At 43.5% G+C, this 511,456-nt stretch overlaps 1 protein-coding gene, 1 non-coding gene and 2 pseudogenes across 5 annotated transcripts; 3 read left to right on the forward strand and 1 right to left on the reverse strand.

Moving 5' to 3' along the window:
- Nucleotides 1-68,369: 68,369 nt before the first annotated feature.
- Nucleotides 68,370-68,501, forward strand: LOC127197770 (small nucleolar RNA SNORA17). The gene has a single exon (XR_007831735.1). It is a non-coding gene; the product is annotated as a small nucleolar RNA SNORA17 (small nucleolar RNA).
- A 35,036-nt stretch (nucleotides 68,502-103,537) lies between these two features.
- Nucleotides 103,538-457,418, reverse strand: Prickle2 (prickle planar cell polarity protein 2). 4 transcript variants are annotated; one of them, XM_051154935.1, is made up of 9 exons: nucleotides 457,258-457,418; nucleotides 456,503-456,588; nucleotides 196,631-196,814; nucleotides 152,405-152,518; nucleotides 149,265-149,402; nucleotides 146,857-147,060; nucleotides 143,177-143,363; nucleotides 137,649-138,527; nucleotides 103,538-104,943 (listed from the first exon to the last, which is right to left on the reverse strand). In XM_051154935.1, the coding sequence occupies exons 1-9, from the start codon at nucleotides 457,297-457,299 to the stop codon at nucleotides 104,069-104,071; spliced, it is 2,709 nt and encodes a 902-aa protein (XP_051010892.1). In that variant the 5' UTR covers nucleotides 457,300-457,418; the 3' UTR covers nucleotides 103,538-104,068. The 4 variants fall into 4 exon arrangements, with proteins under 4 accessions (XP_051010892.1, XP_051010891.1, XP_051010894.1 ...); XM_051154934.1 differs by having other exon boundaries at nucleotides 457,150-457,415; XM_051154937.1 differs by lacking the exons at nucleotides 456,503-456,588; nucleotides 457,258-457,418 and adding an exon at nucleotides 276,025-276,294.
- LOC127197196 (kinesin-like protein KIF22) lies at nucleotides 193,512-195,467 on the forward strand (annotated as a pseudogene).
- On the forward strand, nucleotides 234,605-234,713 carry LOC127197792 (uncharacterized; annotated as a pseudogene).
- Nucleotides 457,419-511,456: the final 54,038 nt, after the last annotated feature.

Raw genomic sequence — 511,456 nt, forward strand, 5'->3', positions numbered from 1 at the left:
TGGAGACCTTTGTGAGTGAGTCACAGTTTTCTCTCCCGGGCCTCGGGGAGCAGCCTGCCAAGTCCTGGCAATCAGCTTGTTCCATGTCAGAGACAGAGGCCGGTGTCTCTCTGCATGGGATGGGATGCTCGGGGAGACGGGACAGTGGTGGAGGAGTGATCCTGCCGGGACTAAGACACTTTATTAGCCCTTGGTGCTGTGACACAATACTTTAAGGAAGGGGGTCTTATTTTGCTCACAGTCGTGGTGAGAATGCACTGTGTAGGAGCATGAGGCCACTGGGCACATTGTGTGTGTCCACAGGAAGCAGAGCAGCAATGGGGGTGCAGCTCTCTTCTTCCTTTATAGTCTGAGACCCCAGTCCACAAGATGGTGCTGCTCACATCTAGGGCAGGTCTGACCTCCTCAGTCAATCCTTTCTGGAAACATCCTCATAGACCCGTCAGAGGGCGACTCTACATCCTGCCCAGTTGACAATCAAGAGCATCCGCCTGTGAAGAATTAGGCAAGGAGGCACAGGCCAAAGATGAGAGAACATACACGGAGCCACACGAACAGTAGAAAAATCAAGGCAAACACATCCGGGATTACACGTGGGGATCCAAACGTGTGCAGGACGTATGTGAGGACACAGCCACACTCATAGACCCACAAGGTTATCGGATAGAGACACATAGTCACTTACACACAGAGGAACAGACAGAACCTTGGACAGGCCCAAATAAACAAAGATACTCCCTTGCTGTGTGGGTGTGACTCGGCGGTATAGTGCTTGTTTGGTATGCACAAGGTTTGAGTCTTAGTATTGCAGAAACAAATACGACTTAATTCTTTACTAAAAATATATTTAATTGGTATGGTGGTGCATGCCTTTAATCCCAGCACTTGGGAGGCAGAGAGAGGTGGATCCCTGAGTTTGAGGCCAGCCTGGTGTACAGAGTGAGTTCCAGGACAGCCAAGTCTACACAGAGAAACTCTGTCTCAAAAACCAAAAGCCAAAAATATTTTAGTTGAGTTTGGTTGTGTACACCTTTAATCCCCACATTCAGGAGGCAGAGGCAGATGGAACTTCATGAGTTCGAGGACATCCTGGTCAATATAGTGAGTTCTATGCCAGCTAGACTATATAGTGAGAACTGTCTCAAAAATCATTTATTTTATGTATAAAAATACAACTTACACACTAAGTAACATTATAATAGAGTGGGGCTGGAGAGAGATGATTCAATGCTTAAGAGAACTTGCTGCCTTTCCAGAGGACCTGAGTTCAGTTCCTACAACCCATGTAGTTCCCAACTGTTGCAACTCCAGCTCTATGGGATCCAATGCCCTTTTTTGGACTCCGAGGGCTCTGCACATTTGTGCATGCCCACACATACATATTAAAGTAAAGAAATAACACTATAATAGAAAGATTTGATGGTTTTATGTAATTATTACTTACGTGTATCTGTGTGAGTGTATGCTACATGTATGTTGATGCCCAAGGAGATCAGAAGAGGGTGTTAGTTCCCCCTGGAGCTCTGAGCTGTCCAACATGGGTACATATGTATCACATGTATACATTATAGGCCAGGATCTGAAAACGAGAGTGTGGTGTAAAGGGTTTTCCCGTGGAGCATGACACATGTGTCTACTCACTTAAGAAAGGGAACCCACAACAGACCAATGTAATGATCGCAGCAAAGTAACAACTTGGTGAGCCAATGGCTTCACTGAGTTCACACAGGATTGTGTGTAAGGGGTTACTTAAAAGGAGCAGGAATGCCTCAAAGGCAGCTGCATCAGCAAAGAGCCCACCCCAGGCTGGTGGCAACCCACATGACCTATAAACACGTGCAGCTGTCTGCACACTTGCAGGTAGCTCCACAGGCCTGGGAATCTTCTTTCATATTTCTGCTGCTCAGTCTCCTCCCAAAGCAGTTGTACAGCTTGCGGGGGGCGGGGGGGGGGGATGCTTCTAGAATCTTCCTGCTATCCCAGGTATGTGATGATTTGTTTACCTTCAGGGTCCCATGAGCCTTCCTCTCCCTCTTGGAAGGAATATTTTAATTAGGATATCAGGTATATTGTTCTTATCATTTTCATATATATATATATATATATATATATATATATATATATATATATATTCATTTTACTTCATGTGTAGGGATTTTTTTTTTTAACTGAGTGTATGCCTATATACCGCATGTGTACAGTGTCTCAGATTCTTTGGAACTGGAGTTTAAAACAGCTATGAACCGCAACGTAGGTACTAGAATTTGAACCTGGGTCCACTGGAAGAACAACCAGTGCTCTTAACCACTGAGAAATTTCATCTATTTATCTATCTATCTATCTATCTATCTATCTATCTATCTATCTGAGTCAAAGGCAGTGGGAATCCAGAGGAACTGGCCTGCTATAAGTGCTCATAGGATGTGCATGCAGGGAGAGAGGGACTATCCTGCTACAGGTGTCCAGAGGTCACCAGGAGGAACATTAAAGGTAAAGAGTGGGGTGGGACATCAAGCAAGTAGGACTTAAGGTTGTGGAGCCAGGAGGTAGAGTGAGAGGGCCCAGGCCAAGCCATTGGGTGTAAGTGCCAAGCAGAGGACGATGAAAACTATCTCAGAGAGGCCATGGAGCAGGCCAGGTGCAGGAGGCACCCTGCATGGGTCCCCTCTGAGGATCATAGTTTTAGCACCCAGGACCAGCTGGCAGCCCTCCCAGCCCCAGGATGGTGGAGGGACGAAGTAGCCAGACTCTCCTAGGAGGGGTAGCTTCTTCCTGTCTTTCAACATGAGGCTGGATCAAACTGGTTATTCTCTGCCTCCTGCTTGGAGCAGCTGGTTCAGTTCTTGGCATTGGCAGGAAGCAGTCAAGTGTGTAATGACTCTCGCTGCTTTGTTAGCAATGCTACGCTTAATTTAGATAACTTCTCCTCTTGGTAGAGGAGAAAGCTGCAGCCTTGCTGAGGGTGGAGGAAGCGGAAGCATACCTGGTTTTCCTCTGAGCCCAGCAAAGTTCCTTACACCCCATGCTCAGCATACCCCCACCCTGTGCTCAGCTCTGTATGGAGACTCTGATTCCCATCTGAGAGATCCAGGGAGACCCAAGTGGTTGTGCTATTGGGACCACAGGACCATCCCCAGAAGTCTGACTGAGGAAGGGAGAAGATGAAGGTTACACTGAGGTTATGAAGGTAGAGTGAATAAATCAGGGTTAGCTCTTTTTTTTTTTTTTCAAATGTGGGGACCTTGGGGAATACCCAGGAGTTTGTCAGGGCAAAGAAAGTAGAGGGTGGAAGGCTGGGGCAGAAGGAGTAGGAAGGCAGTCTGGACTCTCATTTCCCACAGGATCTGGGTCACCCCGGTGTGGTGGCTCTCCTCACAGACTTCTATGATGGTCTGGCTGCTCCCAGATTTCTGGGTTTACCATTCCTAAGTCATCCTTACATCCACTTTAGGGTGAGCTGCTTCAAGTCGCTTGGCTGAGTGACAATGTCAGAGTGACAGTCCTTCTTTCTTCCTTTTTAGACAAGGTCTCACAATGTAGCCAGAGTCCTTCTATGTGGCCAGCTGGCTTGGAGGTCACAGAGACCCACCTGATTCTGTGCCTCCAAGCGCTTGCTTTCTTTATGTTCTTAAGCTTTATTTTTTTGTTTCAATTGTGTGTGTGTGTGTGTGTGTGTGTGTGTGTGTGTGTGTGTGTGTGTGAGAGAGAGAGAGAGAGAGAGAGAGAGAGAGAGAGAGAGAGAGAGAGAGAGAGAGAGAGAGAGAGAGTCTTTGGATGAACTGCTTTGTCGTCCCCTGAGATTTGTAATTGTATTTTCTTTGGTTTCTGGGACTCTTATTCTTGAATTTAATTAATGTTCAACTTGAGTAAGAAACAGTTGACAGACACTTCTGGGCTCATCTGCAACTGAGCTGGGCTGATTGCACATCTTTGGGCAAAGGGGAAGATACTGGATGTTTCAGCCTCGGGGAGACTCTGGCATGGAACAGGCTAAGGGAGACACCTGGGCTCAGCTCCGCCCTAGGGAGAAAAGTGAACTTTATCCTGGTCTCTTGGAACCTCCTGGGCTTTCTCACCTCCCTAAGTCTCATTCCCCCTGCCCCCCCCAAACTCCTCATTCTCCCAGACTCAAGACACCTAAGCAATGACTCTCAGAAGCAGTGGAGTATGCAGGTGTGTAAAATCTCAGGCTCCAGGCTCCAAGAAGCAGGGGTATGGGACATCAGAGCCTAGAAACCAGCATTTCTGCATGGCTGCTAATGGTGTCACTACATCACTGTCACCTTGGTCCCCATGTATCACCACTGGAAGGGATTAGGGGAGCACTGGGGAGTTGTGGTCTAGCCTTGGAAACATTTCTGTCATGGTCAAGGCTCTTGTCAATTCTGCAGGGAGTCACCTGTCTACTAACCTGCGGTTGCAAGGCTCAAAGTGAGCCATCAATAGTCAGAGAAACTGGTTTAGTTTTGCTTATTTTGAGACAGGGCCTCATTATGTAGCTCTGACTGGCTGGAACTTCCTAAGTAGTCCAGAACGGCCTTAGGCTAAGCAGTCCAGATCTCTCTGCTGCTGCTTCTCCAGTCTGAAGTTCAAGGTGTATGCCTCCACACTTGGCTCTTTGTTTTGGGTCTCATGTAGTCCCAGGCTGACCTGGACTATGTAGGTGCAGATGATATTGAACTCCCAGTTCTCCTGCCTCACCTCCCCAGTACCAGGATGGCAGGTATTAATAACGCCTGTTTTATGCAGTGCTGGGGACTGAACACTGAGCTTCATGCACACTAGGAAAACATTCCTCTGGCCTCCATCTCCTAAATGCTGGGATGACAGATGGGTACCACAGAACCCTGCTTTATCTATCCATCCATCTGTCCACTATTTATTTATTTATTTTTGAGACAGAGGTCTTGCCATGCCACCCAGGCCATCCTAGAACCTCCAGGCTCACACAATGCTACCTTCACTCCCTAGTAGCTGGGGAGGTGCCCAGGGAGAATATTTTTCTCTGGGCAACCTCAGGGGGTGGAGTGGGAGGGGGAGAACACCTGACAGTTATTAGAGTACTAAATGCCACCCTCCTCCTGGGTGTCTTAACAGGAACTCATAATATCGTTATAAATTTAAAAACCCTGTTTAATTTTCTATCAATTAGTTAAAGGACTAAAATATCCATAAGCTTCTGGATCTGGTGAGTTCTCTTCACAAGATTTGTTTAATTAAGGATAGAATGGAGAGGCTGGAAGCGTTGGTGGAATGCTGGCCTGCCATGCTTAAAATCTGTTTTTTTGTTTGTTTGTTTGTTTGTTTTTGTTTTTGTTTTTGTTTTTTGAGAAAGAGTTTCTCTGTGTAGGTTTGGCTGTTCTGGAACTCGCTTTGTAGACCAGGCTGGCCTTGAACTCACAGCAATTCACCTGCCTCTGCTTCCAGAGTGCTAGGAAAAACCTGGGTCTTATCTCCACCACCCAATAACCAACCCACTGAGGTGGAAACAGGAGACTCAGGAGTTCCAGGTCACTTTGAGCAACACAAGACCCTTTCTCAAAGAAAGAGGAGCAAGTGGATCCAGTGTGGCTCATAGGATATGCCCCAGGCTCCCCAGCTTGCTTCTTATTGTGTGTTCCAGTGTGCCTGTGTGTGTTCTTCTGTGTGTTTGTGTGTGAGTGAGCAAGAGTATGTAAGGCTAGAGGTCAACTTTAAGCAATTTTTCCTCAGGTGTCATCCACCTTTAAAAACAAAACAAAACAAAACTTTTGTTTATAGGAGTGGGGTGAGGCATATGGAGGCCTGAAAAAGGTGTCCAATCCCCTGAGTTATAGAGAGCTGTGAGCCACTATGTGAGCGCTGGGCATGGAACCCAGGTCCTCTGGAAGAGCAGCCAGTGCTCTTAGCCACTGAGCCATCTCTTTAGGCCCAGGAAGTGCTCTTAACTGATGAGCTATCTTCCCCTGCAAACCTTTTTAATTTTGAGACAGAGTTTCTCACTGGTTTGGACCTCATGGTGTAGGCTAGGCTTGTTGGTCCACAGTCCCAGGGATTATCTGTCCCCACCTCCCCAGTGCTGGAATTACAAGTGCCAGGTGTTTGCTGGCTTGCTTGTTTACATGGGCTCTGGGGATTTGAACTCAGGTTTTCATGCTCGTAAAGCCAGTTGCATTACCAGTTTAGCCATCCCCCCATCTCTCTAGAGTGGTTCTTTAACACATGAGCCATGTCTACCTTTGTGTTTCAGGTGCTTGGAGCCTACAGGAAGAAACAGCGGCAGCAGTGGGAGCAGCTTCCTCTTTCTTCCTGTACCTGTCCCAACATTGTCTCTATTCTAGACATTTGGGAATAAAGAAAGATTCCTACACGGGCTAAAAGCATGCCAAAGCCCAGAGTCGGTGACCCAAAGAAGCCACACAGCAGCCCAGTGGAGGCAGCAGAGAAAGGTAAATGTTAGCTTAGCATGTCTGAGTCCTGAGTTCCACCCCGGCACTGCAAATAAACAAGGAAACCAACACTCAGGCTTGAGGTCAGATTTTAGATTCAAAAAAAAAAAAAACAAAAACCAAAATGGGGCAGGGGAGGTGGCTTAGTGCTTGAGCTTAAGAGCTCTTGCTACTTTTCTAGTTTGGTTCCCAACATCCTCATTAGACAGTTCACCACTGCCTGTGATGCCGGTTCCATAGGATCTGGCATCCTACTTTGGCCTATTTGGGCACTTGCACACATGAGGCATACATCCATATGTCCAGGCACACACACTCAGATACACATGAGCACACACTAAAAATAAAATTTAAACACACACACACACACACACATACACACACACACACACACACACACACACCACCACCACCACCACCACCACCACCACCACCACCACCACCATCACCACCAAATAGAAAATGGCTGCTTTGGGGATAGCTCAATGGTTAGCCCAGTGGTTAAGAGTTCTTGCTGTTTTCACAGTGGACCAAAGTTCAGCTTCTAGCACCAGTATCATGTGGCGTATAACTATCTGTAATTCCAGTTCCAGGGCATCCAATATCCTTTTCTGGCCCCCTAAGGAACCCGTGCGCGCGCGCACACACACACACCACATACACATACATTAAAAACGGAAATGCTTCCTTGATCAGCTGAGTGGCTCTGAAGAGGCATCCTACATCGGTAGCATGGGCATAGCCAGCCCTGCGGCAGAAAGCTGGAGGGAAATGAAGTAGCAGTGTAGAGGGCCCACCCACCACGCCCATCCTGTTAACCCACAGTGTCACCCACAGCTACACAGGGCAGGGGCTACATGCCTAGGCTGTATACCTCACTGGCTACCTGAGCACACTTGACCAAGGCTCTCCCTTCTTTAGCCTCTCCTGGCACACCTAATGTGAAGGTGTATGACACCCACCTCCCAGACTGCTTGAACTGGCATTTGTTATTAGGTCTGTGAGGGGCTAGCGTGAGGCACACAGGAAGCCCAGGCGAATGGTGGCTGTCATCACTCTGGCTGTACCAGGATGAAGCGTGCTCCCCTCTGCGCCCTAGTCCTTCTGGAAGTCTCTACAGAAGCTGCCTCCCTAATGAATGTAACTCTCAGCCAAACACGGCTGCCACCACATGGCTCCCCCAGTCAAGGTCCTGGCTGTAGTACATCTCTATAGTGAAGCTGTTCTGTGTGCTGGGGAAAAGGGCGACAGCCAATGGCATTGATTTCCTGCTGGGACCACAGCCCTGGGCCAGGTGGGGACTATGGGGCTTCTGCTGAGGTGGGAGATAGCTGGGCAAGGCCAGAGCCAATGAAAGAAGTGGAGCTGACATGTCTCAGGCTAGGTGCCCTGGTACCTTGTTGAACAGTCCCAGCCTTCCGGGATGCCCACGCATGTTCCCATGTTTCATGAGACTGGTATGACACAGAATTGACATCACAGACACTCACAGAGCATCATTAACATTCAGACAGCTACAGAGACAATATGTTTTAATTTTGGTTTTGTTAGTTTTTGAGACAAGGTTTCATGTATCCCAGGCTACCCTTGAACTCACTATGGAGCCAAGGATGATTTTAAACCCTTGATCCTCCTGCCTCCACCTCCTGAATGCTGGGGTTTTCTTTTGGCTGTGAGCCTAGCCTTTAATGGCGGATCCATCTCTCCAGCCCTGGGATTTTCTTTTAAGTACAAATTATTTTTATTTATTTATTATTTTTGAAACAGGGCTTCACTATGTAACCGCAGCTGGCATTCTATCTATCTATCTATCTATCTATCTATCTATCTATCTATCTATCTATCTATCTAATGTATTTTTGAGGCAGAATTCTGCTTTGTAACTCTGCTTTCCTGATCTGGCTGTCTTTGAACTCACGGATATACCTGCCTCTTCTTCCCAAGTATTGTGATTAACAGTGAGTGGCATGACAACCAGCTGGTATTTTATTTTTATGAACAAGGGTCTCACGTATCCCAGACTGGCTTCCAGTTACCTAAGACCTTGAACTTCTAATCCTCCTCTCTCTGCCTCCTTAGTACTAGAATTACAGATATATGCCACCATGCCAAGTTTGTACAGTACCTTGTGCATGCTAGGCAAACACTCTACCCACTCAGCTACAACCCTATCCTAACGTTAGAATTATGCACCTGCACTATCATGCCTGGCAGGGTTCTCTTCACAGACAGTAGACTTTCAGAGAGGCAGAGTTATTCACACAATGCCATTCAGAGTTCAATTCCAGGTATACCAGGCTCCAGAATATTTGCATCTAACAATTGAGTGAGTTTCTTGTTGGACCTTAGCTTTCCCAACTGTGAAGTGCTCCTGGGTGTCTGGGCAGGACATTTTTGGTGTGTGTGTGTGTGTGTGTATGTGTGTGTGTGTGTGTGTGTGTGTGTTGTTAACTCTTTTGGGTCTATTTGCAGTCAGTAAGGATGGGCAGACTGTGAGCTAGGTTGGGTCCTGCCACTCCTCACAAGGCTCTCAAGTCTACAGTGGCTCAAATAATAAATAATGTGCCAGCTAATGTGCTCGTGGCCCATGCTAGTGATCCTAATGCGCTGAAGGCTGAAGCAGGCTAGTTGGAGATAGCCTGGACTACATAATTCAGAGTCCTTGTCTCAGAACTATGCCTGGCCAACATGGACTACCTCATTACAGGTGCCCTTCCCTCAGGGGCAGTGCTGGTCATTGCCAAAAGGAGCCTGTGGCATATAGGTGGTGGAGCTCCAAATCTCTGTACCCCAGAGGGCGACCTCTGTCGGAAGGCATGGACATTGCAGAAGATGGTGTCAGCAATCAAAAGAGTTAGTCAGTGGTGGTAGCCTTGTTTCAGTGTGTCCTTACAAGACATACAGAGACATGTGTAGGGATGGATGGTCATGTCGTATCAGTGGCAGAGGCAGGAGGCATGTGTGCACAAACCAATGCCTGACAAGGACCACTGACTATGAACAGACGCTAGAGAGGCAGGAAGGGTTCCGCGCAGGGTTAGAGAGCATGGGCTCCCATCACCTCTAGCTTCTGAGGCTGTAATAGTCTATGTCTATTGGTCAAGCCTCCAGTCAATGTTACTTCATCATGGATATCCTAGCACCCCAATTTATTGTCCCTGGGCTCTGCCCGGCACAGAGTCCCTTGCCACAGATGGCTCAACTCCCGTGTTTTGCCTCAGACCTCCCCTTGCCTCCAGAAAAGGACCCCTGCCCAGTAGGAGGCCTTCTCTGCCTCTGCTGAGTAGGTACATGAACCAAGCTTGGCCAGTTGGAATACCCATCTCTCCTCGCATGCAGTGATTGGCTCAGGATAGGCATCCAATAAGCTCCGACCTCAAGGCTATGTCTGGAACTGTTGGTACAGGCTCCTTCTTGACTCAGAGGTACCACTGCAGCCCAAGAGAGCTTACAGGTGTGAGTGGGCACCATGCCTGGCAGAAAGGAAGTGGAATGACACACTTCTGGGCAGGTCCATAGGGACATATTTTTAAAAAAAGATTTTTTTTCGAGACAGGGTCTCTCTGTGTAGCCTTGGCCATCCTGGACTCATTCTGTAGACCAGGCTGGCCTCGAACTCACAGCGATCTGCCTGCCTCTGCCTCCCAAGTGCTGGTATTAAAGGCGTGCGCTACCACGCCCGGCTTAAAAAAAGATTTATTTGTTTATCATATATACACAGTGTTTTGCCTGCATGTACACCAGAAGAGGGCACCAGATCTCATTATAGATGTTTGTGAGCCACCATGTGATTGCTGAGAATTGAACTCAGGACCTTTAGAAGAGAACAGCCAGTGCTCTTACCCTCTGAGCCATCCCTCCAACCTCCCATAGGGACATTTTGAACTCCTGATGTCACATCCAGCCTAGGAAACAGGCAAGTAAGGACACCCTAGTGCAGAACCGCGGAGTTAGGACAAATGAAGACCTCAATTCAGTCACAGGTGGGTCCTCTCCGGCACCCACTCTCTCCCCTTCTGAGACCCTCTCATGTTTCCTTTGGAGACTGTCTCCCCCTCCAGGTTCAGTTAGAGCACCAAGTCCACTTCTCACAGGCAGTCTGGACACAAACCAGGTCATCAAGAGGAGCAATAAAGAGTTTCTGGGTGTTTGGGTAACACAGTGCCAGCACATCAGAGCAGCTCTGGGATACTGATAGAATGCTCGAGAATGAGGCTATCTCCATGATGGCTTCTGGGCAGTTTTGGCATCTGCTTGCAGTGCCGATGGCTATACTGTCACATGGGGAAGGAATGCTGAAAGGCAGTGTGACAATGCACGGTGGCACAGTTGGAGGCCTTGGATGTAGTTGCACCTGAAAGTGGCTCCTGGAATTTTCAATCATGCAGGATGGCATTTTTTTTTTCTCTTCCTTAAAGCAGTTCAAAGTGAACTTCTAACACTTGTCTGAAATACTGGCTTGAGGACTGTGTCAGGATTTTAGGTCCTGCTATATTGCCTCTGGCGCAAGCTTGCCTGTCCCCTGCATCTTTGTTCAGATGGGCCTCCCGGGAGGCCCTTTCTAGAATTCAAATCTTGCTTTAAAGCATGACTCAACAACAACTCTTAGAACGTTCTTTGATCCTTGTATGACCTTTACCTCCTCTCTTCCCTTGCCTGGGGCTCCTAAGATCTGTATTGAACCGTTCATGTCCCACACTCAGGACAACTATGTAGCTCTCCTGCCCTCTGGTGGTCAAAATCAGAAACACCCCAGAAAGCATGTCTCCAGCTCCTCCCAATGCTGCAGGAGTAGCAATGTCTGCACTGGATGCCCTGCGTTTTCCTTTGCTAACTCTGGCCATTCTGCCCCATCTCTAGAGATATTTCCCAGGGACCTCAGTTTCTGTTTTGTTTTGCTTGCTTTGTTAGCTGGTGTCAAGCACAGAACCCAGGACCTCATACATGGTAGATGTGGTATCCAGTCTGAGGTATACCTGTAATATCCAAGACTTAGAGCTTAGATTTTCAAGACAGACCTTCCGTACTGCTTTAGGGTCCCAGAGTATCTTTGTCACTAGGGAAATGGGGCTCCATGCTCAAGAAGAGACAGAAATCTAGCTGAAGTTTCTGAGTTCACGTACAACATCTAAGGATATTGGAGGAAACAACCCACAGGACAACAGCAGCCAGTATTGGGATTCTGGGGCTGGTTCCTCCATTTTTATTTTCCAGATCAAGAAGTTGAGGCCCAGAAGGGCAAATGGGCTGCTTGGACCCAACACCTAGTAAGTAGCAGGCAGGGCTGAAACAGATCTGGTGGCTGGCAGCCTTCCGTATTCCTTGTGACAGACCCTTCCCTCACTGTCTGGTCTCCTGCTTGGATATGTGACATAATGGGCCAGACTTTAAGCCATGCAGTTTCTGGTTCCTTGCTTGGTGGTCTGAGGTGCAGAATGGCCGAGTGGCTAGGCTGAGTGCAAGGACAGCTGGACTCTTCTATGTTCTATGTTCAAAGTCTAATACGTTGACATCACACTTCTACTTAAATCAGTAAGTGTCTCCTAAGTTATTAATCTGCTCTTGGTAAAGTTAAAAGTACTGACTTAAAAAATGTATCTAATCAAAGCTTATTTACAATTGCACTTTAACTCAAGTTTTGCCTAAATATTACATAGTACTTAAAAGTGCCACACTCAGGCAACTGACCTCAAGTAACCATCCTTAGAAGCCTATGCTAATGTGGACAGAGGGATTAAAAGGGACAATATTTTGCCCCTTGCCTTCTAAAGTCATCTATCTCAGGGAACTGTACAGCATCTCTCAGGATGTTCTTTATCTTTATTAACTCACCTGTTCTATTGCTCAGGGAGACCAAGTGATCCCACTGGGTGGACTCTAACGAGTGTCCACTCTATGAGCCAAAAAGTAAACACAGGAAAGAATTTCAAGCAAAGGCACAGTCAAGCAAGGCCGTTCACTTATACTCACAAAGACGGAAAGCTGGTAATAGAAAGACTAGAGGAAGGGTTGGATAGGTGGCTCAATGGTTAAAAGCTCTGGCTGTTCTTCCAGAGGACTTGGGTTCAATTCCTTGCCTCTGCATGGCAGCCCACGGTTGTCTATGATTCCAGTTTCCATGTGGATATGATGCCCTCTTCTGGCCTCCTTGACACCAGACACCTATGTGGTATACAGACATACATTCAGGCAAAACACTAATAAACGTAACAAAATCAAATAAAAAGAGGCTAGAAGAGCCAGAGGCTTCTTCCAAGATCAAGGTCTCCCAAGGACCAATTTCTCAACTGACACTGACTGAACAAAAAAGGAAAATGGTTAATTTTGGTCATCACATGATTTTAAACACCTAGGGGGAAAGTGTAAGGCAAGGATTAAATTTACCAGAATGTTTCTGTAGCAGTCAAAAGGAGGATTACACTCCTTGGAAATATGGCTTAACTGTAAGAAATATTTTTAGAGAACTGTTTCTCATTAGTGGTTCCTTTGCTGATAAGAAAAATGATGCCCAGATACAACATCATGGCCCTCTTACAGTCTAATACTGTAGTGCTCACCTGCAGCCAAGAAAGGCTGGCTCATGCTGGGCATGGTGGCGCATGCCTTTAATCTCAGCACTCGGGAGGCAGAGGCAGGTGGATCACTGTGAGTTCGAGGCCAGCCTGGTCTACAATGCGAGTGCAGGACAGCCAAGGCTACACAGAGAAACCCTGTCTCAGAAAACCAAAGGGGGGGGGGGGGGGAGAAAGAAAAAAAAAGAAAGAAAAAGAAAAGTGCCTAGGTCAAATAAATAAATACACACACACACACACACACACACACACACACACACACACACACACACATATATATATATATATACCGACTATGGAACATTTTCCCTCTGGAAGATCACTTCTCACAGTTGTAACATGTCCTTCTGCAACATAATCACCCAAGTCCCCAGATTAAAGGAGGCTAGTAGACACCCTGTTGTCAAATCACAGGTTTGGGGTAACTATTCAGGGTGTTGTCCATGAGGCATCTCTGGGCAATTTCAGAAGACAAAAGCCCGTGGGGCGATAGTTTTCTTTTTGATTATCAATTAGATGCTGATGTTTGGTTATGTCTTCAGCAAGAAATGGGATCCACATTTCTTTCAGTTTCCCCCTGTGTGCTGACCCTCACCAGGAATAGCACTTGGCACATGGGCAAAGACATCTATTTCTGGGAAAGCGTTGCCAGTGGAACAGCTTAGCCGTCTTATCTTGTGAAGTTTTGTTTTGTTTTGTTTTTAAAAATACACCTTGCAGAAGTCTGGAGCAACAAGCAGCCAGCTGATCGCACAGCTAAACTTGCATCTGTCGAACACAACTTATGCCAGTCTAGATGGAGACCTTATCCCGCTACAGGCTCTGATGCACAGTGCAGCCAGTCGCACAGTTACATTTCTCTGTGTTAAGCAGGTCGACATTAACCACCATGTTGAGGAATTATTCTTATTGGTTTTAAACTCAATATTCCTCATAAGGCATCAATAGAAAAACAACAACAACAACAACAACAACAACAACAACAACAACAACAACAACAACCCCAGTGACCAATTTCTGAACTTAAACTGGCCGATGAGACATTTCTTAAGCTCTTGGCTCTTTTCATGGTGTACACCTTTTAGGGGGCAATAGTGACAAAGAAATAATCTGCCTCACTGGCCCCCATGACAAAGCCTGTCAAAGGATTCCTTGTGTGGTTTCCTTGTCCATTCTTCTCTGCGGATGAGGCAGAACTGCTCTATCTTTCTAGCTACACCATCGTAGGGATTACAATTATACTAACAGCCCCCACTTTACCTATTTACAGACGTCACCTCGCCCACACAGCATGATCCAAGGATACACATTTTTACCAAATGCTCTGTCATCAACTGTTTATTTTTTATTTTTACCATGGTCCCCATAGGTTGACCCTCCTCAGAGTCACTATTTCCCCTTCCTACATCACCCCCTTTGTCAGGTTGAAGCAGTCCAAATGGTCTGAACCCCAAAGCCCTAACAGAGGTCAGAGTGACTTCTGAGAGGGAGCAATGAGGGAATAGGAGGTGGAAAGATCCCCAGGTGCAGAGACATAGGGAAAGTGACACAGATAGATAATGAAAAATGGCAAACTTCTCCATCATCATCCTGACTCAAGACAAAGACATGGCAGGCTTTCTCTCTCGACAGCAGGACCCTCCTCTTTGGATAACTGGTCCTGGCTATAAAGATAGGTTCAAGCCAGTCATGAACATGTTTAACAGAAGCTGTGGGCCCATTAGCTCCACTCTCTTTCTCTAAGTTGACCGACCCAGGATTAGGGGAAGGAGCCCTGCCCTATGCCACCATGAACACACAATCTGAAGCCATGGCGCAGTAGCTCCCCTCTGTTCAAGCCAGTGCGGATTCAAGGGAAAGGGTGGATTCCAGGCCAACAGCAACATAAAGGCCCAGCCCTCCAGGGGAGGAAGTAGAGATCAGTCCTCCTCTGCTCTGAAGGGAAACTTTCTCTCTGGGTGTTTTGCTGTGTGTGTTTTGCCATGTGAGTGTGTGTCTGTGTATGTGTGTGCTTGTGTGTGTCTCTGTGTGGGCATGTGTGTGTATGTGTATGTGTGTGCATATGTGCCTGTGTGTGTGTATGTGCATGCATGTGTATGTGCGCGTGTGCATGTGCGTGTATGTGTGTGTGTGTGTGTGTGTGTGTGTGTGTGCACAAAAGTGCATGGATTTCTCCAGAGCTTTAGTTGTGGACTGAACAACTACCAGACTTTTTATCTTTCCAGTACGACACGGCCTTTATTGGACAAGTTACATGAAAAATGTCTTCGGTTCCTACTAGAGTTACAATGCCTTCTGACTCACAGCCTGAACCCATGGCTCCACGGGGCGTGTTTGTGATTGGTTGGTGGAGGAACAGAAGACTAGGGCCTGTTTTATAGGTAGTTCTCTTTGCTATGCAGGCACTACCCAGAAGTGCATGGCAGCAGCATTACAATGTTGCTCACATGTGTATATATGTTTAGGGCACATGGATGTGTGTGTGCACATGTATGCTGGTAATTACATGGATCCATGTGTTTTCCAGCAAGGACACGTATGTGTGAACCAACATATGCACATATGTTTGTGCCTGTCATTATGCATATATGTATCCATATGTATCCAGAGTAAGATTTCTATGTTCTTATGTATGAACACATGAACAGGTGTACATGTGTGAGTGTGAACTTGTGTGTGGAAACATGTGGATTGTATGTATACATATATGCATAGATATGTTTACATTTGTACATATGAACTCGGTGGTACAAGAGCACATATGTGTATACAAATGTGCCTCTGTGTACTTTATGGTGGTGAAAGTATATGTGCTTCCATGTTTATATGTGTGTTACTGCATAAAAGTGTGTCTATGTTTATATGTGTGAATATGTGTGTCTATATGTGAGTGTATGTATATGTACATGTGTATGTGGCCCTGTGTGTTTTCCTGGGGGTACTATGTGTGTCTAGGTGCATTTTTATGTTTGCATATATATGCCTTAGAAGTAGTATGTATTTATGTAGAAGTATATACATAAGTGCATGTGAGTGTGTATGCACACATGTGTATCCATGTATACACCTATGCATATGTACATGGGTGTACCTGTGAGCTTGTAAGAAAATGAGCACCTAGGATCATATGTTTTCAAGTGCTTGCAAGCATGTGAAAATATGTATATGTGTTTATGTATATATGTGTTCACTCATATGTGTGAACTGTGTGCCTATGTGTGTACTATGTGCCAGTATGTGTAGAAATGTACACATGTTAATATGAGTTCACATGTGTGCCTATTTCCCTATGTAAACAAATATGTACACACATACATGTATGAGCTTGTATGTGGGTTTATCTGTACAAACATGTATATGTTTGTATGGATCCATTTAATGGCAATTTCTCTTAAACGTATCTTAATTTTACTGCATGTATTTAAGTCCATGGTACTCTATTACAGGGGTGTAACTTAGTGGGTATGTGTCTAGCTCATGTAGTCTCAAATTCGATTCTCAGCACCACAAATATAAAAGGGCCAACAAAAAGCCCCTTTACTCCCCTCATCTACATGTGTGTTTTGAAGCCTGTAATATTAAACATTCTCCCCTAAGGTAAATGGCTCATTAGAAAGAGCTCACAAAAGACTCTGGGGTTTAGTTCACAAGGGGAGTGTATGTTATCCAGCATGCATTTGGTCCTATGTCCCATCTCAGACCCCAGGAGCAAAATAAACTTCGTGAGGTTTCATCGTGCTAGTGGGGCACATGCCCCTCCCACTTTCTGTGCACATGAGCACTGGGTTTCTTGGCCCTGCCCTACAACGAGCATGGGGCCTGGATCTCAAAGTCTTTTAACTTCATACTGATTACCACTTGCACATGAAATAAATCTGTTAGGAATAGGGTTAGGGTTCAGGTTTGGGTTAGTTTCCTGCTAGGACTAGGGTTCGAGTGAGGGTTATGGTTTAAGTTAATGCTGTGTTCAGGACTGTGGTAAGAATTAGAATTACAATTGAATTTAGGGTTAGGGGCCTAGTGTTAGGGCTACAGCAGTGCTAGGGTCAAGGAGGACGAGGGTGAGGGCGAGGGTGAGGGTGAGGGCAAGGGCTAGGAATTAAGTTAGGGCTAGCTTTTGCACTAAGATAGTTTTAGGTTTAGGAGTTTAGGACTAGAGTCAGGAGGAGGCTTGGGATTGGTTTAGCAGGTGTTTGTGCTAGAATTTGGGTTAGAATTATGGTGAGAAATGGAGTTAAGTTCAAAGTTAGGGTTATGGTTAGGCTTGGAAAATTTAGGGCTAGAATTAGGTTTAGTGCTTGTATTAGCTATTGTTAGGGAAACAGTTAAGGGAAGTCTTAGAAGTAGGATTAGATTTAGGATTTGGGCTAGAATTAGGAATAGAGCTAGCATCTTCCTTAGTGTTATATTTAGTTTAGTAGGTTTAGTGTCAAGGCTATGGATATGGTTAGGGTTTTGCTATAACTTTGGATTTACTGTTAGGGTTAAGTTTATAATGAGTTAGGTTAAGTTTAATGCTAGGATTATGGTTTTAATGAGGAAAGTGGTTAGGGCTATAGTTACACTTAGGTTTAGTTTTAGGTCTTTGTGAGAGTTAGGAGTAGAAGTGGGGGTAAGGGCAGGGTTAGTTTTGGGTTGGACTAGGATTCTTTTAGGTTTAGAGTTGAAGTCAGCATTATGGTTATGGTTGGATCTGGGGAAACTGTTAGATTTAGGGTTAGAGTTAGGCATCCGTTTGGCTTAGGTTTTCATTTAGACCTATAGATACTGCAATGGATAGAGTCAGAATGAGGTTTAGATTTAGATTTGGAGTTAGGGATTGTTTTTTAGTTAGCTTTAGGGTTTGGGCTAATCTATTATTAGGGTTAGGATTAGTCTTAGAGCTAGGTTAATATTAATATTAATGTTAATGTTAATGTAAGTGTACATGAATCTGTGGACATAAATAAACTTGTGTGACTGAGTCAGTGTGTCACATCTATGTATTACTTTTTTTGTCGTTGTTGGCTTGTTTTCCAAAAAAGGGTTTCTTTATGTAGCCCTGGCTGTCCTGGAATTCACATTGTAGACCTGGATGGCCTTGAACTTACAGAAATCTTCCTGCCTCTGCCTCCTGAGTGCTAGGATTAAAGGTGTGCGCCACTACTGTCCAACATTTTTCTTTCAAGCTTCTAACACCCAGTCTCTCAGCTAAGTACTAACCAGACCTGACCCTGCTTAGCTTACGAGATCAGAGGAGATAAGGCATGTTTAGGGTAGTATGGCTGTAGAGCATACATTGCTTTGTATTAATATGTGAAGATTTGTAGCCTTGCTTATTGCGGGTGTGCAAAAGTGTGAGTATGAAAGGGCACGTAAGTATAGCAGACAGCAAAGTTAGATGACTGTATGAGGAATTGTGAGGTTCCGTGAGTGTGTTACTGAGATTGTGTGTGTCTGAGTCAATGCCAGTGTGTGTATATGTGAGCATGAAAGTGTTCAAGACTATGTTTGGGTGAGTGTGCAAGAGTATCTAATGGAAGGAAGAGTGTATGGATGTGAATCTATGTGAATGGGAGCCTGAGACTTTGGTTTTGAGTATCAGCGTAGATGAATGTGTATAGTGTATATGAGTGTGTAAAGTATTCAAAAGTGTATGAAGGTGTGTGATCGTGACAGCATGTGTGTATACTTGCATGAATTAATGTGATCGTTTTAGCATGGGTGAAGGTAGCAAGTGTGGGTGACTGTGAATGTAGATGTATTTTTGAGGGTGCTGTGGGAGCTTTTGGCTCTGTGCTATTAGGTGGGTATAAGACTGTGAGTGAGCATGGATGTGTATGGGCATTAAAGTGAGTGAGTGTGTAAAAGCATATGAGTGTGTAAAAGTACATGATACCTGAGTGTTTTGTGTGGGCCCCTGTGAAGGCTTGAATAGGAATGGCCCCATAGACTCATGTGTGTGAATGCTTGGCCTCTAGGGAGTGGCACTATTAGGAGGTGTGGCCTTGTTGGAGTAGGTGTGGTTTGTTGGAGGAAGTGCATCACTGGAAGTGCATCATGGGCTTTGAGGTCTTATAAGCTCAAGTCTGGCCAGTGTGTCATGGTCTTCCTTATGCTGCCTGTGGGTCAAGATGTGGAACTCTCAGTTATCTCTCCAGCACCATGTCTGCATGCATGCACCCATGTTTCCCACGACGATGACGATGCACTGACCCTCTAAACTATAAGCCAGCCCCAGTTAAATGTTCTTTTATAAGAATTGCCTTAGTCATGGTGTCTCTTCACAGCAATAAAACCCTAATTAAGACAGCATATAATTTTGTGAATATGTGATTGTATATGGATGTGTGTGTGTGTGTGTGTGTGTGCATAAGTGTGTTTAGGTGCTTGGAATTGTAATACAAAAGTGAGTGTGTTTGTGTGTGTCAGTACTGGATTGTGACTGCAAACACGTGAATGGATTTGCTCGTAAAGATGTATAAAAGTTTGTAGTGTCATGTGTGAGCAATTGTGTGAACATGTAATGCATATCTATGAGTTTATAAGCATCAAGAGTGTGTTTGTGCATGTGAGTGCATGATTTTGTGTGGTTTTTTTTGAGTGTGCAAGTATGAAATGAGTACGTATGTGTGTGGTGATAGAATATGCGTGAGTGTGCAGATGTGCATGAAAATGGAGAGGTCTGTGGTCAAATATTGGGCATGAGAGTGTGAGTGTGTATATTAGTGTGCAATACTAACTGTTGGTAAAGGCAAAAGAATACCAGCTTCCTAGGCCTACACCTGCAACAGAATTGGCTGCTTCCAAGGGTGAGGAATCCCATCACCTAGGTCTGCCTGGAGGCTGCAGCATCAGCCACAGATGAGGCTCGAGGAATCCCAACTTCCTTGACCACACAAGAGCTATAACACCTGTAAGGCTAAGGGTCCTGCTACCTGCAGGGCAGGGGCTGGAGGGCTCCATTTGTTGTGTTGCTGTCCACACCTGCTTATCACTGGTACAGCCCCCCCAAACCGAGAGACGTAAAACCTGACAAAGACAAGGACTTGAGGGGCTTCTCCCTGCCTGCCCATCATTTCTAGCTGGCTAGGGCAAAAGGACCCCCTTCCAGCTAACTGATAACAAACACCTCTTACCCTTCTTGTAGCCCACGAGGCTCCACTTATGTCTGCTTATGTCACATCTAGAGAAATCTTGTTTCTTGCATTCTCCAGAGAAGGAACTTCCTGTTCCAAAGGCTGCTCTTTGCAGAGCCTGGTTCACTCACTCTGCCCTCCAGCCACAGTCCCACCTCTTCACTCCCACTGACAAAGCTGATCCCAATATGGGACCTATCTGACTTCATCTCATGCTTTCTGTGGCCTCTGTGAATTCTCTACAGTATCTTTTCTGTCATTGCACCCACACTGTTAAGCCCCAGTCAGCCTGGGTTATGGAGTTTCAGTGGCTCAGGCGTCCTGCTTGAAGCATCATTTCCCCTGCATGCTACACTCATTCCCTTCCCTTTCACCCCTGAGATGTTAGTGGGGTCCCAGAATGTTTCACAGACTCAGGTATTCTGTCAGAAGGATGGAACTCAAGGAATATATATATTTTAAAAGTGTGTGCGTGTGTGCGCGTGTGTGCGTGTAAGAGTGCGTGAAGGTGCTTATATGGCTAGGAGAGGAGGTTGAATTCCCTGAAGCTGTAATTACAGGCAGTTGTGAGCCACTCACTATGGGAACTAAGAACCAAATTCTGGTCCTTTTCAAGGACTTTTAACTGCTGAGCAATCACTTCATCCCCCTCAGTGGATCGATTACATACATTTCCCGACTGTAATTTAAAAAGCACAGTACATTGAAGGTACTGTCTGGAGTAGTAGTCTGCTGTTATTCTCCAAAATTCAAATGTGCATACATCTTGATTACATAGCATGGTATTACTAATTTCTTACTGCACTGACATGTCAGTGTGAACACAAGGATCCCAGATTGTGTGGAATAACTTGTTTACAAGTGGAAAATCCCAAACATCTTCAAATGGAGTATAGATAAACTAGCACAACCACAAGTGAAGGGCAGTGGTTCTCAACCTGTGGGTCACGACCCCTTTGGGGGAGTGGTCAAAGGATTCTTTCATATGGGTCACACATTAGATATCCTGCATATCAGATATTTATATTCGATTCATAACAGTGGCAAAATTGCAGTTATGAAGTGGCAATGACAATACATTTGTGGTTGGGGGGTGTCACCACAACGTGAGGGTCACACCATTAGGAAGGTTGAGAACCATTGTTGTAAAGTAATTGCTGAGCCAAAGGCAGGACCATATCACCTGATACGCCTATACCACCACCTCATTGATCCCATTGGTACAGATTTGAACAGGTACTGTACCCCAAAGACTGGTCTAGGCTACAGGGAGGGAGAAAAGTAAAATGTCAACGTCCCTGAAAAGTTCCGGCAAAACATGTGAGCTCGCTCGCGAACAAGCACACTTATGCAGATAAGCCCTTCAGACTGCACACGGAGGGACAACAGAAGCCCAGCATAGAAAGGCTTGTATTCAAGAAAGAGCACAGAAAGACAGGATGGCCTGAGTGGAGGAGGAGTGAGCTGAGCGGGATGAAACAGGTCCCATAGTGTGTTCTGCCCCAGATGGCATGCACACTTCAATGGTCCATGGGATACAGGTGCTATCCTTTAACATAGACTATATCACTCACTGCCTTGGGCTTCCCATAAAGGTTAGGCAAACTGGCTCACACAAGGAGACACCAGTCCTGGGACCTTCAATACCAGGGGATCATTATTTCAGATGTTGCTCTGGGGGAGGACAAATGAACAGGAGAGTGAGAAGGTGGAATTTAGGCACAGTCACAAATTATTAAAAAAAAAAAAAAAAAAAAAAAAAAAAAAGAGAGATTCTGAGGTGAGCCAGCAGAGGGTACTATTGGATCTTGGACCAAGCCTGGGCTGAAGTAGAAAGCAACCTGACTCAGATATTTGTCCTCTGAAAATGGCAAATAGCCCCTATATTAAGATGAAAGAAACTGAGAACTGGGTAGGAGCGGTAGGAATGAAGACTGTCTCACATGCATTGACACTGTTGGACCTGATGGTATGTGTGTGTAGCTGGCATCCAAGTGTCTCAGGGGGAGGAGGCTGACAGGGAAGCAGGCTGAGGAATAGATAGATCTAAGCAGGGTTAGGGTTAGCAATCAATCTACATTTGACAAGGACATGTGCCAATGTGCCTAAGACAAGGGCATGACTATAATCTGACCCAGCCCCCCCAAAAAAAACCCAAAACAAAACAACAAACAAACAAACCAACCCTGTCAGTAGTTCCCTTCAAAGAGAAAAGGAAGATGATAGACAGGCATGGAATGAGCCTGAGACGGGGGGGGGGGGGGGGGGGGGGGGGGGGGGTGTCCTTGAACTCACTGTCATGGTGGCTCACACAGAAGTGGCCAGTTGGACATATTGGAGGTTGGCCAGGTAAACAAGACGCAAAAACTGCAGCAATGACTCTGTGGTAGTTGGAATAGGTTTGGCCCCTACAGATTCATGTGTTTGAATGCTTGGCCACAGGGAGTGGCACTACGAGGAGGAGGCGTGGCCTTCTTGGAGTAGGTGTGGCCTTGCTGGAGGAAATGTGTTGCTGTATAGGAGGGCTTTGAGGTCTCCTATGCTCAGGCTCTGCCCAGTGTGGAATCAGAGCCTCCTCCTGGCTGCCTGCAGATCAAGATGTAGAACCCTTGGCTCCTCCAGCCCCATGCTTCCCACCACGACGATAATGGACTAAACCTCTGAAACTGTAAGCCAGCCCCAATGAAATGTTATCCTTTACAAGAGTTGCCATGGTCATGGTGTCTCTTCACAGCAATAGAAACCCTAATTAAGACAGGTCCCAAAGGTTGCTCAGCAGGGAACAAGAAACCAGGGAAGTATAGAAAGAAAGTGATCCCTAATGAACACCTTGCTTGGACCCTACACTGGGCCCCAAACCTGGAGCCAAGTTTATGACTCAGGCGTCACTAGATAAGCTGATGAGGGCCTAAATCAAGGGTAGGCTTCTCTATGAGGAGGCATGGCGATACCCTAAAAGCCAAGAATGGGGGCTGAGGTAGAGAGGGGGAATCCTCTAAAGAGTCAGGTACCCCTACATTCTGAGAAGCTCTTCGGACAACAGGACTTTAGAAGTTATGGGAGTGAATGGCCTGCCTCTCTCCTTTATTTTACAGCCTCTCAATGGCTTAAGTGTTTCCTAAGTCTTGTACCCAAGCAGCTCTGAGCATAAATGTGCACATTTGTAGAGAACTGCACCCAGAGACAGGGGAGGGTCTCCCTGGCCTCCCGGGTATGGCGCTTACAGCTCACAGCACATGGCACAGTTCTGCCTCCAGGAGTTAGGCCCTTTCTGACTCTTGACCAGGCATAGGCCAATGTCTGTTCTGAGTAGGTCACATTAGAGTAGGATTTGTACTCAAACATCTGGATCTAGGCTCCCAGATTCTAAGCATGATGCCTTGTTTCCTGTTATCCCACGTCAATCACACAATCCTTCATAATGAACTTCCATCAACTTACTCCCCATCCTCTGTGTTTGTACCACCAATTATTCTTTTTTTTTTTCTTTCATTTGTTTTGTTTTGTTTTTGAGATAGGGTTTCTCTGTGTAGCCCTGGCTATCCTGGAACTTGTTCTGTAGACCAGGCTGGCCTTGAATTCACAGAGCTCTGCCCCTCTCTGTTTCCTGAGTGCTGGGATTGAAGGTATGTTACACCATCACTGGACTATATTTACTTCCTTTTAAAAAACATTTATTTTATTATGTTTCTTTTTTAACATATACATTTATATGACTACACATGAATAAGACAAACTGCATAACACAGGAAGAATGAGACAATTATGAGTTATATAAATTTACATTCATAGTGGTTTGTCCTATTACATTTGTCAAGCCTGAAGCAACCATCTTTCCTACTTTGTTGGGTCCAAATTTCAGAATGAAAAGTCAGTATCTATCATATCTCATCTCTATTAACTTAAATCATCTATCTTGATCTAAAAAGATCTTATCCCCTAACCAAATAAACTTGATTGGAAGACTTAAACTATCTGGTTTTCAACCCCATCAGAGACCTGAGAAGGAATAAAAGTTAAATGCCTGAGAGAATCAGAAGTGCAGGTTAGCAGCGTCCAAAATGAAAAATGACTGAGACAATTTACTGCCTGAACAGTCACCCAGCACTCTCTATAATGCTGGAGCATCATCTTCGGTCTTCTAGCCCATTATCTCTGCCAGACATATTTGATAGGCAGGAACTACTGAGGACTTGCTTACCATGTCTTGGCAGAGTTCAGCTGTTGACTCTGCCTACATCTAAGCTTGCCCATTTTTAGGCAGAATTCTGTCTGTGGCAGGAATGAGGACATTTTGCCCAGTGGCTTGTTTGCCACATTTTGAGGCCAACTCCATAAGGAGGTTCTTTGATGTTAATCATCTTTTTTGATGTATGCTGGGTGTTGCCAGGAGTTAATTTATCTCGTCAAAGAACCTTTAGGGTAATGTAAACATCTTTAAATGTCACATTCTGTAAGTCTCAGGCTTTTGAAGACCTTATTTAACTATTTTACCTTATATATTTATAGAATCATATATATCTGTTAGACTTAGGATATATATTCTAGTGATAAATTAGACTATCACTTGACATGACCATGTTTTGTATCAATTTACAAAATTCTATACCAATGAATTAAGAATAACCTTCTTTGTGAATAACAATTAAGCCCTGACTTAAGAAATAGGTTCAATTATCTACCTTTTGTTCTATCCTCCCTCTATATTTCTATTGCCCCTTTCTTTTTTTTCAGCTCCTATCTCCTTATCTAGGAGAGAAAGATAAAGGAAAAGAGAGATGTCTTGAGTCCAACCTAGTTTTCTTGCTGTATAAAACCAACAATAACTTATAACCATCTCCTGATGAAAATAAGTTTCTGTAGATCCTGAGAGCAATCAGAAACCTACCCAAGCCCCCTTAGAGGAAATGGGACGTCATTCTCTTATGGTTTCTTCAGGCTGATTTGGGGCAAGTAATACCTTAGAAGGGGCCCCCCAAAATGGTGAAAATGGTTAAGCAAGCCAGGGATTGCATTTGTGGTCCACTTTGTAAATGTTGAGAGATTCCAGGGTTAATAGGAGTCCTGTGTGGGACAGACTGAAATGGCTGGAGCAAGGAGGATGCAGGATGACAGTGTGCAGCATGTACTTCCTTTAAAAAAAAAAACTTAATTTATTTTATGTATATGAATGTTCTATCTGCATGTACACACGCATGCCAGAAGAGGGCATCAGATCCCTGTGAGCATTGTGAGCCACCATGTAGTTGTAGGGAATTGAACGCAGGACCCCTGGAAGAGCAAACAGGGCTCTTAATGGCTGAAGCATCTCTCCAGCCCTACATTTACTTCTTAAGCAGTCTTTACTTCCTCTTTTGAATTGTTGGGTGTTTTCTTAAAACGGAACATCACATCTTATTCTGCCTTTTACTGTTGTTGTTAATACTCTTTGCCCATATCTTAAATGACTATTCCTGTGACTTTTGATAGAAACTTAATTTAAATGTGTTAAAGTTGTCTTTTAAAACTTAATCACCCAAGTTACAAAGACTGCAAACATCTAACATCCTCCCACTTCCCCCTCCCCTCCTCCTCCAGCCCATCCTCAAGGTCACTGCTGGGCCACTGGGCCTCTTTTTAGATTCCTCCTGTGTGTTCCCTAAACACCTCCTAAATCTTTGTTTCCATTTTAGTAAGAAGCTGAAGCGCTCCTTACCCTAGCCAGAGCTTTTTGAAAAACTACTTAATGGGTCTCAAGCCCTCCATCCATCCCATTAAGCCACTACTCTGGGGGGTCTTGCATGAGGATGATCATCTAGGGGTACCACTGAGTTCATTCCACGGGATAGACAAAAAATTATATGTCCTGGAAACAAGGCTCATGCAGGGAAAGCAAAAGCCAACAGGAAATTGGAGTGACAGGTGAAGAGAGACAGCCGCAGATGCTGACTGTGAAAGTGGCTACCATCCAAGAGATCAAGGAGGCTGCAGATGCTGAGAACAGAGAAAGTGCCAGCCATGGGTGTTTCTTTCTGTGTGCAGGGGTGATAAAAATGGCAAACTCCATTATAGTAGACAAACAGGTCCCATGGAAGGGTCCCCAGAGGTGGAGTGCATCCCAGGGCCGGTGGGGCTCTGGATAAAGCTTTGTTTGGCTTCCTGGTGGCTAATAGCAACTTGTAATGTATGAGCCTGCAAAGCTTACCACGTCCTGGGGAATGTATGTATGAAGAAACAGTCCCCAAACAAGGAGAGACTCCTCTTAAAGGGGAAAGTCTGTTTTCTGGATCAGCCCACTTTCTCTTGACTGTCCTTAACTCGCCCCCTCCCCTCAGAGATCAGTGCTGGCTGTGGTCCAGGGATGGCCGCAATGAGTGGATCTGGTTGCTGATGAGAGAGGGCAGTGTTTTAAGGTTGACTAGAGAAAAGAGGACCCTTAAGGGCAGGTCTCTATAGATAATCCAGGGGCCCATGATAGAGCTCAGTGGCCCTGCCTGTGTGGATCTGGGGTGCAGGACAGCCATTTGATGACAGTATGTCAGATGGTTGGGGTAACATAAAGAGTGAAACCACAACAATCACTATAACCCTATTGAGGCTGTGATTGGCAATCAGCTGAGGAAGACGTGCCTTTATTAGAGAAATATGTACCCCTACCCTCTCTGCAGGCAGCAGGGCTCATGGTTTTTTGCTGCCTTTATCCATGCAAGGTGTGTACCATGGAGAAGGCCACTGGTTTGATTCAAGACCTTAAGAAGCCTCCCTCCAGTCACTTCAATTTCAGAGGTCAGTCATTGTGTGTCTTCTATGTCTACTTCATGGGGAACATTAAGAGACAAGGTTAGTGAAGAGAACTCTTCAAATGTCATTATAAATGTGTCTCGTTGAGTGAGGTGAACTGTGTGGTGCAACAGGCTGAACCATACATACACCTTCCTATGTAGACTCAGGAAGGAGCTCTCCTTAAGGGCTTTGGTCAGGACCAGATCTCTAGGATAGAATGGGAGAGGCCCCATCACTCACTCTTCCCTCAGAGACTCTGCATGAATAATGGACAATTTGAACCTGGCTAGATGTGTGACATGGAATGCTAGCTGGGTAGTCTTGAGGTCATGCCATAGGACTCTCAAAAGGAAAAACCTCAGTAGCCTTGGGGTTACTCCTTGACTGCACCCAAACTACTGGCAGTAACTTTGTCTGGGGTGTTAGGGCTTCCTGCATCAGAAGACTGGAGATGTCAGGAACAGGGGAGGTCAAATTGTGTTCCCAGGACCCAAGAGACTTGTTGAGCAACTTCTCCTTTGAAGGCTGGCCACTGTCACTCCACATGCTTCTAGTTATTCTGGATCTGGGAATAATTTGCCTTTTCTTTCTGTTTGTCAAGGAAAGGTTTCAACCCATTGAGTAAAAGTATCTGCCTATACCAGTAGCAGATAGTTAAGATCTGCCTTTTGATCTTCCTCTGGAAATCTGGTAGAGGGAGTGGGTTAGAGAAGGCGGGTTCTTCCAGAACTCAGACTACTTTACCCTTTCTAATATTACTTCCAAGTATAACATATACATTGTTTCAAAACCTTAAGTTAGTTACTTTTCTGTTGCTGTAATAAAAGAACACAAGCAAGGAAACTTACAGAAGGAAGCATTAATTTGGGCTCATGGTTCCTGAGGATAAAAGTCCATCATGGATGGGGGGCGGGTGGGGCGGGGATGGTCACAGCAGCAGCGACAGGAATGATGGCTGGAACAGGAAGCTGAAAGGTCACATCTTCAAGTGGGAACATGAAGCCAAGAGGGCAAACTGGGAATAGGTGAGGGTTTTCACTCTCAAAGCCTGTCCCCAGTGAGGCACTACCTCTAGCAAGGCTGTATCAACCAAACTTCCAAGCAGCAGCATCCACTGGGGACCAAGTGTTCAAAAACCTGGGGCCACAGTGGACAATCTCATTCAAATGATGACATCTTTTATCCCCTCATAGGTTCTGTGTTTTGTTTGTTTTGCTTTTGTTTGTATTTTTGAGACAGGGTTTCTCTGTGTAGCCTTGACTGTCCTGGACTTGCTTTGTAGACCAGGCTGGTCTCGAACTCACAGCGATCTGCCTGCCTCTGCCTCCCGAGTGCTGGGATTAAAAGATTGTGCCAGCATTGTCCCACCTGTGTTTTTTAAAAATTATTTATGTTTTCTTCCTGAGACCAGAGAGGGACTTAGAGGGGCTCTTAGGGGGTCTTTCTTTTTCTTTCTTTCTTTCTGAGACACGGTTTCTCTATGTAGCCTTGGCTAGCCTGGAACATACTGTATAGATCAGGTTGGCCTCAAACATCACAGAGATCTTCCTGACTCTGCCTCCCAAACCTTAGGATTAAAGATGCCCAGCTCTTTGCTTCCTTTTGACTCCATGGCTTTTTATGATTTGTTTCGACCGTTGCTGTTCTCGCATCTTTCTGCCCTTTGTTATTGTAGTTTGTACAGCAGAGGCTACCTCATTCTCACCATGCTATTGGTTTTGAATACATGCAAATGGAAACAAGAAGTATCAGAAACAACAAAAATATTCTCAAATCTACATTTACAACCTTCTCCACAAATCAAGGAAGAAACCTCTATTAAAACGATTATAATGGTTACTGATTGAGAGATTGTCATGTGGCAAGTCCTCTCTCTCTGTCTCCTCTGAGGATGGGCATGTCGTGTCTGCTTTTACTATGAACATCTCTATGTCATGAGTTGAGCAAGAGTAGCTTCTGTTGGAAGTGATGTATCCTTTAGCTGTCATTAAGGGCACCATGACTTTATTCCTGCACTATTCTGTTGTCTTCCTCTTCCCTTGTTAGAATCAGGGGGTCAGCCTGACCCAGGACAGGGGTTTTGAGTGCTATTTTGAGACAAGCGTAAGTGGGTCTGAAGTGGGAGGGTCATATTTTGTCTCCAGAACCAGGTGCCCAGTAGATTAAACGGCACGTGACAGTTTACCATAGTGTCTACAGCCGACGGGCGCTTGCTTCTCTATGCAACTGAGCTCAGTAGCTTACACTGTGCAGGGAACTTACTTCTGAGTCCAGAGGCAGCCAGCTGGACACAAAGCACCCACCTCCTTATGACCTGCCTAGAGTGGTCCCAGTGACTCTTATCTGCTGGGCCTCAGTTGGGAATGGGGGCTGACAGGAGACAGACAGTGCTTTCTTCCCTTCTAGAGTGCTACAGGAGACAGAACACTGAACCTTAACAGCTCACCCTGTGATCGCTTGTGACTTTCTAAGGTTATGATGCACGGGACTCCACACCTATGATCCAGCTGGATGAAGCTGTCAGAGGTAGATATTTTACCAGTGTCCAACCTGAGATCCTCCCTGCCTAGTCTTGGGATGAGCAACTGTTTCAAAACCTGTCTCCACAATCAATGCGTGTGTGTGTGTGTGTGTGTGTGTGTGTGTGTTTGTGTATGTGTTTATGTGTCTGTAAATTAAAGTGGGCAAACTGAGGAAACTTACTAAGTATTCTCTCTCCTACAAAGAGATTGGGTTGTATGAGAGCTTTGTTTTCCCCATGCAGAGGGAGTATCCTAGTACCTTGGGAGGGAGGTTAGGAGACTCTGATTGGGTCTTGTCTTATCTGGGTTTATTATTGCTATGATTATGCATCATGGCCAAAAGCAAGTTGGAGAGGAAAGGGTTTATTTGTTGTACTGGCTGGTTTTGTGTGCCAACTTGACACAAGCTAGAGTCATCAGAGAGAAAGGACCCTCAGTTGAGGAAATGCCTCCATGAGATCCAGCTGTAAGGCATTTTCTCAATTAGTGATCAGTGAGGGAGGGCCCAGCTCATGGTGGGTTTGGGCTGGTAGTCTTGGGTTCTATAAGAAAGCAGGCTGAACAAGCCATGGGAAGCAAGCCAGTAAGCAGCACCTCTCCATGACCTCTGCATCAGCCTTGGCCTCCAGGATCCTGCCCAGTTTGAGTTCCTGTCCTGACTTTCTTTTTTTGCTAAATGAACAGCAATGTAGAAGTGTAAACTGAATAAACTCTCCTCCCCCAACTTGTTTTTTTCCCTCTTCGTGGTCATGGTGTTTTGTTACAGTAATATAAACCCTAACTAAGACATTTGGTTTATGCTTTCCCCACTGAAGGAAGTCAGGACAGGAACTCAAACAGGGCAGGAACCTGGAGGCAGGAGCTGATGCAGAGGCCATGGAGGGGTGCTGCTTACTGGCTTGCTCAGCCTGCTCTCTTATAGAACCCAGGACTGCCAGCCCAGGGAGTGGCACCATCCACAGGGGCTGGGCCCTTCTCCACCAATCACTAATAAAGAAAATACCCTATGCTTGCCTATAGCCCCATCTTATGGAAGCATTTTCTTAATTGAGGCTCCCTCCACTCTGATAACAACTCCAGCTTGTGTCAAATTATCATAAAACTATCCAGCACAGGCCCACAACGGGCTCCCAAGATATGGAGAACACATCTCTACAGGAGTAAGGTGGGCTATAGAGACACAGGAGCATCTTGAACAACAGAGAGGTAATCAGAGGGAGAAAGGGGGAATGTGATGGAGAAGGATCACCACTTTGTGAAAAGACTCATCTTTCAGACAACACCTAGCACAGCAGGGTCTAGCTGGGCATTTCCCGGCTAACTTAGGGTGAAGTCAGAGGAGGAGTGCACGCAAAACACCCTTCTTGAGGGAGAGTTCATTTCTTATTATCCCCCAGTGGGTATTTCAGCCACTTCCTGGCATCAAAAGATCAGATTCTTTTGTTTAAGGTTTTGGGGGATCTAATGCTGTCACTGTTAAGGAGGCAGCTGAGTGGTATGCTTGGAGGAATCTTGTAATCTCTTTGCAGATGATGGGGGAGGAAAGATAGGGAAATTTTCCTGGCTAGTTTTATGTCAACCTGACGAAAGCTCGAGTTATCTGAAAAGAGGAAACTTCGATTGAGAAAATGTCCCCAAAAGATCTGGCATTTTCTTAACTAGTGAACAGTGGGGGAGGGCCTAGGGCAGTGTGGGTGGTGCCACCCCTGGCCTAGTAGTTCTGGGTTCTCTTTGAAAGCAGGCTGAGCAAAGCCATAGGGAGCAAGCCGGTAAGCAGCACTCCTCCATGGCCTCAGCATCGGCTTCTGGCTCCAGGTTTCCGCTCTGTTTGAGTTCCTGTCCTGACTTCCTTCAGCTGTGAACAGAGATATGGAAGCATACGCCAAATAAATCCTTTCTTCCCCAAGTTGCTTTGGTCATGGTATTTCGTCACAGCAATAGAAACCCTAACTAAGACAGAAGTTTTGAATGCGAACTGTCTTTTCTATACACACTCTCTATACACCTAGAGGGCTAGCTCCAGCCCACAACAGGGAGCAGCTAGTACAGTCTAGTCTGTCCCAGGGAAACATGGGGCCCAGTAGTGAACTTCTGTTCTTATCCATGGATCAGCCCCCAGCATCTCCCAATTCCATCCCCTTTATGCTCATGAGGCCTTTGCCTACAGGTCCCTGGTCCCTGGTCTCTGGTCCCCCACAGTTCTTCCTAAAGCTCAAATATCTGTGGCAGAACCTTCCATTAAAACAAAAGGTTTGCCATTTGATAGTTTGAGGAAGGGGCTCCATGAAGTTTCAGAAGCTGATTAACCCTAAGCTAATAGTTGTTTGCCTAGAGAAAGACAGAAACAAACCTCTGTGGCTCCTGAAGTGTTTATTTAGGAAAAATAAATGCCCACATTCTCAAGGGCCATTGGATACAAAATGTCCCTAGTGACTGTAACAATGCCGAGCTATTATAATGACATCATCCTCTATGTCTTAATTTTTATGGTCAGGTTGAAAAGGAGTAAGGCAGGAGAAGCATTTGATGGCTGAAGTGACAAAAAATAAAACAACAACAACAACCAACATTGAGGAAGGGAGCCTAATAATGAGGAATGGTCCAAGAGAGAAAAGTTGCAGAAAGGGCAGCAGGGGAGTCTGGATGATGTCGTAGAAGACAGTCACTGCAGGAGTGCATTTTTCACGGACCTTGCTCTGGCTTCAGGAAAGAAAGCTGCCCAAACATAATGTAGGCAAAAAGATAGACTAGATATTTTACAGTTGGGATCAGAGATCTTCCAGCTGGCAAGTGTGGTCACCTCCTAGAGGAAGGTGGGTGACAATGCCATTGTTTTAAGGAATGAAGGTATAGCCCCCACCATGATTTTCCCCTGTTACAGGTAGGACATCTCAGTTAAGATGGATGAAAATAACGCCTTTTGTTATCCAAAGATTAGCCCCCCTACTCCTCCGAGTCCCCTCAAAATAAAGGGGTGACTGAGGGAGTTGGCCATGCTAATTGTGTCCAGTGGGTTCCCTAGCTCTACAAGGGTATGTGAATTAAAGAGGATCACAGTCAACTGAGTCCTCCATCTTGATTTTTGGTCAGTTATATTGACCTTAGTAGGTGAAAGCCTTCAAATCCAAGTGGGGAGAGCTTTAAATCCTGGACCAGTCCCACAAAATATTATGGGGCCTCTTGGGTGAAGGATAGCCATTGGTACCACCAAGTTCATTCTGTGGAATAAACAAAGAATTGTTGTCCTAGACACAAAACAAGGTCCACACAGAAAACGAAAGCAACAGGGAAGTAGAGTGATAGGTGAAGAGAGGAGGCAGAGACAGCACCAGCCACAGAATGAGGAAAACCTGTAAAAAATGAGTTTATACAAGTCAGTGTCTTAGTCACTGTTCTATTGCTGTGAAGAGACACCGTGACCAAGGCAATTCTTATAAAATAAAGCATTTAATTGGGGTTTTCTTTACAGTTTTAGAGGCTTAGACCATTACCATCAAGGGAGAGAGCATGGCAGCAGGAAAGAGTGGTGCTGGGCTTGCAAGCAGACAGAGAGAGAGAGAGATAGAGAGAGAGAGACAGACAGACAGACAGACACAGAGAAAGAGACAGAGAGAGAGAGAGAGAGAGAGAGAGAGAGACAGACAGACAGACAGACAGACAGACACAGAGAAAGAGACAGAGAGAGACAGAGAGAGAGACAGAGAAAGAGACACAGAGTCACACATAGAGACACAGAGAGAGAGACAGACAGACAGAGAGACAGCAGAGAGAGAGAGACAGAGATAGAGAAAGAGACACAGAGAGACACAGAGACAGAAACACAGAGACAGAGATACAGAGAGAGAAACAGAGACTGAGCCTAGCATGGGCTTTTGAAACCTCAAAGCCCACTCCTAGTGACACACTTCCAACAAGGCCACACCTCACTTCCTCCAACAATGCCACATCTCCTTCCTAATCCTCCTAATCCTTTCAAATAGTGCCACTCCCTGGTGAGTGAAAATTCAAATATATGAGCACATGGGATCTGTTCTTTTTGTTTTTTGTTTGTTTGATTTTTTTTTTTTTTTTTTTTGAAACAGGGTTTCTCTGTGCAGCCTTGGCTGTCCTGGACTCATTTTGTAGATCGGGCTGACCTCGAACTCACAGCGATCTGCCTGCCTCTGCCTCCTGAGTGCTGGGATTAAAAGCGTGTGCCACCACGCCTGTCTCTTATTCAAACCACTGCAGACAAACAGCCCTCATTAAAAGGTTTGGAGGAGCCTACGAGGAGGGAAAACACCCAGAGTACATACTCTGGTTAGCCTTCTTTTGGGGCCTTCTTCCTTCTGATCTTTCTCTCCTCCTTCATTGGTCCCAATCACCAGTTATTAGTAAGTTGTAAAGCTTACAGTGTCCTTGGGAAGGGGAAAGTAAAACAAATAGGGAGGCAAGATCATCCCCCCCCTTAAAGGGACAGTCCCTGATTTGCAGATTGGTCCAAGTTCACCACCAGACAAGACATTCTATAGAACACTGCACCAGGCTGTACTGTTTCTTGCTCTGAAATTTTGCTGTCTACAGAACACGGTGACTCAGCCGAGAGCATCTTTTCGCAGGCTCCACCTCATCTCACTAGTGTCTAGCTCACATTAATAGCTCAGTCTGTAGGTGAACTCGTGGAGACAGAGTAGAATAGAGGTTCCCAGGGAGATGTTAGCTCTTAATAGGTACAGTATTCCTGGTAGCAGCGCTGAAGCAACTTGGAGAGAGTTGTGATGGTCACGCAACATGATGCTTGCAACCAATAACAGAATGCACTTAAAAATGTTTAGCCAGCTAACCTGCACTTCCTGTTTACTCAGGTAATTACTTTATTCCTTCTCACGTCTCTGATGGGGTTGAAGACTAGAGTGTTTAGTTTTACAATTAAGCTTAGTTGTTTAGGGGTTAAGATGTTTTTAGGTCTAGATAGATATTTTAAGCTGTTAGAAATGAGATATGATAGATATTGATTTACATTCAGAATTTTAGACTCACCAAGATAGGAAAATGTTTTTTCAAGGTTGTGAAATACAAATAGCCAAAACACTATGAAGGTAACATTTATATAATTTCTGATTGTTCTGTGGTTCTCCTTGCTATATGTGGTTTAGCCAGGCATGGAAGTAACTTCTCCAGAAGTTATGTGTGTGACCTTTTTGGGGGGGCAGAGTTGAACAAATGTCTATTCACCCCAAATAGAAGACTGATGATATAGTAAAGAAAGAATTCCACCTAAGTCTAGGTTAGTGAACTAAGGAATTTATTGGGTTACAGGAATATGGATGAGACATTACTTTCAGGATGATGGATGGGTTGAAGGCAGCTGCCTCACCAAAAAGCCAACTCTGAAGTAGGTGACAACTCACAAAAGCTGTACGCTGGATCCCTGCCTGAGTTGCACGAAATTCAGCTACTTGGAGAGTCTACCTCCCAGAAACTGTTACTGCTCTTATACACCCTTGGGGCGGCGGGGGCAGGGACACTTGTTTCAAAAGAGTGTCTTGACATTTCTCTAGCTGTCCTGGAACTCACTATGTAGACTAGCCTGGTCTTGAACTCTCAGAGATCTGCTAGTCTCTGCCTCCTGAGTGCTGGGATTAAAGGTGGGTGACACCATGCTCAGTTACTTACTGAGTCTTAAGGAGGAAATATTTTCATTCAGAGAAAACAACTATACAACACTGAGAAAGGATGATTGCTTGAGTCTGGGAGAGAGAAACAGGGGGACCATGTCTCTAAGGGGATAAAAATGGTTTTAAACACATTTTGTTACATATATTTCACCACAAAAAAGGTTCAGAAAAGTCTACTTTATTCTAGCCCCACTCATATAGATTGTTTCTTTGTCTCTGACTCCCCTCTCCTATTTATCTTCTTTTCAATTTTATACAAGGCAGAAAAAATATTTTCTCATATTGTTGACAATTATTTCTCAAACTTAAAAGGTTTTTAAAATTTTTTTGCCTCTGTACAATCAATGAAATATTAGACTTTAAATCTTCAAAAGCCTTGGGTGGCTTTATGGCCTTCTTGTCACATTTATAGAAATATATTTTTGTCTCCTTTCTTGCTAAGTACACACCTTCTGAAAGCACATAGAAATAGGCAGACATGTCAATTTCACAGCTCCTGACTTTTTAATCAGAAAGGTCTCTCACAAGGAGGAATATTTCTCAGGGGATGTGTCAGTGTTCAGTCTGCCATATCATAGTGCACCCAGCAGCAACTTTATCAACTACTTTTGAAAATAGACTGTATTCGGGGTGTAGTGGTGCATCCCTTTAATCCCAGCACTTGGGAGGCAGAGGCAAGCAGATCACTGTGAGTTTGAGGCCAGCCTCGTCTACAAAGTGAGTCTAAGACAGCCCAAGGCTACACAGAGAAACCCTGTTTCAAAAACCAAACCAAACAAAATAAAACAAAAAGCCAAACTATAGCCTGAAAAAATAAACATTATTCTTTTTAAAAATGGAGATACTGGGACTAGAGAGATGGCTCAGAGGTTAAGAGCACTGTCTGTTCTTCCAAACGTTCTGAGTTGAGTTCCCAGCAACCACATGGTGGCTCACAACCATCTACAACGAGATCTGGTGCCCTCTTCTGGCAGGCAAAATACTGTATATGTAATAAATAAATAAATCTTAAAAAATAAAAATAAAAATGGAGATACTGGTATCTCTACATCTAGTTAAATCTCAGGGGAAAATAACAGCAACTAATCTGTTCTGTTTCCTATTTTTTGAGACAAGGTTTTTTGTATGTCATGCTGGCCTTGCACTTGCTATGCACCAAAAGATGACCTTGAATGTCTGAGCCTTCTGCCTCCACTGCCTGAATGCTGGGATTACAGGTATTCACCAGCACACCTAGTTCATACTGTGCTGGAGATGTAACTCAGGGCTCCTCCAGGCATGCTAAGCAAGCTGCTGTAACTGAGGCACATCCACAGCCGCCCCCATCTATTTTTAAGTGGTGCTAAATTTATTGTAGAACTGATATGTTGACACACAGATCTCCACACTTGAAGGGCTCACACCTCCAAAGGCAAAATTCTAAGCAGGTCGTATTAAAAAGGGAGGAATAGGAGACATTCTAGGAATAAGGACATTACAAAGAGACTCGTCTGTCCCCTTGCTCACTCTGACTCAGTGTCTGCTAATGGCATTTTTCTGAAGCCTAGATACAAAGAAAATAATGTGGCGGCCAACCTGTTTAATTCTTATCTTTTGAGCCAAGGTCTTCTGTATCACATGCTGGTCCTCAACTTGTCATGTACTCCGAGGCTAGTAGAGCCACTGAAGCTCTTGCAGAGAAAACCAGGGGAAGAATTTTCTCTTCAAGGGCTGGAGAAAGCACCTAGAAACCCAACCTTGGATGAGTGATAAGTTCAAGGCTGGGAGAGAACAGAAAGGCTCTGAGCCACAGTCACCTGGGATTCTCAGGATGAAACTTAGTAACTATGGAGTCTCCTAGAGTGATGTATGGTGACAACCCTTTCTGGATATGGTTCACACTCGTGGGGAGATAGAGAGGAGGGGGAGAAAGACAGACCTCTCACATGCAATGCTGGCAGTTCAATCTGACAGAGTCACACAAAGAACGGTGACAGGAGAATCCTGTGCTCACACCAACAAAAGATAGGCAAGGGTTAAGAAAGTATGATATCCCTCTCAAAGGAACAATTAAGGCTTAAAACCGACAACAGATGAACAGAACAAAGACCTCAAGATAGAAAATGAAGAGGAGGGATGAAAAATACTCAACAGGATGCAGACAGCCATGGTGTAACCACTGATATTTATTAAAGCAACAGAACAGACCCAGCCGTTGTACACCAGACGGCAGAAGCTAAATGTAAACAGAAAAAGTCATTACAAAGCCAAGGAGACCTTTATGAAATTACTGTTATAACCATGCCCTTGCTGATATTTTAATTAACTTATTCAGCAGAGAGATCAAAAGAATATAAAGGAATATAAAACATGTTCAGCAAATGTGATGTAATTTGTACTTAAAGAATCTTATATTCACTGGGTGTGGTGGTGCATGCCTTTAATCCTAGCACTCAGCACTCAGGAGGCAAAGGCAGGCAGATCAATGTGACTTTGAGGTTAGCCTGGTCTACAAGTGAGTCCAGGACAGCCGAGGCTACACAGAGAAAACCCTGTCTCGAAAAACCAAAAGAAAAAAAAATCTTATATCCATTGAATAAGAGAAAAATTCATTCTTTCCAAAGGTCCAAGATATAAGTTCACAATTATAATCCAAAAATTTTAAAATAAATAATTAAATACAATTAAACATAAGTGATTTTAAAAATGACACAAAGCCTACCTACTTGGAAATGAAAAGGCAGCTGTTACTAACTTTTGGGTTTAAGAGGAAATCAAATGAGAAATGACTAGTTTCCAAGGAGTAGAACACAAGAAATGTCATCTGGAGCAGAATTTATAGCTGTAAGTGTCTTACTGCCAAATAGACAAAAAAAAAAAAAAAAAAAAAAAAAGTTCAAGGATATACTTCAATTAAAAACAACAACAACAACAACAACAACAACAAAATAAACTCAAAAACATATAAAAGAGGGATAAAATGAAGCAAAAGTCTAAAGGAATAAATAGCATGAGTAGATGGAAGGAAGAACGCAGCCAAACCTGCTTCCTGGCAAAGACTAATGAAAATGACAGAGCTCTCAAGATTCTAATTAAGATGAACAAGAGCGGTAAAGGGAGGGTGAGCAAAATCAAGGAAGATCAGGACAATGGAAGGAGAAGGAAGCACAGATACAGGCCTGACTCAGATAACCCCAGAGTGTAGCAAGCAACTCTGGTGGCAGCTTTTAATACTTAGAAAAATAAATTGCTAGAAACAAAACCATGAACACACCATCAACAGGAAGCTTATGGAACTGGTAAGAGACCTATCGTACTTTTAAAATAGCCATAGATGTTTAAGAGGCATTAACAATATTTGGATAAGGACTGTATGGAATATGATATTTTAGGTTTGCTAATAACTTTTTGCTGTGACAAGCTAAAATTTTCACACTAACATATTTAGGGGATGAAATATGATGCCTACAACATTATGCACCACATTCTTACTCTTTCTTTGTTATTTTCATTATGCAAATTACAGTAATCAAGATAATATGATACAGTGCAAAGATGGACATAGTGTTTAATAGAACAGACTGGAGAGCCAACACCCAAATCCACACACACACAGACAACAGAATTTTGACAAAGGCACAAAGGCAATGCAAGAATGGTAAGTCACTTTTCACTGAACAATGATGGTATAATTAGATTCGTATATGCAAATAGGAAAGCTGTATCTCTTTGATCATTGCAACCCAAAGCTATAAACACTATAGAAGAAAATAAAAGAGAAAAATCTCTATTATCTTAGAGTAGACAGGATTTATTAGCTAGAACTCTAAAATCCACAAAAGAGTGAATTCATTCATTGATTTTTATCAATAGACATACATTTATATTTGTATAACGAACCATTTTGTGAAGGAATAGATAGCTCAAAACTCATAATTCACAGGCTATGACATCCTAAGAAGAATGCTATTGAGTTTAATGTCTTTGATGTTCTCATCTCACTTTTCAGCATCTGATTCTACTACAATCATCACACAAACAAGGTCTCTGTGGGTGTGAGCCACAGAAAAGGACTTTAGAATGTATCCAGGGAAGAGGTGGGCATCTACAGGGTATGTGGGAAGCCTGCAGCAATGCTCTTGTTAGGAATGTCTATGGTACTCTCATAGTCTGGTGAGCTGCTTCAGGAAGCCAAAGCTGGGATGACGTAATTCCTTGCACTTTGAGTAGATGAGTGTGGTGGTTGCTTTTGTTAAGTCAAGTTCCACCAGTCATCCAGGACTGTTCACTTGGTATGTTTAGGGAAGATGAATTCTTCCAAAAAGCACCAGGGTATGCAATTGGAAAAGGGAGGGTGATAGATACTGGGCAGGAACCACCTCGGTTTACCTGCTGTGCTTCGAGTCTTTACAGAGATAGAGGATTGCTGCTTTCATGAGCGTGGCCTTCTTCAAGCGTCATTCTATCCTACTAAGAATTACCCCAGCATTAGCTGACAACTCTGTGAATTCAGAATAGTATTCAGACTACAACAAATCCTTCCTTTGAATCTGTATCGCAGTGATCTGGGACAGTTCAAGTGTAATCCTTGGACATGGAATTTGCAGGCTATAAGAATGGAGTCTTTGTGTGGGAGGCAACCTCTTCACTTCTCAGGTCTCAGAGCGTCATGTCCACTTCCCTGTCTTTCTACTTCTGCCTTCCCTAACAGGACACTTACGTTCCTCCTTATCTCTGATGTACTCTCCTCAATGAACTTAAGCATTAGAAGCCCCCATAGACTCATGTGTTTGAATGTTTGGCCCATGGGGAATGGCACTAGTAGGAGTTGTGGCCTTATAGGAGGAAGTGTGTCACTGTGGGGGTGGGCCTTACTGAAGACTCTGACTTAAAAAGTCTTTTATCAAAGTGTGAGGCAGCTGAGGCAGCCATAATAAAGTACCATTTATGGTTCAGTTCAAATCACAGAAAAGCATCTTTTCACAATGTTGGGGGCTAAGATTCCAAGACGAAGCTATTAGTAGTGCTCAGATCTGACATCCCTTGGCTTATATATGGCCATTCTGTCCCTGGGTTTTCATGGGGGGCCTTCTCTGTGTATTCTGATTTTTCTTATATTGACACAGATAAAAAAGTATTAAAGGTCACTCTTATGTGCTTTTTTTTTACACTATCTACAAGTACAATTTGGAGGGATTGGAGAATGGGGCTTTGATGCATGAATTTGGAAAGTACTCAATTTTGTCCATATCACAATGAAAACACAGAGATGGAAGGGATAAAAGCAACAACAGAAAATGTTATCCTTAGTGGATTGTTTTGGGTAACTTTGCAGTTGAGTGAGTTGCAGTACGTGGACCATTCCTTCATCCTCAACTCCTGAATTCTGCTCTGTCTATGTGATGGTCTGCACGAGTCAAGCTAGAAGCTAATAGACAAGCCTGACATGGTCAATGAATGTATGCTATGAACTTGAGGAAGGTAGGGTAGGGGAAATCGTAGCAACATGTTACCCAATGTCAGCCTTCATGTTCTAAAGACTCATAAAAATCAATCAATTAGGCAGTCAATCAAACAAACAAACAAACCCAAAACTAATGAATAGACAGTGAGTCTCATTCCATCCTTTAATCAGATAGAATAAAGCACTTTTGCCTTACCTACCCTTCATGTATGGTTCCAATTTGTGGCAGAGTGTTACCAAGATAGGCTTGGGACAGGCCATTTATTAATCTTAGGTTTGTGTGGTCTTGGGAACACTAGATCTTCTGTGTCTCTGATTTTCTACCTATAAAATGGGTACTTACCCACTCTACAGGGCTATTGTGCTAAGACCAAGTAATATATGAAGTGCTTACAACAAGGCCTAATAAATCCTAACTCTCAGGTAAATGCTATCATTTCTTATATTGTCATCAAAGGTGGAAATTCTACTGATGTGGTGTGGTGCTGGGATCAAACCCAGGGGCTTGTGCATGCTAAGCAAGCACTCTACCACAGAGCTACATTTCCACCCAAGCCCTACCTTAATATTTCAGTACCTGGATAAGATATGCATTTAGATCCACAACACTCATGTAAAAGTCAAGTCACAACATTCTACATCTGTAATCCAAGTGCTTGGGAAGGAGAGGCAGGCAAGTCTCAGAAGCTTGCTGACCTGGAAGTCTAGACAAACTAGTGAGCTCAAGGTTCAATGAGAATTGAAGCCTGGAAGCTTCTAGCTTCTGTACAATCTAATCTTCCAAGCTGAATGATTCGATTTGGCTTCTCTTGGCTTCTGACTGAATTGCTCTTATTGGCTTCGTACTAACGTTGGCAATCTGTTCTAATCTTCTGGCTCCTTCTCATGATCTGGCTTGTTCTGTCTTCACCTGTGTTTAGCTTGTTCTTTCTGCGACCTGCCAACTGTCCCAGTAAAATGGCCATACATACACACCACCCCTACTTTCTCTTCCTCTCTCACTCTCTTAAATTCTCTTTCTTGTGCTATTCCTGTGAGAGTTGGGCATATCCTATCTCTGACTCATTCTGTCAAATGTTTCTCTGATTTGTCACTTTGTCTGTCCATCAATTAGATATCACTTTCAAACATGGATGCTTCCTTCTACAAACGAGCTTTACCTTCATTGTTTGGTATTAAAGATGTGTACCAAGGACATGTCTGCATTCCAGCCAGATCACACAGACCTACAAAGTCTTTGGATGTGATCCCTTGCATAAAGCAGCCATGTTGCTGGATTAAAATTCCTCTACAAAATTCAGAGTAACTAGATGGTTAGAAAAAAAACTATTTTAGTTTCAAAATAATATTACAGATAGCAACAAGAACCTCCATGGCTAGCTAAGTGCCATGACTTGAAAAGACTAACCCATTTAAACATACAGTAGATACTGCACTCACAAAGACCTGTTCTTTATAATAAGCAACACTTCCTGGACCAGTGCATGGTCCCTGTAGACTTTTGCTTCACATCTACTTCTAACAACTTCATCTCTCTTGATGCCTAGAAGCCGAAAATTAGAAAGTAAAGGAAGGAAGTCCTTAGAAGCAAGCACATTGACAGTAGCAAGAAGTCACAATTGTTACCTTGGCAGCTGAAAAAGAGGAAAAAGAATTTAAAAGCAGAGTCTAGAGTACCATATGGCCTAATCACTCCCAACAGCTTCCCTGCCCATCTTAGTGATTGATGTTGAAAAAGATGACCCAGAGACCTGTATTTCCTACTGCTAATGGCTCCTCCATTGCCTTAGAAGCCCAACTTTAGAAAGTTAGATAGTAAATTCTGGCTTTTCTCCTACATGTCACTGATTTCCAAGTCTCGTCAAGATACGCATCTGGAGGCTCTAATGCCTGGCCACAGGGAACTATTTCCTAAAGACTTAACAGATAGTTTCTGACACTACACTTTAACTACTTTATTGAATAGCTGTACAAAGGACATCCAACCAGTCTGTCTGATGAGGACACAGGGTAAGGTAAGGTTGTTGGGTAACTACCACATGTCAAATATCACAAGATTATAATTCTCTTCAAGTAAAGCAAAAAAGCACATAGGTGTCATTATAGACCACAGAAGTGCTTACTAATGAGATGAAAAATTTCTATTTTACCTGAAAGAAAGAATGAAGATAGTTTAGTACTTGAACACCAAATTCAATGAAGAGATAGCAATACTGATGAGAACACAAGCTGAAGTGAGAAAAACTCAATATACCAACTAGAAAACTCAGGGGAAAGTCTTACCTGTAGAATGATTCACGTAGGAGAGAGAATGTTGAGACCCAAAGATAAAGCACAGGGTAAGACAAAATAAGCAAATAAAATAAATAAAAAGCAAAGGATAGGAACATACTAGAAATGTGGGATACAATCTAAAGGCCAAAAAACATATACATAGACAAAAATATATAGGGAAAAAAGGAGGGGGGGGATGAACAAATGAACACCAGGCCAATGGCAGAGACCAGATCCAGATCATAGGACAAAACTCTCCCAAACTAAGGAAAGGAATACCCATATAGACATAAGAAACATAAAGAAGATAAAGAAGGAAAGAAAAAAAAAAAACACTTCATGGCATATCATAGACAAAACACTAAATATACTGAAGCTACAAGGAAAAAAAGCACAAATCATATTTAAAGAAAACTCATTAGAATAACACCTGATTTCTCTGAAAGCCCGAGAAGCCTGGAACAATGCACTCTGACGTTCTAGAAGCCCAGGACTGCAAACCTAGACTACTGTAACCAGCAAAACTGTCTGCCATAGTTGAAGGAGAAAGAAAATCTTTCCGTGATCCAAACAGCCTAAAAATTTTATATACAGAAACAAACAAAACAAAACCAACAAAACAAAAACATTAAACAGAATAAAAACCAATACTTCAAACTGAAAAGAGCTAAGTAAATCTAGGAAGAAAACAAACAGAGCTATGATTTAGTGGAAAAAGAAACATAACTAAGAACACAAACAAGCGAAAAGCATCAAAATTACTGCAACATACACATGCCTTTTGATAACAACTTTACATATTAGTGGCCTCATCTCCAATCAAAAGACACAGGCTAGTTGAATAGATTAAGAAATAATATCCACCTATCTATTGTCTATAATAAACTCATTTTAGCTTTTAAGATAGGAACTACCTTAAAGTGAAAGGATAGAAAAAAGTATTCCAAGGAGATGGGATTAAGAAGCAAGCAGGCTGATTCACTCAGGAATTTAAGTTTTATTCCTTCTCAAGTCTCTGAGGGGCATTGAAAACAAGATAATATAGTTCTGTAACCAAGTTTAGCTGGTTAGGGGACAAGATCATTTTAGATCAAGATAAAGAAGTTAAGCTATTAGAGTTGAGATAAGATAGATATTGAATCTCATTCGGAAATCTAGACCCAACAAGACAGGAAAAACACTTACTTCAAACAGACGAATGCAGATGGCCAAGTCACTATGAATGTAACATGTATAGTACTCAGTATTCTCATGATTGTCACATGGTTCTCTCTGCTGTATGTAGTTTGTTTTACACATGTGTAATAAAATAAAAGTATTTAAAAAAAAAGAAGCAAGCAGGCATTGTTATTCTACTATCTGAAAACAAAGACTTCACACTAAAACTAATCAGACGAGACAAAGAAGGTATCTCATTCTAATAAGAAATCAATAAACTAGGAAAATATCAGAACACTAAGTGCATATGCACCAAATTCTGGTGCATCCAATTTCACAAAGAGCATAGGCCATTTGGACAAAAAATAAATGGAGGACCTTAGAATTAAATAGCATCTTAAATAAAATGAACCTAACAGAATATTCCACCCAAACGTCAAAGAATATACATTCAACTCAGCAGCACTTGGAAGCATCTCTAAAATAGATCTCATGTTGGGACACAAAACAAAACTTAACATATAAAAAATTGAAATAATACCATGTATCCTATTTTAACATGATGCAATAAAACTTAAAACTGACAACACACAAAACTCTAGCAAATGTATAAACTAATGAAGATTGAACAACTCATTACTGAATGGGTCAAAGAAGAAATCAAAATATTTCCAGAACTAAATAAAAATGTAAACACAAGACATAAAAGCCTCTGGACACATTAAAAGCAGCTCTAAGAGGCAAGTTTATAACCCTAAGTGCCCCAACCCACCAAAAAGATTACAAATAAATCATATAACTCAAGAATTTGAAAAAACAAGAACAAACTAAACTCAGACCTAGTGTATGGCAATAAAAATAAAAATTATAGCAAAAATTAATTAAGCAGGAGCAAATAAAACAATGCAAACAATCAATGAGTCGAAGAGCTGGCTCTTTGAAAAGATAAACAAGACCAACAGACACTTGACTCAACTAATGAAAAGAAAGTAATGACCCAAACTAACAGAATCACAAACAGCGAGGAAGCATTAAAACAGATTTAAAAAGAGATGCAGAATATCATAAGGGAATACTAAGCAAGCAAGCAAGCAAACAAACAAACAAACAAAAAACCCACCTCATACAAAACTGGGAAGTCTAAAAGAAATGAATGGATTTCTTGACTTATCCTAATTACCAAAGTTAAACCAAGAAGTAATCAACAACCCAAATAGACCCATGACTAAGGGTCTGTTTATAACATAATTAAGGCTACATATGACAAACCCCACAGCAATCCAATTAATTCCAGGAATGACACAAGGCTGCCTACTATCCCCACCTCTTTTCAATATAGTGCTGGAAGCATTAGCTGGAGCAGTAAGACAAGAGAAGTAATTAAAGGGATACAAATAGAAAAAGAAGTCACATTATATCTATTAGCAGATGATGTCATATTGTACATAAGAGATCCCCAAAGTTCTACCAGGAAACTTCTAGAAACAATGAACAATTTAAGCAAAGTGGCAGGGTACAAAATAAATTTACAAAACCCAGTAGCCTTTCTATACCTAACAACAAATACACTGAGACAAAGACCATGGGCACACTCATTTTCAATAGCATCAAAGACTAGAATAAAATATCTTGGGATAAGCCTAACTAAGGAAGAAAATGACCTCTACTATGAAAACTTCAAATCTCTGAAGAAAGAGATTAAGAAAGACACTAGAAGCCTGGTGTGGTGGCTCATGCCTATAATCCCAGCACTCAAGGAGGCAGAGGCGGATGTATCTTCATGAGTTCAAGGCCAGCCTGGTCTACAAAGTGAGTACAGGACAGCCAAGGCTACACAGGAGGAGCTCTGTCTCAAAAAACCAAACCAACCCAAGCCAAACCAAATCCAAAATCTGGGCATGGTGGAGAACACATTTAACCCCAGCACACAGGGTGGTAGAGACAGGCGGATCTCTGTGAATTCAAGGCCAGCCTGGTCTACAAAGTGAGTCCAGGACAGCCAAGGCTACACAGAGAAAGCCTGTTTCAGAAAAAAAAAAAAAAAAAAAAAAAAAAAAGAAAGAAAGAAAAAGAAAAAGAAAAGAGAAACAGAACTAACCAACCAACCAAGAAACAACAAAAAGAAAGACACTAAAAAAAAAAAAAAAAAAAAAAAAAAAAAAAAAAAAAGGGAAAACATGCCATGTTCCTTCATATTGTGAAAAATGACTTTTCTATGGAAGACATTTAGGCTCTAAGTAATTAAAATAAAGAAATAAAGAACCCACAATGTTCTTCATAGAAATAGAAAAAATAACCCTAAAATTATATGAATCAGAAGAGACCTTGGACAGTCAAAACATTCTTGAACAAATGACGAATACCAGAAGGATTTCATTTCCACAGATTCAATATATATTATATTGATATAGTAATAAAAACACTATGATACTGAATTTAAAACTTGTAGACCAACAGAATAAAATAGATTATCCTAAAAAAGGAATGGTAGGTTCATCCATTTGATAAATATACATGTATACATATCTATCTATCTTATCATCTATCTGTCTACCTACCTATCTATTGTATTTTTGAGACAGAGTTTCTCTATGTAGCCTTGGCTGTCCAGGCTGGCCTTGAACTTAGAGATCTGCCTGCCACTGCCTCCCTGAGTGCTGGCATTACAGGTGTGCACCACTGCACCTGGCTTATTTATTAGATATTTAACAAAGAGGCAAAAACCATACACTGGAGGAAAAAAAACCAGCATCTTAAACAAATGATCCTGGAAAAACTGCATATCCACACACAGAAGAATGAAATTAGTCCCAGATCCATCACCCTGCACAAAAATTAGATCCAAGTGGATCAGAAGCCTCAGTTTGAAACCTGAAACATTAAAACTGATAGAAGAAAATATAGGAGTACCTTACATGATAGCGGTTTAGGAAAGGACTTTCTGAATAGGACTCTATTAGTCACGAAACTAAGGCTAACCATTGAGAATTTGGACATTATAAAAATAAAAAGTTCAAGTGAGTCCAGGACAGCCAAGGCTACACAGAGAAACCCTGTCTCAAAAAACAAACAAACAAACAACAACAGCAACAACAACAACAAAGTGAAAAGCTTCTGGACAACTAAGGAAACAGTCAATCAAGCAAAGAAGGAACCTACAGAATTGGAAAGAATCTTTGGCAGCTATGATGGGTATCCTTGATTGTCCATTTGACTATTTATGGAATTAACCAACCACCCCACCCCAAATGGACAGGCACACCTGTGAGATATCTTTGCTTAGTTTGAAGTGAGAAGATCCACTTCTAATCTGGATCTTTAGAGTGGGAAGACAAACCTTTTATCCAAACCTTTTGAGGTGGGAAAAATCCACCTGTAATCTGGGCAACACCTTCTGGTGGCAGCCTATAGAAAGACATGGAAGAAGGAAGCTTTTGCTCTTTGCCTGCTCGCTCTTACCTTGCTAGTAATCCATTTCTTCCCCCCCCCCACCACCCCCCCAGGCATTAGAGCCTACTTCTTTGGAATTCCAGAGTATACCGAAGACCAGATGAGACATCTAGGCTCATGGACTGAGCAACTACTGGTTTCTTGGACTGTTTATTCATAGGCAGCCATTATTGGATTAGCTGGACCACGTTCTAATAAATGTATAATATAATAATAATATATTTAATTCATAATAATTCATTATTTCTATATACAATATATATATTCATTCTATAAGTTCTATTACTCTAGAGAACCCTGACTAATATACTAGTTATATATCTGACAGGGAATTAATGTCCACATTATAGCAAGAGCTTAAGAAATGGAGAGTAAGAGTAAAGAAAATGAATGATCCAATTTGTGGTTGTTTGAAAGAAAATGGCCACCATAGGCTTAGAGGGAGTGGCACTATTAGGAGGTGTGGCCTTGCAGAAGTAGATGAGGTCTTGTTGGAGGAATTGTGTCACTGGGGGAGGCCTTTGAGGCTTCAGATGCTCAAGCTAGGCCCAGTGAGTCACAGTCTCTTCCTGCTGCGTTCAGATCTGGATGTAGAACTCTCAGCCCCTCTCCTACACCATGTCTGCCTGCACGCTGCCATGCTTCCCACCATGATGAAAATGGACTAAACCTCTGAACTATCAGCCAGCCCCAGTTAAATGTTTTCCTTTATAAGAGTTTTCTGTGGTCATGGTGTCTCTTCACAGCAATATAAACCTTAACTAAGACACAACTAAAACGTGAGAAAGGACTCTAAACAGAGTTCTCAGTAGAAGAAACAAAAATGGCTAATACCTCAAGAAGTGTTTATCATACTTAGTAAATTAGAGAAATGCAAATTAAAACAATTTTGAGGTTTCATCTCACTCTAGTCAGAATGGGAAAGATCAACAAAACAACTGACAACAAATGCCAGTGAGGTTGTGGAGAGAGAGGACCCTTTCATTCACTGTTGGTGAGGATACAAATTGGTACAGCCACTCTGGAAATCAGCATAGAGAATCCTCAAAAAACTAAAAATAAATCTATCATATGTCTCAGATATACTACTTCTTGACATAACTTTAAATGCCATCTTGACATCTGTGTTGGGTTGAATGAAGATGGCTCATATAGGCTTATATGTTTAAATAAGTAGTCCATAGTGAACTGTTTAGGAAGTGTAGTCTTGTTGGAGGAGGTGTGTCACTAGGAGATATAGGTTTTGAGGTTCAGAAGACTTGTACCACTCTCAGTGTTCTCTCTCTCTCTCTCTCTCTCTCTCTCTCTCTCTCTCTCTCTCTCTCTCTCTCTCTCTCTCTCTCTCTCTCTCTCTCTCCCCCTCCCTCCCTCCCTCCCTCTCTCCCTCTCTCTACCTTGTGATTGTGAATCAGGATGTGAGCTCTTAGCTGTTCCTGCCACCATGCCTTTGCTCCATCCTCATGAACTCAATTCTCTGAAACAAGCCCCCAATTAAATGCTTCCTGCTATAAGTTGCCTTGGTCATGGTATTATGTCACAGACATTGAAAACCAAGACAGTAATTGGTACCAGGAAGTGGGCTATTGTGACAAATTTGCCATGTGTGTTTGTGTGTGTGTGTATGAAAAATATGGAAAATGTTGGGACTTTGGGTTAGAAAAGCCGTTGAGCACCATAAGCAGAGCTTAGTGGGCCATTTTAGTAGATAGAAGCTCAGGTAGTACCAAGAGCTATGTAGATTATGGCAGTGCAGCTCAAGATGTTTCAGAGTAGAACAGTATTAACAATTGAGCTAGAGACTGTTCTTGTGATATTTTGGCATAGAATGTGACTGCTTTTTGCTCTTGTCCTGAGAATTTGCCTGAGGCTAAATTGAAAAGCAATAGATTAATTTCTTCCATAGAGGAGATTTAAAAACAGACTAATATAGACTCTGTGGCATAGTTATTAGTAATCAGCCTTATGCAGGTCTACAATGAGAAAAGAACAAGTGGGACATAAATACAAAGTGTATGTTTTGAAGCAAAGAGGGGGGGGGGGAGAACCAGAAAACTTAATGTTGGAGCCAAAGCTTGCACTGAAAGAAATTTGATGAGAGGCCTGATCTGCATTGGGATAAAGGCAGAGTGGCCTCAGGGCAAGACCCCATTTATTTACCCCTGAAACTTGTGAAAGGAAAAGGCCTATGGAATTTCTGTCACTAAAAAAGCAAAAAGCAAGGGAAGCTGCTGCCAATGTGATTCAAAAGGCCAAGATCCATCTCAGGGAACAGCCAAATCTGGCAGTGTCATCCACGTGGTTCTGGTTTTAGAATCATGGAGGATGCACAAATAAAGTGCTGTGAAATCTTCTTCCATGTTTGAGAGTAGGTGTGTGGTAGGACCCTGAGGGGACAAGAGGCTCTGAAAGGCCATTACTGTGAAGCTGAAGCCTGGGTTGTGTCTGAGACCCCAAGATATTGAACATGCCAAAGTTGTGAGACTAGAACGAGGGAGGGAGGGAGAGAGAGAGACAGAGAGAGAGAGAGACACACAGAGAGAGAGAGAGACAGACAGAGAGAGACACACACACAGAGACAGACAGACAGAGAGAGACAGAGAGACAGAGATCTCATAGATAGCTAAAGGGCAGAGCCATCGAAGCCCTTTGGCATTAGACATGGAGCTACAGAAGTTGCAGTTTTCCCTGTTGATTTTCAATTTTGCTTAGGTCCAATGACTCCTCGCTGTCCCCTAATTCTCTCTTCTGGAAAGATAATGTATATTCTGTCCCATTGCATGTTGAAATATGTGATTTGCCTTTTGATTTTACAGGGGGTTACAATTATGAGATTGTCTTGAGTCTCAAAAGACACTTTGAACTTTAAAATGGTGTCAAGACAGTAGAAGATTAGGTAGACTTTTGAAGTTGGGTTAAACCCATTTCGCATTACGATATGGCCAAAGGCCTTCTGAAGTGAGACAGTGGAATATGGTGCCTTGAAAGAGAACAGAACCTATAGGCTCATATTTTTAAAAGGATTAGGCGATGTGGCCTTGTATGAAGAGGTATGTCACTTGATGCTTCGAAAGACTGGATCCAATCCTGCTGTGCCTCTCTCTGCCTTGAACTTTGGGTTAAGATGTGTGCTTTCAGCTGCTCACATCATTATTTACACCTTTGCACCATTGTCACGGACTCCAACCCTCTTAAACCATAAGCCCAATTAAGTGTTTTCTTTTATAAGTGTCTTTGACCATTTTTTTTTTTGTCACAGCAATAGAAAAATAACTAAGACAACACCCTATTCCATAGATACTTCCTCTGCAAGGTTCATAGTAGCCCTTTTCACAATAGCCATGAACTGGAAGCTAGCTAAATGCCCTTCAACTGATGAATAGATAATGAAAATGGGACACATACGCACAATGGGATACTTTTTAGCTGAAAGGAAAAATGAAATCATGAAATTTGTAGGAAAGTGGATGGATCTAGAAAAGATTATATTGAGTGAGGTAACCCAGACCCGGACAGACAGACACTACGTGTCCTCTCTTATCTGTGGTTCCTAAGCTCCAAATGTTCAGATATGAGTATAGAATAAGGAAGAACCACAGAGACAGGGAGAGGATAAGGGAACCACAGGGGAGCGAGGTTTTGGAGGGAGATGGCATGATACAGGTGATACGAAGTGGGTAATAAAATAATGAGGAGGGGGCTCCAACTGGGGAGGAAGGAAGGAGGTTGATACAGAAGGAAAAGGATGGATGAAGAACAAATACTACCAGTGTTGTTTAGTAAACTCCTAAGGAGACATAGTATTTTATATTTACCTGAAATTATACACTATATGTTACACATTAATATATAGGATAAGAATGTAGGCCACTTGGGCTGACAAGCTCCCACAAGAACCATAGACAACAAAACCCCTAGTACTAGGCAGGGGGACATCTGTTCAAAGAGTTTTTCAGGGTAGTATAACTGACTCCCCAAACAATACAGATTACAGATGTAGCCCTTGGTTGTCTCTCAGGGTTAAGAGTGGGTCCCTATTGCAGAAGACACTGCACAAGTAGGACACAGGACTTGGATGACACAAGCTGGGTTTGATCTGTTTCCCCCTGTTGTTTAGCTTCTGTGGTTCCAGAAAATACTATGCCAGCTGCCCAGGGAAGGAAGCTATTTAACAGCCCCACCCAACTGCAGCACGTATGAACCACAATAGTTATCATCAGCATGGTGAGGTGTACTAAGCGATACTTACCTGTCAGCGGTAACTGTTAGCTTTCTAACTGTTCTCAAGTCCCAATAAGTAGGAGGCAACCCATCCCTCATACTTGAAATCTTGCTAGCCTCCTGAGGCCAGTGAGGCCATGGATTTTAGGGGGCGGGGGAGGGGGGGACCTACTATTGCCACTTCGGTAGAGCAGCATAATTCCTTTCTATATTTAAGATTTAGATATACTGTGCTTAGTCCTGATGCAACTTGATATGCTGGGGGAGGGTTAGTAAGAAGGGGGAGGCTCTCCCCTTTTCTGAGGAGAAGGGGAGGGGGAATGAAGGAAGAGAGTGGGAGGGTGGTTACTGGAAGAGAGGAGGGAGGGGGCTGCAACCAGGATGTAAAGTGAAAAAGTAAAAACATCAATTAAGAAAAGATTTAGATCTACATTAAGATTTAGATCTTATCCTTACACCCATAGGTGAATGTATCAACCACCCCCCATCAAAGAAGAGGGGGTAGAAAGCCTGTGAGAGCCACAATACCAGGAAGTATGATAATGAAGCGCTCTCTTCTGGAAATGGCCGCATAAGCAAACTGCACTGGCAGTATCAATGGGCATACTAATATAGAACAGGGACATTTCCACAGGGCCCCATTCCTACACAAAGAACTATAGACAATGGGAGAAAGAGAATTAGCCTTCACTTGGATGAGTCCCTTTATTGTCTGTCTGATGCAGAGTGGTCATCCCTGAAACTATATATACGCCACCAACATACATGGACATGGCGGGTTGTGTCTATATGTATTTGTACATATGTGCATATACGTTGCAGTAATATCAAAGAAAAAGAGGCTATCAACTTGAGAGTGTGGTGGGGCATGGGATAGGCTGGAGAATGGGTAGCTGGGTTAGAATTGGAGAGAGGAAAGGAAGAGGTAAAGGCTTTTTAATTCTATTTCAATTAAATACACATTTTAAAAATGATGGAAAGGGGACTGAAGAGATGGCTCAGAGGTTAAGAGCACCATCAGCTCTTCCAAAGGTCCCGAGTTCAATTCCCAGCAATCACATAGTGGCTTACAACCATCTGTAATGAGATCTTCTTGTGGTGGGCAGGACATGAGTGGGCAGAATACTGTATAAATAATAAATAAATCTTTAAAAAATGCAGGTCCATCCAGGACAGCCAAGGCTACACAGAGAAACCTTGACTTCAAACAAACAAACAAACAAAGGATGGAAAGATAAAATACCAAATGTATGTATTTCTGTTTAAAAAAGCAAAAAGCGACTCTCTCTCTCTCTCTCTCTCTCTCTCTCTCTCTCTCTCTCTCTCTCTCTCTCTCTCTCGTGTCTGTGTAGTAGAATGTTAGAGATATATTCATCAGCTTAGTTATTCAGATCCTAAAATGCTATTTCACTTCTTTCTTAGCGTTTCTTCCCTCAGCCACGGACAGATCAATTGAAGGTTCTAAGGTGTTTGGGATGGTTTAAGGTTTTACATCCAGGAAACAAGGTTTGTTTTTCCTCCCCCATCTTGGCAAATCTCATCATTCTGTTTGTACACCACCATGAACTTGATTAAACATTCACATTCAAGCCAGGTAGGTGGCGAATGCCTTTAATCCCAATACTCGGGAGGTAGAGCTCAGTGAGTTTGAGGCCAGTCTGGTGTACAAAGAGAGTTCCAGAATAGCTGGGGCTGTTACACAGAGGAACTCTGTCTCAGAAAATCAAAAACAAAACGACAGCAAAAAATTAATGTTCATTTCAGTTTGGGTTCTGCTTTGTTGTGTGCTGGTTGGCTGGCAACAAAAAAGCTCTACAGCCTATGTGATAGGGTCCAGTGCTTCCATTCCTATCTAAGCTGTTATTCTCCGGTAGCTTTTTCCGAGGCTTAACTCCAGCAGAGCCATGCAGACAAAGGCCAGCAAGAACTCCAGGGAATCCTTACGGCTCTCCCTTCTGCATGCACCCACATGAAATGCAAATGGGATGTCTTAATAGCACGGGCATTCCTCATAATCAGCAGGCTCCTCCTGATCATTAGGTTGATAAAATATTTTCCAATTATGAACCTTAAATGGAACCTTTTGACTGCTTAGAAGCAAATTGCTAGTTAGCTAAAAACCCTTTTAGGGAGGATATTAGTGAGTTCCACTAATGTATCTGCGCATTCCGGTTGTTTTAGGGAACATTGTTTATTAATAACCACAGGCTGTTAGCAACATGATGCTTTCCATGCATCTCTCTTGATCACACTGAGACAACAACCCAGATTCTCTTTGTGCCCTGTGTATGCCATGTAATTCTTCATTCTTGCCCCAAATGCTTCGATTTGGTGTATTCTATCCTTAGATCGATAAAGCTCAGTATTTTCTCTGATGAATCACTCAAGCACCAAACAGCACCTCAGATGGCCATGGTACGTTGCCTTGTGGCAGACTGCCCTTAGAAAGTGATATTTTACCTGCGATATCTCACAGCTTTGAGGCACATCAGTGTCACTGAACCAAACCAGAACACCACTTCCCTGTCATGGCTAAGTGAGGTCTGGAGCTGTTATACATGTGAGCTATACAGCCAACAGGAGGAAAGATTTTTAATATTTGTTCACACATCATTCATTCTCGGCCTTCCCTCAGTTTCTCGAGATAATGCCTACAGAAACACCAGTAGTGTTTTCTGCTTCACTTTAGTCTAACTAAGATACAGACAAAATAGGACAACTTTTCTTTTTTTACTCCAACATTGTGGGACAAAATCTTACATTGATATGGAGTAGAAGCTGATGCAATAAAACACTTCAAATTGTTAGGTTTTGTTGTTGTTGTTGTTTACATTTTTTGTTTTGTTTTTGTAGTACATGCTTTTGACCTTAATAGCTCAAGTAGTTATACAGACCAACTTAAGACACCTTCACACTTTACATACTCTGAGATAATAACTTTCTGTATGACTCCATACAGTTTCTTTGTATCTTTCCAATCTCTTTAAGATGGCACCACATCTTATTGTACATGGTTGTGAGCCACCATGTAGCTGTGGGAATTGAACTCAGGACCTTTGGAAGAGCAGCCAGCGCTCCTAACCTCTAAACCATCTTTCCAGTACCCACCCCTTTAAAAAGATGTATTTATTTATGTATAGAAGCACTCTATTGCGTGTATGCCTGCATGACAGAAAAGAGCAACAGATAGAAAAGGGCATCAGACCACATTATAGGCGGTTGTAAGTCACCATGTGGTTGCTGGGAATTGAACTCAGGACCTTTGGATGAGCAGCCAGTGTTCTTAACCACTGAGCCATCACTCCAGGCCCATCTTTTTCTCTCTCTTAGTGTAGAATTCTCATAAACAACCTATAACATATGTGAGAAATTTCAGAAAAATATATGTGAACTTTCTCTGAAAATCCTGGAACACAAATAAGTCTCTTCTTACTCCTTATTAAAGAAATATTTTTAATATTTATATGTTTTGTTTTCTTGTTAAGAGTTCTTGCTGTTATCCAAAAGAAGAAATTAAAATAGTCTGTAATTCTCTCTCTAAGATAATCACTATGATATACTTGATGCCCATTGTCTTAGGGTTTATATTGCTGTGATAAATACCACAACCAAAAGGAACTTGGGAAGGGAAGGGTTGCACCTAGCCATAGTCTGTTGAGGGAAGCCAAGGCAGGAACTCAAAGCAGGAACTAAAGCAGAGGCCATGACAGAATGATGCTTATTGCCTTGTTCTCCATGACTTGCTCATTCTGTTTTCTTATACAATTCAGAACAACCAGCTCAGGGTTTGCACCACCCACAGAAGGGTAGCCCTAAATTGCCATCAATCATTAATCAAGAAAACGCTTGACGGCCTTATCTATAGGCCAATCTGATAGAGGCATGTTTTCATTTGAGAGTTCCTCTTCACAAAGAACTCTAGTTTGTATCAGGTTGACATAAAAATAACCAACATGACCATTTCATCACTTATAATTAGAGAAGATCATGATTTGTTTGTTTGTTTGCTTGCTTCTTTGGACAGGGTTTCTCTGTGTAGCTGTATCTATCTCAAGACTCACTCTGCAGACCACTCTGACCCCAAACTCAGAGATCCACCTGTCTCTCCCACCTGAATGCTGGGATTAAAGGCGTGTGCCACTACCCAGCCATAAGTATATTTTACAAACTTTGTAAGTCAGATTTAATGATAAGACAGAAGCAATTATTTTCTAGAAAACTGAAAATGTTTGAGTAGTCAAATAATAAATTAGGGGTTGGAAAGCCCTGGCTCAGCAGTTAAGAGCATATACTGCTCCTGCTGGGGAGCTTGGTTTTTAGTAGTCAAGTCAGACAGAGCTGCTTTTAACTCTAACCACAGGGGACTCAACCCTTCTTCTGGACTCCTTAGTCACGTGAACTCACATATGCACATACCTGCATCATGCTGGTTTGAATGAGGTGTGCCTGTAGGTCTCCAGTGTTTGAATACTTGGTCCTCTGTTGGTAGCTATTAGGGAAGGATTAGGAATTGTGGCCTTGCTAGAGGAAGTATTTAAATTCTCAGCCACTGTTTAGTGTAGAGTTGCTGCTCAGCCTTCACTCTGCCCATCACAGACTCCAACTCTCTGGAGCCATAGACCCAATTAAACCCTTCTTTTATGAGTTGTCTTGGTTGTTGTGCTTTATCACAGCAACAGAAAAAAGCAGTTAAAATGTCCTCAGACACATATCACCCACTGGAAAGGAATTCATGCTTGGTATTGCCAACTTAGCCTTCTACCCATGACTTCTGAGGTAATAGACTATAAAGGAGAACCTCCCAGGGCTATTTTCCTTAACCAGTATTGTCCTAACTGCATCCTAAGCACTTACGCTTCTATCCACAGGCACCCTTTATCAAAGAAAAAATTTTTGGTCGCAGATAGACACCATTATAGAAACCCACACATAGCCAAAATGTAGAGAACAACTGACTCCAATGTATTCATCTACGAGAGAACCATTACACCCAAGGCTTAGGGAACATTGTGGAAGGGAGGGTGGGCATGTCCCAAGAGCGAGAGGACCAAGACATCTGCCTGGAGACAATGTCTTCTATATATGAGAGGGAAGCCTCACTCATGAGATCTCAAAAGTTTGGTCACCTAAACAAGATCTGCCTAAACAGTGGTAATACCAGCTTACACACCAGTATGGATTGTAGGAAACTCACACCACCACCCCTAGATGAAAAGCTACAGGCAGTGAATGGCTCCTGAGAGAAGAACCAGTAGTCACCAAGGATGAGCTCCTGATAGATGATCCAATCTCAAGGGTTCAGCCCTAAACGTAAACACATATGACTCATCAGGTTGGGTGTGTATAAATATACATATATGTATATAAATGTGTATATGTACATATATATGTTTATGTATATAATAATAATTAATGAAGAGGGCATGAACTTGAGAGGGAGTGGGGGTCCATGAAAGGAGTTGAAGTGGGCAGATGGAGGGGGTGGAAGTGATGTAAATACAGTACTAATGTGTGAAATTCTGAAAACATTTAATAGATTAACACAAAATGAGTACTCTATTGAAAAGCTAAGGCCAATTCTGATGAAACTATAAAAGATTACCCAAAGGACACCATTTCCTAATGACAGTATTTAAACTAAGTGTTCTCTAGTAAACATGAAAAGTTTTTAATCTCTGAAGGGTAATAGGGTTACCTTCAAGATGACAGGATTTATGTGCCAAGAGGAAAAAAAAAAATTAGCAACCTCTAAGAAATGGTCCGCCACTGAACTGTCGTTTACAGACTTCCTTCCCTGTATGTCTTACTTGTGGCTGAAGCTGTCATTAAATGAAATCCCAATCCCAGTGGGGAGGGGCACATTCATACATCTCCCTTTCAACAACCAGACAGCGGCAACTTCTTTTCCTTTTAAAGATTTATTTATTTATTATTATGTATAGTGTTCTGTCTGCATGTGCACCTCCAGGCCAGCAGAGGGCATCAGAATACATTATAGATGGTTGTGAGCCACCATGTGGTTGCTGGGAATTGAACTCAGGACCTTTGGAAGAGCAGACAGTGCTCTTAACCACTGAGCCACCACTGAGCCATCTGTCCAGCCCTGGCAACTTCTTTTTTCTGTCTACAATTAGGATGGTACTTGAGGATATGAACATGCCTACAATTTGATAGGAATAGCTAATCTTTTTGCATTTGTGAGATGCCGAGGTTGCTACATATTCCATTAGATGCAGGCTTTCCCAACCACAACCAGAGGGTTCATTAGAGCTACATCAGTGAAAGATACCCTTGGGATTTTTGTGGGGACAGTCAGTAACCCAGCGTACAGAAGAATTCTGGTACTTTATATTAATATTGCATCCCAAAGAACATTTCCACCATTGGTTTATAGGTAAAAAAAAAAAAAAAAAAAAAAAAAAAAAAAAAAAAAAAAAAAAAAAAAAAAAGACAAGGTATAGTATCCTACTGGTTTCACTCCAAATTATTAATTTGCTCTTTGAGCCATTGTCTGGGTAAAGAATGTGACTAAAGATGGCGAGGAAGCTATCAGAAACAACACGTTTACACATGTGTGACACCTGAAGAGCCCATGGACCACTTTGAACTGCGCTTGTGCTGGATTACTTATGTACACAAGGAATTTGAGTGACAGCCACTTACACTTCCCTAAGGGACATGGAGTTTTGCACCCAGCCAGCCACCTGCCTAGAAACACTGGTACACAGCTAGGATTTCACACACCTGGGGCTATAGGCACTGTCACATTTATTTAAAGAAATACAATTTGACAGGTGTCAACATCAAAAGACACTTGAATCCTTACATAAGAGAACATCAAATAGGAGAGATCATTTTTTGTGCAAAGCAATTTTCATCGACAAAACCTCTGTGGATGACTCCACTTCAAAACTTGCCATGCTCTGACAGTGATTTCTGCTTAAACTATATCTGTGCTCCCCAAAGCCCTCAGACTGCACCCCAAATCAACTTCTTCTTCCATGGTGACCCTGTCTCAATGTCCTGCATTATTTACTTATTATACAAATCAAGCACCATTTCCCACTTCTTCCTTGTTTCTTTCACCCATTAACAAGGTTATTTTTAGTTTCTATGTTTTTCTTTTTTACTATAAACTTACATAGGCCCATTATTACAAGCATAGAATTTACTTAGGGCACACCCCCAAAGCCCATTACCCTCCCTCTTTTTACTCCTTCTCTTTCATTTAATTTTTAATTAATGTATAAAATAATAATTATATGCATTATCAGGTACCATATTGTTTGATATGTGCAGTCTTTCTGCAATCAGGTTAAAGATATCTATCTCTTCAAACAGTTAGTTATGACCAAAAAACCTCATAAAATTTTCTGTTCCGATGTCTACAATATACAGTCCTTATCTATAGTCATTATACTGTGAAATAACACAACAGAACGTCTCAATTCATTATAGAAGTATAACTTGGTACCTAGCCAATGATCAACTATTTCATATTCTTCCCTGCTCTCCACCCTCCCCAGGCTCTGCTAACCACAATTCTCTCTTTTAAACTTTTAAAAATTCTCTATATAGGCCATCCTAATGCCCCTGTGATCACCTGACCTCATTTCTTCCCTTGCCACATCCAACCTCTGAACACACCTTGTTCTTGGGCCCAAGCAGATGAGGTCATCTGATTCTACCCTCTGTTCATGCTCCCCAACCCTCAGCTCTTCATCTGGTGAGCCCCAATCTCTAGGCTCAGCCTGGCCCCATACACTTCCTGTTGACATCCTGGCCTGGTGTGCCTGCCTGATTCTACCCTCCTTACACCCTACACAACATTCAGGTCCAGCCCAGGCCCCACATCTAGTGTCTAGGCCTAGGCTTTTGAGCCCTGAACACATCTCTAGTATCCAGGCTTGGGGCAGCATGCAAATCTTGCATCCAGCCTAGCCCCGTGTCCACCTGACTTGCTCCCACCTGCACCACATCCAATATCCAGGTTGGGCCTAGCCTGCATATCCTGTGCTTTGTGCAATCATGCTATGTCCACATAAGACACAGAACCAAGAAGAGTCGACATACCTTTGTCTTATTGCAAAAACACTAAGATATATGAAAGATGGAGACAGTATGTGCCCTCAGACCCACAAGCCCTACCGAAGTGCTTTTCCATTAGAATTGCCTAGATAAAATGTAAGATACAGAATTTAAAATGAAGAGTCACAAGCTTCATCAAAGAATTCAAGGAGTTCAGAGAAGGCAGAAAGATGCAGCTCACTGACTTATATGGGAATAATTTAAATATCTGAAGAAAGAGACTGAGAAAGACATTAGGAAATAGAAAGGCCTCCCCATGCTTACTAATTGGTAGAATTAATATTGTGAAAATGACCATTCTTCCAAAGCCATTTAGAGAGTCAACAAAATCCCAACCCAAAAACTCACAACATTTCTCATAGGAATTGAAAATAACATCATAAATTTATATGGAACCACAAAAGACCTTGGATAGCCAAATGTAATCCTGTGAAGAAGAAAAGAAAGAAACACTGTCAGATTACCACCCCAGATTTCAAGACATATTACAGAGCCATAGTAATAAAATTACCATGGTGCTGGCCCCAAACCAAACATAGAGATCAATGGAACAAAAGAAAAGACCCCCCAAATAAGTACATGCAACTGCAGTCCCTTGCTAGTTGGCAAAGATGCTACAAGCGAACACTGGAGAAGAGAGAATATCTTCAGTAAATGGTGCTGGGAATACTGGTGGCCACACCTAGAAGAATGAATTAAGACACATATTCATCACATAGCACGAAACTGGTTCCAAATGGTTTGCACATCTCAGTGTGAAGCCTGAAATGCTGAAAGTGTTAGAAGAAAATATAGGCAATGCTCTACAAGATTTAGGTAAAGAATAAGACTTTTAATACAAGAAGACCATCAAGGCTGGCGGATCTGGACCCAGGGGACTCTGCTCAAACTACTGTACCAACTAAGGACAATGCATGCAATAAACCTAGAACCCCTATTCAGATCTAGCTCATGGACAGCATGTTCTCCATAGTTGTGTAGAGAGCGGGGACTGACTCTGACATGAACTATGGTGCCCCCTATTTGACCACTTCCTCTTGGTGGGAAGGCCTGGTGGCACCTAGAAGAAGGGGAAGCAGGCTACCAGGATGAGACCTGATAGGCTGTGATCATATGGTGGGGGAGGAGGTCCCCTTCTGTCACAGGCCTAGAGGAGGGGAATAGGGTGAAAGAGGGAGGGGGAACAGGAAGATACAAGTAAGGGGATAACAATTGAGATGTAATCTGAATAAATTACTTAAATAAAAAAGAAACAGCTAAAATGATTATTTAATAAATCTAGCTTTATGGAAAGATTTTTAAAAAAGAAAAGAAAAAGACTTTTAAAATAAGACTTCATTTGCCCAGGAATTAAGGCCAACAATTGGCAAGTGGGGCCTCCAAAAATTAAAGAGCATCTGTACAGCTAAGGAAACAATAAAGTGGAAACAATCTACAGAGTGTGAGAGAATCTTTCCCAGTTATATATCTGACAGGATTAATATCCAGAATATATATGCTATATATAATATTACATATAGTAGATATATATAACAAATATATAATAATATATCCAGAATCTATAAAAAAAAACTAAAAAAAAGTCAAGAAAACAACTTACCTAATTTAAAATGGGCTGTGTAGTTGAACAAAATGTTCTAAAAAGAAGAAATAAAAATGGCTAGTAAATATCGTAAAAAGTAGTCTTTGTCTCTAGAGCCATAGACTATCTAAGCAAAAAATCCAGGACCAGGCATGAGAAATATCATTTTAGGATTTTGGTCAGGGGGTGTCTAAGAGAGTCCCCAAGCAGGAAGTCATCAAAGGCTTTGAAGCAGCTGCTGCCTAGGTAGGCTGAGGAGGCCCTGTAAAGAGGTCTTAAGGAGTGGTGAGTTTGGGTCCAGCACAGTCCCCTCCATGTCCCCACTCAGCTTAGCACAGACTACCGTTACTATATAAAGAGTCCACATTTTAGAAGTCCCATAGTCAAAAAAAAAAAAAAAAAAAAAAATCCAAACACTTAAAAATTCAGTCTCTTTAAAATATCATCTCGTTTAAAATCCAAAGTCTTTGTAAAATTCCAAATTCTCTCTAAAAGCTCACACTCTCTCTTGTAAAATCAAACATAAGTTAAATCCTTTCTTCAAACAATGCAAAGCCATATTCCAGAAGTGTAAACAAATCAATGTCTCACGTCTGGGATCTACTCACAATCTTCTGCGCTAGTCCAGAGTCTGGGTCACTTCTCTGGCTCTGCCCTCTGCTGCACACATGGACTCTCTTCTACTCTCTAGCTGGCTTCACCTCATGACTGCTGCTGGTTTTGGTGGTCATCCCATGCATGGTCCTGGCATCTCCAAAATGTTGGAGTTTTCTGCTGCAGCTGCATTGCACGTTCACCAATAGCCTCTCCTGGGCTTTCTTTGTGATGTCAACACTCAATTTCTCTGTATGATCCGTTCAATTCTGGGCTTTCAGCTGCCGCTGAGGCTGCGTCTTCTTCACCAGTGGCATCTCCTGGCCGCCCACAGTGCCAAGCCTCAGCGTCTCCCTATTACCTCTTTACACCTTTACAACCAGTACCACCTGGGTGACTTTTACACTATCCAATTCAGCTGCCAGCATGAGGCACCGTCTTAGCTGCCTCTGGACCCACAGCTTCTGTCGGTTGACCTTGAGGAAACACTTCCCAGAAGATTTCACCTCAACAGGGCCGGTCTCTTCGTAATCACCACTAATTTCTCATCAACTGCCGCAGCAAGACAAAGGTTTTACCCTAGTTGCTCTGGTCTCTTGTTAATCACAGCTGATTCTTCAGCGCCAGCCAAGCAGAACCACAGAAACAACAAACATCCTGATACAGTCATCAAGGGACGCTCAACCTTCCCTCTGAAACATCACAGGCCACTGTCTGCATTGCTATCAATATTATCTTCCAGCTCAAACAGAACAGCTCACCAAGCTTTGAACAGATGCTGGCTTTTCCAATCCAAAGTGCCAAAGTCCTCCCCCAAAATACAGGATCAAGCCTGTCACATCAATATCCAACCCCTGGTACCATTTTCTGTCCAAGTCAGGGTTTCTATTGCTGTGATGAAACACCATAACCAAAGAAACTTGGGTTTTATTTTGCTTATACTTTCTAATTATTGTTTGTCATTGTAAGAAATCAGGACAGGAACTCAAACAAGGCAGGAACCTGGAGGCTGGAGCTAATGTAGAGGCTACGGAGGAGTGCTACTTACTGGCTTATTCCTTATAGCTTGCTCAACTTACTTTTTTAAAAAAGGATTTATTTATTTATTTATTATGTTTATAGTGTTCTGCCTCCATGTATGCTTGCAGGCCAGAAGAGGACACCAGATCTCATTACAGATGGTTGTGAGCCATCGTGTGGTTGCTGGGAATTGAACTCAGGACCTTTGGAAGAGCAGGCAGTACTCTTAACCTCTGAGCCATCTCTCCAGCTCTCAACTTACTTTCTTATAGAAATCAGAATCATCCTCCCAGGGATGGCACCACCCACAATGGGCTTGGCGCCCTCCTCTATCAAGCACTAATTAAGAAAATGTCCTTTTTTGAATGTATTATTCTCTCCTATATTACATCCTGATGGCAGTTTCCCTTTCCTATCCTACCTTAGTCTCTCATTTCCACCTCCCCTCTACCTCAGATCAGCCTCCACTCAGCAAAGAGCAGGCCTCCCAGGGACATCAAGCAAATATGGCATAAGAAGCTACAATAAGACCAGGCACATACCATTGCTCAAGGCTGGGTGAGGAAACCCAGTAGCAGAAATAGGGTTCCAACAAATAGATAACTGAGTCAGAGATAGCCCCTCCCTCTCCATCCCCACTGTTAGAATTCCCACAGAACACAGAACAAGCTGCTCAGCTACAACATGTGTGCAGAAGACCTAGGCCAGACCCTACAGGCTCCCTGCTCTCTGTGAGCCTTCATGAGTCCAGCTCAGTTGATTCTGTGGGCAGTGTTCTTGTGCTGTCCCTGACCCCTCTGATCCCTCTGATCCTTCCTCTCCCTCCTCTGTAGGACTCCCTGAACTGCATCTGCATCTGCTCCCATCAGTTGCTGGATGAAGTCTCTCTGATGAGGATTCTGCTAGGCTCTGATCCCAGAACACTCTGCAGGCAGGATTAACTGTTGGCTGGAGGTTTTGTGGCTGGGTTGGTGTCCCAATCCCTTCGCTTGAGGCCTTGCTTGGTTACAGAAGATGGCTGATTCAGGTTCTGTGTCCCCCTAATAAGCTAAAGACTTATTAGGAGTCTTTGCTAGGGTTACTCTCATAGGTTTCATGGAGTTTCTATTGCACGAGGTTTCCACCTCATCCTCAAATGTCCCCCAATTTCAGTTGTTTTCCCCAGCATTTTCTCCCTCCCCTAACCCAATCACTCCTGTTCCCAACTCACCCACCCTGAGTCCACCTGTGAAATCTATTCTATTTCCCCTTCCAGGGAGATCTTTGATCCTCACCACACCCTCCCTCCTGCCCCAAGGCCTCCTTGTTACTTAGCTTCTCTGGGTCTGTGAACTGTAGCATGGTTGTCTTTTACTTTACAGCTAATGTCCACTTATAAGTGAGTACATACCATGTTTGTTTTTCTGGGTCTTGGTTACCTTACTCAGGATGATTTTTTTTTCTAGTCCATCCATTTGCCCACAAATTTCATGATGTCACTGTTTTTTTTTTTTTTTTTTTTTTTTTTTTTTTTTTTTTAACAGCCGAATAATACTTCATTTATAGCTGGATTTTATCCTCAATTGAGGTTCCCTGCTGCCAGGTGACTCTAGCTTGTGTCAGGCTGATATAAAACTGGCCAGGATGCATACACGAACAGTAACATGTGCAAATGGCTGCAAAGGTTTGTGCAACACTCCTTTCTCCTTACCCTTAAAGCCAGAGAACATGCATAAATACTATTCCAAGAAGCCAGGGGCGGCACCCCGAGGGAGATAACAGGAAGCACATGGGAAGGAAGGAGGTTCTAAGCAGAAGGAATGGCGTTTGCAGAAGCTCTCCTGCTGGGCATGAGGGAGAAAAGTAAAGACATAAAATCCCCTTGAAGTGTTCTCACGGGGAAGAGGCAGAGGGTGGCTGGGTTGACTTCATGTGGTTGAGAACTGGTATGAACAAGCAGGAGAAGGAAACGTAAAGGAGTTGATTCTGAAGAACTTTCAGTGGAACAACCTGGACAGCTACCATAATAGCAAATACTTATATCTCATGTATTATATGTTAAATAAGCATTGTCCCAAGGGATTCAGAGGTTGAGCCATCTATTCTAAATGCTCGAGACCTGATGGCTTTCAGATTTTTTCCAGATTATGGAATATTTCTATAATGAGATACCTAGGGCGAGGGCCCCAAGTCTTAACATGAAAGTCATGTTCATTTCAAAGAAATTTTATAAATATAACTGAATTTAATTTTACACTATCTTAGTGTGCCTGTGCTTTTAACTGAGGTCAGGTATGCAATTTTTTGTTTGGTTTTTGAGACAGGGTTTCTCTGTGTAGTCTTGGCTGTCCTAGCCTTTGTAGACAAGGCTGGCCTTGAACTCCCAGAGATCCGCCTGCTTCTACTTCCCCGAGAGCTGGGGTCACAGGCATGCAGCTTAGGTATGCAATTTTTAATGTGTGGTTTCAATCAGTGCTGAAAAGGTTTTGTGTTATAGGACATTTTGGATTTGGGATTTTGGTACTATGGATTGCTCAAAGGCAGAATATATCTCTGGGAATGTGCAGGGGAGAGGCTGGAGGAGCAGGAGGGGAGATGTTAGCTGACTATGCTGATTGGAACATTCCTCTCCATGGTAGACCTTCTTTATGGACACTCTGCTTTTGCGATGATTCTTTATGAATAAATATGTGTATATATAATTTTGCATTATATGTAAATATGATTATATAGGTATGTATGTTTATAAATATGTACATGTGCATATTTATACACATCTTATGATAGCATTCTTTATGTACTATCTTTATCATAAAGATAGTAATATTAGGTAACATATCTGAAGTGCCAGAGTCAGGAACTGTAGGCCCTGTAGTTTAGCTGCAGTGTCTGTGTTCTTCCTCCTCTCTCTGGTGAATTCCTGCCACTGAAAGACTATGATAAAAACTGGCTGCCACTTCCCTGGAGAGGCTGCTAATGGGCTTTCTGCATTGAACACTGCTGAGCTACGCCACTGCCAATGCCCGTGTCTCTTATAAATACGTCTTAGTTACTTTTTGTTGTTGTTGTTTTTTTAGTTTTTTTTGAGACAGGGTTTCTCTGTATAACAGTTCTGGCTATCCTGGATTTGCTTTTGTAGATCAGGCTGGCCTCAAACTCACAGTAATCCACCTGCCTCTGCCTCCCAAGTGCTGGAATTAAAGGCGTGTGCCATGACGCCTGGCTTCTAGTTACTTTTCTACTGCTGTGATAAAACCTCCTGACCAAAAGCATTTTTAAAGGGAAGAGTTTATTTCAGCTTACATTTCGAGGCAACAGTTTACCTTTGAGAAAACTCAGGGCAAGAACTCAAGGCAAGAAGCGATACAGTGGCCACGGAGAAACACTGCTCACAGGTTTCTCCTCATGGAATGCTCAGCCTGCTTTCTTAAACTATCTAGGACTTCCTAGGATTGGGACCCCATCCCCCAACATGAGCTGGGCCCATCCACACATCTACATCATATCCATTAATGAAGAAAATGCCCCCGGGCTTGCCATGGGAAAATTTAGTGGGGGAATTTTCTCAGTTGTGTTTCCCTCTTTTAAAATGACTCTAGCTTGTGGAAAGTTGACAAAAGCAAAGCAAAACAAAAACAAAAACAAAAGCTAATCAGGACAGTTAATGACTTGTCAACATGGCACACAAATGCATCACTATCAATGTCAACCTTTCCTTCCCCCCCACAAGATCTCATTTTTTAAATTATGTTTTTATTGAAATAGAATTACATCAACTTTCTCTGTCCCTTTCCTCCATCTAACCACTACCAGCTACTCTCCCTGGGACCCTTTCATGCCCAGTCATTGTCTATTGGATAGCCTTTTTCTTGATTATATTGTTATATACATGTTTAAGTGCGTTATGCATGTGTCTGCACAAATACACACACATGTGTGTATAACCTGCTGAATCCATTTATGTTTATGGTTTCAAGGACACCCACTTTGCATTGGAAAAACCAAAAAGGGGCTTCATCTCTGAGAGGGTCTACCTAGCTCTCTCTGCTATCATTAGTTGCCCATTAGTCTTTGCTGAGAGGAAGATTTCCTCTTTCACGTCACTATGTCCATTGAGATTGTCGCTGTTCTGATCTTGTTTGTGCAGTCATTTCCGGGAGATATTGTTTTGCAGCAGACTTCCTGGTATAACGACTCTTCTAATATTTTAACCCCATCTTCTGTGAGGTTCTCTGAGCCACAGATGGGAGGAATTGTGATGTAGATGATTCCATTTCGGCTGGGCTTCCCAGGATCTGTTGATATCTGCACTGTGTCCAGTTGTGTTTTTCTGGTGGTCTCTATTTGTTGTCAAGATGGGATTCTTTGATGAGGGGTGGTAGCTACACTTAACTCTGGACATGAGGCTCATATTTAGAATACAGGAAGGAATTGTGATGGTCTAGGAAAATGCCAGTAGTAGATTCTGTTCTAAGTCCATGACATCACTAGTCCCAGGAGCTGTCTGTTGCCGCTGACATGCGAGTGCCACTTACTGCACCTTTATGCTTATCTTGCCATGTTGGAATTGTTATGGTTCATAGGGGCTGCAGCTGGGTAGGACTGTTAATTACTTCCCTCCCTGGGCAGTTGGCATAGTATTTTCTGGAAGCATGGAAGCTAAACCAAAGGGAAAAGGCTTTAAGATCAGACCCAACATGTATCATCCAAGTTCTGTGTCCTATGTGCCCAATGTCTTCAGTGATAGGGGCCCACTCTTAACCCCTGAGGGGCAACCAATGGATAAATCTATAATCTATATTGTTTTGGGAGTCACTCGTATTACCCTGACAAATCCTTTGAAAGGATGTTTTCCCTGACTGGTACTGGGGTTTTTGTTGTCAAGGGTCCTTATGGGGAGTGTGTCAGCCCAAGTAACTTAACATATCCATCTTATGTATACACATATGTATATATGCATGCATGTATATTTATACACATATACTTACATGACATTATACATAAAAGAGTCCCAAAGTTCTACCATGAAACTTCTAGAAACAATAAAAAATTCAACACAACGGCAGGTTACAAAAGCAACTTACAAAAAAATCAGTAGTCTTTGTGTACATCACAAACAAACAAACTGAGAAAGAGATCTTGGGAACACATTCACAAAAGCATCAGAAACAATAAAATATCTTAAAGTAAACCTAACCAAAAAGGTGAAAGACTTCTACAGTGAATTTCAAATCTCTGAAGAAACAGATTGATAAATATGTGTGTGTGTGTGTGCGCGCGCGTGTGCGTGCGTGTGTGTGTGTGCATGCATGTGTGCATGCATGTGTGCATGCGTGTGTGTGTGTGTGCATGCATGTGTGTATGTGTGTGTGTGTGTGCGTGCGCGCGTGCATGTGTGTGCATGCGTGTGTGTGTGTGTGTGTGTGTGTGTGTGTGTGTGTGGTCCATACAGGCTTTCTGGATGGCAGGGCAATGGTGCATGAAGAGACAAGAATGAAACTCACCCTGCTCCTAGAGGCATTGCAGTTGTGACTGCTGTGTCACGTGTGTGTTGGTAGGCAACAGAGAGCAGAGAGGCTATGTCTATGCTCAGTATTCTGACCTATGAACATCTGGATGATTAGTAGCTTAATAGTCCCTGATAAAAGCAAGCCTGAGATGACCACCAGACTGGCATCATGGGGCCTGGACAGGAAGCTAGCCTGAGATGATCACCAGTCTAGTGCCATGCAGGCCTGAGGGAGGGGCAGACCATACCCCATATGACCCCTGCCTGGTGCCATAATGCACAAACAGGGCATAATGCTCCTGAGACCACTCCTGAGATGACCACAGATGCTCAGAGACCTCAGGTACCACTAAGAGAAGCAAGTAACTGGTGCAGAAATGGAAGAGAAAGAGAAACAGAAGGGTGTGGGCACAGTGAAGAGAGGCAGAACTAGAGACGTGAGGGAAGTGAGTAATAGCCGGATGTGAGTGTCCATGATGCTACCTGGGATCATGGTGTCATCCTGGCCTGGCCTGCTACTGGAGGCCACATCTGGGTTCATGGCCCTCCAGCATTAGGCAGACATCCCTGGTCTGGGCTGCCACCCAGGGACATATTGATGTCTAAGGGCTGTGCAGAACTAGCTCCACCCCTCACCTAGGAATCATGAGAGAGATGGCCTGGTGAGGGGCATAACATCAGGAGAACTGACCCTACCCCTAGCCAACTGCAATACTTGGAAGTGTGGCTTCGCACGTTGCAGAAGTTGCAGGTGAGCTGGCCCCGAGGATACAAACATGGAAGAGCTGGCCCTACCACTTGTCTCTCATGCAGTGGCATAGACAAAAGAGAGATACTATTCTTCTCCCTCACCTCTCACCACCTATGGCCGGTGGGAGACCTGGCCCTGGAGTCATAAGAGCAGGAGAGCTGTCCCTGGCCCTCACCAGCTCCACCACTTGGAAGAACAAACCCTGTACCTCTCCTGGGCAGCATAGTAGAGTTGACCCTGGTGGGGGCGGGGCAAAGGGGAACAGGCCCTGAGGGAAAGTGTGGGAGAGCTGGCCCTGCCTCTTGTCTGTTGGGTAGTGGCTTGAACAAGGGAGAGAAAATCTCCTCCCTTCCTTTGTCCCTTGTCATCTATGGCAGGTAGGAGAGCTGGCCCTAGGGTCATGAGGGTAGAAGAACTGACCATGTCCCTCACTGGCTGCAACACTTGGGAGAGCAGGCCCTTACCTGGCCATTAGGGTAGAATGGACCCTGGTTGCTGGTGAGCCAGGCCCATGGGCATGAGAGTGGGAAAGCCAGTGGGCTGACCAGGTCAGATATTTCTCAGGCCCAGATCCAGGCTCTGAATTGGCCCACCCAAACATCTACCCCATTGATGAACTTCTGGAGTACATACAGGGGCATCCTACAGATATAAAAATACAGGAGCTCCACAATACAAGGCAACAGCAGGATATCTGAGAAGAGTCCAGTGAGGTTTCAGTATTGATAGAGTAACAGAAGCCAGAGACTTTGTATTAGACCAATGAGTCATTGCAATGAACATTTGCAAGCAAAGAAGTGTGGACAGAAGGGTATATACTGTGGGACACACTGTGACACACTACAGCTTCCATAATGAGATTTTTTTTCCTCTGTTGGGGGAGGTTGCAAGGGTAGAGGATGGGTATGAGGGAGGGGGAGATGAGGAGGATTGGGGTGCATGATGTGAAATTCACAAAGAACCAATAAAATGATTGAAAAAAAAATAATGAAACTCTGTTCAGACCAATTTAGGTACCTGTGCTGGGCCAAAACATCCAGAGTCTGACACCAGTTCATTTATTTTAGCCATACTTAAGCACAGCACAGGTTTTCTCATTGCAATTAACTCAGTCCAGTGAATGAGTAAAACAAAGCTTATGCCATCTTCACATTGAAACTCTTTATAAAGTACATATGTCTTCTACAAAGATGGATTCAATTGACTTAGAAACAATGCTCAAGATAAGGGTTTGGGAGAATGACTAGGATAAACAGAATGCACGTGGGAGTCAGGATTTGGTCTGGCCCTAAGATAACATAGAAGTAATTTAGGCTGTTATAATGTACAAATGACATCTCTCACAAAGATGAGTTTTATGGTTTAGAAGTGATGCTCAAGGTTTTGGGGTGGGGGAAATCTGGATAAACAAACATTTTATTCTGGGGGATATGAGTGGAGCCTTGCTCAACAGGTAGCAAAATATTACCAGGTTGTAAATTACATTTTCCCCAGCATTCTGGGAGAACAGCCAAATAGCTTTTGTCTTTGGAGAGATAAGTTGTCTGTGTGTACAAGGACCTTTTGCACTCTACATACCGAAGAAAAGGGAAAGACATGCCGTGTTCATGCACCATTGGGATTAATAGTGTGAAAATGACTATCCTACCAAAACAATCTACAGATTCAATCCAATTCCAATTGAAATACCCACAACATTCTTTGCTGAAATAGAAGTACTAGAGGAATTGCTATCCCAGATTTTAAGATATATTACAGGGTGATAGTAAAAAAAACAACATGGTACTGGATTAAAAAACAAAGATGCAAACCAATAGAATAAAATAGAAGATCCAAACATGAGTACTCGTAACTACAGCTACCTGATCTGTGACAAAGAGGCAAAATACACACTGAAGAAAAAAAAAAAAAACCCAACATCTTCAACAAATGGTTCTTGGAAAACTGAGTGTCCACATGTATAAGAATAAAATTAGACCCATATCTATTGCCTGGTGGGTCAAAGCCCTAATTTGAAACTTAAAACATTAAAATTGTTAGAAGAAAATACAGGCAGTGCCCTACAGGATATAAGTGTAGGAAAAGACTTTCTGAATAGGACTCCACTTGCCAAGGAATTAAGGTCCACAATTGAAAACTAGGACATCATAAAACTAAAAAGCTTCAATCAATCAAGTGAAGAAAAAAGAAATCACAGAATGGGAGAGCATCTATGCCAGTTATACATCTGACCAAGGATTAATATCCAGATCATACAAAGAACAACAACCCCCTCCTGAAAAACCCTAAAAACAAGTAACAAAACAAACCACCAAAAGTTAAGGAAACAAATGGCACAAGTAATAGTGGGGTAAAGATTTAAACAGTTCTTAGTAGAAGAAACAAAAATGGTCAAGAAATACTTCAATATTTGTTCATCATTCTTAGCAATTAGAGAAGTACAAATTAAAGCAACTTTGAGATTTCATCTCACCCCAATTAGAATGGCCAGGACCCACAAAACCATGGCAACAAATATTGGTGAGGTTGTGGAGAAAGAGAGCGTCTCATTCACTGTTGGTGGGCATGCAAATTGGTACAGCCACTCTGGAAATCAACATGGAGAATCCTTAAAAAAACTAAAAAATAAATCTACCATGTGTTTCAGGTATACCACTTATTGGCTTATACCCCCAAAGACTGGACATCCTGTTTCACAGAGACTTGATCAGCAATGCTCATTGTTTCCTTATTCACAATAGCCAAGCTATGGAAACAACCCAAGTGTTCTTCAGCAAATGAATAAATAATGAAGATGTGATATATGGACACAATGGAATATTATTCAGCTGTAAAGAAAAATAAAATTTGAAAGCAAGCAGATGGACCTAGAAAAGATGATGTTGAGTGAGGGAACCCAGACTCAGAAAGACAAACCTCACATGTTCTCCCTCATCTGTGGTTCCTAGCTCCAAATCCTCAGACATGAGTATATAACATGGAGGAACCATAAAAGCCAGGGAACTATAAAGGGACCATAGGTGGTGGTGGTGCTCCGGAGAGAAACAGCAGGATACAGGTGGTATTAGAATAATGAGGAGGGAGCTCATCCACCTGGAAATGAGGGATGGAGGTCAATATGGAAGGAGAATGTGGAATGAGGGACAGATAACACCAGTGTTGTTTGATAAAGCCTCATGATAGCATGCCACTTTATATTTACCAAGATCTTATATAATAATATAAATATCTCAATATAAAACACATTCCAACTCTTAAAAGTCCCACGGTCTTTAAAAATTCAAACACTTTTAAAGTTCAATCTCTTTAAAACATCTAAAAATGTCTTTCAAAGTTCAAAGCCTCTCTAAACTATCCAGTCTCTCTAGAATAGCCACAGCCTTCCTAAGATATACACGGTCTCTCTCTCTCTCTCTCTCTCTCTCTCTCTCTCTCTCTCTCTCTCTCTCTCTCTCTCTCTCTCTTAAAATTAAGGTCTCTCAACCGTGGGACTCCTGTAAAAAAAAAAAAAAAAAGAAGTCACTTACTCTCTTATTCCAAGAGGGAAGAACCAAGGCACAGTTGCAATCAGATCAAAAGAAAACCAAATTCCAGCAGACGTCTAGGACACATTCCTGATCCTCTTGGCTCCAAAGGGCTTAGGCAGTTTCTACTCGTCCATCTCTGACATCTGCAGCACACACGGCCTACCTCATAAGCTCAGGCCATCTCCACTCCATAGATGCTGCTGTTCTTGTTGGTTATCCCATGGTCCCGGCATCTCCCAAAAGGCTGAGGTCTCTGCTGCAACTGGGATGCATCTTCACCAACAGTCTTTGCCTGGTTTTTCTTTAGGGACTCTGATCCCATCACATGGTTCCAAGTTTCAACTTCTCCCCATGACTTGCTCCTGGTTTCAAAACAGTACCATCTGAGAGACTCTTACCGAGTCTCAAACGCTGCCGCATTTGGCTGCCAGCATGATATACAGTCTTGCCCTTGCTCTGGGACAGATTCTGTGTCCTGGCTCTGAAGAAGTACGTCCCAGAAGATTTCACCTCCACGATACTGGCTTCTTATTAATCACAGCTGATTCATCAGCAACAGCTGACCAGTATCAATTGTCTCAACAAAGCAAAGGTTTCACTTTACAGTTTCTTAAATCAAAATATCACACATATGGCCCTTTGCTTGCCTCTGAAATTCCATAGGTCAGGCCCTCATCATTTGCACGCTCTTAGCATAATCTCCTAAATTTCCATAATGATAATTTACTAAGCTGTGATCATTCCGTGGCTTTTCAGCTCGAAGTTCCAAAATCTTTCCAAAGTCCTTCCCAAGACAAGGTTAGGTTTGCCACACTAGTACCCCATGATCTGGTATCCGTTTCCATCTTAATTACTTTTCTGTTAGCATGATAAGACACCATTATCAAAAGCTTCTTGAGAGAAAGGGGTTTATTTCAGCTTACAATTTCCAGCAACAGTCTGTCACTAAGGAAAGTCACAGGCAGGAACTCATGGCAGGATCCTGGAAGCAGGAACTGATACAGAGGCCAGGAAGTAATGTTGCTTACTGGCTTGATCCTCATGGCTTGCTCAGTCTGTTTTCTTATAATGTTTAGGACCACCTGCCCAGGGGCGGCACTATTTCCAGCTGGGTCTACAGATATAAATCGTTAATCAAGAAAATGCCCTACAGGTTTGTCACAGGCCAGACGAGGTTCCCTCTTCTCAAATGACTCTAGCTTGTGTCAAGTTGACAAAAAAAAAAAAAAAAAAAAAAAAAAAACCTAACCTGGACAGCCTGTAAGACTGGAAACTTGTCTGTAATGATACACAACAACTTATAACTCATAACCACATCCCTACAAATATCCTTTCCTGATTCATTCATGATCTGAGAACATAACCAAAACTGTGAAACATTTAGTGGATCCACCCAGTTTCACATGCATAGTTTTTTTTTTTAAAGGTCTTTGAGAATTCCACATGATGTATTTTGATTATATTTACCTTCCTTCCAACTCTTCCTTTCTTCACCCCCATTCCCTACCCATCAACTTTGTGTTCTCTTAAAAAAAAAAAAAAAATGACATTAGGCCCAATTTGTTTTCTGCCCATATACTCTTGGGTATGTGGTCTTCCACTGGAATGTGGTCAACCCATCAGTGGCTACATTCTCAATAATAATGGAGTCTCCCTCTCTGAACATCTATCTTTTGCCAATAGCTCCTAGATTAGGGGTTGCACTTCATGTCAGCTGCTCTTTTCTATGCTGATATTTTTGTCTAGCTTGAGCTTTCATGGGTCGTGTGCATGATGTCACAAATACTGTGAGAACATATGTGCAACTGCTCTGTTCTGTCCAGAAATGTTTCCTTGGAATCATCCCAAACCTAAGGCTCTTAAGGTCTTTCTACTTTCTTTCTCAGGAAAAGTTTTGTCACAAAACAATTGGGCAGGTGGGGGTAACCCAGAGCATTTATAATATTCTGTAATGTTTGGGGTCTATAGGACTTTATAGGTCTACCACTATAAGAAAGGTAACCCATTTCTGGAACTGAACTTTTTATTTGTTAGCCTATGGAGTTCAGTAAGGTAACTCAACTTAAGCTCTTTTAATACACATGTAAGTACATATTTTCCATATGATTTTTTAAAAGGTATAGTATTAGTTATTCCTTCCCACATTCTCTCCCCTATCTTCCCTCCCCATTTAATCCTTTATCCATTATCTAAATTCTTATACCACCATGCTCAATCTCTCCTACATTTAAAATAACCCCCTCCTGATCAACAAAAGGTCAACAGTACCAACTGGAGAAAAGAACAGTTTCTTCAACAAAAGGTGCTGGCCAAGCAGAACAGCAGCATATGGAAGAATACAACAAGATCCTATCTCTCACCCTGAACAAATGTCAATTCCACATGAATCAAGACCTCAGTATAAAACCTGAAGCCCTGAGTCAGGTAGAAGAGAAAGTTGGTAATCTGCCTGAGCTTGTTGGCACAACAAAGAACTTTCTAGACAGAACCCTGGTAGTGCAGGCATTTAGACAAACAATAAGTGAGACCCTGAAACTATAGCTCCTCAGCCCAGCAAAGAGCGTCATCATTTGAGTGAGGGGGATGTCTACAGGATGGGAATTTTTTTTTTTAACCAGCTATCCAACTGACAGCAGATTAGTATCTAAAATATACAAACAAATCAAAAAAAAAAAAAATCATGAAAACAAATGACCCAGATTAAAACGGGGACATGGAACTAAACAGAAAGTTCTCGAAAGAATAAATACAAATGGAGGAGTGGAGAAGAAACATTTTTAAAATTGTTCAGTATGACAGGGAGTAGTTGCCCAATACAAAATGGATTCCATGTGTGTGTGTGTGTGTGTGTACATACTTTCTGTTTCATTTTTTGTCTTACTGTTTTTTGTTTGCTTTAATTTTCTTGGGGAGAGAGAGAGAGAGAGAGAGAGAGAGAGAGAGAGAGAGAGAGAGAGAGAGAGAGCGCAGAACTGGCGTTGTATAATAAGGAGGTTCCTTAAGCAGGAAGCTAAACTACTCAAAATAGTTTATTAAGTGCTGATAGGAGTGCAATCTGGTGCAGCGTGGAGGTTCCTCAAAAAGCCAGAAACAGATCTACTCTTGGGCATATACCTGCGTAATTTAAAAATAAGATTCATTTTTATTTTTAGATGTGTGTGTGTGTGTGTGTGTGTGTGTGCGCGCGCGTGCCCGCACACGCATGTGTACTTTTGGATGCAATATCTTCACAGGCTAAAAGAAGTTGGTGCTAAGGTCCCTTGCAGGAGCAGGTCATGCTCTTAACCACTTAGTCACCTCTCTTCTTCCAAACCTTTCATTCCTTCTTAAATATCTGTTATATAGGCTGATTTGGGTTTTTGCAACTCCCTGTCTCACTGCCTGACCTCCTGTGCTACAGGTTTCATAGTTCATATTTGGTCCTCGTCTCTGCCGTTTCTACAGTATTACCCAGGTATGGGAACTAGTCTGGCAAAGGCAGCTCTACCCGCGAGAGTGTGCTGGGATGAAGCATGGGATGAGGCAAGACGGCTGTGCGTGGCCATGCACTAATTGCATTATCCCGTCCAGGGCAGGCTCTATGGTGGACACTCTATGTGGCTAAGGACTCACTGGGCATTGAGAACAGAGCAAGAGGACAGACAGGAGGGGAGAAAATGAGCTGGGAATGCCAAGCATGGCTTTTCAGGAAGAAAGGCTTTTATCTGAAGGGTTCCTTGGCCTTGGTATACACAGTGGGGACATTTCCCCACCTCTGCAGACCTGGAGGTGTCTTTGTTTCTGATTGTCCTACAGATAGCTAATACCTCTGCATCTTCCTGGCTGACGACAGTAGGAGCTCTATTTTTAAATTATGAATTTTCTCAAAATGTGACAAGTGGCTTCAGACATGCTATTCTCATATCCCGTTTCGTGGTGCAGGCTAAGTGTTAGAGGAATTACTCCCACCCGAAGTCTAACGCCTAGATGGATTGGTGAGCCAAGCACGACAACTGTCTGAACACAGTGCTTCAGACCAGACCCCTTGCTTTTTAACCTTGTCACATTTATGGTTCATACCCCTTCCTCTGCCAGCCCCTCCCTAAGCTGATGAATGTCATAGAGAAAATGAAATTGATCATGTTCCCTTCTGGCTAATGAAGCAAGATGCAGCTGCGGTTTAGGCTGGAATTGATTCTGTCACTGGGACCCGGGTGGGTTTTGTTCCACCCTTCTGAGTATGTTATGAGCACTCGTGGCATTGCTCTGTCCCTTTCACTAAGACCAACAGCATGGTTTTCCAAGCAGTTAATAAGATGGCCAATTTGGAAAGGAAAATGAGAGTGAAAGCATGACAGTTACTATGATGCATATTCTAGGCTGTCACCGGATATGGCTTTATGTGCCTAGGTACATGGTGGTCCTTGAATTAGTGACAGAGTCTATACCCTGATAAACTCTGTAAATTGCAAAAATCAGCAGGCAAAAAAAAAAAAAAAAAAAAAAAAAAAAATGTGCTTAACGCTCTAAACTCACAGACTCTCTTAATTCGTCCACACAGCAGATCACAGACCGTTCATTGTTGATTTACTTCGCAGTCTTATATTTGAAGCTTGTCACTGCCTAGCATCAGGAACAATAGACTGCATGTCGCCATGGGTCCAGAAAAAGAAAAGCCACAATGAAAAAACCCGATGAATGATTTCTACTGTTTCGTTGCATTATGAAATCCAAAAATCAAGAGCCAAAAATTCTCATGTCGTCTACCTAAACCAAGCAGTTCCTATGGAGAGGAGGATTCCACACCCCAAGGCCCATACCCCAAATGTTAAAGGGAGCAGAAATCAGAGCCAGGTTGCTCCTACTAAAAGACTTTCATACCTAATTAAAAAAAAAAAAAAAAGGTTCAAAATAAAATAATAAGGCAAAACTTTCAAATCTAAAACTATCTTTTTTTCTGGTTAAAGAGAGCCATGTGGCTGGAGAGCTAGCCCAGTCAATGAAGTGCTTGCTGTTTTAGCATAAGGACCTGAGTCTGATCCCCAGAAGCCATATTAAGTAAAAGCCAGGCATGGTGGTACATGGACACAGTCTCTGTGCTGGGGAGGCCGAGCCAGCTCTCTTCTAGCCATCTGGCCTGGCCTTCTTCATGGATCCGTTCCAGTGAGAGAAGTCTGTCTCCAAAACTAAGATGGCTGGTGCCTGAGAAGTAACACTCCAGACTGTCCTCTAGCGTCCACATGCATGAATACGCATGTCCTCTAGCGTCCACATGCATGAATACGCATGTGCTCTTGAATGCACGTGAACGTGCACACATAAAATAAATAAAATTATTTTTTTAAGCGCCTGTAATTCAGCGCAGGAGGCTGTGTATCAGGGTCCTCATATTCTTCCAAGCGGGAGATGGTAAGGAAATGGCCCAGGAACGGCATGGAGAGCCACGCCAGGATATGAAGCCAGCTTGCGAATAGTGAAAAGGGAGAAAGGGCTTCTTCAAAGCCCAGGGTGCTTGCATTTCTGCAGAAATAGGGCTGCGTGAATATAAATAGCCGTCCCCTTAGAATAGGGATGTAGATATTGGCTGTAGTTGGGTCCTGTCCCAACAATAACCAATATGGACAGTGAGTCTTAGAACACAAGGTTTAGGCAGCCTCAGGAAGTTCCCCCCAAGCTTTTATGAACTGAAGTCTGATGGGCTCTCTAACAGGCCCCGGCATGGCAAACACAGTGACAACAGGCTTTGTCCCTTTTCCCTTTTCCTAAAAACTATTAGACTATATTCCTCAAGCTTGCCCCAAGGTCATTCCCTTATATAGCCACTGACTCATTCCTGAGACAAAACACTAAGGTCCAACAATCAAAATTCATCATTTGGCTAACATGTCCAATCAGGATTTACCAACCACCCTAGCTTAGACTCCCCCTTTTTCTTTATAAAAAACACAGTCCTGTAAAAACAAAACAAAACAACAAAACAAAACACCTGTTTGCTGCTTCTGCTTGCTATCTGCTTCTTCCCAGTTCAGAGGCAGCCCCCTCCCATTGCCCCTCTCAGGTAATAAATCTCCTTTGGACTGGGACTTTGGTGTCTGGGTGTGTCTTGTACTGACTTTGAGGGGCTGCCCTCCATTACAAAGTCTTCCTCTAAAGTCACATCTATGTTGACGATTCTACAAGGCTGATTGGTTAAAACTTCATGGTTGGCACATTGCAGATCAAGATTATTTTGGGCTATCTTTAGTTTCCTAAATAGCTACACATTGCTCACATCACGTCTGACCTAACTTCCTTTCAGCTACCACATAAAACCTTTGGACTATGTGAGCCCAAAAGTTAAGGATGTCATCCGGGGGCTGGAAAGATGGCTCAGTGATTTAAGGGCAGTTAATCTGCTCTTACAGAGGACCTGGATTTAATTCCCAACACCCACATGGCATCTCACCATTTCCTGTAACTCCAGCTCCAGAAGACTTGACACTTTCACACAGAGAATATAAAAATAAATAAATCATTAAAAATGTCATCATCTGAATAGGTAAATCTACTTAGTTGGAATCCATCTACCTATTGTCTCTGGAAATGCACTTGATAAGCACTTTGATTTAGACTGTCATTTGTGGTGTGTGTGTGTGTGCGTGTGAGTGTGTGTGTGACTTCCTTGTGTGTCTTTGTACCACAGGGACTTATATGTGTGTGTGTGTGTGTGTGTCTGAGAGAGAGAGAGAGAGAGAGAGAGAGAGAGAGAGAGAGAGAGAGAGAGAGAGAGAGAGAGAGAGAGAGAGAGAGAGAGTTCATTGTTCATTGTGTGTCTTTGCACCACAGGGACTCCATGAATTTAAATTCATGACCTGGTCAATTAGGCCAATAACAGCTAATGTGGTTTGAGCACTTCCAAACAGAGAGAAGCCCACATGACACAGCACATTTTGTCTCTACTTCAGCTCTATGAGGCAGGAAAAGCCATTTTTCTCAAGGCTCTGAGAGGGATTGGAAACTTGAGATGACTCAGCTGCTATGCAAAGGACCTCAGAGACTAAGTGAATACAATATTTACACTTAATTTTGCTGCAATTTTGGTTATTCCTGACTATGACCATTAGAGAATCAGAAACATGAACCCACATTCACCTAGAGCCAAATGTACCCTTCACATGGTCTTAGGCACAGGGCTCCTTACAAGAGAGAAAGGGGCCCCATTTTTAGGAAAGATCATGAAAATAGGACAGATGTGTGAATAATAGAACAATAGATATGTGTAAAGATGAAAGTAGAAAAATCAGGCTTTTTGAAAGTTAGGAAAATATGAGGGCAGGTTGGGGAGGAAGCTGATGAACTATAAAGAAAAGAGAGGGCAGAGTATGGACAGTTAAAATGAGAACATCTGTAGAAGATTCAAAGGAGAAGAAAGGCAAAAAAGATGCAAGAAGGCACATTTGCAGCTTTGCTGTAATGAGGTTTCTTTGGTCTGAGTGAGGAATGCAGTTCAGATTGAAGAGGTGATAAAAGATCAGCATGCAGGCTTTGTATTGTGGGAAATGTACATATCGTCAAGAGTGGGAGGCAGCAGCAGCAGAAATGGGAGGCCAGAACAGGATGATGGGCTCACTGAGTTTGCCACAGTGGTTGATGAAGCTACACAGGGCACAAGAGAGAAGGGGAGGGCTATGAGGCGAGACAAGTATTCTTAAGCGAACAACAGGGCACAGATATGGTCTTGTTATATCCTATAAGATCCCATTTGTATTTTGTATTATAAAGCTGCACATACATGTTGTAAATATCTCAGCAGGTAGATAACTGATAACGCTTGTTCTGAATTGACCTTTAACCTAGAGATAGCTCAGATAGAAACTGACAAGGAAGAGGGACTCAGTGGATGTAGATCCTCCCACTTTACAAAGACAGAAGTGAAGGTTAACACATGAGACAGTGCCAAGAGAAGCATACACACAATGAATTTCAGAAACAAGAATGCCCATTTGACAAGAGGGACAATTGTAAACTTTGAAATTATTAGTTGTGGAGAGTTCTGTTGGCCTTATCAACCAATAGCCAATAAGAAACCGTCTGCCAACAGTCACAAAAATCAAAATTTCAGCTAAGAACATGGTCATGCCTGTCATAGCAATAACCCACTTCTTAGTACCAAGTTGTTCTGATTCCCTATAAAATAAATTAGCTAGAACTGTCCCAGGGAAGACAGATATTAAAAGAATAGTCTTCTGGTTTCCTAGATAGCCAACTTTCTGAATAAAACACATTTAAAAATGTTCAATTCCAGCTGGGTGATGGTGACGCATGCCTGTAATCCCAGCACTTGGGAGGCAGAGGCAGGAGGATCTCTGTGAGTTTAAGGCCAACCTGGTCTACAGAGGGAGATCCAGGACAGCCAATGCTACCCAAAGAAACCATGTCTTGAAAAACAAAACAAAGCAAAATCAACCAACCAACCAACCAAACACACAAACAAACAAAAATATTACATTCCTGTCTCACTTCATTGGCTTATACAGTGACAGTCTGCACAAATCATCATTTCTCAAGGGAATTTGGTGGTTTGACTATGACTGGTCCCCATGGGCTCATATATTTGAATACTTGGTCTCCATTGGTGGAACTGTTTGGGAAGGTGTGACCTTATTGGAGAAGATGTGTCCTGAAGGTAGACTTTGAGGCTTAAAAAGCTTCCTTCCATCCCCAGTGTCTCTCTCCGCACCATAGCTTTGGATCAAGATGTGGACTCTCAGATGTCATGCCTCTGTTCTGCCATCGTGGACTCTAACTCTCTGAAACCATAAGCCCACTTAAATGCTTTCTTTTATATGAGTTGCTTTGGCCACAGTATTTTGTCACAGCAATTGGTACTAAGAAGTGGGTTATTGCTATGACAGGCATGGCCATGTTCTTAGCTGAAATTTTGATTTTTGTGACTGTTGGCAGAAAGGTCTCGGTTTCTTATTGGCTATTGGTTGATAAGGCCAACAGAAGTCTCCACAAAACTGCTTGGGTGTCTTTACAACATGGAAACTGGCTTCTTCAAGGCCAAGCTACTCAAGAGAAATCAAGGAGGAAGCCCCAGTAGTTCTGATAACTTATCCCACAGTCTCTAACTGTGAATTCTGTCATTAAATTAAACTTATGGTCATGGAAATGGGAATTACCATACATAATCTAAAGGGAATATTGAAGAATGGGAAATATTAAAAAAAAAAAAACAGATCTGGGAGCTGGAGAGATGGCTCAGAGGTTAAGAGCTCTGCCTGCTCTTCCAATGGTCCTGAGTTCAATTCCCGGCAACTACATGGTGGCTCACAGCCATCTACAATGAGATCTGGTGCCTCCTTCTGGCCTGCAGGCAAAACACTGTATAATTAATAAATAAATAATTAAAAAAAAAACAGTTCTGTAAGGAGTATCTTAAATCTCATAGCACTCTAGGTGAGCTGGGTGTGCGTTTCACGTGGAATGGAGTAAAATCCTATATAATGTACAGGTTCCCACTCTTCTTGAGTTCCCCAAGCTCAGTGAAAGTCTTAATCTTCTTCTACAGAGAAAATATGGAAAAAAGGAACAGAGACAGTGCAGAAGGGAGGACTATGAATATGGGGGCATTAACATCATCCCTAAATATATCAAAAGTAGAGTGAGATCAATTGATGAATGAACATCCTACCCCCACCCCCCCCTCCCCCCCCCCCCCCCCCCCCCCCCCCCCCCCCCCCCCCCCCCCCCCCCCCCCCCCCCCCCCCCCCCCCCCCCCCCCCCCCCCCCCCCCCCCCCCCCCCCCCCCCCCCCCCCCCCCCCCCCCCCCCCCCCCCCCCCCCCCCCCCCCCCCCCCCCGCCCGCTGCTCTTATCATTTCTCTTCAAAACCCTTTTCCTTAGCCATGGGTGATCAAGTAACACACGTTTCCCCATTCATTCTTCTTAGTAACAAGGGCCCATTAAACAGTGATCAAATAATCAATCATTTTTTCCCCTTCTGGACCAGAGAGAGAATGATAACACATTTAACTCTACCTTTAAAGGCTAAGGTAGAAGGGCTAACACACATATGGTATACTTTCTAATTGATACACAGCTATTATTAGAACTAATATTTACCTAGATAGTTTGTATGATCATATTGAATTTATGGTATTTTGCTTTCTATTTCTTATCTCACATCCTTTTCTGCATTTGTATTTTCTCCTTTCCTTTCCTTCCCTCTCTTTCTTTTTTTCTTTCCTTCTTTCTTTCTTTCTGCCCGCCTCCCTCCCTTCCTCCCGTCCTTCCTCCCTTTCTCTCTCTCTTTCTTGTTTTTTGTTTGTTTGTTTTGTTTGAGAAAAGGTTTCTTCGTGTGGACCTGGTTGTCCTGGAACTAGCTCTGTAGACCAGGCTGGCCTTTAACCAGCCGAGATCCACCTGACTCCCCTCCCAATTACTGGGATTAAAGGAGTGTGCCATCCCCACCTGGCTATGCTTTTTTTTTTGTTGTTGTTGTTGTTCGTTTGCTTGCTTCCTTTTTGTTTTTCTTAATAATAGCCATTTTGACTCAGTGAAATTCAATCATCTGGTAGGTAGGGTGTTGAACATTTTTTTTCATTTGTTTATTGGTAATTAGCATTTTATTCTTTGAGAACCATCTGTCCATTTCATTATCTTATTTACTGATTGAGCTGTTTGGTTTTGAAAGTTGCTTATATATTCTATACATCAATCTTCTACTAGATATACAGTGAGCAAAGATTTTTCTCCTTTAGGATTTTTCTTCATTCCAATTTTTCTTTTGCTATGCAGAAGCTTTTTAATTTCATCTAACACCACTTGTCAGTCTGGTTCTATTTCCTGAGCCACCAGAGTCTTTTTCAGGAATTTCTTGCATATGCCTAAATGCTGAAGTGTTTTCTTCTAAGTGTCCATGTTTCAGACCTTACATTAGGGTCTTTTATCCATGTTGAACCTACTTGTGGACAGGGTGAGATAGGAACCTACTTTTATTCTTCTGTACAGTTTACTCAACACCATTTGTTTTAGGGGTTGTCCTTCTACAGAGTGTGTTTTTGGCATTTTTGTAAAACAACAAGAAGAAAACTAGGAGACAGTTGCTATGTATGGTTTTCTTTGATTGTTTTGTCTTTTCAGACAGGCTTACTTTGTGTAGCTTTGGCTGTCCTGGACTTGATTTGTTGACCAAGCTGGCCTCGAACTCACAGAGATCTGCCTGCCTCTGCCTCCCGAGTGCTGGGATTAAGGGTGTGCACCACCATGCCTGGCTGCTATGTAGCTTTTATTCTGGGTCCTCTATCATATCCTGTGACCTGTGTGACCTGTGTGCCTGTTTTCCCCTCTGCCACCTTGTAGGGTAATGTGAAGGCGGGTGTGGTGATACCTCCAACATTGTTTTTTTTTGTTCCAGATGACTTTGCATACTTAGACTCTAGGTAGGTAGGTCATAGAGTCTTTTGTGTTTTCCTTTAAATTTTAGAATTGTGTTTTCCATTAAAAAAAAAAAGGGGTGGCATTGAATTTTTGACTGACATTGCATGAGATTCCTGTGAACAGTGTGAACAGACATTGGTTTTTATTATTAATTGTGATAAAAAGAGGCCAGCCAGACACTGCACCTTTTATATTTGCCACCCCGACAGTGTTTTACTTGGGTTAATTAGTAACCACTAGCTTTTGTTGTCTGCATGACTTTTACTAAGGGGATAATGTCCAGAAACAAAGGCACTGCATCTTAATTAATGGGCTAGAGACTTATTTGGTATCTTCCTAACCTCCCAGACTTCCCCAAAGGTGTGACCAGCTGGCTCCATATCCATGCCAGACTGCAGCAAATGTGAGCACTGAGTACCATGACTGTCCTCCTGGGTCTTTTAATTTGCCACTGAAAAGCCCAATTTAGACTTTGTGTTTCAGGAAAGAAAGCAAATGTTCTTGCTAGTGAGAGCAGAGCTGATGTCAGCAGTCTTTCCCAGGCAAGAAAGGAACATGGTATTTCTCTACCTCCTCCCTTCTCATGCGTACGGTTCTTGGTTCTTGGTTATAATCCTAGACGATGGATTACCACTGTGCTTGCTCAACTTTGGTAGGTCAGATAGCACTACTCGTGAGTGGAGGGCAGGTCAAATGGTAACCTGATGGACCATTGCCAAAGGTCTGGATTCCACTAATGCCCAACAAGAGGTCAAGAGCTATTTTTCACAATGAAAATAATTGTGTATAGATGACAGTAAAGTTTTGCTTCTAATCCTCAGGGGCCCTGCTGTGCTCCACCTATGGAGACCCACCAAAGGTAAACAACATCCTTGACTGCCGCTGGCACAAGTACCACCAGGCCTGCTGGATCCTATGGCCCAATGGCAGAGCAGCGTGCTCAGCAGCCTGGACCTGCTGAAGAACCTTTTCCCTTTCCAGGCAATACTCATAGCTAATAGACTTCTGAGTCACCTAGTGTGTGGTTGGAATAACAGACCCAAGGGAGAAATGTGCTGCCTCCAGGCTACAAATAGGCCTACTAAACACTGTGCTTCTTTTTTGATGGTGTGAAGGGCCTGGTGCAGTAACTTGTCTTTCATAGAAGGACTATGTCTGCATGCCCAACACCACTGGATTCATAAGAATTTCACTGAGGTAGAAGGCCTTTGGATTTTGGTTGGATTTATTTCCCATCAATAGACTGGGCCAGTTTAATACCTTGTGGAGGAGACAAGTAATCAAAATCCCTTCAAACTAAGTTATGACACAGGGCTGAAGAATTAATATGCCCTTGAAGTAAAACTGTAAGTTATACTGCTAGCCTTGCCAGCTGAAAGCAAATTGTTTCTGATGGTCCCTATGGAAAAGTATAGTGGGAAAGGCATTTGCCAGAACAATAACTGCATATTGATACCAGGAGATGCATTAATCTGCTCAAGTAAGGAAACCAAACCTCCTCAACAACACAGCAGCTGCGACCGGAGTCACTACTTGGCTGTTTGTGGATAGTGAACTGTCGCTCTCCTTGATCCATCTATCTTCTACACAGGGAAATAGAGTTAAAGAGGGGTGTGGTGGGAACCACCACCCCTAAGACCTTAATGGTGGTGCTAACTTCTCTAATCCATCAAGGGAGGAGATACTGGTTTTATGTTACTAGTTTTCCCATTAGAGATAATGTCCAAAGCATCCATTTGGCCTCTTAAATTATAATGAGCCTTTGTTCCACAGGTTAGTGAACCAATGTGGGGATTCTGTCAACTTCTAAGTGTATCTATCCAATTATATATTCTAGAACTGGGGAAATAACCACATGAGTCCAAGGTTCCATTGGCCCCACTGTGTGTCAGATGCTAGGCTAGCCAAACTCCTTCAATCAATTGAACTCCATAAGCCCACAGTGCTTTCTGTGATCTCTGGGAACCACCATCAGTTCAGAACCAGCATCCAATAGCTCCCTCCCCAAATATTATCTCCTTTCCACCAAAGTACAATTTCCGCAGTAGAAGGCTATAGGTTCCTCTGGGAGAGAATTGGAGAAAGGTTAATGGTAAACCTCCTTTGTATTGTAACGTGGTCTTTCCTCAGGAGATCTTGTTTTTCCCTTCCTTCAAAGGGTTCTGAATTGTGGCTCAAATGTGGAAATAGGTTGATGGGCTGTGATTCCTTATTACTACAACACAACACAGGCTTTAAAATTGTTCTAGAACTTTCCTGTATATGGAGATCAAACAAAAACCAACTAGACTTTGTAGTGGATGCAAACATGTGTTTGTTTTGATCCAAATGGTGGGATGTGAAACAGACTTCTGTAAGTGTGTGCAGTGTTTTTTGGCTGAAAACAGACTTGTGAGAGAACAGGTGATGTTTGTTCACTAGAAAAGGAATCATCTCTTGAGGGGAGGGGACATGGTCCTTGTCAACTGATAAACATCCCAGTACAGACTTTGAGAAGAGATATTATATATGAGGCCAAAACAAGAGGCGGGGTTTTTTGGTCTTGGCTGTTCATCACTCCACTTTGAGATGCTCCTAGAGAAAACTGCTCCAGCAAACACTTTGAGGTTCTGAGTTCTGGCTGCTGCTCTGGATTCCAGTTTGTGGTCCAGGTTCTGACTGCTGCTCCGGGTTACAGCAGCTGTAGTTGCAGTCACCTTCCTTGAATTGATGGTTTGTTGTTTAATTTGTCAGCTGGAATCCTGCTGACAACGCCAGTGGAATTACTCCAAGGAACTGAGTCTAAAAATGTTTACTTCTATTCCCATTAACCTTTTTTCTCTTCCATTTAGGGTAGGTGGGTTGGAAGGGAGGTATAAGCATTAAAGAATCCCAAATAAAGTAGGTTTGAAAAAGTTCAAAGGCTACAAGTCTTCTTATCCATTTTGCTCCAAGAAACACCATAATTTATCAGCCAGTCCCAAAGGTCCATATGAGTCACATTGTTTTAAACATCTCTGCCTGTGCAAAATCTCCATTCACTCCTCAAATAAATGGCCTGTTTTTACTATTATTACATATAGATGCACACACATATGTATATATAAAATCTGCTGAGTCCATTTAGTGTGTCTTGAACTGGATAGTCAATTAGGAGACTCATCCCCGGGAGAGGATACTTTCTCCTCTTTCAGTAGTCATTAATTGCCTATATTTATCTAGGAGTGGGACTCCATAATATTTTTCCCTTTTGTTAGCCCATCTACTGATATTATCATTGTTCAGGTCTTGTTTAGGCAGCCATATTGTTGAGGAATTATGGGTGAAGATTCCCTGTCATTTCTAGGGGACACAATCTCACAGCAGAATCCCTAGTCCTCTGGTTCTTACAATCTTTGCACCCTTTCATCCATAGTGTTCCCTGAGCCTTAGAACAGGAGCTGTGTTGCAGACGTAGTTGTTGGGATTGCATTCAACATGATCCACTGTCTGCAATGGTCTCCATTTTCTGCGGAGAAAAACTGCTTTGATGAAGAGGAAGAGCTACACTTACTAGTGGGTATGAGCTTTAGAGTGCAGTTAGGTATTTAGTTACTGTAAAGTAATTGTAGTAGGCTCTCTTCTGAGACCATGTCCTCACTTGCCCCATGCAATTGGCTAAAATTATAGTACAGGCATGATTTTTCTCCTGTTGAGTGGGCCTTACGTTCAACTACACATCTGTTGGTTACCACCATTATGTGAACGCCACTGTTGCACCTTTAGAGATGTCTTGCCATTCTGGCCATTGTTGCAGTGACATTACATCTAGATAGGACTATTGACTGCTTCCCTCCTTTGGTAGCTTACATAGTACTTTCTGGTATTGTGAGCTACACAGTAGGAAGAAGGCTTTTAAGTTAGATCCAATTTGGATCTTCTGAGTACTGTGTTTGAAGTGTCAGTATCTTCAGAAATAGGGATTACCTTTGACTAAAGGTAACAATAAAAACCTACATTGTTTTGGGAGCTACTTGGACTACCCTGACTAACAACTAACAACTCTGCCTGGTACTGGGGTTTTGTTTTTGTTTTTGTCAGATAGTCTATTTTTCTTATGGAGACCCACAGACTCTATTATTAGCTTAAGTAACATTACTTCAGTATATATATTGAAGAATTAATATATCATTGAGGTAAAGCTATATGTTACACTGCTGGCCAGTAACCTACTACAGGTCTTGAGCCCAGACAGAATAAAATGGAATAAAGGAGAAAGCCACTGAGCACCAGTATTATTTCTCTGTTTTCTGTGCACAGTGGAGTCGGTAGCCTCTGCCAGCTGCCACCATGATGTTTGGCCTCAGCAAGGGCCCAGACGCCATTAAGGCAGGACTATAAACTAAAATATTGTACCAAAATAAATGTCCCCTTGTTAAATTTATTTGTTATAGGAACACAGATTCTGTCTAATATACATATTTTCTGCCTTGTCTATTATTGCTTACAATTCATTCCTTAAAAAACAATCACCCTTTCTAAGTTATAGTACACTATGTTCTCCTACTTAAACATGATTTTCTTGCCATAGGTAAAGGCGCTGAGACCTAAAAATTCCCCAGCTGTTGGTGTGACTTGCCCACTCTCCTGTTTCTATAAGTCTTCTGCCACCCCATGTTCTTAACCACTACCCACACTGGGGCTCCCATCTTCTCTGTACCTGCATGGTGCTCCCATCCTTTATGTACTCACACTGGTGTTCCTGTTCTCACTGTACCCACACTGGTGCTCCCGTCTTTACTGTTCCTATACTGGTCCTCCCCCCATTACATCCGTTCTCACTCCACCCACACTGCAGTGTTGCATCTTCCTCACATTGGAGTGCTCCTCTTTGTACCATACTGGTGCTCTTCTCAGATCCTCCAACACCACCCTTCTTGTTCGACTCACCCAGGGTTTTCTTCACATTGGTGCTGCCCTCCTGGGATCGCTCTACCTGCTAGGCTCCTAGGCTAGCCCCACACTATGCTATCCCTGCTCTACTCACATTGACATCATTTCCCCTACTTGGATGCTCTGAGTGCTCCTCTTTACACAGCTGTTTCACTTTGAACTCTCTGTTCCTAGAAGACTGATTTCTCTGTGTGCGAGCCATCACATTATATACCCAAGAGGCCTCACTTGATATCTTAATCAGAACCTTCCCAGTTGCATCCCTCTTAGGACCTCCATTCTCATTTCTGAGTTCCCCATAGGACAGTATACTGTGCTGATGTGTGTGTCCCAGAATTCCTCATGGCTCATCTTTCCATATATACCTATAGCCAGGACTGACATATTCCTTTCTACGTTGGACAATCAACCCAATTTCCAAGAGATGGCAGGCATTCTGAGTTGTCATTGTCTGAGTCTCTGAACTGAATGCTTTTGTTTGGCCCTAAGGGACTTGAATTTGTGTCATTCTGAGTTTCCCGGGATACCAGATACCACCCAGCTGGAAGTGGGTGCTTCTCCTGCAGGAAGCTCAAGTGCTGGTTGCTTCCGGGCAGAAAAGAGTGAAGCATGAATCAAAGGTTCTGCCCCTCACAGGAATGTCAGTGTCTGAGCAGAGAAGGGTGGAACATGGGACCGAGATCTGGGCCAGACGATCTCCATTCAGCCAGAGGTCCAGGAGAAAAGATCTTTCCAAAATAAGTGTTACTGCTCTTTTAGCTCGGCTGCCAACAACTAGGCCAGGTGGCAGTAGGGAGCTCAGGGCTCTAAAAACTGAGAGGCAGTAGTGGGAGTCTGGTTTGATTCAGGCAGACATAATGGCTGCTTCAAGAACAGCCTGCTGCTCGCCTTTGCAGATGAGCACTGAGGGTGGGCAGAGCATCCTGAGAAAGATGGCGGTAGCGATCTGCCCTGACACTCTGCTTAATGGTGAAGGGTAGCCTGCAGAGGGAGGGGAGCCCTTCTTTGCCCAGAATAAATGATAAGTCTCAGATGGTCATGGTGGAGGAATGGAGTGAGTGATTGTTTATTTTGTGAATTAGGGACATTATAAATCTTGGGCAAATGGAGGGATTTCGGGGGTTAAATGTGTTTGTTTTTCTGGGGTAGGAGTGCCAGGGATACTTAATTTACATGCAGTAGCACAGTCTAACGTAAGAAGGGAGAACACAGTACTAAATTATTCTATGGGCAGCAGGGGCCGGGGAAGAACTCCAGGTACTGTGAGAGGTGTGGAAAAAGGTCATTGGCTGAAGGCTATGGTACCGAGACATCTCATTTAGCATGGGGGAAGGTATTTTCGGGAATCCTCAGATGCACACTGAACAGGTTTCTTATCGGGAAAGGGTTGTGCCCGTAATCTCCCCAAGAGCTATGAGACACTCCTTAGAGGATTTGGGGTTTCCTCAGATCAGGTGGAGAGGAAGGAATCCAGCTGGAGAAGGGAGTCTGTCATTTTAGCACTGAGCTCAGGAGCTTTACAGTATTGCCAGACCTTGACCTTAACAGCAAGTCCAACAAACTTGAACAAGTCTAAGGGCTGTGAGGCTCACTCAATGTGTATAATTCTTTGTCTCCAAACCTAGGACAAAGTCATGAACCTAGGAATCATGCTATCCCGTGCCTAGGCAAACATTTGGCTATGCACAATGGCACACGCTTCCTTTCTTCTTATATGGAATGGTCTTTCCAAGTCTTTCAAGCTCAGCTGTTCTGTGCTGGGAGAAAAATGTCAAGTGGCTGCTCTCTCGTCATTCAGCGAGTCAGGCTCATAAATCAAACATGAACAATGGAGCATTTACTGGCACAGGGGGCAGAATATGGGAAGCTGGCTCTTGTGTTATAAAACAAAACCGAATACAATCATAAAATATTTTCTTTTAAATCTCTGGCTCAAAAATGAAACCAAAAAAAAAAAAAAAAAAAAAAAAAAGCTCAAACTCCTCCTCCCTGGGCTGAAATCAAATATCAAGATGAGAAAGTTGCTCTCAGGGTTGTGGTGTACAATCCTGAAGGTACAAAGTAAAGCGAATGTGGTGCGTGCACACGGAAGAGCTGGCAGAGGACACAGAGCGAGCGCATCAGTTACCCAGCTTCCCCTTCCGGGCTGTGCATGGTGCATTTCAGCTTGGCTCTGATACTAATAGACACAGAGAAGACTGGAGGGGTCTATCGCTGCCTATATTGCTGACACTGGGTGCTTTTTTCCCCCCTTCCTCCTGATCAGAGTGGGATCCTAGAGTTTAGGGGAACACTGTCTGTCCTAATGAACTCTAGCAAAGTGCTAGAAAATGGGAGGCCCAGATACAAGACCCCAATGGCAGATGTCAACCCAAGTATGCACACTATGCCCGCCCTTCTTGGGATACTCAGAAAGCAGCATTTTGCAGTTTATATCCAGATGTACTGTACACACATGTCATCAGTTGAAAGTCCCCACCCTAATTAGAACAGAACTACTTCCTCCAGTGCTATATGTAAAATGTACGAGCACAGGGATGAGTCTGCTATTGTTTGGACAAGGTAATGTGGTTTTCTTGAGTACAACGTCCAGGATGGACAACTATTGTGGTTGCTTGTAAGAAGTGGGCAATAGAAAAGCGGAGAGGACGGGATTGTCGGCCTCTCATAGACGCTGCTTCTTTTTCCTTTTCTTCCCCCTACCCCCCCAACCTTTCATTTTTTTTTTTTTTTTTAAGACAGGATTTCTGTGCAATTGCCTTGGAATTCACTTTATAGGCCAGGCTAGCCTAGAATTCACAGAGATGTGCCTGTCTCTGCTTCCTGAGTGCCAGGATTAAAGGAGTGTGCCACCACCCTCCAGCCAGATGCTGTTTCTTAATGCTTTAAAAGCCTCCTGTTGTAAAGACCATCTAGACCAAAGCAAGTTTGCTTTCATTCCTGCTTGTTGAGAACTTCTAATCTGAACAAGTATAATTATTCTAAGCTGAAGGACACCCCAAGTGCCTCCTTAGGTGCTCCGCCAGAGCGTATTGTTTGCAACAAACACTGTGTTGTGGCTGTAGGTGTCCCCAGATGCTGAAGGTCTGACCATTAGCCCCCAGTGCTATTGGGAATTGGTAGAAACCTTGGGGTGGGGCTTGTGAAAAACACTGGGCTAGGACTCTCCTAGTCTCTTCCTGACTCTCTTTGCTTCCCAGCCACCATGATGTGAACTGACTGTCACCATGTGCTTCTGCCATGATGGACTGTGCTATCATGGACTTAAAAAAAAATCAGGGCCAAACAATGATGGGTAGAAACTTCTGAAACCACAGGCTAAAATAAATAGTTCCTCATTATATGATAAGTTGTTTATTTGGGGTGATAGAATGCTGACTAGCATGACACGAAGCAGGGCATGACAATGTACACCTGTAATTCCAGGATGATGTGTGCCTGTAATTCCAAGATGCAAGAGGAGGAGACAGGAGAACAAGGAGTTCAAAAGCATTCATAATTACATAGGAGGTTCAAGATCAGCCTTGTATACATGATACCCTGCCCTCTAAGTAAGTAAGTAAGTAAGTAAGTAAGTAAGTAAGTAAGTAAGTAAGTAAGTAAGTAAATAGAGGGCAGAGAAAGCTGAGTGTCATAAGGTAGATGAACAAAGAGGTAGGAAATGTCACTAAACCTGACCTGCTCTGCCTGTGTTCTCCTCGCTCTCTCTGCCCACTATAGGTCCAGGGGTTCTTGAAGTCCATTGCCTGGGCCCCAACAGGGGAGCTCTCTAGTCTTGGTGAAGCAGAATGAAGGCTCCTTCTCTCCCACCTAACATTTTGGATGTGCTTGCTCTCATTGTGATACTTGTTCTTTAACCAGAGCACGAAGCTCCCAATAGCCACCACGGGCCACAGGCATACGTTCAGCAGTGGGATGGAAGCAAGGAGCAGCAGCAGAAGCTGACTCCATGAAGCTGGCAGTGTAAGATCCAGTGATCACGCAAGTGCCTCTGCTCCCATGGGTCCTTTCTATTTCCAGGATTCCTGTATAGTTTGTCTTGTTCTAAGCAGCGTACTGCCCACTCTAAGGACTCTGTGCAGATGTCAAAGTGTGACACTGGAACCTGTCCCTGATCTGAGCTATTGTGTCCCACATTTAGCCCCAATATTAAAAATAAGCCATTTATAAAATACTCTTCATGGCATTAATTTTTTTTTTTTTTTTTTTTTTTAGAATAAAGAGCCAAGAAGAGGAGGAAGGAGAGGTCTATTCTGATAAAGTCTGCTCTTACAAAAACATGTTTTAGAGGCATGTGTGTCCTGGGGAAAGGCTGAGTGTCCTCAAAACACTCAGTGGCTGCTGCAAGTCACCCTCCATCCCAGCTCTTGAAGGGTAGTCAGCTTGCATTCACAGCTGTGTGGCGACCCTGCAATGAGGGGAAGAGGAGAAGCTTCACATGTGTGTGACAGCTCTGAGGAGCTTTGCTGCTCTGAGTGATCTCAGATGATATCATAAGGAGGATGACTGGGACAGTTCTCTGGGGACAGAGACCCTCTTGAAAACATTCATTTTTCTGAACTCCTGTGGCTGGAGGTGTGATTACAGAAGCAGTAGGAAATGGAAACAGGCATTGGTCCAGCAGTTGTAGAAGGAAGCACCTTTCTTTAGCATGAGGTTGGAGGTCCTCAGGATAAGGATGGAGGTTAAGAGACATGGACTCAATTCAAAGGCTTCTCAGGGAGAAGAGGAAGTCCTGGGAGAACCACACAATGGGACACAAAAGACAGGCACGTTAGGAGTCAAGGCCCCAGACAGGTGTGGCCTGTTAAGTGGGTGTATTGTTCTTCCATGGGTTAATTTTTTATATCAGGTAACTCAGATGATCAGATACAGCAAATTCTAGATTAGGAAAAAGATATGACAAAGCAGAGCAGCTGCCAGTGAGACTGGTGAGTCACCTGACTTGCTGTTCTGCCCTATCCATAATGCCTACAGTGGGGGCTCAGTAATTATCTGAGCCCAGTATACCACCTAATGAGCTCAGTTCTGAGATTTTCTCCCATAAGCCTCTGCTGTTCTATGGAGGGGAAAGTCTTCCTTCAGCTTTCAAGAGAAGCCTATCAGTGACTTACAGACTCAGTGCAATTTTCATAATCTTTTGCACGGTCATTTCAACTGTTTGATTAGTTCTTTTATATCTTTGAAGTAAGCAAATGTTTATTGAGCACTTACTCATGAATACAACAGTGAGTACTGTGGGTGAGCACCTCCTTGTGGCTTCTAGCCCATAGATTGTGTTTTTGAGGCTGTAGATTTTAATTCATGGAGAATTCTTATCCCAATCGAAGCAACTACTAACCAATCAATGAAGAAGACCTATGTACCCAAAGCACCCAGCCAATCGGCCTTCAGAACTTCTGATCATCAGATGACACCGCTGGCTGCATCTTATAGCTTTGAAATGAACCTTCAAGATCATTCGGTACTGATCTCTATATATTAATCAAGCAGGTTGGATTAGGTGGTAGTACAAAGTTTCCTCTGGGATTTCTTTTCTTTCTTTTCTTTTTTTTTTTTCAGTTTAACTCGATGAAACATTCTTTTTTTAAAGCGATTCTTTTCATGTGAAAACACAGTGACCCAGGGATCCATCTGCTTCTATGCAATGATTGAACATCTCAACATGGATGTTTAGTTTGCTATGGCTTGAGATGATGGCAACAAACAGGTAGAGTGAACCCTGCCTTACTTTACCAATCACAGAATCCTACAAGTGGGCAAAACTTTGGCATGGAAGTTAGGATACACGGGTGGGCAACAAACATGTTCAGTGTACAAAATTCTTCAAATTCTCATTCTGCAAGAACAGAGAAACCACCTAGAAAACTTGATAGGAAGAATTTAGAAATAAATGGACAACTTCATGTTCTGAGCCTTTATCTGGCAATAATTTTGAAATGAAAGGTCAATAGTTCCTTTTCTTTCTGGACTAGGGAAGTCTATTATTGACTTTGGTATGTATTCATAGTTCTTTGTGTCCCCCCTCAGCCCCACCATAGGTTAATTTTATGGTGTCTCTTTTCAGGTAACAAGATCTGTTTTCCACTTGATAACTGGATAAGAGAAAAGTTCTAGATTGCAGGACAAATGGACAGCCTTGCTGTCGACAGAACTTTGGATGGCAGCATTTTCCAGAATAAGATTTGCTCTTTCTAGAATATTTTTGTTACTGGGTAGAAAACATAATTGTTATTCCCCACCACACATATTCTGTGCATGTTTCTGCCATGGGAGCTTTATTAAATTGTGGTAGTGTGCAACCTATTTCTAATTCAGTATGAGTCCTATTACCCACTAAGTGTGCCCTGATTTTGTCCTTGCTTGCTTAGGCACATTTTCCAATAAACAATGACACTGTAATTAGCACTAGGCCCATGAAGTAGGTATGTTAAAATATGATAATTTATTCCATTTGCTAATAAAAACTTATTTCTCAGTAACATTTCCCCAATCTATATGGATTTGATTATTCTTAAATCTTCACTTCTTTAATGATGGTTCTTTCATTATATTATAAATCATCTGATTATAATTCAGGGCCATGAACTCTTGATTTTTGCTTTCTGCATTTGCAGTTGATAGCACTTGAAATGCCAATGGCTTCATTATGGAGTCTAAGGCACTATTACTCTTTTAAATTGGAAAACACTGTTATCTAGCTGGATTTCCAACATACCAATAATAATCAGACTTAAAAAGAAATCAAGGGAACAAAAACATTCACAGTCACACACATACAGAGGCATACATACATATATACATACATACATACATATATACACACAGAGAGACACATACATACATACATACACACACACAGACACAGAGGCACATATAGACAACATAAAAGAAAAAAAACCCCAATCAACTGCCTTATCAAACAAACACAAACAAAATTACCTCCTCCAGCCTCCCTACCCCAAGGAATGCACTTAACCAAGGGAAAGGAAGACTTGTACAATGGAAATTTTAAGACTCTGAAGAAAGAAAATGTTGGCATAATGTTCTTGTGGATGACATACAGTTTACCCTTGTCTATTCAAATGCTGATTTCTCTACCCCATTGTCCGGTTTCAATCCAGACAACTTCGCATTTCGGTGTTTATTCTAATTCTCTCCTGTCTCAAGTTTGTGTAAACATGTCACCATTTGTTCTCTGTATTGCCAATAAAAGCCAACTAGCCAATGCTGTGCAATACAGAGAATAGGGTGGGACATCCTGGGCCAGTGAGGGGAGGAGAAAGAGCAGGAAGGACAGGAGGGATGTGTGTGGAGAGGACCAGGAAGCACCAGGAAGAAGGAGCCAGACCTAGGATATGAGTAAAATCAAGTATAATGTGGGAAATCTGAATGGGAGGAAGCTATACTAGCTAGGAGGTTTACAATGGAGTAATTATTGTGCAGCATTGTGCTCTAGGCTAATTAAATATATCTTAGTCTCTCTGTGTGGTTATTTGGGTATAAAGGTGATGAAGGAGTATAAAATTACTGATTTATTAAAATTATAAATCAATATTAAATATTGATAATCATTCAACAAGAAATTAAAAGAGAGACTAAAAGATGGAAAGACTTTCCATGTTCATGGATGGGAAGAGTTAATACTGTGACTATGGCTATCCTTCCAAAAGCAATCTACAAATTCAACCAAAATTCCAGGGCCAGATTTTACAGAAATCAGTCCAAAAGTTTACATAGAGTCATCAAAAGGAAGGACAGTCCCAAAGAAAAAGAACATTGATGGTATCATGATAACTGATTTCAGATTACACTACAGTACCATAGTAACAAAAACAGCATGGCACCAGTACAGAAACAGATAAATGGCTTGATGGAAGAATTGAGGACCTAGTTACAAGTCCACACAACTACAGTTACCTGGTTTTTCAGAAAGATACACAAAAGTTTATACTGGGGAAAAAGTAGAATCCTTGAAAAATAGTGCGGGAGAAACTGGATATTAAGATGAAAAAAAAAAAAAAAAAAAACCAAAAAACAAAAAACCAAAAAACTAGATCCTTATCTCTTACCACTCACAAAACTCAAATAGGTCAGAGACCTCATAATAAGATCCTGAAACTGCTAGAGCTAAAAGCAGGCAGCTTGCTTCACCGTATAGGCACAGGTAAGGACTTCTCTAATAAGACTCCAGCAGCACAGGAAATAAGACCACAATCAACAATGGGACCTCATGAAATTAAAAAGCTGCTGCACAGCCAAGGGAACTGCAAACAGGCAACCCATACAATGGGAGAAAACCTTTATTAGCTGTTCATTGGAATTAATGTCTACAATATACAAAGAACACAGAACACTAAAAAGAAATTAAAAAATAAAACAATTAAAAATGGGTTAAACAATTGAACAAAAAAATTTTCAAAAGAAATGAAAATGGTTAGGAAGTACTTTAAAAAGTGCTCAGCATCCTTTGCCATCAGAGAAATAAAAACTAAAACTACTTTAAGAATACTGTGTCATCCCACTCAGAATGGCCATCGTCAGGAATACAAATGACAGCAGATGCTGGTGTGGGTGTGGCCAAGGGGAACTCCTATACACTGTTGGTGGGAGTGGAACTAGTATAACTGCTTTGGGTATTAGTCTGGAGGTTCTCAAAAAACTAGAAATAGACCTGTCATAGGACCTATACCACCCATGCCATCCCAGGGCATATACCCAATGACTTTATATTCTGCTGTAGTGACACTTGCACATCCATGTTCATTGTTGTTCTACTCACAATAACCCGAAAATGGGATCGATCTAGATGTGCACCAAGATGAATGGATAAGAAAAATATGGTACATATGCATAGTAGAATACTACTCAGTTACAGAAAAATAAAATCATGACATTGTAGGCAAATGAAATCATGACATTGTGGGAAAATTACACTGAGTGATGTAAACATCATACGTCTTCTCTCATATGTAGACCCTAGCTTCAAATCTTTTGTTTTGTGTTTAACTTGAAATACCAGCCGGAGCCAGGAAACAGGAAAGGGGCCTTTCGGGGAGCAGATTAAGGGGAAGAGGGAGTGGTAGGTTTTGGGCAAAATGAAAGTAGTGAGGTAGAATATTGAGGGTGAAAAGGCTTAAGCAAGGTGTGGGAATATGGGGGAAATCATGGGGTGATGGGGAGGGATATTTCAAAGAACAGGGTGTGAAAAGCAATATAGAAGCCTACTATCTCACACCCCAACTTATGATCTGTAAGTGGAGGGATAAAACACACACGAAAAGAGGGGGAATATGGAAGTGAGGATAGTGGGTAGGTTAATTAAAAATGAAGATCTGTGAAAAGTCATATGGAAACTAGCTAGAAAGCCAGTTGTAAAATACAACTTAAAAAAATGCTTCAGAGGATTCCAGAACCTGTTAGGCTGTTGCCAGCACCTTTGGTCACCCACAATAATGACACGATAAGACTGTGCTGTAGGACATACAACATGCTTTCAGTGTAGGACGTAGAGAAATCAATTCAAACTAACCAGGAAATGTCTTTCCTGCTGGCTCACTTTCAGAGCATCGGACATGACATGCTATGCAGAGTGCTACAGAGAGAAAAGACGCCAATGTTCTAATCCAGTGCTGGACCCTGCATCCTGCAATACCTCACAGGCAATGGCCACCTACTGATGCAATCGTGGCATGCTTGTCATGGAATAACTAACCAATTCCTGATTGGATTTGAGTCTCACGGGAAGGAATTTTATGTCTGCTACTGCCATCCTGGTCAAAAGCCCATGACTGGGTGGAAGTCCTAGGCCCTAGGGTAGGACCTGTTATAGTTATTTTGCTGGATGATCATGTTGCTAAATCAGGCCCAAGTTCCGCTGTAAATACCACCCCCTGACACGCGCCCTTTATGTCTTCTTTAAGATTCCCAAAGGCCAAGCCCACACTCAAAATCTGGAAAGTGAGCGAGGATTGAGAAGAAGGACACCATTTCTTTTATTCAAATTTTATTGGAGGTTTACAAATGTATTACAGAATCAGTAAAACATCATATCCACTTTACAGGGCACGGATCTCAAGCAAAGTGTTCAGAACAGTCTCTGGCAGAGCCCACGCCGAAGGCCTGTGACAGGCCTTCCTAACAAACGGCTTGACACTCGACAGATAACACAGACTCCTGCCTGCTTCACCTTCTTGGGCCCTCTGAGGTTTTGTTTATTATGCATGTGGAGCTAAATAGGATCTGGCCAAAGCAACTCTGTGCAGGAAAGAATGAGTTTAGGAGAATAAGTGCTGGCCTACTTTGCTGAAGAATATGGAGGAGTCGCGGATCTTAGGTTGTTAACTTGGGGTCAGGATGAAACCAGAATACTTTATTGAAAACAATGGAAACCAACTCGATAAACTCAAGAGAAGGTCTTATTGGCAACCTCACTGGTAACCTTCCAAAATTTAGAAATGTTTGAAAGGTGACCTATTGAACATGCATGGCCAAATGCCCAGACCGAGAAGGTTTTCTTAGAAAGTGTTCAAGATAGAACTAGACATCTATCTTGTGAGTTCATCGCATTTGAGCCACAGAAATGTCTGCTAACAGCACGTGACCTGTCCAGCCTCCTTTTCACTCCTCTAAGGGAGGCTGGTTCTGGAAGCAAGAAATGACTTTATTTAACAGTAATAGCTTCCAACAGTTGTGCTCTTCAGGGGTCTTGTGTTGATTGGGCTCCTAATGCGAGAAAACAGAAAAAGAAAGCAATCCTTCCTCCATCCTGACCTTCAAGGCTTCTGGATGGTCATACAGGCATAGTCTGGGGCAAGCCACTGATGAGAGGACAAATGGGCCATTCCCATTTCCCTTATGCTCAAAGAAATGTGCTTTTCCAAAGGTGTGAATCTGCAACTGCCTTCAAGATCAGTAGTGGAAGCTTGTGGAACTTGATCTGCAGAGCCCGAAGATGCCACGCAGGTGCCAGTGAAGGCTGCTTGCACGTGACATACAGGCCACTGGTTCAGTTTTCCACTTTTGCTGTTCATAGGTGGATCTTTGTGAAGCACAGCATCTGGTCTCTATTAGGAGTATGCAAAAAACACTCCTCTTTGGAATTTAAGTGTCCTATGTCCCTGTAAGGTGGGGTGGGATGAGAAACCAGATGGACTCTTCCCTGACCTCTGCAGAGTAAGCAGGAGCAGCCCACATAACTGGCAAAGACCCTGAGCATGAAAAAAGTAGGCCAAATAGAGCCTGGCTTGGCCTAAGAGGTCAGCTTCCACAATGTGAGAAGGAGAGGAAATGGAGTCTCCCACTTCTGTGTGACTGATGCTTCCTAAATGTCTGGTGAACTGCTTCTTTCTGGACTCAGGTCAGGATCAGCTCAGGAATAAGATGTGCTATAAAAAGATGAAGAAGGCCAGCTCTAGTCAACTAGGCCTGGCTTATTGGAATATTGTAAAGATGCCTGGGATGAGAGTTCACTTTCCTTGGAAAGTCTGCAGCAATCCATTGCTCATCATCCATAAAGTAGCCGGGAGAGCAAAGCAAGCACGACACTCATGCCACCACTGGCCCCACCTGAGTGTAAAAATGGTTAATAGATCATAAGAAGCAGAAACTTCCAGAAAAGGAGCAGAGAACGCCATCCTGATACAGCTCTGTAGGAGGAGCATTCTATAGGGAAAAGATTGTGACTTTCTGTATTTAACATCCAAAACTGTTCACGCAGCTGCTTGGACAGTCAGTGAAGGCCTTCAGAATGAGGAAAGAGGATTCCAAACAACCAGCGCCAGCAACTCTCCTTTATGCATGTTAAAAAAAAGGAAATGAGATCTGATTTCCCTTGCCTCATTCACCTTCACACATGGTAGAGAATCTAGAACTAATCAGGACAGAAGTGTGTGTGTGTGTGTGTGTGTGTGTGTGTGTGTGTGTGTGTGCGCGCTGGGGGCGGGGGGGGGGGTCTGATTCCCATACTCAAAGCTACAGCATCAGCACGAAACCCAAAGGTGGGATGTGCTAGCAAAGCCAGCCACTCAGGAAACCTTCAATGACTTAACGCACTCCTTGGCCTGGAGAAGGGAGCTGGCTTAGCTGGTGCTGGATCTGGCAGCAGTATGAGATGAGCTGAACCGTAGAGATACAGTTCTAAGCAAAAGTCAGCCCAGTAATAGGAGAGATGGGGGTGGGGGTGGGGGGAAAGTCAACCACATCATCAGAGAGGAGAAATGTAGGGAAAGACTGTTCTTCTGAAAACCAGTCCTCAAGAGACAAAGCAATGATCCAAGTGAACTGAGTCCAGGCCCTGCTCACCAGGAAAACTGTGCCAATAGGAAGTGAAGGGCACACTGGAGGAATCAGAGAGGACCTTCATTTCTCACCTCAGAAAAGAATGCACTTGAATTTTGGGAATGAGATTCTGGGTGTTATTACTTCAAGCAGAGAAATTCTGGCTCAGTGACATGCTGTCAGTTACTGGTCAGTCACTTGAAGGACCATTGTGAGAAGCTGGCCTCCCTCAAATGACATTCTCTGTAGGGCACCTGGCTGCCTTTAGAATGGGAAGAAATCTCCAAGGGTTGAATAGAAGGAGGCGAGCTTCTCTGGCGGACAGCCTGACCCCGAAGTCTGCCATTCTTTTATGCGTTAAGTTTTGGTCAGAACGGTCTTGAATGTTCTTTGGACAGCTAGACTTGATGTTACTTAGGCAGTTTTTATGCGGCTTTCTTCTTTGGGCTGAGGATTATTCAGAGGGTATCTGGGAAATGTAAGAGGTTCTGTGCCAAAGACAGAGCAAGAAAATGGCTTTCAGCAGGAGAATTTCTTTCATTGGATTTGGGGCCAGAGAGGAGAAACGGTTTCAACCATTTGCCAAATGATCTACTCCCTGTCGCTTTCCTTTTTCCCAATAGCGCCTTTTAATTCTCACCAATCAACAGACTCAAAGCTCCAAATCGGACTCACCCAATGTCTACCAGAAACCTGCCACTAAATGGCATGGTGCTGCATTATTTAATTTCTTAAACGGTTTGCCAAGCAGTTTATTAACTTACTATACAAACGTAATAGAGTTAATTCTCCAGAGGTTGGATAATTAATGAAACATTTAGATATGAAGATAGCATGCGGAAAACAGCCACGATCAACATTTGCATTGCTTTAAAAAAAAATCAGTGACAATGACAAATGTCATATTAATACCTAAAAAGCAAATCATTTTAATACATCCTGAATGGAGTGTCATCATCACTTCCTTTACAGTCTCCCTTTCCCCAGACCCATTTAGGATGGTGTCTGAAAAGCCACTTTTCACATTCTCTCCATTAAAAAAAGAAAAAAAAAACCCTAGAAAATATTAAGTACTATACTGAAAAGAGACCATGCTCGCCTTATCATGGCAAATGGCCACTGAGACACACTGTGCATTACAGGGACGGCACATCTCACAAACGGTGGGTCCTCTCTGATGGATTTTTGCCACAATCCACTGAGGAGAGGAAGAGAATGGACCAAGAGCAAGCGCTTCATCTTTAAAAACTGAAGCGAGGGGAGAAGTTTTGCTTCACTATGTATTTATTTCACCTGCAATGAAATGTCTTCTTCAAGCAAACTTACTCTTGGGCCTTTCTGTCTGTCCAACAGCTCTCAAAGTTCAAAATGGAAATGTCTCTTGCCACAAGGTCTATTTTTCCATGTTGTCACTCTATTATCTCAGCAGCTTGACCCTCCTGGGTAAGAAAACAGCTCTTGTAGTGACCAAGCTTGCCAAACTGGGTTCTCTCTAAAGCACTAAGGACTAGTCAAGGTGGCTGTCACCTCTCTCCAAGTTCTCTCTCCCTGACTTTCCTTCATATTCCCCCCACCCGCTTTTTGTTTTCAAATTTCTCTGTTCACTACCCGTGCGTAATGTGTGCACACCACTACACCCAGAGGGACCACCCCCCCAACATCTTTCTGTCCTTCAGTGCTAACCGCTGAAGCTCATTTGCTATGAGGACAAACAGTTGTCAGGCTAAGGCAGCAGCTCTGTCTGCCTTGGAAGAAGAAAGCAGAAAATACAATCCAGGAAACATGAGCACCAAACAGTTCCACATTCGAAACAATGCCATGCTGACAGCACACGTCGGCACCACTCACGGTCACTTTAATCCCCCCAGGGGACAGATCGACATTAAGCAACTTTAAGGTTCCAAAACAAGGATGGCATTTCTCACAGAACTGGACTGACACTGGTTGTTATCTCTAATCAGCAAAAGCGACATTTGCAATAATAATTAATAATAATAATAATAATAATAATACAAAAAACTTACTTACTTTGTAGAGGATAAATTCTACTGAGGGCGGGAGCAGACTTAAAGATGGCTCCTTCAGATGGACTAGAGCATAAAACGCTTTGGGTAGAATGGTTAAAATTTTCTTTTTCAGCCACAAAAAAAAAAAAAAAAAAAAAAAAAAAAAAAAAGCCAAATTGAAAATACTCCTTTGAAAATAGTCTCACTGACAAGTAACAGATTTGTATAGAAAGAAAACAAAACCAAATCAAAACAAACAACAAAAAACCAGGTGGTCCTGGGCCACCCTTTACTACCACTCAAAGATAAGGGTGGACATGCATGCAAGTCCCCATGGAATCGTACGATATAGAAATTCTGTTATTACAAAATACAAAAATATTTTTTTATCAGAACTCTCATTTACATTGCATTTACAATGGACATGTAAATAACTTAGTCTGGGGTCCTGGCTAATAAAGTATTTACTGGAAAAGGGGTCCTAAAAGGAAGAGAACCAGAAAGAATATAAGTGAGCAGGTTACAAGTGTCATCTAGTGGACGGCCACTCCACTTTGGAAGGACATGACCTACCCTGGCCTCTACAGCCTATGTTTCCAAAGTGAAAGGTGCAAATCATATTTAACATGCCCAAAACTGTGACACCAAGTGTATCTACCAAGTCAACCTGCAGCCTTGCCTCCCTCTACTGAGAGCATTCTCCACCTCTCCCCCACAAACCATCCCCAAGAGCACTTGAGAATTCACAACAGTGCACGTTTCTGAGTTTACATTCTTAACTTCCATCTGCCCTCCCCCCGTTCCCTGACCGCAATCACATTACGAAATGATACAGTTTTTGCTCTTCTGTCTTTTCCTGCTGTGCAACTGTCCTCTACCACCTAAGGTGGAGGATTTGGGCACACCGTAAGAGCTGTACTTGTGCAGGAGCTCGTCGCTTGTGACGTATCGTAGGCGGGCTGGCTGGGGGATGGGTTCTCCTAGGAAGTAGCCCTCGTTGTCAGACTCTGAAGAGGAGGAGCAGGTGGAGCACCAATCATACTCCGTGAAGTAGGGTCCCCATCGTTCCCCAAAGGCATTCTGCAAAGCCAAGTCCGACACAGTTCTGGGACACTGGCTGTACAGATCCCGCCGGGACCCCTGCCCCAGGCTCTCCTGGAAGCTCCGTTGGCGCATGAACTGGTCATAGTCCTCCCTGGCTCTCAGAGGGGGCCTTTCCTTCAACCGAGCAATGACCTCCCGCTCGCTGGCTAGGTGCAGGGCGTTGTCTGAGCGTGAGCGTCGGGACCTTCTGGACCGGTGAGGGCGGAAGCGGCGGTTCTCATCCCTGGAAGTAGTTCTCCTCCGGGTGCGCTCGCTCATGGGCTGGATGTGCACACCTTCCTGGCCCGGCAGCTTGCTGCTCGCTATGCCACCATCAAAATCAAAGCTCTGGTGCATCCTTCCATGGGACTGCAGGTCCCTGTACCCCAGGGGATTGCTGAGCTGGTGAAGGTTGCCCTCCATCTCCTGGTACTGCTGTGCAGACAGCAGGCTGCGAACAGACTCTGCGCTCCTGAATTGCATGGAGGAGTTGAGCGTGCCCATGTTGCTCAGCTTTTCCGAGACATTCATTCCGGAGTCTTTGCTGAGGTCAGGCATGGAAAACCGGGATAGGTGCTCCTGGCGCTTGGCACCACCTTCAGCAGACAAGCCTGGTGGGTGGGGGATAGGAGGGAAGAGTACAGTTAATGCAAATGTATAGCGGTGTGGTGGGGAGATGTCACTATTACTCTCAGTCTGGGGGTTTCTTTGGGTGAAATATGGCTGTACAATACAAAAGGCTCTCATGATGTCTACATGGCACGGGGCTCTCTACACAGAGAAAGTAGAAGCTTCAAACCATCAATAGACATCTGCCTTCCCAGCTGTTAATTTCTCCAAAGCCCTATGAGTTACGAAGAGTTCACTGAGCATCCTATGCAACTTTCCTCTATTTAGAATTTTATATCACCAAACACTCCTGTTGCATCTCCAATTGTAACCATATTCTATAAGCTTTGTAGGACAGATGATAGCTATTTGGCCAGTGACTGTTTCTTACCAAAGTAAGCCTAGAATCTAATTCTAAAGTACTGGTCTAGTTTAATACTTTGCTAGCCTGAAGCAGTTTCCTGCTTAACCTGTTTCCCTAGGTGGCAGGTGGTTACCCATCTCAAATGCCTTGGACACTATGTGACTCCCTAGGTGGAGAAAAAGAGACATCTATTCTCTGGCTTGCTCAGTGATGAACTCTCCAGCAGCCAGAAGATGTGAATTGTACCTGGGACATTCCTTTATTCCCTAGGGAGGGGCCTTTACAAATAAAGAAGTGACCTTAATCACTATCCAAGAGCTAGTACCCCGAGAAATGGGTCTCCATTCCTGAAGTGCTTTCCCATCGTCAGGGCTGAGGTAGAGACAATTCTGAAGATAGTGGGAGATGTGCACTTTGGGAATTTGCTTTTGCATATCTTAAAACAGTGCTCTATAGAGACGCTCCTTGTCACAATGGAAAAGTTTGGCCATTTTGCCAATTCTGGTCATTGACTGCAATAGGCCACGATTATTACCCCTGCCACTGATTATCCTGGCCTCCCAGTGAGATCCAAGATGTCCTCTTCCTGAGAGACCTAACTCGATGCTACAAGCCCTTCAGAGTATGTGGCAATATCTAAAGCTAAATGTATGTAGACATACATGAATAATGAATAAAACTATTTTGTGGGTGGGGGTGAGGGGCTTCTAGCATCATTTCCCCTGTGCATACAACCCCAAGTGGAGAGGCCTCAATTTTCTATTACCATTTTTATTCCATTCCTGGTTATATACTCAACATAAGTTAGTAAATATCTTCCAAAAAATATACAGACACATTTGGACAATGGAAGTGGAAATAATTTAAGAGCCAACCAGTGCAAAAATGGACAAATACACTGTGGTTCTGGTTGCCATTATTCACTAAAAGTTACTGCAGCTGATGGAGAAATGGGTTTCAGGACAGAGGAGGAAAGCAAAAGATAAGTCTAGAAGACCCTACACAAAAAGTACAGAAAGCCATTCTGCAGCCATTGGAATTTAAAAGTACTTAACACAAGAGCCCAAAGTGACCACATTTAGGGACTAAACACTTGATGAGACAGTACAAGAACACACGAGCCTCTGGCAAACACTTAATTGAGCCATGTAGAATATTCTCTCAGCCTGTGTTTAGTTTTGTCTTCTATATTGTATTTTGGCTTCAGGACTATTTTCCTTAATATGGTCTGCTTCATTTCATAGTTCCTTCTGAATGTACCAAAGACTTGCTTCTTTTCTTCTTTTATTGAGTTTTTTCTCATTCAATATGTTCTGATCACACTTTTCTCCTCCCCCACCCCCTCCCAGATCTTTCCTACTTCTCCACCCACTCAACTCCACAAACAAAGAAGCCCGGAGCCGTGGTGCTACACCTGGATGTTAAACAGCTACACCTGCATGTGACATAGCTACACCTGTATGTGACATAGCTACACAGGATGTTACATAGCTACATCACAGGTGCAAAGATTCAGATGGTGTAATTTGAATATATGCTTGCCTCATTTTATGTAAGCCATACCTCAAAAAAGCTGTATAAAAATCAAGGACTCTTCCTAAAAATTCAAATTTTAATCCTGGAAATGCCTCCAGAGAAAGTCTCTCTTTGTCCAGCAGGGACTGGCTATAGGACCCCCTTAGATATCACAGTCTATGGGTGCTCAAGTCTCTACGTGATAGGATGTAGGATACATTTAAAACACCTCTTTGTTATACATACTCCCGAATGCAATGTAAATTCAGTGTAAGTAGCAGCCATACCGTACTGTGTGGAGAACAAGATAGAAGGCTGTCCACGCTTTCATACAGATGCCTACCTGAATTTCCCACTGTGGCCTGGCTGAGCCCCCGGGGTGTGGGCCTCACACGCAGCGCCGACTGGGTATCATGTTGTACCTCCAGTAATGTTTAACACGATTTAATTACTGACAACTGTCAGCGCAAGAGGAGCTGGGCTCCACTCCCCACTTTTCTCGCTGCGTCTCTCTGGTATATAAAATCACAAAAACTGACCTTCGATCATTTAGTCACTTTCAGGGCCTCATCTAGCAGAAGATGGAGAGGGGACCCTGACATGCTAAGATGATGTACGAGCCATCTGAGCAGAGATGCAGACGAGCTCTCCCAAGGAAGAAAAGAGGATCTTCTGAAAGGTACCCAGTGGGCACCATTATCTTTGCAGGACTTTCTACGTAAGTTATTTGGTGGAAGGAAGGTCAACTTCAACAACCTACAAAACACCATAAATTCTCACGAAGGCTTTCCCCCAGCCAGCCTGGCAGTAAAACATTTCTAAGATGCATGTGGACAGGTTCCTAGTTCTGTGGCTGAGGTAAAAGCGAGGAAGGCTGCTTCTATTCTGCTCTAGTGGATATGAGGAAGGCGAGCCTCTTAGCTTGTACCTCTTCAAGCTCACATGTCCAAGGCGCCCTGTGGATCGTCCCGCAGCATGCCCATGAGAAGAAAAGTATTGTGCCGAGAACAGAAGTTATCCATGTTCAGGCCCAGTGTCCATTAGCAATCCTGTCAAACAGAAGCTACCGTGCCGGGGGACGTGACATGAAATCACTAGCTCGGCTTGCTGCTCTTGAGAGAAGCTTCTCTCTCTGGTGACTCACCACCTCACATTTTCCTTTAGGGTCTTCCTGCATGCAAGGGCAGCTCAGAGATGAGCAATGTGTGCATACTTGTCTCCAAAGAGGGTGGCTCTGTGGTTAATTTCTTTATTGGCAAAACCAGAGTTTCTATGCAAACTTCAAGGTGCTGCTTTACTTGGCTCCGCACCTCTCTATACACATTGTCATCGAGTCAACATGTCTTGCGTACTCTACCTTGGCTGTGGCTGCAGACTTCTTCCTCCTTCCAGTGAGCTCAGTCTTCCCTGGGAGCACCTTTCTCCTTTGCATGGCTGACTTCTGCTCGTTCAAGTCTACACCCAGATGGCAGCTCCCCCGTGTGAGGGGGCCACTCCTTTAGAGGTAGTTTTATCCCATGGCCAGTCAGTTACTCTTTCACTTGAGTTTTATTTAAGCTGCCTACCCTATTTCAGTTCCTTAAAATCTGTGGATAAATTTGCAGCTGAAATGGCTCAGCAAGGGAGGAGTAACCCTGTTCTCCGTACCCCCTGTGTTCTCACAGAACTGGCAGAACCCAGAACCTTGTGGATACTCAATACATACGTTCAGAATAAGGGCAGAGGCATCCCCACGCAGCCCACAGCTTGGATAAAGTGATCACCATTGACCTGGTAGGGGCCAGAGATGCAGTTCCAGCACGTAAGACTGTAAACGGCAGGAACAAAATCCTGCTTATCAGTATTGTGGTCTCTGGCAAACCACTGTGTAGCGCAGCACTAGGGCATTCCAGATTTTAAAGCTGAAGAAGATACGGTTTATAATTAGCTCCCTGAACTATGAAAATGCTGTTATTGATCGCAGCTCTGGAGGTTGGTTGAAGCTAGCAGTTCTCTGGTCCCCAAGACAGAATTATCCTCTCAGAGCTCATATTCCGTCCTGGCTGGGTAACTTTTAAAACCTTGTGAGTTGCAAAACTAAAATGGTCACAATGATAATATCTGGGTATGAAAGCGGCAGTGATGCTTAGAGGGAAAAGAATGAACTGTCCGTTTAAAATATATCACAGTGCTAATATATCTGCGAGTTTCTGTTTTTATCAATCTTTCTGGTGAGGATAAGTCCCACGAGGGTGGGAATGAACTCCTGCTAGCTACCTCACCTCACCTGGCATTCAGGATGGGGAACAATAGAGAATTAGGGCCAGAGAGTCCCTAGTGAAAGAAATCATGCCCCAACAACTTGATAGCCATAAAAACAAACAAAAAACAAAACCCAACACTGGTTAAATGTGGTTTTGTGTGAACGAATGAATCTGAACTACAACCCGGGTTCTGTCTCTGACACACTGTAATGTTCACTAGATAATCAGCGGCTGTTAAGAATAATTTGACTGCAGAGATAGCTGAGATTTTTTCCATTATACTGTTGAGATGTTCAATGATTTACTTTGTGCAGAAAGACTCATTGTCAAAATATAGAAAATTGTTATAATTGGGTCAAATAATGAGGTTCCCCAGATGTCCCTCCACTTTCCTGAAACACATACACTTTTCTTACCCTTGGAATAGTGGTGTGTGTGTGTGTGTGCGCACGCGCGCGTGCACGCACGCGCATCAGTGTGCATGTCTGTTTGCATATATGTGTATGTCTGTGTGCATATGTGTATACACGTTTCTGTATATGCATGCATGTATACCTATATACAAGCACATATAAGGGAGGAGTGATACCTCACCCGTGTTCTAGAAACTGACCATGGTGAGGAAAATCAATGCTTCAAGGAACATCCATGGTCAGATGGCAGAGAACTGCAGTCTTTGCTGTGCTCCCCTCCCCCACAGGTCTTAGGAGCAGAAGATGAATGCTTAAGAAAAAAACAGACTTAAATTTAAAGTCAGCCCGTGGGCACAATGTTCTGTTCCTTATTTATCACCCTGTGTTGTCCTACTCCTTGGGAAAAAAAACTAGCACGAGAAGACAGAGAATTATGATTGTGCTAGCATAAAGACAAGTTCACATTTCACATTGTTATGCAGTGGAAGAAACAGAATCTGCTCCCCTTTGTCCTCTAGACATTTGCTTCTCAAAATGATGATTTAGTTCCCTTTCAATAAGGTTTTTTCTACATTATTTTTATCTCTGTTGATGAAGAAATAGGAATTATTTAAGACAAAAATTCACTGACTACATGCAAGAACTGGAGACACGAAAAAATTAAAAATACTTAGAACAGGAATTTGTAAACTATTGTCTGGGACCCAATTCATCTCTCTGTCTGTTTTTGTAAATAAAACTTTATTAGAGTGCAATCATGCTTACTTATTTGCATATTACCTATGACTATTTCCCAGAATCCAATTGTTCTCTACAGTTGATAAAGACTATATGACTTGTGAAGCCTAAACTATTTACTTTCTGATCCTTTATAGAAATGACTGTGTTAAAGCAATTTGCTTGCATCAGTGTGTCTCAGACCATATGAGAAAGGTCTTGAAGTTCAAGACTGTTTGGTGTGTGTGAGTGTTTGTGTGTGTGTGTGTGTGTGTGTGTGTGTGTGTGTGTGTGTGTGCGCGCGCGCGCATGCAGTTTGATCGGGTCCCTTGGGGCTCTTTTTTCCTTCTGAGTCCATTGATCTCATCAACTCCCTGAACTTCAAACAGGCAGCAGCTGCTAAGGAACTGTCATCTAGGCAGTGGAGTTTAAATACCACCACATGTTTCTTGATGACAGGCCCTAGAATGGTTCAAAATGAATGTGACAGGGAAGGCTGGGGGAGGGGATGGCGATAAAGGGAAATGGGGTGTGTGTGTGTGGGGGGGGGAGGATGTACACACACAGTTCTTGCTACTCAGATGGATCTGGGGACGGTGGCGTGTCCTGGAGCCTCCCAGACCCTAACCAGAATTTCAGAATCTATGTTTGAACAAGATCCCCTGTGGATCTCAGGCTCACCTTAGAGAGGCACGATTCAAGAAGATGCTTCTGTCCTGGGAAGCCAGTCCGTCCTTCCTTTCTTTCTTTCTCTTTCTTTCTTTCTTTCTTTCTTTCTTTCTTTCTTTCTTTCTTTCTTTCTTTCTTTTTCTTTTCTTTCTTTCTCTTTCTTTCTTTCTTTCTTTCTTTCTTTCTTTCTTTCTTTCATTCTTTCAGATTTTATTTATGAGTGCTTTGTCTGCATGCCAGAATAGGGCATCAGATTACATTATAGATAGTTATGAGCCACCATGTGGTTGCTGGGAGTTGAACTCAGGACCTCTGGAAGAGCAGACAGTGCTCTTATCCACTGAGCCATCTCTCCAGGCCCAATCCTGGTTTCTTAAGTTGATGCTATCCACATCTCAGATTGTATAGACATTATGGGGCAGCTCTGTGCATTTTAGGATGCTTGGCTATATTTCTGGCTTTGAATAGAAATAAGCAGCCTTCCCTTCTAAGTATGAGTTCACGGTGCCCCAGAGGCTGAAAAAGGGCAAAATCACCATGAAAAGAACCCCAGCTCTAAGGAACACAGTTTGGCAGCTGCCACCTGACCAGAGACAGCAGGAAGTGTCTCCAGCCCACCGAGGGGGACAGCAGGCTGTGTCTATACAGAAACCATGATTTCTACAAGGCATAGACATGCCAGCCTCCATGTTCCACTCAGCTTGGTGGGAAATAGCTTCAAAATCTGTGAACTGCTAACTGGTTTGCTGTGTAACTACTGACAAACTGATGCATCTCTGCAGTGGGTTTCAAGAGTTCCTTGGTCTTAGTTTCTGGGTTCCCAGCTCTTAAAAAATCCTTCTCAGCTCCCAACTGTGGTCATCAGAGCTCAAGTTCTGCATTTCCAGGGACCAGCAGACCCTGGCAGGTGATGGTGTGCATTGCCATCTGCTCCTGCAGCATGAAGTGCTGGCATGTGTGAGACCACTTTCCTTTGTCAGCTACTGCCAAGACAGCATGGTAGGAGGGCACAGTAGGAGCTGTGCACTTCTGACTTTACAGCTCAGCCATTCTCCAGCCTTTCCCAGTCTCCCTCGCTTGGGAAAGGCCATCTGACCATCTTTGCTACATTCTGGAAGGCTAAAATAAAATAACTTGTTTCTTCACAACCAATCTGGTACCAAAGACAGGCATGAGGCTTGAGCCTGCCAGTTGGAGAGCCACCAGAATGGAACAGAACCAGTACATTACCAAGCAATTCCTGGTCAAAACTGGATCAGACTGGAGGTCTCCTACCTTTTAACCCTTGACTTGTTCATTTCTTTAACTTTCTGATAAGACAGTTGTCTGTCCCAATAAAGATCGTTTTGTGTTTAACCACACCACAGGGCAGTCCTCATTCCCAGGAGCAGTTGATCAGCATAAAAGGAAATCCATGGTTCTTTGTTTTTGTTGTTGTTGTTGTTTTGTGGGCATTTTATTTGTTTTGTCTTTTTGTTTGTTTCTTTTGATTTTTGACAGCCTGGGTTCCAGGATAGCCAGGGCTATGCAGACAAACTCTGTCTTGAAAAATCAGGAAAAAAAAATGGAGGGTGGAGCTTAGAAAGGGGCATCTTTTTGCAACTAAGTAGTGCTAATTTTAATCACATGAAGCCAATTTTAGGCAGGACTACTTGAAGGATTCTGGCTGTGTTGTTACAGTGTCTATTGCTAATTGAAGAGTGCACAAAGCCTTCTAACCAATTAGAGACTGTCTTAGGAATCTGCTTTGGTCTTACAGTGACATCTCACTGCTGTCCAGACATGGTATTGACAAGTAGAGCACACGGGAGCGTTGGCTCAGACAACAAGAGGAGCTCAAAGGCGTCCAGTGATAGAGACCAGGGAGCCAAGGGCTTGGAGATCCATGTAGTTTCTTCAAAGACATTAACCTAACCCCAACATTTTCAGGCACTTTATGTACAAGTGTGAAAAGAGGCTTTGCGGTAACACCCTACCAGCATATTCCACTGTGAACAGGAAGTTTTGGGGTGACACCCTACCAGCATATTACAATGTACAAGAAAGGCTATAACCAAGACAACAAAGCAATGGAACTAGGACTGGGAACAATCCCCAAAAGGAAACAGGAGGCACTAAGGTAGATGGCAGCATTCTGTATTAATCCTGATGGTGCTGCCCAAGAACCATGTTAGTAACAATTAGAGTGAGACCTAAAGGATGAAGAGACAGCCAAGCCAAGGGTGAGGAAAAGTGTTCCAGGCAGGAGGAACAAGAACACTTTGTGACAGAGAAAGTTTTTGTGTTCTAAGAAGTGGCGGAAGGGCCATGCACCTGGAGGATTCTATGCAAGGAAGAGAGGAGCAAAATGAGACTGTGGACAGAGACAGGAGTCCAAGGAAGTGTTCCTTGTGTGCCTGCAGGTGGTATTAGTAAAGACCTCTGAGGTAAAGCCAGGGGCATGGTGAAGGGCGCTGTCTTTGGATTTTACTTCTTAGCTTCCTGCCTTCTCAGTAAGGATTTGGGGGCTGGTGAGATGGCTGGCTCCCTGGGTAAAGGCAGTTGTCGCTGAGCCTGATCCCCGAGACCAACATGGTGGAAGGAGAGAATCAACTCCTATAGTCGTCTTCTGATTTCTATGTGCTAAGGCATAGACACACCACAAAACACACAAACAGTACATATACACTATGGAATACTACTCAGGTATTAAAAATAAGGAAATCCTGAAATTTGTGGACAAATGGAAGGAACTAGAAATGAACATACTGAGTGAGTTAACCCAGAAGCAGAAAGACTCACATGGTATATACTCACTTATAATTGGGCACTAGCTCAAAAGACATGTCCCACGAAAGTCTTCACTTACCAGGAGATTGGGATAGATGTGAGGACATCCTACTGAGACTCTAGGTAAGAGATATATAGGAGATGGGGAACTAGAAGGACCCAGAGGGTCCTAGAAACCTACAAGAAGAACATGGTGATGGATGGATCGGGGCCCAGGGGGGTCTGCTCAAACTATTGCACTAACCGAGGACGATACAAGCAGTTAACATCGAACCCCTACTCTGATCTACCCAATGGACAGGACATTCTCCACAGTTATGTGGGGAGAGCAAGGACTGACTCTTACATGAACTCTGGTGCCCCATATTTCACCAGCTCCCCTTGGTGAGGAGGCCTGATGGCACTCAGAGAAAGAATAAGCAGGCTACCAAGATGAGAGTTGATAGCCTATGATCATACAGTGGGGGAGAAGGTTCTCCTCAGTCATAGACCTAGGGGAGGGGAATAGAGTGAACGTGGGAGGGAAGGAGGAATGGGAGGATAGAAGTGATGGGATAACAATTGAGTTGTAATCTGAATAAATTAACTAAATAAAAAATAATATATAAATGTAAAAAAAAATAGATATCTTCTGTAAAATGGCTGCAACTAGACAATCTAAGGGTAAAGGCATCGACTGGCTTACTGCAGAGAACATCAAACATTGCTGGTGTATTAAGATCATATGTATGCTAAGTCTTCTTCCTTGCCCTCACCCCATATTTGTTATTTTAAGGAATTTTTACACATGTTGTCATATCTCCATTTTTCCCCAAGTGGGTAATGAAGAACTGGGAGAATCTGCTCAGGGTCACTCAGCAGCTACTCCAGAAGTTTTCTATGTGTCTGCTTTTCAGTAGTGGAACCACGAGAGAGAATGTGGCCTGGGCACTAGCATTCAGCAAGGAGATGGTAGATGGCAAAGAAAGGAGTAGACATTCGCTAACGCCCCCCCCCACTAAGTTGGTAGGAATAGCATTGATGAAAATGATCCTTTATACTACTGTACAGTTTCATGGCTAAACACAAGTTATTGTTACACATGGCATGGGGGCAATCTCACAAATACAGTGACGTCAGTGAGGCCAGATATAAAAGAATACACAGTATGGTTCCATTTCTGTAGAACTAATCATAACTTCAAATGGATCTGGGCTGTTAGGTGTTGAGAAGGGGTGCAGCGGGCTGAGGCACACGGCAACTTTTGGATGCTGGGTTGATCTTCATTCACTGTGGACACGGCAGCATGAATATAATAATTCTCCCAGTTTCAATGTGCAGCCTGCATATTTCTGTTCATAACCCTACCCCCAAAAGGCAGGGATTTAGTTATTACTGTTTTAAATGTAAATTGGAGGACTCTTCTCAACACACACTTTTTCAATGGAATCTTTCGGTCACATGCCTTCAGGCAGCCAATACACTTCTTGCTGTGCTGGGGATGAAAGCCAGAGTTTTATACAAGCTAAGAACTTCTCATCCATTGGACTATATCCCCATTCTCTCTTTTTGCTTTAAGTTGGCATGCTCAGAAGCGTTCGTCATTGGTAGTCTGAGCCTTGGCCAAACTCACATTTACTATATCTACCTGCCTGCCCTATTGCCTTCCCCTTTAGGCATATGAATTTCTTTCTTATGTAAGGCCAGCTTGACAAAGGAGGGAAGATGCCTGGAGCAAAGCAGTTTAGAGACTTAAGAGACAGCACATGATGTCCCCTTGTAAGCTTTGGGTCTTTGCTTCTGTGATCTCACTTCTCAGGAGCTAGAGATGATAGTGTCACTCACGACTGTGTGCATGGTGAAGCTATTTTACCAGGCTGGCTGAAAGATGGGCTCAGGGATACAATGCACAGGACTGGGTGGTGTATTTTAGAAGAGACTGGTGGGTAGAAGGAAGGAGATGGGCCAATTAGAAACAGTTTGGATGAGCTAGCAAGTGAGTGGGGTGCAGACGAGAGGCAGATACAGGGAAGTCATAGCTCTGAAGTTTTTTATTCCTTTATTTTTTAGTATTTTGAGACAAGGTTTCTCTGTGTAGCCTTGGCTGTCCCGGACTCACTTTGTAGACCAAGCTGGCCTCAATCTGCCTGCCTGCCTCTGCCTCCCTGAGTGCTGTGATTACAGGCATGTGCCACCATGCCTGGCTTACTCTGAATTTTTTCAGATGTGTTAAACTTTTATAAAATACAAGTATAACTACAGGAAAAACGTTACGTTTTTACGCAGCTCCTTCTTTCGAGAGCACATAACATACTGTGATTCAGGAGATGCCAGCAGTATAATGTACTTCCACTTGACAGGCTACAAACTAAAAATAGAAAAAGATGTGCGTGCTCCCCAAGGTCATGGGTGCGGGGTGGGAGTCAATGATGGAGGCGGGAACTAAACTGGTCTCCTGATCTTCTAAGACAGTCCATTTTATACCTTCAGCTGCCATGCCAGTCATCCAGAGACCTTCTTTAAAACCAGGTCCAGGTCCACTAAGTCTAAGGTGGATCCAAGATTCGGAATTTCTAACAATCTCCTAGAAGATGTTAATAGTGTTGTTCCGTGGACCACAGCGAGTTTTGTTTTTTAATTATTTTTACATTTATGTATGTATGTATGTATGTATGTATGTATGTATGTATGCATGTTTGCATATGTAGGTATGCATGTATGAACGAATGTATGTAGTGTGTGAGTGTATAAGAATGTGAAGGTCAGAGGACAACTTGCAAGAGCGGATTCCCTCCTTCTACCGTGTGGTTTCTAGAGACTAAACTCAGGTTACCAGCAGTTACCTTTGCCAGCTAAGCTATCCTGATGGTCCCATAGGCTACATTTGGAAATGCACAAGCAGGAGCATGAAACAATGCTAAGTACCACTTCTGAGACGCTCCACAGTCGGGTGACTAACCGAGGTGCTTTCTCTGGGCATATAAAATCCCCATACTTCTGGTTAGGGAGCCAGGGAGGCACAGAAAGGGAGACCTGGAGCAGGCACGTGCTCTTCCCTTTTCTTGTTGATAGATATGAAGCGGCCACCACCCAGCACTCTACTTCTACTGAGGTGCAACAAAGCCAGGACTGGGTTCCTAGAACAGCATACGGATGTCAGACTGGGTCACAGAAACATCTTCCCCTTCTAGTTCCCAACAGCAGCCTGTGCCGCTTGCCTGGCTTCCTGGAGCAACTTGGCCTTGGCTGGGTTCAACTGCTGCACAGACAGAATAAACGGATGCTCCCAGGTAGGAGCGACGTCCCTCCTGCAGAGTTCCCCAGGCCATCAAATCTTTCTTCTCCCTCCTTAAAGCCTCACCTTGGAAACAGCTGTGAGTTAAGGAAGCCGTTTGATGGCATCCCCTCTCTGGATTAAGTTGAAAAGAGAGAGGTTTTTGTCATTGTCACTGTTTGTTTGTTTGCTTGTTTGTTTTGTGAAAGCAAGAAAGTTGGGGAATTTTTACAGGCCCTCTCAAACACAGGTGTGTTTGTCGCTTTTCTTGTCCCATGACAAAACACCTGACAAGAAGCAACTTAAGAGAGAAAAGGTTAAAAAAAAAAAAAAAAAAAAAAAAAAAAAAGAGAGAAAAGGTTTATCTCTCAGCTTGCAGTTCAAGGGAATGTCATCTATGATGGAAGTGAAGACAGGGCAACAGGCGAGGGAGGTGTGTGAAGACACGCAGGGGGATGGCTGGTTGTACTGCATCTGCAATCTGGACACAGAGAAAACAGGAAGCAGGGTCCAGCTATCAGACCGCATTACCTATTTTGTTAAATCATTCTTTTTTTTATTATTTTTTTTTGTCACAACTTTTGATTCTCAAATCAATGCTCCTGAACATGATGGCTGAGGGGCTTGCATGTCTCTGTCGTGTGTCCTCCCCTGCAGTCCCTGTAGCCCCACCCTGTCAGTTGACTAGACTCTACCTTAGTTACATCTTTGCTTTGTATTTGTGCAATTCCATGTGTTGTGTGTTTACAGCATGCTGGGCTCCCCAGGGTGGTGGAAAAGCACCTAGCTTGCAAAGCAGTTCACTCTTGCTGCCAAACACCCATGAATGAGTCCCCAAACTCATTCCTCCCCCCGCCGAGCCTGGCTTGCTCTCCTGAATTCTTTTCTTTATCAGAGTTACTCATGGCTTCTCCTCATGGACAGGTAGGGACCTCTATTATATGGTGTTTCTAAGCCAGGGACCCTACCCTCCTCCAGGCTCGTATGGATTCCTACTGAAGGCACCAGACCCCAGCAAAAGGCAGGTGGCAGAGTCTGTCTTGACAAGAGAGAAAGGTGAGACAGTAGCCACGAGGGAGAGAAGACACAAAAACTTTTGGGTGAGATGTTTGTAAGTGGAGGGGAGAAAGTATAAGAAGCATTACTTCATTGTTTTACATCAGTCCAAACTTATCAGTGCATCTCATGTAGGTGTGGTACCTGCATTTTGCTCCTCCACTGTATACACGTATAGCTCACTGGTCAGTGTCAGCAGCACAGGGGTGCATACGCATATGGGCTGTGGGGCCTGGTCCCAAAGCTACAGTCAGAATTTCTGGGAGTGCCACTCAAGCAACTGAGCTTCCACATGGTCTCCAGGCGAGTCTTACGCCCTCAGCCATCCAAACCACCACTTCCAAATCATGTAGGTATGAAAAGACATCCAGGGTCTGACCCAGCTTCCGTACTTGTGGGTGACCTTTGGATTTCAGAGCTGGGCAAACTGCCTATTAGGCTACTCTGCCTTGCTGGCACCAGGCAAGGTACAAAGATTCTACAGCTGGCAAACCCAGGGGCTGTAGTCGGAAGGCAGGCTTTCCAGGACAGTTTGTGTCACCTCTCCTGACAGATCCTGGCTGGTGAGGGCTGATGACTTAATTCCCTCGCTCCTGTCACTAAATGTGGTCCCTGCACCAATCCACCGAGAATGGACTCAGCGGAGTTGATGGCAACCTAGTTCCCTGGAAACAGTTCAGATGGCTGGTACCCCACAATGGATTTAGAGATCTGGCAGGGAGGGGGACTTGATCTGCCTCCAGCAGGGCTATCTGAGCTCTTCCCTGCCGAGAGCATAGAATCCGAAAATACTAGTCCACTCAGCTCTGGAAGCTCCGATCCCGAAGAAAGGATTGTTTCCATCAAGCACCCAACTTTGAGCTCCTACTTTTTCAATGGTGAGCAACTTATACAGTATCTAGAAGGATGGCTTGGTTATCTTATAGTCATACAAACACATAAGGCATATATATGCCTAAGCTCAGCAGTCCCACTTCTAGGAATTTATAGCATGGAAACATTTTTGTAAGCATGCAAACACAAGTCAGAAGTATATTTCAGCATAAATTGAGGCAGTGAAAAGCTGGGGGTTGGGGGGGGGAGAAGTCCAGTAATATGGGATGGGTTAAAAGAACTAGGGTCAGGGACTAGAGAGATGGCTCAGAGGTAAGAGCATGGGCTGCTCTTGCAGAGGACCTAGGTTCTATTTGTAGCAGCTACTTGGTGGCTTCTGACCTTCTAAGACTCCAGTTCCGGGGGGATCTGACACCCTCCTCTGGAATCGTTGCATACTGCATGCACACAGTACACTGACACACATGTTGGCAAAACACTCATATGCATAAAATAAAAATAAATAAAATTTAAAGAAAAGATCTAGGAACAATGAAATGCTGAACAGCTTCAGATGACTTAGAGCCTGTGCATCAACAGACAAAGACAGACAAAGTATAGGCTGCTTTGAAGAAACCCACAAATTATAAAATGTTAGGACCTTTCAAGTTTTTTAGTTATATATCTGTCAGTGCATGCCTAAAAACAAGTGACAGTGCAATAGTAGGTTAGGGAAGGAGATTATGGGACCATTTTAACTTATAATACATATATATTTATAAACATAATTTTTGTTATTAGGAAAAATAATAAAATTGTATGTAAAACAGTTGGAGGCCTATCCCTTTCACCTTGACCTACCTCCTAAGAGAACAGGAAGAGCTTTCTTCAATGTTGACCCTGAAGAGGACAAGCATATTTGTTTGGGACCAGGTCTGTCACTTCCAAGATAGCTGCAAGGTTTGCTCTCTACTCACTCATCCGAGTCTTGGGTGATGTTTTATTTTAGGACTTTTTTTTTTTTTTTAAACAACTAAACATATCTGGGTCCATGGGGAGGCATGAGACACCAGGCAGTTTCAGATCTTGTAGGAATCTCAAAACATTCTAAGTCCACCTACTCTTCAACTTCATCACTCTGAACTCTGAGAAGAGGCCCGGTGTCTCTGCAACTAGTCTGGAGGAGCCATGGGGTCACTGCTATTAGTGAAGCAATGCACGATGAAGTTTACTGTGGCTGCTAAAGATGCCTCTTTCTCGTCATGTGACTATGGGCCGATTTCTCAGCCTCTCTAAGCCCATCCATGCCTCTGTAAAAGAGAGATCATTCAATTAACAAGTAGTTTATGAATGCCACCAAGGGCCAGTTGCATTAAACGCCTGCTGTGTGTGTGTGTCATTGCTGCAGATGCCGGGGCAGCGGAAGTAAATGAACAGATGCAATGTCTGGTCTCTTAAGCTACTTTGTCATTACTATGATAAAGTAAACACAGACAAAAGCGACTTAAAGGAGGGTGCATTTTGGCTCACGGTTTCAGGAAATACAGTCCTCCATGGCAGGGAAGACACGGCAGCAGGCAAGGAAGGGTATGGTGGCGGGAGCAGGTGGGCTGGCATCCTTGCCCATGGAGCAGATAGTGAACAGGAGGCAGGCTGGCTGCAAAGCTGCAAGGCTTGCTCCCCAGGAAGTCTCCAGCCCCTAGCTGTCCCACCATAGCTTTCTACCTCTAGCCTCATCAGAACTCAAGAGTAGTAAATAATGTTATTCTTATTTTCTGAAAGAGCCATCCAAGTCGATGGGAGGCTGAGAGTGACTCAGACAGAGCAACCAGGGCCTGTTCGATGCTGGTTAAGATGAATGAAGGCTTCGGTAACTAACTCCCAGGCATGAGGGTACCAAGCGCCCGACTGGGAGCTACTCCTCTTCTTCCTCCTATGGTGCCTTCCACCATTACTCTCTGCTTGCTATGCTGCTCTGGGACACAATTCAGGACAAGTGGTTTTCTCTCAGCTGTTCCACCACCTTCTTCCTTCTTTTAAATCAAGACAGGGGCTCATCATGTAGCCCAGGATAGCCTCAAACATAATCCTCCTGTTTCAGCTTCCTGAGTGCTAGGACTACAGGTTGTGCCCCCACATCCTGCTCGGCTGCCCATCTTAGCTGAGTTCCCTTTCCAGAGGAGGGCCGTAGGCACTGACTAAACTGGAAAGAGCATCGGGGTGGTAGAATGGAATAACAGCCGAGGCCAAGCAGGGAGATAATCCTCTCGTGTTTTAGAGGAGTATAGAAGTTCCCTTTTCTCCTTTTCACAGCAGCAGCTCTGCTACTGTGGGTAGAAGAGCTCATGGTCTGCTAACAGCGAGGTGGTGGAAGAGCTGCAGAAAGGGCTAGCCTGGTCTAAGGTCACTTATGATAGATTTATCAGGGCACGCACTTGCCAGATCCACACCCACAGTGGCTACTGGTATAAAACAGTGTCCGCCAAGACCCCCTTGTCCAGGATGTGCTGTCCTCTGCAGCCTTGTGAGAAGGAAAAGGAGACCAGAAAAAACAGTCCAAGGACAAACACACTACAGGCTTGAGAACAGGAGGGTGAACTGTTAGCTTGAAAGCCTTGTGTCTTTGAATACAGCTGGGAGGCAAATCCCTCCCAAAGCAACACTCGGCTACTGTTCGCCCCATGGTATACAAATGCCTATGGTGGGAATGGCTAATCAGACACTTCACCCAAGAGAAGACACTCTGATCCAGCTGGCACTGTGGGTCCCCGGGGCTTCCCCACTCAGTCTGTGACAAAGTGGCTCATCTGAAGCCCTACCGTCTTTCTGTCACTTGCTGTTTTCTTCTTTTATTCCTATTTGATGTCTTCTTAATAAACTCAGTCCTTCAAAACCCAAAGGATAGCTACTGTGGCTCGCTTTCCATATGAAACTACAGGACTGAAGAGAGAAAGGGAAAGCCTGAGCTTCTTTAAAAAGCCTACTTAGTGTTATAACGCCATATTACCTTTAAAAGGAAACAGGAGCACTTTTCACAATATAACCTCCCCACGAAAGGTAATTTTGTGGCAGGATCTTGGCTTTGGAGAATCTTATTATACAGCCCTTTCTAGCCTGGGGCATGCTATGTAAACCAAGCTGCTCTTACACTCAGATCCACCTATCTGTCTCCTGCGTGCTAGGGTTTAAAGGTATGCACTACCTCACCCAGCCTACGGCAGGGTTCCGAACCCCATCTCTATTGACATTTGGGGCTGGACGATTCTTGCAGGACTGTTCTGTGTACATATGCTTCATGGCATTACTACAAAAATCAACCGGGATAATTATACAGTAGAAGTTAACACAGTGTCCCACTTAGAAGGCCTGCCAGCTGTTAGCTCCATTTATGACAGCAGATCTTGGTTGCCTTGGGGATGTACAGAAGCAAGGCTGTGGACAAGAGTGTGGGAGTGGAAAGAATCAGGAACTCAGGGAGGATGGCGACGTGAGAATCTCATGCTAAGTTGTTAAAAAAGAGACTGTAAGAGCAGAGAAAGCAAGCTGAGTGCTCGCATACGTGCAACCACTGCGCGCTCTTCCTAACAGTGGATGTAATGTCCCTTCAAACTCTTGCGGGTCTGACTTCTCCACCACGACAGGCTGCACCTTGAGCCAAAATAAAAACTTTCTCCCTTAAGTTGCTTTTGTCAGGGTAATTTTTTCTTTCTTTCTTTCTTTCTTTCTTTCTTTCTCTTTCTAAACCATAGCAACAAGAAACTAAGACAAGCAGAAAGATGCAGAACTCTGAAAGATGGATGAAGCCTTGTAACTATGGCAACACTTATATACAGGGAAAATGCCAACTCTTTAATCTTTCTCCTTAAAAACAAATAGACAGGCCCAAAGCCCTTGGAGCTGGCTGTCCGCAGCCAATACCAGCTTGTTTGAGCAAGAGAAGACGATAAACAATGGGGCTGTGTGAATCACACTTCTGTGTAGCCATGCTTTTAAAGCTTACTGCTTGCTCATCTGAAGGGAGGCTTTTGCTCTAGTCCGGCTTATGTCAGCTCTTTGGCTAAGGTGGTATTTGGGATAAAATGGGAATAAACTGTGTGTGAAATCCAGATCTAACCAGCGTGGAAAGCTGCCCTAAAAAGGGGTCAACTTTATCAATACAAATACCCACAGAAGGAGTTCATAGATAGTTGTTTTTATTCTCGTTTCCACTTTAAATAGCAACTTCTCCCTCACCCAGCATGCGTGCTATTTTTGATCACTGGTTCCGTATGGTCCTAAATATGCTTTCACAGCCTTCCCTGTGAGTCATCTGACTCCTTCCATTTTAATGCACCTGACTAAAGAAAACAGGAGCAGGGCAGTGCCACTGCCAGAGGAAAACCAGGAGTACCAGGAGGCTACGTTTGAATGGGCAATGAGATGCAGTTTACAATTTCAAACAAAGCTGCATCTTCCCATGTCTCTTACCACTCTGGGCTCCTTTGAGCTCCCGGGACTAGGGATGCTCTCTTCCCCAGGGTCTTCGCACATGTTATTTGTAACCACCCTCTCCTCTCCTCTCCCCTGTCCCTTGCGTTTCAGAACGCTAGCCTGACCATTCTCTGTGTGTGCTGAACCCTAACATTTTCTTCTTTAATCTGGCTCACTTCTCTCTTTGCACTTACCACAATCTGCTTCTCTCTGTGTTTGCACAGCCCTGTCAGACTTTAAACCGGTTCTCAGCTGCACTTTGAGAGGTTTCCCTTGCCCTCTGGCTCTCAGGTAAGTTTGATCAATGGGAGAGGATGAGATATGAAAGACCAGAGGCTCAGGCTTTACTGGCCTGGTTCCTTCCTACGAGACTACAGAGTGGCTGGAGTTTTCTACTTGGGACTAGATTTGCCATCCAGAGGCTGCTTCTAGCTTGCCTTAATTGCCTCTTGAGTGTGGCAGCAATTTCCCACGGGGGCCCTAACCCACAGCCTTATCCATCAATGTGTGCTTGGCCAGCAGCAGGGTGCCTGACACACGGTAGGCACTTAGTAAATATTTGTTGACTAAATGAAAATGAAACAACTCAACACCACAATTCCATGAGACACCTTTTCATTCTGTCTAGTTTTTCCCCTTCGGAAAGCAGCTCAGGCTACATTTTGGTTTGGAAAACAGATAGAGCAGGGCTGCTAAGGCAGCATGGCGTGCTAGAAAGCTAGTCCCTTAGAATAGATGTGGGGAGGGAGGATGCTGTGTGGGAGGGTGTAGCCACTTAGGTCATTTCTGCAAAGGAGATACATGAGACTAGGGACCAGGTTGAAAACAAATAATGTCTTTAAGGAATGCTCTGGAGCGGCCCCCTGAGCTTAGCTGTGGAAGACAATGGGGGTGGGTGGGGCTGACATTCTTTGAGTCCTTAAATTATTTCCCAGAAGTTCTAGGGGCCAGAAGACAGCTGGAATAAAATATGTCCTCTTGCCTCATGTGCTCCATCTGATACAGGCAGACCGAAGTGTGTCACACAGATGCCTAGTCACCAAATCACCCCTACAACAAACAGTGTACGGAGACAGAAAAGAGAGCAGAAGCCATCTTCTTCCTGGGAAGTTCTAAACTCCCCCAAAGAGAAAAAGCATCAAACTCAGTGATACTCTGGTGGCAGAAGTCTTGCTTATCTCAGGTGCTGAGTGACTCAGGGATAACTGAGTGATGCTAAGGGGAGCTGGAGGGCAGCAGCGGTGGTGGCGGCAGCGGCGGCAGCGGCGGCAGCAGCGGCAGCGGCAGCAGCAGCAGCAGTCGAAAGTGATGCCTTTGACTCCCTGCCGATGGTGCAGCTGTTGTTGGTAGTGTGCTATGAGGTGGTAGTCACTTTTGCTGGGAGGCTGGTGGGGGCATAATTAGGCCATGGGCTCTGGTCACCTCGTCTAGCTCAGGCAAGATAGGAAAACAGATCTGGTGAGAAAGAGCTCATCTCTCAGAGCTAAAGAGAATTCCAAACCCCGCCCCCCCCCCCAGCCATCAGGGCTGCCTGGTGTGAGAGTTCACACAGGTCAGAGTCACTGGCATCTCCAGATGGCCGAACCTCACACACACTCACTAATCCTGGCACTTGCCTTCTAGCCTTTTCTGTTATAACGGCTCCTAAATTCCATTCAACTTCCCTTCTCCTGTTAAACATATTAAAGCAAGGTGGCAGGAGGTGGGCACCTGGGGTGCCTAAATAAAATACTGACCTTCCAATATTGAAGCTGCCAGGTGCCAGATGAGCAATAAAAGGGTTACAGGTGTATCTCCTCATGCCTCCCTGTGGCCTCATATGGCTGGATTTACCTTTGGCCAGTAAGCTGCAGGCCTGAGGGCATGGAGCATAGAGCTGGAGAGGAGGAGATACCAAGGAGATGCATGCTAAGCTCAAGCCAAGTGTGTGTTCCTGCTGGAGCAGATGAAAAAGGAAACGGGGCTCTTGCCCCTCCTACCTGGGAGGCTGCTTCACATCACTTTACACCATCCTCTGGGCTGGTCCAGAATGACTTAGAGGAGGGCTGAAGATTTTCAGTGCAATTCCTTATAGCTAGTCTAGTCTGTCTTGGCATTTCTTATGGCGCCAGCAGACGTGGGGCTGTTGGTCTGTGCACCATAAGATGTCTGGAAACATCCCCAGCCTCCACCCACTAGAAGCCAGTAGCACCCAGTAGTGATAACCCAAGGCGACTTCAAACTTGCCCTCCCATTGACAGGCCCCTGATCTAGGCCACATTGCTCCTACCAGGCCCGTGTTGGTGGAAGACGGTGTCTCTCCAGTAAAGAGAGTTTACCCCTCCATCTGGTGGGCGGTGTGGTAGTAGCGTGGCGGTCTGTGTATGCAGGTGTGCATGCACATGTGTGAACAAACATTTGGGGGGTGAGAGGACAATCTCAGGTGTCACTGTTCAGGTGCCATCTGATTTTTTTTTTTTTTTTTTTTTTTTTTTTTTTTTGAGACTAGGTTTCTTACTGACCTGGAGCTCAGGAAGTAGGCTGTGTTAGGTAGCCCATGAGCCAAGGGGCTCCCCTATGTATGCCTCTCCAGCATTGGGAATAAGTACATGCCACCATGACTGCCCTCCCCTTTTAATGTGGGTTTGGGGGATAGAAATTAGGCCCTTGTGCTTTTAAACACTTGACAAGCTGAGATCTCCCTAAACCTCATCCCTCCATAAACCCATCCCATACAAACCAGTTCTCAACTCTTGTGAACCTCTCACCTCATGTATTTTTGACTTTCAGTTTGTTCCTAGAGCCACACAGAACTCTGGTACAGGCTTAGAGCGCATGCTGTCCACCTTTTCTGTTGCGCTCATTTGGTGTTTTCAGAATCATCAAATGTTCCTGGCATGTTACTACTCACATATAATTATTCCATATATGGTATTTAAGAAACATGTCACTCACATGTGACACACAATGAATCCCCTTTCTTTACTCACTGAGGTGCTATTTACTATACCAAGAGTGACTTGAAGTTGGACACGTTTAGACGGTTTTGATTTTTGGTACGTATGTGTCTGTGTTTATGAGTTTCTGTGTCCATGGACATCCATGTGATAGCTGGAGGTCAGTGTCCAGTGGCTTCCCTCTAAGTTTATACAGCATGTCTCACCAAATCAGGAGCTTGCTGATTGGGTAGACTAATTGGCCAGGAATGTCCAGGCTCCTGTCTCCACTTTCCTACTGCTGGGATCATAGCTACATGCCGCTACACTCTGCTGTACATGGCTCTTTGGGATTCAAAACAGGTCTTTATGTTTGTGTAGTACGACCTTTGTTAATTGAGTCATTACCCCAGCCCACATTCAGAAGTTCTGAGACACTCCCACCTTCCCCACTTGCTGCTGCTTCTTCTTCTTCTTCTTCTTCTTCTTCTTCTTCTTCTTCTTCTTCTTCTTCTTCTTCTTCTTCTTCTTCTTCTTCTTCTTCTCTTCTTCTTCTTCTTCTTCTTCTTCTTCTTCTTCTTCTTTCTTCTTCTTCTTCTTCTTCTTCTTCTTCTTCTTTCCTTTTTACTCAACAGGATGCTGGATTCTGGGCACTATAGCGAAGATGGAAGTTCTAATTCCAGATGAACTAGTAAGTAGGGCCATTCAGCTGGATGGTGAATGATGCTTTGAGTTTCTAGGACTTGGTAGTCCTTAAACTCAGTGGATCTCTGAGGTCTCTGGAGCACAGGCTAAGATCTGTTTTCCCACCAGATCCCTGAGAGATTCTAGTTGTGTATTTTAGATGATGTCCAGAGCTTCCATAAGAGACAGACATCCATATTAATATAATGCAAGTGGATCCTTGGACTACCCAGGAGGATAAAGTGAGTGATTGGTTATTTACAGGAGAAACACATTCTCCAAAGGGCTGGGGAATGGTTTAATCAGTGAAATGCTTGTTATGCAGGCATGAGCATCTGGATTCAGAGTCCTAGTACCAAGATAAGAGCCAGGTGTGTTTGTACACACCTGCAACCTCAGCACTGGTGGTGGTGGAGGTGTGGCATCAGAGACAGGAGGATCTTAGGAGCCCACCAGCCAGCCAGCCTCATTGAATGGATGAGCACCAGGTTCAGTGAGCAACTCTGTCTCAAAAAATAAGGTGGAGCAATGGAAGAAGACACCCCATGTCAGTCTCTAGCACATCCACCCACACATGTACATACACAGACACCCCTCCACACAGGGAGAAAGAGGAACGCACTCCTTAAAGCTGGACCCCGGTTTGAATCACATCAGAATGCCATAGTTCTTGGAGGAACTAGCGCTAAGGAAAAGGAGGGGTGGACAGATGGGTAAAGCTTGGTACTAACACCAGAGTGAGTGCAGGCGATGCTGCGGTGACCATGGGAAGGTTGGGGCTGTGCAAGCTTTGAGACAGTTGATGGCTTGTCTTTAGGGCTGGCTCATTTTTATAGGAAAAGGGAGGGTGCCAAAATATTTTGTTGTTGTTGTTGAATCAACTTTTCTAGTGTCGCTCCTTTGGAGATCAAGTGAGAAAAGCCAGCAACCCTTTCTCTCTCGTCAGCAGCCACGGTTACTTACTTTTGGCTGAGTTGACTGTCTGTACCCCCGAAGAGGCTATATACGTGCCTCCCGAATAGTTAGCAAACACCAAAACACTGAAAAAACTTCCCTGGACCCAGAGAATGCCAGCAAGATCAGGTGTAGCCTGTGGCAGAGGTACACTGGCCACTCTGGACTGGATTCTAGCCCATCTCTCTGGATTCTATTTTCCTTTCTCACTTGCTCTGAGACTATCCCCTACTCTCCTGTATACCAGGAAAATGACCTGGAAATGAAAGTCAAGAACAGATCCCCATGGCTTTTATTCTCTCTATTGTCACCTGGCATTCTCCCTCCCTTATTCCCCTCTGTCCCCTTCCCCCTTTCTCATGTGTGTGTGTGTGTGTGTGTGTGTGTGTGTGTGTGTGTGTGTGTGCATTTCAGTAGGGATGACTTCAGGGCCTAAAATGCCAACAAGATAACTCAGCTTCATGACAAGAAGTCACCTCAGGTGAAAGCACATCTGCAAGCATGTCACGTTAGTGAATCTGAGAAGGTTGGCTCTATCCAGTCCATCCTAGCAAACATTCTGGAAGCCTATATTAAGATCCGTTTAGGATCATCTCTCTCAATCCAGTGCTTTTGTCATACATGATAAGCACTTGATGTCCAGTTCAGATCGTAGGGCTTTGAGAAGATGGGATCAGTTTAAAAGGATAGTCGCAGAGGGGAGGACGATACAGTAAATTAAAAACCACCGGTTTTACCTTTTCCTCTAAATACATGACCCAGTTTCCTTTTGGAACTTTTGTGCTGTGAGAATAAGGAATGTCTCCCACAGTATTTGGACACTAGATCCCCAGTTAGTAGTGCTATTTGGGGGAGGTTATGGAACCTTCAGGAGGAGAAATAATGTCACTGGGGTGGGCTTTAAGGGCTTAGTTTTACCTCACTTCCTGTCTCTCCAACCCTACTACCATTATATGGATAAAAATGGGCTCAGCCAGTTCCCTGCTTCGGCTGCTACGGTTTTCCCTTAATGTCTCCGATTTTAATCCTGTGCATGCCCATGTATGTCTAGACATAATATGGTAATTAGGGGGCTCTTCAGCTGAGGATGCTTTTGCCCTTATTGGCGTGCGTACAATGAGGTTGGATGGGTCCCTTGCTCACCATGCCTTCTCACCTGATGAACTCGATCCCTCTGGGACTGTAAGCCAAGATAAACCCTTGTTTCCATAGGATGCTTTTGGTCATGATGTTATATCATACCAACCAAAACGTAACTAGCAGTACCCTCCATCTCTCACAGTAATGAAAGGTTGACATCTCCGCCTAGTCCTGGGCTGGGCATGTGATTAATTTCTTCTGGCCATGGAGGTCAATTTAAGAATTGTTAAGTGATCGAAGTCAGGCCAATGAGATTTTAATTCTGGACTGTGGGGCAGGACTACTGAAAAAACCATTCTTTTATTGGATACTAGGGGATAGAGCTGCTGACAGCCCTCTTCACCTTCTCATCTAACTTAGCAACCTGGCTTGGGCTATACTCACACCTGTCTCCAAACCCAGCCCCTAGCAACCTGCTGGCAGCTTGGGTTCCCCACGTGCATAGCACCACACACCTGCTTCAGACAATGGGAATAAAGTCACTCCCATAGCAAATGCCTTGATCACATCCAGTTTTTATTCAAACACATGGTGAAACACAAACTGGGAACTGTGGGCAAAGGATCCATCCAGCCTGATTAGGTTTGGGGGTGTGCTAATAAGGGCAATGGGGTCCTCGAGTGAAGGGTTCCCTAATTGCTACCTCATGCCTAGCCATAACTGGGCATGCGTATGATTCAAACCAGATGCTTTATGGGAAAGGATATGAGGAGGGAGCGAACATTATATAATGCAAAGTTGTTACTCAAAATAGAAAACCACCCTAATACCTCTATCTTTTGAGTCCCAGAAAGAGAAGCTCCAAACAATAATCAGGTTCTTGAGTATCCTCACTTATTCTTTCTTTTCCTTTCCTTGGTTTTTCAAGCCAGGGTTTCTCCGTGTAAGAGCCCTGGAGGTACTGGAACTCACTCTGTAGAGACTAGACTGGCCTCAAACTCACGGAAATCCACTTGCCTCTGCCTCCCAAATGCTGGGATTAAAGGCGTGCACTACCACACCTGGAATATTCATTCTTTCTAGTCTGTTCTGTGGCTTTGCTTTTGAATAATTACCTTGCTACCTTATAATCTGTGTGGACTTTTATTTCATTCTTGAGGAAGAGGCCAAGAACTTGGAAACATATGGCGCAGACCCTGACCGCTGGTCATGCTTGCAAACTAGAGTTTGTAAGCCAGTATAATGACAATCCTGAAGTAGTTCCCAGGCCCATCCCATGGTGACCCTGGGGCCACTGGTTAGGATTCAAGTGAGTTCTAGGTTTTCAAATGTTCAACTCCAAACAGTATTCCCGAACACCCATATCCACCTGTCCCTGCTTCCTGACTGTGGATGCAATGTGGTCAGCTAGCATGAGGAAGGCCTCAGCTAGCATAATGTCCACTTGCCATGATGTCTCTGACATGCTGGGCTCTCTTCTGGAACTATGAGGTGAGACAAAGCCTTTCTTCTTTAAGTTGCTTTTGTCACAACAATGTGACAAGTAACTAACACAGAAATTAATAAAAAAAAAAAGAATCAGGGCCAGACGTTTCCTGAGCATGTCTGAGGTGTGGCCCCTCAAACGGTGCCAACTGGTTAAAGAGGTTTTGCTTCAGTATTTAAATAAAGAAACTGGGCTAGAGAACAGATAGCCTGGTTACACAGAACAGAAGAAAACGTTCCACCTCAGGGGCAATATGGAACTGTTTTGCATTATAAGGATTAAAAAGCATTTCAGACATTCCTGGGAAAGTGAGATGTGCCAGTGGTTGCTGCAGACTCTGAAACTGTTGTTTGCAACTTCTCTAGTTTGTCAGCAACGCTGAAAAAATTTACCCCCAGCCCTGCCTCTGGCTTCACATTATGGACCACTGGGCTGCCCCTTCTCCAGGTAGGGAGATGAGGCCTGTCCAAGGGTACAAATGACATAATGTGCTGTGGCTGTGACGAGAAGGAAGCCTTCAGATTTCTCCTTGGAACTAGGCCCACCACACAAGCACTTTGTGCTGATGTGGGCACAAGTCAGCAGTTAGGAAGCCGCAAGTCTCACTCAGCGCTAGTATTTCACAAGCCAATCTTCCTCGGGCTCTAGGACCCACTGCCCGTGTTACTGCAAACCACTGCCCATTTCTTCTCCTAGTCTTCCTCTTTTTGAACTTTACCATCTAGATCATGAACACTGTACTCTGGACTGCCTCCTAGGACGTCTTGAAGCCACACAATGCTCATAAAACTGTTATGGCCATCTTGTCAAAGTGTAGATCAGATGGTGTCACCTGGCTCCCTTCTTGGCATGATATTTTAAGGGCTAGTCCATGGCCCTTGGAGGTCTATGTCTTTAAAATAGCCTCAAACAGCTCAGACCAATCCTGCTCTTGCTTTCCCTACCAGGCTTATGACTGTGCTCCATCCAACCACAAGGCCTCCCTTTAGGTCATACTTCCCGTATCCTTCTACCATAGGGCCTTTGCACACGCTGCTCTACATACCCCTCACATGAATCCCCTTATTGCATCTCTTTTTCCTGATACTCTCTCTGATCGCCCATCTACCCCAACATTCCTCTTCAGTCCCATACTTACCACCTGCAATTCTACATTGCTCATTTGAACAGTTACTGTCAGCTCTCCTAGATACAGGCAGAGAAGGTCCAGGCTCACTTTAGCTCAGTAGCACATCCTTAGCAGCACTCACAGGCAGTTGTCCCTACTGATGCCAACAGCCACAGATGTCCTATGGACACTTGCAGGGTGCTGGGCACTGTTCTAAATTCTTAATAGGAACTAACTCATTTCCCACAGCCATCCTTGACATTACAATTTAAAGATGAGGACAATGAGGCAAGATTAGGTAAGCCAGCCTATGACTTCAGTAGACTGTTTATAGCCTGTGTTCTCATTCAGATAGTGGTAATTCACAGATCAGGCACTCAAACCACATACACCGAATGAAGGAAAGGCTTAGTGTAGAAGTCACTTTCTCTTTCCCAGACTCTATGTACCTGTACTCCTTTCCTACTGGTCTCAGGTCTTGCTGCTCTAAGCACCTCCTGCAGGAAGCAGCTATTCCTTGAGGACCATTCTTAATCATATTCTTCTTCATCAAGAACCTCCAACAAGGACCATCTCATAGCCTACAGCTGTCTAGTGGTAATGGCTTCTGCCAGGGGCTTCCAGTCGCAATCCTACCTCTGCCACACACTTGGGCCCAAGGTAGAACTTAGCCCTTGACCCCTAACTTGTAGCTATGATCTTATTCTGTTATCTCATTTATGTTTCTTGCCTAGGCACTAATCCCCTGGACCATTTGTCCTGGTCTCCCTTGTCTTCCTAAGACTGACCAGTCTTGGCACATCATCTCTGACTGATGCCTCTGCCTTGGCTTTATTCCATGCTTGTACTCTTTTGCTTCCCCAGGGTCAGACCAACACACACACACACACACACACACACACACACACACACACACACACACACACACCAGCTTGAGCAGGGAAAGGAGGCCTTGTTCCTTCAGATAAAAAGCACCATGCAAATCCTCTGACTGTGTTCACTACCCTTCTTGCAAGGACAGATAATCAGGGCAGTCTGCAACACCTGGGTTCAAGTCTTTGCTTTCTTAGAACCTAGATGAAAGAAGTGGAAACTTCTATTTATCCATGGCATGAGCTTCAGCAATTGATAACGGCCATGAACGTCAGTGTTCTCATCTGTGAAATGGGCTGTAATGGGGGCTTATTCTCTGAGGGTTGTGAGGTTTCAAAAATATGAAGCATATAGAGGTGTCAGCATGTTGGCTTATGCCCAGTGGTCTGCTCCGGTCACCAGTATCACTACAAGCACCTTCAGATGGTGTATGGGAAGAGCAGGGTTAAGGAGCTTCAGAGTGCTCCCAAATTGATGCTTACCCAGTGGTAACTGTGCCTTCCTGAGTCACTCACCAGTAGCAGACAGCATAGACTGTGTTTTCCACAGAGAAGGGCGTGCACACTTTCAGTTCTAAACAACCTGGGCAGTGCCAGGGCCCAGATCAGACGCTGGCAAGTGGCTGAGTTGAGCTTTTATAAAGATCTGTTCTAAAGAACAATGCTGTCTGCCAGATTAAACACCGAACTTACTCAATAGCTTGACTTGCCATCCTCAGAAGGAAAAATAAATCCATTATCTTGAACCAGGCTTTAGAGGCATGACCAAAGGAGTTAGCGAATTATACCTGTAACTCAGTCTATGACTCTGAGGCTTAAAAATTCATGGATGGTTTAGATCATTGTCTCCCCCCAAAGACTACTAAATGTTCTGGCAGACTTCAAATGCATGATTGTGGATCAGCAAAGAGGCGACCAGCTTTCTTCATCTTTCAAAGCCATATCTCAGGCGTAGGGCTCTGTGGGGAAGGATGGAAAAGGCACCTGCGCTGTGTTACAAGGAGCACCAGAAGTTGTGCTTGCAATAACAGCTATCGTTTTTTCTACCTTGCTGCGGTGTCTGAGAGGCCCATGAAAAATCAAGGGCACAAAGCTACTTTCTTTAATTCCCTGATTTACATATGGCCTCCTGCTTCTTGGGGAAAGATGAGGCCACGGAGGGGGGGGGGGAAGGGGGGCATTTCTACACAAAGCAAACCCACACATTGGCTGGCACTAGGAGAGGGGTGCTGCTGAGTCATCCTAAAGTGTGTTTTGGAGGAAAAAGAACTAACAATATAAACTTTTCAGTACCCGTTTCAGAGGGTTACATGTGTTTCTTGGATTTAATTGCACCTATCATTTAATTGTCACAAAATGCCTACAGAGGTAGCGTTAATAGTCATTAAATTCCAGTTCCTAGAAAAACGAGTCTTAACAAATTTAGTGACTTGTTTTGAAGCTGCAGGTCTCCTGAGCAATGAAGTGGAGCTAGGCCTGGTAGAAGGAGCCTCAAACCCAGCTGCTCAGGAGGCTGAGGCAGGAGGATTATGAATCTAAGTCTGCCTGGGTAATTGAGTAAGACCTTTCCTCAAATAATCAGTGACAAAAAAAAGGAGGTGAGGGCACAGCTCAGTGGTAGAGTACCTGGGTTCCATCCCTAGCCACACATTAAAAAGTAAATGAAAGAATATCTGAACCTAGAGACCATAAAAGATGTATCTCGGTGGGTAGAGTGTGTTACCAAAGCCCTGGGTTCACTGCCCAGCACCTCACAAACTAGACGTGGAAGCACACTCTTGTGATTCTAGCACTAGGACTCAGGAAAAGCAACTGAAGGTCATTCTCAGCTACTAATGAGCTTGAGGTCAGCCTGTGATACACAAGACTCTGTCTAAAATAAATAAATAAATAAATAAATAAATAAATAAATAAATATTTTAAGAAAATTTATAGCAGAACCATAAACTCCCAACCTACTATTTTTAACTAGTGGCTTAAAGTCCGTAAGACCGGGGCTTGTACAAGAAATCCCCGAGACCAGCAGTGGCCTGAACCCTGCACACATACCACACTCTCACGCTGTCCTTTAATCTAGCAAGATTGTCATTAGCCTCATTCAGCGAATGCAATTCAAAATTAATGAAAAGGAAATTTAAATTTTAGCCTATTGCTGCCACACCAGTGACAGCTCATCCTGGCTGTCAGCTTGACTGTGCCTGGAATTAACTGAAACTCGAGCTGTTGGGCCACTCACTCCTGTGAGAAGCTTCTCTATCAGATTATTTGAAGGAGGGAGACTCACTCTAAATCTTGGTGCCATCAATCAGCTGAAGCCAGACAAAAGGACATGGAAGAAGGAAGCTTTGCTCTTTGCCTGCTCGCTGCACTTTCACCAGTGAGTTCTTCTATCCTTCACCAGTGTTAGGACCCGTTTCTCTAGGAATCCAACATAGACTGAAGATCAGCAGCTCTCCAGGAATCTTCTAGGCCTTTAGCTTCAGATTGGGACCCATCAGACATCAAGCCTTACGGACTGAACAACTACTGGCTTCTCGGCATCTTCAATATGGGGCAGCACTTGTTGGACTGCCTGAACTTCATCCTGTAGTCTAGACTAATAACTTCCCACACCCTTCCTCGTATGTATGTATGTATGTATGTATGTATGTATGTATGTATGTATGTATAACGGTTCTGTTCCTTAAAATAACTCTGACTTACACAGCACGTATATCTTACCTGTAGACCAATGGTCTATGATGTTCATTACATTTAATCTTAATCTAATTTCAATAGTTGCACGTGCCTCCTGGCTACCACAGTGAGCAGTGCCAATCTCTGGAATCTTTGCTCTCAGCCTCATCACACACAGCTCAGGGTTTCCTTTCAGAAATCAGAGGCAGAGGAACGCTGTCCATTGATGATGCTCTGAGAATTGAGGGAGCAAACACCCCATAGCCTCTTCCTTAAATGTGGAAACTGTGTTCTTCCTTTCTCAGATTCCTATGCTTTGGCCTCTGATTTCTTCCTAAGGTCCCCTAATATGGGACAGTTATGGTCCCAACAGACAAACCCAGGACATCTGTTCTAAGACAATGGCACACATCCTAACAGCAAGGAGCTGGGCTCCATCGCTGTTGAGCTGTGCTGCAGAGGGCCTGCAGAGGAGGCTGAGGTGTGTATATCTTAATCACATGTCCCGGTGGGTCTAGGGCAGTGGTCCTGCCTAAGAAACCCAGCTTTTGAGGCAGAAGTACATATTTACCTATTGTCCTCTTAAATAATAGCACATGAATGTTCCCAGGCAGTACTTGCTGCACCGATTGCTTATTTCTGCAATATCAGGCAAGATGCTTATTCACCAAAGCATCCCATCTGAAACATGGGGTGAGAATAGCTGAGCTCTATCTTCTGGGACAAGTGAAAACGCAGTAAAAGCATTTGAGGAGAGATAAAAGGTAAAATTCATGGTATAGACAGCCTATACAGACTGTGTTTTTAACTGCTATGAAAGATCTAATCTAGTAGGGTTCATCTGGTGGCGGCGGCAGCTGGATTAGGAAAAAGCACGGCTCTGAAGCTAAGGGACTGTCCCTGTTCCATCCCTAGAACACTTGGGTCAACGGCCAGTCTTGGATGGGAGGGGTCATTCAGGCCCTACTCCTCCCTGTGAACTATTGGCTACTGATGGATTTGGAAGGATGGGGAGTTGTTCTCTTTAGATGTGTACGTGCCAGGCTCTATTGGATAGCTCCATGCTCATGGTCACTTGGACAATCCTGGTTAAAACTCAGAGGGTCTCGAAACAAAAAGACACACACATGGAAAAGGGCCCTACAGGGAGGAGGGGAAGTTAGCAGGGGTAGGAGCGAGATGACAAGTTTGGGCACAAGAGCAATCAAGACATACTGTATCCATGTAAGAAACCATCAAAGGATTAATTTAATTAATGTGAAAAAGCTGGGTAATTCTAAAACTTTCTGGTTCTAATTTTCTAGCTCAGAAATAAGAATAATAATATGTTTTCCTTGTAGTGTTCTAAAAATGAAATTAATAGCTAATATCTGTGTTGTGCCCAAAACAATAGTTGACATGTGGTATGACTGGCATGTGGTAAGAACTGTACGTGCTAGCTAAAATATTCATGCTTATGACAACTGATAGCTGGTGCTGAGCCACAGCTGAGCCCATCAGACAGGACTAACAGTTTATCACCTATATCTGCAGTCCAAGTACGCTTAACCCATGGCCTACAAGGCCTCAAGAACCCCAGGAGAGCTACGAATGTGGCTTGATACATTTGCAGATGTCATTTCGCTGCAATGTCAAAATGTTGTAGATCGCAGACCCATCTTTGATTGCAGGACCTGCTATGAAGGTACACCTGTGACTCTGGCTCTTTGCTATTAGAGAGGCAGACACTGAGTAGACATCCCAGCACTTTCTTACCAAGCTGCAGACCAACACGTGGTTCTACTGAGCTTGACTGAAACACTCCCAACAAAAATGACTCACAAGTTGAGTCTTAAACAGCACTCTGGCTTGTTTACATACCCTGGTAAGTAAGATAAGCACACGGAACATGCATTTGGATATTAAAGCCATGGTCATCTTAGGCAACTATCTTATCTCCACAGCCAGCTGGAAAATCGTTGGAGACAGTATCCCGAGATAGTCTCCCTTCCTCCTGTCTGTTTTAGTCAGCTTTTTTCCTCATCTGTGTGTGTGTACGTATGTGTGTGTGTGTGTGTGTGTGTGTGTGTGTGTATATCTTTCATATTTATTTGTATATATTTGAGATACTGGGGTTCTAAAAAACCCTTGGAAACTGGGTTCCTTAAATAACACCAGGCTAGGGCACTTATATCCCAGCTGTGTGGGAAATACCACCACTGCCTTATGGCTACACTTTCCCATGAATGCTGCCTTACCCATGGCCAGACCTCTAACTCAGTTATATACCCTCTTCCCCCATTCCCCCGCCTCCTGCACCACAATGTTTCTTTCTAGCAGTGCAAAGGCAATGATGGGTGGGCATGGTAAGATGATACATCAGTCTGAATGTCACCAGAAGGGACTGATTTGCCACATAATCTCCAGAGCCTCATAGGGCAAACTGAAGTCAGACTCCAGAGGAGACACTATTCTTCACTTGTCTCTTTCCTTTATACTGGTAGCATCTGCCCACCCTTAAACCTCACCATATATCACAGGCATCCAGACTTTGGACTCAGGCTTTCTCTGTCAAAGACAGAGCTATCTGACACTTGGGTTGACCTTCCTCAACAGCTGCTGAAGGAGGCCATTGTATAGCAAATTACTGTACTACCAAGGACCGGCCTACCTGTTGCATTTGACAGGGCCAGTGATTCCATAGAGCCACGAGGAGTCTGTTCAGTGGGTGTCATGTCCTCTGTGTATTTCAGGGAACTGAGTGGACGACGGGGACGGCATTGCTGAGTAGACATGCCACCTTCCTCTTCCTCCTCCTCCTCCTCCTCATACTTGGGAACAGGGATGCTGCCTCGGGTTTCACTAAAGCTTTGGCTGGACATATCGCTGTAGCTCTCCTGGGACATCAGCCTCCCTGGGTAATAGTCCTCACGGCATTCCTTGATAAAGCTGCCGCCGTGCCCCTTCATGGCCATCGATGAGCTTCTCTTGGGGTTGCTGAAGTGCTTGGCCCACATGTCAGGCTGGGCTCCTGCTCCCTGCCCTCCTGGACTGTAGGAAGTTCTGATGTTGCACTGGCTGAGGAGCTGTAAAGGGCTCTGGGATGGGTTCTGCTCCATCTTGTTCCCGTAGTGGAAGGGCTCATCCCGGCTCCTCCAAATGGGGTCGCGGTTGAGGCTGGGCGTCTGGCTGGACAGGCTGAGGAGATCCATCTGTGCCGACAGGGGGTCCACATCAGCTGAGAGCCTGTTAGAACTCACCTGCAGCTGGCTGTGCTGGCTCAGCATGGCCTCTTCGGTTTTGCCCTTGTTCTTGCCGATTTTGGCACTGCGGCGAGACTCCTTGGCTCTGGCATTCTGGAAGGCTGAATCGGATGAGTCAGAGCCATTGGGGTCCTCCCCAGCACTGCAGGCCCGTGAGCAGAATATCTGACCTTGCTTTGGGAGGAAGGGTCGTCCCAGGAGGGACTTCTTACAATGAGCACAGCAGAAACAGCTCTCTGTCGCATGCCAGTGTTGGCCGTCATAGGTCATTTGACCTTGGTCAATCCCTGGGAAGCAAGAGACAGAGAGGAGACTGAGGGGCGTACTGAGCACCACAACACTGAGTGAAACATCACCCCACAAAAGAAACCATGCTAGTCACTCCTCCGTCAGGCCCTGTGCAACTAGTGCTCACACCCTGTGACACCTTCGTTATCCTGCCAGCCAGTGGACTTCCCAACTTCCCTCGCTAGCAGCATGGAGAACCTAGATCAGAAACAGCTTAGCCATGGATTCTGCCAGAGACACAATTTTCCCCAAATAGCAATAGAAGCTGAACATCCCTAATCGGAAAAATCCAAACTCAAAATGCTTCAAAAGCCAAAAGTTTGGTGTCAACAAGATGGTGCAAGCAGAAAATTCTGTATAATAAAACTGCTTTGCACATAAAAGTATTTAAGATGGCATATAAAAATATCTTGGGATCATATGCATAAGCTGTACAGGAAATATAAATGAGTCCCATGTTTAGACTTGCATCCTATCCTTCAAGCACCTCCTTGTAGACTGCATGGCTCTAAAAGCTGAACTACTTCTGCTCGCAGACAGGTTAACTAAAGGCTATTCAATCTGTGATAACACTAACCTGATAAAACACTCTGTTGTGTGAGGTGAGTGTCTACCACTGCTTCTCTCTTCCAGATGAGGAAACGGAGACACAGAAGGTTAATGACTAACGTATACAATTAGGCATCAGAGATCAGATCTGCCCTCAGGAGTCTTGCTCTAAACAATTCTAACAGTCCTGTCTTCTCTACTCTACTCAGGTATCTGATGAGCACTCTCAATGCCTTCTTGGCCACAGCCGAAGGTAGCCTGGGTTGCAGCTCTACTTTTTCTTATAGTGTTAATATTCTTATAGAAGAGACCCAAGGGAGCTTGCTCATCCTCTCTGCCATGTGGAGACACAGCAAGATGAGCTTTGAGCCTGAAAGTGAGTCTTCCCTGACACCAAATATGCCAGATCCCTTACTGTGGCCTTCACATGCTCTGGAACCATGCTCTCGCCTCTCAATGGCTTCCTCTGCCCTCTTTTAATGGGAAGAGGACTCTCCTGCACACAGTCCCCAGGGTCCTACGTATTAGGAACCTCCCACATCTCTTCATTCTGCTCTCGCCTCTCATTGGCTCCTCTGCCCTCTTTTGATGGGAAGAGGACCCTGTCCTCGGGGATGCCACCTCTACACCAAGCTAGTAGCTTGGGGCACTAAAACCACCTTTGGAACAAATGTTGGCTAGTAGTCAACAGTATCTCCTAGTCCTGGGGTCGCATCTAGGGATGGCTTATGGCCAGCAACAGGGCAATGGGAGGGTCACCTGGGGCTTCTGAGAGTGATATAATAGGCTATAAGCAGGTAGTCCCTGCCCTGGGGACAGTCGATTAGAACACAGAGCCTTGGGATTCCCACAGGTAGGAACAGATCTCCCAAGACTGCCAATGCACGATGACAAAGGTCTCTTTAGGAAGACAGCACTAAAATGAACCTTCCCTTTTAGTGGCAAGAATTCCAAAGCTTGGACTTTGAAGGTGTCACTTCCAGACACCTGTCTAGAGCTGGGTAAACAAGAATTGTGTGTGTGTGGGGGGGCAATGATTGCTGGAACCAAAGCACTGTAGGAAGCAGGCTATCGCTAGCCGGCTCTGCCACTGCTGGCTTTTGTGTTACTAGAGGCCAGGGACAGGCAGGAAGGAGGTAAATTTTTCTCTTACTAGATGGTCTTCAAACTGGGGAAGGATGTGTCTCTTCACTTGGGCACTAGTCCCTAGGACAATAGAAGAGGAACTTCCTGAGGACAAGAGCTATTACAGGGTGACCCCAGTTTAGAAGGTCACTGTGTGACTCAACTCCACCACCATGGCGGTCAACATTCACAGGTAGATTGAGGATGGGAATCTGGGGTGGCACTAGAAATATACATCTCCAAGCTGGGGCTCCAGCTAATGCCTGCCTAGGCCTATAGGGGAAGCAGTGGGCTGTATAGGGATGCAGAAATATGTACGGAGAGTAGGGCCAACCCAGCTCGGCCACTTCCAGGGGGCTGTCAAACCACTGAAGCCCATCTGTTGTATTTGAGTCTTAGTTCTGTGCTTTCTATCAGTGTGGTTCCAGGCAAGTGGCTTTACTTTTAGGCCTTGCTCTCTTTTGGCTGAGGCACAGCAATGGAGCTATGTTCTTGTGAATGACTCTGTAGAGGGCTTAGTCCCAAACTATCGAAACTGTCTTTCCTTCAGTTTTATTAGGTCTGTAAGCCTTATCCCCCCTTTGCAGAGGACCTCTGTCTACATGCTGCCCCAAAGCAACCCCTGAGACTGTACAGCCTTCTCTTTCCTCCTCTGCATGTCAGGAGTTCTGACAGCTCATTTTTGTATCTTCAGCTGCCCGGGACCATTGACCGTAGGCAGTTATTTAGTGTGGTATCCCACGGCTGTATCTTTGCCTGCTCTCCACCAGAGAATGTGGAAGCATAGGTCCTTTGCCCTGTCCATCACTATGCTACAAGGGAATGTGCTCAGAGGTGTCAGAGGAAGGCCAAGCTCTCTGGGATGGGGCCTCACAGGACAGGGTGGGAACGGGGGAGTGAAGGGGAGGCAAATTACAAAGCATCCCGGCAGGCAGCTGAACATTGCCTCTGATAAACATCGATGTCAGATGGCTCTCTGAACTGCTCCTGAACTCCAAACATCTGGAAAAGGGCTCTGTGCTCAACATTGAGCATGCCTTCTTAAAGAATCCCCCCCCTAAGCCCTTGAAGCACTTCTCTAAAGGAGCATGCATCTGCAGCCATCACAGCCTCATCTGTTTATGAGACTGTTTACTCTGCTATGCACAAGCAGGAGTCCTGTTGCCTTGGTAACGGCAGCCTGATGTAGAATCTGCTCTGAGCAGCTGCATAAATATGGACTATTTGTACAGTATGGTCAGAGGTGTGGCATCAGTGACTGGGGTATGCATGATACACACAGCAGGACCTCACTGTCCTAGGGAAATCACATTTTTAAGAAAAGCAGACTCTAAAAACTCAGGGGACTGCACAGCTTAACTATAGCAGCAGACAGACTGCAGGCCACAGCAGTCGCCTTTCTAGTAAAATATGGATGGATGCCTTTTATGGATTCAAGAGGAGAGGGGGATGCCAATAAAAGCTGTGGACAGCTGAAAGAAGACAGACGACAGAGGGGCCATTTGAGGTACACATGATCTAGTCATAAACGAATTTTTCTCTCCCAAGCTTCTGGGAGAAAACTGTAAGTAGCCATTTGTGGCAAGACTGGTGGCCCTGTGGAAAAGAGAGTGGACACAGAAAAGCTGTCAGAAGGTGGTGTTGCTGTTGTGGGCCAAGTTTCTAACAATCAGTCTCTCCCTTCCACACGGGTAAGCTCCGACTAGCAGTCTTAAAACTACACATTAACAGCCTGGGGTCAAGATGTTGTACCATTGTCCCTGCTGTAGTCCCACCCACTCTTCTGTCTCACATATCCAGTCACAGTTCGGTTCCCTATTTCTTAATTCAAAGCACCAAAGCACATCAGCATGTCTGACTGTGACAATCCTGAAAACAAAGGTTTCTAGGCACCAGGTCAAGATGGCATACAGTGAGTGAGAGGGGAGGGTATTTTGGGGGAAGGGTCTTGCCATCAGCTGGGTCCAGAAGGTAATGTTAGATCTATTCTTTCCGATGAACCCAAGGGAAAAGGCTGTTTCTCTTGGATCGTTACAAAGGCCAACTGGAGCAAAATGGAGTTGTAAATGGAGGGTCTCCACCTCTCCTCACTGCAGGTGTGACTCTGGCAGCTTCTAAACAGGCTTCTTGGAGTTTTGTGACCCCAGAAAGGTCCCACTATGGCCACAGACATTTGTCCACTGACACCATTTCTTAAACAGTGTTGCATATTCCCAAGATGCCAGAAAAGGCAACGCAACAGTCTGCCTGACAGAAGCTGACCTGTTGAAGGGCTGAACAAACTGGGATGGTTCTCATCGCCACCAATCAGCCACAAACTGGCAGCACACAGCTTTTGGGCCATTGGTTTGGCTCTGCCTTTGGCGAGGCTCACTGTTGCTGAGTTTCCAGAAGGCACTATGACCATCCTGCTTTACCAAAGGACACGTCCCCCATTCCTCCTTCTGCCCATTCCTGACTTTGTCTAAAAGGTCCTTGAGGGATACCTTCATTTCCTCCCATCTTTTCCTTTTGGGGCTTCATATTTTTTCCCCCGAGAGGGGAAAAGTATACCATATAGTCCCATAGATCCATGGCCAAGTCAGGACCAATGAGGTTCCATCCTGAGGAACTGACTTGGAAATTGGCATAGTTAATTCCTTCCCTCTGTTGAGAATGCAAGTGATGATGAGTAACTAGAGCAACAGCTCAGTCACTGTGTGAAGATCACTTGCTCCCAAACAAGATGCCAACAGAAGGCAAACCGAGCTGACACAGAAAACAAAACAACCTCTACCTCCACCTGAAGCCAAACAATCGTTGGCTTTTCTAGTAAAATGAGTTGAGAAATTCCTTTTTTAAACGTAAGCTGGTAAGAGTTTTGCTTTTGTTGTTTGTTTGCTTATTAATTATAACCAAAGGGATTCTACCCATGAGAGACACAGGGTTGCGCCTATCTCAGAAGGAGCAAGCCGAGTGCCCAGCACGGCCTTACCTATGTGTTGGGCACAGGTATCACAATATTCTGCATAAAGGGACTCAAAGCAGTGGCAGCAGTATGGTCTTCCTTCCTTCATGATGTAGCGCTGGCCTCCCAGCACAGTCTCACACTCAAAGCAGCAGAAGTGCCGCATGTGCCAGTGTCGCCCCTCAGCTTCCGTACACTCGTCCGCAAAGATGATCTGGGAATGCGAAGCCACCTGGTCAGTGTCTAAGACTCGCTGTGAGATACACTGGAGGAAGTTACAAAGCCCCAAACTAAAGAAGCAAGACAGCAGGGTGAGCCACAGACTGCCAAACAATGCTGCATCTGTGTAATCTTATTCCATATATGTACAAGCCCCACAACGTCATCTTCCTTAGCACAATTAATATGGCGCCACATTTCAGTGGTGAGCGAACGTTCTACCTAGGGAACATAAAACAAAATAAAAAATAGCTTTGCCGGGCGTGGTGGCACACACCTTTAATCCCAGCACTCGGGAGGCAGGGGCAGGGAGATCGCTGTGAATTCGTGGACAGCCTGGTCTACAAAGCAAGTCCAGGACAGCCAAGGCTACACAGAGAGACCCGACTCAAAAAAAAAAAAAAAAAAAAAAGCTATAATACATCCTCTGGCTGATGTAGTGTTTTCTAAAGTGGGGACTATTACAGGAATTCTTGAAATTCTCATTTTTTTCTTCTTGGAAACATAAAATGGAGTAATGCTTGGAGTGCATATATCTGTGACAGTAATATTCAGCTATGAAAAGTGACTGCCACTTCTAGATGAGTAGCCAGGCAGCTAGCTGGTTGTGGTCTGGAACGTGCTCTGGTACCTCAGAACTGGTCACTTTCATGTCTGATATTTTCCTGGCCTTGAGAACTGTTTTATGTTTCGACCCATCAGAGTTGTTTTCAACTTTAAAGTAAATGTCTCAAAATATATGATGATGCTAGAATAATCAGTTTAGTATGGTATTGCCATATAAACTAACATAAACTCTCTGAATAGAGAGTCTGGAATGAATTAACTGTATGTGTACATGTGCATGTGTGTACACATGTGGTTGTATGCATTTGTGCATGTGTGCATGCATGCATGAATCTATATTTGTGTATATATGTATGTGTGTCTCCATGCATGAATCTATATGTGTGTATGTGTGTGTATCTCCATGTGTGAATGTATGTGTGTACGTGCATGTATGTATATGTGTGTGTGTGTACATGTGTGCATGTATGTATATGAGTATGTGTATATATGTAAGTGTGTATGTGTGTGTTTGTGTGTCTGTGTGTTTTTGTGTGTGTGTGCATATGTGTGCGTGTCTGTGTATGTATGGCACTTGGTTGTCAAAGGTGATGAGAAGACTATATTATGGTAAAAGAATAGCCTCCAGCACTCAGAGCTGGGATAATTGGACGTCATATGTAAACTCGTCAGTTGACTCCCTACTTCCCACCATAAACAAAAATTAATTAAAAGACGATCAATGACCTAACAGGAAAATGTGATAAAGTTCTTTAAAAAAAAAACTATAGTAATAAATCTTCTTGATCTTGGACAAGGCAATTATTTCATAGATATAACAACACAAATATAAATAGGAATATGTAATATGTAAATAATAGATCGTGTGGACTTCACTAAAATTAAAAACTTCTATGTTTTAAAAAATATCAATAAGAAAGTAAAAATATAGAGAACAAGAGACGATAGTTGTCAACCATGAACCTGGTAACAGACTTGCATTCAGATCATATGAACATCCTCAGTAGTGAAAAAAATGAGCAAAGGCTTTTAAATCCATAATTCTATCCCCAAATTAATAAACAAATAGACAAAAACATTTAAAAGGTATCAGCATCATCAGTGGTTAGAAAATTATGAATTAAGGTAGCACCATGGCATTATTTTAGGACAGCTATAATACAAAAGGATAAATGAGGGGAATTAAAGAGAACACTTAAGAGCTGGAATTGTCTGACCTTGACAGTTAGAGTGGAAAGTGGGGCAGCTGCTTTAGAAGGTAGTTTGGCCTTCTCTGAAAATCTAGGCTTAGAATCACCATGAACAACATTCACAATTTACAACTTTTGTGTACCTAGAGACTCCCACACGAATGTTTATAAGTAGCATGGTTCATCACAGTTGAAAGTGGAAACAAATGCCCCTTGGTTGCTAAATGGCTAAAGCTAAATGTGATATATTCATAAAACAGTTCATACAGATTCATATAATTTCTCAATCATGAAAAAGAAGGAAGTGCTAATATTTACTATAACAAATTGAGTTTCAAAACATCATGCCAGGTAGAAGAAGCCAGATACAAAAGGAAACATTATATGATAAAATTCATACACTTTAGCATTCTAGCACTCTTGAATGAAGAGACAGGGACAAGGCTGGGAGAGGGGGTTGGAGGAAGACAAGAGTGTCTGCGGACACTCTTTGGGATCAGGTGGCAGTGATGCTTGTCCCGCTTTGTGAATGTGCACGTGTGTATCTGAGCCAGGAGGCAAAGAGGCTGCCTAGAGTCCCAGAGTCCGACCCATGTCTAGTTTTCCATCAAGGGCCAGAGAGTTGAGCACCTCAACCTTACCATCAGAATCTACATGAGTTAAGGCTCCAAAGCTCCAGAAGAGCGAAGCCCCAGGCAGTTTGTGAGAGATCAACGTCCTTGTCCTGGTGGATCTCGCGGAGAGAGGGAGTGCTGCCTTCAGACTGCTGTTTGTAAGGCCAGACAAAACGCAGAGCTGCTCTGTGAGTTGGAATCCTTTGTCAAAAACCCTCCCATCAATCACTCCCGTGAGGGGTCAGGTTTAGAGTGTTCTTCTTTCTGCTGCTCCAAGCTTCAAGCTTTCTGTGGTGCAATGGTCATTTATTACTTGGGTTTGCTTCTGGTGGGATAAAATTGGCAAGCAGGGGCCTTGTATGCCATTATGATTTCTTACCATAGTGCTTTTTAAATACCTGTAGCACCAGGGGGCAGACGCTCTAACCAATTGTTCCAGAGAATCTTCTAGAAGGGGAGTTGTATCTGATGTGGACTTTCTAGATTTTCAGATGGAATCGAAAGTTGCTCAATAGATTCTTTATTTCACATTTTATTTATTTATTTATTTTTATTGTTTGTATATGGCTATATGTTTAATTATAAGAGGCCTATTGCCAGCCGCATGCTATTTGAGAATTTCTGTGGCTGTAGCATGTGGCTCCTCATCTTATTCCTACTGAGGAGGCTCTGAATCTGTCATGCTAAGTGGGCCATGAGGCTAGATGCCAGACCCACCATGATTGGGACATGGATGATGTTTCCCTCTAAAAAGGGTTAACATAAGAGGTAGTCACCAATGGTGGTTTCCCTGAGTGGGAAACTAAAGGTCATGTACATACGCCATGCTGTGGTGCAACAGAGGGATGCTGTGACAGGGCAAGGACACTGGGAATAGTCTATGGGAGGTGTGAGTGTGTGTGTGTGTGTGTGTGTGTGTGTGTGTGTGTGTGTGTGTGTGTGCGTGCAAGTATAAGAGAGAGAGACAAGAGAGAGAGACAGAGAAACAGAGAGAGAGACAGAGAGACAGAGAGTGACACAGAGAGAGACAGAGAGACAGACACAGAGACATCATGACACTGATGTCGCCACCTCTACCTTCCATGAATAGACCAGAACACACGGATGGGGCTCTGACCTCGTCACAGGCTGCACAGCGAGGCTTCAGGCACTCAGCATGGTGCCTCCCACAGTAGATCTTCCCATCTTGGTAAAAGTAGATCAGGTCAACCAGAAGCTCATTGCAGACAGTGCATATGAAGCAGGGTGGATGCCAGCAGATGCCATGGCCAGCACGTGACGCAAACACAGCGATGTCCCCGCCCTTGATCTGCCCTCCGCACTGTTAGGCAAACAGAAACAGCACCAACATCAGCTGTATCTCTCACAGCCATGAAACAGTGATATCCAACCACCACCAGCAGCTAGCTCCCAGGGAGTTACACGCTTACTAGTCAGTGTGTCCCCGTGTGGCAGATTTCTCTTGTTCTTTCCAGGAGCCCCTACCCTAGGGCCTAAGTAAGACAACTTAAGTAACAGAGAACGAGAAATATAACGGTGTGAGAGATGGATTCTCAGTAGGGTTGCATACAGGGGGCATCTGCAGGTACCACGCTAACTTACAGAGAGCATGGAAAGGACAGGTCTAACCATCCACTACATATCCCCAAGTGCAGGCAGAGGCGCAGCCAAGTTAACACCATTAGGAGATGGAGGCTACTAAGAGAGGGCTTGGCTGGGGTGGGGGCCTGCACTACTGAATGGGAGGAGAATCGGCACATCAAATCCATTCACTGTTAAATATCTTCTTGTTCCTGCACATTTTTGGCATGCTTTTTAGCTAATGGCATCTCTTCATATGATCTTGATGGAAAGGCACCACTTTTAAAGCTCAGAGTGTACAAGACAGAAACAACAGATGACTCATGCTTACAACTGGGGTCACAATGTTCTGATGGTCTTGGAGGAGGATGACCGGGGTTATAAAGATGCTCTCTGTTCATCATGACATTGGCCATGAGGTCATGACTTGTGTCTAGCAGAATGGCTTGCCCAGGTGGAAGAGCGCCACAGGCAAGGACAAAGAGTAAAAAGGATGCCTCCAAACCTTCTCCCAGTATGAACTTTGCATGAATTAATACGATCCACAGAATAAAGGCACAGATTTGAGGAACGGTTTCTGATAGCTTGTGTGTATGTGTGCACGTGCATGTGCAACAACCATACCTACCTTCCATGATTATGAAAGAACAGCTAAAGTATCCACATACGTAATCATATTTGACCCCCTCCCCCAATGGCTCCAAAAGGTTTAATTTTTGGAAGGCCTTCCTGCTTCAACTCTCCTGACGCAATTACTCTGTACAGATGTGGGCCCAGCTTCCCCCCACCCCCCTTTAAGTAAGCCCCACTTGAGCAGAGCCTGATCTGAGAGTGGGTGAGCACAGCGAATGTCCTAGGATAAGCATCAATCCCTTATACCCCAGGAGTTGCTCTCAAGCATTCCTTCCAAGGACGATGACCCTTGACCACTCCCCTTGGTCAGGTAGTTTCTCTACCCATCCACTGATTCTATTCAATGTTCCTGTGAAATCTCAAAATGGAGTTTCTAAAAAAATTGTCTGCTCCTCTCAGACCGTCCCAGGCTCCTCTTACCAAACCAGCCTGCCTGTCAGCCAGAGCGTGAGTTAGAGAGAGCTGCACACAAACTGGGAAGATGTAGAAAAGAGTAGGAATGGGTGTGGCCTTCCCTGGAAAGCAGGCACGGGCTGAGGTTAGCCCAGGCAGATGACATGTCTCTCCTGTTGTAGCACACTCCTCTACCACAGCCCAGGCATGCTACAGTGGAGAAGGCAAACGGCAAATCTAGATCCTTCACCTCAGTGAGGTCCTAGGGAGATGGCACGCGGTTTCTTAGACGTTGCAAAAGAACCCTGGAACTCAGAACACGTTTATTCCTCATACCATCCCTTTAAAGGTCATCCATGCTGGGGTGATCCTGGATGAGATCCTGACTGACTCATGGCCCAGACGACTCCCCTTTCAAAGGAGGAAGCCGCTACTCTGGCTGGCCCTTCTAGTTATTTATGGTTCTCCGTGAACTCTGCCCTGATCTGCAATCCTCGTTCTTTACTCCTTCTGATCCAGCCACAGGCTAACTCACTGTTTCCTGTCCACAGGAGCCACCCTCCTGCCTTAAGGCAAGGTCTGCACGCTTCTGCCTCTGAACATCTCTGCATGCCTTTGCTCAAGGTGCTGCCTTCTCAGTGGGGGTCCTCTCTGACCATCTTGCTCAAGACTGCAGCCCCTCGCCTTCCTAGTCCTTCCTGACCCCCTTTTCCTGGAGCAGATTTTCTATTTTACTGGGTTGACTTATTGTCTGACATCTCCTGCTGGTGCATAGCGTTTTTTTGCACGAGAAAGACTGAGCTTTTGTGTCTCTTACTCACTGCAGTATCCTCAAGGCCTGAAAGGGGACGAAAACCAGGTAGTTAGTAAAACAACTCTAGAGTGTGCTTCTTCTTCCCCGCCCCAGTCCATCCTCACCTGTTCACAGATGGCTCCTGTCATGGTGACAGGGAAGGGCCTGACATTGCCGCGACCCAAGTTCTCGCGTTTCCTCTGGTTGCTGAAGAGCTTCAGCTCCCTCTTCTCCTCCTCATCCAGGGAGTTGCAGTACCGGACCTGAGCACACAGAGCAAGGACAGCATGGAGGAGGCGGCATTGCTCCAGGACACGTACTGACGTCCCCACCCAGGGCTCACGGGGCACTCTGCTGCTTCTTGGTTTGACACTGGCTGAATGTTACCAAGCCCAGGCCTAGAGCTCCGGAAGGTTAAGGCAGCACCAAGAAGGAGGGTATGCAAATGGGCTTTCCAAAGGCTGTGAACTCTGGAGTCCAGGCTCTAGATGCTGGAGTCTAGATGCTCTAGAACTGTCCCTCGCCCTCTACTCTGCTCCCACACTCAGATCTAAGCCACTAAGAGTGGCTCAGGGCTGGCAATTTCTGGGGACGTTCTCCTTGACAAACTGTAAGGAGCTGAAGGTTTCATGTGTCTGCATCTATGCACCAAAGAATGGCTCCAACGTGGCTGTTCACATGCACATGTCATCTGTCCTCTATCCTGCCTTGGGAAGTGAAAACGGGTAGACTTTCATTTGGATTTCTGCTATTGTGACAATAGGAGAGAGAGGTTTTCTCCTTTTTAAAACACAGAGTGTCAAAGAATTAAGGGAAGGACAGCAAAGGCATCCACATCCAGAATCTGCCACTTTTTTTCCATCGCTTCTACACAGGGTCATGACCCTGAACTATTATTTATTAACGCTATTTTAAAGTATGATTCACTGTAAGAAACTTGGGTGCAATTATTTAAGAGAAAAGCAGGTTACGGCTACATCGGTCCACCTCCAAGATGAGACGGTAACCCTAAAAGCAGAGAGCAAAAGCACAGTGTTCGACCCAGCTGGCCACTGCATCATCAGCAGGTGCTAAAGCAGATGTGCTTCTTTAAAATGGGAGAGCAGAACAAGCTGCGGTGGCACTAGGATACCTGCTAGGACCAGGCCGAGATTTCCTCCTCATCTAATTATTGCACCACAAAGGTGAAATGTGGTTTAAAAGGAAATAAGCTCTCATTACAGATTCATTTGCTGCCATGCTCATGTCCCACCCCACGCCATGCTTATAACTTCCTTTGGGATTTGCGGTCCCAAAGCACCTCATGATTTCTTCTGGAGTAATCTCCATCAGAAATGTTGGCCTCACTGCTCAGACAATTTTCATAAAGAAAATGACAAGAAAAGCTGACAGCTAGGACTGTGGTGTGCTAATCTGAAAGTGAGGACAACTATGTCTGTTCAAGTTGTGTTATCTCCATGAAAAGAGAACAGTTAAGTATTTACTATAGAGTCAGTCTCTGTCTTCAAAAGGGGCCATGTTACCATGCCATATGAACCAGTCCTGTCCACTGGCTTTCATGTACCCCATTTTACCAATATGGAATCACAATCTCAATGGTTCCTATTTAACAAAAGCATAGTTACCCATAAAAACCTAGTGAATCACTACAAGCATAAGGCAGATCATTTCCCTCCCTCAAGTGATAGTTAAAAAAAAAAAAAAAAAGTCCTCAGGAGAATGCTCCAGAAACCTAACAGCCCAGAAAAAAATGGTTTCACCAACGACATTTTATGGGCATGCTTTTAAAAACAGGCACACCCCTCCTGCCTGTAAAAACTTGCATTTTCACCTCCAGATTAGTGAAATGGGCATCCGGTTACAATGCTTGCTTTCATCTTTAAAGGAGACAACTTTTGTATTTGTTTTATGAACTATGAAATAAGCAGTAGGAGAGAGAAGCGCAGCTTTCTAGGGAGCTGCTTCAGTTTTTGAGACATCGTCTCACTTACTTGGACTCACACATTTATTGTGCAGCGCAAAGCCGGGGCTTCGCACAAGCTAGACAAGGGCTGTGCCGTAATCTGCAGTCTCAGTTCTCAGCATCAGAAGCTCAAATAGTCTCCTTTCAGGCTGGTGGGATGGCTCAGTGGGTGGGGGTGCTGGCTGCAAAGCATGATGCTCTGAGGCTGAGTTTGATTCTCAGAACCCACATGCTGGGAGGAGAAAACCAATTCCTGCAAATTGTACTCTGACCTTCACAGACATGCTGTGGTATATGTTGAGATGAGTCGGTAGGATCTGGTTGTCCAGCTCTCTACAGGAATAATTTTTTTCTTTCAATTTAAAATTATACTTTTGCTTTAAATACAGCACTAAATAGTTCAAGTCTGTAAGATTCTTGATTCTTGAAACCAGATACTACAAATTAATTTCTAGCTTAGAAGCCTAACTTCCTCCTACATGATCTTTTAAAAGGTTGCTTGTAGATTTCCTCCTTCGGATCAGTGTGATCTCAGTAATAAGCGACTCTGGCCAGGCACGGAGGTCATCTGTAGCTAGCACTCAGCAAGAGGACGTCTGAGAGAGGTCTGAGCTATCCTGACTAAAGTAAAAGCCAGCCTCAAAAAAAAAAAAAAAAAAAAAAAAAAAAAAAAAAAAAAAAAAAAAAAAAAAAAGAAAAGAAAAGAAAATAATCAAAATCAAATAAATAAATGCTTGCTTATAGAGCTGCTATATTTCTGGGATTTGGGGGAAAATGTCTGTAATACTTTCAACATACAGATAGATTACTCTACCAAGGTGGATATTGGCTTGATAAAGACCCTGCCAATCCAGACCTGTGACTCTGGCTGCCTTTGACACGGAGAACTTGCACACTCGCTTCTTAGGAATTAAGCCTGAAAATCGGAGAGACTCATGATGTTTCTTCTGGGCATGAAGTGGTCTTTAGTCATCTTCCCAACTCCCACAAGTGACTGGCAGGACACAGTCAGGTCAGAAAACATAGGCCTGAGCTTTCAAATGTCCGTGCTTTCTGTACTAAGTCAGTCAGGCTTGGAGTCTAACCCAGCCCAAGATGAGACTGGTTTTCTTTTGGGGGTGGGGTGAGGAGCGCTCTCCCAAAATACCAGCCAGTTTCTTTAGATCCTAATTAAGGAAGCTAAATTTTAATATCAACCGCCAGAAGTTTTTGGCAGCAATCTTACTGATCACAATGATTAGGAAAAGGGACAATTCCCAGATGGTCCTGGGAGCCACCAGCAGCCCCCTCCAAGAACCTTACCTCATTGTCATGGGGCGGCAGCTGGTGCAATAGCTGCTTGATTCGCAGTTTCTCTCCAGGACTGTTGACATAGGGGACTTTCTCTTCTGGGAGGCAGCTATAGTACTGGTGCACCTGAGGGACAGAACACACAGAATGCTTGCCCGTTACTCACCATATGTGCCACCACCCCTCACCAGCCTGAGGAAGGCTCACAGTGGGACGCCAGCTGTTTCTACTGCTCCCGCCACCCCTTAGGACAGTCCACTGCTGTCTTTCCTACCCGCATACACAGAAGAGCATCCTAAAAGACAAAGCTGCCCCGAACTTGGGGCTATCCCTCTCTGGAAGGGGACAAGAAAGTCAAAGCAATTCTTTATCAAAGGAGAGTTCAGCAAATGCACAGGTGAAGCCAGAGGGCAAGGCTTTCCCAGCCGACTCCCAGCCCTGTTGCTTTACCATTTTCTGTGCCGCTGTCCCATGGGAGGCACCTCTCTAGCCAAGGGATGTGTCAGTGCCTGCCTAAATACTGCTCTGTCTCAAACCTTTCTCTGGCACTCTGCAGGTTCCTGGGTGTCTCAGCCTCCACCTACGTCAAAAGCCCTCCAGGTTTGAGCCACTTGCAATGCAGGCAGCACTGACATACACTGAAAAGAGACTCAGAGCCGGCTGCAGAGCGGGTAATTCAACATCAGCAGCAGTACACGGACCTTTACATCTCCTATAATGCTGCTTTTTACAACGGATCTATTCCTGCAGTTGCTGTGGTTCACTTATTTTTAAACAGTGGGGACTGTAGCAAGCATCCAATTTTGCCTAAGAAGGCAGACATTCTACTGAGGCTGTGGACTCCCAGGATATAGGAGGAACATAATAGGTCCAGTATAAATGTTTAAATGTTTTTTTTTTCTCCCAGAGGCAAGCAGTAAGTTTTTACTTCTTTGTGGAACATATGTGTTGTGTATATATATATGTGTGTGTGTGTGTGTGTGTGTGTGTGCGTGTGTGTGTGTGTGTGTGTGTGTATAGTCATATAATGTATGTATATATATGAGGAAAGATTAAATTTTAGTCAAAATATTTATTTGTTATATATTTGTGTGTATGTATGTGTGCTCATGTGATACACAATAGTGCTTGCAGGTGCCCACAGAGGGTAGAGGGCAGCTGCGTTGGTGAGGCTTTATGGGTGTAGCTTCTGCCATCCTGGAAGACTCAGTCTCACAGCAGACTCCCTGATTCCCTGGTTCTTAGATATTGCTGTGCTCATAGACAGAGGCAAAGACCAAGTCCTTACTTCAGAAGTGACAGCAGATACCTCTAGAGCAATGGAATCAGAAGAGAAGAGAACCACCAGGTGGGACCCAATGTCTGTGATACTTGCTTTGTCAACAAATACTTATGCACTGTGCTGATTTCCTGTGTTTTAATTCTTTAACTGTCGGGGAGGAAGAACCCACCCTCTAGATGATATCACCACCACCAGGTCACATGAAAAATAAACAGAAGTAAAAACTGACAAGAAAGGGCTAGGGGTGTGGCCCAGTCAGCAAAGCACCCACTGAGCTAGCATAGGACCTGAGTTTGGATCCAATCTCCTGCATCAGTGTAAAAAGCTAGTAGAGTAGCAACATCTGTAACCAGGAGTGGGACCAGGGACAAAGGAGATCTCTGGATCTCATTGGCCTGCCAGCATAGCAATTAGTAAGTTCCAGGTTCAGGCAGAGACCCTGTCTCCAAAAAGGTGGTGTGGGGCTGAAAAAGAAGCCCATTGCTGACCTCTAGCCTCTATAGGCACATATGCGTACATACTCACACAAACAGGAACATATACCCCCAACTAAGACAGACAGAAAAGGTGCTAATAATAGAGAGTGCGATATTTTTATAGACGAGGAAAAAAGATCCCCATAGGCTCAAACACCACGGGGGATGCTTCCAGGATCGCTCCCAGAGCAGTATAAGCAGCCCTCATGAAACAAGACAGGATTCGATGCACTGGAGATGGAACCTGAGCCTCTAATTCCATCATATTCTCACACTCCACATTGCCCTCCACATGCTTCCTCTAAGTCCTTTGTATTAGGGCTGGTGGAAGTGAACACATGTCCCCAGAATATTGGGGTAAAGAGCACTGTCTACTTTGATCTCTAGAAATCAAGTTATGAGTATTAGAGGGACAAGCATATGATGAGGTTTGAGATGACAAGGCTTTAAGAAATGTAAAAGCCACCTTTATTTTTAAAATAAGAGGAACCATTCACCATGATGTGCCTGTCACCCCCTGAATTCAGTCCTGAAGGCAACCATAGATTTTTGTGTTGATGACTAGCTTTTTGGAAGAAAGTGTGGGTTGCTGTAATCCCTCCTCAGAGGCAGGGAGCCATGTCCTGGAGGGAAGGGATGGCTCTGAGTTTCCGGGCAGGTCACAGATGGCCTGCCACTCCTGAGAAGTGGCAGCTCACATCACAGATTATCTTGAGATTAGTAGCTGGCTGCCTGGCCATCTGACGGCCACACTATTCTGGGAATGTCTTTTGAGAGTCCTTGTACCATTGGACATCCGCCAGAGGTAAGAAGAGGGCCCGGTGTCTGGAGTTTTGCACTTGAGCTTTGACCCTGAGTCGGAACACTGCTTGGAGAGGGTCTTCTAAGACGGAAATTGTGCTACATGCCTGTAGTCCTTGAACTTGTGAGGCTCAGGAAGGACAATTGGGAGCTTGAGGCTAGCCTCAGCTACATAGTGAAACTATATCTCAACCATAATAGAAGGAAAGAGAGAAATAAATATTAAAGTGAATATAAGAGGCAGCTTCGCTCTAGTCAATCTTAACATTTTCGTAATCGTGAAACATCAGCATAAATTGCTAACGTGAGCTGAATCCCTGCCACGTTTGACAACACAGACACCAGGAGCTCACCTGACCCTCCTGCAAATCACTGCTCATTATCTTTGCATCATCCATCCCCGAGAGCCCCTCTGTAGTGGGACACTGAACCAAGCCTGTGTGATGGTGCTCACATTTTCCCAGGGTGGAATCCTCTCCGTACCCTCCACAGCCGGGCAGATAGGTGTGAACTGTGGCTCTGTCGTTTCCCTTCTATAAGGCTCCCGAGCAACTTACACAAACATTCAGAACCATGGTAAGATCATGAGGGCTAAACCAGAGTGCATACATATAACATACATATAACATACATGCACTATGATGATATAATCGTGATGGAATACTTCACATAGCCATGGTGGTTGATCTTGGTTGTCAAGTTGACTACGTCGGAATCTACTAAAACTCAAGCAGCTGGGTGTGCCCATGAGAGATTTTTCTTGCTGGATCATTTGAGGTGGGAGGACCAATTCTAAATCTAGATAGCACCTTCTCATGGCACCTCACATAAAAGAATGTGGAAGAAAGAAGCTTTTTTGCCTATTTGCTCTCACTCTCACAGACAAGCTCATCTACCCTGTTACTGAGACACTCTTGCTGGAATGGTATCAGAACCTACTCCTTTGGGGATGCCATTGTGGACTGACAACCAGCAGCCCTTAAGAACTCCCTGGGGGGGCTGGAGAGGTGGCTCAGAGGTTAAGAGCACTGGGTGTTCTTCCAATGGTCCTGAGTTCAATTCCCAGCAACCACATGGTGGCTCACAATCATCTATAATGTGATCTGGTGCCCTCTTCTGGCGTGCAGCTGTATATGTGATACAGAATACTTTATAAATAATAAATAAATGAATCTTTAAAAAAAAAAAAAAAAAAAAAGAACTCCCTGGGACTCCAGCACCAGCTTGGAACTGCTGAGCCAGCCAGTCTCATGGACTGAACAACTACTGGATTCTTGGCCTTTCCATCAGGAGACAGCCATTGTTGTACTGGTTGGACCACAGCCTAGAACTCTCATACATCCCTTCCACATACTTCCACACTCATATACACACACAGACACACAGAGAAACACACCCCCACACACAGACATACACAGACACACACACACACACAGATACACACACACACACACAGACACACAGAGTAAGAGAAACACACAGCCCACACACAGAGATACACACACATATACAGATACACACACAGAGTGAGAGAAACACACAGTGCGTGCACACACATACATAGATACACACACAGAGAAACACACACACAGAGACACAGAGAGAATGAGAGAAACACACAGCACACACACACAGATACACACACAGAGATACATGCAGAAACACACACACACACACACACACACACACACACACACACACACACACACACACTTCATTTTGCTCTGTTCATTTTGAAAGCCTTGACTAATACCATGGCCTTCCTTCATGTTAGGACTTGTAGCAACACTGATGGTGAAAAGAGTGAGACCAGATCTGGGAATCACGTCTCTTAGCCCAAGCAAGAAAAATAGATCGCAAGGAAGGTAGTACTATTAAAGCGAATTTGATTTCTAAGGAGAAAATGTCAAGTTGTTGTCACAGAATGATGCTTTCTCACTAGCTTCTCATCGCTCTCATCACAGAACCCTCTTATCCCTGCTGTAGTCTGCTCTCCTTGTAGAGCCTCCTCAGAGATGAAGGTTTCCCCAGAACCGCTCAACAGTCCAGACTGACTAGCTTTTCTCACGTATAAATTCCCTCAAAGAAGGATCCTGGGTACCCGTGTTGGGGTGGGCCTGTCCTGGGAGCCCCACACAGCTGAAGCCTGGAGGACAAAGGAATTCCAAGATGGCAGGACGGGGTGAAGGTGGGGCCAGCACTGAGGGAGAATTCTGGAGACATGTATCAAGTCAACAGAGACAATGACTGCTTTCTGGTAAATGTAGCTTTCTTTTCTGGATAAACAACATCCCCTGTTAAGATGGACAGCTCCTAAGCACCACTGAAATCCATCCTTTCTTCCAGTATCCCAATATGCCCTCACATACAGGATCTATTAAAATATTTTCTTCCAAGGTCACCAACACTTTGATGGAAGACTTAAGACTCCACTTAGGAAGCTGACTGTTCTCAAAACAAATCAGTTCACGTCAATTAACACTCTGCCAAGTTACCACCCATCCCCAGGCTCTGACCCAGTGTGCTCTGAGGAGGAAGATGAGCTGTCCTTCCTTCACTTCTCAATCCTCTCCAAAGCCTGTTGAGGGCCTGCCATATTGGTTTCTCCATCTCTGGAGGTGTGGGTGCCAGAAGTTCTAGCAGGGATAGGGGGTGAAGTGGTCATCTGGTAGGGGAGGGATAGTTCCTGGGAGTCGGCATGCATTTTCTCCTAGCACTCCCTGCCATAAAGTCACAGAACAGACCCAAACAAACATCAACCAAACCAACGGAAATAAGAAACGACAGCGTCAACTTTTCAACACTACAAAAATTCAATCTGTCACTACCTTATGAAAACCCTACACATGTTCACTTGCTCATTTTCTTTTCTTCGTTTGCTTATGTACTGACTTTACATCCCGATTGTAGCCCCCTCCCTTTTTCTTCCCCCTATCTCTCCTTCCCTACTCCTCAGAAAAGGGTAGCCCCCCCCCCCATCTCCCTACCAACCCATCCCAGCATATCAAGTAGCATCAGGACTGACTGAGCACATCCTCTTCCCCTGTGGCCTAGCTAGGCAGCCCCGCCAGGGGAAACAGAGTCCATGTCCTCTAATAGAGTTTTATCAGTAATGATCATTACCAAGCTATTAATCAATTGGCTTGCGGATAGCACAGCTCATTGTGCTGTTCTTCAAAAGTGAGTGTGCTGAACGTGCTAGAAGCTTTGCTCTACTTAGGTGTTCCCAGGTAAAGGTGTCCCATGATTCTGCCCGGGTGAAGTCATCCTGGGTTCATCCCTGCACGAAAGCAATGAGAGCACAGTAAACTGGCTTAGAAAATTAAGCTGCTGTAGACTTTTATTTAAGATGTTACTCCCAGTCTAGGCAGCTTGGCAACAGCTTCTTGGTCTGTGTTGGACGGATGGTAAGAACTTTATGCGGAGTGCAAACTCATCCTGCAAAGCAGGGCCTCGCCCATATGAAGACTGGGCTTGTTTGATGGAATTGTACATTTGATGGCATTCCTGCCTGGGTGGAGATGGAAGCTACAGTCGATGACTGCATTTGGGAGAAAGTCATGCATTATAAAAAAGAGTGCTGAAAAGAGCAGCTGCAATAGCAGCCGCCCGCTGCATCCACCACCGCAGCTGAAAAAGACTTGATTTAGCACAGCAGGTTGCACGCTGGAGCTTGCACTGGGGCCACCGGGGAGTCTTGTGAGGACACTGATTTCTAGCTTGGCAGGGGTGGGGCCCTGTATGTGCACCTCTCAGCATTCAGGCTGTCCTAACGGCCCACTGCCCACACTGTCAGGGGTTCACAGCTATATCCCACTGTTTCTTCTCAACAACCACACAGCTTCCTGTTTTCTCCAAGAAATCCAGAATTTTCTAAAGAAGAAAGAATCGGATGAATCCCATACAACTTTTCTGGAGTCTCCTTCTCCACCTAGGCATATGAATTGGTAGGGAGAGTCCATAGCCCTGTTAAGAGTGCTATTGGCAAACTGCTAATGCTTTGAGGTGGGAACACTTTTTTTATCCAGGTCTACTTATAGCAGGAACCCAACATAAGCAAGGCACATGCATTTGCCTGGCCCTAGAATCCATTGCTCTTTACTGTATGTTTGAAGGAAGAAATTCATGACCTCTTTATTTACTGAGTAGCTCTTGGGTCTGAAGTGTTTGTATGTGTAGTATCCCATGAGCCCTGAAAGCACCAAGATGTGGGAGTTTCATATTCACCAGAGCATGTTATTAAAAAAAGATCCTGGGACTGGCAAGAGAGTTTGTTGTAGGCAAACTGTTGTGTAACTCAAATGCTGATTTCTGTTACCCCCCTGCCCCCAAATCTGGTTGCAGTCCTTGTTCTGAGAATCTCTGTTTCAATGTTATTTAAACACTGCTCCCCAGTTGTCCCCTAATATGCCAATAAAGCAGCTTATAGCCAATGATGGCTAAGCTGGGGAGAGAATAGGGCTGGACTTCTGCCAGCCAGGGAAGGAGGAGTTAGAGGAGGAAGTAGCGGACTCAGCCATGGAAGAGGTCCAGGTGACATCAGGAGAGGAGGTGGAGCAGGGAAAGCTACAGAGTGCAAGTATCTCTGGGATATACGCTGGGAGGAAACCAGATTAGCTTAGAAGGTTAAGAACAGAGTAATAACTGCTCAATTATTGTGTTGTGAGGCTTATTAAACAAATATAAAAAAGTTTCAATTATTTGTGTAATAGCTGGGTTAAGAGAGAAACTGAGAAGCAAACACAGTTTTATAAAAATAACTTTAACATCTTGTGGTACAAGTGCAAGGACCTGCATTTGGCTCCCAGAACTCACATAAAAAGCTGGGTATTGTTTGGTAATTCAAGGATGGGGGAGTCTGAGACAAGATGGTCTTTGGGGCTCCCTGGCCATCCAGTCTGCCAAACCAGCAAATTCCAGGTAAAATTAGGAAACATCTTTAAAAACAAAGTAGATGAAACCTGATAAGTGACACTCAAGGTTGACTTCTTGCCATTCATAAAGACATGCACACATGTGCACGCATACTTGCATAAGCCTGTGTGTGTATGCACAATGCACATGTGTACACACACACACACACACACACACACACATATACACACACACTATTGCTTGTGAACTTTGCTTTCTTATTTTTTTATTCTGTTCTTTGGGCATTCAAAAGAAACTTGCAGGTGGAAGAAAAAAATATCAAAAGTCCTTCATGTAGCACATTCTCATTATGTCTGTATTGTTGATTATAGAAATGAAGAATATGTTTTCTTTTGGTGTTCACCATAATATAGCAACACATGGCTTCCCAATAAATTCAAAGTGAACTGTGGTGGGTGCAAATGTTCCCTACACTGAACAGTCCTCCATAATACTCAGGCTTGATGATGTCAGGACGCTGTAGCAGTCATAGCTGACACACTTGTCCATTGCTGTTTTCTTCAACAATATTACTAAGCATATCAATGTATCTGCCTAAGAAGATTATTTCTGCCCACTCTTCCCCTAAGAACTACATATGCCCATTTGACTGTACTCCAGCCAATAGTATGCATGGGTGGGACTTCCGTGAGCTCTCTCCAGGATGCCACTTGTCTCTTTTAATCTTGATTTTTACGTGACAGATAAATAAACAGAATGGCTGGAGTTCCAGCAGTCACAGTATATAATTAAGAATGGAATTTGTGACCCAAGAACAATATTGAAAGCTAGGAGCTATAGGCAGAAGCAGGTGATTTTTGTATTTGAGGCCAACCTGGTCTACATAGCAAACTCCAGGATAGCCAGGACTACATACAGAGATCTTGTTTGTGGGAAAAAAAAAAAAAAAAAAAAAAAAAAGACAATGATAATAAAAATAAAAAAACAGTACTGACCCTGAATTACCTGTCCGGGTTTCTTTTGCCAGTGAGAAAAAATTGCTTCCTTATTTATGGTGTCTCTTGATAGGAGTGAGTTCAATCTTCCCTGAGAGAGTGGGACTTTGTGTTTTCAACATTAGCATACTTCAGAATCATCTGACACCTTTACTGACCACCATGGCCATTTTCCTCCTTCTGCATTAGAAAAGGAGCCTGCGTGTCTGACCAAAATCACTCACGCTATGCTGGGAGATAGACAGGTTTAAGAAGAAAGTAGAAATGACTCTGCAAGGCACAGACAGAAACTCTTAAACCGTAATCTCTGACATTGACGATGGGAGCCAGCACTTTGAAGGCTTAGGGAAAGCTTGTCCTAACCCAGGACTCACTCACACTCTCCAAGAAGTACAGAGCCTTGGCTCATCCTGAACCTGGGGCTGTGAGATCTGCAACCCACAGGAGCCTCTCGATAGGCAGGCTATGCAGAGACTGGGAGGATGCGGCCAGACTTTGGAGGATCTGATGGGATTTATGGAAAGTACACACTGGTTCTCAGACGGGGACCTAGAGGACAGCCAGGTTCTATTACAGCTATGGGGACAAACTGTTTCTAAGGACCCACCAGCTTATTTTGCTCCTATTTGCCAGAATGTCATCAACCAAGCAGTAGGAGAAAGTGTTGTGAGGTGGTGTCTGAGGAGAACCTCACCATGTCTGCGTGTCTCTTCTCCCCTGGAGAGGCACATTATAACTTTAATTGGTTTGTTCAGAACATGACTGGGGAAACAGCGGTGTAATCCCCAAACATCTCCATCATGTCAGACTCCTGCAAGACTGGAGTCAAATTTAGAAGTAAAAGCTCATTTGAGATCTTTTCAGTGAGGAATCTCATTTACTGCTTGCGCCAGTGTTAAAGTTCACCAACAAATCCCGACAGACAGATGTGGCTTCTGAGGATATGCTTTCAGGATATTTACTCCCTCCTGACAGGCCACTCCTCCCAGACCAGCTTGGCTCCTTGGATGTGGCTATAACTGCTTCTGGACTCTGCTCTGACCTTTGAGCTTTGTCCACAGTTCCCAGTCAATGGAAGAACCGCACTGTCTACATATAACCTGGGGCAGGTCCCCATCCTTCTGAGCCTTTCAAAGCCCTGTCCCCACAAATACAATGCCACAGTCCTCACTGTAGCACTGTAGCTCCTTCTCTCACACCTCTACTGGACTCCTCAGGCCATCTTCACTTCCAGGTCAGGGTCTTCCATCCCTATAGGACAGAGCCTTATGTCTACTTTTTGCTCAGGGGTCATTGCCTTCACCATCCTAATTGGCCAATACCAATATTGTCCTATATTGTCTAGACCACTGTGTCTAAACTCACAGTATCTATAGACATATTTTGGCTGTCACAGCTTGGAGAGAGGCCAGTGGAGGCATCCAGTGGGTGAAAACCATGGATGCTGCTAAATTTCCTGTAATGCTGCAGTCATACCTGCAGCAAAGACCACTTTTTATAAAAAAAAAAAATCAGTACTGGGGGACAGAGAGGTGTCTCAGCAGTTAAGAGCACTTGCTGGACCTGGCTTCAGTTCCAGCCACCCCTGCTGTCTCACAGCTACTTATAAATCCAGTTCCAGGAAATCCAGTCTCCTTGTCTGGCCTCTGTGGGCAGTGCATGCAAACAGTGCACAGATCTGCATGCAGACAAAACATCCACACATATAATAAAAAATAAATAAATTTAAGAAAAAGAATCAACACTGGGGCTGAGAAGATGACTCCATAGGTAAATTGCTTGATGCGTGAGTATAAGAGCTTGAGGGTGGGTCTCTAGTACCCATGTAAAAACCTGGGTATGCCTGTATGTGTCTGTCCTCTCAGCTCTGGGAGGCAGACAGAAGCATTCACAGGGCTCACTGGCCACCCAGTGTAGCCAATTGGGTTGAGTGAAGGTAATTTCCAGGTGAGTAAAAGGTCTTGTCTCAAAAGTAAAACATAGAGGAAGAGCGGAAGACACCTGAGTTTGACCTCTGGCCTTCAAACACGCATACAGCACATACACGCAAACATCCATGTGTGCATTCTCGCAGAGACCATATATCCAAGAGCAACAACAAGATTGCCAGGATGGACAGAGTAAGCTCTTGGCCTGGGTGGCTTTAAAGAAGTTTACAGTTGCATGTGAAGCTGACTCCTTCTACACGGTTTCTTCTCCAGCATCTAAGATGGAGCATCTAAGACTCTCTTTTCTCTATACCCTTGGAAGAAAAGTCTGGCTGCTTTCCTTGTTGAGTAAATGCATACTGTGTTCGAACCTCATTTGCCTAGCTGCCTGATCAGTGGCTCTAGACAGAGGAAACAATGATGAGGTTTCAGGAGGCCCTGGAAAGGGACAGCAGGATTCCCTTCCCTTCATCCAAGCAGTTGTATTTTCTCCAAAGATTAATGGCTGAAGTGGGTGGATTCTAGATTAAAAATGTAGAGGGTAACTACCAATGCCTCAAAAGAATGAGACAAAAAATATTTATGTGTGAAGCCAGAATTTTTTTAAAGTTAGCTTTAGATTGTTTTTATTTTATATGTATGAATGCTTTGCCTGCATGAATATCTGTGCACTAAGCGTGTACCCAATGCCCACAGAGGCCAGAAAAAGGTACTGAATCCCCTGAAACTAGTTACAGATTATGAGCCACCACGTAGGTTCAGGGATTAGAGCCTAAGGACACTGGAAGCCAGTGCTCTTAGCCTCAGAACTGTCTCTCCAGTCCCTAAGGTATGTGCGTGCGTGCATGCATGCGTGTGTGTGCATGTGTGCATGTGTGTGTGTGGTGTGTAGGCACATGCAGAGGCAAGATAAGGAAATAAGATTCCCTGGAGCCAAAGTTACAAGCAGTTGGGAGCTGCCTGACATGGGTGCTGGGAACTAAACTCAGGCCTTCTGCAGGATCAGCAAGCATTCCTTTTTCTTTTCTCTCTCTCTCTTTCTTTCTTTCTTTTTTTCTTCGAGACAGGGTTTTTCTGTGTAGCCTTGACTGTCCTGGACTTGCTTTTGTAGACCAGGCTGGCCTTGAACTCACAGCGATCCACCTGCCTCTGTCTCCCAAGTGCTAGGATTAAAGGCATGAGCCACCACTGCCTGGCTCTGCAAGCATTCTTTGACTACTGAGCATCAGCATTTAAAGAAATTAAGGAAAATAATTGGGTTACTCCTTAACAGGTACACGACTCTAATCACTCAAGTTGTTCCACTTCTGTTAGCTCTTATATTTTCTTTCTTATTTGAACTCTTGCTAAGTTAATATTTATAATATTACACTAGACGTTCAGTTAGAAAATACTTTCCAGTTCACTAAGAACATTATCTGTCAGCTGTTTATCGTCTAAATCAAAGGGCCCATGGTAAAGTCTGAGGAACAGACCCTTAATCCCGAATACTTCAGAGACTGAGGGGTGAAGATGGGAAGTTCAAGGCTTGTGTGGACTAAAAAGCAAGTGTAAGACAAATTTGGATAACTGAGTAAAACCCAGTCACGAAAATACAAAATAGAAGGATGAGAGTGGGGTGTGGTTCAATAGCAGAGGGCCTGTCAAATCCCTGTTCCAAAAAGAAGAGGCCAGAGAACTGGAACAGATGTTTCACTGCTTTCTAGATAAGCCACATCTATCAGGAAAGCCCTCATCACAACATAAAGAAAACACTATCTTGTGAATGTTTACATGGTTGTGTGCATGCCTCCCCCATCTGAGTTTGGCAAAAGTTCAATACTGCCTTAAGACAAAATTTACATCTATGTACACAGAAAAAAAAAATCAATATGGCAGCTTCCTACAATGGCTAAGTTTCTTGGCTCAAGTTGGTTTGTTTATATGCAAATGCTTGACTTAATACCATCTGTATATAGCTGGGGGAGTTACTTTATCTCTTGGAGGATCAGTAATTCCATGTGTAAGATAGGGATAATCATTCACCTTAAAGCAGAGTGATGAGATGATATTGTGTAACTATAGTGACCTGAATGAGAAATGCCCCCCCCTCATAATATTGAGCATTTGAATACTTTGGTGGCCTTTTTGGGTGGGCTTAGGAGGTAAAGCCTTCCTGGAGGAAACGCTTGGAAAGAGCTTTGACATTTCAAAAGCATTAAGCCATTCCCAGTGCACACTCCACCCTCACCCCTTGTTTCTTGATTGTGGTTTAAGAGATTAGCTCTCAGCATCCTATGCTGCCTTACCTGCCACTTCCCCACTATGATGGGCTCATATCTTTCCAGAATGGTGTCTTAGGGTTTGTATGCTATGATAAAACACTAGGACAAAGGGCAGCTTGAAGAGGAAAGGGTTTATTTTAGCTTACAGTTCCACACCACAGTCCATCATCAAAGAATGTGAAGGCAGGAACTTAGGGCGAGAACTCAAGGCAGGAATCTGGAGGCAGGATCTGATGCCTAAGCCATGGAGGGGTGCTACTTCCTGTCTCAGTCTCACGGCTTGTCCAGCCTGTTTTCATACAACACCCAGGAGTGTCACCGGCCACAGTTATCTAGGCCTTCTCACATCAATTACTAATTTTTAAAGTGCACCGCAAGCTTGCCCACAGGATAGTCTGGTAGGAGAATTTTCCCAATTGAGGTTCCCTCTTCTCACATTGAGCATAGCTTGAGTCAAGATGACATATAACTAGGCAGTACAAACTGTAAGCCCAAGTAAAGGCTTTCTTTTATACGTTGCTTTAGTCATGGTATTCTAATCACAGTAATAGAAGAGTAACTGATATAGTGACCAACACAGGGAGGGCTCAGACTTTAGCTTGAGGCAATATAATGCATGATTCATAACTGTCTACGTCACAGGCAAAATAACATCTCCTTCACTACTTACACAGTGTGTCCCTAAGCCCCTGTGAGAGTGTGTTTGAGACAGGCTCTTTAAGGCTGTAACTGATGTTAGCTGAGGTCATAAAAATGGGAAGCAGTTAAGAAAACCAGAGACCTTATTGGAACAGACCCCAGGCACACAAGCATGTAGAAAAAGTCATGTGATAAGTGGTTGATGCTGTGAGGGTGAGCCCATTTGCAATAGGCTTCACCAGAACCAACCAAATAAATCCCCTGGCACCTGATCTTGCACTGTTGAAATCCAGAACAGTGGGGGGGGGGGGGGGTGTGGAAACAATGACTTGTGGTTAAGTCACCAAATCTGTGGTGTTGTGTGATGGAAGTCAAGCAGACAGGTGCAAGTGATGCTATGAAAGAAATGGATGGGGGAGTGGGGGTGGAGGGGACACAGGGAACAAGGACAAAAGCTGCAGAAGGTTCCACTCTGGGAGAGGAGCTGACAAAGGTAGATATGAGGGAGCACAACATTACAAAGCTAAAATAATAAAAAAGCTCCAAGAGATCCCACGGCGGGGCCTGGAGAGTCGGCTCAATGGTTAAAAGTACTGGCTTTTCCTAAAAAGGACATGGGCTTGTACCCATGTGGCAGCCAGCTCATAACTGTCTGAAAATCCCATTCCAGGGAATCCGATTTCCTCTTGTGGCTCCGACAGCCATGTGGTGTACGCACGTCTGTGCATTAAGTAAATATTCATACACATGCAATAAGAGAGATCTTTAAAATTCTACAAAGGCTCAAGAAGACAAGAACTGGGGTGTGGCTCTGTAGAACTCCCCCCCCCCCCCGTGCCCTTCTGCTAGGGAGAAGGATGCATAGGCATACACAATTCAGGGCATGGCTGCCTATTCTGCACAGTGAAAGTCGCCTCAAGGACAATGTGTTAAAGTACCCAGGAAGGGAGTTTGGAGCATTTATCTCCCCTGTTTTTAATATGATTCATTTGATCATCAGTTGGTAAAACTAAATTTTTCTAATGACCGTGATTTAGCAAGTTTACACAATATTTACACAATTTCTCAAATTTAACAACGTGGCACTCATGATGCAGTATAGGCTGATTCTAGGTCTTCATCACCAGAAACTTCTTTGTGCACTTTTTGTTTTGTTATTTTTCTGTCTTGTCAATTTTTATGTTTTAGTCTGTTTTAATCCACCCACCATGGGTCTTTTGATGGGGGCAGCTATGAATGAGCATGGAATTGGGTGGGAAGGGAGTTAGGAAGTATCTGGGAGAAATTGCGGGTGAGGAAAGAATATGACCAAAATATATTGTATGAAAAGTTTTAAATAAAAATTAAAAAAGAAGCTTCTAAGGACTGTTTCTTTGGAAGACTTTTGAAAATAAAACTAAAACATAAAAAAAAAAAAAAGAGTCCAACAGGTGACTTATTATTAGATGCCATTCTTCGTATGGCATGAGTGAAGATTTGCAGATGTCTTACTTCTGCCCATACAAAGAGAGGAGAACCAGCCTTAAATGTTCTGTGCATCCCACACACCTCATACAATTATAATTTTAGGACTGTATAATGCTTGTGAGAAATTATGCTTTCAGAACAAAAGAACCAGACACTGATGCTGGATCAGACCTGACAGGATTCATTCCTCTCAGCATGCTGGACACTGACATCCTGCATCCTTCATTTTCCAACCCCAGGTTGCTGTTACCCATCAAAACAACACAGCTTCCAGGACAGCGTTGTAGAAAGCTTCTGATCCCAACTGGTCCAGCATTTCAGATTGTCCCACACAGACTCCTATTAAGCCTGGAATTTCTCAACATTTAGAAATTGGACCACAAATGCTATTCCGGATTTGTTTAACCATTTTCCCCAATTTTATTCGGGCCCCTACAAACGTATTATTTGCCTCCAAATCAGCTGGGAGAAACCTTAAGAGAACAATGCCCCATTTCCCCTACCAGGGGTTGTGTAGTTGTTTTGTTTGCTCTCTTGGGCTACAGATGCTTATTTTCACTGGGAGTTGGTTATAAGTTATTGGTCTTATACAGAGAAAAAATGAGGTTGGACTCAGGGATGTCTCTCTTTTCCTTTATCTTTCATAGGTATGGAGATTTGGGTTGAAAAGAAAGAAGGGGAATATAGAATATATAGGGATGATAGAACAAAAAGGAGAGTATTGAATCTACTCCTCAACTTAAGGCCTTAATTGTTACTCACAAGTATGTTTATTTTTAATTCATTAGTATCAAATTTGATGCAAAGTAAGTTTAATTTTGATACATTGGTATAGAATTCAAATTTAAGATTATTCTTCACATACATTATATATATATATATATATATATATATATATATATATATATATATATTTCTACTCTAATATGAGGTATTTTACCCACACATCTCAATAATAATACAAGGTTTACTTTAAATACCTTGAAAGTGGTATTGCAGGCTGTTTAGGATAATTAAGTAATACAAACTAATTGTTAGTTGATCAAATCATGGTCATGTCAATTACTAGTCTATTTTTATCACAAGAATATATATCCTATGTTTAATAGATGGATATGATTCTATAGCTATATAAGGGAAAATAGTTCAATAAGGTCTTCAAAAACTTTAGAGACTTACAGAATATGGCATTTAAAGATGTTTTTATTATTTTAAAGATTCTTTGACAATAAGACAGGTTAACCCTTGGCAACACCCAGCCTACCTGAAATAAGATGATGAGCATCAAAGAACCTCCTTTTGGAGATGGCTTCAAAGAAGCCACTGGGCAAAATGTCCTCATTTCTGCCACAGACAGAATTCTGCCTAAAAATGGGCAAGCTTAGATGAAGGTAGAGTCGATGGCCAAACTTTGCCAAGACAGGGTAACCAAGTCCTCAATAGTTCCTGCCTCACAAATATGTCTGTCAGACATACTGGGCCAGAAAGCTGAAGATGATGCTCCAACATCATAGAGAGTTTTGGGTGACTGTTCAGGCAGTATACTGCCACTATCATTTTTTCATTTGGGAAGCTGCCAACCTGCACTTCCGGTTCATTCAGGTAATTAAGTTTTATTTCTTCTCAAGTCTCTGATGGGGTTGAAGACTAGATAGGTTAGTCTTAAAATTAAGCTTAATTGTTTAGGGGTTAAGATGTTTTTAGGTCTAGATAGATATTTTAAGTTGATAATGCTGAGATATGATAGATATTAATTTACATTCAGAATTTTAGATGCACCAGATAGGAAAGATGTTTTCTTCAAGGCTGCCAAATACAAATAGCCAAAACAATATGAATATAACATTTATATAATTTCTGATTGTTTCATGGTTCTTCCTGCTGTATGTAGTTTATTTTATTTATGTGTAATAATATAAATGTATATGTAAAAAAGAACTATAATAATAAAAAAACAGTGAGTAAGCTGAAAAACAAAGGGTATGAACTGCTAAAGAGTCCTTTAAAGGCTACGATAAGCAGTAGCCTATTATCTAATTGAACTCTGTGGTCCCCACAGATCACACACCACATGTGCACCTTTCATTTTTGAGTCTGTTTCATAGGACACTTCATTTCCCTAGAAGTCTCCTTTTCTCTCTGTCTTTTTCTTCTTTCCTCTCCTGTTTCCTCTAATCCCCCTGACGAATTATAGAACAGAAGAACACTTAAAATTATTGTGTACTGCCAGATGTTTGGTTTCCTAAAGAGGAAGTTGAGCATTATATACTCTTCGTGAATGAGAATAAGTCCCCAAGCCTTAATATAAGCTCTGTTTCTAGGTTGCATATGACTATCAATCTGTGTTAGGGGTGGTCAGCAGCTCTCCCTTAAAGGGAGAAAATGGCCTCCACCCTGAGGATAGCTACTCAGGAATAATCAAAGCAGATGCATGCCTAGAGCATGGGAGAATGAAATTACATTGATGTTTAATGTTGAGCCTTGATTATGACAGAGCTAAGCCTTCAGCCTCAAGTCCATGCTTCCCACGGCTCTAAATTTCTGTGTCCTCTAAAACCACAGTAAGTGAACGTGACGACCAAAGGTTATCAGAGAAGGAAAATACACTAAGAGCTATGAGGCTGAAAAAGGTCAAATCAGTACTACTACTACTGAGAGCGACAACCTTGGAGGTGAAATGGTGCTGGGCTGTTAGTGATGGCCTGAGGAGAATGGCTTAGGGTGGTTCAGTACCTTGTAAAAGGGATCAAGATGCTAAGTTCGTCCTTTCTTTTCTGCACTCACTGTGATAATGGCATCTATTCTCAAAACAGCAAATTGGCAGCTAGAGTACCAGTTATATTCATAGTCTAGGTAAGAACTCGAGGTACATAAATATACAGATTACACAAACACATTCATTTTACCCACATATTCACCTGCTGAAGGAAGTTGGGTTGTTTTTTTTTTTTAACCTTTTAATTGCTCTAACTAATGCTCAGGGCATTCTGTTGTGTATTTTTTGAATGTCTGCTCTTAGCTGTCTGGACGATATGCCCTGGGGTGGACTTGCTAGAATACATGGTGTTTCCATTAACCTTTCTAAGGAACAACTAAACTGGTCCATGGTGGCTGTGCCATTTTCCTTCCCACAAAGGTTCCAATTCCTCTATATCTTTGCCAATACTTGTTATATTCCACTTTCAAAAAAGTATAGCCATTTTAGTGAGAGCATAAAGGCGGGGGGGGGGATCACTCTGAGGTTCTGATTTGTGTCACCCTAATGACTAATGATTGATCATCTTTTCAGTTGCTCATGTAAAGTCTGCATGCCTTCTCTAGACAGGCGTCTATTCAGTCTTTTCTCCATTTTTCCTTCAACTGTCTTTTTGGTTTGGGGCTAAAGAGTGTCTGCATATATTCTTGATATTAAAATACTGTGCACATCCCCAGTTTTAGTCCCCATTTGTAAAGTGGACAGACAGAAAGCTAGGCGAGGGAGGAGCTACCTTGACATGTGCCTGCCTGGTGCTGGATGCAGAGAAGAAGGAGGTTTGGGTGAGACGCTTCCACAGAAAGGCTTCTGCCTGTGTGTGATGTGTGTGGCTCCTTTCACACTTCACCAGTTGTATTAAACCACACGTGCATATCTGGCTTTAATGGGGGCATTCCTCCCCTGTCTGTGAAAAATAGGGGGGGTCAATCACTGAACATCCACACACCCTGCCACAGCAAAGACAGACAAGTGTGCTTGTAAGTCAGGGTATTTTTTGGCAAAGTAAAGTACAGTGGATTCTCTTCACTTACAGAAGCTAAGCTCTAAAGCACTGTTGTAAATGCTGAATGGGTGCCACTCCACTATTCCTAGGAGGAAAAGCTAGGATCCCACAAGCTTCTGGTCACATATGTCATCAGTCGATTGGGCCATTACTTTGGTTCATGGGGAAGTCTGTTTAAGAATCCTTCTAAAATGTATCACGGATTCATTAACTCATTGAACCAAAGGCATACCTGACTAAAAAGTATCTAGCAAAAGTCAAACAGCAGCCTTTTTGCCCTCGAGGAAATTAGATACATCACAATTCTTCACACCACGTTGAACAGTAAAAGCACCAGCAAAAAGCATCAAATGTGAAAACGGTGTACCGATCAGACCATTTATAAAGGCCAAGTATAAAGACCAAATACCACCTTGGCTTTTGTCTCTCTATGTAAGTCTGTTAAAGACCATGAAAATACTATGCATGTTAATTTGGAGATTGCAAAGAAATGTTAGTGAAGAGGCAGATTTATGAACATGGGATCATAAACAATGAGGATAAACTGAAAATAATAAGCTATCTGCCATGCTCTAGAGTAACGGTGGATTCGGAATTTAAATTTATATTTGATTTCAAAGCTCACTCTTATCATCTCCATGGATGTGTCAGGATTATCCTCTGCCCTGCATAGTTGACGGATTATAGGCAATGTAGTCACCATTCATTCTCTGAGCTTGCAATTCTTGCTAAAACCATGAATAAGAAACAGGGCAGCTTAGAGTTCTCATTGTGAAAACCTTGTAGATCGGTTTGAATTCCAAAGGTGAGATGGAGATCAAGTGTGTGGTTCAGCTATGCATATACTTTGGAAGTGTGCACATACATCTTGCCGTGAAGATCATGCAAATCGACTTAAGACTTCACAACCGGTTTCCCCTAGAGTCCTAGGGAGAAGAGTCTGTGTGCCTTCTTCGCAGAGATTTTATCCTTTGTGTTTGCGTCTTCATTTCTGCCTTGCAATTACTTACTTTGTGGTAAAATGCACATAACGACAGTTACCACTTTCTATGTGAAAGTTCACAGTTCATTGGTGCACCTCAATATTGTTGTACAACCATCCCCCCTGCCCCCGCCACCCATCTCCAGAGTTACACATCTCCCCAGGCAGAAACCCTGCACCCACTGGAATAACTGAATCCCCACTTGTCCCTCCCCCTGCCTCCGACAACCACTGTTCTCCACTGTGTCTCAAGAAACCTGACAACTTGAGAGTGATTTCCATTACATGTTGGGACCAAATGTTCGCCTTTAGTAACAATTCTCTGGAATTATGGTGAAAATTCAGTAGGGGAAAAACATGAGTCAGATGATACATCCACACTGACATTCTAAGTACCATAAGCAACTTTCCCTCTGTGTTTACTAAGACAAGGGAAGATCATAGGCAGGAAAGCCCGTAACAAAAGAAAAGATCTGAGGAGTCAGTTGTTCCTGCTGCGTCTCCATGGAGACAAACCACTGTGGCTAATGGGTCTCCAGACATCAACTCTACATTTTACTGATCAGAGAATTGCCAGTACAGTTCAGGAGTGTCTCTTTCTATTGCTCAGGAAGTGCATGAGAAGCAACCCGATGTGGAACTCAACAATCATACACAGGACACACAGGATGAACAAAGGTCTCTCAACAGAAGGAGTGGCTTTCAGAGAGATGGCCTCTTCAACACCCCAGGGTGCCCCACTTCTCAGCTCAGCCTTGCGCCTACTGTGACACACTGGGCCACTGGTGGGACAAGCTGCAGCAGTGCCCTCTAGTGTCCCTTCGCCATGGCCCCCTCTCTTTTACTTCCTTGCCTGCAGCATTCTATGCCTTTGAAGCTACTTCCTTGAAAGTTTTCCTAAACCCTGTTTGGACATTGTTAGGGAATAGTTAAGAAAGAAAACAACAACAACAACAACAACAACAAACCCCTCAATCACACTTTTCTTCTTCTTCTTTTTTTTAATGAAGAAGACCCAAGAATAGAAAGTGTGAGAATCAGTTTTTATCTGCGTCCAATGAAAGGTGCAAAGGGTTGGAGAGATGGCTCAGTGGTCAAGGGCATGTGTTACTTTCAGAGGACCCGACTTTGGTTGCCAGTACCCTTATTGGGTGGCTCATAACCATGTATAATTCTAGCTCCAGGGAATCTAGCACCCTCTTTTGGTCTCTGCAGGCACCCACACATGCCTTGAGTACATGTATTTTCTCTCTCTCTCTCTCTCTCTCTCTCTCTCTCTCTCTCTCTCTCTCTGTCTCACACACACACATACACACCACACACACACACACACACGTACACACACTGGGTTTGGTGGTGTACAGCTGTAATTGCATCATTAGAGAAACAGAGGCAAGAGGATTGCAAAACTGAATCCAGTCTGGGCTGCATACTAAAATTGTGATCCAAAAACAGAGAAAGAGCTAGAGAGTGGAAGAGGAGAAAAGAACTTTCCCAAAACTGCACTATGCACAGGCCTCAGCAAATATAAACTCCAAGTGAGGCTGTTCAGAAGTATACTGAGATCCTGGGTGCTCAAGATGGGAGGGGAGATCTTCCACGGGATCTCTGAGTGATTACAGTCGAATGCATGTCTCATAAGCTCACCATCACATCTGAAAATCAACGCTCTGAGTAACGGGATAATTGGTAAAATAAGTAAAGTAAGGAAATAAGTCATCATTAAGTGTAGCAAGGACAAAGGTGCTGGGACTCAAGGGGATTTGGAGTACATCAAAAGTGACACTATGGTGTGAGTGTGGCCCATCACTGATGCACAGAAACAATACTCAAGGCAACAAAGATGGGGGATAGAGCTGGTGGGAACAGCTCAGGCCCAGGTAAGTAAATGAATGCTGCTGTTAGATAAGTCCAGAAGAGTGAGACACTCTCTTCTGTTCTCCGGCCATCTGGGACTACTGTGTTCATCCTTCTCTTGCCTTTCTGTCATGCAAGGAGGCAGAAAAAAAAAAATTCCCCACTAGATGCCAGTCAGCGTCAACATCCTGAAGTTGCCAGGCTCCGTGAAAATATACAAAAGTTAAAGGCTCACTGGAAATGGTGAATTCATAATCAAGTGCAGAATATCACCCTGCTGTGGTATGGTAGCAATACATGAGGTGTCGAATGCAAGAGGATGAACTTCTGTTCTTTATAAACCACACAGACAGGGTTCTTTTTACAGGAGCATGGAGTAGGACAAGTAGCAAGGAATCCATGGGCATCAACAACTGCGGGATGCTCACTTCAAGAATACAAAGATATATACGATAGCTTTGTGTTCAGCAAAGAAAACAAAAGGAATGGGAAGACATCATAAAGAAATAAGTCAAGAAAATAAAGGGGGAGGGGAGAAAGAACAAAATAAACGAGAAGTGTTTATTATGCATGTTATCACAATAAAGAATATATATGTATATATATACCAAGAACTGAATGATAGATACTCAAATTTTACTTAGGAGATAGAAAATGAATAATCAAAAAATGTAGCTTTGCCAGTTGCAGTGATGCACACCTTTAATCTCAGCACTCAGGGAGGCAGAGGCAGGCAGATCTCTGTGAGTTCAAGGCCAGCCTGGTCTACAAAGTGAGTCCAGGACAGTCAGGGCTACACAGAGAAACTGTTTTGAATAACCAATCCTCCCCCCGCCAAAAAAGTGTAGCCTTATAATTTTTCACCAAAGGAAAGAATTCTTAGTGTATGTGTCCATAAGTATTTTTTTAATTACAAAAATTATTTTTATGTTAAAATAAGCTACATGCCAGAAAATTTAAAACAAAAAAGAGGCCATTACTTAGTGGAAGAGAGTTTATCTCGCATGCCTGAGGCCCTAGGTTCAATCTTTACTATTGCCAAGAAAGAAGGAAAGAATAGTTTTGCTCTTCCAAAATAAAGGTAAGAATCTGTTTAACATCTAACGTAATCATGAGCTTTCAAGCATCCCAAAATAGCTTCACAAAGGAAAAGCTGAAATACAAAGAGAAATGAATCTATAACCATCGTAAGATGTTTATTTGTGGCCTTGATACATCAAAAGGACAAACGTCACAAAGGTTATGGAACATGCCGCAACAGCGGTAATTATTTTTCATGATCTCTTACCAATGTTCTGCTATGAACTGAAAACACTGCCTTGTTTATTCTTGCTTTACAGCGAAGAGGAAAAACTTATTTCATATCTTCGCAGTGCAAGTGGCCATTGGAAACTGCAAGACTTTTCCTTTGACGTCACAAGGAGAGTGGCAGTGTGAGTTATCTGTTCCTTACCTCCGACAATCTGGCAGATGACAGGGTGCTTTGTACTTTGTTGGAGACAGTCTTGACTGTCAGATGCAAGGCTTGTCTATATAGCTTCTGTTCTTTATCACTCTCCTTATAGTCTTGAATTCTATTGTTCTTGCTTTCCTACTGCTGGATGGGAATTTGAGACTTTAATCTTAGTTTTGCTTCCTCAGTTAGGCCTTGCCTAGAAAAATGTTTTTACATCAACTGCTGACCACTCCAAGCAATAATGATCTTACAGGTCCTTGAAGTGCTAGATAGCAGCTAGTTATTCCATTAGGCAAAGATTCCTTACTTATTTCACTTTATAGATTACAAAGGAAAAACTAACTTCCTCTACTTATAAATACTCTAGAGCATGAGGGTGGCTGAACTGTGTGAGGTTTCTAGTGCTGCTAGTCCAAAGCCATGTTTTATAGCTAACTTGTGTCAGACAGACTGCCTGTGTCTCTGCAGAGCAGTTTCTTACAGCCCATCCATCATCAAGATGAACTATTGACTTGTCACACACAGTAAGGGCATGCAGGAGGAGATGGAGGTTCAAAGCCCAGCCTCAAATTTACGCAGGTTACTTGAACTCTCCCTAAAATACACAAATACAAATACACACACACACACACACACACACACACACACACACACACACACAGTTGCTAAATGATTGGTGAAATTAGCTGATAGGCATTTTAGGTCCTTCCTCTATGCCTCTCTGCTCTGGGTTTGTGATAGCTACAATTTGCGCAACGATGGACCATGCAGCAGAGACAAAAACTGGCCCTACATGTTCAGTCTGGGCTATTGATCTGGAAGGAAATCATTAACTCCTGTGAGAGATATCAGTAAGGATGGAGGCATCTTCTCTTTTTCTTAGGATTATTTATTTATTTATTTATTTATTTATTTATTTATTTATTTCTGAGACGGATGTTCTCTGTGATATCTTGGCTGTCCTGGACTTGCTTTGTAGTCCAGGATACCCTCAGACTAACAGAGGTCTTCCTTCTCTGCCTCCCAAGTGCTGGGATTAAAGGCGTGCACCTCCACTCCCAACAGGATTCTTTGAAAGAGCTGGGAATGAGTTTCCCAGAGACCATGGGGTGGTAGGGAAGTCAATGCTCCAAGCTACTACTAGGCTTTCATGTAAGTTTGAGGTATAGAGCCTCCCAACTACAAGTGAGGAAAAGGAAATCCCCAATGAAGGCAGATGGAGCCCTGCATCTGGCAGGGAAGCTGTGAGGTGTCGTATGTCACATGATGTACTTTTTAAAAAATTTTTTTATTTTTTTATTAATTTATTCTTGTTACATCTCAATGTTTTTCCCATCCCTTGTATCCTCCCATTCTTCCCTCCCTCCCATTTTCCCATTATTCCCCTCCCCTATGACTGTTCATGAGGGGGATTACCTCCCCCTGTATATGCTCATAGGGTATCAAGTCTCTTGGCAACCTTCTGTCCTTCCTCTGAGTGCCACCAGGTCTCCCCCTCCAGGGGACAGGGTCAAATGTGAGGCACCAGAGTACGTGAGAAAGTCATATTCCACTCTCCACTGAAGTGTGGAGACTGTTCTGACCATTGGCTAGATCTGGGTAGGGGCTTAAAGTTTACCGCCTGTATTGTCCTTGGCTGGTGCCTTAGTTTGAGTGGGCCCCTGGGCCCAAATCTGCCTATCATAATGTTCTACTTGTAGGTTTCTAGGACCCTCTGGATCCTTCTACTTTGCTATTCTCCCATGCTTCTCTCATTTAGAGTCCCAGTAGGATGTCCTCCCCTCTGTCCCAGTTTCCTGGTAAGTGAAGGCTTTCGTGGGACATGCCCCTTGGGCTAGTATGCAGATATAAGTGAGTATATACCATTTGAGTCTTTCTGCTTCTGGGTTAACTCACTCATTATGATCATTTCTAGCTCAATCCATTTATCCACAGATTTTGGGAATTCCTTGTTTTTAATAGCTGAGTAGTATTCCATAGTGTATATGTACCACAGTTTCTTTATCCATTCTTCTACTGAGGGACACTTAGGCTGTTTCCATGTTCTGGCTATTATGAATAAGGCTGCTATGAACATGGTTGAGCAAATTTTCTTGTTGTGTGCTGGAGCATCTTCCAGGTATATTCCAAGGAGTGGAATAGCTGGGTCTTGAGGAAGCCCCAGTCCCATTTTTCTGAGATAGCACCAGATAGATTTCCAAAGTGGCTGTACTAGTTTGCATTCCCACCAGCAATGAAGGAGTGTTCCTCCCTCCCCACATCCTTGCCAGCATGTGGTGTCACTTGAATTTTTGATCTTAGCCATTCTGATGGGTGTAAGATGGAATCTCAGAGTTGTTTTGATTTGCATTTCCCTGATGACTAAGGAGGTTGAGCATTTCTTTAAGTGTTTCTCAGCCATTTGATATTCCTCTGTTGAGAATTCTGTTTAGTTCCAAGCCCCATTTCTCAATTGGGTTATTTGGTTTGGTGGTGTTTAATTTCTTGAGTTCTCTATATATTTTGGATATTAGACCTTTGTCAGATGTAGGGTTGGTGAAGATCTTTTCCCAGTCTGTAGGTTGTCGCTTTGTTCTCTTGACAGTGTCTCCTGCCTTACAGAAGCTTCTCAGCCTCATAAGGTCCCATTTATTAATGGTTGACATTAAGGCCTGGGCCGTTGGTGTTCTGTTCAGGAAGTTGTCTCCTGTGCCAATATGTTCCAGGCTCTTCCCCACTTTTTCCTCTAAGTGACTTAGTGTCTCTGGTTTTATGTTGAGGTCTTTAATCCACTTGGATTTGAGTTTTGTGCAAGGTGACAAATATGGGTCCAGTTGCATTTTTTTACACATAAACCTCCAGTTAGACCAGCAACATTTGTTGAAGATGCTATCCTTTTTCCATTGAATGGATTTGGCTTCTTTGTCAAAAATCAAGTGACCATATGTGTGTGGATTCATATTTGGGTCTTCGATTCGATTCCACTGATCAACCAGCCTGTTGCTGTGCCAAGTACCATGCTGTTTTAATTACTATTGCTTTATAGTACAGTTTGAGATCAGGTATGGAGATTCCTCCGGAGCACCTTTTATTGTACAAGATTGTTTTAGAAAAATTTCAAAACTCTGAAGAAAGAGATTGAAGATGACCTGAGAAGATGGAATGATCTTCCTTGCTCATGGATCGGGAGAATTAACATAGTAAAAATGGCCATCCTACCAAAAGCAATCTACAGATTCAATGCAATCCCTATCAAAATACCTACACAATTTTTTAAAGACATTGAAAGTTCAATTCTGAACGTCATATGGAAAAACAAAAAACCCAGAATAGCTAAAACAATGATGTACTTCTTGAAGCCACCACAGCCCAATGAGTATCAGTTTCCCATGGCTTCATTGCCCAGGCACCTTTGTGCAATGCACAGACTGTATACCTGTATGTTAGGCCCAGCCCCTTTCAAGCTCCAAGTCTCTGGATTTATTCTTTTGCATGAGAAAATTCTGGAATAATCAGCTTTCCTGAGCAAGATCTGCCTGCTAAGTCTTAATCTTCCTAACTTCCATCCCATGACTGTTAGACTCATTAGTTACCAAGTGCCAACTACATATTACATACCACCCTTGGGAATTTACAGATGAGGAAATAAGCAAGTTTGTGGGACTGGGTTTTTAGTGCCATCCATTTGGATGTTGTCGAATCTCTGCCTCCAATTCCTCTTTTTATCGTACATAATTAATACTGAGCAGGTCTTTATGACAGCAATTGGCCAGACGCAATTGGTTCAATTACTTCCTGAGGCATGTCATAGGAACTTAGGAAGACTCTACTGGCAGCCCTTCCTGTTTTCTGAAGAGGAATTTCACCTCATCTCACTGGGGGATTTGACATATAACAAACTACTCCTATTTAAAGAACATATACAAATTGATTGACATACCTATACCCTCACACTAGTATTAGTATATCCAGGATAGCAGAGTCACCTCCTGAAGTTTGGTCCTTCTGTTCTTTTGTTTTCCTCCCTACCTCCCCTTACCACCGGACCTCCAAGTGATCACTGAGCTGCTGTCACTGTACATTTTCATTTTCCAGAGTTTTAGATGAATGGACTCAAACTGCTTGTACCTTTTTTGTCTCAGTCTCTTATTTGCCATAGTGATATGAGATCCAGTCACATATCAAGGTTCTGTTCCCTCTCACTGCAGACAGTAGCCTCCCATACAATGGGACACATTTGTTTATCCATTCATTTGTTTATCAGACGTCTGAGTGATTTCCCACTCTGTACTGTTGGAAACAGTGTCATTTTGGAAGCATCAGCCCCCTCAGACCTTGTCTCTCTGAACCCTTGCCACCCTGCTACAGTTAGGTGGTGACGTTCTTACCTTCAGAAGATGAATTAAGAGCCTATGAAGGGAAATTCACTTGGCCAGCATCAGACAGTAGCACAGCCACGATGTGAACACAGAGCAAACAAGAGTCAAAGCTATGAGCCTAGAGGGTTTCCAGGCAAGCCTGGAAGGACAGGCACTTAACGACAGAAACCACAGAAGATAAGCCCAAAGACTGGTCAGTGTGGATCTTCCATGGGCAGGAACCTCCCATGTCTCCCTGCGAGGCAGAACTTAACTATGGTACATAAAGAAAATCCTACAACTGGGGGTGTCACATTGCATCTGGAAAGGAGCCACCTAGACTGATGGTTTGCATTTAATTGTATACTGAAGGAATAAATGCTAAATGCTTGAGCGGATGAATGGGCAGAAATGCAGACAGGTAGAAGGATGAGGAAGGATGTTAGTTGTCTGATGACTTCACGGTGGATTCATCTGGCCATCTCCTAGTTACTAAAAATATCACTTGAGTCCCAAGACTGAGAAGGTCACCTTGAGAATAGGTCAGCTCTCATTCCAGCGGACAGTCCAGAATGCTCAGTTAACAAAGAGTGTGCGCAGCTCTGACTTTGCATAGGGAAGTCCAGGGGCCCACACCCACTCTTTAGCATCTGAGGACGTATCCACGGAGGAGGCTAGAGCTATTTGTACTAAGAGCTGAGAACTACAACAGCAGGCTCCATCCTGCCCTCGCGAATGTTCCTTGGCTTCCCTGGGCCTCACATTCTGTCCATGAGCTTTGACAAGTCCCTGCTGGTGGAAGCTGGCCACGTTGTTGCTGACTTCATCTGGCAGAGGCCCTGATGCTTGGGAACCCAGGTTCTAGCCTCATCTCTGAAAACTCTGCTGAAGACAAGTTTATTAACAGGCTATTGTGTTGAATGCTGCACATGCACACATATTTCCCATCTTTATCCAATGACATCAGGGCCTCTCTGGAGCCAAGATAAACACACACTGTTCATGTGACTAATTTCCTGAGAACTACAGAGAGAGGATATTGCTGGGCCCCCTCCTGTCTCTTTCTTGCCTCCCTTTCCCCCTTATCTCTTGAACCTCACTGAGAACACAGGGGAGTGAATAACAGTGAAGCTTAAGCAGAAACTACAGCTTTGAAGAAACAGAATCTACTAGTTCAGTTGAAGGAGCATGCAGTGTACTGCAGTCATGGAGTCTCATCTGGAGTTCAGCATTTGCTGCTGGAGTAATGAGATGAAAACCCCATTCTGTCCATTGGCTGGATCAGAGTAGAGGTTTGATGTTTACTACTTGCATTGTCCTTAGTTAGTGCAATAGTTTGAGCAGACCCCTCCCCCTGGGCCCTGATCTACCTATCACGATGTTCTTGTAGGTTTCTAGGACCCTCTGGGTCCTTCTATTTTCCCATCTCCTATATTTCTCTTACCTAGAGTCCCACTAGGCTGTCCTCACATCTATCCCAGTCTCCTGGTAAGTGAAGACTTTTGTGAGACATGCCTTTTGGGCTAGTGCCCAATTATAAGTGAGTATATACCATGTGAGTCTTTCTGTTTCTGGGTTAACTCACTCATTATGATCATTTCTAGTCCCATCCATTTGTCCACACATTTGGGGATTTCCTTGTGTTTAATAGCTGAGTAGTATTCCATAGTGTAAATGTAGCAGGGATTGATTCTGACATGAACTCTGGTGCTCCATATTTGATCACCTCCCCTTGGTGGGGAGGCCTGATGACACTCAAAGAAAAAATAAGCAGGCTACCAAGATGAGACTTGATAGCCTATGACCATATAGTGGAGGAGGAGGTCCCCCATGGTCTTAGACCTAGGGAAGGGGAATAGGGTGAACGAGGGAGGGAGGGAGGAATGGGAGGATACAAGTGATGGGATAACAATTGAGTTATAAGCAGAAACACCCAAGAGGAGTAGACGCCTGGAAATTATCAAACTCAGGGCTGAAATTAACAAATTAGAAACTAAGAAAACAGTCCAAAGAATCAACAAAACCAAAAGCTGGTTCTTTGAGAAAATCAACAAGATAGACAGACCATTAGCCAAACTAACTAAAAGGCAGAGAGACAGTATTGAAATCAACAAAATCAGAAATGAAAAGGGAGACATAACAACAGACACTGAAGAAATTCAAAGAATCATAAGATCCTACTTTGAAGGCATATACGCCACAAAATTTGAAAATCTAAGGGAAATGGACGATTTTCTTGATCAAGTTCACTTGCCAAAGTTGAGTGAAGAACAGATAAACAAGTTAAATAGTCCCATTTCCCCGACAGAAATAGAAGCAATCATCGATGGTCTCCCAACCAAAAAAAGCCCAGGGCCAGATGGTTTCAGTGCAGAATTCTACCAGACCTTTAAGGGCGAGCTAATACCGATACTCTTCAAGCTACTCCAAAAGATAGAAATGGATGGAAAATTACCAAATTCATTCTATGAGGCCATAGTCTCATTGATACCTAAACCTCACAAAGACTCAACAAAGAAAGAGAATTTCAGACCAATTTCTCTTATGAACATAGATGCAAAAATACTAAATAAAATACTTGCAAAACGAATACAGGAGCACATCAAAGATATCATTCATCATGACCAAGTAGGCTTCATTCCAGGCATGCAGGGATGGTTTAATATACGGAAATCCATCAATGTAATCCATCATATAAACAAACTGAAAATAAAAAACCACATGATTATCTCCTTGGATGCAGAGAAAGCATTTGATAAAATTCAACACCCATTCATGTTTAAAGTTTTAGAGAGATCGGGGATACAAGGCACTTTCCTCAACATAATAAAGGCTATATACAGCAAGCCAATAGCCAAAATCAAAGTAAATAGTGAGATACTCAAGGAAATTCCTCTCAAATCGGGAACAAGGCAAGGCTGCCCACTCTCTCCATATCTCTTCAATATAGTACTCGAAGTTCTAGCCAGAGCAATAAGACAACAAAAGGAGATCAAGAGGATCCAAATGGGAAAGGAGGAAGTCAAATTATCCCTCTTTGCAGATGATATGATAGTGTACATAAGTGACCCTCAAAACTCCACCAGAGAACTCCTAAAGCTGATAAACACCTTCAGCAAATTGGCTGGATACAAAATTAACTCAAAAAAGTCTGTAGCCTTCCTATACACAAATGACAAGCTTGCAGAGGAAGAAATTAGGAAAACCACACCCTTCACATTAGCCACAAGCAATATAAAATATCTAGGAGTTACCCTAACTAAGCAAGTGAAGGACTTGTATGAAAAAAATTTCAAAACTCTGAAGAAAGAGATTGAAGATGACCTGAGAAGATGGCGTGATCTTCCTTGCTCATGGATCGGGAGAATTAACATAGTAAAAATGGCCATCCTACCAAAAGCAATCTATAGATTCAATGCAATCCCTATCAAAATAACTACACAATTTTTTAAAGACATTGAAAGTTCAATTCTGAACTTCATATGGAAAAACAAAAAACCCAGAATAGCTAAAACAATCTTGTACAATAAAAGATGCTCCGGAGGAATCTCCATACCTGATCTCAAACTGTACTATAAAGCAATAGTACTTAAAACAGCATGGTACTGGCACAGCAACAGGCTGGTTGATCAGTGGAATCGAATCGAAGACCCAGATATGAATCCACACACATATGGTCACTTGATTTTTGACAAAGAAGCCAAATCCATTCAATGGAAAAAGGATAGCATCTTCAACAAATGGTGCTGGTCTAACTGGAGGTCTATGTGTAAAAAAATGAAACTGGACCCATATTTGTCACCTTGCACAAAACTCAAATCCAAGTGGATTAAAGACCTCAACATAAAACCAGAGACACTAACTCACTTAGAAGAAAAAGTGGGAAAGAGCCTGGAACATATTGGCACAGGAGACAACTTCCTGAACAGAACACCAACGGCCCAGGCCTTAATGTCAACCATTAATAAATGGGACCTCATGAGGCTGAGAAGCTTCTGTAAGGCAGGAGACACTGTCAAGAGAACAAAGCGACAGCCTACAGACTGGGAAAAAATCTTCACCAACCCTACATCTGACAAAGGTCTAATATCCAAAATATATAAAGAACTCAAGAAATTAAACACCACCAAACCGAATAACCCAATTGAGAAATGGGGCTTGGAACTAAACAGAGAATTCTCAACAGAGGAGTATCAAATGGCTGAGAAACACTTAAAGAAATGCTCAACCTCCTTAGTCATCAGGGAAATGCAAATCAAAACAACTCTGAGATTCCATCTTACACCCATCAGAATGGCTAAGATCAAAAATTCAAGCGACACCACATGCTGGCGAGGATGTGGGGAGAGAGGAACACTCCTTCATTGCTGGTGGGAATGCAAACTAGTACAGCCACTTTGGAAATCTATCTGGTGCTATCTCAGAAAAATGGGAATAGGGCTTCCTCAAGACCCAGCTATTCCACTCCTTGGAATATACCCAGAAGATGCTCCAGCACACAACAAGAAAATTTGCTCAACCATGTTCATAGCAGCCTTATTCATAATAGCCAGAACATGGAAACAGCCTAAGTGTCCCTCAGTAGAAGAGTGGATAAAGAAACTGTGGTACATATACACTATGGAATACTACTCAGCTATTAAAAACAAGGAATTCCCGAAATTTGTGGATAAATGGATTGAGCTAGAAATGATCATAATGAGTGAGTTAACCCAGAAGCAGAAAGAATCAAATGGTATATACTCACTTATATCTGCATACTAGCCCAAGGGGCATGTCCCACGAAAGCCTTCACTTACCAGGAAACTGGGACAGAGGGGAAGGCATCCTATTGGGACTCTAAATGAGAGACGCATGGGAGAACAGCAAAATAAAAGGATCCAGAGGGTCCTAGAAATCTACAAGTAGAACAATATGATAGGCAGATTTGGGCCCAGGGGTCCCGCTCAAACTAAGGCACCAGCCAAGGACAATACAGGAGGTAAACTTTAAACCCCTTCCCAGATCTAGCCAATGGTCAGAATATTCTCCACAGTTGAGTGGAGAGTGTGATACGACTTTCTCACATACTCTGGTGCCTCACATTTGACCATGTCCCCTGGAGGGGGAGACCTGGTGGCACTCAGAGGAAGGACAGCAAGTAGCCAAGAAGAGACTTGATACCCTATGAGAATATATAGGGGGACGTAATCCCCCTCAGGAACAGTCATAGGGGAGGGGAATAATGGGAAAATGGGGGGGGAGGAATGGGAGGATACAAGGGATGGGATAAACATTGAGATGTAACAAGAATAAATTAATAAAAAAAAAAAATTAAAAAAAAAAAAAAACAATTGAGTTATAATCTGAATAAATTAATAAAGTTATATATAAAAAAGAAAACCCCATTCTGGGAAGTGGTTGGCAGTCTAATGATAGTTTTTTACAGAGCTTTGGCCCATCTGTATTCTTGAGTACACTGTTATCTGCATAAGGGTAGAGACACTGTGTCTTTTTTTTTTTTTAATGCCATCCTCCAGTGACTAGGAAAGTACTAAGATGATGGTTGACGCTAAGCATGTATGCCCCAGATGAATCAGTTCTCATTGCTGACACCCAGATATATGACACTGTGCTGGGAACAGGACAGCCTGAATGGAGTAGAGTAGGGACGGGATAAGAGATGGTGAAGAGCCCAAGATAAACAAGAGATTGAAAATGGGGACAAGTCTTGGAAGGTAGGACCGTGCTGCTTCCTGTAATGATGGGGAAACTCCTTAGTCACCAAGGCCAACCTTAGATTAGGGGAAAGTTCCAGCCCACAGAGAGAAAGCTGGTGGGAAACACACTGTTCTACTCTTTCACTGTATCTCGTCACCTGGGTGGAGTACCCAGGGAGAGGCAGGTGGAAGATGAAAGCCCCGTGGCCTCTGAAGGAGACAGATAGAGATTGTAGATCTGGCTCTGGGCTTACCGGCTTCTTGATCTATTTACTGATTACCTTTGAATCTCAGCATTTATAAGGGGGGGGGAGGGGATTAAATACCCTTGTTTATTCATGCAACGTCTGGTTATTGATGGTAAACATGAACCTGATATTATTGGGCTTTGAGCTCGTAGTGGTGAAGGAGTTGTAGGTTTATACTTCAGAAGGCAGGCAGACAACAAACGGGATTATTTGTCTGCTATAAATCCAGCATGTGTCAGCTGTTGTTTGGGGCTCCTACAGCCCACTCAGAATGAGTGCTCTTAGTTGCTCTACTTCCACATGCCACAGAAACATCAGGGCACTAGAGACTGGATGTGCAGGGTAGTGAGGCCTCCTAGCCCTCCCTTGTGCCCATGGATGGACTCCATTCACTTCTCCCCCAAATTATCCATCAGCATTCTTCTCAAACGCTTTTTATGTAAAATAAGTGCCATTTTAATTTCATTTCCAACTTTTACTCAAAGGAACACACAAGCCAGGTTGATGTGGCAACACGGATGTCTCCGTGCTGTTCAGCAGCTACTCAGTTGCCACTTCCTCAGTGATCGGGCCAAACAAGCCAACTTGTCAACACTCAGGACCATAGTCACGGCACTGGAATCAGTTCCTAGTCTTACATAGATAGTTTGCATAGGACCCAGGTGAAACATGGGGCATTGTCCGGCACTACTATTATTCACCATTATGAATAGTATCACATGTTCTTAAAAACTAATAATATGGGATTATTTTGATCATGTATTTATTTCTTAATTTTTCCTTCATCATCCTTAAAACTACAGTGTAGTAGAACTTTAATTATCTCTTTAGTTGTTGTATCCCCAGTGCCCCGACAATGGCTAAGCTATATAGTTAGTACAAAATAAATATCTGCTGAAGAAATAAATTAATAAGTAAAAAGCTTGATAGCCATTCCTTTTCTCCATTATTTTCTAGCAGCTGCTCCTATTTATTTATTTATTTTTCACACATTCCTTAGGGAGAAAAACTGAATGAGAGGGTCCCAGCGAGCTCACTGACCCGCCATTAAAAACAACTGCTACACAGGCATCACAGGATGAAATGAGGGCCCAGTTCAGAGGCCTCCTGCTGACCCAGTGATTTTCCCTCCACCCAGGAAAGTCTGTAAAATATTCTTCGTGGGTGGACGCCCTAGTAGCCTACTGAGAATGCTCCAGGGACTGGCTCCTGTGCACTTCAAGGGTGTGAAGCCAAGACCACAAGTAGCAAGAAAGGTGCATGCAAGTTTTCATATCTTTCTTAAGTAGATGGTCCTGAAGCTTGCTTGAGGCACTGGGTAATCCAGAATCTAGAGGCTCTGCCTGGGTCCTTGTCCAAGCAGCTCAGGTACAGTGGGGTCAGAGAAGGCAATTAGCATCAAGTAGTACAGTCATAGGAGTCAGACAGATCCCTGGCAAGCAGACATTCAGGGGAAAGAGGCTTTAGGTAGACTGCCATTTCATTTCACTTCAACATTTAAGATGGCCAGCTTTCTGATTCTTCTCCACAAGAGATGGTTGGTGAGTTTTCCATTCTGAAGGAGAAATTCCCAATTTCCCATCCAATTCCCAAACACGTAACACCCCTCCTAGCATCCTCTAAGCAGAGGCAGACCCCGGCTCTGTCTCTTCACCTTGGGAAGTATGTCCTTGGTGTGCTTGTGTGTCCAGTTCCAGGGGAGGATGCAGTACCTTCTTCTCACTTCCATGGGCATGAATATGTTTGCGTGCATGTGCGTGTGTGTGTGTGCACATGCACACATACACGCGCGCGTGTGTGTTTGCCTTTGCTTCTGCTCTCAGTAAAATCTGGCTAAGTTCTGAGACCTTGCTTTTCCTGCCTGTTTATTCTTTAAATGAGTAGAGAGAAGGAATCCATTCTTGCAACCCTAGATGACCTCACTCCGGTGGCATCAATATTTTTCAAACAACCTCAGACACAGTAGCTGAAGAGCAGAGCCCTGTACTGTTAGGACTTGGGTTTTCCATTACAGCCCTTATACATCAGGCTCGAGGCACATTTCAGAGGGATGCTGTGCTACCCAGCCTCTGAGAATGCTGAGAAGGATCTAAAACCCAGGATTCCTATAAAATCTAGGCTCTTTCCACCTCCCACACCCTCACCTAACCTTCATCTTTCCTGGACTGCCAAACATTATTTTCACCTCTGTGAGCTGACTCAGAGCAGTAGTAGTCATTTAGTAGATAGCATCTTCCAAGAAGGGTGGCAAAGAAGCAACTATTTGATTGAGCAATGTCTATGTGCCTCATAAGTCTTCTTCAGAGCCAGGCCAGTCCTGGAACTGACAAGTCTGAACATGTTGGTTACAGGGTCTGGCTATCTGCAAGTTATTTAACTTCTCTAGGCCTGGGTTTACTCACTTTGACAAGAGAGACAAAATAAGGTTGCTAAAAATGAGGGTGAGGTGCAAAGGACTCCACAGCACACCACAGAGATTTTGTACACTGTCATCACCACAGCGCTGCTTACAGCTGCTATGTTATGGGACCAACCTATTTATCTTACAGCAGAGGAACAGATAAAGAAAATAAGGTATATTATATTTATATATACATATATACGTATATATACATATATAAAAATGAATATATAAATGAATATATACATATATATGTAAATATATGTGTATATATGTATATATAAATGAAATTTTTTTAGCCATAAAGAACAAAGTTATGTCATTTGTAGGAAAATATATAGAACTGGACATAATAAAATTAAATCAGTTTCCAAAAGACAACTATTATATGTTTTTTTCTCATTCACAGATCCTAGGTTTTGTATAGGTGCATAAAATCATATGGCATGAAAGCAGAAGTAAAATGGTCTAGGCGACAAGGAACTATCAGGGAGAGAGGAAGGCAAAAAAAAAAAAGAAAGAAAGAAAGATAAGATGGCTGAGGACTGTGCTCAACATTTAATGTATACTTGCACAAAAACTTTAAGATAATTTTTAAGTGGTGGTGAGGCTAGAGAGACAGCTCCACCAATAAAGAGCTTGCTTTGCAAGCATGAAGACCTGAGTTCGATCCCCAGCACACACGTGAAAAGATGCACGAGCGACCGTATGGCGGCAAGTGCTTAGAAATGAGCAACAGGAAAGCAGAGGCAGGTGGATCCCTAGGGGTTGCTGGCCAGACAGGCTAGCCCACTTACTAAGCTCCAGGCTAGTGAGAGACTACAAAAGGATTACACATCTGAGGGCTGACACCCAAGGTTGTCCTCTGTCCTCAGTATATGTGTACCGACATGCAAGAACATGCACATACATACACAAGCACACAGAAAATGGTGATGAGAACACAAAGAGAACACGTCTGTACTGGAAACCAAATAACATTGTCATCACCACCATCCTCCTCCTCAAGGGGGACCTGAGGATCCCAGGAGCAGAACAACTCTCCTGAGGTCAGTAAGTGACAAGCCAGTCCTCCAGATGTGTCTGACTGCAGAAGCTAGGCTCCCCTCCTGGGACAGGCTGCTGCTTTTGAAGAGCCATGGCTTTGCTACGCCTGACACTTTGACTCAGACAATGATTCCTTGGTTGGGAAACAGCAATCTGCTGCCAGCCCACCCCCGGCTCCTCCCCCGCTGCTCCAGACTCGGGTCTTGGAGCCAACACTGCTGATTCAGGCCTGCACTAGAGCAGAGGCCATACAGCATGCTTCCCTCTCCCGCCTTTGTGCAGCCGGACAAAGTCCAGTGTGATTAAGGTGGCTAGAGAAATCCGCTTACAGTGCACATACTCAGAGGAAGCGCGGGGAGCAGAAACAAGTGATAAGAAACAACCCATCATTTAGGGGGGAAAAAATCTAACAAAAGTCATCTTTTTCATGTGATGTATCCATGAACATTTTTCCTTCTGCAGGGAACTCCCTTTGGCCTGACTCTCAATAATGTCTTGTTTGGTGCCTACGAGCTTCAGGCACTGTGTGCTATAGGCTGGCATTGGGTGGTTTCCTAAAGAACAAAGCAGGGGAGATCTCTGCCCACAGAAGTACTAAAGCCAAGGGAGAGGAATAAAATATTAAGTAAATCATGATACTAATAAATACCCAACTGTGAGTTTCATACACATTAAAGGAAACAACAAGACTCTGTTACAAGGCTCATATCTGGGGACCAGATCTTGAATCATAGATGGGGTCAAGATTGTCTCTGAGAACATTTAGTGTGATGCTTAATGCATAAGCAATGGTCATGAAAGAGAAGACATAAAGGACTTACAATCTCTCAATAGAGATATTTTCATAAAGGCCAAACCCATCTAACTCACTTCATCTCTGTGAAGCATTGAGTGTTTTATTTTTCATTGGAAGAATGCTTTCCCCACCATGGCTGTTGTACACCATTCAGATGTGAACTAACAACACTGTGGTTAAATCAAGCCTTGAGCTCCTTGTGTCAATAGCAGCCACTCTCCTTTGGCTCATTTGGCTATTTTTAGGGTTTCAGTATCTCAAAGTCCCACTCTATACTGGTAGGATCCATGAGTCCTTTAGAGAATTAACTCCCCCAAGTCCCCAAACACACATTTCCAAATGTTTCAGCCTCCTAGTGGTGGCTAAGGTTAGAAATGGACAATCTAATCACCACGGAAGAGAATTTGCTCTGAAGTAAACTGAAAGAGAAAAATGTTCACAATACAAGAAGAGAAAAAAAAAAAAGCCACATCAGGGAAAGTAGAGAACAATATCACATATTTTTATCCAAGTTCACACAAAAAAGATACCCCTCTCTATATACGCAAATACTTGAACATTCTAAAAAGTTTGGGGTATAATTTTCTCCCTTTGGTGGAAAGGATTGCTGTCATTTTCTGTTTTAGATGCTTCCTATTTTCTTTTAGAAAATATTTGTTTTATTTAGTTTAGTGTGTGTGTTTGTGTGTATGTGTGCATGTGTGTGCACATGTCTGAGTGAGTACAGGTACATATGTGTGTGCAACTGATTGCAGAGGACAGAAGATCACAAGATCCTTTGAACCTGGCATACAGATGCTTGTGAGCCACAGACACAGCTATTGGGATTTAAATTCTGGTCCTCAGAATTGGAAAGCAAGTGTTCTTAACCACTGTGCCATCTCTCCAGCTCCCACTTGATTTCTTATTGACTACAAATCTTCCCTTTATAAAAGAGGAAGAAATCTACTTCTAACCTGGGGAACCACCCACAACAGGTTCTTCCTATTCCAGTCCCTGTTTTGACTTAGTGGAGAACACAGGGACAGCCTCAAAAAACAGTGGGTCAGCTCTAATACTCTACTAAGCCCTTGGCCATATTACGAGAGAGCAGTTGGTATGTAGGAGCCAAAACATGATGAGTGTTCAATGAATATGTGTTAAATAGAGCCATCCTCTTTTATCTTAATTGGACCAGATGCTTGGTGAGGCACACGCTAAGTATCTGTCTGTCTATAGATATATGATATGTTTATTTTATTTTGTATGTATGAGTATTTTGCCTACATTTATGTATAAGTACCATGTGTGTGCCTGGTGCTTGAAGTGGCCACGAGAGGGGATCAGATCCCCTGGAACTGGAGTTAAGGATGGTTGTGAGCCACCATATGGGTGCTAGGAACAGAATCTGGGTCCTCTGCAAGAGCAACAAATGCTCCTAGCCAGTGAGCCATCTCTTCAGTCCTTACACTCCAACTTTTAACATTACCTCCATCCAATTGCTATTTAATTCTTTAGAAACATGTGGCAATGTTGAAGACATAGTTGGTTGTCACAACTGGGAAATGCTCCCGGCATCTGGTAGGTGGAGGTGAGGGACGCTGCTAGCCATTGCATAATATATTAAACTTCTTCTACACTGAGAATTATCCATCTAGAAATGCTGACAGTGAGAAATCTTGCTTGCTTTTTGCTTTATTTAAACTTGCTTAGGAATATCTATTATAATCTTATCAAAAAGCCACTTATAGAAGATGGCTATACTTATTTGCGCCTGAATGAAAACTGGAGCCTTGAAAACGACTTCCAGTGGCCTCCTAAGGGTAGACTGCAGCTCTCTGGTTGGCTACCTCAGGATTCTCCAGATGACGTCAAACTCCTTAATACGCAGCGAGCTGAAGCAGAGGATCTGAACAGTTAGCACCAATGAGCTTTGAGTCGTTTGAAATCATGAGGTGGCTGCTTTTCCAGCATCGTCTTGTCTCTTGGCCATTTTTGCACCAGTGTAAGAAGGTTCAGCTTAGAAGCTAGTGGATTTTATGAAATTAAATGTCCATATTCAGGGGTAATTCTCTGAATGTGAGATGAATTTCACACGCATCCTATTAAATTGGAGGAATGACTCGAGGAAGAATAATAAGAGTATCACCTAAAGGCGTACTATCAGCCCCACAGTCGTGGAGTGAGAGGGAAGATTCCAACCCAAAATGAAAGTACACTATTCTCTGCCCTAATTAGTCTGTAATATTTTGCCTCTGGCACAAAGCATTTTTCATATTCACCATAGTTTCTCTTGATAGAAAAATAGTTTCTCTCAATTCATAGACGACTGGTGTGATATTAAAAAGCAGAACTTTTAGGAAGGAAATGCATTCAGGGCTCAGGCTTTTTTCTAATCTAAGCACATACCAGATAGCTTCTAAAAAACCTTTAAACTCATAAATATCTTAATAAATAATAGTTTTTTTTTAAAGGCTCTCAAAATTGCAAACCTGAAGCCCATTTCTATCATGCAAAATGACCTCTTCAAAAACTGTTAATAGTAAATTCACATTTTTTGGGTGGGGAGTAAATATAGAACCCTTCAAACATGCTGATATTCTGTGTCTGAGGGCGATTTTCCTTTCTAGTTATGTGCATCACAGAGGTTTCAGGCAAAGGTCCCATGACTGCTGGGAACCAAGGACACCCGAAGAGTGACTGTGACAGAGGGGAACAGCCTTTCCCTGGGCACAACTCCAACCATTTGTTTAACAGTGCTCACTATTTTCTTTCAAAATATATTTAAAAACTCCAGTTTTACATCTTCTCCAGACAGTGGAATGAGTCAGCTGGCCTACAGCCACTTGCGATTAAAACTGTGGGTTTAGTTAAGAACTTAACTTCCACAACGGTCCGTTTTCTTCAGTCGGCATCTGTAGGAGGTCTTCCTGGAGTCTGAACATCATTGAAGATTGTTAGTGGTCTCAGAGAAAGAGTCCATTCAAGCGGGAACATTGGAAAAGCCAGGGCCTAACTCATCAGGAGGCAATGTCCTTTCAGGTGAGGAACAATGACAACGTGGACCACAAAAGAAATTACTGGAAATGAGGCCAGCGGGAAAACGAGACAAGCTCCCAGACCTGCCCAGGTGTACAAACTCACCGCTCAGAGCTGCACCTATGTCAGTGACATTCAGGCGGCAGCAGCTGTGCCAGTGGCATCCAGTCAGTGGCACCCTATCCAAATGCCTCGATAAGTTCAGATACTCTCTCTCTCTTTTTAAATGAATTCTTCAACAACGTAATCTTTAGACAGAGTAAAAGAGACAAATAATCTCAACTCACAAGCTACGAGAAAGTACTTTACTGTTGTTGTTCTGCCAAAATCCCCCACCCCCAAAAAAAGCACTGCCTTTGATTCTCATGGAAAGGTTTTCTGTGACTGTTTTTCATCCAAGATCCTTTCTGTTCTATGTGTGATGGAAAGAGAGATCACAGGGCTGAAGTACACATAGAGAAACAATGTAAGAAGATTAAGTGGATAGAGCAGAAGCTGAGATGACTTACTGGCATCAGAGAGTGTCTGAAGAGAACGGCCAGTGCGCAAGCCCAAGCAACTGTATTTCTGCAGGAACAAAATTCTATATCTTCAAATATTTCAGCTGGCTGTATACATTTATGGGCTGGGATCGCAGCTTAGTGGTATTAACATTTACCCAGAGCACACAAAGCCCTTAGTTCAAGCTCTAGCATTGCCAAAAAAGAAATATAAATGTATACGTGAAAATATATAAAGTTGGCAGGGCCCCGGCAGTTCAGAAGAGAGAACTGGGCTCAAAGACTAGAGGAATATGGATGCTGGGGCTAAGGCGAGGCTGCAGCGGTGGGAGTTGGTGGCAGCCAGCTCAGGAGCTGGTCACTGTCTAATCAAGGAAGGAGCTGGCCGACAGTCACCTCCAGCTCCAGTAAGGGTGGCTGTACAACTGCGACCATTTATGGATGAACAAACAGAAGCCAATGAACCCCCTGTGTGAGATGCATAGACAGCTGCTCTCTTGAGGTGGCCAATTGGAGGAAATACCAGGTGACACTCAAATATCAGTTTGATGCCTAGAGAAGAGCACTCAGCAGGGTTCAGTACAATCCATCCTACAGCACTTGCTGGAAGGGTGGATTGCCAGTGCACTTGCCTATGGGCCCACTGGGGCAGGGAAGACACACATAATGCTGGGTAGCCCAGAATAATCTGGAGTGATTCCTGCCTCTCATGGACCTCCTGCAGCTTACAAGGGAAGAAAGTGTTAAGAGCTGGCCACGGGACCTTCCTGTCACTATGTCCTATTTAGAGATCTACCGGGAAAAGGTATTAGACCTTTTAGATCCTACATCAGGAGACCTAGCAATCTGAGACAACTGTGGAGGGAACATCCTGATTCTAGGCCTCACACAGAAGCCCACCACTAGCTTCTCTGACTTTGAGCAGCATTCCTGCCAGCCAGTAGAAATCGCATTGTAGGAGCCACCCGGCTTAACCAGCACTTTTCCCGTAGTCATTCAGTGCTCTTGGTCAAGGTAGAGCAGTGTGACTATTTGGTTCCCTTTCTCCAGAGGGAAGGAAAACTGTATCTTATTGATTTGCCTGGTTCAAAAGACAACCGTTGCACAGGCAACCAGGGCTTTCGGCTCAAGGAGAGTGGGGCCATCAACACCTCCCTCTTTGTACTGGGAAAAGTGGTAGATGCACTAAACCAGGGCCTCCCTCGGATTCCATACCAGGACAGCAAGCTCGCTTGCCCACTTCAGGACTTTCTGGGTGGCTCAGCTCATAGCATCCTCATCACCAACACTGCTCCTGAAAGACGTTTTTACCTGGATACAATCGCAGCATTGAACTTAGTAGTGAACTACTAAGTCTAAGGAGGTGATTAACCGGCCTTTCACCAATGAGAGTCTACAGCTTAATGCCTTGGTACCCACTAAGCTGTCTCAGAAAGAACTGCTAGGCCCATCAGAGGCAAAGAAAGCCAAAGGTCCTGAAGAAGAATCAACTGGGAGCCCTGAGTCTGCAGCAGCTCCAGCCTCTACCTCCCAGAAACCAAGCCTCTTAGAGAAGCTAAGCAACATGGATCCAGCCATGTTGGAGAACCTCCTGAGTTTGGATCATTTGCTAGGCTCCCAGGGGAACCAAGGAACACCTCTACTGAGTACCCCAAAGCAAGAGCGAATGGTATTCATTAAGACAGTAGAGGGAAAGAACTTGGAGACTGAGAGGGTTAAGATGAAGACGAAAGAACTGGAGGCAGAGGTGCTGCCTGCCCAGGAGGCACTGGGGCCAAAGGAGAAAGAAGAGTGCCCACTCCTCAGTACACACAAAGCCCTTGAAAAGGACCGTGGTGATGCCCCTGCAACTGATCCAGAAGCAGGCAGCATCCTCAAACACGGATATCCACGTTCTGAAGAGAGGGCCACAGAAGGAAGCTGGAGCCATCAAATGTGTCAGAGGCTGTGGGAAAAGGCTGAGGACTGCTGGGAGCTACTGACTAGCCCAGAGTTAATAGCGCATGGGCATGGAAAAAAATTATTGGATCTGCTGAATGAAGGCTCCCTTCAGGATCTGCGCAGCCTGCATCACATTGGCCAGAAGGCCCAACTCATTGTGGAAGGGAGGAAGGTCTATGGCCCCTATAGGGAGGTGGAGGACTTGGAGCAGGTGGAAGGCATCTCGGGGAAGCAGGTGGAGTCTTTACTGAAAGCGAACCTCTTGAGCTTGGCTGGCGCCCAGCACTGTTATCCCTCCTGACCATCAGCTCTTAATACACTGCCTTTTTCTTTTAAAGTCCTTGTATAATAATGTTTAGTTTTTATTCATATATATATATAGTTTATATATAAACTTATATATGAAATTTATACAATATTTCTCCAGCTAGTCAAACCATACCTACAAGACAGATTTCAGACGCCAATCTGGTACAGCAATATGGATGGGGTAGCATTAATTGTCAAGATGACACAATTTAGAATCACTTGGGAAGAGAGTCATAATGAGGAACTGTCTGCATCGGGTTGGCCGGTGGGCATGCCTCAATTAAGTTAATTGGTGTGGAAACACCCGGCCCACCAAGGGAGGCAGCATTTGCTAGGCAGAGTCCTGGATTGTGTAAGGGCGGAGAATCTGAGCTGGGCTCAAGCAAGCACACGTGCGCATGTTCATTCTCTCTGCCCTTGACTGTAGATGTGACGTGGCTAGCTGTATCAAGCTTTGGCCACAGACGTCTCTGAAACAAGATCTGGACTTGTTAGCTAAAATGCACCTTTCCTCTCCAGTGCTGCTTCCCTCCCCCCACCCCTGTCTTGTCTTTGTTTTCTTTCTTTTTTCTTTCTTTCTTTCTTTTCAAAGTGTTTTATCACAGAAACAGAAATGAAAGTAGGACAAGGGACAAAGAACATGGAACATGGATGATCAGAGACACATCTTTAGTTACTAGTGGATTCTTGGGTCTTAATTACAAAGCACTTTTCCTGAAAGCATTATCACACTAAAAGTTCCTGACACAGGACGGCATGCTGTTTGAGCTTCTAAATACTCCACCAGGCGTGGAGACCTCCCAAGAATTTAATGGTGAGGGGAAGACAATAGTAGTTAACACTCCTCGTAAGATCCTAGCTGTCTCTGAAAGTCATTATCAGGGAGATGGTAAGAGGCCCCAGCTTACAGATGTGCTGCTAGGCTGACTGCAGACTTCTGGAAGAGAAAGCACCAAGTACCACTGAATGCAAGACAATGCTTGGCATCACTGGGGGAAATGCAAAACAGAAAGAAGCAAAGAGAAAAGATATTCTCATCAGGCCAGTAATGTTTACAGCCTGTGAGTAGTGCCAGGAGTATCTCCCGGAAAGGCGGTGCCTTTATAAAGTGACATCAAACTTAATTGTTCAAGTTAAAGGCATGGGAAAGGACAGTGGCTACCTGCTCCGGCTTTAGCCCCGGGGGCACCCAGGCGTACTCTTCCAAAGCGCAGCCCGAGTCATCGTCTGAGGTGGAGTTCCTCTGGAAGTCAAACATGAGCTTGCTGATGGTCTTCTCCATCTCCAGTGGCATCACCGTTACCATGTGCTCCTCCTGGGGACACTTGCAGTGCAGGCAGATCTTCCTGTGGGCGGCAAAGGCAACAGGTCAGAAGGAGGAAAAAAGCCGTTTGCTTTTTCAAGAAGCTGCCAGCCTTTGGATTCTAACCCATAAACACAAGTCACCAGCTACAAGCTAGAGAACATTGGCTTATAAAGGACACGACAGTCATGTGCCATATGAAAACCACTTAGGAAATCAGGGAGAACCAGGTGAGCATGTTGATACGCAGATCCAACCTTCTTTGGAATCTACATCCAAGTGCATGAGCGCACGCGCACGCACAAACACACAATGTAGACCAATAGATATGTGCCATAATCACAATTCCCTTCACTGCAATAGCCACTGTAATAGATTTAAATATATAGAATCCCACACTAACCTGAAATATTACCAGATTTAACAAGCACTGACATGTTCTTTTTTTAAAAAAGTTCTTAAATCATGCAAAACAGAAAAAAAAAAAAGCCTGTTATAAAAAGAACCATGGGATGTTTTTTTTTGCTTTTTTTTTTTTTTTTTTTTTTTTTTTTTTTGAGTAAGAACAAACATTTTCCTCTAAAACAAATGTGGTCTCAAGATCTTTACAGGAAGATAATTTCACCATCATTAAAGGTTCATGATTCAGAGTCTTAATTAGCAACTTAAAATGTAACATTGCTTGTAGTTATTTTACATAAGCTCACGCTTCTGAATTTTTTTCTGAGAGAGACAAAGAGAGAAGGAGGAAGGGAGGAGAGAGAGAGGGAGAGGGAGAAAGAGAGAGAGAGAGAGAGAGGAGAGAGAGAGAGAGAGAGAGAGAGAGAGAGAGAGAGAGAGAGAGAGAGAGAGAGAGAAGTATTTTGTGGGTGGGGTGATGTTTACCTTGCTTTGTGAGATAGAGTAGCCTAGACTGGTGGTCAGCAAGCCCCAGGGATCCACCTGTCTCAGCCTCCCTCTACCTCGACAGTGCTGAAACTACAAGTGTGTGCTACCATGCCTGGCTTTTGTTCCTTCTGACTAAGTGGTGTGTCCATAAGCACCAGTCAAGGATGCAAATTCTTCCAGCTGAGCATCTTGCTCAAGGTTTCCAGCTACTTCCTTATCCCAATCTAAACACTGGAGCAGTGAAAATGGTAAGGTCAAGCAACACACACACATTTCTCTCTTTTACCAGTAAAATAGACAGGATAGAATGGAAGAGGCGAACTTTAACAAGCTATTCATGTGTATATGGATCTTTTTGTAGCATACTATAAAGGCAATGAAAGAGCCCAGAATTCTAATCTCCATGTGTCTAAATTTTGTGACAACGGCTTTGTTCAGATAATTCACATAGCAGAGAACCCACCCTTCCAAAGCATATAATTCGCTAGCTCTTAATATAGTCAGAATTTCACAATCACCACTAATTTTAGACACCCCCACTAAAACCATGAACACGAACAGTAACTTCTCATAGCCTAAGCTCGCATACCCTGACAACCACTAATCTTTCTGTCCCTGTTGGTTTTGCCTATTTTGGACATTTCACATAAAGGAATCATGCAAAAATATACTCTTTTGAAACTAGCTTCTTTCATGTAAAATAATGTTATAGTTTATCCATGCTGCATGTATGCATCAGTCTGTGGAATGATTTTATTTATTGCTGAGAAAGACTCCATTGTAGGGTTGCATCAAATTTGTGTACCTATCAACCGGTGGATATTTGGAGTCTCTATTTTTTTTTTTTTTTTTTTTTTTTAGTAAACCCAATTTCAGTGTCTAGGCTCAAGATTTTATATAGATCTACATTATCATTTCTCTTAGGCATATACCTGGCAACTGAACCACAACATCATATGGTAACTTTAGGCACATCGCCTTGGAGAAGAACCGGCAAATTGTGTTCTGAAATACCTAAACAATTTTAAGTTCCCACCTTCAGTGAAGGCAGGCAGGTGACACTTTGTCTAACTCTTGCCATAAGTGTTAGGGTCTACCTTGTCGACCATGGCCCTCCTAGTGGATATGACAATGGTATCCAATTGTGGTTTTCATTTGCATCCTCCTGAGGGCCAGGGAAGTTGATCATCTTCTGAAGTCATTATTATATGCCTTCTTTCTAACTTGTTGGGAGGAATCCCTTAAAGGGAGGGCAGAATGAGGAGCCAAAGGAAGTCCTGGCAAGCCCTGCACAAATATTACAGAAGACACACTTGATTTCACATGGAGTAGCTGCTTACTCCTGAACAACATCAACAAATCACTCAGAAAAAGCAAAGTCAGGGAGAACAAGGGAAAGAAAATAAACCCAGTAAATCAAAACCACAAGGGGCTTTATCTGTCTTCTCTGCTCACTGCCAGCCTTCTACCCCTCGCTTATAATTAACTGGGGCTCCCACAGCAAGGCATATTTTACTTGCAAAGAATTTGCAACCTTTAAGTGAAGTCTCTGACAACTGGAGAACCTAATTTAATAATCTCTATTTACAAGTTGGGAACCCAAGTCCGAGGCACTTTGAAAGAAGCAGTGAGACAGAGGTAAGCCAGGAGGGACCTCTCTCTGCTTGTTCAATCCCTCTCTTCCCTTTTTTAAAATACACTGGCAGCCAACAGCTTTCTCTTTAATACGCTAATTAAATAATTTCACCCAAATGAAGGATAATCAAGTGTGTGTGTGTGTGTGTGTGTGTGTGTGTGTGTGTGTGTGTGAATACTATGAGATTTTGATTTTATAAAAAATACACACTCATGAACATAGAAACTGCTTGAGTACGCACATGCACGCGTGCACGGGGACACACACACACACGCACACACACACGCACACACACACACACACACAGCATTGGTTTCATTCTGTCAGAGTTGACATCCTACCTGTACATAATTGGATTTGTCTATGACAGGTTTCCAAGAAATCATCCCTGATTCAAAGAGTGGAAATGCTGTGTTCACCTCCCTTCCCAGCCTTTACCTACAAATCACCTCTGCAAATGCCTCACCATAGTTGCAGTAATCAATGCACTTGGCTTTGCAGCATGGAATCCACAACCCCCTCTTCTGTAAGTTATGCGATATATTGCCAGGTGGAGGCCATCTCCTGAACTACCTCAGCATAGCCAAACCATTCCCACCAGTGACCACCTGCATTTGCATGAGGACTAATGATTTATGCCAATGAACTGACTTGCACGATATGGACGAATGCAGTAAAAGTTGATGGGAGGGAGACGCGTGAGTGCAAAGACTCTGCCTCACTTGAGAACATTTCTGACAGGTGCAGAGTGATTATAAGCAGCTTTAAATCTTCCTTTTCTCCCTTCTTTACCCATTTCCCTTTTATCAATAAATTTTTTTTGTAAAGGAAACTATATGTGGGTAGCTTCCTGTATAAATTGAGCTGTCTAAATTGATGCTATAAGCTGAGATGGCAAGCCCGACCTCTCTTATGCTCAACTTCTTCTCCAAACTCCAGGCCAGTCTGTGGTTCTTCATGACTGGTGTTCCACAGACAAAAGCCTGGATAGCCTCATATTCCCCAGATCCTCTAAGTGATTCTTTTTTTGTTTGTTTGTTTTTTGTTTTTTTAAATTTTATTAATTAATTCATATTACATCTCGATTGTTAGCCCTTCCCCTGTTTCCTCCCATTCTTCCCTCCCTCCCACTTCCCCCCCTTTCCCCTCCCCTATGTCTGTGATTGAGGGAGACCTCCTCCCCCTATATATGCTCTTAGAATATCGAGTCTCTTCTTGGTAACTTGCTATCCTTCCTCTGAGTGCTGCCAGGCCTCCCCATCCGGGGACATGGTCAGAAAAGGGGCACCAGAGTTCGTGTGAGAGTCAGAGCTCACTCTCCACTCAACGGTGGAGAATATCATGTTCGTCGGCTAGGTCCTGGTAGGGGTTCGAAGCTTACTGCCTATATTCTCCTTGGCTGGTGCCTTAGTTTGAGGAGGACCCCAGGACCCAGATCTGCCTGTTACAAAGTTCTTATTGTAGGTTTCCAGGACCCTATGGGTCCTACTATTTCCCCATTCTTGCATGCTACTCTCACCTAGAGTCTCAATAGGATGTCCTCTCTTCTTAAGCTCTCCCAAAACAGGGACTATGTACACTTGAAAGATGGAAAGAAATAAAATAAAAGTTCTGATAGATAATTCTTTCTCTCTCTTTCCTTCTCTCTCTCTCTCTCTCTCTCTCTCTCTCTCTCTCTCTGTCTCTCTCTCTCTCACACACACACACACACACACACATACACACACACATACACTCACACTCATATACACTAGCTCTTAATCATGAATCTGGTCATAGGAAACTGTTCATTTTGTTGCCAAGTCATTGCAACAGGAGATACTTGGGAGTAGAGGCCATATCCCTGCGGTGGATTAGACAGATCTCAATCAGGGCACATGACTGGGCATGTTCATAAGGATGTCAGTGGATCACCATGTCTTCTGAACACATGAGGATGTTCTTCTGTAAATAATCTCTAGGATGGAAAGACCCTTTTAGATCACAGCCTATTTTTGTTTTTTGTTTTTCTTTTTGAGACAGGGTTTCTCTGTGTAGCCTTGGCTGTCCTGGACTCACTTTGTAGACCAGGCTGGCATCAAACTTACAGTGATCCACCTGCCTCTGCTTCCTGAGTGCTGGGATTAAAGGTGTGTGCAACCACGCCTGCCTAGAAACTAGGATGAGTTCTAACAACCGAAATGATGGTCTAAGAAATCTAGGCAATGAACATTTTTGAACTTTTTCAAGAAGATTTATATCAACCCCAAATAATTGCCACGTTGGAGGGTTTTATAGCACTTAGCCTGACTGCCACTCATCTGGGCATCTCGTGTGTAGAAGTGTCCCATTGAGAGGCAAGACTACATATCTCTGCTTCTAACTCTGCCATCTATTCTCCTGCCTCCCACATCCCCTGGGGTATGGGTTCCATGGTCTCAAGTCCTAGGCCAGATCAGGGACAGGCTACCTGCTTAGGCTCAGGCAGACTGCTTAAAGCATCTTAGACCCTTTATAAACCAAGTGATCAATAGGAGGATTCAACAAAGCCATGTCTCAGGCAGCGAATGGAACTCTGTGAAAGCAAACCTCTGTTAAAGACAAAAGGCTAGCATAACCCAGAGGTATCCACAGTTTTTCCCCAACTGACAAATGTGTCCCTAGGTATTTAAATTCTCCTATGACTATCATACCAAAGGCCAAAGAATCATCCATTTTATTCATAGTAATAAAGAGGAAAGCATTTTTCTGTTTATTATACTTATAATTTAAAGTTACTGCTTTCTTTTCCTCAACCTACAATTAATGTAGCATGAAGTCACAAATTATAGATAAGAAAGAAGAAGGAAAAAAATTCTAAATACTCACAATCCCAAAGATAATCACTGTTAAACAGAAACAGCTGCTGAACCATTTTTTCCTTAATACTAAGAAGCTGGAGAGCAGACTCCAATCTATGTGTTCCCTATGAATCAGGGGATAAGACTCTGGCCTGGACAACAAGGCATTAGAAACATACAGATACACAGATAAACACAGACAAACACACACACACACACACACACACACACACACATACACACACACACACAGAGAGAGAGAGAGAGAGAGAGAGAGAGAGAGAGAGAGAGAGACGTAAAGACACACCATTCTCAGCAAACTGATGTACATTATTCGGTGCAGATACTTCAATTTGTTCTGAACTGATACCCTGAACCAGGATTCAGACTTTACTTAGTGTGGAAAGTAACTGCTGGTGTGGGAATTATGCGTCTAACTGTGGGTATCACAGACTGAAAGGTTAGCTACAACATATCTGAAAAACAGATTTCATTAGTTGTCAACTTTCAATTTTCTGGACAAGAGGTGAGAGATAAAGCGGGGACAATTTAAGACCACTAAGATTTGGCTCTGAATTTCATCTCTCTGTATCAGTCACACACTCACCAATGCTATGATAATCACTTGAAACCACCTAATGGGGCTGCTTTGTGGAAAGGAGCCTGGCTTCCTTCACTAGCACCACTGCCCACCTTCCCTGCATTCCCAACAAGATATCAACTCTTCACATGACCCATTCCATCAGTCCTCAATAAGCCAAACATTCATTCATGTTTTCTGGCCAGGTTCTGAGAGGTGACACATTTGGGCCATTTTGGGTAAAAAGATGTTTACCAGGTTGTAGGACGCCCGGAGGAAGGAAGCAGATAAATGATGTTGATCAGAAAGACACATGCTGTTGTGCCTGACTGAGTGGGTAAGAACTGAAGGAAAACCGGCTGGCCCTGAGATGGTCACAGGATCTGGAAGTCAGATTCAGAAGTGTAGGCATAAACTCATAAGTAACTTGGCTAAGGTTTACATAGATTAGAACCTGTGTTATCTAACCCCAAGACCAATGCTTCCCATGACTCTGTTCTCAGAAAAGCGCCCAGACTTTCCCTCCTCCTCTTCATCCATCCTCCTGCCAATAATCCGTCTACTCACCCATCAGTCCATATGAACCCATCAACTCACTTACCAGCAATCTAACAACAGGGACTGACAATCTACTATGTTTTACGTTTCTGGGCATTAGATAACAGTCTACCTTAATTATAAGGCAGAAATTCTCTACGTTCTCATGAGACTGACTTCAAGCTAAGAGAAGACAAATAACAGTCAAGTAAACAGGGATAAACATTTCCATTTTTGATTGTGATAAACATTATAGCAGGAAGGGACTGGGTGGGTAGGGGAAAGCCCTCCCCACCGAAGGGACATCTGAGCTGCCCTCAACAGCCTATTGCCTGTCAAGCAGTTAGATGAATACAACTGGGGTGGGGTTTTCCCAGAACTGGGGGAGCAGGTGCCTGCCCAAAGGCACTGAGGTGGAGGGTGAGCCCTGGACTTGTTCACAGGAGGTGTCGTGTATGGTCGCCTCCTCCTCTCTCCTCCCAACTGCATTGATGGCAGTGGCCAAACTGGTTGGACAACAGCCTGTCCTAAAGCCTAAGCACATCTGTAAAGTTCTGGAGGCATGCCACTTTGGTGGGCATCTGGAAGATCTTTCTTCTAATGCACTTCTCCCTGGAATTCCCGGGTTTCTGTCCCTGATACCCAGACGTCGGCACATCCGGTTATACACAGTCTTTCTGGCTCCTTTACCTCCCCCCTCCAGTCACAATACTTTGTTTATCCCTTGTTTGGCAAACGTTCAGACTGAATGAAGGACATGAACCCTGACACTTGCCATGTCTGGAAGAAAGATTTCTATCTCTGTGAGAAAGGAAAAAAGGTTTCCTTATGAACACAGAGCGAAAGGGCGGAGACCGTGACAAGGCCAGCTGGGTGCTTGGCTGGCGTGCGCTGAGTGCCAGAACCCTGCTGCCTGGTTCTGTCCCACTTCCCTTCCTTGCCTGGCTGGTGACTCCTGCCATCTGCACAGAGGTGCCCCTCTATCCCAGCGTAGCCGAAGGCAGCACAGAGACATTCCCAGTGCCAGGTGTCCCCTCTTAATATGCCAATTCATAACTGAATCCTGCTGCAGATTAATTTGTACTTTGGAGGCATGGAAGCACATTCTCCTTGAAAACCAGCCTATCCCAGGTAACTTAGCTTAGAACTTATGCATAAACATCTCTTACTGTATCTAGCTCAGCAGATAGGATGTCTCTGTGTATATGAGCCATGGCTTAGAATGAGATCCCCAAAAGATCATCCCAAAAGGCACAATAAAGATGTGAGAAAGGACCCCATGACACAGCAAAGGGTAGGGTAATAACAACTAGATTGGTGTACTGGACAACCAGGGTGCCTCTGTGGAGAACCTTGGAATGTGGGTCTATCTTGAATATTCCTCAGATAAGGCTGCTAGATGGAGAGACAGTGTTACCGTCTCCCAATTCTTAGAAGTCTTTGACAAAAAACCACATCTGGGTCCTCAGCACAGGAAAAGATAAACAGCCAGGGGCAGAACAATGCATCTCCTGTAGCAGGCTAGAATCCACTGGAGTGGGAGGGTCAATGAATTCAGGGTGGGTGATAGAATGTTTGTGGCAAGAGGGTTACCCACTGAGCATTTACTTTGTCCTGTTGGTCATGGTCAGTGCTGTAAGGTGTGGCAGCAAATGAATCCCGTTGGGACACAAAAGAAGATCACAGAGAGCCAGTCCATGGTTTCTAGGAAGGCAGTACTTAGCTTATTTAAGAGGGTGTTCTTATTCTAAGGAGACACATACTAAAGTATAAAGGATCGTGTGTGTGGCTAGTCTCCAATGGTCCAGCAGAACTAAGATGCGTGGGAGATAGGAAAGGGAGGAAGAGGAGTGAAGGAAGAGGAGAAGCAGTTTAGAGAAGGAAGGAGGAAGCAGAGCCTATGGGTAGGGCTAGGAGCGAGAAAGGCAAAGGAAGGAGAAGGTGAGAAAGAAAGATAGGGGAAGGAGGGAGAGAGAGAAAGTGGGGGAGGAGACAGGGAGAAGAAAGGAGGGAGAGAGAAGACGGAAACATATGTAGAGAACATGTAGTACAGATGTGACAAAATGCTAACAGAAAAATCTAGAACTGTATATGAATGCTCACTATACCATCCCTGTAACTTCCGTATATGGGGGTTTAAATGAGAAATGTCCCCATTGGCTCAGGTATTTGACCACTCTGATCCCCAGTAGGTAGTGCTGCTTGGGGAATGCTTTGGGACCTTAGGAGGTGGAGCCTTGCTGGGGTAATTACGGCACTGGGGTTGGGCTTTTGGAGTTTAAGGCCTTGCCCTGCTTCCAGTTTGTCCTCTCTACTTCCTGTTTGCCATTGAAGATGTGACCTCTCAGCTTTCTGCTCTGGCCGCCTGCTGCCATGCCTCCACCACCATATGGACTCTCCCTTGGAAACATATGCCAAAATAAACCCTTCCTTCTATACGCTGCCTTGGTCATGGTGTCTTTATCACAGCAACAGAAAAGTGTCTAATACAACAAAAGACACTGCAATTTTTGAAAATGGAAAAATCTAAAGCAAAGTGGAGAGTACTGTGATCTTCAGTGATGGCTCATTCCCATTGCGCTCTAAGGAAGTTTAGATTAACGAGGGGTCACAAAGGGTTCCCTTAAGGAAGCAGAGCAGAAAGGTTTAGGCAAAAGGACAAACTAAGAAAACTCCTAACAGTTGAATAAAAAGATGTGGAGGTAGGAGGACATGGTGCCAGGAAGATACTGAGGGTACTCAGGATCAAATGATGACAAGATGGCAGGTGGTGAATGACACATACAATCTGTTAGGAGTTTTGGCTTTGTTGAAAAAGCATCCACAAGCCAGTGTGGAATCTGCCCACCAAGCTCATAGACAGCAGATTCAGCACCATTATGAGTAGACAGAGTGAGCTCTCAGAGGACAAGAGCTTGGCCGCGGATGGTGTCTCCATGGCAACACTGCTAGTTGCATCACTGCATCCCTATGCAAGGCTGTGGGTATCCAGAGACGCTCTGATTTCTTTAGCCGTCAGACTTGCTGCGCTGCTAAGAATAAACTAGGACAGATAGTCTAGGTTAGTCCCCTGGACAAATGTCTCCACTTCTTTTTATATGTGCTAACTGGAATTTTACAATATATACATTTTGCTTTACTTGATACTTTGCTGTAGACTACGCAAGATATAGATCATTATCTTGATTACACATATCTTTTACCATGATTTTTAAAATTGTTTCCAAGGTAATACAAATGCTATTCTTCATGTCCCAACATACAATAAAGAAGAAAGGTTAGATATTAATAACCTCTCGGGCTGACCAAGTACTCTAGAGCTCAACAAACACATTCAACTTAGGTAACTTGTAAATTTCACAGACCCTCTCCTAGGCTAGTTGGAAGATCAAAGCTGTCCTAGCTGAGGACAGTAAGGCCCAGAGAAGTCCAATGCTGTATGTATTCACTGGTCTTCGGGGTTGGAGGTATCTGGAATGCCACGTTTCCTTTTTTTCCCTGAGCCAAAGGAAGGGGAGTCAATTTGGTTCCATATCTGGTAGCTTTATCTCGACTTTGCTTTTTAAGGAAACATTTGGTGAGTATATGTTAAAAGACTCTGCTAAGCCCTTCTCCTGTAGTCACTGTTTCATCCTCAAACCACACTATGAGATGCGAATTGTTATCTCCATTTTATATATGGGACAACCAAGACTGAAAGAGTTTCTGGAACTTCTCCAAGTCTTCACCAAGACCTCAAGGGCTCCGCGAGGCCCCTGGCAGACAGACTACGTCGTCGATCCCTTAATCCATGTAAAACAAGCAGTGTTTTTCTCTCTACTCACACAGAGGCCCCCAAATCACTGGCAAGTCATAGGAAATTCTTAAGTGGCTGCTTATTAATAACATTTTCAGTTTATATTAGGCCGCCTTTCATCCAAGGGAACTTGGCCAGCTCCATACACAGGGAACCACAGAAAGCCAACCCTCTCTGCTGGGAATGGGGACCAGCTGGCAGCCACATCCTTCAGGGGCTCGGCTTGTGGAGATTCTGGCACCAGTCACACCCTTCAGAACTTGACAGGGGCCCTTTAATATCTGTGCTGAAGAGCTTAAGGCAAAAAAAAAAAACTTCCCAGAAATCCACGTTTCTTGGTGATTAAGGCCAAAGGCTCAGGATGACCCCAGTGGACTTACGAAACAAAAGCATCAAGAAATTGTGAGTTTATAAAAAAAATACCGATGTTGGATGGAAAACCTGCCATTCATACTGAATTAGGCATAACAGGGAAAGATGATTTTTTTTTTCCAGGGGAGGCCTTAAACACAAACAAAACAAAACCCTCAAGGTTTTCCACCAGAGGGATAGGGAAAAAAAAAAAAAAAAAAAAAAGAAGAAGACAAGATGCTAACTTCCCCACTCCAAGCTGGGTTTTTGTGGTTTTGTTCTTGGCCAGAACTCGTTTCCTCTTTCTTCAGGAGAGAAAGGAGTGAAGCGCATAGAATGAAAATAACATTTCCTGGTTTCATGTTTTATTGGAAAGAAGCCTTCAGTGGATTGCACTCACATGGCCCACAGCAGTAAAGTTCTGGAAACCCTGTGTTATACTCAGATGTGACAAAGGGCTGGGAGAAAGACGGATGCTCCTGACTCCTCCTTCAGGACCAGGAGGATGTGGAGATGGCCACACTATGGAAGCACAGTGGATGAGATGAACAGGCCAGACTGCGGGCCTACTGGGGGTATGAGGTGAATCTCACTAAGTATCCTCCATTTCCCCCTCCCCTGTCTGTCTTGACTATTGGAATATCTAATTCACCCCAAGTCTGGGCTACCCCAACAGCCTGCTCTGCACTCCTGCCCTTCTCAAATCTAGTTCCTACCACTGCTCTTACAACGATGCTGACAACACTCAACTCTCCAGCTTGTTGTGTCACAGAGGCAGCAAAAAAAAAAAGGGCAGGTGCCCCAACTGTTGGGTAAGTTCCCGTGGACTCTGTCTCAGTCCTATTTCTCCAGGTGCACCACACTCAGTCTTGCTTAATGCTGTAGCCGTATTGGCCTTCTTTTGTCCCTTGAACTTGCCGAGGCCAGCTCACTCTTGGACCTTTGTAGCTGCTGTTTGGCCTAGGAAAAATCTTTCCTTGAGTTCCTTGTCAGCTGGTAGACTCATGTCATCACTCAAATATATAGGCTCTCATTTATTTTTAAAGAAAAAGCTCACCTCCTTTTCTTACTCGCTAATCTACTATTTTAATTTTTTCCTTAGCAGCTGTCACCATTTGAAATTATCTTCTTGGTTGGTATGCCCCTCATTTTTCTTATGGAGTGTAAACTCTGTAAGGTCAAGGATCTTGCAACTAAAACAATAATCACCAAGTAAGTAGCTCATGAAACAGTTTGAATCTCTAATTCTTGCCCAAATCTGGTTTGGTAGATCTCCGCGAACCACAGACCTTCATCGCCATACAAACAAGATACTACTGGCAGGTAAATTTTGTTATATAGTTATAATCTGTAATAACTTAAAAAACATACTGATATGAGACCAAAATTGTAGTGTGACTGGAGTGTGTACTGAGAAGTATATGACAAAGATCGCATCGTCGCACTAGCCTCTGCCGATAAAGTACACAAAAGAACAATAAAGAAGAGAGGACGGCCATTGCTGCAGAGATGGCACCATGACTTCAGTGTCATTTGATCATTGACTATCCAATATTTAAAAGAATGCTTGAAGAACAGATGGACTAAAAACCCCTGGCCTCCCGGAAGTCAATGTTGAGAAGCCTTGAGGGGCCGTGAGAGGACAACAGAGCGTATTCCGGAAAAGCAAGAAGCAAGGGCTCCCATGGCTTTAGCAGCTGAGAGCACAGCTCTTAATTTATCCATCAATAAAGTGGAGGGAAATCACGGACTCTCCTTCCAGCCCCACAGGATGAAGCATTGGATTCTAGGCAGTCACATGTAAAGGAGAGGTGCTCTTGAAGGACTAGGCACTGCTTGTTTTCTAGTTCCACATTAAGGAACATTCTCTGAACTAGACTTCAGCCATGTGCCACTCAGTCTGTAGTTCTTAAGTGGGAGTGACTTGATGCCTTCAGGAATATGAAGAAAGCTGGGGTACTTGCAATTTTTTTTTTAAATGAACACATACACATTCACAGAAAATTCTGTGTGTAACTTCAGAAAGGTCATCAGTCCTCTCAGTATTGTAGTATACCTAAGAATGTTTGGTTTCTTGAATTGCTTTAGACTGAAAATACCTTCTGTGAAAGAATATTAAGTTGGGTAAGTGGGGAGGTGGGGCTCTGGGAGGAGTTGGGGGATGGGAAAGAATATGATAAAAAAAAATACTGTATAAAATTCTGAAAGAATACAGTTAAAAAAGAAGCACTATGGACTGGAGGGATGGTTCAGCAGGTAAGAGCACTGTCTGCTCTTTCAGAGGTCATGAGTTCAATTCCCAGCAACCACATGGTAGCTCACAACCATCTGTAATGTGATCTAATGTCCTCTTCTGACATATAAGTGTATATGCAAATAGAGCACTCATATACAATAAATAAATAAAATCTTAAAAAAGAAGTACCACATATCTCACATTCCCAGTAATATTCCATGTTCATTTTTTAATATCCCAATGAAAAAAAATATTTTTAGTACTTTAATGTACATTATATTAATTATCATTTTATATAATAATAAATCAATTAAAAAGAAAGAAAATTCAGTAATAAAAGACATTTTCTTCCTTCAGGATTGGTAATAAATACTTTTTATGGCAGAACAGAGACAAGCAAAAATTTATTATTTGATACGCACCAGTTTCCACTGTATCTTCACAAATGTTTTAAAAGAAAAAAAAAACAGGCATATCCATTCTGCAAACATTTCTATGCCTTAATTTTTTTAATTGTGGTGAAACATTTTTTAAGACTTATCTTCCCAACCACTTATCAGAGTGAAGCCCAGTAGCATTGCATATGTTCATATTGCTGTGCAGCCAATCAGTCTTTGTTTTGCAATGCAAAACTTTAAATTCATTAAATTAAGAAATGAAATAAAATACCTTCTCTGGTAATTTAGACTTCCCACAGAGCCTCCAATTTTGCCTTGTGCCCCGAAGACACTAAAATGCTACTTCTGACTTTGTATCACTTCTTCAAAACTTCAAATTACCACATGATAATGGCAGTGACCAGCCAGGGGCAGCAGCTCCTCAGTGAAGGATGCAAAACAGTTGTAACTAAAGTGCTTTAAGGGCATGGAACACTGGCACTGAGGCAGGCTAGGCAGTCAGTTGACAGAGGGAAAGGAAGATGGCTTCAGGCTTCCTGCTTGGCTCTGCCTAGCAACTATGCTGCTTTCTGCCTCCTCACCTTCCAGAAGGCATTCTTTACAACAAAAAGTGTGATGTCCAGAGAGGATGAACAACTGGATTGTTTGGGCAGCAATTTCTTTTGTTGTTGTTTTTGTTGTGTGTGTGTGTGTGTGTGTGTGTGTGTGTGTTCATGTGGGTGCTCACACATGTTCTTATGAGTGTACATGCCTTGAAAGTGGAAAACCATGCTTCTGTTACAAGTGAGTGAAGGGCAGAGGGCGATGTCTGAAGTCTCTTTTTTTGTTTGTTTTGTTTTCCACTTCATCTTTTGATAGAGGATCTTTCAGGGAATATGGAGTTCCTCTTTCCAGGGTTAACAGTTATGTGCTAGCATTCCTGGTTTTTACATAAGTGCTCGGGCTCCGAACTCAGGCCCTTCTGCTTGTGTGGCAGGAGCTCTACTGACTGAGACATCGTCCCACCATCTTGTCAAATCCCACCTGGCAGTGTTTTCTCACTGCTTCCTAATGAGGCAGGTATCTCACAGGACAGAGCCTGAACAAGACACAGGATGGCCCATCACTCCAGCAAGGGACACGTTTCTTGCACCTTCTGAGATAAGGGAGTGAAGGAAGTATGGGATTCTTTACTGGTTGTATTACTCAGCAAGGCATGAGCTAACTCAAATAAAGAATAAAAGCCTGAGCCTTCTGAATTGAGTAGTTTTCCTTCCTGTGGAGCCTTTGGGTGCCTATGACAAAGGCAGTTTAGCAGCAGCAGCAGCACCAGGGAGCTTTACAGAAAGGCAGAACCTGCATTCCTTCAATGCCCCAGGTGCGTGCAGGTTATTTCATATTTATGAAAGCCTGGTCCTCAGCACACCATGGTCTATCAAGGGCCCTTTAGCATCCCTCATCATGAACATCCAGTAGTGAAAACGACAGCCCGTCACTGACAAGAACAGATTTACTTGGAAAGTTCACAGTCATTAAGGCCAGTGCTAGAAATGAACTTACTGGCCAGCTGACTCAGAATCCTGTATTTCAAGAGAAAAGAACAAAAGCAACACAGCCCTTGACATTAGACAAAAGGTCTTAAGCAATAACCCTGGGCCCAGAATCCAGTGGGGGCAGGGGATGTGCATAGGCAAGGCCCAGCTCAGCAGAATGCCCCACGTCCCCTCTCACCTAGCTACATGCCTTCCACTGGCCTTCCTAACCACTATATTCTCTTTTGTGCCAATCTCTTGGATGTTCCCAATCTCTTCCCCTGCCCACCATAAAAAAAAAAAAAAAAAAAAAAAAAAAAAGGATTTTTTACTCAATATTAAACCGGATAATTTTCAATGGAGTGATCCAGAGAGAACATTTAGAAGGAAAGAAACATCCAGAAGTCACAGCACTGTGTAGGTACAAGGAAGTCTCTTAGACAGGTAGACATAACTCAGTGTTGGGACTATTGGCTATGCTGGATTTGAACCTCATCTTTACTCTCCACTGTTTGTAAAACCTGGAGAAACGTCCTTACTTGGCCTCTAGAAGTCTTGTTTGCTCAATCACTTAGCAATGCCGTGGCCTGTTGATCAGTTGACTCACTTTCCCTGACTTCCTCTGACAAGGCAGGTCTGCTGCAAACTCGCTTTCAGGATGAGAGTTCTCATGCGTGCTCTGTTCTGAGCACAAGATACATTCGATGGAGAGGACCCTGTTCTTGCTGGTAAGGAGGAAGAATGGATCTAACATGCTGTTCAAACCGGCAAGCTCAAGCTGGAAAACAAATGCATGTTTCTAAGCTATCATCTGCCCTCTTCTATGAGCCATCTCAGACAACCAAGCCAGTATATATATATATATATACAGAATATATATATATATATATATTCATCATATAAATAATTAATTAGATACATGAGAGCTGTGTGAATAAGGTAAATTATGTGAATCATAATTCATGTTGAGTAGCAAGTAGGTCCTCATGTCATGGTAGTTATTGTGTCTACACATCCAAACAGTAGAATACAGACATGCAAAAGCATGTTCTTCCATGTATGCTGTGTAGCTACTCTGAGACTGAAATATATATGTTTTACAGTTGAGCCCTGGAACTTTCATGCATCAATATCTCCATGGACTCATAACTGATGAACAGATGCCAAGAAAAAGAGTTGGGAAAAATGGCACGCTGCCCAGGTGAAATGAAATGCTAAGAATTTCAGTCGTAGTTACTCTTAATGCTGACCGGGGCTGGGCAATACTTATGAAGTTTGATTTTTAAGGAGGAGAAGCGAGGAGGAGTTGAGGCCAGTGAAGTTCCCATTGTGAGAAGAGAGACAAGTAAAGCCAGGCATCTGTCATCTGAGACAGGCTGGGTGATGGGCTGTTAAAGATCCAACAAAGAGTTCACTTCTCACTACACCCTAAGAGAAAAAGGCTCCACTAGTCCCTGTATCGCTTTAGACAGCTTACATACCAGGGAGGGAAAAAGGGAAGAATAGAAATCTCCAGTGCTCCCATAACATTTGTGCCACTATTGTACCAGTGAGCATTATTGCAGATGGCTTGTTATTTGTAGCTGGCAGAGTTTATAGCTCTACTATAGGGCAGGACCACATATTCAGGAGTAGTTGGTCAACACAAGTCAGACGTCATGTTTTCTTTCTTTCTTTTTTCCTGCTTTGTTGTTTTGCCTTTTTTTTTTTTTTTTTTTTTTCCTCTGAGAGAGAGAAGGGGGGAGAGAGAGAGAGAGAACAAATGGCTAGGGAAATAGGGGAGAATCTAGGAGTTGGGAGAAAGGAAAGAATATAATGAAAACATATTGCATGAAACTCTCAAAAATTAAGTTAAAACATAAAAAAGAAAAAACAACTCTCTTATATTCCTCCTTGGTATAGGCTTACTATGACTCACAGCAAGTATGACTGCAATGACACATTCCCAAATAGGTCATCCCTCACTTTGCTCACGTCCACACTGCCAACTAGCCAAGTCCTTACATTCCATGCCTCTTTACAGAGTTACATTTCATCTTCTAACTTGGCTTTCATATTTGTTTTTCTAATCCAAATTATTTTTAATTTTTGCAATATTTTAAATTTAAAAAATATATATACATATATATATATATATATGATTTCTTTCTCTTTACCTTCTGCTATCCCTTTCTGGCTCCAAATGCCATTCAGAATCCTATCTGAGGGACAGAGCATTCCCTCTATGTTTGATGGCCGCAGTGAAAAGACAGCTTAGAGGACATCAGAGTAAAGTGTTCTGGCCTAGGGACAGACAAGTGAGTGGATGGACAAGAGCCTTTCTCACTCTTGGCACACTTGGGCCTACAAACCAGGGGTTGTCACCTCTCTGTCATGGAGGCTAAGCCTTTTTCTCTCTTAGGATTTCAGTATTTCTGATGAGCAAATCTTAAATCTACTGCCCCCTACTGTTCACAGATTGAGATTGAATGAGAAGCAATGAAGTCATGGTTCACCAAGAGAACAAAGCCAATACCCAGCATGGGGCAGAGGTTAGAATGCGGACCCTACAGCCACTTGCCTCACAACATTTGGAGGAATTTATTTCAATGCGCCTATGACAAAAAAAACAAATTTCAGTAAGGTCAAGTGATTTCCCCAAGATCACATGTGCTTTCAGAGGGCAATGGAGGCAGGCTCCCATCACAGCATTATACTAATACTATGTTCCATGGAACGTATGCTAATACTAAAGATTATGTCACCCAAGAAGTACTAACTCCCAACTCTGAGTTTCTGGAAAACGGGTTTTACACCAGACATCTCTGGGTCTGTTAATTCCTACTCAACCCCACCATGACGTTATTGTGGTGACAGGGACCAGCCTCGTACCTGCTAGGCCAGTGCTCTGTCACTACTTCATCCCTAGCCGTAATTTAATTTTAATTCTCTCACAAAAGCTGACATTGGAGTTACATTTCTGGGAGGAAGAAAGGAAAGGAAGATAGATAGATGCTGGGAGGACAGGGAGAAAGAACAGGCCAACTATGTGGCTGCAGCAAATCAGTGGGAGAGAGTTATGGCAAAGGATGGATGGAGAAAGACATACATACATACATACATACATACATACACACACACACACACACACACACACACACACGGCGGGGAGAGAGAGAGAGAGAGAGAGAGAGAGGAGAGAGAGAGAGAGAGAGAGAGAGAGAGAGAGAGAGAGAGAGAGAGAGAGAGAGAGAGAGAGGAGAAAGACCAGGCAAGCAGACCTATTATTTTCTCTTTCAGACAGCCCTGAGGCTGAAATCACCCAGATGGTGGCATCAGTTTAGCCCTGGAACTTTTGAAAAGTCATCTAGCAGGTGAAACACAAACCCAAGGGCCACCCTGGGAAGAGGAGAAGAGGCCAAGCATCAGTGCTGGAAAGAAAGAAGGGAGAAGACCTGCCTTTGGCAGGCACAGCTGGAGAAGATGAAAAATCCAAAAGGGCTGGACTCTAATTTGGAGGCCACAGTGTGACCTGTCAGGTTCCACAATGGGAAGCCTTCTTTAAGGGAGCTTAGTCCTACTAGCCCTGGCTGGTTTTTCTTAAACCATCTTTTAGGTGCATATAGCACAGTAGTTCTAGATAATATACTTTGTTATATCGACGCTATCAATAGGGTGTGAGGTTCCTGTGAGTGGAAGAGTTCGGCTTTGGCAGCGACGGAGGCGGCATCTCTTCTGCAGCCTTACCTCTGGGCAGTGAACATGTGGCCTTTTCAGTGGCTTGATTTGTTTTCTGCAACAATGCCTATGATACTCAAGTCAGTGAAGGAACAATACTAACGGCCAGCCTTGGCTGAGCATTTACAGTGTGGCTGACACAGTTCTGGGGGCTTTTTATGTGCCACCTCACTAAAGCCTTACAGCTATCGCCCTACACGCAGATCTCACGGCTCTCTCCGTTTCACAAACAGAAATGGATACTCCAAAAGAGATTCAAGTCTTTCCACTTCTCAGGGTCCAAGCCCTGCATGAACACCATCTCATATTATTTAACCTCTCGAGTTCTTTCCCCACACTTTCCACTTCTATAAAGCATTTGTCGTTCCTGCATCGGTAACTCTCTCCCATTCCACCCCAACCCATATACATCCTATGGGGGAAGTCTTTACAAAAATAACTGTGCTATTCTGAATTCTCTTTTGCTGACTGCTCTATAGCATGCTAAAGAACACAGTGGCCAACGAAGCCAATGTGTTTAAATTCTCACATTAAAAAACAAAACAATAACAACAACAAAACTCTCAAGGGGAAAGAGCATTTGAGGGAAAGGACAAACATCTACAGGTCCTCCCAAGATGCACTAAAATCCCAATTTTCAGAATATGGTGATTCTACTGAAGTTGTGACTTACTCTGGAGCCCCATCTTGATCCATCTGTGAAAACCTCTCTTAGGGAGGCGGATGAGAGCAGCCAGTGTGGTCTCTTGCAAGGAAACAAGATTGCTTCTTATAGTAAAGCCTTGCAGAGATGGGTTAAAATTGCCTTCAGGATACAGCAAAGCAAAGCACACACGTTCTAGTACACGATAGGCCTCTTTGACATGGCACTAATGTCCCTATAATCCTGTCATACTAGAACCCTCCCTTCCCCATGATGCCACCCACGTTCACAGTGGAAGCAGACCTCTCTCTTTGGGGAAGCAATCTATATACCTCTAGGTACCTCATCACTTTGGAGGATGTCACCAACCAGGCTTATTTATTTCTGGTTCCTAGGAGCCCACTCGACCACAGCACAGTACAAGGCCGCACAGCAAACGACAGTGAGATTAAAAATCAGAACTTCATCCCAAGACCTCCACGGCATATCAACAGTGCTGTGATTGGCTCCCAGGAAGTCAAAAAAGCCAGGGCGAGGAACTAACTGAAGCCAGGCCAGTAGGGAAAAAGCATGATCATGCGTTACAGCAGGCTAAGCAGTCAGATTCTGAAGCTCTGTCACGCTTTCAAAGCCAAAAGGACTGGCTAAAATTAAGCCTCCATAATTTAAGGGCTGCTTCTTTATCTGGAAGTGAAGTGTGAGCATGCCTCGGCATCATTGATGATGCTTCACGTATGTGCTGAAATGAGGGCAGCAGCACACGAATGCTAAACCTCACCCCCACTCCATCGCTGTTGTTATTATTAGGAAAGAGTCACTTTCAGAGAAACACTGTTTCCTAAGCACTAAGATTTGAGGATATGGCATACCTGTGCCATACCACTTTGCCTTTGAACTTTCTAATAAGCAAAGAGAAGGCAAAAGGTTCCAGAACACCCAAACCACCTCCTGGCCTTAAGAGATACTATCTTCCTCCATCCAGAGACCCTAGATCCTTTCTCATCCTGACTGCAGACCGCCTTCCCTGCTAGCTTTGAGAATTAACACATTTTCTTACCCGCCTCCTAGAGGATGAGCCGCGAAGCTTCAGAGGAAGGCAGTGCTGAGACGTGATCTGGTCAGTGGTCCCAGTTCACTTTCCCCCTGGAGCTGGCATCAGAAAATGCGAGCAGGACCCCAGGCAGCCCAAACATCTCATATACTGAGTCTCTGCAAATCCGAGCCCTTCCTGAGGCAGGCAGCAAGCTCAAATCCAAGCCGGTCTGCTTTCGCATACCTTCCGAGAGAATGTCCTCCCTAGAAGCGGACCCTGCTGGAGAGCCACCAAGCCAGAGAGTGCGCCTTGCGCCCTTGTTCTAGGCCTGCCTGAGCCCTGGAATTGTCTTCTCAAGAACCCGTTTCCTCTAAACTCGCCGCCGACTTCACGATTTATCTGAAGGAAGTCACAGACCCCAGTCTCTGCGTCATCACCTGATCCTGAGCCAGACCTGGGAGACCAGTCAGCTGCTCGCAAAGCCCGGGGCCACTGAACCAGGAAATGTGCAGCTCATCCAAAAAAATAATAATAACTGTCACAGAGCGCCTGGCAGAGCTGGAGAAGTCGCTGTTCGCAGTTCCAAAGCCTGCATCCTCCGCATGCTAATGAGGCTGTGATGTCAGCAAGTCAGTCACAGCATCTGGACGTCCCAGTCTGGCCGCCCAGGGTTGAGATTTATTTACATGTAAATTAGCCTCGCCTTCTAAATCAATAATCCCTAAACCAAAGTGTTGGGGGGGGGGGGGCAGTCTTTGCTAATGCTAAGGCCCAGCTCTGAAACCTCCAAAGGAGCAGGGTAGAAAAAAATTTTTTTTAAATCACATCTCAGAGAGGCTTGAAAGACACATGGCTGTTCGCCCCCACCTTCTTTTTAAAAGCAGCATACCAGAGATCTTAACTGGGCATAGTTATAGCCTGGGTGCTCTTTCAGATCAGAAACCATAGCAGCCCCCAAAGCATAATAAATAAGATCTCTCTCTCTCTCTCTCTCTCTCTCTCTCTCTCTCTCTCTCTCTCTCTCTCTCTCTCTCTTTCTCTCTCTCTCCCTCCCTCCCTCCCCTCCCTCCCTCTCTCTCTCTCACCCCCCATCCCCTTCTCTCCTTTCTCTCTCCACCCCCATCTCCTCTCTCTGTCTCGTCTATGCTGAACCTTCAAATGCTTTGCTTTTTCCCCCTCTTCAACTTTCATTCCAGGTGCAAGCTGTTTGCTGCCCCTATTCAAGTCACCTCTGAGCTTTTATGAAGCCGGGAATAAAAATGCATTCAGCTTTCACCATTAACTTGGGATAAGACTTGGTCACATACAGTCTCTGACCCCTCACTCGAATTTTGAGTGAGCATAGGCGACTCCATCACCACAGACCTCACAGCAGTGTCCGAGGACTCTCAGGCACAGGGACGGCACTGTCCCCGTGGCTTGCATTCAACAGGTCAGAAAACAGGCAGAATGGAGATTGGCTTGTTCCCTTGGCCCCCTGGGATTTCAGCAAGCTTGAGCCAGAACTTCCATTGCTGGACCACAGAGTGGAACATCTTTAAATATCTTGAACTCTCTATCTTCCCGAACCACGAGAAGCTGTTCAAATAATTAGAAGCAAAGAAGGGGGGGGGGGGGAGGGACTCCAGAATTGAGACACTGGGGTTTAGATTCTAGCTTTGTTTCCTGGTAGCTAAGAGATCTTAGACAAGTAATTTAACCTGTGAGGTCTTCAGACATTATGTGTACCATTCTCTCATAAAATAAACATTTATGTGTATGTGAGTATTTATGCGTAATTATTTGTGTGTGGGAGAGGTTGAGTGCACATATGTACGCATGTGGAGGGAGAATAGCCTTTGCAACAGTTCTTCAGGTGTTGTTTTTTTTTGTTTTGTTTTGTTTTGTTTTTGTTTTTGTTTTTTTGCAACAGGGTCTCTTGTTGGACTGGAGCTCACCAAGTAGACTAGCCTGGCTTGTCAGGGAGTCTTATGGTCTATCTGTCTCAGCCTTCCAAGTGCTAGGGTCACAAGCAAGAGCCTACAGGCCTGACATTTTTCCACGGGTTCTGGAGTCCGGACTTAGGTCCTTATGCCTGAAGGCAAGGACTTCACAATCTGAGCCATCTCCCAAACCCCATAAATAAATGTTTAATAGACATATACTTTATGCCATACAGGCTACTGGGGTTGTGCATCTGCAGAGTGTCTGCACTCATTGAGTTTATATGCCAAAGTGCAGTAATAGAAGTATAGATGCAGAATGGCTAACTATGGCGACAGTGAACAAAATGCCTTTCAATCTAATAATAATGATAATTTCTGGTCTTTTCAATGAAGCAAGAAAAATGTACCTAGGTGTTGAATATATCAGGGTTGCCACATTTTTTTTTTTTTTTGAGTATTTTTCTCCATTGTCATCTCCTATTGCTTTAAACTAATTTTCTTTCCATATTCCCAGTTGGCCCTCAGACTATTTAAAACAATAGACACAAACCAGCAGTCTGGACCCTGAGCCTCAGACAAGGAAACACTGTGGGCAAATGGTATGTGTGTGTGTGTGTGTGTGTGTGTGTGTGTGTGTGTGTGTGTGTGTAAGGGAGGGTGTCAGCTGCAGAGGCTTAGAGAGGCACAGCCCATCACTCACTGAGGTCCCGGAGGACAGAGCAGCCAGTGCAGCTTCTTGCCCCACCCCATCTCTGTCAGAAAGCCCACTGCGATGAGACCTGCCTTTTCAGCTGGAGTTTCTGAAGCTTCAAATGAATTTCTTTGTTGGATGTTGAGAAGGTAAATTATGGCTTTTGTTATTCATAATTGTATTAATAGTGCTTAATCATTTCTTCCAGAAGGTATTTTTATGGTTCACAGAAGAGCTTTATGATTAACAACATTGGACCTGAAATAACTTTTTTACCCAGAGAAATGGAATATGAGACACACTCTGTTTTAGGTCCCCATTGGACAGAACTCAAAATATGTGGGGAGTCACGTGGCTATGCCATCCTTCAAGAGATCCATTAACATAATAATCTGGGGCCACCGATGGGCCCAGTGGAAGTGGTGACATCCAACCTCAGGGTTGAACAACCTCATAGACAAGTCTTTTCAACTTGCTTATGGCCCAGTTTTGTCATGTGAAGATGGGCACACAAGATAATGAGATGTGATTCACAAGGGATTGACAACGAAGAGGGGAACTGTACTGTAGAAAGTGATAAAAGATTCATCTTTAGTGGAATAGATTTGACGCAAAGCTACAGATTTCATAAGGTTCAATAGTACAGCACGGGATTAGTAATACAGTATGGACTAGATAGCATGGTATGGAATCCAGAACAGATGCTCTGGGGTCCATTTAGTTCTTTGATTTGAAGCCTGAGACTTTCTTGCCACTGGTGATAAACTCTGAGTGGGCCTTGCACATGCTAGATAAGCCCTCCATCACCAAATAGCCCAGGTTCCCATCTGTAATACAGGATGTTAACAGCATCAAGAACTCTTGGGGGGGAACTTCATAGAACTCTTGGGAGAATTAAGTGAAATATTTCACATTGAGCCTATACAGCATACACTTGACAATGTTAGTTATTCGTAGAAGAAACAGGTATTCATCGCTAGCTACCGTCACTGTCTATTTAGATGCTTGATTTCAAGGGTTGAAAGGAAGACTTTAAAAATCATTCCCACTCCTAGCCGGGCGTGGTGGCACATGCCTTTTTTATTTCCAGCACTTGGGAAGCAGAGGCTGGCGGATCACCGTGAGTTCGAGGCCAGCCTGGTCGACAAAGTGAGTCCAGGACAGCCAAGGCTACCTGAGAAAACTCTGTCTCTCGAAAAAACAAACATACAAAAAAATCATTCCCACTCCTAAGAGTTAACGCTCAAAGTTCCACCTAATGTAGATAAACGTCTGACATGCCCTGTTCTATATGCTCTAATGCAAGCACCTTTGACTCCTAAAAAACTATATAAGAAAGCATTTAAAAAATAAAAAGAAAGCATTAAACAAACAAACAAACAAACTAAAAATTGATTGACACCAAGAGGGGATCATTTCCATTTCTGAAACTGTATAATGAGACAAAACAATCAAAGACACTCCTTCACACACAGTGAGGCGGCGCCTAATAAACCAGAGAGTTAAAACATAAGTTTCAATGCACCTGAAACCCCTGGCCTACCAAGCATCGCAGCTGCCCAGTGTGGCACACTCAGAGTAGCAGTGTTTCCTCTTGTGAGCATGAGGCTGACCCAGATCTGGAGCTCACTGCCAATAACCAGCTTTATAAGAGAGTACCAAACCACTCACTACCATTGTCTTTGGAAATGACTGAAAATTAATATTGCATTATTAAGGAGTTGAAAAATCATCAAATCTTTCTTATACCAATGTCTATTGTGTATTTCTGGAATGCGTGCTTCATCTCCTCATTATCTTGCGGTGCTTGGGATCACACACACGCTGTATGAGCTCCTCCTGCTTGTCATTTGCTGGGGATGCTACGGTGACCAAGAAGGACATGGGTCCAGCCTTAAAAGAGCTTTGTCATGAAAAGTGAAGATGATGAAATAAGCTATTAGATAAGATATGATGTGTATTATGAGAGGGCCTCTGTGGCCCTTAGATCTAACTACAGTCCAGAGGGGCATTCCAAAGCTCAGTGTATGGAGGAAGCAGAATATCTATGAATCAGAAATACACAGACTATTAAAGTAATGGTCTACAGATAGATAATTCTTTACAGTGATGCTCTTCACTCCGGAGACCATTCTGTTGAGTTTTTAGAAATATGCTTTTATGCATTCAACATGGCCATGCAAAAATTCCTTAGGAAAGTTCAATGGACTGGTATACGGACAAACTTGTATTGTGCAGATTGTGCTCATAAAAGCAGATGAAAACTATACTGATGAAAGCAAACTTCATGGACAGAGGTAGAGAAAAGCAAGGAATATGTGCGCAGGGCATGCAAACCCATCAAAAATCCATTAAAGACCAGTGAAATGGATGCAGATGCTGACATTTAGAACTTTGTGTTTAGCCTGGAAGATGGAAAATTGCAGAAGTGACAGTATCATATAGGAAAAGGAAAATAAGACTGTGTCAAATGTGATACACACACACACACACACACACACACACACACATACACACACACATATACCAGGAAAACTGTGGCTTGAATTATGCTTCAGGTCAAAGCAATTTTTGCTTTTTTTGGAAACAATTTTCTATGAGGAAGACCCATCCTAAACATGATATGAAATTTAGGAGATATAAATAGAAAAATAATCGTGCTGAAATTGCCAAGGTCAAATTTTAGTAGCTAGGGAGAGTATCTAGGCAGGAGAAGAAAAGCACTAACCTGAAAGGACAACAGTAATAACAAATAGAGAATTAAAAACCCTGGCAACATAGGTGCAGGGTATAGGGCAGCACCAGTGTCCTAGAAAAGCAAGTCATCACTCGATTCCAGTTGTCATCCGTTAGACCCTTATCAGATAATTACAAGGAAAGGCTACCTGAGTCGTTCTGGTTAGCTGGTTAGCTTAGGGAGAAGAAGGTAAGCGGTGCTAAGGACCATGACAGCCTAGAGGAAGGCCTTATGAGGAAGGGTGTAATGAGCAATTATTTTAATCTCCTTTCCCATAGGTATCAAATATGAAGGGATGAATTAAATGAACCTAAGTAAGGCTCTTGAGTACTGAGATTAGAACTGGTATGGATCACTTAGAGAGATGGTGTATTATCATTTTGGAGAAATTAAAAAAGATAAAAGACCATCATTGCTGGTTAAGGTCAGAACCTTCCATGAAATCCTAATTACTGCTAAGAGACATGGCGGAGGCTTCAAACCACTCATCTAATAAGAATTGTTTAACTTCACTTTTTTTTTTTTTACAAGTGTATATGCTGTGTGTGTTCACATATGCACTCATGCCTGTTCTGGAGGTTTTCTGACATTCAGACATCAAAATCCCGTAAGTAATTGAGGCTGGGGAGAATAACAAAGAGTTGTCATATTAATAGGGACAAAGGTACAACATAATAAACAGTCTCAGATTTCTGTGGTTTAACACAGGAAACATTGATTTCTGATTCAGTCAAGGCTGACTCGGGGGAGTGGGGCAGGGCACATAGGCTTTGTAGGTATCTCCACCCTCAGATGTGACTGAAGGATCTATCCCAGCCCCCTGTTGTGTCTCTGATTTCAACCTGCAATTTCTATGTTCCAACAACACAAGAAGTGGGAAATGAATAGGCTTCCATGTGATTCAGCTTAAAGATGAATAATATCACTTTGATTGATCAAACTGGTTCTATGACTGCATCTCAGCAAGGAGGCTGAGAAGTGTATGTACCAGAAGAAGAGGAAATACAGATAATAAGAACATCTGTAAGGCACGCCACACATCAACTTTCATTTTTTTTTTCTGTGTAAAGACATCTTAAAAACACAATCTATTAAAACTAGGATGTCATAAAACAGTGGGATGCTTAGCATGTGGAAGAAACCTGTATTCACTGGGTAGTTCCAAAAGAATACTTGGGATCAAAGCAGCACGTGCTGCGGGCCAACAGGGAGACAATGAAAATATATGTTCTGCCATTTTAGTATCGTTCAAGCAACAGGCTCCACACCAAGTCATCTTACAAGGAACACATGTTTGAAGTGTGGGGCCTTTCTGCTGTGGAGGCAGAGGAAGAAGGTACCCACAGAGCTGGCTTCTCAGAAGGAAGTGCTCAGGAGAGACATCCTTAATGGCTTCCGACCACTTTTCCAATTCAGATTCATTAGGTCTTATGCAAGAGCCTAAAACATGATCCGGATGAAGGCTGGCTCCCTCGCCTCCCAGATGCATATTCATGGTGACGACAGCCTATCCTAGCCTCAGCTTCTCTACCTATAAAATAGAGATGTCTCTCATTCAAGCTTAAGAATAGTTAGGCAAGCACGGAGGTGGTGGCACACTCCTTTTATTGTAGCACCTGGGAGGAAGAGGCAGGCAGATCTCTGGATTTGGGACCAGCCTGGTCTACAGAGTGAGTTCCAGGACAGTCAAGGCTACACAGAGAAACCCTGTCTTGAAAAGCTAAACAAACAAACAAACAAGCATGATCAGATGAACCACAAATCTTTTGTAGAATAGTTTATGTGTCAAACTGTGTCATTTTCCACCCAGTTTTCAAAGAAAGGCACAAAAAGAATTGTTGCTGTAACACATAATATAAATTTTCACAATATACACAAGCTCTCTCCTCCCCAGACCATTTTTGTCCACGTATTTTTAAAAAGCCCATATTATGAATACCCCACAGATCACTGACACTTCTAAATCCTATGAAAAACTACCTGCCACATTTTAAATTCAGAAAAACAATATTCTGCATTTTTCTTATCATCTTAGGAATCACTACATTTCAGGTCCTTTAATTACCCTTGGTCCCAATAATAAAGCACATGCAGTTTTAACATTGTCTTTTATCCTATTTTAAATATATTAATTTAAATACAAGATATGGACAAGCTATACTGAACATATCAAAATAAAAGAGTACTGAATCCTATACTTACTCACTACAAAAAGTTAAAAATTATGTCAGTGGTTTAAACAGGCTTGCTGCTGCACATTTTCATTAACATACCACTAAATTGGCATGATGTGCTAATAAATAGGTTTTTAATTAAGAAAAAAAAGTAGCTGCATTTACTCTGGTGGCTTTTTGGATTACTGGTTCCTTCAACCAGCTTAGTAGAAACCTGGATTTCTGTAGAGGAGAACAAGCTGCTTACTGCATAGGATGCTTTGGTTTTCTAGCACTTTCCAAAGGCAGCCACAAAGAGACACTTCTCTTGAGAGAATTGGGATAAAATAGAAAGTAGCCTAGAAAGTAGAGTGTAAAAGCCATCTGCCTCCCAAAGTAGCAAATGGACAGCAAAGATCTTCCCTGGAAAAATTAACCTGGGAGACGAAGCATCCCAGATGGACGGCCTGAGACGGCTGTTCACACAGAACGAGAAGGATCTGGGCACCTGGTGCTCTATGCCCATGGATATCAGTCCTCACCTAAAAATCTACCTTTGTCATCAGTACCATACAGACTTGCTAAGGGAACAAGGATCCATAGCTGAGATCTGTTCCTGGGTCATTATAACACCCAGGGTCCTTCCTTTGGTTCAAGCTTCACACAACTTACATAGCCTATGGGTTATCATAATACACTGTGTATAATACATTGAAAATAATTTCTTAAGAAAGCCATAGAGCACAGAACGTTCTCTGTTGCTCTAAATGGTGGATTGCTTTGTACAAAGAAAGAACACATACGGTTTACCTCGGAGGCAGGAGCGCTTTCCTTTAGAGTTCTTACTCTTTGTCATAGTCTTTTATTCTTATGGTGGTGGTACTCCCGTAGTACCAGTTGTGGCTGTTTGAATGAGACTAGCTCCTATAGGATTACACATTTGAACACTTAGTCTCCAGCTGGTGGAACTGTTGGGAAGGTTATGAGGAACTGTTAGGAGAGATGGTCTTGTTGGAGGAGGCGTTGTCACTGGGGACAGACTTTGAGTTTTCAAAAGCCTATGCTATTGCCAGTTAGGTCTCTCTTTCTGCCTCCTATTCGTGGATGAGGATGTAAGCTCTCAGCTACTGTTCCAGCACCATGCTTGCTGCCTTTCTCCCCATCATGGACTCTAACCCTCTGCAACTTTGAGCTCCAACAAACTCTTTGTTCTGTAAGATACCTTGGTCATGGTGTCTCTTCACAACAATAGGAAAGGAACTAAGGCACCAATAATTATTTAATTAATGTTACTCTAACTAAACTCTGTGCTACTTGGAGTGGATGCTATATCTTTATTGTTGCTGTTTACTGTTCTGTCCCAAGCACCTGGTACCTTGTGGCCTGACAACTGATGAATACTTGCTGAGGAGTAAATATTTGACACATTTTCCTGTCTGGAAATTGGAGGGCATTTGGAGTTACTTGTGCAATAACAGCTCCCTGATTCTGTACTCTCACAAATTTTGGGGAGACAGAGAGAGAGAGAGAGAGAGAGAGAGAGAGAGAGAGAGAGAGAGAGAGAGAGAGAGAGAGAGGAAGAAGAAGAAGAAGAAGAAGAAGAAGAAGAAGAAGAAGAAGAAGAAGAAGAAGAAAGGAGGAGGAGGAGGAAGAGGAGGAGGAAGAGGAGGAGGAGGAAGAGGAGGAAGAGGAGGAGGACGGAGAGGAGGAGGAGGGAGAGGAGGAGGAGGAGGAAGAGGAGGAGGAAGAGGAGGAGGAAGAGGAGGAGGAAGAGGAGGAGGAAGAGGAGGCTACAGTTTCCTGTGGCTCCAACGGTTTGGCCTCTTTGCCCTGCTCATCCTGCTCATCCTTGTGTCATTGACAGCTCTATGCTAGAGAACTCCCAGCTGGGCTCAGGAGTGGGACTTCTACTTCTATATTTTCATTCACTACTTAGGCCTGGTCTATGATTATAACTTCTGCCTTGATACTAGTGAGTGAGGACCAAACTGTCCCATCAACTCTGAGCTTACATATCTATCTACCTGTGTTATATCTAGAGATACATGTCAAAGGCTTCTCTCAACTACCATGTTTGTACCAAATCCTCCACAAACTTGCTTCGGCTTCTGTCTTTGAAATACTAGCTTGTGAGTGTGACCTTTTTGTACACTGTGTGAAGGTTTTTAATTCTGTACCTCCAGATAGCTGGTTACTGTCTGACTTTGGTTCTCTTATTCTAATCACTTAACACTGATTCATATTTTTTTTTTCCCAGACAGGGTTTCTCTGTGTAGCCTTTGCTGGCCTGGACTCACTTTTTCAACCAGGCTGGCCTCCAACTCACAGTGATCCACCTGCCTCTACCTCCTGAGTGCTGGGATTAAAGGAGTGGGTCACTATGCCTGGCCATATTTTGTAAACACTTCCATCACCTTCTGATTGGTTTAACAAAGAGCTGGACAGCCAATAGTTGAAGCAGGAGAGGGTAGGCAGGACTTCCGGCAGAGATAGTAGCTCAGGGAAGGAATCCAAAATGGGAGGAGTCACCAGCCAGACACAGAGAAAGAAATAGGTGCTAGTATTGAGGACAGGTAATGAACCATGTGGCAGAATGTAGATTATATAAACAGGTAAATTTAAATTATAAGTTCTAGTTGGGAATAAGCCTAAGCTAAGGCCAAGCTTTCAGACATAATAAAAGGTCATCATATTATTACTCAGGAGCGGGCAGTCTGAAGAAAGTTCAGTTATATTAGCTAATGGCAACTTCTTCATCACAATGAAAAAAGAGCGTGTCCCTTTGAGATCGCCTTTATTTATACTTTTTCCCTCTTACTCTTCAGCTTATAAATCACACAAAGGAAAAAAAATCTACATCTCAGAGGCCAAATATAGTTTGCTTCATATCTTCTGATAAATGCTAGAACAAAAATCACACCATTCATGTATCTACATTGGTATCTACATACCGTTTATGTATCTACATTAGGGTATCTATATTCATGCTACAATAAACTTGAATAGTTTCCAACAAATACCTTGTGGCTTACCAAAATTAAGACATTTCCTCATCTTGTTTTGAACATTTTTCCTGCCCTTACTTAATACTACTGAGTTAAATGTTGGCTCTGCCCAACAGCTTTCTTCTGCTTCTATTGTTATCACTGTAGTCCAAGCCACGGCCATGTCTCTCCTATATGAAGTTCCAGGTTATCATCACTCAGCCTTCCTCTTGGTCAATCATCAACTCTCTTTAGTATATTTACACAACCAACGGCACCTCTGTGTGAGTCTCTTTGGGACTCTGCTATGGCCTGAAGGTGGCCTTGCAGATCTAGGCCACATACTTCCCTAACACCCTTTCCTGCTGCTCTTTGCCTTTTTATAATCTAAATCTTGGGTCTTGCGCATGCTAGGCTCATGCCTCACCCCCATGAGCTTTTGCACTTGCCCTTCCTCTGGAATGGTCTGTTTTGTGGACGGTAGCATGGCTCACTGCCAACTCTGCAAATCCAGCATCACTCTATGAGGCCTTTGCATCCTTTGTGAGAATAATGCCCCTCTCTTCCCTAATACCACCAAAACGTCTCTGATTTTTTTCCCTTTGACATCCTCTCTCTCTCTCTCTCCAAGACAGAGTTTCTCTGTGTAGTCTTAGCTGTTCTGGACTCACTTTGTAGACCAGGCTGGCCTCGAACTCACAGAGATCCGTCTGCCTTTCCTTCCCTGAATGCTGGGATTACAGGCATGCACCACTGAGACCAGCCCCTTTGACATTTTCTCAAAACAATTTTGTTGAGACATACTTTACACACCATGCAATTCATACATTTAAAATGAACTAATACATAGTTCTAGTATATTCACAACCTTTACCATGGGCTAATTTTAGAACTTTAACTGACCTACAAAGAAATTCTCATTAGAGAGTTGCTCCCTAGTGGCCTCACTATCCTGGACTTAGACAAACATTAGTCTACTTTGTGTATGCAAATATTCCTATTCGGCACATTTCATGCAAATAAAATTTATCATATGCAAGCCTTTGGGAATGATTTTGCTTTAGTATACTTTTTAAAAATTTATGTATGTTGTAGCTTATATCAGAACCTCATTTATTCAACATTGCATGATATAATGTTATGGTTTGGAGATGAAGTGTCCCCCAATAGAGACATTGTTCCCCATGTGCTGGCACTACAGAGAATCTCAGAAGGATCATGAGGACACTAACTTCAACAATGGATGAGCCCATATTAATTACACATAATTGTATAATGATGGGTTTCATTATGACTTTTTTTTTTTTTGCTTTTATTTATTGTGTGGTATGAAATGTGTGTTTTCTTGTGTGTAGACATGTGAGTGTGGAGGGACATATGCATGCACAAACATGAGGTTGATGTTATGTGTCTTTCTCAATTGTTCTCTATCTTATATACTGCAGAGGGTCTCTCTGTGAACTCAGACCTCACGATTTCATTTGGCTAGCTTGGCTCGCTCTAGAGATCCCATCTCCACCTCCCAGCAGCTGGGATCACAGCTGGGCTGTCATACCCTTTCAACTTTTACATGCGTTCTTGGATCTGACTTCTAGTCCTCACACTTGCACAGTGTGTTACCCACCGAGGTATCCCTGAAGGCCTCATTAAGACATTCATATTTGTATATAATGTGTTTTGATCATTGACTGTTTTCACTCTCCCCGGGACTCTCTTGTGTTCCTCTCTCACTTCTGTTGGTCCCCTTCGTCTTCTCAACTTGCTCCACCCTTCTACGTTTAGGAGTTTCTGTTTGCTTGTTTCTCTGGGACCATAATTTTCACTATGGTTATTTTCAGGATCATAGACACCTTATCAATGACTACATCACTGAAAAAAAAAAAACATTGATCCCTTCCTCAGAAATCATCAACTGCCTCTAGATCTTTAGGGAAAGGTAGATCTTTATGATGCCCCAACTCTACTCCATGGCATGATGCTAACACGCCCAGTCTCCTGCACGTGTTGTTCAGGTTATCACAGCTGGTAGGAGTGCAGGAGTGCAATAGCCACACCATTCCTGGAAAACAGCATTTCACTCCTTCTATTCCTTCTGCTCCCTCTGCTGCCAGGTTCCCTGGGTCTTTGAGAGGGTGACTCAGCCTCCCATTTATGGCTGAGCATTCAACATTTGTTTGTAGCACTTTGGACAGTTATAAGCCTCTTCAAAATTAAATGGCACCGTGTAACAAATTGACCTAATAGACACCTACAGAGGATTCCACCCAAACCCTAAGATCATAAGCTCTATTCCTCACATGACATCCTGGGATACAAAAAAAATCTTAAGAAATTCAGAAAATTTAAAATAACTTCATGTATCCTACCAGACCACAATGTCATAAAACTTAAAATCAACAACAAAAAATCTTTAGAAAGTACACAGGCTCACAGAGATTAAACACCATGTCACCGACTGACGAATGGGTCAAAAACAAAGAAAAATGATTCCTGGAATATGACACACTTATAGGTCACATTAACAGTGGTCCTAAGAAGGAAATTTTTAGAAATGATCAATATTTTCAGAAAAGTGACAGAATACAAAACCAGCTCACAAAAATCTATAGCCAAAGCTGGGCAGTGGTGGCGCATGCTTTGAATCCTAGCACTCAGGAGGCAGAGGCAAGTGGATCTTTGAGTTCAAGACCAGCCTGGTCTACCAAGTGAGTTCCAAGACAGCTAGGGCTAACACAGAGAAACTTTGTCTCAAAAGCTAACAAACAAAAAACTAAGTAGACTTTCTATATACCCATAACAAACACAGTGAGAAAAAGATCATGGAAACATTCCCATTTATAATACCCCCCCCCCCAAATTAAGGATAGTCAAAGACCTCTAAAGTGAAAACAAATTTTTGAAGAAAAATATTGAGGAAGACATTAAAGATGGAAAGTCCTCCTGTGCTCATGAATTGGTAGAATCAACAGTATAAAAATGGACATTCTACCAAAATCAATTTACAGACTCAAGGCAATCCCAACCAAAATGCACATGACATTCTTCACAGAAGTAAAAAGAACTTCCTAAACTTTATATGGAATCTCAAAAGACTGCAGATAGCTACAGGAATCTAGAGAAAAAAAGAACAATGCCAGAAGTACTACCAGTCCAGATTTTAAACTACATTACAAAGCCTAGGTAACAATAAAAACATGGTACGGCAGCAAAACAGACGTGTAGATCAATGGCACAAAATGGCAGACCCAGATATGATTGTTCTAACTGTAATCAGATAGTTGACAAACATGCCAAAAAGACACATTGGAGAAAAGACATCTTCCAAATGTACTTGGGAAAGTGAATGTTCATACGTAGAAGAATGAAATTAGACCCACACCTATCACCCAGCACAAAAATCAATCCCAAATGGGCCGAAGACCTCAATGTAAAATCTGAAGCACTGGGACTGCTGGAAGAAAACATAGGCAGTACCCTGTGTGCGGGAACGGATTTTCTGAATAAGATTCCATTTGATCAGGAGCTGAGAACAAAAATTGACAAAAATCAATTTTATAAAACAAAAAAGTACAGAAAAGGTAAAAATCAAGTTAGTGAAGATGAAGCCTGCAGAGTGAGAGAGAATCTTTGTCATCTATACATCTGGCAGAGGTTAATATTCAGGATAGTAACAGGAATAACAGAGTGAGATCATGAACAACAATGACAACAACCAAAGACTCAAGAAAACAATCTAATTAAAAAATAGGATGTATATCTAAACAGAGAATTCTCAAAAGGAAAAATAATAATGGCTAAGAAATACCTTTTAAAGTGTTCAACATCATTAGAAAGCAGGGAAATGAAAATTAAGATGACTTTGAGATTTTTTTTTCTTACCCTCGTTAGAATGGGCAAGATCAAGAAAACAACTGATAGCAAATGCTAGTGAGAATGCAGGGAAAGTGGACCCTTCAATGACTGTTGGTGAGACTGCAAACTAGTGCAGTCACTCTAGAAACCAGTGCAGAGAATTCTGAGAGCTAGTGATTGACTTAGTATATAACCTAGCTATATCACTCATTAGCATATGCCCCAAACTCAATAGCCCACTCCACAGATGTTTATTACAGCTCTATTCACAGTGGCTATACAATATAAAGAACCTAAATGCCCTTCATCTGATGGAATGGAAAATGGAAATGTGGTACATAATATACACAGTGGAATTCAATTCATCAGTAAAAAGAATAAAATCAAGAAATCCAGGTTAAATGAATGGAACTAGAAAATATCATATGGAGTAAGGCAACCCAGAAAGACAAATACTTCATGTTCTATCTTCTTTGTAGACTCAAGTGCTGAGTCTTTAGATGTAGAACCAAACTGATCTCAGAAACTAGAAAAATAAAAGGGACCGTGTGTGTGTGTGTGTGTGTGTGTGTGTGTGTGTGTGTATGTGTGTGTGTGTCACGTGCATGTGTTTGGTGTGGTGTGTGTGTGTGTGTGTGTGTGTGTGTGTGTGTGTGTGTGTTAGAAAAAGCTCTAGAGAGATGGTAAGGTATAGGGTCTATGAGGGGGGAATAGAAAAAATGGAGGGACTTTACTGGAGAGAGAGGAAAGAGGGCAATACAGAGAGAAAGTAAGGAAAGAGAAATAACTATGGATGATGGGAAAAGCTATAGAGATTCATATTATTTTATATTTACTTAAAATACATGTATGTATACACTTATATATATATATATAAACATACACACATATACACATATATATAAATGAAGTATACCACTTGGGGTAACAGTGCTTTTGAGGGAGGGGAGAGGGATAAAATATGCTAAGGAAGTTTGAAATCACATTATTTTATATCTACTTATAATTACACACATATAAAGTATATGCATATACAGATGTGAATAGATGTAGGGATACATAGATAGTTTAAATAAAATAATAGCACTTGAGGTAACAATATTTCTCCAAGAGCCATAAACTATCAACAAAAATCCCAGTGCCAGTCAGGGGAAACCACACTTTGAATTATTGGTCAGGGTAATCCAAGAGACTCCTAAAACAATATAGGTTGTCGTCATAGCCCTTGGATACCTTACAGAAATTGACGGTAGGGTCCTACTGCTGGAGACACACTATACACTTGAGACACAGGATTTGGAGGTGTCAAGCTAGAACTGACCTCTATGCCTCCTTCCTGAGGACTAGCTCTCATAGTATCCAAAGGTGCTACGCCAGCTGCCAAGAGACAAAAGCAAGCATAACCTTAGCTAGCTGTAAAGCGTACAAACACAACAATGACAGGCAGGGCAAGACATCCCTAAGGGTGCACTAGTAGTACTTATATTTTGGGGGTAACCAATATAGTTGCCAAACGAGACCCGCACAATGACAATACCAGCTGACATGCCAGCACGAGTGGGGGAAATCTCACAAAGTGTCATTCGCTAGAAGAAACTAGGGAATTAATTGCTGCCGAGTGACAGGGAAGCAGTTTTCTCTAGGGGCAAAGCCTCCAACAGATTATTCACTCCAAAGTGGCCAGCCCTACACACATATACAGATGAGCAACAATAAATGGATTTATCTCTGTGTGTTATATAAAACATAATTATAATTAAAGAAGTCATACATTTTGAGGAGTGGAGGAACATAGGAGGAGTTGGTGGGAGGAGAGAAGTGGTGGAAAGGATGGTATTAAAATATTTATTAAAATTAAAAATTGAAGACATTTAGTTGAAATGGACATTTTACACAGTCCACAGTAAAAATTCTGGCTGCCACCCCTCCCATTCCCTTTCCATAGTTAGTTTGCTTTTTTTTTTTTTTTTTTTTTCTTTAGTGACTGGTTAGGGATGTTAAATGGAGTTGTTTCTCCTGCAGTGGTGGTTGGCAGAGGCCAAGAGCACAGTCTGCTTGAGAGACTGGGCTGGTTTGTGTTTCTTGGTGTCATGGCTGTCTGTTAGCTAGTACTCATGACTAGCTGATTGTTCTATTGTTCTTGACAATAGCTTTTGCAATAACCAGCCTAAAACTTTGATCTGATGAAAGAGAGGCTCCTTTTCAAGGGCAGGGTGTTGTCCATCTTTAAAGCTGCCCCTCCCAAAATAAGACAATAGCTCTAGACTTCTGTTCTGGCTGTATGCACTATGCACTGTACAGTTTCCATTACACTGATCTGTGTTAGAAGGGAAGAGGAAGTTGAGAAGTCACAGCCAAATGCCACAGACTGTCACCTTGCACAATTTAGTAGATTTTCTTGCTTAGATGTCTTACCAATAGGCTTCATGCCATTTGGAACTTTTCCAGAAGGCTTAAACAATTGCCTTTAAAATATGTATTAATATGCTTGTCAGCAAATTATTGTTTTGTCAATCAAAGAGTCTACCATGTTCCTCACACTGCCACTCTGAGAGCTAAACCCAGTGCTCACTAAGCATTAACGGGTTTTACTCACTTATGCAGCTTTACCCTCTCACTATGGAACTAGAATGCTTGTCAGTTCTACTCATCCCACTAGTCTCAAAGCCAGGACACACAGTAGTCCTGAGGCAGGAAAACAGCACAGGAGGAAGTTCCAGAGGTGCACGAGAAAGGAACATGACACTGGCAGCCCTTACCACTAGAGCTTCATCTAGCTGAGGGAACATGCCTGGAAAAGCCTGCCCTATACAAACTTGGGAGAGATGAGTTCTAAGTTAACAATGCATAAAAGGCCATTGGAGCCCTCACACCAGCTCTTCTTGTCCTCTTGGAACCAGGCCACAGGGGAGACATAGCACACCTCCAGGCCATCCTGTTTCTCCCCCTTAATGAACTATTTCCTGTCCTGTAACTATAGAGTTTCTGTACAATTCATTGCAAAGAGCATTGACGACCCATAAATTCCAGGGTCTGCTCTCGAGACTCACATCTGCTCCATTAACAGTCTTTTGAGAATGATTGGCTAAATGAATGGATGAATAACTGCCCATGGCCTACACCCTAGTTTATGGCTTGCCGTAAGATCTAATGGCTGATGGTATCTTCATGTGACAGAGTAGGAACAGACAAAGAGTTACATCAAGATGAACAGATAAGTGAAGGCAGCTTGCAGATGAAGCTTGGGAGCTTTCTTACCCTGACATCATCCAGGGAATATATATGGGACAAGAAGCCCCAGACATTCAAGTGGGAAGGCGTGGGTGGGTATAAAAGACACTTGAGGCCTGTCTCTAGAAGTGTGCAGGTGTGGCTGCTGTGCCACATGTGAGTTAGGAGGTGGCAGAGAGGAGAGAAGCTAGTGCTCTGACCTATGAACACCTGAAAAAGGCAAGCCTGAGTTGACCAGTCCACTACCATGCCGGCGCCGATGGCTCCCAAGACTGAGAGCAAGCGAAAGACTAGAAGAAACCCCACCTGGGATTAAGGACCCGAAGCATGTGTGAGCCCCAGACAGACGAGCCTCACATGGGCAGGCCAGGTGAGGAGCGAGCTGGAGATGACCACCAGACCAGCATCATGGGGCCTGGACAGGGAGCTATGCTGAGATAACCATCAGTCCTGTACCATGCAAGCCTGAGCGGGGGTGCAGACCATGCCTGAAATGACCCCTTCCCAGTGCCATAATGTACAAGTGGAGACATAACACTCCTGAGACCACTCCTGAGATGATCTCAGACACTCAGAGACCGTGGGCGCCTCTAAGAGGAGGGAAGAAATGGAAAAGAAAGAGAAACAGAAGAATGTGGGGACAATGAAGAGAGGCAGAACTGGAGACTGGAGAATAATGAGGAATGCCTGATGGGAATAGCCAGTGATGCCACCCGGGACCATGGTGGGTTCCTAGATCGTGAAGCCACTGGGGGCGACATCTGGGTCCATGGCCTGGAAGCAGCAGAGGTCTGTTACCACCAAAAGCCAGGCAGATGTCCTTGGTTTGGGCTGCTGCCCAGGGACATGTTGATGTCTGAGGGCTGTGTAGAACTGGTCTCATCCCTCACATGAGTATTATGGGAGAGCTGGCCCTGGGTACATGAAAGCAGGAGAGATGACTCTGCCCCTAGCTAGCTATAGTACTCCACACTGCAGGAGTTGCATGGATGAGGGAGAGATGCCCTCTTCCCTCCCCCCCTCCCCCCCATCACCACCTGTGGCAGGTGGGAGACCTGGCCTTGGAGTCATGAGAGCAGAGGAGCTGTCTCTGCCCCTCTCCGGCTACAGCACTCAGGATAGCAGGTGCTACACTTTGGCTGGGCAGCAAGGTAGAGCTGACCCTGGTGATGGGGGTATCAATTCAGATCTACCCCCTTCCCCTTGCCCCTATAGCAGTCACGAGATGTCCCTGAAGTCATCAGAGTTGGAGAGCTGGCCCTGCCCCTCATCTGCTGGAGCACTTGGGAGAACAGACCCTGTACCTTGCCTGGGCAGCACAATAGAACTGGCCCTGGATGTGGGGTTGCAGGCGAGCTGGGTGTGAGTGTGGGAGAGCTGGCTCTGCCTCTTGTCTGCTGGGCAGCCGAATGGATGAGGGAGAGACACTCTCCTCCCTCCCTTGTCCCTTGTTATCTATGGCAGACAGGAGAGCTGGCCTCCAGGATCATGATAGTAGGAGAACTTGGCCATGTCCCTCACCAGTTGCAGCACTCAGGAGAGTGGGCCCTGCACCTCACCTGGGCAGCAGGGTAGATCTGGTCCTGGTAGAAGGGGTTGCTGGTGAGCACCCTGAGGGCATGAGAGTGGGAGAGCCAGCAGGTGGATGACAGCTCAGATACTTCTCAGGTTCAGAGTAGGGCTTTGAATTGGCCCACTCCAACATATACTCCATCGATATACTGCTGGAATTTGTGAAGGGGCCAGACAGATTCAAAACTACAGGATTTCCAAGACACAGGGCAACAACAGGATATCTGAGAGGAGTCCCAGTGAGGTTCAAGTATTGGTAGAGTAGCAGAAGCCAGAGGCCTCGCATCAGACCAATGAGTCGTTGAACTAAACATCTGCAAGCAAAGAAGTGTACTGTGGGGCACACTGTGACACACTACCACTTCTGCAAGTTTTTTTTCTCTGTTGGGTGGTGGGGAGGGGAGGTTGCAAGGGTGGAGGGCGGGTACAAGGAGAGGTGGAGATGAGTTGGGTTGGGGTGCATAATGCGAACTTCACAAAGAACCAACAAAAAGTAAAAAAAAGTATTTTAGGGCTCTTAGGGCTCTTTCCTCCACTGCTATTCTTGGGAGTACATTTTCTTTCTTAAAGGCTTCTCTATTTCTCCCCCATCGCTGACTTAAAAACATCTCTTTTCTCTCCGGGTCTCTTCCTGGCAGCTGCTGAGATCTTTACCTAAGCAGGGCTGCTTTTCTCTTATGCTCTGATAAAACTGCCCTGGCCTTCTGAGTCTACTTCTAAGCCCTTTATTTAATGAGACCAAGAACTTGGAAATGGAACCTCAGTTTCTCCAGGAATGCTCCCAGTGATGAAAGTAGCAAACAACCACATCCCTTTATTTCCACATAACTTAAAAACAAAACAGGTTTGGCTTTTTACTGAACACATTGACAAATGAGGTTTAGTGAAAACCATGCCATCAGACTCTTTAGACACTTCCTTCTGGCTTCCACTTTCTCCTCCTCAGGAGGGAGCAGGATTGCCTGCAGGCAAGGCTCCAGCTGCTGGACCAGGCCTATGCCCTCCACCCCAGTTCCAGATGAGGCCACCAATTTGACACTGGCAAGAGTCTCTGCCAAGAATCCAGGCCACAGAGGTCCCACACTTACATCAGTTGCTTTCACAAGGGAACAGATCTTGTTGTCCTCTGTGGCCACCACCTTGTACAGGATGAGAGTGGAGTGATGCCGGGAACTCAGGGGCTGAGGCCACAGTTCAGACTGTCAGAGTTGTGCCAGTCACTGTTGTGGCACCTGGCCCCAGAGAGGCCTTAGCTCCCTTGGAAGGACGGGGCACCTTGGCAGAAGCTGAGGCTAGGGACCACATATCTTATTTTTGTTTTGATTACAGTGCTGAGAGACTGTCACACCTGTGGAGTTATCAGGTTGGTGGCTGATGGAGACAAAAGAATAAGAAGTACAGCTGTGGCATCCTTACCTTCCAGCCTTCTGCTCTGGAGTCTGCCTTTTTCTTTTTAACCTTAAATAGTCCTTTACGGCTATAAATAGCTTGCTGCAGAAGGTAAATAAATTTTGTTTGAAACAAAGTCCTGCTATAATGGAACTAGCTTTCTTATTAGAATCAAGAAGCATGTGTCTATTCCTGGCCTGGGCTATTGCTCACTTGGTCCCACCTCCTACTGTGTGTGTATGGGGGGGGGGGGACGGACAGGGGGAAGGGTGGCTAGACAAGTTGATGGCTATTTTTGCTCCAAAGATGCCTTATCTTTAAACATATGAACAACGGCTGATAAGCATAGAATGTTTCCAAGGCACCTTGCACAGTGTCGGATAGATACACCAGAAGCTCGCAGAGAATATTAGGTATCATAATTACCTGCAGAGAGGGTGCTGTACAGACTTGCCCACCGACTATGGTAGGCAAGTGCTAGGAAGGTATACTTCTCATGATGTAGTACATTTGCAAAAGTTATCCTCTTAAAATTGAGAAGCTAAGTGCTCCTGACCCATCCCTTGTTGGTACATCTTTTCTGGTCTCCCCGTCCCCTCCTCTGGGTCTTTGTTTCCCACTGTTCAATGCCAGGCTAAATCGAGCCCAGCAGGAGATTACTAGAGTTCCTTCTATTAACATGAATCTTCTCTCCACATAGGAAACTGCTGGGACAGGATATTATTTTGAAAAAGATACAGTTACCCCTTTGATTTGTGAGTGACCAGGTCAAAACATAAAGGGATACTGATAAAATGAGAGCATCTGCCTTGAAATGGGCGGTAGAAAGGGGTTAACATACATCACAAATATACTTCCATCTAGAGAAGTTGGGAGCATTAGGGCTAATGTATAGGAGCATAAATCACCAAGGTAGCCATACTCTATAAGAGGCAAAGGCATCCTTAGAGGTCAAGGACCTCACTTGTACCATGTCAGGTGGGAGGTGGCCTAGGGCCACTTCTGGCCCTGCCTCTTACCAGCAGTGTGGAGTGGGACACAATGTGTTTCTTCTCTGTGCCCATTAAATAGTCTTTGCCTTGTAGATTTGATGGGTTATAAGATAAAGAAGGCAAACTGTCAAGCACACAGTAGCTGCTTAATAAATGTTTATACTGCCTGAGTGTAAACACAGCATGTAGTGTCCTTAGAATCAAGGAGCCACGGGTACACACCACTCACACTGTCTACCCTGGAGCCTGGAGAGTTCCTGATAGCAAGGATAAGCCCCATGCTCATCCTGTTCATCTTCCCACCCTCCCCCTACTCCGAGACCCCATAATACAGCTGATAGGAAGCTATGTATACACCCTGGAGGTCATCAGGGGACAGGCTAGGGCAGATGTAAGAGCAAGCTGTTTTCGTGAATTATTTAGCACCTTCTCTGAAGGGGCCTGGTGTGAACTGCACAGACAGCTCCATACACAGCAAGGTAACAGCCTGTGAGTCATCACCAAGAGCCACATTTGTCTTCCCTTAAAGGGTACACACAGCAAACCCCTCCTGGGGGTAGGGGCTTGGCAGAGTTTTCTCCACTCAAGTCATCACAATGAGGAGGTTGCAGTGGGAAAGGCTGTTAGGAGTCTGTCCAAAAAAGGCTACAGAGAGGGAGTTCAGCTAACTGGGATAAGAGAAGACATGTAGTGGCAATGGGCTATACTAGGGATAAAAGTTTACTCCAGAGAAAGCAGGAGTATCTTGGACCGAACCACTGCTAAGCTCAATCTTAGCTAGGTATTATCCACAGACACCTCCAAGCCCACAGTCCTTTGGGAATCTTCATGCAGCTAAGATGATGGCTAGCAATTCAGGCCATAGGGACACTGAAGAAGAGAAGGGTTATAAGCTTGATTTGTAGGTGACATTTACACTGCATCCAAAACATCTAATTGAATCCTTCAGGGTTATACCTACAGTCTCATCATAGATAAGGCCATGAACGTGTAAGTAGTTAAGTGTAAGCATTCATCTAAATTTTAAATTCATTTCTTCTTCTTCTTATTTTTCTTCTTAAAATACCCATTTAGCCTGTTAAATCTGAACTTCTCTTTCCTTAGTAGGTTTGGGTTGATCATGATGTCAGGGACACCTGTGTGGACCACCGTAGCATGAAGAGTTTAGTCGAGTCAAGACATACTCTTGAAGCACAAAGTCCCGAAGAATGAATGGTCAAGTTCATTGCACTTATTGTGAATGAAGAATTAACAGCTATAACTCATGTTCATAGACACAATAATGGGAAACACTGAACATAGACAGCCTTTTTGCAAGCCAAACCAAGTTGGCTTTGGAAGGAGCCCACGGAATACAACTGAAATTGAGGAAATAAAGGAACTTTGTAGGACGCTGGAGACCCATGAGTTCTTTGCCTAAAGTCCCTATGTGAGCTGAAATGTCTCAGTAAGTCTGACCCAAGGGTTCTGCAGAATTAATTCATCTTCTCTGGCCAAGTCATCTGTTTTACTGGCCAGGTGCTGGGAGTTCTCCCCACAGCACGGAACACCTGATCTTGCTTGGCACCATCACCAGGCCCCCTGCTGAAAATTCAGACTTACAGCCTTCCCCTCCTCTTAGACCTTTTGAATCCATTCTCTAGGTGTGGAGCTGAGCCAAGGAAGTCTGTGCATGCCCTCAAGGGATTCTGCATATAACCACCATTCATCAAAAAACAAAACAAAACAAAAAGAACGGAAGAGAGTGAGCAACAGCAGGAGGGTAGAGGACCCACTGAGGGGCTCAGTATGGCCAGCTGCTATCTCCCACATGAAATTTGACCCACATTTGAGTTCTCCTGGGTTAACACTAGAAGTCAAGAAACTGTTGTGATGCAGATACCAAGAAGCAGGTGTGTGAGGTTTTCAAGGCCATATGGCCCAGGTCATCCAGGTTGCCACAATGGCTTGGCTCTACAGCTATGGAGTGAGAGCCGTCCTAGCCAAGGATGTTTATTTGTTACTTATCTCATTGCTATGATAAACTGTCTCACAAAAGCAACTTAAAATGGGAAGCGTTTATTTTGGCTTGTAGTTTGAGGGCATGCAGTCCATCACGGCAGGAAAGGAATAGTGGTAGGCACACCAGCCAGCTGGTCACAACTGCTTCTGTAGTCAGCGAGCAGACAGAAAAATGCTGATGTTCGGCTTTCTTCTATTCAGGCTAGGGCCCAGGCCCATGAAATGGTTCTAAACACATGCAGGTAAAACGTAAACCTTCCTAGAAATGTCACACACAGAGGTATATTTCCATGGTAATTTTAAAGCCAGTCAAAAACGATAATGAGGATCCACCAGCATAAACAGTATCGCCTTTTATCAAAGCTGGCTGGAATGGGGGTGAGTTTGCATTGCAAAGCGTAGTTTGTAGACTTCATATCCAAATAATTATCTTCTACCTTTTTTTTAAATGCCTATATTTATGGAGAGGCATGCTACAGCTGGCATGTGGCCAAAAGACAACTTGAAGAAGTCATCTCTCCTTCCAAACGTGGGTCCCAGTGACCGAACTCAGGTCACCAGGCTTGGCTCCAAAGAGCCTTTGCCTGTTAAGCCATCTTGCTAGCCTCTTAAATAATGGCTTCTCTTAAATATTTTTTTTAAAAAAAAGAGTAATAAATAAAAAAGACAATATAGTATCTAGCCCTGTAGAACTCAGGTTCCCAAGAGGCACCTCGATTGAGTCATCTTCTTTCAGCGGGAGACACAGTCCCTGGCCATCTATAGCATCAACGTCTTTGCTCCCAAATACCAGAGGAGCCAGGGATTTCACACGATTCTTCTTGTCCTTGTGCACTTACTGCAGCCACATAAATGCACGCACGTACAGATGTGCTTTTGAGCATGCGTGTGCAGTATGTTCACACCTGTGTGTCTTAGCTTTTTGCCATATCGATGTGTTTTTGAGCATGCGTATGCTGTATATTCACACCTGTGCATTTTAGCTTTTCACCAGTGCTTGTGGCAGAACCTCAATCATCTCTAAGTTATAACAACTTAACACCGGGAATGAATCCAGGAAATATTCAGCGCAGGACAGCTGCCTTGGTATGGTGCTGGCTTCATACTGAGGGCATCTGGGAACTTGCAGATGCACTAAGGGCTGCCCCTGGGCTTTTCTTGACTAAGCCGGGTTCTCCAGAGGGAGCCACTTGTCATAAAAAAAAATCCACAGCCACGCTTTTCTTTAAAAAAAAAAAAAAAAAAAAATCCATCCTTATAATAGGAACATTAACCCACCAGAGGAGAGGAGACTGGAAGTTGACTCCTCAACCAGATAATCAATTACTTACTTTTCTGAGGACTCGTTCATTTTGCTAGAATCATTTACTTGCTCACCTACATCTTTCCTATGAAGAAGGTAAATAACTTCCTTGAGTGTTCACTTTTCTTTCTTGTGTGCCCCTCAGTAGGTAATAACGGGTCCAGCTCATCTGTTAATCTGTCTGCTTGATATTTATTTCTTAGACTAAAACACCAAGCCTGCAGATTGGCAAGAGGGCCCGGCCTGGTTTGGAGCTCAGGGATGCAGGCTCCATCTCCTGATCTCTCTTGGTCATTATTACTTGACTAATTGTTACTTTATACTCCGAGAAGCTGCTGCCTCTTGAATACAACTGCAAACACCTTTTATCCTCTTTTATGTTTTTTTGTGGGATTCTGATGGGAGAAGAGTAGTAGTGATAGCCTGGAAAAGAGGGCTGTAGCATTGGCAAAAGCAGAGAGAAAGGCTTATTTCTGTTTTCCTCTATACTAGCTGTGTAACCACAAATCTAAATAGATACAAATCCATCACACTGGTCCTTCAGTGTCCACTCCACATCCTACAAAGAGGAGCCAAGGAGAGAAATCCCTACATGCATGTGCCTTGGACCAGAACAGCTGAAGGTTCTTTGGAGAGCATGAGGATCAGCTATGCCTTCCACTGTGGCTTGCTTTCTGTCTCTGTGATAAGTACCATGTCTAAAATGAACTCCAGGATGAGACGATGCATTTGTCTCACACATCCTGATCACAACCCACCACGAGGGTAGCCAAGACAGGAACCCAAGCAGAGCAGGAACCTCGAGGAGGAAGTGAAGCAAACCCCACAGAGGAACCCAGTTTACTGGATTGCTCCCCAGGGTAACTTTCACCTGTCTTTCTTCTACTTCCCAGGATTACGTGCCCAGGGTGGCACTGCTCACAGTGGCAAGGCCCTCTGACACTTATCATTAATCAAGAAAATGTCCCACAGACGGCTTACAGCCACTCTGATTGATAGAGGCGCCTTCTTAGTTGAGGGTCCCTCTTCCTAGATGACTCTAGTTTGTGCCAAATTGACAAGCAAACTAACTACGTACCTAACTAATGAGCACACTGTCTAATAATTTTTCTCATTTCTGAAGTAGTGGCTAGAAGCAGGGGTCTTACTTGAAAATTTCTACCTTGATTCTGTTCCCTTTCCTTTTCTCCCAATTTCTAGATGCCCCAGACAAATTAATAATGTGCATTCAATAATAACTTTGTTCTTAAGAAGGAAAGAGAACACATCTTATATCATTTTCTTTTTTGTTGTTTTGGGGTGTGTGTGTGTGTGTGTGTGTGTGTGTGTGTGTGTGTGTGTGTGTGTGTGTGTGTGTGTGTTGTCTAGGCAGGGTCTCTCTGTACAGTCCTTACTGGCTTAGAAATCACTATGCAGGCTAGGCTGTCCACAGGTTTCCAGAGCTCTGCCTACCTCTGCTTCCAGTGTGCTGAACCACCACATCTATGTAATTTTCTTAGCCGTCTAGCTGCTTTTCAAGTGAAGTTGCAGAGATTAATGGAGGAATATCCAATACCACCCTGTGCTCAGGAGCCCTTGGATAGTGCAGAGTCCTCCACATGGCTCTTCCTGGTCCTTTTGTTCAAAGTGTACCCTCTCTCCCATCGTGTCTACCCCAGAAATATTATTTTAAAAGAAAATGTATGATTCTTCAGCTTTTCTGGGTGGTATGTTTCATGAAGACTCACCAAAATTCTTTGATAGGTTACACAAGTTAATTTTCCATTTACATTATAGAGTAACAATTTATTCTGCAAGAACACTAGCCAACTCTGAGAGCCCCACTTTAGCAGATGCCTTGGCTAGGGGCCAAGATGCCTGGACTCTTGTACCCTCTTCCCACACTTGCAGTCATTTCTCTCTCTCTCTCTTTCTCTCTCTCCATCTATCTTCTTCCTTTCTCACATGCTCGTGTGTGTGTGTGTGTGTATGTGTGTGTGTGTGTGTGTGTGTCTGTGAGCGTGCAGAGGTCAACCTTGGCTGTCATTCCTCAGGATATTACTCCCTTTGGTTTTTGAGCCTGGGTCTCTCCCTAACCTGGAACTTGTCCATTCATCTAGGCTGTCTGAGCAGTGAACCAGCAAGTATTTGCCTATGTCTTCACCTTCCCAGAGCTGGGACTGCAATTGTGCGCCACCATATTTGGCCATTTTGTTTTGTTTTGTTTTGTTTTGTTTTGCAAGGCAGGGTTTCTCTGTGTGTAGCCTTCCTGTCCTGGGCTCACTTTGTAGATCAGGCTGGCCTTGAACTCACAGAGATCCACCTGCCTCTCCCTCCCTAGTGCTTGGATTAAAGGCGTGTACCACCACTGTTTGGCTCATTTTTATTTTTTTATGTGGGTTCTGGGAGTTGATCTCAGGTTCCATTCAGGTACAGCAAGGGCTTTAGCAACCAAGCTATTTCCCCAACACTATAGAGGCTTCACTTTGGGAAGATTTTTACCCATTCTAGCTTTTGCATGTTTAAAGCACCAAGCAGCCTACAGCACTGACAACAGAGGCAAGGGCATACCAATCTTGTAAGAAAGAAGTCGAGTTGGATGGATAGACTCATAAAAGGAAAAACAGACACTTAGGAACAAAGGCTGTGATGATGAACTGAGCATTTGGTACAGCCTCACCATCCCAAGCTCAGAAATGAGCATCTCCACTGGCAGAATAAAAAGGCTTAGGGGTATAAAGGGTGTCCCAAAGGAAAAGAGAAAATGATACAGAAGTTTGAATGTAGGTCTGTCTTATATCAATATATGGAGACGATTAGACTTGACAATCTTTAAAAATAAAAAAATTAGGGATACCATTTTAAAGGATGTCTTTTAAAATTTATTATCTGTGGATCAAGGTAATATTGAGTTTCAATGGTTGCCTAATGCTAGACAGGGCCTAGAGCATCCCTACTTTGATATTACAATTTTTATAAGATTTTTGTTGTTGTTACTGGCACCTGTGCCAAATACAGTCAAATATGGCACAATGATGCATTCCTCAATGCTAGAGCATATATATGACAGTGATTCCATAAGATCCTACCCTCTAGGGACTTGAAGTCATCTTAGCTTGAATAACTATACTTTGATATTAGCACAATGACAAAACCACCTAATGATGTGATAGGTAGTGAGGGGCACGCGCCTGGGTTGGAAAGCCTCCAGTATCATCTCTGGCCTCTATCCCCCAGGTGCTACTAGTGAATCTTTCTCTAATCACCAAACTAATGATGTCTTCAAAAACTGATGATGTCCTTTCAGGAACAGCATTGCCCATACTAGGAACCACTGCCCTAGAATCAGTTCAGAATATCACTTTCAGGCCTTCCTAAGCCTTTTTGAGGGCTACACAGGAGAAAATAAGATTAACAATTCTGGTGTAAAATTTACCAGAATAGAATTCTCAACTCAGTCCCTTATTGGCCATTGGGAGTAGGAGGTGGGGAAGCTATTCAGCTTCTTTGAACCTTTCAGCATAAAATGTGGGCAAATCTTCTGGGGGAAAAACAGATGAGATAATTTAGATGGAGCTTTGAACAAAGTACCTGACACACAGTAAGTGGAATAGCAATAGCTCTCATCAGGATGACCATGGAAAGGAGATGTTGGTAGATATCAAATTTAGTTATCTCATTTCACACATAAGTAAACTGAGGCTCATAAGTGGAGATACTGATCATGAACACAACTGTTTTAGTTAGGGTTTCTATCAATGTGATAAAATACCATGACCAAAAGCAACTTGGAGAGGAAAGACAACTTCTGAAATAGAGTTTAATTGGGCTTACATTTTTAGAGGGTTAGAGTCTATAATCACAAAATGGAAGCATGATGACAGCACAGCACGGAGTTCATACTGGGAATGGCACCCGTCTTTTGAAACCTCAAGGCCCACCCCCAGTGACACTTTCTCCCACAACCCCAAATCCTTCCCAAACACTTCTACCAAGTGGGGGACCAAGTATTCAAATATATGAGGACCTTTCTCACTCAAACCACCCTGGTCCTCCCATATCAGACATGAATCAGGAGAATGCACCACAGGCTCCTGCATGGGCCAATCTAGTATTGGCATTTCATTTCAGGTTTCCTCTTCCCAAAGGTCTCTAGCTCCTGTCATGTTGGCATAAAGCTAGACAGCACAATGGCACAGGCCATTCCTCTAAGAATTATACATTATTTGCCTTGGCCTTCTGTTCTGAATGACCTCCATCATTTTCCACCTAAAAGTATCTTAGAGAGTCTTAAAGTATTCTTTCTATATCATCCATGTTCATTCACCTCACAATTGGAGCATTCTATCCTGTGCTAGCCACATTATAGAACAAGAAAGGTAGCATCTTGAAGGAAGACCCTACTGCCTGTCTACTGGGTATAAAACCATAGACAAAGGAGACAGAGAATCCTGTAGCATTAACTTGTATGGTATCACAGTGGGGACTCTGAGCAACACACCTAGCATTTCAAAAGTTGAAGTACAGCGGCGACCTTGATAGTTGACCTTCATCAACTAGAGCCCTGCAGCGCCTTGTGTTTGATAAAAATAAAGGCCTGCAGGCAGAGGGGAAATGCAGAATTCTGAACTAATTCAGTGAAAATATTTGTGCCACTACTAATAATCAAAGCTAGAAATGATGGGATCTCAGCCCCAGTGGGAAACCCCATACTAATATGCTCCGATTTGTATTCTTATTTTTGCTTTATCTTTTTTTTTTTTTTTTCTGGGAAGAGATGAGATGCACTGGCTGGCAGAAAGGAGTCATGTAGTCACTGCTGCAGTAATTAGTTTCCCACTTGAAAATGTCAGGATTAATTATCAAGTCGCATGTAGAAGCAGACTCTTCCTAACTAGGGTTGACATTTAATCATGCTGGATTTAGTAGACATGTGCTGGACGTTCTAATGTCTACTAATGTGGCTACCAGGTAATGTCAATAAAAGGAAAAATAATGATAAATCTAGAGGAGAAAGGATGAATGGTGGGGGGTGGGGGGGAGTGTGTGGGGGTGGGCGGGTGGGCGGGCAATATTTAGACCTGATTGGTTTCTTGCCTTTAAAATTAGCATAATCCATGCTTTACTTGATTTTCAGCTGCAGGAGGAACAAGGCTGAGTCCCTGGGTCAAGTGGCTCATGGTTTAAAAGTGGAAGCGATAACTGCGCAGATAACACTCATGGATGATGGTATGGGGGTTGTGGTGTGGGCTGATGACTCTAAGCCAGTGTGCCACAGTGAATAAGAATGTACAGTGAACCCTTTAAACCTAGACTGTTACATCTTGGTCTGTATGTTTAATGTACCCTCTAACACTGACATCTACCCTGATGAAGGTGGACTTAGCTGACTTGGCCACATGATTTCAATGGGGTGATTTATAGTTGTAAGAGGCATGAAGTACAATCTAATTTGAAGCCAATTTTCTAAGACAAAATGTCCTCACTGGGTAGATGATGTTGTTATCTCCCTCTTCACATTTCTAAAGTACTCTTTAAAAGAGAAGGGCAACCCCGATTCCTTAAAATGTCCCACGCAAATTTCCAGTGTGTGTCTGTGATCCACAAACAAAAGACTGGACCATAGATGAGCATGAAGATGAAGCCGTCTTTCTTGGTCCACTGGCTTTCTCACACCTGGACAAATAGAAAGACACTGGGTTCAAAGACATTTTTAGAGTCAGAGCAATGGAAGTGGCTTTCAGTGCCTACAATAGCCTTCTACCTTTGCTTTCTAATTTAATTTAATTTAATTTTTTCATTGTCTTGGAGACTAATGTGGGACCTCGCACATTCCAGGCAAGTGTCCTACCACTTAGCTGTATCCCCTGATCTCTTTGCATTTGTTTTACTTTGGGAGAGGATCTGGTAGGTTACCCAGCCTGGCCTTGTGCTTGTGATCCTCCTGCATCAGCACTTTCTAGTAGTTGGGATGATGAGCCTGTGCCACCAAGCTCTGCTTCCTCCTAATTCCCGACAGAATGTTCAGAATCTTGTGTTCTAGCTGTAGGCTGCTTCTGTTAGGAGCCTGCCCTCCTAACAGCAGAAGATTTAATGGAAAAGGGCCTGGAAGAGGTGTTGCGTGTTTGTACACACACTGACGACAGGCTGTGGGCTGGGTGACGGACGAACTATTCTGACCAATCTTTACAGAGAGAACTAGGAGAGAGTTTCTTTTCGGTACCAATGGATAACTCCCAAGAAAGATTTAAATGTGGGATAGTAGCAGCTAAGCATTCTTTAGCTGATGTTCCCAGCTTTGAAATGTATATTTGATCTCTGAGGTAGAGTGTGCAAGAAGGCAGGAATGAGATGAACAGCCATCAGAAAAAGTCCAAACTCTCAACTGCTGACTACCCAGGTATTTCTGCAGTTCTCTCTTAGGAACCCACAGTTATTAAAAAAAAATTCCCACTGGTTGGGGTTGTTCTAAACACCACAGAACAAAATATCTTTGGTATATACTCCTCCTCACTGGAAAATGTCACTGGCAAGTTGTCATTGCGAAACCACGCCTCAGAGAGCTTGGTGCCACTTTCAAAACAGCTTTGGAACTGGAAAAGACCTCAAGGATCCACTCAGATAACCCTGACCCAATCTACAGCTCTCTGCATGCCTCTCATCCTACCATTAAAATAAAAATAAAATTCTCTTTGGTCCTTTTTGATCTTGTGAGATGACGCCTGTGATCTGGGTTTCATTAGATCGGTGGTTCTAAAAATTTAGAGAGCAAGGGCTGGGGAGATGGTTCATTAGATCGAGCGCTTGCCTTGGGAGCGCAGGGACCCGAAGTCAGTCTTCAGAACCCTTACAAAATAAGCCAGGCATTGTGGCATACATGCTTGTAGCCTCTAGGCCAATGGTGGACTGACTGACTGCACTTGAGGGACAACATTTGAAGGTGTTCTTGGGCTTTCACACAAACATACATGTGCACGCATGCATAAGCACAGAAACTTTAAAGTGCAACAAGATCATGTGGACAACTTGTTAAACACAGAAGGCTGGGCCTCCACCTGAGGGTTTTCTGCTTTGAGGTGGGTCTCGGGTAGGCGGAGCCTGTGAAGTTTTATTTCCAGTTAGTGTGATGATCTACTCTGAGCGTGCTTGAATTGGATGTTTAAGCTCCAGTGGTGGAGGCATTTCTTCATTTTGATTCATTTTACTGCCAAATGTTTAGCTTTCCTGTGCTTCATCACACTCATGTTTCTGGTAGGAAGTCCCTTCAAACACTCTCTTGCTCCCCAAAGTCCCTGCTGGCCAGTACAGCAAGGAATCCCAGAGCAGGAGGACACGTGATGTATTCAATGGATTCAGTCAAAGGCTCAGTACTATAGACACCGGACACTTGGAAATTCAGGCACGAGGACTCAAGGTCAAGTGAGCTTTGTAACACTTTCTTATTCGGGGGCTGAGGAGATACTGCGGTCATTGAAGTGCTTGCCTTGCAAGCATTAGGATCTGAGTTCAACCCATCAGAATTCACATTTTAAAAGCTAGACGTGGTGCTTTGCTTGTAATTCCAGCAATGGGAAGGTGGACACAGGCAGCTCCCTGCAGCCCCCTGGCCAGCCAGCCTAGCCTGCTTGGTGAGTTCCAGAAAAAGAAAAAATATACATACATACATACATACATACATACATACATACATACATGGTGGGCAAGCCTTCATTAAAGCTTCCAAGATTGCCCTCTGGCCTCCACATGCAGACAAGCACACATACGCACACAGCACCTTTACAACTGTACAATATCCAAAATAACATAGTGAAGTGTCTTATTTTGCAGATGCAGATCCTGAAATCAAAGCATGTCATGTGACCTTTGCAAAACTACAATGCTAGCAGCTATTAGCAGAGAGGTGCCCAAATTCCTTGACCCCCTGATTGCTTTAGTTTCCATTATAGACCCTTCGTCCATAAGGCTGGGCTGCCTGATCACAGTTTTGATAATTGCAGCTCTCGCTATGCATGTACTTTAATGTACACAAAAGATAGCTGCTCTATTTTTATGCCCTTCCCGTGTATTTATAGGCTGCGGATTATCTTTAAGCATTCTGATCTGAAAGGAGTAAGTGACACTGTGAAGTGACTATTATTCCCAGAGGCACTGGATTTTGCAATGCTTTTGTCTTGCATCACACATAGCCTCCTGTATCATCCTGAATCAGGCTTTAATTGTAGGTGGGTTCTTTTTAATCCATTGTTTAACTATGCAAAATTTTGCAGCAATTAAGAGCAAGGCAGGAAGTTCTTTTTGTAATAAGATACCCTTTCCAAAAGGAGTGAAAAGATGCAAGCATTAGAGGTCAGAACTTAACCTGGGCTGTAATCAAGACATGAGAAAAATAACCTTTTCCTCCTAGTTTCTTCAGCAGTACTTTGACTTCTGAAAGGCTGCGCAAAATAACTTCTCAGATGTAGAATACTATGGGGCTGACAACTTAAAATGATTCTTACTAAAGAAAAGACATTTAAATAGGAATCACCACAGGACTGAGACCAGGCCAGGCGGCAGCCCCTCCAGACGGAAGTGATCGAAAAGCAGGCAACAAAGCCCATGTCAGAGACAGCCCACACTCCCCTTACTAGGGGACCCACATGAAAATTAAACAGTTACATTTCTGTAGGGATCCTAGGCCTACCCCATGCATGGTCCCTGGTTGGTGCTTCAGTCTTCACAGCCACGCCCCCTAACCCCCAACCTGGCCCAGGTTATTTGACTCTGCTGGTCTTCTGGAAGAGTTCTTGTCTTCTCTGTGCCCTTCTATCCTCCAACCACCCAACTTTTCCATAAGGCTCCTCATGATCCACCTATTTTTGGCTGGGGATCTCAGCATCTGTTTTGACCCACTGCTGCGAGCATAGCAGAGTATTATAAGTTTTCAACACTGATTCATCATTCATTCCTTCACCCACATTTCCCTATGAGGAGACCAGCATGCATTGTTTTAAGTGTTTAGTAGAATGTTTACTTATTTATGTGTATGTATGCTAATAAAATTTAGATAATTTGGCTTAGTTAAAAAGAGAGATTTTTTTCTTAATTAATCTTTTAATTGTGTGTGCAGTGATAAAAATAAAAAGGAATTGAATTGGAGTAAGGAATTTCATTCTTTTTTTAAAAATATTTAATTTTAATTTATGTGTGTTGGTGTGAGGGTGTCAGATCTTGGAGTTAGAGACAGTTGTGAGCTGCCATGTGGGTGCTGGGAATTGAACCCGGGTCCTTTGGAAGAGCAGGCAGTGCTCTTAACCACTGAGCCATCTCTCCAGCCCAGGAATTTCATTCTTTAATGGCCCTCCCAACACAAGCTGTAAGTCGTCCAAAGATCAAAGTGACCGTGAGTCTGGACTCATTTTTACCAGCCTGTCATTAACTAAGAAATCAGTCACTCCTTTCTTAGATGGCTCAAGAAAATGAACAGTCTTCCCAAGCTTACTCTCATGTCAGTCTGAAAAACTCAAAGCCAACTCCATCAAACTTCCATAACTGACATTATCCTCACTGAGCCTTCTGTGGTGGAAGTCGAATACACAGTGTCTCTTCCCTAAAGAAGGTCATCTTTCTCGGCAGAATAACACTTACACACACATTAAACAATTCATTTACCATCAGTCAGAGTTTGTAGGTCATTCCCACTAGCTTCCTGCTAATGATCTACCTTAGAGGGTTATATTTCATCTTGGTCCTCTTTATCATTTTATGCATTTCAAGGAAAATATTTAATGGTGGCAGTTGACTGGAAGAAACAAAACAATATGTGTATATCTACACATACACACACACACACACACACACAGAATATATATATCACTTGTTAGTCTGCTCCAAAGGAAAACTGCCTCCTTTGCCTGGTAAGTTTCCAATCAGAAAGAACCAAGGAGTTAATTAACAAGCAACCAGCTTGTGTACACAAGACATCCATCCACTCCTTTGCCAAATTGCAGGCTAATAATTAATGCCCACCACAAACAGAGAAAGGTTAACCTCCTGAGCTGTCAAGAAAGAACCACAGATCAATCACCATTCGCATCAAAGGAGTAAAAGATGAGGCCAGCAAGCCAAACACAGCTGGGAAACCTGGTCCCTTCATGTGCTGATGTAGCACCTCTCTTTGAGAAGCATTACCACCCCTCTCTGATACCCCACCCTGTGAAGTGTGGCAAACCTTTCATCCTCATGGAATTCGTTTAACCAAGTCAAATCATAATAATAGACTCTAGAGAAGTCAGGGCAACTGGTATTACCTTGCCTAGCAAGATAACTTACATAAAGCTGAAAGCTGAGTTGAACTTAATTCTTAAGTGAAATTCTTTTTTATTCCTCATGGAAAGCCATAACTTAAAATAGGATTTAATGTAAGCCCCTACAGTTTACCAGTTTTTTTGTTTGTTTGTTTGTTTTGTCTTTTCCACCATGATTTACTCTCTCCAAAATACTATCTGGGAGTCTTCACTTCATGGATTTTCCTAGAGAAGTTTACTGTGAGACAGTGGTTCCCAACCTGTGGGCTGTGACCCTTTTAGTGGGATTGTGTATCAGATATTTACACTATGGTTCACAACAGTAGCAAAATTACAGTTATGATGTAGCAATGAAATATTTTTATCGCTGGGGGTGTCACCACAATGCAAAGAACCAGAGTATCAAAGAGTGATATTAGGAAGGTTGAGAGCTACTGCTGTAAGGTCCCCTCTCTCTCTCTCTCTCTCTCTCTCTCTCTCTCTCTCTCTCTCTCTCTCACACACACACACACACACACACCACACACGCACGCACGCACACCCCACAGTCCCTCCTACATCTGCCCTATCAACAAGCGTGTTCTGTTCTTCATGTCAAGTGTCTTAGATCATTTTTTTCCCTTTTCTTCTTTTCATGTGGACGTGCGTGGACATGTATATTCTGTGTTCACATGTATCTGGGCCCAAAGTTGATGTCTGGAATCTTCCTCCATTTTCTCTACCGTCACACATTTTTAAGGCAAGGTCTCTTAATTAAATCCAAAACTGAACCATATATCTAGAGCCACTAGCTGGCTTGCTCTGCCTTTCAAGGCTGCTTCTTCCTTCTTTACTAGTCTATCCGTGTGACTGATCTCAAGGTCGGAGCGTTATTACTGGGACATGGGGCTTGATAAGAACACTAGGAAAATAAGAGATCATAGCATTTGGGCCAATCAGAGTTGCCAAGGGGGTAGGTGGTGAGAACTTGCCTAAAAGGGGGTGTTGCTGTTAAGAGAGGGGGTGGGGGGCCTTTAGTGCTGCGTGAGGGTGCTTGTGCAGTAGTGTCAGACACCAGGTCCACTGCACAGAACTGCCACTTGCATGTCCACACAGTCTGTTTAGGTCGATCTTGTTTTCACTTGCAATCTAGAGACACCCAAGCAGTCAGGCCACCTCCCCCCTCCCCCCCGCCCATCTGATACGCCCTGCATTTACTTCCTGTGGTCTGTTAAGCGTGCCCCTTCCTATGGGTAGGGGCTTCAACTCCACTGTGCATATCCATACAGATCCTCTAATATGGCTGGAGAGACAGCGCATCCAGTAGAGTTATTATCATACAAACAGGAGAAGCTGAATCTGATCCTCACAACCCATGTTTTAAAAAAAAGCCAGATGTGGTGGTTTCTGCTTGCAGTCCTCCTTAGGAAGACAGATAAAGGCAAATCCCCAAGGCTTACTGGCCAGCCACACTAGCCTAATCCACAAACCCCAGACCAGGGGAAGATCTTGTCTTAAAAACAAACAGCCGCAACAACAAAAACAACCAACCAAATAAACAAAACCAAGATGGAGGTCTCCTGAGGAATGGTACCCAAGGCTGAGTAAAACACACACACACACACACACATACACACACACACACACACACACCCCACATACTGATGAAGAAATAAACTAAACCATGCAAAATGCGGGACCCAATCTGAAAGCAACTGGTCATCTTCACGTCTCTGACTCTAACACTTGCAGGTGGTGGCAATTTTAAACATTGAAAATAAATTTAAACTATCTCTGCTAACGGAGTCCTTTGAGAGAGCATTTTGAATCAGAAGAGTCAAAAAGAACCCCAACAGCTTGCCAGTTCCTGCTCTGCCACCATTTTCGTATGTTCCAACCAATACATTGAGCTCCGAACTGGTTCTTCATCAGCACAAGGCAAGACACCTGAGCTCCCATCAACCCCTTCACACTGAATCAGTGTGCACAAAGGATGAAACCTGATGCAAGGGACACAGGACAGGGATGGGAAGATTTCATTGCCCTAGGACAGAGTTGCCATGACACTTCCCTTTATGTATCTGAGAAGAAACAGAAAGTTTACTCTGCATATGGGGGTGGGAGTGGATTGACATCAGGGATGGGGACTTGCTTCTTCTCCTGGGGGTGGGGAATCTTTTACTGGTGACCATTCATCCTGATGTGAAAGTCTCAAGTTTACTGTTTCTGATCTGCCTCAGGGATCTTTCCTTTCCTTGGCTGCATAGTAATCCAGCTATATTTGGATGCATACTCAAGCCAAATCTAATTCACTTCTTGAATTCTAGGTCATCAAATATGCAACAAATACTGTGCTCCTACTATGTATCACAGTCTGGTCTAGGCACTGGAGACACATGAAACATGAGATTCAAAGCCCTCAGCCTTGATTTACCATCTAAGAGGTGAGGGGGTCTCTTGCCACTTTGCATACAGATGTGATTTATAGTTTGTCTCATGAGACTTTTTTAATGGGTGAATCCAGTTTAATAAAACACAATGGAGGTATTATAGCATATGTTTAAGGAGGCGTTTCAATCAACCCCAAATAGTCCAAAAACAATTAAAAAGCAGAAATAACCTACACCCTTAGTTTTCTATCTCACACAAGGCTGCCGGGAGAATTAAATGAAGTGTTTCAAATAGGAAACAACACAGTGAAAACTAGGAGGCAATCAGCTTGACTAGCTGCTCTTAAGGAAAAAGGCCTTTAGCAAATCACTCCCCAACATAACCTATGTCTTGGGAAAATTTAAGCTCAGTCACCATCAAATACACCCATCACATACGTGGGGGTCCTGCTAGATGTATACAGCCTCCCTGTGTACTGGAGGCCAGGCTGGAACAACAGTGAGTAAGGGGATGGACCTTCACTTCGTCAGCAACAGGGATGGATGCGGCTGCTGTTTGCCCTGATACTGACCGGTCACATGTGTTGGCTTGAGAACACTGTTGCTATGGTTTCCTACACACAAGTGACTTGGGCTTTCCTCTGTGCTTAGTATAAGCCTTCCTAGGAGAACCAGGGCACAGTTAGATCAGGGGCCAATCATCCTTTTCTGTACAGGCCAGGTGTCTACGGCCATACCACCCTGAACAGGCCCGATCTTGTCTGTACAGGCCAGGTGGTACAAATATTAGGCTTGGTGGGCTATGTTGTTTCCCTCTGCTCTGCTCTTGTGGACAACAGTCAAAGTCAATCCAAATGAGTGAGGAATATGGTTCAATAAAACTTTACTTTTCAAGAAACCAGACAGGTTCCAGCCAGAGTTCCCCTACCAGCAGCTTGCTGAGTTAGTGGGCCTTCTGGCATATAACCTCCAAATTCTGAATATCTATAACTTGACCATTTAACGGCCACCTTAAATCTAGCCTTGTGGAAAAATCCTCTGGTTTGAAGTTAAAAGCTTATGGGTGGGTGGTGGTGGTGGCGCACGCCTTTAATCCCAGCACTGGGGAGGAAGAGGCAGGCAGATCTCTGTGAGTTCCAGGCCAGCCTGGTCTACAAAGTGAGTCCTGGATAACCAAGACGACAAAGAGAAGCCCTGTCTCAAAAACAAAACAAAACAAAAGTTTATAGAACAGTAGTAAGAGTGACTATTCATTAGATTGTAAGTGTACATCAAATACTACCCTAATGGCTTTATGTATAATTTCTCACTTAATCCTTAGAACATTATGATAAGTGATGCCATAATTAAAGTATCTCATTGAGGAAGAAGCTGAGGCACCAGTAATATAAACAACCCTCTGAAACAGTACAGCACGGCAGTGCTGGGAGCAACTGCTGGCTGAACTCTGGAGCCCTTGTTCAAGCTGTCACAGAGTTCTTCAGTTTGCCCTCCTCCCCTAACTTACCTCCTCTCTTGTTTCTCTCCCATGAACCTTCCAGAAGTTCACTTGAAAAACCTGGTTCTGTGTACCACATAAATTAAAGGTTGGCCTAAAAATAACACAGGAGTTCATGACTCCAGATGAGGAATTGCTTTTTGGTGCACAATAATTGATTTCTTGACCAGCTTTAGACCTCATAGCAGCTGGGGTATGTATGGCATGCTTTATTTGGAGGTGACCATGGGACAACTGTTAGGTCTGCTGATGCAATCTGCAGTCTCTGGGGAAGGCAGACACAGCTATTTGAAGAATTCTTTAAACTAAGAGAAGGGGGGAAATCAAGGACTTTTATATCACCATAGTTTGTTACCATAAATCTGATCATAAACAAAATTCTCAAGACACAGTGGCCTTGGGAAAAATCAGAGCTCCTTGGAATGTTCAGAGGACCCGGGGCCCACCTCACACGTGTCATCTCCAGGTGAGATGCCTGCAGGGTCCCTCTCAGTGACTGTGAGAGGCACACTTAAACCTCAACACATTCTTCCATGAAACAGGGGATTATTAATACAGACTCAGAGAGTATGTTGGCTGGATGCACACTCATGATCACACAAGTGGATGCCTCAGCTCCAAAAATTGATTCCTTCTCTTGCTTGGCAGTAGAGAGCTGCATTCTCCAGAGAGCCTCCAGTGTTTGCAGCAAGCATGGCGGAAATGCTAATGCAACAGTTTGATAAATTTTTTATGGCTCTTTCCCTTGGCTTGCTGATGTGATTAAGCAAGACTCTCATTATAAAAACCTACTTTTGCCTCCTCTCTTATTTACGAGCGTTATTCCTTCGAATAAAAACATAGCCAAGGTTAGACAAACTGGAGTCATGAATAAGGTGGGAAAAGGAGTGGACTATCTCATGGAAGGCCTTTAGAACTCAGTGCATGTCATCTTCTGCATCTTGGCCTGACAGACAAAGACAGTGCAGAGCTAAACGGGGAGAGGCCTCTAGACTGAAAGCAGCAGTGTTGATATTGATAGTCAGAGAAAGGCGAGAAAAAAAAACACAGGGCTCTGAGATCCGTTTCACATCTCCTGAGAGCCATGCCTACTTCCGGATGATTATGGACTATTAGAGGAAATATTTCCCTCCCACACAGCCCTTATCATTCTTTGAGGCCAGCTCAAATGCCACTACCTCTTAGAAGCTTCCCCCATCCTTCTCACCAAGCCAAAAATTAATCACCATAATCCCATGTTTTTTGATAATACTATTATAGCTTTTATCTCACGGGGTGACTTAAGCATTATAGGCATGAATTATACAGCTGAAAATGAAAACCTGACTCCAACTGCTTGAGCTTCAGTCCAATTATAAGCTGTGTGGTCTTGGGCAAGTTTCGTAAGTTCTCAACACTGTGTTTACTTCTCTTCTCATGAAATGATGATGGGTACCCCACAGGACTGAGATGGCGCAACGTGAACCCAGTGCTACCTGGCAAGCACCTAAAGTTCTCCCCAAGGGCCAGAAATACATGTATATGTTATACATGTAGAAAGAGCATGGACAGTCCTATCAGCTTTCCTCTAGCTTTCCGTTTCAGATAAGATGTCTACTTTCCCAGACACATTCTAAGGCACAGTAGTGAGTGGGGTCACTGAGAAAGGTTGCATGTCTGGTCACTGTTTTCTCACTCTCAAGTCCTTCCTTCCATGCAGTTTGTAAGCTGGGCAGACAAGTGTCGGCCAGTTCCCTCAACATGCATGCCCCAGCTTGCTGCTCTCTGCCCTTGTCTCCTGTTGCCTATGAATAGAAAAAAAGGTTTGGTATGACCTCAAGTACTTTTGTATTTAGGGCAATTCAGCTTGACCATCATCAACTCTAGCTGGACCCAGCCCTTTTTTTTTCCAGGGCTCTTCAAGGGTGACAGTTCTCAGCCTCCCTCCCAGGTTCCTTGGGGGATGTCTTTGGAAGGAGCAGGGTATGTACAAATCAAGCTAACACCCCATTCCTAATAATATGCATGGGTACCTGCCCATTATGCTTGAGGGCAGGAGAGGGAGAGAGCAGAGAAGATTGAGCTGGGGATGGGGAGACTTTCATTAAACACTATTCTGTTAGCATAAGACCTTGGGGAAGATGGTTATCAATCTGGGGTTCATGTTCTAACTACATTAAACACGGCTGAAAACTCTAGTTACAGCATTTTCTGCTTATATGCTGGGTCTAAGCTCCAGGACTACCAATGGATGTCTGAAACCATGGATGGTATTGGTGATGGCTGGTCTTTTTGTTTTTTGTTTTTGTCAGTTTGGCATAAATTAGAGCTATTTGGAGAAAGGACTCTCAATTAAAAAAAAAAAAAAATGCCTCCATAAGATTGGCCTGTAGGCAAATCTATCATGTGTTTTCTTGATTGGTGATAGATGTGGGAAGGCCCGGCCCACTGTGGGTTGTGTCATCCCTGGGTTGTGGTCCTGGGGTGTATAAGAAAACAAAACAAAACAAAACAAAAAGAGCTGAGCAAGCCAAGAGGATCAAGCCAGTAAGCAACATTCCTCTGTGGCTTCTTCATCAGTTCCCGCCTCCAGGCTTCTGCCTTGAGTTTCTGCCCTGACCTCCCTGGACGATGGACTACAGGCTGTAAGATGAAATAAACCCTTTCCTCTCCAAATTGCTTTTTGTCATGATGTTTTATCACAATAGACAACCTAACTAAGACAGTACTCATTACAGCTTATCCAAGTGTGTGTGTACACGCATGCGTGTGTGGGTGCGTGTGTGGCCAGAGAAGAACCTTGGGTGTTGTTTCTCAAGCACTACCCACCTTTCTTTGGGACAGGATCTCTCAGTGGCTTGGAACTCACCAAGTAGGATAGAGCGACTGGCTAGGGAGCCTGAAGGTTCTGTCTTCCCACCCCAGCACTGGGATTACAAGGATGTTCTTTGGTTTTATTTATATTTTTCCAAGCGGACTCTGAAGACAAACCCGGGTTCTCATGCTAGCAAGGCAAGCACTTTACTGACTGAGCTATTTCCCCATCTTTGAAACCCACACACTTCTTGAATACAAATACTGTAATATGGCAATCTGATAGCAGAATGGTGACTGAGCGACTTGCGGGCAGGTATGGCATATAGAATCGTGCACAGGACAAAGGGATGATTCTTGTGCCTGGTAGGACAAAGTAGGTCATGAGTCAGCATGAGCGCTGTCAGAGCAGTCACAGTTTAAAACATATAAACTGTTTAGTTCTGGATGTGCCCTTGAATATTTTTAGATCACAGTTGGGACAAAGTAACTTAAACCATGGAAAATGAAAGAGCAGCTAGGAGTGGACTGCTGCTATTTCCCCAGTATTTCCTCTTCTGCTTCAGAACAGCGTTTTAATCCAAGCACAGTAACAGCTGCAGCAAACAACCACATCTCCTTTAATACACGACAGTCCTATGTGCACGTTCCAGCAAAGAAGCCGTGTTAGCATGGAACTTTGGGAAGGCTCGTCCTCTGTTTTCCTTCTTGCTGCCTGGATTGCAGATGTGGTGGTGGCAGCAGTTGGTAAGATCGTGACGGTGGAGTGACTTTGAAGTAAGAAGCCATCTGCTAAGCTGGCAGGGCTGGACAAAACAAATCTGGGTCTCTAGGACAGTGAAGCAGTGAGAGCAGATCTTTACAGCTGCTCTCAGGCAGTAATGTAAATAAAACTCTCGTCTGCCGGGGCAAAGCCAGCCCGCCACCTGCTTTTGTGGCTCTTGAGCTACGAGAGACTTTTATAGATGAACATTTGTCCATCGGTGACGGGGGACTGGAACTCTATGCCCTTTATCCCTTCCTCCCCTCAAAAGGACTATAACTCACCTCTTTGTATTTTTAATTTAATCAACAGAATTCTGTGGGAATTTGATTTCTCTTTAAAATAGATACAGCCTTGATTTTTTTTTTTCCCTCTTGGTTTGCAAAACCTAAAATATTTGCATGCGGATCTTTACAAAGCATCCACTGACCCATGAGGTAGTAAAGTCCCTATTGCACTGTGTTTATAAAGAAAATGTTCAATACATGACAACTACTATTATAGTCATGTCTCTGAAAGGCACAAAAACTTCTGTGAGCTATTACAGTCCCTCAGAAAAGCACGGCATAATTGCTTATTGATTTGAAGAGAAACACTCCTGTCCACCCCCACCCACCCCGTGCCCACACACACTTCTTGGTCATTATGCAAGAAAACCTGACACAAGAGCCTAACAGAGACATTTAAAATACATTTTTTCCCCCAATGCCTCCCTCCTCACTCATTTCTCACAGATGTATTTTTAGGGCCACCTAATACAAAAGTGAGAAGTCAGTAAGGAGTTTGGGGGCACCTAGCCTAATACTATTTAGATCTCTTTGGAGTGTTTTGGTAACTGAGCCCAACATGTAGCATTTTTCCAACTAATTCAACAAATGCCAACCTGACACAAGTTAATGGAATCCCGGGCAGAGTCACCCACATATGTTATTAACCAGTTGGCACATCATAGCAATACTTCGTTTATTATTCTAGGCCCAAAATCAGCTTGAAGATCCAGGAAGTATCTTGAACTGACAACACTAGTTGAGGAAGCAGAGGTTTCGGCCTCTTCGGCAAAGGAAAAAAGTGCACGGTTGAGCTGGATCGGCAGCTCCTAAGCCTTTTGGAAAGTGGCACCAGGTTTCTGGCTCATGGCCATAGCACTCTGGTGGCCTGTGCCAGCTCCTCCCACTAACTTCTGCCTCTGCCCCAACCTTCAACTATCATCTGCACGACAGTCAGGGTTGCTCCAAATCTAGTCTTCGGATTTTGAAATGGGAGGGCAGGAGCTGTTCACAGTGGCCATCTTCTCTCTCCTCAAAGCAGCCAGAGAAGAAAGCAGTAGGTAAGCGAATAGCACCGGGTGGGATGCTGGGAGGCAGATCAGGATCACACATTCAGCCCCCATTCTACTACGTAGTGGAACTAAAGGGCAGATTCTGTGGTTGTTCAAAAGGTACTGGCACATCAAGAACAAGCAATGGGTATCCATAGCTTGGGAGGTGGTGGATGGGTAATCCAGAGAAAGAGAACAGTTATTTGTCATATCCTGGGCTCCAATACTCCCCAACTTATATGCTGAAATATTAACCTGTGGTGACAGTGCTAGGGGGTGGAAGTATTTACATGGTAACTAGGTCCTAAGGATAGAGCTCTCTAGATTGAATGGGTGCCCTATGTGAAGGGGTCCCCCATGCCAAATATGGTAGTTCACATCTGTAACCACGGCACTCCAGAGGCTGAAGCTGTAGGGTCTCTGTTGAGTTCAAGGACAGCTTGGGCCACAGAGACAAATCCAGGCAAGTCTGCACTACAGAAGTGAGACCTTGATTCGAAAAAGAGAGGAGGAAGGAGAAGGAGAGGGAAAGAGAGGGTAGGAAAGGGAGATAAGATAGGAACATAGGAGGAGGGAGAGAGGAAGATAGGGAAGGAAGGAAAGGGGAAAGAATGAATGCTCTCTCACAGAGCTAGCTAGCTCTTCTGTTCCATCACACAAGAGACAGACAGACAGGAGGGATGACAGCAGACATTGGCTAAACCTTCCCAGCTTCCAGAACTGTGAAGATTCTGATTACTCATCTAAGACACTTTTGTTTTTAAGGTGAGGCGGTAGCTGGAATGATGAATATGGGGGAAATCAAGGGGTCAAGGGACTGACAGTTGAGTTCTGACACCATCCATTTTCTTGTAAGCTAAGTGCTAGGATGTTCATGATAGCACCTCCTTGGATAAAACACCAAGACAAAAGACAACTCTGGGTAGCTTTACTTGGCTTTTCAGGTCACAGTCCATTCCTTCAGTAAAGCAAGAACTTAAAGCATCACCTACAGCCAAACATGGATAGAGAATGAACGCATCTTTGCTCATTGGCCTCAGAGCTAGCTTTCTGTACTCTCACACAGTGCAGGGCATGCCTCGTGGCATGGGGTTGCCTACCGTTCAGGATGCTCCTCACCTCAATTAACAAGCCAGACAAGGACAATTTGATCTAGGTAATTCCTCCTTAAGGATCTCTTTCCATGAAATTCTAGGTTGTATCAGCTTGGTAGCTAAAATGAACCGGGACCAGCACTATCTGTGATGGCATCTAACTAGAAGCTAACCAAATTCTCATGTACAACCAAATGTAAAATTGTGGTAAATTTCTTTTCTTTACTTTTTTTTCACCTGTTTTTATTTTGAGAATTCATATGATACATTTACATAATTATCCCCCTCCTGCCTCCAAGTCCTCTCATGCCTGCTGCCACACACTCCCTCTCAAATTTATAACCTCTTCATTAATTATTATTGTTACACATACACTGAAGCTGATAAATACAATCGGCGGAATCCCTTTAGTGTGTGCGTGTGTTCGTGTGTCTGTGTGTGTGTGTTTTAGGGGATGACTACTTGGGAATGGATAGATAACTGGGGGGGGGGGGTTGAGTATCCCTGTCTCATCAGTCTTTAATTGCCTGTGTGATTTCCCCTCACCCACATTGGCATGTCCACTACAGGTGCCATTTTTCAGGTCTTATTTCAGCAGTCATACTGTTGAGATTTCAGGGGTTCAGCTCCTCTGTCACATACAGAGAACACAATCTCACAGGAGACTTCCTGGTTCCCTGGTGCTTACACTCTTTCTATTCCTTCTTCCTGGAGCCTTAGGGGTAGGGACTATATTGCAGATAGATCAACTGGGGCTAGGCGCTCCACAATCACTTGTTCTCTATATTTTGACAAGTTGTGAATTTCTGCAATGGTCTCAAGTCTGCTGTAAAGAGAAGACTCTTTGATGAGGGGTAGAGGCTCCACTTACCTGTGGGTATGAAATAAGTGTTTAGGATGCAGCTACAAATTACATTGGCTTAGGAAAGCAGCGGTAGTAAGTTCTTCTCTAGGGTCCTTAGCCTCACCAGCCATGGGTAATGGTTTGCAATATCAAACATGAATCCTTCCTGTCAGGCAGCCCTACGCCCAGTTAGCTGTTGGTTAACCCTAAGACATAAGTGCCTCTATTGCAACTTTTGGGATGCCCTGTTATTCCAGTCACTGTGGTGGTCTATGGCTTTACAGCTGGGTATGGCTAGTAGTTGTTTTTCTCCCTTGGCAGCTGAGTAGCAAGCACCTTCTGGTACCATGAACATGTCTGAGACCTTGGAAAGGAGGCTTCTGGGTCAGATCCAGCTGGGTTCCTCCAAAATGTGTGGTGATTTCAGCAATAGACTTTACATTCATCTGGGAGGCAACCAGGGTCAATGACAATAGCCTGTATTGTTTTGGGAATCCCCTGGCAAACAATTCAAAAGGAGGTTTCCCATGCCTGGCACTGGGGATTTTGTTAGATAGTCTGTAGGTTTATTTTGGTGGTGGCTGGTAACTATCTCCTCAAGTAGTGTAATTATCTATTTATTATCTATCTATCTATCTATCTATCTATCTATCTATCTATCTATCTTCTATTTATAGACAGATATAGATAGAGTGTGGTATATTTTATAATAGCAATACATAGCAGTTAAAATGATTTGCAAATATATACAACAAAATAGCGGAAACTTGCAAACAAAACACTGATCAAAATGGATACAGAAGAATGCTTTCATAAAGTACAACACAGGCAAAATCTATGTTAGAAATAAGAATAATGGTGAGGGACATAGAGGAAGGTCAGAAGGGGACACCTGAGACACTGAAACATTCTACTTCTTGACTTGCATGTGGGTCAAGAACAGCAGATCGTTGAACATTTGGTAAGCTAAGCAGCTATGCTATGTGTGCTGTTTCCTATTGTCAACAGGATCTAAAAATCACCTGGGAGACCAGCTTCCAGGCACATCGGTGAGGTGTTATCTAGGTTAGGTTAGCCTCTCCTCATATCTGAAAAGGATTATCCAGACTAGGCTAATTGGGGTGAGAAGACACACTCTAAAAGTCGGTGGCTCCTCTTCAGGGGTGGGATCCTAGGATTCATAAAAAGAACAAGGTGTGGTAAGCACTGGTATTCATCCATTCATCAGCCTTTTTCTTGACAGAGGAGGCGAAGTGACCAGCCTTTTCCAGCACCTGCTGCCATGACTTCCCTACCATGATGGGTGAGACCCTGGATCCATGAGCCCAAATAAAGCCTTTTCTTTTAAGATGTTTGCACCAGGAAGAGTAACTAAGGCAATATGTCTACTCTCCTACAGCTACATGCTGTGTAGCAGTGCAACGACTTAAAAAATATAACGTAGTCTTCCAGAGACCTAGAACCACAACAAACAAGTTTTGGAAACATCCCTGGGTATTCTCAGGCTAGCGAAGGCCACATGACCTCACCTGACAAAAGGTTAGGAGCAAGAACGTGATGGTGGTGGCAGCAAGACAGCAGTAGTGAAAACATAGCTCGCTGTTCATCTCTTCTTACTTGGTAGCCCAGGTTGCACTTAAGCTTGCAGCAATCATACTGTCTCAGCCTCCTAAATGCTGGGCTTGCAGGTCTGGGCCACCATATCCCACTGAATGCATAACTACAATGCAGTAATATTCACCCTCTATCCACCTGTGCTACATTTAGCATTTTAACTCAGATAGTAAAATGCTTTCCTCGAAAACATGAGGACCTGACTTCAAGCTCCAATGTGAAAAAATCTAGACATGGCAGTATGCTTATAATGTTAGTGTTGGGGAGTCAGAGATAGATTGGTCCCTGTGCGTTACTGGTCAGTCAACCTGGCCTGGAGCTGGGGGAGCTCAAGTCCAGTAAGAGACCATATCTCATTAAAAAAAAAAATAATATGAGTGATGCCTAAGGAACAATGGCCAGGGTTGTTCTCTGGTTTCCACACAGATGTGTGCACATACACACATGCGCACGAGTGCGCGCGCGCGCGCGCGCACACACACACACACACACACACACACACACACACACACACACACACATCCTATGAACTATTAAAGCTTCTGTAATTATATCTCATTTTAAATTTGAGGATCCCGAGGCTCCAAGAGGATGAGAAAGAGACCTGACTTGTGTTGTATATTCACTCATGACCAGCAAAGTGGGAACTTGACCCAGGTCTCCTGATTTGAATCACAGTGGTGGTCTAAAAAATCATCTTTCAAAGGTCTGTCTATGTCTTAATCTCTAGAACCTGTAAACATTACCTTATTTGGGGAAAAAGTCTTTGGAAATAATTAAATAAAGGAATTCTGATGAAGACATCTTAAAATTCAAATGGGTCCCAAGTGTCATCATGAGTTCTTTACATGAGGAAGACAGAGGGAAGTTTGTCACATGTCTGAGAAGTCAGTGTGCAGACGGAAGCAGTCATGGGAGTGACATGACCAAGGGCTGCCTGAAGTTATGGAGACAAGGAAGAAGTCTCCCCCCAAGTCACTGAAAGGATGTACATCCCTGCTAGGTCCTCAAAAGCATGAGAAAGATTTTTCCTGATTGACTGAATTGTGGCACTTTGGCAGACCAGCCCTAGGAACGCAATATAGTTCCCATTAACTACACCTCACCCAGCATCATCTAAAGGGAAGGTCATGGAAAAACAATCAGGGGTCCCAGAGGTTAGAGAGACCCTACAAAGTTGTTTTTCTGTTTTTTGTTGTTTTTTTTGCTTTGTTTTGTTTTGTTTGTTTTTGTTTTTGTTTGCCTCACTGCTCCTTAAGAATGGGATATAATAATGTACATGTCTTCAGTGTTGACAGACTCTTGGCTGCCTTGTGAGGATCCATAAGCAAGCACTGTGAGGAAGTGCTGCAGCAGAGCATGCTATGCCAATGAGGTGGAGAGGCCCTCAGTGGCCCTCCTAATACCCCAGGAACAATGCCTATGAGGTCGAGGGCCTCCTGGGAATGGGGCTCATTAATAGAGCATAGGATTAGCATAAGCAAAGCCCTAGGTTTAATCCTCAGCAATCAAAAGGAAAAGCTTAAGAGTTACCATCTGTCAAGCTTGTAAGTATTTTTCTAGAGCCTTCTTACAGAAGTGCAGAAGTTACATAGCAAGAGTTGGATTGGATGATGCCCATGGACCGTTCTGATTCTCACATTCCTTCTCCTTAAATATATTTATTATATTATTTTATATGTATGTTTTGTTTGCATGTATGTTTGTGCACTATGTGTGTGTGGTGCCCATGAAGGTCAGAAGAGGGCTTTGGATCGCTGGGACTAGAGTTACAGATGGTCAGGGATGTGGGTGCTGGGAATCGAACCTGGCCTTTTGCAAATGCTGAGCCAAGTCTTCGGTCCTTTCAAATTCTCGCATTCTCTTTTTTATGCACACTAGTGGTTTCCACCATTTCACACATTGCCAATTGCACAGCATTGTGAAAGGGACCCCTCAAGCTGGAGAGATGGCTCAGCCATTAAAGTCTAGGCTCACAACCAAAAATACGCAAGGGGCCACTTCTCTTCTGACCACAGCTCTAAGCAAGCAAAGCCTCTAGGCCATTGCAATCCCAGCAACACAAGGAGCAGTGCCAGTAGGTGAGCCAAGCCCGTGGGTTCCAGAAGCCCACTGTGTCATTTTCCCCTTTCTCTAGAATGGGCATTCACAGCAGTATCTGCCGGCTTTTACTGTTTTCAGTTCTCAGACTTGCAATCCTTTGCAAGCACTCCAACAGTGATATTGGGTAAGATGTGGGAGCCAACTCTGGGGTCAGTATGGACAGGAAGTCTTGCCGCATCGTGCAAACAGTCCGACTTTTGTTCTTGGGGAAGGACTTGGTCTAACAGATCCAAACATAAATATGTGTTTACTGCACTCTAAGTTCCCGAGGCATTTGAGGGGGGTTGTAGCTCATGTTAAGAACTTGGGCATTCCGAGTAAATTCCCTGAACAGCTGCGTCTGATGAAACTTCCTAGACAAGAAAGCTCAAAAGCCAAGGCTTCAAAGGAAGCCATTAGCCAGAGTGTAGTTTTTCAAAGGTGATGAAACATATACACCCACTGCAAGGACACCTTCCAGAGGTTACAGACCTCCACCCAAGGTGATGATCGCTGACCTCATTTAAAGAAGTGAAGCTCAGCAATGTTAAGTATAGAAACTTAGCAGGGTCAAGAAACACATTAATTTTTCCATACCTCAGGAAGTGGAGAGAAGACGAGAGAGAGAGAGAGAGAGAGAGAGAGAGAGAGAGAGAGAGAGAGAGAGAGAGAGAGAGGAGAGAGAGAGGAGAGAGAGAGAGAGACAGGCACACACAGAGAGAGGAGTAAATAATAAGATTTTAAATTTAAATTAGTCAACAATTTTCTTGCAGTTGCTATGGCAGGCACTAGGCAAGGAAACAGTAAAAATCTATTTAGGGAGCCACTAGTAAGTGACAGGAACTGACAACGGTGTTGAGACTCATGGGACACAGCCACTGGATTGAAAAGACCAGGAAGAATGGACAGAGGGACAGGATCTCAAAAACAACTGCTCCAGATCTTGAGGAGTGCCTTGGAGAAAGGTTAAAAAGAGAAAGCAGACAAGAAGCACGTGAGCTATGAGAGGTGGAGATGACCTAGCACCAAGAAGGAGGCTCTCCTGACAGAACGGAATTTAAGATCTCAGAGGTGATAAACTGCCAGCCAGACAATGCTGTAGGAGGTCTTTCTAAGAAGGCAGAACACCCAGTGTGGGAAGGGAGGGAGTGCTCAGAGGCCCATGTGCCTGAGGCCTGGAGCTAGTGGCTTGAGAGAGGGGAGAGAGAGAGAGAGAGGTCCTCTAGCAGATGAGGACCTGATCTTGATGGAGTCAGAGGACCTGATCTTGATGGAGTCAGAGATAGAGATAGAGATAGAGATAGAGATAGAGATAGAGATAGAGATAGAGATAGAGCTGGATAGACAGAGAGAGAGAGAGAGAGAGAGAGAGAGAGAGAGAGAGAGAGAGAGAGAGAGAGGGAGAGAGAAGGAAAGTGATGAAGTGACTTTGGAGTTTTGTCCTTATTGCAATGGGGAGCTGCTGGAGGTATAAACAGGAGAGTGTTATGATCTGACTCAAACTTTGACACTAGTGTGAAGGAATGTAACTAAGTAATCAAGGTAAGATACTGTGAAGTGGCTGGAGGCTGGGCATACAGGTGAAGACTGCTTCCTGGCCTTGTAGCTGCAATCAAGTGAGTGGTGTCCATTTGGGACAAATGTCCTTTCTATCCTAATGGGATCTGCATACAGCAAAATGCATGGTTCATTATGTGTGGCATTTGATAAATTCTGACAAATGCCCAAAATCAGACTTTTCCAAGACCTTTTTCCTCTCACCCAGTCTGCCCCAGTTTGGGGTGCATTTCTGGAAGAGAAATTTTCAGCTGAGGCACCTGGGCAGCTGGGGGTGCCATAGGCTGACACGGTGAGGACCTGGACATAGGACAAATCCAAGACTACAGTGCACCAAGCTTGAGAAGCCCACTGAATACTTGATGAAAGCCACTGAAAACAGACATGTGCTAATAATAATCAGCCTTCTGGGTTCTTGAGTTCCTTATCTGTGGATTTAACATAAGACAGATTCAAAGGGTTTTTTTTTTTTTTAATGTGTCAGTCCAAATAGGTACATACTGTCCCCAGTTTCCATTCTTATGTAAAGAGAACAGCACTAGAGCCGTTTATTTAGTATTTATACTGCTTTAGACGTTTTAGATCATCTAGAGATGAGTTAAAGGAGCTAGAACAGTTCTTAACCTATGGGTCACAACTCCTTCGGCAGGGGGGTCACAAAGCAAATACCCTGCCTATCCAATAGTTACATTATGATTCATAACAGTAGCAGCGTTACAGTTATGAAGTATTCATGAAAATAATTACGTGATTGGGGGTCACCCCACCATGAGAAATACACCCCACCATGAGAAACTGTATTAAAGTGACAATGACACAAGTCTGGAGCTCAGGAGACAGAGGCCCAGGCTGGAGATATGAACCTGCTGGACATATTACCATGTGACATCATGAAGCCACAGAGGAAACGGCATCCATTTAAAGTGGAAGAGTCGCCTCCTTTCAGATGGAAAAGGACAGGGCTGCCCAACTTCCGAAGAAGTTGAAGAGATGCCAGAGCAGCAAGGTACACCTGACCAGAGGAAGGAAAGCAAGTGGGAGATGCTGACATCCACGGAGAAGCAGGAGGGAGGGACGCAGTTGCACAGTTGCTGCTCTCAGGCAGAGCCCATCTCTACATCCCTCCTCTCCACTATTCCTTCTCCATTACAGACAAAGGAACTGAGGTTCCACAGTATGGCCTGCCACAATGCCACTTAGCTTGGTAGCTTCCCCTTCAGCGCGCTCTGCAGCACATCCGAAGGTGAGGCTGAAAATGGGTCCAGGGCCTCACTAGCCTATAACGTGCAAAGCCACAGTTAACAAGAGTTCTATCCCACCCCCCATCCCCCACCCCCCGCCCCCGCCAGCCTCTCACGTTTCTGGTGTCAGTGCAAACAATGAGGCCTCAAGAGAGACACACACAAGACCACACGCGTCAAGAATCCATGAAACCTTCCATGTTCTCAGTTGTAGAAACAATTCATCAAGCAGATGTCCTCTCAGTCACAGGAAGGAGACTGCAGCCCCAAGGCAGCACAGGCACCTCTTGAAGCTGTGTTGGAACAAAGTGCTTTCACATACTTTCTGCCACTCCTACCCCCAGGACAGAGGGGTGATGTGGGCTTTCTAACAGATGATGAAAGCAACACTCTTGAGGTTAAGAGGTTTTTTATGTATCAAAATCTACAATGATTAAGTCCCATGTCTTCCTCCCATCCCAAATCAGTACTGGTCTTCAGCCTGAAGGTTAAGAGAAATGAAGGCAAGCCAAGAGAGAAATGAGCCAACAGACTCACCTCTGCCTGTCTTCTTGGCAATAAGCCTTTATATGTCTACAGGATTCTCCCCAGAATGGAAGAGCACACAGAGATAGAGGAAGAGATAAGACTGGGGCCCTGTCCTGTAAGTAAATCAAGAAAGAGGGCCTTAGCACTGCTGTGTAGATAAGAGACCTTCAAGGAGTTGCCCTAGCCTGGTGGAGAGGGAGTGGCATTTGTGGGAAAGGCCTGTAGAAGGACAGAGATTTCTAAAATTGGAAGACTGAAACACACAAGGCCATCCCTCCTAGCTTGAACTCTCTCCATCCAGCACTTGAAGGCTCCAAGACAAGGTGGCTATGCACTGACACGTTAGTGGATTATCTCTGTATAGTCTCCCTAATTTCCACACCCCACAGCAGATGTGAGGCCCCCAAGGACAGCTGTCTACAGAATGTGGGCATCTTAGAGAGGATCTCTCAGCAAAGAGGTTGGGGGGCAGTGGTAGTTATTAAAGAGCATCTGAGAATTAAAGAACTGAAGCTCTACTTGTGAGTGGGGACAGTCACAGTCCCAGGTACTCTGGGAGGAAATTTAGTAGACTGGTAATCTAGGGAGGTGACTGGATCTCACCGAGAAGTGAGGTTTGAATAGCATGGACCTCTTGGAACTCTTGTTCTTGTGATGGGGTTAAGATGGGCAATGAACAAAGTGCCTGTGAAGATACAGTCCAAGGCTCTACCCTGAGTGTGTGTGTGTGTGTGTGTGTGTGTGTGTGTGTGTGTTGAAAAGCAGAGTTCCAGGCCATACCGTAGACCTGTGGAGGCCGAGACTTCAAAGGACATTTTCATATGCAGGAACGTCAGACAGCGTGCTAAGGCATTTGGCCTGTGCTTGGCAAGGACACAACTAGCATCCTGTGTGATACTATGATCAATTAGGTCTGTTTTTCCTGGGATGGATTTCCTTGTGTTCAAAATTAGGGTTTGTCTGAAATCCAACACAACAGATATTTGCTCATGCCTAGAAGCATGAACATACCCTTAATTGTTAATAAATAAGGCAGTAGGGCAATAGAGATAGGAGGAACAAAAGTTCAAGGCTACCCTGAGGTACATAGCCGCATTCCATTTCAAAATATAAAATAAAAAAAAAATTTAAGGGCTAAGGATAATAATAATCCAGGTGAACCGAGAATAACCTCACATCAAGACTAGCAAAGATTAAGTAGTCTTTTTTTTTTTTTTAAAGTAAAGCAAAGGTAACATTCAAGGTTCTAATGAACAGTGGTCCATATGACACTCAGGATGGATTAGCATCCAGAGTCAGGAAGAGTTCCGTCAACAGGAAGGGCTGGTCACAGTCACATTAACTTCCACACACGGGTCAAATGTGTAGTGCTCCTCCAAGGCCTCCAGGCTCAGTTCACTGCTGTGTCTGTCCCCTCTCCTGCTCTACACCTTTCCTTCCAATGGAGGTCATCTAGATTACAACAGTCTTCTTTGCCTGTCCTACAGCAAAATATAAACCAGCGGCTCTCGGCTGTCCTGCCGTTGCGACCCTTTAATACAGCTTCTCATGGTGTGGTGAGCCCTAACCATGAAATCATTTCACTGCTACTTCATCACTGTAAGTTTGCTACTGCTATGAATCATAACATAAATAAATGGTGACCCATTTGGGGGGGGGGGTGTCACAACCCACAGGTTGAAAACCACTAATATAAAAGAACACAAAAGGCACCACAGGAGCTTGACAAGGAGACCAATGGATCCAACAAATCTGGGCCCAGGGTAGGGGTGGGGGTGGGGCTGCAGAGACTGATGCACAAAACGAGGACCATGCATGATGGGGATCTAGACCTTCTGTTCAGAAGTAGTCCATAGGCAGCACAGGATCCTTGTGGGTCCCCTAATATGGGAAGTAGGAGCTGCCTCTGACATGGACTCTGGTGCCCACTCATTGATCTCTTCCCCCTGGTGGGGCAGCCTTGCCAGGCCACAGAGGAAGAGGATGCAGGCAGTCCAGATGAGACTTGATAGGCTGGGGTCAGATGATAGGTGAGGGCTCCCCCTTTCTCAGGACTAAGGGAGAGGGGGAGGAGTGGGAGGGAGGGAGGGTGGGACCTGGAAGAGATGAGGGAGGGGACTACAGTCAGGATATAAAGTGAATTAATTAGAAATTGAAAAAAATGCTTATGTGTTTGTGAAGAATAAAAATTTTTATAAATCAATAAAGACTACTGTTTTGGAAACTGAAAAAAAAAACTTTTTTTGCATCTTAACCAAATAAAATTTTCTTTCTATCTACATTTTGAAAAAGAAAAATACATTTAAAACCTTTCTAGAACATTACATTGAAATATGAGCTTTCACCAAGTATCATCATATTTAACTAGGATTACCAGACTGTGATTTGGAAGCAAAAATCATTGTTCCCTCTGCATCTGCCCACTGACATAAGAATACCATACTGTGTTTATAATCTCCCAGTGTGTCCCATTTTATAACAGAGCTAGGAAGGGCTTAATGTGGCTGGGTATTTTTCAGGAGTGATTAAGAAAGATATCTTGGGGAATACAAAAACTCTGAGATTTGTTTTTCCAAATTAAAAACCACAGAACTCTGTGCACACAACCACACAGGCCTGCACCGTGCCTCGCAGGTGTCCCTGGGAGTCTTTTAATTGTCAGTTCTTCTCATGGTTGATGCTCTTCTGGGTAAACCAAACACAGAACCAGCTTGCTGCCTTGCAAATGGCCCTACAAAGACCAGAAACACCACCAGCAAGTTGCTGAGCACTGGGTCAAGCCTTTGAATTGCTCCCATTCCTGAAGGCATATCCCTGTCCCCCAGAATAACAATCACCATGTAAAGGAAATGCTGTGAAAGGAAGCCAGCAGCCCTTCCTGCTGACGATGGTGAGAGGAGGCCAGTGGGGAGTCAGGCTACATGCAACGGTCTCAGAAATAAATTCCATCTTATAAGGCTCAGAAAGGAGCCATACAAGACTGCAAGGCACGGAATCCAAGGAGCCATACAAGACTGCAAGGCACGGAATCCAAGGAGCCATACAAGACTGCAAGGCACGGAATCCAAGGAGCCATACAAGACTGCAAGGCACGGAATCCAAGGAGCCATACAAGACTGCAAGGCACGGAATCCAAGGAGCCATACAAGACTGCAAGGCACGGAATCCTATCACTTGAGAGGCCAAGGTAGGAGGATCATGAGTTCATAGGCCAGCTTGAGCTAATAGTGGGGGCTGCGGATGGAGGGAGGATTCAAAAAGGGAGTGTGAGAGGGGGTGACAGGTATTTCAGTTTCTTAAAGGGAAACACATCTCCAAAATTAACAATAAAATAAAAACAAATTAACAAATAAAATAAAAGGCTTACTGATAGAGAAGCTGAAAAGTGAGGCTAAAGGGCCCAACAACGAAAGATGGCCTGGTAACAGGGCTTCTTGTATTACATGCAAAGCTGCGTACCATCTGAGGCTGATTTCAGGAAAATGTTCAAATCTCCTGGTAATTTTCTGCAGACAGGATGTTCATCATCTCCAAACACACACACACACACACACACACACACACACACATCCCTCCCTTACTCTCACATACACACACTATACATACCACACACATGCACACACTACACACATGTACCCCAAACACACCACACACACACACACACACACATGCACCACACACACACACATGCACCACACACACACACATGCACCACACACACACGCATGCACCACACACACACATGCACCACACACACATGCACATACCACACACATGCATGTACCACACACACACCACACATCCCTCTCTTACTCTCACATACACACACCCATACAAACTACACACATGCACACACTACACACATGCACCACACACACCACATACTCACATATGCACATACCTCACACATCATGCACCACACACACACACCCCACACATCCCTCCCTTACTCTCACATATACACACCCATACATACCACACACATGTACACACCACACACATGCACACACTACACACATGCACCACACCCCCCCACATATTCACATATGCACATACCGCATACATCATGCACCACACACACAAACCCCACACATCCCTCCCTTACTCTCACATATACACACATATACATACCACACACATGTACACACTACACACACATACACATATGCACACACCAAACATGTACACACTTCACACATGCACACACCACATACATGCACACACCACACACATGCACACACCACACACATGCACACACCACACACATGCACACACCACACACATGCACACACCACACACATGCACACATACACACACCATACACATGCACAAATCACACACATGCACACACCATACACAAATCACACACATGCACACACCACACACACGTACAAATCACACACATGCACACACCACACACATGTACACACCATACACATGCACACATCACACACATGCACACACCATACACAAATCACACACATGCACACACCACACACATGTACACACTATACATATACACATCACACACACACACAAACACACACACACACACACACATCCTACATCCAATGATTTATACTCTAAAATCTATCTGCCTTTGGAACAAAAAAATGTTTTCCTCTTAAAAAGCAGCCATGATCTGTTATTCTAACAAAGTGTTCCTTCCCCTAAAACAGAAATAAGTCACTCAGGAAGGCCGTCCTGATGTGCTCTGCATTTCTTGAGACCTTCGTCCAGTCACCAGTTCCCCGGGCAGGTCCCCAGAAAGCCGTTGAGCGCTGGGCAGTCACTGAGGAAGAGCACAAGCTTGCTCCTATGCTTGTTTTCATCTCCCCTATCTCCTTGTTGGCCCCACAGGAAGAAGTCTTGTGGTGGGGCCAGCCGATGAGCTGCATGAATTCTTCTCCACTCAGGTCATTGACACCTTTATGTGAACTGCTCAGTGGCTGGGATGATTCAGCAATTGATGATTTGAAAGGAGAAAGGCACAGATTCTCGCCTGGTGCGATTTTTTTTTTCCTGTCTGTACAGACTGGGCCATATCTATCTTTCTAATTACTCAACTAGCTGCCCGGACAAAAGTGTGTGCAAAGAGCAGAGAACACAAAGTCTACAAATGATTCACACCATCCACACAACTGCGAGGCCAAGCCAGCCTACCAAGACAAGGCTGCTGAAGCCAAAAATCATTTAATACGGGAGGAAATGGAATTTGGCAATGCACGCATCAGACGTTTACTCCAGTTTTGGGAGGCATGTATCCCAGCTGCTTCCTCTTTAAAAAATAAAACTCCGTAAATAAACTCTGACCCTGTGCGCAGTACCTTCGAACATACTGCTCAGGTACAAACAAGAGAACAGATCCGGGGTGGGGAGCTGCCTGGATGCATCTTTTAAATCTAACCTGCCTAGAGAACCGCCGTCTCTTTTCGGGAATTTGGCTTTAAATTTCCAGGGTGCAGTTGCCTAAGCCCTCCAGGCTGGCAGCACTGTAGGCTGTACTATTCCCCTCTGAGTCAGCTAACAGGGTGTATGAGGTGCTCTGGGCAAACAGGACTGAGCGCCCCATTCCTGCCAACTGTTTCCAAAACAGCGCACGCACACACACACACACACACACACACACACACACATCCCTTGCAGGCAGCTACAAGGGCAGGAAGAGGGAGGGGAGTCTGCCTACCTGGATTCAGAGAGAATGCATGTACAAATTCAGAGTTGATTAATGCTATATAGCCACACCAAGGAGCCAAGAAAAGAATTTTTAAAGTCCCAGGAACACTTTCGCTTTTAGGGACTGTAAGCTCAAGGCATAAAAGGTATGTGGAAAGGCATAAATAATACTGTAAAAGCGACTTTCATGGAAACACGAGGAATATTTCTGCTAGCTTAACAGAGCAAGTAGTATGTCGTTAGCAGTATATACATATTAAATACTTAAAAGAAAGGAATTATAAGCAGATAAAATACTATTTAAAAATCAAATTCCAAGAAGATTAACACCACCCTCCTCCCCATTCACACACACACCAAGTCCTAAATGTAGTAATGTTAACCCTTTCTGGCATCTTATGAATCCCAATGGTGGTTAATAAGCTGGTGGAAGTACAGTGGGCCCCAGGGTCTCCTAGACAGAGCCTACCACCCAGCTTCTGGATGTCAGGACCCCTCTCTCCTTCCCTTCCCTCCACCTCCAGGTTACTTTCGTACAGTCAGGCTCCTTCTTGCCCAGGGGGGACCCTGGGGCTAGAGCCTCTGCTCAGGCTTGCATCCTGTCTTTCTCCCCTGTGCTGAATGGGATCCACTTACCAGGCTCAGTCTCTGCTTGGTCCGCTTGCCTGGTCACCACTACAGTCTCTGTCCCAAGGGAAACTGCAGAGAGGCAAGAGAACCAACCGCTGGAGACCAGCGACAGGGGCAGCGGCTAAGGGTCCCCACGGGATGTTGGCCGCCAGTGGTGCAGAGCCTGAGAGGGCCCTGCAGGGATTGCTGGCGAAAGTGAGGACATTGCCCAGGCAGCAGCTGCTCCAGGAGCAAGCAGCCCTGGATGCTGGAAATTTTCAGCTCCTGGGAGAGAAGCTCTCCAGACTGCTTGTGGGCTGCTTAAAGAAACGCTGCCCCACCTCCTCATGACGCTCATTGGTGAAACTCCCCAGCCGCGGGCCAATCGTAGGCCTGTTCCCAAATTGAGATTTAAATCTAAGGGAGCTATTGCTTTAAAATTAGAAAGCGCCTAAGAGCACTCAAACCCCCTAGTGAAGCTGGACACAGGAACAAGAGCCCAGTGTGCATAGGTGCTGTTGGTAGCAGAAAAGGCAGATGGCAAGCGGAGTACCTAAAAAGGCACACTGGGCCAAGTTCCTCAGCCCTGACTACTTCCCCACATAACTCCAGGGGTCCTTCCATGGGTACAATGCACATGAGGAAAGCCTTCCTTTGGAGGAATCAGTGTGCTCCCCAAGTCTCTGCTCAGTCTGCTTTTCGGCCCTCTGCACACTTTTACTTTTTTTCCCTGAACCTGTGCATGGCATTGCACCAGGGTAAAAGTTTTACATCCATCAACAAGGCGTCTCATTCCCTGCCCGTTACCCAACACGCAACGCGCAACGCACAATATTTGTTGATTGAATAAGGGATAAACAGCGAAGCACGGCTGCAGTTGACATGCCAATACAACTGTTGATTAAGAAGCAGCAGTCACAAAACTAAGTGTTTATTTCAGCATTCACATCCATCTCCAGCCTTTCATAGTTAACTCGGGCCCTCGCTGCCTCTCAGCAATGCAGTCACTTTCTCTACTTTGGGAAGTGTAAAGTACCACACAGCAGGATTTCAGAGGCATAGACAGATGACTCCAGTGGCAAAGCCTGTCCTTACTACAGGGCTTAAGTAGAGAATCTAGGGGAGGAGGCGAGGTCTGTCTGCTGGTTTTTCTTCCTGGAAAACTGTCCCTCCTAAGATAGAAAGGAAATAAGGATGGATTGCTGGCAGGCCACCTGTGCCTGGTCTTGGGATGATCAGTGAGAGATGACCACACGGAACTCACAGCAGAGCAGAATGGGAGGAGTGGAAAGTGGACAGATAAATAAAGGCAATTACATCAGATGACACACAAGGCAAGGCACAGCGACAGGCAAGTTTGCTATAACATGAACACAACTATTCCATAACAGAGAATTTGGTACATAAACCATGGAATAGCCATATGATGGGACACTGTATAGTTATGAGAAAAAAGGAAGCTAAAGGCATCAATTGTGAATGAAGTGAATTTCAAATGAACCGTTGTATATATAGTTCAGAGAGTAAAATGTATATGTGTTGGCATAAACAAACCTTCAAGTTTTATGCATATAGATGCATATTATACATGCACAAAATGATTCTAGAGATACACTTAAGAAAATGGCAAAAGCTCATATTTTTAACAAAGTGTTTCAAAGGCTGAACAGACTCCAGATGGAAAGAAGATTAATATTTTAATACATATTCCTGTGTTAGATGACAAAACCGACAGCTGAGGAAATGCAACTTTTCTCAAATATCTAGACATGTCACAGGTATGCCCTGTGTGTGTGACGTTGCGACACAACATTGCCACCTACAAAAGTCACGCTCAAGAACCTTGCAATCAAATTACAAAGAACCACCCCCCCCCCATTCTCATCTCTACATTATGAATTTGGTTTGGGTTCAGTTATAGTTTTTCTGGGGTACATGTAGCCCCTGGGCCACGGGTCAGATGCTTCTGTCAACTAGATGACAAAAATTCTTTTGTGTTTTCAGCTAATAAGAACCAGGAAACACTCCTGGGGTGAAATAACCAAATAACCTTGAAGCCTGTGAGAAACACCCCGACTAGGGCTGCAGATGTGAGGTAGAAGGGCAGTGACTGTCTTGGCTCTTTGGGGGCTGTGATGATCATCACCATCAACCTTGCAGGATCTAGAACATATTACGAGACCAGCTGCTAGCCATATCTGCGAAGGCCTGCCTAGACTGTGTTAGATTTTGTCCTTGTCTGTGAGGGGGCAGCTTGATTCAGGTAAGAGGACTCAATTTAGGGTGGGTCTATCCCTAGACACAGGTCCTGGGCTGCATACAGAAGAGAAAGCTGGCTGAGCATCAGTGTTCATTGCTCTTTGCTTTCCGACTGCAGAAGCTCCTAGGACCAGCTTCTAGGACCAGACCCTCCCACCGTTATGGACGGAATCTTCAAACTATAAAAACTAAAACAAGGCCCTTCCCTCAAAGTTGCTTTTTTGTTTTTCAGGGTACCTTATCACAGAAACAGAAACAGCAACAAAAACAGGCCTGGACTTTAATGACCATGCAAGAGATGGACACATCTTCCAGAAAGGCTCACTAAGGGCTTCACATGCAATGAACACAGAGATGAAAGACTATCAACCAGGCTAGTGAATCCCTGTCTCCATATGGCTTCTTGGTGAGAGGAGAAAGTTTACCCCCAAATTAGGAGCCTAAGGCCCGTGGCATTAAGGAATTTGGAGTGCGGAAAAATAAAAGGCGGAATCAGGGATTTTTGAAGGGAAACTAACATCAAATCTCGTTTTGTTCATGAAATGCCAAGAAAACTCCACACAAGCAAATTAAAAAAAAAAAAAAAAAAAAAATGCCTTTAGGGATCTAGCTCTCAAATCCGGGCTATGTGCAGATAAGGAAAGCATTAGTTCCTCCTGGAAAACCCCACAGCATCCAAGGATCTAACAAAGCCGCATGTCAGCCCACAGAGAACCAGAGATGCAGAGCCAGAGGTCATAAGACAATGTGCACAAGAGCATAAGAAACTGGGCAGAGGAGCGAGCTGAAGACATAACGGCGCCAAGAATGTTTCAGGCATTAATAAAACTGACAAATCATCACCTTCAAGAGGCAGGGTGATTCTCAAACAAGAGAGAGAGAGAGAAAGAGAACATTCACATGTATTAATCATTCATATAACAACAGTAAGTTTAAAAAAAAAAACAGAAGTAGGAAAAACTGAAGCTGTTTTATAATGCAGCGTCAAGGTGAGTGAAGGTGCCCAGCAGGCAGGAGACAGTCCATGGCTGCAGCTCCACATGTGGGGCTGGAACACATTTCCCCGTGCTTGTTCACCTACAAATAACAAAGGACAGCAGGCTCTTGTTCCTGTACTTCCTGTATGGTATCTGGGTACCAGGGTAAAGTGGCAGAGATATGAATATGGTCAGCCACTAAAAAAAAAACAGCAAAAGGACACAAGAGAAAGAAAGCAACAGCATGAAAGCAGAGCTCTGCCATTGACAGCCTTACTCGCCCTGGGTCCTTTCGGAGAACAGGACACGTCTAAGGGATCGCAGACAGAGGAAGGTCATCTTGCCAGCCCTGCAGGCAAAGGCAGCCCAGAGAAGGCTTCTTAAAGGAAATGCCAAGTTGGTATATTTGGGGAACACTTCATGGTAGGGCCTGGCTTGGGGCCCCAGTATAGGCATTTACTGTCTTCTGAGTTTTGCTGAGTCATGTGACTTCGCTAAGCTCCACTTATCTTTAAAATGGAATTCATAGTACTGTCTTGAGGTTGTTTTTAAATTTAGGAGACTATATACAAAACATTGAGCAGAGCACCTGGCCTGTACAACTTATTTTTATTAAAATTTATTAAATATTATTATTACATAAACACCACTGACTGGGTAGAAAAGAAAATGTTTTCTGTTTTCAAAGATATCTTTCTAACAGCTAGAGAGGAAAAGCTTCATCCTGTTTTCACAAACCTATGCTGAGAAGTGGAAAATGCTTACTGAGCAGCAATCTTCTAGAAGCAAGGTTATGATGGTATCAACCCTCAGAGTCCTTCCCATGACAGAACCATAAACTAACCCTCAAAATACGTGGCAAGGTCTGCATAGGTTTGACTTCAAGGAAGTGAGTTTCTGCTTTGTCTGAAGCTGAAAAGCTAACTTAATTCTCTCAGTCATTAAATCTTTTAGCTTTCAACTACTGATCAAAGCAGCGGTGTTCAGAATCGAGTCAGGGAAGGACTCAATGCATGCTCTACAGTACTGCCCTCAGACGTTCTGGAACTACAAGGACAGAGGGTGGAAAGGAGACGCTCAGGCGCAGCCAACAGTGCCATGTGGCTAGACAGGCAACAATGCAGTCTGGAGGAATGGGCTGAATTAATGCTGATGGCATTTAAAGTAGTAACTTTTGTGCCTGTTCTTTGACAATGCACTGAACTCTGAAGTCTTACGGAGGGGAGAGATTGGCAAGGACATCTTCTTCATATTCATTCTGTCATGCAGCACCTAATGGGTATGCATACAATGTCACAGTGTTACAATGAGAAAGGATGCAGGGGCAAGGGGGGGGGGTAGGTAAAACCAGAAACATGAAGAAAACATGGTACTTGCCTTCAGAGAGCATGGAGCGCTGAAATCTGAGATCGTCACTTTAATTTAGTCATCTCCTCCTACATTCTTTTGTGCCATCCAATGGCTCTCCAACTTTTGTAAACCATTTCTGCTATGTTTTAGCATTTAAACAATACTTTTTTTTCAGAATGGCAATCAGATTTCACCTCTTAGGTAATAATTCCGAGTGATCAGTCGTGGCTTCCTGGAGTGTTGACTTAACAAGAAGTTGGAGGGTATATTCTGGCAGGAATATGTGCTCTGACTGCTTAGTGATGTTTGTCATGTTACTGGATAAGGAGTCACACAGCCCCTCTAAAATTCCCAGAGAGCCCAATCATCTCACCTCTCAGATGAGACAACGGAACTGATCTTTCTTCTTGTAGCGTTTTCAATTCAGCAACATTAGCAGAGGTAATCAAGAACTAATCTAAAGTGTGTGTGTGTGTGTGTGTGTGTGTGTGTGTGTGAGAGAGAGAGAGAGAGAGAGAGAGAGAGAGACAGACAGACAGACAGACAGACAGACAGACAGACAGACAGAGACTGAGACAGAGAGAACTTGGAATTTTCTGATGGACTTTTAACGGATCTTTCTGACGAACTCAAATCCTTCTAAGTCTTTGTATTTCCAATTCTGATTCCCTCCCGGGGCTATGTAATACATCTATGCTCTACACACACACACACACACACACACACACACACACTATTAAATACCTATAATATGAGAATGTTTGAGGATTTAAAGTGCATGAGGGAGAAGTAATTAAGTGGGCATATTCCAGAAACACAAATGAATACACAAACCAGCAAATAACACAGTACTTAAGAAAGGACAAAAGTTTTCGAGTTATTCCATTAAACGCTATAGATATTATCAGCCAAACAAGGACAAGAAAAGCTGTTACTTATTTTCATACAGATATTGTATATCCTCGGGGTTCTGTAACACTATCTATAGAGATAGGGCCTCTCCCTGTTAGGCCATTCTACTCTCAATCAACACTCACAACCATCACCCACCCAGACACAAAGAAGCCAGGTTCACTGCTGCGAGGGACAGAGTGGTACAAATGACAACAGATAAGCAGTGAGCCTGACCTCGGACTGATTCAGATACAAAGAACAAATTGTAGCGTTTGATTAATATGCCAGCTCTTCTGTCATGCCAAGTGCAAAATGAACTTTATGGAAAACTAGCTCCTTGAGAAACAGGTCTAATTAATTCAGTTACATAAACACCAGTGAATATGGGGGAGGGGAAGCGAAGAGAGCCAGTGAGCAAGAGAGAGAGAGAGAGAGAGAGAGAGAGAGAGAGAGAGAGAGAGAGAGAGAGAGAGAGAGAGAGAGAGAGAGAGAGAGAGAGAGAGCACACAGAGGACGGCAAGGGTGAAAGAAAACCAAGAGGGAATGGATGAGAAGGAGTAAGAGAATGCAAAAGGAGGCTTTGGGAGGCTATGACACTTCAAAAGCTATGTTCTGGTTTAAGATGACATAAGAAGAACATATTTATATTTTGATAGGCTCCACTGTGGGTGATGTAGGTAAGATAGAAGATGACCTGCGGGCCCAGTGAGATGGCTCAGTAGGTAAAGGCACTTGCCTGACAACCTGAGTTTGATGCTCAGACTCTCCTACAAGTTGTCTCCAACTTGTATTCAACATGCATCTGTGCCAAACATGCCACATGTGTGTGCACACGGACACACACACACACATATTAAATTAATAAAATATTTTTTAAGATGGTCTATGGCAAACAACCCTGCAGTCTGCCCGTTGGTAAGACTAGATCCACTCCTAACTGCTTTCATAATCCTGAAAAGATTTCTACACAATATGTTTTACTAAGTACCGCGCTCATGGTACACACATATGTTATACTTACCTTAAATGATTTATAATAAATTGTGACACATCTAGGTATTAGACTGCTCAATAACCAGTAATTCAGATGCAACCAAAAAAGCAAATTTGAAATGCATCATGCAAAGCTAAAGCAGACAGACTCAAAAAGCTACAACCTTCCTGATGGTTCTATTGTATGATAAACCAGAAAAGGCAGAATTACTGACCAACCAGAAGGTAGATCAGTAGTTCCCAAGACCTGGCAAGAGAGGTGATATTAAGTAACATGAAAAATTTGGGGTAAGAGATAGGACTGATTTATAAGCTGGTTGTAAGGACAGTTAAATTGTCAAAGCTAACGAAATTGTGAGCCTGAATCAATTTTGCTATTTGAAATACAAATCAATCAAAACTTTACTCCTCCCCCCCCCCACCACCACCAAAGACAGAACCATTTCCAGTTGTCACTTCGGTTTTCGTTTTTCCTGTATTGAATACTTTTCTGTTACCTCATTCATTTTTTACAAAGACCATTAAAAATGACAAAGATGTAAATAAATGTCTAAGAAAACCAACTAGTTACGAACGAGGAACGATGGACTGTCAAAGGCTATGAAGTTGCTCCTTCCACATCCGAAGAGAGAAGGTGTTTTGGAACTCTAGCCTCCAGTGACATTTACTACTTTTTGAAATAATGTCAAGATTTAGAAGCCCAGTGTTCCTTGAGCAATGTATAATGATGCCAGTTAAGGCACGGACTGGAACTGTCACACCTTCCTCCCCCGCCTCGCACCATGGGAAACTGTACTACACAATGGGGACTTGAGGGGGAAGAAATGGCATTCACAGCGTTCCTAGTACTTAATGCAGGAGCCACTTCATCCTTAAAATGAAGAGAAACTCTCTATGGTATGGCCACACTTCATTCTTTAGGGCGCAAGTTCCTAAGGCTGCTCTGCTCATCCCAGGACAGCTGGCCTTTCATTTAGCCCGTCCATGCTGGGAACTGGCAGCCAGCCCTCTCCTAGTTACGGATCCTAGTGTGCAAGTTCATCCTTTGTCTGCTCAGCATCGTTCACAACCTGAGTCTTGACTTCTCTCAATCTGCGGCTTGATGGGACACGGGTTCAGATCTTCCGACCAACCCAGGCAGCGCTGGGTGAGATGTAATTATGTTTAGAAAGCATGCAAGCTTTTCAAAGAAACATACATAGATACTTAAGTCTAAAGTAACGTGACAGCTGGAGACTGGCTTTGGTGTACTTAGGAAGGTGGAGGAAGGGCAAGGAGGAGAGAGCATGGCTATACAACAGAGCAAGGGCCAGAGACGATAGTTCTGACAATTCTTTATCATAGAATTGTAAACTATTACTAACAAGATACACTAAAATCACATTATTTCGAGTATGACGCTTTTGCTTTTAGGTTTCTTTCTAAGGCCGTCTAGAATCAGTGCTCCTGACATTGCCAGCCAGTCTACGTGCAGCAGTTAGCACATCTCAATTAATATGGCTCAGGTAACTAAAATGTTGAGGGTTATATCTCTAAATTACTTATGTCAGAGGAAAAAAAAAAAATGAAAGTGGGCAACACTGATAGCCTGAAGCTATGGAGGGGACAACTGTCTTAGGCAACATGGAAATTACCAGGCTGCAAAAAGGCATCATTTAACCCCTTAGCAAATTCTGCCAGTGAGACCAACAAGAGGACTACAAGCTGCCCAGCAGAAGACTGGAGACTTGGGAAGGAGAATTCCCACATAGAGGCTATATTGGTGTGTGTGTGTGTGTGTGTGTGTGTGTGTGTGTGTGTGTGTGTGTGTGTGTGTGTGTGTGTAGTGGCGAATGCCTGCCAGCTATGGCACAGTCCATGTCTAGGTCCACAGCACATTACAGTAATGACCACAGCACTCAGCAGCAGGCCCCAGACCACGCCCCTGAGTAGTTCCCAGTGAACCTTTCTCTGGAAGGAAGCCCTGACTGATCCAATGGCCTGAAAAGAAAAAATCTTTTTCTTTCCTGTACAACTAAAAGGACTGAGTCATCTTTCTTCACCAATGCTTACAGCCAACTTGCCGTTGGATAAAAATTACTTTTAAATGTAGAAAATAAAAGAGAACAAAGAAGGGAGGAGAGAGAGAAACACATACTCAAGTCTTCTCTGCCCATCACTTTCAGAAATCATCACATTTTCAGGGCTATTCTGCCTGCATTCCTGGAAGTTCGAAATGCTAAGTGTTGTGTCACTCACTCACACAGCAGCTCTCTCTGAAGATGCCCCTGGAGCAGAGAGGAGAGGCACCAGTTCAGTTTTCTCTGTGGTAGGCTCCCAGGTCTGTTCTTTCTCAAGTCTGTCTGGGGCCTCTTCTCCTCTCAACACTTCTACTTTGCAAGGGTAACTTCTCCAAGGCACACACCCACCTTTCATTTTTTTTTTTTTCAAGACAGGGTTTCTTTTTATAGCCCAGGCTGGTTCTGGAACTCGCTCTGTAGACCATGCTGGCATTGAACTCAGAGATCTGCCTGCTTCTGCCCCAGAGTGCTGGGATTAAATGTGTGCACCAAGACTGCCCGCTCCAAGGCATCTCTCCCCGTCTGCCAGGCACTGTTCTAGTTGTGGCTCTTTTCTGTAAATTGAACATATTGAACCTTCACCTGTACTGGCCTTAGTTTCTACAGTGATACAAAAGGACAAGAGACCAAACAAAGTGGGACGAGGGTGTGGAAAGGATGGAGGAGATGTGGCTGAACTCAGAGCTTGGTTCTGGCCCAGAAAGTTGCCCTAAGTTTCATTTTCATGTGAACAAATGACCTGCTGGAGATGCCCAGCCTCAAATCTACAGACCAAAGCTTATCCTTCCCACTCAAATCTGGTACATCATCATCTTCCCTTAGGTTTCCTTCCTTAATGGAGCCAATTTACCCAGACTCCCAAGAAGACAGACACCAGACGCTATTTACAACCCCTCTCCACAGCAGCATAGCTCCACGACACCCCCCGAATACTGTTTACATCTCAGTTCCTGCTGGTGTGCCCTATTCCAAGCACAGTCATCTCTTTTCTAGACTTTGGTACCAGCCTGTCTAAGAGGAGTCCCACAGGAAGTCTTGCCTCTTCTCCCTTCAGCCAATCCTAATCCAGCTGTACGCACTGTGGCTATAGCCATCACATTACGCGGCTCTGTGAATATGTCAGTACCAACTCCAATGTCCCCAGCCCTTAACCTTGATGTTTGTTCTCAGCTGTCCTCTGTGCAGTTCTTCTGCCTTGTTTCTCCTCTTACTGTGGCTATCTGAAACACAGAGCAGCCCCTAAGTAATGCCTGCCCCTAAATAATACCCTCCCTTCACTCTAGAAAAACCATTGAGCCCTATCTATGGGGATAACACAATTGCCAGGATGCTGCTGGGCACTCAGAAAGTATCTAATAAATATCTCCTGCATAAATGAATGTCAATTTACAAATGTAATAAAAATATCTAATGAATGGAGTCTATGGAACCAAATCAACTCATGAGGCTGTGGTCAATCTCTTCTTTGAAGTTTCAGAATCCTGCGCACCCCCCCCCCCCACCCCTGCCTGCGTCTTCGATGGGCTAAGGCTTTGAAGGAAGAAATTCCACGCCTGGGGCAGCTCATCTATTCTCTCTGAGCCTCAGGTTCCTCACTTATTAAAGGAAAATGATAAGTTCTGCTTCCTGGTGTTGTTATGATTTGAAACTGAGAAAGAATTGGAAGAGCCGGCGTAGCATCATATGCAAAGTGCCACAGCACCTCTGCAAATGGTGACTCTGCAAGTTCGGGTGGGAAATGCCGAGCCTGGGTGGCATTCCCCAGAGGGCATAGCTTCAGGGAGAAGATGAGGGAGCTAAAGGCAGTGTGCACCTCTATATCCAATCCCCTCCTTTCTGGTAAAGATCTCGCACTGTTGGACTTGCCATTCTGTTTTTATTCTGAGTTCATTTAGCTTTAAGATCGCAGTCTTTATTTTAATACACACTGCATTTTAACAAGTAGGTCAAAGCCATTTTATACTTGCAATATGATTACCATAGTAATCGCTGTATTTTATAGCCTGCAAAATGCTCCCAGGGAGACCAACAGGGACAGCTACAGTTTGTAACAAAAATAATAATTTCAGCTCTGCAGAATAAGCTCCTCTTAAAAACTCTCTTGTTGCAAGTATTAATTTTTGAGGCTCCCACAATATTTGGAAGCAGCAACACTAATGACCAACCAAAGGCATACTCAAGAGCAGTTAATTTCAGTGGCTTTACGTTTAGAGAGATGATAACAATAATAATGACAATAACAATAGCGGCTAATGCTTGTGTAGTGTTTGAAAGGGAAGGTCTGCAAAGCGCTTTGCATAGGTCCCTTTCTTGCACTTAAGTTTCTTAGTTGTCCCTTCTTGTGCAACTGGATTTGACTCTGACTTGCTCTGACCAATTGGGTGTCGGCAAATGTGACAGCAAAAGAGGCTTGTAAGGACATTTGAACCTTCCTGACTTGGTGATGAGGCTAATATTGTGACTCCAGCCACATGCTCGATCTGTCATTGCATAATACAAAGGAGCAAAGCCACTCTCGTCTATCCATCTCTAGCCCAAGTAGCCCAGGACTGTTGGATCAAAATCATCAATTAAATTTCAGGGTGCTTTGTTACACAGCGTCAGCTAACTGATGCAGCGCTTACATTTTGTCAGATAGCCTTCAAAGAACGTTACCTGAGTTAATCTATTTATTCTTGTACAACAACTCTTTGGGGATGATACTATCATTTAGGATGTAAATGGAGGAATTTAAATACACAGAGATCTGGTGATTTTTGCCCAATGTCACATGGCTACAATATAGGAGAACCAGATTTTGAACCCAGGTAGTCCCTAGTGTAGAGCACTGATTTTAAACCAGACAACACTGACTACTGCACTTATTTTTGTTATAAGAACATTTATTTTGAGGAGTGAGGAGATTGCTCAGGGGGTAAAGTGCTTGTCATGCAAGTGCAAAGACCTTAATTTGAAGCCACCAAATATATGCAAAGCCAGGCAAAGTAGCACATGTGTTTAAGCCTGGTGCTCCTATGGCCAGATGGGAGGGGTGACAGGAGAATCTTTGAAAACTCATAGGCCAGCTCGCCTGGCATACACAGAGGTGGGGAACAAAGAGATTGCCACAAACAAAACAGAAAGCAAGGAACTTGTACCCAAGTTTGCCTTGTTACCTCCACATGAAAACCATGGCACACTCATTCCTGTATGCATGTGTACACACCACACACACACACACCCTTCATTTTCCATGACATTATGAAAACATAACATAACATAAACAATTATTCCAATTAGCAAGACCACAAAATACTATTTCTCAAAAGAAATCTCATAAAAATACCACCCCAAAAGTAGATCAAAATATTCCCAATCATCCATAGACCAAATTCCACTTAAAAATTCTATCACATATCACTTTTAGGATGAACTTTGAAAATACAAGATGAAAAATAATCTTCAACTGGATTTTAATAAGTTAAAAAAGTTTATTAAATTCCTCAATTTATCATCTATTTCATTTCAATTAACTCAATACAAGCATTTGAAATTCCAGGCATACGTACATAAAAGTCACTCTCTCCTCCCAGCCATCACCTTTACTTTATGAATGTCACAAACTATTAGCAACCTAAAGTGTATCTCTTTATGATTGCCCTTTAATTATGCAAACGCTATTAAAGGTCTACCAGAATACCCTGCTTGAAAATTGAATGCTAAAAAAAATCAGTTGACTAAGCTTAATAGCATAGTTAAACAGCCTTGTAAATATATACATATGTATATATATATATATGTATCTGTATACAAGCCTTTAAGTTCATTATAATCAAATACCTAAACCAATCATGTTATAATTATCAAAAGTGACACTTATCCCTTCCTTTGTTCACATGAAACAAAAAAAAAAAGTAAGTTATGCAACACATTTACAGAAGCCAGTTTCATAGCTCACTGGGGCCTAAAACAGAATTCTTATTATTCTTATTTATCTAATTCTTAAAAGTTTTACTATATTTTCAAAACTAAACCCAAATGCTCAGAATTGGCCACGCTAGATGTAATTTTTTTTTTTAACCACAAACAAACAAAACAACAAGAACAGAAAGCCTAGCACTTGCACAAGTACAAAGGTGAGAGGCCACATAGTGCGGCTGTGTGGGATAAACTCTCTTAGAAGGCACGGCTACTAACATGCATACTATAGGCCACGGGATGCCGACTTCTACTCAAAGGGCAGGGTCATAGAAAGACAACATATCTCTCAGAAAAAGCAAAGACGTCTAATTGTCATTTTTTTTTCCTACTTCAAATATTGTTACTATAATCAAAAGATTTTGCCCTTTACACTTAAAATTCTAACATACCACAAAAAGGTAAGCCCCAGTACAAGAAACAATATTCTCCCATCTGTCGGCCTACTCTCCTCATTCTTATCTAGATGGTATTTTAGGGACAGTCTGATTAAAGGATGTGATTGATATGAGTGTCAACACTAGAAGGGCAAGTGACCCTCCCTGACCATTCTGTGTGGATAAGATGGACATAAAGGTAGCGTACCTAACTTTCCATTATAGATAACGCTCTGTACTTCTGAAAGGGCACTAAAGCCCTATTACAACACATGGTATTGCTGGTGAGTTATATGTGAATACACACACATATAGATTTATACTTATATACATGTATGATGGTTATAGGTGCATATGTTACAATACGTTATGTATTTTCTTTTCTTTATTTTTTTATTCACTTTACATCCCTATTACAGCCCTCTCCTTCCTCTCCTCCTGGTCCCACCCGCACATCTTCTTTCCTCTTTCTCTCCTGCCCTTCTCTTTAGAAAAGGGGATCTTTCCCCACCAACCCACACCGGCACATCAAGTCGCATCAGGACTAAACAGATCCTCTTCTGCCCTCTGAGGCCCAACAAGGTAGCCCAGCTAGGGGAGAGTGATCCCAAAAGCAGGCAAGAGAGTGCATGTCAGAGACAGCTTTGGCTCTAATTGCTCGGGGACCCTCATGAGGACCAAGCAGCCTATCAGCTACATATGTGTAGGTCAGCCAATGCATGTTCTTTGGTTGGTGGTTCAGTCTCTGTGAGCTTCCATGGTCCTCAGTTAGTTGACTCTGTTGGTCTTCTTGTAGAGTTCTTGACCCCTTCAGGTCCCTTTCTCCTTCTCCCAACTCTTCCACAAGGCTCCCCAAGCTCTGCCTAATGCTTGGCTGTGGGTCTTTACATCTGCTTCAATCTGCTGCTGGATGGAACTTCTCAGAGGAGAGTTATGCTAGTTTCCTGTCTGCAAGCATAGCAGAATATTGCTAATAGTGTCAGGTGAGTCTCAAGTGGGGCCAGCCATTGTTTGGACCTTCCCTCAATCTCTGTTCCATCTCTATTCCTGCACACCTTGTTGGCAGAGTAAATTTTTGGTCAAAGTTTTTGTGGGTAGGTCAGTGTCCTACTCCTTCTACTGGAAGTCCTGCCTAGATATAGGAGGTAGTCACTTCAGTCTTCATATCTCACAGTGCTAGAAGTCTCAGCTAGAGTCATCGCATATTCTCCCAGGTGCCTACCCCGTTGTAGGTCTCCAGCTTGTCCCAGAGATGCCCAGCCCCCCTGTTGGTTTCTCTTCTCTCTCCCAGTTCTCTTACCTCCCACCCCAACATGTTCCCCACCCTCCTTTCCCTTCCCACCCCCTCTCCCACCCAGTTCTCTCTCTTCATCTGCTTCTGATGTCTATTTTATCTGCCCTTCTGAGAGAGATTCAAGCATCCTCCCTTGGACCCTCCCAGTTACTTGGCTTCTTTGGGTCCATTATGTATTTCCTTAAAGTCACAAGCCATAGTCTTTAGTTTGAATATATAAAAGATAATGGCAAAAAACAAAAACAAAAACAAAACAAAACAAAACAAAACAAAACAAAACAAAAAAAACCCCCATTGATATAGGAGCCAGCACTGAGCCTTTTGTTTTTCCTACTTCATCCAGTTAATTCATACTTACCATATACCAGGTCAAGGAACAGGTCTTATAAATGCAAAGTAAACAAAAAAAAAATAGCAGAATAGAAAATAAAACCAAGAGAACAGACAAGTTTAAACAACATTATAAAGTTGCTGAGGTTTCCTCCTTCTGTCCAAGTCTAATGAGACCCCATGTGATGAGATTTCACTGCCTCTGTTCATTTATGAAATGCTCCTGTGTGGCAGGTACTATCACAGTGCTAGAAGTCAGGAAGTACTGTATGTCTGAGAGGCTATATTGCTTTCTCCACAGACTCACTAATCAACAGGCATGCATGAGTAATAACATGGTAGAATGACGATTAAGAAAAGAAAGTATCCAATGATTATTTTTGTTTTCCACCATGAACTGGGTGTAGTACACATCTGTAATCCCAAGACTCAGGGAGAAGGCAAGCTAGAAGGATCACAAGGTTTAAGGCCAGCCTGGGCTATATAACAAAACTTTGTATCAAACAATGACAACACATGGATCGGGAAAATTAACATCTTACCAAAAGCAATTTACAGATTCAATGCAACCCCTATTAAAATACCTACACAATAATTTAAAGACAATTTAAAGATCAATTCTCAACTTCATATAGAAAAACAAAAAAACTCAGAAGAGCAAAAACATCCTATACAATAAAAGATCCTCCGAAGGAATCTCCATACTCTATCTCAAGTTGTACTATAGAGCAACAGTAATTAAAACAGCATGGTACTGGTACAACCACAATAGGCTGGTTGATCAATGGAATCGAGTTGAAGACCCAGAAATGAATCCACACACATATGGTCACTTGATTTTTGACAAAGAAGCCAAATCTATTCAATGGAAAAAGGATAGCAGATTTAACAAATGGTGCTGGTCTAACTGGATGGCTACATGTAGAAAAATGCAATTGGACCCATATTTGTCACCATGCGCAAAACTCAAGCCCAAGTGGATTAAGGACCTCAACATAAAACCAGAGACACTAAATCTGTTAGATGATAAAGTGGGGAAGAGCTTGGAACATATTGGCACAGGAGACTACTTCCTGAACAGAATACCAACAGGCCAGGCCTTAATGTCAACAATTAATAAATGGGACCTCATGAGGTTGAGAAACTTCTGTAAGGCAGGACACACTGTCAACAAAAAAAAAAAGCAACAGCCTACAGACTGGGAAAAGATCTTCACCAACCCTACATCTGACAAAGGTCTAAAATTCAAAATATATAAAGAACTTAAGAAAGTAAATACCACCAAACCAAATAACCCAATTGAGAAATGGGGCTCAGAACTAAACAGAAAATTCTCAACAGAGGAATATCGAATGGCTGAGAAACACTTAAAGAAATACTCAACGTCTTTAGTCATCAGAGAAATGCAAATCAAAACAACTCTGAGATTCCATCTTATACCATCAGAAAGGCTAAGATCAAAAATTCAAATGACACCAACATGCTGGTGAGGATGTGGAGAAAGAGGAACACTCCTTCATTGCTGGTGGGAATGCAAACTGGTACAACCATTTTGGAAATCTATCTGGTGCTTTCTCAGAAAACTGGGAATAGGGCTTCCTCAAGACTCAGCTATTCCACTCCTTGGAATATACCCAGAAGATGCACTACCACACAACAGGGACATATGCTCAACCATGTTCATAGCAGCCTTATTCATAATAACCAGAACCTGGAAACAGCCTAAATGTCCCTCAGTTGAAGAATGGATAAAAAAAAAATCTGTGGTACATTTACACTATGGAATATTACTTAGCTATTAAAAACAAGGAAATCCCGAAATTTGTGGACAAATGGATGGGACTAGAAATGATCATAATGAGTGAGTTAATCCAAAAGCAGAAAGACTTACATGGTATATACTCACTTATAACTGGGCACTAGCCCAAAAGGCATGTGCCATGAAAGTCTTCACTTACCAGGAGATTGGGATAGATGTGAGGACATCATACTGAGACTCTAGGTAAGAGAAATAAAGGAGATGGGGAAATAGAAGGACCCAGAGTGTCCCAGAAACCTACAAAAGAACATCGTGATGGGTGGATTGGGGCACAAGGCGGTCTGCTCAAACTATTGTACTAACCAAGGACAATACAAATAGAGTGGGGACTGACTCTGACATGAACTCTGACACTCTATATTTGACCTTGGTGGGGAGGCCTGATGGCATTCAAAGAAAGAATAAGCAGGCTACCAAGATGAGACTTGATGGTCTATGACCATATAGTGGGGGAGTAGGTCCCCTTCAGTCTTAGACCTAGGGGAGGGGATAGGGTGAAAGCGGGAGGGAGGGAGGAACGGAAGGATACAAGTGATGGGATAACAACTGAGTTGTAATCTGAATAAATTAATACAATTAAAATAAAAAACAATGACAACAACAGAAACAGACACAAAATGAAAAACAAGCAAACAAACAAACAAACAAACAAAAATTCTACCAGTGATTCAAATGTTTCTTTTGCATGGGAAGTGACTATTCAAAATCTTGTTAAAATGGTTTAGCAAAGATGGAATCACCTAGATTCCAAATGACACTGAGGCTGCTGCTCCGGGACAGTTGGAACAGACTGGTCTCGGCTCACAAGATCCTCTGGTTAACAGATAGGCTGTTTGGCTTATCTTGTATTCCTCCTAAGTTTCTACCAGTTGCCAACTTTTTAAAAACCAGGATAACACACACACACAGCACATATAACAGACAGCATATAGCACACATAACATGCAGCACATAGAACACACACACACAGCACACATACCACAGCACACAATCTCTCTCTCTCTCAGGCATGTTGAGAAATTTAGAATCAGCCACGCCAGGCCCTACACTCTGTGCAGGTCTAGCCAGGCAGAGGCAGGCAGAGGCCTGCTGTCTTCACTTCCAACCACTGACCCTGTGCACTCTGACATTTACTTCCCTCTTGCACACCTTCTTCCACATCAGGCACATGGCTGCTGCTACTCTAGACCTAGAGCTCAAAAGAATCAAGAACTAAGAACCCACAACTACCCAAAATTTCCCCTAGGGGAGCTCGCTCACTTGACAGGAATTGGTGCCATTTGTTTATACTAAGAAAGAAGCGACAGACTCACAGGTGAAAAGCACTGGTGTCTAATGCCAAATTCTACTGATCAGCAAACACTCAAACAGCACCAAGGTGGCATTTCAGTGTACCCCAATGTAGAAATGACAGGACATCGCAGCACATGCAAGGAAGTACAATGCGGCAAGGGCATGCTTGCACTCTCATGGGACAGTCAATGCCAGCCTCGGTGCTGGCCAGGATGTACTTTTTCCCCTGACAGACGTCAGCATGTGAAAGCATCTGGAATCACTTCTCAAATGAGAATCTTGGCCAGGAGTGGGGGAGGGCTCCACCTGGACAGAGTGTGCTCGTCAGCAAATGTGTGCGTGGGCACAGGCAGACAGAGCGCACATCTTTTCATCACACAACATTACTGTGTGCACTGGCACACAGCTATCTTTACATTTGGATGATGTCTGTCTGTGTGGATGACATAGAAATGTTCGACTTCACAGCTCAGGTTTCTAGAATTGCCAGAAGCCCTCACAATACATTCCTGCCATCCACAGATGAACACAGAACAAAACGGACTAATAAACATTTTAGTATCAATTGGCAGAAGTCACTTACTTCTGTTTCTGATGCCCAATTTGTCTGTCACTTCCTATGGTGAGAAAGATCTATTATTACTTGGAAAGTGATTATCTGTAACCAACTAATACTGTGTGACTAGAATTATGGCTCCTGAAGAAAGGAACAATTGGCTTGGTCCCTCCTATTTATGACTGCCATCATACATCTTGTTGGTCATTGCTTTTCTTTAATATGGCCATTTTTATGAGCCTTTCTGAAATTTACATCTATCTTTACCTGTCACTGCTGAATTATGAGAGTGGAACTTGGTGTTCACAGTCAGGATATGAGATAGGATAAACAAATGTAAATATACACACAAAGGTGGGGGTTTGAGTATATCCTCCTAAATCAGCCTTAGGAGGAATGGTGGAGTTTAGAAGACATGTATGCCAATTACATACATATGATCATGTCACACAGAGAAAGACATGGCAATTTTGTGGCAGGAAGAAGAAGAAAAGCTACATCCTTGTATCCGCAACAGAAAGTGGAGAAGCATTAGACTAGCTTGCAGTTGTTATGTTGCTGACTTAACGGCACTTAAATCTCAATTTTTATAATTTCTCCAGTTTAATCAAAACTGTGAAGAGCTAAGGACAGCACTGAATGGCCAAGAAGGGGCCAACCCCTAAATCTAGCCTGCAGCAAAGCGGGTCTTGGAGTTGCTCACCGAGGCTGAACCAGGGGACATCTATCCAAGTAAAAGCATCAGACTCTGATCCAGACAGTCTCAAGCCACTGCAACTATATTATCCTCCCTGTGTCTGAGTTGCCAAAGACTCTACACCAGTGACATTTAACTGCTATGGTAGCCTTTAGTCCCAAAGCAGCTAATGACCTGGGCCAACCCTACAGTCCCAAAGACTAAGCTATAAGTGCATATTATCAAGATATCTAAAATTAAACTCAGCCTCATTTTAATACTGTAAGAGTTATTGCCCCAAGACATAGGAATCCACCTTCCTTTCTTCCTCCCTCTTTGCCTCTCTCTCTCTTCTTTCCTGCCTTGCTCCCTCCTCCCCCTCCCATCACAAACATGCTGCTTTCCAATAACTCCAAAAGGTCAGTCACCAGGCGAGGCATTTAGGTACCATTAAAAAAAAATGCAAACCCCATGTGGTAAACATGGGGCAATGAGGAGAATTATTCCAGAGCTAACTTCTATGAAGGTTAAGTGATAGGCTACCCACTTTTAAACTTATGTCACTGTCAATGGCATACTAACTGTGAACGTGGTTAGGACAACCCACAGGCATGAAAGGAAACAACTTAGTCCCGGCTTAACACAGAGATTCTGAAATCACAAAAGCTCAACCAGTTGCCAAGGCACCTTCTGAAGGTGTTGGAACAGCAAGCATTTCCTTACCAGGTCAGCACATTTCAACTTTGTTAGATTTGCAATGAAATATAGAAACATTTAGAAGAAATAAACCCACAAAAAAGCCCTTTTACTGTTTGTGCTTTGAGACATGTAAATAATATTGGGTAAATGTTTTAATGCTTAGGAAAATCCATCCTGGTTTGAATAACATATTGTTCTTATAATTCTAATTGAAAAAATTTAACCGGTAATTGGTACAGATGTACTTTTATAGAACTCACATACAGTTTTAGGCTGCTTTAAATCAACAATACTTGCTTTAGTTATATACTTAATTAATTAAAAATACAAGAACTATTAAAGGGAGAAGGAGAAGGTGCCTCTTTGGGAAAGGAGGAGAAATCCAGATGACATCTTAGTTAGGTTTCTATTGCTCTGATAGAACACTATGACCAAAGCCAGCTTTGGGGGGTGACTTCCCCTTACAGGTGAGTCCACCAGGAAGGGAAGTCAGGGGAGAAACTCAAGGTAAAACCCGGAGGCAGGAACTGAAGCAGAGACAATGATGAAACACCACTTACAGTCTCGCTTCTCTAGGCTTGCTCAGCCTGCTCTCTTAATCAGCCCAGGTACACCTGCCCAAGGGTGGGACCACCCACAGTGGGCTGGGCCCACCTACATCAATAATTAATAAAGAAAATTCCTGACAGACTTGCCTATATGCCAATCTTATGATCCATTTTCTCAACTGAGAATTCCTTCCCAGACAGCTCTAGCTTGTGTCACTGATAAACCAACCTGGAGAAAGGACCTTAAAAATGCTTTGAACTCATAAATACATCTTAAGATATAAACTGTTTAATTATTTTAATTTCTAAATGAGGACCAAAGATTTATAAACATGATGGAATAGGAAGAGCCTGGTGCTGAACTTGAGGAAGAAATAAGTAGTGGTGATGGCTTATAATGTTTGCTGGTCTATGGGATCCCATAGGTTAACAACTCACCAATGTCAGGTACTGGGGTTTTTTTATTGGCTAGTATGTGGTGTCTGGCCAGGGTACTGTTCACCCTGTAGCTCAATTAAGACTCTTTTTTTTTTTTTTTTTTTTTTTTACATATTTACATGTTGTAGGAAGCTTCTATACTCATATGTTTCCATGTAACTTTAGTGTTCATTACCCATCCCCATTGTCTTACCTCTAGCCCGCCTCCCCTGGCCCACTCCAGTTTACCAGTTTAACCCTTTTTGTTCCCTATTTCCCTTCGGCTATATACTACTATGATTTGTCTCCCCTACTTTGGAAAACACCCCACTCTGTGGTCTCTTTCTACTTTCCTGAGCTCTATGAGTATTTCAAATCTTGGTTGCTCACAAACATCATTCACCCTTAAAACAAAATTAACAAAATGACTCCACCTTGGAATAAACCAAATCAAGCAAGTGAAAGGCCTGTACAGTGAAAGCTTCAAAACATTCAAGAACCTGAAAAGGACCCTAAAAGGAGGAACTCCCATATTCATGGATTAAACAAATTAATATCATGACATGGCCATCCTACCAAAGGCAATCTACAGACTCAATGCAACTTTCATCAGAGCTCCAATATAATTAGTCATAGAAATAGAAAAAAAAATCCTAAAATTCATATGGAAACACAAAAGACTCCAGATAACCAAAGTAACGCTGAGATAAAATAATGATACTGCAAGTCTCACAATCCTTGATTGCAAGTTAAACTCCAGAGCCATAGCAACAAGATTATTCGGGCATAAAAAATAGACACACATACTGATGGAATAGAATACAGAACACACACATGAACAGACTTAGCCAAAGCACACTTTTTTTTTTCCAAGATGCCAAAAACATCCATTGGAGAAAGGGCAGCCTCTTCAACACATGGAAAGTTGGAAAGTTACGTGTGAAGAAATGAAATTTGATCTGTATCTCTTACCTCATACACAATTCAACTGAAAAGAGGAAAGCATCCCAGTATACAGACGTAGGCAGGGACTTTCTAAACAGGATTCCAACCACAAAGGCAATAATGAGAACAACTGATGAACGGGATTTCATGAAGTTAAACGTTTTTGTGCAGCAAAAGAAACAATCAAGTGAAGAGATGGAACAGTCTCCCTACAGGGTGGGAGGAAACTCTTGCCTGGCTACACCTATTACAAGGGATTAATACATAGCATATACCAACAGCTCAAAGCTAAATAATATGAATTCAGCTGCTCAACAAATAATAAATGACTAATGACGTGAACAGACAGCTCTTAAAAGATAAAGCACAAACATCAAATAAACACATAAACAAATGCCCAGTTTCACTAAGCATCAGAGAAATGAAAATTAAAACTACACCGAGACTCTACCTTAGCCACATCAGGACAAGCAGTCAGTAAGAAATCAAGCAAGAATGTCAACCAATTCAGCCACTAGAAATTGGTATGGAGGTTCCTCAAACAACTCAAAAAAGATTTACCATATGGCCCAGTCCTGGAGACGGACCCAAGAGCTCCACGTCAACACATCACAGAGATGCCCCCACATCAGCGTTTACTGCAGCACTATTCACAACAGCGAAAGGACTCAAGTGACATAAGTGCCTAACAACGGAGGAACAGATAAAGAAAACACAGTGTGCATACACAATGGCCTTCTTTTCAGCCATGAGGAAGAGTGCAGTTACATTGTTTGCAACTGTTGCCAGTTTCAGAAAGACAAGTATCATGAGACATGAGGCACAGAAGCAAAACTATCTAGGGGAGCAGAAGGGGTGAACAGGAAGAGGGATGGGTAAGAAATCAGAGCGCAGAAGGGCACGGGGGGGGGGGGTTATGCTTAAAATATATACTTGTAAAAAAGTGTCCCTTATATAACACCATGCACAGTGACTACACTATGAAAAAAATGTAACAGATTAAAATCAAAGGGCTCACACCCCTTAAATTCCTTTGGGTTACAAATTTGGCCGTGTTGTTGCATCAATAAAAATCACATAAATGCCCCCTTGCTTTAGTATATTAATAAAGCAGGATGCCTCAAAAGCTGAAGAACTCCTAGGCCAATTACTACAAAGTGATTAAACATGTTGGACAGCAGTTCCTGGAGGGAGTGGTTTGCCTCGGACGAGCCCAGTCTTGCCTAGGGAGCGCCTTGTTTATTGCTCAGCTGTGAGGAAAGGTTGATTTCAAAATCTCACTTTCCACCAGACATTACCACACAAATCTGAATACTGTGGTCAGAACCAGCAGTTACCCATTATTTCTTCCTCCCTCCCTTTCCTGTAGGAAGCAGGAAAGAGGCCACGGAAACTTGGCGAGCTAACCTATGAAAGGAGGAGGAGGACCTGATTTTGAGAAGGTGTAAAGGGGCGGGGGGAACTCAAGAAAGTGTGGGTGGAATGAAGAAGGAAGGGAACTGGTCATGTCAGAAAAAGGTATTTCTGGGGGGACATGTGCTGAGTGGACAGTCCTTTAATGTAGTTCCTCAGGGTGTGGTGAGGAACTCTAGGACTATTATTTTGTTGTTGTTGTTGCTGCATCATAGCTCTAATTGTGCTACTGTTATGAACTGCAGTGTAAATATCTGATATGCAGGATGTTTGGTTTGCAGTTGCTGTGAAAAGGTCATTTGACTCTGAAGAGGTCAGGACCCACAGGTTGAGAACCTCTGGATTAGCATCCCACATAAGACACCATGCAGTCAAGCCTTCCCAAGGATCGTCTCCACAAGGATCGTCTCCTCCTTAATTTTGTTACACAGTTGTGAAGAAAGCCCCAAAATACGATGAAGCATTGAAGATACCTTGAGGTCAAAGGTCAGGAGACAGTGCTGTAACTTTGGACCCCAGAGTCTGACACACGGTACTCGTTTGTCAATGATACCCTTCCTTCTCTCAGGACTGTCTGCTCTACCCATTGCCACTGCCCACACTAGAGAGCAACTAGCGACAGCATCCGGACCAGGGAGTTGTTGACTAAGGTCCCTTCCAACTGTACTTACTGAAAACACCAAAGAGATCTTTCCAAAATCCAGATCTATTCACCTCACTTTTTAAAAAAAAATGTATAGCCCCCTGAAGAGATTTGTGTTCCTTGTAATATGAGTCTTCTGTGAGCTACAGAGTCCTTCATGCTCTGCTCAGGCCAAACTCTGCAGCCTCACCCCACTGTTGCCACTGCATGAGAAGTCCATGGGCCCCCGTCCCCCAGCCACTGGTTTTAGTATATGTTCCTCTACTGTGTGGAATGCCACATTTCTCTCAAAGTACCTGTCCTCATTGTGGACCTAAGCCTATGTATTGTCTCTTCCTCGTCTGAGGCAGGTTCCTTCACGAAAGGTCACCATGGAACCATGTTTAACTACTCTCTTAAACCTCATAAACATGGCCACTGACAGCACAAGAGGGAAGCCACGCCATCCACTTGTGCTCACCATGGCAGTCCCAAGTCTGGCTCACGGTGGGTGTCAATAAATGCTTAATTAATATAGTTGAATTCTCGCTTACTCAAGGATGGCCACTTCAAACATTCACAGGCTCTATGGAGAGCATACACTGAGGGAAGGCGATTACATGCAGAATTTTTATGTATGCACATGCATTTTGTGTGTGTGTTGATGCACTTGTACATGCGTGTGCATGACAGAGAACAACCCTAGGTAACTTTTCTCAATACTATCTACCTTGTTTTTTGAATCAGGGTCTCTCACTAGCCTACTCACCAAGTAGGCTATGCCAGCGGGCCAGTGAGCATCAAAGCTTCCTTTGCCTCTGTCTTCCTGGCACTGAGATTACAAGCTCTTGCTAGCACACCCTGATATTTTTACAGTTATTTTACTATAGTTGTTTTGAGAATTCTATACCACCCTCACCCTGAAAATCCTGTGTCTCTTTCACTCTCAAACTTATGACTTTTTCTTCTATAATTATTAGTTATACACACATAAATATACACACATATAGACATATACTTACACACACACATATACACACATTTACATACACACTCTCTCACACACAAAGACATACACACAAAACACACACACTACACACACACATAAAACCTGCTGAGTCCATTTAGTGTGTTGTTCATTCATATATGTGCTTAGGGATGACCATTTGCTATTAGCTATCCTATCAGGGGGCTCATCCCTAAAAAGGACTGATTCTCCATTTTAGGAGCCATTGATTGCCTGCAGCTTTCCATTTTGGGGTGGTGCCTTGTGAGACTTCCCTTAACTACACTGATGTGTTAGGCTGTCATTGTGCCTGTCTTGTGTAGGCAGCCATGTTGTTAAGCTTTCATGTGTACAGCTCCCTGTCATAGACATAAAGCAGTTCCTCACAGCAGACATCCCTGACCCCCGGCTCCTATGATCTTTCTGTCCCCTTTTCCATGAGGTTCTGTGAGCCTGAGGTACGGGAGCTGTCATGTATGTACCAGCTGGGCTTGGGCACCCCACAATCACTTATTCTCTATATTTTGACTAGTTGTGGCTTTCTGTAATGATCCCTGCCTGCTGCAAAAAAGATGCTTCTTTGATGAGAATGAGATCTGTGGGTGTATCAGGCCTTTAGAGTGTAGTTGGGAGTTATACTGGTTTAGGAAAGTGGCTGTAGCAGAGTTTCCTTTAGGATCCATGACCTTCTAGCCATAGAGAGTGGGCCCAGGTTCACAGTCCTAGGTTCACAGAAGAAGGCAGAAATTCACTTAGATTGAGTGGGCCTTAAATCCAATTAATTAGACAGATGCTAGTTACCTCCAAGATGTAAGTGTCACTATTGCACCCTTGGGGATGCCTTGCCATGTTGGTCTTTGTTGTGGTTTGTAGGCTTTTCTGCTGGAGAGGATTGTGGATTGTTCTTCTCCTGTGGCAGCTTTCATAGCACCTTCAGATAGTGTAAGAGCTGGTCCTCAGTGAGGAGGCTACCAAGTCACTTCCAGGTCATATCCTCAAGCCCCGTATCTAAAGTGCGTGTGTGGTGTCTTCCACAACAGCTTCAAGTTCTGGATGGTACCCAGGAGTGACCTCAATAATCTATATTGATTTGGGAGTCTCTTGGAGTCTCCTAACCAACAGCTCAAAGGGAGATTTCCCATGGCTGGCACTTGGATTTCTGTGGGAAAGCCTATGGTCTGTTGGGAAGCCTTATCATTCCATGTGGCATAATGTCATATAAATTATATATGTATATACATATATACTTTAGATATTATATATACATATATATGTATATATATATATATAAAGTAAACATAGAATGTTTCTCTGTGGCTTTCCCAATCATCTGTAGTAACTGCTCTTTAATCTTCCTCTCTGCTTCTCAGATAGATTCCCTCTCTTATTTTTTCTACTTTTTCTTTCACAGCACCTGTGTCCTACTCTTCACCTCTCTAGGTCTTTTTTTTTACTCCCTCCCCACCCTCCCCATGTTCCCCTTTCACTTTTCTGGTTTCTACAATTTCTCCAGTTTATATACTCACATCTAAAGAGTCAGCACTAAGGTCTATGGAAATTAGTGTGGAGGAATTCTCCAAAATCTAAAAGTCAATCTACCATATAACTCAGCAATACCACTCCTTGGCATTTGTCCAAGGAATTCAGCATTCTACTCAACAGACACTTGCTCAGCCATGTTTATTTCCAATCTAGTTACAATAGCTAGGAAGTGGATACAACCGAAGTGCCCCTTGAATGGGTGAACAGAGAGTGAAAATGTGGTATTCAAGGAAATTGTAGTCAGCCTAAAAAAAAAAAAAAAAAAAAAAAAAAAAAAAAAAAAGCAATCGTGAAACTTGCAGGTAAATGGATGAAACAGAAGATATTACACTGAGTGATGTAATCCAGATCCAGAAAGACAAATGCCACACAGTCTTTTTTATTTGTGGATATTTAGTGTTTTATTTTTACATGGGTTCTGGTTATTGAAATCAAGTCCTTGTACTTACAAGGCAGCACTGTACTGACTGAGCCATCTCCCCAATCTACATGCGTGATTTATGGAGTTAAATTGACTTTGTTCGAATTCTAGTAGTGATGCTTAGTAGCTGTGAGATTTTTAGATGAAATGCCTGAACTCTCTTTGCTCTAATTTCCTCACTTTGCAAAGTAGAAAAAAAAAAAAAAAGAGTATCTACTCTCATGGAATCTTTATCTATAAAGAATATGAAAATATGATTTACAGACTTATTTTGGTGCTAGGGTGAAATTACAAATTCTTGTCTTTTCAATCACATGCTACATTTGGTGCCAGTGACCCTTAAGAATTTTCTGCTATCTATATTATTATTATTACTGGTCATGGTGGTATTTTTATGTTTAAATAATAGATAAGGGCCTACAGTTATCTCCCTCCCAAATCTTAATAGAGGAGACCAAACAGCCACATTAGTGCTTGAAGGATACAATTCTTCAGTCTATAGATTCTTTTTTTTCTTTTTTTATTATTAATTTATTCAAATTACATCTCAGTTGTTAGCCCATCCCTTGTATCCTCCCATTCCTCCCTCCCTCCCGCTTCCCCCCCCATTCCCCTCCCCTATGTCTGTGACTGAGGAGGACCTCCTCCCCCTGTATATGCTCATAGGGTATAGAGTCTCTTCTTGGTAACCTATTATCCTTCCTCTGAGTGCCACCAGGCATCCCCATCCAAGGGACATGGCCAAATATGGGGCACCAGAGTTTGTGTGAAAGTCAGATCTCCTTCTCCACTTAACGGTGGAGAATGTCCTGTCCATCGGCTAGTCTGGGTAGGGGTTCGAAGTTTACTGCCTATATTTTCCTTGGCTGGTGCCATAGTTTGAGGAGGACCCCAGGGCCCAGACCCACCTGTAGTTTTCCAGGACCCTCTGGATCCTTCTATTTCCTCATTCTCCCAGGCTTCTCACACCTAAAGTCCCAATAGGATGTCCTCCCCTCTGACCCACTTTCCTGGTAAAGTTTTTCATGGGGACATACCCTTTGGACTAGTATCTCGATATAAGTGAGTATATACCATTTAACTCTTTTTGCTTCTGGGTGAACTCACTCATTATGATAATTTCTAGTTCAATCCATTTGTCCACAAATTTCAGAAATTCCTTGTTTTTAATAGCTGAGTAGTATTCCATAGTGTAAATATACCACAGTTTCTTTATCCATTCTTCTACTGAGGGACACGTAGGCTGTTTCCATGTTCTGGCTATTATGAATAAGGCAGCTATGAACATGGTTGAGCATATGTCCCTGTTGTGTGGTAGTGCATCTTCTGGGTATATTACAAGGAGTGGAATAGCTGGGTCTTGAGGAAGCCCTATTCCCATTTTTCTGAGAAAGCGCCAGATAGATTTCCAAAGTGGTTGTACTAGTTTGCATTCCCACCAGCAATGAAGGAGTGTTCCTCTTTCTCCACATCCTCGCCAGCATGTGGTGTCAGTTGAGTTTGATCTTAGCCATTCTGATGGGTGTAAGATGGAATCTCAGTGTCGTTTTGATTTGCATTTCTCTCATCAGAGAAATGCAGTCTATAGATTCTTACGTCATCCCCGAGGCCTCTTTCAGAAAGCTTCGGTCAGGTCCCACAAAACCACTTTTGAAGTTCATGGTGACATCACAGCTTCCTTCATCAACTGCTCATCTCTAGAGCCAAAAGGAAACAAACCTACAATGGCCAGCCCTGGCCAGCAGACTCAGAACAGACCGCACTTGTTTGCATTGGTAATTAATTAAAAGATGCCTCTCTGGAGAGTCAAATTCACCCCATGGATATTTTCCATTCACTGTCTTTGGAAATATAAGATGACGTTTCACTTAATCTCTTCTTCATTCAACAGACAGTTCCTAAAAGCATCCTGGGTGCCAGTGGTGGAGATTAGCAGCCACTGTTTGTTCTACGAGCCTGAGTGGCTGCTCATATTTCAATGAACAGCTTTTATTAATCTCTTGGATGTGAACAAGGATTCATCATGTTATTAGAGGGCTGCTCTGGTTCGCTGATAGCATATTTCAGAGAAACACAGATGAGCCCTTTTCCTTTTCCCATTCATGCCCAGAATCATTCCTAAAGCTTCATTCTGTTTCCAAGCCTGACTGCAGGTCAAATTCCATTACAAAAAAAAAAAAAAAAAAAAAAAAAAAAAATCCTAATACTCATGCAGGCCTGGGATTTCAGGGCTTGTGATGAGCAGCCCATTGTTTGAGATCTGGAAGTCCTATTTTTCCTCAAAGCTTTTGTTGTGTTGATATTTGCTATTGTAATGGGAGTTGGCCTATACGTTAGCTAATTGAGAACTACCAAAGGGTCAGTTCTTTTTTCTGAATCTTGTTGCCAGAGGAAACTGGCACAAGAGCTGGCTTTTTCCTAATGAGGCAATTAGTGCCTCAACATGGCCCGCCTAAGACACACTTTATGCACTCTTTGTCAGAAGGCAGGGTGAATAATAAACTATTAAACGACAGACAGACAGACAGACAGACAGACAGACAGACAGACAGACATTGAAGTAAGAAGGAGAAAGGCTGTCCAAAAAAAAAAAAAAAAGATAATTTCTGCCAACGTAAGTGTGTTCATCTGCAGGTGTGTACATAAAGGTGCTTGTGTGGGGCAGAGCTTTGTGTCTGCCATCTTAGTATGCTATAGCCTGTCTTACAGATAGGCTCTCTCTCTGAACCTGAAGCCCACTAACTCGATAGGAATAGGTGGTCAACAAGGCCCAGCACTGGAATTACAGAAACATTATGACTTGCCCCACTTTTTATATGTCCTATGGATCTGAACCTGGGTCCCCACACTTCTACAGCAAGCACTCTACTGACTGGGCCAGCATGAACCTATTTATTTATTTTTAAGTTGTTCATTATTTAGAGGGGCAGTTGCTGCCAGGAATCCAACCCAGGGCCTCATGTTAAACAGACACTCTAAATGTGCCTTATACTGGCCTATACCTCTAGCCCTACTGAGGGTGGCGCCTGTTGTAAAGAGCTAGGTACAATGGTCTAATACTAGGAATCCTAGTATTTGGACACAGACGTAAGAGGATCATGAATTCCAGACCAGCCTGGACTACATGGCAAGAAAGCAAGAACCTTATCTTAAAAAAAAAAAAAATGTGTTATACACTACTCCTTCCACAACAAGATTTTTTTTTTCTTTTTTTGCTTTTGATGGGGAGGTTGCAAGGAAGGGAAGAGGGCAATTAGGGAGGGATGGGGAGATGAGTGGGACTGGGGTGTATGATGCAAAATTTACAAAGAATCAATAAAAATGTAAATAACAACAACAACAAATGTGCTATAAACACTCAAATTCTGCAACTGTGAAATTTTCATTTGAACACAGGTGATGGAATTCTAGATGGTAAGTCCTATGGCTAACACCTTTTATAGAGACTAGGGTCCTTCTAAAGCTTATTTTAAGAGAAACTAACAATAGTCACAAGAAATAATTGAAATTCCAGGCTTTCAATTGCAAGAAAGTTTAACCATTCAGGCTGTTAACTGGTACAGATAAGTTAAGTTTTAGTAAATTAAAATACTTGGTCACTATTCTAATATATAACATATGCAAAAACCATGCATGCATTTCAATTATCCTCTGGTACTTTAAACATAAGGATATTTCAAACAAAAAGATGTCAAGAGAGCTGGAGAAATGTCTCAGTAGTTACGAGTACTTTCTGTTCTTCCAAAGGACCTGAGTTCAGTTCTCAGCCCCTAGGTAAGGCAGCTTGTAACTCCAGTTGTAAGGGGTCTGATGCCCTCTTCTGGCCTCCTGGAGCACCTGCACAACAGGTTGCATACACATTCACACAGACGCACAGACGCAGACACACACACACACACACACACACACACACACACACACACACATTCTAAAAATATTTTAAAAGTTGTCAAGAAACTGCAGAAAGTTTTGTTTTAAAATTATGCTGTTTCCTACTTTTCAGACTGTCTATAAATATTTAAGATCTTTGAAAATAAAGGACAAAGAATAAACCACAAAGGAAATTATCCCAACACACATTACAAAGAACATACAAGATCTCAAGAATTAAACACACACAAAAACAGCTTAACTGTCAAGACTCTTTAGCTACTGAGTCTGCTGAATGAGTTGGTTGGCTTGCCTGGCTTACATGTACAAAGATGTATGTTTAATAATCTATACGGATCACAGTCAGTAGCCATGAATGACAGATGAACTCAATATTCACCAGGAATAAATCACAATGTATTGCTACAACAGGAACTCAAAGAAAAATGGTTCTCGGTTCATGATGTATGGAGAATTGGCTACAAATGTCCTCAAATGATCTTGAACAAATAGGAAGAAATAAATCAACTCGAGTTATCATGTGCATATGACTTCCAACCTTGCAACCCTCTCCTCTTGCTCTTAACTAGGTCTTCAGAGGACTCACGGTGCACTTACTGACACACACCAGCTAAGAGATTAACTTTTCCCAGAAAAGCAATTCCAGTATGACAGAGCAAGTATCTCCAGACACATCCAAAACAACAAAGGCACTGGCAAAAATCTCAGTACAAACGCCTTCAAAATACAGAAACCGGATCAAAGCAGAGGATCGCTTATTCCAGAAGAACAGTGAGTGGGATCTCTGTAAACATCACAAGCTTCATGCTTTGTGACATCTGGACCAGGACTGTTCTCACCTCCTTCTCAGTTCTGTGCAGCCTTGAAAACCTGCAGGCTTGTAGTGAGGATAACTAGGAGTGGAGGTGGGAGTCGTAGCTTGGCATGACCTAGAAAGAGCCGGACCAGGGCAGAAAACTAACAGGGAGCTGTCCCTTCTTAACTAGGCTGAGGGGGTCCCTAGAAAAAGTGCCATTAGCAGGGCTTGTCCGTTGTCTAGCATCAGAGCTACTTAGTGGGAAAGCGTTACCTCTATATGCTTGTTTAAGACAATCATCAACAACTGCTTAACACAGCAGCCATCTGAAACAAAAAGTATGCAGAGGGAGGCAGGGCTGAGAGAGAATAAGAGGCTATAACAAAAAGAAGGGAAAAAATCACTCAAAGTTCCAACAATTTCCTGGTGACCTGGGAATTTACAAACATGGTGAAAGCTGTGTGTGTGTGTCTGTAAAAAGGTCCAGAATAATGCCCATTTCTCACCAGTAGCCGATGCCAAGGCTCCTGACAGGTGAGAAGGAAAGCTCACATGTGTTATAAACTGCCTGGCTACTGAGGCTTGCATCTTTTCCACACTGGCAAAGAGGGAACTCCAGCCCCATATGTTTAATAACCCCTGTTCAATATTAGATAAACCTTAGGGTAATGGGACAGACATCTTCATTAGATCTGTATGACAAAGAAAATAGAAATAACATGAGACTATATTCAAGAAAGTCACTAAGTACATAATATCAGCAAAATGAGTGGGACAAATAGAATTTCCAGATGTTTATTTTTTAATTTAAAAATTTTTTTAATTTATTCACTTTACATCCTGAGAGTAGCTCTCTCTCATCTGCTTCTGGTCTCACCCTCCCACTCTCCCTCTTCCCCACTATGCTCATCCCCTGGCCCTTTTTCCCTACCAACGGACCCCAGCCTATCAAGTCTCATCAGAATGGCCTGCATCCTCTTCCTTTGTGGCCTGATAAGGCTACCCCATCTGGAGGAAGGGATCATAGAGCAAACAACAAAGTCCATGGCAGAGACAGCCCCTGGTCCCCCTTATTGGGGACCAACATGGAGACTAAGATGCCTATTGGCTACATCTGATTAGGGGGCCTAGGTCCTCTCCATGCATGGTCCTTGACTGGTGCATCAGTTTCTACAGCCCCCTGCCCCAGATTTGTTGGCTCTGTTGGTCTTCTTGTGGAGATCCTGTCCCCTCAAGGTCCTTCTATCCTGCACTTTCCCATAAAACTCGCTGCACTCTGTCCAAAGTTTGGCTGTGAGCCTCAGCATCTGCTTTGATCCCCTACTGGGTAGAATCTTTCAGAGGACATCTAGGGTAGGCTCTTGTCCTGTTGCCCCTCTTCAACCACTTCTGCTGTCGATTCTATCTGCCCTTCAGAATGAGAATTAGGCATCTTTCCAGTGGTCCATCTACACAATGGAATACTATTCATCTATTAAAAACAAGGAAACCTTGAAATTTGCAGGCAAATGGATGGATCTAGAAAATATCATGCTGAGTGAGGTAACCCAGACCCAGAAGGACACATGGTATATACTCACTTATAAGTGGGCATTAGCCATATAATACAGGATAAACACACTACAGCCCAACATAAAGAAGAAAAGAATTCCATATAACATGTATCCAAGAAGCCCAAATATCGTGATGATGAGACAAATATTTTAACACTAAAACTAAGTTAAAAGAATGAGAGAGTATTACATATAAAGAACTGGAGCAAAGTATGAGAGCAATACTTACAAGAGCGAGAATGACAATAAAAAAAGATGTACATATAAAAATTCAACATGAAAATGCTTGAACTGCAAAGTATAGTAAGAGAAATAAAAGGTTTGTTATAAGGCTGAAGAACACATTTGAGCTGGCAGAAGAATCGATCAGAAAGCTGAGATGTAAACCAGTTCCTCAGACTTATATCTACCCCAGTGAAGAAGAAAACTAGGATAAAATGTTAAGGAAAACAGCATTAGAGCCCACCTTAGAGGCCTGTGAGAACTCCTCAAGTGTATTGTGTTATATATTCATAACAGGGATCTCCAAAGAGACAAGGAAGGAAGGAGCAGAGAGCCCCCCCCCCATTTGAAGAGCAACATTCATTAGTCTATGCATCCAATAAATTCAATAAGACCCAAGTATGATGGATTAAAAGCTATGTGCATCCTGGCACAGCAGAATCATGATAAGGGTGAAGAAAAGATTAAAGTAGCGCGAGGAAGGCACTGTGCCCAGATGCAGATGTTCTCAAGACATTCCCCAGAGAATCGGCAAAAGGCCTTGCTGCCGGCCAGAGCTGCAGTATGGGATGTACACATAGGGACTCTGGAGCTTAGTATTCACACACACGAGAGCAGGCTGGGATTGCTTTCTTATAAAACATGAAAATCTACTCAAGTAAAGATTGACTGAGTCCACACAACAAAGGAGAACAATGTGTGAGGCTTCATAAAAATAAAAGCAAAAGTCTGTGTGCTTCAGAGGATGCTACCAAGAAAGTGAACAGACAACCTATAGGAGAAAAATATTTATAAGTAAGAGACCCGCATTTTGAAGATACAAAGAATTCTTATAAAAACAAGAAAGAATTAAGAATGGCAAAAGATTTAAATACGTATTTCTCCAAAGAAGATATACAAATGGCCAATAAACACATGAAACAATTCTGACTACTCAGAAAGGTAGTGGTAGCAGTATATATGCAAGACACAAATATATATATATATATATATATATATATATATATATATATATATATGAAAAAGTCATAAAGTAATTCATTATTTTGTGGGAGAAGATGTTAAATGTCATTTGTCATTAGGAAAATAATAGCAATAAAGTATCACTTCATGGGAAGGCTATATTTAATGGTTGTAGAAACAACTGAAGAATACACATTTGTGATGAAATCACAAAATTCTATCATCTTTGCAAACTGCTGGTAAGTTCCTCAAAATATTAAACACATATGTTCTCTATGTGACTCAGTGAAGCTACATTTAATTGTACAACTAAGGGAAACAATAGTGCATGCTTATTACACTTTTTATATGAACTGTACATTATTTTTTTTTGAACTGTACATTATTAAAGACAGGACATTAGTGAAAGAAAAAATAGAAGAGATCTAGTTTCTATCGGCTATCAAATGGATCAACAAAATGGAGTACAATTGAACATTAAAAAAGGAATCTGAAACAGAGCCAGGCTACAACGTAAATGAATTCTGGTAACACATGGAAGAAGCCAGCTGCCAAGAAAATGCCACATTTTGTATGATCCATTTACATGAAACATCCAGAACAGGGAGAGCCAGTCAGGGAGATTAGTGGTTAGGAGAAGCTGGTGGGGGAGGGGTACCAGGATGCCCATTAACAAGAACAGGGCTTGTTTTTTGATGATGAAAAACCATTTTGGAATTAGATTATGGTGTTGGTTATACAATTTTGTGAACACATTAAAACCCATCAAAATTTACATTTTATTTATTTACTTTTTAAAATTTACACTTTTTAATGGCGATTTTGTGAAATGTGAATCATAGTTTGAACTTTTATGAACACTGACTGGAATGTTGTAGTATGGGGGTTGCCTGGACTTGGGAACCAGGCTACAGAGATTAAATTTGCCTCAGCTATGAAACTTACAACTGTCCATGACAAAATTCCTGAGAGAAAGAAGGGAATATTTCTAACAGTTCATGGATTCAAGTCTCTGGTTGGTTGGCTCCATTGCTGTGGATAAGAGGCAAAGCTGAAACATCATGGTTGTTTTAGTGCTCTATTGTTGTGAAGAGACACTACGACCACGGTAACTCTCACAAAGGAAAGCATCTGCTTGGAGCTTGCTTCCAGTTTCAGAGGTTTAGTCCATTATCAGCAAAGCGGGAAGCATAGTGCCATACGGGCAGACATGGTGCTGGAGAAACAGCTCGGGAGCTCTACATCTGGGTCCACAGACAGCAGGAGGAGAGCACCACTGGGCCTGGCTTGGGCTTTTGAAGCCTCAAAGCCAAATCCCAATGACATACTTTCTCCAACAAGGCCACACCTCCTACTGGTGCCACTCCCTGGTGACCAAGCATTTAAATCTATGAACCTAGAGGGGCCTATTCTTATTCATACAACCAGGAGGCTGAAGGACAAGGTGTAGAAAAACTCATTTTATGGCAGCTGAGAAGTAGAGAGAGACTGGAAAAGGCTAGAGACAAGAAAACACTCTAAGTATTTGCCCCCTAGTAATCTATTTTCCCTGTTAGGTGCTATCCCCAGCAGTTTCTACCATCGGATTCACTGATGGAGACAGAGTCCTCGTGACCACGTCACTGTCTCAGAGCAAGCCTTCAACACATAAGCCTTCAGGAGACAGTTCATGTCTAAACCACAACACTTTGTGATGCTTGTGAACTGCTCAACTTCTTTGCACCCCAGTGTCCTCATCTATAAAATTGGCATGATGATAGTACCACAGGGGGCTGTGGAAACTGAGCATTTGGGAGGCTGAGATGGAGGAGTTTTGTGATTTGGAGTCTAGCCTGGGTTACAAAGTGAGAACTCATCTCAAAACACAAATCAAAATGGAACTGTGAAGATGAAATAAGTTAGTTTTTTTATTTGGGGCGGCGGGGGGTGGGGTGGGCTGAGGCAACTTCTGACCTTACAAGGAAGAAGACCAAGGAAGCAGGGACTTCTAGAACCAGGAGAGAACTTAGCTAGGGATGTCACTCTTGAATTTCTCTAGCTTTTGTTGCTGCCGGAGGGGATGAGGTAAGGAAGGAGGAACTCTTTGAAGAGTCTTCCTGGCAAAGACTATAAGCACTGGAGAAGACTGGCCAATGAAGGAAAACACATGTGGAAGATCACCCACAAGGCTTTGCACCCATCATGAATAAGTGCAGCAACCCAGGATCAATAACACGCAAGTGACGACAGGCCTTTCTCGGGACTGTGCAGTGGCTGGGGCTGTGGGTAAAGACAAATGGAGCCAAAGGAAACCGAGAACCATCCCCATCTCAGAACCATCCCCAAAGGGCTGACAGCAGCTTTTCAGATGAGAGCGGAGGAAGTGTGTTGCTAAGAAGCCAGGCTTGAAACAATCACACTAATTTCTCAAAAGAGATGCTTAATCCAGAACAAAATTCAGCTCCATAGCAGGAAGGCAAGAACTATGATTCCTTAGCCAGAAGAGAGATAAATCAACGAGGACATGTGCTAATAAGTGTTCTTATTTGATGTAATCTCTTTCAACATTTTCCACCTAAACTCTTTTTTTTTTTTTTTTTCCTCTCAGACCTAAGCCCTGTCAGATTCCATGCTGAAAAGTGATTTTATCAACTGGGCTCAAAAAAGAGATGCAGACTTTAGTGAAAATAATGCACACCAAAGAGAAGGGTTTAATCAACAAAAGAGGAGGAGGAGGAAGAAAAGAGAGAGGAGTAAGAAAAGGAGAAAAAGTACCCATGTATTTCATCTAGCAATTTTCTTTGAAAGAAGAAATAATTTAACACCATTTAGCACAATAAATCCCCCAGGGCAGCATTATGGTACTGCTGTCTGCTAATTCCTGGAAAAAAAATTCCATTGTCAGATGAGTTTTAAGATATCAGTATAAAAGATTCTTCCCTTTAGATATTCACAAAGAACATTGCCACGTTAAAGACTCTAAGTGACCTGCAATGAGGGAAAAAAAGTGTTACATTTGTTTCTAAGATGCATTTGACCCCTTCACCCCTAACCCTCAAATAACCTAATCTACTCTTCTCAGAAAACCTTTTGACTAGGATTCAGCACGGGAGGCCTCAGAAGCACCACTATGCAAAGGCAGCCTTATCCATAACAGACAAGCAGCTAGAAGTCCAAAGAGGGGAGGCGACTTTTTACAGTAGAGTATGGGGGGAGGATCTCTCTGTTCTGTTGCCTTGAATTGTGCCGGCTAAGTGGTTTTCTCCAGCACAGGCTACGTGAATCTACTCTTGCAGATAACAACTAGACAAAGGTACTACAAAGGCATGGTCCTCAGTGACATCAAAGCAAGCATGTGTAACACATTACCAAGAAGTTCAGGGACACAGAGGTATAAGCATGGAATGGAATAATTTTTGCCACTCTCAGGATTTCACTGACTGCATCAAACTCCCCTTCCCTGTGGGGTAGATGGTTCTCTAGACAAGTATTTTAACCCGACTCTATAATTTGTTATTAGCCTTGAACTAAAGGAAGCGTCCCAACCTTGAACTATAGGAAGCATCCCATTCTTTTTTTCCAAGTCAACTCCACAGACTTTGATAAACTTCAGTTGTGTGTTTGCATTAAGTCTTTCTCATCCCTTTATTACTGTAGGTCAAAATCTTGAGGTAGAATGATTTCCTTCACATAAACACTGTCCTTTGCCTTAGCTGGCTGCTGCTGTGGCATTTGGGATAAGGACACTGACAGGAAATAAGATATTCCTCTTCCTGAAGAAGATGAGATAACTGCTCAAAAATACCCACTTTTCTCCCATATAATATACCTCCTTAGGAGGAGCACCTGATGTCTCATGGGTGGTGGGCTTGGCCATATGACTTCCCTTTGCCTTTGCACACACTGTACATCAGCCTCAAAGCATGCATAAACACTGTGGCTGGCTCTCTTCATTCAGTGCCATGTGGAAGTATTTCCTGAAGTAGTTGTTGCCCTTTCATTTTGGGTATAAGATTGAACATTACAATCTGAGGACTGGAGAAGATCATCAGGGTTTGCCTTGGCTTCACAGTGCAGAGTCTATGGCTGGCAACTGAGATGTGTCCAGCCCTTGCAACTCATTCTTCCAACAAGGATTACCACCTCTTCTGCTTTAGGGGAATGAAACACCACTATGACTACCATGTGCTTTAAAATAGGTAAGCATAATCATGGTATCATGGATGAGCCAGCTAGGTTAGTCTTTAAGGGTCATGAGGTACCAACGTACTAACAATACACAGACTCTGTGAGGTCATCTAGCACCACATCAGAAAGGGTCATCATCTAGGGATGGCTAATCTACACACAAATCTCAACACAGCCTGATGAACAACCAGCAGTTGTTAATTAGCATCAAGAAGGCTGTCTAGACAACTTGAATAGCACAGATGACTTATTTAGAAAAGAATAAAGATTGATTTAGCTCATGGTTCTGAAGGCTGGGAAGAATCTGAAGACTGGAGGGGGCCCTATGCAGTGGGGTTCTTGTCATCAGTGGAATTCTTTGCAGAATCGCATCAGCCATGAGCACCAGGTAGTGAGCAGATAACCTATCTCACACCTCTCCTCTTCTTGTATGGCCATAGTTCTGCTGGATTAGAGTCTCATTTAACCATGTCACCTTCCAAAGACTCCGTGCACCATGGAATTCCTTAATACTCTTAGCACCTTGCAATGGGGAGTAAACTTGGAATATTCACATCCCAAAGGACTCAAAATGCATTCTTAATGTTAAAAACAGTGCCTTGTTAACCACTGACAAAGTGGCAGAAATATGTTCTTGTGGGGAAGACACAAGTCATTTGGGATACATGCAGTAGCTTTAGTAGTCTGGAGACACTTCCCACTCCTCCAAGAGTGAGGCATAATAAACTTTCTGGCCTGGTACCCCACACCCTGTATGATGATGTCCATTGTTTAATCCCAAATGCAAGTCCCAGGCATTGATTTAGGAGGTTTTCAGATTAAAGAACTGTGAGCTGCGAAAACACAGCCATACCTCCTTGATGCTTGTGGGCTGGCCTTAAGTGAACCTTTTACAAAGGGTGTGGTTGGAGCATCTCAAAAATCTAGTTTTCAAACTTGGCTTACCATGAGTGTGGCAGGCAGAGCTTGTGCATAAATAACAGGCCTCATCCAGATGAAAAACATGGGGAAACGTCTGGAGGTAGGACAAGCACTAACATCTCCTGAAAGCTCCCTGATGGCCACGGCACATGGGCAGGCAAGAGCTTCACCACCTGACAGTCAGCAAGCCAGGACTGCGTCGGGCACGCAGAGTGGATTTATGAGCTGTTCTCAGCTTGCTCTGCTTATGCATATTCATTTAGTAAATGTCTGTATGTGTGGGTGAACTTGGTCTGAGGCCTGCTTTTATTAAAATAAAAGCGAGATTATAGAAGAACGGCTAACACTCCCCAACTTTAACTTCATTAGCAGCTCTGCCATGAATCCAAGAGGAATCGAGTTGGCCCACAACAAAGGGAAACTCACAGCTGCTTTATAGGAGGAGAGTGAGGACTAATAGCTCTCCCTAATAAGACCTTTTGTCTCTCTTTGAGTTGTCGTTTCTATTCGCTTGGGTTTGGGGTGAGGCTGGTAAGGCCCATTCTTTTGCATCTTTCGCAGGAGAAGTCTGTGGCCATCCTTGAATGCAAGTGACTTTAGAATTTAGGACTGAGAGGCATTTGTACCTTGTATGTTTACTTTGGGTGGGCTGAGCCAGAATTTTGGAATAATAGAAACTAACTTGTACCGGGGGTCCTGCTATCCAGCCATTACAAATGCATATGCAAAGGAAAGTGAGCAGAGAAGAACTGAAGCCAAAGGAAGTTACATGGGAAACTGCCTTCATGCATTGACATTCCATATAAAATTATGAAGAAAGCTTGGAGCCCCAGCCCTGGTCCTTCCTCTCTAGTGTCTGGATAAAGACTTGATTGCTGAACACAAGGTTAATCTCCACACTAAGCAAGCCTCAGCACCCTGGGAAATCGTCTCTGCTGTTATCACTTCTGGGCCTGATCCACTTTAATAACAGGCATCCATCAGAAAAGGGCTGAGAAGTAAGCAGGCAGTTACAAATAGGACAGGCTGCATTCATAGGATGGGAGAATGAGAAGGAGAGATAAGATTAAAATTTTTCAGTGCTTTTCATCTCACATGCCAGTCTCGCCAGCAGAGATGGTTTACTGTGTCCTTTTTACACCCACAGCCTGCTAGCTGCAGCCTTCTGCAGGAGCCATAGTAGAAAAGAGTACCACAGAAACAGGGAACACAGAAAACACTTCCATCTTGGCTTTCTTGAAGGAAGGAAAAAAACCACCCCAGCTGATTATTATAGCACCGTGTTCCCTTCTAATTCATATGTCAGAGCCCTAAGCTTCAGCGTGACTATATTTGGAGATGGTGTATATAAGAAAGTAATAAAGATCAAATTAGGTCATCCGGGTAGAATCATAGTTTAATCAGACCTCACTATCTTACAAGGGGAGACACTAGCTATTTCTCTTTCTATATGCCTAGACCAAGAAGGCCATGCAGACTGGGGAGATAATAAAGTGCTCTCCTTGTAAGCCTGAGGACCTAAGTTAGATCCCCACAACCCACATAAAATACCAGCTGTGACAGTCCCGTGCTTGTAATCCCAGCAGTGGGGAGGTGGGGGCAGGTAAACCCTTGGGGATCCACTGGCAGCCAGCCTAGCCTACTTAGTGAGGTCCTGGCTGGTGAGAAACCCTGTCTCAAAAAAATAAGATGAGTGCATCCTGACAGATCACACCAGAGGTTGTCTTCTGACTGTTATACACACACACACACACACACACACACACACACACACACACACACACACACACGCATACATGCATACACATGTACACATGCATGCACGTACATGCACATACACGCACACGGCCATCTGAGGACCTAGAGAAGAAGTAGCTGTCATTAAGCCAGGGCAAGGAGCCTAAACCAACAGCCAATGCGGCTGGTGCCTTGATCTTAACCATATGCTCTACAGCTATGTGAAAAACTAAATGTTTACTGCTGAAGCCACCGCAGAGGTAGCATTTTGTTGTGGCAGCACACACTGACTAATATTATAACACCAGCGTTGACTTCTGCACAGTATAGACAAACAAGCCTCCATTTTACCAAGTGGTGTGTTCTTTAACTACAGCGGGGAGATTTGGGTTATTTTCTTCTCTACATCAGGATTGTAGTGTGAAGTACAGAAGCTTTTTACAAAAAGTATTTAGCATGAGAGGCAGAAGGTGAATTGTAAATAAAAAGTCTGCATTGATTAGTCGGTGAGTTCTTTCTGAAGACCACTCAGGACTCCAAGTGAAAACAGAGCACACGCCAGGGCACGTAATGCAGTTTCCAGCATCAAATGCAAAAACCTGGAGATAAAAGCTTCCAACTGGTTGTAGAAGAGCCAGTTCCCTTTGGTTTTTGCATTGGAGCAAGTGAGCATTACAATGTCTGACCAAGAAATTGATCTGTGAATGTTTGGGTTGGAAGGGGGAGCGTCAAAGGAAACAATCCCCCAGCATTTCAAAGTGAAATCTTCAAGGAAAGAAGAATTCAGAGTGAGTTGTTTTTGACTCTTGAAATAAATGGAAAAATATCTGAATTCCCAAAGCTTGGTGAACAGCTAAGCAGACTTACTGAGTACAAGCTGCATTTCCCCTTTTCTCTTTAAACAAACACTTCACAGCAGTTAATAATACTAAGTCACAACATGTGAAATGCCTGAAAGAGTCTTTTTAAAACGCTTGAAACAGAGACCCTGTGCTGCTAATAGCATCTTGGTTAAATCCCAGGGTTAGGTTTTGTTTTTTAAACATTGCTTTTCTTGCAGTTTTAGCTGCATCAGTCGCAAACTGGAGCAGGTGGCAGCTTGTCAGTGTAGCTATCCCTTAGTTCTCTGACTCTGACACCCAGTAGCCATGTACTTCTTTAATACAGCCCTCCTTCCAGGTACAGCCACTGCCGCTGCTGCCACCACCACCATCACCGCCACTGCCACCACCACCACCACTGCCACCACCACCGCCACTGCCACCGCTACCACTGCCACCACCACCACCATCACCGCCACCGCCACCGCCACTGCCGCCGCCACCGCCACTGCCACCACCATCCCTGCCACCGCCACTGCCACCGCCACCACTGCCACCACCACCACCATCCCCGCCACCGCCACCACCACCGCCACCACTGCCACCACCATCACCGCCACTGCCACCCATTTGTTTCTCATTCATCAGAGTGCAGCATCTGTTAGTTCCCTGGGCAGCAACTGGGTGTCTGAAGGCAAGACTGAATGGAAGAGCTGGGGTGCTCTGTAAAAACCATCTGGATGGGAAAACATTGACTAGAGGCTATCTACAGAGATGGGGGAGAAAAAGGAAGGGATCCAGCTTTGGGTGACTCAAGCTCACCATAGCATTCCCTGGAAAGAATGAAAACTTCTCCATGCTGTTGTGAGGAGCAGGGTAGGTCAAGGCATATCTATTACAGCGCTTTAGGTCTCAGGTCCTAATGGGATGAAACAGTGGCTCAGTGGTATAGCACTCACCTAGAATCTGTGTGGCCTGGATTCAAAACACACACACACACACACACACACACACACACACACACACACGTACATGCATGCACGCATGCACATGCACAAAGGCGGGGGAGAGATGAGGGAAAACACCCCAAGGTTCTTAACTACAAAATGGATATAAAAATAATTTTCTCTGGACCATTCATGTGTCTTCAGTAAAAAACAGCAGGTGAAATTTGGCTACCAACTTGTGCTTTTCTGGCGCTTACCAGAAACAATTGCCATGACTCTTGCCTCTTCCTTGCTCTGTCTTGAGCAGAAAGTTCTCATCAGAAAAGGAATGAGTGGATCATGATTCTCAAGTGCAGACTGAAGACCCCTGAGGAACCCGGTATACCTTCCACGGTGTCATTTCACTGTAATAAACTAAATGCAGAGACCCACATGATTACTCCTCTGTCTTCTACTAAGGCAGACAGACATTAAGGCCTCCTGACACAGTGCTACCCTCAGGCTGACTGCTTCCTGCTGTGGTGGAAAATATGATATGTACGGTCAAAGTAATAAATGTGTTATTGTCGTATACAAAATAAATCAATAAGCATTTTTAAACAGTGTAAATTATGGTAACTGTGAGTAGTTGTTACTTAAACCTCTTTTTAGTGAAACAAAAGACACTAAGAACCCAAACTCTGAGATGCTACGAAGTCTGCAGACTCCGGAGATGAACGATAGGTTTAGATTTGGGTTCTGCTTCTTACTAACAGAAAGACTGAACTTCTCCTTACCTCTGCTGTGTTCCTTGTCTGTAGAATGGGCATTGCCCTGACATCTACCAACCCTCAGGTGACTGTCAAGATCAGATGAGCTAATATATGTAAAGATTAAAAAAAATACATATAAGAATAAATAAAACCAAATGCCTAACACATAGAAAATGCTCAATAAATCAAATTGCTATAACTGTTATAAGTGAAAATGTAGAATGGATACATGATATGCAGCTCTACATATTCCCACCGTTTGTTTTCCAGCAGCTCAATTCTGAATACTTGCTAGCTACAGTAGTTATTTTTCTCTTCACTGGAACAAAAAAGACCTGGCTTAAACAACTCAAGAGAGGAGAGACTTTATTTTGGGTCACAGTTTTGGAGACGCCAATGGTGAAGGGAGCAGGAAGAACAGTTCATATTACAGCAGCCAGGAAATAGAGCAAAGGAGAGAGAAGAGACTAGCACAAAATACAGCCCCCTCGCGGGCGATCCTGCTACACTGCTTCCTCCCGGCAGGCACTGGCTTCCTCCCGGCAGGCACTGGCTTCCCAGTTTTCATCACCTCTCAATAATGTCATCATGGTATAAATCCATCAAGGGATTAACCCACTCATTATTAACTGGGGGCCCTCCTCACGATCCAATTTTGTATAAGAGTGCTCTCCCAGACACACCCAGAGGTACGTTTCACCGGTTCCCTAAGTGGTTCTCAATCCAATCGAGTTGAAAATTAAGATTCACCCTCACAGTCTCAAAAAAAACCTCTGCATTCACACATGAAAGCAATCTGGCTATGCCTGAAGGGAGCTCTTAATAAGGAGGAATAGTCTTTGTACTGGGCAATGTTCCTTCGCTTTCAACTCAGTCTACTGGGGGATGCGCCACTGAACTGTGCGTTTTGAAGCCACAGTAACTAAAACAGGCAAATATTTAATCATTTGACCAAGGTCATACAGTTAGTTAGGGCAGGGTCAGCTGTAAACCCAATATGCCAGATCACAATGCGCCTGGTGTTTTTCTACTTGCTGTGACCGGATACCGGACAAGAAGTAATTTAAAGGAGGGTGGGGCTTAGTCTAGCTTGCAGTGTGAGGGGGGTACTTCCATTGTGGCCAGGGGAGGTGTGGCAGGCAGCAGGAGAGGAAGCATCCTTTTCTAGTCAGGAAGCAACAGGAGATAGATTCCAATGCTCAGTGTAGTTCTTCTCTTTTATTTAATTCTGTCTCCAACCCATGTCAATTGACTTAAACCTACAGAGCCCTTCACAGACACACCCATGTGGCGATCTGATCTAGACAGCCCCTCATAGGCATTCTCTAGGCCTTGGCCAAGTTGAAAGTCAATATTGACTACCACACCATGACAATGGTTAAGTTCTGAAAACAAAGTTTTGAGTCAAAGATGGGCTTCAAAAGAACACGCACTTATTCCTCAGGCGCCAAAGGCCCGAATACACCCATGTAGGTTTGCTTATCTGGTTCTCCTGCCAGTGCTGAATGCTGAAGGGATCTGAAGAATACAACCATCCTTGTTATAGTCTAGGATACAGAATAGGTTCTGCAAAGGCAGGTTAATTGTTTTCTTTAAAGTCACAGAAATAATCTACATTATACATCTGTACAGTAGGCAGGGGGACTCTTGTCTGGGGGTTACTACCTGCGTTCAAACAAGCTCTGTGAAATAGTCAATGGTCTTCTTAGACAATGATAGAGATAAGCTCCAAATAAGGTGCAGAAATGTCACACACAATTTGTAGTCCAAATTATAAGTTATTCCCTTGACACGGTCTTGCAGAGAAAATGAAATGTGCCCCCAGGGGGGATGAATAATCACTAGAGGTAGCCAAAAATATGGTTGTTAGGAACCGAGGCAATAAAGCTTCAATTATTTTTAGCCATTTCTCATTGTTTTGTCTTGGAAGGGTACTTTATTCTCTGTTTTTATCCTTTTTTTTTTTTTTTTTCTCAAAAGATTCATTTTCAGATTAGTCATAGAGGGCTGGCAGGATGCTGGGAAGCTGGGGAGGTTTTTCAGAGTGAGCTTCTTGGGTGAAGCTGCAAAGCTTTTCAGGGAAAATGAAGCCATGGGAGCCTAGAAGTCCACATGAGTGGTGGTGTTTAAGCAAAGCAGAGGGCAGACCTTGAGTGCTGACCTTGCCGTTGAACTGAACACCGACAGACGTTCTCTGCGCTATAGGGAGGAGTTTCCCCAGGAGTGATGAAAAAGCTGACATGAGTTCAGAAGGCCAGAAATGCATATGGGAACAGAAATGAAGGACGTGTTTTAACGGAGAAAAAAAATGAGTATTTTAATATGTTTCATCAGAAAACACCTTAAAAAGTTCCTTATAAAGGTAGTCAAGGGAGTCTCTTCTATGGTGCTCTGGATAGGCACATAGAACCTCCTTTCTTTAACACAGAGCAGCTGGTGTGGGGTTTGGTATTAAGAGTCCCTCAAAATATTAAAAACAGAATTAAGATGAAATAGAAGCTCCATTTCTGAGGCAGCATTTAGAGGAACTGAAAGCAGGGACTTGGACACCTATGCTCACAGATGCATGATTCCCAATAGCCTGAAGGTGGAAGCAATCCTACTGCACAGGGCTGGGTGACTAGAGAACATGAGATACATGCGTACATACTATGAGGCACAGTGCATCCTTAAAAAGGAAGGCCTGTCACATCATGGATGACTTTGAAAATATCATGCTAAGGCCTGGCCACGTAGAAATGTAAAACAACAGGGCTAGGACATTGACTCAGTCTGGGACATGTTTAATGCGTAAGCGTGAAGACCTGAGTTCAATCCCCAGCACCTGCATGAAGAAGCAGCATGCATCTGTACAGCCAGTACGAGGGTCCCTGGAGCCTGTCAGCCAGCCAGTCTAGCGGACTCAACAAACTCCTAGTCCAAGAGGGAACTGCTTTCAGAAAATATGTGGAGAGGAGTTGAAGAAGACTCCAGATGTCATCATTTTCTTGTTTCCACGTACACCATACACATGTAGGTACACAGGAGTCTGCCCATACATGATCACACAGAGGGACATAAAAGAGAGGGGTGGGGAAGGGAGGGGAAGAAACATATGATTTCAAATTGATAAGATTATGTAGCTAAATGAAACCTAAAAGAGTCAAATTCATGGAGGTAGGAAAGACAGTGAAGGTTCCCAGGGGCTAATGGAAGTCAACAAGGGAATGAAAAGTCACTACTCAGTACCTGGGGACTCTGGAGAGTCTATAGGTATGACAGTGCTGGGATTCTAGGTTCCTAGTTGAAAATGGCACAGCATTTGTACATCTTCAACAGTTTAGACATTAGAGCACTTGTAAAACATAGTGTCAGACTTGGTATCATGTATCAAAACACTTAGGCCTAAATATCTCAGATTTTTGGGTTGTTTTTAACTTTGACATAAAGAGAATTATATATATTTACAAAATAGGACCAAAGTCTAAACAAAATGTTTGTACACATCTTCATATACATAAGGTCATTTAAGATGATATTTTTAGTGTGTCTTAGCTTTGATTCTGGCTTCTCACATAAGGCCCAGTAATAGAATTTTCCATTTGTGTCACATCAATGTTAAAAAACAAAAACAACAACAACAACAACCTTCTGAATTATTTTAAAGCATTTTGGATTTTCAGGTTAGTGTTCAACTCTATAATGTTATATAAATAAATATTGTACTCCAACTGTTTAAGAAATAATTATAGAAAAACCTACATGTTCAATACAGAGGCAGTTTTATTCTGAATATTTTCCATCTGTGGTCAAACACTGAGGGCTAACAATACTTTATCTCACCAAATTCTATACTTGAAAATGGTTAAGACGGTAATGCCATGATACTTCATCACAGTAAAAAGTAAACATTTTTTTCTTACTGCTCTACCTTTCCACACCTATGTTTGAATCTTCTCTGAAATGTGTCATTCCCAGTCTCCCATCCAAGAGCCAACGTCTGTCTCCCAGGCTGTCTCATCCGAGTTGGCCCTGTGGGTGGCTTTGACTCATAGCACGTTCTGGCAGCAAAACCTTGGAATTTGGAAGCTGGGGTTCTGAGAGGCCTTGGAGCTTCCACTTTCACTCTGGGAACTGAGCCACTAGGTGAAGAGGTCCAGACTACCTGGCAAGAGTGGGAGATCACACGAGGGGCAGGCATGGCAGGAAGAGAACGATTATGTACAGTCCATATATGGCAGGACCAAAAACATCCTAGTTAATAACTGGCACCAAGAACTTACCTATCTTTTATTCCCCAGAATCAACTAAGCCATTTCAACTAATACTATGGGAAAGAGGGTACTTTGTCTATCTGACAGAGAACCAAATCCATGACTCACAGAACAGGAAGGAAGGAAGGAGGGAGGGAAGGAAGGAAGGAAGGAGGGAGGGAAGGAAGGAAGGAAGGAGGGAGGGAAGGAAGAAAGGAAGGAAGGCAGGTCGGCAGGCAGGCAGATACATATTTGTGGTTCTAAGTCACTCCATTTTGAACTCTGCTTCACAATAGCAGATTTCTGAAATATTCATGCAAATATATGCCCTGAGCTTAGACATTTTTCTCTTATCTCATTCTATATCTGCTCAATATACAAATCAATAAACCCATAAATGTTTATCAACCCCCCGACTGTGTAACTCATCTCTTATCATCCTTTGAGAATTATCAAAGCTTGAAACAAAAGGCCAGCCCCAGGGTGGGGAAATGGCTCAGCAGGTAAAATGCTTGCTGTGCTGTGCAAGTCTGGGACTTGAGTTTGATTTTCCAAAACTACGTAAAGCTGGGTATGGTGGACTGCATCTATATAACCCCAGCACTCCCACAGACAGTGAAGGGCAGAGACAACAGAGTCTGGATGCCTGTGGACCAGCTAGCCTGAAGCATACATTGGCAAAACAAGAGGGAGACAGTGCCCCAAACACAGCAGAGGGCAGGTACCAACACCCACTGTTGTTCTTTTACCTCTACACATGTGCCACAGAATGTAGACATATATGTGTATATATCACAACAGAAAGAGTTAAAAGCCAAAGGGTCATCCCCAAAGGAGCTCAGTTTTATGTTTTAAAAGGGTCAGATGAAAAGAAGTAAATGCATAGTAGGTTGGCACAGAGTGCCAGAGACAATACAACATACAAAGGAGAAGGCGAGCAGACTACTGCGGCTCAGTTCCCCTGGTGGGGATACCTGAGTTCTTCTTGGTACGTCCTGGGCTCTATTTTGTGAAAAGAGAACTCATTGCTTTTTATCCCCCCCCCCCATCTTTTTGTCATCTGACCTTTTCTGATGATGTCTTAGTTTTAATTACATATAATCACTATGTTAATGGGAGTAAATATAGGCAACTGTTTCATTATCTTGATTACAGAAAAAAAAAAAAAAAAAAGATGTCTTCTCTCACGTTGCTACTACTGCTTTAAAGAAAGCTCATCTGCAAGAAAAACCTTGACCAAAGACTCCAAGATCTAAAGTAGTCCAGAATTTACACACTAAATTAGAAAAGGCATGCATGTAGCTTTTCTTATAATCTTTTATGCTGAACTTGCAGAAAACACTGACCTCTCGAGAAGCTTAAGGAAAGCTGGCATAGGGAAGACAAAAAGCAAAACAAACAAACAAGCAATCAAAACCCTCTGACTGCTCACACTCTATCAGCTTTATATAAACATGTGGATAAGACCACAGCTCGGGTACCAGGGTCAAGTTTCACCACCTGCCACCCGGTGACCTGCTTCCCAAGCCTCTGCCCTCCGATTTATTAAGTGGGAATAATTATACTATGTTTGAGTTAAAGAATCAATAGTCGATTTACAACAAAAAAGCTTTTAGCCAGTGGCCATGAAACGAGAGGCGTTAGATAAATGTTGTCTATTACCATATGACTGTCTTTAGAAGACACAAAACCCTGAAGAACTCTTGGCAACATTCACCTGTATAACTCTAGACCTGCTTATTCCTGGACATCTACAGACGCCTGAGGATCTTATTACGAGGCTGAAGACCATTTGGGAGTCACATTAAAGCTCAGGCCTACAGGTAAATTCCTGGCTCAATCTCATTTTAAAGGTAGATATGTGACATTTAAAATCATTCATAACCTCTGCATAGGATCCAAAAGGAGGACGCACCCTGAAAACCTGGGTCTGAGAAAGGACAAGACCTTTCCAGTCTATCTGAATCCTTAAGGCCCCATGGCTCTGCTTTCCTACTAGAATCATCCTGAGACAACCCCGCACCCTCCCTTTCCCTCCTCAAACAGAGTATTTCCGATCTTGGGTTGGCAATCTAACGATGAACACAAGCAATATTATGCTTTCAGGGGGAGGAGGGGGTGTGCTCTCTGGCATCTAAACTCTTTCATATATGTGAAGCGTTTGGTCTTAGAGGTGGAAGATGAAGCTGGTCTCGTACCAGAGAAGCAGCAAGACAACCCGTTTATCTCCAGCCTGCAAACAATGACATGGATTCACCCAACATCTGGAATACAGCTCTAATGGTACCAGACAACACCTGGAGTACGGCTCTAATGGTACCAGAGCGCAGGGAAGGGACAACGACGTAAACCTTTCACATGGGCATAGCACGAGTTTCCAGGGCTAACACTACAGGGGTGGGGTAGAGTTACACAAGCTGAAGGCCTTATCACTTAACACCAGGGCTGGCCCTCCATGGACCGGTCCTGGAACTTCTGTAAGGCTCATGATAGCTGTTGAGTAATAACCTCCTTGCTTGCACCTTCTCAAGTTCATGATTGTCTAGCTGTTTGCAATTCATAACTCAGACTGATACAAAAATTTGAAAAGAGAGACTGGAGAGATGGCTAAGTGGTTAAGGGCACATACTCCTCTTGCAAAGGACGCCTAGTCCCCAACACCTATGCCATGTGGCTTTCAGGTATTTCTAACTTCAGCTTCAGAGGATCTGTATCCCTCTTCTGGTTTCTGGAGGCACCCTCACATTCATGAACACACAAGACACACACAAGACACACACACACACACCACGCATACCCCTACATAGCAATGTTTTTAGACTTAAAAAACCATTCTCATTTGGTCAATGCTGACTAGAGCAAGCCACTGGACTCTATCTCATTTCATATGAATTATTTGTGCATTGCTATGATAAGATGTGGACAAAAGCAATTGTGGGGAAGGTGTGGCAGAGCGACTCAGCTTATGGGAACAGAAATAAATGCTCACCAGGAAGTGGAGAGTAAAGCCAGTGGCAGGAGCCATGCTCACACATTCAGAGTTCCACTGCTGGTGACACTTCCCTAGCTAAGCCCTGGCTGCTAAAGGGGCCTCAAAATAGCATCACTCATCAGAGAAAAAACACTCAAAAGATGAACCTATAGAAGACATATCAGATTCAAGCCATACTATAGGCACCCTACCTCAATTAATTCTCACAACCATGTTGTAAAAAAAAAAAAAATGTATTCTTGTCTCTGTATTTGAGATGAAGAAACAGTTAAGTCATAGAAAATTTTGATTTGAGGACTTTTTATTACGGTAATACAGTTTCCTTAACTAGTAGGATACTCTAGGTCAGTCTTCAACTCAAAGGAGCCTATTAAGCATCTGTTACACCGCATACCAAACATTCTTAGAGGCACTGAGAAGACAGTGGAGCCTAAAACAGGCAGAATTCATGCCTTACCAGCATCCCTACTCCAGGTGTTAGGTTTGAATTGTGTGTGTGGGGTTTTTTTTTTTTTTTTTTTTTTGTCTGTGTTTTGCTTTTTGACTGATTTTCTTTACTGAGTAGTGATCTGGTGTGTGTGCGTGCGTGCATGTGTGTGTGCGTGCATGTGTGTGTGTGTGTGTGTGTGTGTGTGTGTGTGTGTGTGTTAGAGATAGATACAGAGAGAGAGAGAGAGAGAAAATCTCTCTTCAATTACTCCATTTTAATCTCATAGAAAAGAGGCCGCTGTAATTTCTCAGTTGCACTTTCCATGCAAACCTTATGACTATGCTCTGGTTTTTAGCTATGTGTATCTAACAGCAGAAAAAGTCTCAACCAGCAAGGGCCTATCAGTTACGGCAAACATGCAGTTACTTCTACACGCTGTTTTCCCAACATATAACCTGCATGCTCAGAACCCCCCTCTACAGTTCTATAGACAGGCACTCCTGAAAGATCAAATTGGCCCTGAGAGATCAATTCTCTTTGCCTTCTGTACTGGGATTCTGTTGTTCTGTATCAAATGACCACATATTTAGTTTGGGTACCATCCTTCGTTCATTCATTCATTACCTCACAGTACAACAAGCCAGAATCCACAGGGCCTGTTTAGGTTCTGCTCAGGCGTTCACTGGACTAAGATCGAGCTTTGGCAGGCTGGCTGCTTACCAGGAATCCGCGAGGAACAACACACCTCTAACCTTTGGGGCACTGTTGGTACATTTACTTCTTTGGAGCTTTCGAGGCAAGCTGGCATTCCACCAAGAACCAGGAGTCAAGCCCCGGCTCCTTTTGGTACATGGAGGTGCTGTATGCAGCTTCTAAACTAGGAGTAATTGTGGATCAGCTTCTCCTATGTCACTATGGTGGTAACTTTCATTATAGGATTGGCTCAGTCTGATCTAGACCCTCTCCTTCCATTTTCTACCATGTATTTAAGAAATCATGGAACTAATATCAGAGCCCAAAGTCACAGAAGCCAGTTTACAACTCTTTTTATCACACCACCCTTTGCCTTGGCCTGATGCCAAGTAATGACGTTCCCAGTTTAGACGGGCCAGTCTCATTGAGTGGGCTTTCTAAATTTACTTAAGAGGAAGGCTACTCTTAAGTAAGGGCTACTCCACCCATTAAGAGAAATGACCTGAACAAGTCTAAAAGATGCACAGAGGAAAACCATTGTAGCTAGAGGGCTCTGAAAGAATCGAGTCTTTGGGAGAGAACCTCTGCTAACAGCACAGAGGCCAGACAGCCGCATGGAGTCTCTGTCGCTGCAGCTACGGTTCTGAATCTCCCAGGCCCAGTCTACCAGAGTATTGCAGGCTAGGGTCAGGATTTTGGCTTTAACAACTAGAAGCATGGGAGCCCCAACAGGATTGTGCGCCATTTTGTCTCCCACGGTTAAGCACAGACTGCAGACCGGAAGGCAAGGGCAGCAGCAGAGGCACGTGGGTGGAGTGGCCACAGTAACCCAGACAGAAAACCACAGTGGCTTGGGTGAAGACGAGTGACAGAAAAGCAGCCTTGCAGATGGTGCTCAGGCTCGGAATGTACTTTGAAAGGAGGACTCAGGATGAAGCCTGAGTCCGGAGTCAGTAATCCTCTTGTTTTTTTAAAAATAATTTTAATATTCTATTAATTACATCTCAATTGTTAGCCCGTCCCTTGTATCCTCCCATTCCTCCCTCCCACCCCCTTTCCCCCTACTCCCCTCCCCTATGTCTGTGACTGAGAGAGACCTCCTCCCCCTGTATATGCTCATAGGATACTAAGTCTCTTCTTGGTAGCATGCTATCCTTCCTCTGAGTGCCACCAGGCCTCCCCATCCAGGGGACGTAGTCAAATATGGGGCACCAGAGTTCATATGAAAGTTAATCCCCACTCTCAACTCAACAGTGGAGAATGTCCTGTCCATTGGCTAGATCTGGGTAGGGTTTCGAAGTTTACTTCCCATATTGTCTTTGGCTGGTGTCATAGTTTGAGCAGGACCCCTGGGCCCAGATTAGCCCATCATAATGTTCTTCTTGTAGGTTTCTAGGACCCTCTGGATCCTTCTATTTCCCAATTCTCCCAAGCTTCTCTCACCTAAAGTCCCAATAGAATGTCCTTTCCTCTGACCCACTTTCCTGGTAAGTGAAGACTTTCATGGGACATGCCCTTTGGGCTAGTGTCTAGATATAGATGAGTATATACCATTTGACTCTTTCTGCTTCTGGGTTAACTCACTCATTATGATCATTTCTAGTTCAATCCATTTGTCCACAAATTTCAGGAATTCCTTGTTTTTAATAGCTGAGTAGTATTCCATAGTGTAAATGTACCACAGTTTCTTTATCCATTCTTCTACTGAGGGACACGTAGGCTGTTTCCATGTTCTCGCTATTATGAATAAGGCTTCTATAAACATGGTTGAGCATATGTCCCTGTTGTGTGGTGGAATATTTTCTGGGTATATTCCAAGGAGTGGAATAGCTGGGTCTTGAGGAAGCCTTATACCCATTTTTCTGAGAAAGTGCCAGATAGATGTCCAAAGTGGTTGTACCAGTTTGCATTCCCACCATTAATGAAGGAGTGTTCCTCTTTCTCCACATCCTTGTCAGCATGTGATGTCACTTGGATTTTTGATTTTAGCCATTCTGATGGGTGTAAGATGGAATCTCAGTGTCGTTTTGATTTGTATTTCCCTGATGACTAACAACACTGAGCATTTCTTTAAATGTTTCTCAGCCATTTGATATTCCTCTGTTGAGAATTCTCTGTTTAGTTCTGAGCCCCATTTCTTAATTGGGTTATTTGGTTTGGTGGTGTTTAATTTCTTGAGTTCTTGTTTTAATCCTGGCATTAGAGTCAGCAAGCCGCATGTCTCCAGGAAAACTGTCGAATGCTTCCATGTTTAGTTTGTTGAGTAGTAAAATGGAAAGAGGTCCTTACCTATACAGCAAAAACACTCACCTATATTTATCATTTAAAGAGGAATGATAAAATGTTCTGGAATCCCACAGCACTCAAAAGCAGCATTTCCTTCCTGGCTCATCTGTTGCGTGCTCATGCTGCTCAGCCCCAGACTCCTCCAGTTCCTTCTGCAATCTCTTCTCTTCCTTTTCCTCATCCCTAGTCCCAACCTGATGTATAAAACACAACTCAGGTTGGTATCACAATGCTGAGAGACTTGAGGACAGAGCTGAGAGTCACATGTTAGATTTTAGTCCAGGGTTAAATAACGGTTCAAGAAACTCAACAAAATCCCTAGATAGAAAAAAAACTTAAGAGCTTTTGTCTAATGTATTTAAAAATGAAAACTAAAAAGTTTTCTTTGTTGTTTTCTGGTTTTGTTTATTTGTTTTTTGTTTGTTTTTTTAAATGAGATACCCATTCAATTGTTATGGTAGGTATCTAGCACTGAGAGCCATCTCAATAAATAACTGTTAAATGAAATTTTGGGAACAGGGTGGGTATATACTGAGGATCAAACTCAGAGCCTTGTACATATTTAGAAAATGCTCGATCCCACTGAATTCCAGTTCCTAGGCCATTAAATGAATACTAAAATATACTTAAGCCCCAGCTGCGGGGCTTTCCTATGGGCTCTTCATCACAGCCTGCCTTGTCCCAGCAGAAGCACTTGCGTCCAGGTAGCAGAAGGCATTGAAACTGAACACCTGCCACTTCAGCCACACAAATGTCACAACTGCCATTATTATTCATTCTTCCTTGGTTCGTGCCGTGTGTCCCCTTGGTGGGTAAGCCTGAGCCAGTTTTCTCAGGTACATTTCTTCAGGCAGCAATTGAGCACACAGACAATAAATGAAAAACACTGAATATTAAAAGAATGAGTAAAGGGTCCAGTCACCAAGTCTTTAACAGATGATTCACTGTTCTGATCAACACGTCTGCCAATGAAAGTGGCTTCTGCGTAGAGGAACCGGAACTTGTATTCTAAGCTGTGCTCAGACACACAGAACCGATCACTCCTCCTCCTTCCCCATCCCCCCTCTCTCTTCTAACTCCCCCCATTCTTACTTCTTCCTAGCCCCCTAGTCTTCCTCCTTCTCCTTCATCAGTTGTACTACACAGACCCAATAGAGAACTCAGGGCAGTTTTGCAGAAAAGCCATTTCATAATACCGCTGCTGTCCTTAGTCTGACTTTTCTCCTTCTGGCTAAATATGCTTATTTCCTCCCCACCACCACACCTAAGGAGCAGACTCTCCACTGACCCCTCTAAGTGACTCACAGCTTTTCAGATGTCTGCCTTCTCCAAAGCCAATGAAGATATGTGTCATCAGCAAATTCTACCAGCTTGCCAGGGAGAACAATGACATTTACATGCCCACAGCTCCAGGCAGCAGTGACCAAGCTGGTGAATTCCTAATGAGAAAGACATTGGTCTTTGGAGATAAATATTTGATGATGGAAATTTCCAGGAGGTATTTAATGGTTTTGGCCAATATCCAGCCTTTTTTTTTTTTTTTTTTTACTTCGATCATGCTTCCCCCTCCAACATCTACCCTACCTCCCTACCCATGCAACTTTATGTTTCCTTCTCTTTAAAAAAACGAGAAACAAAGACAAGTGAGAAACAAACAAATAAAAATAATAAATATACAAAAATGAAAATCAAACCAAACAGGTAAAAGACCAACGAGATGACGCAACAACAACAAAGGCCAAAGCAAAGCAAAATGAAACAAAAAGTCCACAGAAATACCTTTGCATTCTTTGTGTGTTGGCCAGCTACTCCTGAGCATGGGGTGTGTTTGGCATATATACGCAGTGAGAATCCACTGGATGAAACAGATTTTCTCTTTTCCAGTGCGTGCCAGTTGCAGGTAGCTTCTTGTTAGGGTTGGGAGCCAGTGCCCACTTCCCTGTTTCACTGATAGGACCCCATCCAGTAGTAATCTGTGCAGGCCCCGTGCATGCTGCCACCATCTCCGTGAATTCATATGTACATCAGTCCTGTTGTGTCTGGAGGACACTGTTTCCATGAAATCATTCTTCACCTCTGACTCTTACAATCTTTCCACCTCCTTTTCCACATAGATACCTGAGTCCTAAGGGGAGGGCTCTGATGAAGACATCCCATTTAGGACAGTGTGCACTCTCTGCACATTGTGCAATGTGTCATTAGCTGTCATTTTGTTGCTATCTTCCTTTAGTAGAAAGAATACTAGTAACAGACTTTCCTCTAGGTCTATGACCTATCTAATCTCAGAAAAACAAGTAAACAAACAGAAATAAAAACAATATTCAACTTCATATGGAAACACATTCAAAAACCCCAAGAGAGCTAAATAATCCTGAATAATAAAAGAACTGTTGGAGGTTCTGCCAACCCAGATTTCAAGTTTATTACAAAGCTATAGTAATAAAAACAGCATGGTACTGGTCTCAAAACAGACATGTTGATCAATGGAATATAACTGAAGACCTAGACATAATTCCACATACCTATGGACACCTAACTTTTGACAAAGAAGCCAAAGGTACACACTGAAGAAAAAAGCCCAGCACCTTCAACAAACCATGATAATCAAACTGGATGGATGCAAGCAGAATGATGACCAGACCTATCACCCTGCACAAAACCCAACTCCAAATGGGTCAAGGACCTCAATGTAAGCACAATATGATAAAATAGAAAGTGGGGGATAGCCTTGAACTCATTGGCACTGGAAAGAACTTTTAAAACAGGGCACTGATGGCACAGGCAATAAGACCAATAATTAATAAATGAAATCTCATAAAACTGCAAAGCTTCTGTATGGAAAAGGACACCATCATTCGTGTAAAACAACAGGCGACAAATAAGAAAAGCTCTTTTAAATTATGCATCTGATAGTGGGTTAATGCCTGACGTGTGATGTGGGGGGGCTGTGGTGGGGAGAAAAGACACTAGGAGGAGGCAGGCAAGGAGGATGGGAGTGATGTAGGAGGGACCAACAAAACAAACCAGGTATGGAAATACCATAATGAAACCAATTACTTTGTATGATCATTTTATTTATTTATTTATTTTTAATTAATTTATTCAGATTACAACTCAACTGTTATCCCATCACTTTTGTATCCTAATTTTAGAAAACTAATTAATAAGTCAACATACAAGATCGCTTAAATTACCAATAAAACTAATGATTCTCATACAGTAACACACTAATATAAGAGTGCTATGTAAACTGAAAGCCACAGCACATAAGGAGAATACATACACAAAATTAATTTCCCATTGTTAATTACAAAAAAAAAAAAACAATCTGTGCTAGGACATGTGTAAGCATCAGTGGTACAACAGACACATGCATTCCATGAGCGCAGCTGCACCCTCCTGTCTCATGCATCACCTGGGCACATGGCCCATGAATGGATTGAGCAGAGTTGTTTACTATCTCTTACACATTTTTTTTTTTAATTTGTGGAAGCATGTTGCCAAGGTCTTAGTTAATGTAAGTTGAAGGAGGTCTGTCATACTGCCTACGACCTTAGAAAGGCAAGACTCTCTCACTAGGACTTGGCTGTAGTCAGATAAGATACCACCACTTTAGATAGATAGCCCTTGGAAATGTCATGAAATGTTTACAGTTTCGATTTTCTCTAGGTCTTTTTTTTTTTTTTTTTTTAAAGGAAAAACACTTTACAGTGCAGGCCCTTTATTTCTTTTTGTACATCAGACCATGAATGCGTATGGAATGGGCTCCAGCAGCTCAGGCTCCTTCCCATAAGTCCTCACACAGTGTGTTGCTCTGGGTGGCACAGGCTGGTGCTTCAGCTAACCCAGGTGCCCGTCTCTTTGGCTTCCTTCTTCTTCTGGCCGTTCTCCTTTATGTGCTTCAGGAAGATGTCCCTGCTCTTAGAGCGCTTGATGTGCTCAATGCGCACATTGATGCTCTCGATGAGGATCTTGCCCTTAACCTGCTTGCTCACAATGATGCCCATGGTATGTTGGGTGACATTGTAGACTCTTCCGGTTTTGCCATGGTAACACTTATGGGGCAGTGCCCATTCCCTTGATGTCTACAATATCACCCTTCTTGTAGACTCACATATATGTGGCCAAAGAACACTCCATGCTTCCTAAAAGGCCTACAGAACACATAGTGAGTGCCCCTCCTCTTTCCCTTTGTACTTGTCATTTTGGCAAGTTACTGGAAGATGGCGGCCACAGCCAAAAGGCTTTCTCTAGGTCTTAAACACCAAAGATTCAGCTTTTGCATTCATTGGCAAAAACAAATACAACTGAGTTCCTCAACCGTCACTTATGCTCACGCACACATGAACAAGGCCGGAGTAGACAGAAAAAGCAAACATGAGCAAATCCAATCGAAGGCTGCACTAATAACTTTGCTGTTGCTGTGATAAAACACTATGACCAAGGCAACTTAAAGAAGGAAGAGTTTATTTGGCCTATGGGTCTAGAAGACTGAGTCCACAATAGAGGAGCTGAGCTGGCAGGCCACAGGTGGCTGAAGCAGCAGCTGACAGCTGAGGCTCACATCTCAAACCAGAACAAACAAGAAACACAGAGGGGGCAGATCTGGGGCTGGCTGGAGGCTTTGAAACCTCAGAGCCACCCTGTGTGATGCACTTCCTCCAGTAAGGCCACTGGTCTTAATCCTCCCCAGACAGTGCCAATACGCTAAGGCTGAGCAATCAAATGTCCAAGAATATGAGCGACTCCTTTCAAACCACCAGAAAGGTTGTGGGGTATTCCTTGTGTCGTTATTTCATTCAAATAGTTCACATATTTCTTCATAATTATAATGTTGAGGGGTTGTGGCTCAATTTTTATAATGCTTTCTTAACATATGAAAGTCTTGGGTTTCATCCATAGCACAGTATAAACCAGGTGTGATGGTGCATATAATCCCAGCACTTATGAGGTAGAAGCGAAAGAATCAGAAGTTGAAGTTATTATCATTAGGTACAGAACTTGTTTCAGGCCAGCCTGGGCTGCGTGAGACCCTGTTTCAAATATTTTAGAAGAAAGGGAAAACACTGGGGGAGAATGAAATACAAATATAGCTTTACATAACACCCAAATAACTGGCCCTATTGCCCCTTCGTAGCCTCTTGCTTTCCCTTCAGCTTGAAAAAAGGGTAGTTTCCTTAACTCAGAAGATGTTCTAAGTCAAAACCTTACAGAACTCCAAGTACTTAAGTCAAGGTGTTTGTTACCAGAACACATAAATCCCACCTGCAACTCAATAATAAAAAGAAACCAAAATTAAACATTGACAAAGGTGTTTCGCCAAAAGGAGAAACAAAAATAGCCAATGAGTATAAGAAAATGTTCAGTATGATTAGCCACTAGGGAAATGCCAATCAAAACCATATTCCACATGCTGCTTTTCCTCAGTTGGAGCAGCTCTGAGCACAGGACAGAAGATAACAAGGGCTGGTGACACTATGGGAAAATCAGAACCTTCCCATAGTGTTCAGGGAGTGTGAGACGGCACAGCTGCCTTAGAAACAGCCGGACGGTCGTGCAAAGTTACCGTGGAGTTATCACAGCACCCAGTGATTCTGCTGCCAAATAAGTGCTTCAGGAAAAGTGAGAACCCACAACACACATGACTCTGTAGGCTCACGTTCACAGCAGTGTTTATGCCTAACAGCCCAAAGGTCCCCAGGCTGTGTTGCATGCACACAGGAGGGAATCATTTGGCTTCAGCCACAAAAAGGAATGATGTATTAATCTGTGCAGTCACATGGGTGAAACTGAACGTGCGGAGGGAAAGCAGCCAATTATGAAAGGCTACATGCTGTGCATTAACAACCCACAGAGACAGGAGGGAAGCAGTGGTCATGGGGCTTTGAGGGAAGAGGAAATCGGGCAGCAGCGGAATGTAGCATCTCTGTAAGATGAAGAGCATGCTCTAGAATTAGACTTTGGTTGGGGTTTCACAGCCTTGTAAAATATGTTTAAAACATAGAACTTATACCGCATGGGTGGATTTTATGCTATGTAAATTAAAACTCAATAAGGATATCTTAAATACACACACACATATGTGCACTTGTACACACAACAAAAACTATTTACAATCTTTGCTCTGATCTTTGCTTTTTCCAGCATGCAATTTCTTCCTATCTGCTGTAACTTAGAGATAAGTTGCAATTTTTTTCTTCCAATTCCCTGCTGTTGACCCCTGTCTTGATACCCAGACACACACACATAGACACCAACACTGACACAAAGACACAGAGGGGAGGGAGGAGAGAGAGGAGAGAGGGAGAGGGAGAGAGAGAGAGAAGCGATTTGCTTTCTCCCAGCATCAGTCAGCATCAAGACACTTTGAGTTCCTTCCTCCCACACAGGGAACATAAGCGTAAGGCTCTGACTAATCAGCCAGTACCAAGTTGTCCCTGGGCAATGATCACACTTACAGGAGAAGGCTGGAAGCTGCTCTCTGAGGAAGCTGTTTCAGGAGCATCTGCTTCCTTAGATGAATTGGGAATCACAAAATGAAGAGAGCATCCATCTACTCAAAGGGACATGCAATGCTTTGTGCACTATAGAGGAGAAAGAGGGGAGAGGAAATGAGAGAGGAATGAAGCAGCCAGGGAGAAAAAAAGGCGTGTGCCTCTTAGGTACTCTGGCTTGTCCAGCATTCTGTTGTATCCTGAGAGCATTATAATTTAGTGATTTCCCAAGAGCAAATACTCATTCTGTCTGTGGGCTTCTGTCCACTTGGTTTAGGTGGGGCTGATCTCTGCTCTAACAGCAGGCTCTGGGCAAAACGTATTGTTTTCTTTGGTGGGTAAGCCTTGTCCCAGTATTTGAAGACTTTGCCAGAAGAATGCCCCCATCCCCAAAGAAGAGAGAGTTCAACTAACAGTCCACCTGACTGACTATATTTTAGACTTGCTAGCCTCCATAACTGCATCAGATATTTCCTTAGAACACATCTCTTGCCACAAACAGCCGTGGCTCTAACCTCTTAGTAGTTTTCTGAGAGCTCTAATACACAATTGGATGATGACCCCTGTAAAAGGAACTTTATTCACCTGTTTCAGTTGCCTCCATCTGCTAACCTAGGCCTAGTCCTGGAAGCTTCTTGCCTCCGTACAATCTAACCTAGGCCTAGAATGTTTTCAATCTCCGAGACTTACTGCTTAATAAGCTCACCTTTTCTTGTTCTTATGGACCTCTGGGCTGGCTGGTTCAATTCAGCTGTTCTGGCTCGAATGTCTCTCCCATCTAACTTAGTAAATCTGGCTTTTCTTTGGCCTTTAAATTGTTCTGCTTGGCATCAAACTAATTCCAGCAATCTTTTCTAATCTTCTGGCTCCTTCTCATTCTCTGGCTCATTTGGCCTTTACCTGAGTTCTTTCTCTGTAACCTGTCTCCCTATTACTGTCCCAGCAAAAACTGCTTTCTCATTTTCTCACTTTCTTATATTCTCTCTCTCTGTGTATCTGTCTCTCTCTCCGTCTCTCTGTCTCTGTCTCTCTCTGTCTCTCTATCTGTGTCTGTCTGTCTGTCTGTCTGTCTGTCTGTCTGTCTGTCTCTCTCTCTCTCTCTCTCTCTCTCTCTCTCTCTCTGTATTGCCCATTAAGTAGCTTCCCTTTCCTTTTCTCATGAGAGTTGGGCATATCCTATTCTGTCAAATCTTTCTCTGATTTGTCACGTTTTCTGCCACTCAATTAAACATCACTTTCCAAAGTGGGTGCTTCCTTCCATAAATTAACTTTACCTCATCATTTGGAATGAAAGGCATGTACCAGCATGCCTGGACCTAAGCTTTACCTGAAACTTGCTCTATACCAGGCTGGCCTTGAACTCAGATCTGCTTGCCTCTGTCTTGTGGATTAAAGGTGTGTTTTTATACCAGCCAGACCACACAGACCTAGAAGGGTCTTTGGATGTGATCTCTTGCCAGAACAGCCATGTTGTGAATTAAAATTACTCTACAGCTCCCAGAGTAACCAATGGCCTTTAGAGCTTTACGTGGGAAGAATATAAGTGCTGTGCATTCCTTCCCTCAACTTCACCTCCGTCTCCAACAGAAATCCTTCCTACTGCACATCAGATTCTCTGTGAAGCATCTATCTCCATTGGCTTAACCCACATCTCATGCACTCTTCCCATCTTATGGGTAACAAAAAGTAAAGTGACTTGCTCGAGGCCAAAAACGCTGGTAAGTGGGAGATGCAAGTGTCCCCATCCTTCCAAAAGACTTCAAATGGCCCATCTTCTGGAAGGAAATGGCTGGGGTACCCCCCATTCTTTCCAAAAAAGTGAAAGCAGTATATTTTAAAGTTAGTTACCTGAAGAAATATGAGTCACCGCCCCCCTTTTACACCACTGTCTCCAGTTAAGATCCATCCTTAATTTAGAGATCAGCTGTGGAGGTTCTGTTTGCCATTGCGTCATAGGTCCGCGTCCATTTCATCATCTGCAGAACACATTCTCTGCTCAAGGCTCCAAAGATGACCTAGCTGATGGTTCTGAGATAACAGAGCCACACCCACCGCACCCTCTAGACAACTTCTTAAGTGACCTACAACCAGGCCTCTGCTAGACAGTCCAGACCCAGGCTACTGGCCACAACTCACTTTGGAGAGCTAAACAGAGACCTCAGGGGATTGTCTGGGCAGAAGAGCCGCCACCAGCGTTCTTCTTTCTTAGGACAGTAGGAGCTGTCACCATGTTTATCATTAAAGGTCACCTCTATTACGTATGTCATGTTGGGACTCATGGTAGGGCATGATGCTCTGCTGAGATTACTCTAAACTGAAAGCCTCTGGAAAATTCTCTTCTCTGATGAAAAAACTATGTTCCAGGAGGAATCAGTCCATCAAAATCCCTTCATCACTGAAGACTAAACCCTGTCCAAGGAACAGAGACTAAAAGATGCACCTTCCAGAAAGTACCACTGCTTATCACCTGCCTTTCTAGGGACTGAGACTGGCGATGGGGGTTGTGTAATTATTAATGGACACTTGACTGTACATATTTTGGAGTCACAGTATAACATTTTAACATATGTACATGTACAATTTATAAGGATATCATGCAGCCTCAATACTTACTAATTCCTGGTGTCCAGAACACTTGAATTCCAATTAGTTGTTGTCAAGCATGTAGTCCCACTAAGCTTTAGAGCATTTGTCTGCATAGCAAAAAACACATGGGTCTTCTTCCATTGCCTTCCTGTAATTCGTTCCCACACTGAGAAGCTCTAACCTCCAATTTCTTTCTACATTCAAGACAGTATATAAACTTCAATCATCCGTCCCTTCTTTACTTGTAGTTTGAGGCTCTCATGCATATACATGTCCTACATTTGCATGCCTTTTCTTGTGTTCATCTATTTTCAGTTTATTCTAGACACTCAACTTGTCAGACCTTTAAAGAACAGTGAGACTCTGTTGCCTCCTCCAGATCAACAGGTCACCTTGAAGACCACAGATTAATCATAGGTTTAATTGGCTCCTTATTTTACGAAAATAATCCACCCGAACACAAGTTTTATAGAATGACTAAATATGAAGATCACCTTTATTCATCTTAAGTAGAAAACTAATTAATTAATACATTTAAATGTGTTATTCAATGCTACTTGATACCATCTTAAATATGATCACACTGGAATTCTTCAAACAACCTGTTGGGAGTTGGGAAGACAGTCCAGAGGTAAATGCTTGCTGTGTGGGCATGCAGACTGTACTTAGCATCCCTGGCACCCATGTAAAAGCCAAGCATAGCAGCACGTAACTAGAGCCCGGGTGCTGGGGGTAAGGGTGGGGCTGGAATAGACGTGGATAAGCCCTGAAGACTCACTGGCCAGCCATGCTAGCCAAAATGCCAAGCTTCTGGGTCAGTGAGAAGCTTTATCTCAAAATACAGTGAGATATGATAGAAGAAATCACCAAATGTCAGCCTCCGGATTTCATGTGCGTGTGTGTGCGCACACACACATAAAAAAATAAGTAAATAAATAACCTGTTATCACCAGATTAAACTTTTCTTTTCTTTTTTTTTCAGCTTGGACTTTTCTTTCAAGCTTGCTGGAGACCTAAAATATATTCACTTGTTTTTGTGTGTGTGTGTGTGTACTTTAAATGAATGAAAAAATTTATAACAACTAAAATCATCTTCTCCTTCACCTAAAACCTTCTCAATACCACATGAAATCATTGCAGACTACTAAGGTAACTATTCCGCATGTTGAGAACACAGATGAGCAGGAAATTCTAAAATTTAATACCCGTGTTTGTTCCTCCGTTATTTACCAGGTATGTAGATTAAGACAAATTATCTTTCCTGAATCTTTGGTTTTTCATCTATAAAGTGAGTGTAAGTGATATTGCCTTTGCTCAGATTGTTATTTGTGGATATGAAATGTGCCCCTGTCTTCACACGTTGAAGGCTTGGCCCTGAAGGCAATATCCAGAGGTGGAGCTTGGGGAAATGGGTTGTGTTGTATGAGCCTTTAGGGCAGTGGTCCTCCACCTTCCTAATGCTCGGACCCTTAGTACAGTTCTTCATGCTGTGGTGACACCCAACCACAAAATTATTTTGTTGCTACTTTATAGCTGTAATTTTGCCAGTGTTGTGAATCATAATATAAATACCTTTAGAGATAGAGGCTTGTCAAATGAGTCGTGACGCACAGGTTGAGAACTGTTGATTTAAACGAATGGATTGATTCAATGATGGATCTGTAAATTGATGGCAGTTCTGGAAAGTGGTTGAAAATAGGAGATGGGAACACACTAGAGGAAGAAGGTTACTTGCAGGTGTGCCTTCCACAGTTTTTCTTGTGGAGGGATGGCTCCTGCCCCTCACTCCCTCTCTCCTCTTTTGGGTTGCCATGAGGTGAGTCACTATCCTCCAGTATACACCTGTCTTGCTAGAAGCCCAAAGGCAGTGAAACCAAATGATTGTGACCTCTCCAACCATGAGCCCACTTAAGCCCCCCCATGCCAGGTGAAGTTTTATCACAATGACAATAAACAGATCCCGGCAACTAGAAGAGGATAAGGTGTGTTCTGGGCCCAAGTTATCACTGGCACACCAACCTTACCACTCGTTCATGGGAGAAGGCGGAAATAGGTGCTGACACTGATCCTGAGGATTCCCATGAGGGACAAGTACATTGTCCAAATAGAGACCTAATGTTGCTTCTATCTAACAGAGGCAGCGCCAGCTCAGAAGACCCCAATGACATCACCAGCACATACCCTCCACTTGGCTTGTTACTTTGTACAGCAGCTGTCATTTAAGCCTTACAATCCTAGGCAGGGGCCTTATTGCTCCTTGACTATTAAAGAGCAGATGGAGTTACTGCGAGACAGGGCACACCGTGTGGTAAGGAAGCTGAAAGTACAGCACAGGATCTGCTTCCAAGGAATGATCAGGCCTCTGTATGCAATCAGGATAGGAAGTGGATCTCATAGTTTAAGGAGCACTGGATTTACTTGAAGGCATTCTTAAACCCTGCTTGTTGGGACCAAGAATTTGCATCCTTTCTAGTCATCTCTCCTAATTCCAGTTCAGTGTGGAGCTTTTCTGACCGACTGACAATAGCAGCCAGAAGCGTGGCCTTTTGCATGATGCACTCTAGGTCCGCGTGCTGGCTACTACCTCATTATCTTTAGACTGTAACACTTTTGTGCAATTCAGACAAAGAAGAGGCAAGATAGCAAACTAAATTTAGCTTCTAGGCATTCAGTTTGTATGGTTTTTTTTTTTTTTTTTCTTTATGGATTCAGGACATTTCAAACACGTTTATGTAACTATGCTTATTGAGTATATGTTATGGCCGGGCTCTATTCTGGGAACTGGGTGTACAAAACGAGTTCAAAACATACGTGAAGGACTCTCATGATGACTGCTATATTTGCAACAAGAGTATGGACAGGTAACAGGACTATGTGCTATATACTAAGTTCTCAAAAGGAAGCAACAGAGAAGAAGGTTTGATGGCGGATGGGTGTCAACTGCCCTGTAAGGAGGAAGGGGCAAGTATAATAGGCCTTGCTCTTAGAGAAGTTGACAATGAAAGCAGGGTAGGGGAGAGAGGGCTGCAGGGATGGATCAGTTCATAAAGAACTTTCTGTACAAGCATGAGGATCCATATTCAGGCTCCGGCACCCACAGAGAAGTGGGGTAACCTAACCCCAGAGCAGAAAGTGAGGTGGGAGGAAGACAGGCAGATGTATGGAGCTCTCTACCCAGCTAGTCTAACCGAATTGGCAAGCTTTGTGTTCAGTGAGAGATCCTGTCTCCAAACCGAGGTGGAGAATGATTGAGGGTGAGGCCTGATGTTGGTCTCTAGTTCCCATGTGCATGTACAAATGTGTGCATATGTGCACACATTGGAGAACATACAAAGACAGGCATGCAGGAGGAGGAGTTCAGCTGAGTACTGTATATAACACCCCTCAGGCCATGGAGGGCAGGATGACAGCACTGAATTCCCCTCCAACCAAGTCAATGACATCACCCTACCTCCCGCGGATTAGTTGCTTCATCATTCCCAAGTGTGGAAGGCCAAACCAACAGTGCTTTCCAGTCTGCCTCTGTGGGTGGAAATCTAGCTTTAATTGTCTAATTGCTACTCTGGCAACGGCTGCCTCAGATTCATTTTAGACCTCGGCACAGGTGTGCTCCATGGCGAACGCTCTATTTTCAAGGACGAAAGGAAGGAATTAGAGAGCCCAATGTCTTCTGCTTCAAGAGTTAAGATGAAGTTATTTTCTTCCCCCAATCAACTCATGTAATCGCTTTTCAATTTTCCAGAGTGTCTTATCATAAATTAAACTGGGTTGCCAAATCCCACAGCAACAAAAAATGAAAAGGTAGTTGGGAGGAGAAGAAAGAAAAGGTTTGGAGCTTATTAAAGAAAAATGCTTCCACATCCATTAAATAGACATGATGAAAAATCTGGGTGATTAATAAAAGAAATGATAAGCATGAAGCATGCCTTTTTGGTTTTTAGTTTGTTTTGTTTTATATTTTTCAAGACAGGGTTTCTCTGTGTAGCCTTGGATGTCCTGGAACTTGCTCTGTAGACCAGGCTGTCTTTGAACTCATAGGAAAATATTTTTTTTTACAATGAAAAGAAAAATAAAAATGAATCTGGGCGTGGTCCCAGCATTTGGAAGACTGAGGCAAGAGGATTGCTATAAGTTCGATACTATCTTAACCATACCATGAGACCCCCCTTGTCACCATGACCCCAAAATAAAAGTGATGATGATGATGAAGAAGAAGAAGAAGAAGATGACGGTGATGGCCATTTCTGCACGTACACATGTTCCACTCACTAAAGCCACAGTATTTTAGTCTAAGGCAGGCAAGCAGCCTTGGGCCTGTTCTATGTTTTAAAAAACAGATCTAAAAAAGCTCTGTGCATTTCTTAAAATAGTTACTGATTTGAGCAGCTAATTAATTCAATTTCACTAAGATACTTTTTTTTTTCTTTTTAAATACTTAGAAGATGGCTGTGCTGACTTTACATGTATCTTAATTATATTGAAGTCAACACTAAAGAGTTGAGCTGTAGCCAGTGGTAGGTGTTTCTGTAAATTTGGCATGTCATGTAAAAAAAATGCAAGGCAGAGAGTGTTCACACAAAGAGCGCGCTAATAGGGAAATGCCAGAGCGCTTCCTACAGCATGGTCTATTTCAGACCTCAGTGAAGGCCAAATCTGATCCTTGGAAATAGCATGCAAAGGAAGTGTGTGTCTAGAGGCCAGCCATCAAAACTCCAAGGTGTACATCTGGATTTGTGTTGCTTCCTGGGTAGAAAGGGCAGCATGCGAAGAATTCGAGGTTGAAACACTAATTGCAGTGGTCAAGCTGAACACCCTCAGCGTGTAGCGCAGCGGTGACGATGGGAATCAGCGTGTCTGCCCTCCTCAAGTTGCTCGGAGTACAAATAAGATCACCCTGGAAACCGAAGGTCATGATCAAGCAGCGCAAAAATGTTAGATGTTAGAATCATCTCCCCAACTGGATGCGTGAGTTACTTATGTAAAATAAACAAAAAGATGATGCTACCTCACATTTCCTCTTACCTACTTCTAGAGGAGTGCTTTGAGGGTTGATGCTTAGCAAAAACTTTGCTCTTCTGTGAAAAAGTTTGTGTAAAATATTCTTTAGCCAGCTCATATAACATATTTAAATGTGATGAGCTCATTCAAGAAGTATAAAACAAAAATACCACTTAACCTGTAAAAAAGAAACAGCATTCTTTTCATTGAGACTTCAACATTATTTTCTACATGAAGACTCACAATGTAGATAGATTAGTTAAATCATGGCAGATTTAATTATCTTTATTTTTAGATGAGGGAACTAAAACTGAAAATATAAACAACTTACTCAATTTTGAATAAATAATAAGCTGTAGAGGGAAGGTGGGGCTCTGATTCTGTGTCTGATCCCAAAGCTAACTCATGTCCCTAGGGCCATGGATCTAAACAGCTTACAACAGTTTAAACGCAGTATCTTGTTTGTACCATAAGAACACAATGCTTTCTATTAACCGTGTTTACAAAAGTATTCCTTTCTGTTTTATTTGGAAAGGGGGTCTTACTATGTATCTCTGGCTGTCCTGTAGACCAGGCTGGGCTTGAACTCACAGAGATCTGCCTGCCTCTGCCTCTTAGTGCTGGGATTAAAGGTGTGTGACATTACTCAGCTACAAATGTATACTTATCAAAGACACTCAATAATTGTTTCAGATTAGAATTCAAAATACAGCCTTAGCCCTATAAGAACACCAGAGGCCCTCTGGATTTATTCTCCAAGTTCCAGGGCTTGGTACGGCAGGGGTATGCAGGAACAGAACATTACCCCAGAGAGGTATTTTACAGTACAGTCATGCTCCTCTAGGGTAAGCTTGCCTTATAGATCAGACACCAGGAGCTTTGTTTAAAACGCAGCCTTCCTACCACTTCCATGATGCTCTGAAGGTGCCCAGAAACATGGCTCTTAATTAATTATCTCATTATTCAGCTACAGGTGTGGAGCTCAAGAAAATTCTACACGTACCAGGTCCCAGAGAACAGTTAAGGAATGCTGAACCAAGAATCGAGCACTTTGGCACACATGTCAGGGGCCAGAGTTAATTTCTCCAACCCTGCTGGATTTCTGTGTATGGAAGAGAACTGTCTTTGTTGGGTATCTCAGTCCTCATCCTTTTGAGACTGACTGAGAATCCAGTATATTCAGAACATCTGAATGAACAAGACTATCCTGAGCTGTATGGATACCGTGGCAGCTATTCTACACCAAGACTTCCTTGGCAAAGCACTAACTGTAGAACACCACCAGATCAGTAATGCCAGGGGCCCTAGGCCTATCATAGAATAAGATCATAAATCATCCCTGGAGAATAGTCACTAGAAATGGCTGGAGAGAGCTTAGTTTTCTTCCTTGGCAAGTATATGTAAGAAAACAGTGAAAAGTGAAGGCTGATTATCAAAAGAGGATGCCTACCCACAAGTGTACACACACACACACACACACACACAATTTACAAATAAGAGTCCCCTGAAACTGGTGGCCAGGGGAAGATCTTCCACCTTTCCTTTGAGGCTACAGTTGCCAAAATCATCTGTAGGCTTTGACAGACATATGCCAGATTCCTGGACTCTATAGCTATTTAAAGGGACAAGGGTGGGACTTCCAACAGGAGTCCTTTTCAGAAATTCCCTCAGGCAAATTCATGACAGAAGTCTGATGACTGCTGTATTTATTTCTTTTCTTGCTGCTGTGGCAAAATAAACAACAAAAAGAACGTAAGGAAGAGAGGCTGTGTTATGTCTCATATAGAACGGATACAGTGCCTTAGAGTTGCAACAGCATAATGTCATTGGTCCAGTAGGGCTGGGATATAAAATCTCAAAAGCCCTGTGCCACTGTGGGACTCTGCTGGATAAGGTTGAAGTCTAACTTCTCCAAATAACCATTTGTGTGCTAGGTCTATGAAGGTGGACTCCCTTTTTTCAGTGGGGTTCCCATTCCACCTGATCTGGTAACACTGGATTTTGTAAGTGGTGTCACATGGCCCTTAAGGAAGATTTCAGGCAGATTCTTTCCTGATAAGGAACTTCATCAGCAAGCGCAGGGATTTCTTGGATGTACCCAGTTTTACGCTGAGGAGATCCTGGTCTCCAGCAAATGGTCTCTAATCATACCAAGAAGTGATTCCATCATCCATAGGATAATTGAATATTGTTTTCTCTTTCTTGTGATAGGACCCCATGTTACTGCATGTTAATGAGGTACTGTACTACTCACTGTATGCAGATTAAGTATCCTGGCACCCTTAGCCCTAGCAAGTCAGACACATTCACCCTCAGAACCCCTCCCCACAGCCCAAGGTTTATAAATAAAGGCTGGCTGGCATATTGGTGGTGGGGGTGGGGCTTTCTTGCTTTCCATTCCTCCACCATGACTGCCTGAGACTCCATTTATTACAGGGAGGGGTGGGTAAAACAATTCTGGACACCCAGTGGTCAGGCAGCAATGGTGGAACTGCCTTTGCAGCTGCTGGAGCCTGCTCCATGACTACTGCTAGCTCAGTGCTGAGTCCTGGTAAGCACCACTGAGCCTGTGTCTCTCCAGACTTGCCTGCCAAAGGGTTTCAGATATCTGCCTGCGTCCTCTACTGTGCTTAGTTAGCACAGCAGCTCAAATGAGGAGCTATAACACTTTTGGTAGCTCCAGCTTGTGGAGCTGCTGAGTCTCCACTGTCATCTGATAACAGCTACCTCACTGAAAGAGCTAAATTGTAACCCTCCATGGGAAACTCATTTTCCACCTCCACCTTGGCTTAGCTCCCCTGCTACAAGCCTCACCCTGAGTGCTCTAATCTGCCCTTGAGCAAGAAACCAGACCTTGGGACCTTTGATCTCCAGGTCCCTCTGTTCTTGTCTGGAGTTAAGCAATGCCTAGACCAGCCTGCCAGACACGGGACCCAGAATGCCAGATGCGGAATGACATGCTACTGGGTACTTCCATAGCCTGAAGATAGTCTTTATTTTTTAAACAACTTAACCACACTATTTTGTTTTTTTTTTTATTAAAGGTTTTTCCACAATACAATAGTTTATTTCCCTTTTGAAAATTTCACTTTATTATAATTTATACAGATTACATCCTGAATATTATCCTCTCTCTTCTATCTTCCTTTTCCCATCCTTCCTCCCTTTTCTGCCTATTCCCCTCCCCTAAACTTCTGACAGAAAGGGAACTTCCTCCTCCACCATAAGGCCACAGCCTATCAGGTGTAATCCAGATAGCCTGCTTCCTGTTCCTCTGTGTGCTCACAGGGCCTCCCCACCAACGGGAAGTGATCAAATTGGGGGCACCAGAGTTCATGTCAGAGGCAGTCCCCACTCTCCCTACAACCATGGAGAATGAGCTGTCTTTCCATTGGCTAGATATGAACAGAGGGTATAGGTTTATTGCATACATTGTCCTTGGTTGGTGTAACAATTTGTGCAGGCCCACCTGGGTCCAGATCCAGTCTCCTTGAGGGGCTCCCGAACCCTTTGGATCCTTCCATCCCCCATTCTTCCATACAACTCTCAGCCCCTGACCCAGAGTCCAGCAGGGAGTCCCAGTATCTTTCCCAATCCCCCACTGGGTGGAGTCTCTCAGAGGACACCTATGTTGGGCTAATATATACTTATTAGTGAGTATATACCATGCGTGTCTTTCTGGGACTGGGTTACCTCACTCAGGATGATCAATTCTAATTCCATCCATTGCCTGCAAATGTCAATACAAACAATGCCTTGTTTGTAGTAGCTGAGTAGTATTTCATTCTGTAAATGTTCCACAGTTTCTTTATCCATCCTTCGGGTGAGTGACATCTAGGTTATTTCCAGATTCTGGCTGTTATGAATAAGGCTGCTATGAATGTAGTTGAGCAAATGTCCTTGTCTTATGTTAGGGCTTTTAATATATTTTCTTTGTTCTATACATTTTGTATTTTGGTTATTATATAGCAGGAGGATTTTATTTTCTTGTCTACTCTATTTAGTGTTTCGTAGGCTTCTTGAAATTTTATATGCATCTCTTTAAATTAGGAAAATTTTCTTCTAAAATTTTGTTGAAAATATTTTCTGGGCCTTGGAGCTGGGTATCTTCTCTTTCCTCAATTCCTGTTATTATCCATAGGTTTCATTTTTTTCATGGTTTCTTTGATTTCTTGGATGTTTTCTATCAGGAATTTTTTAGATTTAACATTTTCTTTGATGCTTGTATCACATTCTTCCATTGTACCTTCTACACCTGAGATTCTTTCCTCTATTTCTTGTATTCAGTTGGAGATGCTTACCTCTGCAGTTCCTGTTTTCTTCTCTAAGTTCTCTCTTTCCAGGCTTTCTTCAGTTTGTGCTTTTATTATTGTTTCCATTTTCATCTCCAGATCTTGAACCATTTTTTTATTTCCTTCACCTGATTGTTTGCATTTCCTCTCTATAAGCTTCTGTCATGGCCTCTCTTAGGTCCTCAATCTGTTTGGCTGTATCTTTCTGTATTTTTTTATAGATTTTATTTGTTTCCTCTATTATCGTCTTCATTCTGAAGGATTTGAGGTCATTTTCTTGTGTTTCAGTTGTGTTTGAGTTTCCATGGCTGATAGCTTTGGGATAACTGGGTTCTGAAGATTCCATATTATTTTGGCTTTTGTCGTTTGTGCTTTCATCTTGGTCTTTAGTCATCTTGCTGTCTCTGGCATTGGGTGGTAGTTTTTGGTATCCTTCACTGGCCATTGAGAGTAGCTCTTAGCTGATTGGCTATAGGTTGAGGCCCCTCACCTGTGGGGATTAGGGAACCCTTCTGTGGATCAGGTGGGTGATCTGGGTTCAGATTCAGGAACTCTCCATGGATTGGCGGGGTTACCTGAGGTCATATCTACTCATGTTCTACACTGTGGGGTCCTTTTCAGTTAGAAAGCCCAAACACTAGGGCCTTGTGGTCCACTGCTTTGTCAGAGACAGAGAGCAAGGGTGCTACACACCTGCAAGTATGCGGCTAAGGTTAGGGGACCGCTCATGCACCTGCACCTCCTTGGACCTGGGAACTCTCCATGCATGAATTGGCCTGATGACTTAAGATCAGATCTACCTGTGCTCCACACTCTGGGGGCTCCCCTGAGCTAGCAGATCTAGATGCTAGTGCCCTGCAGCCCACAGTTCAGTCCAAGACACAGAATCCAAAAGAGGTATAGCACAAATGCAGCTCATAGGTAGGTGTCCAGACACTGGGGCCTGGGTACCCTCCTGCAGTTGTCCAAGGACTCCTCCGTGGACCAACCAGATGGTCCAAGGACAGACTCACCCATGCTCCACACAGTGTGGACCCCTCTCACTCAAGGTACTCCAGCTCTGGTGCTCTGTAGCTCCCAACCATGTCCCTTGGCTCAGTCCCGCTGGTCAGACACAGTGCGTGATTGGCACCCCCATCTTGGATCACCCTTGATTCTTTAGTCTTTTAACAGTGCCAACACCTGGGGACAAGTGTAAAACACACGCACCTACAGGAGACGTGCACATTCAAACCCTAATAGACATCTCTGAGGATCTTCCCAGGAAGCTCACCATGCTGCCATTAGGAGATTGAGATTCTTCCAATTTCTACAGCCCCACAACAACTCACATACCACCCAATGTTTAGTCCTGAAATAGCTAGAGTGAGGGACAAAATTACCATTTACCTTAATAAAGCATAAGAAATTAAACTTATTTAATGGATGGAGCTAGTTAATGTATGGCTTAATATTGGGGTCCTCATGTGGTATTGTTGTCAGATGGTCATGGTCACACCTTCTGGGTGACAATGACAGTCCCCAAGGAGAAATACAAAATTGTTACAGTATGGGACAGGTGGCAATCGTGACACTTAAGATTAGATTTTATTGTACTATGACTGAATATTACTGAACTTATCAGGTTAAGGAGACTTATGGGTTTGTGGATAATATCACTGAAGTTTTACAAATGACCTAAATAGATTGCTACAAAAAATCCATGGAGTAAACTGTAATTATGCAAGCTACAAAAATAAGAAAATGATCAGGCTGATGCATGTCCTACTTCTGAGATGGGCCCTGGACTACTGTACTATGAAGTAAAAACAGTAATTAGAAGCATTAATAATAATTTGATTTTAAAAGTTAAAAATAATCAAGATGATTGTTTAAAATATGGATTTTACATAGCATGCTTTAGTGTACAGGCAATTTCCAGTTGACAGTTCAGATCTGTACAAATTTCAGTTTCCATAACATTAACTGTGAACCATAAAGTACAAAATTTACAGCTTTAGGTCTCAAATGCAATAACCAATGTATGTGATAATCAATGACCAACACATCCATTTTCAAAGTCTGTCAGTGATTGGTCACTGCATCACTATTACTTATTTCACTCCCAGATAGCAAATCGTGGGCTGTATTGCCTCCTCATCTGCCATGATTCAATATTTGACCTTTCCCAAAATTAAGTGAAGTGGCCACCAAAATTGGAAATATAGTCCCCTACCAAAAGGCAAAAAATGGTGGGAGTGAAATTCAAACAGAATGTAAATGGCATTACAGAAGAAAGAGCTGATCACAGAGTCAAGAAAAGCCAGTCACACTGTCTGCAGAATTTAATACAGGCTACCTTGTCCATATAGAAGAGGAAAGTGGTTTTGACAGAAAGGATGAATTTGTCCCAACAGAAGTGACATACAGAAAGCTCCATATTAAGCCCTCTCTCAGAGGTATTTCAAGATGCCGAAACCACAAGCAAACCTATTAGGAACTGATTCCCTAACTTAAGTGGGATATGACAATCAGCCAAGTTACAGAAAACATGGTTACTTTATACTGTAGCTCAAACTATTCTTGATAAGATTTTATAAAAATACAATATTTTTTCTATGCTTCTTATTTTAATTTGAAGTGCACTAAACAAATATTAGCTTTACAAATTTTCTTATTTCCCTATGCAAGTATAACCAACAATAAGAGAATTTTTAATGGTTTGCAAAATATTTTAAAAGTCACATTACAATTAAATTTTTTCTTACTGCTTATTAAGGTTGCTCGGCAAGATTCTGCCTTTTGTGGTGATGCTCATGGTCTCACCCTGCTGTGAGAAGCAAGTACTACTTGATTTAGTTAATTAGACTACGCGTGCATAGTTTATTGATAAATAAATATGTACTGATTGGCAGTCTATGTTCAAATATTTTCTCCCGAGAGAGACAATTACAAAGGTATGAGAGGCTAGGGAGATGGCTCAGCAGTTAAGAACACTTGTTACTCTTACAGAGCTACCGGGTTCAGTTCCCAGCACCCACACAGTGGCTCACAATCACCTCTAACTCCAGTCCAGGCATTTGACACTCTCTTCTGCTCTCCATGGCACTCATGTGGCACACATATACACATGTATGCAAAACACTCATAGACATTAAATAAGTCCTTGGCTGAATAACTCAGAGACCCAGGATAGAACCAAACATAACTGAGGAAAAAAAAATCTCAATGAAATGATTACTAATGATATTCTACTATACTCATAGATGGGGGCCTAGCCCAGTTGTCATCAGAGAGGAGACATCCACCAACTGATGGGGGCAGAAGTAGAGACCCACAGACCAGCACTAGGAGGAACCAGGGTAACCCTACCGAAGAGGGAGGGGGAGGAAAATTGTAGGAGCCAGAGGGGTTGAGGACACCATGAGAACACGGCCCACAGAATCAACTAAGCGGGGCTCATTGGGGATCACAGAGACTGAAATGACAATCACAGACCCTATATGGTCCTCTGCATATACACTATGGTTATGTAGCTGGGTGTTCTTGTGGGACTCCTAACAGTGGGAGTGGGGTTGCCTCTGACTCTTTCTTCCTACTGGGTTGCCTCATCCATCCTTGATATGATGGTTTGTGTCTGGCCTTATTGTAACTTGTTATACCATGTTTGGTTGATATCCTTGGAAGACCTGTTCTTTTTTTTGTTTTTTTTTTTTTAAGAGAAAAGGAAGAGGAATGGATTTGGGGGAGAAGGAAGGTGGAGTGGGAGCTGGAAGGAGTAGAGAGAGGAGAAAGTGTGGTCGAGATGTATTGTATGAAAGAAAACATTTTTTAGAAAGAGGGGAAAATATGTATGTTGGGACTAGGGACATGCTCAGGGAGCACAGCGATTGCCAGGGAAGCAACACAGGCTGGGTTTAGATCCCTTGCCACATATAGGCAGACACAGTGGCATGGACCTGTAATCCCAATGTTCCTGTGGCAAGATGGGAGACAGAGACAGGAGAAGCTCCAGAAGCTCATGGGCCTGCTAAGCCTGGTTAGCATGTAAGCATGTAAGCGCTCCCTCTGGGCAGTTGGTCTTCTGTTATGTAAGAAAGCAAACACATCAATAGTTAGTTAAGACATGCCCACAGGCAAAGGCGATGAAGGTAATCCCTCCATTGAGGTGGTCTTCCTAGGGGACTCTGATTTGTCTCAAATTTACAAAAACTAACTAGCACACATATGAATGGACTCTGAAAATGCTACTCCACTCTAAAAGAATCCAGTGAAAGCTGACCAGATACGATTCAACTTATACAAAATGTCCAGAACAGTTAAGTCTGTAAAGGCTGAAGATAGACTGAGAATCACCCAGACTGGGGACGGTGGGCTGGAGGGAAATTGAGGTGACTAGCAATGGATGAAGGATCTCATTTTACCCTTCTACAGGTGAAGAAAAGTCCCCAAAATAGTGATGATACTTCAGTGATCCTACTAAAAAGTCTTGGAGCTGTCCACTTTACATAGATGACTTTTAAAGTGTGTGAATTCCATCTCAATGGTGTTGAAAAACCTTGGGTGTTGAAGACAACTCCCATAATCCTCCACTCTGAGGACACTTACGATGATGATTCAAGCCAAAATTTAGGGCTCATTTTTGGCTTAGTCTCACTTCTATATCCGTCTGCTGCTACAGAGTGAAATGTGGGTTTTACTTTGGTTTGGAGAAATGACTGCAGAAGGCAGTGAAGTCCCTCCAGCAAGTTCGTGTGTAACAGAGCTACCGGCTGGCTTTCAATCCAGCTTTGCTTCATATATCCAATATTGTCCATGCAGCAGTCTCTGCCTCGAGAGTCCTCTCTGAGGGGCTGGGAATACTCGCAAAGGGAATGAGTTTGTATCTTGGTCTTTAAAAGACAATTTAGTCAAAGGAAGATGGCATGAAAAGAAATGGCTGTTAGTGTGGCACATCACTGAATTCTTCTCTTTCTCCACAACTAATTAGACTTTTCCTTCTAATTAGCCTACCTCCATCTGCCATCCCTTCTTAAATTCACATCCTAACAGAACCCAAGATTGCATCAGAATTCAAACTTACTGGGTGGGTTCAAACAGCAAAGAATTCAGAGAAGTTTGAATGTGAGAGGGGCTTGTCCAATTAAAAATTCAATTAGCTGAGATGCTATGGGTAATTTACATCCCACTTATTATATCCCTCCCGCATGAGTTAACCCAGGAGTCAAGTGCTTTAGCAAATGCTAAAAATAACAGTGCCATGTACCCCGGAGATTTCCTAGGACATCACATTTCACCAAGACAAACCAGGCAGAAAGCTACGTGGAGGACTCATATTGGTTTGGAGTGTGAACTGAAGTTCTAACTGGGGTGAGGGGGTGGGGGATGGGAGGGGAGGGGGAGGGGGTGGGGGAGGGTGGTAGATGGGGGGTAAGGGAGAATGCACACTTGCATTAAATACTCTAAACAAATGGCTGAAGTTGGCGATTGTGGAGAGTTGAAATATTAGAGGCCAGAGCCAAATGGCCTTGAGCTCTTTTTAGCCCCTTTGAAAGTTATTCGTTGTCTAGCCATGTGACTATTAAACCTTTAAAATGCATTCTTTAATCTCTTTTTAATGTGTACAGGTGTTTAACTTACATGTATATGTGCACGCATATACTAGACACGCTGGTCTCTAGTGCCCATGGAGGCCAGAAAGGGTACATTGGATGCCCTGGAACTAGTTGCAGATGGTTGTGAGCTGCCAAGTGGGTGCTAGAAACTGAACCTGGGTCCTCTAGAAGAGCAGCAAACACATTTATTCATTTAATTTATTTTATTTTGAGACAGGGTTTCTCTGTCAAGTGCTCTTAATCACCGAGCCATCTCTCCCACCCTAAACTGCATTCATTCCAAAGCTAAAAATGTCAACATACGGCTGGGTGCAGTGGGATACACCTGTAATCCCAGCACTCAGGGAGGCAGAGGCAGGCAGATCACTGAGTTCAAGGCCAGCGTGGTCTATAAAGCGAGTCCAGGAGAGCCAGAGCTACAGAGAGAAATCATGTCTCGAAAACAAAACAAAGACAAACAAACAAACAAAGAATGTCAATATAAAGCATGTGGTCTCCAGGCAACTAACTATTGAATGACTTGATTTATGACTTTCCTTGTTCTGTAACCAATAAAGTGTCATGTGAACACTGCCATAGTGAATATGGTATTCGGGGTCATCTGAATAGACATTTCAGGGGCATGGCCACTCATATTCGGCTCCAGAATAAAATCCTAGTCCCTTTAAGGTGAGAGCTGTATTTGTATTGAAAAGGGGGAAAGAAAACTTTTAAATATGGAGTTTAACATAAATACATCTGTTCTTTGTGCACTTTCTAAACTTTAAATGTTGCAAGTTCTTTCCAAACTTTTAGTTAAAAGACTTAGGGCAGACTAGTAAATGTGTACACACATAAACAGACACACAGAGCACCTGGCTCCAATTTCAGTTGTATATAGATTTCTCATCAAGTATCTACAAATGTATTGCTTTGTTCTGTGGCCACTCAGACCTGCAGCCTGCCCTTCATAGCTACAGTTGGTTTGTGTTTTAAACTTACAGAGCTCTAAACTACAGCTGACAATGTGTAAACAGCACAGGATCTGGAGGAGGTCATTCGTTTGAACTGCAGAGACACTGTCCATAAACTAGGAAATAAAAGGCCATAAAAATTTTATCATGCTAAAGTTCCATGGCTCTTGTGAGTTAAATGAAAATATTAGTAAGGACTTTATAATGAGGCCTACTTCTGGGGGGGGGGGTTGATTCTTCCTCCCACTTGGTGTTCCAAACGACTTCCTAATTCCCCTGCTTCTGGGCTAACCACCCCCACCCTGCTCTTCCTTCCTAAGAACCAAATGCATCTCAGCCTGTTCCCAGGGCTGTGGCAGAAGGGAGCCCTCCTGTGAGCCTGGGACCACCCACAAGCAGTTGGCTCCCCATGGACAGGAAACCCCAGAGCACATAGGGAACGTGCTGCCTGTTTCTGAAAACGGGCAGGTCAGATAAGTTTAGGCAGTCAGCTCTCCCAGCCACAGTACACACCCCTCTCTTCACGATGGCCACCGTACAAGCCAGAGCTTATGCTGCCTACAATGGCCATCTCCATGCTTGGCTGACCAGGACACAGCTGCTCATCTAGATTAAGAAATTAAACACATGGCCCTGGCTCCACCCCCACAGAAGTCTGGATGCTGTGGGGCCGAGCCTGGTCACTGGAAGTTTTGCGTTCAGAGATGTTTCCCAGCTGATGCAGAAGGCCAGGACTGAGGACCACTGGTAAAGGAAGGAATTCCTGGAAGGGAGATGATGTGGAAATGTGAGGAGTGACACATTGCTTCACACCAACATTATAGCATCCTTTCTGGGTACCTTTGGAAAGAGGATCCACATCTAGGGAACGTGAAGTTGGCCAGGATAGGTTTTTTTTTTTTTTTTTTTTTTTTTAAACCAAGTCTTAGAACTGAATAATTTTGGCTTCTGAAACTGGCAGACCCGAATTCTAGTTCTTCTCTGCTGCTGAGAAGCTGGGGGAGCTCTGACAAACATGAGCTTCCATTTCCTGTAGCGGCAGGTGGGCATGGTGAGAAGGACAACAGGAATTACAACTCTTGCACCGGCTGCTGCTCTAACAACAATTCTAAGTTCTTTAGGATGCTGTATGGAGTCACACTTCATACAACATGCTAAGAACCCTGCTTAAAAAAAAAAGTATTGCTACAGCTTTACGTCTTTTCTTTGGTCAAAAAGATAACGGTTCTTACTAGCTCTTAAACAGAATTGATAAGCTGTAAGTGGCTTCAGCCAACAGCATCCTGGCCACACAGCCTCACCCACCTGCCTCTAACTCCCATTTGACGGTACCCTTGTGATACACACCTTTAGGTTCAGGCATGAAAATCCTGGTTCAAATAAAACTATATGTGTAGAACAAAACACTTCTGTGCCAGACCTGAGACACAGTGCTTCAGACTTCATTTATTTTTCCAACCAATTACTTAACAGGATACTAAAAATGTTTACGACAAAGAAAAGAGACAAGAGAAAGCAGAAGTCAGGAGTATAACTGGGAACAAAATCTGCATATCTTTTCCAGGGAGTCATCTTCATCTTAGGATCACAGAACCTCCCTGGAAGGACTGTTATAATCCACCATCCTCTCTAGAAAAATCTCACACAGGCATGCACGTCTACCTACAAGAACATTCTTCATGTAGCTTCAGTGAGCACATGTCACTAAAGGACATCAATGGATGTTTCTGGAAAACAGTGGCAAGTTAAACGTCATTCCTTTAGACCAGTGGCTCTCAACCATCCTAACTCTGTGACCGTTTAATACAGCTCCTCATGTTGTGGTGACCCACAGCCATAACATTATTTTCATTCCTATTTTATAGCTGTAATTTTGCTGCTGTTATGGATCGGACTGTAAATATTTGTGGAGACAGAGTGTTGCCAAAGGGGTTGAAAACCACCGCTTTAGATCAAGGGTTAGAAACATCTATAAAAGGCCAGACAGCAAATATTTTTTGGCTTTGAGGGTCCTATTGTCTTTGTCATAACAGCCCAACTTTACTGCTATAACACAGAAATAGCAACGAATCATATGGAACGTCTCAATAAAACTTTATTTAGAAAAAGCAGACAGTGAGGGACTTGGTAGATAACAAAGTCAACAAAGAGTTTGCATCATGTACGTGAGGACCTACATTTGATCACCAGAACCCTTGTGGAAAAAATCAGACATAGCAGTCCACACTTAAAACCAAGCTGGGGAGGTGGAAACAGGTATTAACTGGCCAGTCAGCACAGCCTAAAAACAGGGCAGATGGCTCCTGAGAAACAACATCTGAAGTTGACTTTTGACCTCAACACACATGTGCACATGTATATGTTACACACACACACACACACACAAAGTGGGTTGGATTTTGCTCAATACTCATGTGTTGACGAGCCTTGTTTTACTTTACAGTGATATCATATAGTAAGGAGACTGTGTAGGACCTGAGACTTTCGTCCCTGAAAATCCTCTAAGTTCTGGTTTAGCATCTTTACAGGCCTAACACGCCCCAGGAAGTTCTCTCACATACCACATCCAACTCTTGATTCCTAGGTCCTTAGAGCATGACCCTGTAGACTGTTGTCGTATCCAGTCTCCTTCTATGCCAACATACCTAACTACAAAAACAATATTGTTTTCATCCCCAGAAGACATGGTGCCACATTTATTCACACATCTACAGGACCACACTGGAAGGGATATCTTGGTCTCATAGTTCATTGCAAAGCAGGCTTGTTTGTGTTGTACGGAAACAATATCTCTCTATGTAGCCCAAGCTGTCGCTCTTGCCTTAGCCTTTTGAATGCTGGTACCACAGGCATATTATGCTACCACCAAGTAGGACGTGAAGGCGATGGAGAAAGACATGAAAACCCAGAGTAGACCCGAGTTGCCCCCAATCACTGCATGGATTCTCTGAGGAAAGAAGTTGCTACAGGCTGGAAAATTGCCTTATTAGTTTTGACAAATTTTCTCAGAAAACATTACATCTTTCCACGTAACATGATTAAAACATAACCTGTAGACAGGAGGAGAACGGTCACCCCATTCCCTCCCAAGCCCATGTTTTTTTTAAAGACCCTTTAACGAATACGCACTGCTGTAGTCAAACTCTAGCCGGAGATAGCTGTGACACTAACCATGGCAAAGAGCTTGCTTCTTGGCTCGCATCTGCTAGGACTGTGCCGCCAATTGCCCAGGATGAACACCTGGGTTGATAAGGAACACATGTTCAGGATGGCTTTTCTGCTGCCCTTGTTGCTGTTGGCTGCCTTACATGTCCTCAGCATGGACTTCCTCTCAGCTTGAGTGGGGCTGCGGGGGAGGTCACCTTGCCAACTCGAGACAGAAAGACAGAAGTCACTTGACTCAAAAACCACTCGGAATTTTTCAACCAAACCACATTCTCTTCATTTCCCGAGGAATCTCTTTTTAATGTAAACTCCCTTCCTGTTGATATGATTGGGTGGGGGAGGGGGAGAAAGGCTGCTTCCCATCCAGAGAAAACTGTTAGCTAAGATATAATGTAAAGCAGAGGTGGTGGCTGAAGCCAGCAGCCTCACATGTGTGTGGCAGGACACAGCTCCCGTTTTCTCCATGAATCCAATAGCTCAGTTCTCAGATAGGTATTCCCAAAGCTACAACCATAAAACTGTAAGACCCTGCCATGATCTCCCAACCGTAAATTCTTAAGTTTATTTGACTAGAGACATTCCAAGGAGCCTTCAGAATGAATATGGGGCTATGTTGCGGTACTCCATAGGAATGCAGCACACAACAAGATACATTTGCTGGGACAACTTGAATTGCAATTGTCAGTCACCTCCTCTCCTAAGAAGAGACCCCTGCCAGGCCTGTAGATGCTTATGTTGGCATTGCTGACATTGTCCGAGAAATGCTAGGTGAAGCAAGCCTTTGACTGGATCAATATTTGGTTTTACTCTGAGAAACTGGCCTTTTAATGAAAACAAACCCAAATGCCACCCACTCACTAGTCTTGCTTTTAATGGTGAGTCTGAGAGGTGTCCCCATGTCATTGAGCACCTTGGTACCGTGGGCTCTGCCTGTACTGTGGAGTCGTGTTTGGTTTGTTCTTTGAGATCTGTCAGTGTTTCCTAATTAGGAAACTGGGGAACATTAAGAAGTCAGATGTTCCAGTGCTGCAGAGAAGAGGCCAGGCTTATACCCATGCTCCGCAGAGGCTGCCGGAATGGCCAGCTGCTGAGTGCACAAGCTGACAACCTCGGGACTCAGAACCCTCCCTGCCAAGCCATCAGCACCGCTGACTCCCCAACCCACTTAGGGGCTCAGTGGGCATGAAGATTGTTTGCACAAGCCATGACCTTGCAAAGTCCAAGGATGCCGTCTGTCCCATAGAGCTGACACAGACCACCAGGGGGCTTGCACAGGCTATCACCTGGAAGGATGCTGGGGCTGGACAAGATTCTTCATCAGCACCTGTGATCTGGAGCCTGTTTCCTTGATTCCAGAAAATTTATTGCACTACCTACACTCTGCTTATTTTCTATTATTTCTCCACCCTCTTTCCTTTTTCCCCCACCCCACCCTTGCATTTTTTTTATCTGAGACTTCTAAGTGCCTTTAACTGAAGCTATATAGTCTTTCTCCCTAGGTCTTTAATCTTTCACTAACTGGGATCAGTCTTTTCCAGTTACATACAGTGTGCCTGTGCAGTTCTAGAACATATGCTGACAAGTCGTTTGGCAAACACTCTCTTTTGTTGCAGCAGGCTGCACTGTGGAGGACCGTAGCATTGGCAACCAAACATGTACGTGTTCTTAATGAAGAAACAGAGATAAGAGATCCATCTCAATGCTGGCTGTGGACTCTGGGGAGCCGGAGTCCTATTAAAAAGGAAAAGAGTGAGCTATCATATAGAAGGGATGCTTGTTAGAATGATTTCCAGATGGACCTGGGAGGCTCAAGGAGAGAGGTTACTGAAGAGCTGTGCAAGGCTCACATGGAGAACACTGTTGAGTCACAAACAATTGACTTTGGGGAATCAGCTCCAGTTCTTATCAGTGTAATTAACACTTTACAGGATATTTTATTTAAAAAAAAAAAAAAAAAAAAAAAACACCAGACAGGACATTAGGATAAATGACAGTAAGAAATGAAAGTCGTTCTCACTTAAGAAGACAGAAGGCTTCATTCACTCATTCATTCATTCATTCATTCATTCATTCATTCATTCATTCAGCAAAGATAACGGAGAACTTGTGTTGCTAGATGCTGGTCTGGTCCCTGGGGAGACATCACTGCATAAAGCAATGGGTCTTCTACTTCCATGTAGTGCAGAGGATGGAGGCTTACGTTTGGAATATCTGTACATATGTCAGGCAGCAGAGTGGGTGACTCCTGATTATTTTGAAAATTATATGGTGCTTCTAGAGGAAAAAGATAATGGGAAAACCCAGCGTGACGTCTAGAGCCCAAGTGTGCAGCCCAAACAAGCAAAATAACCAGTTACCAAAATTAGGTTCCTCTTAAATAATCCCAGTTGAAGGCATGTTTCCTGTGCCTATGAGGAGTCTCCGTCTCTCTGGAGCTATCTCCCACCTCTCTGCCTGCTCCTTGGGTCTTCCAGAACTCACATGGAACTGCTCCCCCCCAATGATCCCTGCGAGGTAAAAAGCACCCGCTTTATACCTCAGGGGCTTTTCTCTTCGCATTTTCCCATATTGATTGATTGACACTTTGTCTTGCTTTAGAGGGAACTTAAGGCAGCTATGAGGACATATGAAATATAAGATGGCATAAATTTAAAATAGGAACAAAAGGAAAAGAAAAATGAGGACAGGGACATGAAACGGATCCAAGAACAAGGCTGAATTGCCTACCCAAAAGATGTATGGGCCACGAATTTGGCTCTAATTTTATAGCAGTCAATGTGGAAAAGAAAAAAAAAAAAGTATACAATTGCAGAACTGTCTAAAAACTAAAATCAGTCCAGTCTTTCTGGAGAAATTAAAATACTTCTTTGTATGGGAATTATCACTCTGTTTCTGCTCCTCTGAGGGGCTCTGATGGGCCTGTCCATAGTGGAAAGCAAATCCAGTCATATAGCATTGATCCAGTCTTTTAAGCCTTGAACATTTCCTAAGCATAAAGGATACAAAAGGCCTGAAGCAGGAGCAATGGGCAGGCTGCTGAATGGACCAAAAACAGTTCCCCCATGTTACAGCAAGAGACCATGACAAAACACGAGGGAGCAGACAAAGAAAGCAATCACAAAATGCACCATGTTATGAATAAACATGATGAAGAATAAGACAGAGACTTCAAATGGGTGCATACAGCTAAGACCTCCTTGAAGAAGTGAAAATAGTTGAAGCCCAAAGTGAGAAGTAGATTCCAGAAGAGTCTGAAATTTGCAGAAGGAGCCTTTTACAAAGGTTCCAAGGAAGAAGAAGAAGAAGAAGAAGAAGAAGAAGAAGAAGAAGAAGAAGAAGAAGAAGAAGAAGAAGAAGAAGAAGAAGAAGAAGAAGAAGAAGAAGAAGAAGAAGAAGAAGAAGAAGAAGAAGAAATTAATCCCAGTGTGACCAGAGGTCACTGCAGCTCAAATGCAGCAGGCAGGGCAGAAAGTGGCATTGGGTTGGGCACATGAATGCTAGGAGTTAGTCTTAATCCAAGTGAAGAAAAGGTTTTAAGGAAGGAAACGGCATACCATGCACATTTGAAGATAACTCCAGCTACACTTTGGAGGAAGAGCAGAAGGCAGGGGAACAGAGAGCAGTGAAGATGCTGTGTCTGGAATGAACTAGAAGGCCGAAAAGGGAAACAGGGAGGGGAAGTTGTTAGAAATAAATTTTAAAAATATTTGGAGTTATGCAGAATTAGTGAATAGATTGGAAACAGATAGAGGGAAGAGCCAGCGGTTTCTAGGTCAGAGGTGGCAGAGAGGACAGTGGTCACGGTGACAATGGCATCAACTTACAAAGCAGCTTGCATTTCTGCTGGGCACTATGCTGAGCACAAGGTTGGAAGGATCTCAGGCCATCATCTCAGTGGCTATGTCCCCATCCTTGCCTTCCGGGGGGGCGGGGACCAGGAGAAGACACAGGAGTAGCATCTATCTGTTCATCCTCTCTGGCTCTCTGCCACTCTGCTTCACTCACTCACTCCCCCTTCTCCTCCTCCTCCTTCCCCCGCTCTCTCTCTCTCTTTCTCTCTCTCTGCTTCTCTGTCTCTGTCTCTTTCTGTCTCTCTGTCTCTCTGTCTCTCTCTCTCGTGTGTGTGTGTGTGTGTGTGTGTGTGTGTGTGTGTGTGTGTGTGTGTGTGTAATACTGTTTACTGGGCACCTCTTCCAAGCATTCACTATTTCTAGGAAGCTCTGAGTCTCTTCCATACAATGGTTTTGCAGTGTGGTCCAGAAACTGAAGACCCATGACCTCTGCTTGGTTTTGTCTCCACTAACGAAGTTGAAAGTGTACAGTGTAAAAGCTGCCAAAGTGGGTTGACTATCTCTTTTATTTTTGCATTTGTAAAAGTCTTGATTGTCAAAATTCAGCAACTGCCTCTCAGGTTCTTTCTTCAGGATGTGGTGGCAAGGGGAAAGGGTCACAGGGAGAGCCACAGGAGGGGGAAGGGTAAAATGCTCTGATTGTCCCAGAATCATTCTGAGATGTGCGGATCCAGAGTGGGGCTGGCAGATTATCCAAGGCACGAGGTTTGGAATACTTCCCAAAGAAGTCTTACTCCAGACTGTTCCAGATCAGTGACTTTCTAGGCTTTGGCATTCCCCAAGAAGAGCCATTCTATCCCTGGCCTGGCAGTGAACTCCCACTGTTTGCTAGTTTTGCCTGAAAGTTCCTCTTTTTATCTAACTTAAGCCCCAAGAGCTGTTATTTAAGCCCATTTCCTTTTCAACTGTTAGTAGTTTTTCAAAAGAGTAGGCCTTGATTAACTATGAAGTAATCCTTCACACTGAATAGCAATATCAAAGACCTTCCTGTGGCATTTGAAAAAGAAAGGAATATATCAGCTTAGACAGGGAAGAGAAGGAGATAATGAAAAAAAAAATCCCAACATTCTCAAACCAAGGAGTTGTCTTTTATAGAAATATGAATTGCTTTACCACATGTATGGACTGAAACTAAGAATCCTAATTATGATTGTATTTCTTTGATTTAGGAGGATGAAGGAAAAAAATGGTTTAAAACACATGTACAGTATTGCTTTAGCTTGCTTTCTGTTGCTGGGATACAGCTCTGGCCCAAATCAACATGGAGAGGAAAGAGATTTCTAGGTGACAGTGCACCATCAAGGGAAGCCAAGGTAGGTACTGAAAGCACAGGCCATCCATGAACAAACACTGGCTTGCCCTTCATGGCTTTCTCAGCTTGCTTTTTTATACAACACAGGACCACCTGCCCAAAGGTAGCACCACTCAAAGGAGGGCTGGACCCTCCCATGTCAATCATTGATGATGATGATGATGATGATGATGATGATGATGATATCCCCTACCCAGATCTAGCCAATGGACAGGACATTCTCCACAGTTGAGTGGAGAGTGGGGACTGACTTTCACACATACTCTGGTGCCTCATATTTGACCATGTCCCCTGGATGGGGAGACCTGATGGCACTCAGAGGAAGGATAGCAGGCTGCCAAGAAGAGACTTGATACCCTATGAGCACATACAGGGGGAGGAGGTCCCCCTCAGTCACAGTCATAGGGGAGGGGAGGAAGGGGAAAATGGGAGGGAGGGAGGAATGGGAGGATACAAGGGATGGGCTAACAATTGAGATGTAATATGAATAAATTAATAAAATATATTAAATAACAACAACAACAACCTCCCACAGACCTGCCCGCAGGCCTATGTGATGGTGGAGATTCCTTAGCTGAGGGTCTTTCCCCCCATGTAACTGTAGTTGGTGTCACAAACTAGTCAGCTCTAGTATGCTAAGCCCTGACAACTACATGCTTCCTTTTCTCGCTCCATCCACTGAGCCACCACAGAGGCAGGGATTCACTTTCCCTTTCAAATGCAGAGGAGGAAACTAGAGCCAAGAGCCTATGACTATGACAACGGAAATGGCAGTCCTCTGCCCCACAAGGCCTGCAGCAGCACAGTGCCTGCTGGTGGTAGTGGTGGCAGCTCTCAGCCAGGAGTGATTTCCCATCCCAGGGGACATGTTTTTGGCCACTGCACCAGGAAGGTGGGTAAAAGTGTGCCTAGGGTCAACTACAGTTCAAACAATGCTGTTTGGCACTCTACAACACACAGTATAGGCCTCCAAATGCCCAAAGCACCCACACAGAGATGCCTGGCCTTAGGGAACTGTCTAGCAAATAAATGCTTTTTTTTTTTTTTTTTTTTTTTTTTTTTTGCCACACTGAGAAATAGAAGCAGGAAGGTTTAAGTAGAGAAGTGTATTCTCAACTCAATATCTTGCCTAATTATTATCTAGTGCCTCCTGCAGAGTTTACATTTCCGCAAGACACAGCTGATTCTTTTTGATCCAGTATTCCATGGATTTAGTGAAATCCCAAACTAAGAAATGTCAGAGCATAGGTGTCTGTCTCATATCCTCCAAGGCCAGCCTGAAGCCTTGCTTTGAATACACTCCCCTTGCGCCCTCTAGTTCTTATGGGAGCAGTCTCAGCTGACAGAGGAGACACAGGACTGGGATCCCAGCACAAGGCAGGGAGGATCCCGAGTTGGAGGTAAGCCTGGGATACATAGTGAGATCTTGTCTCAAAAGAACAAACAGTTAAGACAATAAAAAAAGGGGGGGGGGGGACAGGCCTAGCTGAGTTCAGCAGTGAAGATGCCTACAGAATTACTGACTGGGCAGTTCATACCACGGTGATGAGGCAGAGGTATAGTGCCAGATGGATTGAGTTTAAGTCCCAACTCTTCCATGATAGCCTTGGGTGACTTAGACTCACCGGGGCCTCTTTAACCTAATCTATAAAATGGGCATAGAAAGTTTAAATTCCACAGAGTTTTGCCGAGCTCGAATGGACAAAAAGGCCCAATCAGAATTAAGAAATCGATGCTCCCTTTGATGTTATCATTGTCTATTATTGACGTGAGGTTGCCTCTGTCTCCTTCATCCTGGGAACAAAAGCCCAGTGTGAGCCACGCTTAACAATGGTGAATTGGTTTCCCTCTGATGGAACACACACTGTTCTTTAATCGTCGTTGTTTGTGGGGACTTGTATTTTTCCATCTAGTCTTTCCGCTGAGTGCTGTAGCTTGAGGAAACCTAAATAAAGCATGCATTTCTAAGGATACCTGTTGAGATGCCTTCTGGAGAACGTTTGGTGTGCCCAGGCCCCGGAGAACAAAGGAGGAGTTGTATTAGGCTTATAATCTTAGAGTCTCTGCAACAATAGTGTCATATAAAGGGTGGCTCCTGGTGGCAAAGTGCTACTGGTACAGGAGTGCCAATTCCGAGGCTGAATAAGGAGGCTGCTATCTGGCATGCTGTGTCCTAAAAACCACCTCCGGCTCCATACAGAGAACTCCCTTCTTTGGCTAACTCCATGTCATCAGCTTACTAGGCAAATCACGTAAGGACAGACACCTGAAACCCCCAAGGCAAAGGTGGCTGGGACAGAGCAGTCTGCCTACAAGTCCTAGATATATGTTCTTAAAAAGATGCCCTGGCCGGGAGCGACGTGACCAGGGAGACGAGTAAGTCAGCTGCACGCCCCCTACCACCCAGACACGCAGTTCTTACAGCAACTGGAAGTTCTGACGTCACAGGTCCTATATGTAATGTCCAGAGTACCAGCGTGAGGCCAGCTTTCATGGTCAAGCCAAGAATGGTATGGGAAGAACAGATTGCATTTCCAGGTGGTACCTAAAGCAGTGGAAGCGGTGGCACGAGACATGCTGGCATGTAATCTTGCTTCTCCGCACAACGTTGATTCTCAACATGGTTCGGCTGGATTGTTTCTGTTCCTTGTATCTTTATTGATGCTCTTAACCTTTTATTAGTTTAAAATACCTTGTAAATCATATGCTTAGTGTATAAAACTGAAAATAAAAATGTAAGAAACCCCAAAGGCACAGATTTATAACACAAAAGTCTTTTATAATTCTACCACCCAGGCTCACCTTTCTTTAAATATTAGCTTTAAATATGTGTGAGTATGAATACACATAATTTAAATATAAATCTCTGCATGTATGTTACTAGAGATATACTATATACTCTTTTTACTGGAAACACATATGCATATACACATTATACCACCATATATTCTCCATATATAATTATCTCTATATATAGTCCTATATATATATTCCCATATATGTGTGTGCATGTACTGTGATAATTTTTCCAGAAACATGGCAAAATGGTTTCAAACAGCAGCTTCTACCATAGTGGATATATTTATTCTTTTCCATATATAGCCATACACATAGTTTCTTTCAGTCCTTAAAATAATCCTATGACATATATATGTGTGTGTGTATATATATATATATATATATATATATATATATATATTATAAATTGAGATCAAGGGGTAAAGTAACCCAGCTAAGGAAATAAGCTAATTTCATGGGAAGAGGATGAACAGCCTCATGTTACTGTACCAAACCCTGTCTTTAATTTACCAAGAATTAGAGTCAGCAAGCTTTTCCAGGGAAGAGGCAGAGGGAAAGTATTTTAGGGTCTGTGGGCCTGACTATTTCTGTCTCTGGCTATCCAACTCCACTGCTGTAGCAAAAGGAAAGCAAAGAGGAATGGAAGGGTGTGAGCGACACCTGATGTGGGGGTTTGCTGACGCTGCAGCCTGAGTTTCAGATGATGGTCCCTGTCATGCCACGTTGAACTGGCTCATTCTAACTGGCACAGTTCTTTATAGAACTGACAAAAACAGCAAGATCTGGCCTTAGGCCAATGGGTCATGAATACTTATCAATAATGCTAATATATCTATTTTTTCTAAAATGCATCTTTTGTTTGTTTAATTCTTGAACTTCAGGAACAAAGCAGCCAATGGCTGTAGCATTTGTAGGTCCTAGTACACTGACAGTCAAGGACTGCAGAGACTTAAAGGGTATAAGAGAGAGGCTGTGACTGTCAATTTCCATATCATAGCAATTTATGAAGACGTAATTCCTCCATTTCACAGTTGTAAAAAGTAAGGCCCAAAGAGCTAGGAAACTTGCTGTGATCATGCATTTAATTTTATCTATAGCTATATATCTAAATCCATATAATGATGTGACTAAAGAGAGTCTAATTTTAGAATTTAGACTCAACCCTCGGGCCTCCTCTTTTCCTGTCAACACAAGACAGATACACAGAACTGAAAGGTTTGTCCTCGGAGGAACATGCTGATCAACAGAATCATGATCCCAACACAACAGAGCTCATGACAAAGTCTACAGCACACTTACAAGACACTGAGTAATACGCTGGGAGACAGGCTCCTTCCTGTGAGTACAAGTATTTAACCAGTCCAAACAAGTATGATATGTAACAAATGAGATAAATATCACATATGTTTGGGTTTATCTTGCTCCCAGATGATCCCATCTTAAGTCCCACTACAACACAAGACTTTTGACATCACCCACGGGATAAAGACAACAGTTCAAAATCCAATGCTCTGGTGCTATAGGAAGCAGATACTGGACCATGAAAGGGAAAAAGGCAGAGGAAGAGGGAAGGCCACTTGTGGGGTCCCCAGGGATCATCATCTGAGTGACTCAAGCTTCTGTCACTTAATTAAAAAAATGCCTAGTGAGCTATTATTTTGACCAAACTACACCTTCCTGTGCCTGTTGACTTGCTTTGGCCCTAAAGAAACCAACTCCTCATTCAATGATATATACTCAAGCAATGGCTAAAATGTTTTGTAGAAACACTTCCTGGGGGAGGCATTAGGATCTCAAGGCTCAGAGACACATAGCTAATGAGAAGCAGAGACAAACCTCAAATTCGGATTTCTCTAAGTCCAAATTCTATTTCCTAAGTATCTTAGGAAACAAGCCACAGATACCCCGAAACCCCAATTACACAGCTATAGAAACTTCTGGATACATAAGTCATACATAGATCTGGGCATAGGACTAGTGTGTGCATGTGCAGGTATGGCCAATCATCACAGTTGAAAGCAGCCATGCTTCCACAGACAACATTCCCGTCTGTCTTGGCAACAGTTTGAGTATATGCAGGCCTGATGTGGTGACTGCATGGTCCCAGGGAGCCAGACTCCTTCCCAGTGGTACCCCTGTCTGTTCAGCATCATTAAGGTCAGAGACATCTTGTTACCTCTACAGACACTATTTGTGTCTTTTACTTGTCTTACTTTTCTGTTGCTGTGATAAAGCCTCATGACCAAAGAAATTTATAGAACAGTTTAATTGAGTTTACCAGTTTAGAGGGTTAGAGTCCATGATGGCAGAATGAAAGCTTGCTGGCAGGAACAGCTGAGAATCCACATTTGATGCACAAGCAGAAAGTCAAAAAAACCCACCAGAAATGCCTCATGTCTTCTGAAGCCTCAAAGCCCACCCCCCCCAGTAATACACTTCCTCCCATAAGCCATACCTCTTAATCCCTCCCAGTTTTATCAAATATTCACATCTATGGGCCCATGAGCATCACTTTCATTCAAACCACCACAGCCACATTCCAACTATTGGGGAGAAAGAAGATGGGGAGAAGTGGTGTGCAACTCTGGAGTTCCACATAAGGGCTGACCCTAAAGGAGGGGCCGGATCCCCCCAGCTGCAAAGGAGGCTGGTCTCCTCAATGGGATACCTCTTCATCTTCAGTTTCAGAGTAAGAGACAGGCAGAAGGGATAACAGAGGAAAACAGACAAGGTTGTGTGTGATCAGGAGAGTAGGGAGTAAATCTTCACATCCTGCCATGAGAAATCAGAAGAGCACTGGTGTTGCAACCCAACCCCACAAGCACTCTTTATCAGCCCCTGGAACCCTTTGCTCTCTGGGTGGCAAAAGGGAAAGTGGAACAGAAAGGGGAAGAGATGACACAGAATGAGGCCCTAGTGCCTGGCCTGTCTTCTTACTTGACATCCACATCTGGTCTGGCACATGAGTAAGGTACAAGAGCTCTTGGGACGACCATTCAGAAGGGTGCTCATTTCTGGAGGACCTCTCTCAGAGCCACCAACACCCAGATGCTGACCCAAGTCAACATCCATCCCCATTGCAGGCCTCACATTCAAGCCACCCCCAAAGCTGCGTGATTCTCAAGTGCAATCACAGCAAGTGGCTCACAAACAAAGCCTTTACTAAACACAGTGACCTCCTGGTCTTGCTTGCATCAGGAAGAAAATGCTATTTGAAGTAGGGCACTGGCTTCTCCGATGAAATGAAGACTTCCAGGAAATACTGAAAAGTAGTGAGGTCAGGAATGAGAGGAATTCCAACAAAAGTTTTTGGGGGATTACCATGAAGGGGAAAAAGTAATAGCTATAATAAGGGAGGCCATTCATTCCAACATGTCTGGCACCACGTTTAAGTTTTATGCACAGTAATAAGTTTTTCGTATGCACACAGGCATGTTAACCCTCAAATAACTCTACAAAAAGGGAAACAGTCCCAGAGCATGAAACTATGTAAATGCATAACTAGCCATCTAAGAGCCTATGGTTGAGAATCAACTGCCCCATTGAGCGATACTAACTTGTATATATATATACATATACATAAATATATACCTCCAGCTGCAGCAGGCGAGGCACCTTGAACAGCAAACACTGAGCACAAGAGGACCATGCGTTCTGCCAGGCTTTTCTAGGAGGTTGCACTAATTCAAAGCCTTTATAAAAGGTCTATAATTTGAGTGAGCTCATCATTTTAGGGAATGTTCTGATAAAGCCTTCGGTAAACATAAGGCTTCTCTTGCACAGTGTGTACCTGAGAATGTTTTGTACATTTTCAGACATGGCATTCAGGGATGCTAAGAGGGAGGAAGGGGTGAGGGTGGGTGTTTACATTTGTACTGTATTCAAGTCTATTGTCTCTGTGCTTGCAGCGTAATCACCCAGGAACTGACTGTACCATTTTTTTACAACCACCGGAAAGATTAAACTCTTCTTTCAACCCAAGAATTAGTGTATAGAGGGCTGTTAGGCAGCAAATCATACACCACATTTCCTTGTAAATGGGCAGCTGTCGTTAAGCATCATCAGCCTCCCACTATTATGTACCTAACCTGTCACTGCCCATTTTTAAAAACAGATTTAATTAGCATATGTTAATTGTACCAATCAAGGGGCTTCATGGTATTTCTATACATGCATATAATGTACATTGCCCACAGCTCCCCTCTACTACACTTTCTTCTGTCCTCCTCCTTCTCCCTTCTGTATCCCTAAGAATTACCCTTTTAATTTCATATTTATTTCCAACTGCATTCAGCATATAAGACAAAGTGTACTTGTCTTTATGAGATTTTTTTTTCTTTAATACTTAATTTCTGGTACCATCCATTATATAGGACATACTTTTATTTTTTTTAATAGCTGAATCAAATTTCATTACGTGCTTTTATATGAACACACACACACACACACACACACACACACACACACACACACCTTAGCCTAGACTGATTCTTTAACTTAACTAGTGGGATAGCATGTCAGTTACTGTAGCTGGGCAGGTAGCTGTGCTCATGCCCAAGAGTGGCAGTTCTATTTTTAATGTTTTGAAAACTCTCTACAATCATTTCCATAGAAGCTAGACTATTTACACAACCACCATCAATGCATAAGGGTTCAGTTTTCCTGATGATCCTCAATCTGAGTGAAGTGATGGAAACCTCAATGTAATTTTTAATCTATTAGTGTGCATGTATATGAGGCATATGCGACTATGGAGTCATGAATGTCATATCCAAGTATGGAGGCCAGACAGAGACTTTCAGGGGCTGGTTCTCTCCTTCTACCTTATTGAAGAAGAGTCTCTCATTTCAGCTGTTTTGCATAATCCAAGTAAGCTGGCTCTAGAGCCAATGTGGGTGATTCTCCTATCTCTGTCTCCCATCTCCCATCAGGAGTGATGGGATTACATATGTGTACCCCTGGGGTTGGAGAGATGGCTCAGTGGCTGATAGCACTGGCTGCTCTTCCAGAGGACCCAGGTTCAATTCCCAGCACCCACATGATGGCTCACATCAATCTGAACCTCCAGTCCTAGAGAACACAATGCTCTCTTGTAGCTTTCCAGGGCACTGCATGGACATGGGCCACAGGCACACATGCAGGCATAACACCTATACTCATAAATATAAGCTAAACAAAACAAATGCACACCACTACATCTAGCTCTTTTTTTTTTTTTTTTTTTTTTTTTTTTTTTTTTTTAACCACATAGAAGACAATGTATTCCTGGTAACAAAAGGATTAGCTAAACCAGATCATCCTAGCCTAGGGTTTTCCGATAAAGCCTGCCTCCCACATTCCCTCAATTTGCTCTCAAGTCATGTCATTACAATACATTTTTTCACACCTACCATCCATTTTTCTATACAGTTATTGGCTAATCTTTTTGGCCCTGGTGATTGTGGTAGCTTCTAAACTGGGTATGGGGTGGTGATGATTGATGGTTATGAAACCTTCGGGTGTGGGGGGTGCAGTGGTGGTGAATTCGAATCTCAGTATCTGCTGGCTTTGTCTTTGTTTCTGTGACTACATTCTTGTGAGGATTTTCTATAAATTCTGCACTCTCAGTGTCTATTAAAAAAGGACTTCTTTGACATTTTCATAGCACCTTTAGAACCATTTCCTTTCCCAAAGACCTTTTGAAGTTGTTTTTAATTATGTATATGGGGGAAGTAGGGTATGAATGCAGGTACCCACTTAGCCCAGATGCCTCAGATCCCCTTGTTGCTGGAACCACAGGCAGTTGGGAGCCCCCTGACATGGGTGCTGGAAACCGAATTTGGGTTTTTTACAAGAGCTCTGAACCACTGAGCCATTTCTCTAACCTCCCCAATGCCATTTCTTAAGGCCATGGTCTAGAGATCAAGTTAGGATTTATAAGACTATTTAAAAAATAGCAAAGAAGAAAGAATGAGAGGCTGCCAGCACCTTCACCATAAGGACAACAAAGGAGGCCACTCCATCAACTAGGGCTTAATCACCTGACAGCCATAAAGCCACTTTCAGTGTTGTCATCCATTTATGAATACACAGAAACAAAAAATACCTCTACAACAGGCACAACTCTAATAAACCAGAGCTGATATGGAAGCAGCACCTGATCAATATTAATTGTTTGAAATAAATGCTGAAAAGAATTAAACAAAACAAGCAGGCATAAACACTTTATTAAAAAGGGAGGGGGAGCAGAATGTATAAGTAAATGCCTCACCCTGAATCAATTCTCCTTAACATTTTGGCAAATTTCTTTCTACATTAAACAAACAAACAAACAAACAAACAAACAAACACTAGGGGGCAAACCACAAAGCATTCAGCTTTATCACAGATTTATCTTTCCTGGTCTGACAAGATGGTTCATCAGGGGAAGGCACTGTCCCTCCCACCCAAGCCTGGAAACCTGCGTTCCATTCCTGGAACTCAGATGATGGAAGGGGAGAGTCAACTCTCTAAGTTGTCCTTTGACTATCACACATGGGCCATGGCACATACATGTGTACACACACACACACACACACACACAAACCAAATGTAACTGAATAAGCTTTCCCTACATTGTAAGCATTTTTGACAGCATCCCTTTAATAGCTACATTATTTCAGCATTAATATTCCCCTGCCTATTGCAAGAATGTTTCATACCTTAAGGCTAAATAGTTAACTTGTTTCTAATTAGCAATTATAAAAATAACAGTGCCATAAACATTTCTTTTTCTTTCCTTTTCTGATTATTTCCTAAACAATACTCTTGCAAATGACATTGCTTATTGAACCAAAAGGTGCACACATTTCTTGGCCTTCTGATAACACTGGGTCAGATTTTCAACTAATGTGTTTCCTTAACACTATGAAAATGTTAATCACCTAGGCCTTCATCAACACTGAACATCAAAGACATGCAACCAATCCCCTCCATACTCCCAAACACCTTTGCTATCTAATAGGCACAGTGGCGTTGCCTCTTTTTTTTCTCATTGCTTTGTTTGTCTGTCTTGTATTTTAATTTGCACTGTTTGTGTGCTGTTGTGTTGAACTTTTGAAAATCCCACTTGCCTTGGGAATTTGACTAGTCCAGAATTCCACTTCCTGTGCTTTGCCCATTTGGAAGGCATTTTCAAAGTAGTTATCATTTATGAAAGCCAAGTACAGGTCCTGCTTTTGCCCTCTACTCTTTCTGGTTTTAGATTGTCTTCTCACTGCTGGTCTAGCACTGGCAAGGGTCATAAATGGCAGCTAATCCATTCCGATAAGAGATTATCCTAAACGTCCCCCAGGCAGAGCAATGACTGTTGGCAACCCAGTCCTGCATGTGTCATTCTTTGTATCACTTTTAACCCAGAGTTCACAAGTACCACTCAGAGAAGAGGGCCTGCATGAGGACTACCTCCAACAATAGCTTGCGATTAGAAATCTGCCAAACCTCATGTTGGCCTCCATACTTGCCTTCAATCTGCCTGAGGTGCCTGGAGACTGGCCCATGGGATGCTAGCTCTACTGTGCTAACAGGCCCACCATGTAGGATGCCCAGAGAGCAGTCATGCGCCAGGGACAAACCCAGTTCAAAGGAACCCAGTAGCTAAGGGGGTGGCTCAGTAAAGGGCTCCCTGTAGCAGGGTTGGGAATTAAAGTCTTTCTGTACTGGGAAAACGAGCACACAGAGTACCTGGGCTCTACCAAGCTGTGGAAAGGTGGGTGTTCAGAGGCAAAGCAAAAGAGACTCAAATGTTAAATACAGCGGTTCAATTAGAGCATTGGAGTTTATAAAAACTATTTGGTTATGTCTCCTAGCAAGAAGCAGTCTCACTGTAAATGACAGAGTCAATGAACATGGTCCACAGGATGGCCAGTGTGACCTACAGAAGCTCTGGGACCACTATGTCAAAGTCACCTTGACTGGAAGGGCCTATTGTGACCAACCTCAGAGACTAATAAGAAGCTGTTTTGTTTGGCCTTTTTATTCATAAACCCAACTTCCTAAAACAGTGAGCATGCCGTGTTTGTCAGGCAATGCATCCTAAAGGGACAGCCAACTTTTAGATCAGGGCTACCAGTGTCACCAGTGCCTCTGTTGTCCCTCTCTACTGAGGTGCTACTGTGCCTAGCAACATGCAAGGTGCCTTTCCTTCCTTCCCTTTCCTTTTGTGTTCCCTCTCTCTCTCTCTCTCTCTCTCTCTCTCTCTCTCTCTCTCTGTCTCTCTCTGTCTCTGTCTCTCTCTGTCTCTGTCTCTCTCTCTCTCTCTCTCTCTCTCTCTCTGTCTCTGTCTCTCTCTGTCTCTGTCTCTCTGTCTCTCTCTCTCTCTTTCTGTTTATTCTTTTCTTATATATTACATCCCAGTCTCCCCTCCCCCCCCCCCCCCGCCAACCTTTCTTCTTCCCCAGACCTACCTCCACCCCTCTGCCTCCCCTCAGAAAAAAGCAGATCTCCCAGGGACATCAACCAAACAGCATAACAAACCACAATAAGACTAGGCACACACCATCTCATCAAGGCTGGATGAGGCAACCCAGTAGGAGAAACAGAGTCCCCAAAGCTGGCAAAAGAGTCAGAGACCACTCCCGCGCTCACTGTTAGGAATCCTGTAAGAACACCACACTACATAGCCTTATACCCCGTATGCAGAGGACCTAGGTCAGCCCCTTCAGGCTCCTTGGTCTCTGTGAGCCCACATGAGTCCCAGTGAGTTGATTCTGTGGGCAGTGTTCTCTTGGTGTGTTCCTGGCCTCTCTGGTTCCTCTGATCCTCCCTCCCGCTTCTCCACAGGACTCCCTGAGCTCCACCTAACGTTTGGCTGTGGGGCTCTGCATCTGCTCCCATCAGTTGCTGGATGAAGTCTCTCTGGTCTCTCTGATGACAGTTATGCTAGGCTCCAGTTCCAGAACATTGCAGGCAGGACAAACTGTAGATCGAAGGTTTTGTGGCTGGGTCGGTGGCCCAATCCCTCCACTTGTGGCCTTGCCTGGTTGTAGCAGATAGCTGTTTGAGGCTGCTAGGCACATTTCTACTGGAACCTGACATGGCACAGAGCCTTCACCTGGCTTCTACACATGGACGCAGAGCTGCCCAAACATGAGCTTTCAGCCAAAGTGGCTAAATGCAGCACAGGACTGTGGCCTTCCCAGCCAACTGGCTTAAGTCTAATGCAAGTTTTGTGTTTACAAGTTGTAAGATGGCGGGCAAATTATAATATTTTCTCTAAGCAAAATATATTAACAGAAAATGAGCTCAAATAAGATTATTTCAACCATATCTAGAACATGGTAAGAACTGAATAAATTGCTGCTGCCATTACATTTCTTCATCTCTAAAATCAATATTTATTTCAACCCAGGCTCCCGCTACTCAAGGACAAAACTGAGAGCTGTAAATAAAGCATGTAAAAATTTCAGTATAATGCTTGGCAAAGAGTGAATGGTCAGTAAGAACAGGCATTGCTTGTAATTAATAAAGAGATCTCGAATTTATAAAGACGTGCATGCACTTGACTATTTTTTGGCTTTACCACTAACTCTGCGATGCAACTTACTCTAAGTTCTACTGGAGGATACGGCATTTGTGAGCATGCACTTATGATGCTGCATATACAATTCAAACATGGTTTCACATGCATGAAGCAAGTCCGAAACGGGCATTAGTAAGAGAACAAAAAGCAACAAGAGTATTGGTATGCAATACAATAGGCTAGGATAGCCACAGCAGAGTGGGCCGGCTCCCCGCGAAAAGACAAGGTTCATACCCTTCCATGTTCTCTACCAAGTGCAGCACTGCAGAACCATCCTCACAGTGGCTCTACAGCTTCCAAAAGTCAGCCCCAGGGAGAATTACCACAGTGGCTTCTCAAACCTGAGATATCGTTGGTTCAATCAGATACTGACTAATCCTTCTCCAAAATGGTTACAAGAAATATTTATTTGTGAAGAGCATTTCAAGATTTTTATTATTATATTCTATATCTGTTGTCCACCCATCTATCCATCCATCCACCCATCCATCCACCCACCCATCATCCATCATCTATATCTATCTATCTATCTATCTATCTATCTATCTATCTATCTATCATCTATCTATCTATCTACCTACCTACCTGTATATGCACACACCATGGCCCGCATGGTGAAGTCAGGGGACAAGCAGAAGGAACTAGTTTTCTCCTCCCACGGTGTGCATTTTTTTCAGGATTGGATTCATATTGTCAGGCTTGGCAGCCAGTGTCTATACCTGCTGTGCCATCTCACTGGCCCTGTTTAAATGTTTAAATCAAGCATGAAGTTTGAAGGCAGAAGCTAATCAATGTCTACACTTCATAGATGATGAAAGCCGGGGAATAAAACATCTTGTGGATCCTTACCAGCAGAGTGTGGTAAACTAGGTTGAATACCTCATTTCCAAATGGGACTAGAAGTATTCTGACATTCAGATTCTAGTGTAGTGATACACACAGAGAGATATGCTAGGGATGACCCAAGGAAGAAATATACCCAGACTTCGTATACTGCTTAAGCATACAGGTTGAAGGCAATTTTATGTGATTTTTGTGATACCTTTAGTAATTTTGTATACGAAACAAAATTTTGTATACTATGATGTGCAATCTTCCACCTGTAGAGTCGTATTAGTGCTCAGAAAGTTCTTAGTTTGGAGCAGTCTTAGGGTGTGAGTATGCACAAGGCTGGACAGTCGGATCAGCAGGTGAGGCAGTCGCTGTGCAAGCAGGAGGACCTTAATTCAAAACTTGAGCACACATGTAAAAAGCTGGGTGTGGCTGCACATGTGCCTGTAACTCTGGGGCTGATGGAGGTACAGACAAGGGGAGCCCAGAGGCTTGCTGTGGCCAACAGCCTGGTGTCAAGTTCAGTGAGAGGGTGTATCTCAAAGGGAGAAAGTGGAGCAGTGAAAGCATATGATGGTTGGGTTCTGTTTGTTTTGGGGTTTTTTTATTTTTGGTTGGGGGGTTGTTTTTTGTTTTTTGAGACAGGGTTTCTCTGTATAACCTTGGCTGTCCAGGACTCGATTTGTAGGCCAGGCCGGCCTTAAACTCAGAAATCTCTCTGCCTTTGCCTCCCCAAGTGCTGGGATTGCAGGCATGTGCCACCTGGCTGATGGTTTTAATTGTTATCTTGATACCATTTAGAATTGTACCTAGGAGTGGAATCTCCTTGAGGAATATACAGCTCTGGCTGGCCCCTGAGCATGTCTGTTTTGCGGTAGGACATTGTTTGGATTGTGGTAACTGAGGAGGGGAGACCACTGTGAGTGGCAACATCCCCTAGGCAGGGAGGATCCTGAGCGCTGGAAGACTTGAGAAACTAAGCTGATCACTGCTCGTGACTGTGGGATATGTAAGACGAGCTGCTTCAAATTCATGATGACTTGACTTCCTTGCCATGGTGAACTGTAATTGGAAATTTTAAGCTAAAAAAAAAAAAACAAGACAAAAAACAAAAACAAATCCTTTCTATCCTAAGTTGCTTTTGTCGGAGTATATTACCACAGCAACAGGAAATGAAACTAAGATCAGGACAATCAACTCCTCCTCTGCCTGTGTGCAGGGGCTAGTACACACTGAAACGCACAAACCATATACATGTACACAAAAAATATTTTTAAAATAGTGAGTACACATATTCTTCATGTACCAAAAAGCATTTCTTTCATATCATAGAAGTCTCTAGGCCAATGGTTCTCAACTAGATTATACCCAGGGTCTTTTTAAATGAATATTTCTGCAATAATTTTTTAAATTAAAATACAACTCCATTATTTCATCCTCTCTTCTTCTCCATCTAACCTTTCCCATGGTCCCTCTCAGATTCTTTTTGTTTTATTTATTTATTAATTATTATTATTATTATTATTATTATTATTATTATTATTATTATTATTATTATTATTCTCTCTCTGACACACACACACACACACACACACACACACACACACACACACATTTGCTGAATCTCTTCAGTTTGCTTGTTTCAGAACTGACCAGTTGGTATTGAATAACCAACCAATTAGAGAGCCAATCCTGGGAGAGACTAACTTTTCTTCTTTTAGCAGTCTTTAGTTCCCTATAGTTCCTGTCTAGTGGTAGGGCCCATGAGATTTTCTGTTCCCATGTTATCATGTCTTTTGGTGGGTGTCCTTGTCCAGACCTTGTTTACTAAGCCATCTGTTGAGGCACTATGGATAACCTTCCCGGTCATTCTAGGAGACACAATCTCACAGCAGACTTCCTGGTCCTCGGGCTCTTACACTCTTTCTGCTCTCTTTCCTGTGATGTTCCCTAAGCCCTGGGTGCAGGAATTGTGCTGTAGATGTATCCACTGAGGCTTGGTACCCCAAGATCAGTTGTTCGCTGCACACTGGTGGGTTTCTGTAATGATCCATGTCTGCTGCAAAGGAAGTCTCTTTGACGAGGGAGGAGAGCTATACTCACCTGTGGGTACAAGGATAACCATATAGAACGCAATCAGGAATGATCTAGCATCGTGAAATGGCAGTGGTAGGATCTTTGGAGGCATTTTAAACTCTCCACGCCCGTGCCACACCACCTGTTATACTAGACTCTCTGGGCATGGGACCCAAAGACCAGAACTCGGAAAACTCTGCAGGCGATGCTGTGTGAAGCCACCCTAAAACTACCACGACTTTAAGCACTCATCTGAAACATGCAGGGAATCATGCAGGCTTGAAGGGCCACATAGGGCTGGAGAGAGAGTTCAGAGGGTGAAAGCACTTGTTGTTTTTGCAGAGGACTAGGGTTTGGTTCCCAGGACCTATATCAGGCACCTTATAACCACCTGAAACTCCAACTTCAGGGGATTCAATGGCTTTGTTGTTGTTGTTGCTTTTGTGTATGTGTGTGTGTGTGTGTGTGTGTGTGTGTGTGTGTTTGTCTCTGTGACACTTGTGCGCTCCCTCCTTCCTCCCCCCTCAAATAAATAAATAAATAAATAAAATCTCTTTGTTAACTAGCACTAGGAATCCTAAAGACAACAGGAGACGTTTAAACGCTGAGGATACAGCACCAAGTGACAAGTAAGTGTGCCTTAAACCGACTCTATGAGGCACTGAACAGAAGAACGCTCTTTTCTCTGAGTCAGTCTTCATCCATGGAGCTCCAGCCTGTTAATTCTGACAGCGACATGCTTCCAAAAATTATTTATGTGTTCTTTTGAAATAGTGTATTTGTAAAATTGCTTGTGAGCCATTATTGTAAGTGAGTGAGTATATGCACACAATTCAAAAAAAAAAAAACAAGAAAAGAAAATGGAAATTACATTTGGCCTAAGGCCACATACATAACAAAGCTGAGTAAGAAAATGGATGTATCTTAAAGTTTCATCAAGGTTGCTACACATACGCCCAAGAATAATTACTGCCAACAAAAACCACCAGTGTTGAGTAAAATGGAGAGAGGAAGTATTTTGAAAAGTGGGGTACTTAACAGCACCTCAGAAGTGTCTCCCCATGGTTGCATGTGAATTGGCAAGGCAGAAAACATTCTTTTACTTTGGAGGAACCTAGCAGACAGCAATCTAAATAAGTGATCAAAACTTGCACCATTAACAATAAGCCGCAGTCACAGCCCATACCCTGATCATCACACTGAGAGAAGGGCACAGAGTGGCCTCTGTGGCTCACTAATCAATTGCATCTCTCAGTTCAATCATATCAGAAGAACTCAAATCACAGGCAAACCGTTCAGTCCTTGACCAGTTGTCCCTACACGCTTCAACCTTGAGACTAAAGAAGTACTAGTGATGGAGGAGGAGACAGTCAGCCGCTGGGACAAGCAACATGGCAGGAGATCCTGGATAGAACCCAGAACCAGAAAAGGGGACTCCACTGGGAAAACTGTGAGCAAATGCACAGGGTCTGTACTTGCAGTACTGTAGCAATGTGAAGTCCCTAATTTTGCTTATCACACAATGATTTTCTAAGTTATTAACAAAAAGAAGTGAGGAGAAGGGGCACAAGAGTTCTCAGCACAACTTCCTATAAATCTAAATAATTTCATAAGTGTTTAAGACTAATGAATATGAGGGAAAGTTTTACTATTTTCTTTACTCCCCCATTGGGCCAATGTGCAGTATGCTTTAGAAATGAATGAACGGGGTCAAGGATCTCTAAGGAGGGTGCCTGGCACCTCCAAGGAGAGATAGGTGGGCTGACCCCTGCCTGTAGACAGGTTACTTTTAAGGCCTGCACTGATGCTCTGTGAAAGGGTGCAATGCTTCACTGACAGACTCTAAGTTGGTCCATAAGTCCTGGTAGAAACATCCCTGGATTTCAGGTCAAAAGGATGGGTACCGATGATGCTGAAATGTTCGGTCTAGTAAAACTCAACTTCTTGGTCTTGACTCAAAATTTGTATAAATAGAGATAGACACACTTTAGTCGTATGTGTGTGTGTGTGCGCGTGCACGCGCGTGCGTGCGCGTGTGTTGGTTTGTGAACCTGTGCACACAAATCCAGAGGCCAGAGGAGGACATTGGGTGGCCTATTCTATACCTCTCTGCTGTACTCCTTTGAGACGCAGTCTCTCACTGAGCCTGACGCCCACCCCATCAGCTGATCAGTGAGTTCCTGGGCTCTGTTTGTCTCTGCAGCCCTACACTGGGGGTGAGAGGCATCTGTAGCTAGGACCAGCTTTTACATGGTGCTAAGTGATCTGACCTCAGTCCTCGAGCAAGCCCTTCCCCACTAGGTTGAACCTCCAGTTGGAATGTTTTTCCCCCACACTGAAGCTCATGAGGGTAGTAACAGCGAACAGATGTACCCCGTAATACAAGAAAAACGGCAGAGCCCTGCTATGAAAACTTGTTAGATCTACCAAGAGTAACTATGATATCTAGCTGCTCAGAATGATTTCATGGCTTCCATCCCAAGTTACAGCGTCCTAAAATCTCGTGCTACCAATCCTATATGGAACCGAGTCAGTGTTGCCTGACCCTGAACCTGTGGACTGCCAGTCTTCATGCGTGGCCAGAAATAAGACTATCAGTCCCGAGTTAGTAACCTCCAGTCTCACTGCTAAATAGTAAATAAATGCAAAATGGCGATTTCCCCATTCTGTTTCTGCTTCTCGGTGAGTGACACTCGCTTTGTGGGTGTTTTACCCTTCTATACTGTGTGATAAGTATCATTTCAGCCTCTTTATAGGCAATTAGATGCAATCAATTCTCCCCCTCTCTCTTTAAATATTTCTCAATAGATAGAAAGTCGGGGAGGAAACAGTAAAGACTGGGCTTTGCTGCAAATCTGTCTTCCTGTAAATCTCCTGTACTGTACTCCCTTCCATGTTCCCTTCTGCAGAAGGCTTTAATAATCGCCCTGACGGAGATCTAGCAAAGGTCATCTCGCTTGCTCTGATCCATGTGATTATATCACACTGAAAGGGAGCTCTGCGTTCCGGCATAGTCTTATTTTTCAGTTGCTTCAAGGTCCCTTCCCACTCGTGGTTTCGGCTCTTAAGTTTGTCTTGTGGAGAACCCACCTTCAGTCTGTGAGCTAGGCACACTGGCCTCTCTCAACTCTAGGACAAAGAAGCTGTGGTTAGCCAGAGAACTCAGGGATGGGCATACCCCACCCCCACCCCAGTGCAGAGATAGGTCATGATGCTTACAGGGATAACCCACAGAGAGAGGAGTTCTCTTCCACCTGGTACCATTTGAATAGAATGTAATCCCAGGATGTTGCAGGCCTCCTTCTCTTGCAAGGAGAGGCCTGTCTTTCAAGATCACACCAAGGAGCAAAACAGAGAAAGGGGAAAGGAAAAAAGAAAACACCTGCAAAGACCCCAGCAGGTCTGACGAGTTATCTGCATACCAGAGCATAGATTTTCCTTGTGGAGCCAGCTCATAACCACACGCAGCCCCAGACTGCATCTTGAGGCTGTCCACTTTTACCTTCCCTATTGTGTCTTGCGGGCCTCTGAGGTTTCCTGATCCATCCATAGCAGGCTGCTTCGGGCTGCCACACTCCTTCCTCACTGGTTCTTAACCACTAAGCTTCATTTCTAAGCTCTCCTCTGTGGGCTTCCCAGGACCTCTTCAGATGCAGCTGGTAGTCTCTCCTGTGGCTTTCCGCTGTGCCGTGTGTGGGTACAACAGGACTCGGGCTAGGGCAATGAGACCCCAAGGTGTGGTTCTCTGGCATGCTGACTGGAGGAAAATCATCACTTTAGTAATGGCGATTTAGCTTCACCCATCTGCAACTAAGGTGAAAAATCAAGCCATCTGTGGACCAATGAGGCAAGGAGACAAAAGCCACAAGTCCCAATTTTCCTAGCAGATCTGCACAAAGTTCTGCTTACCGCCCCCACACAGTTTTATTAAGCAATAATAAGCCTCGGATAAAAACTGTTGCCACAGGTGAAGCTTGCTGTAACATATGGTTGATCTAACCAAAGCAAAACATGTTAAATGCATTTAAAAAAAAAAAAAATCCCACTTCACTTGTAATATGTTTTTAAAAGAAATCATTTAGCATGTTTCTGGTTTGCTGATGCATTCCAAATGTTGAGGTATGGATGTGTATACATGCCTTAGGGTCACTTTGTAAGCCCATAAGGAACCGCTCTGCCCACCACAGACTGTGGCTTGCAGGAACTGATTGGATACAATTTGCAAAAACATAAAGAGGTGACCTGTGGTTTTGTCAGCATGGTTAAGGGCAGTGTGCTTCAAACTTGAAAGTTGGCTGGGCTGTTTGAGCAGAAAAACACAACTACTCAAATACCCTCAGCTGAGCAAAGCTTTTCTTTGCTTAGAAGTCAGTACTTTTGTACTCAAACTCTGCTTGTGTGAGCACAGAGCCAGAAAGGAAGCAGCTGAGTAATGAAACTAGGTGTGTAGTTCAGTTGGTAGAGTGCTTAGCTAGCATGCATGAAACTACGGACTCAATCCATCACAGCACACTAACTTAGCATCCAGAGGTAATCCTAGTACCTGGTAGGTTGAAGCAGGAACACAGAGTTCTCAAGGTCAAGGTCATTCTCAGCTACATAGTGAGTTCAAGGCTAGCTTGGAGTGCATAAGATTTTGTCTCAAGGGAAAAAAGCTTGAGGAGGATGGAGGATGGGGCAGATCAGAACTCTCTCATGGCTGTGATTGAAACTGGCCAGCAGTTAGGGTCATGCTTTTCCTCTGTCAATGACCTTGTCCTTGCTGAGATCACAGCGACATGAAGTTCTCACGACCCATTAGCAAACTGGAGTGCTGATGTACACTGTCACTCAATTCCCTAGAGGCAGGTGCTCTTGGAGCAATATATGCACCTATAAATTCTACTTCAAAGATGGTGTATTCTTCTGGAACATTCTAATCAAAGGACAACTATCAGCCAGCATTTCTGAAACAATGGCCCTTGAGACATTTCTAAAACAATGTCTCCTGTTCAGTGGACACCACATCCACGGTGGCAACCTCAACCTTTTCTCCACACATCACTGTCACTATTGTTATATATTATCAAAGCTGACCAGCGGCTTTATTTCTATTAAAAGGAAACTTTAAATTCCTGAGAAAAACCAATTCATTCTGAAGTAAGTGGAAAGTAACCACCATTTTAAATATATAGGAAATACTCTTAAGTAGGCAAATCAATAGAGCAGAATGTATATTAGGGATTCCTTATGGATGGGTGGGGAGAGGTACCTAAGAATGGTGGCTTGGGATTATAAGGCTTCCTTTTGAGGTAATAAAAATATTTGAAAATTGTCATGACAAACGCATAATTCTCTGGATATTACAAAAAGTCACCAAATTATACTATCCAAAGGGTGAATTGTGCGGGATGTAACTTACGTACACTAAAGCTGTTTTTTAAAGTCAACACAATTACCCGATTACTAAAGATAAATAAGAGGAAGGTTTCTTTTTAATTTTTAACAAAACCACAATCAAAGTCAAAATTCTACTTAGACCTTATTATTTCCCGGATGAACTCTTGGGGTTTACTTTCTCTGTAAAATCAAAGCAAAACAAAAGTAGCAATGAATTCCCATTTGTACACAACAAGAATTCTTAAGAGTCTGTAATAAAAAAATAAAAAGACAAACAGTAACAAATGTGAAGAAATCGTGACCCTAGAACACTGTAAGTGGGAATGCACTGGCCTTGCTTTGGAAGAACCACTTTAGTGGATCCTCAAAGCTTTAACCCCCACCCCCCATGCCTGTTCACACAAACACAAGTACAGCAGCATGACTCATAACAGCCAGAGAATAAAAACAGCCCAACTGCTCATCAAAAGATGAACCAATAAGCAAAATAAGGCACACCGAGGCAAGGAATAGAGCACTGGTACCTGTTGCAACACAGAAGTCTTAATAATACAATACCGAGGCACCGGAAGTCAGATTCAAAAGGCCACACATATTTTGGCTCCATTTGTAAACTTGATCAGAATAAGCAAATCTACAAGACAAAGCTGATTTGTAGGTAGCTAGCCCAGCCTAGGGTGGAAGATGTTAGGTGATAAGGGAAAGTGGGCCCCGCCCCCCCCATGTGTAGGTGTTATTAGGGGTGCTGGTGCTGCAACTTCTGAAGTAAACTGCTGAGTCAGTTGAGCAACTGCAGATATATTTAAACACACAGGTTTACATCATTTAAACTGGTCAATTATATATGCATATTAATAAAACAATTTATAACAGCATTACTAAAATTTAACAAAAGTAAATTCATGCAGTAACTTGGAAGTAATTGTTATGGTTTGAAGGTTTATCTCCCCCCCCCCCAGCCCCACCCACACACTTAAAAAAAAAAAAAACCTCATACTTTGAAAACTCTCTCTTTAGTGCAAAATGGCTGGGATACATGACAAAGGAGGTGATGAGGACGGAGGGAAGGATTGTTATTACCTCAGGAGTGTGTCCTGTATAAACAACAGAGTTAAAGTTCCCTTTGTTCTCTTTTTAATGTCCCTTTCCCCTTGTGTCTTCTGTTACAGCTGACAGAGGAAGTAGGCAGGACACTAGCACCCAGTTCTCCACGTCCTAGCAGCCAGAACTGTGAGCCAGCAATGTTTTGTTTACTCATTCAGTCTCAGGTATTATGAGAGAGAGTTACAAACAGACTAAGACAGTATTCTCATAAATAAAACATCTCAAACACAGTCAATAAGGTTTGCATAACCGAGAAAATATATTAGGTCTGGCAGGGCTAGATCGTTGAATAACAATTTAAGGAGTTATGAATTCAAGAATCATAGTTTCTTAGGAAAGTCAACTACTTGCCTTTTCTCCAGGAAGCACAGGATATCATAATTATCTCTACAAAATCAAGCTCAGTTTCTCCATTTGTATGTGAAGTAGACATATAACTCTTAATATTCACTTGGAAATGCCAACTTCTCACTGGCTAATGCTCTCAGCCCAACGTTTATGGATTCTTAGCATGAGGGAGACAGTATTCTAAACTGTCAGTACAGAAGGACAGCTCTGTCCTTTTGAGTTTATATTCTAGAAAACTAAGCTTCCCTACCACTTATATTATTGGCTTTATAACAGAATTAAGCAGTGTTATAAAGTTTTATAAGAAAATTTCATTAGGTAAATGGGATAGATAGGTGAAGGGTGGGTAATGGAGGACTGCTATTAAAAGCAAGATAGCCAAGAAAGTAGAGTTCTCTTTAAGGAACTCAAATTTGATGAGAGACCAGTACGCAACAAAGAGCATCCCACAGTAAGATCATAGAGGCAGAGGCTGAGCAGTTAGCTCCTCAGTGAGGAATGGCGGCTGCTCTTCTAGAGGACCTGAATTCCCTCCCCAGCATCCATGCGGCAGCTCACAATCCTCCTATACTCCAGTCCTGGTGGATCTGATGCCTCCTTCTGGAATCTGAGGGCACCAGGCACATATGTGGTACACAGACATATGTGTAGGCAAAACTCCATACACATAAAAAAAAATATGAGTGGCAGAAGATATCAGAAATAAATAAAAGAAGGAAATAACAGTGCTTATATTAGCATCAAAACAAAAGCAAGTCAAACCTTATGTGTACATTTAAACATGAAGGTTAAAGATCTATCCATTGAAAACCACCCACAGCAATTGGGAAAAAGGAAGATTTATAAGCCATCCAAATTGGACTAGAAGGGGTAAAATTAGCTGTTTGTAGATACTATGACCTTATATGTAGAAAAATTTGATTCTATTAAAATGGAATAAGAATTAAGTAAAGTTTCATTTCTATATATTAATAGCAAACTATCCAAAAAGAACTCAAGAAAATTCCATCTACCAAAATAAATAAAACTAACCAGTTTCATATCGAACCACAAAAGACCATGAATAGCTAAAATAATCTGAAGCAAAAAGAATAAGACTGGGGGAGGATCACACTACTGGAAATAGAGATATTTTACAAAGCACAATATTATCCATAAAAACATTGCAATGAAATAGATGATAGTCCAGAAATAAATCCAGAAAATTGGTGGCTAATTGATTTTGTTTTTGTTTTTGTTTTTGTTGTTGTTGAAGACAGGGTTTCTCTGTGTAGCCTTGGATGTCCTGGCCTCGCTTTGTAGACTAGGCTGGCCTCGAACTCGCAGAGATCCACCTGCCTTTCCTCCCCGAGGTGCTGGGATCACAGGTGTGTGCCACTGCACCTGGCTGATCAATTGATTCTTGAAAGAGTTTTGACACAAAGGCAAATGTGGACAGTTCTAACTGTATTTAGTGGGTTATTATCCTCTAGAGTTATGAGGTTGGGAGGGAGTATGTTTCAGAGTATATGGGTAGAGTTGGAGGGGAGAGTGGGAGGACACAGTCATATTTCATTGTATTTAGGAAATTCTCAAAACCAAAGGAAAAAAATTTAAGATTCAAATGTAAGACTAGAAACTTCTAAGGGAAATTTCTAAGGGAAAGCAATATGATATTAATCTAGGGGGTAATTTCTTGAATGTGACTCTTAAATCATAGGCAAAAAAGGAAAAAAAAATAGATAAATAGCATCTGCAGCAAATGAAAAGGCAACTGCACAGCAAAGAATGTAGTGAAAAGAATGACGAGGCAGCCTAGAGGGCAAGATGAAGCATTTGAAAAAAAAATCACACATCCCACAAGGGCCTAACACCTAAAACAAAGAAGAAACTGAACCTTTCCAACAACTGAAAAATAATCTCAGTACAAAATACAAGAGAGGCTGACTAAACATCTCACCCAAGAACAGCAGAGTAGACCACTGATTCAAAATGACCAAGAGATGCTCATCATTAAAGCCACCATTAGAGATCAGCTTACACCTGGCTAGATGGTGATCACTAGTGTTGACAAGGATGTGGAGAGAAAGGAATTCCTGTACACTCCAAGTAAGACTGTAAATTAGCACAACCATTTTGAAAAACAGTGCTGAGGCTTCTTGGAGTGACTAGAATAGAATTGCCACATAACCCAGTGACCCTGCAACTGGGCATAGGCCTAAAGGAACCGAGAACACTATTCTCCAGAGGCATGCACACTCCATGTGCACCGCAGCATTGCTCACAACTGCCGAGAAGAAAATGTAACTAGGCCACCTAAAATGGATTTTTAAAGGCGCCACAAACACTCTTAACCTTTAAAAAAGGCAGAAAATTCTGTCATTTGTAACCATATAGATAAGCCCAGTGTACACTATTCTAAGAGAAACATGGCAGATGCGGAGACACCAATGTCAGGGCCATAAGATGGCATTTATATGTGCATAAGTTGAGCTCTGGGAAGAAGAGAAGAGAATAGTGGATAACAGGGGTGGGTGTGGGGAAGAGGGTGGGGCATAATTTCATGTAGGGTTCATGAGAGGAGACATGCTGCTTACAAGGGACAGCATCAATTACACAGGCGCACGTTCTGGTGCTCTATTGCCCCAACAGGCTGACTGGCTAATAACAACACATACTGTGTTTCTAAATAATTATAAAAGGCATCTTAAATGATCTCATGGGAATGGCCACGGGTGCTTACAAATGCATCATTCGAGATGGGCAGACCCCAAGAGGCTTCCAAAGATCCAGCCTAGCCGGGAAGGTGACTTCTGGTTCATCGAGCAACGTTGTCCAGGTAAATGTGGGAAGTGATATATGGAGACACCTGATGTCCTACTCTGGCCTGCACGTTCCCACTCCTGCACACTCCCATACATGTGTGCACCACATACAATGTGGGGGTGATAGGAGGAGGGGGAGGATAAGTAGGGAAGGAGGAAGAAGAGGAGGGAGGGCCGGAAGAACGGAGAGTGTAAGGAACCCAGCCCAAGAGATCTGCTCTTAAGTGTCTCCCATCATGGAATGCTATATAAATTGTGAAAACTATTTCATTCCTAGCACACTCCTTGCCAACTGCCTCCAACATACTTATATGTTTATTATAGCATTTTGAGTCTCCGCAAAGACCTTGTCATCACAGCTGTCTGTCTGTCCTATGAAGTATGACCCCTCTTCCAATGCCAAATAGCCTGAAAGATCTCAGAACGCCTGGAATGTATGAAACATTCACAGCTCAACTGAGCATTTTAGGTCAACAAAATGTAAGCAATGTGCCTAACACTAGCATTAGCCTACAGCTGCTATGTTCTATAAATGGAATCCCCTCAAAATGTACTAACTGAAGATGCAAATCTCTAATCCCCAAGGAATCTTACATCCAAAATATATCCATGAAGCTTGTTCCTCAGTGCTAGTTAATTTACTATCTGCTGACTGTTGGGACACTATTTATTTGGGGTCAAGCCAAAAAGAAAATCCATGTAGAGACAGATGAGTAGGCTGATCAATTAGCAGGCAGACAGGTGTATAAAAGAAGGCACCACATTCCGTGAGTTGACCCTAAATCAGCGGTTCTCAACCTTTCTAATGCTGTGTGACCCTAATAAAGTTCCTCATGTTGTCGTGACCCCAACCATTAAATTATTTTTGTTGCTACTTCATAACTAATTTGCTACTGAGCAGTGTCTTAGTTCCTAAGACCATCAGAAATACATGCTTTTCTGATGTTTGTGGCCCATACTTTGAGATCTGCTGCTCTAGATGGTGAGTGTGACTATTTATCCCCACATGGGCTCCGACTGACCTGTCTATTCTTGGGTAGAGGTAGCACTCCCTCTCCAATCTGCACTGTTATGTAATATGATTGATCATACAATGTGAACAAAATTCTAGACCAGGAAGACCCCAGAGCTAGACTTAGAACAGAAATCACTCTTCTGTCTTTGGACAAGAAGGAGGATGTCTACTGTGTGTGTGCGTGTGTGTGTGTGTGTGTGTGTGTGTGTGTGTGTTGGGGGCATATTTGGAAAGATCAGATCCTTTGGATCTTATTTTAGAGACTAATTTGTTCTTGGTAGCTGCTTGTGAGCTTAGTTTAGTTTAGTTTTTCTTTCTTTCCTTCTCTCCTTCAAAGTAGAAGACAAGTTGTGAACGTGAATGCAGTTTCTCCAAGTCTCTTGCTTTTCTTTCCTGGATTAGCTGTCAAGACATTCTAATCATCTTGAAAAGGGAAGCAAATCCCTTCATCCAAGACCAAATCCATGGCAATATTTTGGAGATCTGGGTGAACATGGGAAGGAAAAAGAAATGATGACTTTTATCCAGTGAGCAAAACTCCTTATAATTAGGTTGGTGGTTTCTATAGTAACAAATAGCTGACTCTTTTATTTGAAATAAAAAATAGCAACACTCCAGCTGTCCTTGCTGTCCAGACCCTCCAAAGCAAATGAGAGATTTGATTTCACATTTGCTATGACTGCTGACGACTTTAAACCACGTATTTTACTTGTTGCCAAGTTTTGTTGAGACACTGCGTTCCATTCCTTTGAGAAAGCAGGTGTGTGAAAAACAAAAGCAAAAAACAAAAAACCAAAACAAAACAAAATACCTTTCCTCTCTGCAACCAATATGGTGCTTGCTTCTCCCTATCATTGTTTTTTTTTTTAAATTAAGCTGATTTCCCTTGAAGAAAACCATTGGTGGTGGTCCATCTTACAGCAACATCGTCTATTGTCACTGGAGGCTTTACCAGGTGCCAACTACTACCATGGGCTTTTCCTGCATCCTCTCACAAACCCAGAGCAACCTCAGGACAAGCTCTATAATCTTGTCTACTTGACTATAAGGAAATCTATGAGGTGGCAGGGACAGTAGGCTACACTAATCTAGTTTTGTTGTCACTGTATAAGCTACACCAGAAAAAAAATGTCATTTACATATGGAGATTATGCTAGAAATTCTCCCCAATAAGGTCTATCAAACTTAAATGTTCTAAGTTATTTATAAGAAGAGTCACCTTCCTCCTCTCATCCCCTCCATCCCTCAAGGCACCAGGATAACAATGGATTCTAGGAGTCCTATAGCCTCTCAGAAAGATCAATCTGTCACCCACATATATGACAAGTGAGGAAGGCAGAGTAGATGTCAACAGTTACATCACCAAAGAGTTAAAGAGCTCAGGGTAGACTGCCCTGGATGCTAGGGCATCAGAAGAGTGACATCATTCCAAGCCACGAACAAGAAGACCATCATAGAGCAGTGACAAGTGAGCCAAGCCTGGAAGAAAAATCAGGTTTAATCTAGGTAACAGCAATGGAGAGTGACTTGGAGCAGCGTGAATGCCATGCGGAGAATTAGAGGCAAGGGAATAATAACATCTCTGGGGAGTCTTGGCAGAAGGATATGGTGGAAGTTGGCCAGAGGAAATCTAAAGAGTTCTGTGACATTAAGTGACTTGCAGGCCTCAATGGGATAAGAATGTTGATGAAGGAGAGGAGGAAACAGTCAGTTCTGAAGGAGTGTTTCCTTCTCCCCCATAGTGTTCTGGAGTTCTAAATTAGTATTCAGTCATCAATGAGTTTTCTAGAAGTCTGATTAGGTAAAGATTTGAATGCACATAACTGTGGAAATAAGCCACCTGGGCCATGGATTCTAAGCACAGCCTTGGATTATCTGTTCAGGGGGCACTTCCACCAGGAAGCAAGGAAGCCTTTTAGAACCAAAATTGAGTCAGGGGCCTAGTATGAAGCAAAATACAATACAGGCTGAGCAAACGAACGCTTTCCTATCCCTAGCCATTAGTTACTTCATTTAGCTCTATCAGGCTGCTGCTGTGCTGAGCATGCTATACGCAGCATCTCATTGAATCCTAACACTCGTTTAATATGGGAGGTGCTCTATTAGGCTCCTATCATAAACACGAATAGTGAGACCTAGAGGGCCTGGAAACTTACCAGAAACCACAGGACTGGTAAACAAGAGAGACTGATTGGAAACTCCATTTTCATTGTCTCAGGGCTCAGAATGCAGTGCGTATGATGACATATTAATAGGATAATTATCTTTTAAATGTTGTCTTGAGGCCAGAGAGGTAGCTCAGTTAGTAAAGTGCTTACTATGAAAACAGGAGGATCCAAATTTGATCCCAGAACCCATGTCAAAAGCTGGGTGTGGTACCATGAGCTCATAATCACAGTGCTAAGGAGGAAGGCCCCTGGGGCTACTGGTCAACCAGCTGAGCCAAATGGGTGAGTTTTGAGTAAAATGAGAGACTCTGTCTCAAACACCAGGGTATGCAGTGCGCTGAGGAAATACACTCAAGGCAGACCTCTGGCCTCTGTGCATGCATACGCACAACAACAAGAAAATGACGAAGATCTGTTATGTGTGATTAGTTTCTATCCAGGAGTCAATATGGCGTGCTAGCTGCTTCTTGATAGTGGAAAACTCATGAAGAAAGGGCTTTGGAGATGGGAAGGACAAGACTTATTTTTTCTGGCAAAATTCAGTATCATGCAGAAACACAAGAATGATCCCATTGTATACTTTCACAGTCTTTTAAAACAGATTTTGCTGATTCTTTATGTCAACGTCCAAGTGACCTTGAACTGACCCCCTGTGAATGCTGGCAAGAGGCTTAGTTAGCAATGACCAGCCATCTGAGCAAGAGTGGAGCAAATATGATAGAGAGAACTGCAGCCTCGCAATACCAGGTTGTAAAGTCATGAGCTTTTGGATGCATTTTGTCTGGGTACTCAGTAATCCCAACGATGAATTAAACTCTCATATTCACTCTCTCTCTCTCTCTCTCTCTCTCTCTCTCTCTCTCTCTTTCTCTCTCTTCCTCCTCCTCCTTCTCCTCCTCCTCCTTCTCCTCCTCCTCCCCCACCTCCTGTTCCTCCTTCTCCTCATCTCTCTCCATCCCTTACCTACTTCAGTTCCTGAAATACTGGTCTTCTATCTGCCACTGACTGTGCACACTCCAGACAAACACAGTTCCATGACAAGAAAGAACTTGGCTACCGACACACACAGTGGGCTATGTGAGGGTGAAGAAAAGCAAAGAGGAAAGTCTGTTCAGCTACTCCTGGACAGATTTTCCACTCAATGTGGTATAGTAGAAAGGCTCCATCTAACTGCTCTGAGTTTATCTAATTACTGCCTGAATGCATTAAAGAGTAAGGTCTCCTGGAGACCGGAAGAGTGCAATTAAATTTCAAGGAAAACCAATAGGAGATATTTACCAATCAGCAAGTATTGAGTCCTCTACGTGCCAAGGATTGAGGCTAACATTTGCTGAAAAATCAACCCCATTTATATCAAAGGAATGTTCAGACATCTCTCAAGCTCTGTTACCTTCATTAAACCCTAGGTTAAGAAAGAGGGAAAGAGCAGGGATTCCTTCTCCTCCCTTGTCTCCTGACCTCCATGTACCTGAAGGACATTTTTGATAGTGGCTAATCCCTAGTTGGAAATAAATTATACCCTACAGTGTATGCAAAGGAAGGATAAAGGGAAACTGATTAGTTACTGGCAAATACCTCCCAGAAAAAAAAAAAAAAAACGAATCAAAACAAACAAAAACCCCAAACCAAAAACTGATATTCCCCAAACAGTGAAGAAAAGTCTAACATAGCAGCGATGATTTTCTCCCATTCTATGGGCTTTCTCTTCACTTGATGTTTCCATTGCTGTTCAGGACACTTTTAATTTCACAAGATCCCATTTGCCAGTTGTTGGCATTAGTTACTGAGCAATTGGAGTCCTTTACAGAAAGCTCTTGCCTATGCTTTTATCTATCATTGTATCCATAGCTACACACCTATCTATACTTACTTCTGCAGATGCATGCCTGTAATCCTAGCACTTGGAGGTAGAAGCAAAAGCATCAGGAGTTTAAAGTGAGCCCCAGCTATACAGCAAGTTCAAAGCTACCCTGGGTCACATGAAACCCTGTCTTAAACAAACAAACAAAACAGAGAGGTAAGGAAAGAGAGAAGGGAAAACACCAGGAAGGAAAGGACTGGAGGAAGGAGGACGACAAGGCGGTGGTAGAAGGGGTCATTACAAATAACTCAGAGGATGTGCTTGACCCAGAGAAATCAAACCAGGTGCTCCATTCAAATCGCCTAGGAATCTGCACCTTCACTGAGTACACCCAAAACTCTTCTACCAAGTAAAATTGGGAGCTACAAAGTTCTAAGGATTGATCCTCTCAAAACCCACATGTTAAATATCACTAATGTGAAAGTCCTAATAGGCAGGGTCTATGATAAGTGATTAAGCCATGAGGACTCTTCCCTCACAAATGGCATGATTGCCTTTCTGCCACATAATCTGCAGCAAGGAGAAGCCCCTCTGTAATAGAGAGCAAGCCCTCAGATGACAAGGAATCTGCTGGACTCTACCTCACTTAGATTTTACAGCCTGGAGAACATTTCAATATAATCTTTTCCTTAAGAAGATCTCATATTTTTTTTGTTAGAAAATAAACTGCCAATAAATAAATTATCAAGATTGGAAAAAATACAAGTATTAATACAGGAAACCACAGGAAGCATACACAGAAGCAAGCATGGGACACTCAAAACAATGGGCTAAACTATTAGAGTTTAAATTCCATGTGCATGAAAAGAGAGAAAGAAAGAAAGAGAAAAAGAAAGGGGGGAGGCTGGACCATGGAGTGACAACATAAATTATGAGAAGGTAGGCGGAAAATGCATGGGCAAAGACTTCCTGTTCTGTAGATAAAGTCTCCTGGATAATAGCCACCAAAGTCCACCTGTCTGGGCCATCTATCTAAAGCCCCACTCCAATCTCTTTTCCTATAAAAAGACCTTTCCTAAGCAGATGGGAAAGTCACAGACATAAAGGGTGATCTCTGCACTCACTGCTTACCAATAAAGATGACTATATATTTTTTAAAAAATCAGCTTTTGAGACACATTCCTGGGTCTGCAGGGGTCTGCAATTTCATCGAATAACACACAAAAACATGCCAAAAATCCTAAAAAAAAAACCAGACCAAAACAAAACAATGGTACTTCATTGCAAGCTATACTACGAAGCCATAGTAACAAAAACAGCATGGTACTGGACAAAAACAGGTGCATAGATCTATAGAACAGAGGACTCAGATATAAACCCATGTAGCTACAGTTACTTGATCTTTTATATAATAACTAACTAAATAAATATCAGCTTCTTCAACAAATGATGCTGAAAAAAACTGGAGACTCAAACGTGGAGAATAAAGCTAGATCCTTATCTTTCACCCTGAGCAAAAATCAAACAAATGAATCAACAGCCTTAATGTTAGGCCTTAAATTGTTAAAGAAAAACATATATAAAATACATAAATAGAGTCAAGGGCTTTCCGTAAAGGATGCCAATTGCTCCGGAAATAATGGCAACAACTTACAAACGGGATCTTATGAAATTAAAAGTCTTCTAAATGGGGTCTTATGAAATTAAAAGTCTTCTCAACAGCAAAGAAAACAATCGAATGAAGAGAAAGCCTATGGAATGGGAGGGAATCTTTGCAGATGTACACAGCTGATAGGTGATTGATATCTAGACTACAAACCTCAGACACCACAATCAAGAGGTGGGGGAACAAAGGAAATGCAAAAGACGAATCACAAATATCTGACAAATACAGGAAAACGTGTTCAACACCATGAACTTTCAGGGAAATGCACACTCGGGTGTTTGTTTTGTCTTTTGTATATTTCTCTGTACTCCCTCAGCAGTTCAAAGTCAAAATGTTTAGATGTTCTCCTGTTGACGTCAGTTACCCATCTACCTCTTCCGAAAACCAACATGCTGTGTATGTGCTATACTGCCAAACAAACATGCTTCTGTTTGGGGTTAGAAAACATCCAGAGAACTAAACTGCTCCAGGTGCGTGATGGAGAGCTATTACTGGGGTTCTGGAAACATAAAATGTCTTACAGCTGCATGCCCTGAGCAGTCACAGTGGTTCCCAACCTTCCTAATGACGTTTTTCATGTGGGAGCCCCCCCCAAACATAAAATTATTTCATTGCTACATCATAACTGTAATTTTGCTACTGTTATGAACCATAATGTAAATAGCTGATATGCAGGATATCTGATATGCAACCCCTCCCCTCCCCCCACCCCCCCAGCCCTGCAAAAGGGATCGCGTCCCAAAGGGTGAGAAGCACTGCTAAGAGACACTGGATCTCAGCGCGGCCTGTAGATGTTCCTGCTATGTCACCATTACACATTTACTTCCTAAAAGGATAGCCTAACCTTGCTGAGCTGGCTGTTCACAGTTCTGCTCTACAATTTCCTGCGTAAGTTGATGCCAAACAGCATAGTTTATTGTAGGTTTATTGAGGCCTAATTTTCAATTAAACATAAGATGATCTAGTAGACATTGTAGAAGCAAAACAAAAATCACTCATTGAAAGCATGTGAGACAAAAGTTCTGTAAAACAAACAAAAAACTATAATGAGGCTCCAGGGAGATGGTGCGGGACAAAACACTTGCATCTTTCAGACACAACAGAATGGATACCAATGTGAACCCCTCAGAGACTGTGACAAGACTGGCTATTTGTAACTGACACCTGCTGGAAAGGGAAGCTCAGTTCTCTTTACTGGAGTGTATTACTGGGTATGTCAACCATGCTTCCGGACATGTTCTATGCCCAGGAGTAGGTGACCAACACAGAACAGATTCTGTTCTTCTGTGTGTGCTTCTTGTTTTGTTTTGGTATTGTTTTGCCTTATTGGTTTTCATTTTTGTTGTTTTTCTTGTTTTTGTTTTGGGGTTGTATGTGTGTGTGAAAAAGAGAAAGTTCATAAAGTTGGGTGGATAGAGAAGTGCAAAAAAGCTCAGAGGAACTGGGAGGGGGAGAGAATATCATCAAAATATATTATATGGAAATTTTAAATAAACATTAAAAAAAAGAATTTTTTTCTTTGGGTTTTTCAAGACAGAGTTTCTCTGTGTAACTCTGGCTGTCCTGAAATTCTCTCTGTACACCAAGCTGGCATCAAACTCAGAGATTTATCTGCCTTTTCTCCCACGTGCTGAAATTAAAGGCATATGCCACCATGACTGGATTAAAATAGGAATTCTTATTTTGTTGTTTGGTTGGATTTGACTTTGATTTTTTTCCAGACAAGTTCCCTCTATGTAGTCCTTCTTGTACTGGACCTCTGTATGTAGACCAGGTTGGCCTTGAAGTCACAGAGATCTACCTGCCTCTGCTTCCAAGTGCTGAAATTAAAGTTGTGCAATGCAATCCAGCATTATCTATCAATCAGTCTGTCTGTCTGTCTATCTATCTATCTATCTGTGTATCTATCTACCTATCATATCTATAGATAGATAGAGAAAATAATAAAGGTATTTAAGGTTGTTTTTTTAAAATACTAAGTGATCAAACTTCAGTGTGAACTGACATAGATAAGACATTAATAGAATTAACCATATTTCAAGTGCTCATTAGCCAAGTGTGGCACATACCTATCACAGGAGACAATGCATAGAATGCTGCTTCATTTCCATAAGAATCGTCACTGTATCTACTTTAACATATCCAACATGCCTGGAACAGGAGTTCAAAAGACTGCAAACAGTATTACCAATGCTATAAGAATAATGTTATTAAAAGCATTAATGGGAGCTGGTGGGATGGCTCAGTACACAGGGGCTCTTGCTGCTAAGTCATGACCTAAGTTCAATCCTTAGACCCCATGTAATAGGAAAGAACAGACTCTCCTACAATCTGCCCTCTGAGTTCACATGATTAGAACTGTCCTGAAGCCTCATTCATCCATCAGTCTTAGGACCAGGGAGAGACACCAACTCAGAGGACATACATAACATATTCTCTGGCATCTAAGATGATCCCCAACTTTAACTTTAATTTTTCCAGCTAAAATATAGAGTTTGCAGCCCAAGTCTGCTACACAGGGTGTGCATTGGGAAAGGGGTAATCATATGCAGCCAGTATATTCCAAACTCTATATATGGTACATACATACATACATACATACATACATATAGATACACACCTGAAAATTAAATACTAAGTGTAAAAAGTATCTTCAAGATTTATTTTATTTTTAAGTATGTGTGTGTGTGTATGTGTGTGTGTGTATGTGTGTGTGTGTGTGTGTGTGTGTGTATGTGTGTAAGTCCCCGTGCACTGGTGCAGGCACCTGTGTTGGCCAGAGGCATCAGATCCCCCTGGAGCTGGAGTTACAGAAAGTGTAGGATGCCCAGTGTGGGTCCTGAGAATTGACTTCAGCTCCTCTAGAAGACCAGTGAACACTTTTGACAGCTTGGCCATCTCCCAAGCACCCACCCCCTGTCATTTTTAAAACACTTATGTTAAACTTGTGACTAGAGATTACAGGGATCAAGGAAAGCAGTGGAGATTCCTTAGACACAAACTTTTAGGTGCATCAAAGAGGTCATGGATCAAGAAAAATGACAATTTCATAAAGTATTGCTAAAAGATCAAAGAACTGGGTATGCAGGTCGGAAGCACACTTCTCTGGCTTCTAGGGGACTTGAGGCTTAATTCCTAGCACATTAGTACAAAGTAAGTCAACAGTGAAGAAAATAGCAAATATCTTAAGAAGAAATAGGGTTAATCTTCCAGAAATAGGGTTAATTTTCCTTCCCCCCCCCTCAAGTCCTAGCTCTGTTTGGGTCCTGCCATTACTTAAGATTAGTCTGTCCAAGCACCTGACTTTCAGGTGGGGGTGGGGATGAGGGTTGGAGGGTGGGGAGAGATTCCCAACTGCAGGTCTTTACACTCATAGAAAACAGGCAGCTCTTGGTCACCCAGCACCTGACATCATCCTGACGCAGGACAAAAGAGGCAAGAGTCCAAGAAAAGTACAGAACAATTGAATGGAAGGCCACTGGGGAGGAAAACAATGAATGCTGTGTATTTCACATGATTAGAACTGTCCTGAAGGCTCATCCATCCATCAGTCTTAGGACCAGGGAGAGACACCAACTCAGACAAAGCCCTTCTCCAACAACAGCCAACCCGCCCTTGGGCATGCTCAATTTCATATTCTCGCCCCTTCCCACAGGATCGCTACACACAATAGGCTGCTCTGAGGGGACCTGCCTCCCCTTCGAGTCTCCTTCATTAACAACAGCAGGGGTCAGATGCGGCAGACTAGCGATCTGCTCCAGACAAAAATGATTTAAATGGCAAATAAATACAGTATGTGGGCGCAATCAAAATCAGCACCATGAAGGCCTCACTCTGGGGCCCAGAGTATTTTTAAAGCAGGAGCAGAATTGGCAACAAAGTATAAGAGACAGAAAAGTAAAAATAAAACCCACCACCATCGTGGCGCTGCTGGGATGGACAATGTTTTACATTCTTTCTAACAAGAACAGCACTTCAGATCTTCAGTGGGGCAGAAGCTGCGCTACAGCGACCTTCTGCACTGCCTGAAGTTCCAACAGAGGAACTGGGCTCCTCGGGAGCTTTTGGGGTTCAGCATGGTCAAAGAGTGGCTGCACATAAATCCTCAAAGAGAAGAACGTGGGCAGGACTGTTAGGCGGAACTGTTCCACCTAACAGTCCACTTCTTACAACTCAACTGCATTTTTCCGCTTGGTGTTGGAAAATATCTTCCTTCTACTGGTTCAGTTTCTGATGCAACAAAGGAAAAGGAAGATAGGGAGAAGGGAGAGGAGGGAAGGAGGAAGAGAAGGATAAACGAGGGAAGGAGAGATAAAGGAGCAAATCGAGGACGAACCCGAACGTCATTCAAGGATGGGTTTCTGCCATATGCTGCCTTCCTCTGTTGGATGCCTTATTTAGCGCATGATTTATTGGCCCATGGAATTTTGGGAGGTGGTGTCTGTTCTTCTTCAACTGCACAAAGGAGAGATTGGGCGGATCTAGTGGCTTGCCTTCTAGTTGCATCTCACCATAAACACTAAATCGGAACAATAGCACATCTTGGAAGGACTCCATTCTGAATAGCTAGGGATCTGTGTGTGTGTGTGTGTGTGTGTGCGTGTGCGTGTGTGCGTATGTGTGTGTGTGTGTGTGTGTGTGCGTGTGTGTGTGTGTGTGTGTGTGTGTGTGTGTGTGTGTGTGTGTGTACGTGCACGCTGCATACTCACATGTGTGGTGGGGGGAGTGCATGTGTGGAGGCCACAGGAATATGTTAGGCGTTCTACTCCAGCATTCTCCTGAGACAGGGTATCCCACCGAACCTGGAGCTAGGCTGGTAGCCAGCAAGCCCCAGCGATCCTCCTGTCTCTGCCTCCCTGCCCCAATGTCCTTGCTTTGCTTCCTCTGTAGGTTCGGAGAATTCCAAGTTTAGGTCCTCATAAGTACTCTTATCCAGTGAGCCATCTCCCTCCAGTCAGGGGTTCTCGGTCCCATGAATCATCATCTGCTACTTGTCTCAGGATTCAACCGACTCAATCAATTCTTTAAAACTGTTCTCTCCAGATCTCGAGCCACAGAGAAAACCAACTTAACGTTTTCGTTGTTATTTTGTTGTTTTTAAGACACAGTCTCTCACTAGGTGGAGCTGACTGGCCTCAAACTCGTGGAGATCTACCTGCCTCAGCCTCCTCAGTCAGGAAGTGCTTTCCTTCCGACCTGAGGATCTGAAGTCTATCCTCACATTAAAAGGCCAGGCATGGCAGTTCTGTGCTGTAATCCCAGTGCTGGGGGCGGCATTTACGTATAAGTAATGATAAACTGAGGTGGTGAGACCCTCATCTAAATGTGAGATCATTCTTCACAAAGTCAGGTGTTGGAATTTTCCATCCATAGCATCGTGTTGATGCTGAAGATAATTTAGATGCTGGAATATTGTAGATGTCAGATTATTTGGACAAGCAATCTCCCTTTTCCAACATATCCCTCGTTTGTTTGTTTGAGTTTTTCCCACAAGAAAATAAAGATCACAAGTTCAGCCTCCTGAGTCTATGGGACAACTAGATGTAAATGGCATGGAGTGGCACCAGTCACAGTAAGTACTATTTCTACTATTTCCGGCTTGTACGTTTCTATCCCATCTCGTGAGGGTTGGACTCTTTATACACTTGCTGGGAGCCAGGCAGAGGGCTAGCCCATTTCCGAGTTCCTTCCTGCCCCATCCTCTCGCTCAGTCCTTTCTTCTTTCCCACCCAGTCAGTATCTTTGCCCTTGCACAAAGCCTCTGGTGGCCTGTTTCTGCTGCCTCCACACTCATCCTTGGGAGCTTTCGACTGGGGTTTTAGAAACAGCAAGAGATGGCACAGGACCACAAAAAGAAGAGAAAGGGATAAACACGGGCCCTTCTGATTCTTCAAGAACAGACTAAGCCACATTGAACATCACAGGGATTGCCCCCTATGTAAGCTCAGTGACAGCTTACATGGGGTGCTGATTTATGACTAAACAATTATCTTCTTGAAACTTATCCTTTGTTTCTGCCTGGATTTATGGCCTCAGCCATGGGATAGAATGCATGTCTGATATTGTATATATGACAAAGAAAGCATAGTTTCATAAGCCCAAAGGGTGAACCTACTGCTGTTGTTTTGCTAAATGGATACAGTACCAAGCATCTCTTTAAATAGGTATCTCTCTACCCACAGAGTAGTGTGGCTTCAGACCTCATTAGAGAATGTTCTCTGTGCCATGGATGACAGTTAACACAGACACTCAGATGCTCAGCTATATTGCATGCACATCTATATTGCACGCCTTCATCCCATGGCTCAGGGACCATTAGAGGAGCAGAAAGGTTGTGAGGCTTAGAGGTCAGGGAAGACGAGAGTGAAACAGTGTCTTCTGTGCAGGCCAGGGCACTGCACCCAGGAATGCACAGTGGCTCTGGTTGCCTTCACAAGATCATACAAGATCAGATCCATCAACATTCCCAGCATGGAAGAAGCAGGGGCTCACAACACCCCCATCCGCACCCCCCTGCCATCATAGACTGACAACTGATGGCTTCAGGGGGAGGGAGAGTCAGTTTTCTTAAAAAATATGGCCTCTAGTAAGTTGAGCATGCATCCCTGGATGGTCCAACAACTATGAATATATGAGCCTCACAAACTGGACAGGATGAGGGCCCTATGGCTTTTATTTCTGTGGTGAACACCATGACCACAAGCAATTTAGGGACGAAAGGGTTTATCTGACCTTACAAGTTAGAGTTCACCATAGAAGAAAGTCAGAGTTCGAAATCTAGGAGGAAGTGATATAGAGCCTGGGCATAAATGTCGTTCTCTGGCTTGCTCCTCAGGCTAATGTTTGGCTAACCTTTCTTATACCTCCCAGGGCTGCCTGCTCAAGAGTGGCATTGCCCATAGTGAGCTCTGCTATCCCTCATCAATCATTAATCAAGAAAATGCTCCCACGGATGTTCCCAATAGCCAATCTAGTATAGGCATTTTCTAAATTGATGTTCTCTCTTCCCAGATGACCCTAGTTTGTGGCAAGTTGACAAAAAAAAAAAAAAAAAAGCTAACAATCATAGTAAGTTAAAATTTTAGTTTTTTAAAATAAAGAATCCATGAAATTTGGAAAGGCTATGGGGATGAGGGCTGAGTCTAGGAGGAGTTAAGTGAGGATATGGGGTGAATATGATCAAAATGCATTGCATAAATGTATGAAATTCTCAAAGAATTAAAATGTAGTATTTTAAAGTTTGGACTGTAGAGATGGTTCAGTGTTTGAGAGCAGGTAGTGTTCTTCCAGAGGACTCTGGTGTGATTGCTAGCACCCACGTGGCGGGCCACAACTTATCTTTAACTTCAATTCCAAGGCATCCAGTGCCCTCCTCCTGTGGCCCACATGAGCACCAAGCACACACAAGCTGCACAGACATGCACTGGGCAAAACATCCACGCATATAACATACAAATTAAAACCTTAACCCTGGGCAAAGTTTCAGCAGTACGAGCCAAGAAAGAAACGGCTTCCTAAAGTTACTACATCCTCTACAGAGACACGGGTTTCTTTTTGGTAAGGCAATTGACAAATTACGTCCTTTCACCTGAAGCCAGGAACAATAAGGACTGCTAATGACTTACAGCGAAGGGAGTAGTTTTCAAGAAACAGTCTGCTGTGAGGTTTCACCACCTCACATACGCTTTTCTTTCAAATGCTAATTCACATTTCTGAGTTTTGATTAGGATAAAAATCCCCCCTTTTCATGTTCTTATTTGGGCTGTTGGTGATTATCAACGAGATTCAACAGCACCCATTCTGCCACGAAGTCCTAAAGCATCTATCAAAATATGCCAATGAACAGAAATCAAACACAACCATAGATTCACAATATTCTTTGTACACACCGAAGGCACTGGGTCAAAACGTTCTCACCAAGTTGGAAGTAAGACTAGACATCAAACCAACAACAGTGGCTTCCTAATGCTGTGACTTTAATGCAGTTCCTCGTGATGTGGTGACCCCCAAAACATAAAGTTATTTCATTGCTACTTTATACCGATAATCTTGCCACTGCTATGAACTGCAATGTGAATATTCTGGAGATAGAGCTTTTCCAAGGGGGTTGAGACCCACAGGTTGAGAACCACTGAAGTACAACATTAACCACACAGAAGCCAAACAGACATCTGATTCTGCAAAGACTCTCAAAACAGGTTTGCCAGAGAAAACCAATCTCCAAAGGTAGCAATTTGTAAAAAAAAAAAAAAAGACTGCTCCATAGATCACAGGGAGCTACATCTACAGAAGCGTAACAACACGGTCACCTAAACAAGACCAGCACAATGACACCACTTGACATGGCCACATGGGCGAGGGGAATCTCACAAATCACTGCCCCTAGATGAGGAGATACAGGCATTCAATGGCTGCCCAGAGAGGGAGAATCAGCCTTTTTTGAAAAAGAGCTCCCTGGTAGATTATCCAATCCTAAGAGGTCAGCTCTAAACACATGAGCAACACCAAATGGACTCAGCAGGTTGGATTAATATACATATATGTATATGTGTGTAACAACAATAAAGAAGTCACAAACTTGAGGAAGAGAAGAAGGGAGGTAGCAGGTGTTAGAGGAGGGAGACGGGGGAGTTGAAATGATACAAACACAGTCCTCATGGATGAAATTGTCAAGGAAATAAAAAAAGGAGCAGAACTGGTTCACAGCAGGAGAGAGATCATTGGCTTCAGAATGCATCACATTCTCGTTCAATGCGTATGATGTTTGTCCTGAGTAACTGGACACATCCGTTACAGAGGCAGCTCTGAGTGTCACTCAGTGAGGCAACCCAGCTGCAGTGTGTCAGGTTAGTCACCCAGAGGCAAGGGAGATTTAGCATAGGAAACCTTCTATGGCCTGGGAAACCTTCCCATGTGTAGAAAAGGAGGGTCATCACAGGCTTGGCGTGCAAGGACGACTTTAGGGTGGCCAGAATTAACACCCAGACCTGTTGCAACTATGGGACGAGACTTAGTGTCAAACAACCACCCATCTGTACCTTCTGCAAGATACCCTCACCACACAAAAGGGTTAACTTTGGATCAAAGGGGTCCTCCAAGACCCACTCTCGGGACTATTGTCACCACAGGTTGTCAGCACTGGGCATCTGTGCCCATGTTTATTAAACATTTTAAATATTTATACAGCCATGAAATGACTGCAAATGTCCCCCCTTTGTTTCTTATTTTATACCGAAGGCAGAAAGAAAATAAATCCATCAGCTGAGACCCCACAGGGATAAACGTTGCTTTGTGCAATCCCAGATAAATGAGATAAAGTTTCATTTCTAGAATGAAATAGGATATTGCTCGTCAGTTTGGTAGGATCTAGAACCACCATGGAGACAAATCTCAGGGCATGTCTGTGAGGAACTTTCTACACTGAAGTTATTAATTCTGTCAGTGGCAGAACTGTCACTGACAATTGGGCTGGGGCCCTGGGCTGGATTTCTCTCTTTGACTTCGAGGGCAATGTGACCAGCTTCCTCAAGCTCCTGCTGTCATAATGTCCCAGCTGCAGTGGACTGCGCCTTCAAACTGTGAGCCAAAGTGAACTCTTTGTCCGGTATTTTGTGACACCAATGAGAGAAGTAACTACTGCAGAGGTAAGCAGAAGCTCTCTTCCAAGGTTTCTACTGCCTAAAATGCTATAGCAAGGGTATCTATACCACCCTGCAGGGTGTGCAAACATGAGCCCCTCCCCCGGCAGGGTAAGAATACATCTTAATCCCAAATGTGCCCAGTACCTGACCCTAGCACAGTAGGATGGCTGTGGGAAGATACATGGACCAGCTGAGACCGCCTGCCTGCCAATTTTGAAAGGCACATATTAAAGAACTGAGTGGCAAGTGTTCAATTGTTGTTTTTCTTACGTTGCCCTTTGTAGTAAAGTTCATACACTTCCACATCCAGCCCCCCCATTCCTACCCACACACACACACACAGTGGGGGCGGGGAGCACTGATCAATAGTTCTTGTTGGCTAATCACTGGATTCTCTACCAAGGACACCATTATGTGCACTCCAAGATCACTGTTCCATTAGGAAATAACTGGAAATGTTTAGGGAACTTTTTGTTATTACTCCATATAGCCTATGTGAGTACCAGGTCATGTCCCACAGGAAACCTACACAGCCAACTTCCTCAAGCTCCAGCCGTTACAATGTCCTAGGCACGGTGGACTGCGCCTTCAAACTGAGCCAAAGTGAACTCTTTGTCCGGTATTTTGTGACACCAGTGAGAGAAGTAACTACTGCTGAAGGCAAACAGAAGCTCTCTTCCACGGCTTCTCCATTCCAGAGGAAGGTGAGGACACTTAGAACTTTTGGATCTAATCTGGTTGTCAAAGGTCTCCTTTTACCTAGACAATGGGAGGAACATAAAAGGAGGAATAACTGTTCCTATCAATTCAGAAACCAGCCTTGAGTTTTTATATTCCCTTTTGTTGCCTTCCCAAGAACTTTCTCAAGTAGGAATTATTTTCCCATTTCATAGATAAGGGAAAAAAAAAAAAAAAAAAAAAAACAAGACCAAAAAGCAAAACTATGCTTTTTGAGTAAACAAACAAGCAAACAAATAAGAAACAAGGTCTGAACATAGGCTACAGATCTCCCTAAATTCATATTTATGATATTTTATTGACAGATAGGAAGGAATGGAATATATGAAAATAAATAAATTGAAGGACAAATCAGGAGAAGCAACTAATAGTGTTCTGAGCTGCATTCTACCAATCCAGAACCTGGGAGTAAAATCACATAATGTTCAAGAAATAGGAGCAGGCTTTCCTTCCTGCTACTCCCAATGTGAGGTGTGCTTTCCTCACCAAGCCCTTCCAGGTCCGCTAGACCAGGTAGACCTGAACCTTCTCAGAAGTCCATAAAGGCCCACAGTCTGTACCACCTAAACTATGGCTCACCATCCTTCAACTGTCACCTACCCTTAGTCTTCTCTGCCCAATCTGCTTCTGTGGCCTTCTCAGCCTGTCCTGTATGCAGTAGGATGCTCCAGGCAGCTGTGGCCTCACCATGGTTCCTGTTGGGACTGTTTTGTTCATGGTGTTGTTTCTATTTAAGTAGTTCCACATGGATTCTCTTGGGGGGAAGAGCGTGTGTCTTTATGTATAATGAATATCATCAGGCTATAAATTCCATCAGCATCATCAGCACCACAGACAACTTAGTGCCAGCTCTGTATGTAGTACTCCAGGAATTACACTAAATCCTCTGGGCCTGACTCAACAATCCTCATCCCAATCCTATGAAACCAGGGCTATCCATGTTGCTTCTTATGGAAAACCAGGTTGAAGAGATCACATAGCCTGGCTAGTATTACACACATCTCTTTCTCTTTCTACTGTCTTTAAAGTACACACATCCACGTAAGACAAAGCAGCAACTTGTCAATATTTAATGACCTATTTCCTTACTTTCTTCCCTCCCCCTCCCCCTTCCTCTCTCCCTCCCTCCCTCCTGTGAGTTTCAAGTGTATTCTAAATGCTTCATATGTGAAAGAAAAATCCCTACTTGCTGCCCACGAAGGAACCATAATTAAGTGGGAGATGTGCACACATCAGACAGATACTAAACGGAAAACGAAATGCTCACTAGCTACAGGATTGTGCATCCAAAAGTTGGTAGACCCAGGGGCTTCACGAGCAGCTTCCCTGCCAAAGTCCCTTGCATTGGAGCCTCTCACGAACACCCCAGCCTTTACGATACTCAAAGCAAAGGTGACTCTTCCTCACAGCCCTGCACCCTTGGCAACAGAGTACACTGCGAATCTGCCCCAGTGCCAGAACGATCATGAGCATCCAAGAGATTCTGCTCAGTAGCAACGTGAGGACCTAGACTTTCACTCTCCTGCAGAGAAATACAATCCCTTTCCTTATTTTCACAGATGATTGTTCGTGACACTTACAAGCAGCTTCAAATGAGTACACAGGTTTTATTTCCCTGCAGACTTTAAATTACGATGTCCTGCCACGGGCTGAAAATCTGGTTGGCACTGCTGAGGACATGCCAACTTGAAGCTACAATACCGTTGAGGTATCAAACATATTTGAGAAATAAAAATTTTAAAAGGAAAAAAAAAAGACATTTTCCCTATGGAAAAATTTGACTACTAGAACATACACTTTCCTCCCAAGCCTGGATATATCAGTTACCTATCACAACAACAATGCTGAAGGTAAGACCTGTGAGTCATGGGTCTGTCTGCAGGGCTCCTGTTTGCTGCTAAGATGGCAGACCTGAAGCACTCTGCTTTCTTTCACGCTATTCAGCCTCTTGGACCTGCCAGCAAATAGCCAGCTACTTTTTTCTCATGGCAGTGGCACAGTAGAAGATGGCAGCAGAGCACATCCACCTCCTCAGTCTTTGTTTGCCTTAGTTGCCTGACATCTTCCTGGCCCAGCACGCACCCCCCCCCCACCCGACGTGACGGCCACAGACTCACCTTCTGAAGCCACAAGCAAGCCCACAATGAAATGCTCTCCTTCAACCTTTTGCCATGTGTTTTAGATCAATGTACATTAAATTTCGTATTTTTGAACATAACTGATAACTGTTTCATTTTGTGGAAAAGAAAGTTGTCTGGCACCAAACACTGGGCTGTTTTGTTTTGTTTTGTTTTCCTATGTTACTCCTTGGAGCTGGTGGTGGTTTGAATGGGAGTGGGGCCCACAGGCCACCAACTCCTGGTTCCAACTTCTGTTTTAGTTACTTTTCTATTGCTGTGAAGAGACACCATGGCCAGGGCAACCATGTCCCAAGTCATTTGTTGACCTGAGGATTCGCTGTCATAATCTTCTGCTTGGTGAGGGTCTCACTAGTAAATGGTGCTCCTGTCTAACTGATGGCCCACATGGGAAACACATTCTGCTCTTTCAAAGACATTCCATCCCTTGTCACCAGGGCCTCAGGCACGTAGTTATAAGGACAATGAACCCAGATGTCTTTGTGCATCCTGGCCAGTGAGTAGGTATCAGCTCCTTCTGCATGACCTGGAGGCAGATACCCCACCTTGGCCTCAGCTAGCAATGTCACCCACACCTCCTACCCTCTCTCTTTCTGTAAGGTCCCACCTGGCACTCTAGATTGGCCAATGCTATTTATCTGTGTCCATATGGCTGCCACCTGACCTGTCATACGATTGTCACTACCTCACTGCTTCAGTATTGTTGCCAGCCAATACCTTAAACACAGCACAGCTGTGCTGGGGCCTCGTGACTAAACTCCAACCTTGAGAAATACTTATTTTTATACCCTCCAGGGATTCCTGTGCTATTTAAATTAATTAATTCATGAGAAAATGTCTTTCAAAACAAACAGTAAATATTGCTTAAAATACATCTTTGGGGAAGGACACCTCTTAAAGCCGCCGGATTGTACTTGGTAAAGCAAAGAATGTGGAAGAGTTGTTCCTTCATCTTCTCTGGCTTCCTGTTCACTAATTCAAACAAAAACAAAACAACCCAAAAAGCTGGCCTTTGGAGCATATTTAAAACAGCAAAAATAAAATTTAAAAAGGGTGACTCTGTCAAGAGGCAGGCAGATCTTCATGAGTTCAAGGCCAGCCTGGTCTACAAAGCGAGTTCAGGAGAGCTAGGGCTACATAGGAAAACCCTGCCTTGAAAACCCAAACTGAAACAAAAACAAACAAAGCACGTAACTATTATTAGGCAGAATCCAAGTAGTTATCAGAATAGGGTCCAAACCAATGTTTCATGGTCACTAAAGGACTTATGAACATCTAATGAGACCAGCAAGCCCAGCACAAGAAGCCTTGCCATAAAGGTTTTCACTGAATGTGAGAGTACCAAGGTCTTCACTCTACTGAGTATGTTCCAACAGCATCAATGGCCTAACAGTCGAAGCCTACCCAAGCCAATGCCTACGAAGCTTGTTACAGAGAGATGCTAAAGTACTCTGTTGGCAGGGTTTCTCTTTGAAAGACAAACTCAACAAGAGATAGACATACAGCTAGACAGATGTAGAAAAGCAGACACAGGGACTGATGATAAGAGATCAGCTCCCACAACCACAGAGGCTGAGAAAGCCAAACCCGGCAGTGTGTGCTAGTGTGCAAAAGGCCCCAGTAGATGCACTGTCCCCACCGAAAGGCCTCCAGGCCAAAAGAGCTAATGCTGAGCATGAAATGGGGAGGCTGGGAAACTCCCTCAGAGGGTGGGGAGGAGTGGTCCTGATAATCTTTTGTTCAGGTCTCCAGCTGGCTGGGTGACACACCTATATTTTGAAAAACAATCTGCCTCACAGAAGCCTGATGATTTAAGTGTTCCTCTCCCCCTAGAAGAGTACCACAGAAAAGCCTGGACCACTGTAAAGTCAAGTATCTGTGCACCCTGTGGTACAGTCAAGTTGACACACAACGCGATCCATCACGAGCAGCCCAGCAGGTTAAAAAAAATCCTGGAGACATTTACCCAGACAGGTTTTCTAGACAGCATGGAGACAGTTTCACCCAAAGCAGGTGCGGGCTAGGAAGAGGAGAGGAGCAGCACAGGAGAGACCACTGACAGATGAGGAGCCATCCGCAACTCCAGCCCCTGGTACTCATTCGCCTGCGTGGGCATCTTCCCCAAATGAGGTTATCTGACAAGGAGGAGAGTTACATGTGAAAAGCAATCACAGAACCAGGACTTCTCACCATGTGTGAGCATGAGCACACATATGTGCAGTCAAGCTTGTGACCAGGATGGGTGTTTTTCTCGGCCACGTTTCCCTCTTTTAACTCCTTTGAGGTTTTTTGTTTTTGTTTTTTGTTTTTTCCTTCTGTGAATCCTCTGAGGGCTGCAGGGCCTCAGGGTACAGCAGCAGGCTCTCAGGCCCAGTCCTACCCCCATTTTCTCCTTAAGTGATCTCATCTGCAGATTTAAATACCATCAATATGCCTGTGCTTCCAAAATTTATGTTTCTCAGCCCAGATCTTCCCTAGCAAACAGCGATTTCATATGGTACAGCTTAATATAGCAACCAGTAGGGGAAAAAAAGTTCTCACTCCTACCATCAGCGCTCTCTCTCTCTCTCTCTCTCTCTCTCTCTCTCCTCTCTCTCTCCTCTCTCCTCCTCTCCCTCTCCTCCTCTCTCTCTCTCTCTCTCTCTCTCTCTCTCTCTCTCTCTAAAATGATGCCTTCTTGTCACATGACTCGTAAACCCAGAAAACCCATTAAATCTGTACCTATTGCCATTTATAACCTATGTGAACCAGCTGCAAGGTGACTGTTCTGCTTTTCTTTCTGTTGCTGGGACAAAACACTCAGACAAAAAGTAACTTGGGGCAAGGAAGGGTGGCTCTGACTCACACTTCCAGGTCAGAGCCCAGCACGGAGAGAACTCAAAGGGGCAGGGACTCAGCAGCAGCTTGACACAGGCCCCATGGAGGGACACTGCTTGCTGGTTGGCTCACTACTTTGTATCTAGACCTCTTTCCTAAACAGCCCAGGTTACCTGCCTAGGGATGGTTCTGCCCACCGTGATCTGGGCCTTCCTACACCAATTAATAATCAAGACAAGCTCTACGGATAGTCCATGGGCCAACCTGACCTAGGCAATTCTTCAACTGGAGTTTTTCCTCTCAGGTGCTCCAGACCAAGCTCATCTTTAAGGACGACCACGATAGTGACTAAGGTGTGCCTGTATTTACCATAGAGGCATATAGAGTGTGCTTTTTCACTTCCATCAAGTAGCTCCCGGCCTGGTGCTGGCTTAGAGACCTATGGTCCAATGTGCAACACTAGCTAGAAACACTCAGAATAAATCTGATGACTGACAGATGCTTCAGAGGAAAAAAAAAAAAAAACCCAGAACTTCCATTTGGTAAAAATGGCCACCATGGCTGCCATGCAAGCATGAGGACCAGTGTTTGATCCCCCAAACCCATAAAATAAAGTAAAAAAAAGCTGAGTGTGTAACACGTACTTATGATACCAGTGTTAGGGAGGCAGACACAGGCAGATCCCTGGGGCTCACTGGCCGGGAAGTCTGTCCTAATCACCGGTAAGCCTTAGGTCCCAATGAGAGACTCAAAAACCCAAGGCGGGTCGCTCCTGAGGAATGGTACCTGAGTTTGACTTCTGCATTCTGGTGATGAGAAGAAGCTCATAGGAGCTGTCCAGGCCTGCAACCAGGGGCTGCATCTCTCATTGCAGCATTCCTAGGGAGCTGAGGCAGGTCACTGCTAAAATTGGACCAGACTCAGCATCTTACTGATGGGTAAGCTAAGTCCGCGTCAAGCTTCTGACCAGGCATAGGTTCAGCTCAGGGACCTGGAAATCGGTAACAAAAGCTCTTTGTCAACAACAGCAGCATCTCCACCCTGGACACACCCATTGTCCTGTGATGTCTGGCTTCCTTATGCTGTCCCTAAGGAAGAGGAAATAGGGGTTTCAAAAGCTATTTAATCTGATGCTCCCTGTTTTAAAACATGCGAGAGCAATGTATAGCTCAGAAAGCCATACAGCAAATCTGTCCATTTCAGGGTCTCTGTTCCCCCAAGGGTGTGAGTGACAGTAGTAAGCAGATCTGCATTATGGGGGAAATCTGTGCTCATTTAAAGAGTGCGTGAAACAGCCTTGGGAGAGTGCCTGGCAGGAGAGAGCAAAACATGTCTTTGGAATTCATATCCTTCTTCCTGGCTTGTCTTCTCAAGAGGGGACCGAGAGTCTGACAGACCGTAACTGGCAGTGCCAAGGTCCAATGTCCTTCTCATTCTGCACCTGGGGGTTGCATCTCTGAAATTAACCCCTTTCTGTCTTTGAGCTACAGAAAGTAGACCTAAGAATGATGGCAGGGGACAAGGAGGGAAAGGGGTGGGGAAATCTCCACTCCACAATGGCCTTCTTCAAACAAAAGACGGGCCGAGGGGCAGCAAGGGATTTGCCTCTCTTATGAAGCCACGCTAATTACTTTTCTGTAGGTTTTTCAATTAAATAAGCCCGGGCCAAGGACACCTTGCCGTATGTGGGAGGCTGCCCTCTGCTGCGGGTTCTCATTAGTGCAGGAAGTTTGGCTGTTTGGATTTCCAAGGCCAGGAACCTTAGGATTTATGCCAGTAGAGGACACTGACCCATTCAACTCTGCCCTCTCCCCTCCGAACGGAAAAAGAACCCCACAGTGTTTGTAACCAAAGGAAGAAATGTTTGGGGAGCATCCCAGACCAGAGGATGTTGTCAAGAACAGAACCTACTCACGCCCCTGATGACTCAGCCTTGAGGCTAAGGAAAGGCTCACAGGAACAAAGGCAAATCTGGGAGCATCCCTAAGACTTGTGTGCGCAGCAAATTGTTACCTGGTACCGGGTGCTGACCCTGAGGAGTCAGCGAAAGGAAGAAAGCTCAAGTGGTCAGGGGAGAATAATGACGCACATCCTGTCTCTGGAGGTAGGACAGACAGGGAGAAACTTCCTGTCTCTAGCTTATGTGTATGCAAGCTAAGGAGGGCACACACAGTATGTGTGTGGAGGGCAGAGGGCAGCTTTGTGGGATCGGTTCTCGCCTACGTGTACATGGGTTCTGGGGCTCCAGGTCGGGTTTCCAAGCTTGCATAGCAAGCACCTTTACCCGCATATCCATCTTCCCCTGCCATGTAGCTGATTGCCTCTTCTAAGTAATGTCTGTAATAATTGTCCTTTTCACTGGCAGTTATTACAGATGTTTTATGGATAGTCCCACATTAGTAGATAGCACATTGAGTCTACAGTCGCAAGGAACACGAAGTTGCCAATATGTCATCGTCAACTTCTGTCGGGAGGAGCCTAAGCTGACGAAATAAACCTCAACTCTACAACTTAACAACCTTCTCTTTTGGGGGTGGGTGGGGGTTTCAAGACAGGATTTCTCTGTAGCACTGGATATCCTGGAATTCTCTTTCTCTGTAGGCCAGGCTGGCCTCAAACTCAGAGATCTGCCTGCCACGGCCTCCCACGGGCTAGAATTAAAAGCATGTGCCGCCATGCCTGGTTGACAATAACTTTAGAACTTGTGTAAGACACATCTTTATGAGCCTGTTTCCTCATCTGTAGAACAGGATTCCCACTTACCTCGGAGGCTTGTATAGACTAGAACTCATGCCTATATCAGTTAGCTATATAGTTACACATATATACACTATACACTATGGCTATGTAGTTCATATAGCCCCTGTTAACCTGCTGGCTAGTACTCAGTGTAAAGGGGTTTTACACGAGGGTGAGAAGCTCAGGGCTCTGTGAGCTTCATTGGAGGATTGGGGATGCCCCATGAGGTGGAACCAATGCCTCAGACTTCACCTGGCTCTGTTATATCGCAAGTCTGTCGAACAAGCCCTTTCACCTTCTGAATCTTCATTCTCTACACAATACTAACTATAAAACAACAACAACAAAACACTCTCAGACAATAGTCATAGGAAAAACAGTCTTCTAAAATGTGCAGATAAAGTGAACTCCTCAAGATACCACAGTCACACACACACACACACACACACACACACATATATATATATATATTCATTTATCTTCAAGAGGCACAGATGTCTAATGGTGCATAACATGGGAAGGGAACCAATAGTACTTAATAATGGATCCCAGTCATAAATATTGATTTTCTATAGGTTAAAAAAATATGAACTCCAATGGGATCCATTTATTGAGAACTAGCCAATCAAAAATAAAATTTCAGTTTAAAGGGGTTTTCCAAGAGTGTGGGAAGCTTAATATTTGATTATCTCTAATATTATGGTTAGTGTTGCCTTTAGTCCAGGGAGACCATGTTCATGATGACATCATAGCTTAGACCTCAGAGAGTGAATGCAAGATTCTAAAGTACCCTCAAATTGTGTTAGGACAATGGTAATGTCCTAATGGGTAAACAGAGGCAGGTAGACTCCAGCTTGCAGAGAACCCAACTCAAAAACAGAAACAAAAACACACCCCCCAAAAAACCCCTACTCTCTACAAACTAAGAGCACAGTCTTGCTGAAGTGATTGTATGCCTTATGGCCAGGCCTGACGTCGGTTCCTGTACTGAAATGCATTAAACATATGGGTCAGCTTTCAAAAACATAGCTCAGCTTTATTATTCTTGCATAGCTCTGGGCTGATATTACAGGCTCTCCAACTGGGCATCAGCAGAGGTGGGATTCCAATAAGCTCTACAGCATAGCCCTGGGATCTGTGTGTAGGAACTGGCTCCAGGATGTCACAATTAGTTCCATGTGTGAGAAAATGTGAGATATGATACATTTCTGCATTGCCCTGAAAGATGTCTTGGATTTTTTTTTCCCTCCTATTGTTATGTAGTTTTAAATAGAACCTTTGTATCCCTGTTGTGGGACTCAGATTCCCAAGGATAAATGAAAGGGTTAGAAACAAAATATGTAGATAAAATGTGTCTATCAGGACTCTGGTAATAAATAGCCTAAAATCAGAGGATGCATCTGAATATGGACATAGGAAACTTTTAAAAGAAAAACAGTTAACATTCAGTTAACAAATACCACCTTTTCTTATGTAATATTATTAGGTCAGGCTAAGGAAAATAGCAAAAAGGAAGCAATCAGCTGGTTAGAAAAACGCCGCATTACAGGAAAGTTGGGTGAGGCCTCTTTATTGATGTGGACTCAAGCTCAAGAGTGGAAATTAGGTACCAATCATATCATCAAATAACAGCTCTAGCCTGTGCCAGGGCCTGTGCTAAAGCTTTTATGTGCAGTTAGCTTTCCATGTCTGGGAGTTCCACATTTATGGATTCAAACAACGTAAGTCATAGAAAAAAATATGCATCTATATTGTTCTCACTGCTGTCCCTTTTCATTATTCCCTAAGCAATATAGTATTGATTACAGACTTAGCATTTATATTGTATTGTTGAGTTGTTTGGGTGTTTTGAGATAGGGTCTTGCAATATAAACCTAGCTGGTCTCAAGGTCATGACCTTCCCACATCCTGAGTGCTGGGAATACATGCATAGTCCTTTTTTGTCCATTTACATTATGTTTTAGAAGAGGTGTATGTGTGCCTAATCTTTTGACATTGTGGCATGGCATTCCACAAAGTTCATGCCTGAGGACTGCATAATTAAGTCACAAAATAAAATCACAAAAATTCATACTGTTTTAATTTTACAAATTTGTGTCGGGCCACATCATTAGCTATCTTGGAGCACACGTAGCCCTCAGGCTGTGGTTGGACGGGCCTGAAAGCATTCAGGGCTGCCTACACAGGTTATATGCAAATGTATGCTAATTTACACAAAGGAGTAGAGCATCCTCAGAATTTGCAATCCACATGGTCTTTGAAACAAAAATCTTTGAATAGCAACCACAGACTGTGGGAGTTGCCTTTTCATCTCTACAGTAGCCTTGGGAAATAAATGCCATGAACTTCACCACAATGTGAGGGAACAGAGTCTTAGCAGTTCAGTATATATACCTTGCCCACAAGGTACCAAAGTCAGAAGTACTAGAAACCAAGCCCACACATTTCAAAGTCTTATCTAGAATAATTCCAGAATCTGACCTTTTGGGGTCAGATGTGTTAAGCCTAAAACCCATGTTTGTAAAGGAAGATGTAGACTATGAAGGCCTAACAGTTCTCTCACCAGCTCGGCATGCTCCCTCCCACCCGCCTGTCTTCATGGATTAGGACCTAGGTTGAAAACAGCTTAAGTAACTTCAGTCTTAAGCAATTCAAACACCCATCAGTTCTGAATCATATGTGATGAGACAGGAGTTTAATATTTATGAGTAACTATTTTATCTCTGTTTTAAGAGTTTACAGACCTTAGTTTGAAAACTACTACATTGCTAAGTAGACTCTCAGAGTCCCTCTATTCACATGTAAATCACTTTTCTCAACTGGACACAAGGGGTATGCCACACACCGTCCTTGGTCTAAGACACTTTATGGAAAATAAAGGGAAAGGAGTTTACATTGAGATTAAGTAAGATCTTGAGTAAAATGCTTCTGTTTTTCAAGCATGTGAAGACAGAAAATCTTCCATGGAGGAATTTCTCAAACTACCAAGGGCAGATACACACTGAAAAAAATTAATGAGCCCAATTACACTGTAAGGGGGCAGAGGTGGCTGTTATTTAAATGTTAATAATTTAAGAGGAAGAACACTTTTCTCAAGGCCAACTTAAAGAAATTCCAAGTACAGGGTGCCAGCGTGGAGGCTGTGAGCAGCCAAGTGTGGGGTGGGAAGTTGAAATGGGGGTCAGAGTGGCTATCACAGACTAGCGAGTCAAGCTGTCCCATGCTACACTCTTGGGGACTGCAATTTCCAGCTAAGTGTCTTCCCGCTAATTGAGAGCAGAAGCTAAAACAGCTCTTTTCTCTTCATCTGACTACACGTCCCAAGACTCTAGAAGAGCTAAAAGAGGCCTCTCACCACGGCCACATCAAGCATGGCTCTCCCAGCAAGACTCCACTGCCTTCCCTCAAAACCAGCCTCACAAAAGCTTAACAAGATCCAGGAGCTGACATTTATTATGCTAGGTTGCTGGACCACCTGCCAACTTACTTAACTTTTACAAGCATACTCCCATTAGACACACAGATGTCAGTGGGGGCGAAAACCTGGAAGGACAGGCTCAACTTCCAATGCGAATATCTAACTACCAGCATGGTGATTGTGACTGAATACCAGGTCCCAGAGGACCTTGTTTGGGAATATAAACCCAAACAAACAATAACAGAAGATAAGTCCAGCTCAACAATACTTGCTTATTCTTTTTATAAAGGAGTTCTGGAGGTAACGGGGTACCACCATGTTGGTAGGAGGCCACTGCATAGAGCAAATCTTTCTCGTTCTCTATCATACGCAGAGAGGTGATGGAGAAGTAACCGAGCTATCTGTTGACCCCCAAAAGAGCTGACTATAAAAACTGTCCTCAGCTGGTTGAACTCAGGCAATATGTTTACGATATATTTTTCAAACGTTATGGAAGTGAGAATCTTCGGCTTCTTTTGAAATTCCTTTCTCAAGCTCTCTTCAGAAGCCTCTCCAGAGGCAAACACTACTCCTGTGCCTTCCTGTCTAACAACGTCTACAGCAGCTTCTGAGTCAATCATGGCTGCATTGCATTAGAATACAGTCATCAAGAGAAACCCATGGCAGCTCATTTTTGCCTTGTACCCATCCTCAGCAGAGGCACTGGACCAGAAACTGCACCTTGAAGCCATGATCTGGATGACATAAAATTCCTCAAGGAGAGTTACATGCTTCTGGAAGTGTTTTGAGGATCTCTTGAGTCATACATGATTCCAACCTCTGAACTATGGTCCACATGCATCTAAGACAGTGATGGCTTTAGCCCCCAAACACTTCTGTGGATGACAGTTATTATGTGACATTGTCAAAAGGTTGGGCATGCCTACAAATGACTAAGATGGTTCATCATTTGAGAACAAAACAGAAGAGAAATTGATAAAAGCCACTTTTAATGTTTCATGGAAGAGAAAAATCAATCCTCATGTACTTCAAAGAAGATGTGTGTTGTCTGAAGTTGTCACACAACTTGGCAAGTGGCAAGGGCCAAGGAAAGGAACGTGAGATCATTGCATCCTCTACACTGGTGTCCACTTGAGTTTCTTTAGCTGTGAACAAAGGAAGGTGTTCAAGCATCACTTTCTCTTCTCCCCAGATGACGACAGAATGAAGGCAGAAGTCAAAGGCGGACTCATCTACATGTGCTATGATGAAAGGACCCCAACAGGAGCCCTTGTTCTCATCAACCGACTGAGAGGGGAAGGGGCACTGTGGAGCACAGGGGTGGGAGTTAGTCTGAAGGTTTCCCATGGTTACAGCTACCACGGAAATCATTTTCTTCTCTGGGGCTTTCAAAGATCTGGAGCCTGACTTCAATCACAGTTTAACAGAGAACAAAGGTAGAACATGGACAGGAATTGCTTTTTTTTTTTTAAATCTGAAGACTTAAAAGGGGTGCTAGGAGGATGGGCACAGGCACCAAAGGCAGCAGCAGTGTCAAAAGACTCCATATCCAAGTGGCCCAGCAGGGCACAAGATGAACCCTCATGGCCTTGAGGGAAACACACTTTCTGGACCTGGGCAGGAATAGATTGATCTTTTCAAAGTTCCAATCGAACCATGTCACGTCACTCCCTGTGTAAAATTGTTCAGCGGCTTCCCACCGCTCTTAGGATAAAAATCATTAAATCTCCATGACAGTTTGGCCTGGGCATTCCTGTTCTGCCTTGTTTCCTACATATTAAGTAGACTGGCCCGAAGCCTATTAAATGTGTGAAGCTGCTTTCTGTGTAGGAGCTTTGCACAAGGGCCAGAGACATTTTTCCCCCACTTGCCTTCTGTGTAGGCATCTTCCGCTTCTCAAATCCAGTGACATCTTCTCTGGGCCTCCTAGCTCTGTCAATCCGTGGCTTCCCCACAGGGCACCTGCTATTCGATGCTTCATACGTTATGACCACAAAGAAGCAACATCTAACCTTCATGACAGCCCGTGCTTCATCCTGCAGTTCTGAGACCTTCAGATCAGGGTCTGGCATGTGTGCTCAGCAAATGCTTAGTCAATCAATGATGTAAGGATGTGCAGAGAGGAGATTCACCTAGCTCTGCCTGCCTAGAACATCACACCCGTATCCTGTTTTGAGGAACCGCATAATAGAAGCTTCATGTTAGGTAGGACTCAGGCGTTAGAGTCAGTATACAAGGTCAGATGAAGGACAGCAATAGTCCTTAACACGGGGGAATTTGCCGTGCAGGGATTTGTAGCAACGTCTAGAGACACTGTTGGTTGCCAATGGCTGTCTAGCAACAGACTCCTGTTGCTAACTGTCCTACAATGTCCAGGAAAGCCCACAGAGCAAAGGAAAACCTGACTTAAAATGAGGTTCTGAAAGCCTGCTGCAAGGGATCATGGTCCATCAGAAAAGGGCTTTGTGAAGGCACACACCATCTTAAAGAATAACCACTAGTGGAGACTGGCCACTCCCCTCCAATGATGATGCAGACATTGATGCTTCTAAACACTGCAGAGAGTCACTGGCTTGAATAGAAGGATTACAGCACATTAAAAGGTGTGTGTGTGAGTGTGTCCTTTGGTGCTCTATGTTTACACAGCTTGGTGAGCAGCCTGCACCACCAGAGGCTTTCAAAATATCCAACAAGAGTCAGGAGATCCATTTCTCTCTGCTATGATACAGATACAAAGTCTTCCTAAGGCTCACATGTTTAAGCACTGGTCTGCCATTTTCAAAGGTGTAGTTTTAGGGAGGTGACTGGGCTCTGACCTCATCCACGGATTACTTTTTGAGAGGTAGTGACAACTTTACAAAGTGCAGCCTAAAGGATAGCCTAGGAGGAAGCGGGCCACTGGAGGCACGCTCTTGAAGGGTACAGTGTGCCCCCGGCACCTTCCTTTCTCCTTTTGCTTCCAGCCACCACACACTCCCTGCTCCCTGCCATGACGTCACGGGTATAAAAGCAGTGCAGCCAGTCAACCATGAACCTAAGCTTCTGAACATATATGAGCCAAAGCAAATATCTCCTCCTTTATATCGATTTTCTCATGGACTTGTCATGAACGGTAGAAAGCAAACTAACATGCTTGGTTTCTGAAGAGCTTGTCTCGGTTTGGTCCCCCAGCATCACACAAAGCAGGTGCCATGATGCACACCTGCAGTCCCAGCACGTGGGAGGTGCAGGCAGAAGGGTAAGAAGACCATGGTAATATTTCGCTACAAAGTGAGTATGAGGCTAGTATGAGCAACATGAGACCTTGTCTCAAAATGAAAAGTTGTGTTCACATTGGGCATAGGGGCCCTGATTCGAGCAGCCAACAGTGCCCACATGTACACTGGTATAGGCCCCCTCTGTCTTTCCAGGGAACCCCACCATGACATCATCAACAAGACCAACTTTCTCACAGGGAAATTCTCCTTCTCCCACTCCCGAACTTTCCCATTTTCATTATTAGAGATGTGCCAAGTTGGATATGCCATTTCCCATATAAAATTGGTGAAAAAAAAAGAGGCTGTTTGGGTTTGAAGGAGAGCAGGAAGGGGTAGATGGGAGGGTTATGAGGGAAGAAAGGGAAAAGAGAAATGCTGTAATTAAATTATAATCTCAAAAATCACAAAAAGAAGAAAAATGACCTTGTTAATATAAAAATTCCTACACTGAGGCTGTAACTCCCATACACAATGTCCTTATTCAATCCCTACCCCAATACTGTCAAAAAACTACAAAATACACACACACACACAGAGAGAGAGAGAGAGAGAGAGAGAGAGAGAGAGAGAGAGAGAGAGAGAGAGAGAGAGAGAACCAGCACCACCAAGAACAAACAAAAGAAAATACTTCCAAGTGCAAACTTTTACAAATGTAAATATACATATATCATGTTTCATTTATATTACATATAGTATTTATAATATATTTTAGATTTTACCATAAATGGTAAAAATGATATCAACTCAGTAAATGAAGTGGTATAAGAGAGCGATGTAACAAAAGACAGGAGACCGCATAGAAGACAGAAGGCTGTGCTGGAACGGTCAGTAGAGACTACAGATTATGCCTCCATTAGCTTTGAGCACCTGGTAAGCAACTTCATCTCGCTGTGTCTCAACTTTCCTCCCTGCACAATGGCTACAACAGTGCCAGCCTGGAAGGGTGGCAAGGGAAGAGCAAACACAGCAACGGTCGCTAAGGACTTGTGCCAGGTTAAAGGGTGTCCAGGGTCTGTCATGCTCTATATTCCACCAAGAGCTCTGGGATCACCATTTTTCTGGAGCTGGTTTCTCATTCAGGACTTTGAAACAGGAAAAGATGGCTGCCATGTTTCTCAACACAAGGCTTCCAACAGAAATGGTCCTTAGTCCAATTACCCAGGTCACCGAGCCTGATATATTTATCTATTCTGGTATACATTTCTATTGTGGGCTCTCCAGGTACTTGAAGGTAATTTTGACAGTATATTTGTTTCAGGGGCAGTATATGGGGGTCACTTCGTATTTCTTCCCGAACGGAAACAATCATCAAACTTTAGTTAAGGAATACAGATTTTCTATTTCCTAATTCTTATTCACATCCCATTAGGATGAAGTCAAAATTCCCAATGTTTGCTACAAGTCCAACAGGGTTGGCCATACAGAGACCACAAATGGTATAGCTGACAACAAGGCCATGACAAATGGCTTTCACGACACAGTTAATGCTGCTCCCACGGCCACATCTGGAAACACCAGCCGCTTTGGGTACTAGACGTGCACTTGGGAATAACAGCAATCCGTCTCTGCTGATCTCCTCTATGATAACTTCATAACTATTTATGGGAAGCTTCAAAAGCTAAGAAATGCTAAACAAACACAAAGACAACTTGGCGAGATGTTAAGCGTTTGCCCTGGATGACCTTACAGGAGTTTGCTTGGGGAGTTCTGTGACCATGTAAATTATCAGTGGAAACCAAATGTTGTGATAACATCTCTTAAGAAAAACCATCCTAGGCCAGACCGAGGAAGCTCACAAGCCAACACAAGGTTATTTTTAGAAGGTTGGTACTTGAGAAGAGATGAATTTTAAAAGGAGAGGAATAATATGATTACAAGATGAGGAAAAAACAACTGTATGACTTTTCTTCATCAACTACTCTGACCCTTTCCACCCTAGCCTGAGAAGTCTGGGGATCCAAAAAAGTTGAATTAGAAATCTCAGTTGATATTTCAGAGCCAGTGAATGTACTGTGCCTTTAAATTTTTCAAGCAGACACATGCCATCTCCCAGAGGCAATCGTTTACAATATTTGAAAGTGGCTATCCTACTACAAAACTCCCTCCTCTTCCTGTAAGTAGATGAATTTGAAGTGATTTTTCTCCAAGACCACATTCTTTTTTCTTTTCACTGTTAATAATGGAGAAAGGTATGAACACCAAGACAAGAAAAAAATTCACACCCTTTAAGGAGAATATGCAGACCTCCTCAGAGAAGCCGTGTCCACTGTGGCAGAAAACAAAAATTGAAACTGAATGCTTCCTTGCGGGGGAGGGGGGCGAGAAGAGTCAATGGGTTAGAGAGGCTTTAGTCTCACCAGGCATCACTATTAAGAGGAATCTCTGTGTGATTAGATGCTCTAGCCCCAAGGACTAGCCATTACCGGCTAACATTAAAGACACATGTTCGATAATGAGATTGAACAAACACTGCCGAGCAAGCAGGCTTGACAACAGCCGAAGATAACATTTATTAAATACCTCTATTGGATCGCTTTAGTAATTCATAGTCAAGAAAGAATTTAATACACAACAGGCACTTACCTAAACAATTTATTAGCTCATACAATCCTCAGAAAATCATGAACTTCACAAGATTCCTCCCCCTAGGCTAAACCTTTCCAAAGTTATTTTCAGAATGGTATCATTGTTTTCAAGTAGGAACCTAGCAAACACAGTTATTTTCTGGTATTTGGTTAACTGTGTTTATTGCTTTGCTTCCTGGGCAAATGTGGGGCATATGGCATTGTCCCTCATACACTGCTGAGCACAGAGAAAGATGTGCACCCAAACCCCTGTGTCCAGCTAAAGTAGCAATGTCCTGCTATGGTAGTTTTGCCACAGATTTATACCCCCAAGAGCCTCCAAAAAAACAAAAAACAAAACAAAACAAAAACAAAAACAAAACTGATACATACACCAATGATGAAAGCTCCACTTGTAGAGGAAGGTGTGTATCTTGTTTCTCTTGCATGGGTGCAAGTGTGCACCAGGTGTGCATGCATATGTGGAGGACAGAGGACAACCTCCAGTGTCATTCTGCAAGTGTGTTCTGTTGTTTGAGACATAAGGATCCCTCACTGACCTACAATTTCACCAAGTAATCTAGGCTAGCTGGCCTGTGAGCTCTGCAGATCTACCTGGTTTTGCCTCCCATCTTACCACTGCAGGCATTATAAGCAAGCATTACTGAACCCAGCATTTTATGTGGGTTCTGGGGAAACAAAGTCAGGCCTCCACATTTGTGAGGCAAGCACTTAGCAGTGGACCATCTCTCTCCAGCCCTCCCCCCCATGTTGTAGATACTTAATGTAGATACTGCCTGTTCAGTTTGAGGAAAAAGTTCAAATTGTCTACCTTACAGTTTATATAAACATATATGTGTTCTATTTCAACATGGTACTTTTAAATAGAATATCTATACTTGTACATCTCCGGAAAGATCATCACAGACCTTTGGACACCCACATCCCAATCCAAGTACCATTTCTTATACCAAGGCCCCTCAGTTTCAGCCTCTACCCCTTCCAACCTCCCATTGCTCCACTGTCTGTCAAGTTGCCCTTCTAGTCCATATTGCCCCTTTTCCTTTCTGCCATAGGCTCACACTTCCCATGACCCTTCATCCTAGCAATAGGATGCCACACCACCCAGCTCTTCTCCTTGCTGTTCATATCTCAAAAGCCAACTTGACTCAAACCCAGATGGGCAGTCAGATGCCCTGAGTCAACACTGCCAGCCTTCTGTTGTACGCAGCACCTCCCTTGCTCCCTCACACCCATGCTGTGCCCACTACCAGCCTTGCTCCTCCAAATCTATGCTATGTCCACCACCGTCCTGCTCCCTGAAGCCGGTGCTGTTCCTACACATCACTGTTTTTCCTGGAGCATGCTCTGCCTACCACCCACCTTCCTGCCCTAGGCCTGTGCTGTGCTCGCTACCCCACTCTTCCCCTAGGCATGCACATTTTATGCCCACTCCTCCTTGCTCCCTAAAGCCCATGGTGTCTCACTCAAAAAAAATCCACCTCTCTTCCCTGAAACAAAGTTTTCCCTCCATTACACTCTATCCTCCTCTCTACTTGTTTACTGTCCAAATATATCATGTTGATTTTTTAAGGCAACTTTAAGAAAAGCATTAAGTTGGAACCCACTAATTTTGATCACCAAAGCTTGAGTGATTGTTATATGTCAATGCTGCTCTCAGCACTACAGGTGTGGCTCACTTTACCCTCATAGTAACCCCCTACGTAAGCATAATTCCAACCCCAAATTAATCGACAAGGAAATGGTCACTGAGAGCTATTGTTTTAAATGAAAATCCCAGATCGTTCTACTTTACCAGTAAAGGCTCAGGAGCCAGATACTGGGGTGAAAACCCTGCTAGCTCAGAGAGGCAGAGAAAGCACCCAGCTAGCCTTCCTACTCAGCTCACAACTGGATGGAAAAGGCCCAAAAGGCTCATTAGCTCAGCTGACAGCCCAGGAAGAAAAGGCCAAAAAACCCAAGGCCAAAGGCTTGCTAGCTCAAAGCCCCAAAAGGCAAAGGCCAAGGAACTGAGGAGCTCAGGAGCTAGAGAGCTAAGAGCCAAAGAGCTAAAAGCTAAAATCCCAAGAGCCCAAGAGCTCCTTCTACTTCTACACTCGGTCTTAAATACCCCTCAACTCAAAGTCCCTCCTACTCTTTAATCCCTGTCAGCTGGTTTCTTGCTCTGCCTCTTGACCTAGGGTTAACATTATTAAATCCCGTGTACAGAAAGCTCTTGGATTAAAGGTGTGTGCTAGGGCTGAGCCACACTTTAATCACTTGTTTACAATAAACAGAAAGTTCTTGGATTAAAGGTATGTGTAAGGCTCAACCACGTTAAACAAAAGAGGTTTTTACAGTTCAAAATCGTCTCAGGGATTGTAACGCAATCAAAGATCGTGCAACAGCCTATGACGTTTAATACTTGGTAGGTAAGCAGACTCAGACACGTGCTCTCAAACAGAACCATGGCACAGAGGTATCAGCGACAGGGAAGGTCCTTAGATGTGACAAAAGTCATGGAGGGGGACAGAGGAAAACCTGGTCACAGTACCCTGGAGGAAAAACCAGGGCTGCCTTATCCCTTTGCCAGAGGACGTCAGCCAATTTAGTTCCACTCTCCCTCTCCAAGCACAGGCTGGAAGGTGGAGAGAGGAAGACCGAGTGACAGCACGCTCTAGGTGATGACACGTCGTATGTGATGTCAGTGACTATGAAGGACAGATGAGGGAGTGGAAAGGCACAGCCACCAAGATCCTTCAAAAAGCTCCAATTCTCTGAATGTTCTCATTCTGTCTCTATCCTGAGAGACTGAGAGGCTGCTGAGACACCTCATGGAACATCTGCATGCTAACGCCCCTCCCAGAATAAAGTCTTCCTGCCCCTCACAACAGGGCGCGGGGCAGTAACTCTATGTCTCACACCCTGGCAGCCTGGGGGCATTAAAGCGCTCCATATTTCAAAAATGAGCAAAACAAAATGGGTCAAAGTTTAAAGAAAGAAATTACAGTAAAACTGTTGCTAAATGTTGTTAAGCTGTGATGGCATAATTTATATTTCTCTCCTAGGCATATACATATAAGCTGTATATACATACTTTGTAACAGTTTAAAGTATTTATTAGATAGGCACATATATCTGTCATATAGATGTATACACGGAATACACACACATACAAGATACCTTATACAATACCATACACATGTACACAACACCATACATATGTCTCATGTTATTTAGTGTATGTGGTACTAATGTATTTGTTAAAATTATACACAAAGGCTCAGCAGCAAGTGCAATGGTTACTATCATTTCCAGGCAGTGATGCCACACTGTTAGGTGATTTGAAAACATCTGGAATTTTATTGGCAACAAAGCCACAAGTATTCCTAATGCAATTATTATGACTCTTTTTTTTTTTTTTTTTTTTTTAAGTTTTTCAAGACAGGGTTTCTCTGTGTGAAGCCCTGGCTGTCGTGGAATCACTCTGTAGACCAGGCTGGCCTCAAACTTACAGAGATCCATCTGCCTCTGCCACTCAGGTACTGGGATTAAAGGCATGTGCCGCATGCTCAAATAGGGGTTACTAGGAACAAAGACAAAGTTTTCTCACCTAAGTTTAGGGGAGTTCTGAACTCGATGAACAGGCCTGCAGTTTAAGTATTCCGGAAAAACACATCAAGAAATGTCAGGGCTGGAAAAAAGAAAGGACTAGAGGCTGGTGCATGCAAGCCACCTTGGATGGCATGCTTCTGGCTCACGGTGTCACTAGTTATGACACCAGCCCACCAGTTCTCATCACACTGTGACACAAAGCTACTGACTCTCGGGGGCAGTCTTAGAAGAGGCCTGCACACATCATAAGCAAGGGCCACAGAGCATCCCCAGGCCTCTCTCCCTCCAACTCATCCGGAGACAGCTGAGGGTCTGGAGTTCCTCATAACATCCTTTCACTTCCTGCTTCATTTTTAACAAATCTTCAAAGCTGTTCATACTCTAGCCTACATGCCTGCATGACCAATTTTAATTCTTCTAGTTTTTAGTAACTAAGAATGCAGTGAGACAAAGAAGTCTGTGAACTTTTAAAAAATAACATATATATATATGAATATATAATATACATGATTGATGTATATTATACATTAACATAAATAACATCTTTCACATATGGTATTAATTTGCTCAGCATTTTAAATGGCATTGAGCTTTCCAGTTTTTTCATCTTTTTCATTTGAAAGCACCCAGACATCATAGGACAATGCCTTATCACACAGAAATATTTTCACTACAAAATTTTAGTTTTACATCCTTTTGACATTTCTCTCTCTCCTACTTAATAATTTTCTTATTGAATTTCGCTTTTAATATAACAAGGCATTGTTCAAATAAAATTGTCATCTTATTAAAAGATAGCTGAATCCAAACAACATACATAATGTAATAAAGTAAAATGACCTGCACATATACTGTAAAACTATTAGGGCTTTTAAGTTCCCGGGGAAATCTTATTGAAAACATGAGACACTCAAAAGTTTTGTGTGTGCTCTGTACAGTCAGAGACTGATCTGCCATGCCTATGCTTTTGAATGAGTGTAAGTTGAAGGTAGAAAACTGCTGAGGATAATTAGTAAAATGCCATCAAATTGATGTTTACAACATCCAGCGAGGTCATACAAGGCAGCCCTGTTAAGCCTGTGAGGCTGGAGCTACTGGTTGAAAATTTCTGGGGAAAGCATCTCCTCCAAGGGCTTCATCAACTATTTTTACTGCAGGTATCTTTATAAATAGTGACCTCTGTGAGAAGCAGCTTGGCCCTCAACTGTCCTCTTTTTTTTTTTTTTTTTAACATAGTTTTTATTATCTAAAATAGTTTTTAAATGTAAATATCTCTTGATTATATCCTTTCTTTCCCCCAAGTCCTTCCAGATCCTTCCACCCCAACTTGTTCTTTCTCAAAAACAAACAAACAAACAAAAACCCAATACAAAACCAAGAAAACAAAACCACAAACAGTAACCAAATAGAAGCACACACAAACACTGTGGAGTCCACTATAGGTTTGGTCAACTACTCCTGAGAAGGAGGCCAGTGTGAGGGCACTATGCCTGTACTTTTAGGCTGTTTTGTTGTTCTCTTTTCTCTCTGACACAGAGTCAAGGAGCTGGACTGATTTGGGACAGGCGATGTGGTCGCCGGGTACTTTGAGAAAATCATGCTTGAGTCTGAAGTAGGGAGGCCAAAATGCCATCAGCAGAGCCAGATTCTCAGTGAGCTCAAACAGCCCATGACAGTCTGACAGGCTAATTACACACAAAAGATGTGTGTTCCTCTCTAAGACCGAGGATAGCAAATTATCTACATATGATATTAAACTTTCAGAGGCCAACATTCAGTATATGGATGTCATTGCTGTGATGAAAATTCTCACCAGAAACAACCTGAGGTGGAAAGAGTTTATTTACTTGCATATCACCAAAGGAAGCCCAGGCAGGAGTTCAAGGTAGGTTCCTGCAGGCCAGAACTGAAGTAGAGGCCACGGAGGAGCGCTGCTCACTGGCTGGCTCTCCACATCTCACTCAGCTTGTTTTTTAATACAAACCAGGCCTACCTTCCCAGGGGCGGCACCATGAACAATGGTCTGGGTTCTCCCTTATTGATCATTGATCAAGAAAGTGCCCCATAGACTTAGCTATATGCCAATCTGAAGGAGGCATTTTTCTCAGTTGAGAGTCTCCCTTTCCAGATGACTCTAGTTTGAGTCAGGTTGGAAAACAAAACTAAACAACTAAACTAAACTAAGCAGCACAACTGACCCCTTGTCAACACGACACACAAACACATCACAATTAAACTATAACTTTTCCTTTCTTGTTTATCCAGATCTCATATTACTATCACAACATAAAATACAGCTCAACATTTAAAAGTCTTTTTAAAAAATTTTGATAACTGAAAAAGCAAAAATATTTTAACTGTAAGCTGCTGGAAAATCTAAAATAAATCCCACAGTTCCCATTTCAGAGAAAAGAACCATGACACAGTTACAATCAGATCGAAACAAAGGCCAAGTCCAACAATATGAACAGCTCGGTGTTCAACATCTGGAGACTCACTCACAAACATCTGGGCTTCACTTGGGGGCACCCTACTTCTCTGGCTCTGCCATCTGTAGTACGCCCAAGCTTGTCTCATAGGCTGAGGTCAGTTCAATGCCACTGTCTTTGGTGGTCTTCCCCTCGTACTGGCATCTCCAGTATGCCACAGAATATTTGACTCCAGTGTGAACCCCAAGATTGTGAACTGCGAATCTGTTTCTTGTCTGGTTATGGTATGGTTCAGCCAGCCCTTTAATCCCAGAACTTTCTGTACACAGGATTTAATAAAGTTAACAAGTTAACCCTAGGTCAAGAGGCAGAACAAGAAACCAACTGACAGGGATTAGCAAGTAGGAGGGACTTTGGGTTGAAGGGTATTTAGGACAGTGTGGATAATAAGAAGGGACTACAGAACTTTGAGTGAACACGCTCTTTGGCTTTTGGATGCTTGGCTTTTCCTCCTGGGCTATAGGCTAAGCCAGTGAGCTTTTTGGACCTTTTCCTTCTGGGATGTGAGCTGAGTAGGGAGGTAAGCTGGGTGCTTTTTTTCTACCTCTCTGAGCTAGCAAGTTTTCACCCCAGATTCTGGTTCCTGAGTCTTCACTGGTAAAAATCGAACAATTTGGGATTTACTTTCTTTAAAACAACACCAGCATGCTAAGGTCTCTAGTAAACCTCAAGGTTGCATTTTCACCAAGGGCCTCTCACAGTGCCAAACTCCAGTTGTTCTCTGTGACACTACTTCACACCTTCAAAAGCAAAACCATGAGGGAGACTCTTACACATTACCAAGTTCAGCTACCAGCTTGAGATGCAATCTTAGTCTCTTCTTCTGTGGGGACCATAGCTTCTGTGTGCTAACCCCAAGGAAGTACGTCCCAGAAGAGTTTGCCTCAAAGACTTTGAACTCTCATTAGTAAACCACTGATGATTTTTCAGCTGCAGGTGACCAGCATCAATTGTCCCAGTAAAACAAAGGTTCTATTTCAGTGATGCTGGGCTCTTGCTAATCACAGCTGACTCTTCAGTATCTGCCTCCCTCTGAAACTTCAGAAGCCAGCTCTCCACTATCTGCATTCCTCTCAGTCTTCTTATTTTCCATCTTCCCATAACAGTTCATTAAGCTCTGAGCATCTCATGGACTTTTCTAGCCCCAAACTCCAGCATCTTTCCACAACCATCCCCTAAAACAGCATGGTCAGTTCTATCAGCAATACCTCATGATCCTTACCAATTTCTTCTCTACTCTGCTTTCTGTTGCTATGATAAAGACCATGACTAAAAGTCACTTGGGGAGGAAACACATTATCACTATTGTCAAGGAAGGTCAAAGCAGGAAGCTGGGGGCAGAACCTGAAGCAGAAGCCATGAAGGAATACTGCTTAGCGGCCTGCTCCTTCCGACTTGTTTAGCTACCTTTCTTATGTAACCCAGGGCCACCTGCCAGGCGTGGTGCCACCCAAAGTGGGCTAGGCCCTCACACACAGCAATCACTAATCAAGAAAATACACAGAAGACTGGGTTACAGGCCAATGCAATGGAGGCATCTTCTCCATTGAAGTTCACTCTTCTCAAATTGAGTCCACTGTTAACAAAAAACACAGATGTCAAAGCCTTTCTTAACCAATGGCAAGCTAGTAAGTTATTAGTCTACTCTTAGTCACACTTAGAACAGTGTGTGACTTAGAACAAAGCTGCATGACCAATCAAGTTTTATTTTAAAGTGTTTGGCTTTTACTCATGCTTTCTCTAAGTATTACACAAAGGTTAAAACACCAGGCTGGTATAACTGAATTTCTGAGTGTTCAATACTAATGTAATCAGAGCAATTAAAGGCGATGCTATTTTGACTCTTTCCCTCCAAGACCAACAAGGTCCCAGGGAACTATGGAGCATCTCTCAAAATGGTCCACAGCTCTAACACATCACGTTTCTTCTTAGTCAGAGAGGCCATGGAGAGCCCACCAGGCACACTCTAAACAGTGCACATTCTGCAAAGGAGAAAGCAAGCAAAGAGGAAAATGTCTTCAGGGCTGCCAAGTGAATCTACATTACAGCTAGACCCTCTGACTCATTCTCAGCAGATGGGGAAACTAGCAAAAATAAATAAAATAAATAAAAACCAAAACCCAAACATTGGAAAAAAAAATAAGAAAAAGAAAAATATAACTGAAACCTAAGGGAGCCAGCTACCTCTTCTGCTCATACAACTCCAAAGAATGAGCTCCTCAACCAGCCTTGAAAATAAAAAAGAAAAATCATGAATCCAGCTACCTTATGGCCTTAAACACTCAATGGGAAAGTATAGCCAAAGGCTAATATTGCTGTGCTTTCTAGAAAACAGGCCAATGGATCACACTCTCCAGACATCAAGCTGAAATTCATGAGACATTATTCAGACAACTATTTATCACTAATAATTTTCTTACTAAGAAAAATATTGACAAGTTATGAGACATCATGACCTTTACTCAATTTTAACACCACTATACACCTACAAAGGACCTACAGTACAGAGGCACAGGCCCAGTATTGTTCTAACTAAAAAATCATACAATGATTGAATTTCTTCTCTTTCCCTCTCGAGAAGCCATACAAGAATCTCACACTGTGAGATTAAAAGCTATCAAAGTCTCTGAAAGGGAACTCCGAGTCCAGCTTTGGATAAAAAAAAACAAAAAACAAAACAAAAACAAACAACAACAAAATCGGAGAAAGATCCTGGTGAATGGATGCTTTTACGAACCTATGAAGAGACCTGATTGATTTTAATTCAGACATGGAAAAATTGCCCTTTGTTCCACCAACTCCAGTTCTTTGCCTAGGGCTTGTGACGCTAGTAACTGCCACCTTAATTCTGCCTCAAGTCTGTTTTCATGCACCAGACAAGGACTTTCTTTCCTCTCTATACCTGACTATTATACAAGTTAAATTCTTGATATACTTTTGGGGACCCTAGATAACATTGGAGAGGTACCCCAACTGCCACACCTGACACCTTCCATTCATTGAAAGCCTCCAGACAGATATGCCATTGTCTCCATCCTTAAAATTGATCCAGGTTAATCCATCAATCACTTGGCTAAGGAACCACCCCTCAGGAAAGAGTATCCACCTTAAGTCATGCTAAGGAGACGGGAGGAGTAATTATCCCTCCAGCAAGATATTGTACTTTTTCCTTCCCAGAATTCCTGCCCTGTGTGCAGTTACTTCAGAGGTATCTGGAGGCTCTGGTGGGTCTACCTGCCTTTCTGAGTCCTGACTAAGTGGAGCTGTCAAGTGTAACAGTGGGAATACCCCTCCAATGGAATTATTTAATGGTCCTACAAGCACATAGATAGTTTTGCTTGCATAACAGCCAGGTGTGGAGAGAAAAGAAAGTCTTGGCTGGTGCCTGGAAAGAGACTTGAGGGAAAAGCCCTGACTCAGAAAGGTTAGGTCCTCCTTTTTCTTCTCTGTCCTTCTGATCCTGGCCAGAGCCTAAATATGTTTTTTTCTGGTATTAAATCTCCCCTCCCTGCCATGTGGCTGATGTCCATGCCAGTCTAATTCAAATGGGATCGCTTTTTCTTTTTTTCTCTTCCATATTTTTCTTCTGAGCAGTCACTAAGATTGACAGCCTTCCATCCTTGGCTTTTTTCTTCTAAATACTAGTAAAATTGTCCTCAAGCTTCCTTTTGAGGCTGTTCTTGTTTTATTAATGACATTAAGAACCTGTGGTGGTTTGACTAAGAGTGGCCCTCATATGCTCATATATTTTGATATTTTGTTCCCAGTTCATGAACTGTTTAGGAATGATTAAGAGGTATGGCCTTGTTGGAGGAGGTGTGGCCTTGTTGGAGGAGGTGTGGCCTTGTTGGAGAGGGTGTGTCACTCAGGAGTAGGTGGTGAGTTTTAAAAGCCATGACCAGACCCAATGTCCCTCTCTGCTGCAACTTCTGGGTCAAATATGAGCTCTTAGCTACACTTCCAACACCATGCCTGCCTGCCACTTGCCATGGTTGTCACAGACTAATCCTCTGAAACTCTAAGCAAACCCTAATTAAATGCTTCTTTTTATAAATTGCCTTGGTCAGGGTATTTCTTCACAGCAAAAGAATAGTAACTAAGACTGAACCCCAAGAGGGGACTCTGATGATTTCTCCAGTAACGTATGGTGATTCTTCCAGGACTCCTCAAAGTTCCAGTGACACTAGTTAGGACCCAGTGCCCTCCTGCAAAAGCAGCCTCTAGTACCCAGTCCCCTCCCACGCTCCCTAGCAAGGTAGACAGCAGAGGACTTCTTCTGCAGAGCTGCCTTCCCCTGACTACAGTCATAGAACTAGTCACCACAAGTATCCAGAACTCTGTTGAGCATCATCTCTTGCAATCAGATGATTATCACACTGACCAATCATTGGTCGTTATAGTTGCTTAGTCAGGAACAAAACACCAAGAAACCACTGTATCCATTTATCAGCCCCTTAAAATCTTACATCCTTTTGCATATGTTGAATACAGTGAGACTGCTTAAGAGTTCCTTGGTCAGGAGCTTTGCCCTGGACTATCTGTGCAGCTGGGGCCTTTGAATGCACAGTTCTCAGGAAGCCTGAGCATGCTTTCTGGGGTGGGTCTTCCTCTTGAACCTTCATGGTGATTTCACATTTACTGATTCATGGGTGGACAGAGTAGGAATTGTAGTGACTCTGCACCTCTGAAACTTGAGAGTGTCTTAATAACACTGAGTACTAAAAAGAAAATCCCTTCCTTGTCGCTTAGCTCTGTCTTGTAACTCTGACTCAACAAATTTCTATTGGATATAACTATCACAGCAGAACTAAACTATATGTAAATTAAAAAAAAAAAAAAAGTTAAAGCACCACTTCCCAGAGTTTAACCGAGAGAGGCTTGATGTAGTCAAGTTGCTGTCTCAGTAGGAATTAGCAGAAGACTATTAGAGTAAGAAGCACTGGTCTCTGGGTTCTGCACACAGTTTCAACTCTACAGCTCCAATCAGCCAACCTCCTTAGCCCATGCCCCAGCCCCACCATATATAAAATGTGGATTACAATCCTATAACAGAATGCAAATATCTGAGAACTTTCTACGTGCTGAGTACTATGTAAAGCAGTTGCCTTTCTTTTATCACTGTTCCCTTATGGGAAGCTGTCCAGGGCTCATAATCCCACTTCACAGGTGGAGACACCAATGTACATGCTAACTGACCTGCCTGAGATTACAAGGCCAGACAATGAGCAGACTGAGACTCCCAGGATAGCACCTATTACAGTCCTCATGGGCCGCACCTCTCCTGCTAGGAGTGTTGACCAACTGTCAATTCTTCCCCCCTCCCCGCCCCCACCCTCAATGTGATGAAATGATGTACGGAGAAGACCCTATATAATCGAACCTATGCCTTGTACATAGCTCCTTGCCTCTGTTTTCAGTAATAGCATGCCATCTCCATCCTGGATGCCTGGCACTTGGTTGCACTGCATAGCTTGGCACACACAGCTCTTAGGCAATGTGCAACTGTGAGGCCTGGAGGCATCTAATCCCCAGAAGCACATGCAACCAGACAAAATTGCCCATAAACAAATCTGAATGATCACCAGGAGAGCCTGGGCTCTGAGAAAACCTTCCCAGGCTGCCCATCTGGACTCACTTAACTTTGTTTGTATTTTCAATGTAACGCTGGTCAGATCATAGGTTAACATACACCCAAAGCCTCCCTACTGATCTTCTTTCTTTATCTTTGGAGACAAATGTGTATATAGCTCTCCCATATTTATCATCTATGTGCCTGTTTATTTCATCTGGACATCCTTTGTAGTGTCCTCTGTTGGAATGCTCTATTCCCACAGTGCATCATAGCTTCTATGGTCCTTTGAAGAAGGCTCCAGATAATGTCATTATGGGATGGCCCTGGAGCCAGAGGTCCCATGAAGCAAGCTCCATTAACTTTTGCACATCCTTATCCAATTCACTGAACAGAGAACTACTAACTGGAGAGAACTTCACTCGGCCACTTACTCATATTTCCAACTAGATTCTAAGTATCCACTGTGTCTAGGTGTGGTGTTGTGCTGGGACAATAGAGTGCAGAACCAAAAGGACATGGGCACAGCTCACCCTGGGGCTTAGAGTCTTGGGGCAAGGAGACCACATCATTAGAAGGGTTCTGAGGCCAGGTGTGGTGGCGCAAGCCTTTAATCCCAGCACTCGGGAAGCAGAGGCAGGCGGATCTCCTTGAGTTCGAGGCCAGCCTGGTCTACAAAGTGAGTCCAGGACAGCCAAGGATACACAGAAAAACCCTGTCTTGAAAAACAAAACAAAACAACAACAACAACAAAAAGAGGCAGGGGGTGGGGGGGGGGGGGGGTGGAAGTTCTGAGAAGATGATATTTAACCCCAAACATGGAGGGTGAAAGGAGAAGCGGTCTTAGTTTGGGTTTTATTCCTGTGATTCCTGTGCAGAGACACTACGACTATAGCAACTCTCATACAGGAAAACATTTAACTGGGGCTGGCTTAGTTCCAGAGGTTTAGTCCAATATCATCATGGTAGAAAACATAGCAGAATGCAGACAGACATGGGGTTGGGAAAGGAGCTGAGAGGTCTGAAGGCAGCAGAAGAAGACTGTTCCACTGGGTGTGGCTTGAGCATATATGAGACCTCATAGCCCACCTCCATAGTGACACACTTCCTCCAACAAGGCCGCACTTCCTAAGCGTGCCACTCCCTGTGGGTCAAGCATTCAAACACATGAGTCCATTGGAACCATACCTATTCAAAGCACCACAGAAGCCCCATGGAGAAGGTGGAAGAAGAACATTCCAGGAGGAGGAAGCCATATTAAAAAAAAAGAGGCCATAAAGATGTGTTAAGATTAAATCATACAGAAAAAGCCAAGGAACAAATAGAATCATACATGCTAATGGCAGCACAAATGAATTAACGCCTTCGGAAAAGAATGTGTCTTTATCTAGCAAAACTACAGGGTCACACACAATGACTTCACAGGCCTACTGCTGACTACATATTCCAGAGACACCCTGTGTTTTGTCTCCAAAGGACACATGAAGAAACGAACCATCAGAGAAACATATTTTTGACAAAAGCACTAAACAAAGCAAAGATCATGAAAATATAATTGGAGAGAGTGGAACCTTGATGGGGAGATGAAAATGGAAAACAGGAAGTATAATGACCCGGCTCATTTTCTAAAGCCGGGTGGGAGGCTCACACACGTCTATTGTCTGACTATTGTCTGCATGTTATACATATTTTATCAATATTTTTGCATCTGTTCAATATTTCATGCAACTACTTCTTTGTATTTGACTATCCTGTGGAAAATGGATTAAAGGGAGAAGGGAGACGTGGAGAGGGCGGGTGCAAGGTGAACCAAGGTACACAGGCAAGAATCCACACTTCCTTGCACTCAGGTACTGACATACTGGGGGCTGGGAAGGAGACTTGTCCAGGCACAACAGCCTCTGGTTTGTTTGGATATGGTTTTGTTTCTGTTTGTTTCTTTGTTTGCTGTTGTCTGAAGGTTTTGTGTTGCTTGTATGTAGGAGGCAGGGTCCGACTGTATATCTCTGGCTGACCTGCAACTCACTACATAGGCCAGGCTGGCTTCAAAATCAGAAGTCATCCTGACTTTGTCTACTGACAGCTGGAATTAAAAGTGTGCAATGCTTGGTCTTGAACCTGTGACTTTTTCAAACTGGGTTCAAGCTTTACTGTGAAAAACCAGTTCTAGAAGGGCCAATGGAAATTGCTCCATAATCCACTCAATCCTTTGACTTTCACAAATGTAAAAATCCATATCCAGTGATGAGAGAAATAAAAGGGGGAAGGCAGAACAGAGCAGCACACACATCCTCGCCCTCTGCCCCCCTCCACATAAGGCCACGCCCTCATTGGTCCATGTCTTCATTAGAACTGTAAGTTTTGTTCTCACAGAGATGATCAGCATAATATGCTTTTAAAAATGGAATTCCAAAGTTTACTGAACTTAGGTTCTTTTTTAGACATTTAGAGTTGGCTACCATTCTCCCTTATACAATTTGACAGGTTTGTCTGAAATAACAGAGTTTTGGGTTTTGTTTTTGTTTTTGTTTTTGTTTGTTTGTTTTTTCCTTTTTAGTAATAGCCACCTAGTGAAAATGTATGTACTTCTTGAACCAATCACTTGTAGGAATTTTCTCTACTGAGATTTTTTCACTCATCAGAGCAGTGATGATACACAGAGCAAAATGACTGAAGCACCATTCAGAATAAGTAGACACTAAAAACATCCACAGTGACCATTGGCAGAGAACTGGCAAAAATACAGTGTGATGATATTATAGAGTCTTTCAGAAATTTTACTTAATATTATTTATGTTCACAGATGTCAAAATGACTACAAGGCCTGCTGTTAAATAAATAAGGATAATATTATTTGTATCAAAATATAAAGCATAAATACATACATAGACATGGACACATATAGTCACATTGACCTTAGTATGAATACATATGTATATATAACTCATGTACACCAAGGAAAGATATGTAACTATACCTAAACATGTAAACTTACAATATTTTTGTCACATTCCATGTCACATGAGGCTAGGCACGCAAAAAAAAAAAAAAATCCTTTAAGAAATTTCATTTGAGTCTTTCTGCTTCTGGGTTAACTCACTCATTATGATCATTTCTAGCTCAATCCACTTGTCTACAAATTTCAGGAATTCCTTGTTTTTAATAGCTGAGTAGTATTCCATAGTGTAAATGTACCACAGTTTCTTTATCCATTCTTCTACTGAGGGACACTTAGGCTGTTTCCATGTTCTGGCTATTATGAATAAGGCTTCTATGAACATGGTTGAGCAAATTTTCTTGTTGTGTGCTGGAGCATCTTCTGAGTATATTCCAAGGAGGGGAAGACCTGGTGGCACTCAGAGGAAGGACAGCAGGTTACCAAGAAGAGACTTGATACCCTATGAGCATATACAGGGGGAGGAAATCCCCCTCAGGAACAGTCATAGGGGAGGGGAATAAGGGGAAAGTGGGAGGGAGAGAGGAATGGGAGGATGCAAGGGATGGGATAACCATTGAGATGTAACAAGAATAAATTAATAAAAAATTTAAAAAAAAAAGAAATTCCAAGTTTCTAGCCAATATTCTACCTTTCAATTTTTTACTTTTGATTTTTATGTGTGAGTGTTTTGACTGCATGTATGTCTGTACAGGTCAGAAGAAGGTGTTGGACCCCTGGAACTGGAGTTACAGACAGTTTGAGCAGCTATGTGGGTGCTGGGGAATCAAACCATCTGTGAGATGGTTTTTACCCCAAGCCATCTCTCCAGCCCCACTTTCTCAAGCCTTTATTACCAATTTGACACTTTTCCTGGAAAAAGCTGGCTGGTAATAGCCACCAGAAAGAGGCAGCTTAAAGGCTTTCACACAAAATTATCTTGGGTCACAAGCAATAGAGCTGACTTCCCAGTGAGGACATTTTCTGGGTGGTGATTATTGAATTAAGAGGTTAAAAGGCACCCACCCTGTAGCACACACCCAGGGCGATGGGGTTTCACACCCACACCCACCCACATGCTCGGACAGTAGCCCTCAGGCATTCTTCTCCGCATACGTAACATGAACCCGATCCCTCTGCTTAGCTGGCTGGTAACTCAATCGGGGCTATCAGAAGGATTCATAGAATTCACTCATTCTACACCCTTTAATCCTAAAATAAGCAGTCCCGAGTGCATTCTGAGACGGCGCATGCTCTTTCTCAGATGATGGAAGTCTGTGTTACAGAATGACATTCCTAAGATGGCTCAGGTTCTTCCCTGATAGATAAGGGCACATATTCAGACAAACTGAGTAAGAAAATAAGTCATCTTTTAATACCCTCTCTATCCAAATTTATTAAATTTCCTCTAGAAACTTATGAAAGCCAAGGTTTCTGATGATATCATCCCAACCGAAGCATCACCTGCGAGAGCACATTTGTCCCCAGCTAAGGTTTCAACGATATGTATTTGTGCATGAACACACACATGAACACACACACACATTCATACACACACATTTACACACACACCTATACACATACACACATTCATACACACATTCACACACGCACGCGCGCGCGCACACACACGTAACAATAGTAAACAAAAGAGAAGAGGCTACCAATTTATCTGTCAGTGGAGCTGAGTATGGGAAAGGAAAAGATGGTGTAATTCTTTTTCAGCTAAAATACATTTTAATTTTATATGCATCATTGTTTTGCCTGCATATGTGTCTATGTGAGGGTATCAGATTCCCTGGAACTGGCGTTATAGACAGTTGTGATCTGACATATGGATGATAGGAATTGAACCCGGGTCCTTTGGAAGAGCAGCCAGTGCCCTTAAATGCTAGTCTCCTAAAATACATTTTTAAATGTATAAAAAATAAAATACAAAAGGTTGATTTTAGATTTCCAAGCACTAAGAACACATAGTAGATATAGCTAGAAAAGATAGTTCCGAGCTACAGAGCCGGCTTGGTGGTTCAGAGCACTCACTGCTCTCCTAATGGATCTGGCTCAGTTCCCTGCATCCACCCGGCAGCTCACAACTCTCTGTGATGCCATTCCAGGAAGATCCGATGCCTTCTTCTGACCTCTGTGGGCACTGCATACAGGTAGTATGGAAACATGTGTGAGGGCAAACATGCACACAGATAATAAAAGCACGTACAATATTTTAAAAGAGAAAAGACAGTTATGGCAACACTGCTGAAGTAATGAAATTTAATGCTTAACCCTAGGGCAGTTTGCGCTGTGAGGGCGTCTTTGTCTAACATAATCAGCGCCTGCAGTTGGTTTGTTCATTTTTAAGAATCCAGCAGGAATGGAATTTAGCTATAAACAAGTAAAACCAAAAACCATAGTGACTACAACAAAATGGAAGTTCCTTTTTCCCCCAAGTAAATATGACTGGAGTTATGTAGCCCAAGGCTAATATGGCGTCTTTCTGGTTGTCACAGCCACTATCCTTTTCTGCTTTTCAACACTGGGCTTTCACCTCATTGCAGCTACTTAGGCATCAACTATCTCACCCAAGTTCTGGTGGGCGGCAGGAAGCAGGAGAGAAGGGCTGCGTGCTTTCTGAGAAGCGCAGGACCCAGAAGCTATACTGTAGCTCTCATGTCTGCCCCTCTGGCTACAACCTAACTAAAGGGCAAGTCCTAGGAGAAATGCCTGAGGACTGGGAAATGTGGTCTTTGTTCTCAGGTCCTACGCCAGACAGTAACTGGAGGGGATGTTTCTTTGTTGGCTTTAATTTTTTTTACATTAATATTTATTTTATGTTTGTATGTCTTTCTTTTGGAAGGGTATATAATTCTGTGGGTGGCATTATAGAAGCATAGAAGGATAATTAATAATAATTGTCACATTAAGGAATAACACACACATACACACACACACACACCCCAAAACACGTGGACATAAGTCTTCAATCTTCACCTTTTTCTTAAAATACACACTACTGACTCATTTTAATCAGGGAAAAGATTTTACATATGGCCTTTACAGATTCAAATAGCTTCTATTTCTTGGATAAAGCATATCTATAATGCAAAAGCCTTTTAAATTTCAGCTCAGGGGTTTGGTTTGCTTTGTTTCTTTTTAAAGAGTAGTGTCTGAATTTAAAGACACTGTCAGAAAAAAAAAATCCTTTGACAGTCTGCTTCGTTAGTAATGCATTATGTTTCCGAAGTGTTAGCTTCATTCCTCTTCACATTCCTTTTCAGTTATTTCTAAGCACCCAGTGTCCACGGAACAGCTAGCTTCACTCTCCTCATGCCCGCGTTTCCTGGGTTTCCAGAGCTGGCTGGGAGCACAGCAGCAGGCAGCCGGAGCACGTTAGGCTTTAGGAGGAAACACAACACACAAGTACAATACACAACGAACGGGAGCTTTCAAGGAGAGCTCTAGAGGAAAACTTCTGAACTTGGTTCTCACAACTACGAGGCCCCTCCTGATTCTAAGATCTCTTTCCAGTTAGAGATGCAGACGACCTTGGCCCAGAGAAGTTAGCCGGGCTTGCGGATCTCAGAAGGTTGGCATATATTCCTCCGTAGGGAGGAATATATTCATCCCAGATAGAGGCTGCCCTTATCATGTGGAGAGGGACCGCCTCCATTATGGTGGTGCTTTCTAACTGACTCCATGATGCTTAATGTGCCTAGCCCCACCCTATTAATGCCAGGTGCCTCATTGCCAAATATCATGATTTAAAAAAAGAAAGAAAAGTAGAAAAGAAGGAAGGGAGGGAGAAAGGAAAACGGAAGGGAGGGAGGGAAAGAGGGAGGAAAAGAAGCCAGGCAGACACTCATGAGTGCCCAAATCTATGGGTCTCTAAACGCAAAGGTGTTGTCTGGGGCACTGGAAATGTAGTGCTGTTACGGCTTGCTTATCATCTCTTAGATCACAAAATCATAATTATCAATCTTGTTACATCTATGGGCAATGAAGAGGTTTTCTAAATCTTGACAGGAATGAGTCAAGCTTAACCTCAAACAGAATATATGGTGTATACAATTTTAACAATTTCTATGAAAAGAGATGGTATAGTTCACCAGAGATAGTTCACCATGAGGCATGAATACAGACATAGTAGTTCCTGTATTGGATTTGTAAAATAACAGACACAAGAGAAACAGTCACACTCCCATTGAGAAAGCGAATTAAGATTTTCACACATCTACTCACTGAGACCCTCACAAATTTCAGAATGAGTTTTCCCATGCTTATTTCTGTCATTAGCAGGAAATGTTTTTTCATTTAAAAAAAAAAAAAAAAGACTATGCCTTCGTATACTACAGGTGAGCAGATAATTTGTTCAAATTTTCTCTTGACTTTTAAGTTTTCAAAAATTACTAATGTCAAAATAATCCACCTTCCTTTATAACTTGAGTTCCATGCCACCCACCAGTTTATTTAGTCCATCAATGCATCTGAACTGAATGTTTGCTGGGCACCAGGCACTGCTCCAGGTGTCAGGGACTGAAAAACAAAACAAGCAACTGGGTGACACCGACATGCTTACATAAGCTAAACTATTCCTGGGGACAAACATAAAGCCCAGAATGCATTAACATACAATTCCAGGTGGGGCACATGCTATGAAAACATGAAAGAGAAGAGGGGCTTGGGGACTGGAGTTTTATTTTAGCTCTGTGGGAAGACTGTTCTCCAGAAGGTACAAGCAGACAGGCCGGCGGTAGGAGAGGGGCCAATCCACACAAAGATACCCAGGCAGTGCCAGTATGTGCGAATGCCTGAGCGCAGAAGGTACCTGCTGCCTTGGCAGTGTGGCTCAAGAGGGAGGGGAAAGGAGGGAAGGCAAAATGTCTACAGTTAGATGTGTCTAAGTTTCTAAGAGTTGATCCCCTGTGAAAGTGTGGCTTTTTTCCCCTTTAAATTTATCTCTTTTTATGCCAAGCCAGAAGGAAAGCTGCATGTTTTTCCTAGGATTGTTGATCGAGTCAATTGAAGCATTTCTCCAAGCTCTGAGAAGCCACCTGACTTGTCCTCTGGTCGCCTGTGGCTTGGATCTAGTTTTCAAGATGTTCTGTTCTGTCACAGGGCTCGCTCTGTTCCTGCCCAGGTCTATAATGTTTTGATTTCTAAGCATGTTCATTTTACTACCGAGTAGACAGTCTCGTTCGTGTTTGATCATTTTCACAGAGATGCCATACCTTGGTTTGCTCAAGTCTGCATCTGACCCAAGACCTTATTTTTCATATTTTACTTTTTGTTTTGTTCGTTTGTTTTGTTTTGTTTTATTTTGAGAGACAGGGTTTCTGTGGGTAGTCTTGGCTGTCCTGGAACTCACTCTGTAGACCAGTCTGGCCTCAAACTCACCAAAATCCACCTACCTCTGGTTTTCAAGTTCTGGGATTAAAGGCATGTGCCACCACCACCCGGCTTTTGACCCAAGATCTTAAAGACCACTGCATTAAACTCTATAATTTGTAAACACTAGAAAAGGTGATGGTTAGAATAAACTCGAGCTCAAGGAAAACTCATAGGTAGGTTTCATACATGTCTGTCATCTCTGAACTCAGAGGCCAGACGGACTACATAGAGAGACCCCGTCTAAGGGTCAGAGAAAGAAGAAATAATGAAGAAGGGATTTCTTCTACTTTAATCTCCTTGGAACCCCAAATGCCTTTAGCAGGCAGTGAAGTCTATGAAAAACACAAGATATTGGAAAGCTGGACTAAACTGATGTTTAAATTATTTAAGCAGTTTTTGTGTGTGTGTGTGTGTGTGTGTGTGTGTATGTGTGTGAGATCTGTGTCTGTCTGTCTGTCTGTCTGTCTGTCTCTCTCTCTCTCTCTCTCTCTGTGTGTGTGTGTGTGTGTGTGTGTGTGTGTGTGTGTGTGTGTGTGTGTTCTTCTACTGTCCTTGACATGGCTATCAAGGCCTGGAAGGCTGGGCTACATTTGAGATCCATGAGTTTCCAACCACACTCCCAGGTGACCGGCTCCTGAGAACTTTTTCATTCTAAGTCCCAAGTAAAACCAAATAAATGGACACCATGGGGTCATGGGTGGCCCTCAGGATATTCTAGTGGTTTAAAGTCTAAACCCAGTCCTCTAGAGCCTGAGTAGACACATAGATTAAGGATCAAGACTACAATCAAAGCCAAAAAAATATATAATATCAGTGTTGGTATCAACTCGCTCTATGGCCAAGGCCTGCAGCATTTCAGTTTCTGCAGGAAACATTAGAATCTGCCATGTAAGGCTGGACTTTGTGGTATGCCCCTGTGATCTCAGCACTTGGGAAGCTATCGGGAGAACTGCAAGTTCAAGGCTAGCCTAAACTATAAGGGAGAAACACTGTCTCAAATAAAAATAATAGCTATCACTATAAACAACTCCAAGGAATGTGATTCCTATAATACTCCTGGCATATTATAAATGATCAACTAATGATACATATATGGTAATGATCACAACCAAGAAGAAACCATTGTCTGTTTTCACTTTTCTTTAAATGAATTATTCTAGTAAGTCTAGATCCAGTCACAGGGTTGAAATGGGAAAACTGAGGAGGAACGCTAATGTTCCTCTTCTCCCAGATCTCTTTATGAAGTTGGGCTTTTGGGGACCAATTTGACTCCATTTGTAGGAATTTGTAGGAATGGTATTCATCTCTAGGATTACTAAACCATTTCCTTTTCTGACACAAGAATATTTTTCCTCCCCTTTGAATATGAATCCATTATATGACCTTAATTAAAAGGCCAAAAAGTCAAATGCTCTTTCCACAAATAGCTCTCCATACACAACTAGTTCATTTCCTATGCATTTCCCTGGCAAGGCTAAAAAAAAGAAAAAGGAGATAGATAGACTCTGTAGGGTAACCTGGGGGGGGGGGTGTCAAATGATTCAGACATCATCAATATGGTCTTTAAATTCCATCGCAAAATTCCACCCACTGAGAGCAGCTTCAACAAGCCTTTCCTGTTGCAAGCCCTCATTTGTGCCTTAAAAAAGGTCAAGTAAGTTCCTCACAAAATTGTCCTAAAGTCAAGGCCCAGATGTTTTATGCAGTCACATGGTTTTGAAAATGACACATTTAGAAGCCATTATTAGAGGCTAGAGAGATGGCTCAGCGGTTAGGAGCACTGGCTACTATTACAGAGGGCCTGGGTTTGGTACACAGTATCCACATAGTAGCTAATAACTGTCCTTAACTACAACTCCAGGGATCCAACATCATCTTCTGGTTCCATGGGCACTAGGCACATACATGGTACACATACATACATGCAAGCGAAAGACCCATACAAATAAAATAAATCTTTTTTTTTTTTTTTTTTTTAAAGAAAACTATTATTGGACAGGATACTTAAGAAGGGAATCGCATATTTTTTTCATGCCTATTATAGTAGCATTAATACAGAGCGGTCCCTAAAAGATTTACATATCTGAATCAACTTAGTTGGGAGCCCTTACTTTACAAAATCTGGTCTTTGCAGATGTAATCAAGAATCTCGAGACGAGATCATGCTGGATTCAGGTAGAGGACACAGCATCCAGGAAGAAAGCCAGGTGATGATGGAGTAGAGATGAGAGTAGTGAATCCACGAGCCAAGAGCACCAGGAGAGTTTAGGGACCACCTCCAGCCAGGAGGGGCTGAGGCCCGCACGTCTCCAGGGAGCACACACGCTGTGGATGCCTGACTCTGACCTCCTCTAACGTCAGATGTCTTGGGAGCTTCTGCTGCTTTAAAGCAGTCCTTCAGGAGGAATTCGTTTCAGTAGCTCTAGGGAAGTCGTGTAGCTAATTGAAACTACACACAAAGGAAGTGGGCTAAAAGAAAATCATGCCTTACTCCTAGGACTACACATTCCTGGGTGATGGAGTTAGACAATTTATTTTTTATTCATGAATCACCTCACTTCACTGAATCTTCAGAGTTGTATAAACTACGCACTAGCTCTCTGGCAAATTCAGCCACAATTAAAGCAAGAGACGACTCTATCTTAAAATGCTGTTATGGATTGTGTTAAAAATAATTCAAGTATCACATTAGTTACTTTTCTTATCATTGTGACAAAATATCTGACAGAAGCCACTTAAAAAGAGAAGGTTTTGTTTTGCTATGGTGGCCGAGAAGGGTCCTTTCAGTTGTGACAGTGGGAACCCAGGCTGGTGCCTGATCACATCTTGACACATTAAGAGTAAGGCAGGAGCCGGGCGGTGGTGGCACACGCCTTTAATCCCAGCACTTGGGAGGCGGAGGCAGGTGGATCTCTGTGAGTTCGAGGCCAGCCTGGTCTACAAAGTGAGTTCAAGACAGCCAAGGCTACACAGAGAAACCCTGCCTTGAAAAACCAAAAAGAAAAAAAAAAGAGTAAGGCAGGGGGCTGGAGAGATGGCTCAGTGGTTAAGAGCGCCGCCTGCTCTTCCAGGGGTCCTGAGTTCAATTCCCAGCAACCACATGGTGGCTCACAACCATCTATAATGTAATCTGATACCCTCTTCTGCAGATAAAGCATTCATATGCAATAAATAAAATAAATAAATCTTAAAAAAAAAAAAAAAAAAGAGTAAGACAGGACCACAATACAGGGCTGAGGTTTCTCAAGGCCTGTACCTAGACCCTACACTTAATGGGTCTACCACTTCGTCAAATATCACCTTAGGAAGCCCTGTGGGGAATATTTTCACATTTAAACCGTAACAATCAGCCCCAAACCCAGGACACATCTATTTTGTCCTTCCACCCTTAGAACCCAAGAATCACCACTGTGTCCTTTTCTAAAACTACTAATATTCCAGGCCCAAGAGAAAGCGGGCATTCATTCCCCAGTTCACTGCCGCCTCTGATTTTGGGGAATTCATAAAGATTAAAAGGAATCTAGCATGGAGATTTCTAAACAACTCAACAAGTTGCTGGAGGGGCTTCAAACACCAAGTCATCAAAGATACAAATGAGAAAGAAAAGCCCTGGGTGCTTGGTTATTAAGCCAAAGGCTTTGAAAATTATGTCATCAGGGCAACGTTATAGAGCCATTAATAAAAAAAAAAAAAAAAAAGAAGACACTTGTATTCTTTTAGTAAGTGTCCTCCCCCCCACCAGGCCTAAATCTTCAGCATTTCAAATTGGAGCACACATTCCTAGGCTACATGTGCACATAATGAATCGGTTCCTAAGCATGGGCAAGCCAATTCCACGGCGCCTCTCATACTTTAATAAAGATAAAATCTCATAATGTCCACATTGAAGCCTTTCACGTCCATGCGTGATTGTACTGTTTTCTCCAGTGAAGATACCCAGATCTCTAAAGTGTCAGGAGACACATTCAAAAGTCAGAGTCCAATGACTCAAAAAGGGTCACATGACACATTGTTGTGCTTGTTTCAAACTGGTCGCAGAAGGCATACTATGAACTCTCCCTTGACTGGTCCTTTTTGTGGGGATTTCCTTCAGGAAACATATAAAAGGTTGACCTTTCTTGGTTTTCTTTATGTGTATGGTTTAGGGAGCATATATGTGTGCATGTTAATGTGTGAGTGTGGGTACACATGTGCCACACATGCGTGTGGTAGTCAGAGGACAACCTATGGTGTTGGTCTTCGTGTTCCAACTGGTTTAGGGCATGGTCTCTTGTTCACAGATGTGTGGAACCTAGCCAAGACACTCTCCTGTCTCTACCTCTTATCTCACCACAGGTACGCTGGGATTACAGGTCCTAACTACTACCCCCAGCATTTACATGGGCTCTAGGGACATCACCCTTGTATGGCAAGTCTATGCCCTGAGCCATCTCCCCAGGCCCTGATGATGATTTTTCTAAAGACTTCCTTTGCAGACTCTTCAGTCTGCCCAACTAAACCCCAAGCCATTAACAGGCTGAATGATGCTTCCCTATACTGCTCACAGATCTGGTCAAGCTAAAATTCCCCTTCCACGGAGCTGAGACTCTGGGAAGCATCTTTCAGAGACTCTAACAAGCAATTACCCTCCCCCCCTCCACCCCCGACTTTGATAGGAGTTTCAGGTGAACGGCCCAGCCTGGCATACATCAACTCATCCAAAGATCTTCAGACACTGGGTTCATTTACAGACGTGAAGCAGATTCCGTCCCAGAGACACTAAAAGCAGAGGACCATTAATTTCATGGTAAAGTTTCATATTTAGATCCTGAAAATCAAAACATTATAACCAAACATGTCTTGGTTGAACAATTTGGTACCTTGAGCCCCTGTGACTTGCTGTCGGTGTGATCTAGACTTTGCTCTCTGTTTACATCACTGCTCTATTTCCTTATGTTTGAAAAATGGAAGGTCAAAGACACATCTCAGAAAACTGCTTTAGGTATGACATGAAGCAATGCATGTATGACCCCAGGCACACATAGTGTCCATAACATGAGTTCCTTCCCCACAGCATCTCCCGGGCCTAGAGGATTTTGTTGCCTAGATGTCTTGTTTTGCATGGCTGTCCCTGCCAAGCAGTGACTTAACATCCCTAGCCTCCTTCTAGACATCCACAGTCACGGTCTCTTTCAAATCTGTAGCCAGGAAGCCAGCTGTGTGCTGACACTAGCAGTCAGTGTCAACAAGCAAGGCAGAGCAAGTATCAGAGCACAGGGAACGGCAGAGACTGTGCCTGCTGGACACACACACACACACACACACACACACACACACACGCTCCATCTAAAAGGAAAGAACTGCATGACGGGAGTTGTCGTATTTTTTTCAGTTATCCCAAGAAAGCAGAAGTTTGTATTTTTTCCCCGTATCTAATGTCAATTAATTCATGATTTAAATCCTGCATGATGCCAGCAAGATATAAATGCAGATCTTGTTTTAAAAGGTTCTGGGACACGATCTCAGGTTCAGATATTGAGTAAATGTCCTTTTATGTGCCATCTAACAGGGATCTTTGGATTAAGGGCTAGTACTCGTGCCAATGGAAGTGCTTAGCGAGGCAGGAGAGCCATAGAGCTCATTGCTAAGCAGGCCAGGGAGCAATAGACCACACACTCCACCACGTGAAGCTCTCAACTCAAACCTAAGTTTTCATGGTGCAGGTGGTAAGACAGGATACTCATGAGAGGCTCCTAGAGGCTGAGTTTGAACGTTATCTTCCTCCTAGACTTCGCACACTGTTTTTACGAACACCTTATGCACGCTTTGCTTGGGTTGGGGTTATGAAGGTAGAGGGTCCAGCTCTACCAAAAGCCATTTCACCCCTCAGTGAGAGTCCGCATGCCATAAGAATCTAACTCTACCCTCCACGAGAGCTCATTCTGTCAGTATCTGACAGTAAACTGACAGGCTTCAGCTGCCGAGGAAGTGGCTTTTAAAATCTTTCTTATTTACTTATTTAATTTATCTTACATCCTGATTGTTATCCCCTTATTTGTATCTTCCTGTTCCTACCCTCCCTCCCTCTTATGTCCTACTCCCCTCCCCTAGGCCTCTGACATGGGGTGGGGGGAGGCGGCGATGGGGAGTTAGAAGTGGTGTGGAGGGGGAGGCCCTCTTCCCCCCCTTGCCCCCCCCCCTCGCATCTGACCACAGTCTATCAGGTCTCATTGTGATAGCCTGCATCCCCTTCCTCTGTGTACCTGCAAGGCCACCCAGCCAAGAGGAAGTGATCAAATCACGGGCAACAGAGTTCATGTCAGAGGCAGTCCTCACTTACCCTACGACTCTGGAGAACGAGCCGTCCATTGGCTCTATTTGAACAAGGGAGTCTTATAATCTACAGTTTCTAGGGCCTTGAACCCAGATCTTCTCACTTCTCATACAGCCCTGTTTCCACTGAATCTTCCTGAAGCCAGTGAATTCACGAAACCCGGGCTCTACGGGAGGCCCACGTGTTTCAGCCCATTAATCCTACAAGCACCTCACCAGACCAGCCATTAACTGAGAAAGCTGAGCTCAGTAACGTTACTGCCACTTGTTCGGTGAGGCTCAGCTTTGGAAGAAGAACCAGGACAAGTTTTGGGGGGCTGGACATTGCTTGCTGCAAAAGCATGAGAGCCTGAGTTACAGCCACAGAACCAAAGTAGAATGCTGGGTGTGATGTCACACATTTCTGAAGTCTGCCCTACGGGGGGCATGGGGGCAGAAGCAGAGGAATCCCCTAGGATTTACTAGACACCCAGCCTAGTGAACTCAACAAGCCTCAAGTCCCAGTGAGAGACACGAAAAAAAAATCAGGTGATGGCCCTGTGGAATGACATCTGAGGTTAAGCCCTGGCCTCCTACACACACACACACACACACACACACACACACACACACACACACACACGCACGCACACACACACACGCACACACACATGGCACAAACATAAAGACAGCATCCCAACAACCAGCTTTTAAAGCCTGCCCCTTCAGCCACTCCACTTTAATGCTCCCAGATAAGTCTTTATGCGCTTCAAAGAAACAGTTATGACACTGGCTGGAAGTAGTCTCTGGCTGCCCCCGGAGACCGCACCTATTACTGTCCTGTATGCAGGTAGGTAGAAAACCTTTGATCTCAAGAAGCTGGGAGATCTGGGAACGATTCCCAGTAGGCAGTGTTCCCTCTCTCCACAGGGAAATCCCTCTGAGGTACTCAGTAATGGCAAGGTTAAAGGGTAACAACCACTGAGCCTGCAGAAACAAAAAAACAATAAAATAGCAAATTTATTTGGCTCTCCTTCCTCCTGCCACGGAAACATCGGGGTGAGTGACACTGCTCAACAGAACGCGGCCATCACATGCGGATTAAAGACAAATGAAAATATCCTGTGGAAAATAGATGGCTGACAATGATGTTCTGTGTTGTCTCACTGGCCGTCAGACACAAACTGTCACTTGGGGCAATTAAGCAAGGATTAATTACCAGGTTGCCGTGCAAGCTGAGATGTCTCAACATCATAGCCCAAAGAGTGTACCAACACTCCTGGGTTTTTTTTTAAGGAGTTAGGGTGGAAATTGGCAGGACAATTTGACAAGTGTTTTTAATTTTTTTTTTTTTTTTTTAATCCATATCCTCTGACCCAACAGTTCCAGCTATGTACTGGGCAAACAGAGGCATGGTACAGTGATGGTACAAGAGTATTCAATAGAAACAGTGAAAAAAACCCAATATGCTATATATACAATGGATGCTAAAAGTTAAGAAATGTATTAGATCATTATGCCCTATATAGACTTATGTGAAAAATATCTATAGATTATTCCAAAGTATGAAAAAAAAAGCAAGCTTTAAATGATAATATGAAGAATGTATCTTTTCTATATAAATGTTAATAAAAATGGCGTGACTGAATCTGGGAAATAGATACTAAACCATTATAACATACATATATATATATACATATACATACACACACACACACACACACACACACACACACACATGTATATATGAAGCTGGTTCCGAGCTGGTCCAGGTAGTGAGCACTTTCCGTTCTGCACAACACAAGGCCTGTCTTGATGTAATGCATTACTGTCACCCTCAGATGTCACCAAAAGAATGGGTGGGCCTGGCTGCCAATTAGACTTTATTTACAGGCTTCTAAAATTGAATTTTCACATAATTGTATGTGCCACAAACTGCTCATTTTTTCTTTTATTTTCCTTCTGACCACTTAAAGATATGAAAACCATCTTAGCTAGTAGGCACGAAATAGGTAGCACGGAATAGGTAGCAGGCTTTGTCCTACAGCTGCCGTTTCCTCCTCTCTGGTATGGTGCATATGTGTGTGTGTATAAAAGAAATTTTTATTCATTTAATAATATTAATAATAAAAATAATTTATAATATCTATTTAAATAAGATATGCCAAATATATTGAGATAGACTAGTTTTTTATGAGAAACCCCTATTAAAGGATTCACCTGCTATCATATATCTTATCAAATACAAATTACACATCCAGCAACCTTCTTAGTCATGCCTTGAAGAAAATTCCAGATATAAGTGTCTAAGTCTCTCTCTCTCTCTCTCTCTGTGTCTCTCCCTCTGTCTGTCTGTCTCTCTCTCTGTCTCTGTCTCTCTTTCTCTCTCTCTCTCTCTCTCTCTCTCTCTCTCTCTCTCTCTCACACACACACACACACACACACACACACACACACATACACACACACACTTTCTTTCCTTCTTCTTGGAAAATTCATTGATTGAGACAGCACAATAGGTGGGAAACTACTTCACAGCCAAATCACAATCCACTAAAAAAAAACCCACCAGCCTCTATCACCCCAAATTATGGCTGCAGCTAGCAGCCTAGAGTCACCAAGGCAACTAAGAAAGGATGCTTTTCAAGGCAAAGGCATGGCTGCCCCCTGAGGGCAATGCCTCTGGAGCAACCATGGTCCAGCCAAAGCATGTGCCTGGAAAAGCCTCCCTTATCCAGAGACTAACTGCTCTACATAATTATAATGGCCTTGCCAAGCCAGCCCTGCTGTGGGCTGCCCCTGTCAGCTGCTCATGAAAATGGGACTCCAGGAGGCTGTTGTAAAAGTCTACCTCTTCCTGCTCAAATTGAACCTACATGTATACATAAAGTTGCAATGTTAAAGAGATTACAAGGGGCTTAGAAGCCCCTGGAGGGTCATTGATCTGGCCTTGCAAACCCTGTCAACAGCCCTTTAGAAAGAGCTTTGGTCTGCACCCTGCTTCCCCGGCTGCTTTTATTTTACCTCTGTTCTCATCTAGCATGGAGGGAAATGTTTCCTTCTGGCCATGACTCCAAAGAGTTTCTGACTCCTTGTTCTAAACTAGGCATGCATGCACTTTAAATATCAAGTAGTCCAGACTAGAGGCCAGCACCCATTTTCCATAGTCAGATGCTAAGTAGTTTGGATTCTGTGGGCTATGGGTCTCATCTTCAACTACTCAACCCCACTCCTATCATGATAAATAAAAAAACAAACAAATAAATAAACAAATAAATAAGATGAGATGTCAACAAATGAGCTAGGCTTTGTTTGGTAATTTCATATATAAACATGGAAATTTGAATAATTTCAGGTTATTTCCCTAACTACTCAACCCCACTCCTATCATGATAAACAAACAAACAAACAAATAAATGAGATGTCAATAAATGAGCTAGGCTTTGTTCGGTAATTTCCATATATAAACATGGAAATTTGAATAATTTCAGGTTATTTCCCTAAATTGTGAACCATTATTCTCTTAATTTTCTCCATGCTCTTTAAAATCATAATATCCATTTTTTGATTCACAACCATACAAAAGACCTGAGGCTCAGATTTGGCCAAGAGATCCATGGCCTGGATGTTCGCAGTTCACAGCAGGCTTCCCGGAGCAGCTCAAGCAGCCTGCTGGAACTTCTCGGGAGCACAGGCTCTCACGTTCTACCTTAAACCAAGAGACCTGAGTTTGACCAAAATCTCCGAGCAATTTCTATGCAGATAAAATCTTGAGGCCTTGCTCCATAAGAAAAATGTTTACGGTCAGATGGATCTGGAAGGTCACTCACCATCTGGCTGGGAAAGCCCAGAGTAACCTGGTAAAGTTCTCTGGGACTCAGTTTCCCTCCCACTAAAAGAAGTGACAAGAGTCGCTGGGCCTGAGAGGCGGGACGCCAAGCACTTGTCTTCTTGTGTCATCGCTCTTTTCCACAGGGTTGCTAGTATTAGAGTATCTTAGAGTTCCCTCAGCTTTATTTGCAAAGATGAGAGCACTTACTTGGGCTTTGCAGAACTGGACAGGTAACCTGGATATTCAGAGGTCCTTGAACAAACCAGAATCTGGGGGACTAAGACATGCCAGTGTTGGTTCCATGTACAGGGCAACTACTGAAAAGCCACCAGTTACAGTCAAGCAGGAAAGCTGGCCTGACAGTATCAAATAGTTAGATTTTTTTTTTTCTTAGAAAAGGTAGAAAGTTGATATGTGTGTGTGTGTGTGGGGGGGCTGTTACTTGTTTAATAGGCCAAGCCAAGCAAACAGAACTCACTACTGTTGGAGGGCTCAGGCCTTTGGGTTGTGACCACTTCTTTAGACTAAATCACAAGAGGCAAGTGTCACAGATGATGAGCCTTATTCTCTGTGGCCCAGTAGCCTTAGCTAAGTGATGTGACAACTGGGAGCTTTGATTTCCTTACTAATAATAATACCTACCTCACAAAGTCTGTAAGTGTATATAGAAAGGTGTGTTACACATGGGAGCCTGACGCCCACCAGTCAGTCCGTCCTGTTAGTACATGTGCTTTGTTCCATGATGGATGGAGAGCTAGTACTGTCGTCACTGCTATCTATCAGTATCCAGACACGCAGAGATCAAGCCTTCACTGTGCCAATCCCCACCCCACCCCCAGACTAAATGTAAACATACAGGCATAATCGGTCCCCGATAGCACTCTTGTAGCAGGTGCACTAAGTACCCGGCCACAGTCCATGAAGCTGCCATCGTCCTCCTCCTCAGAATCATCCTTTCTGCAGCCTGAAAGCTGTGAGGGGTTCCACTAAGGTGCCATAAGACGAGATGCTTTCTCCTTGCTAGGTCACCCATAGGGAGCAGAGGCCACCTATGCCTCTAGGTGCTCCACACAGGGTACAAGAATCATGGGACCTGTTTCCCAAGACACATAACCCCTTATTTTTTTTTTTAATCGTAAGTTCTAAAAATATCCATATTTGCTGCCTAAAAGAAAACAGAACAATAAAATGGGTGTGTACCGTCACTCAGCAAAGTCCTTGTAATAAAATACAGCCATTTTGATAAGACCCACAGTCCTTCACAGACATCTTTCCTCCCTCATGGTTAAGACCCAGAATGAGAAGAAGGGTTTGCCATTCTTTCTGCTAGGTATATTGAGTCAGTGCCTCTTGATGTTAGTGTACACACAAGTCAGCCTTGCTCCAGGTCAAGATAGACTCAGTGGGTGCAGGAAGGAGGTTCAGACTATACACTCCTAACGAGCTTCCTGGAGCTGGATGCTGGTTTCCTTACCAGCTCCAGCCAGCAAGATGTCCTTCCCTTTCTTCGTTTAGGTCTCCACCCAAATGTCATCTCAGAGGTTTCCCATGAACCACCTTATCTACGATTTAATTCTTTGTGGAATGGGGCTGGAATGCTGGTTGTCTGTCTCTTGCTAAGTTGACACCACCACCAAAGCACCAGGTGTAGGTCAGCCACTCAAATATTTGTGCTGTGGAGTGTAGAGTCTTCCAGTGTGACAGGAAAAGAGAGCCTAAGTCTTCCGCCCAAGGTCACAGAGCTAGGTAAAGAATAGACGCCAGCTAAGTTTTGGGTGTACTTCAAAGCCCCAGGTCTGAGCACTGTGCCAGAAGAAAGCAGTTGGTTTTCACTGTGTTTCCTTCCTAAGAACTCATAGCTCTTTGTGCTGGGAGGCAATACCTTAACTCTATCTTATTCTTATTCTGAAGAGATGCCTGTGTGGGTGTTGGGATGGAGGAGGACCAGGCTGGATACACACAGATCATTTAAGTGGTTGGGGGTAACAAGGGAAGGGTCTTAGGGCTTTTTGCTATAATGGTTCATCTTCATTGTCAAGTTGATTGGACTTAGAAATATACCTCTAGGTATGTCTATGAGGCTGTTTCCAGAAGAGTGTAACTAGGAAAGAAAGATCCATGCTGAATATGAGAGACACCATGCTACAGGCCAGAGTACCAGCATTCATATCTCTCTGTCTCTCTCTGTCTCTGTGTCTCTCTGTCTCTCTGTCTCTCTCTCTCTGTCTCTGTGTCTCTCTCTCTCTCTCTCTCTCTCTCTCTCTCTCTCTCTCTCTCTCTCTCTCTCTCTCTCTCTCTCTCTCTCTCCTTCCTGACTGTGGCTGCAATGTGACTAGCTGATTCAAGCATCTGCCCTCATGTCCTTTCCATCATGGTAGATTACCCTCAGCCCAAATAAACCATTCATCCCTTAAGTTGCTTTACCCATTGCAATTTGTCACAGCAACGAGACTTGGAATCTGTGGAAAGAGGATGCATGTTCGCCTGGAGTCAGGACAACAGCGAGCTCCCGGTACCTGGCACTCCAGCCCTTCTTCACACATAGGCATCAGTGTCCACCAAGGGCTTAGGGCTCCCCAATAACAGAAGGTAACAGGACCATTTAAAAGAAGACTACAAAGATTACTAGAACCCACAAATGATCAGACAGGAGGTCAATCCAAGCTGCTTCCTGTCCAGTGATAGGGAGGAAACACCATAAAAACCCTATTCATGGCACAAAGGGAGGCCTTTTTTTTTTTTTTTTTGCTGGTGCTAGTCGGGAAATTGCTTCCATGTGAATATCCCTCAGTTCCATGAAAAGGTCTCTTTTGCTTCATGGGCTGAAAATAAAACCCTTGTTTTCTCATAACAAAATCAGCTGGGTTAAAATGATGTAAAGTTCTAAGAAGCTAGGATCATGAAGGTCAAAGTGACCCCTGCTCATCGCATCCTCAAATAAATGAGTTATGTCTCCTCCTGAGCGACCCTTGGAAGGAAGCTGGAAATGGCAAAATTAGTGTGCATTTACTTTAGGCCTGGGAATAAACAAACAATGTGGTCAACATCGGGTTTAACCCCTGGGTAAGTGTCCTCGTCACTTCCATCTAACAGGTAGGGGAATTAGGAACTATGGTCCCTTAGGGACTGAACATTCAGAGGTCACACAGCTGAGGAGACAAGCTCCAAGTTACATGGCCTCACTGAGCCACTTGTCAGCTGGCCTCTGGTGAGCAAGTGACCTGTAAGCAAAGGAGGACCGGGTAACTGCAGGTCATCTGCCCTGCTCACCACTTCCATCGCACACATCGTCAGGTGGGTCCAGAGAAGCCATGAGCTATTCTGTCATACTGAGTTTAGTTCACAACATGAGGTTTCAGTATCCACGCCCATGCATAACCCACTCTCATACCTGAGACACCCCAGGGCCTGTCCAGAGTACATCTACTTGAAGACGGCACTGGCACTATCAACAGATGCCTATGTCTCCACGTATTTATCGGGTTGCCTGCCTGGACTCCACCACACTAGTCATGAAATGCTTGAAAGTCTGCGCTCATTCGTTGCACTGAAACAAAGGCAGAGAGCCTGCCAGACCCATCTGAGGTGGGAACGAAAGCACTTCATCTCTGAAGAACCCAGCTGTGAGTTTCCTTAATATGGAATGCCCTGCATGTGCCACCGTTGTAGGAAAACAGAGATGTGCAAAGGTGATGAGGGGGCAGTGGGGAGGGGTCACAGATAATTTTTCTCCATTGTCTTCAAAACAGTCTTCTTCAAATGTTCCCCATGAGTGGTGGGAAGTATGCTTTAATCCAAGAACGATACTGGTCAACTATCCACTGTCCTCTCTTTAAAGATGCCAGGGAGAGAACCCCCCCCCTTATGTCACCAAGCTGAGTCTGTAAACCCACACCCCAACTTTTCCCAACCACTGCCCCTACCAATCAGATGCAGTGAGAGGGTACCCCGATCCCTCCACTCCCAAACAAAATCATTGTAAGCCAGCTGAGGCTGTCTGAAAAATCAACATTCAAGGCACATTAATAAGAAACATCTGGCCACGGGAAGAGGGTTGACACAGCACAGGCAGGCAGTGGTGGATTTGTGGTTGGGACCCAGAGTTACAAGGGTTGAGCGGAAAGCACAATTGGAAAACACCAGTTAGTCTAGGCAGTTCTCCACCCACTGCACCATGGTGCCTGGCAACACCAAGTATGCTCCAGGTTTGAATTGTTTGGGGCTGAGTTACCTAGACACTTCCCATTTAAAGCTCTGGCATCAGGAAAATGCATCTCCTGCATCCTCCAGTGTCTGGCCACCACTTCCACCTTCAATATTTGTAGCAGATGTAGTCGGGCTCTTAAAGGAACAGTGTTTGCATTCTTTCCATGTGACTTACAGGATAGACTTAAAAAGGGGCAAAAGTATATTTATTTTCCTCCCTATAGTGTTGTGTGTTTAAGACCATCCTACCTCCATTTATGCAAGGCGAACCCGGGGCACTGGTCACCACAGGCGTTACATGGCTGGCCTCTCTCAATCCGACCCAGTCCGGTCAACTTCAAAACAAAAAGACAACACAAGCATGTCCACCACCAGGGCTCCCTTCAAAGCCCCACTTGTATCCTAGGCAGGAAGGCCGGCCCTTTCCACCCTGCTTCTGTGATTGGACTCAACTGTTTTCTGATGTTGGGGACCTGGGACCAGATTCTCCCACCTGGAGAAGGGTGTGTGATTCAAGGTGGGTTGTCTATAGAGCATGGGCACCAAACCACCGAGAAATGGCTTGGCTGGGGCTTTGTCTCCCCCAGATACCTTGGTCACCGGTTTCTAAGAAACAAAAGCAAGACCTTTCTGTTCCCTGGAGTTGCAAGGACCACCTGGTGGCTGCCCTGGACTAAGCCAGGGCTTCTAGGAAGAAGGTAGGTGGGACACCCAGAAGCCATCCCCAGGTCCTGTCTCTGTGCTGGGGTTCCCATTTTCCTTAAGAGAAGAGAAAAAGAAGGTTCGCTCCCGGTCGTGCCCCCGAACTATAACATTTAGGGTCCGGGTCCCTGGTGGCACTGTCGCCCGGCCTGGGGTAGGGCCCAGCCCCTCGCGCGCCCGCGGGGCCAGCTTACCTGGGGCCACAGGTGCGCGGCCGCCGGGCGGAGAGGGGCTGGGCCCTGGAGCTGGCAGCCGGCGTTGGGGACCGGGCGGGCGGCTCCGCTCGGGTGGAGGACACTCACCGGGCGGCGGGACAGTCTTTTCCGCGAGCTCCGGCTGAACATGGCCGGGCGCTTCCCGCACGCAGCGCTGTCGGTTGAATGTGTCCGCGCCGCTGCCTCCGGGAGGGCGGGTAGCCTGGGCCGGCACGGTCGTCAGCCTGGCGGTCTCCGCCTAGCTGTCCCGGCTGGTTCGGGAGAGCACATATCCCCTCCTCCCTTCCCTCGGCAGCTCGCTCCCCGCCTGCTGGTCCCTCCCCTCTCTGCGAGTTCCCCGCCCTCCCCCAGCCAGTCCCATCCTCTCTGGCACCAGCTGAGGCCACTTTCTCCTTTCTCCAGCTTCCTTGCCCTCTGGGGAAAACTCTTTGGCTGGCCCAGCCCCTAAAAGCTCTTCCGCTCACCCTGATCTCTGAAATTAGGGGGCAGGGGACACTTCACAGATGTCGGGTTGAAATGTAAAGATTTTCGAGTTAAGATTTAAACATTTAAACTCTTCTTCCATGGTATATTAGTGATCTCTCAAAATTCGTTAAACGTGCATGTCATATATATATATATCCCTGGCTGGCTTATGTAGAACATATTGGCCTTTAAATCACAAGTATTGTCCTGCCTCTGCCTCCCGAGTGCTAGAGTTAAAGTCATGTACAACCGTCCCTAACCTGTCTATCAACACCTTTTAAGAAGATGTAGCAGCAGTCTTTATCTGATAGTGTGTTCAAGGATGCGTCAGGACATGCAGTTGTTGTGACAGGCACAAACTCGGGGCTCACAGAAGATCAGGGATCGAAACCAAGGATGTCATTCTAAAGAGGGCACAGGCTATGGTGTCCACCAGTCACTGGTGTTTCCGGTCAAACAGCAAGCACTTCCCCTGAACCCTCTCCGCCGCCCACTGTTCCGTCTCTTACACATCCGTGTCATACAAAGCACACATTAACATTATCTGTTCTCAAGCAACCCCAAATGACGAAAGGCCTTTAGCACTTACATGGTGCTTGCACACCCTAGATACACCTGTACGTCAAAAGAAGGCAACTTGTCGTCGCTGAAAAAAAAAAAAAAAAAGATGGTTGTCTGGTTTAGCATTTTATATATGGGGCATTGAAGTTGAATGAAAAGAAGCCACGCCCACCTGAGATAACACAGCGATTGGGGGGGAGGGGTAGGTGGGGGGTGTCAGGGAAGGCAAGACCAATGTATCTAACTGTCAAAGTCAAAAGAATAGGAGGAGTAGCAGTATGCCACTCAACACATCCCCCTCTTCCTCAGAACAACTGTCCATCTTCACCAACAAGACAGCAAAGTTTAGTTTGGTTTCTGGACCACAACTAAGGGGGAGGCATGGAAGGTCTTCGCCTCAGATGCAAAATTTACAGAGAGCAAGTTCAGTACTTATGACTAATATTTGTGTGCCATAATCTGTGAGTCGAAATCAATACCAAAAAATATCCACAGAATCCTGCCTTAACCTGCCCTGCCTCACCTACCTCAGCCTTGATTAAAAAAAAAAAAAAAATGCTCTGAACCTCAGAGGGCTGTGGTAAGAGCTGAGCTGGTGATGTGTGCTCTAAACCTACAAGGGCCTGAGTTTGATCCTCAGAACCCACATTTAAAAACTAAAAGGCTGGGCAAGGTAGGGCACACAATGTAAACTCAGAGCTGGGGATGTGGAGACGTGAAGGTCTTTGGGGTTCACTGTCCAGCCAGCCTAGCCTACTTGGTGAGCTCCAGACCAAAGAAAGTCCCCATCTCAAAGAAAAGTGTGATAACCCTCAGGGAGAAGGAGGCAGAGCGTCTGCACACACTTGGGCGTGCACACACATACACGTGCAGCATGTTCCGAAATTCAGACACGAAAGACTGATTCTCCTCTATGTCACTGATCTAAGTGGCGACCTCCCGCTACCATATCTGGTGGCGGTCATAGAGAGTAAGCCACGGCGTATGGGGTGAAACTGGCTTCCGAACACGGCAGCACCACTGCACTCACGAACTCATGGCAGCCGAATTGTCTGCAGAAGATCAAGCAATCAGCACTCCAACCAACGTGGAGAAGGGAGGGCTGCCTCATCTCCCCACCCCTAACTGGGGAGCTACTGACATTCAGTGGCTTCCCGGGAGTGGGGGGTGGGGGAAGGTGGGAGAAAGTTGGGTATGTTCTCTGGTACGTCTACCAGGATCTAGTGGATCCCTACAAGTAGTAAAGGGGGAACACAAAGTAGAGGAGGTGGGAGGATGGGGTGAACAGGCTCAAAATACATGTATGCACATATTAAGCTCTCAAAGAATTAATAAAAATACATTTTATTGACTGAATGTAGGGCAGTAGCTTCAGCAGTTTCGGTGGGGTGAGGGGGTCAGGACAGGCTAGTAATGGAAACGTCTTGGGGCAGAATGCTCACTGGACTTTCTCAGCCAAGTTGCTGCACAGTCATCTCTACCCTGTACGAAAAAGCCATGAGGAGCAGTGGCGATGCTGCAATTGTGGATGCCGTGTGTCTGTATTACAATGGTGAAACTTTTTAGGGCAGCACGGTTTCCAGGAGATGGACAGCAGGTATCAGAGTAAAAGAAACCTTCTTCAGAGTCCCCAGAAAGGAGCTACTAGAGCTACTGGGCATGTGCCCTGTCCTAGGTCTTGTTCCTGGATAGGTGTGGCTGGTAAAGAGTGAGACAATAATGGCATTCTTGGGAATATGGCTCCGTGAAACCTTTGTTGTTCGGAAAAAGAAGTGATGCAAGAATGATGAGTGAACTTCATGAGTCATCGAAATAAGCCATATTGTTAATGTAGTAGTTTCCTAAAGATTAAAACCTTCCGCTTTGGAGGGAATTAACATCAAGAGGTTAAAAGGGAGGTAAAGCCCAGGCTATTCTAAATGGAAGTGACATGCTCTGTCTTGCAGGGAAGCTAAGGAAGTAAACAACTCAAAGGCTTTAGGAAGTCCCTGAAACTGACCGGAATCACTAGGCTCCTCCCTCCTCAGGCATATACAAACAGTAAAGACTGCTGAGAGATACTCTTAGACAAGCTGAGCTGCCTGAAAGAGGTGCAGATCTAAAAAGGACACCCTCCAACCTGTTAAGCTGCTTGCAAGCTGCGCAGTGTGCTCCAGGTTTCCAGAATTCATGAGTTGTTACTCGTGGTGGGGTGGGCTTTTGGTGATGCAGCTTTATTTGAGTCATTTCTGTTCCTGGAAGTAAGCCCCTCATCCATATTGCTCTAAGTAACTCCAGTAGAATGCAGTTGGTCACCAAACTGAATGTTGGTGGTATTCATCCTCTGGTCTATTAGTTTCCTATCTGTGATGAGTAGACATTTGTTTAGATCTCCCCAGGAACAGTATCCCACAACACACAGGCATAAAGCCCTAGCCCACCCCACAAATCAGGCTGCAGGAGTGCCCTCTCCAGGCGTATTTTTTATGAGAGCACCTTCTCCTGGACCTGGTCCCTACTGATGCATTCCCACCAGGCAGGTGCAAGTGACCTGCGGCTCCTAAGAGCTTACCTGTATACTCACCAGTCACTTCCTTTTGATTAGGAAGATGAAGTTTACTAAGGGGAGGAAAGGAAGATGGACCCTTGCCACCAGCTATATGCAAAGCAGGCAACCTTGCTTTGCTGTATCTTTGCATTTGTAGGCTTTGATCTATGTTCCCTCCTAGTCACTCCAGGCAATGTGATGACTAAACAGAGCATGAAGAAATCTTCAAACATATTCGTCAGCATGGGGGGGGGGGCTCTGCTGAAGCATAAAGTAGAGAGGCAAAACCAAGCCAGAGCAGCTTTGACCAGGAAGACACACACCACACCTTAGGACGGATTGATGGGAGATGATAAAGTTTTTCTTCTTTCTGCTTCTGAAATATATTCCTGTAATGAACATATGTTCATTCTATAAGCAGAAACATAAGTATCTAAAATTGAGAAGTATGCCCTTGATGCTAGAGGTTTTTTTTTTTTTAAACATCAAATCTGAACCAGGTATAGCAAACACTGTGTGTCTTCCCTCACCTTAACCTATATAAAGGTCCCTATATTATTTAGCACGGCTTTTCTATTTTCTCTTATATAAATCTATGGGGTTTTTTTTTTAGTCAAGTGAAGCTTCTCTCCTGCTGTGCTGGCATACCTGCAGAAAACCTCAAAGATGTATCCATAAAGAGCTTCCTGTAACAAGAGCGAAGAGCACAGTGTGTAAGTGCGACCTCACCAGGGGTACATTTATTTGTGGTATGTACTAGGGACAAATGTGGATGCTGTAAAAAGGGGTAAAATCTCCTTGAACAGCAGTCAGCACTTACAAGTACCAATCAGGATGTCCTTGGAATCAGGAATCTACAAGTGGTATTCGGCAAAAGAGGTTTTCAGACTTAGAGTACTGGGGAAATTGATGAGGGTGACCAGGGAGACTTAGAGTTCTCTCCTAGTGATGGACTAGACAGGCTTTTCTCTTTCTTCCCAGCCAGCCCTTGTAAGCATAGAGCACAGACACACACACACACACACACACACACACACACACACAGATCATTATATACATTTATATACATATATACATTATTTATATGTGTGAATATATGTATATATCAGAAAAAAAATTAATTAGGAAAAAAAGAAGAGAGCACTTAGGCTAAGTACTTCACAGCATTAAATAATCCAGAATTTATAAATACATTCTAATGCATTTAGAAAAGGTAAAAAGAACTAACCAATGTACCTACTTTGAGAAGTCTTATACTTTTAGAGACACTGGTCCTGCTCATCCAAATTGTTAAATGAAAAAAAAAAAAAAAAAAAAAAAAGACAAATATGTAGCTAAAGGAATAGTCCAGAGTGTTGTTTCTGAGACAAAACGAGTCACCATTTAGCTGAATATCTAAGCACAGAAGGCTTACTAAACAACAGAAAATACTAAATAACCAAGTATAGAGCATCTTGTTCTTTGAATGACACTCTTCTCTCATTGAAAATGTACAATATGGGACATTTTTACTGAGTATTATTTCATTTAAAAGTTTACAAAATAGTAATTAAAATACACATGTTGAAGATATGTGGTACCCACTATACTTGAAAATAAAGCATATGCATTTGTATATACATAAATAACAGAAAGAAAAGATCAGAATGCCAATACACAGTATTACTAATTAAGATAACATCTTCTCATTTGGGAAGCTGTTAACCTGCACTCCCTGAATACTCAGGTAATTAATTTTATTCCTTCTCAAGTCTCTGATGGGGTTGAAGACCAGATAGTTTAGTTTTACAATTAAGCTTAGTTGTTTAGGGGTTAAGATGTTTTTATGTCTAGAGAGATGTTTTAAGTTGGTAATGGTGAGATATGATAGATATTGATTTACATTTAGAATTTTGGACTGACCAAGACAGGAAAGATGTTCTCTTCAAGGCTACAAAATACAAATATCCAAACCAAAACACTTTGAATGTCACACACACACACACACACACACACACACTTCCTGGTTGTTTCATGGTTCTCCTTGCTGTAGGTAGTTTATTGTAGATATGTGTAATAATATAAATGAATATGTAAAATAGTTAATAAAAGTTGTTTTAAAAAGATAATTAGCTTGACTTTCCAGCAATTGAATAGTTTACTGTATGACTTTTAATCTTCACTGTCTATTTGACTAGGCTTAGACTAACCAAGGACACACATCTGAGGGTGTCTATGACTACATTTCCAGAAAGGCTTACAGAGCAGAGAGGACCCGCCCTGAATGTGAATGGAATCATCCCGTGGGCTGAAGTTGTGGACTAAATAAAGAGGAGGAAGTGAGCTGCTCTCCAGATTCATCTCCCTCTGCTTCCTGACTACTGATCCTGTGACCACAAGCTGCCCTGTGCTCCTGCCACCATGCTCCCCCCACCAGCTGCCCCGTGTTCTCGCCACCATGCTCCCCCACATGATAAATTATACCCCCACACTGAGCCAACATAAAACCTTCTGCCTTAAGTTGCTTTGCTCAGGTATTTTGTCGATGCAATGAGAAAATTAATTAATATAACTATCTAATTTTTCTACAATTAGTTTATACTTCTTTATATAATGAGTAAAGCTGAAAATACTAAATTAATTCTTAGTTTATTTGATTTTTGAGTGCTGTAGCAGTTGAAATAATTTTGGGTATGAAACAGTGGGATTTTTTTTTTTGCTTATCTGAGTATTTCCAACCAAAATTATTTTATACCAAAATTTAATAGCAAATATTATTTTATACCAAATTTGTATTTTGTACCAAAAGTTATATTTTATACCAAAATTAAGGTTCACTTTTAAACTGAAAGTATACATTTTAAATATACATATATAATTGTCTGATGAGACAAATATTAGGGGGTTTTTGAAGATATTTCAGATATTTCTCTTTGCAATTTTCTATACTTTTGGGTAATTATTCCTACAAATATTAAATGCTTTTAATAAACACAAAAAACTATGTCTTTGGTCTCTTCTCTTTGGTTTTTACAATGTGTGTGTGTTTGCTAAAATCTCTCCAGAAGCACAATGATCCAAAGTTAACCGCGCCCCACCCCCCGCCAAGTTAATCTTTTACTCATATCTCCCTACTTACGTCACAGCCCTTAGGATCTGTGTCCCAACTGGGAACGTCAGGTAAGATCGGAGGGGGAAACAAGTAAGACCGTGACTTGCCTAGTACAGTCATGTGGTGGTGGGGTGGCGGGCTTCAGAAAGAGTGAGGTCAAGTGTATTGTTCCCTTAGTTTCTCAAGGGCTAACGTCAATCAAAAGCCTCATTCACCCGCCTCCCGCCTCCCAAGGATCGTTCAATTCCCACATTTGACCTGATATGAGAACTGGATGCATCCAGAAAAGTATGGTGCCTTCTAATTCACCCAGAATTGTTTCTAAGGATCAGCATGCACTGGGGAGGACAGCATGTCATAGCATGGAGACAGTAGACATTCACAGTCTCCCCATGACTACTTTTGTTTCCTGATAAGCCCCACTCTCCAGCTCTTCACCAGTGCTGTGCTGCTTCTCTGCTGTGCCTGCAATGTCATGGCTTCACATAACTGGAAAGGAGCTTTGAAAAGGAAGAAGAAAATTTCCGCGCACCGCATTGTCACAGTCTTCCTAATCCATCCTTGAGAGGCATGAAGGCCAGCGTTTTGACACAGAAAGCTGGTAAGTCTTCTCAGTCCTAGTTAAACATTGTCCTCCCCATCTCATAACCCCCCTCAGAACTCTGTCATAAGAAGGTTCAGAACTAGGGGCTGGAGAGATGGCTTAGCGAGTAAAAGTACTTGTTATTCTTGCAGAGAGCCAGGTTTGCCTCCCAGTACTAGTGTGGCAGCTAACAACCATTCATATCTCCAGTTTCAGAAGGTTAAATGCCCTCTCCAGACCAGGCATGCACATGGTGTATGTGTGTATGTATGCAAGCAAGCAAGCAGAGACAGTCATATACATTAAAAAAAGTAAAGCTTAAAGCTTATTAATAAGCACAATTAGGGCTCTGTGTCATTACTTGGGAGCTAGAGCAGGTGTAGAAAAGCCCACACTTTCATTTTTGCAAAATGCTTCCAAACAAAACCAAAAGTGGGTCATCTACAGGGACATGACCATTACAATAAACATCAACTGTGGTTCTCCCTTCCCTCTCACTAGCGTACCTATACAGGTTAGGTCAGTGTCTCCTAGGAAGAGCTTGGAGAAGTAAAGAAGAAATCATAAAAGCCCAGTCCACACCCCAGGTCAATTAAGCCTGGGATGAGAATCATGATCCGCCATTGACAGTTTAAGATCTTCTCAGGTAAGGTTTGGAAGGGAAGGGAAGGGAAAATGGCAGGATTGTGCTATCATCTCAAAAAGTAATGAAATTATTAAACAGAACTCACCATGCTATTCCCTCAAACAAGCATTACAGAAGACTTTTGCCATGTTATAACAAACCTTCCCCTAGCCAGCTGCTTTAGCTGAAGTGAGTATCTGCCATGGCCTTTTCTTCTTACCAGAGGCTGTATCCCGCTCTGCTCATCCTAATGACCTGGTCAGCAACCCAGGGATGGTTACCGTAGTATCTAAGGAGGCAGGGTCTGGTTTCTGTCAGACTTTGTATTTGACAAACCTGGATCTACCTACCCTGTGAATAAGTTAGGTTCGTGTCTCTGGAACCAAGTTGCTGAAAGAAACAACTTAAGAGTTTCTTTTGGTTCACAGTTCTAGAGGGTCTTGGTTCATCATAGTAAGAAAGCATGGTTGAGTGGCTCAGTCTGTGGCTGCAGGAACGGCACAGGAACGGAAGAGGCTGTGCACTGGGAGGCAGTGCAGTGCCAAGGTCTGCACTGGATCTGGGATCTGTGTTGACCAGCTGGGTCCCACCTCCCAAAGAACCATAACCTCCTAAAATAGTGTAGCTGGCTGAGAAACAAGCACTCAAAACATGAGCCTATGGGGGACATTTCCAGTTAAAACCAGAAAGAGTCAGGCAAGCGTGCAACGCTTGGAAGAGATGATGCTTCCTGTCTCTTAAAGGAGCACAGGGAGGAGTGAGCACTGCGGGGGGCCAAGGGAAAGAAGCTTCCATTACTTGGCTGTCTGAGTTAGGCTTGCAATTGATGCAATGAAGCATTATGACCAAGGCAACCTGGGGAGGAAAGAGTTTATTTCACTCACAGTTCATCATCAAAAGCAGTGAGGGCAGGAACTGATGTCAAAGCCATGAAAAAAAATGCTGCTTAATGGCTAGCTCCCCATAGTTTATTCGGCTTGCTTTTTTTTTTTTTTAATTTAAACACATTTTTATTGAAAAATAAAATAATTCATGTTACATCTCATTTGCTATCCCATCCCATGCATCCTCCCATTCCTCCCTCCCTCCTGCTTTTACCCTATTCCCCTTCCCTATGACTGTGACTGAGGGGGAGCTCCTCCCCCTGAATATGATGCTAGGGTATCAAGTCTCTTCTTGGTAATCCACTATCCTTCCTCCAAGTGCCATCGGGCCTCCCCATCAAGGGGACATGGCCAAATATAGGGCACCAGAGTTCATGTAAAAGTCAGTCCCCAGTGTCCACTTAACTGTGGAGAATGTTCTGTCCCTTGGCTAGATCTGGGTAGGGGTTTGATGATGACTGCATGTATTGTCCTTGGTTGGTGCCATAGATCGAGCAGAACCCCTGGGCCCAGATCTACCCATCATAGTGTTCTTCTTGTAGGTTTCTAGGACCCTCTGGATCAATCTATTTCCCTATCTCCTATATTTTTCTCACCGAGAGTCCCAATAGGATGTCCTCACCTCTTTCCCAAACTGTGGTACATTTACACTATGGAATACTACTCAGCTATTAAAAACAAGGAATTTCCGAAATGTATGGACAAATGGATTGAACTAGAAATGATCATAATGAGTGAGCTAACCCAGAAGCAGAGAGACTCAAATGGTATATACTCACTTATAACTGGACACTACCCCAAGGGGCAGGTCTCATGAAAGTCTTCACTCAGCCTGCTTTCTTATAGAACCCAGGACTACCGGCCCAGCGGTGGCACCACCCACAATGGCCTGGGCCCTCCCATCAATCACTAGTTAAGAAAATGCCTTACAGATGAGGCATATGGAGGCATTTGGTCATTTGAGGCTCTCTCCTCACTGATGGCTCTAGCTTATGTCAAGTTGACATAAAACTAGATAGTACATTGGCTATGTGGATAATTATTCAGGGAGAGATGTATCTACTGGGATTTGTTCAAGTAAGTGTTGTTTGGCTCCTCAGCCAGCCTCATTCTGGTATATAACATTTGCAGATGCTTGCTATGACAGGATCTTAGAGCAACCTAGAAGGGGCCTGAGCTGTGTATCTGGCCTGGGAAAGGTCACTGTTGAATTGGCATCTACTAAAAAGGAGGCTGCCTGTTCTTGGCCTTCAAGAACCATAAATAGCAAAATCGATGATGTTCATCAGTTACAATTTGCTGGAATACCTGTGCTCAACTGTTTGCTACTCTGATGCAGAGACCTAGGCCTTGGTTCACTGGGCTTGGAAGAGTGTGACTCAAACCTTCAGTGCCTGAGGTATGGACTCTACGAACACCTGCTTTGGTGTTCCTGCATCCTTGCTACCATTTTTGTGTGTGTGTGTGTGTGTGTGTGTGTGTGTGTGGTAGGTATGTCGATACTCCCCTTCAAAGGAGCTAAAGCTGAGGAAAGTGAAATTTTTTTCCATGCTAGAATGTGACAGATTCTGCATTTTGATGGGGGTCTGTTTGATTCCAATTGTCAGTTTTCTTTATGAGACATCAGATGCCAAATGTCTTTAATGGGAAGCAAGTCAATGCACACAGTAGGTGAGCACCTAGTGCAATACCAACTTGTCTTACTTTGTACTGAAACTTAAGCTTTTTCTGCGTTAGTATGAGAGGGAGAGAGAAAGTGGAGCCCCCAGAGGTCTTGCACCAGTGACAAGTTAAATGCCTCACTTTGAAAGTGACTGAGAGAACGGTTCACTGCCCTTGTGGGAACTGCCCCAAAGATTCCCAGAATAGAGTAGCTCATATATCCTAATGAAAATCATTCCCCAGTCTCAACAAGCACCGAGAATAACCAAGTCCACAATCTAATGAAAGAAGCCAGTCCAATTATAATAAATATTAAAAATTTCATCTCTCCTATTCACTCTTGCCTGTTCAACAGACAAATCAGTTTAAAGGTGAATTGAAGATTTATTGTTTTTCCTAACAGTATGATCAAATTAATCTGATTGTTTAAGATTTCAACCAATTGGCTTATACTACCTGAAATTAACTAGCAACTCCCCCCATCATCATCACCCTCAACTTTGACATAGCGTCTGGGTATGACCTGTGCCTGATTCTTTCCAGCTGGGGAAGTCGCCTCTTTAGGCCAGCAGTTCTCAAACCTGGCTGCACACTAGAATTAGCCAGGGAGCTGTTTTATTTAATATGTCACAGCTGGCCCCATCTGAATGAATTAAACCAGCATCCCTAGTTGGGACCAGACAACGATAATTTTTAAAGTTCTCTAGGTGAGTTAAAGTCTAGCCAAGGTCAACAATTTTTCCTTTTCCCATGCTTTCTTTCTTGACTCATCTGCCCAGACATTGCTTCTGTGTATGATCCCACATTACCCTTTTACAATTCTCACTCTCCCTACTCGCAATGACTGGGCCCTCCCCCTTTGTGTAGCTGAGAGAAGAGAGAAACATATCAGAACGAATCCGTTCCTTGCCCTTCCACTGCAATATCAGAGACCTAGCAGCCTTAGAGTCACCCGCGTGCTCCCTGGCTTTGTTTAATGTACTCACTCAGAATCTGCACTTAACAGGAGCACTGCAGTTTGAGGAGCACTGCTCTAATGAAGACTTAAGCCCACATCTTCAGTGCAGGAACACTCAGAAGCACCTCTGTGATTCACGGGGCTTGGAACTATAGGGCACAAACACTCAGTTCTCCCAAGGTATTACAAAATCCTGCTTTAAATGTCTCTCTCTTTATTATCATCTCTCTCTCTCTCTCTCTCTCTCTCTCTCTCTCTCTCTCTCTCTCTCTCTCTCACACACACACACACACACACACACAGACACAGACACACACACACAGACACAGACACACACACACACACACACCTGTATTAGGGTTGTTTTTTTTTTTGAGACAGGGTCTCATTGTGTCCTGAAGTTTGCTTATGTAAACCAGGCTGGCCTCCAACTCACAGAGATCTGTCTGCCTCTGCCTCCCAAATGCTCAGATTACAGGTGTGCACCACCACTATCGGCCTGCTTCAGAGCTGCTGCGTCCTTGATACCGATTTTTGTGAGGCAGGCTTATTATTATTCTCTATTGAAAGAGACTAAAGCTGAGAAAGGTGAAGTGGCTTTGCCAGTGCTCTTTTGTGACAGATTCAGGATATGAGAGAGATCTGTTTGACTCAACATGTTTTTGTTTTGTTTTGCTTTTAATGGAATCCAATGCTGTGCCACTTTAACCAGAAGCAGGCAGATGCACACAGTAGGTAAGCAGCTGGTGTGGTATCAACTTGAAACTTGAAGGGCTTTCTGAGTTTCTATGAGCGAGGGAAGGGGGAGGGGAGGGGGGAGGCGGATGAGAAGGAGCCCCCAGAGGTCTTGCTCCGGTGGCAAGCTAAATGTCTCACTTTGGAAATGACCAAGAAAAATGTCATGCTAATGTTCACGGCCCCTGTGGGGACTGTCCCCAGAGAGTGCTGTCTGGCCGCTCGGTGGCTCCTGGACATGCACTCATTTCCTCTCCAGTGCGGAATCTCATCTCCAGGGGATGAACCTTCTGTTTTTGTTTTTCATGTGCTCTTCTTTCCACACCACACATAAATCATCAAACCAGATGGTCCTTTCTCCATCATGTATGGGGCATATGCAAGTTAAAGTGGTTGTTTGAGAAAGGAAAAAAAAAAAAAAAAATCACAGAGCTTGATTTTGAAAGAAACCTAACCTGCATTCCCAGCTCACAGTTGGGGTCAGCAGGCCAATTTCTCAGTATCCAGTTTGCCTTTTAATCAAGATAATCGGTGCCATGGACTAGGTTAGAAACGAGGCCCAAATGGTGGCTCCCGGCTCTCCTTGGGCTTGCAAAGTGGGTGAGTAATAGACTGGATTGTTATTTCTTCATAAAAGCAAAGAGTTGGGCCTATATAGACAGGGCAGGCTTCTGACTTTTCCAGGACAACTAAATTACACAGAACCACCAAAAGAATGGCTTGTTTCTACATCTGTAAAAGTGAAGCGGGCAGAGAGTGGGGAGGAGGCAGTGGAGAGGGGGTGGAAATACGGAGATGGGAGGTAGTGCTCAGAGCTACCCAAACATTCAGGTCTGTGACTTTCTAGTGCCCGAATGTGTATCACCCAGGAGGACTTCACTGTCCAATATGGTAGTCACTGTTACAGGTGACTGTTCAGTTACATGAACTAAAGGTAAAATTTTACTTCCTCAATCATATCAGCCAAATATCATCCTCAAATACCTAACGACCAGCACCAGATAATGCAGATCAGAGGCTTTTCATTATTCCAGAAAGTTCTGCTAGATTGATTGCTCTGACACTATTCTCTGACCTACAGGCAGGAAAGAGGAAACTGTGGAGGGTGGTCAAAGAATATCAAATTTGTTTCATCGCTAATGCCATTTTCAAAAGCTTCAGTCATGGCTTGTAGTACCGGAAGAGAAGTGTCCAACTTGTGCTTGGGAAATATAAACACAGGCTTGGCATCACTACCACAGTGGCCTGAGCAGAAGTGCAGTGCTGTTTCTGCCACCCGCTGCATTCCTAATAGCACCAGCCAAGCTGAGGGACAGAAATCAGAAATTCATCCCAGTATGTGCTGATGCATGTATTGCTGGGAATTGACCGCAAGGCCTTGTGTATTGCTACGCATGTGCTGTACCACTGACCTACGTGCCAAGCTCTCTTACCTCATTCTTGATAGAGCCTCGTGGGTGTTACCTTTTGCTAGAAAAACAAAGAATTTAAATATTAGTAGAGGTTAGCCGTTAGGTACAGGAATGCCTAAGCAATGATTGACAGCTTTACTTGATAGAAAAAGCCAGAGTAGACTTCGCACCACTACAGGTCATGTAGAAAAGCTATCTTGTTCTCATATTCAAAGCCAATCGGTGGCAAGATGTCTTTTTTTTTTTTTTCTAAATAAAGGCACAGGCACACATTAAGACATATTTTAGGTTTGTGGATCATACGGCTTTTTATCACGACTCAGCTCTGGAAAGGCAGCCATTGCTGTGTGAGCGTGACTATGCTTCACTGAAGCTCTACAGAACAGGTGGTCGGTTGAATCTCGCTCCTGGGCACAACTGCTCTAAGTTGTTTCCCAGATCTCTCCCCTTCTACCATGACTCATCTTGGTCATCAAATTGACTGGATTAAGAGACGTCTAGGGGATTAGTAGTAAAGTGCTCTGCTGCCTGTGTCTGCGAGGGCTTTCCCAGAGAGGACCGACATATGGAAGAGCAACTGAGGGGAAAATGCCTTCCGGGAACGTGGGCAGCACCGTTCATTACGGCGGTGACCTGAATGGAGTGAAATAGATGGAGAGAAATCCAGATCGAGAGAGCTGTTCTTCTAATGAACACCTTTGGCTCCTGCCATCGCCTGTGCTCCTTCTGCATCGTTCCCATGGGGATGCATTCCAGGAAGTCTCCATGAAGCATCCAGACGATCTGCTTCCCATTGGGAATGCATCATTGGTCCTCTTTTTCTGAGGCTTTCATCCCAGACTAAGCAATTGCTGGGTTCTCTGTCTCTCTGGTGTTTACATATCATTGTAACAGAACTCTCTAACCTCCAATCATGTAATCCAGTAACCCCCTATACACATATATAAGTAAATATTTACTTACATATTATTGGCTATGTTCCTCTAGAGAGCCCTGGCTGATACACCTTCCTGGCAAAATCACCCTTCTCTTCTTATTCCCTACGGAAGAGTTGTAAAAAATAAAAATGGAAATACTGGGGTACATATAGCCTTTTTACTGTGCAAAACACTTGATTTAATTAACTTTAATTCTCATGACACTTTGAGTTTGGTTTTATGGTTCTCTATGTACAGGAGGGGAAGCTAAGGTGACGTGGACTGACTCAGTGTCACACAGCAGACAGAGCTGGTTTCAAAAGCCAACTTTCGTTTGTGAGAACACCAGGATCCAGACTGCAGTGGTATATATTTCATGGAGCCACTGGTACACCAAACAGTATTGTTTAATATTCCCCCAGCATGGTAATTAGGGAGAAACTCAGATGGAGATATTTCTGGAGGGTGAATACAAGAGCAAGGGTTGAAAAAAAAATTATATAGACAGTAGCTGGGAGTAGATGGGTTTTGCTTGAAACACCTATGTGTTAAAATGACGCAAGGAGGACACACCCTGTGGAGGGGCCTGTTGGCTGCAGGAGCAGACAGAGAAGTCAATATTGGGATGAGCAGGCACTTTTAACTCTCTCCAGTCTTAGTCAATAAAGGAAAATTTGTCTTTGACACCTATTTCACTTCTCTTTAGTTCCTATCTCTTAAGAAGTATCACAAAAATCAGAACGTTGCACAGAAGAACAAATCCCACTGGAATGGAAGAGCACGGGCAACATTTTGTTTGTTAAGCATTTTGTGGGTTTTCCTTTGTTGTAGAAAGTGTGGGTATTAGGGATGGTAGAGAAGAAGCCAGAACGGAGAAAACACACACACACACACACACACACACACACAGAGAGAGAGAGAGAGAGAGAGAGAGAGAGAGAGAAGATCCATTGTGTTGCTGAAAGCAAGTGCAGGTGAGGGATAATGAAATAAAAAAGGCCTGTGGGCTGCTCTTAGAGAGGTCTGGAGTGAGGGCAGTGGGTGAGATGCTCTGAGGGGCTCAGGAAGGAAAGGTAAAATGACCTTGAGAAATTCTATAAAGGTTACAAATCGAATGCCATGTGCCATTCTTCTGAAGCCGTATGTCAAGTTCCCATTGCAATCTTTTCTGTTCCGGAAGACATGGCTCAATACAGACACTGGAGCTACAACAGCAAAGTGACACCAGGACTAACATTTCTACTGGTGAAGGGATACAAACTATACACAAAAAGAGAATCAGGAATCATTGCTTTCTAACTGTAAAACAGACTAGCACATGAGATAGACACTTCCCCCATGTCTGTACAGGTGTCATTGCATCAGCTGTCAATTTGATGCAAGCATAGAGACACCTGGGAAGAGGGAACCCCCAAGTGAAAAGTTCCCCATATCAGACTGGCCTGTGGTCTGTTTATCAGACATTCCTCTTCCCCGCCTCCTTGTTCCTTTGTTTCTATTTTTCTTTCTTTTAACTTTAATATGCCCATCCATTGGAGTGGGCAGAAACCACTCCCTAAGCTACCTTGTCATTTCCCAGTCCCACATCTCATGCTATACGCTGTAATCATTCCTATCTGGGCTACATCCCATCCAAAATAGTATAAATACTTGCACAATGCTTTCATCTGGGCCGCTATGAGACACTCTCTTAATTGCTAATTAATATAGGATGGCCCAGTCAACCATGGGTGGTACCATCCTTGGGCAGGTGGACATGAACTGTATAAATAAAATTTTTAATTATATATGTTATGAAACACACACACACACGTGTGTGTGTGTGTGTGTGTGTGTGTGTGTGTGTGTGTGTGTGTGTGTACAGTTATCCTACATGCATCTTAAAAAAATGCCAGGGCCACGTATGGAAAACCTCCCATGGAGTTGCTGATTAGGGGAGTTACAAGAGACTCCTAAAACAAAATAGCCTATCACCAATGCCTTTGGTTGCCTCCCAGAAATCAAAGGTAAGACACTATTGCTGAGATGCCACACACATCAGACATAGGATTTGGAGAAACCAAGCTGGAGCTGATCTGGAAGTAAGTCTCCTGCGTGAGGGGTATTATACAAGCTGCTAAGAAGAAGAAGCTCCCCTACCCGGCTGTACAGCCTGTAAACCACAACAAGTGGTCTGGAACGATACGCCCACTGCTGCAATCATGACTCTGTTATCTCGGGGGTAACCAACAGCTGCCTCAACAGGAGGAAGTTCATGCCTAGAACTGCAAACTTAGCCAGTCACTGCTAGCAGGAAAGGTCACAAACTCTAGGGGAGAGCCTATTGCTGCCACCTACCAAAGCCAATATAACTCCCAACTTCATTCTAAGTACTGTACTTCTACTTATAGCCACAGAATAGTGTAGAACGTACCTCTTGTCAAAGGAAATTTTTTTTTTCAACAGGAGGGAACTACTCCATAGATCTGCAACTGGCCACAATGCAGAGACTGTATGCCTGTAGGGTGTCCAGCCACAGTTGGTATCTACAACTCAGCCTCTACACCTAAGACTCGGAGGAAATTTTGGTAGAGGGTATAAAAAGATTGTACGAGCCAGAGGATCAGGGGCACATGTTACACAGCATGTATCTAGACATGATAAGGATGCTGAACCCACGAAATCTCAGCAATATAGTTGTCTAAACGAGACCTGCATAATGATCCCACCAGCTGTCACACCACTGTAGATAGAGGAAATCTTACAAGGTCCCACCCTTGAATGAAGAGCTAAGGCAGTAAGTGGCTACTGAGAGAGAGAGAATCGATTTCCTTTGGGGATAGATTATCCAATCCCAAGGGGCCAATCACAACATGAAATGGACTCATTAGGGTGCATGTGTGTATGTGTGTTTAGACTTATAATAGGTTATATGTGTGTGACAATAGTAACTAAAGAAATTATGGGTTTGAGATGGACTAAAGGTGGACATGGGAGATGTTGGAGGAGGGAGAGAGGGGGAAATGATGTAAATACAGTGCTCATATATGAAATTTTCAAATAAAACTTAAATTTAAAAAAGAGGGGGCAGACAGAGGCAGGCAGATCTCTATGAGTTCGAGGCCAGCCAAGGATACACGGAGAAACCCTGTTTCGAAAAAAACCAAAACAAAGAGAAAGAGACTGGAGAGCTAGGTCAGCAATTCTACGTGCGCACTACTACACAGAGCCTGGGTTCCCAGCACCCACACTAGGTAGCTTACAGTCTCCTGGAACTTCAGTGCCTGGGTATGTAATGCCCTCTTCCAATTCCATTAGCTCCCGCACACATATATGTAGACACACACATACACACATAAGTAAACTAAATGAACAAAACGTTAAGGCGTCTCTGAGAAAACTAGAGCGAGGAAGCCAATCAACACCATTCTTCCATGGTCTGAGCTTCAGTTTCAACTGCTGGTTCCTGCCTTGAGTTCCTACCTTAGCTTCCTTCCATAACAGAGAGTAAGCCTTAAGATGAAATAAAGCCTTCCCAGCAGACGTTACTTTGGGTCATGGGGTTTATCACAGCAGCATAAAACTAACCTAGGACAACATATACTCAGTAACCGTCTCTACTGGAACATTAAGGGGGAAAAGTATGAGCTGTGTAGAATTCCAACCCAGGTCCCTTCTAGTTCTGTGATGTCATGGAGCCCTGACCTTTACAGTCGCTCTGCGGGGGATGTCAGGGTTTTAGGAACTGAAGATGCCTAGGGCTGGGGACAAGAGCCCGGGCAGCTCACTCCTCACAAGCCTCTCCTTTGCAGAATAACGCATTATAGTCATGTAACCAATCAAAGCCTTCTCTAAAAAGAGCGTGTGCCTAAAGGACCCCAGATAAAAAGAACAAGGAGGAATAAAGTCCCCATGAAGCAACATCCGTCCTACCTCTTTTTGGGTCACCTTGGATGATATTTTGGACACACTAAACTAGTCCATTTGTTTATTTTTATCACTCTTTTTCCAGATCTGTGTGATAGTACCTTTTATCCAAGTTCACTCCCTAGCTCCTTTAATGGGAACTTAGAGCCATATGGGGACACACGCACGCAGGCACGCGCAGACACACACACACACACACACACACACACACGCACACACACACACACACACACACCATCCCAAAAAACAAAATACAGGTAATGATGCTAAGGTAAGGTAAACTTTTAAAAAATTGTGTAGTGTGTGTGTGTGTGTGTGTGTGTGTGTGTGTGTGCGCGCGCGCGCGCGCGCGCACGCGTGCAACTGCAAAAATGTGGGTGATTAACCTTATGTGTTGGTCATGGCCTTTCCCTTGCTTGAAACAGGGTCTTGCCAATGTGAATGTCAGGGATTGTTTTGTTTTGGTGCTCTGTCTCCCTATAGAGGCACTATCACTGGCTCTATGTGGTGTGGTGGTTTGAACAGGAATGGTCCCCAGAAGCTCAGGTATTTGAATATTTGGTTCCCATTGGTGGGCTCTTAGGAAATTATTTGGGGGTGTGACCTTGTTGGAGGGGTGTGGCCTTGGAATAGTGTGCTACTGGGGGTGGGCTTTGAAGTTTCAAAGGCCCATGCCAGGCCCAGTCTCACTTTCTCTGCTTGCAAATTGCAGACCAGGGGTGAGCTCTCAGCCACTGCTCCAGCACCATGCCTGCCTGCTGCCATGCTTCCTGCCATCACTATGATGCACTGAGCCTCTGGAACTACATGCATGTCCCAAGATGAATTGCCTTGATCCTGATGTCTCCTCACAGCAATAGAACAGTAACTAAGACACGTGGGTTCCACTTAAATCGGGTCATCAAGCTTTGGCAAACAGTTTTCCCACTGAGCCATCTCCCTAGTCCACATTAAACTTTACAATTGCTATCCCAATGAGAGGAAAGCAGATCCTTGTGATGGATACTAAGGTAAAGGAAATTCTCTATAGATGGTGTATCCAGATTTTTATTATATTTTTCCCTTTATTGCAAGAGTTATAAAACCCAAAATTTAAAAAAAAAAATCAGAAGAAAAAAATTAAAGTATGTAACTTCACTGAGAAATCAGTCACTTAAAATATTCGGAGCATATTATTTAAACAAACACATAATAAACTTTCTAAAAGCTTAGGACAAAACAATGCATTTTTTTTTTATAAAATGCTTTTGTTTTTACTTCATCCATCATGTGTATTTTCTCACATCACCAATATTTTTCTACAGCAGTTTCCAAAGTATGCATAAAATCCTATTATGCCAAAACCTCTTGTTGGCCCCTGAGACGATTTCCAGTATCTGATGTGATAAATAATGTCACTTGTCTACAACCATATTCTCTTACAATCAAAGCAGGAGAACGGAAGCAAGGACGCTAAATAAAACAGGGCGTCGCTAACTGTGCTCTCTCATTTCATGTGTTCCAAAGTGTCAACGCTGAGGTGCAAAGTGTGAAAACACTGCACTCCTGGGCAAGGGCTGCAGCTTCTGGGAGCTGGGTCAGCCTTTATGGGAGTCAGGAGATAAATACATACCCTCAGGTCCTCCAATATCCTGTCACAGACTCTGGCTCCAGATAGAAAAGACTTCTCTCAGCCACTCCAGTGCTAACAGTGATATTAAAGTAATATCGGTGAAAAAGAAAATGGATGGCTTCTGTTGTCGACTGGATTGTGCCTCCTAATTCATATATTAAAGTCCTACTCCACAGTATCTCAGAATGTTAGGGTTTGAGCATGAAATGTCCTAAGTGGGCTTGTGTGGGGGTCGCCCATTGATTGTGCTGTTTTGAGAGGTTGTAAAATCTTTAGTAAGTGGAGGCTTCGCTAGAGAAAGTGGGGGTAAGTACAGAGTTGTCATGTGGCTTATAGGTTGGCAGTGTTTCCCAACGGGGACGGATCCTTCTCTGTCTCCTTATCTGCAGTTTTAAATGACCACACACTCCTGCCGCTACAGCCACGAACAGATCCAGCTGCCAAACCATGCCCACGAGGATGGGCTGCCATGGCTGCCATGCCTTACTCACCACGACAGGCTGTACCCAGTTGCTATGCCTTATCCATGATGAAAGGCTGCACCCTCAAATCATGAGCCGCAGTGAACCTTTCTTGCCTTGACTCACAAGTATTTAAATACTAAATATTAAAATACTTAGGTTGAGTATTTTGTCACGGCTGCATAAGAAAGTATAAGATCTTTGAAGAGGTAAGCTAACATGAAGTCTTGGGGGTGACCCTAATCCACCAGGACCAGTGTCCTTCTAGGAAGAAGAGACTGAGACACAGACACGGGGTTCATAAAACCTCAGTTGGGCGGGCCCTGCAGAAAGGCCAGGGCTCCCCAGCATCCCAGAACTAAAAGAGCTGGGATTGTATGCATGAAGAACCCTTTCTACACAGTTCTTGCTTTCTTTCCTTAACGTCCCAATAGGTGGTTACTGAACACGTGTTGTCCCAGTTTGCTTTCCTGTTGCTGTGGCTAACACTGTAAGCAAAAGCGACTCTTGCTGGGAAGGATCTAGTTCATCTTATAGCCTGTACTCCATCACTGAAGGGAGCTAAGGCAGAAAGGAAGTCCAGGTAGGAGCCTGGTGAGCAGACTGAGACACAGACTATGGAGGATGGTTGCCATTGGCTTTCTCTCTCTGTTTGCTCAAATACTTTTAGGTTTGTTTGTTTGTGGTTTTTTTTTTTTTTAATGTATTTTTTTCTAAAAAAAAACTATGTGTGCCCACTAGCCAGCAGCCTGTACTAGCTTATGTCTATTTCTCATCAATTGTAATCAACTATATAACTTCTTCACAAAATAGTTACACACACACACAAACACACGCATGCACACACACATGTACATACACACACATGCACACACGTACACACACATTTGCGCGAGCACGCGTGCGCGCGCGCACACACACACATACACGAGGAGGTGTGTCATGCCGTATGCGTGTGGTTCTTGAATCATGTATGCCATTTATGATTTCAACATTGCTGCTTTTACAAAATTAACCTTAACCCTGAGCACATGCCTGTGGTGTCATTTTACAACAAGACCAATAAAAGCACCCTGGGGTCCCCTAAATCCTCAAAAGGAGGATAAAACAACAATCCTCTTACCATGACTTCTAATATTACACATGAGGTCATACAACCAATGTATGGCCGCAAGTTTTAGCTTGGGAAAGTACTTGGAAGCCACCTTGTATAAGCCAGATGTGGTGGTACACGCCTTTAATCTCAACCCTTGGGAAACAGAAGCAGGTGGATCTCTGTGAGTTCAAGCCCAGCATGGTCTACATAGGGAATTCTCAGGCAGCCAGGGCCTCATAGTGTCACCCTGTCCCACTCCCCTCAAAACAAACTGAGCAAACAAAAAAACCCTAGTCAGTCTTTGTAAAACCTTCACTACACTATTGTTAGACACTGAGATTAACAAAGGGTTTTTATTATTGTATTTAATTTGCTAAAAAACAAAACAACAAACCAACAACAACGAGAAACTTGAACATCTAATTATCACGTTAATTCTCTTTCTCTCCCTTTTTCTGCAGTCTCCAAGTATTATTAGATCACCCCCAGGCATTCCTGAAACAGGTTTACCTCCACCCAGCCCAGGGAACCTCAGCCTTGTCTTAGAGCAGTTGCTAGGTAACTGAGGAAGATTTATGCACATCTATTGTTAATTTCCAAGACAGTTTTCAGCTCTGCCATAAACAGCACGGGAAGCAGACACCACACTTGCACTGAGACACTCCCCTATATTTCCCTGAGGTGGGGTATCCCAGGGCACCTCTCCAAAGGTCCAAAATATGCTGGTAACAGCAGATTATGTCAGTGAATTTACAGCTGTCTGCAAAAGCAGTTCAGCACATTTGAGCATACGTGTCCCTTTGTATTTAGTCTGCATGAAATTTAACACTGTGTTTCTCTCCTTCATTCTTCTGTTAAGCAGCAAAACTCAGTCTTTTTTTTTTTTTTTTTTAACTCCAGAAGCGTCTTCAAAACTATTTCTCAAGTCAGTGGTTTCATTACCATCTTAAAAGCTTTTTTTTTTTTTTTTAGGAATAAGCACCCTTGATGCTGTTGTACACCACATGTGTGTTGTTTATTGTCACTGCTTAAGTAAAGTAATGAGAAGGCCACATCCATCATTTTTTTCCCTTCACTTTCCTACCTTCAGTCCTCCTCCTGTATCCACGCCCCCTTGCTCTCTCTCAAATTATTCATGCCATGTGTTTCTTTAATTACACACACACACACACACACACACACACACACACACACACACACACACGGCTCAGTCTGAACAATGTTATTTGTACGTATATGATTTCAGCATGGACCACTTGGTATTTTGTAACCAATTGGTGTGACGTTCCTCAGGGAAGCCTAGTTTTTCTACTCTTATGTCCTGTAGCTGCCTGTAGTTCTTTGTCGAAGGTTGGGGTTTCATGAGATTTCCCTTCCATGTTAGCATGTCTGTTGGTGTCATCCTTGTTTGACTCTCTTGTTTTGGGCAGCCATGTTGGTGAGACTTCAGAGGTATAGCTTCTCTGACATTTCTAGGAGATAAAAATCTCACAGCGAACTTCCTGTTCCTCAGGCTTTTATAATCTTTCTATCCCCCTCTTGCACTGCAACCCCTGAGTCTTAAGTGCAGAAATTGTGTTGTGGATAGGTCAGTTAGGGCTGGGCACCACTTGGCAACTTCTCTCTGCATTTTCTATGTCTGTTCCAGGGAGAGATATATTTGATGTGTAATAAGACCTCTAATTATCTGTGAGAATAAGGATAAATATTTAGAATGTAGTTGGGGAATATGCTGATTCAAGAAAGTGACAATAGTAGGGTCTTCAATATCTATGCATTAGCCCTAGGGATTTGGCTAGGTTTCCAGTGCCAGGGATCATTTCCCTCTTATTGACTAGCCCTTATATTCAATTGGGGTTACCACAGAGGTATGTGTGCCACTCTTGCGTCCTTAGGGATAGCACGCCATGCTGGCATTAGTCATTGTTTTAGTTCATAGGTATGGTAGCCTGGGCATGACTGTGATACCAAGTAACTTCCCTCACTTGGAAGCTTACATGTCACCTTCTGCTTTCCTGAAAACTATTCCTCAGGGAAGCAGCTTTTGGGTCAAATGCAGCTCAGATAGGAGGCTCGGTTTTTATAATGGGCCCCCAAAACCAACTTTTTTACAGAGTGATCATAATTATACACACAAAGAGTAAATCCTGCCGCTCTGGGCTTCCATGAGCATCCTGCCATTAGATTGCTACTGAAATTCTGTAAGGAGCTTTGTTCCAGGCGTCTTTCCTTCTGGCTTAGATGGCTTCCTGACTCCAATAGTCTGTCAGCTGGTGGCCTGGCTTGGCCTCTTCCCCTTTCATCTAAACAATGACCTCTCTCCAGAGAGGGCATTCTGAACTGGAAACCTGGACATGGCACCCTGCTGCTTCAGATCAGCAGAGTTCGGGTTCACATTCCTATGTCTCTGGAACCTCTTAAACGTCACCTAAGGCCACTCTTGCCTCCCACCCTGTGGAGCTATCTATCTCTTATATAGTTCCTTTTGTTCTCTGTTTTGTCTTATCTCTAAGTATTTATTTGTTCACAGCCTCTTCTGCTTCAGATGCTCCTACTAGGCAATTAGTTCAGCAGTGGCCACTGGCTCCTTTTCTATGTCACCTCCATCAAGTTAAATGGCCTTTTTCTGTGTGCCCAGAACAATCAATGGCGGTCTATTGGCTGGACTGCAAACTTGCTTTATAATTATCTGCTTATTTCTCTGTCCCCCTCACAAACTGCTTGTGGTTTTTTTTTTTGTTTTGTTTTGTTTTGTTTTTTGTCAAATCAATGACCACATATCTTCCCATTCCTGTCAGTGTCCCAGTTCCTAGCGTAGTACCTCACACCGCGCACGCACACACACTAGTTTGTTAGAGAAAGTAAAATACAAAAGGAAACTGATCATCGAGGGGGATCAATAGCTTCATCCGCTTAGTTCACACGTGAAGCCACCCTGTCCCTGAGAGAGTCAATAATTCTAGAAGCTCTTGTTAGCAAGAATGAGAGGCAGAGTTTTTTTTTTTTTTTTAAAGGGGTAAGGATCCTTACAAATAACAGAGCTCGTCACTTCCTGGAGTGGAGAGTGTGTGTTGCTGGTATGCTTGCTGAGACGGTATTCACAGCGGCTGTTTAGACAGCCCTCCCATGGTGCTTGGCCATCCTGGGGTCCCTGGAGACTGTTCATTCCTTCTTGGGTGACTCTGAAATCTGTCTTCTGCTGTGAGATACTTTAGTCTTCTGCTGTTAGACATTTCCTCTTGTCGGAGTAGAAACCTTAGACTTCCTACTCCCTGGATAAATCGCCCTCAAATTGCTCCTGCCTCCTTCAATCACTAGTAAAAATGCAAAACTAACCAGATTTTTGGCTGGAACATAGTACTCTCTGTGCACTGTCTAATCCAACACCCCCCGCCCCCGCCCCGAGGCACAAGTTAAGAAACACACCCATGATTACACATGGAGAAACCCACAGACACCAAGGGGGGTCTGACTCCAAGTTCACGGCTTTAACCAGGGCACAGTACTTTTGCCCGAGCCCTTCCGCTATTCTACAGGGAGAAGCCAAGCTCATTAAAGGCTCACAGTTTTCTCCCCTGCTTCCCCCCCTCCCCCCACTCTTCCTCCTCTGATACCAGCTTCATGGAGACCTAGCATAGATAGCATCCTCTGAGGATTCTTTTTAAAAAAACGATCCCTCTCTCAGCTCTCCTCCCTCCCAAGCCCCATATGATGAACAAAAGTTGCCAGGTTGCTGGCTCCACACATGGTATGTTATCCATGGGCCGCTCTGCCGCGATGAGCCAACTCATTAGTTTCAAAGCTCCAGATTAATCTTACATTTCTGTTCCTGGAGGTGAAAGGTCATTTTTTATCTCCTTAGCCTTATCCACCGCCCAGGAGGAAATTGGATCTTTAAGCATGAGGGACCTTTCTCCCCCACTGAAACAGCTGTTCTATATTCTGAGTAAAAATGTATACGGAGAGTTGGAATTGTGTTTTTGTTTTTGTTTTTTTAAAGCAGAAGAGCATCTTTTAATCAAATAAGAGACATTTTGCAAATCATGGGGCAGAAAAAAAAATGAGTAAGAGGCTAGTGCTAATAGTGTTGAGAAAGCTAGAAACAAAACAAATGCCACTGGCAGGCTGAAGTTGATAAGAATTAGAAGGCTGAAAGCCTTCCTCCCCTCCCCCAGCTCGGAGCTTTGCAATCACCCTCTGACGCCGCCTAGTGGTGAAATCTAATAAGACGCCAGCCGAAGAGGGAAAATGGTTATTCAAAGCACTGCCTCCCAAAACACCGGTAGATTTGGGGCTGAAAGATTTAGCGCTGGTAAAGTCATATCCCACTCTCCACTCAACTGTGGAGAATGTTCTGACCATTGGCTAGATCTGGGTAGGGGTTTAAAGTTTACCACCTGTATTGTCCTTGGCTGGTGCCTTAGTTTGAGCAGGACCCCTGGGCCCAAATCTGCTTATCATAATGTTCTACTTGTAGGTTTCTAGGACCCTCTGGATCCTTCTACTTTGCTATTCTCCCATGCTTCTCTCATTTAGAGTCCCAATAGGATGTCCTCCCCTCTGTCCCAGTTTCCTGGTAAGTGAAGGCTTTCGTGGGACATGCCCCTTGGGCTAGTATGCAGATATAAGTGAGTATATACCATTTGAGTCTTTCTCACGTACTCTGTGCCTCACATTTGACCATGTCCCCTGGAGGAGGAGACCTGGTGGCACTCAGAGGAAGGACAGCAGGTTGCCAAGAAGAGACTTGATACCCTATGAGCATATACAGGGAGAGGTAATCCCCCTCAGGAACAGTCATAGGGGAGGGGAATAATGGGAAAATGGGAGGGAGGGAAGAATGGGAGGATACAAGGGATGGGATAAACATTGAGATGTAACAAGAATAAATTAATTTTAAAAAAAACATTAAAAAAAAAGATTTAGCGCTGGTTAGGGCTAAAACTCATACCTACAATGGATATGTGTGCTAACAAAAGATAGACTTTTGTAAGGGGCTCTAATGGTGTGGAAGCAGTTCATGTTCATGAAAACACTTCAACCTTGGTCTCCTCCCAAGACCATGTGAGGAGACAGCCCTAGAGAATGGCACATGATTCCCAGGTTGAGCTGCCCCAGTTAGATCACCATTCCTCCTGGGTAGCCATGGCTGGATCAGAGTTGCATTGAGGAGGGAAGAAAGCTGAATTGAACTCTGCTTGCTTGCACTCACAGCAGCTATTGTCTGGCACATAGGGCTGTAATCAGAGCGAACACACTGGCCACTGTTTGTTTTCCCCACCGGGCTTTCTCCCAACATTTTCTCCCATCTCCACAGGGAGATTTGGCATTTAAAGAAAGCGTGGGGGAGGGGAGGGGATATGGGGGGAAAAAGTGTTGGGCGAGTCCAGAGAGTAAAGAAAGCAAAGCCTCTTTATAACTGTAGATGCGACAAATGCCCTGGATAGAATACAGGATGCCTTGCAGCATTGAGGTAGATAGTGTCAGAGTGAGGCATAAACTAGCCTTCTTGCAACATGGTACTCATCAGAAATACCCCATGATGGGACTGAGATGTCTCAGTTGGTACATTGCTTCCTGCACAAGCACGAGGACTTGAGTTCAGCCCCCAATCCTCCATCCAACACTCAGGGGAAAAGCCAGATATGACAGCATGTGCTTGTGGCTCCAGCGAGGGAGGGGATTGGGATAAAAGGATGCTGGAGCTTGCTGGCCAGCCAGGATAGCAGAACCTATGAGCTCCAGATTCAGTGAGAGACCCTGACTCAAAGCATAAAACCGAGAATGAGCAAGGATACCTTAGCCTCCATGTGCACTCCACCCCACTCACTCCACACACAAATAAAATAAATAGCAATAATGTCTGCTGTTACCTTACCATGTAGCGCCCCTTGAAGACATTGGCTGCTAAGGAAAGCAAGAGAAAGATGGGGACAGAAAGGTGGAATTTGGAGGAAGAAAGCAAAACATTGCTACTGCAGTTTTTGTGTCACTTAGTTTTACATTATCTCCAGCAGGAGGCTTAGAGACCCCATGAAGCAGGGCACAGAGTTAACATTTATCACTTGTCATGTGTCCAATTCAGGTCTATACTCTCTAAGGGACAGATGTGGAGGGATATTAGTATACTGGAAACTGAAAACCTATGTGTACACTCAAATTTGGGGGCTGGCAAAGAAAGAACTGGGCTAATTCAGAGCCAGGCACGGACTCAGCAACTGGCTATTATTACTTTGTTCCTCTGGTTTGAACTGTTCTTCGGGAAAAGATGTGTTGCCAAGTGGAGCCTATTAGCTAGCCAAATCTCTACCTTGCAAGGGAGAGCAGTCAAAGTACAGACTTCTTGATTTTGATTGATGGCAGATTTGTATAGGACTCACCACATGGCCTTCTGGAGACTGGCTCCTAGCTCCTCTTTATGCCTTCTACAGAGGCATGGAGCTAAGAGATGCCTGAGTCCTTGCTTACTATGGACTTAATGTTCTACAATCCATTCTGGGATGATGAATGAGAATAAGTCGTCTCGGCTCAGCATCCTTTACACTCCTTTCCCTGCCACCACCAGATTTTCTTTTCTTCGCCTTCACATACTTTTCTTTCTTTACTATCTGGGTACTAGCAGTGGGTCCACATCTGCCTAGCTGAAACTGGCCTGTCAATAGGAAAATCTCTATTGTTCATGGTTGTTAACAGCTGGTGTGTGTGTGTGTGTGTGTGTATCAACTGTAACCTAACAATGACATGTAGCATATCTCCCTGTAACTCAGAATTACATGACAGTACTTACTATCACATTCGCATATCTCCAGGGATCCAGAGCTCCCCACTTCTGGGTGTATGTTTCCGGATGTGTGTTTGTAGTCATGTAGGGGTAGCTCTCCCCTCACAGTCTTTGCTTTCTACTGAACTAGCATGCTAGGTATGGCATATGCTCATGACAATTTCAACCATACAAGGAAACCAACAAACAGAAACAGCAGCTTTCTCTTAAGACCTAGGTTCAGAACTGGTACCTTGTGATTTAGAACTACATTCCTTTGGCTTAACTAGATCATAAGGCACCCTACAACATGGGAGAGCTGCCAAATGCACTCTACCTCAGGTGAAAGAGACTGCAAAGTCATAGGCAGAAAGCAATCATTGGGGAAGGGTGACAGCTGAGTTCAATCATGGAGTCAGCTAGTGTTAAGCTGTCTTTGCTAGTGTCCCTTCTGCCACCCGATTGGGAACCCACCCAAATAAAGGCAACAGAAAGAAAACCCAGAGGTAAGCGATAGAGACAGAGCCCCGACAATAGTGTCTGGATCTTTAGATGCTACAATGTCTTGACTTTGCACTTACATAGTTGTTGAGTTCACCTCAACTGGCTTTCTGTCATTTGCTACAAAGAGAAACCAGATCCATTTGTATCAGTCAGGAAGCAAGGCTAGTCTACAGTGTGAAGTGCCCAGAGCACTGGCAGAGTTCAAAGAGAAGGCAGGGCAGAAAAGTGGGTTCTGAGGCTGAGCCCAGCAAGGTTGCCAGGACAACTAGCCAAAGGTGATAAGAGTATATAGAGCTATGCTAGGCGTCCTGTAGAAAACCAGCAAATGTGGAGGGAAGAATGACACCACGGTGTGGTCAGTGGTGTATTCCTGACCAAAGATCTGACAGAAGAGAGTGAAGAACACTAGAGTGATCTATGTGGATGGCAGCCACATTGTCAAGCCTCAATTCAAACCACGCATTCTGGGAAAATAATGCCAAGGTGTGTGGGCGGGGGTGGGGTGGGGGGGGGAGCAGGGGTGGAGCCTGGGATCATAGATATTAAGAGAAGTGCTTGGTCTTGTAATCATGCAAAAAGAACAAGAGATTGAAGAGAGGCCTATGAGGAAGAGTGCCCAGGACGCTGCTATTTGAATAGTTTCATCACCAGCCTTCCTGACAGCCATTACCAGGTACTGAGAATACACTGTTTTCTTAGCTATATGCCAAGCACCAGGCTAAGAACTCGCTTTATATTAAACTGTCCAAATCCTATCAATACATTAGATATTTTTATCTCTGTTATGAAAAATTGTTTAAATTGGCTTGGAGAGGACCTAACCCTTTATTGTTCTTGGAATGAACTGCTGGCTGTCCTGCCTCCAGCTCCTTGTAGTAAGCTATATACTGTGAGCCCCTTTAATGTCTAATGCTATGTTTTTTCTGACCATAGAACCAACCCAGTAGCGATCTTTTAATTATCACTTCCTTCCTCTGAACTTTTTATAGCTAGCACCCTGTCCTTTGAAATCAGGGCCCAACTTCAGACTGCAGAGAAAAATACCCTCTGTGTTAAAAGAACAACAACAAAACTTTTCTATAGTCTCATTGTGGGAGGCACTTGTATGGCACCCACACCCACTTCTCCAGGGAGGAACACTGTATTTCCCACGGTAAAAAAAAGGCCGCCCCGTGCTATCAGTTTATGTGACTGAAGTGCTACTAATTGCACAGAGCTGATCCTTTAGCCTGCTCCTCATCCCAGCCATAGTCATGGCTACAAACCAGTGCATTCCAAGACCCATAGAGAGGCCCAGAGCTTACCTAGAGTCCATAGCCTTTTGTCTTGTGGTCACTTCCCCATCATTCTTGGTGATAGTCTCATCTCAATTTTTGTAAAATGGGATGATGTAATAGCCCTTAAGTTTTAGAGCTGTGGAGAATAATAAACATCAAGATCAGTCAGCTACAAGGCAACAAAGCACGACCAACAGCAAAGAAATCTCTAGCAAGAGCACACACTCATGGAGATTAAACAACACACTGCTGAATGATGACTAGCTCAAAGAAGAAACCAAGAAAGAAACAAAAGATTTTCTGGAACTAAATAAAAATGAAAATCCACTACAACAAAACCTTTGAGGGTACTTTAAAAGTAGTCCTACAAGGGAAATTTAGTGAGCTCTAAGTGCCTACATTAAAAAAAAAAACAAACCACACAAATAAATAATTTATTGTAACTGTAGAATTTGGAAAAACAAGAATAAATCAAATCCAAATTCAGTAGATAGCAAGCAATATTAAATCAGAGCAAGCATTAAATATGTGTATATATATGCATGTATATGTATGTGTGTGCATGTGTATGTATGTGTGTGCATGTGTGTGTGTGTATATGTGTGTATGTGCATGTGTGTGTGCGTGTGTGTGTGTGTGTGTGTGTGTTCAACAAATCTCAGAACTGATTCTTGAGAATATAAACAAGATCAACAGATCCTTGGTCTAGATAGCCAAAGAAAGAAAGACAGGATACTAATGAAAATAATCAGAGTTGAACAGGTAAACTTTACAACATACTACAAGGAAAAATGTCAACATATTATAGGGCAGTAGTTTAAAAATCTAGACCCCATTAAGTTAGAAAAATCTAAAATAAAATAAAATTTTAGATTCATCCAAACCACCAAAGTTGAGCCAATAAGAGACTGACAATTTAAATACACCCATGATAATAAAGTGTAGAGGAATTTTAATTCAGCAACATGGCTGCTCTGGCAAGGGATCACATGCAAAAAGACCTTCTAGATCTGTATGATCTGGGTAGAATGAAGACACTACACACACACACACACACACACACACACACACACACACACACACAAACACACACACACTTTTTAGTCTCTCTGGCTGGAATACAGATATGCCCTTAGTACACATTTTAAATCCCAAACAATGTAGGTAAGGTTAGTTTATAGAAGGAAGCAGCCATGTTTGAAAGTGACATCTAATTGAGGGGCAGACAAAGTGATGAATCAGAGAAAGATTTGGCAGAATGAGTCGGAGATAATTATATGCCCAACTCTCATGAGAAGAGACAGGAAAGAGAAGTGCCTCAAAAGAGCAGTACAGAGGCAGAATGAGTCAGGTGTGGAGGGCAGGCAGTTCAATGAGTGCAATCCAGTTGAGTTCAGGTAATATAGTGCAGGTTGGTGCAGTTCAGTTGAATGCAGTTGAGTTCAGTTGAGTGTGTACAGTTCCATTTAGTTGAATCAGCCAGCTAGAGTTTAGAAAGAACTAGAAAGGGTGAGCTTATTCAGAAGTAAGCCTCCAAGATGATAATTACATCAGGCAAATAAAAGATACTTTTACATTAAAAATAACCAAACAGTTATAAACAAGCAAACAAGAACCTTCCAACTAAGAAAAGACTGGGCACAAATGGATTCAAAGCACACTTTTACAAGATTTTCAAAGAATATCTACAATCGATACTTTTTAAAATGGACAAAGAAAGAGCTCTCCAAAACTCTTGAGAGAGGATTAATATCCATAGTATATAAGGAACTCAAAACACAGTCATCAAACCCAATTAAAAAGTGAGCTACAGCTCTGAACAGAGATTTCTCTAAACTAGAAACAAAAATGACTAAGAATTATCTCAAACTTACCCAACATGCTTAGTAATTAGGGAAATGCAAATTAAAACAACGTCAAGATTTCATCTTACTGCAGTCAAGAATGGCAAGGACCATATAATAATTGACAACAACAACTGGTACAGATGTGGAAAGGGCAAGTTCTAACTCACTGTTGGTGGGCTTGCAATCACTCACCATGGAAATTGGTATGGAGACTTCTCAAAAGGTTAAAAATAAAGCTTTTTTTTTTTTCTTTTTTCTTTTCCCCCTAGCAGAGATCATTACAAAAAACCACTGGTCAAAATATAGAGATCAACTGACCATGGGGTGTCTGCCCCCAGTAAAGACATTGGCAACACAGCTCCTACACATAAGGCTTAGGGAACATCACCAAAAGGGATGTGAAAGATTGTGTGAGCCAGAGGACCAGGAAAGTCTACTCCAAGGTATGTTGTTTTTAACCTCCCTCCCTCCCTTCTTCCCTTCCTCCCTCCTTCTCTCCCTCCCTCCCTCCCTTCCTTTTTTTCTTCTTTACAGAGTGCTTGGCTTCAGTATGACTTCTTTAAAAAAAAAAAAGACAGAGAGTGGGAATTGAGGGTTGGGGTGAGGGAAGGGTGGTTCTGGGAAGATGGGAGGGGTAAATATGATCAAGATACATTGTATCAAATTCTCAAAGAACTAATATAACACTTTTAAGAAGAAAGCAATTTATCATCATGATGTGTCTTGGGGGGAAATGTCAAGATGGAGAAGCTCTTTGTCCTTATTCTTCTAATATTTAATAACGTTATCAAATGCCAAAAGAGAGAACATTTGGTGCATCCTCAGGGAGGGAGGAAAGGGAGCATCACTGCTCAGGCCTTGGCTCCTGCTACTGAAGGCAAACGGGCCTGCTTTGGAATCCCCTCATAGTCTTTCCTCCTGCCCTCCATTTCTAGCCTCTCTTCCCCAGGAAGTGGTAGGCCATGGGCTGTAGGTCTGCACTAACAGTTTGAAAGAAGATCTGACAAATCTACACAAAGATTTTTTTTTTCCTCAGTACTACAGAAGGGACTGAGTCTGCCTGGATGACCCTAGGCTTTACAGGGCTGTACTGAAGGGTTGGAAGGTGGGTTTCAGATGGGGCTAGCGTGGGCACAGGCTGACAGAGGAAGAATGCAGAAGCGCTTCAGGCCTCAGCTCTTCTCACTCGTCTCTCATATCTGAACCCACCAGTCACACTGGTCAACAAGGACAGGAGGAAGAAAAAAGATCCATCATGGTAATTACCTCCTGCCTCCCTGCATTCCCCCCCACCCCCCACACCCGCCCCAGGTCTCTCTCTCTTACTCATCTGCAGGAAGAACATAACTTTGGTCCTCTCTACGAGTGGCCCTCAGCTCAGCAACTTCGCATCATTCTAACAGTGCTTGTCTTATGGAGTTCTGTAGCGAGTCAATGAGAAGACATATGTGGAGCTCTTGTTACCATGTCTCACAAGGAGGTAGCTGTTGGCATGTATTTTTTATCTATTTTATTTGAGTTTCTTATGCCTCTACCTTCCTTCCAACCCTTAACCCTTCTAACACCCCAACACCAGGTAGGAGAGAAAGAAGGTCAGTGGGGAGAGGAGCCATAGTTTTCTTTAACTACTTCCTGCTGGTTAGGGTTGCTGGGTTTCTTGGGGCAAGTCCAACCTTTGTTTCAGGATCTCTCCAACTTCTCATCAAACTGCATCAACAGCAACCAGGAGCAGCTGCAGGGAGCAGAAGATTCCTTCTTCCTTGGAACGCCCCCACCACACACACACACACACACACACACACACACACACTCCAGCTCTGGCATTTATTCCCTCTCCAGAATCTTCAGAATTAAACTATCTTTAGCTGGCAAAGATCGCGCCCCTCTCAGAGCCTGCACAAGGCAATAGCCTGCTGCTGCAGACAATCTGAGGCAGCCCCATATCCCACACCTGGGATTAAAACAAAAACATATTATCCTAACATAACTGAGCTTTTTAAAGAAACCAAAACTCCCACTATAGGCAGCACCTGATGTATTTGAGCTTGACTGCTGTGTGAGGCAGATGATGGTTAAGAAACATGCACAACAAATGATGACAGTAAGACTTGTGTTTCCAGTGACCATCTCTGGACTAGACTTCCAAATCTGCTTATATTCCTTTAAGCCTTGCCCCTCAGGCATTTAGGTGTTATTGCCTCCACCAATATGGTGAGGCCAAAAGCAGATCAGGGGACACCAGGACTCACTGGCTCCTGCCTCCTGTGAGGTCCCCGAAGGTCTGAAGTTCTGATCACTGGAGAAGGAACAGAGCTGGGAAAAGCAGGGAGGGGCTATTTTAAACTTGCCACTCATATTTTTAAACATCTTGACGTCAATAAAATGCTTTCCAATTCAGTGACAACTGGGGCATTTGTTTTGATCGTGGGTTTCTCACCCACCAGCCAGTTATTTTGGTTCCAACAGAGGAGCATTTGTTTTTTTGAAAGGCGGAAATTTGGTGCACAATTTATTCTCCTGGCTTCCTAAGCCTCCAGGATGTGTCCTCTGGGCTATCAGACTCTTCCAGCTGACCAAGGGCCTGTGACACAGTTTCCCCTGGGCCCATCTGCTCTTTCCTTCATGCAGTGAACTCATACAGAGCGCTTAGCTTCAGTATGACTTTCCCATCCCTGATGCTCTGAACCCACTAACCCTTTGTTATATGCTCTCATTGTCCCTGGTGACTTTACTCACAGCATGTATCACACACACACACACTTATGTTCTCTGTTCTTCTCTATAGAGCATCCGTCATCTCCATGGGACTCTGGGCTCCAAGATGATACACACTATCAACTACATTTTCTAGTGTCCCCCAGATCTAACCCCAATGCATAAAGGGTGGTCAAAGATGATGATGACGACGACGATGATGATGATAATAACTCATCACTAAATATGTCATAATAATTAACTGAGTAAACATATTAGTTGGTAGCAGAGGCTTGGCTACACAAAATGTGACCTGTAAAATATTCATTAACAAGAATTAAATGAAGTTTACCAAATGCCTGTGATAGACCCCTAGTACCTTTGAATCTCATGATGAGGACAAGGAAAGCTTTGTCTTCTGAGGATCTGAAAGGCACAAAATGCCGACGTAGTTGGCCCTTCAAATTAGTAATACCTACTACTCATTTAGATTTCAGGAAGTGCCAAGTACTGCTGCAGGTGCCTTGCCCAGGTCTCATTTCAGTTAGTCATTACCATACACGGAGCTCCTGCTGCCCAAAGGGCAGTTTGCCAGCCCACCCAGTGTGTCTAATCTGCCTATTCCTTTTCTAATTTCTTCTCACTTGTTCTGAAAAGCTACTGAATACATGGTAGCACAGGGTACAACCAAGAGGGAAATCCTTGCATGTGAGAAGCAAATAGAATTTGATCTCAGCTCTGCCATGTGCTGTGAGGGCATCGTGGCCAAGTACGTATAATCTCTAAACACTGTGGGCATAGATAATAGTAGTACTAACATCCTATGGTGTTCCATGAGGGTAGATGTGTGAAAGCACCCTGTAATCCTCAGTACAGCATTTTTTTTCAGTACAATCTCCATCGGCACTAAACTGTCAGCTTGGAAGACTAAGAAATTCAAAGCAGAAAGTCCAGGAGGAGAGATGAGTTTGCCAAAGAGAATACAACAAGAATCTGACTTGGAAAGGGGGAAGTTGAGTAAAACACCTGTTGAAGCTCCCCTCCCCTCCCCAAAGTGTCATTCTACTGGCAAGAAGCAGTAAAAAACAGTATGCTGTTAGGTGAGTTTTTAGGACTGGGAATGGTGACACACACATATAACACAAGCACTGGGGGGCTCAGGCAGGAGGGTGATTAGCTGAAGGCCAGCCTGGGCTGCATACTAAGACCTTTCTTCCAAAAACAAAAAACAAAAAAACAAAGATGTAGTCATCAGTGTTCCTCTAGGTCTTCCTCAGCGGTGGAGTGCTGCATCCCACAGTAACGTTGCTGAGGCCACAGAATTTGCTTTACACACTGAAAAGTACATAGAAGAAAGACATAGGGTAGGGCCTGCTACAGCAACGGGGCGCTCACCCATTGATGCTGCAGAGTAGGGATGCAAGTAACAGGAGGAAACTTCTAGCCAGGATGCTTGAAACTTCCTGAGGGGGGAGTTTAACTGAGTGGCCTTGAAGCAGCCCAAGACTCCCCAGCTCCTGCCATGCCTCATGTATATTAGGTAAGTAGCAAGAGAACAGGAAAAAAAAACTTTGCTGAATTAGTGGAGGGAGGAGAGAGGACATTCAGTAGAAGGGGAGGAAGGAGGTGGGGAGGGAAGAAGGGAAGAGTGAGATGGGAGGCTACACTCCAGCTACTACTGTGTATTTGCACGAAGGAGGTCCTTTCCTCTGGTCTCTTCAGCTGCTTCATTCCCTCCTGTGACTGTGCCTCTTGATTTGTAAAATGTATACTCTATGAGATCTTTCTAATTTAAATCATATTACTACATTCTTAGTGGGAATTTTTTCCCTTAATTTTCTATTAAGCTTCACTAGAGTGGAAATAGAAGTAAAGCTGTTTCCTTTTTTTTTTTTTTTTTTTTTAAGCCACATTGTTTTTTTTTTTTTTTTTTTTTTTTTTTTTTTTTTTTGGCATACATGTAGTATATATGTGTTTACATGTTCATGCACGTGCACATATGTACATGGGTAGGGGCATCACATTGAGTGCCTTTATCCATCATTCTCCACTTTAGTTTTTGTGGCAGAGTATCTCACTCAATGTAGAGCTCACTGATTTGGCCACACTGACTAGCTAGCCCATGAGGTCCATGTTCCTCCTGTCTGCCTCTGCAGTACTGGGATTACAGAGCCCACTCCCTTGGCACTGGGAATCCAAGCTCAGGTTCCCATGCAGAGAGACGCTTTGCTAGGCCATCTTCTCGTCTCTACTTTATGTCATTTTCAATTGTATGGCATACAGAGAAAGGGCTCCGACAACTCCCTACTCCCACGGGACAATAAGCAACAACATAGTCATCTACTCATCAGTCTCTGGACTTAGGGATTTTCCAGGACATGAGGCCATGGAAAACAAGACTGGAAGAAAGTGATGGGGAAAGTGAACTTGGAGAAAAGTACATGCTATTTACTTTCTACATGTACATATATGTGTAGAAAATGCAAATTAAAAGGTCTGGAAAAATATACCCTAAATGTATAGTGTTCCTACCTCCAACTAGGTAATTAACATTTCAATACGAAATAGGAAAGCCTGTCTATGGCACAACTCTCCAGAAAGCTCCAAGAAGAGAGTACTAGCTATCTGACTTTGCTGAGGTTAGATCTAGGTTTAGACCCTAATTGTGATGTCCCAGAACTCAAGAAGTAAGTCTGTGAATGGGTCATTATTAAATGAACTGAAAAAGTGGCTTCCTGGGACCTGAGGGTTAACTTTTACACTAATATCAACACGAAGACATCTTTTCTTTTCTTTTTCTTTCTTTCTTTCTTTTTTTTTTTTTTAAAGAAAGCATCTGGCTGTGTTTTCCCAACTGTTATTAAGGCAAAATTAGATGAGAAGACAAATGTGCACAGATTGCTATTTTGGGAAACTGTTGAGAAAATAAAAATATGAAATAAATGGAGCATCAGGAAAATGTGTTCAGCTGTGGGTGGATTGCAACTGCATCTTTAACTATTTGTTAGTGATTTGTGTAGACACACACACACACGTACACACAGACATACATCCTTCCTTCCTGATGTCTTTCCTAAAATTCTCAGGTGCTTAGAAATAACAGATCATATCACCAACCCTTCATAAAGCTGTCATGGTCACGGACCTTCCCAAATGTCCAAGGTGACTGTTGTAACTGGTGAGGTGGAGGGGAGCCTCCTCTACAGTCTGGATGAAATCCAATGTAAAGGCACAAGCACTCAGTGTTCTCTTATGATGTACTTTCCTTCCTCCTAACTCTGCTAGAATTTGGTGTCAAAGTCTCCCTCCTGCTATGCCCAGTTTGGGTAAGAAAAGAGCCACATATTCCTTGGTGCTCCCCTCTGTGGCACTGTGAATATCTGGTCCTTGATAGGAGATCCTAAAAATAAGAATGCAATTCAAACCTTCCTTCTGTTGTCCTCCACCAGTAGTTATGGGCGATGGGCAGACTGAAGTATAAGAAGTGCTCTCGGCTTATATTGGGAGTATAAGGATTTCTTTGTGGATTAGGCAATAAGAATTTCTTTAATGGTCAGAACTTGCAAGGTTGCTTCAGAACCATGGGAAATATGGAGGGACAGAGAAGGACAGGGACCAAGTAGAAAGGCAAGAAAGTGAGTCTTTGAAAACCTAAGACAAGACACTGGATGGTGAAAATGGCCCAGACCACCAGCTCTATCTGCCAATTGTGAACATGTAAAGTGCAGGAGGCTATAAAACATCAGTAGGTAGCTGGCCCAGGAGTTAAACCAAGAGAGTCCAGATCCAGTGTTTATATGTACAACTGGCCAGGAGGAAGGGCAGCAGGGAAGATGGAAGGAGGGACAGGACACAAAAAGGAAGAGGAAGGAGGAAGAACCGATGTTTTATGTTAAAAAAAAAAAAAAAAAAAAAGACTAGAACTGAGACATTCAGATGGTGGGAGATTCAGAAAACATCTCAACCCCAAACAGAAAAGGAAAATGTCAGCAGGAAGGTTCATGGAACAACCAAAGATAGAAATACAGCCGAGGCCGACTATATCAATATGCCAAAGCAAGGCCTACCAGGGAGGGACCCAAGGAAGCCAGCCAATCCACTAAGCTAGCCTAACTAGATGGGTCGTGTGCCAGGGTAACTTAGGGTACTGAGAGAGGCAAGAATTCAGGGGCAGAGGCAGCAGAGGGTTCTGCATGCTCAAAGCATCAGGACCAGGAGAAGGAAGCTGTGGTCAGCATCTGTGAGAGAACTGTAACATTCTGAAAGCAGCAGAGAACTTAGTCTGGGGATGCTGCCTTGCTAAGGGGAACCTCAAAAGGAAGGGCTGAGCCCCATTCAACGGCAAGGTACTATGCCAATGACCAGTCACCATGGGCAGAGGAGGTAGTGTGGAATGGAAAATTTTAAGAGACCAAGGCCAGAATATGAGGGTAGTGCCTTTCTCCTTTCCCTTGAGACAGGGTTGATGTAGACCAGTTCACATGGGCTAGAGAGGGGAGAGATGAGACTGCAGCATGATTCTGATGTTAAGGAGCAACAATACAACATGAAAACCCAGCCAGCCACCAGGTCATTTTAAGAAGGTGCCAGCTAAGTGTGGCAGAAGGTTCCTGTGCCCTGCAGAGCCTCTGAGTCTGTCTTAGTTAGGGTTTCTATTACTGTGAAGAGACACTGCGACCATGGCAACTCTTGTAAAGGAAAATATTTAACTGATGCTGGCTTACAGGTCAGAGGTTTAGTCCATTGTCATCATGGCGGGAAGCATGGTGGCACACAGGTGGACATGGTGCTGGAGAGGTGGCCTAGAGTTTTACATCTGGATCCACAGGCAACAGGAAGAGACAGTGAGCTTGGCTTGAGCATTTGAAACCTCAAAGCCCACCCCCAGTGACACACTTCCTCCAACAAGACCACACCTACTCCAACAAGGCCACGCCTGCTTAAAAGTGCTGCTCCCTATGAACGTAACGGCGGCGCTATTTTCATTCAAACCACCACAGAGTCCTATGAGGTTTATCTCATTGATAGCTGTTACACATACCGAAGGGACTTGTCTTCATGGCTGCTTGGTTGCTGGAATTCTAGGGAAAGGGTCACACAACAATTTGGGGATGAGGAGGACATACCAAGGTGAAGGGAGCAGTAAGAAGTCTGTCTGTAGAGATGCCTTTGCTTCTCGTACAAGGTGGAGTCGGAGAGGCAAGATGCTCTTTCTTTTCATCTGGACCCTGTGTGTAGTCCAAAAGGACCTTAGTGGCACAATTAGCAGAGTGCTGTGTCAAGAAAAAGAGTCTTAAAAGACAGAGGACAGGTCACTGGACAGAGGCTTCTCTACCTTTCTGCAATGAGGGGGAACAGAGCAAGTGGAAGAAACAAAACACAGGAGGCAAAACCAGCTTCTTTCCTTGGGCTGTTCACCATCAGAGTCATCAATCTGGCTCTAATACTGCCAATTAGGGCTACTGGAGGTCGGTACCCAGGGCACCCACAGAGAACGCGAGTCCTGGGGAGGTGAGGAATGGCACAGAGGTCTGACTGGCCACCCAGGGAAGCAGGACCTGGAGGGCAGGCAGCAAGAGTGCTTCTGGAAGACAGTGGCTGTGTAATTGGGCCAGGGTCAGAAGAGGGGTGAGCTAGCAGCTCAGGGGTCCGCCTGCAAGGAACACAGATCGTGTTCTAGAATGTGCTGGAAATACTGTGTCTGTCCATTCAGGTTTCCTCCTACAACTGGAGGCAAGCTGACCCCAAGAACATCAGAGGAGGGCCCCCTTGGGAAGACATAAGTAACAACGTCCCCAGTGCAAACTGACCATTGTAGGGCCATTTTCTGCCAGTGGTCAGTCACCAATAAAAGGCAAGATCTAAATACCTACAGGGACAGTTCTGAAACTGAGAACTGCATAGCAGAACACTGTTTGGAGGACCAATTATTTTATTATTTATACTTGCGACTCTTAAGAATTTCCTGTAATGCTATCGATAGAATTGTAAAAGCAAACTGAGAGGTTTCAAATGGAAGGATTTCTTTAGTCAGCAAATGGGCGATGGGAATTTGTATTGTACAAATGAATTGTGGATTTGTTCTGTCTCACCAAATATGAGGCGAAGAAGTATTTGAAGAACTCTGCTGGAGGGGGGTGGGGAAACAAATATCACATCCAGCCCCCTCCAGGTGATGAGCTTTGCTTAAGTGTGGCAGGGAGGGAGAGAGGGAGGGAAGGAGGGAAAGAGGGAGGGAGGGTGTCCTGTAGGAAGGCCTAGCCCCCACTCAGTTCACAAAACCTCCCAAGAGCAAAGCACAACACTGCTTACAGATTTTACCTTTCTCTTGTGTTTCTTTCTTCCAAACTCAAATGCACCACACCCTTGCTGTAAACCAGGCTGTAAATGGTGAGCATAGCTTCTTTTATTTCATATCTCAGGCAGAATTTTGAACTTAGATACACGACATTATAGGACTGCACTGCTAACAGCCTGGCCACTAGCCAAATACTGAGATCTTGGTGAGAATTAAACTCAGTTCTTCAGGTTTACAACCAAGGTACCCAGCCACACATGGCTGAGAGTTGTCTGGTGGACAGTACACACAGACAACACAGTCCTGGGGTCTTCGAAGTGGTATCTGCCTACCGTGTAATCATTTAGTTCACCTGAGCCAGGTGAGGTTTCCAGTCAGTTCCATAGGGTCAGTTCCATAGGGTCGTCTCACCACAGGCTCATTACCTCATATATGATGCCATTTCAGTCATATGCAAATGTCAGAAACACTAGGTAACTCACGCACCATCACACAGCAAGTGTGTGATGAGCAAGGCCAATGGAGCTTGACTCCACAGCTGTTCCTTATATAACCTGGGTTGGGCTACCTTCCGTTGGTGATCTCCCCAAGGAAAAAAAGCACTGCCACAGGCAAGGAACTACTGACGAGCCTGCATTTACTGCTAACAAACTTTTATAATCAGATAAACTAGAGGCCAAGTCCAGTTATGTGTGTCTGGGTCGCTTCTAACTCTGAATATGTGTAACACAGGGGCACCTAATGCAGATTAAATGAGAAAACTTCCAGTGAACGTGCGCATAATCTCACATGTAGAAGCTGTTCAGTAAAATACACCGGGATTCTGATTTCCCAGCCACTTCTTTCCTACCTGGGAAACTGCAAACTGCCAAGACCTACCTTGTTCTTTGCAAAGCACATTTCTGAGTCTCGCCCGCCGCCTGCTGGTCATTCCCCCACTTGCGCCCTTTGATAGCACAAAGGAGTGGTGAAAAGGAGAAAAATGTGGGGGGGGGGCGGGGTGGAGGTGGGGGGGGAGGGTTGCTGTCGTCAGAAGGCAGTAGAGGGATGGTTCCATAGTCTTTTGCCCTTGGAACACCCTGGGAACTGTCCAAGAACTAACGGAGCTAATCTCCAGCTGAAGATGTCTTGAAGGTCTTAAGTCGAGGGAGGAGTCCCAACAGCTATGGCTCCTTAAGCTTCTCGATGATTCTCCTATAGAGAAATAATTGCTCAACTTCTAGACCAGACCAGGGGTCCTGGAAGCCATGCTGACCACTGAGGCTCACCCAGAGTTTCTGACTTAGCAAACATGAGAATTTCCATTCCTCAAAAAGCCCTCAAGTGCTACTGTTGGCCTGAGGACCACACTGAAAACTGGCGGTGATAGCCAAACGTATGGTTCTGTGGTTTGGCAACTGCCTACAACACACAAAGCCCCGGGTTCCATCTCCAATACCACAATAAATAAATATTAAAAACAAAGCCTTAAAAATTCTCATTCTGTGCCACACGGTCTGGCAGGCTGTGTGTGGCCCAGCTGGCCTCACTCCCTCTGCTCCAGCCCCAACTCTTGTCTCCTGCTTGCCCCTGTCCATCTAGAGATCTTGGCGCCAGTTCCCACCTCTGCCAGGTGGATCCAACCTACAGTTTTGCTCTCTGCCTACCCTTTGGTTTATGGGACTCATAAAATGCCATGTCCTCTAGGATGCCCTATAAGTCTGTCCCACCGAGGCCATTTTCCAACTGCTCGATTTCAAGGCTTCTGAATGCAGGACTTCGTCTTGATCACTTCATGGGACTCAATGAATGGCTGCAGAATGAAAGCGTTAATAGAGGCCAGAAAATGTGACATTTGGACACAAGGGTTTATTGTGCTGTCATCTTTTAACATTGTGTCACATTGTGTACACACAAGGACTCGGAAAGATGGGTGATGGTATCTTCAACAGAGATCAAGAAAAGCAAAAACAAAAAGCAAAACAAACCAAAACCAAAACAAAACCACCTCGGCTGGGGACACACTCCTAGAGAGACAGAATCGGTCAGCAAACCTGGTTATCTGCTTTTACACTTGCCACCACAGAAAGAATGAAGCAGAATCAAAGGATGAAGATTCTTCCCATGGAGGTTTTAAAGTCTACATTCTTATCCGAAATAGAAATACCAAGTGATGCTCTCCATCCCTATGATCTCTTCAGCATCACTTCAGAAGAGGATGATGGTGATGCAATGATGGGTGGCTGAACACTTAGTATTGGGGGGGGGGGGCTTCAGAAGAAGATGATGGTGATGCAATGATGGGTGGCTGAACACTTAATATTAGGGGAGGGGAAGCTTCAGAAGAGGATGATGGTGATGCAATGATGGGTGGCTGAACACTTAGTATTTGGGGGGGGGGGAAGCTTCAGAAGAGGATGATGGTGATGCAATGATGGGTGGCTGAACACTTAATATTGGGGGGGAAGCTTCAGAAGAGGATGATGGTGGTGCAATGATGGGTGGCTGAACACTTAGTATTGGGGGGGGGGGGAAGCTTGTTCAGAGCCTTTGGAAGAACAGCACAGACAAGTGGTAGAGGCAGGAGCAGACCACTCCCTGCCTGGCTTGTACTAGAGTCATGTGCAGCAGCATCTCAGAGTGCTCTTCCTCACCAAGCTGGTACCCACCCTGGTACCCACAGGGTGATTAATCTAGACCATTCTGTGAAAACTAAAATCAAAGTATGAAGTGTTGGTAACATACTTTCTGTAAACCTCTCAATTATTTTAATTGTCTCTGGATTACCCAGAGTACCTAATTCAAAATCAATGCTGTGCAGACAGTTTTTGTATTGTATTGCTTAGAAAATAATGACAATAATAGGAAGTCTATCATTTGGTACTGACACAACCATGACAGGCCTAACTCTGTTTTTGATTGATGGCTAACTACGTCCCCAGATAGGGGAACCTGTAGATACAGAGGGCTGACTGTATCTCATTCAGCTTTCTCTTGTGGGGCCACCTCGTATGAGTAGTAAATATCTACCTCCCCAAACTCAAAGCCTTAACATAAAAAAGCTTATCTCCCACTTCAATAAATGATCTTCAGCCTGGGGTGTCCCTTCTGAGTATCACTTCAAAACACCCTCTTTGGGTTCCTGTTAGGGAAGTGGAAGAGGAAGGAGTAAGGAAGTTATAGTAGATCAAACCTAGAATCAGAGTACAGCTTCTCTCCAACATGCTGTGTCAGAGTTACAACACTTGGCTGCACTTAGCTGCAAGGGAAGCTGGGAAATGTAGTCTCATGGTCAAGGGTACTGAACAGCCAGCGATCTCTACGTCATTTCCTGAGTCTGTGATGAATTCTCCACCTTGAAGCAGGTTCTCTTGCTATTATTACAGTTTCCAAAATTATGGAGATGACTTCAAAGGCAGCTGGACATAGGAGAGGTGTTTTTGATTTCCTATTCATATAATGGAAAATTTCAGTTATCTAGGGTCCTGTGAGAGGAGACTAGAGAAAGGACAAGAGCAGGGAGGGAAGATGAGAATGAAAGTTTGTTTTCCTAAGTCCAATTCTAGCTAAGAGGAAGACAGTGTGGTCCACAATTTTTGAGTTAAATTCCAGATCTTCCAAAACTTCATTGCCCAAGTGAACCCTTATTGAACATTCATTATTTTATAGGAATTGTCCTAGCTGACAGGAATGCTAGGAAAATGAATCATTCAATAAACGAATAGAGTGCCAACTCTATTCTTTCTTTGGTTGAGACTTTGCAGACATTTGTAGTAAAAGACTCACACAATTACATACTAGAAACACTGTAACACTCAATGACTGTGAATTACAACTATATAATATCCAGACTGCCTTTCAACATGACATCAGTTCTCATTTGTTGTTGTTGTTGTTGTCGGTGGTGGTGGTGGTGGTGTGTGTGTGTGTGTGTGTGTGTGTGTGTGTGTGTGTGTGTGTGTGATGTATTATCTTTACAGTAATCATATGACGTAACTATAGGCTCCATTTTACAGAGACAGAAACCAAAACCTTCGAAGATGAAGAATACTTTACCTACTGTTAAGTTGTAGGGCTTTAAATTTTTTATTTGTTTCTTTTTGTTGTTTTTGTTGTTGTGTTGTTTCTATTGTTTTGTTTTCTAAGGTATCTGTTTATTTATGTGAGACAGGATCTCATAGATCCTGTGAACTCACCACCCAGCCAGTGATGACCTGGACCGCCTAACCTTCCTGCCTCTACATCTTAGGTGCTGGAATTATAGGGACGCAACAAGTTAGGACTGTATACTAGACATCTAAGCTCATCCTTGGATTCTTTGAGAATTTATTTAGGGAGAGAAAATGGAAGTGGACACTTGGTGACCTTCAGTGGCATTACTCCACAGTCCTCACTGCACAAGGAAGAAGATTAAATTCTGCATATCTCACAAGGCCTGGATTATTGTCCCATGCTCTCACTTCCCTTTGGTGTTCCCGAAATGTTTTGTCCATCTGTCCCCGTGATGAGATGCCTTGGCCTCCAGTCTGTGACAGCTGTCACCTGCTACTTCAGGCCTCAGGTTACACATTTCCAAGTTAAAATAATAATCCCCAACCTCACATCCAACAACTCCCTTTTCTTCCTTGTTTCTTGAGTCCCTTGGTTGCTGGCTTCATTCTAGCTAAATGACACCATGGGAGCTTCATTCAGTGATCTGATAGAACTAACGCACTACGGACATGGACTTTGATGCCTGCTGGCCTGTTTGCCCCTCACTGAAAAATAAACGCCATGGCGGGAGGGGAGGCTTATGTTTCTGTCAAGGCTATCTCCTCAGATGTTGGTGAAATAGCCCATTGACTAAAGGTACTTGACACGCAAGCCTGGAAACCTGAGTTCAATTCCTCGAACCCACATAAAAGTGAAAGGAGAGAACTGACTCTTAAAACTTATCCTCTGGCTTCTGGACCCATACACATACACACACACACACACACACCACCACCACCACCACCACCACCAACAACAACAACAACAACAACAAGTAGATAGATAGATAGATAGATAGATAGATACATGTTAAAAGATTTCTCACCAGAGTGTCTCTACACAAATACTTACCATTTCTCCACTGTGTGTGGGAGGCTTAGTAAGTGTTAGCTTTTGGTAGGTATAGTGGTTAACAGATGAATATTGGGGTTCAAGTGCTGAAAAAGGAAGAGTAATAGGCCCAGCAGAGGTGGGGACACACTGTTCACAACTTCACACCAGACCTCTAGTAGCTAGAAATATTGTCAGGGTCATTTTAAGCCTCATATCTGCTTCCATCCATGTCTCCATTGGGTACTATGTACCCTTTAGGTGTGTGTGTGTGTGTGTGTGTGTGTGTGTGTGTGTGTGTGTGTGTGTGTGTGTGTGTGTGTGTGCGTGCCTGCATTCATGAGTGTGTGTGAGGGGGTATGCATGTTTCTGTGAGCATGTGTGTACATATGCACACTCATACACGTGGAGACTAGTGGACAGCCTGGGACGGTGTTCCTCAGGAACACCTTTTTAAGACAGATTTTCAATGGGACTGGCTTAGGCTAGGTTGGCTATCTAGCAAACTTCATGCCTCCACCTGTCTCTGCCACCCCAGCACCAGGTTGCAAGCTTCTGCCAACACACCTGGCTTTTGTGCAAGCACTGGAGATCAAACTCAGTGTCTCAAGCTTGAGTAAACTCAGTACTGGCTGACTGAGCTCTCACCCACAGTAAGGATAACTGACACACACCCAGTGCTTATTCCTTTTCCTTGTTAGCAGCTTTGCACCCTGTCTGGAAGTGGGTGAGGTTAGCAGCCAAATGAATCCAAGATGATATGTGATCCACTTGCCAAGAATAGAAGGCCACTCCAAGTAATGCTGCACACGTCTGAGCTAGAGCCAAGGAAGCTTCCTACAGTCTGCAGCCCTGTCCTCTTGGGGGGGGGGGGATCTCAGCTGTAGGCCTGTCCTGTGGTTCGGAGGGTGTTTACTAGTATCTCTGGCCTCTACCCATGACATACCTGCAGAACAGAGCGCTAGCCCCAGCTTCCAAGTCCCAAATGTCTCCAAACATTGCCAACTGTCCCCAGAAGCAAATCCATCTATCTGTAGCTGAGGATCCCTGGTATAGAGCAAGAATTTGTATCGCTGATTCTATAGTTCATATCTGAACCCCTGCTATGAAACCGTTGTGCAAGTTTCTCAATTTCTTTGGGCCTACAGTTCCTGCAAAAAAACAGAGGAAGCCATAGTCACTTCACTATGCAGAGGAAATGAATAAATATGTTTTTAGTGTTCATCCTAGTGTTAATTTCAGGCATAGAGTCTTTTTTCTCCATTCCCCTAAGATGCCATTCTCTTTCCCACCCCTAAGATCTTCTGTGTGCAACCTCTAACAAAGCTGTTTCAGGGACTTTTTCAAAATAAAGACAAATCACATCACTGACAGAGTGGGGATTTAGGTGGTTGACACAGACAGGGTGGCGCCATCCAGTGGGACAGAATGTTCATTGGAAAGAGGCCAAGTGCGCAGTGTAACCCATCGCCAGCTCTATTGTCCAGCCAGAGCCTAGTTCAGAGCCTCTGTCCCTTGAGCTGCTTGCAGAGTGGCGTTTCCTAAATGGGTATAGAAAACAAGGAAGATACTGTGTAGTCTTAGGGCAACTGTGGTGTTAGAACACACAGTAGAAAGCTAACAGAAGGGACACATTTGTGTGATGTACACTGCTTATTCATTGCAGAGGTGCTAAATTGACAAAGGGACCCATAACCCTTCAGGGAGGTGCTCCTAAGTTTGCTTCCTTGTGTACTTAGGAAATGGGCTATCCTCGCCTCCAGGTCCTGCTGTAGATACGATTGTAAAGAAACGGTCCCCCTTCACTTAGTGCATGCAGTAAGTGGACAAATTTCCAGTCCTGGACTGGCACAATTATCACTCTCCATAATTTAATTCATAGCAAAATGTATACTCAGAATTCAATATCTGTTTCATTTTAAAAAAAAAATGTGAACTGTGCCTAACCATAAGAACATTTGGCATGAAGAATTGACCTGAAATCTCCAGGGAATATTTCACTCTGTCTAGTTACATAGATATTAACTTCAAAACCCCTTCCTACCAATTTGAGCTTCGGGCCACAGAACTTAGCTATGCCTGACAAGAACATAGAATATCCAGTCGAGGTGGGAGATGGGGGGCAGAGGACAGCAGAGCTGATGGGCCCAGAACAAACCATACTATGGCTTAGACGACCTGAGTTCCAAACCTGACCGTATTACTTACTGATTGTCACTCTGTGCGAGTTGTTTTACATTGGTAGATGGGAGCCTGGAAAGCTACCTCTCAGACCTGAGAGGATTAAATAGAAAAATAGGCATGAAAACCCATGAGCACTTAAGAGGGACTCATCTTTTTTTTTTTATTTTTTTTTTATGTTGTTCCCCAAAGTGGAGAGGCATGTTAGGCTTTCACCAATGACCTTTGACTCAGTCCACAGTAGTCAAAATGAAGCCACCAATAAAATGTGTGCCCAAGAAACAGCTCTTTGATACCTCACAGGTAAAGGCCTATGGAAATGGCAGCATCTTTTCTTCTGTGTAAGCGCCAGCTGGATATAATGGGTTCCCTGGGGAAGTATCCCCCAAAAGATATTATACATTCTGTCTCCCAGAACTTACAACTATGACTTGACTTGGAAAAGGGGTCTGTGGAGATAAAGTTAGCATATGGGTCTTGAGATGCAATCATCCTGTATTGCTCAAGTGGGACCGACATCCAATGAGAAGTGTCCTCATGAGACAGAGCAGAACACAGGAAGAGAGGGCTTATGAACTTGGAGGTCAAAGCTGAGAGGTTGAAGCAGCAGTGATGATGGACAGCCACCATAATCCCTGGGAGCCTCTCTGAGACCTTGGCTCTGCTTCAATCTTGATTCTGGCCTGTGGCCTATGGGCCTAGGAGAGACAGTATTGAGACTTACTCAGCATCCCTGCAAGAGAACACGTCAGTGTATTAGCAGCACCTTCACAATGCCAGAAGTTGTCAGGATCTCACATGGAGCTCTTAGCCTGTCACATATGCCTGGACTGGACAGCTGGCACATGTCATCCTTTGAGATTCCACTACAAAGAAAACCCACTCAAGGGCACCATCTCTCTGTCTCAGTAGAATGGACCAGGCCCTTCCTCTAGGCCCCTTTCCCACCAGACAGACACCCAAGGCAGACAGACATTGCTCGTGGAGAGTCTCTGCTTTCTGCTGCAGGTCACATTACCCCGTAGACACCCAGAGGAGGCATGGAAGTGCAGTTGGGCACCATCCTAGAGCTCGGACTGGATGAGAGCTGATGCCAACCATGGATCCCACCACCAGCCCAGCTCTGGCTTCACGTGTCCAAGTGTTTCACTGTGTCTCCCCCGAGTCCCTCCCATCTGACAGGTCTCAGACTCGGAGACAACTCATTTCATTTTCTCAGGTGTGGTGGTTCTCTCAGTTCCCTCTACTCACTAATCATGGCATTGCTATGAAAACATGTCTAAGAGCTAGACACTGCACTGTTTCCGTGGCAACCACAGCCCATGTGCTCTCTGGAATGGCTTATTCTAGGAAGTTCATCCTACCCTTTTCTCTACTTCAATCTTGGCCCTGGCTTCCTGTTCTCTAATAGGCAGAAAAGGTTTTCTGGCAGATGAAGTAAAATAAATATCTTTTACATACTTGGAAAAGACCTGACTCCTAAAGCAATGGTCCTCTGCTATACTGTCACCCCTCACCCTTTTCCCTCATGTGAGTCCCTTTTTATGTTCCTTCAAAAATGCAAAACACAGTTCTCTACCTTAAGCACTATTCTCTCATGCAAAGATGTCCACATGTCCCTGCCGACTCCATCCTCAGCCTGTGATCCCATGGCTGTGCTTGATCACCTATCAAATGGCAGCCTTTTCATCACCTACAACCCCCCTCCCGCTCTGATTTATCTTCAGTTCACGCTATACATCTTATCGGGAGGGTAATCTTGGACACTAGGCTTTAAAAGTCCCCATCTTCCAGAAAGATTCTCACAATTTGGTCATACATCTGTCATTGCCCTATGGCTGTGAGCTTGTTTTTAAAAAGCCAGATTCTGGTTAGGTTCATGTTCCTTTTAGGCAAATAGACATGGATGGACCTAACTGTGAATAGAAAAGGAAGGAGCAGCCAACGCATGGCTACCAGGGTGAGAAGACAGGATACTGGTGTTTACTTTCATAGCACAAGGAATTTTTTTTCTGTTTCTCAAACATAGGTTAAGACACAGATCACCATGTCATGAGTCTCCTGATCCCAAAACCTGGCCTGTTTGTGGAGAAGGGCTGAGACTGTGCCCAACCCTTCCTTAGGCATCTTTTGAGAATTGGAGAGTTAAAGTCACAAAGACACAGTCCTGAAGCCCAGCAGTCCTAAATGGTGGCCTCTCAAACTGGAAGGGCTGGGCCGCCATCATTTCAACACTAGGGAAATGTATGAAGTATATATATATATATATATATATATATATGTATATATATATATATATGTATACATATATACATATATATATTATGCCAAGATGATAAAATTCATAGCAATATGTATTAAATATTTTATGTGAAAATACATTTTATATGCTTATATTTAATAATTCTATTAGAATGAATGGGTGAGTCTAGTAGAATCTACTTAAGGTGTAATTGAGTAATAACTGATCTTGATTCAGGATCTTAATTTGAAATCTAATTAGGCTGATATGTTAGAGTATTTTAGACACTTTAAGGATCACTCTATCAATTAGCTTAATTTAGTAGATTTATAAAGACTAAATGCTTAGAAAGGTTTATCAATAACACAAATGAGCTACTAAAAATGAAACTGAATAGAGAATTTAAAAATGTGACTTTAAATTGTCAGCTGGTTCTTCTAATTTTGCTAAATGGTGACAAATTTCCCCAAACTACAGTAATTAGCATTTCAGAACTAAAGTCCAGATTCCTGCCACACCTCTACATACACAATTACTATCTGGCCAGAACAGATAAAGCCATACTTCCTGCTCTCCCCTCCACTGCTCTGTACTTCATTAACTCCCTTCTGCCCCATAAGGTCCCTACCTTGTAAGCAGGTGACAGGTGAAGTGCCCTGATTCTTACAAGGACCTCTCTGCATTGCATCCCCTCCTCCAGTAGAGGCATGCACTGTCTGAAGTTTTTAAAATATGTTTGCTAGTGTTAGAATTAAGGTTAAAGGTTAAAAGCGAAATCAGCATTATCCCGGTGATCTTTAAAGAAAATGAGACAGAAAATGAGATGAATTTAAACCTTTCTTCTCCCCCTCCTCCTCCCCTTCCTCCTCCTCTTCCTCCTTCTCCTTCTTCTTGTTTTTTGTTTTTGTTTTTGTTTTTTTTGTTGTTGTTGTTCTGTTTTGTTTTCTCTGGATAGCCCTGGCTGTCCTGAAACTCAACTTGGAGACCAGGTTGACCTCAATCCTCCTGCCTCATCTGGGATTAAAGGCATGACCCATCACACCTGGCTTAACCTTGCTGTTTCTTAAACAGGAGACAAAATCAGCAATTAATTTTAAAACAATAAAACACACTTTAGTGTTGTCTTTTCTGTACACTGAGTCCACTGAGGACTTGACATACTTTATCTCATTTACACTAGACTCTAAGCTCCATGAGAATGGCTCTCACCAGTTCCGACTGTGTGTTCTGACACACACATAAAGGCACATGGTAGTTGCTCAGGAAAATTCTGCTAGCTGTGTGTGGTGGTGCACGCCTTTAATCCCAGCACTCAGGGAGGCAGAGAAAGGCAGATCACTGTGAGTCTGAGGCCAGCCTGGTCTACAAAGCAAGTCTAGGACAGCCAAGGCTACACAGAGAAACCCTGTACCGAGAAAACAAAATAAAAGAACACACACACACACACACACACACACACACACACACACAGGCAATCTTAGGACCCTCTGCTCCACAAGAGCACCAAATGTGATCTTTGTCTTAAACTCACATGTGAGGAACACAACAAATCCTTCATGCTTTGAAAGCAAACACCAAGAACAACCTGCTTGCTGGACAAGATGAAGGGAAAAGTTGAGCATTCTTTAAGTGGAAACAACGCTGTCTGTTTACGGTGTCCCTAGAGGACACAGTGGAAGGGAGCCCACTTGCCAGGAAACGCAGGTCCTCTTCAGATGAGCTCCAGCAGAGTTTACATGTCAATTTCAATGTTTATAAACAGCACAGACCTGGAAAGGAAGGAACTGATCTGATCTGCCTTAGATAAATAATTCAGGAGGCTTCCTGGGATGGGCCCTGTAGGTTAACAATGAAGGGGCTGGGTCCAAGCTGGAGGGTGGAGGGGGCAGGAGCTCTTCCTTAATTTTAAAATGCACATGTAGGACATGAACTCTGATTAGATATCCATCAGCAGGTCAGCTGATAATGAAAAGGTGGCACACCTACTCAGTGGAATTTGATTCAGCTGTAAAAACAAAATGATTACATTTGCAGGAAAATGATAGAACTAGGAGAAGAGAAAAACAAAACCAAAAGCAAACCCGAGGTAACCTACACTCAAAAAGATAACAATGCATGTTCTCTCTCACTTGTAGACCTTAGCTTTTAATTGACCTATGTGTATCTTCAGGGCCAACAAATGCGGGTGAGGCAGGAAACTAGAAAGGGGCTTGGGAGATGGAAAAAGAAGGTCAAAGGGAGGAGGGGGAGTTGGGCAATAGAACATGTGACAGGAAATTAAAAGGGGGAATAATGAGGGTGAAGGGGTACAGAGGTGACACTGTAGGCCATGGGGAGATGGCCACCAGGGAGGGTCATCAACCAAAGCTAATTGTGCATGAAAACCCATGAAGAAAACTTTTATATGAATTGTGAACTGAGATGAAGAACTAAAGAAATAAAAGTGCCGTAATATGCTATAATACAATTAAAATGTACTGTTAGGATCCAGCTTCTGCTCAGGCCTCCTCTCACAGATCCTAGCCTGTTAGGACACTGTCTGTGAGTGCCTGGCTAGCAGACTTGCTGCCACTGTAGCATCTCACCTGGGTGAGCTGCATCCTTTTTCCCCCCACTGCTTTCCTTATCTTCCGCCTGGGAAGCAGAGAGCCTGGCTGCTTGATCTTGCCAAGAAACTTCACTCCCCTGTCACCTGGGCTTGGATTCTCCATATCTGCCCTATCTTTTGTTCTGGAGTCCAAACTCTCCTTGGAACCTTTGCCATACCGTGGTCCCTTTGTCTATCTATCCACGGTGCTAGTCACTCTTCTATCAAACACTATCTCAGTGTCTTCTTGAATAGCCCATTTCATCCAACGCCTAACACAGGGGAGGCTGCCTAGCCAGTGAGCCCCAGGCAACTGCCTGCCTCCATCTCCGTGGCTCTGAGCTCACAAGGATAAGCTGCCACATCTGGTTTCTAGAGGTTGAGCTCATCCTCAGGCTTGTAGGGCAAGCATTTCACTGACCGAACTTTCTCTCCAGGCCAACATTTAAACACACACACACACACACACACACACACACACACACAAAACTCAAAGCCCCACAAAAACCCAAGTAGACTCTTTGTCATCAGGAATACTACTTTGAATCTGGCAAATGTGTGGAAACCACTTTTCTCCTACCTATAATTTATTTTTGGACTCAGTTCTGGATGTTTCCATTCTTTCATATGTGATTTTCAATTTTTTGTTGTTGCTATTGTTCTTAAACTGAGTGGGTTTTCCCTCATTTCTAAAAAGGGGCCTTTCTTCAAGGATGATGATGGCGACGATGATATGATGATGGTGGCGGCGGCGGCAAAATGATTGTAAGAGAAAAGTGACATAAAAATGATTCGTTTCCTGTTCTGTGTGCCAATCTCTGTTCTAAGGAAGTGTATTTTACTCTATTCACTCTTGACTTATTCTGGCCGACACTGGACTGCTCTGACAGATGAGGAAACTGAGGACTAAAGGAAAAGATTTGTTCAGCTCTTTAAGGCTGCGCTCTTTAAAGCCACCCCTGTTAAGGCACACCCAAATCCTTCCCAAAACACCCACCCATACCCACATTACCCCCCTCCCCCATCCCCTAGAACACATCCATCCACACCCCTCCCATATACTCATAGTCCCTCCCACACACCCACACATCCCCACTCCCTTCCCCTTATAAAGACTGTGCTTCACAACAGGACCTCTATGATTTTAAGGCAACACAGAGCACCTTAGTCTTGTGACAACAAAGCCAACCTCATTTCTTGGGCACCAAGGATGATTATAGTGTGTTTTCATTACCAAGGAAACTGTTGAGTCCACAGAAAATGGAACCACAAGATGATTAGTGCACGGGCGCGCACACACACACACACAAAAAGCAGAAATGGAAATGCTTGCCGAGAGC

Source organism: Acomys russatus, chromosome 13 (assembly GCF_903995435.1).
Source record: "Acomys russatus chromosome 13, mAcoRus1.1, whole genome shotgun sequence".
Taxonomy (NCBI): Eukaryota; Metazoa; Chordata; class Mammalia; order Rodentia; family Muridae; genus Acomys; species Acomys russatus.

Excerpts from the sequence above, each read along its gene's own strand:
- Prickle2 (XM_051154934.1), bottom strand. The coding sequence starts at position 457,299 with ATGTTCAGCCGGAGCTCGCGGAAAAGACTGTCCCGCCGCCCGGTGAGT. Across the intron at positions 149,403-152,404 it reads TGCCGCCCCATGACAATGAG|GTCCGGTACTGCAACTCCCT; the intron begins GTAAGGTTCTTG and ends CTGTGTGCTCAG. Across the intron at positions 147,061-149,264 it reads CAGGAGCCATCTGTGAACAG|TGCGGAGGGCAGATCAAGGG; the intron begins GTGAGGATGGAC and ends TTTGCCTAACAG.